The 557810-nt window shown below is 46.9% G+C and overlaps 2 protein-coding genes and 1 non-coding gene across 7 annotated transcripts; 1 reads left to right on the top strand and 2 right to left on the bottom strand.

Annotated features, from left to right (window-relative positions):
* Nucleotides 1-38496: 38496 nt before the first annotated feature.
* Nucleotides 38497-38687, bottom strand: LOC146776375 (U2 spliceosomal RNA). The gene has a single exon (XR_014974832.1). It is a non-coding gene; the product is annotated as a U2 spliceosomal RNA (small nuclear RNA).
* A 57038-nt stretch (nucleotides 38688-95725) lies between these two features.
* Nucleotides 95726-210957, top strand: DRC4 (dynein regulatory complex subunit 4). Its single transcript, XM_085639332.1, has 11 exons — nucleotides 95726-95845; nucleotides 108092-108193; nucleotides 110063-110260; nucleotides 111829-112035; nucleotides 113351-113405; nucleotides 119633-119838; nucleotides 130822-130989; nucleotides 134499-134585; nucleotides 142119-142328; nucleotides 158273-158338; nucleotides 210593-210957. Exons 1-11 carry the CDS (start codon nucleotides 95843-95845, stop codon nucleotides 210740-210742), a joined length of 1452 nt encoding a protein of 483 aa, XP_085495458.1. The 5' UTR covers nucleotides 95726-95842; the 3' UTR covers nucleotides 210743-210957.
* A 744-nt stretch (nucleotides 210958-211701) lies between these two features.
* Nucleotides 211702-553472, bottom strand: LOC146776373 (5-hydroxyisourate hydrolase-like). Of its 5 annotated transcripts, XM_085639327.1 has the most exons (11): nucleotides 553146-553472; nucleotides 507361-507475; nucleotides 505702-505916; nucleotides 472829-472978; nucleotides 472432-472587; nucleotides 469322-469466; nucleotides 366056-366231; nucleotides 356248-356355; nucleotides 274709-274851; nucleotides 268708-268843; nucleotides 211702-211994 (listed from the first exon to the last, which is right to left on the bottom strand). In XM_085639327.1, exons 1-11 carry the CDS (start codon nucleotides 553185-553187, stop codon nucleotides 211905-211907), a joined length of 1476 nt encoding a protein of 491 aa, XP_085495453.1. In that variant the 5' UTR covers nucleotides 553188-553472; the 3' UTR covers nucleotides 211702-211904. The 5 variants fall into 5 exon arrangements, with proteins under 5 accessions (XP_085495453.1, XP_085495454.1, XP_085495456.1 ...); XM_085639328.1 differs by lacking the exon at nucleotides 505702-505916 and having other exon boundaries at nucleotides 553146-553440; XM_085639330.1 differs by lacking the exons at nucleotides 356248-356355; nucleotides 366056-366231; nucleotides 469322-469466; ... (3 more) ...; nucleotides 507361-507475; nucleotides 553146-553472 and adding an exon at nucleotides 316392-316524.
* Between the last annotated feature and the right edge of the window lie 4338 nt (nucleotides 553473-557810).

Genomic DNA, 557810 nt, shown 5'->3' with positions numbered 1-557810 from the left:
TAACTCAAGTTTGAATTCTGGATGTGTGGAAGGGAACAGAGGATCAATTTTAGAACCACAAAGAGTGACAGAACCAGGGGGCGCAGAAAAATCTGTGATAACTGCTGAAGATTTGAATGATTGGCTGAAAACTTTGCAGAGAAAAGAAAAAGAATCCCAGGGAATTGATGTAGCTAGGCTACGTATGGAAATGGAGGAGATGATTGTAGGGACAATCCCTACAGAAACGCTGAAAAATTATCAGGAAGGGGAGACTCTCTTCTTATGTAAAAGTATCACATGGAGAGCAAAGAACATACATGACAGATTGAAAGGAATAGCCAGTGAATTGGGAATTGACATGGACAAGGTAAAAGCTTTACAAAAGCCTTACCGAGTGGATTTTACAGATAAGGACATTGAGAATTTGAACAATGCAGGCCGAACAGGGCAGATCAAGGAAATGATTGCTTTGCTGAGAAAATGGGGAGACGTAGAAAGATGGAAAGACAGATGGTACCGAAAGCGAGAGGATGGGGCAGATAGAACTTACTCGACATTTCCTCTGAAAGAAAAGGAGAAAGCAGTAACAGCCTACCCTATGAGGGAGATTCCAGGAGGTGGGTATGTACATGTCCCATGGACCAGACAGGATATATTATCATTTAAAAATGATTTCCCTCGACTAAGGGAAAAGCCCGTCGAGTGGTATAGACAGGTCGACAGATTTGTGAAGTTGTCAAAAGTGCTGTGGATTGACCTGAATAGTCTGTTTGATATAATTGTACCAGCAGACCTGTGGGCAGAATGTAAAATAGTCATAGACTGGCCCACTAAGGAATACCCAAGAGATCCAAAGACAGGAGCTCCAGACCCGGAGGTAATGAAGAAGTATGAGCAGGTTATGGCCTTCTTGAAAAATAAGGTACCCCCCAAGGAAACCGATTGGGTTAAAATAGATCGAACACATCAAGAATTGAAGGAATCAGTCCATGCATATTATGAAAGATTAATATTAGCTTTCAAACAGTTCAGTGGAGATGAACATCTGGGTGATAAGGACCTGAGCCATTTTGTATATAGATTTGTGTACGGTTTGCGGCCGGAAATCAGTGAAATGATAAGGCAGCATACCGTAGACTGGCAGAGCAAGAAGATTGATGAGATTCTGAGACATGCAAAATACTTCAGTGATGAGATTGAGGCAAAGCAGAGGAAGCTAAAAGAAAAGGCAATGTGGGCACAGGTGAAAGTTGCAGAAAGACAGGAAGCTCAGTTGGTTGAACAGGCAAATAACCCAGGAAATAAACCTAGGTTTGGTCTAGGAAAAGGGAAAGGAAACATTGAAGAAGCAAAGAAGAAGTTCCCATGCCACAACTGTGGAAAATTGGGGCACTGGAAATCCGAGTGTAAGAATCCACCATCTACTAATGATGACAATCCATCATTGAATTCACAGGTGCAGAGTGAGGGGTGTGGTCAGCATCGGCAACAGCAGAAGGCTGATAAGCAGCAGAATCAGGTGCCAAAACCACCCTTGCCACAGAGAAGAGGATCCCAGAAGTACAGCCAAGAGTCGGGGTTCTACGATGAAGAGCAGGTAATCAAACCAAAACGCGCAAGCGCTGTTTCTCAGTACTGGCTGAAAAATGAGGGAAGCGACTCCGAGGGAGACTTCTGACGATGCCGAAGAGAGGAGGAGGAGTGCGTACTTGGCGCAACTCTAGAAATAGACCAGGCAGGGCCTTTTGTAGATGGGAAAATTAATGGTGAAAGTATTACTTTCCTAGTTGATACAGGGGCCACGATATCAACTGTCAGGTCAGCTGATATAAAGAATCTTCCTCTCTCGGACGAAGCAATCCAAGTGGTTGGTGTATCCAACACACAGATTAAAACCCTACTTACCGAACCAGTAAGGGTTAGAATAGGGAAATTTTCAGACATGCACCGATTTGTGGTGTGTGACACTAGTCCTGTGAACTTGTTAGGCAGGGACCTGCTATGCAAGATGAATTGCACTATTTTCTGTACTCCAGATGGAATAACCTTTGAAACACCAGATGAGGATGTTCTATACAGAATGACCATGGATAACAGGGAATGCGAGGCTCTGGGAACATATGCAATATTTAATCCAGATGCATTACCCCCAGAATTGAAACAGACAGTGAAAGCAGCAGTTTGGGATTTTACTGGAGAAGATGTGGGTCTGATGAGAAATGTAGATCCAGTAAAGATTACTGTAAAAGAGGGAGTGGCTTACCCAAACATACCGCAATACAGACTGACACCTGAAATAATTGAAGGAATAACACCCATAATTGAGAAGATGATTCAGCAGGGGGTGTTAAGAGAAATATTGAGCAGCCCATGTAATTCACCAATAATGGGACTGAAGAAACCTAATGGAAAGTTCAGAATAGTACAGGATTTGAGAAAAATTAACAAGATTGTTGTGTCATGTTGTCCCATTGTGCCAAATCCATCAGTGATTTTGTATCAGATTCCCCATGATGCAGAATGGTATACTGTAATTGATTTGTGTCATGCTTTCTTTTCAATCCCATTGCATCATGACAGCCAGCCAATATTTTCTTTTAGATTTGGAGAGCGGATTTTGGCATGGTGCCGAATTCCACAGGGGTATACAGAGAGCCCCTCAATATTTAATCAATTGCTGAAGAAATCTCTGGAAAGTCTAACAATGCCTGAAAATTCAGTCTTGGTCCAGTATATTGATGACCTGCTTGTGGCATCAAAAACCCGTGAAGCCTGTGAAGTAGATACCATAGCTTTACTGAATCACTTGGCAGATGGAGGATTAAAAGTATCTCCAGCCAAATTGCAATTCTGCAAGAAAGAAGTCCAGTACTTGGGACATAACATTGAGAAAGGCCTGAGAAAAGTGACCATTGACAGGATTAAAATCATTAGAGGGATGAGAGCCCCAATGACACAGAGAGAAGTGAGAATGTTCCTGGGAATGGTGGGTTACTGTCGTCAGTGGATAAGTAACTTTTCCCTGATTGCTAAATCATTGATTAAATTGACCAAAAGTGAGGTGAAAGACCCATTAGAACTAAATCCAGAAGAAATGGCTGCATTTAGAGAGCTAAAGGACAGACTATGTGAAGCCCCTGCCCTAGGAATGCCCGATTATGAAAAAGAATTTGAGCTGTATTGTAGTGAGAGAAATGGATGTGCACTTTCAGTGTTAATCCAGAAACATGGACGCCTGAGAAGGGCAATTGCCTATTTCTCAGCAACACTTGACCCAGTAGCTGTGGGTTTACCAGGTTGCCTGAAAGCAGTAGCTGCTACCTGTAAAAGTCTGGAACAAAGTGAGGGAATCATAATGGGATATCCTGTAAGGGTATTTGTACCTCATGATGTGGCAATCCTTTTAACAAGGAGCCGGACACAGTTCATGTCTCATAGTCGGCTGACTAAATATGAGAAAGTCATTCTTGGTGCAACAAATGTGACTCTGGAGAGATGTGTGAATGTGAATCCGGCGACACTGTTGCCTGATGCTGAATGTGTGGGAGTAAGGAATGAAGTTGATCATGACTGCCTGGATGTGCTTGATTACTGTACAAAGCCAAGACCAGACATAAGAGATCTGCCACTGCCTGAGAGTGATCATGTGTTGTTTGTGGATGGATCTTGCTTGAGAACGGATGAAGGAACACTGAGTGCCGCATATGCTGTGTGTACAGTTTCAGGAGTTGTGGAAGCATCACCTTTGAAAGGAGTTAAATCCGCTCAGGTGGCAGAATTGGTGGCACTGACCAAAGCCTGCAAGATTGGGAGGAATGTGAGAGTGACTGTGATGACTGACAGCCAGTATGGCTTCGGAGTTGTCCATGATTTTGGCCAGCTATGGCTACAAAGAGGTTTCCTGACCTCAAGTGGAACTCCCATAAAGAATGCTGAAGTGCTTGGAAAATTGCTAGAGGCGATACAGCTGCCTAAAGAACTAGCAGTTGTAAAATGTGCTGCTCATGGTCAAGGTGATGATTTTGTTACTGTGGGAAATAAATTCGCCAATGACAGCACAATACTGTGCAAGAAACAATCATTCTATTAATCGGAGTAAAGAAAGAGAAATATTTTCTTGTTCCTTGATGTTTACTAATGAAGTGGGAACATGGGAGGAGGTGAAACAATTGCAGGATGAGGCAGGAGACGAGGAAATGAAAGATTGGGTGAAAGCAGGTTGTGCACCTAGAGAAAAGGATCATGTGTGGGTGTATAGAGATGGAAGACCAGTCATGCCAAATAGCATGCTATCAACAATGGCAAGGATGTATCATGGCCAAGGACACCTGGGGAGGGATGCTATGATAAGAGCTTTTAAGCAAACCTGGTACAGTCCAAAGTTCAGGCTGATATCAGAAAGTCTCTGTCAGAGATGTCTGATATGTCAGCAATTCAATCCTGGAAAGAAAACAGTGGTGAGCCTAGGAACAATAGGCAGAGAGGGAGGACCCTTCACAAGAATGCAGATTGACTTCATTGAAATGCCCCCAGTCAACAGATTGAGGTATGTCCTGGTGGTGGTCTGTTTGTTCTCCAGGTGGGTGGAGGCATATCCAACAAGAAGAAATGATGGGATAACAGTGGCCAAATTACTGTTGAGAGAGTTTATCCCAAGGTATGGGTTCCCAGTAACCATTGAATCAGACCGAGGAGGACATTTTTATAATGAAATCATGGGTCTAATTTGTGAAGCATTGAGTGTACAGCAGAAGCTACATTGTGCTCACCGACCAGAGGCTTCTGGTGTGGTTGAACAAATGAATGGTACCATCAAAAACAGAATTGGCAAAATGTGCTTAGCCACAGGAATGAAATGGCCCGATGTCTTGCCTCTAGTCCTGATGACCATTAGGTCTACTCCAGACAGAACAACAGGTTTGAGTCCACATGAAATTATCATGGGATGTGCTATGAGACATGCCTTTGTACCAGTCAACAAGCTGATGACTATAACTGATGACATGATGTTGGATTACTGTAAAGGCCTGGCTGACGCAGTTCATTCTGTGTTTCACCAGGTTGGAGAAGACGCCACCACACTTGAGAAGAAACCAGCCCATGATCTAAGCCCAGGGGACTGGGTAAGGATAAAAGTCCACAGAAGAAGGAATTGCCTGGTTCCAAGGTGGGGAAGGCCAAGACAAGTCATTCTGACCACAACGACTGCTGTGAAGTGTGCTGGAGTGAAAAATTGGATACATGCAAGCCACACACTGAGAGTTCCAAATCCAAGAGATGGTACTGGAAAAGAATACTTTGAAGAATCAGATTCCAGTGATGATGCAGACAGCGAGACAGTAAGAAGGAAAAAGAATCCTGAAAGTGGGGAAAGTGAGGCAAGGGAAATTTTGATCCCACCAGAAGAGGTTCTGAAAAGAACAGTGCAAACCACAGAGACGAGTTCAGATTCTGAAGAAGTACCTGAGGTTCCACTTAACAGTGACCAACACAAAAAGAAAGAAAGGAAAGAAAAGAACATTCCAACAGAAGTGATACCTGAATCAAATGAGGAAATTGGACAAGTTCCACCTGAGATAAACATAGAAAAAGAAGGGACAGACAAAGACAGAGAGGGACAGATTGCGGAAAAACCCCGAGGAGGTGTAGGGAACATCAACAACAAGCTAGGTGAAGGGACAAGTAGACAGCAAGAAGATTGCGTGTCGGAGACCCGAGGAGGGACAGAAGTAGGGAAATCTCAATTGGTGGAAAAAGAGACTGTTGGAGAAAAGGAAGTAGTTGGGGAAAAGAAAACTGTTAATGAACAAGAGGCAACTGAGACAGAGTCTGACGAAAGTGACAATGAGATACATGGAGGACGAGTTCTGAGAAAGAGAACTTGGCTTGGAGAAAGAAACAATAAAGAAGGAAAACAAAAGAGAAATGCTAAAGGAGATCTTTGGCCGAATAAGATAAAGAGACTGAGGTATAGACTGACAGGAGTTAACTCTTCAAAAGCTGAACAAGTGAACGAAGTGTCAAGTCAAAATCCAACCAAAGAAGAAGAAACAAAGATACCTGAGAAAACTAAAAGAATAAGAAAACCAAACCAGAGGTACAAGTCACCGGAATGGAGGTATGTGGCACTGCCTGAACAAGGAGAAGAGGCAGACAGTCAAAGAAGTACAGAGGAGGCTTTACTGAAAGAGGTTGCTGAAGAAGAAGCTGTGGGAATCCTGAGAGTTATCTTGTCCGACATTGGAGAAGAGACGGATGTTCAGGACCTGATACAGTTTGATGATGATGAAGAGACAGTGAAAAGTGATGAAAATCCAAATTGAGTAAATCCAAGGAAAATCACTTGGAGGGGAAAAGAAAAAAAAGCAATATTAAAATTAGTAGATTGTAAAAATCTGTTGGGTACTCGCTGCCCTTAAAGTTCGGTAGAGGAGTAGAAGAGGCTAAGTCAAAAGACACGGTCAAATTAACAAAGTGGCTAACACTGAGAATAATAAAAGTAGATGTACCTTTCTGAAAAGATGGTGCAAGATGTGCTGCTGCTGTACAGGTTTATTTTATTTATTTTTTTTTGAAACCGTTTATTGCAATCTCAAGAATATACAAGTATGGGCCTACAACCTTCCGGCCGGCCGCTAGAATGACAGGAGCATATGACATACGTTCAAAAAACACTTGGCGTTGCAGAGAAGCAAAATCAGGAGGTATCAACGTCGTGGGCCACATCACTCTGACCCCACAATACGGTTCCATTTTATACAAACAACACAAAAAAAAAACCACACCCGCAAGGCAACCCACAATCGAAAGTAACAGCGCGTGCTCCCCGAATGGGGGACCCCAGCCATCCACAGGAGTCGAAAGAGGGGAAGGGGAACAGATCGAGGACTGGGGGAACTCTGTGCCCGGGGCTGGGAAAAGGAGTCAACTAAGGGGACGGGGCTGGTGAGGCAGCAGGCAGCAGTGGTGGCGCGCAGATACCCCCGCGGTAGGCGTTCCAGGGGCCCCATACTTTCACCCATGCCCCAGGCTTACCCCTCGCCACATACACCACCTTTTCTCGGAACATGCACCAATCCATGTGTTCTTTCCAGGCCGACACCGCCGGGGGCCTCTGGGATCCCCACAGCTGAGCAATGTCACGCTTAGCTATCATATATCCCAGAGTCACCCATCGCGTCTGCGGAACCGAGTAGTCAGTTGGTTCCCACACATTCAGCAAGCATCTCCTCGCTTCAGGCAGCAGCGCGACATGCGTAACCACTCGCAGGACCTCATGCACACCACGCCAGAATCGCTCCACCTTCGGGCATTCCCACAAAATATGCAAAAAAGTCGCCAAAGCACCACACCCACGCTTACACAACCCATCCTCAGCATAGCCCATACGCAGAAGCCTTGGCCCCGTCATGTAAACCCGGTGGAGTATCTTAAGCTGAACGAAGCGAAGGCGAGCCGGTATGGCCACCTCCTTCGGAGAGGCCACCGCGGAAATCCAGTCCTCGTCGTCCAACTCCAGCCCATCGGCAACCCAAGCCTCGCGGAGGCCAGTCAGCAAGCCCGAGCGGTCATTAATCAATTTTTTGTAAATAAGGGAGATCGTGCTGTCCGGAACGTGGCCATCCAGCACTCTATCCTCCAGGGGGGAAGACTCCGGGATGGAGGCGACGTCTGGGAAGACGGAGCCCAGTGCGTGACGGACCTGCAAGTACCGAAAGTATTCACTGCCCTGCAGCTGAAACTCCGTCTGCAGCGTCTCGAATGTTTTAAATCCCCCCCTCGTCCAGAGATCCCCCACTTTACTGATGCCTATCGTGTCCCACTTCTCGAAGCCCTTCGAGGTCCACAGGGAGCCCAACCTCTCAGACGCGTACAACGGTGATGCCCGGGTCAAACGGTCCTTCCACCCCATAGCTGCGTTAGCCGCGTGCCATACTCGCACCATGACACGCGTAGGTCCCGTCAGGCGGGGGTCGGGCGCGCCAGAGTAGAGCGCTCGATTATAGTCGCCACCAGGCAGGAGCATCTTGTCCATTTCAAATGCCGGGTTTAAGGCGGGCCCGTAAAGGCCATGATTGATTGCAGCTAGCTGGGAGGCCCAGTAATACCGTTTGATATCCGGGAGGGCAATCCCCCCGTCGTACCATGGGAGCGTCAACTTCGCCAGGGCAATACGCGGCCTCCCGTCCCAGAACAGGCGGCGCTGTAGACTCTCCACCTCACGGAAGTAGCGCGCCGGGACTAAATCCATAGTGTTCTGGAGAGCGTACAGGAAGCGTGGCAACGACATCATCTTAAACAATGCCGCCCGGCCGAGCGGCGAAAGCGGGAGGCGCCGCCAGCGCGCGACGTCCTCCTTCAAGCGCTGGAGGGGGGAAGCAAATTCCGCTCGTAGCGGGCCTCCGGGTCCAGAGTAATATAAACACCCAGGTACCGAAACCCCTGAGAGGCAATCTGGATCGGACAGCCCCGCGGGAGGAGGGGAGCCTCCCCGGAAAGCACATACACACATGATTTAGCCCAGTTGATGACAAGGCCTGAGTTGCGGCCGAATGAGCGCAAAACATCAACCAGGACAATAAGTGATTTACGCGGGGAGGCTAGGTACAGAAGGATATCGTCAGCGTATAGGGACACGCGGTCCTCATACTCGGGGGTCCAACGGAGACCACGGATAGAAGGGTGCCATCGCAGCCACTCCACCAGGGGTTCCAAGGCCAGCGCGAACAGGAGCGGCGACAAGGGGCAGCCCTGTCGCGTGCCCCGTCCCAGCTCAAATGGGACCGATACTCTTCCATTCACCACCACCTGCGCCAATGGGCCCGAATACAACAATTTGACCCAGCTGATGAACCCCGGGCCAAATCCAAACTTCGCCAGCATCGCCCAAATGTATGGCCACTCGAGCGTGTCAAACGCCATGGTGGCGTCTAAGGACGCCAATATGGCCGGCTCCCGCACAAACGGGACACGCGCGAGCACCCCGTGCAAGCGCCGCAGATTAAGGGCCGTGTTGCGATGGGGAATAAAGCCGGACTGGTCTTGGTGGACCAGATCGCCCACCACGCCGACCAGCCGGTTGGCTAGCACCTTGGCGAGGATTTTGGGCTCCGCATTCAAGAGCGAGATAGGCCGATAGGATGTAACCCGGTCTCGGGGTCTCCCTTCCTTGTGGATCACCACGATTGTAGCCAGACGCTGGTCCGGCGGGAGGGAGCCCAGCGAGTGGGCCGCCAGGAACATCGCGCGGAGGTGGGGTGCCAGTACATCCGGTCGCAGCTTATACAACTCGCCTCCTGAACACGGCGCCACACTTCACTGAGCCTCTCTCCATGTTGCAGTTTTCAAGGAGCGTTTTTAATTTACATTTTTAAGGTTTTTGATGGTTTTGAAATACTATTGGATATCCCTTTGGATATGATCTTTATCTGCTTCGTTTTTGCATTTTTGTTTTTTTATCAAGTTTTGTTTATTTGTGACTTTAAAGAAGATTGTGTACATCAGCTACAAAGACGGTCCCCTTCCTTGAATGCTTTGGACATAATACATATTGGCTGCTCTGTGGTGTCCGTGGGGAATGAGGCAATTTTGAGGACGCGCCTGCAAACCTGCCCGGTGGACTCTGCCTGTGTGGTGCTGGCGGACTGGGGACTACATTGTCCAGAATACCGGACTCCCAGGAGGGAGGAGAATCACCTGCTGACGCGCTCATAAGCGCGGGAGACCAACGCAGCGCGGGACGCGCCTGCAAACCTGCCCGGTGGACTCTGCCTGTGTGGTGCTGGCGGACTGGGGACTACATTGTCCAGAATACCGGACTCCCAGGAGGGAGGAGAATCACCTGCTGACGCGCTCATAAGCGCGGGAGACCAACGCAGCGCGGGACGCGCCTGCAAACCTGCCCGGTGGACTCTGCCTGTGTGGTGCTGGCGGACTGGGGACTACATTGTCCAGAATACCGGACTCCCAGGAGGGAGGAGAATCACCTGCTGACGCGCTCATAAGCGCGGGAGACCAACGCAGCGCGGGACGCGCGCGGGCGAAGCCCGGGCCAAGGGCGGGCCCGTCCTTGCCCGTCATCGCCTGGAGGAGACTGGACTGGGCCACCCCTCTGTCATTCCTGGCAATTCCTGGGACCCAAATAAGGTGAGCGAAAGGCACTAACGTAGTACTCTATACCTGTGTAGCGGTTTATCTAGCTTCGACAGCCCAAACAATGGGGAAACGAATCACTCCACCTGTTATGAAATCTGCTACTACAAGCATCGAGAATATGTTGGAAAGAGCTGTCAGTATTGTAAGCAACGAGATTGAACTCACAGAGAGACGCTTATCCCTTGGTTTAGGACAATCCTTGCTATCCTCTGCGATGATCAATGATACCACTGATAATAATGCGCACAACGCCAACGCAAATGCCCCTGCTGTGATTAGCGAAGAGGCAAGCGACACCATCATATCAGACCCGCCGGAACCAAATCTTGTAACACCCAACGTTCCGACTTCAGGGGCAAAACGCAAGAGGAAAATTGGGAAGCCTATTTGTGCGAAAAGAAAACAACCAACTCGCCCATGCTCCACTCGCACAACCCTAAATTCATGGATTCGTTCCTCCGTGAACCAAACATCCGTAGAGGCCCTAGTGCATGCTCCTTTGCCCACGCATGCCCCGCTGACTAAAATATGCTTACATTCAACTGGAACTCAGACTGAGACTGATTTTTTGATTCCAATTGTTACGGACAGTGAAAACCACCCTAGAGCTATTGACATGAATAACTTGCTTGGGTTGATAACTGATTGCATCAAACCTTTATTCAATAACTTTTTATCTACTGTGAAAGATTGTATTTCTGATGCTCAGTCCATTTCAAACCCTCGGTCGATAGTTCAGATCTCTGATGCTGTTCCCCCTGTTGCCCCTAACCCACCAACTTTGATAAATGTTACAGAGCTGGCTCAAAATGAGGCTACCATCAATTGTCAAAATATTGTTGCCCCTCCTATTCCAAATATGGAAACTAGTGATTGTATGACATGTAACAAAATCCGTTCATGTCTAGACAAGAAGGGAATCACGGAGGTAAAAAATTCTGTTAACCAACAAAATAATTCGCAAATTCCCCCTAAGGTGCATATTCCCTCATATATCAGTGACGGTGCAGCTAACACTCAAGATAATACTGAGCATAATGCTGTCACGGATTCAATTCCCAAGACTTTTACCGAGGGAAATGATGTGCTACTCGATCTACCCCCACAGGCCTGCCCATATGTCGTGGTTCTAGCTGGTGTCCCCTTTTTAAGGAAGGACCAGAAAGAATCTTGGGAGCAACTACGATGCAAATGCGTTGATTGGCTCTCCAAGCACAAGCGATTTAGACCATCCTTGATCGAAAATATCATCATGGTACGCCGTGTGGGCTGGCTTGGAACATCTCCCAAATCCATTAAAGGGGACTGTATAGTTATTAATTTCCGTAGACACTCAGTGGCGAAAGCCATTCTAACACCGCAGAGGGAAGTGGTTAACCATGGTACTAGCATATGGGCATTACCCTTAGGTTATTTCTACAAACCAACATTTGAAATTACCTCTCCCAATCCCCATAATACTATCCCAACCCATAATAGATTCACTTTGCTGTCAAGCTTGGATTGTCATGACTGACTGTCACCCCCATTAACAAGTGAAATATTGAGGGACGCACCAGCACTAGAACTGACTGATATATGCACTCAGGACAGTAGACAGGATGCACCGGCCACAATCAGAGCTGAATCGACACTTAAAATTCTAAGCTGGAATGTGGCCGGTCTGGCATCTAAGTTAAATATATCAGATTGGAGGAAGTTAATAAGCAGCCATGATATTGTTATGTTCCAGGAGACCTGGGCAACCCAGGAACTGTCTATGGAGGGTTTTGAATGTTTCAACACTCTGTCCCCAATCCCCACTTCAGGTAGGCCCGTTGGTGGCCTTTCCACTTGGATAAACATCAAGGCAGGCGGCCGTACCAGGACTGTGCCCTCACACAGCGATGTATTTCAAGCGTCCCTTTATACTCGGGGGGCTTCACTCTATATAATTAATTTTTATAATAACGATTTTAAAAATATTCCCAATGTGAACTTTTTAAAGTTGTTTGATTTTATTTCAAAACTGGAAAAAGAATATGGTGCCCTAAATAAAGGTATATGCCTAGGTGGTGATTTTAATGTTAGACTCCCCAGAGCCATTAATCAAGATACTCGATCAAATATTACCGGCCCTCTATGTAAAAGAGGCGAGCAGCTAATGAACCATTTAAACTCGCAAAATTTTTCAGACATCATGGAAACTGCAGCCACTGATGGACACACTATTCCCACCTACAGAAGTCGGGGCTCTAATTCCATTATTGATTATATTTTCGTGACTGCTCCCCTTACAAATTACGTGATAAAGGCGGAAGTAATTCCAACAATATATGGCGACCATAATCCAATTAGTACTACCCTAAGTTTTACATGCCGCCCAACGTACAAACGTACGCCGGGAGCCAGTGACCTAATGGTGTCAACTGATAACCTTCGACTTGTGTGGCGCGGTATTGATAACACTGAATTATTCCAAACCATGATCAAATCGCATCAGAATCTGGTCAACGTTTGCCTGTCATACAGAGACAGTGATACAGAGGTCGTTGGTGCCTTTTCCGAACTCTGTTTTGGCATCAAAAAAATACTGTCCAAGCCAATTAAGAATATAAACCCAGATCCAAGGTGGTTTGACGCAGATTGTTCTGCGGCCAACAGAGCACTAAGAAAGGCACTTATAACCAAACCTAGAGATAGCCTTCTTGTGCCAATACTGAGAAACAATTACAAGAAGGCTATCACACGCAGGAAGGAAGCAATCACTAATGATCACTGGACCAAACTGTTGCGTGCAAATGAACTAAAAAATGGCAAGAACTTCTGGAAAGCAGTCAAAGATATCAAACTTGTGGGAAATACATCTACACCGATTAGCTGTAATATCTCTAGCGAGTCATGGGAGGCTCATTTCAGTAAAATTTATGCTGCCCCCATTATTCGAGATCCTAGGGAGTTTATATATAATGCAAATATTTCATTTGACCTATCCGAAGTCGAAGAAGCCATTAGTCAAAGTCTGGGAGGTAAAGCCCCCGGTCCAGACGGCCTCCCGATCGATCTTATTAAGAGCCACCCTGAATTTTGGGCACCATTACTCACGAATGTTTTTAATAATCTAACTAATTCATCCATCCCTGAAACCTGGTCCTGTAGCACTATCGTTCCAATCTTCAAGAAGGGCGATCGTTCTAACCCAAGTTGCTATAGGCCAATATCGTTGATCGACAACACCCTTAAAATTTTGGGAAGGGTGTTGTTCAACAAGATCAGTTCTTGGGCCGAGGACTCTAAAGTACTACATCCTTGTCAGCTGGGGTTCAGGAGTAAGGTCGGCACTGTGGAACAGTGCCTTAACCTTAACCTAATTATTGCCAAATATACCATAGCGAAAAAAGCCCCCATGTACCTGGCATTTATGGATCTTACGTCGGCCTTCGATTTTGTAAACAGATCACGATTGTGGCAAATTTTGTTGGATCTTGGGCTAGACGATTCTTTAGTTTCCTTTTTGGCCTATCTGCACAGAGACCTAAAAGCTAGGGTGCGCATTAGCATGAATGGTGAGATCTCTAAAGCTATCGAAGTAGGTAGAGGGGTCAGACAAGGTTGTGTACTGGCCCCCCTCCTATTTATTTTATATATTAATGATCTAACAAAATCTCTGCTGATCTCTAATGTAGACGTCCCATTGATTGGTGGGCACAAGATTCCTGCATTGTTATATGCTGACGATGCAGTTTTAATGGGGCGTACTCCTAAAGCTTTACGCACCCTAGTCCATGATTTTGTAAAGTTTATGGCAAGTTTGGATTTGTGTACAAATTTTAACAAATCTTTTTTAATGTCGTGTGGGTCTAAGAAATACTCCAACTTTACAATAGCAATAAATTCTAACCAGTTATTGAGCACATGTACCTTCCCGTATCTTGGTCTGCTCTTCGCATCAAACGGATTATGGAATGATCACATTGCATATTGTAAACGAAAATTTATCAACTCTATTAATACCATACTTAGGTTACCAAAGCCAAAGAATATAGAGGTTGTGCCTGCCATCATCAAAATGTATAGACTGCAATGCACACCAACAGTAACATATGGGGCGGAGGTTTGGGGGCACACAATTAGTACGCCTATACAACGTGAAGAGAATAGATTCTGCCGCAAGATTTTAGGCGCACCTTTTTTCTCCCCAACATTTGCTACTCATAGAGAACTCCACTTACCATACGTTGAGGACTTTATTAAGGCTCGCCCTGTCTTGTTTTGGCTAAGAATCTGGAGAAATCCAGCTGCACATTTGACAAGGGAAATAATCAGTGACTGCCTAAAATGTGACAAAGGGATGGATATACCATGGTTAGCAGGGGTCCGGAAAAGTTTAAATAGCCTGAATATGGAACATCTCTTTTCAAACCCATTGCAGCATGATTCTGTCAACATCAAAAAACTGGAAAAGACTTTGTATAATCTTTTTAATGAAGTACGAGCATCAACTGAGTGCCGCAAAACCTCAGTTGTCAGATATATGCAAATAGAAATGTCCTCTGCGATGCCGAGATATCTTGTTAACCCCATCAATTGCTGGGAAAGAGGTCTATTTTTCAGGCTAAGGACGGATACCATGAAATATCTGTTGTCATTCCCCATCGGGTTCACACATAATTTTAATTCAGTACTGTGCCCCTGTGATAACATCCAAAAGCAATCAATGTTACATTTCTTGTTCTTTTGCAGTTACTACTCAGCCCCCACTAAAAAACTCTTGATCCCATATTTCAAATTTCGCCACATTACGGACTACAAGGTGGCTTACGAGAAGGTGTTAGCTATTGCCGATGATGAATTATGTTTTAGAGTTGGATTATTTTTAAAAACAGCGATGCGTATACGTAACTCTATGCACCCTGATTAACTGACCTTTTAATTGTGTATCAGTTCTCATGTTTTTTAGTAACTTTTGTACATTATTTTATGCTGTACTTTTATGGATATGTTGTTTTTATCCGAATAAAGTTCATATTACATTACATTACATTATACAACTCGATAGGGATGCCGTTCGGGCCCATGGCCTTGCCAGATGCGACCGAGCGTATGGCGAGGGCAATTTCGTCGGAGGTAGGAGCGGCATCTAACGACACCCTGTCCTCCACCGAAAGGGAAGGCAGCGCGATATCCCTAAGCAGGGCATGGGAATCCTCCTCCGAGCAGGGGGAAACCGGGGAATACACCTCGCGGAAATAATCCGCGAAACAAGAGACAATATCTTCTGGCTCGGTGACACGCACACCATCCATCCTCTCAATCAGCGGGACCACACGACTCGCTCTCTCCTTTTTATCCAACCATGCAAGCAGTTTACCAGCCTTATCACCCACATCATACAGTCGCCCCTGTTGCTCTCTACAGAGGCCCCTGGCCGCCTCCGTGACGAGGGCCCTGTAGGCCGCCTGCTTAAGCTGTAGGACATGTAGTGCAGCATCCGTCACCCCACCCTCTAGATCACCCTCCAATTCAGCGATTTCGGCCTCCACCCGGGTCACCTCCTCCTGCTCGCGCCTCCGGGCATGGGAGATAAAGGAGAGGGCCTCCCCTCTAAGAACTGTCTTGAAGGCTTCCCACAGGGAGATAGCCGAAGGGACGGACCCCATATTCTCATCGAAATACCGCTGCAAGGATTTAATCAAATCAGCGCGAATGGTGGGGTCGCGCAGGTACCAGGCATTGATTGGAGCTACCCTGCCCTCCCCCCTCGGGAAGACATCAACGTGCAACAGGAGCGGGGAGTGATCTGAAATACCCCGCGCCAAATGGCGCACCTCTCCTACCCTCCCAACATAGGCCGCAGGGACAAGGACATAATCAAGCCGTGAGAGGCTACCATGGGCACCCGAGTGGAAAGTGTACTGCAGCTGCGTGGGATGTTTTAAGCGCCAGCAGTCCACCAATCCCAGAGTATCTAAGAAGCCGGACAGCCACGCCTGCGCCCGGGGGAGGTCCCTAGGGGGGTGACGATCCACGGTCCCAGAAACCACCGCATTGAAGTCCCCCCCAACCACCAGAAGCCCCCCCGGAAGGTCAAGGAGGAGGCGCCCTAGGTCTGCAAAAGTGGTAGACTGTAACCCCGGTGGGACGTACACTGATACAAAGACAACTACTTTGCCCTCCATTCTCCCCACTAAGACAGTGTAGCGTCCCCTCTCATCATGGCGCACCTCGTCTATTTCCAACGGGAGCGAGTTCTTCACCATGATGCCCACCCCCCGTGAGCCCGACGTGAAGCCCGAGTGGGCCACCAAGCGATAGCCACGCCGATTCATGGCACAAAAAGAATTACCAATAAGGTGTGTCTCCTGCAGAAAGACCACATCTGGCGAAAGTCGTTTCAAATACTGCAGGACCACACCTCGCTTGATCCTATCCCCCAGTCCATTAACGTTCCAGGACAATAAAGTCAGGTCCCTACCCCCCATCACATACAGAAGCCATCATTCGTCCCCCGGAGAGCACCGGAAAAACACCAATACAGTAAAGGGTTTGCCTTGCGGTAAAAACGAACAACACCCCACCCCAACCCACCCATCCCAACAGAACTCCCCCCTCCCTGCACCCCTGCATGAGCCCAAACAGCCCCCCCAAAGTGCAGTGTGCCTGTCGCCCCATGAATGATTAAACTAACTAGTCCCCCAGAGGAGGAGGGAGAGCCCCCAAGAGACCCCGTACCACCTCCACAGGAGGGGAACTTAACGAACAGTCAAAAGTGACGATAATGTTGTCCAGAGCGAGGCCTACTATTAGTCCCTCAGTCCTGATCCGGCGAGCCCTCCCCTCCAACCGCGCCCCCCCCACCCCCCCGGCCCGATCCCCGGGCAAGGAGTCCAACCAGTCCCCGGCCGCTTCGGGACGATCAAAAAAGTGCGTGCGGCCATCCACCTCCACCCGCAACTTAGCTGGAAAAAGCATCGCATACTTGAGGTTCAGGTCCCGTAGACGACGTTTGACTCCGAGAAAGCTCAGTCTCTGCTTCTGGACCGCTGGGGTGAAATCAGGATAGAAGTTTACGTCCATATTGTCAAGTCTGACCGGTCCTTGTAGCCTAGAAGTCTGCAGGATAGTGTCTCTGTCCCGAAAGTTGAAAATCCGGGCAATGAGAGGCCTCGGAGGGGCTCCGGCCTTAGGTCTTCCTCCGGGAACCCTGTGGGCACGTTCCACCGCAAAGAATTTACTCAGCCCCCGGGGCTGGAGATGGGTGAGAATCAGGTCCTCCACAAACAGGTCCGCCGCCGCCTCCTCACGTCCCTCGGCACCCCGACAATGCGGACATTGTTCCTCCGGGCCCGACCCTCGGAATCCTCCAGTCGACGATCCATCAGGGCGCTCGCCTGGCCAAGCCGGCGCACCTCCTTTTGGAGGGCCGCCACGTCCGCTGTGAGGCCCGAGGTGGTGTGGGCCAAAGAATCGACCCGGTCATTGGTCTTGGATAAATCGGCCCACACCAGGCCAACATCCACGTGGACCGAGTCAATCTTCTGCGCCAGCGTGTCAAAGCGCTGGTCCACCGAGGCCTTCATCTCGGCGATAGCGCCCATGACATCTCGCAGGGTCAGATCCGCGGGCAGAGCAGGGGCATCAGTCGGGCCCTCAGGGGACCTACGCGGCACCTCGGGAGATCCCTTCTGGAGGGTGTAGCGGTCCATGTTGTTAGACTGATGGGCTGCGCCACGGCGGGTCGATTTCACCTTTGCCCGGTCGCCATCTTGCTTTGTGGACATGGTTTCAGTCCCCAAATCGTGCCAATCACCTCGGAAAAGGCCGACAAACCAGTTCACGGGCTCCGGGGGGGGCAACCACAGGTCCGCAGGACGGATCACAGCCGGCGGGCCAGCAGGGCACCCCAACGAGGCCACACCACCGCACACCGCCCCGCAACCCAACCTCGCCTACGCAGCAAGGAGGGTGCAAAAGCGAAAGTGAAAGTGCGGGGTACGCGAGTCGCCCAGCCCTGCCCGCCGCTGTTGATCACTTTGTCTCCGGATCGCCCCGCAACTCCAATCCGGGGGGCTGGCGTGGAGAAGGCCGCAAACCTCAATCGGTGCTCCCGCCGGTGTCCGAGGTCCAATTTGGAAGCGGCAAACGGGTGACACCTCAGCTCGGGCTCACCAACACAGTCCCCTCATCTAGGACAGGATATTTTCAGGATTTATGTAGGAGGTCACGGAGGTCCTCGGGAGCCTCGCACCTACGCTGCCATCTTGGTTGCGCGCTAGGCTCCTCCTCCTGTACAGGTTTATTAATGCTGCTTTGGAGCGTACTTGCTCTATTGATTTCATTTAGAGTCACTATAGACCAGGGGTCTCCAACCTTTTCTGTAGTGGGAGCTACTTCTGATCAGTGAAAATCATCATGAGCTACTAAATGCTGAGCAACTCGCGAATTGTTCCCAGAGTGCCCCCACTCCCAGCTTCATTGACTAAATGGCCTCTACAAGATGGAGCTACCCATTTAGTATATGCAATGCACATCATGAAACCAGAAAACCTATCCCAGTCTCCCTCTTCAACAAATTGCGTGATCCTGGCCTCTGCAGTCACCAGCTAAGCACACTACAATCATAAGAAAATATACAGAACCTGCAGAGCTGAAAGCCATAAAGTGAACATCTGTCTCTCATACCTGGTCATCTACTACACTGCTCCATCCCATACCACAGTAAAGGCACCTCTGTGGTCATCACGCATGACACTGAAACACTTCCACATAGGATCACAAAACAATGACAACACCATACCAACCACACACCCTACATGGCACAGCTTGCTGGCCATGTAGGTAAGTACCTCGGTGCCCCACAGCTCTTAATATAAATGCTGCGATACACCTATTTTATTACATTGTGCCTTCTTTTTCTTTATTACACATAACAGTAACTTGAAATGCTTGAGTTCAGGGTGTGCACTGTACAAAATTCTCCCCTAACAGACTATAAAGTTGTTACACATGACCTGCCTCTTAGTACATTAATATAGCATTGTCATAAAGGAAGGTGGCAGTCCATGACTGTTTCATCTTTAAAAACTATCACTTTTAAAAATGCATTTTAATGCAGTGGTGTAATTTGATGCTCCGATGAAATGCTTCACCATGTTGCAGAAATAAAAGTTGGTAATTTTTTTATTTAAAAGATACTATTTTTGTATGACCTTTGTGTCATTATTTTCAATATTTTCATACCAGTGCTCGTCAAAGGAAGGGGTCATACACCTAACTTGTTCATGTCTCAGCTTTCCCTGTTCATTGGTGGCAGAAAAATATAGCCACTACAGGGGTTGGGTACTTTTTCAAATGGCATACATTTAAAGTGAAGTTTTGAGCCTTATGTTTATTGTGCCATAAAATTTACACTTCATTTTAAATTTCTCCCATTATTTCATTAAATTAAAGAGGGATTTTGTTTTAAAATAAGGGACCTCTTCCAAGTTGTCCCTAGGCACAAATAGAAACCAGGAAATTATTATATACTTCACTCATCATTTCATTTAATTTTATTGAAAAGAAATGTAAAATGATGTTCCTGGAACCAGGAACATCATTTTACATTTCTTTTCAATAAAATTAAATGAAATGATGAGTGAAGTTTGTGGCCAGGAACAACTTTACAGCTGCCAAGTTTTCAGGTTGCCTAAGTTTGAATTTTAAGCAATAATATCCGTAAACAAATATATACCACAAATAACCCACTTCTGAGACACGAAAAGTTCAGGAAAAGCTCTGAAACTGATGTGTAACCCCTGAAATGGAAGGTCACGAATCAGTGTCTGACCTTAAAACAGAGCAGGCCTCAAAAATTTTTAAAAAGTATTACCTAACTTACAGTTCAAATAACTTCAATTATATGCTCTCCCTTCAAAGAGGAAAGTATATTCTTTATTTAGTTTCAAAATAAGGTAGTTTGGTCATAGACTTAAACTCACTGCACAAAATGAATGGTTTTGTGAACATTAGTAGAAGGCGACACTGTCTATTTCTTTAAAAAAAAAATAGGATTAAGGAAGGTTGAGATGCATACTTTACTTTATTGTTATTAAATAGTAACCATTTTTTCAGCCCAAGACGTTTCAAATAAAGGTTCACATTGGACAAACACTCTCTACCACATTGACAGGTCATTTGTTTTATCTGTGAGTGAGCTGTTCTTAAGTATACAATGTTTCGTTTATAAATACAGATGCCTCTCTGTGAAATACTACACAGCGAGCTAAGGCCAAGCATAATTCAAAAACGATTACACATGTAGGCCGCACCTCATGGCCAAGGTTTTTCAAACTACTTAAGACTTGTTGTGAACTAAACATATGACTTCCCTATTTGGTTCTGAACAAAGTGCACCCAGGTGATTATTTGTAGACTTACCATAACTTGGCCTTACTGCTGGTGCATGCTGTGCTGATCTGCTGGGATCGCACGTACAACAGGGGCAGCGGCTCTCTGTCTGAAGGTGGTATCATGTCAGGGACACTGCTGGCTACAGGCATCACTCGTCCCTCTGTGGCCTCAGTCAATGCTGGTGCTCTGCTGCTGGCGTCACGCTAGGCAAAGATGCACGGACGTCTCTCTTGATTAGGCCTGGGGCTCCGGAGAGTGCACAGACTGCATGCTGCCTGCCAGTGCAGAGGAGTCATTTAAACTGCAGCAGCACTCTTTTAAAGACAGCTAAGCGCTGCTGGTAACGGCGTTATTATACAACAGGTGTGTGCCCCAGCCTCTCCAAAATGTAGGCCTGTCAGGAGAGGGCCCCTGATCTATACGATCTGGGGGCGACAGTGTGCCTTACGCACCCTCCACCTCCCACATGAGGGCTCATGTCAGTGTTCCTCCTGTTTTCACGGGGCGGCAATCATTGTCTGCCAGAGCTTGGGGTGGATTAAAAAGTAAAACATGCATCTTCCGACACCTAGTCCATACAGCCCCAAAGAGCACGACTTCCTCCGTCCCAAGTGGTGAAAATGTGCTATTTGAACTTGAGCATAGCAGCGGCTGGCACTAGGAACAGCAAATTTAACCTGCAGTTGCCATTGTCTACTCTACTCCACTCTGCGCGCCTTGCCAGAAATAAAAGGCAAAGCACCGCCCCTCTGATCCATGTGTGGGCACTGCTGGGTGATGGTCCTGCTGTGACAGGCCACGTGGTATCAAGGAGGCCGCAGCAGGGTGGAGCGAGTCTCCGTTTGATTGAATCACGCAGCCAGTCCCAAGGCCACAGCGATGTACACATTGCAATAAGCATTGTAAGTCTCGAGGATAGGCAATCTGACATCACCTGCTTCTCCCCGCCCTAGATACCTTAATAGCCAATGGCAGCAGTGTGACATCAGACGTAACATCGGCAAGAACAGATAAGCGGCTAAAAGGCCTAAAAATAAACATAATGACAACGATAGGATACAAAAGTGAGCATTGGCCGAGAGCTACTGGCAGGTTGTTGGCGAGCTACCGGTAGCTCGCGATCGACCGGTTGGAGACCCCTGCTATAGACACTTTAGAAGGTCATACTGAGAACAAAACTAATATAGGGAAAAGTTCACAGAAAATAGTACCAACTAGAACTAGCAATATACATATACATAAGGATAGGTCAATTAATGATTTTTCTAGCAATGTTTTTTCTAAATTGTTGTATGAGTACGTAAAGACAATGGAAGTAAGGGATTGCTACGTTTGCATGCAATTACCTGCCTCTGTTTCGGAAGGAGTGACTTATTATCATCTTCCGGCTACGTATGGAATTTATTGTAGTGTGCTAATTAGTATATTTTATCAATTAGGGAAATTAGATTATAATATGTCTAATGTAGATAATATTCTTGGGCAACTGCCTATGAATAAAGTACTGAATCCAGCAAAAGAAGCTAACACTTTAGGTGAGATTTTTTTAGAAACCAAAGAATTAACCTTAGAATATGTTTTTAGAAACAATTTAACTTGCAGTTTGAAGGGAGAGGAAAATAATTTTCTAGACATGGTTCAGAGAAGAAGGTTAAACATGCACAAGAAAGCAGAAGGGCATAAAATGAGTGACACAATGTGGGATATTGAAAAAGAAAAGTAGTTGAAAAATGGAGCCAGTCCAACTATGGCTATAGATGCCCCACAGAAAGGCAAAATGTGCATTACTAGGAAGAGATCCCAGTATGATTATTTTTTCATAGGGACTAGTGAGTGCCATGATACATACTTTATTGCAACCGCATGGGGATTTAGAGGAGGAGAAGATCCAGTTTTCCCGGGAGTGTATTATATTTGTGGGAACAAGGCTTATTACCGTTTGCCTGACCATTGGTTTGGTACATGTTATGTTGGCCTGGTCTTTCCAAAGACTTTTCACATGGATAGAGTAGATGATGCTGAACATTCTAACACATTAACACGCTATAGAAGAGAAACATGGACAGAAATTGTAGGAGATATTTTTGGAGCTTTAATTCCAGCAGTGGGAATTTCTTTAAATGCATTTGGCATTCGGAAGCTGTCAACAGTAGTGGATCGCTTGTCAACAAGCACCGCTGGAGGCTTTCTTTTGTTTAATACAGAAATGGTTGCTTTGCGTGCTATGGCGATGCAAAATCGACTTGCCCTTGACATTCTTTTGGCAAAAGAGGGTGGAGTCTGTGGAATGCTGAAAGTTCAACATTGTTGCACTTACATTCCTAAGTTCTAAAAGTCTATATCAAAAATATTACTGATTTGCATGAAGAATTAGTACCACTGGAAGCTGAAAGTATCTGGACTAGAATGGCTAATAAGATGATTGCTATTAAGAATTTTATAGCTAAAATAGGTAGTACCATTTTTGGTAAGATATTATTTCCATTAACCTGTGTAATTGTTGCATTATTGATCCTTAGATTAGGGTGTATGTGTTGTAGGTATAGAAGAAATAAAAAGAAAATCACAGAAGAAAATTTTAAAAGGAGACAAAAGAAACCAGAAAGAGATCCACAAGAAATAGAATTAGAAGAGCTAAGAGAAAGCATGTACATAGAAACCAAGAAAGAAGATGAGTTAGAAACAAGGGTTTGAAAAAAATGAACAAGAAAATGTTTTGAATTTCTTCCAAAAGGGGAAATTAAATAGATTTTTTGGGGTTTTTGTTTTTGTGGTGATAAGATATCACCAAAGGGGGGATTAAGGGAGCAGGGTTTTTACTTTAAACCCGAATACCTGTTTCATTTTCGCATGTTATAATTAAAAGTACTACTGATTAATTATTAATTATTAAAAGTTTGTCGAGTCTTGTCTAACCAACCTTATTAACAAGAGAATTACACGTGGGAATGCTATTGCATGGCTAAAATAATAAGTGAACTAAGTTGGTGAGCAAACTGACAGAAATAGATGATGCTTATGTAATGTTATTTTGTTTTGCGCATATAAATAATATGCATTAATAGCTTTTGATGTCGCAAATGGCTAGATAAATACATACACATAAGGGTATTAGCAGGGGAATAACACTGTATGATCATTTCTGTGCAGTAATTCTGTTTTATGTTTTATTTGCTTAAGTTAACCAATGTGGCCTACCAGAAAATGGCTACCACCCGCAGCCTGCATTCGAGTTGATGGAAATTTTTGCAAGGAAGCTTCGCGCTGCCTGTGACCTTGCCCACTCGACAAAACTGAAAAGCCATGAGCATGACGACAAATCCAGGACGAATGGCAAGAGCCCCTGAACATGAAATTTGTTTCCAATATGAATGCTGAACTTATGAACTGATGATCCCATGACTGGGATACATTTTATCTGAAAAAGACATCCGTAAAAGTATTGAATTAGTTATGGACATCTTTATTTTATATTCATTATTTGGGACAATCTAAGTGTGAGAAAATCTTGCACTGTATCGCAAATGCACCAAGATGACATTATTTCCGCCATTCATCGATTTGAACAATGAATTGTAACTTTACAGAATGTAAATTTTAGTATAAATATTAGTAGGCTAGAGAGGTCTCGCGCCACTTCTTCCCGAACTGATGATCCGATGTCCCTATGCTGACGGAGAGGACGGTGACTCTACATGATGGCAGGAAACTCTGTTTCTTCTGCTGAGGACCGGTTCTGACTTAGGATCTGACATTTAGACAGAATAGGTAAATATGAGAGAAATTAATTTGCATTTAATTGGCTTTTCTTACAATTTTAGATAAACAAATAATTCTGTTTGAATCTCTGTGTCGGGTGATTATTTCTGGTCATGTTTATTGAATTTATTTGCGTATTCTTTGAAATGTTTTCGCTAGATTTATAAGCAAATAAGTAGATGCCATTGACCTCAAAGTAAATGCAGATTGGTTAGGTATTGAAAGTGTTTCTCCTTATACAGGGCACGGATAAGAGTGGTAGGATGAATGTTGGTGTAATGGGCCCCACCAGCGTGTGATGTGTGTGTGCGTGTGTGACTCTGAGATCACTCCATCCGTGGAAGTAGAGGGGATTCGGAAGCTCCGATCTGCACCAGTCTCAGTCTTTTCAAAGTAAACTCCATTTCTCTTACTGTTCTCAGAACGTATACAATGTTATGCCCCTCCCTAGCGCATTTGTCAAAGAGTTAACAATGTACAACTTGACTCTTGGGGTTTTGAGGCAGAGTAGTCTAAGATTAACGCAGGAAGTGTTGTGGTCTATAAATTCAGAACTGAGAAACACACAAAAATAATCAATGTCCAACCAATGTTTTTACTTTAAAAAGGAAAAGTATATTACATGCACACATGCCAAAATACTATCTCAAAAGGAATAATATTAACAAGATTTTAGGTGATTTACAAATTAGGACCTCCTGTTTAGGAGTTTTAAAGATTAAACAGGGTACATGCCATATACTTTCAATAAATATTACTCAGGGTAACTAATATTGTAAATGTGGTTTGCTTATGTTATATGGGAGGTACCATGTGGAAATGTGTGCACCAGCAGGCTCTAATCCTAAAAACCAACAATGCTCCTTTATAGGCCTAATTTAAAACATTCGTTTTTTATTTACAATCAAAAAGGTTAAACCTGCTGGCTTAGTCAAATCTTTCAAAATGTAAAATGAGAGGGCCCCTGCCTTTGTCACCACATTTAATAATCAATAAAACAATCTTATTGGCTATAATGTCAAACTAAAAGAACATGACTTTATGGTCTCTGCATAGATGGACCCATCAAATGTTTTAGAAAGACTGAAATTATACAGTAGCATGAATCTTAAATCTCTGTCTGGAGATCTCAAGTATTCTCTGGTGTCGGAAAAAGAAAGGCCATATGTACTGAACCCCTTCTTACTGCATTTGTCATAGAATTTACAATGTGAATCTACTTCCTATTGTATTTGTCAAGATAGTTAAAAATGTAAGCCTCTTCCTCTGGTGTTTTTTCCTGGAGTTTATAATGTCAAACCCCCTTCTTTTTTTAAATGCCAGATAATTCACCATGTAAAACTACTTTCTGTTGCATTTTCCAGGCAGAGTTCACAACGTAATACCAGTTACTATTACATTTATCAGAATGTTTACAATCTAGAGCTGCTTCCTTTGATGTTCGTTGAAAAGTTCACAATGTAAACGCCATTCTTGTTTTCTTTGTCAGAGTTCACAATGTAAAATTCCTTCCCATTGAAGTCGTCATGAAGTTCACATTGTAAAACTCCTTCCGATTGTATGTGTCGGAGTTGAAAACTCCCTTCTTATAGAATTTGTTAAAGTATGCATTGTAAACTCCCTTCCTTTTATACTTGTCACAGAGTTCTCAATGTACAACCCCTTCTTGTCGTGTTTGGCAAGGAGTTCACAATGTAAAATTCCTTCCCATTGAAGTCGTCATGAAGTTCACATTGTAAAACTCCTTCCGATTGTATCTGTCGGAGTTGAAAACTCCCTTCTTACAGAATTAGTTAAAGTATGCATTGTAAACTCCCTTCCTTTTATACTTGTCACAGAGTTCTCAATGTACAACCCCTTCATGTGGTGTTTGGCAAGGAGTTCACAATGTAAAATTCCGTCTGATGGCATTTGTCACAGAGTTCACAAAGGCATGCCACTTCCTATTGTATTTGAGAAGTCTGATTTAGGATGTCTTGGCGCAGTCGGTTGTTACTGGTCCCCAATTTTGTTAATGGAGGGTCTTTGGTATCCAGAAGCCTCTGCCCACTGGTTTGTCAAACCGAGGAGCACTTAAATCTCAGGTAATGGGCAAAGCAGTCTGAGGCCGACTCAGGGATGTGATGTGACTGGAACTAAAATCTTAACAATGTACAAAATAACAATAAATCAATGTCTAAGCCCCTCTCTTAGTAGTGCAGCTTCTTTTTCTGTTGAGCAATATTCTAATTGGTTAGAGCAGATTTAATCAACCTAACTTTTGTTTTAAAAACTTTGATAGTCACATCCTTTTCCCCAGAGTAACAAGTGAATTTATCGGTCAGCTTCTGCATTGAGTTCTCATTTAGAGACATTAAAACTGAGTTATCTGTGTATAATATAATTGTCACTTTAGTGTCATGATGCAGCTTTGGGACATCAAGGTTGAGTTCCCCCAGGCATTTATAAATGAGCTAAATATGATCGGGGTTAATATAAAGCCCCATCACACCCCTAATGGGATTTCAGATATAGCAGTACATGTCGCCGTTGGCCTGTAACAAGCTCATGCTGCTGTTGTGGTATGGGGGCTTGTATAGCTATGAGTAAGGGCTGGTCACTTCCCAAATGTTGCAGCGTGATCCAGAGTTTGAGCCTTCTGACTAGATCAAAGGTTACCATTATGTTAATAAAGGTCATTTAAAAGGGGATTTTTTTAAATCTAAGAAATTTTGCGCTGACCGCGTATAACTGAAACGTCTGACAACAGTCCTCAGTTCTTTAGTAAATTACGCTTGGGTGTCTGCAAGGATACCGTCTGAGTCAACACAGCCTTACAGGTGATTGAGTAGCACCCACCCTAAGCTTATCCCTGCTCTATCCAGTAAAGAAATTGGCCTATAATTTGGTAGGTTGCTGTGGCTGCCTTTTTATGCAGTTGGACTATGCTGGATGATCACCAAGACACAGGAAAGAATTTGATGCTGACACAGCTTTGTAGACCCTAACTCTCATTTGTGTCCAAAAGATGGGATATGCTTGGAAAAAGTCTACTGGGACCATGTACTTCGTTGGATTTCTGGGCTTATAACTGTTACTACCTCAGGGAGTATTATAACCAAGTTAGTTGCAGAATCAGATTTTGCCTCCATTAGCCGGTTCATTTTTAAAATACAAATGGGACGGGTCCACTCAACCTCCTGCCAATATGCCAGCTTGCACTCCAACTCCTCATGCCTTGCATTAAATCAACATGGAAACAAAGACCACAGACTTTAGCAGATAGATATTTCCTACCATTTACATGCTGAGTTGCTTAGTTGGTGGAGAAGCAACTGATCCCAATTGCATCACATTTGAAACAACTTGCTATTGGATCACTGGAAAGCGCGCCACAGACCTAGAGCGTGTACATATCTTTAACGGGGGGAATATTTCCCATTTAAGATGGGGCAAGAGGTGCATGGCAAAATCCCCACTGCATACCTGGTATTCAAGGGAGATGCCCCTCAGGCCCACAAGCAACCAAAATAGTCACATCCCACAATTAGACCAAAGTTTAAAATCCCAGGTGACATGGGTCCGCGGACTAGGTTGGTGCCATCGGGCAACTAAGCTGACAGCGCCATAGGCCAAACAGACAGACACTGTTACAACCAACTGCCCAAAGGGCCCATCCACCCCACCCCAAAATTATTAAAAATCTTAAAATTCCGGTTAACATCAGGCCTTGAACTAGGCTGGTGCAACTGGGTGAATTAGTTATTACCACAACAGGCCACCCAGATGGCCTCTGCTGTAACCAGCTGGCCTAGTGTCGTCGCTCGGTGGGAGAGAATGTTGGGGCTATTATCCCATCTGTAAATGGCCTGGCCCCCCTTTGCACCACCACAGATGACCGCTGAAGCCAACAAAAACAGACACTGCCCTCAGCCTTGGAACAGCGATGTTGCTCCTGTTTTACTTACTCTTGCATTACCCGAGAGTATTTGATTTTTCTAAGAGGATGTGTTTCTGCAGTTTATTTTCATGCAACACATTACTCATGTATAGCGCATAGTGTGAAAAGTCACTCCTATTTAGCTGTGTGAGTTCAGGTTGTTGGTGGGCCACGATTGAGAGTTCAAGCTGAATTCAGAGCAAATTTCTCACAGTGCCCGAAAGCCGGCCATTAAGGGGTTGAACATACATGATCATCCAATCCTTGGCCTCTCTGCAAACCACACAGTGCAATAGTCAGTTGTGCCAACTGTAATCGTGGTTATATGTGAAAGTGTGGGAAGGAGGTACATGGCTGTCAAAATGTTTACAGGTCAAAAGTTATAGAAAGTGCAGTGCTTACAGTTGAGTATGTGGCGGAATTTGTGAAGATAAGGAGCTGCAAATAAATATGTGCAGGGGTGAGGTAAAAGAGTGCTAAAGAGGAAAGAGATGAGGTGTGAGATATGCAGATTGAGTGTTTCAGAAAGATAAGAGGAGAAAAAAGTGCAAACGTCTAGCAAACACTAAAGAAGAGAGTGGTGTCAAGAAGAAAACCGGAGTAAATGAGGCACTCTGACAACCTTGCCCCTTCCACAGACCATAGTAAGGTTTAATTCACATTCTGCTTGTAGGTGGCCCTTCCAGTTTATATTTGGCCATCTGTGTGCCTCTCCTAAAAATCAAATATATGGATGCCGTTGAGTTGGCACATGGGCATCCCCCCCAAACAATTACGGAAGCCCTCTTTGTTATGTTATGTTATGTTATTTCCACTTGTAACGCGCTCGGCTACTCAAGAGTGTCCCGGCGCGAACCTGAGGGCAAACACAGACAATCAAGCAAAGAGAAATGTTTTAAGCTTCCTTTTAAAGACTGCGAGCTCCTCAGTGAGACGGAGATCAAGTGGGAGGGCATTCCAGGCCCTGCTGGCCCTAACCACAAGAGAGCAGCCCCCAATCCTCTGTCGTTTATAACGCGGGATCAGTGCCAGGCCTAAAGAAGCCGAGCGCAGGGTCCGCGCGGGGACATAGTGGGAAAAGCGTCTCTGAAGATATAAAGGACCCTGGCCATGGAGAGCACGATGAGCCAGAATTAGAGATTTAAATTTAATTCTGGCCGCAACCGGAAGCCAGTGAAGAGAGTGCAGGTGAGACGTGACACTCTTCCTCGAGGAAATACCCAGTAGTAGTCTGGCTGCCGTGTTCTGGACCACCTGCAATTTTTTGATCAAGTAACCCGGAGACCCCACATAAAGGGAGTTGGCATAGTCTAGCCGAGAAAGAATCAGAGCACAAGTAACTGTGACTCTGGCTGCATGCGGAAGAAGAGGAAAACATTTCCTAAGAGTTTTGATAAGACCAAAGCAGCAGCCAGCAGTTTTCTTGATATGGGTGGAGAACAAGAGATTCTCCTCGAACCAGACACCCAAGTTCTTAGTTCTTCTGAATCAGGACCTCCGTCCCAGACACCTACTCGCATTATAGTTATCCACTATCTTGCCACACTGATATCATGAAGCTACAATATTACACCTGCCTAAAACCACCCACCACATCCTCCCTCCTTCAAAGAGAGGCGGACCCCAATGCAGTGCTGTGGAGATGGTAATAACTAATCCACATGCGCAGTTAGAGAACCACCGCCGAGTGGTAGCAGACTATTCTTGTTGTACCTTATACCTTTCTAGAGGTGGGTAAACCACTAAAAGCTCTAGGCAGGCTCGAGCCTCAAGCCTGGCTCTGCCTCAGCTCGAGGTCCTGTTGGAACCTGGAGCCCAGAACCAGCTGAGCTTTCATGTGAGTTCTGCCTGCCTCCTTGCCTGTACCGTGGATGTGCCATATGGCCAGAGATGCTAAATTTGCAACTGGGGAACCAGGTTCGAGTCTCAGCATCATCCAGGGCCGGACTGAGAACCAAAACCGTCCCTGGCAAAGTGTTCGGCCGGCCCCCCGGGGCTTGGGGGTGCCATCGAGCTCTTTGCCAGGGCTGGTTTTCGGCCGATTTTGTTACAGGGCCGATTTTGCAGCTATGCTGCAAAAACGGCCCTGTAATAAAAACGGCCCCCAGGGGCTCAAAACCGGCCCCCACCCGTGCGGCGCACCGGGGAATTGCCTGGTGCCCACTACGGCCAGTCTGGCCCTGGCATCATCCCAACACCTTGTGATTCTGGGAAAATCTCTTAATCTCCCCGTCCCTATTAACAATGAAAGGTGACCTTGTGTAATGTAACTGGTGCCCATGTAAAGCGCTGCAATACTTTTTTTGTTGAGTTCCTGTGGTATAAAAACGACAGAAAATACACAAAGGTACAAATAAATCCTTAACATGACAAAAGATGACTAGATACCAATTTACTGGCTGATTTGTACAAAGTTAAACTAGAAAACCTGAATAAATCGTGGCTTCTTCGCTTACGTTGTTTGATCTTAGACAAATATTTTATTTCACCGAAGCTTTTTTTTTCTTCATTAACACCTGTTATAAAACTTTCAAATATGTGAGTTTCGAATACTAATTGTACAAAAACCTATTGTGTTTGATTTAATAAGACTATAATGTTGTTCTATAATAATCTGGGCTAAGTACAAGGATTACATGACAACTGGCTTGCCTCTTAGTCCACCAATGTTTCAGGTTTAAAAACAATCACTCGTAATAAAGTACTTCTGGGTGCAGTGCTATAATGCGACGCATTAATGTCAAAGCTTCCACATGTTCATGAAACAGACTTTTTCTAATTCTGATGAGACTTTATCATATTTTACTTGATGTTTGTTGCTATATTTACATAGTAAAAGAACAAAAAGAATCCACCCTCGTAAGATAGGTAAAGAAAGAGTACAGGTTCTGGAGTCGCATGTGTTTCCTACATTGGTGGGAAGCACATTGTGTTTTTTAAATACCCCTCACACACCAAAAGGGCCCTTGGTGTCATGCTTCATCATAGGGGCCTTTGCGTCCCCCTACGTAACGGGGCGTGCTGCTAACCAACGGATACGCGGGAGCACTTATTTGTTTGATATTGTAAAGCTGCCCGGGGGGCGGGGTTGCACAGCGGCCCCCCCCCCCAAGAGGGCGGCCGCCTTAGTGCCACAGGAAGGCACAGGGGTGGGAGGTCTAGTCCCCGGGTTACACCAGGGGAGACCCCAGCAGATGGCTGCTTCCGGCGGGGGCGGGGAGGAGACAGGGGTATTTATACTGTCTCCGCCCCCTCCTCGCCCTCTTGTCCTCTCAGGGTCTGCACATACCAAGGGGTACATCATGCAGCAGCACCGCGGGGTGCTAAGCCAGGATACCCAGGGATGTTTTGGCGTTGTCCCCTGGAAGAACGACGGCGCCCCGTTAGCCGACAGGCGGTTGTGGGTCTGAGCAACCGGGGGCTGCCATGTATGCCCCGCCCACCCCTCACGGGGCGGGGGTGTGTGAAGCAAGTGGACTGGGGGTCCACGGATGGGAGGGGTGGCCCCTCCCAATAGTTGGTATACACCATCTGGCGTTGCCATGGTGACTCTAGGCTTATCAGACGGGCAGGCGGCATAGGGGCTGGCCTGCCCTGGGATCGCCCGTAAGATAACCCACCATGTTTGCATATTGTTTATGCTAATAAACCTGCAGCAATATTTCTCCACTTACAATAGTGTCGTGTGGTTTATTTATGTACTTATGTGTTTTGTGACAACTGTTGCCGATATTGGCACTATTACATAGTAACCATGTTCTGGGCTCGTCTCGTGCACGGGCTTTAAGATCCGAGCCATACCCTTGGCTTGGCTCTGCCTGTTCATTTGTTGGCTCGACCACCTCTGTGCCTTACACCCTCGCTCAACTACACATACACTGCTCTTGATCCTGCCTGTCACAGTCACGCCACCTCGCCAGGGTCAAAAACCACCCTTGGTCATCAGGAACGGTGCTGGAATGATGGTTTCATTCTCCTCAGGGGGCGCGTGCCACAGGCCTCAGACGCAGGCAGAAGGCATCACGTGCTGTAAAACCGGAAATACGAATACAAGCTAATTATGTCTCCTTATCATTACTTTTCGATTATTTTTTCACACTAACCTCTGCTGCGCCCCATAACTACTTTGCGCCTCTGAAAATTAGCATAGCTGAAAAAAAACAGATGTTTTCACACTTAGAAGCTCGACATCTGCTCGAGGCTGTTTCTCTGACTGCAGGCAGCATATCCATCTCTGATCTCAGAACCCAGCCGGCTGGAGAAGCACCCTGCTCAGAGGTGGTGGGGGTTTGCAAAGGGCAATTTCAGCTCATATATTTTGCAGAGCTCGTAAACAGTTGTTGACTACAACCTATCCTTCAGCCTTGGATACTTGAAGTGTTAAAATATCACGTCTTCAGAAACTGGGACCTGGTGTATCAAAGGCTTTCTTCATTCTGTGTCTACTAAGGAATGGGTTGATACATGAGGGTCTGGGCCGGGGCTTTATGTGGACCGGGTCCTGCTGGTGCTCAGTTCTAAAAAGCAGGTGCTGAGGCGGGTCCCATCGGGCTCTCCATTTTCGCCCTCACCCTCGGGGTGAAAATAAATCCTACCTCTGCAGCAGTGCCACCCTTCACTGCCTTTTGATGTAACTTCAAAGAGACTCCTTATAGTTCTTTCACAGTCTCCTCATTTCAGATCGCCCACATTTTCAATATTATATACAATAGCCATAGTTGCTGCTTATTTATCTTATGAAACTAACAACCATTGGCAAAGCCAATAGTCCTTGCTTGTCGTAGCTGTAATGTTACTTGCTGTATTATATATCTGGATGCAATGACAGAAAGAGCAAAGTACCAGTCGGGCGGCACACTATGCTAAGCACAGATTTTTTGCTCTCGTGTTTTTAAGCCACGGCCTTAATTACATCGGCTACGCCCCTTTGAGAACCCCCCCTCCCAGTTTTTTTTATTCCACTTAAAGCACTGGTCTGGGTGAGTCCTTGGGTTTAGCGCAATATGTCGTCCTAGGCGCGCCTGTGAGTTTAAGGTTTGAAGGCTGTGTTGTCTTATTTTGAATGTACTTGTGGGTTTTAACATGAACGAACAAAAGAAAAGAACAAAAAACATAAAAGCCAAGAAGGCAGTCCTAATTCTGCCTTGAAAATGATTTTTACATAATTAACGCACACCCCATCAATACAATTTAGATGGAATGTAACCAACATACATACAGCATCCTCGATCATTCAGACATAGTGCAGTGCAGCTCAGGGTCTCTATCAGGTCTCCACCAAGTCGGGCTGTCCAGTACAAAACCTAGTCATCCGCATCTTCTACCAATTAGAACATCAGCTGACCTGCACTATCTACAGCGCCTCAGAAGCCAGCGTTGGGTGTAGTGTCATGGACATTTAGGTATGTACCTTAATACCACGTGTGAGAGGTTGCGATGTCAGGTAGCTTTTGGCTGTATCGCTACAGAAGGCAGAACCCCTTAACCAGTCTTGCACCCGCAGTACCAGACCCCTGATTCACTACCTCGATTCTGGGTTTAGCCAGTAATAGCAGTAAAGCAGATACACTTCTGGTTGATATTTGAACATCTGCAACATAACTGAGCAGTGCTATCAGAGGTGATCTAGCAAGATGAGTTTGGGTTATTTTAGAGATCACTTCTATTGTGTCTTTCTAGTGGCCATCGCCATGCCAGATGATAAAACTCTGCCTGTGGATATGACCATCAGTAATCCTCCTGGCTCGCTGTGGGACCCGACCTGTGTAACTGAAGAAGGGAGTAATCTATTCTGGTTAGGTCAGTCTGTGTCTATAATTAATGTACACAGGTTTAGTCTGGGAACAGCAGTACCAGACGTCCCATCGTAAGCGATAATGCCATCCACCTCGGTCTCCTCGGAAAGGTTCAATCATTAGAAAGCTACCCGGCTTAAGGAAATGGTCCAGTCATGTTAGGCCTCTGTTAATCAGTACTTCAGTTATTGATTTATCTTGCTTTGGTGTCACACAGAATTATGTGGAAGGAATAAAGCAGAAGGGTACAGTTGTGTGTCCCATTCTCTAGTTCATCTCCATAAGCCCAGTATGAGCATTTGACTATACAAGGGCAGAAGGTCTAGTAAGCGTCATTGTTAGCACTGGCTGTAAAGAGCTCCATCCATTTGATGCCTCTCAATCAACAAATGAGTGGAACCAAAGGTAGAACCAAAGACTGGCAAAGTTGGCCTGGGTATCATAGTAATAGCTTTCAAAGTCTGTTATTGAGAAACCTTATCAAGAAGCCACGATAGCTCCCACATCTTACTCTGAGTTGTGGCCGAACGACTAGATCAGTCGACCTCAAAGCTGGGGAAGCAGGTTCGAGTCTCGGCAGGAAGAGTAAGGGTTTTAATAGGCACCCCTGGAGTGTTCCTCTTCTAACATTAAATGGTTTGAACGAACAGCTATTGACATAGACTCTGCCCATTGGTCAGTGCAACTTGACAGTCAAAAATGCACCAACCCCCATTCTGCACATCACTGCCATTTAAAAATGTCTATTTTAGCGAGTCAAAGGCTTTCTCTTCATCACGGGACACCAAGACCGCCTCTAACTTTGGTTTAATCTGATGTATCAGAGAACCAGGGTTGTCAAGTTTTGCAAAGCTGCTCAGCTAGGAATAAACTCAGCAGGTGATAAGAGAGGGACACCCTATTGTCCTGTCCCAAATTCAGCAAACTACTATAACCATTTCTATAGTAGTAGGAGATTGACTCACAGACTGCAATGCTTCTGTGTACACCTCCAAAGATGCAGGGGCAACACTTCCTTGAATTATTTATAGAACTCCTCTGCAAAGCCATCAGACCTCCATGCCTTACACCCAGCAAAATTGTGAATGTCCACCTTGATTTGTAAAACATTAAGAGGTTTCAGAAAGGACCCTCCGTTGCTGTCATCCCGCAGGCTGAATACACTTTTCATATGCAAACCTAAATATGTTGATAGTCTAATGCAAGGGTCACCAACCTTTTCTGTTATAAGAGCTACTTCTGTTCAATACAAATCATAACAAAGTACTATTATTCCTAGAGTTGCAATAGTGATCACCCTGGATTGCATTAGTGACCATCATATGCAAGATTAGCAGCAGTGATTACCTTAGTGCACCAGGCAGTGTAGCCAGCAATAATGTAATAAAATGCTGTGTCAATCTGGAACACCGTTTCTTGTGTAATACACAAGAACCATAACTGCAATGCGCCAAAGTTAATAATGTTAGTAATAGGTTTCCCAACACTGCATGATTTTTATCACTCAAATATCAACCTTAAATATAGTTTGGAAATTCAACCATTTGCCTCCAAACATTAGTTTATGAGTTCTGAAAATGCACACTTTTTTTGTCTCTAATACACCACTTTTGGAAATTGTGTATACATGTATTAATTCAAACAATCAAAAACCTTTACTTTAGTTGTCTGGGTTGCAAACAGGAGAGCTACTTACAGGTAGTTGGAGAGCTACCAGTAGCTCACGAGCTACTCGTTGGAGAAGCCTGGGTAGCCCATCTTAGATGCATGAAGATTACTATAAAAGCACATATTTCCTTCAAAATAGCCTTACCACTATTAGTATTTGTGCCATCACTTAGGCCAGTCACAGTGGTGGTGTTCTGTCTATTTGGCTGCTGAGGTAGCCAAGCCTCAGTTCTGCTTGGACTCCATCATTCATCGTATCTACAAGCTTGCGTATACCAGCCTAGATACATGACCTCTCGGTTGGCTATTTTTCAATAAGCATGCAAGCACTTGCTTCTTGTCCAGCAGCTTTAATGAGTTTTCTAATTGTTCTAATAGCTTTCCTATAGGTTTGAGTACACCAGCTTACTTTGAAACAGCTCTGCCTCCGATGAAGGTTTCCCAGACCGCTGGGCACAGAGGTACCAAAATGAAATTTACAGACCTGCAGCTGTAGCTGCAGTAACACTGGGGAGTGATCCGCAAGCATGAGAGCTAAAGTACGTCAGAAGCTCCCGGTACAATGTTTCTGGACATCATCCTGCAGTCTATATGTGAACATGAGGTGTGCTTCGATGAATAGAATAAGTACATTCTTTCGCTATCACTATAAGACTTCCATATATCTACAGTATTACCCATCTCCGTAATCTGTTGCAGTCCTATTGTGGCCCGTGATGCACATGCTACGACTGTACTTGATTTGTCTGGTTTATGATTTTTTTTTTTGTAAACTCTTTTTATTGTTTGCAGGAAAAAAGGTCACAAGGCATAGCTCAAAAACAATGGAGTTACATATATCAGCAGCTACATATCACGACAGTGCAGGTCAATCTGTATACACATTAGTTCTGATGGCAGGCTAGGTTCAGTCCAAAGTCTCCAGGCCGGACAGGCGGGCCTGCGGAGGTTCACATATGCCACCTCTGTAGTCGTTCCAGCGCGACCACACCTCCCCCCACTTTCTGGGGCACCCCCGTGCCGTGTATACCGTCTTCTCCTGCAACATGCACCAGTCCATGTCCCTTTGCCAGTCCACCAATTTCGGCGGTGTCGGCGCACCCCATAGACGGGCTATGTTGCGTTTCGCCACCATTTGCCCAAGGGTAACCCAAAGTCTTCTCCGTGTAGGTAGGTCCGTTGGTTCCCATATGTTCAGGACGCACCTCTTGGCCTCTGTACGAAGGTCGACCTCCCACACCTCTCGCATGCCGGACACCACTCGCCTCCAGTATCTCTGTACCCCTGGGCATTCCCACAAGATATGGAAAAAGGAGCCAGCCACACCACAACCCCGCCGGCAGAGCCCCTCCCCCCATCGCCTGAAGTCTTGTACAGGAGAGGTATACTCTATGTAATATTTTAAGCTGCACGAGGCGAAGTCTGGCCGATATTGCCACCTCCCTCGGGGACGCCAAAGCAATCACCCACTCCTCATCGTCGATCTCCAGGCCATCCGCCACCCACTTCTCCTTTAGGGACTCGAGTGGTTCAGGGGGGTTATTTATCAGCTTTTTGTACGTGAGCGAGATGGCATGCTCCGGCATGTGTCCATCGAGCAGCCGATCTTCGAGTGGGGAGGCCTGCGGGCGTCTAGTCCCCGGCGAAATGTTAGCTTGGAGGGAGTGCCTAATCTGCAGGTATCGGAAATATTCCGTGTGCGCCAGGTCGTACGTGTCCTGCAAGTAGGCAAAAGACCTGATCCCCTCGGGCCCCCACAAGTCTTTCACTTGGGAGATCCCGATAAGGTCCCAGCTGCGGAACCCCTTTGTGTGGCCCAGGCTGCCCAGTCTCTCAGAGGCCCACAGGGGGGTGGCCAAGGTCAAAACGTTGGACCAGCCCGGCTGTCGATGGGCAGCGTGCCATATTTGCACGGAGTGCTTCGTCGGCCCTGTGAGCTGATATTTGCCGGGTTTGGAGTAAAGCGCGACGTCCCAATTCCCACCCGGGAGCAACCATCTGTCCATCCCATACCCTGGGTCATTACCGTCACTGTACGTCCCCTGATTGATCGCCGACAGGTGAGCTGCCCAGTAGTACTTGCGAATATCTGGGAGGGCTATCCCCCGTCGTACCATCCCAGCGTGAGTTTTCGCAACGCTATTCTAGGCGTACCCGACCAGAGGAGGGCTCGCTGCGCCGCCTCCACCGCCACAAAATAAGAGTTAGGCACCAGGTCCGGATAGTTTTGAAGGGCATAGAGAAATCTGAGATGGGCCATCATTTTAAAGAGGGCCGCACGGCCCAGCAGAGACAGTGGCAGTCTCTGCCAGGAAGCTGAGTCACGCTGGAGCCGGCGCAGTGGCGGCAGTAAGTTCCTTTCATACCGGAGGGTCCGGTCCAGAGTGACAAAGACTCCGAGGTACCGGAAGCCGCCTTCCGCCACGGCAAGCGGACAATCGCTGGGAAGCCTAGGAGGGCTGCCATGGAGGACATAGAGGAGGGACTTGCTCCAATTGATGCGGAACCCTGAGTTCCGCCCAAAGCTAGTAAAAATATCCATCGCTGCCACTATAGACCGCCGCGGTTGGGATAGGTAAAGGAGGATATCATCGGCGTATAGAGAGATTTTGTCCTCCCAGCCGTCCGTCCAAGTATCCCTGTGAGGTAGACGTCCTGCCTGATCCACGCCGCAAGCGGCTCAAGGGAGAGCGCAAATAGGAGGGGCGAAAGCGGGCATCCCTGTCTGGTTCCCCTCTCCAGGGCTGTCTGGTTTATGATTTAATGTGGGATTGACGACCCCCCCCATTTGCCCCACATTATTTTCAGCACACTTTTTTTTCTTTCTTTTTTCTTTTCTTTCGGGTGGGGAAGTGCCCCATTCCTGGAGGTACTGCAATACCAGGTTGATGCGTGGAGTGGACAGAGCAAGCTCCTATTACATCTCCCTGTTCCAAAAATCTATTTATAATATGGTCCCCCGATACAGGACGTATCTGATATTAAACTGATAAGAACATATACTAGACTTGATCTTAGCCAAAAGGCAGAGAAGCGATTTTCATCACACTTTGTTGTCTGCAGAGTTAATATAGCACCAAAGAACTCCAATGCATCCACATTGGGGGCAGACACATTTTGCCCCGAATATGGATGCAGTGGGCAGAGAATCATAAAGTCAAACTGTTACAAATAATAATCGGAACATGGCGGCCAGCTAATCGTCAGGTCGCGGGTCGTTCGCTCTCCTGTCTCCCATTTTTGGTGCCGATTAAGGGCCAATACTAATGCTGGAATGCTTACCTAGTGTGTCTCACTGAGGACTGGCGTCGTTGCAACCTGATCTGTGACTTTGCCGTTCTTCGCTTGCTTGTTTGGTGTCCCGCTCGGGCTGAGACGCTTCAGTTGTTTTCCCGGCCCCGCCCGCTCGTTCTCTCTTTCCGCGACTGTTTTGGATTTTCTCCTGCGGGAGTGGTGCTGGTGCTCCTTGGTTTGTGGCTTTTCCGTCTTAGAGCCTGAGTTTTCATCCATTTCATGTTTCTCCCAGACAGGGCGGATTCAGCTGTTTCTGCGGCCCGTTTCTCTGGCTGGTTTGATGCTGTCTTCTGTATCTGGGATTGTTTGCTCCTGTCCGAGAGCTCATTCCTCTGCCGCCGGAGTGCCACTTGGAGATAGTGGTTCTCGAGGCTGAAGCAGCTGGGAACCCGCTGGGAGACTGCTCTATCGGCCTCTGAGGCATTACCAGGGGCTTAATGGTCGCAGTGGAAATGAGAAGATTAATAGACGGAGAGTCTTAGCCAGGTAAAGGATCCGGAGGGGCATTGGAGAGACTGTGGCGGTAGCTTGAATGTGTGCAAGACTTACACTTCCTTTTTTTAGGGCAGCAGGGGCACTATTGATTAGTAGACGCACGCAGTGTTATAATCGAGCACAGTTTGCTAGTTGCTCTACATTTGGAGCGCCAGGTGTACTATGTATATCTTCTGGAAAACTGCCCCAAATATACAGAGCTTGCGGTAGAGGTGAAACTCATTCCGGGATCTGCATGTATAGGGTTCAGTCTCCATACAAACAGTGCAAGCCTTATATTATAATTTCTGACTTGGCTAAAATAAGTAATGAGCATATTGGCTACTACATGGAGGTAGACAAGCTGCAGCCTGAGCAGACTGTGCAAGACCCAGCTTTACCGGGAGGGAGAAGGCAACAGCCGAATAAAGGGGTAGACCCAAACCCAACCAAACAGACGTCCAGTACTGCCTCTTCTCAGGGAAGGAGATACAAATTAAAATCGCGAAACCTTCTTGGGATAGAGCCCCTGGTACAAAAGCCAGCGCAGGCAATACAGTATATACAGCCTACGCAGCCTCCTCTCCCCGACGGAGGCCTCAATAAGTGGACATAAGAGTAAAAAGCCGGCCTCTAGGATAGGGAAGCCAGCTCTTGTGAAAGGCAAGAAGAGAGATAAATTCCAACCTCTTACAAAAATTACCCCCTCTTTAAAGGCCTACTTTATGTCTAATCCACAGGGGAAAAGGGACCTAAGTAAAGAGACCCCAGCGGTAGAGTCGGCTTTAATTCTGGATCCTGTCACCCCTCTATCAAATAGGTACTCTATACTAGATAAGATTAATGATACTGCCTCTACCACTTTGGAAGATAGACATGAAAAACGAACAGATCTCGGGGGGTGCGATGGTGGAAGGCACAGAACCCAATTTGGAAGGCCTGAGGCAGAGTACAGAAGGGCTGGAGTTAAGTCCTGCTACAGTTTCAATACAAGGGATGCTGAGACAGATATCTGCAGAGATGATCACTCGATTCTCAACCCCGGAGGTTAATCAGAGGAAGATACACTATACATGCACTAGCCTAGAAGAGAACTTAGATGCACTAACACAAAGGCTGGAGGCACTGGAAAATAAGGTCGGAGAACTCGGTCAGGAGGTTAAGGATAATGCTCAGGAAGTACTCAGGCTAAAAGAGAGAGAGCGGGATGTCGATGAGAGGTTGGAGAGGCTTGAAAATGTATTGAGAAGGAACAACATAAGAGTATTAGATTTAAAAGAAGGACTGGAAGGGGACAATCTGAAAGCATATGTGATAGATCTTCTTGTTAAAGCATTTCCCCAAATTGCCTCAGCACCAATATGGGAGAAACAAATACAGCACATTCATAGAGACCCCTTTAGGTTAAACCCTGCAAGAAAGAAGCCAACGAAGATCTTAATATGCATCCAATCCTACCCTCTAAAAGAGCAGCTATTAGGGGCATCCCTTAAACTTAAGTCTATTGAGGTTAATGACATCTCCTTTAAGATTAGATCTGACATTTCTAGGGCAACGGAAGACAGGCGATGGGAATTAGGGAAGCGATGGATGCATTAAGAGAGATGGGGGTGCAGGTGTAGCTGAGATTTCCAGCCTTCCTGAAGGTTCTTTGGGCTAACAAGATGTTTAATTTTAGGTTCCCGGAAGAAGTAGACACATTTCTAGAACAGGCTAAAACTAGAAATTAAGTTAAAAGGTTGGGGTGTCGGTACCATGTATACATTTATACTTTCACTTTTCTTTTTTTTTTTGGAGGACGGGAGAGCTACGACCCATAGGGCAATATTTATTGCCATGGTTAGACAGGGAGGGTTCCCGGGGGTGGGTGTACTAGTAAATAGGGGGAAGGGAAGGTGTGGGAGGGGTCTTTTGCACATGTGTTGGTGGGGAGCATTGGGAAAAAATAATAAAATTGTTAAACCTTTCTGATATAATAACCTTCAGTAGCCTTAGCAGGGGAGAAGACCAGGACAAAGATAATGATGGTGGATAGGCCTCTACAGGGATCAAGACGGGATTTGGGTTTTCTATGTTGGAATGTCAACGGGCTGAGAATTAAGAGAAGACAGCATCTGATTCTTCAATATCTAAAAAATAGTTTGGCTTCAATCTGTCTGATTCAGGAAACTCATCTTTTACAATCAGAGTGCAGGGCATTATTTGATAAGGAAAGGTGGGTAGACAAGATTATTGCTTCAGACCAACAGTGCTGTTCGAAAGGGGCAGCCATTATCCTGAAACTAAATTCGGGGATTGAACTTATCAGATCTCAGGTAGACACAATGGGGCGCTGGGTCATAGCCGAAATAAAATCTCAGACGTTTAAATATACCATAGTTAGTTACTATGGCCCGAATGAGGATGATACAGGTCCATTAAATAATCTTTGTTTTGCCCTGGCTGATTTTGGTTCTCCACTTATTATGGGTGGAGATTTGAATGTCCTTATGGATAATGGGCTAGACAGATCCTCTTTTCGGAAACAGATTGCGGCTCCTCGCCTCAAAGCCTATCTTAGGACTACTCTAAAAAATTTACATTTATGTGACGTATGGCGGAAAAAAAATGGTGATGTGAGAGAGTACTCCTTTTTTAGTAAAAAGAATTCACACTTTTCTAGGCTAGACTATATATTTATGGAACGTTCTGAGGTGGACAAAGTAAGCCACATAGAGTATATGCCTAGTCATATTTCTGATCATGGGGCAATAGTCTTCAATTTGAAGCTCCCTCAAAAATCTCTTGTGATGAGATGGACTCTAAATAGGAGATTTCTACTGCAGCCTTCCACCCCTGATCTTTTGAAATCCAAAACCGCCTGTTTCTTACAAGACAATCTCGGATCAACTTCCCTGTATAATGTTTGGGATACTTATAAAGCCTGGCTGAGGGGAACTCTAAAGGGGGCGGTAGTGGGATGGTCTAGGGCAGAGAAGACTGTGTTGGCAGGCCTAGAGTCACAAATAAAGAAAATAGAGTTAGAGCTTAAGTAAAGGAATATAATTGCTACAGTAAGAGAAGAACTAGTAAGGATACTCAAGGAAGTACAGTTGAATTTTAGGCTTGAATCTGAGGAGATCATACTTCAAAAATGGGAAGCAAGTAAGATGTTTGACTTCGAGCAGGGGGAGAACTGCGGTAAACTCTTGGTGGTAAAGAGTCGAACCGATAGATCCTATAATTATATAAGTAGGATAAAATATCATGCACATATCACTGAGGATAAAGATGAGATAGAACAGTCTTTTGTGCAGTTCTTTCAAGAGCTATATCAAGAAGATTCCTACACAGTGGAAGAACACATAGACTGCTGGCTTACTGAGAAATTACTCCCGAAAATATCAGAGGATAGTCAGAACTTCCTAAAGTCTAAAATAACTGGAAGTGAGATTTTGGCGGTATTAGATAAATCTAAGAGGGGAAAGGCCCCCGGTCTAGATTCAATCCCAATTGAAGTCTACTCTATACTAAGAGATCAGATTATTCCAGTTTGGTTGAATCTATTTAATGATATTCTAGGTGGTCTTTCCCCCATTCCAGCCTCTTGGAATGGAGCACTCGTATCTCTCATTTTAAAACCAGGGAAAGATCCAACTCAATGCCAGTCTTATCGGCCGATCTCCTTATTAAATACTGATTATAAAGTATTTGCAGGGATATTGAATAACCGCTTGTCTAAAATTATAGGTCCCATTATACACCAAGACCAGAAGGGTTTTATTCCTGGTCGGCAGATGTCAGAACTGGTATACACTTTAATCGGCGCAGCTGATTTGGCAGTGTCACAGAATATGCCTCTTTCCATCATTACTGTGGACGCTGCCAAAGCCTTTGACCGTGTAAATTGGCACTTTTTAGATAGAGTCTTGAAGATTTTTGGATTCGGGGATGAGTTCAGGGATGTACTCAAGCAAATATACAGGTCACCTTATGCCCAGATACTAGTTAATAGAAGCCCTTCCCCAATTGTTAAAATAAGTAGAGGAACTAGGCAGGGTTGTCCTCTGTCACCTATTTTGTTTGTCCTGTATATTGAGCCCCTTGTCCAAAGTCTCCGTCAGAACCAGAAGATAATTCCCTTTTCTATAAATGGATTTGAGAAGAAAGTCGCTCTTTATGCAGATGACTTGGTGTTAATGTCCTCTAATCCTACTACTGCACTCCCGGAGCTTATGGCTGAAACACAGGGGTTTGGAAAAATTTCACGGTATGAAGTGAATGAAGAAAAAACGGAGGTTATGGCATGGAACATTCCGGATCATGAGAGCAAGTTGGTCAGGGAGCTTAGATATTTAGGAATCACAATTACCCACGACCTGGAGAAACTCCCAAAAACAAATCTAAATAGGGTTTCTAAAGAGGTCGATGCCTTGTTGAAAAGGTGGCAGAGTATACCCCTCTCACACTATGGAAGGGTGAACCTCATAAAAATGTCCATACTACCCAAATTTACCTATCTGTTTAATAATATTCCTTTAGCATTTGCAAAAGTGGATCTGCTTACAATTCAGGGCAAGATTTCGTCCTTTATATGGGCCAGTAAGGGGGTCCGTCTATCCTGGAAGAAACTAAGACGTAAACTGAAGCAAGGAGGTATGGGTTTACTTGACCTACAACTCTATTGCTGGGCCTACCAGTTAAAGAACTGTAGGATATTACTGCTCTCCCAAGATAAGTCATTAATAGGGAGTATGTTTTCCGCCATGTTAATGGGTATAGATGCATTCGGATTTATGTATAAATTTGGTTCTTCGAAATTCTTCAAAAAAGTGCGTTTGAAGACTTTACAAATGGCGGCAAAGCTATGGTTAATCTGTCGTGAATGTCTTGGCCTCTCATATTATAGTGAGTGGGCCCCTGTGTGGGGATCCCCAGGAACTCCGGAGTGCCTCCTAGATGCTTTAGCTCGTCCTTTGTTTGAGGCTGGTGTCATGTCTTGGAAGGATATTGTCCTAAATAATGAATGCTTCTCATGGGAGTACTGGAATTCCATCACTAGAAGCACTTTGTCTAGGTTTAAATACTATCAGATCGTTTCCTGGTGCAAGAATCAAACCTGGCCACCCTTTGAGGAGTGTCAAATGGAAAGTGACTTACAAGATGTGGCTCCCAGGAAAAAGGAGGTGGCTCTTTGGTATGGGTATCTCCTAGCCGCAGCCGACAGGAAGATCGATAACCCAACGCGAGTCTGGGAAAACTACTTGCCGAGAGAGGAGTTAGATCATTTATGGCAAGTATCAATAGATACTCTTTATCCGATAGTCAAATCTGCTCCACTCAGAAAGAACCATTGTTTTACAATCCACAGGCTATATTGGTCCCCCCTGAAAATTTCAAGAATGAGAGGTGCGGGAGAAGCAAGATGCATTAGGTATGGCTCCCTGAATGCGGATGATGTTCATATATTTGCTTCCTGCCCTAAGATACAGGAATATTGGAAAAGCGTGGGTAAGAGTATCTCGAAGGTGGTTGGTTCGGATGTAGAGGTAAGCAAATCTCTTATACTTTTTGGGATAACCCTTGAACCTGGGGGGAGGCAAGACATGAACCTATTGCAATATAAGTTGGTGTTTTATATGATCCTTCTGGCAAGGAGAGAGATATGTAAACTTTGGCGTCAGATGGCTCCACCGTCTTGGAATGCCTGGTGGAATTCAGTTATTTATTTTAGAGCTCTGGATCAAAGGGTGAACATCTATAGAGGTAGGCCTGTCACGGGGTTATTCTGGAATCTGCTGGATGGAAATACAATGGATAGTAGAGTAGAGTAGGTTAAGGTTAAATTCCAATGATTAAAACCTCTTGGGGCGTGGCCAAGATGGCGGGGTGAGCGGACGCTTCCTCCCGTAGCTCCTCCGGCCCGGCCAAGCTAAAGCCCTTTTCTTATGCTTCTCTCCCCCCGCTGAGGCTCAGCGCGGGAGAGGAGCGTGGCGGAACATCAGGGGCATACACCGGTGCTGTTTTGGTCCGGATCGCCCCGGGGGAACCCCCCCAAAAGTTCGCCCGAGATCAAAGGACGACGGCGGCGAGCCCGAGGGGCGGAGCGTATTGGAGAGCTGTCCGGGCGCCTCGGTTGGGCCTGGTGCTGAAAGTTGCGGTCTGGAGGGGATCTGGCCCGCCGCTCGACGGTGACTGAAGGAGCCTGGCGGGAAGGGGCCCGACGGTGTGGAAGGCTTGGGACGGGTGCCCCGGCACTCGGACTGGTGATGGCGACACCTTGCACTGCGGAAGCCCTGACCCCTAGCCGAGGTACGGCGGACTCTCTGATGGGGTCGGATCATCTGGCCCCCTGTGCGTGACAATCGGGGGCCGGTGGTGGAACTTATTTTACTGCGGGGTGCCTCGGAGGCCCCGGAGGTGTCGCCGGGCCTAGTCGTTTTGGCTTGCTCCGCCCGGCCGCCATTTTGTCCCCGAAGGAGCAGTGGTGGCGGCCTCCGCTGGAGTCCTGGCTGCTGGCTGCGGGCGACCTCCCGCTATTGCTGGATTGACTACCGGAGGGATGAGCTGTTGGGACCCCTCCGCTGCGGCCCCCTTGGTTGTCTCACGCTAGCTCTTGCGGCTGACGGTGACCGGACTAGGCCGCCATTTTGTCACCTGTGACGCAGCGACCTCACTTGTGGGGGATACCCGGGCCGAGTGCTTGCCGGCGGCTGAACATCCCTGGGGCGCCTGGATCGGTGCCCGACTGCGGAGCTGGCGATGTCTGGAAAAGGAGGCCCGAAGAAAGGGGACCGTACTCTGCCGGACATGCTTGGCAGGGCCCAGCACCTGCGGGACAGGACACAGCCCTCACCGGGGCCCTCCCGGGCTCCGGCAGATGTGACTGGAGGGGAGCCACCTGTCACAAGGGCCTTTATGGAGGAACTGTTTAGCTCCCTCAGGGAGGACTTCCAGACACTGAAGCGGGAGGTGGCCAGCGAGGTCCGAGAAGTGCGCAGAGAGGTGGAGGGCCTAGGTGAGCGTGTGGAAGCGGCGGAGACGGAGGGCCAACAGCGAGCGGAGGAGATAGTCCATCTCCAGCAGGACGTTCTTCGCCTCCGGGAACAGTGTGTGGAGCTCCAGGCCCACTCTGAGGACCTTGAGAACAGATCTCGGAGGAACAACATCCGAGTGCGTGGCGTGCCGACTGCGGATGAGGGGTCCGATCTGGGGGACTACCTGCGGGCCCTGTTCCGAGAGAACCTGGGGGAGGCCACGGACTTTCCCATCAGCATCGACAGGGCGCATAGGGTTGGCCGTCAGCGCCAGCCATCGGCACCCCCACCGGACATTCTGGCCTTCCTGCCCGACTTTCCACTAAAGGAGCGTATCATGGCTGAAGCCCGCAGGAAACAGCCCCTGACCTTTCGGGATCGGCCGGTGGCGCTTTACCAGGACCTCTCCGCCATCACTCTGCAGAAACGCAGGTCCTTTAGGATTGCCACTAACTTTTTGCGCGAGCATGAGACGCCGTACTCTTGGGGTCACCCCTTCCGCCTGATTTTTCGGTGGAACGGAGTATTACACCAGCTACGCTCCTTGCAAGACATTTGTGGTGTCCTGGGGCTCACGGCAGCGGAGGAGGAGGGAGCTACGCCGTCGTGGAGGTCCTCGGAAGGACGGAATCGGCGGAGGTCAACGAGGCGGCGCTCAGCGACCAGCGCAGGGCGCCCGGACTCCCCTACCATTAGGGCGGACAGGGCTGACGCCCTGAGGGCGGCGGCCGGGGACTCGACCGGCTCCTCTAGCGTGGCCTTGACGGCCTAACACACACTCCGGGGGGAGATGTCTTTAGCTTCTTAACATGCTTGGCACGGGGCGGGGGGGTTGGGGGGAGCGGGTGGAGGTGAGTGGCTGGACGTCCACTTTGCTCTTTTCTACGGACTTGCCCGTTTTGGGGCTTGACTGAGACTATGGGGTGTTTGAGTTTGGGGATGGCTAGTTGCCGAGGTTGTGTTTTGGGTGGGGGAGGGGGTTGTTTTGGGGTTGGGAAGGTCCCGTCCGATGTTGTCTATGCCCGCTTTGTTTTGGCTTGTCCCGCGCTGCGGCCCCGCGCGCCCCACCCGCTGATTCCCTACCCATTGCATGGCGCTCCCGATCCCTGCGAGGAATGCCGGGCCTAAAGGTAGTGACCCTTAATGTTCAGGGTCTGAATAACCCGGTGAAGCGCAGAGCGATCCTGTCGTTGCTGGAGGGGACGCAGGCGGACATTTGCCTTTTGCAGGAGACACACTTATTGCCCCGAGACTGCCATAGGATGCGCTCTGCTAAGTTCCCCACCCAGTTCTTTTCCTCGGCAGCGAACAAGACGGCGGGGGTGGCCATTCTCCTAGCGAGCTCCTTTCGGGGGGAGGTGTTGCATAAGTGTGCTGAACAGAAGGGGAGGCTCCTTGCGTATCGCATGCGCCTGGGAGGCATAGCATTTACGGTTGGCTCCGTTTATAGCCCAAACGAGCATCAAGAGCGCTTCCTAGATTCCGCGCTGGTGGATGTCACTGCTTCCCCAGACCGACACATTATCTTGGGCGGAGACCTCAACATTGTCTTTGACTCTGGGATGGACAGATCGGCGCAGCGCTTTCCGCAGACGGGGGAACTGTCCCAGGCTGGGAAGGCCCGGATTGCGGAAATGGACTTGCACGATCTCTGGCGCTCCCTGCACCCCACGGATAGGGACTACTCTTTCTTCTCGCACGCACACCGCACCTACTCACGGCTGGACTACCTCCTGGTGAGTGGACCGATGCGTGCCGCTGCCACGGCGGCGGACATCGGGGTCCTGACCCTGTCTGACCACTCTCCAGTCACCGGCGTTTTCCGGTGGCCGGCGGCCTCCCCCTCTCGGGGGGCGTGGCGCCTCCGGGACACACTTCTACACAAAAAATCGGTGGTACAACGCGTCGGGGAGGTCATACAGGACTATCTCACTCACAACAGCAACACTGACACTTCGCAGGCGACACAGTGGGCGGCACTGAAGGCCGTCCTACGGGGGGAATTCATCTCTATCTCTGCAGCCGAGAATAAGGAGCGGCAACTGAAGAGGGATGAGTTGACAGCTCAAGTCCGGGAGCTTGAGCAGGTCCACCGCCGTACGGGAGCGCCGAGGGTATGGAGGCAGTTGAAGGCAGCGAGGAAGCTCCTCTCCGCTCTGGATCTTGATAGGGCGGAGTACGCCGCCTTACGCTTGAAACATGCCTACTACACTGGGGGGGACAGATGTGGCAAGCTCCTAGCACACCGGCTCCGGGTCGCGCAACAGCGCAGCGTGGTGAAAGAACTGGTGGGTGCGGACGGGGGGGTTGTCTCCGGGGACGCGGAGGTAGCGGAGACTTTCCGCGGCTTCTACGAGGCGCTGTATGCTGAGGAGCCCTCCTCGCCACGGGATGCCGATAGCTATTTGGAGTCGGTGACCCTCCCGGTGCTGGACCCGGCTCAGGCTGACCACCTGGAGCGGGACATCCATGTGGAGGAAGTGATTTCGGCTATCGCGCGGCTGAAACATGGCAAGGCCCCGGGCCCGGACGGGTACACGTCGCTATTCTACAAGACTTTTTGCACGACCGTGGCCCCTGTTCTTACGCGGCTGTTTAACTCTTTCTCCGAACCGGGAGCCATCCCTCCGGATCTCCTGAGGGCGACGGTCGCGGTAATCCCGAAGCCTGGGAAGGACCGGGCCCTCTGCGGCTCGTACCGGCCCATCTCGCTCCTAAATGTCGACCTCAAGTTGTACACGGGGATTCTCGCATCCAGGCTGGGTCCACACCTCCCCGACCTGGTGGAGGCGGACCAGGCTGGTTTTGTGCCCGGTAGACAGACGGTTGACAACACCAAGAGGGTGACGCATGTTCTGGAGAAGGCCTCAAGGATCTCGGGGGAGCGGATGTTGTTGTCCGTTGATGCGGAGAAGGCCTTCGACAGAGTTCACTGGCCGTATCTTGAGCGGGTCCTCAAAAAACTGGGAATCGGCGATAAGTTCCGCACCATGGTATTTAATTGCTATAAGCATCCTTCAGCGTCGGTGCGGGTAAACGGGTGTAGCTCTGGTGGCTTCGCCATCGAGCGCGGCACGCGGCAGGGCTGCCCTCTCTCGCCGCTCCTGTTTGCCCTCTACATGGAGCCGTTTGCTCAGAGGATCCGTAATAATCCGGATGCTGTCGGGGTCCGGATGGGCCAGTACGTCCACACCGTCAGTCTCTACGCGGATGATGTCCTGCTGACTTTGGACGACCCTAGGAGGTCGCTGCCTGCTTGCCTCCGAGAGTTGGACGCCTTTGCGGGGGTGGCCGGCTTCAAAATGAATAGGAGCAAGTCGATGGCATTAGACGTGTCCCTGGCTGCGGAAACCAGGAGGGATCTTCAACGGCTCTTCCCCATGCAGTGGTCCTCGTCCACGGTGCCGTATCTGGGGATTCTGCTGGCGCCTACATTATCGGAGATGGTTACGGCCAATTATGCCTCCCTCAGCAGGAAGATCAAGGACGAGCTTGGCCGATGGAACAAAGGCCTGCTGTCCTGGCTGGGGCGAATCGCGGCGGTCAAAATGACGGTGCTGCCCCAGATACTATATCTTTTCCGAGCCCTTCCGCTCCAACCCCCGGTGGGCTGGATCCGACAAATGCAGGCTGACATCTCCCGCTTTGTCTGGCAGGGCCGCAGGCCACGCATGAAGAGGGTCCTCTCCACGCTTGCTCCGGAAGCGGGGGGTCTCGGCATTCCGGACCTCCGTAAGTACTTTCAGGCGGCACAGCTTCGCTATCTGGTGGAGTGGAGCAGGTGGGAGTCCGACAAACATTGGCTCTTCCAAGACCAGGCAGTGGCGGGCCGCACCTTACAAGAGGTTCCATTCTTGCGCCGCACGCATCGCCCCCCTAATCTTTACGCTTCCTTTGTTACGCGGGTCCCCCTGCGTGTGTGGGACGCGGTCTGCGAGACCCGGGGCCTTACCACCTTCCCTTCGCCGCTCACGCCCATTACGGGCCACCCGGACTTCTCCCCAGGGATGGAGCCGGGGGGTTTCTCCCACTGGGTACGGGCGGGCTGCAGGGCACTCTTCCAGATCTATGGCCCGGAAGGCGTGGTTCCTTTTCAGCAACTCCGCCAGGAGTTCGGCCTGACGGAGCTGGACAGATTGCGCTACATGCAAGTTCGGCATTGGGCCCTCCAGCCTCAGGTGCGTGCCACCGCTGCCCGTCCAATCACACCGTACGAGCGGTGGTTGGCTACTCGGACCTCCGACGCTAAACTGATCACTGATCTGTACAAACACCTACAACCCCCGCCGTTTCACTACTACAACCCGGGGAGGGAGCGCTGGCACAGGGAATTGGGTAGGACACTCAGCCACAAGGAATGGGACAAAATTGCGTATCGGGCTCGGCACTCTGCATATCACACGGGCCTTACGGAGACATTCACTAAGGTGTCCACATACTGGTACTACACCCCGGAGAGACTGTATGAAATGCATAAACACACTGACAAGGGGTGCTGGCGGAGCTGCGGGCAGGAAGGTACCCTTACACACATTCTATGGGATTGCCCAGTGCTGACCGCCTACTGGAAAGAAGTCTTGGACGAGGTGGATGAGCACTTTGGGATAGAGCTGCCGCGACTCCCGGCGTATGTCCTGCTGGGCCTCCCCAATGACCTAATGTACCCACTGAAGTCCCGCAGGGGTAGGCAGATTGCAATAGCGCTGGGGTCTGCGGTTCAGAACATTCTAATCCACTGGCGCACATCCACCGTCCCCTCCATCACCGGTTGGTTGCATAGGCTCTGGCATGTGCTGGGGATGGAGAAGCTGTCGCTTACGGTTGCGGGGGAGATAGACCAATTTGAAGAGCTATGGCAACCCTTTCTAGCGCTGCTGTCCACTGAATTCCGGGAGCTCACCTGCCCGAGGTACCTTAGGCTTCTCAGGCTGAGGCCGCCGGTGACCCCGGCGGACTAGCTTACATGTGAGATGGGGACCCCCGGGGAGGGGGGGGGAGCGGGGCTTCCTGGTTAGGGCTACTTTGATGCGGGACCATAGGACGGGGGGGAGGGGGGAGTGTTGTTGTTTTGTTACTGGGAGGAGGGGGGATGGGAGGGGGGGGATTGTGTTCTGTTGAGGTGTTGATGGGGGGGGATGCTCTTGCTCAGCTTTGGGGTGTCGGATACGCGCGTGGGACTCCACAGCTTGTAATTCTAGCGTTCAGTTACTGTGTTCTTCCCTCTGAGCCACCGCGCCACCTATTGCCAACCCTCTGGAGATGCATCCCTTCTTCTTTGACTGTATTCCATGTATCCTGCCTCCTATCCCCCTCCCCCATGGTTCGTTTTGTCTCAATAAAAAACGTTTTAAACATAAAACCTCTTGGTCAACTCATGATGTGTACTTTGGGCGGTCCCCAAAGAAGAAACAACAGTTGAGACTGAAACCACCAAGTCCTCAGCATTAGTGGTGGATCAGGTTGAGAGGTTGCTATGGCTACGGAGGTTATATGAGGAATTAAAAAAATAAATAAATAATGATTGCTCTTTGGATCTGCATATGCAAAATTTGATTTAAAATCTACAGACCTGTGTATCAAAGTAGACACTCCAGCGGATTATTTGCTGAATGAAGTGAAATATCCGTACTGTCCCCATTTAGAAGCAAAGGTGGGCTGTGCCGTGGGCAAGGTGGGTTTTCTGAAAGGAAACAACATGTACACAAGTTCTACCAACACTAGATTTGATTTCTTATGATTGTTTAACCCCCGATGCTCCATGATTCTAATTTAATAGTGTTCCCCGACTTTTGATGATTATGAATACTTGTGTCAAATATGACCCCCCCCCCTCTATGTTGCATCTATAGCCAAACTGCAACAACTGCTTGTAACTCTTTTCGGACATTAACCAACCTCCCACCCACAGCCCCACTGATCACCCAAATTATCAGAGAAAATTCACTATATAAATCTATATTTATCGACAGCAACCCTAGTGTTACATATAAGGACATGCATTGAAGACAAACACCCGCAACCCAGTGGTAAGTATCAATTTTAACACCATGGCATAAAACAAAGTGGAATTTTTCTCCATGATACTTGTATTGGTACCCTAGTAATAGCAAAATGCATCAGGTTATCAACATGGATAGAAAACTTAATCTACAATTCTAAAAGTATCTAGCTGGACTTAGGCCACAATATCACTAATGTATGTAAACTTCAAACCATTATTCAAAGTTACTATTGTGTTCCAGATCAACAAATGCTTCAGGGGATCAAGTCATGGAGGAAGGGCCTCCATTCCTTCTTCCAAAATGTACCTAGAAAAATTCTACTTTGCTCCCAGGGGAGTTGAAAACAAGCAATATTAATTTGTGATTCATTTTTAGCTGCATCAGAAACAGGGGTGACTGGTAACACATGAAAGTGGTGGGGCGAGCCAAGTGCCCCACCGCATCCCAAACACACATACATAAAATAAGCATGCAAAATAAAAACACTCACATGCATTACAAAAACGTTAAAAATAAATTAAATGTGCTTACCTGGGCTGTGTCCTTCGCAGTCTGTGGCTGCGACAGGCACGAGTGGAAGAGGTAACTTCCTTAACCCCTTCAGCGCGGCGCGGATTTCCGCGCCGTGCTGAAGGTTCTGAGCGCGGGCGGGGCCATGACGGAGCGGTTCCGTCATGCGCACAGCGCAACCGACGCTCATGACGGAACCGCTCCGTCATGAGCGTCGAAGGGGTTAAGCAATCATGCTGCTCTCATGCTGTTAACCAGCATGAGAGCAGAGCGAGGATTGGTTGAAGTGGACTGGCTAGACGCTCCTTCAGGCTCTGTAGGCCTGTGCTTGGTCTCTTAGCTGGGCTGTGTCCTTCGCAGTCTGTGGCTGCGACAGGCATGAGTGGAAGAGATAACTTCCTTATGCAATCATGCTGCTCTCATGCTGTTAACCAGCATGAGAGCAGAGCGAGGATTGGTTGAAGTGGACTGGCTAGACGCTCCTTCAGGCTCTGTAGGCCTGTGCTTGGTCTCTTACCTGGGCTGTGTCCTTCGCAGTCTGTGGCTCCGACAGGCACGAGTGCAAGAGGTAACTTCCTTATGCAATCATGCTGCTCTCATGCTGTTAACCAGCATGAGAGCAGAGCGAGGATTGGTTGAAGTGGACTGGCTAGACGCTCCTTCAGGCTCTGTAGGCCTGTGCTTGGTCTCTTACCTGGGCTGTGTCCTTCGCAGTCTGTGGCTCCGACAGGCACGAGTGGAAGAGGTAACTTCCTTAAGCAATCATGCTGTTAACCAGCATGAGAGCAGAGCGAGGATTGGTTGAAGTGGACTGGCTAGACGCTCCTTCAGGCTCTGTAGGCCTGTGCTTGTTCTCTTACCTGGGCTGTGTCCTTCGCAGTCTGTGGCTCCGACAGGCACGAGTGCAAGAGGTAACTTCCTTAAGCAATCATGCTGCTCTCATGCTGTTAACCAGCATGAGAGCAGAGCCAGGATTGGTTGTAGGGGACTGGCTAGACGCTCCTTCAGGCTCTGTAGGCCTGTGCTTGGTCTCCACCCAGCTGTCTAAGACAGCTGGCTGGAGAGCTTCAAAGGGCACATGTCAGTTCGGCCGGCGCAAAACAGCCGGCCAAACTAAATTGTGCACTTTGCAGTGTTTGGCCAGCCATTGCTCTAGTCCTCCATGTAGCAGAGTACACGCCGCTCCTTTCTCCCAGCTCCAGGGCAGACTGACTGCTGCGGCGCGCCTTTTGAAAATAATCATTGCCATTTTATTGTTCACATTGATTTGGCGCGGCTTGCAGCGGCTGGGGGGGGGGGGCGACGCTACCCTTCCCTCATGATGAAACCACCGTTACTAGCAATGCATGAGTCCTGCGCATTTCCAGATATTATACAATGTGAAAGGTCCAGGCACAGCCCTTGGGCACTCATCATAAATTGTTGGTGGGGCCCAAGTCCCACCAGCCCTTGTAACCTGGCACTCATGGTCGCACTCTAACCTCGCTGGCACCTGCTTTCAAATACTCTTTGGCAATAAAAGTCAAAGTCCTGCAAAGTGACGGCAAGGTGATTCAAAATGAGCCACAAGATCCTAAATAAATACATTATTTAATACTTTTAAAAATAAATACATTTTAATTGTATTCTGAAACAATTCCTGCATCCAGCAAGCAACTGGAAAGGCTGCTGTCCTCACTGGTGTAAAATCTCTTAATATTCTGGGATGTACACCTGTAGAAATGCAACTATAATGGGTTCCCCTGTTAACAAATACAGTTCCTAAGGCAGGGACAATTGACTAAAATGTACAAAAAATTCCTAGGCAACTATACATTCATGAAGTATTAAATCTATCATGGCAAGACTTGGGGCACAATGTGCAGTGACCAGAGTTTGATACATTTATAATTCAAAACAAACGTTGTATCCATGTATATTGTGAGAATAGCTTATATATCATCTAAAAAACACCATTAGCATTTTAATTCATTATAGTTGAAATCATACAGCCTCCCATACCCTCTCATCCTTCCACATCATAAAACTAATACAAGAAACCTGAAAAAAGATGTTTAACTACGAAACATTTAATACTATTAGTAGGTACCAATAATATATGTGAATGTATGTGAAACACATAGACACATGACCATCCTTTTATATTACTGGGCAGAGATGATTAGATGTATAGTTTATTAAACAGTGGTTCCTATATATAGATTTTCTCTGATGCATTATATTTCTCAAGCAGTGGCTACTATATAATATATATGAGCTATTCTCACAATATATATGGAATACAACGTATGTTTTAAATAATAAATGTATCAAATCTGATTGCCTAGGATTTTTTTGTACATATACACGTGCAGTGTCATGAACTCTACACACTTTAATATTAGCCAACTCCACAGTAGTTTGTGTTTTGTAAATGGGCTAGCATCAACCGCCTTCTCTTTCATTCTTTTGCTGATTGCATACGTCGCGGGATGTTTGTTTACAGTTAGTTGTGGGTACTTAAAATATTAGTTTAAAAACACCAGCATTTTCTTGGTTTTTTACATAGTTACCACTCTTTTTTCTTCCAATTCCGCCTCTTAATTTTTTCCTTTCCCTGACATAATCAATAAGGTTTTGTCTCCTTGCTTGGTGGGTTTGGTGGTTTGCTTCTATTTGACACTTTTCTCTTCTAACTGCCTTCATATTTTTCATACATTCTTAGTTATCTACTGGGAGGTGATTGCCTTTTTTGCCTTTAATATTTTAAATCCCATATGAGCATTTTCGTTGCTTGCATCTATTCATTGTCAATCATAAATATTTTAGGATTCTGCATAGCTCACTTGATTTCTACTCGCACATTTATCGCTAGACTGGATGCTTTAGTTTAATAAGCAGTCAACCAGAACAGCACAGAAAGAGGAAACAGTTTATATCTAGTTTCTCAGAGGCAATCTGACTTCTCACCAAAACAATTGGAGCAATCAAAGAAGAACTTTGCAGTAAACAACGTGAATAATTCTAAGATGACGCAGGAGAAAATTGGCGAAGATGGAGAAATCCTCAAACAGGCATTCCAATATTCAGAAATGTTTAAACACTAGAGGAGAGTACGAGCATATTTAGAGTGCACTTGTGAACACACACAAGCCTTCTTAAATAATGTCTTTACCTAGAAAACTCTATAAGTAATGCACCGCCATCTTGGATTGGGAAAAGGAGTGCAGAAGTCGGGCAAAGTACCAGCTTGGGTTTGGAAAGTGAAATGGAAATAATTCTTTCCACTGGAGTACGTTTAGGTTTGGCACTGCTGCAGTAGGAAGCATCAGTGGCAATGACTCTCCATGAAGCATTCACTAGGCCACTAAAACAATGAGACATGGAAGCGGGAGTCATAAGTGTGGCTACAGAGCTGGCAGGCTCCTTGGGGTCTAGAATTCAAGGAAAGCACTGCAGTGTCAACTTTACAGCAGTGGAAGCAGCGTCATGGCTTCAGCAGAGGAATACGTGGGGAGCAGGTTAGTGGAAGACTGTGGAGGATGTGCTTGGAGTAAAGAGAACACAAAAGAGCGGACAGCAGAAGACTAAGGAGAGCCCATATGAACCTCAGGAGGGTCCTTTGGAGTGGGAATCACAAAAGATTTGACAAGACATGCGGGTAAAACCAGAAGACTAGGGAGGATACACACAGTGCTAGGAGAACACAGAGAGGGGAGATCTTAAGGTATCTATGCACAGGAGGAAAAATGTTTGCAGGGATATCTCAATCAGGAGGGTGTGGGGTACTGGCATGATACCTTGGGGAAACTCCCCATCTCTGTAAATTAACCCGCATGATGTGTGAAGTCTCTCAGGGCTTTAAGTGGGCCAAGTCCTGCCGGTACTCCGCACCGGCAGTACTAAAAAGCAGGTGCTGAGACGGGTATCTATCGGGCTCTTCATTTTTGCCCTCACCCTTGGTGAAAAAAATAAATTTTAACTCTGCAGCAGTGGCACCCTTCACTGCATTTGATGTACCTCCAAGGAGACTTGTTATAGTTCTTTCACAGTCTCATCATTTCAGAACTGAAGCATTTTCAATATTCTATACAACGAAGCTGCAGTTGTTGCTTATTTATCTTATGGCAAAGCCAATAGTCCTGGCTCGTTATAGGCATAATTTTACTTGTAGCATTATATAGCTGGATGCAATGACAGAAGCAGCAAAATATCAGTTGGGCGCAAGGACACCTTAAGGATTTTGGGGGCCCTGGGCCAAATGGATTGTGGGGGCCCCTGTTCAGAACAGCTTTGAATTTATGATTCAGTTTCAGCTCTTTCATCCTCTTTGGCCATGTCACTGACAGTGCACAGGCGCACTGGTCCAAATTCTAAATATGTTTATATCTAATATTCAGGTATACACTAATTTCTCTGTAAAATGTCTGTAATAGACTCTCACACATCACCCACTTTAAAAACACATTAAAGGAAGGTGGTATTTAAAAAAAATCTGTTAAAGAACTGTTCAAGGTGATTAGGTCAATACTCTGCAAAACAGAGCTGGCTCTATGAGGGGGGGGGGCTGAAATACTGGGGCCCTGGGCCAGAGCCCACTTTGCCCATGCCTTAAAACGTCTCTGGTCGGGCGGCACACTATACAAAACAGTTTTGTAGCTTACTTTTTAAGCCACGCCCTAATTACCTCGACCACGCCCTTATAAGAGACCCCTCCGTTTTTTCATCCCACTTAAAGCCCTGGGATCTTTGGCTTTGTACTTTTTGACTCAGCTGCTGTTCTTAGTTTGAAAGACATATCTGCTAGCCACAAGGAGTGTTTTTGGGAACAGTGTACAATAGTCCAGCCACTTTAGGTCTGTCTTGACAGCACACCTGTCGCAATACCTAATGTTAATAATTCTTTAATGTACATAGAGTCTGCTTCGGCTCCCCCCAAAGATGTATTTTTCACTCATCCAATGGTGTTGGCTGTTACGTCATTCTGCCTCCTCTGAAGTGCTTGTATTGCAGTGCACCAGATACTGTTTAGAACTCAAATACACTAAACCATCCTGCATTTTATTTTTTTATCTCATAGATGCATTTTATACAGAAAGTAATTTGTATGTTTTTTTTTTTTTACAGTTTGGCAAGGACTCGAAATGCGAACCAGAGCTATTGGAATTACAAATGATTGTTTGATAAACGTTTCGTAAAGTGCAGTTTTTGTTTCTCGTACATTAGTGTTCTGGATGTTTTTGCAGCTTAAATATAGGAGTTATGCAACTTGACTTGCAAACTATTCTCAGGGCTTGAGACTTCATCATTCTGACATGTGACGCAGCAGAGTTGTGCGCGTGGCATGGCCCTGATTTCACGAACAGACTCAAGCATAATAAAATAGAGAGAAGTGTTACTGGTTTTACGCGACTTGAGGGTGGAGCAGCAGGCAAGCCGCAGACCCGAGACACCGAAAGCGCTGAGAGTGGGACAAAGCCAACATCGTAGGAAGTGTCAAGGTGCAGGTGTGATGGGGGCTGGGTGTGGGACCGCTGACATTTTATTTCTTGCCACAAGAGGCTGAACAAGTGGGAGCGCATGCGTGATCGCGTAGTTGTGGCGGGAACGCGTCATATGAATCTGCTAACGTGAAGAGGCGCGAGGGAGAGCAAGAGAGGAAGAAGCAGACACCTCCTGACGTTCAAAGAGGGGGCAGCCTGGGGCCTTGTGCAGCAAGGAGAGCAACGGGTTGCAGGGGAACACTGACCATTTAAAATTAGACTTCTCCTTTTATACTAATTTTTACAATTTTTCTAAGTATTCTTTCTAAGTGATTATGCATATTTATTTTATGAAAATTTTGACTGGAGCAAGATATGTCACCCAGGGCTTTTCTCACCCTTGGTGCTACTATCTCAACTAAGAGTTATTAAGACAAATAGAAAAAGGCAAATATTATGTTAAAGACATTAGAAATCTTCATGAAGGAGAACATAGAGAGGAAAAGTTAGCGATATTGAAATATCCCAATTTAGAGGAAGAAGGTATAGCTCACAACACGTTGTGTAACCAAGGCAGTCAGCACTTGGTGTTAACAAATGAAGCAGAGAGACAAGCCACTGCACAGAGGAACAAGCATGCAAAAGCTATGGACTTTGCCAATGTATTTTAGCTATGTTGTACAGCAGTGTGGCTGCTGTTCAGCATGGTTAAAAGTTAGTGGCGTAAAGTAGAGTGGTGTAGAGGGGAGTAGAGTGGCATAGAGTGGAGTGGCATAGAGTAGAGTCAGTGCTTTAAATGGGCCGGTACTCACAGGTACTGAGTACCGGCACTTCCGATTTTTTTTTTGCCCTCAGTACCGGCACTTCTCTGTAGCCAGGGAGAGTACCGGGACCCTGATCCACAGCACGGCAGGCGCAGGTTAGGTTTCTCCTCCAGGGCAGATTCCGCTCTGCTTCAGAGGAGCATGTAAATATGTGTAATGGGTTTATCTGTTTTATTGCCATAAACACATTTCTCGTGTGTTTTGACGTGCTGCAACTGGTCAGAAGCCATTAGCTACGATCATATATTGCTCTTCGCCCCGCCCCTAGCCCCGCCCACTTACCACGCCTCTATTCTAATGAGTACCTGCACTTATTTTTTTCCATTTAAAGCACTGAGTAGAGTGGCATAGAGTACAGTATCGTAGAGTACAGTGGCGTAGAGTTGAGTGGCATAGAGTTGAGTGGCATAGAATGGCATTCTGTGGAGTGGCATAGTCTGGAGTGGAATAGAGTGGTGTAGATTAGATTGGTAAAGAGTGGAGTGGTGTACAATAGAGTGGCATAGAGAGGGTGGAGTAAAGTGTCGTAGAGTAGGTTGAGTGGTGTAGAGTGAAGTAGTGTACAGTGGCATAGAGTAGAGTGACGTGGAGTGGCATAAAGTATAATGGTGTAGAGTAAAGCAGTATAGAATGAGGTGGAGTAGAGTGGGTATAGTTAAGTGGATTATAGTGGAGAGGCATAGAGTAAAGTGGAGTGGACTAGAGTAGAGTGGAGTAGCCTAGAGTAGGCTGGCATAGAGTGGCATTGTGTGGAGTGGAGTGGCATGGAGTAAAGTGGAGTGGCGTACAGAAGAGTGGGGTGGAGTAGAGTGTGATGAATAAGAGTGGAGTGGCATAGAGTAGCGTGGAGGGATGTAGAGTAGACTAGTGGCATAGAGTAAACTGGCATAGAATAAAATGGCATGGAGTGGGTGGAGTAGAGTAGAGAGGCATGATGTGGCATAGAGTAAAGTGGTGTAGATTGATGTCAATTGGTGTGTAGAGTGGAGTGGTGTAGAGTAGAGTGGAGTGGTGTAGAGTGCTGTAGTTTAGCATTGTGTGGAGTGGAGTGGTATGGAGTAGCCTAGAGTAAAGTGGAGTGGCGTAAGGTGGTGTAGTGTACAGTAGAGTGGCGTAGAGTCAAATTACTTAGAGTAGGGTTGAGTGGCGTGAAGTAAAGTGTGTGGGGTGGAGTGGAGTCGCATAAAGTAGAGTGGTATAGAGTGCTGTGGAGTAGCGTAGAGTGGCGTAAATGAGAGTGACATAGAGTGGTGTAGTATAGAGTTCCATAGATTGGAATTCTGTGGAGTGGAGTGGCGTAGAGTAGAGTGGAGTGGAAGAGAAAAGTGAAGGAGAGTGGAGTGGAGTGGCGTACAGTAAAATAGCATAGAGAAGAGTGCCGTAGAGTGGAGTGGCATAGAGTAGAGTGGAGTGGTGTAAAGTGGCGTAGAGCGGAGTAGTGTAGAGTGGCGCAGAGTAGCACAGTTGTCAAAAGAGACGGCAGATAGTGTGAACACAAGATAAATAAGAAGCTGTATGCCTGCTTTAAACATAGGAAAGCACTTTGCATGTCCAGGAATAATACTCAAATGCTTATAAAATAAAAAGTAGTATATTGCAAAAAGACAAGGAAGAACAACAGTGAGGAAGAGAACCCATTTACTAGGTCCACGCTCCAGGGAGGAGCGAACACAGAAAAAGGAAGGGAAGTTTACGAGAGCTGAGCAATTGAAAGATTGCAAATGGGATTGACCTTGAAAACAAAGAAGTAATGGTATGCTGTGGGCGGTTTCTAAGCCCACTGAATGGTAAACAATACATCTGTCAGCAGATACCTAAAGAAAGACACTCTCAAAAACAAGTATTGACAATGCCATGCCCTAAACATTCATGTACTTCAATGACTGCCTCCTCCTATATGTGCTGCTGCCAGAGACAAACAGCATACATTTTCTAGTTATCCAAGACTCTTTAATAGCATTACAATGGCATGTGTGTGCACCTTAAAGTTCAAGCTCAGGCTGCTAGATAGATAAACAAAATGATCACACGCAAGCACTTTATTGTGGAAGCACATATCTTCTGCCCCATCAAAACATGCACTCCTGGCTGCCCACATGTGGGCAGAGCCAAAGCCCCTCTCTTGGTGTTTACCCCATAATTCTGTCAAGCCAGAGCACAAAGATATCAGAAACCAATCCATCTCAGTTAACAGCACAAAGGATAGGCAGATGAATAGAACTAGAGAACATCAGATATGTACAAGTATCACCCCGCTCTTTACAAAATCTTCTTATACTGTAAGGGGCAGTTCAAGATTAATTATAAAAATCTGACTCTTGAGTAGTCAGCCTTCTGAATGTACCTTTTTTTCATTTGGATGTTTTTGTGCAGTGCTCTGGTTAACTCTTAAGTGCTTTAAAATAGTTTTTCTTCTGAGAAGCAGGATAATGGGTTACTGAAAGGCAATATTACATAGGATTTCCATGAGAGCGAGGGATCCTCCAGGTACTGGCCTCCTGTTATTGACCCTTGCAGTTTGAAACGGGTCGGACTTCAGCACGTTGAGTTATTGCATGAGCTCTGTATTGTTGCTGATGTGTTGTGGGGGGGTGTTATATAATTACCAACCTGCCATGTGGAGGGGTCGTTTGTGAAAGCATTCATAATTCAGTGCATGGAGAAGCAGTTTGTGTTGAGAACAGTGACGTAGCGTGGGTTGCCAGAGCCAGAGGTAGGCAAGCATCCTTACACTTTTCTTTAAAAAATGTGTGTGCCTAAGAATTTTGCGCCCGGGACAACCACCCCTCTGGCCCTCCCTCCACGCCACGCCACTGGTTGAGAGGATGTCTGAGAGCATATGGTGGTCTGATAGGAACGGGACAGTCAGTCTCCTTAGCTAGCACAGGGCTGTCCCATGCATTAGGCAGAGGGATTTAAAGTCAGATCTTTATTTTATAGTAAGCCAAATGGAGTGACCTCCAGGTGTGTGGTAAAAAGAGGACTGTTAACGATTTATTCACAGAGAAAGGTAAACAGCATCTCATTGGTTGCATGGACAGGAAGTGACGGCCAAATATCGATCAGCCATTCTCTAACACTCCATTACCACTTCCTTTATCAAGGTTCTAGCCTGGAACTCTTTGAACGATGCCACACGGAAAGGGGCCATCCAGTGAGTGATGTCGCAATAGTTCTCAAACTCAAGCATGCGTCATCAAACAAAGCAACATTGGGGAATAAATGCCTGTTGTTGGCGATTGTGAGGGATGCAAGTCTGTCTGAAGATATTTATTTCCCTGCAGTGGATGGTCCTTTTCAGATCTAACATTGGGGTGGAGTTGGGAATTTGCAATATATATAGGCGACTCTTGTAACAAAAATGAGTGCAGCGGCATACTTCTGAGCTCTCTGTAGTTCAAGAGTAACTGAGCAGGACGTCCCAAGCGAATACTGTTGCAATAATCTAGGTGGGACATTACCACCATGTACCAAGACATCGGGTGAGTTAATAAGGGCAGAAGGCAAAAACTGGGCCAACAAAACAGAACTTCATTCCAATGTCCTCACTGTTGAGACATGTTGTTAGTGTTCAGACTACATTGCGGGTGTTAAACGTAAGTTCTGGAGGGCCTTGTCCTTACCAGATATTCAAAATAAATTCTAATGCTAATAATATAAACGAGATCCAATTAGTGGCATTTTAAAACAAGCCGTTCATATTCAAAGTACAACAAGCCCAATAAAATAAACAATCTAAAACTTAATATAAAAATAGTCGAAAACAGACCCATCTACGATGGCAGATAGGAAGGGCTATGAAAATAATAATAAAAAAAAAAAAAGATTACTGCCAATATTTTATAATACTTTCAACCACCTAAGCTAGGGGAAAGGATTATTTATAACCGTATCGCGCACTGTGTGGTTGCCGCGTGATCAGTGATGCTAAATTGTACGTAGTGTAGTGAGCATTTTTTACTCATTCAAGCGGGTTTTAATTAACTTAACTGGTGAATGAGTGACATGTTTGGTATTTATTAATATGAATAATTTGGAGAGACAGGTTTGGAAGTTGACTTCTTGTTCTGGTAGACTGTGTCAGAATGCTCTCTAAAAAGGGTAAGAAGCTAATTAAGGTTTGAGTGACTTCTTGTTGCTGTCTGTGGCTGTAGCTTCTGCTGACGTGCTGCTGGGACTTAATTAGAATGTTGTGTTGTATAGAGGTCACTGCAGAGGACATTTGGAGAAGGAAGCTAGTGGGAGCCCGGTGAATCCAATGTGGGCTGCATGGGGAGGTAATAATGACAGGTCAACACTTCAGGAATCACTGGGAATTACATTTAGGTAGGAACCAAGTAATGTGGACAGGGGTGGCCGGTAAACCCTAAGTAACAGTGAATAAATTATGTGTAGGACAAGTTTGGGATAGGAGGAGCTGTGAGGGTGGTATGTGTATGCTGTGATTGATTTGGCCGTAAAAGCACCGCTCTTGCAAGATTGGGAAATATAGACCAGTCCTACAGTATATCATGGCTAACAGTGTATGCAATGACTATCAACCCTCTTTTCATCATATGATGTATGAAGCCTATGTTTTTCAATAAAAAGAATTAAACAAAAGAATGATGTTTAGGATGTATTAGGGTAGGGGGCATGCTTTCAATTCTTCCACATAAATTCTTTAAAAAAAGTGAACCACAAATGGCAGCGTGCAAAATCTCCCACACTGCTATGTCAGAGATATACGTGATAGAAACATACATTCTTTGCAAGTCTGCAAACACTGAATAGCAGGGCAGCAGGTGTATGACTTTTTGGGGATAGGGTGGTGTTCTGCTTGGGTTTTCGGATCAGATAGAACCCGCTCATCAGAGCCTCACTAACCCAGCCAGAACGTTACCCCCTCCCTAGAACCTATTTACAATCCTACAACCACATATATCTATCACCTAAGGACAGGGGATTCCTACTATGCATACCAAGATCTCATAAGTGGCGGCCTCGCGGTCCCATACGAACCCAGACCTCTCTGCCCATACGACAGTATCACAAGTGGCGGCCTCGCGGTCCCATACGAACCCAGACCTCTCTGCCCATACGACAGTATCAGCACAATCGGCGGCCTCGCGATCCCCTACGAATCCAGACCTCTCTGCCCATACGACAGTATCACAAGTGGCGGCCTCGCGGTCCCATACGAACCCAGACCTCTCTGCCCATACGACAGTATCACAAGTGGCGGCCTCGCGGTCCCATACGAACCCAGACCTCTCTACCCAGACGGCAGTCTCAGCACAATCGGCGGCCTCGCGATCCCATACGGATCCAGACCTCTCTGCCCATACGACAGTATCACAAGTGGCGGCCTCGCGGTCCCATACGAACCCAGACCTCTCTGCCCATACGACAGTATCACAAGTGGCGGCCTCGCGGTCCCATACGAACCAAGACCTCTCTACCCAGACGGCAGTCTCAGCACAATCGGCGGCCTCGCGATCCCATACGGATCCAGACCTCTCTGCCCATACGACAGTATCACAAGTGGCGGCCTCGCGGTCCCATACGAACCCAGACCTCTCTGCCCATACGACAGTATCACAAGTGGCGGCCTCGCGGTCCCATACGAACCCAGACCTCTCTACCCAGACGGCAGTCTCAGCACAGTTGGCAGCCTCGCGATCCCCTACGAATCCAGACCTCTCTACCTAGACGGCAGTCTCATACGACAGTTCATCCTATGATCACCATAACATACAAAAAGGGAATCAGTCTCACTATTCATCAGATCACACAGGGATTGCCAGTTCGGGCATAGCCTGTTCTCAGGTTCGAGGGGCTCCTCTTTCCCCTATTCAGTTACCACTTACCTGATCAGGGTTAACATCTGTTCTAGCTGACTAGAAGAATAGGCTACCCTCCTATACAAGAACACACAGCATATGTTGGTTCACTACAAACTGAATACTTTATTACTCATTGCACATACAATCACATAACATTACGATATAACACATAACCTGCAAAGAAAAGTGAAAGATTAAGTTGTACACTCTAATAAGAAAGGGTCGACATCACCTTAGTAGTATGTAGCCTGCACTCAGTGGTCATCTAGGCTCCCTTCTCGTCTGTGCCTCGGCTCGCCTGGAATCACCCTTCTCCGAGTCACTGGGACCTCTTCCTTATCGGCTACTCTCTCCTCTCTGGTTATTCTGTTAGGAAAGCATCTGTCTCTCAGTTCTTCTCCGCCCTCAAGATGGCGTCTGTCTTCCCTGGAATAAGTAGTAGCTTTACTGCTAACGGCTAGATGCCGCCTACGGACTGCCCTTGTAACTGCCTCAGACTTTCACTAATATAGAGGTGCATTTCCTCATGGAAAATTCCGGCCCGTAACCTGCCGCCCACCAAATTCTTGTACCTCCCCGTACCAAGGACACGTTCCCAGCCGGCCGGCCTGATGTAGTGTCTTCGGCATGAAGAAAAATACAATCCTTCGATAAGGGCCGGCCTGAACCGGTTCTCTCCAAGCGAATAACACCTCATAACTAAAACATTACGTTTGACCTAGAAGAATCCCAAGCTGCCGGAGCAGAAAGAAAGATGGAGTCTCTCCCGTTTGAGGCCTACCAGGCCTGCATTCAGCACGGCTCCATGAAATACCCTCACTACAGGACAGGTTATCCCTAATACTAACGAATCTATCCCCTAGGCTATATGTGCAAGCCCTGATCTATGGGGAAGAGCACAGAATCATGTCGAAGTGCCTAGTAAATAGGCTCCATCCACTACTCTAACCCTTAGGCTTGAATGGTAAGAGACTGAAGTCACATTTAATCACTTGTTAACACAAGAAGGCCAGGAAAATCGAGCAGAACAGGTGGTTATTTGATGGTATCACAAATAAAATTACATGTTTGATCAAAATTAGAAAAACAAAGCAAACAGTAAGCACAAAACAAAAGTTGTATTATTATGAAACAAAACAGACAATAACAATTTAGAAACTAGTTTTAGAGCTTTGCAAACAGGCTGACAAATGTTTTGGCAATGAAATATTTAAAATGCCGTCTTGAGAACCCAATTTAATAGTGCGACCATGTTGAACAACATATAACAAATGACAAAAACATTGTTCCGTTGTTAGATTAAATATTACGTAGTTACATACTTGCAGTGGATATGTGATAGGGCGTATACCTCTGCCTTTGGCTCGGCATAGATATACACCCCAACACCTAATCACTGTAAGCCTGTAACTATGTGATAATGATTGAAACCAATTTATCAACAAAAAGGGAGAACAAGGAGAGTTTTCTGGGGAGCCATATCACCTCCCTGTTAATTAATACTGACCAATGAGGATAAAGGTACCCACATGCATTGGGAATGTTAGGAAGTAATTCCATGACCCGGCTAAAACAGAAACCTTTAAGGGTTTGTTAAGGGACCCTCACCCACAACTTCTTCGTGGCATGCTTCATCATCTGGACGGTCCCCCACAGGGACGTATCTTCACGTATGTTTCATCCCCCTAATAAATGTATTTTGTAAGAAATAGTTGGGTACAGGTGCTTTAAGTCGGGTATGGTTAGGTTTTTGTTAGAGTTCACTTTGGATTTTTACATACACGCAGTCAAAAACACACACACAGTCTTGTCTCTGTTAGGTCTTAAAAAATGGTTACATTACAAAATATTGAGTTTTACGTACCCCTCACAATCCGCGCTTATCTCCCTTTCTACTGCTACTGAAGCCTCTTCTACTCTGCTTCTCATATAATGTAATATAACTAGAGTGATTGTTGGTAAATCTGAAGTCCCCCCCCCCATCTTACTGAACAAGCTACACCCCTGCTCGCCTAGAATAATTTTTCGTAGGTGACCATGATAAAATTTACAAGCATTGGCATAGCCAATAGGTCTCGCCTTTGGGACCATATAAGTGTTTAGTCATGCAACAATTGATGTTGTTGCACCACGGATAGTGTGCTGCATAACTAAATACTTATAAGGTCCCAAAAGCGAGACCTATTGGCTATGCCAATGCTTGATTACCTAATAGAGACCTCAACCTAAATGTATCTTGACATTATACACTTCTGATCATTTAACATCCTGTGAAAGGAAGGTAGTTGACACCTGAATTATATCTTTTTACTCGTAATGTCTCCACGTTGTACCACCTTTAGTAACCAGTTTAATCAAGTTTACTAGTAGATCCAACCCTATCAGCCGATTTTCTGGACCGAGTGCGATGTATGACGTATTGCGATTTGTAGCATTCAGGAAGGTTGGTCACGCATCATTGGGGATATAACTCCACCTAACTCAATACACATTGGATGGAAAGGTGCCACAAAAACCTGACTCGACGTGCTGTAGTTTTAATGTAATTTCGTGCGAACAATATTAGGGCACCTAAATAATTGGAAGTGGTAGTGGACCATCCTTCTTATTCCTAAAACAAGACACCTTATTTATGTTCTGTTTGACTGGGTCATGCAATGCGTTGACCTGCATTAATTTCACACACCTTACGTCGCAGTGTGTCACCTCTGTGAATAGATCCTTCAGCATCAACTTTATGAAACGAATGTGAAGTAAATTGTTTCATGCGTAGGTGTTTTTATACATTATTTATGATTGGTTTTATTTTGTGGAATAATAGTTCAATAGTGACTCAACGTGCAGAATGGTACAGTGCTTTTACTATGTTGTATTGAAATTACTGCACATTTCAGAAACCATGAAGACTTTGTGATCAAATTGCCGGAAAGATTTCATTTGAACTATCAAAGGGCTACTTTTTTTGCGACTGCCCCTTCTTCCAGCTGTGCACACTAAACTTGAAATACTAAAATACAGTAGCTTAAATGATCTGGGTATAGAATGTATTTACGTTGTTTGTTCTATGCTGAAGGACAGTTTAATTTGTAATTTGATTCGAACTGTTGTACTGTAATTGACTGACAAGAAAAGCTCCCTTTAACAGCACTTCTGCAGCAGTTCGGGTTCATGGTGTCCTTTACATTTATTGAGTAACACAAGTCTGAGACCAATATCTTGATTGATTGACTCGTTTGGGAACCTTGAGTTAAAAGTAGGCCTTTTTATAGTGCATGGATATGTCTGCAGGCCTGAATGCAGGAAAAGTGTACATGATTGTCCTATTCTGGCCAGAGGCTCTATGGTTTTACCCACATTTGGTGATTGCGCAATCATCCGGAACAAAGAAAGATGCCGCGGCGAGGAGGCTCCGCTCACGGCGTCGACTCCAGACAGCGGCTGCGACTTCGCTCGAGCCGGTACGGTGAAGGCTTCCCCGTGAGTGGAGGGGACCTGACGTCTCTCTGGGGCTACGAGGGCACCGGCCGCGCCGCCAGGAACAAGGAGGCCGACTGAGGAGAAAGACCGCCTCCTCTGCGGGCGGGCTTGAAGAATGCAGCGGCCGATCAGCGCGCAAACGGTGTGAGTACGGATGTAAACTTCCCGAGACCTTTCCTTTGCGGGAGCGAGCAGGGGCACCATCTGTTTGAAAGTTAATTACAAACAGATGGTTTCAAAGCTCGCTCCCGCAAGGGAATCGCCAAGCGTGCACGCGTTGCCATTGAAAGCAATGCAATGCGTGCACATTTTTGGCCAAAAAACTGAATAGATTCCTAAAGGTCTCCTCCTATGCAGCGTATGCACGCTGCATAGGCGAGACCTAAAAACAGTTGTACAGGTTAGTACCCAAGTTGATGCTCTGAGATGATTATGGCCCTTGTGTCACTAGTCTACATGTTATGGCCACAAAACTGCCTGTTTAGGTATGTGGGTCTTTGTCAGCACTGAAGTAAATATCTGAACAATATTTTATGGAATACTGTAATGATTCACGATTTGTACAGTGTTTAGAAGAAAAAAATGACATGCACACACTCAGGCACATTTATAAACGTTTGTTTGGAGACCCATTGGTCCTCCCAGAAAAAGGCAAATAGTTCTCCATAAGGTGTGCGGTGGTACTGGTTCTGTAGTCAAACAGACTTCAAAAGCTCTCTTCTGGTTCCGTGCCTATTTTACTTCCCGCCCACTGTTTGACTACAGAGACTGAAAACCCTCCATTAACGTGGACATATAAAGTGATATAAACCGCAGATTGACGAGCACTTAATAAATCAGGACGCTCATTATTAATCAGAAGCTCAATTACCCAAAGTTTTCTAGAATTTTACTCACATAGGGAAGATTCATACTTGGACATAAAATGAATTACCCTAGCATGATCTACCTTTGATTTGTTCATATAATAGTGGATCTACCATACTTTCATAGTAACTGAGGGTAACGGATGAATTAGCAAATTGATAGATCAGTAAAAATGTGGTGCCATTAAAGGCCCACTCCAACGTTAAAGGCCTGAGCAGAAGGCAAGGGCTGTTAACAAGGAAGCAGGACTTTAATGGCCAGTGGAGCCCACTACGGACGGCTCTAAGGCTACTAGAACATTCCGCCCCTAGTGGGCAGAATGTTCTAATTTGTAAAACAAAGGATTGAAATCTCCTTGGGCTCTGTGAGACCTTTTGTTCACAGCAGCAGTAGTGAACAAACATTGGAATTTAGGAGCTCCGGGCTTCTACCGGCCGTTAGAAGCCTGGAGCACTCCATTGTTTTCAATGGAGCTCCCAACATTCCAATGTTCTAATTTAACCTTAGAGCCCGCCCTAGCGGGATCTACCGGCCATTAAAGGCCCGCCACAGCGTTAACAAGGGAGAGCGCCTTTAATGGCTGGTAGAGCCCGCTAGGAGGGCTCTAAGACTATTGGGCAGAATGTTCTATTTGATAAAAACCAAGGCCTCTCAGAGGTCTAGGGGACTGAATCCCTCAGGCCCCAAGAGACCTTAGTTCACAGCAGCAGCTGTGAATGAAAAACAACATTAGAATGTTGTTCTGCGGGCTTCTACCGACCCGTAGAAGCCCAGAGCACTCCATTGTCTGCAATGGAGTGCACAACATTAATGTTTTAATAACAGGTAGTGGGCTCAAATCTTTGAAGTATGACACGAGTTACAGAGATGCTACGAATGTTTTTAGGATGACTACACCTGTTGGGTTTATCTCAAAGTTGAGTGTGGTTTTTTCCACACATATGGGGATTGTAAGGTGCTGTAGAGTCAATTTTCGCTTGAAGCTGGCGGTGCAGGCCTCAAGAATGTCTACTTACTCGCGGATTGTGATCTGGCTACTGATACATGTTTCTCTGGAGGTCTCGCTGCGAAATGACCAACCAAGTAAATCAGTAAGGAATTGAGTTAGGATTTTGTTTAACACCTCAATTTGGACTTTGCCGAACTCTGTTGGATGCATCGCTGAACTTTTTCTTCTGTGTGGTTTTCCAAAATACATGCAATGTTTACTAAATGAATGCATTCTAATGGCCCTTGGTGGAATTATTGTATTACATGGGGCAACACTGCACACTGAGTGCTGAGGAAAACCTCAAGAACACAAACTAGCAGACCGCAAATATTTTCCATAAATTCCATCAATCATAAAGTCACCAATATTTATTTGTCCCTTGTTTAGGTGGCAGACACCAATATTTTAAGTATGAAAAAAACTAACATTTGCACTGCTCTTCTCTGTACAGTTTTACAGGTATTTTTATGTAATCAATATTTTTAATATTGCCCACAAAGATTTCTATATAATGCAGGATTTATTTTTATCTTTGAAAAGTAAACAAATGTGTATGCATTAATAGTTTGTAACTTTTTATCCAGTTCGCTGTAAACATTTCTTGTATATTTCAGCTAAAGCCATGTATTCAACTCTTCTTTTGAAAATATAAGGATTCAGGGTTGTTCTTTTTGATTTTCATATGTTTACCCTTTTTGTCTTCTGTTTTTTCCCATTCTTATTGTTTTCACATCCCATCTGCATTCAGTTAGGATAAGGCCTGACTTAGGCCCTTATTACGAGTGGCCAGAGAACTTCCGATATATGCGGTAACTCCTGCTACTGCACATATCCAAATTATGAGTTTTGTATTTTTTTATTGCAACTGGTACATGTCGGGTGCAATAAAAACCGCACCCACTGTTAATTTCTGCAGGACAAATCTGCTGGAATTTAAAGGGAGAAAAAACCCTGGGAAATATCGGGATATCCAAATGTTGGAGCAATAAGCACTAAAATCCACTTTATACCCTATTTTAGGAGAAATACTTAAGTTGTGATTGGTGGTATTTATCACACCCAAAAATACAGTAGCATTTGATATTGTTATTACATATCGCACTAACACAGGTCTCATAATGAGAGACTTAGTGTCTGCGGGCCTTGCACGTAAACCCACCCTCTTTTGCACAAACATTTAACAAATTAAGACCTACCCATCCCATGCTCAAAAGATGCAAGAGATATGAGCAATCGATATGTGACTAACGCAGTTTCTTTACTAGTGGTCTGTTTGCAAGTTTAGTTTGACGTATTTGCCCATAGCGCCACCCTGTGTTCAAACATTCAATTATTCCATTTCAGCTAACCTCACGGTTTCTTACTAAACAATTTTGTGACATCCTAAAACAGCGGTTCTAAACCTTTTGATTACTGCGGACCTCACTAAGCGGCGATAATGGGCTTGATAATATGCCCTTGAGAATTCCCATAGAAGCCCATGTTCAGGTGTCAACATGGGCTTCTATGGGAATTCTCCACGGCATATTACCAAGCCCATTATCGCCGCTTTAGCGGCAGTTTTCTGCCGCAAAAGCAGCGATAATTTAAACACCATGCTTGATAATATGTCCCTTAATTATTACTGAAATCCGGGGACCTCCACAGAATCATTATTGGTATAGCGGGACCCAGAGGCGCAACTAGAGCCAAATTTCGGGGGGGGGGGGGGGGCTGAGCAAACATTTCGGGGGGGGGTTGAGCAAAATTTTCGGGGGGGGCTGAACTTTAAGCAATAGGCAGAGTGGAGCTGCAGGGGCTCTTAGAAGGGGTGAAACAGCAGCAAGGCCTAATTAACATGCAAATGGTCTTTTAAAGACCTGTGAAGTGCTCGGGTGCGGCTGCTTTTTTGCCCGGGAAGGTGTCTCATCCCGGGCTGCCACACACGACGGGGGGGGGGGGGGCTGAAGCCCTGTGAGTCCAATGGGTGTTGCGCGCCTGGCGGGACCCTACTGAGTCATTACTGTAAGCGAGGAACTGCGACTTAAGCAATTTTGATGATTTGACCCTCAGAACTATAGATTTAGATACAGAAAAAAGCATTCATCAAACAAATACATTTTGATTTTTTTTTTAATTCGTAAACATCTTAAAAACATCAAAATGTTGATTTTAATGAGAAGGTTGGAGCTTTTCTAAATTCACCTCAGGCCACCCATCATCCAAAGCATATTCTGTTTGATACAATTGCACTGCTTCCACGAATCAGTCTGAGGGCATCAACGTAATTGTTTTGCCTTCCCTTTTAAATACCTTCCCATTCATAGCATGTTTTATGCACTTTATTAATTTATACATATTTTTTAATTTTCGAAGCAATCACAAACCCTCTAGGTGTTGCGGACAGACACAACTGCTCTCGGCAAGGGGTGGAGGTTTAAAAAAAAAAAGTTCACTTACCTGCCGGCGGGCCTTCTGACTGGCCGCCTCCGTACTCTCCGTCCTCTTCCTGGCTTCTAGACTGCGAACAGGAATCACACAAGCTCCCTAAACCAATCACAACAATACAATGCTGCATTTTGATTGGTCTGAGCACCGTAGTTCAGCGCCCAGACAGGGAATGGGGAGCCTGGGCATGTTCTACACCCAGATTGTAAGGCAGCCTGAGTGGAAAACATGCAAAGTGTGCATGACTGTTTGACCAGCTCAAGACGGATGACCAAACAGTCATGGGCACTTAGAGGGTACCACTATTCCTACCCCCTGCCCGGACTAACCTAGTCCCACCCCACAAAACAGCCTAAGCACAAAAAATAAAATGATAATAACCTTGCATTATTTCATTTTATTTTTCTCTTTTTGAAGTGCTGTAAGGCTGTAGGGTGACACTCCTCCGCCTTAGTGGAGGTGCCGCCCCTGCTCGCGAACCCTCATCGGTCCCTAGACCACAATTTAAGAACCACTGTCCTAAAGCATTGTGAACACAATCCGGCAATTGAGGAAGGTAAATCTAGGTGCTGAGATCTCAGTGCATGTAGATTTATGACTAAGCTGGGCCATAAATCCCAACCTGTATGCATTTCTCAAAGTCGGGCGGAGGTTTGCGTTAGTAGAAAGAGTATATGTCTCTCTTTACACGAACGGACTGGGACACTTATGTTTCAACTTATGAAAATACTTTTACTACTAGTAACTTTTTACAGGTGTTTTTTAGGTGTATGTCAGTCAAATGTAGTTCTATATACAGTAGGTGGACAGCCCTGCCTGGAATCTGGAACCTCGAATAAAAAGCAGGCATCACCTGAGGAAAAAAAAACATACCTGGCAATCATTACAGGGGGAATCCCATAAATGCAGCTCCCACCCTGCCATTTTCCCCTTATGCTCTGAGGCATCATGGATCCAGCCATCAGCTACAGCCAACATCAGCATTAGATCATCCCTCTCAAGAGGAGGAGGAATTTCACTGAAGAGGAGAGTGACATTATGGTGACCTGTGTAGGGGATCACTACAGGGAACTGCACGGTCTGCCTCCATACACCCTCAGTGGGCTGCAGAAGGAAGCATGTGGTAGGAAGTCAGTATAAAGGTGAATGCCTTGACGTTGAATGCTTTTCACAATAAGTAAGTCAGACCTACTGTGTTTAGCGTAACATTTTATAATAAACAGACAAGGCTTATAGCCATGATCAAATATTTATGCCATCATAACCAACGGATTACTGCTGTGTTCAGAATAAGCTTTTCCACATATCAGAAGTAGAGTACAAGCACTCTTTTTCAGCAGGGGCACTCAGCTTCTGCCCTGTCAAAATCAGTACTCAAGGAAACCAACATTTGTGTGGTGCCAAAGTCCCCTCCTTAGTACTGTGTCTTAAAGCTCTACAAATAAAAACATTGCTCTTCAATTAATAGGTTTTTTCATCTAGGCCATACCTTCTGGAGCACTTAGCGCTGAGACACCTATGGTTATTTACGCGCTTTATAAGTTGTTCTAACATAACATAAGATATTTCTGTTGATCACATAAAGTAACGCAACAGCTGTGCTTTCAAGTTAGTCCTTAAGAAATGAGAATAGGGCTCGATGCATGAAGTTCTGTCAGAGTGCTCAAGTTTTGGAATTCTCACGAGTACTAATTAGTATAATTGCTGACTTTACGGAAAGGCACATCATATAACCTGTGACCCAATGACAGCAGAGGAAGTAATTTCAGAAGAAGTAATCTTGCAAACACTGCATTTAAATTTCACTACTTTTTGTCTCATTACAGATTCTCTTCTCAAATGCTGTTAAGAAATAAAAGGGGCATAAAAGGAGATCTAGCACCATATGTAACCAGGAAATCTGTGTTTAAAGCCAACTTCCCCAACTGAAGAAACTGTGTGATCCTACGAAAATCACTTTACCTCCGTGTGATTCATTCTAATTGAGCGTCAAATGTGAGACCACCTTGAAGACATTCAGTACAGGATTTATGATCTATAAAATGTCAATTAGGTAAGGATTAATAGACAGTGATGTGGCTCCACATACAACAAACAGCATTAGCCACATACATAAATAAGGGTGCCAACTGACCAGTATTTTACCGGCATGGACTGTATTTTCATGCCAAGCAAAGAAAAAAAAGGAAAACCTTAAAATCTAGTGTTTTCTCACCATTAAATATATATTGAAAGCAACAAATAGAAGATGAAAACACATCAGGAGGATGGCAATGCGGCCAGCACTATTCCTAAATGTTTGGGATAAAGGATGCTGAAGATGCTCTAAGGATGCTGTGGATGTGACGAGGTCGACGGGGGTCTTCCTGCAGGGATTCTTTGGTCCATAAAGATGTGAGGGGGTCCTAGTTGCAGGGTTGATGTCCCACTAAGTCCTCTCTGGTCTGGCCATGTCCAATAACTACTGGACTACCAGTCGCCCGTTGTTGTGGCCACAGGGCATCCACCCTGGGTCAATAAGTCACCCTCTGAGGGTCCCAGCAACTCTCCAACAGCACCCCCAGGCTCAGCGAACTCGGGTGCAACTCTGTGCATCTGGTCTTGGTCCTTGGTGCTTTACCGTGGCAGCAGTAGCAGCTTGAAGACTTTGGGCTAACAACTTTCCCCAGCAGGTTTCTTCAGCTGTTGTGCCCCTGTGCTGCAAACAGGAAGCCAGTCAGCTGGCCCTTGGATTTCTCTTGGCTTGACTGGGCTCTAGAGACAGTTTCTCCTTTATCAGGACAATGCAGGCACAGTCCCTCTCTTCGCTAGCCACCAGGGGCAGCAGGTGCAGTCATCATCAGCGTTACCTCTCTTTGCTGGTCACTGCCCTAGTCCTTCGGTCCTCCTTCCAAGTCGGTCGAGATCTGGGTGCCAGGGGGGCCCCCTTTATGCTCGTAAAGTGCCCTCAGGAAAGGATGTGGTTTCTAGCAATAGACTACTAGGTTCCCTCCCACCTGGTGACCATGTCCTTAGTAGTGTGGCATCTGGCTATGCCAGGATGCACCATTCTGCCCACTCCCAAGATGGTGAGACCCCTCTCTCTATGTTCAGACCTCCCTAGCTCACCCCCGGGGATGTGGCTACTTCAGGGCTACACATCCTTGGGGAAACCGGTTTGGAAACTGTTTTCCCCTCTCTGCCTCCCGTACTAGCCTTTCTACCACAACAATGGGGCAGCCCCTCACCCCTGGTGTTACACATCTGCCCTTCAACGGTGGCTTCACCTTTGAAGCCTGCCTTTTGGGACTAATGCCCAAGTGACTTCCTGCAGGAAGGAGGTGACACTTCCCTAGCCTGCAAACCCTCATTATTCTCCTTCCTGAGAGTCCTAGGCATGTCTCTGCATGAGGGCAGAAAACTGTCCCGTGGAGCAGGTCCATGTGTGGCAGGGAAGGCACAGGAGTTTTATGGGCAACAAAGTGGCAATTTTGCTAAAGCTGCACACTGCAACAAGTTATATTAATTTCGACTTGAGATACAAGTTGGGCTTAATGTAACGAGTTGTTTGATACCTTGGAGTGCCTACCTTGTTCTCACTGTCAGGAGTTAGCACAGCCGAGAGGTCAGTGTGTAACCCTGTACTCGCCGATTGGGTCACCAAGTCTTTCCACAGTAAAATCTACAGTTTTGCAGATTTTACTGTTAGGACATGCACAGTACATGCCCTGCCTGTGTTAAATCGTACACCCTGCCTTTATGGCTTGGTAGGCCTGCCAGAAGGGTGACTTAAGCATATGACATGGGGAAGTGGTGGCTCTGCAATTGCTTACAATAGCAAAGTCGGGCTAGCAGTGCATGTCTGCTCTACCAATCTGCAGGGGAGGCCTGAGCGACTTGTTTTACTTGGGGGACATCCAGGGTGGCACAATCAGTGCTGCAAGACCTGGGGAACCCCACTAATTTACATGCCCTGGGTACCAGAGTACTATTTACTAGGGACTTGCAGGTAAGTTAGTCATTCCCAATAGGGTACGGTCAAATCGACATACACTTTAGGGCCAGGGCACTGACACTGAGTTCTGGTTAGCAGGCTTCAGTGTGCTCTCAGAGTCAAAAAAACAGTAGCATTGTCAAGAATTCCTGTCATACGAGGGGAGGAAAACGGTAACCAGCGAAAACGGACTACATCTCCCAGGATGCTTAGCGGTTGAGAGGTTATGTAAACAGGAGAGCTGTTACATAACTCAAGGGAAACACGCCCTTATGTAAACAGGAGAGCTGTTACATAACTCAAGGGAAACACGCCCTTATGTAAACAGGAGAGCTGTTACATAACTCAAGGGAAACACGCCCTTATGTAAACAGGAGAGCTGTTACATAACTCAAGGAAAACACGCCCTATAAAGGGAGGAACCGGGAGGTACAAGGCTGTCGGATATTGTGTTTACACCGACGTACCTGCTTCGTGAAGAGCAGTGTTCCGGAGTGGTGCTCCAGTAAGGCAAGAACGGAGGTAGGTCGAGTCGTTACTCCCTGGGCCGTGTCTTGCCCCATCGTCACCTGTGAAGGACCCGGAAGCTCTACCGGTCAACCATTGAGCTTCGCTTTTTGACTCGGCTGAGTCCAAGCGCAGTGGCGCTTTTGCTGGTTGGAGTCGTAACTCCCAGCCCGACCAGAGACACAGGGACTGCCAGCTGTAACGCACACCAGGAGGTGTTTGCCGCGTTACAGACTTGGAAGTCCACAGGATCGATCGAGCGGCTGCTCTCGGTTCAGTCTTCTTGCTTGTGATTGGGGTATCGGTGACGCATCACCAGGAGGTGACTCCGCGTCCCGGTGCAGTCTGAGGAAGAGGTTGAGCGGCTGCTCCCTTCAGGTAGAGACCCCGGCTGGGTGTTTCCCTGACTCCTCGATTCTCCCCAACACTCTTCGTGCCCCTCACAGCCTACCGATTGGCATTGTCGGCCATTTCATTTCTGCCCTCTGTTGGCATACGCCGGGATCGGCGTATATGCAGAGGACGGTTAGGACCATCCGTGCTGTGGGCTGGTAACGTACTTAGCCTGGAGGATTCCAGTGACTATAACTTTTGTTTGTTCTTTGTATTTTATTTGCCTTCATTAAAAGAACTAACCCTTCACAAGTGGTTGCGTCCTCATTGTCGTGTCTGTTAAACGATCCTGAGACGTTCAGGGCGTTACAAAATATCCGACCTTAATAACACTAACTGTCTCCCGGTCGATAACAGACATGGCAACACTTGATGATGTGCTGGCTGCTTTAGCGGCCATGCAAGTTGAAGTGGCTGCCTCTAGGCAAGAAACAGCCGATGTAAAAGCCAGACTGGATGCTATCCAATTGGACCCGCTCACGCCCAGCACCTCCCTCACGAACCAGACCCCTGCGGTAGTAGTGGAAATGCCGGTAGCCATCCCCTTGGCAACACCAGAGAGGTACAGTGGGGATCCTAACACAGTGCAGGTATTCCTCACACAAGTGGTGCTACATTTATCGTGCAAACCAAAGGCGTTCCCCACGAGTCAGGCTCGTGTGGCTTTCCTTATATCCTATTTGGCTGGAAACGCGGCACAATGGGCCGTACCTCTGGTGAGCAGGGACGACCCCCTCTTATGTGATTGGGGTGCTTTTCGCGAGGAATTCCTGAAGGTCTTCGACAGAAGGGCTGACTCGTACACGGCGGACCGTGAAATGCTTGAGTTGAGACAGGGATCCAACGACCTGGTGCAGTATCTCAACGCGTTCCGAAGGCTGGTTGCGGAAACCAAGTGGCCTGTTGCTAAACAGACGGCGCTCTTCCATCAAGGGCTGTGCGATGAGCTCAAGGACGCCGTGGCTCATATTGACCCTCAACCCAAGACATGTGAGGGCCTTATCAACCTGGTATTACGGCTGGAACATAGGCTAAGGAAACAAGCATTCATCTGGTGCCATGACTCTCCATGCGCAGGTCATTTGGGCTTTGAAAAAACGGTGGCTAGCATGGGACGGCATTTCTGGTGGCCAACCATGAGAGTGGATGTCAGGAGGTGGGGACAGGAGTGTCCTACGTGTGCTACCATGAAGGCCGACCATGGCCGAACCCAAGGGCTCTTACATCCACTTCCGACCCCGGATAGACCATGGGATAGCATATCACTGGACTTCGTGGTGGGCCTACCGGTAGACCAGGGGATGACGGCAATACTGGTGGTGGTGGATTACTTGACGAAAATGGGGCACTTCATCCCCTGCAAGAGAGTCCCTACGGCCGGGGAATTGGCGTCACTACTCCTAAAGAATGTGGTACGACTGCATGGATTACCTGGGGTGATCGTGTCGGACCGGGGGTCGCAGTTTACTGCGCAATTCTGGAAGACTTGGTGCACTGCGCTGCATGTTAAGACCGCCCTGTCCACCAGCTACCACCCTCAAACGGACGGCCAAACCGAGCGCCTGAACCAAACGCTCAAACAGTATCTGCGATGTTTTGTGGACCAGGGCAGGGAAGAATGGGTCGACTTGCTATGGGTTGCAGAGATAGCCTATAACAACGCCACTCACAGCTCCACACAGTCATCTCCGTTCTATAGCAACTATGGCCAACATCCCAGGTTCTTGCCATTTCTACATCCGTTCAGAGAGGACAGGATTCCCGCCACAGCGGACAGGGTGGCACACATAAAAGACACGTTGATGCGCTCAAGGGCTGTCCTAATGGAGGCCAAGAGAAGATACAAGGCTGCGGCAGATAGGAAGAGAAGGCCCGGGCCACTGTACCGCACTGGAGACTACGTCTGGATATCCACAAGAAACATGAGGTTTCGAAAGAACAGTGTGTTCCATCCCAAGTACATGGGCCCCTATCGAATTACCAAGTGTATGGGTCCCGTGAACGTGAAGGTGTGCTTGCCCCAGTCATTGCGGATACACCCTGTCTTTCATGTATCATTGCTCAAACCAGCACCCTCCAAGCCGTCTGGGACACCTAGGCCGGTATGCGTGGAGTCGGAGGTGGAGTATGAAGTGTCGGGCATACGGGCGTCCAAATGGCGCAGGGGGAAGCTGTGGTACCTGGTTGCGTGGAAAGGCTATGGCCCGGAGGAGCATTCATGGGAACCGGCTGAAGGGGTTCATGCTCCGCGCTTGGTCTCCTTGTTCCATCGGCGTTTTCCTGCCAGCGCTGGACCCGTGGGGAGCCGCTGAGAGGGAGGATGTACTGTCAAGAATTCCTGTCATACGAGGGGAGGAAAACGGTAACCAGCGAAAACGGACTACATCTCCCAGGATGCTTAGCGGTTGAGAGGTTATGTAAACAGGAGAGCTGTTACATAACTCAAGGGAAACACGCCCTTATGTAAACAGGAGAGCTGTTACATAACTCAAGGGAAACACGCCCTTATGTAAACAGGAGAGCTGTTACATAACTCAAGGGAAACACGCCCTTATGTAAACAGGAGAGCTGTTACATAACTCAAGGAAAACACGCCCTATAAAGGGAGGAACCGGGAGGTACAAGGCTGTCGGATATTGTGTTTACACCGACGTACCTGCTTCGTGAAGAGCAGTGTTCCGGAGTGGTGCTCCAGTAAGGCAAGAACGGAGGTAGGTCGAGTCGTTACTCCCTGGGCCGTGTCTTGCCCCATCGTCACCTGTGAAGGACCCGGAAGCTCTACCGGTCAACCATTGAGCTTCGCTTTTTGACTCGGCTGAGTCCAAGCGCAGTGGCGCTTTTGCTGGTTGGAGTCGTAACTCCCAGCCCGACCAGAGACACAGGGACTGCCAGCTGTAACGCACACCAGGAGGTGTTTGCCGCGTTACAGACTTGGAAGTCCACAGGATCGATCGAGCGGCTGCTCTCGGTTCAGTCTTCTTGCTTGTGATTGGGGTATCGGTGACGCATCACCAGGAGGTGACTCCGCGTCCCGGTGCAGTCTGAGGAAGAGGTTGAGCGGCTGCTCCCTTCAGGTAGAGACCCCGGCTGGGTGTTTCCCTGACTCCTCGATTCTCCCCAACACTCTTCGTGCCCCTCACAGCCTACCGATTGGCATTGTCGGCCATTTCATTTCTGCCCTCTGTTGGCATACGCCGGGATCGGCGTATATGCAGAGGACGGTTAGGACCATCCGTGCTGTGGGCTGGTAACGTACTTAGCCTGGAGGATTCCAGTGACTATAACTTTTGTTTGTTCTTTGTATTTTATTTGCCTTCATTAAAAGAACTAACCCTTCACAAGTGGTTGCGTCCTCATTGTCGTGTCTGTTAAACGATCCTGAGACGTTCAGGGCGTTACAAGCATCAGTCGACAAACTAAGGGGTGACCATGCAAAAACAGGCCTTTCCTTACATTATCACTTCACAAGTACTTAAGAGAAACTACGATATGGAGGCAGGTTTTTAACTTTGTGCGAGCCCTATATGTAAGATCTATGTCAGAACCACTTTCAGAGGGCCATTAGGCAAACAGGAGATACTAGGCCTTACCGTGGGGGTTGAGGCTCCTTTTACTCCTGATGTCTTGGGGCCCGACCTACTATAGGTCCTGAGCAACTGGGCCAAGTACCCCTTCAGCACTTGACTCTCAGTAGTAGAGTGAGTTGAGCATTCCAAGGCCTCTTGTGGGGAGGTAGATGCAGGGACTGAACATAGGTTCACAACTCAAAATATGTTCAATACCAGTAATAAATGATATTCCAGTTAAATGGTTGCTTTTCTGAAAGAAGGAGTATTTCTTTACACGCACATAGTAAAATATGGCATACACAAATAATACAGACAGTCCTCGCGAGGTCAATAATCTAGTGTTAGATAGGTAGGTCCCTGAGTCCCACTTCCATCTCTCTATTCGTAGCGGTTATTTCCCATTGACAATAGATGGCATTCAGGTCAGGACCCACTAGAAGCCCAAGTCTTAGAATCCCTACCTGATTCATTTAAAGTCAAAAATGTTCCAAAGCCTATGGCGCTACAAGGCAGAACAAGTTCCCCTGGGCCTCTTGACCCTGTGATCAGCCTTACTCGCTCCCCCAGGGGTTGCTCTACTGGAGTGCCCAGGAGAGTTCCACGCTTGGACATTGCAGAGGTCTGCAGCAGCTGCCGGTGGTGAATGGCACTCTCTGCTTTGCAGGAGGCAGCATCTGGTCGTTTCTGGGGCTCCCTCCCATGATGCGGTAAGCTCCTCAGACCTCTCCCACATGGAGGTGAACGATAGTTCAAGTTCCGACAGAACCACTTGTTTTATATGTCATAAATACCCAGGTTCTGAGGGACACAGGGTTACCCCATTATTGCTAATGGTCAGTTGGGGCTCAGGCACTTGTAGGCCACCATGGCGGCCTTTCCTCTCTGCATCAGCGAAACCAGGTGGCGACTTTTGCTTTTCACTGCGGCCCCCCTCTGGCATCTGGGGTCTCTGACTTACTCCGTTCATGGGCTATGGCCCGATTGACACTGTAGTAAATTACTCTCAACAATGGCCCCCTCTGGCATACAGGGTTGCCGACTTTACTCTGCATAAGGGCCATGGCCCGATCGGCACACAGTAATGCACTGTTCACGGTGACCCCCTCTGGCATACAGGGGTCACCATAGTTTATCTGCACTGGGGCGATGTCCTCATCGGTGCAGCTATGGCTAAGTTCAAGGAGGTCTCCCTCTGGCATCTGGGTCACCAATATGAATCCGCACATGGGCAATGGCCTGATTGGTGCAGCAGTTGCTTCCTCACATGTCGCTACGAAGATGCACTCCCAAGGATCCCACACTGGGCCTCGCTCCCTTCAAGCACTTTCCTCTTCCTCACAGGGCGGACTCATCTTGGCAAGCAGGCAGGCACTTGTCCTTTAGAGTCCAGAGCATGTGGTCTAGGATCTCACTGGGGGATGTCCCCTCACCTAGTTGGTAGACTGGCAGATCTTAGTCCCCAGTCCTGGTTACAGGAGGAAATCTTACAGAATTTCTCCTCCTCCACATACTACCTGACTGGCTGCTTGGCAGTTAACAATTTTGGGGGCCTCAATCTCCCCTTCTCATAGTCCATTTCCAGACACACATATGTGAGTTGGTGTCTGAGTCTTTGAAGTTGGTGCTGGGGGTCTGCTTCCTTTTGAAGTGCCAACTCCTCTGTCTTGCCCTTCCTCCAGAAAGCAGCTCATCACAGCAGGAGTGACTCCAGATCTGATAGCCTGCAACACAGGCCATGGGAGTGACTAGAGGTTCACACCTGGATGTCAGCCACAGTGATATGTGTACCAAAGGGTTCTCAAAGGGCTCCAGCCCTCTCTTTAGGATCCTCCAATCAAACACATCTCCTTCTTAAGATGTGGCCAGGCCCCTCTCCAGTGACTTCTCTCAGAATCAGAGCACCCTTTGAAGTGTGCTGAAGTGCCTGCCGCTTCCTTCCTCCAGTGTTGTCCCATCCAACTCTCAGGAGTGCAGCAATCCACCAATCTGCCTGGGGGGATCCTTTACCTCCCCATGCTCCTCCAGTCAGCCCTGGGTCTCTCAACATGGATCCCAGAGTCTTCCCTGTATTGTACCACTCACAGGTACACATACACCCAGCACACAGTACACGCATGCAACCTCACTGATGCTCTACAGCACTCCATACTACCTTGATGTAGTTCAAGGGAGAGTTAAGCACACAGCAGCAGAACTTTATATGACTGGGCCTGTAGACCTCACTCCAGTGACAAAAGTAAAAAGGCCTGTTCACGTCTACTGATCACTACACGGTATGCTGCCACCATGCCTTGCAGGTTATATTCAGGTCCTTGATGCTGGTTCATAGCTCACTGTGCTGTGTTTGAAGGATCTCGACCGACTGCAAGTTACAAAAGGATCTCTGTGTCAAAAGCAGTAACCTCCTTACATATCTACATAACATAATAATCTGTTTTCTGCATGTTATACGATGTGCTTTTCAGGGGACACATTTATTTTCTATGCTACTTTATGAGTTAAGTTGACGAGACAAAACACATATCTATCCAGCAAGTGCATTAACCACCAGATTTATCTTACCATTACTATTATTCCCTGAGATTTACTGAATACAAAGTTCTCAAAGTTCTATGAAGCAAGTGCCTTCACCCCATAAGATACTTTAAAACGCAGGCTTTGCAAACAATTAAGCCATGACAGATCTACTGTCATGGTTGTCCTTGTTGCCAATTTCTTTATGACAGAGTTAAAAAAAATCTAAAGCTGACTGTCAGCCTGCTTTTCTTGACTCTGTTCAGGGTCAGCCTGAGAACCCAAAGCAGCTCTGGCAAATGTTGTCAGACCACCCCCTTATGTTGCGTAGCGAGCGAGCACAGCGAACGAGCCTGACCACTACTAGAGGGGTTAGGGGGACTCTCCCCCCAAGAAAATATGGGAGAAAATGGTAAATATCGTGCATTCTACAACACATTTTTCATTATATATTCAATTGTATTTGCTTTTAAAGCATAATAAATGATGACCTTACAGTGCACCACAATACAACAGTCTTTGTTAGGGCCCATTTAAAAAATATTCCCTCACTATCATCCTCCAACAGTTCCCCTCATCTCTCTGCAGGCCCTCTCTCACATATATTTCATTTGTTTTATAGCGCCTCTCATACCACTGTAGGGTTTTGGAGCACTTTATATTACACACACAGAGACAATGAATAGTACATGTGTAAATCAGTGTATAGTACATGTTACATAGGGGGCTATGAGGTTTAGTCATTTTAAAAGAATATTTGATGTAGAGAAGCACAAACTCAGGATTCAAAATGTAACACAGTGGTTAGGGTTGGCAGAACCAAATGAGAATTAATTTCTACCCAAACAAACCCGATTTAGCAAAATTAGAATACGGAAAGATTAGGAAAAAACATAACTTTCTAACCTGCACTGTGTAGTTTGGGTGCTGCGCTTTGATGGCACTTCAACGGTCTCTGTGCTAGATTACAATTGAAAAGGGAAAATTATGTCTTTTGTGTAGAGCCTGCTACAAAGTTTAACCGTGATAGCTCTATGTTGAACTCTCTGGGTAAGTCTCAGAACCTTACACAGAAAGGTTCTGTTAACAAGAAGGACATAATTTTCTCTGTAGGTTGAGGCATGTGAAGGACAATCATAAATATTGTGGAATCAGAGGAAGTGAGTGTTTGGGAGATGAGCTAACTAACTGGAGCTGGATGGCAGGCACACTGAATGGAACCAGTAACACTGTAAAGCATCTGGTGCTGCGGAGGTAACCCCTGGGGCAAATTAGTATCCTGGAATATGGTGGGTCTAGGCCGATATAATCTGAAACTGAATTTCGTAACTCGCCTTAAGCCATTGATCATATGTGTGCAGGAATAATGGGTCTGTACTAATTTTACATGTGAAAATTACTTTGGGCCAGATATACGAAGCATTTTAACGGCAGCAAACGGCCCATTGGTTCATTTGTTCGTAACAGCAGTTTATTGGGGGTATGCCCTTTGGTTATAATCGTAGGGGACTTTAATGCTAAGGTATCAAACTCTACATGTATGAATTTCTATAATACCGAAATGGATGAAGCTTGGTGTATCCCTGATGCGGTTCTGCCAGAAAACGTTAGATCAGAGAGGTGGGGCTTATGTTTCCTGGAAAGTCTGATACTGTATGGCTGTTTTTTTGAATGGCAGATTCTCTGAAGATTCTCCTTCTTCCTATACGTTTTATTCCCCTATGGTAGTGTCCTGTTAAATGTTTAGTGCTTGTTCGCAGTAGGAGATTTTGGGGACTGATTTAAGTGATCATAGTATCCTTTCTGTGTCTGTTGACTTATCACTTAAGACCCTTAATTCTTGAAATTCCAAGAGGGATAATGTTGTTTATAACAAATCGAATGGGAACCTCTGTGGTCACGCAACAACATAAAGGCGTTGAGCTAATGTCTTAAAATAGCAAGCTTGGGCCCACCTGATCTGTCATCACATGATCCTATTTCCTGGTACGAAAGGCAGTTGACCTCCTTCCACGTCTTTGGGAGTAAAGATAGAGGTAAAAGATTCACATCACCCATTCGGATCTCTTGGGCTGTAAAAAAAGGTAAATCATGAAATAAATTACCTCGTTATGAAGTAATTTAAATTCTTTATGATCTTGAGACAGGGTGAAATGAACCGACTTAAGCACTGCCACCTCTAATAATTCAAGAAAATATTGGCCTCTAATAGCACAATATTGTGATTCTAGAGTCACTGCTCTACCAATCCCGATATTGGATAATGCTTGTACCCAGTATATCTCCGAACTATATGCCTGTAGCTCAAGTAAAAGCATCTTGCCTATTTTAAGAGTTAAAGCAAATTCCCTGGAATAATATGGTCCACCTTCTGGTAAGGAGATTAATGGATTCATCAAAGGTGCAAGAATCTCAGGCACCATGGGCCCGATATATTCTTTATGGCACTTATTAAGCAGGAGGCATCCCTATGGGCTGTTTTTATATGTCAATTTTTTCATTTTTTCAATTTTTCTGGTGATATTCCACCTGCCTGATAGGGAAGCATTTTGCTCCTCTATACTAAAAAAGACCAAAGACTTCTCCTGCAAGCTATAGACAGATTGCCCTTTTGGACGCGACAGGCAAATTATTTGCCAAAAGAATCTTACTTCATCACCAAGAATGGTAATTTGGTAATAACATCATACCCATATAGCAGGCTGACTTGCGTAACAATGGTGGTACTCTTGACAACATTACGGCCCTACAAACTCTTATAGAAAAGTATCCTCCATCCAGGGGTATACCCATGTACTTCACATTTTGTGATTTCTCCACAGCGTTCGACAAGGTAGGCAAAGGGACGTTGTGGAGAAAACTGTCAGCGTTAGGAATTTCTTCTCACCTTTTGAGGCTAATAATTGCCCTTCGCTCTTCTACGTGGACTTCTCTGACTTCTCCACCTGCTCTTTGACTTGAATGTAGGTTACCTTATATGGTTGTGTTTCCTATGGGTGCTCTTCTGGGGTGAGGGAACAATTTGCTAGGAAGTGAAATGAGGTTTATCTGAGCCGCGTTAAAGCAAAAAATGTTCTGCACTATGAGAGAGTGAAGTGCACTTTATTCCTCTTATTTAAAAACATTGGACATTTTTGAGTGTGTCCAGAATGAGGATTCACTGTTTCACAAACCTTTTTTAAAAAGTTTCATTAAAAATTCACTGTATATAGTGAGTAGGAAAAGAGATATATTTTACTTAGCTCGCAGCATGTGAGGAATAAGATCATAATAGAAGGTAGTATCTTTAAAAAAAAAAAACAACCCTACCTCCTGTGGAATCTCCCGCATGGTGTCTGGAGAAACATCTTGATATTACGGTTAAATTTGCATCCTTTACAAGTTATTACAGGAACATGGGAAGGCATTCCGAAGGATGAGAGGTTTTGTGAACTTTGCCTCAAACGTGTTCAGGATCTAAATCATGTGATTTTTGTATGTCCATATCTTCATTCTGTACATCACCACTTTTTTAGACCGATCTTTCTGAAACATCAATAACTTCGGCAGCTGAAGCTTGTCAATGTTTATTCGCTCCACCAACTGAAATGGCTTGTGCAAAAATTTCTATGTTTTTCAAACGTGTTTTCATTTCGCATATAAATGTGTAATTGCACTTCGCACTTTATAATTGATTTGCAAAGACTTGCTAACTTTATTATGCAGCTATACATTTTACTTGCACTCTATATGCTGCACTCTATATGCTATGACCTATGTTGGCTTTTTGTTGGATATATTTGTATTCTTGCACTTTATTATTCTTCCTTGCAGTTACATGTTCCAGTAGCACTTTATATGCTTAAATTGGACTATTCTGCTCATTGGCACCTGTTAGGACTTCAGCGCTTTATTATAGAGTGTACTGTATGTTGTATTGTTTTTGCGTATTTACACATCTTGTGGTTTTGTACTCTAATATGGAGCGGATTGCACTGTACACTTTATTCTTGCAGTCTTAGGTTTCTTTGATGGGCCTTCATATGTATTTCTGTAAACCTAACATTGAATGGATAGAATAAGAATTTTCACTTATGTAGTCATATATATATTCTGTGAATGTGCTTTTTCTGGGAATGTTTTTATTATGTTCTAACGATGATTGCTCTAAGGATGTATTTCTCTATGTTTTTATGTGGACCTCAATTGAGTTCCAAAACATAAATATTAAATAAATTGAAATTGATTGGATAATGAATTGAATTGATTGTAACATATGAACTGCACAGTAAAAGAAGGAACTCTGTGACAAAAACATTAACCCACAGAGATATGCACATAAAATACAGTTCTGAGATCTGCATGGTACACGTTCTTTGCAGCAGACATATTAATCCTCTGCGCTACCTTAGGTGAGTCAAAACTGCCACTAGACAAAGGTGAGCTCTCTCCGGCAGCAATATAAATCGCCAGAGATATCTTGACACTTTTATTGCTACTGAAAGCTGCAGGATATACTAGGAGCTCGGCAGTGGGTGCTTTTAAAACCATAACATATTTGTAAACACAGGGAGGCTGGAAACTAAAGTGAGTGCTGGGTATAATATGCCTGCCTTCTGATTTTGTTACTGGAGGTACAATACCAGCCCCCTGCCCTTCCAACCTCTCAGGGAAACGCCTGATGTCCGGTACGGCCAGTCCGGCCTTGACTCTGCCCCTCATGATTCCACCCCCTTTTTGTTGCCACACCTTGACCCCAGTGTTTAAATTGAAAAAAAAAAAAAAGATGTGCCAGGGTCCTACTCAGGAGGCCACTGCAGCTTGGACCACTCAGTGCCCCTGCCAGCGCAGCCAGTGGCAGTACCAGCACAACTACTAACCACCGCACTCTTACAAGAGTGACAATTCAGACTATTCCAGGCCCCAAAACCTATGGGAATGTCTTGGGCAGCAGATATTAGTCATTTTAAATGGATATTTAATTAATAAACAACTTTTGTGTGCTCGTCTTTAATTTAGACAAACAGCGCCACCATGTGGCTGACTGTCACAAATACCGTGTTGGCAATTTGGTATGTATGTGCTGTGTGGAGCACCGGAAACCACCGGCTCAAATTAAGCACTCCTTTACCCACAGTTTATGGGAGCACAGAGTAAAGTTTTTCTTATTCTAGCACTGTCTGCCTGCAGTATAAAAACTCTAGTGTACTTACCTGTGATGTACTGACAGTGATATAATCGTAGCAAAGGGTGAAGTGGGCCCAATCTTCATTGATTTGATCAAAACGGTTCTCATACTTTTTATTTAAAAAAAACAACTGTGTGTGAAGAGTTGAGTTCCCTGGGGTCGAAAGGGGAGAAGTGGCATCTACGGTGAAGTGAGAGAATGCTATGATTACTTACCGGTAATCCCCATTACTCTTAGTCCTACTCGTCCTCGACCCAGTCATAACTAATGAGGTATTCCACTTGACAGGAAACAAAACAGGAAATGCTTTTAGGCTCCACCCACCCTCCCGTCGGGGGCTATAATTACACAGCCAACAGAAAGCACATCCTGACATACCAAGCAACAAAGGCCTGAACAGGGAGGGTGGGTGGGAAGTATGACTGGGTCGAGGACGAGTAGGATTAAGAGTGATGGGGATTACCGATAAGTAATCATAGCATTACCTCTACGTCCCTCATCCTCGACCCAGTCATAACTAATGAGGAATACCAAAGCAACCCCACAAGCAGGCCTTTGGCGAACCACACAGAGAACAGAGACCGAACACAAAAAGTAGAGTGCAGCAAGTGAAAAAACTTTTAATAAACAAACAGAATCGGGGGGGGGAACAACCCCCACAGCACGCAACACACCACAACCAAAATTGGTCCGTTCAGACAGAGCACAATTCAGATGATAGTGCCGTACAAAAGTAGAATCAGACGCCCAAGTTCCAGCCCGACAGATCTCATCAAGGAAAACCCCATGAAAAGCAGCCCAGGAAGCAGAAACACCCCTAGTGGAACGGGCCTGAACCCCAGAAGGGCAAGGCAAACCAGAGCCCTGATAAGCCAAAGAAATGACAGCCTTGATCCAGCGACCCAGAGTAAGACGGGAGGCAGCCTTACCCTGACCAGCCAGACCAAAGGTCACAAAGAGAGAGTCCGAAGAGCGAAACCCCGCAGTGCGGGCAACATAAACGGACAACGCACGTCTCACATCCAGGGAATGAAGCAACAATTCCGCAGGCGAGGAAGGAGAAGGACAGAAAGAAGGAAGAATCAACTCCTGAGAGCAATGAAACCGAGAACGAATCTTCGGAATAAACCCAGGATCCAAAGAAAGGACTACCGCGTCATCCAAGAAACGCGAAAAGGGAGGAGAACAACGCAAGGCAGTGAGCTCACCCAACCGCCGAGCAGAAGTCACAGCAACCAAAAAAGCCACCTCAAAAGAGAGGAATTTAAGGTCCACAGACTCCAAGGGTTCAAAAGGAGAGGACTGCAGAGCAACCAGGATCAAAGAAAGATCCCAAGGAGGAACCGGAGAACGAGTAGAAGGAGAGGACAGAGAGAAACTCCGGAACAACCGGGAAACCAACAATCCATCCGAAGACGGCAGCGAAGTCGGATCCCGGAAAGCCCGAACAGCAGCCCACTGCCCCCTCAGAGTAGACAAGGAATACTTCTTCTGAAACCCATCCAAAAAAAACTGAAGGATAGAAGCGATAGGACAAGAGACAGGAGAGAGACCAAGCCCCGAACACCAGGAGGAGAAAGAAGCCCAATGCTTAGAGTAGGAGGACAAAGTGGCACTCCTACGGGACCCTTGCATCCCAGTGATGAGGTGATCAGGCAAACCCCGGACTCCAAGAGACAACCGTTCAACCTCCAGACCGCCAGGGTGAGAGGGACCAGGAGGGAGGGAGAGGGAGACCTCAGGGGAGATGGGTAGCGGGGAAGAATCCAAGGAGGGCCCACCGCCAGGCTCAACAACAACGGGAACCAGGACCTCCGTGGCCAGTGAGGCAAGACAGCCACCACCCGGGCACCCACCCGCTGGACCTTCAACAAGAAGGAAGGAATCAGGGGGAAGGAGGGAGGCGTACAGCAACCAAGGGGGCCACCGAAGAGACAACACCTCCACCCCCCAAGCACCCAACTCCGGAGTCCGAGAACAAAAGAGGGGGAGTTGGGCATCGGCCCGGGAGGCAAACAAATCCAGCTGGGGAGTCCCGAACCTCCGACAGATCATCTGGAAAAGCCTGGGGGAGAGACACAGGGTCAGAGAAGACGGAAACCTGCGACTCAAGGGGTCCGCCACCACATTGTCCACACCCCGGATATGCTGCGCAGAGATGGCCAGAAGATGACATTCTGCCCAACCCGCAATTGCACAGGCCACCAAATTCAACGAAGGACTGCGAGTACTGCCCTGGTGGTTGATGTAAGCCACAGTCACGGAGTTGTCGGACCTCACCTGGACATTGCACCCCAACAGACGAGCCTGGAAGAAATGAAGAGCACGGTCCACTGCGGACAGTTCCCTCCAATTGGACGACCGGCGGGACTCCACCCGGAGCCAACGAGCCTGAACAGACCACTGACCCAGAGTAGCCCCCCAACTGGACGCACTGGCATCCGTCGTCAACACCAATGGAGGCGGCAGGTGAATCCACATCCCCTTGGAGAGATTGGAGGAATCCAGCCAACACCGTAGAGCGGACATCACTTCCAGAGACACCGGCACAGAGAGAGCATAGTCCTGAACTGGAAACGGCACCCAACGCTGAAGATGCCAAGGCAGAGGCCGAAGATGAACCCTGGCCCAGGGCACTGTGAAGACAGTAGCAGCCATATGACCCTGAACCTCGAGCCACTGAAGGAGGGGAGCTGCAGCTTGGGACTACAACCTCCGCAACAGGCACTGAAGATGCTGAAGCCGGGAATCCGGCAGGAACACCTTGCCCAGGACTGAATCGAAGACGGCCCCTATGAAAGTCCGCCGAGTTGCAGGAAGGAGCTGGCATTTTGGAAAGTTCACAAGAAACCCATGCTGTTCTAGCATACCGATGGTCAAGGACAGGTGCTGAGACAGGACCGCCGGGGAAGGAGCCTGGAGCAGCCAATCGTCTAGGTAGGGGTACACCGACACACCCCGGAGGTGAAGATGGGCCACCAAGGGAGCAACCACCTTGGTGAACACGCGGGGAGCAGACCGGAGACCAAATGGAAGGACACAGAACTGCCAATGACGACCCTCCAGGCAAAAGCGCAGGAACATCTGATCCTCCAGAGCCACAGGCACATGAAGATAAGCCTCCTGGAGATCCAGTGTAGCAAACACCCAGCCGGTCTGAATCAAAGGAACCACTCGCTGCAAGGTCTCCATCTTGAAAGGGATCTTCCGTACAAACAAGTTCAGACTCCGGAGATTGATGACAATCCGAAACCCTCCTGTGACCTTCGGAACAAGAAAGACAATCGAATAGGTTCCCAGACCCCACTCCAACTGGGGAAAGGGCACAATCGCCATCTTCAAGAACAGAGCGCGAAGACCGTCCACCAAGGACTGACGACGGGACCGGCACAAGGGAGTCGGAGTCCACACCACGCCCCAGGGAGGAGGAAGGGACTGAAACTCGATCCGATACCCCCGTTCCAGGACATCCAGCACCCACTGATCGGAGGTCATCAGACGCCAAGCGGGAAGGAACAACCGCAACCTCCCACCAACCTCGGGTGCAACACCAGCGGGACCCACGACCGGAGCGGCATAGTCAGGAATGCTGCGGCCCTGGTCCAGCATCACGGGGAGGGCTCTTCTGGAACTTCCGAGGGAAACCCCTACCAGCACCTCTCAGGCCTTTAAAGGAGGACTGCTGAAACCTGGAAGGCTGCCGAAAAGTCGTGGCATGAGAAAAGGAAAAATCCTTACAAGAAGACTGCCAACGGAAGTAAAAAGAATGCTTACGCTCCTTGAACACCTTACGCAGCCTATCCTCAGGAGCGTCCCCAAAGAGACGAGGGCCAGTAAAGGGCAAACACAAAGCCATGGACCTCTGGGCGGCATCCGTATTCCAACTCTTCAGCAACAGATTCCGACGAGCAGCGATAGAGGAACCACAGGACAAGGCAGAAGCATACACAGAATCGAAGGCAATGTCCGAGAGGAATTCAGCCTGACGCTCCATGGATTCCAGCAAGTCCGGGCAACAGCTGCCCTCCTGCATTGTGGAAAACAAAGTCTTAAAGTCAGTCAACAGAGATTGAGCGACATAAGCCCCATAGACACTAGAACGGATGGCAAGGTGAGTACCAGCATAAGACTTCCGCAACGCAGAGTCAATATTCTTATCCACACCATCACGAAGAATGTTATCATCCGCCATCGAAGGACGACCAACCAAACTCGCTACAATGGAATTCACATGCACAGACTCAGGAAAGGAGTCCTCCATGTCCTGCAAAGGATAAAGCTTCGACATGAAGCGCGGCATCATAATGTGATCCGGGTCCTTCCACTCATTCAAGAGGACATCCATCACAAAGGGATGGATAGGAAGAGAAGTAGCAACAGGCTTCCGAAATTGCGGCAAAACAGCATCAGAGGAAGTACTGGCCACAGCATCATCAGGAAACCCCATGTTCTCACGCACATGAGACAGCAAGTCAGGCAACAATTCTTTGGAAACATATTTGCCCTTCAGATCCACTGCCCTCAAGGAAGCGCCATCAGAAGAATCGGAAGAAGAAATGTCCGAATAGAGTGCAACGCCCCCACCAGAACTACTCCCAGTAGATTTCTTGGAGGACTTCAGATCAGACAAAGTGTCCAAAACCAGGCGCTTCAATCTGCCGTCATTCAACTTGGCTCGCTTCCCCGCAGGGGCAGAATCCCCACTGTCCGCAAGGGAAGAGGAAGAGGAAACAGGAGACACATGCTTCCGCTTTCTGTGATGCCTCCCCATCACGAACAAACAGCAAATGAATCAAACACCAAAGACAGGAACCCAGCAAGCCAATCAAGGTAGGAACAGAACAGAAGGCAACTCCCCCCTCCCTTTAAACAAAAGAAGCAGGAAACCGCCCCCAACAAAAAACAGCTGAGTAGAATCCGAAAGCGAGGCGGGAGGGGGCGTGGCCAGGACTCCAATCATAAAACCTCACATAGCGAGGCCGCCGAAGGCACCAAACAGCACATGAAGGCAGGGAGCACCACGGAAGCAACGCACAACCTGAGCCCACCCGGGCGCACTAAATCGGTAGCGGGACCCAGGCAAGGCAAACGGAGCACTCGGAACCCAACCGGAGTGCTCCAGAGATATCGCCCCACACGGAGCGCCCGGACACCACCCCGGACGCTCCACAACAAAGGCCGCGTCTAGAGTGGCCTGAAAGAACCGCGGAGCTCTCGGGGTTAAACCCGAGCGCTCCCAAAGAAACAACGCACACGGAGCGCCCGGATCCCAACCCGGGCGCTCCGCAACACAGGCTGCCAGAACAGCAACGCGGAGCACTCGGTGCAACCCGAGTGCTCCCCAGGAGACACACCGCACGGAGCGCCCGGACTCCATCCCAGGCGCTCTGAAAGTGGCAGGAAAACCGGCCCCATCCCAAGCAGCCCGCACATGGAGCGTCCGGACCCCACCCCGGGCGCTCCTGAAAGGTCGGCAACCGGGCGATGAAAGGCAGCCCAGGAACAACGCGCCAGAGAAATGATGGGCACCAGAACAGCGGCGGGGCCCCAGAGCAGGGAAGGACTCACCCGGCAGCAGAAGCAGGATACCAGGAAACCAGCGCAACCCAGCAGAACCGGCATCCAGGAGCCTGAAGGAGTCCAGGAAGCCCAGCAGCCCGAGGAACTCCCACGAAGGTCCATGAGTGCCCCCAGAGCCCAGCAGAGGAGGAAACTACAGGACAACACGAAGCAGGTAAGTGCCCAGCACCTACCCCAGCGTCCCCGTCAGGTCCACTGACAGGAAACCAAACAGGATGTGCTTTCTGTTGGCTGTGTAATTATAGCCCCTGACGGGAGGGTGGGTGGAGCCTAAAAGCGTTTCCTGTTTTGTTTCCTGTCAAGTGGAATACCTCATTAGTTATGACTGGGTCGAGGACGAGGGACGTAGAGGTAATGGAAAGGAAGCTGAAAAAGAAACAAGCCTTCTCTCCATGGTGCCTGCTCCCTGAAAGAAATATGTGCAAAGGTTAATCAACAAATCTAAAGGCCACCAGCCACTACAGGCTTTAATACATGGATTTTGGAATTTGCCCCTTTATTGGAAACCTATAAAAAGGTTTACATAGCGTACAGTTCGCATATTACTAAACCATAACTTTTGAAAGCACTGTAAATATTTAAACACTCTTTTTAACATTTTGTGACAGCCTATTTATACTATACGCATCCTTATACTGTCTGTAATATTTTGTTTTAAACTACTGACACGTATCCACAGTGCTTTCTGTCACATGTTTAGACCTCTTGGCACTAAAATTATACGTCACTATTTATTCAGCGCACCGACCATGACTCAAATGTGTGACCGTCCGGTTACACCCACATGCATCTGAGGGAATCGCATTAAACAACCAAGCTTTCCTCACAGATAAATTTAAGTTGCATTTATTTTCATTAAGTTGTGTGCATTCTATTTTATGTGCTATTACCTGGAGGTGAAAGCCCAACAAAATAGTTAATATCTTATTTTAGCCACTTACTGACCCCGCTTCCCACACTCCTTGACCCTGCTCCTACTCTACTTCGTATCACAATTCCAATACTTTAATTATGCACTTCGACCGCTGAATGGTCGCGCACACACACACACTTGCGTGATGTTTGTACAGTTTCGTGCCTGTAGCTATGCCTCGTATCATGTTTCTCCCGTCGCTGAATACTGAACATCTATTTCTCACTTACACATTTTTAATAGTGTATATTGGTTGCTAAGGACGCCAAGATGTTCTCTCGTAGAGATCTCGCGAGATCTGCTAGCAAAGGATTCCATAGACGCCCCGCCCACCTTTTGCGCGCGCCCGTTGCTTGGAGACGTGCTTGTTAGACTGGGTCATCGTCCCTGGAGCGGACCACCGCAACCATGGTGAGTTTCTACCTAACTCTTGCTTGCCCTTTACATTCTGATGGACCGGCACTCTGACTTCCCATTGCGGGAATCCCCCAGCTTCCCGACCCTTCTCTCAGACCAATGTATGCCAACGACGGGAACTCTTAACCCGACTAGAGCACCCTTAACCTGAGACAGGACAATAACATGCTGTCCCCTGAGTGACTGACCAATGCATTCCTAATCCAAGACAGATCTAAACACCCTTAATTCGAAGACAGCAGTCCATCCTTAATCCCAGACTGTTTAGTGTACCCTAAACGAGGACTGGCCAATCAATGCACCCTTAACATGAAATATCCAGAAGCATCGTAATCCCGAGGCTGACCAATGCAACCATTTCAGCAAACTCGCCACTGTGCAGCTGTAAACTAAAACATATTACATCATCATCCCGGTTTGTGATTGTATGCAATCAAAAACTGATCACGGCAATCTTACCCAGAGACTGGCACATGTATCCCTAACCGGGACTGACCCCTGCTCCCAAACCAGAGACTGACGCCAGTGCCTTACCGAAAACTGATCCCTAGATCCTGATTGGAGAATGACCATGCTCATCCCTAATCCGCAACACACCCCTTCTCCCTAAAAGGAGACTAACCAGTGAGCCCTAACCAGAGACTATCTCGTGCATCTCAAACCAGCGATGCACACGTGCATCCTTAATGGAGACTGATCCATGCATCCTTAACCAAAGACTGACCTCTGTACCCAAACCGAAGACTGACCATAGCATTGTAACTCAAGACTAAACCATGGCTCATAACCAAAGATTGGCCCAGGCCTTGCTAACCAAAAATGACCAGCCTATCCAGGACCTTGACTGACCAGTGCATCCGTGAGTGCACTCTAAAACGGAGGCTGACCAGTGCTCCAGAGCTACCCAGTTAATTTTCAACTCACTAACCCATGCATTTCTAAATTGGTATTGACCCCTACATCTCTAATCTGAGACTGATCCCTGTGTTGTAACCCAAAGCTGATCCGTAAATTTAGACCAAACCCTGTGTTGTAATTGGAGATTGAGGCCTCTGTCCTAACAAAGAATGACCCAGGTGTCCTTAAACCTGAAATTGTCCAAAATGTTACCCTAACGTGGAACTGACTAACACACTCTTGCCTAGAATTCAACTGTGCGTTATAACCAAAGACTGACCAATGTATTCCGGACTGGGACATACCCTTGAACACCTATTCTAAGACTGACACATGTCTCTACCTGGTGTTTGAACTTTGCATCCCTGACCTGAGACTAACCCCTGCTTCCCTAATTTGGTACTGACAAATTCATTCCTAACCTGATACGGACAGAAGCTCTCCTAACCTGACACTTGCATTCCTAACCTGATACACTGACAAATGTATTCCTAACCTGACACTGACCAATGCATTCCTAACCTGACACTTCAAAGTTGGCAATCAATTGCCTCTTCAGTTCTTCTTAGTCTCCTTCGGGACTACGACCGTTTTCGGAAACAGTACTAATAACAGGTCAATATGACTAAGTCCTGATGATGATCCCGGTACCTCTGTGTCTGGGATCAAAACGTCATCAACTCCTTAACACCTTCACACTGTTCTATGCATTATTGATGTGTGCTAAAGTGTCTTCCTCATTGTACTTCTATAAATATTTTCTTACTTTATCCTTCTTTTGAGGGACCACTGTTCGTATAATATTCTTACCAAGGAGTCGTAACCGAAAATTGACCTAGGTTTCCTTGATCTAAGACTGACCAAGGTTTCACAGACCCACAACAAACATCCCTAAACCAATACTGATCAATTTACCATTAACCTGAGGCTTATCTGTGCACCCCTAATGTGATGCTGACACCAGATTTAGCTGTGTACTTAAACCAAAAACTGACCAATGGATTCCTAAAAGAGACGTCCTGCGTCCTAACTTGAGGCTAACGTTTGCCTCTTAACCAAAGTCTCACCAACACAGTCTTGATTTGGGACTGATAGAGGCATCTTAACCTGAGGCCAAGGTATCTTTGGCCTTAGACAAACTCATCTCTCCCCAACCCGAGACAGGACTGATCAGTAAATTCCTAGGATGAGCAAGATTGATGCATCACTAATTTGAGAGATAAACTGGAGCATCTTAACTTGAGACTCACCAATGGAAATTTCATCTGAGACTGAGCAAAGCATCCATGACCTGATACCGAGAACACCCATTTTTTGACCACAGACTAACAAATGCATTTCTAACCTGAACCTGCTCAGTGCACCTTTAGGGGCTGACCAATATGCATCCCTAAAGTGAAACTGAGCAATGGAACCTAGCCCAAAAGAGAGGTTTTCCAATGCACCTTTATCCTAAGACTACTCATTGTGTTTCTAACCTGAAACAACATCTGAATCAATGACCTGGGAATGGCCATTGAAGAGTGCGCCGTGAACTGAAATCACTGTTTCCTAACCCGAGACAAAGCAGTGCTCTTTAACTGAGACCGACTAGTGCAACGTTCCCTCACCGGCACACCTTAATACGAGAGTCACCAATATATCCTTGGCCTGTGACACTGCAATATGTCCTAGCCTGAGAGAGACCAGTCAGTGCGTTCCTAGCCTGAAACTGGCCAAATAATTTTTTTCTATACATGTTTTGGATCATTTATGTAAAGGAAGCACCTGCATTTGACACACAAAAAGTATGTATTATGCAGATTTAGCTCATTTACTCAATTACAAGTGTTGGTTAGATCACGTGGAGGTTGAAGGGGATGAAAGGGCGTGCAAGAATGAAACCGTGTCCAACAAACAAAGATCTAGAATTTTGTGACTTTGTGTGATGCAGAATTACTAGAAGAAAAACGCGTAATCTAGTCAATGATATCCAAGTTCACAATGTAATATGTCTCGGCGAGCAGCTGAATTATTTTGCGTTACCACAAAGGACATTAATTATATTCCTGTCTTAATAGTGAAAATATTTCTAGTTTTTTTAGAGTTTTGATGGCAAGAGATTAAGGGGCCACATGGATGAACCTTTTTTAAGGTTGCAAAAGGCCCAATTCGGAGAATTGGGTCATTTGCGACCTGAAAAAAGGCTTGCCACTGTACCAAACCCTATTGTGCGATTCGGTAACCTATTACTGAATCGCAAAATGGGTTAGCGATTTGCTCTTAGGAAGAGGTGTGTTTAGGGGGTCGCTTCCTAATATCGAATCGCATCAGTATGTATGAAGGTTCTGTGACAGAAATGCAGTCGCAAAACATTCACATTTTACCACCCACTTCAAGTAGGTGATAACCCATTTGCAAATGGGAAAGGGTCCACAAGGGACCCCTTCCCCTTTGTGAATGTATGTAAAACGTTTTTCAAGAGTAGGCAGTGGTCCCATGGACCACTGCCTACTCTTAAAAGATGAAAAGAAAACGTTTCATTTTTTTTCTCTGAACACAACACGTTTTCTTTTCAGGAAATTGGGCTGCATTTAAAAAAAACATTGCTTTATTCAAAAGCAATCCCAGACAGGCCACAATCCCTGTGATTTTAGCGATTCCTAGGGGGTTGCAAATTGTGACCTACCTCATTAATATTAATGAGGTAGGTCAATTTGCGACCCCCTATTAATCGCTATATGAAACTCAAAGAGTTTCATACATTTGTAATAGCTATTACCGGATTGCGATTGCGAGAAAATCACAATTAGGTAATCGCTATTACAAATATTGTTACATTTGGTCCCTAGAATCAAGTAGGGTCTGCTGTACAAAGCACTTTTGCGTTTGCACATCCTGCGATTCACAAAATCAAATGATTCGGGACCACCTAAGTGCTTTCACTATCCTTTCCCACTCTCAATTAAGAAGGGCATGAAAGGGTACCCCCTCCTATTTGTATGCTCCTCCTATTGCAATTCGGAGAGCAATGTATCAATGGCTTCTGACCACAATTGTGGTTTTAAGCCATTGCTGGTTACCGACCTCTTTGTTGGTGTGATAACTTCCCCTTTGTGAAGTGTTTCAGCATATTCAGGAAGAGCAGGGCGCTGTTCTAGGGGACGCTGTCTGCTTCCAATGCTATTTTACCCAAAAAGGTTTTTTGTTTTCAAAAGCACCAGAGACCTCTTTAATGTATGCTGCTTTAAAAGTTTCCTGTTTCGGAAAGTAAGTGCAGGTCTGCTGTTCCTTGCAGGCTACCATCCCTGCATCTGGAGGCAATCACAGGGATTTGCAAACTTGCGACTTGCCTAATTAATATTCATTAGGCAGGTTGTTTTGGGATCCCCTGCAATTCCAAAATTTGCAATGCAACCTGTTAGTATATAGGTCTCATTGCAAATTGCATTCTTATTTGCATACTGCACATCCCTGGTTTGCAAGTGAGACTAGTATATCAGGTCTATAAAGCAACAAAAAGTCTTAGCGATGTGGAGAGTTTTGTTTTTTATCATACAAGCCTTATCCCAGAAGGTGTGTGTGATCTGGCAAGCTACAGTTTTTCTCTTAAGTTCATTGTTTAAAACACCATGAGTAGTCAGTCATCTGTTTTACAAAATGAGTTACAGATCTAAATAACAAGAAAACGTAAAAGAGTGCCTACCTTTGTGTTCTTAAATTTGATGCTGTACTCAGTGTGCAGTCAAATAATTGGTGCGCTACATACTGAAATATTTCAATTGAACTTGTTTTTCCTACAAAAAGAATTACGAGTGGTGAGAAGAGAATTCCTTTATAGTAGGGGCCTCTACACAGTTGAGGTAACCATTAACAACTAAATAAATGACCCAGAGTGTCATTGGTCTACTTGAGCATCGTTGACGTGTTGATCCTGACTGTATGAATCTGAGGACCATCATCCCCCAACCCCTACCCCCACCTTTTCTTTTACTCCTAACCTTCCCTTACCTCTTAACTTCCACGAACCCTGAATTTGCCTGAACCTACCTTTACCTACTCCTAAATTCCAAAATTAGCCATATCCTCCTTTACGTCTACCCACCCCTAAACCCTAAATTTACCCTTACCTCCCTTTACCTCAACCCACCCTAAAATACTAAATGTACCCTTTACCCTTCATTTACCTCTACCCTCCCTTAACACTAACATTACTGTTACCTCCCTTTGCTTCTACCCACCACTAAACCTCCTTTACTCTTACCCACTTTTATCTCTACCTACCCCTAAATTTGCCCTTACTTCCCTTTAACATTACCTACCCTTAAACCTGAAAGCTATCTTTACCCACCCCTAAGACCATCTGTTATGATGTTAGGAAGAGTTCCAGTAGACGTAGTTAGGTTATAAATGAATACGTTTATTGTTCTTAGGAGTTAAGAAGGTCTTCCAGTAAGTTCAGTAGTAGAGATGTAATCAGCCCTCTAGGAGCAGCCTCCCTGCTGCTCAGCCCAGGATCCAACTTACACTCAACCTCACAGCAATCCACACATTCCATTACATCACCATCCACACCAACATTCTACCCAACACATTCACACAGCCTGAGCAGCAGAGACAGAGAAACAGGGAGGATGCATGATATCAAAACCCAAGATATAACTCACCTTCCCCATTTACAGAACGAATAGCAGATGCAAATAGTAAACAACATATCATAAGAAACACAAAGCACTAATAAGTGACTATGCCAAAACATGCAAAATAAGCAAGGTGAAAATATAATACATAAGAGAAACAATACAGAAAATAGGTAGGAACATCACAGTTACATAGAAGAAAGATGCAAGAGACAATGTAGAAAATGCAAAATGTGTACAGCATTGCAATGGGAAATACATGGGCACTAAAATAGAGACTAAGCATAAACAAGCAGAAATGTGCAAGAGAAAATAAGCTACATAAAAGAAGCATAACTAAGTAAAAAACATGAAATTGTAAATGTAGAAAACATAAATCAGATCACAAATCTCCTTCCTTAGCAGAGCAAAGTGAAACAAGAAGTTTTAAAAAGAAGGATGCTGTCCAAGAACGACAAAAGAAAGGGAGAGAGAGAGACATATATATATATATATATATATATATATATATATATGTAAGTAAAAGTCATCCACACAAAACAAATCAATAGTAAGATGCTCCAAGTTCCACCACAACCACACTGGCTGGCCAGACTTGTGAAGAAAATGGAGAACACGAACACAGCAGAAGAAGAAGAAAAGGAAACCGCCTGAAACCAGGATAGAGGGAGGAAGCACAATCAGAAAAAACAAGTACTCCCATAACAAAACACAAACAGAACTCCAGAAGTCTAACACAAGAAGAAAACAACTGGACCAGAAAACAAGCAATGAGTGACATGCACCCAACCAGAAAGCAAGCAAAGAGTGGCTTACACCCAACCAAAAAGCAAGCAATGGGTGGCTAGCACCCAACCAGAAAGCAAACAACGGATGACTTACACCCAAACAGAAAGCAAGAAACGAGTGGCTTACACCCACTCAGAAAGCAAGCAACGGGTGACTTACACCCAACCGGAAAGCAAGAAGCGACACCCAACCAAAAAGCAAGCAACTGATGTCTAGCACCCAACCAGAAAGCAAGGAACAGTTGACTTACACCCAACCAGAAAGCAAGAAACGGGTGGCTTACTCCCAATCAGAAAGCAAGCAACGGGTGACATAGCACCCAACACATCATCCCTGGAGAAGGGCATATAGTAAAAAGTAAATAATAGGTGAGCACCACCCCAGCGGTGAGACACTAAGCAATAAACAAAAAAAAGAGGAAGATCTGCACTCCAGTAGAGTACAGGGAATCCACAAACACAAAGAAGGGTGGACTGCACCCCACAGTAAATACATAATGCAGACACACCTCAAAAGAGATCACGAAGGAGAGTATATAAGGAGGAATGCACGTGCAACAAGCATCGTACAACAGAAAAAAAACACCGTAAAAGGAAGACATATTGAACAGCAAAAATTAAGATGAATACACAATGACAACCCATAAGAAGATGATCCACGTCCAAAATACAGACAGGAAGGAAAATGCATGAAAACCTGCATGCCATGAGATATACACATTAACAGCACTGTTGCATGTAAGTGGCAATATGGTAAAAACACATGTAACATTAATAAAAAAACAAGGAAAATAAAAAATCATATAGCAGACATCCTGAATATAATGGCAGTTCAACACAAAATAAGTAAGCATCAACACATTCTATCATAAGGGAAATGGTACAATACATAGGTGACGTGGCAATAAAATAAAATATAATGCAGGTGCAAGAGAAGCAAAATGATAAAACAGTAGATAAACACCAAGTTCAACACATTGGTGAAGAGGGAGAAACACAGCAATGAAACCTGCAAAGCGTCTCTGTTCAGACGGCGGTAGGGCTGTAGACACAAAAATCATATGTCCCAAACACAGCAATGAAACCTGCAAGGGGTCTCTGTTAAGACGGCAGTAGGGCTTTAGATAGGAAAATCATATGCCCCAAACACAGCAATGAAACCTGCAAAGCGTCTCTGTTGAGACAGCGGTAGGGCTGTAGACAAGAAAATAATATGCCCCTAAAGACTTCACACACAACAGGCTCCACAGACGTCGGAAAGAAAATCGCAGGGAAGAATACGGACTGATACAGAAAGTTTGCCTCAATCAAAATGGCGACACGTAGGGAGGTCGCACGCCATATTGCTCAAGGTGCGCAAGTGTTGGAAAGCGTCTCCGTGCAGCCAGGATCCCAGGATTCCAGGATGGCAGCATCTGCTAATCCATTGTGCTTTGCACGCGTGGCTTCGTATCCCATCCTCGTTGCCAGTTTATGTTATGATGTAAGGAAGAGTTCCAGTAGACGTAGTTAGGTTATAGATGAATACGTTTATTGTTCTTAGAAGTTAAGAAGGTCTTCCAGTAAGTTCAGTAGTAGAGATGTAATCAGCCTCACCAGGAGCAGCCTTCCTGCTGCTCAGCCCAGGATCCAACTGACACTCCCCTTTTTTTAAGTAACATAAAACATTTTGGATTGGGCCGGTCTTAGAGAGGTCTGGATTTTGGATTAGGTGTGTTTTAGAGAGGTCTGCGATTGCAAATTAAAGATGGACCAGAGATGGTGAACAGTTTGTGCATTTGGCATTCATCCTGTTGATTGGCTGGCTTGACATCGTTTTTAAATGGTGTGATAGTTATCTGGTGTATATGTAAAACGTCTGTGCAAGGGCGAACCGGCCAAGTTAGCACTCCCTCTCTGCTTTCAAATCTACATGTATCCGCTAAGAAGCATTAGGATTTGATAGATGTGCTGACGGTGCTTGAAGGCGAAAAAACATGTTTTTTGCCATTTAATAATACTGCCTTGTTTTGTTGTACTTTTTTCGGAGACATTGTGAAAAAGGCTCGTAGAGACAAAAACTGGAAATCCCATTCACTCATCTAAGCTTTGGCCGATTTATGTGAAGGTGAAAATGATCCTTGTTCACCTGCGGAACACAGATATTTTGACAGAAGTGTTTCAAAGCTCATCAAAAATATTTCAGGGCTGCTAGATTATCTTTTTAAACGCTAGTGTGTCGAAAGCAGGAAATTTTGATGGGGCCCACAATGAATATCAAAAGAAAGGGTTGTAATTACATTGCCTATAGTTGTTTCTTATGTGCTGATTTCAAGTGGGCCAAATAAATTCTGATCATTGAGCAAACCGCTGTTTTTCCTATACTGAATTTGACAGCTTAAACCTGCTGATATTTTCTGCCGGGTAAATGCACTATAAGTTCTACTATATGCAGAATATGGCAAGCAAAGCACCAAATTTTGGGTACAATTGCTCATTGTCATGAGAAAAACCCAGCATTTGTGGTATTGACGACACCTGGTCAATACTGTTCCCCACGGTAGTGGTATCTACTGGGTTCAGTGAATACCTCACTCCCATTCAGCTGACCTGTTATCGGATAATCAGAGGTGGGCATTTATCAATTGTGTCATAAACCAGAAGTGTGGGTTAGAAGTTTTGAATTAGATCTCATTGAGCATTCCCTGTCAAGCGTTGGTCTGATAACCTTTGTGGCTGCTCTGTAGTCACCCTATTTTTAGGTCCAGTCTGGGTAGCGCATGCGCTGCTCTGCGAAGCATGCTGTATTGGAGTATGCACTTGAAGCCCCGCCCACTCTCCGCCCATATTTTTCATTGGCTTGTGTCATTGTCCTTCATAAATACTGGCTTCTGATTCGTAAATAAGCTTGTTAGTCCCTCCTTAGTACCGCCTTGTTTTCATTTGTAACCTCCCATGAGGACACACCCTTTTACATCTGTTGTTGCTCAGTAGGCTTTAATTACAGCCTCCAAGCACTATTTCGTTTAATGGTTTTCTCATGCCTGCTGTAGCAGGAAGGACACGCTCTCTTGCAACAGCTTTATAAAACATTTTTTTTACATAGCACGCCACGCTGATAGTGGCGGCCATGCCTTTGCTTTACTTGCAGCATCAAACGTAGACGCATGTTTAGAAAAAAACTTTATTTAATTCTTTTTTCTTAAATGCCCAATGCCGCACTTATACTTTAATGTCGGACGCGCCCCCTTTCCTTAAACGAGTCCAGTTATGGAAAGGGGCGTGGCCACCATTAAAGTGAAAGCGCGGCATGGGGCGCTTTTACAATAAAAAGCATTTGTTTGCCAAATTGACAAACAAATGCTTTTATTTTGTAAAAGTGCCCTATGCCGCGCTTTCACTTTAATGACGGCCACACCCCTTTCTTTATACAAGGCTTGTCTAAAGAAGGGGCGCGGCCGACATTAAAGTGTAAGTGCGGTATAGGCGTTTATACAAACTAGCATTTGTAATGCAATAGGAGTCGCATTTATGCAACTCCCGTAAATGCAAGACCTATTGCATTGCAAATGCTTGTTGTCTTTGTCAATAGGAAATCCTTGAAAGGCAGTCAGATGGTGAGGTGCCACATACGTTTTGAGAGATTTTTATAAAGTCATTAGGCCACGGGCTATTTCACAATTTCATAGACTTGGCTGTTGGGTTAAGGTAATTTTTGGTCTAGTAGATGCCAAATTCTTTTGGAATGTACCTATTTCAATAGATTTAATAATATTTTGCAGAGGTTAGTTACAGTGCATCAGGATAGAGCTGTTTGAATAGCAATTGCTTCCCTCGGCTGCAGCTTCCAGAATTGCTTCCAAATGCGCAGTGGTTTCTCCATTTGCCCGTTTGAATATCAGGGTTTATGTTTCCTCTCTCTTTATTCTGAATTAAGTCACAAGCAATCTCCTTCTTTTGTTTGATCTTACATAGTGATCAGTGTTTTTGCTAGCTATTTTATAGCCTACTGTTTTACTTAAGAGCATAGTAGTTGTGTCCACTGTGAGTTGTCGCTAAAGGATCAGTGATTTGTTTTAAGTCAGGCTACATCATTTTGCCCATGTTTTGCAATCATCAATCCCAGGTAAAGTAAGGGCAATTTATATTTATCTCCAGCTAGGCCCTCCGTGAGGTGAAGGAGGGCCAGTCTCGGGTCACGTGGGATCTGCCAAGGCAGGACCCTATCCAGGCATGTGGTCACCCCCTGCCAGAATCTAACTTGGGACAACTCCATACTGTATGGAGAAATGTGCCCTCTCCCGCACCACAGCAGAGACAGGCAGAGGAGGCAATCACCCCAATTCACCAAAGCTGGTGACGTGTAAGATGGACACTGTGGAGGTATTGAACTGAGTCAGTCGAAGCCTGGCCGCTATGGCTGCCTCCTGCGGCGTACCCAGGACCTCCGTCCAATTTCCATTTTCCAACTACCCCACATCGGTCTCCTAGGCTGCGCAAAGGGCACCAAATACATCCGGTTGATTAGAGAAGAGTGTCTGATAGACTTTTGTGACTTTATGGTCACCCAGGTCACCCATTAGAAGTTTCAGGAATTGAATTTGGTGAGGTCTGACAGGATGTTTAAGTAGGAGGTTAGCGCATGCTGGAGATATCTGTGGAATTGACTTTGGTGGAGTTAATATTCAGTCTGTAAAGATTGGAATGATTTGAGGACCGTACTTTTCATGACGTCCCCTAAAGTGGAAATCCCAACGAGATCCCATTTCCGGAATCCCGTTAACGTGGCCACCTGTGAAAGTAGACTTCCATGCCTTAGTGGTGTCTGCTCCTTTAGTCTGCACCACCATTTCATACGTCTAAGTGTTGAATGCCATACATTTAGGACTACTCTCGTTGCCGGGGGAGACTATTGCCTTTGCCCCACCATACAGATATGCTATCAGTGGAGTAGTAGCCCTCACCCATTTGTCTAATGCATATGCTGGATCACCCTGCACACACCTATTATTACTAATTATGTATCACATATGTAAAGTCTCACTTCATGCTATTGGCAGTCTGGTGTATCTTTCCACCTCCTGTAGAGTACTTGCAATGCTATGCATGAAGAACTATTGTACATCTTAATAGTACATTGAATCATCATACATTAAATTCTCATAGATACATTGTATACAGAAAGTAATTGATGTTTGTGTAGCTTATCGCTACATCAGACTTAAAATTTTTAGATAGGGGGCACACAGTACAAGCCACATCTATTGGCTTTGCCATTGCTTGTTTATATATACCACTATGAAAGCAGCCTTTGTGGCTTATACAGGGGAATAGCAATAGAGAATGATAGCAATAAACTACCACAGATCTGTCTTTAAATATCAATTACTTTATTTTTTCAAGGGAAAAAGAATGGCAGCTGAAATGCTAGCCTTTATTTTGTTTCAGTGGCAGTTGATGTTCTGCACATAAACATACTTGCTTTTAAGTCTTTCTGTTGGATCTGGCTGTAGGCAATATCATATTACAACTGAAGTATGATACGTTATTACAGGAGTTATATATATTTTTTTATTGCAGGTAAGTACTGATATCAAGGATGGACTAATAAGAAAATTACCGACAGCTTTCTGCTGAGAGATTGCAGGCTTAAATGTATTATTAAGTCATATTGCCTTGTTGACCGGTTTTGTCTCTCAAGAGCTTAGTCAAGGCAACGTCAATAAGGTTTGGCATGATAAATACATGTAATGTTTAAATGACATGATTGCTCTGAATCACATAACTCCCTGCGATCTTCTCAGAATAATCAACATTCGTATATTCCATTTGTTCATGTGCTCTTTATTTGTTTGAATGAGCCCCGTTTACTTTTCACCCTAAAATTTAAGATCACCTACATGCAGCAAAGCAAACCTCATCATATGGCATGTTTATCATTTTGTTCCTCGCTATAGCCGCCGAAGAAGAAAAAGGGTGGGAAGGGCAAAAAGTCTGGAAAAGGAAAGAAGTCCGCAGTGGTCGATGGCATTGCCACCGAGGAGATGAGCAAAGAGCAGGTGAGTTACACGACTCGTGACAATGCCGCGACCAGTCTCAGGTGTGGCAGGCATAGTGTGTCCAACAGGGTTTCTCCTAAATAGTTTTTCAGGTTATCTCGAAAAAGTAGTGTCAATGTGAGCAAGAATACAAAGGAATGGAATGTGACTCCATACGATTGCCATTGGCAGAGACTTTTGCAAGCATTCCACCCATTACCACTGGGGTTTCCTCAGTACTTTGCAACCTGCCATATTCCGTTATGGTGCTCGTCACCACTCGCCTCAAAGCTACGCATCCCACCCTGTCGCATAATGGTGGAGAGTAAACACTCACCATTTTTTCTGAAAAATTTGATCATAATGTGTATGTGTTTATGTATGTATGCATGTGGTATTTCTATAGCACGAATTTAGCCAGAAGGCAGCAGAGTACTTTATATGGTCAAAGAAAAGCATCAAGTTAACGAGTAAGAGGAGATGAACCTGGATTGCGGGAGACTAATGCTGTGTTCTTTAAAGAGGTGTGTCAACGTCCACCGAGATGGTAAGCTTGTTTGCAAGATAAGCAGGGTGCTGGTCATGATAGATTGTAGATAATGCAGCTGATTTCAAACATGCTGCAGGATGGCTAGGGTAACCACTGTAGTTCCATCAGGATGGGAGTGTTAGGATCATATTTCTTCAGGCCCATGATTAAATGTGCTGCATCATGTATGATGCCAATATAGGGTGTTAGTGTGGCATATGGCAGGCTGTTGAGCAGGACATTACCACCATAATGTGTCTTTACACATTTCTTAGCACACTTAGCCAAGCGCATTCCTTCCAAACCTTCTCTCTGAGATATTTCTGGTATTAATGATACAAAATATTAACATTTAACACAATGTATTCCTGTTACTTACATCAGTGTATGAAAGGTCCTCTATCACTGGTACTGTGTTATGTTGACTGAAAGTAGCCATTGTTCGCTCTCAGTTTCCATTTTAATGACATCAGATAATTATCTTGGTTGCCCCAGGTCACCCTAATCAGTTTTTCAGTTGCTGACACTTATCAGATTTTTCTGTAAATCAATGTTCTTATCACCACATTTTTTATTGTCCTCAATTGACTTTCATGTATTAAGAATAATTCATTTACTTTTCTAAATCGCCTGTTAATTGACCACTTTCATCTCCACTGACATTTACTTGGGGTAAGGAGGATTATCAGTGTGGAAGTTGTGATGGGTCAGGAGGTGGGGTGGAAGAAGCTTCTACGGCTTGGCTTCTATTGTTTAAAAAACAGACAGTCCACCTGAGCATTTGCACCAAATGTGACACATAGGTGAAACCCAGGCTCACACTAGGGTTTGTTATCTACAGGTATACCTTAGTTAGGCAGCACTGGTGTCTGAGTGATTTGCTTTAGTAAGTGTATGCCTCACTCATATGCAACCTGAATACCAGATATTTTGCAACTAGGAAGCGGGAGTGAAGCATCACAAGTTCTCTATTTAAGAATGAGCTCGGTGTGTAGTAGAAATGGTGCTTCCGCTACAAGCACAGGCTCTTTTTTTGCTCATGATCGGGAGTCTGCTATTTGACTTCTAAATGGACTAATTTAAAAAAGACAGTTCCGCCTACTTTTAGTGATATTGACTAGCAATCATTTTATTGGACTATACTGGTCTTTTGTAAAGCTGACAGCCAAGTTTGTATTGATGGACTTGTCATGCGGCATTATTGGAATTCCAGACAATTCCCACATTCGAGCCATCCCAATGGATTCATCTTAAGTTGATAGGACCCTTGTATGTATCTAATCTTCACTATGAGGTGTGGTGCTTTTCATTCATTGTTTGATGTGGGTCCTTGCATCCCTCCCCATGTGCTCTTCATTCAGCTAGAAGATCACATTGTGCGTCTCAGGGAAGAGCTAGACCGCGAAAGGGAAGAACGTAACTACTTTCAGCTGGAGCGTGATAAGATCCACACTTTCTGGGAGATCACCCGCCGACAGCTAGATGAAAAGAAATCAGAGCTGCGCAACAAGGACCGCGAAATGGAAGAAGCAGAAGAAAGGCATCAAGTAGAGATTAAGGTGAGACGTCACGGATGGCACTGAGGCTGCACTTGGATTCTGTCTTATTCAGTTTTCTTTACGGTGGATATTTATTTATGTTAAATTTGGTTATTTGTATTTTCCTGTTGAATGAAGTAAGGCTGCTTTTGGGCACGTAGATTTCAAACAAACTCTTTTAATTTAATTGCTGTAGGGCACAGGGAATTGTAGTAGAATATACAATGGGAAAGCATGCATAATTACAGATTATTTGCAGTGAATGCTAGAGGTGTATGGCTGAAGATTGTCTTCATTTAATTTCCAAATCTTCAGGTAGCTCCTTGGCTGTTTTGTGTTTGTGATGAGGGCATGCTGGTCCCATATTTCTGATTTAAAATACTCCCAGCTGGGTATATTTGTAGTAAACACAACAAGATGTTGGATGTAGTGCTGAAACTTTTCAACCAGTCACAATTCTGGGTTTAATCCATCGTTCTTTTGCTCACTATGCCACACCAGTTAGGACCCAGCCATATGCAAGTAAGTCTTAACCCTGTTCCTCATGGGAACAGTCCAGCCCGAACTGCCAGGCGCTCCCTGGACTGGTAACAAGCATCCTCGGATCGGTGTTGGGGTATTACCCCTTATCAGCCATGTTAGCTTGAATCCAGTCGCACAGCGAGCAAGGGACCCACCTCTGGGTATACCCTTGGCCACTTAGGGTTAACATAGCAAACACAACAAGATGATGGATGGAGTGCTGAAACTTTTCAACCACTCACCCCTAGTCACAGTTCCGGGTTTAATTCATCGTTCTTTTGCTCACTATGCCACCCAAATTTGAACCCAGCCATATGCAAATTATTCTTGACCCTTCTCCTTCTGGGAACAGTCCAGCCCGAACAGCCAGGCCAGGGGTGACATAATAAGCAAAAGAACAATGGTAACATCCCAAAACTGGTCCCAGGATGCTTGTTTCTGGGCCTGGCAGTTGAGGCTGGACTGTTCCCATGACTGTTCACATCCTTTTGGGGCACTTGCATTTTTTCTCCTTTTTCGTGCAGCAGAGATACCTTATACCATCTCTTCAATCAACTGCTATACTAGGAGTGGCACATGGGTTGTATGTTCTCTTCTCTGCAGTGCAGCTGTGGCACCTGGGTCATATCTGGCACCATTACTTGCATCTATGTTTCCCCTGATGTGTCAACGGGTGCTTTAAGTTCTGTTCCAGCTGAGGCATATGGGTAATACCGGATACTATCCGTTGATTGTAATGAAGCTCCAGATTGGCAAATGGGTGATAACAAGTACCAGCCTTTTCATTCTCGTGCACCTCCTATTGTGGTATTTCAGTGGTTCTTCACACCCTTTCTCCCATACAGTGCCGCACTGGATATATTGCTTGGGTTGATCCTAATTTAGTGCCAAGTGTAGCACATGCGTGATAACTGGCACCACCCCTCGTTCTAGTGCCTGGGTTTGTTCAGTTTGGTGGACTTCTTCGGGATCCGATGGTTATGAAGTGCCCATGACCTCCCCTGGTCCCTGATTCCCCCTAGTCACTTTTGAGTTCACCATCTCCATTTCTGTTTTCTACATTTCAGGTTTACAAACAGAAAGTAAAGCACCTGCTCTATGAGCACCAGAACAACATCTCCGAACTGAAAGCAGAGGGCTCTGTGACCATGAAGCTTGCGCAAAAGGAGCACAGGGCCCAGGAAGGCGATCTTCGTAAAGACATGCGCACTCTGAAAGTGGAACTAAAGGAGCAGGAGCTGGCCAATGAGATGGTGGTGAAAAATCTGAAATTGGTAGGTGGACATTACTGAAGTTCAAGTTATCTGATTGTTTCTAAAGAGTCAGCCAGGTGGTTGTAGGTCAGTTTTCCTCCATCGGCTCCTCTCTTTTTGAGTACAAGATGTAATTCCAGTTCTCATCTATTGAAACTCAATCCTATTTCACTAAAACCATCTGAAGCCTGCATTTTTTTTCATAGATGACTCCAGGTCATGAGCAGTCCACCGTCTGTTTTCCAAGTCCCAGATGATTCTCTACCCATGAAGTGCTTGACCTCTGCCTTTCTTATCATACTTGCATAAAGTCCCTGCTTTTTATAACCTTGAGTCGTGAAGAGCTTGGTCTACACTTCTCACGTGCCAGACGAAGGTGACACAAGCATCCATGCACCACTTCCTTGTTCAAACCGAACAGTCTGCCTGCCACTTACAGTGTCCCAGATGTTCCTTAATTATGATTTGTCTGGCTCTCGCCTCTTAGGTTTGAACCAAACACTGCTCCTGCTTTCCACAGTCAGCTGAGTGTTTACATTGCCTAAGAGATTAAAAAAGGAAGCCCATGCCCCGTATGATCAAGATTAACAGCTCGAGCCAGATATCCCCCGAACAGCCCAACCCAATACCCCCATGTCTGAACCATGTCCAGCAAAACCCACACATCTTATGTACTGTACAGCTGCCATTTCCTTTATTCCATATCATCTCCCCTCTACACAGCCCCACCCCTGACTTCCATACACAAGATGCCCTTCATCCCCCTTGAACAGACTGTCCCGTTTCCATGCCCAAACCATGAATATCCCAGCACTTTCCTTTTATATCTGAGCTGTGACCAGTCCTGTTACCACCTTCAGGGGAACTTATTGGTCTTTTGCCCTGACATCTAGCCTGGAATAAATCGGAGAGAAAGATGGAAGCATGTGTTTTATTGAGATATCCAGGATTGTTCACTGACCCTTGACGTTACCGACATATGGTATCTTTAAGAGTCCTGTTGTAATCCCTATTCATGCAGAAATTTGCGATTTTGTCCAAATAGGAATTACAAGTACTTGAAAGAACGTTAGCACATCCCAGGTAAAAAATGGCAAAAATGTGCAGGGATACACAACATACAATTAAAGTTTTACAGTTTGGAAAACCTCATGTTTCCTTGCTTGGATGTGAGTGGGTGCTGAGTCACCTGTTTTGCCACAGTCGGCTACCCTGCCTGGTATTTGGGGGAAGTAATGGAAGTCAAGGCTGTGCATGTGCTGAAGGCAGAATTGTACCCATCGCTCTTTCCTCTTCCTCTCTTCTATGTTCTCACTGTTATAATTCTTTCTGGCAGAAACAAGATGAGGAGATCACCCGGCTGCGGAATGACTTTGAGAGACAAGTACGAGGTCTGTCTTTGCCCTTTCTGTAGTTTTTTTGTGTTTAAGCTTCATGGACAAGCAATGTTTTTATATAATGTACCTGTGCAGTCGCTGTTATGCCAACTCCCCAAAGTGATCATTTGGCCATTTTCTTAGGATTTCAGATACCTTAAAAGGTGAAACAAAAATGAAGATAGATCAGCCAACAATAGGTTTAAGAAATGTTATCAGTGGTGACGGAAAGTTCAATCCAAATTAAGAACATCGATATTAAGTAGAACAACGGTCTGCAGTTGCAATCACTATATATTTTATTAATTAACTTTTTGTATTTGTTCAGGGCTTGCTTTGCCTCATTGCTTCTTCACAGTATTTTATTTGTGGAGGTAGAAGGGCTGTGTGTAGAAGGATGATTCTGGGGTAGTTGTATGGAGTCTTAACTCTGTGGCAGGAGGAAGTGAAGGTCTTCAGCCCTTTCCAGGAACACTGGAGAGTAATTGGAAATAGAAGGGACCTCGCATAAATCATTTATATCTTACCTGGTGGTACAAGAGTTGATTTTTTTAGGCTGGCTTTAGGCATCATCAGGTTATTATGGAAGCCCCATGTCCTTCCGATAGTCAAGAGCATAGCTATTTTGCAAGTGCAGTGAGTGCAACCTAGGCAGAGTGTTTTGAATCCCACCCTCTGCTCTGTCTTTTCTGTTGAGTTCAAGTAAGCCGCATATTTTTGTACTCATTGATGTGTCCCTATTTTGGCTGGGAGACCTACATAGACTCTGTTGCTGTGGTCAACAAATAAGTGCCACTTTTAGGGCAAGAGTGAGGAGGTGCATGTGAACAGATTGAGGTATTCCAAACAAGAGAAACTACTGGCAAACCGCATTCTGTTCCTTGTATGTAACATTTCAGAGTTGAATATGTCATCAGTCAAATTGAATCCACACAGGGGCACTATGGGTGAGAAATATGATCTCCATTTTGTATCCATGTAGGCAGAGAAACTTTTTAGCCCGAGGTTGTCGAGACCCATCCATTGTTAGGCGGGTGTGAACGGCCACATGACTGTTTAACTGTTCGGTGATTACCCTTATCCTCCGTCTAATGCGGATATGTGTGTCATTAGCATGGATGTTTTCGGCAATGTTGTGGGTCTATAGCATTGGGGTTTCTTCAGGTTCATAGCCTTGTAATAATCTCTAGCCAGTAGTCTGGGCCTCAGAAATATTCAACGTTGAATTTTAAAATGTAATTTTTTTTTAAAAATAAATTTTTGGGGGGATTCTCCTTTCTAAAAATATGTTTTTTTTAAAAAAAAGAATGAGAGAAATATGCAGAACAGTAAGAACATTCGTTTTTCTAGGCTTTGTGAAGGAAATAAACTCAGAGCACAGGAAAAGGTAGAATAATTTGCCCCATTATTTTTCCTGTTTCTTAGAACAGGGCTTTATTACACCATCTTAAGTTTTGCTTAACAGTTTTTCCTGACTTATGTCCAGGTCAGTCAGAGAGAGAGAGAGAGACACTTTTTAGTGAGGAATAGAAAAACATGGACCGTCCTCCCCACCCAAAGCAGACTTTTCAAGTCTGGTGTAAGATTAGAGGGATTCTTCCTTTTCAAAAAGGCCATAGGAGCCCCTAGACTTCCTCTTGGACCTTGTGGTGTAGCCTCCACAATTCAAGAAAGGTTACTGCTGTGCTTTACATTCTTTCCAGCTGCCGTTCTTTTGCCCCACAATTATTTTTAGGCACATCAGGTTCATGTTGGTTTCATAGGGGGCAGCAGCACCTTCATGGGTTCAGTGAGGTTTTCTGGAGCTATCAGTATAGTCAGAAGTTAGACAAAAATATGTGCATTCCACTCCCGAGTTTTCAGCCCCAAGTAGTTTAGTAAAAAGCAATGGGCAGATAGAGACATTTGCTCATAAAAGAGGAGCTGTGCTACCACTCTTTGAAGAGATGCAGCATGAGTAGTCTCCCAGGTGGCTTATTTTCTATTGCTGCCTTTTATTATGACTAGCCTGTACCTATGGATCTTACCGGAGTTACTTTGGAAGACAGCAATTGGAAATAATTCAGTGTTTTCCCCAAGGCATTCATTTCCCTATGAAGGCGTCTTCACTTGTGAAAGACTGCTGGAAAATAGAAATTCCATTGCATTAGGCCATACCACGACAATGCTTTTAATTTGACATGTGTGGACCCCCATCAGCATCTAAGGAGTCATTTCCCGTTATTTGTGGCCTTTATTTAAAAACATATTTCTTTCTTGACATTTGGTTCAACATTGACAGAGGTCATTCTACCAATTTACTTTCAGTCTCAATCACTTACATCAGAGAAGTATAAATCTCCATGTGTCCTTAAAATATCACAAACAGAAAATCAAAACTACCAAACTGGCCAAACAGTCCCTCTTCCCTCCCTCCCCCCATAGCTTCCCTTTAAAATACTGTGCACCACTTCGGGGATGTCTTTGTTTGCTTATCCTTCCAGGATCATAGAAGTCCTTGGTACCTGTATGCAATGTATTGAAATTACCAGTACTCCCAACCCCTATGAGATTCCCTCCACCTGTTCCCGCTCAGATTCTGTGCCTTCTTGACTGGATCTGTGCGCTCCATTAGAACCTGCGTCATTGCAGCCCATGCCAGCAGGATATCCTGTGATTTTTCATCTTTCCTTGTTCTCCTCAAATGTGCTTCCTCCGCACCCGCCCAAGCCACTAAATCCTTCTTTCAAGCTTCCGTCTTTGGGGGTACCTGAATCCAATGCTTAATTTGTAAAAATAAAATTAAAAAAAAAGGTTCTAGGGCTCTCGTGAGGCGGCCACTGCAGCTTGCACCACACATTGCCCCTGCCATGCTGCCAATGATAGTAACTGCACAACTACTAACCATCCCGCTCCTGTAAGTGTGACAATTCGGACTATTCAAGGCCCCCAAAGATATAAGAATGGCTTGGGAGGCAGATAATAATCATTTTCAATGTATATTGAATTAATAATTGACTGTTGTTTTGGTCATCTCAGACAGAGCCATCCTGTGGCAAACTGTCACAAGCGCCGGTGTTGACAATTAAGTGCTGGTGCCGAGCAGCGGAAACCACTGGTTCAAATTAAGCACTGCTTGAATCCATGTTTAGGTGGATTGCCCTTCAGAATAGAAATATCATTACGCAAGCCTTATTACCAATCATTTGGACTACATCAAAACCTTATACATAGACCGTAAACGACACGTTGCTTTTACATATGCAAATTGTGCCCAATACGGCACTACTGGATCTCTTCTGAACTCCCTTCATGAGTTGCAAATCTTTAAGCAGATTGTCTTTAAACTTCTGTCTTGACCACAGAGCATTGTATAATGGTGGTCCCAACTATGTCTGCGCTCTGGTCAGCTTTTATCAACCTGGAAGAACAGGTAGTTGCTCCTTCTCATTTCCAGCCTCATGGCATTGGAATAAGGTTCCGTTCTCCATCTGCTCTTGCAAAAATTTGGGAACCCTCAATAGTAAGTTATGTCCAGTGTTACCCCTTGTAATAACCTGGCTTCAGTTGACCCTTCACGGCGCCTCTATACTCCTCTGGGAGTGATGGTTTGCACTATTCAAAACTCCTTAACATAACATAACAATCATAAAATGTAATTCAGGAGCGGGTATTCTTTACATACACTTAGAAGGGCTATTTAGCCACGGCACGTTCAGTGCAGCACTTGTGTGGACGATCCTTGCTATGCGACAAAATCGTCCAGAGGTGCAACATTACTTCAGAGATTGGGAGCAGCTTGCATCCATTTCTGACTTGTTTTTCACTTAGGAACAGTCAGAAAGTCTCAGCCTATTAGGTAAAATCTGATGAGGCTGTTGCTAAATAATATATTTCTACAGGAAGCCAAAAGGTATGGCGCCCAGCAATGAAACTCACAAACACTCTGTCGAACACTGTGACATTCTTGCAGAGCAATGTCCACTAGGTTTGCCAAGGATCAGTCTTCTCAGAAATGGTGGGGACATGCCGGAACCTGTACCCAAATTCAGGGCCAAGTGCACAGTATATATAGAAAAGAGTCCATGCCCCCTTCCTGTTACAATGTAGGATGAGCCATCTTGTCAACTGCCACCTTCCTCCTTATCAGACAGGTCCAGACACAGCTGGGAAACTTCTTTGCTGGCTCCTTCCAAGTGACATCTGTCCTAGTTCCTTAGTGTAGCTGGAGAGAGTCCACAGCTTCTTGGTAGCCTGGCCATCAGGGGATCCACGAAAGGTATCAGATGAATGTGCAGGTTTGACAGCGTCCTGGTCCGAAAAAGGGAGCTACCCAGGGGGCACCATACCCAACACCATCTTAACTAGAGGTCCAGAGGAGACATTTTTTTTTACCACAGCATCCACAGTTCACTTGCTAGGCCTGGAATTCAACATGGCTGACAGAGATATACATGTCTAAGAAGCTTGCTTGAATGAGGCTACTCAATCCAGTTGTTAAAACTTTGAAATCTGAGTCTGAGGGCTGGTCCTGACAATACTGTCAAGGGCTGGATGCTAAGACTTCTCGAACAGCTTAGTGTTTGCTTATCCAAGGAATGGGTGCTGCCATTCGGTAACCACCCTGTCCCTATTCCAAATTGTACATGAAAAGGATCAGGTATCTATTTTTGAAAGTAAGAAAAACCCACACGCATAAAAACTTCCATTATGAAGAAGTGTCAGACAAAAGTTCCAGAAGAGAAGCAAGAAAATCAGGTGTATGAAAGAACCATAACACCAGGCCCGTATGAATCAGGACTGGAGAACAAACAGACTTGAGCTAGTATCAGGCAAAGAACCTGAGGAAGAGCACTTAGGCTGCTTTGTGATACAGTACAAGGATTTCTAAGCAGCATTATATACGTAAAAAATAGAAAGTGAACTGGTGAACCAAGAAGTAAAGATTAGAATTATGATGGATTGATAAACAGTTCCAAGAATTAGAAATAGGAGCCATCCTAGATTGGTTTGTGTTGAGAGGAATAATTTCCTAGTCTGAAATATCAGGTTCATTGTACAAGCCTCTGGCATATATCCAGAGCCTTGATTATCGCTTTGTGCCCACCAGAAAGCTCCTGCACTAAGGAGCACTGACCAGCACAGACCAATCACAGCGCCAATGCCGAGCACCGCGACCCTAGCCGGTCCCAGAACCTAGCAAATGTTTGTCCAGAATAGCTACAACCATGCAACGACCTTGGGCGTTTAAGACCACCAGGATTCCAAGCGTTAGAGAGCCTAACGGGATCGCACGAGTAAGCCCACAATGTCTCTGCAAAAGCTGTGCAGGAAGTGCAGCAGTTGTAACATGTAAATAAGTACAACAAATTAATCCTCTCAATTGTCGAGTGACAATTTTTATAATCTCTAATATCTTCAAAAGAGGAGCTATTTGCTGTTTATATGGGTGTATTCGTTTCTTCAGTAGGCTTACTTTTATACATTGTAGGATTCAACATTCCACTTGATTTACCTGTCCCCTGTACTTAGGTTAATATCTAGATATAGCAAACTGTGCTTATGGAGTCACCTACTGTTTGATTAACCTGAGTTTGTTTTCCTGTGCATTTACACCTCAGCTAGGAGGCAGGCAGATAGATTTGCGAGGTGGGGTATCAGCAAAACTGATGGTTGAAGTTGTTCTACTCCTCTGTAACTATCAGAGGAATTCGTCCATCATATGTAGGCACAGTGAAAGGGGTCTGTTGCACGTATTAGACTCAGCCCTAATGGAGGCAAGTAGTTCAATTTTAGATACTTTGTGTTGTGACTTTACTGCACTGCTATATTTTAAGTTTGATATTATGTCAAAGATCCCTTCACTGATTGGTATGTTTTGGTTTGCCTGGGCATGCTCACACTGCAATGGTCAGGATTGGTTTCTCTGGGTATCCACACATTATGTTGGTCGTGGATGGTTCCATGTGCATTCACACATGGCTGGTTTCACGTTTAATATCAGTTCTGTACAGTCCATCTGTATAAAGTTTCTCTGTCCAAGTTAGAATTAAACATGATGCAATTTCTGAATTCAAATCTTAAAGATACAAATCCAGTTAGTTATCTAAAGTCAGCTATAAGGAGTGAGGTGCCTGAGACAAAGCAAGGATGTGTCTGCATCAGGGGATGTTTAGGAGCAGTACACTGTTCAATGTTATAGTGAGTGGGCATTATGCAAGATGTGTCATGGTACAAGTCTCATGTACAAATTGCTCTTGCAGAAATTGAGGCCAAGTATGACAAGAAAATGCGTATGCTGCGTGACGAACTGGAGCTACGGCGAAAGACTGAGATACATGAGATTGAAGAGAGGAAGAACGGCCAGATTAATGCACTCATGAAGAACCATGAGAAGGCGTTCAGCGACATCAAGAACTACTACAATGATATCACCCTGAACAACCTTGCACTTATCAATTCTCTCAAGGTAGAGTAACTTAATGGAAAGGTGGGCAGGCACCCTCTTTGTGTTTTCTCTTGTGTGAATCAAGAAGAGAATGACTGGCAACAATGACAAGCGAAATAATTATTTCCTCCAACGTTTGTGCAAAATTATTTAGAAATGTGGCCTAATAATGTCATGAATAGTGTCATGAAACCTCTATCATATAACCCAAAACCTCACTGCAGGGTTTTATATATCAATCTCACCCCATCGCGGTTGTATGCCCAAAACTTCCTACTGCAAATCACACTGTTTAACATTTCACTACGTTCATGCCACCATTGAACCTTACTAACACTCCAAGCCTAGTACTTTATAACCTCTCTTTGATTAATTCTGTTCATTTGGGTCATCATTTTATTGGCCAACAATTTTCAGAAATTGACGTTTATCCTTCTTTTCCTTTTTGTTTTTAAGGTATTATTTAAGACCATTGATTGCTCAAGATTGCTCAGTGTCAGAGTGTCAACAGACGCAGCTGAGTGAGCCTTTTCATAACTCTGCATCATACCATTATAATAACATTCAGCACTCTACCTAAAAAGGCAGAATGTGCCAGGAGTGGATGTACATTCCACTATCCTTCATTCTGGAGAGCTGAAGTAGAGGTAGGAAATTTAAGTGTCTTTGGGGACTTGCTTAGTTTTTCACTGTCAAAGGCTCAGCTCTCTCTGCTGTTGACCCATAGTGAGTGTAAAGTAATTCACAGTGGGGAGAGGGTAGAGTGCTTACTGGATTCTTGGGTCCATCTTCCCTCTCCTATCATTCTATTCGCGTCCTGTTGATCCAGATCAGTCTTTTTCTTAAAACAAAGTAGCCAAATAATCTTCCCACAGCTGTTCTAAAAGGGGACAGCAGAATCTTTTATGCATTGATAAGAGCAGGAGTGGCACACAATCCTTCTCATAATCGCTAAGAAAAAACATGGAGATCAGCTGTTCCAAAGAGGGAGCATTGAAAACCGCTGTTCATAACAGGATTAACACACAGTACTTATTGTAGCCACTTAGTCTTCCTGCTCACACACTCTAAGGAAGGATTTCCCAAACACTGAGAATAGCCAAATTACAGAATCCTTCTAATACTCCCTTAGAACTTTGAGAACAGAGAATCTTTCTTTTAACGATTCAGAAAAGTAAGACCATACACTACTTTTTTTTATAACTGTTCAGGTCATGGGACCGGAGAATCCTTCTTTTAGAACTATTCAAATCATAAGAAAAAATATTCAGAATGGGGCTACAGTATCATTTGTTTTAAAGTTTTGATTTTCTCATAACAGGATGGGTAACGGCTACCTATCCGCAACAATTAAATTTGAGGCATAATGATTACAATACAACAAAATCTATTGCCCGAGGCACAGGCCCAATTCCTGCAGAGATAACATTTATGGACTGACACCAATATAGGCCCCCACTATGAATTTCTAGGTTACTCCATAATACTTTCCATTTATCAGACCCAGCCAGGTTCTCTGTCCGAGCCCCTCACTCAGGTGATATCTTCATCGGCATGCTGCCTCATGGGGGTACCTGCACGCCGCCCTCCACGCCAGTCATCATCCTCCAGTCTACCTAAGTCAGCCTCCCATCATTCTCGGAGACGATCCAATGAGGTCAAACTAAGAGCGTTGATATTTGGCCCGAGGAGATGATGTAAATGTTGATAGCATAGATATTGAACCCAGGACAGTTCGTATTGGTCCTGGAACAACACCAATTCCTGACCCCTCCATACATCCCCTACCTTGGATATCCTAATCAAGTCCCATTTGTCATAGCCTTGAACCGCCCGCAATCCCCTCAACAGACTGGAGGCCCATAATGGAGTTTCCAAAGTTCTTCTCTCCCCTCCACCCCAGGGTTCTGGTCTTCTTGTGCCAGTTCCCAACCACCACTGCCGTTGGCAGCAGCAACCGAGACATCCCCTTTCCATGGTATAATCATTGGACATAGCCCTCCAGATCCATGGCACGTCTATCGGCCATCACCAAGGGTCCCAATCATTGACTATATGCTGTTGGGCAGCCCAGTAATACAAACAGAGGTCGGGAAGGTCTATGCCACCATCCTCAGGTTTCCTAGTGAGGGACATTCAGGCTATCCTCAGTGTCCCGCCATCCCACAGTAGGCTTCCTGTGATGCCAGCCACCTCCCAAAAGAAATTCTCAGGGACCTCAAATGGAGTATTTTGTAGGATGTAAAGGAATTTTGGTAGATAAATCATTTTGTAGAATGCTGCTCTACCCATCAATAAGGGCAGCAGTTTTTTCCACCGTTCTACCTCCGTTCTATACGACTCAAGGACCTTCCTCACGTTTTCTGCCAGAAACAGATCCCGATCTTCTGTAACAAATATTCCTAAGTACTTAAACCGCTGGGTTACCATGTCAGAGGGTGATGCCAGGTTCCGTCTCCCAACCGCTGGGTTAGTGGAAATGCAACAGACTTGTGCCAGTTAATCCTAAACCCTAAAAAGGATCCGAAGTGTTTGGATCTGCCAAGTACAACAGGATATTGTCCGCATAGAGGGAGATGATGTCCTCCCAATCCGGGTCCCATCTCAGGCCATGCAACAGTGCATCTGTCTGCAAGCAGCATGCCAAAGGTTTGACCCCCAGAGTGATGGGGAGAGCCTTGCACCCCTGTCAAATGCACCTATCTAGGGGAAACTCCCTAGAAAAGACCCCATTCACTTTACCCCAAGCTACTGGGACTTTGTACAGCAGGCCCACCCTGGATAGAAACCTTCCACTCATCCCCATACTCCGCAGTATGGCCATAATATATGGCCATTCAAGGGAGTCTGACGCCTTCTCAGCGTCCAGAGAAAGGAGGAGCACTGCCTCAGTTAGTCGGTCATAAAGCGCTAGGCAGCCGGCCAGCCAACGAAGATTATACCTAGTCGCCCTATAGGCATGAAGCCCAACTGGTCTGGGGCCACTAACGTGTCCACCACCTGCAGGAGGCAGTTGGCTAGGAGCTTTGCTAGGATCTTCGTAGAATCATTCTTGAAAACTATTTAGAACATGGAAATCTGAAGCTGGGGGAGAGAATCTTTCTTTATAACCATTCAGAACAGTGGGACTAGATAATCCTTCTTAAGTCAGGGGAAAATAAGCATTGACAAAGCCAATATGTCTGACCTGCTATTTTTTTTTTGCAAACATATGTAATAGACATAAAAAATAGTAAAAGTAATGAAATGTAAAACTGCTGACTTCTCAAGGTGACTCGCATATGTTTGCAAAAAGAAAGCAAAGGAAATGACATTGTAGTAATAAATAAAATGTATATAATGTAGCAGAAATAAGAGCAGAGAATGGTTTACCAGCCCTTGCACCGAAACTGACTGTTTTCTAGGAAGAGGTGCAATAGTAAAATGCCATTACTCACACTGAAGAGATACAAATGGTTAAAATGTTGTGATCCATTTGGTCGTGCTGTATGTTGTGATGGGTAGAATAAACTGTGAAGGACACTTGACTAAACCAAAAGATGAAGAGGGCTTATATTTATTAGTATCTATATTATTGTTTTGAAAAACATGGGGATAGCGAGGCAGCTAAAGTTGTATAGGCCAGACCTAAAGAATCATTCTTTATAAATATTCAGAACTCAGGTCAGATAATCCTCCTTATAGCCATTCAGAACAGTGAGACCTAGGATTCCTTATTTAGAACGATTCACAACAGGACGAAAAATAAAAAAAAATCTATAAATATTCAGAATGGGACTAAAGAATCCATCTTTAAAACTATTCAGTACAGAAAATCCGAAGTGGGAATGATCTAGAGAATCCTGCTTTGTAATTATTCATGACACTTGGACCAGGAAATCGTCCTATAGAACTAGTCAGAACAGGAGGAAAAACGATTCAATATAAACATTCAACACAAGGGTCCATGGGATCCTTTTCAGATGGAGGACCAGCAAATTTTTCTTTATAAATATTCATAGCGGGGGCAGAGAATCCTCTTAATATCAATTGGAACTGCTGGGCCAGTTGTAACTAATCATGAGGGGAGGACAAACAAATATTTTCTTATAACTATTCAGAACAGTGGGACTAGTGAATCGTTCTTTAAAGCTATTCAGAACAAAGGATTCCAAAGGATGGGCATTGAGAATCCTTCAACATAACTGTTCAGAACAGTGGTAGTAGATAATCCTTATTTGGAGCTGTTAAGAACAGGAAGATATCAAAGTAATCTTTCTTTATAAATATTCATAAGCGGGAGACCACAGAATCCTCCTTCATGACTACTCCGTACAGGGGACCAGAGATAGCGTCTTCATGATATTCAGAATGGGGGGGTGTCAGAGATCCTCCTTTAAAAGTATTCCCAACGTGAGGGTAGAGATTCTGCCTTATAATCACCGAGAACAGGAGGACCAAATAATCCTTCTTTAAAGCTTTTCAGACCTGGATAAAAAGTTAATTTTTCTTCATAAATATTTAGAGTAGGGGTGCAAGATGATCCTTCTTTAAAACTATTTAGAACAGTTAATTCAGAACAACAGGGGAACGGGAAGGGCTAGGAAATCACCCTTACAGATCTGGAACAGGGGGACTAGATAATGCTTCTTTAGATCATTTTAGTGCAGGGACAGTCAGAGAATTGTTCTTCAGAACTGTTCAGAACAGTGGGCAAGGGATAGAGAATCCTTCTTGCAGTCATTCAAAATAGCGTTAGCAGACAGTACTTCTCTAGAAGCACTCAGATTAGGAGAAAAATCATATTTGAAAATTATTCAGATGGGGCGGGAAAAAACAAAGCCACTTTTATAACTGTTATGAAACCGGGGGATTCGCGCATCCTCCTTGCAACTTTTTGGAACAGGAAGATTAAAGAGGCTTTTTTCAGGGCAAATCAGAAAATGAAGAAATATAAATTCTTCTCACAATAGGGTCGAATTAAAGGATATCTTTCTCTGCATATTGATGCCACATACAGTGTCATTAAACAGATCATTAACTTTATCAGCAGTATTTAAGCCCATGCAATTAGAGAAAATCTCAAAACCTAAACCTTCCAGGAGGCATATTACAATAGACCTCTTTCTCGCAAACACTTGGAACAGGCAGATGGGGGAATCAGCTTTCCCTCTTCACTGAGCGAGTGATATGTTATAAGGTTAATTCTGACAGATTCCCAAATCTGTGAGAGATTATTCAGATATCCACAAAGAAAGGAGTATGCAGTTCCTAGGGAGGCTAACAGTGACTTAAGGAATGAGTGCAAGTGACTAGCTACCAAGAAGGAGGATAGGGAATTCCTCCTTTCGGAATTAGGGCCCTCACACACCCAGCCCGCTGGTTGTCATGCTTCATCATTGGGCATGCTCCTCGTCGGGTCGGCGCTGCAATACCCGATGGGCACCCTCACTGGGGGCTCTTTAGCGGAGATCTTTTTTCCTTGCAGTATGGCGAGTGTGTGTAAGGGGCCCTAAAGTATAGAAGTGAAGTGTTGTGCTTTCTAAAAAGACCAAGTGAGTTAAAACAGGGAGAGGGAGGATCAGGGCAACTAATTTAATAATCCTGTCTCCCACCCTGATTAAAAAGAGTGATGGCGACTGTCTATAGTGATGTTATAGGCAGTTGCTCTGTGCTTCATGCGGTCAACATGTTTCTTGCCCTGGTTGTCCCAAGAAGGATCAGGCGGCAATTCTTCAGGACCTTATATGGAAGTTGGAATCTACACTAAGTGGCTGATAATAAGGTGTAATAACCTAGATATTACCAGTCTGGAGGCGCCAATGGCATGTGATGTCCGTGGGTGAGGTAGCCAATCTAAAAATAAAAGAGCACACATATAAAAACAAACAGTCATTATTAGCATGACTAATCCTACTAGGATTGTCCAAGCGTTTCAATGTTATCCAAAAGCTTCACCATTCAATGTAGTGCTGATTTCATATGGATTATTTAAGGCATAGCATGTGCAATAGTAGTGTGTATTAACAATGCCTGTGGTGCAGTAAAGACACTAAAAACGGTACTGTAGCAGTGGAGCAACAGACAAAACAAGCATTGGCATAGCCAATAGGTCTCGCTTTTGGGGCCTTATAAGTATTTAGTTATGCAGCACAATATCCTTGGTGCAACAACATCAACTGTCGCATGGCTAAACACTAGGGTCCCAAAGGCGAGACCTATTGGCTATGCCAATGCTTGTTATTCTTTGTATACTCAATGTTCTTTATTACCTGTATTAAAAACCCATAAATTCAGACTGTGAAGACCGGTGCTTATCTTTCTATTGACATTGCAAAACCCAGCAATATGTGCCACTGTGAGATCTTTTTGAAAACATGCTGTCCGCTGCCAAACCAATATGCACTTTTAATGGTAAATGATTTCTTTTTTTTTAACTGTGCATTTTTATGAATAATTATGTTTAATTGAATAAAGTACTGCTTGTTTGCTGTTGTAAATAAACACTGCTACCTAGTGTATAAATTTAATCGGACTTTTGCTGTAACCTTTGACACTGAGGACCAGATTCATAAAGGTAAACTTACACTTATGTGTATGTTTACAATGTTTTGCTATTCACAAAGGGATTTGGGAGTAGTATCAGTTTCAGTGGGACTGAAAAATACTTCTACATTGTAGATTCTTAATGAATAGTCCTGATGTAGAATATTATCACGAAGAAGCCAGCAGCTTCCTTATCTCGATAGCCATGTACTGGCAGTTGCTTCACAGACTAATTTGTTTTTTTCGACCAATACTGAGATCAGACAACTTGCAAGGTTTTCTCAACTGATATTTTTGGGAAGTTTTCTCCTCAGTTATAACTTATCACTTCATTTAACATTGTAGGCCTGTTTGAATACTATCCACTGTTTTGTTTACAATTGTCTTGATATGTCTGTAATGTTTGTCAAGAGCCCTCTGTGGCAGGAAGAAGACAGCACTTGAGCAAAATAATTTAGAAGTGGTCAGCTTACCCCTAACAATCTGTCAAAATTAAATGTTTTCCAAAAGTGACAGAAAGAGCCCTGAAGGATCGAGAATGTAATGGTACTTTCATGAAAGGATCTGAAGCCTTGGCCAATGGCCTGTGAATCTAATTTAATCAGAGCTGCGTATTTGGCAGTGGATGACCGAATGACTTTAAGCCTTCAGTCAGCCCCATGTTCAATAACTGATGTCCTGGGCACAGCAATACTTTGATTTGCTAATAAAAGAGCAGTGTTCATAAAGCTAAATTCCTTCATTCTTTCTTAGGACAATCACACATTCCGAACAGTCAAACTATAGGCTGGGACGAACACGGTTGTATCTGTAAGGTTAGTGATCAACCTAACTAGTCCTTCTCGGGAATCTTGAATGATAGAACATGAAGAAAATCTGCCCCAGCTATCTAGGACAGTGGTTGGGTAATAGATTTTATGGAGATGAGGTGGGGTCACAGGAGTCATAGGCTCAGTGTTCAGGAGTTGACGAATACAAAAATGCATATTTGTGCAATTTTTTTTATCAAGGCCAGTTTTAAATTCTGACTATGTCCACAGACATTCCATTGTAGTATAGGTTTGCTAACTCCACAAATCCACATCAGCTTGGGTACTGTACCACATAAATGTTGTCTAGTGGTCCACAAATTCAGTTATGTGTGTGTATGTTAATGTTTTCATTACAGAGGCCTAGGACAGCATGATTTTCTGATGCATTACAATACAATAATATTTATAAAGCGCATAGCTACCAAAAATAGACTTTCAGGCGCTAGCAGCAAGCACTAAAAGTCAACCGACATAAATCCTTGCTGACAATAAAGCCCGATCTTAAGCTGCTTTGTAAACGGTTCCGTGGAAATTCTACGCAGGAAGCGAAGTAGCTTGTTTCAAACCTTGTTAGTCAGATAAGTAAAAGAACAACCACCTATACATTTTGGACGGAAGCCAAGAGACAAAGTACTTTACAGCTGGAAGTGGAGGGGGTTCCCGGCACTTCCGAGGGGCCCCTGCCTCCGGCCTCTAAACCCCGTTGAGGCAGCGATGGCCGATGGAAGATAAATTTAATCCTGAACGCTTGTAAGCGTGAAGGCAGGGGGGAGGGGCGGAGGCAGGGAGCAAGCAAGAGGAAAGACAGATGGTGCTGAAGGCTGGCGGTTCGCGCCTGCACACTCTCGTGAACGCAAGCTTGTCGCCAGCCAGCAGCACTTTGAAAACTCACCTACTAAAGTCTCTCCGAGCAGCGCATGCGCGCTGACTCAGTGAGACCTAAAAAGGGGGGGGGGGGGAAGGTTTCAAAAGCTGGTCACCTTTAATATCGGATGCAGCCACTCACCTATAATATATTCAAGAATGGCCCCATCAGGTAGCGGCATCAAGTGGACATGTTCACTCAATGTATTTCCTAAAACAGGGGTTTATGTAAAAGGAGCCAAGGTAAGTGAAGTTTAGGTCAGAAAATCATGATGACACGAAGGTGGACCCAGCGTTAAGTTGTAGCATGTGTAGAGCTTCGCACCCGAGATCAGCGAATCGTGCAGTGTATCATCCACGGGTCGAAGCACCTTGGTCCAACTACTCGCGGGTCTGCGCAAGGACGTGTTCCAGGTGGATAGGGGTCCTCAAAGGATCCACCACTCAGACCAACATCCCAGCGCTGTGACTGCCAGCAATCGAGACGGCCGGAGCCCATTATGCCCTCGATTAGTATGCTGCTGGTTCCCTAAAACGTAGGAAAACCTCCCGTTGTCAACGAGGTGTTTGCTGCTAAACACTTTAAGCGTTGGTGGGTCTTACCTTGGTGGTCGTATCGAGGGCAGTCAAGCGGTCAATACTCACATAAAACTCGCGCCCACTCGGCGGAGGACCTAACCTGCAGTGCCGATTCCGGGAAGGTAACTGCAAGCCCGGTTACTGCTGCTGTTATTCTAGCGGAAATGGCGCGCAACAAGGAGCGTCAGCGGCGTAGCGGGAGAGCTGGAGTGTTGCCCAACTAGCTTCATGTGAAGTAAGCGCGGTAGCCATTTTGAATGGGAAAGCAGGGTCTTGAATGGAGCGCCATCTTGGAATGATACTAAGGGGTTCGCAAGACCAACTTGCGGAGAAAGACTCCCAGGTTGAGTTGAGAAATATCATGGCAGTCTACAATGCGGTTCGAACACTAGTGATAAAATAGTGCCAAATGGTATTCTCCTGCTGTACAAGTGCCATCTGCACTCGTACTGTATCAGGCTCATTTCTATGGGTTGATTAGTTGTAACAAGTTCTTCTGTAGTAGCATACGGTGAGGGAAGCGATGTTCAATAAACTCGCAAGGGGGGGGAGGGGGGTTTTTGTGTTTGTATTCAAGCCTCAGGCAGTCAAGGAGTACCCGAAGCGGTGTGAGAGGTGGTACTGCAGAAACTCAGACTAAGGGATCGTGGTTGGTGTCCGCATAGGTGTAGGCATGTCAATAACACAGGTGGAGCAGGACCTTGACTAGTGTTGCTAGAGGGATTCTGTCCCAGGGCGGTGTTGCTAGAAGGATTCTGTCCCAGGATGGTGATTGAATGGTTTATCTCCCAGATTAGTGGTTGCTCAGGGTGCTCCAGGGGATGTCCTCGTTGAGGCCATTCTTGTCTGTGCCCAGACGGTGTACCCATCGCTGTTCAATTCTAAAAAGCGCACTAGGGGTGATAGATGTGTGTGCTTCCAGGATCACCCACCTAAGTGTGTCGCAGGTATGTTGGCTTGTTAAGAAGTGGGTGTACAGGCGTGTTGTGGTTTTGTGGCACCTAATGTTGCTCTTGTGTTCTGTTACACGGGTCTTGACTGGTCTAGGTCATCCCCACTTAAGTGAGGTCACATGGGCAGGATAGTAAGTAGATGCAGTTGGCTGTGTTGCAGTTGGTGTGTTTCCGCATCTGCCAAGTGAAATTGTTGGTAAAAGTTATTTCCTTGGTGAGTTTGGTTTGGGGGCACACAGTACAGGATCCGCATGGGTAGTGGCCAGTGACAGGAGGTAAATCCCATAGGCATCCTTGGCTCAGTACGTTTTTGGATCTGGGTCTGGTGTGTATCAGTAGATCCTTCAAATTGTTTGTTCTTTTGAACGCGAATCTAGGGGCCGGTAGTGTCAAATCGCCTGTGTTCAGGATGTCCCAGTGTTTGCGTATGATGTTCCTAATCTGGCTAGAGGCAGGGGTGTAGGAGGTTACGCATGTGATCGCCTCAGTGGGATCCTTGTCATTTTTCTCCAACAGTGCATCTCTATTATTATTCCTGGCTCTCTTCCAGGCCATGGAGACTGTCTGTTGTGATTATTCTCGTTTGCGTAAATCTGACGATAGTTTGACAGCTTCTACCTTGTAGCCCTCGACAGAGGTGCAGTTCCTCCTAATACGGAGAAATTGTCCGAATGAGGGCCCTGGGGTGGTGACTGCTGAAGAGTAAGAGACTGTTGCAGTCAGTGGGTTTCTTGTATAGTGTTGTGTTCAACACACACAGAGATTATTCAGACTCTTCACTGCTCCTTGCTGTTGTAACACAGAACTGTAAGCCCCTTCACCTCTGTACCACTCTGGAGAGGGGAAAGCTTTAAAGTCAGAGGCCCTCATTCAAGGTATGTAGTCATTCTCCTGTCTCTGCTTGTATTTTCAGTACTGTACTTAGTGCTAGTCTTCAGCAATCCAGTACACTCTTCAGAGGATTGTGTATGACTAGATATTTCTATTGTACATTTTCACAGCTGCCAGATAAATGCTTGGTGTCTTCAGACGAGGGTTAAGGCCTTAATAGAGCTCAGTGCTAGGTTGATGTTGGAAGGATGGCATTAACTCACCTGAGCTGTAGCCCTGTTTATACACACAAAAGTGGGTGTCTAGAACAAGTCCACTATGTTATGCCTTCGCATATTGGTCACATTGGAAAAGCAAAAACTGAAGTTGTGGTTCAGGGAGAGGAATATGCTTTCATCATTGACCATACTTCCTCACAGTCTTTGGTTTTCACGTTACAGGAACAGATGGAAGACATGAAGAAAAAAGAAGACCGCATGGAGAAGGAGATGCAGGACGTGCAGTTGCAGAACAAGCGTCTCGTTGAACCACTCCAGAAGGCACGCGAGGATGTGGGCGATTTACACAAGCAGATGGCTAACTATGAGCAAGACAAAGCATCTCTGGTTGTAAGTGTCCTAATAGTCACCCTGAGGCCCATAATGCTAACAATACTAGCGGAATTCTGCTGCAGGATTCACTGGAGCACTGTGAGACGGGGAGTAAAACAAACAAACAGCGAGTTGGACTGAAAAGGAAGTACCTAGGTTTTGATTTGGAAGCCGAACAGTGATAATGGCTGTCATAGTAATGCTATTACGGTCTTATTGGGAACCCAGATTGTTGAATTATGAAATAACAAACAGTAGCACTGCTCAGTTCCTGCCTGTTTTTGTGCACCATTCTTTTAGCAGCAAAATACTGCTGGAGATAAATCTGATATTTTGTCGGACGCTCCTGAAATTACCGATTGGTTTTCTACTAACTTCTGGAAAAGTGTTTGGTGGTGCAGAGTGGAAAGATGTCTGGTAATCTGATAACCAGTGATTTTTCCTTCCATGATTATTAGCTACCAGATGTGGGTACTATGCTTTTACTTACTTTACCTTTGACTTCCTCTCCTAAAATCTGCCCCTCAATTTGGCACACAAGGTTTGAGGAAAACAAAAACGTAGTGCATTAGGAATTTTAAAAAGCAAGTTTTAAGATACAGTTTCTAAAAGTAAGGTATTTTTTGATTAGCAAGCTGTTTTTAATTGCCAAGATATGTTTCAATTTAGCTCTCTGGCTGATTTCAGAAGGTGATAGTTAGCAGTTACGAGAAGGCAGGCTGTTTTCACCTTCCCAATATCATGTCGACATTTCCCCAACAATCCCCAGCCATTTCATAGCCCACGGAGAATAATTTGAAAGCCAGGGTGCTCTAAACCAATACTAGATTGTAAAAGGCTTTTTGATGGTAATCACTGTGCTTTGTTCCACCAACTGTAAATCACAGTAAGACCGTGGAATTTACCTGCTTGTCACAACCTGCCACATAGGCTGCTGTCTGTTGGTAGGTGAAAGCCCGTGGCAAATAACTAGATCCTTTCATTTGTTCTGCGGGAATTTTCCTCTTGTCTGGTTGTTCTTCTTCATACTAATTTGCCAATGGCCCTCTGATGAATAATGTTATTTAAACTGCTGTTTATTACTGCTGGTCTTTAGACAGTCTGCCTCTGTTTGTTCTGCTTCAAAGGATTGTACTGGTGGTTTCTGCAGTGACTTTGAGAATAGACTACTTCAATGAAATGTACATGAGCCTACACGCTAAGACGATGTCAGAACATAAAGATTCCAAATCTGTACTGCTTCTCTTATCCTTATATTGAGGCTCATTGACCATATCTCTCCACCTCTAATGTTAGTTCATTGACTTCTGATCAGGTTCAAGATCCTGTGCCTCATTCACAAGGTCATTCATGACTGAGCTTCATTGTACCTTCATCAATTGCTCCTGGCTTACTGCCCAAAGATACAAATGCTTTAGCCTATCATTCATTCAATGTTCTAGGCTCCTCCCTCGGGAATTTGCTTCCTTCATGCCCTTAAATACAAGGTTGCTTCTTCAATTTCAGGAAATCCTTAAAATTAAACCTCTTTCAACAGGCCTTTGATCCACTACACTTGTGGTAATACAACATTTGAGTTCCTCTGACCTTAAAAGCTCATGAAGCAACATTTGGGCACCCCCAGCACTGTATACAAATAGCACTTTCATTGTTGGAGCAGCAGTTACCTCTAGACTTGTTTTTTGTAATTTTCTCTGCTTGTGGTCTACTAAAGAGGTTAAAAGCCAACTTTTGATGGTCCAAATCACCAGAATGAGGCTTGTCCGGTGCTTGTAAATGAAAAGTCTTGCTTCCATTTCCTTAAAAATGCTTTAATTGCCATTGTGAATGGTGTTCAAGAAACTGAACAATGGCTCCCCTCTTTACTTATATAGAACCCCCCACCCCCCACACCATTACTGAATTCTTCACTTTGCCTTATTAGGCTGGATGGACTCAAACTGAGCACTGAAGGCAATGTAGATTTTCCGCTCAGGTTGCCAAAACATGTAATTGTAATCGTATGCTACTCCACTTCTAGAGAGATGCCTTAAATGCAATGTTTGGAACATTTCTGACAAAACTTGTTTCTAAGCCTCCCAGGGGGCTGAATGATTCCAGCACCTAGAGTTCATTAATGAGAGTGAATGAACACATAAATGTTATAGTTGTTCAGTCAGATGAAGGAACTGCATGGAATACTCCTCAGCTAGGACTATGCAGGGGTGAATCTGCTTCAAAAGAGTGACTCATGAATAGGTCTAGCTATGGAAAACATTCCATAACATGAAGGTTGAGAAATAAAAAGTGGATGAACACGAACTAAAGACCCCCACAAATTCGGAGCCCAGATCTTGCAGAATAAATTGGTTACCCACTTCAGAATTAGGCTTTCTGAACTGAGTGGAGTAAAAAAGCGGCACCTCCCAAAATGTTCTCTAGCTAATCAGTGTGTCTTTGAAAGCATTTTTGCACAACTAGTGTGCTACAGGCCAGGACCTGGTATTTTTTGAGGAACCTTAAGAAGTCTAAAGGCACTCATGGGGATTTTAGTACATATTGAGTCCCTGATACATTGAGGCATGATTAGATGTCAAATAGCTCTTGCTGCACTTTCAGGCACTAGTATGATCATGATGCATGTTCACCCAATCCTAGTGGTTGTAGCATCCAGGAAGTTATCAAAGAGCCTGTGGTTTAAATTCATGCTGTAATTTCATTTTGGAGTATGAAAGAGATCTTTGTGAAAATGAGATGCCCTAGAACAAATTGAGATATCAACATGAGCTTGATATACATTGAGGAATCGTAAAGATCTTGATTTACATATCGGTACCCTGTAACATCTTGATGCGCATGCAGGCATCAAAGTGATCACTGTTACATATGAAGGCAGTCTGGGATATGTGTGTTGCACATGGATCTTTTAAAGGCATCTTGTTGCAAATTGAGGCCTTCAGAGAGAGATGTTAATGAGATGACCATGGAGATCATGATGCTTTTGATGCAGTTCATGGACAGGTTCAGCTTGAGGCATTTTGAAGAATTTTGTGAGATGAGACCCAATTAGATGTCCCAGTGCCTGAATAAACACTCTGATAGATCTCTGGGATTGTAAGGTATCTGCGGGGTTTCTATCATACTAGGTTATCCTAAAGGCTCTTGGGCATATTGAGGCGCCCTGTAGAATCTTGCACATGGTGAGTGATAATCTAAAGCATTGTCTTTTAATGTACCAACATTTCGCCAGTTTTAGAGTGTATGGTAATTTGACTATGAGCTTTGATTGTTGACCCCTAACTAAATTAGTTTTGAATAATGTTTTTTCCAACATTCAGCAACCGTAACATACAAGTTGACAAAAAGAGAAAATAGTAACTTCTTTGAATGCTGTCACAGCCTTTTTCGAGTTTTCTGGAGAGGGAGGTTGTTGCAGGTGGTGTGTCCCTAAGAGTCAAATGCTGTTGCATTCAAATGCACCACTGAGCAATGTTGCTGTCTTCCTTGTAGTCTCATTTATTATCTCATTGTTGTGTGGTTTGTTTCAGAGTACTAAAGCTCACTTGAAATTAACCAACAAGGAACTAAAGGACCTGCAGTGGGAACATGAAGTGCTGGAGCAACGATTTAGCAAGGTCAGAAAACTGTAAAGCTAAGAAACCTAACAAATGCATACAGCTGAATGTGTTCACACAGACAAACCTGAGATGGTCTTCGGGCCATGCAGGCACTTTACAAATTTAGAAGTAAAAAGCACTGGACAAGTATACACATTTTCAAAGTCATTTCCCAGATGTTGACCCTCACATTGATGGAACTGCAAATGATTTCAACAGTTATGGGACAAACCATTAATCTTCACTGGAAAGAAACACTAAAATCCATAATGACATTCAACAGAATATCAAAGCCTTTACAGTACGCAAGAGGTTATTTAGCAGTGTCTGTTGTAAATACAGTCGCCTACCACTGGTTTCCCAGGGCATAAAATACTGTTTTGCTCTAACTGAATCGGCCACGTACTCTGTAGTCCTGGCACTCAACAGTAACTTAAGGTTTTCTCCAGGAGGGGATAGAGGGGTGGGAACTCATACAGTAGATACAAAAATCACACAACAAAGTGCAATGTCCATCTAGGGCTGTACATTATAGAAAGAATTTGTTTCTACTTACAGTACAAAAAGCTGGATAGTTACACTTGTGCAGTATTGAGCTGACATGTGAGCCCAAACCTTATTCTAGCATTTACACAATTATAGCACAAGGGACCAAAATGTTTGCAGAGCAGTGGTGTACACCTAGCTCCTGTATCTCCATCAAGTTCTGTGTACCAACCTTTGTTCTTTCTCGCTTTGGTAGGAAGCTAGATTTCCGTCTATATGGTATGCAAATCAAAAATATATAATCTGAGATTCAAACGTGTTGAGAGCAGCCCTGGGATTCCATTTTCCTAGCCCTGAATTGGCTACACAAGGTCACTGTATGCATCAGATTTGCCTTCAAGAGCCTAACTCACAGGAGGGGTCAAAGTAGGCAGAATCCATTGGTAACGACGGGCCCATGCTTTTTAATCTTATGAAAACAAATCCTATATGTTGTTTTTTTTTAAAAGAAACACAACCGTCTCCGGAACGGTTAATGCCAACCTTGAGTTGCCTCAGGCTGGAAGGGAAGGAGTAGGTGACCTGTACTGTTAAGCAAGAGGAGGGACAGAAAGCTGAAGAAGAAATAAGCCTTCTCTCCTGCCTAAAATAAATGTAAATTTGTGCAGTTGGTTAATCTGCAAACGTAAAGGCTTCTTGGGAGCCAGTATAGGCTTTAATTGATAAAATCATTTGAAGCTTCATTGTGACAAAGATTTATTATTTCTGAGAAGTACTTAAAGGCTGTTACCAGCTGAGTTCTGGAGTATGTCCTTGTAATAGACTTATACAAATGCTTTGCACTAGGTGCAGTCTCTATGTGTATAACTAAAAATATATAACTTGAAAGCATTTGTTTTATCTTAAAACACGGATTGTTTTTGCACATTTTTTGGCAGCCTAAATTACAGTGTGAAAAATAATGAGTTACATAATTACACTGTTTTCTGACACAGGGTTGGGACCTCATGTCACTAACACTAACCCGTGACTGCGACTCTCTAGTCACAGACATGCAAAGTCATCTAGTGTGGTCACATCAACCAGCTGAGATTTCTTACCGGCACAGAGTGCGTTTCACTCAGATTAGTTAAATTTCGAGTTTCATTCTTTTTATTGAATTTTCAAATAAATTATGCATATAGTGTACATCGTAAAAGTATAAATGCCAGTTTAAAGGTGAGCACTAAACAGATCGTATACAGGTACATCGTTATATCACAACCAATGCATAAACAATGTCCATCTTTTACACATAACTGTAACAGAACAAATAAAAAGATCATAGAGGTTGTCCATAGATGTCGCCCATTTAATTATAGAAATCGTAGAGGGAATGGAGACAGAAGAGCCAAACGGAATAAAATCATTAGGGTCCAGAGTATATTTGACATAATGCTATACTGTAGGTCTAAGGCCGGTATGCAAAAATGTGTAGAACGATGTTGCCCTTTGTAAGGCTAAATGACAAGTCAATGGAATCCTCTTCTCCAATACAACACTAGGCCTGCAGACATCTCATTAACAAATCTAAGAGAGTGTATGACATCTCAAAAGCGGATGCCGTGTCAGCCTGAAACCAAGAAAAAGTTGGAAGTCTGGAAATAGGGCTATTATGCTCTCTCACGAGTAAGGGAACCCCTATATGTCAATAAATATATGTGTTTCTGTTCATTCAACCAATCGATCAGACGTTCATTTGCAGCAGCGAGTGCCACACTCTCTAGCCAGTCTTCCTGAGTTGGGACATTGGGCATAGACCAACAACGGAGTATGCATAGTTTGGTCACTGACAAAATGGAGGAAATCCAGTGCAATTTGTGCAAAGTAAGAGTCGGCAATCCTCAGGTGTTAAACAGGATCACCAGTAGAGTTTGGAGGGAAGCAGTGTAGCCAAGAGTGTTTTGTATAGGGGATCGACCCCATCCCAGAAATTCTCGAGTGCAGGCAGGATCATAGAATGTATAGTATGTCGCAGTCTGGGCCATAGCGTCACCAGCAATCTGATGTGGGAGGCAAATGTGCCCTCTGTAACTTAGCCGGTGACAAGTGCTAGTCTTGGTAAACCTTAAAGTAGCAGAACTTCATTAGAGCTTCTTTCATACCCCTGCTATGAGAGGCAAGGAGTCGCGACAGTTGTGCAGGTGAGTAATCAATTTGTAATCGAGCCTATAATCGAGTCTGGAGCAGGCGTTCTACAGGCTCAGAAAACATACTGGTGAACAGGAGACTATAAAGACAAGAAATCAGCATTTTTATAAGTGCCCCCTTGCACCAAATTTGTGTGGATTGAAGATGGAGGAGCAGACAAATCCCCTGTGTGTCGCTGTGAGTAGAGGCTATGTTGGAGCTGGGGATCTCTCCAGAAGTGGAAGCGTGGAAGATGGAATTCTGCAGCAAGACTTTCAAAGGATTTAGAACATCCTCAAACAGTAGATGGCATATTTCCAGGATCCCTGGACCTTTCCAGTCCGACCAAGACAGTAGCGAGCAGTCAATGGTAATGGATTTATTTGCCACAGGGGTGCACTCGAATGTAGAAAGCTGTCTTCTTGCAGGAGGGCATGAGTCGTTTCCCAGACCACCTTCATCTCTAGTATCATTGGATTACATGGATATTGTGATGCCTTTGGATCTGCATACATAACTTCAAGGTCTGGCGTGTCACTATAAAGGTGTTGTTCGATCTTGAACCATAGAGGCAATACTGTAGTAAGTCCGAAAATTTGGAAGTTGCAGGCCGCAAGAGGACGTGGCAGCATATAGTTTAGTAGATGTTAGTCTCGGTGGCACAGGACCCCAAACAAATCTGCAGGCCATGGAATCAATTTGTGAGGGGAGGGCTAGCTGGTATATTAAAAGGAAACATGCCAAACAGGTAGTTAAACCTCTGGGATTTCACCTTCTTGATTATCTGGACTCTACCACATAAAGATAGCTGAAATGCTGACCATTTGGAGAAATTTGTTTAGTTGAATCCAAGAAGTAATAAATCTCAGATAGTGAGTGTTCTGAAGTCTGGGAAGTTAACAGCATTTCTTCTGTCTTGAATCAGTTAATCTCGTAGATATGCCTTCCCTGCTGCCCATAAGATTTGTTTGGAGTTAGCCATCGGTTCGTTGAGCGCCAGGTAGTCACCAATGAGGGTTCTCAGTCTGATTTCTTTTTTCTTCCGGCGATTTGAGCTGTGAGGTATTCAACCCCCAAGTGCAGGATTTGGGCAGAATGAGCCACAAATCTAATATGAGGGCAACAGGAGCGTGATCGGAGATCAGATCAGCACCAGAGCCGTAGCATTTGTCAAAAAGAAGTCTAGTTGAGACTCCAAGCTGGAGAAAGATACGTGCATTCGCAACTCATGGGTTGTAGCAAGCGCCATACATCATGGAGGGAATGGTCATTTATCAAGTTGCATAGCACAGCGTGGTCGCCGTTGCGGCTCATATCTTGCCTGCCTGATTTATCTAAAAGAGGTTTTAGAATTAAGTTCCAATCTCCGCCAATTATGAGTTCAGGGGAGACGAATTCCACCAACAATCTATGAAGGCGATTTAGCCATTAGAGTTTCAATCCCACAGGGGCGTGTACTGAGGCACTGACCAGGATTTGGTCCGAGACTTTGAACCGCTCAAAAATATAGCCCCCATATTCATCTGTCCAGAATTACAAAATCTGAACCAGAAGAAGCTTATGGAACAAAATGGCTACTCTGTCCTTCCTAGAGAGAGACGTGGAGGACTGGGTGTCAGATGGATCCACATCAGATCTTGTGGAAAAAAAGACTTTACTCACCCAATCACGTTAAGTTTCACCAATTCTTCTGCTGTAACGTGTTTCCTGTATAAGGATGTCGTCAGATGTTTTGGAACCTAAGAAAGTCAGAGTTTTCTTGTGTTTAATAAAATGGACCATTCTGTTTACATTCAGGGACCAGAGGGTCAAGTCAACAACACGATGTCGAGGCATTGTGAACCAACCCCTGAGGGATGGAGGAGTGAAAAAAAAACAACTTAACCAACTTTCCAATGGGAATAGATCACCAAAAGTGACCACTGTTCCGAAGCGAGTAGAGGAAGAAAATCGACTAGGCCAGTAGCAGGAGAAGGAGAGCGGGGGAGTAAGGTTCTGAAGGGGCCTACATCTGCCAAGTCAAAGACAGGAGTCACGGCTTATGGGGAGACCTAGATTTGTCTCTATCCTGATGGTGGTGGTCCAGTCAGAGGTCTCTATCCACTTGTCTATTCCTATTCAGTGCCTCCACTCGAGACATCTGTGGCAGGAGAGAATGTGGCGGGGTGGTGCCCATATTCTGATGACAGTGGATCTCATCATCCTCCAACTAAAGTTCCAATTCTGCTGGAACCCGGAATTCCTTAAGCTTTCCATTAACAGTTCCCATCATGGTGGCCGTTTTTTCAGCCCAAATCGAAAATCTAGTTTCCAAAGCGTCGGACGCAGGGCTAGACATTTTTTCCATATGAGTAGTCTGCCGAGCAGGGGATCTTGTTGCCATTCTAAAAGTATGGACCATGTTCCCAAACTTCTTAAAGAATCATCCTCACCTGCTGATGATGGAGGAAGCATGCAATGATCAGACATGGGACCTGACAAGCTGATGAGGAACATGAGGTGGTGCAGTGTGCTCATTCAAACTCCAATGGAACTGAAAAGAACAAGCCCAATAGCTGCAGAAGAAAAGACTGAAGGAACAAGGGAACATCCAGTGTATCAACGGACTCCGGGACTCCAAAGATGCAAATGTTATTTCGGCGACTACGATCATCCAAGTCTGTTAATTTCTTCTGTGTGTTCCAGAGTTTTGTGCTTCATATCATAGTTTCTGTCACTCCCATTTTAAGGTCAGTAACTTTATGATCCGTGGTATCCATGCATTGTTCCAGGTGAGTCAGATAACCTTTCAGCAGCTTGAGTTTAGCATTCATTTCCTTAGGAAACCTCGGATGCCGGCATGGCAGAGGGTGAAGGTGTCAGCTTGATGGCTTGAGTAGTCTCGGTGAAGGTGAGTTGACGGATGGTCTTACCTGAAACCATATTTCAAGGAATACGAGGAGGTTGAAGGACCCAGATCCCACAAGCCAAAGAGAGGACGGGCGTTGCATGTGATGGTAGGAATAATTATGTCCAAGAACTGCAAGGCTCAGCAGAGAGAAGTAGAATCCCAGCAGCGTCATTACCTTACGAGGATATCCAACTCAGAATGGCGACCGGGGCATTCTTCCTGTGTCCTTACTAAGTAATGATGATTGTAACGGAGGAGCACTGTCCGTTTGTTGTATGGGGTCCTATGTTGGGTTTATGAGCAGTAATCGCAATATTGCAAGAGACTACATGGAGGCCCTCCCTAGTGATGACTTGCCGGGCTGAGGTCGCTGGCTGTACCAGCGCCACCTGAGTCGTTGAGTGCTTTTTGTTGCCAGGCCGAAAATTGCTGTCTTTGAAGGCATCATAGGTTAATTGTAGGTGGCGGCTTACCGGACAGACGTTACCGGCAGCAGCACCACCACTCAGATCCTTAAGACCAGGCCTAAAATGAGTGAGGAGTCGCCCACGTTTAAAGGCTGATCAAAAGCTGGTTCTGCCAGGGCGCCTCTACTAACAGATTAGTTGAATTTCAGTTTTTTTTTTTATTCAAGGTGGATACCAGTCTCTGAAAAGCCAGCCATGCTTCTGCTCCTACTCTCACTGAATTGTCCCTATTGCAATCAGGATCATAGTTCCTTTACTTTGTTTATGCACTTCGACAATTCCCCTCAGGTACACTGGACATCTGTTAGAAGCTTCCCAATTCATCTACAGCAAAATACAACAGTGCACAGCTGGGCATTATCTTTACACATGTAACAGAAATCACTGAAGAGCTTCCGAACATGCTGTACCTCGAAATGTGGCAGGCATTTTAGTGCCCTCAGTATGCACTACTTTTAGACATCTGCACCAAATTCAATCACCCATGCCTTCAGGAAAAGCTCTTGTGAAGCCCCTTCACATTCAGTAGTATAGTCAGCACAGCTGGACTGTTCTGGTACATGTACTCATTCCCACTAGACTTCATGTACAAACATCTGTAGTGGATGTTTCTGTGTCCATCTTTTCTACAGGCATGCCATGCCAATATGGATTCAAGTGCTATATTTCAGTGAGCTTGACTTTGCTATTCCGTCATTGTACTCATGCATGTTGATAAAAGTATTCAGGGGTCTGCTATATATCTGTCAGTACACTATTTCTGCCCTTGTGCAGGTCATTCGTTTCTAAAGTTATGCGAATTAGACTGTGTACATATGTTTTTTAGATATGTCTCAAAAAACTGTTTCTGAATTTGTGTATGTTTTCTATGTGCACACCTCTCTGTTATGTATGTTGTTCTCTGAACATCTTTAAAATAGATTTTTTTAATTTTACCTCTGGGTGTGTGTTTACCAGGTTATGTTTTTGTATCGTTGTGCATGTCACTTGAATGCACAAACGCATCTTCTTCCTGTGGTAGTCTGTGTTTAGATGTCTTTAGATGGTATATCCGAGTGAGTGCAAGCCAGGTATGATGTTCATCACTGAATGAACACGTGTCTTTGCTTAGCGAGTTTACACATAGATCTCTAGTGAATGCGTGTTATGGTAGCATTTATTTTGCATGCAAGTTACTGTATGCTTTTTCCTTTGTTGTGCAAACTCTGTTTTTGCGTGTTTGAATGTTTACATACACTCAAAATAGGTCTGTGTTTTGCTCATAAGCATGTCTGTAAATGTATGATTATGTTTGTAGAAATGGATTTTCTTTACAGATATCATCTCATTTTTAAAGTGTGTACCACAGTGGGATAGGCAGCGGCGGCCTCTCTTTCATTTATTTTAAGCCAGGCTTTGTTACTTGTGGACTCTAGATCTTCAATTGATCATTTTAATTGTTGTAATTCCTGTCACTATTCACTTATATTTAAGCTCTTGCAGATTCTGATTATCAACCTGGTTGTGTGATGTGATTTTAAATGCCTTTTTTGTGATCAGGTGCAGGCAGAGAGGGACGAGCTCTACAAGAAATTCACTAAAGCCATCCAGGATGTACAGCAAAAGACCGGATTCAAAAACCTTCTCCTGGAGCGGAAGCTTCTGGCTTTATCTGACACCCTGGAAAAGAAGGAGGCGCAACTGAACGAAGTCCTGTCTGCCTCGAACCTGGACCCCAACGCGCTCACCATTGTCACACGCAAACTTGAGGTACTGGGCTGGGTTTAGGGGATGTAAGAACAGTTCAGTGTAGAAAATAATCTGGAAAGCCATCCTGGTGCAGGCACATGCAGGCTGCTATATAGGCAGCAACATCAGAGAGGATGCAGTTAGCTTGCAGTAATGGTGCAACCACATGCAGTTTCCAGCCATACATATGAGCAGCATGGAAAATGCAGCTCTTCATAAAAGCAGGCTACAGCAATATACCAGAGCTACAAATAGGCTTAAGCATGAAGGAGGAGAGAAGTTTAGGCTGCAGAAGGATGTAGGAGCAACATGCAGGCTACAGCAGTGTATTGGTCATGCATGTAGGCTTCGGCAATGGATAGAAGCCACATGCAGACTGCGTGAGTACACAGGATCATCATTCTGGCTACAGTAGTATTTAATTTCTGTGCCATTTCTTGAAAGCTACATGCTAGCTAAAGCTGTTCAAAGAATACAGACAAAGAGGAATAGCGATGAGTTGCTTTTGAAGAAGCGCTACATACAGATTGCTGCTATGAAGCAATTGCATGCAAGCTGCTAGCAAAGAAAGGTTTCATGCAAGATACGGTCATAGAGCAGCCACATGTAGGCCACTGTCACAAACCACCTTTGAGTTAGGTGCTGCCTCAGAGCATCTGCGCACAGACAACGTCTACAAAGTTGCTGCATGTAGGCAGTTGTCACATAACATCTGAATTCATACTGCTGTCATAGAAGAACTTCATGCGAGGTTATCACAATGGAGCCACAGTGACACTGCTTACACATCGCAGTCATGGAACTTGGCATAATGAGCCTTGCGCAGGTTAAAGTCTGAGAGATTTTTAATGGATGCTATACTCATTGAGAAGCTTTTAATTCAGTTTATCTGCAAGCAAACTGCTGACACTAAGCAATCACATAATGCATAATATTGGCAGTAGAATCACATCCTTAAATATCAAATGAACATGTTAACTTCATTTAGAAACTTCCACGGAGGGTCAGATGCCACAAGTGTGATCCATTGATGTCATAAAATCTGTTAAGTCCTATCCCATTACATTCATGATCACTCTCTCCTTTGCGCGGCTACAACAATGAGGTGGCTCAAGTCTGGACATACTGAATGTATTAGGATAGCTATCCCATCCTTGTACCAGGCGGTACCTAACCCGATGACAAAGTAACTCTGGTTGGTTAACCAATCGGGAAAGATTTCTGTCCTCAACTATGCCCTGGAGCCACTGTCTGTGGTTTACTGTTGACCTCAGGGAAGGGAAATATGCCTGCCGTGTGCTGCTGTTCCAGCCCTACCTCCAGTCCAGTTTAATCAATTAATACCAGGGAGCAGAACAGAGCTATCGTTTACTCTGAATTTTTTTGAAGATGAGACTAAACACATGATTGTGACACCTCATGAGATTTATGTCTCTCAAAGTGAATGTTTATCAGATGCCAGTGAACAGTGTGCTTTCTTATGACCGGCTCTAACTTTGATTGTATTTTTGGATACAAGAAATTACTGGGTAGTACACATTCTCTTGACTAATTATCCACCCTTATTTAAAGGGGCAAATTAATTCAAACTGAAGTTTAGAGAATTCACACATAACCTTCTAAACAACACTAAGGGCCTGATTTAGATTTTGGCAGACAGGTTACTCTGTCACAATGGTGATGAAATATAAATCCCATTATATCCTATGGGATTTATATTTCGGTGGACAGGATATTTATCACTGTTGTGACAGAGTAATCGGTCCGCCGAGATCTAAATCAGGCCCTAAGTTTAAAAAGAGCAAGCAAAATAGTGTACTTTTGATGCTTAGCGAGACTGACATGCCTCATCGTCCTTTGATATACAAGTGGGCCAAGGCTCTCAAACTTTATAGTTCGATTTCTAAATGTGTAGGTGCACCTTCTAATGTCACATGACAGAGTTTAACCCCAAACCAAGGCCTCAACTCCTTGGTGAAAGTCATTGGTGATGGATGTAAGCTTGTAAGGCAAATAAGAGAACTGTGTGTGCTGTGGTCCTTCTCCACTATAAATTGGAAAAACTCACAGTGAAACATGCAGAGGTTAATGAGAAAATATTCAGTACATCTGCTTGAAATAATACATGTCGAGACTGAGGAAGAGCCTTTTGCTCCTTTTTCTACTGTCAAATAAGTGGCATTGGGACTCAGTCTGTGTGCAGTCTTTTGAACTTCTAAGTTATCCTGGTTATCAGAAAAGATAGAGGAAAAGTGCAGTAAACTGTTGTGGACCATGGAATAAACAAACATCTCCCAAAGACCCAGGCTTTTAACACCAGGAGGCAAAGCAGAGCCATCATTTGTTTTGCATGTCGCAAACAAATCTATTGTTGGAAACAACCAATACTCAAACACTTGGCTAAGTACTTCTGAATTTACACAAGACCCATAATCTTCCCCAAACTACCTGGGTAGTGTGTGTTTTTGATGTTTTATTCTCCAGGTTCTTAAAGCCCAAGATAATACCTTTGTGAAGCAATGCTCAAATATCTTAGCCCAGTTCTCTCTGTCCTCAACAATTAGCAACTCCTTATTTCCCCAGATTGCAGACATACTATATGGTTGTTATGTAGACCAAGCCATTTGCAAATCAGGTCTGTTGGAGGGTGGGGCAGCTAGCCTGATGCGGCTGCATCCAGGACAGAGGTGAGCTTGGCATATTTGTCTGTCTTGCCCAGTTACAAAGTGGCAGGGTTACTTTTCCCATGTTCAGAAAAGGTGCCAGGCCCAGGAATCCTCTATGAAACTGACTTATTAAGTGGGGTCCGCTCATTGTGGTGCTTTGCACAGTCTCCTATCGCCACGTAGGTGCAGTGCTGCAAGATCAAAGTGAAAGTCTAGCAATCTAGTGCTCCCCCTTCTCCCCTCTTGTGCAGGGGGGTCGGTCGCCCTTGTTCCTCTTTTGCCACCCCAATCACCGAATCTCGACAGACCAACCGTGGGCCTCCGGTGTCAGAACCGAGGCCCCAAAGTGACCAGTGTTTTTGACCTGCAGCAGGCTATTCTCTCAGGGGAAGGAGAGGCTCTCCTCACCAGATTTACAGCACCCCTCCTCCAATAAGGTTACCACTCTCCCAGCAACGTGGGCCCCAGGCTCTTAATCCAGGGCTCGAGCTCACCTCCTGCAAGCGATATGTGCGCTGCAACATCGATCTCTGCCATGGCCCAAAGTAGCCACCGATCATTCTGGGCCCAGGGGAATCTCTGCCCCCAGCGGTTTCCCAACAGCAGGACAGGCCCGCCACCATGTCACAGGTGGGCGCGCAGTCCCTTGCCTCCATCTCCAGGTGAGCACATCCTCACTGGTGAGACCCTCTCAGGGGACCAGAATCGAGTGGGGGCTGTCAGGTCGCCAGATGCCCACCGGTCTGCTGGTTTTGCCATGGCTGCAGCTATAGCGCACCTTGGGTGTCTCCGCTTTTCAATACCTCATCAGCATTATGTCACAGCGAGCCTCAGCAACTGGGCGCTCACGCCACGCCCCCTTTGGAACAAGTGATTGGCTTGGGAAAGACTATTCAGAAATAATTAGGTCTCTTCAGTTGCATTGGTTCCTTGTTAGATTCCGAATCTGAATGTGAAGGGCATTGCTTAAAGGACATCTGTATATGCATGGTGTTTTAGTCATAAATTGGAAGAGCCCCTAAGATTTAGTAACAAACAAACTTTTCCTGGTTTCCCTGGCCACAACTAACACTTTCAACGCATGTATGTATCTGTGTAAATATGACAAGGTTAAAGAATACTATGTGGTTGCTAGTCTGATGCATAACACTCTGGCTCAGTTTAAAGATACCTCTCTAGATAAATTGGGCTATCTGCTTCTACTTTCCCGAGTATAAAACAGCATGGTACCCTTTCCTCCCTGCATGGTTGCAATGTTATGCACAGAATCTTCTCCTCTCCTTCATTCCAAAGATTTCCTAAATCCATGTTGTGTATATCAAGCCATCATTGTTCCAGGAAATGCCCATCCCTTCCCTTTTCTCACTCTCCACCAGAACCACTTGTTGCATAGGATAAAGCTTTTATGGATGTTGATCGATTCTTCCCCTCACCAGTCAATCTTCTGATAGATTTAAAGCTGCATTTAACTGGGCACAGGAGTATTTTTTAAAGTGTGTTCTAGATTACAACACATTCTCCCTAATGTAATGGTACAAAAATCCTTATTGAGGACGGCATTTAACTCTTAGTGGTTCATTTGAAGACACACAAGCTACCAATTTCCACAGTTCAGTATCTGTCAAACATACAGAGGAGGATACAAAGCTAAAACCATGTGATTCTATTACACTGGCTTTGTTGCTTGGAGCACTTACTTCACCTATCCAGAAAAGTAATTGAAACTAAAAAGGTTTGCCTCATTGGTCATACAATTGGCCTCTGAGAAATGAGTCAAAACACAACTAGAATGAACCACCAGTGTGTCACTATCAGAGCAGGTTTGATGGTAATCATATGACGATATTATGTTGAAATCACAATATCCAACAGGGCCAGGGATGTTAAGCAGAATATCTCTGCCTATGAAGGATGGCTTGCTGGAAGCAGTGCAGACAAGGAGTGACAGATGTGCTTGTTGGATACTTGCTAAAGTCCCTCACTGCTGACCCTTCACCACACAATTTGATGGATGATCATGCAGCCCTAAATGAGGACAAACGCCCCTGCCTTTCAGTGGCACCTAAAAGTGGCATCTAGGGGTTCCAGTTGTACAGAGTTCTGAAGTACTTTTAGGAGGATTAAAGACTTGACATCTATGGCCATTACTCAAAATCAAAGGGATTCAGAGCGATGCACAGCATGGAGACCACACTTGTGACAGTCACCAATATCATCAGACTGTCACTAGATGCAGGCACACCTGTCATGTTGGTATTACTAGATCTATCTACGGCCTTCGATAGGTCTATCATCCGATCTTAGTCCGCAGACTGCATGACGCAGGAATATATGGCAGAGCACTACACTGGCTCAGGGGCTTCCTTAATAACTGAACCCAAACCATCTTTCTAGACTTCTTTAAATCACACACTATGCTAGTTAATAAAGGAGTTCCACAGGGTTTCTCACTGAGCCCAACATTATTTAATGTTTACGTATCATAAATCATAAGATCATGTGGTTTTGAGACCCTATCATACGCTGACGACACCCGACTTCTCATCTCCTGTGGGCAAGATCTGGAAAAAGTTAAATCTCGGTTTGCTAGCTGTATGAGAGAAGCCACTGACTGGATGACCAAAAACTGGCTCTAATTCAATAGAGAGAAAACCGAGAGAGTACTATTTGACAAAGCACAGGAGCTCTAGTCTGTGAACTGGTGGCATTACGGAATTTGGTCCTGTCCCAATTCCTAAACAGGCTGTAAAGAACCTGGGTATCAAACGTGACCAAACCCTCTCCATGAAGGACCGCGTTAGTGCTACCTGTAGCACTTAATTCGCCACTATGCGTCTCCTAAAAAACGTTTTCTCTGGCCTCCCTCCACTCCCAAAAAAGACCCTGGCCTAATTACTAGTTGCCTCGACTATGGTATTGCACTGCCAGTGGCAGCTAATCTCTGCTGTCTAAACTACAGGTAGTGCAAAATACAGCAGCAGGTCTAATCTGCAACTTCCCCTCACGGTCTTCCACGGGACCCTTTTTTAAAAGCCTTACACTGGCTACCCATCACAAAACGTGTCATTCATCAAGGGTCGCTGCTTGACCTTCAGAGCACTAAGGTATTCCCGACCTACTTATCTCTATTCCAGACTCCTCCAATACCAACTCTCTAGGTTGCTTAGGTCCAGAAACAAAGACCTCCTAAGGATCCATCTCATTCATACTGCCAAATTCGGGTGTCGTTCATTTTCTTAGCTTGCTCCACACCACTGGAACCAACTCCCTCTGCATATCCGATCCTGCCCAACCTCTCCAAGTTAAAAAAAACTTCTAAAAACGTGGCTGTTTTAATTACACTGTTCCCCTGTGTAGTAGCAAGCACTGAGATACTCCTTTGGGAGTCACGCTATACAAAAGCCAATAACATAACAAAAGGATGGGTAATTCTTTCAGATTTGATGCTAGTACTAAAGAAAAACCATTGACTTCAGACTCAAGGACACAGATTAGCCTGGCGAGGACTGAACTTAGGCCAATAATGAGAATCTAGAAGACTTGTAGCTCAGCACAGACAACTCCAAGTTTATGTGAACCAGTGTCCCTTCTTTTAATATTTAAAAAGGGGTGAAAGACTACATTTCGGAGTGCTGAGAACTTGTTTATGATTGAACTCAGTGTATTCTCCTACTCATCTTTTCTCCGAGCATTTCCTGACACAGTTCACTTTCTCTCCTCTTGTTGCACCCTTGGTCTTATGATGTTAGGTTTCAGATAACCTGGATGTCTTTTGAAGGACTGGATTCAGGGAAACCCTTAATGCAAGAACTACAAGAACAACAATGGAGGCATAGAGCTGGGTGGGCTTCAGATTGAGTAGCATGGTTGTTCCAGTTGCTCACCTGCACTTCTATGGATGGTCCGTTGTGAGGGGAGCCAAGTTGGTGACACCACTTGCCTTGGATGGTACAGCTACCCTCCGGTTTGGTGAGAGCATCACTACTGCACCTAATCCCAAGGCTCTGTTAGCTTCTTTCCGCTCACTAATTCATGCTGTGCCCAAGGCACTCGTTAGAAAGATCAGACTGTTGAGTCCTGCAGTACTCCGGGTTATCGGCACACCAGGTGCCCTCACCCATTGTCCTGCACTTCCTGATGGGCTGCCTTGATCAGCTGAAACCCTTATCACTAGCTGAAGCATGCTGTTGCCCTCTCCCTTCCTACTTTCCATATCCTCGGGTGGTACCTTGCAAAGGATTTGGTTCAGAAGACCAATTATAGTAGCGGTTTGTAGACTTCTAATGATAGGTGGCTGGGCCTATCTTCAGGCTCAGGCCCCAGACAGTTGCACAAATCAAGATGTCTTGGGGTCAGGGACAATTCTGACTGCTGCAGTCACTGCATGACCTTCAAAGTTTACATAATTTAACATAAAGGTATAAATATGGTCATTTTATGAATGTGCTTAATATATTCAATTTAATAAAACCATACTTAAATTAGCAGCAAGAGCAGTAGTACACAAACACCATAGGATTGGCTAAAGCATGGCCATGGGTCAGAGACAGCTTTGGCACCTCTGTATCTTAGATTATTACGTGCACATTTTGTGGTCTATTGGGGAAAAAAGGTGATGAGCAGAATGTTTGCATTACCAACAGGCATTGATTCCATTGGAGCATACCCAAGGCTGATTTGCTCATGGTTGGTCTCTGTAGCTGTGCAGTGTGCAAAAAAACGATTGACTGGTTTGCAGCCCAGAGTGATTACCAGTGGCTGAAATTAATTCAAGCATTCCACCCATTACTTTTTTGTTTGCTGCATCTTGAAATGAAATGAAATGAAAAAGAATTTCTAAAGCGCATGGCTGCCCTTGAGCGTCCCAGCGCTACGTGTACACACAGACAGACCTCCTCTGAGCCGCATCCAGAGATGTTAGTCATTCTGGGGGAAAAGGAACGTTTTAAGGGATTTTCGGAATCTGGTCAAGCTAGGTTCTTTCCTCATTGATGTTGGGAGGGAGTTCCATAGCTGACCCGCGTTTATTGAAAAGCGGCGTCCTCCGGTCCTTGTTCTTTTTGCTCTCGGGATAGCTACCAGGTTTTCCTCGCCAGAGCGGAGCGTTCGTACTGATTTGTAAGGGCGGATCAGATCTCTGAGGATCGGAGGGCCTGTGCCTTGGAGGACTCTGAACACTGTACAGAGCGCTTTGAATTTCACTCTCGCTCTTATGGGCAGCCAATGGAGCGCTTTCAAGGCCGGTTTTGCTGACGTTCTTCTAGGTGTGTTCGTCAGCAGTCTTGCAGCTGCATTCTGTGCCCTCTGGAGCACGTTCAAGGTGTATTCCGGTGTAGCCAGGAAAAGGGCGTTGTTATAATCCAGTCTTGACAGAATAAGGCCCTGTACCAGCAATTTCCTAGAGTCTAATGGGAGTAAGGGCATAACTTTCCGTATTGAGCGGAGCAGCCCATAGCAACACCCTGCAGTTATTTTCGCCTGAGTGTGCATCGACAGCTCCGGTTCAAGCCAGACGCCGAGACTTTTTATGGATCCCTTCGGGGTCGGAGGATCTCCTAAACAAGTCGGCCACATACATTTGGGGAGGGAGGTGCAGAGATTTCCCAGCAACATCACCTCGGTTTTGGAGGCATTAAGCTTGAGTCTTGAGTCGGCCATCCATGCCATGATGTTGGTAAGGCAGGCGGCAAACTTCTCACCATGGCTTTCTGCGAGCGAGAGCGAAACAATCAATTGGGTGTCATCCGCGTACGTTGCGAGTTTCACTCCAAAGGGTGCGACCTCCCCCTCCAGTGGGGCCATGTAGACGTTAAAAAGCGTAGGGCTCAGTGAAGAGCCCTGCGGGACACCACACTGAAGGGGGGTGGGCACTGATCTATAGTTGCCCTCGCACACTTGATATGTTCGATCACTCAAGAATAACATTAGCCAGGTGAGCGCCAGGCCTCTTACTCCCAGCTCCTCCAACCGGTGGATCAAGATCTTATGATCCACCGTATCAAATGCCGCGCTCAGATCCAGGAGGACCAGGGCTGCTGATCCTCCTGAATCTAAGATGCACCTGCCCTCTTCTACCATGGTGATCAGCGCCGAGTCAGTGCCTTGACCGGGCCGAAAGCCAGTCTGGGTGTGCCGTAACAACTCGTTAGATTCCAAAAAGGACGAGAGTTGCCGGTTAACCCATTTCTCAGCAATCTTTCCCATCCCTGGCAGTAAGGAGATTGGCCGAAAGTTGGACAAATCGGTGGGATCAAGCCCCGCTTTTTTTAGCAGGGCTTTTACTATAGCCTGCTTCCAACTGGGGGGGACCTTGGCGGCGGCAAAGGAAGCATTAAGTAGATCTACTGCCGGTCCCGCTATGACATCCGTAAACTGCTTTAGGATGTACATAGGCATGGGATCCGTCGGAGAGCCACTTTTTTGCGCGGCCAACTCTTTACAGAAAGCTTCCCTGGTGATCGGGGCAAACTTGTCCAGCACGGCTCTATCAGTGGCCAGACGGCTCTCCCCCAAGGGCAGGCTCTGACGGGACACGGGGAGGCCGGCTATGATGTTTTGAATTTTCTGGTCAAAGTACTGGGCCAGAAGGTTACAGCGGTCCGTACTCCCCTCTGAGGGTTCTGGAGATACTGGAACTTTGAGCAGCTCTTTGAGAATTTTATAGGTTTCCCTTGAAGAATTGGTTGATGATTTTATCCTATTTTCAAGGTAGGCCGCTTTGGTGGCATTGCGCGCCACTTTATAAGTTCTCATGGCTGCCCTGTACTCTTCTTTGGAGTTTCCTGCCCAGTTTTTCCGCCAGTCACGTTCTTTCTTTTTACGAATTTTTCTCAGAAGACCCAGCTCTGGGGTGAACCATAAGGATTTGGGGCCCCCCGTCTTCCTGTTGGCTATTTTCAGGGGAAGTACCGCGTCTAAAGCTGTGCTGAGCCATTCGCAGAAAGCCTCATCTGCCTCTATAGGATCCCTATTAAGCACCGGGATGGTATGTGTCAGCTTGCGTGTAAGATCGCCGACCGGGAGTTTCGACCATGCCCTTACTGGTACTTGTGCTGTGGCTGCCGGGAGAGATGGGGGAGCTGTAACAAAACCCAGTTGAAAGGGGATCAGGAAGTGATCCGTCCAAGGGAGAGGCAAGGACGGTGACATGGAAAGACGGGGAAGATTAGAAAACACCGTATCCAATAAATGGCCCTTGACGTGGGTGGGCTCCTGATTATGGAGGGTGATGTTCCCCAGCCCAAGTTCAGATCTAAGGTCGTTTGCAGCTTTATCCTCCGCTGAATCGAAATGTAGGTTTAAATCTCCAAGCAGGAGAAAGTTGGGTGCCGACGCTATTAGCAATGGGGCCTCTTCAAGCAGAGAGTTCGCGAACTGCTTGATGTTGCCCGGAGGCCGGTAAATCAGCAACCCCGACAGTGAGTCGTTGGGGGACAATTGAATCTTAAAGCTACAACTTTCCGCATCCAGGATAGACCCTTCAGCGGCCCTACATGTCAAAATATCTCTATATATAATGGCCAGCCCGCCCCCTCTGCCTCGCGGTCTGTGCAAGCAAAAGATACAAAATCCGGGGGGAAGAGCGTTCGCCATGTCAAAATCCGAACTGTCAGATGTCCACGTTTCCGACAAAAATAGCACATCAAGCTTGTGATCCAAAATCAGATGGTGGATGTGTAAGGAGTGCCTAGGTAAAGATCTACAGTTCAGGAGGGCTAGTCGAAGTGGTTCCCTCGGGGGGGGAGCATTCTGGGCCTCTTTACTTTCCGTAGTACATAGAGCACAGGCTTTGAAGAGCACATCCAACCTCAATCCCCTCGGACAGAGGCAGGAGGCTTTGGGGCAGAGAGACATAAGTTGTTCTTGCGAGTATGTGAGAGGCCCTCGCTTTGTTTTGGGCAGCATGTCTGGCCCTAGGTCCGTACGGGCCCGGACGGGCCCAGACGGGCTTGCCTCTGGCGCGCCTCCGGCGCGCCATCGGCGCGCCCGCTGCGCCCGCCCGCTGCGCGGACGAGTGAGTGCGGCCATTTATGAGGCGCGAGGTCCTGTGTTCGCCCTCACGCTAGAGCGCAAAATGCCCTCTTCCCAATCCAAGATGGCGGGACCTTCCGGTTTAGACTTAGGTTACCGGAGGTCATTCAGAGCCCAGAAACGGCTCGAAAATGCCCCCACCAGCTAATATGACCAGGCGGTGTGACAAGGAGTAAATTTAAAAATTAAAACAAATTTTCCAAACCAACATCAAAAATAACGTTTTTAAAAGCAATTTCGGCTCTGTGCTGCCGTGTGGTGCCCGGCTAAGCTCCCTGTGAGTGTCAGGGGAGCCGCCTATGTGTACAGGCTGCGCCCGAGGCTCTTGACTTAATTTATAGCACGAGGTCCTGTGTTCACCCTCTTCCCAATCCAAGATGGCGGGACCTTCCGGTTTAGACTTAGGTTACCGGAGGTCATTCAGAGCCCAGAAACGGCTCGAAAATGCCCCCACCAGCTAATATGACCAGGCGGTGTGACAAGGAGTAAATTTAAAAATTAAAACAAATTTTCCAAACCAACATCAAAAATAACGTTTTTAAAAGCAATTTCGGCTCTGTGCTGCCGTGTGGTGCCCGGCTAAGCTCCCTGTGAGTGTCAGGGGAGCCGCCTATGTGTACATTTTGCATGCCACATTTTGTCTTATTTTACAGTCGTTAACCCTGCTAAATCCCCATAGGCCAAATACGTTTGGAGAACCTTAGACCAAAGAACTAAAATCCGTCCTTCGACCTAGATTTGGCCATCTTTTCCTTCTATTAAAGAAGACTGCTAAACTCCATAAACGCTATTCTTCTTTTCCATGTATGTTGAAACCGTAACAGCAGAAGAAAAAAGAAAATAACATACTGAAAGTCCACACGTGTTGAATAGACGCCCTCCCTCCACTATTCCTATATAGACTTACTTTAAGTAGGGTTTATTTATTTATTTAAATAGCGCCTGAATCGACCCCCGAAGGGCTATCTCTGCGCTTCGGATGGGCAGCGGGAAAGCAGAGCTTCTACAACATAATGAGAGATAGAAAAGAATAGTCTTAAGCTGCTTTCTAAATTGTAAGTGGTCGGGGCATTGTCTCAGATGCAGAGGGAGCTTATTCCAAGAGATGGGACCGAGGTGGGAGAGAGCCTTCCCACCCAGTAGCCTTCCCACCCAGTCTGGCTTTCCTAACTCGGGAGACCACAAGAAGATACTTAAATCACGAGGGCAGGTATGGTGTAAATCTCTCAGAAAAGATAGGCGGGCCGAGGTTGAATAAAGTCTTATGAATGGTGCAGCAAACTTTGAACTTAACCCTTTCGCGTATTGGAAGCCAGTGAAGCTGACAAGAAGAAGAAGCGGGAGGCAGTCCTGGATGGGGCATTGAGGACCGATCACGCCACATTGTTCTGGACTGCCTGCAGTCTGCTGACCGAGAACTCATTGGCAGAGACCGGCAGACCATTGCAGTAGTCCAGACGGCTTAATATAAGTGCCTGAGTCAGGGTCTTTCGAGTTGAATCGGGAAGCAAGGGAAAGACTCGGTGTAGTAAGCCCAGCGTATGGAAACAGGAGCCAGCTGTCTGAGCAGCGTGCTCCTTCAGAGTAAGGGCCTGGTCCAGGCGAATGCCTAAGTTCTTAACAAGGGACTTTGGGACCGGAAATCCCCCTAGGGATGTGTACAGCGCTCCCACATGGGGGTGATTGGTCCGGGCTAGCAATTTGGGAGGAGCTGGGAGTACAGATGGTAGGGGACCTATTCCGGGACGGTGTGTTGTTGTCCTTCCAGGACTTGCAGGATGCCTACGGGCTCCCACGGGGGGACTTTTTGCTTCATGCGGCCTTGGTGGCGAGCCTCCAGAAGCATTGGAATATGGGGCTGTCGGAACCGCCGACTGCAGCGGGTTGCCAATATGTCATGATGGCGGCGGGGACGACCAAGGCCATTACTTGCCTATATCGACGATTGTCGACGGAGGGCTTGCACCCTCTGGCCGCTCTGAGGGAAAAGTGGGAAGCGGACCTCGGGAAAGCGATCCCTGAGACCACATGGTCCACGCTAGTGCGGAGGGCCTGGAAGGGGACGAGGAACGCACGGTTTCAGTTAGTTCAGTTTTTCACGTTACATAGGGCGTATCTGACGCCGGCCAAGGTCTTGCAATATTTCGGAGGGGCACACTCTCCATGTCCGCGGTGTGGGGGAGAGGGGGCAGATTTTCGCCACATGTTTTGGGCCTGTTCGCAGTTGGGCGACTATTGGGCTGAGGTAGTGGACTGCTTGAATCAGGTGACAGACCGCTATATTACCCCAGAGATGGGGGCTTGCTTATTGCTATGGTTTCCCCACACCCGTCGCACGAAGGTCACTAGCAAGTTCTATGATCTGGGGTTGATATTGGCCAAGAGAGAATTGACCATGCACTGGAAATCCCGGGGGGGGGCCTAGCTTTTTGCGGTGGAGGGCAGCGTTAGTGAGATGGGCGGGGGCGGAGGGTACGCTCCGGGTGCAGTTGGCTCTTAGAAGAGATGATGAGAAAGCGCTAGCGACGGCCAGGGCATGGGAAGCGTTGGTGGTGGAACTCCAGGGGCTGCTATCTGAGGTAGGCGAAGGAGGGAGCACGTCGGATAGGCAAGAGGCGAGGGGGACTGGGGAATGAAAGGGGATGGGAATGAAGGATGTCCCTGGACACATACCAGAGGCCTGGACAAGAGGGAAGATCTGCTTGCACAGAGAGGGATTGAGCGTCCGTACATGATTTCATTGGAAGGGGGGGCACATCAGGGGTGAGGTAGGGGACAGGGGCATACTGACATGGGGGCGGGGAGGGGTGGGAACGAGTTGGGGTTAGGAGGGACGGTACCCCATTGGGATACGGGGACTCGTTGTGTAATGAGCAGTAATTGTTGATTTGGAAAATAATAAAAATGTTTCAACAAAAAAAAACAAGGGACTTTGGGGCAGGGGGAGCACCGAGATCGGCGTGCCACCATTCGGGAGTTCATAACAGGGGGGCATCTCCAAAGAGCAAGATCTCGGTCTTCCCAAAATTACATTGGAGGAAGTTACTCCTCATCCAATTTGAGATGGCTCTCATGCCAGAGGAGAAGGCCGACTGCACTGATGGAGTAAATTTATTGAAAGGAAAAAGCAGCTGTGTATCATCGGCGTAAGAAATGGGGATGAAGCCATACGTCCTAAGAGGATTGGCCAAAGGAGCAACATAGATATTAAACAAAGTGGGGCTCAGACAGGAGCCCTGGGGCACTCCCTTGGTCAGTTCCATAGGCGCCGAACGATACGGGCCAAGTTTGACGGTCTGACGGGTTGAGGGAGATGCATCTGCTGACCTTTATTCAGACATGTTCACAGGGTATAAAGGCTGGGATCTACAAAATACATCAAGGAAACACGCTTTGAACAAGCCAATAGGGTTGCTCCCACAAAACCAATAGGCCTGTTTTTTTACGTAAAAGTGCATATTCAATGGATGGTGAGTGTGGATGAGTGTAAGAATGAGTCAAGCGAATAATGAGTGTATGCATGGTGAATGAGTGGGTGATTTGAGCATATAGACTGATAAATCACTCATCTTCATTTTCATCCTTCCAAGCTCAAGCACTTACACATTCGTCCATGCAGTCATTCAAACATCCACTCACTCATCCATTCACCCCCAGCTCCCACCGTTAATCCCATAATGCACTCTCATCCACCAGTTGATTCATTCTCCCACACACTCATGCTTCACTGAATGAAGGAGAACTATCACTCATTGAAGCCAGCCTCATTGTTCTTGTCATTACTTTGGGTTCTGCCAGATCTGTGCTGCCTTCTCGTGAACGTCCTTGCACAGCAATGGATGATTTGTTTTTCTTTCATCTGATCTGGTAGGCAGAACTTTTTATTTTTTACTGTGTAGGATCAGCCAAAGAATGCCCATACAGGCTACAGTGACACCATCCTATGGAAAGATTGTGTTGTGCTTACCTCTCTAGTTGAAAATTAGGTACAATACAAATAGTGCTGTTTTATCCATGAACCAGCAGTTAGAATTGTCAAATTATACACTTCGAAAGGTTTCAGAATTGCTAAAACAACAGTAAGATTCAGTGCACCAAACCAGAGGTAAGGACGAGGTTTCTTACAGATTGACAGTAAATGGTTGAAATAAGAAGAAAAATATGACTAGATTGAAGCTGTGACTGACCAGTTTATGCATTTAGGTAGTTCCAGTGTGCCTAGGAGTGTGGCCTGAAGTTGCCAAGCGAGGAAAGACAATAGAGATGGAAGGCATTAGGAAAGCTGTGATGCTGAGAAAGCAGACAGTCCAGTAGGACTAAGGGGCTTACTTGGGGCTTAGGGGAGTGGGAGGAACACAATTTCCCCAAATCGGTTTAAAGTCAGGGAAACCTCATGTAAACGCCAGAGCACCCTCCGCTGGTGGCAACCCTTGACCCAGTGATTCTTCCTGCACAGGACTGCTGGGTGACAATGACTGTCATGTAACACTATTTAGAACAGGTTGACCATCATTCACTTTCTCTGCCCGAGTGACACGGGCAGAGAAACTGATTCGGTTTTTGCTTTCAAGAAACTGAATGCCGCTTTGGGAGGTCTTTTCTGGAAAACAAAACAGATTGCAGACCAGCTGCACACAAACAGAGCACCGTTACAAGCAAGTGTTTTACAATGAGTGTAAGAGAAGCAAAGGTGTGTGCCAGCTGTACTGTACTGTTTTGTGTGGGGAGGGTTAGGAAAGCCAAGGGCTTAGGTGTGGGCATTGTAATTGGGGTAAGGGGCAGTGGAATGTGGAAATGGGTGATGGCACCTGTGATGTAACTCTGGCAAAGGGATCTAAGCTGGCTTGCTAGAGGCTAGCATTCAGTGCAATTCGGAAACTGGGATTTTAAACAAGTAAATGTATCTGCTATGTCCTACTCCCATAGAACAATCTGCCTTTGACAGTACCAAAGGAGGCGGCCATTTCACGTTTAAGGTTAACCTCTGTAGCTGTTAACACCATTCACACAAATACATCTACAAACACTAGGAGAGAGGTACCTGACAAAGATTTTTTTTTTATTAAATTTTTTTTTTGATCCGCAAAAGCATCAAATCATCATACTCACACACCAGCAGTTAAATACATATGCAAATGACATTTAATCAGACTATAAATCCATTAAAAAGTCAGCCTTAAGACTACACATTATATTAATAAAAAGAACAAAATTAAACAATGCAGTATTATAAAGTAACTGACAAAGATTGACAATTTTATTTCCTAGGATGTCCTGGATTCGAAGAACAACGCGATTAAGGATCTGCAGTATGAGCTGGCGCGGGTTTGCAAGGTGAGGTTGTTTCTGATAATATATACCACTTTTGTGTTAGTATTTATCAATGCAGTCTTTGCTCCTGATCTAGAGGGCTACTATACTGAGACAGAGCTCAATTTTCAGCAGAGACCTGTGCATGGAAAGTGCAATTCCATTCTTCTGTGTGTTTCAGGTGGATACTACCATTAGTTGCCATTTATAGGTTTAAGATATGAACCCAAAAATGTTAAGAAGAATTCTAGTAAGGCTGGTTACTTTGCCACTGGCATTAAAGGACCCATGTGGAATGGATCAAACCCGAACAAGTCCAGATACTCACGTTACATAATTCCACCTCAAGACAAAATAAGATGGCACAAAATTTGAAACAGAATTGTAATTTTTATCAGTATTATCTTGTTCATCTTTATCTGCATTGATGCTCTTGAGCACTATGCTTCAGGTGGTCTATTGACATCATCCGAATAACTATAAAGGTAGTCTACGAGCCACATCTGGGTGCTGGATCATTATATTTATTTTAAGATTTGCATCAATGAATATAGAAATCTCTGTCTTTAAATGTAAAAATACAACCTTCTCTCATTCTACGTTAGACTGTAAGACACTGTCTCTGATTTAATAATCCCATATATTACATTTCAAACGTGGCATTTGTGCTTTATCAGTAGCTTGTGGTAACTGAAGTGTTCTTTATTTTAGTTGCTTTCCAACTATATGCAGAAATATCCTACCTTGAACCTGACCTCTGCAGTTTGTTTACTGATTCATGTCAGCGTTTAGTAACCGCCATGATGTCTATAAATACTATCATTTGCTGAGCCAAGGAACCCTCACAACTCTTTCAATGGGGATTACTACGGCTGTGTTAAAAGCTGTTCAAACGGCTAATGAGATATTATGGAAAAGCACAAGTCTAAAACTGCTAATCACATATGAAGGGTTTACCCACACATCTCACAGGACGGAGTTTATTTATTATGTACCTAAAAAGGTAGAGACAGATCAGTTTCAAACAGACAATTGTGCACAGAACTGATAATACTTCGACCAGAGACCCCTCTGATCAGAGTAATAATAGTTGTAGGGAAAAAACGCACTTCTGGCATTTCTGTACACAGGTATGGGTGCTAAAAACAACTGGAATAATCCAGAGAATCTTAAATTCTCCATAATCCAACAAACATTACCACTCTCTGGCTGACAATCATGTACCATCCCAATGAAACATCACTGTAAGGCAGGAGACCAATCAGAAAAGGCTAGTACACCATAGCACACAGCATTTGGGAGGTATACAATTCTCTGCAAAGTTACCAATTTTACATGGAGGAATTCCAACCCTGGGCCATTATAACCCAGTGCTGAAACCAAAACCAATAACTCCCTAATTAAAGTACGAGTTGGCGGAACTCTGTGGTGGTCAGTCTTGTCTGAACCCTTGCCAGATGTGCGGCTTTTCTCTGTGCTCTCTGCAGCTAATTGCAGAGCTCTGTAGGCAGCACTGTTACCAATGAGGGTGCTAGCAAGAAACACTGCAAAATCTATGCGTCTCGTGGGAGGTGGGCATCATGCCACATTTAGTGGGAATGAGGTGAGGATGACAGGCCATGGGGACCCAAGTGAGCCTGTGTGGTGTTGTTACTAACATTAAATGAAGGCAGAAATTATGGTTAGTTCTAGGAGTTGATGGTCAAGAGGTACGTTTGCCCCTGGTAAGCATGACAGTCCGCTTGATGAGGGCTGGCAGTGTGGATAAAAAAGGGAGCTCCGGCTCTGGAGAGGGTACCCATGGCTTGCATATGAAAACCCAATAACGGAGAAGTGTCATTTGGTATACTGGGAAATCAGAGTAATGTGGTAGACTTGTCCACAGAAGACTATGCATAGAAAACGTTGAAGAAAACAAGAAAGGTACATGGGAAGGCAGAGCTAAAAAACATGAGGACAGACAGTGTGAATCACATTTTTCTAAACTAAGAGGGGCTTAACACTTCTCCACCTCATCGATCAAAGTGACTTATGATGCAACCATGCTGGGTTTTGCCAGCATCATAAAGGTGGTGTTACACTGCCTTTCTGAATTGCATGAAAACTGATAACATTGCAACGTCATAGTTGTCAAGGAAGCAACTCTAAACGTATGCTAGGCGACTGCCGATTCAAGGGTGCAGGAAAGAGAGCCCAAGCGGCAGGAACAGAGATAATTGAAATTGCAGCACAGGCAGAATTTCCTGGCATTGTGTGTCTGTCACATACTACAGCAGAAATGCAGAGGTTAAAGGTTGAACAATGTCCACAGACCTGCCAGCCTACAGGTGCTTGGGTATTACTGGTCTTCAAATAGACAGACCACCAGAAAGATAACATGGAGGACTTAATTATGACAACAAGTGTTATAGGTACCCATTGACTTACAGATCTCAGATTAAACCACCCCAGAACCAAACCAGGGAAAGGCTCTAGGGTTGGCAGTACTGAGCCTTTGATGATTCCATTGCATCATCTGCTGAGGAGCTGTTGATAGAGAGATAGGGCAACATATCTTTTTTTTTCATGGATTTAGGAGCTCGGTCAAGAAATGTAATGTAATTGGCTATTTGTAGAGCGCAGCTGTCACTCCGTGGAGCACCATGACGCTAAGCGGAACCCAAAGGAGGCAAAAACTGGTTAACTGCTATCGGTAAGAGAGAGGCATCAAATCAGAGTTTTGCAGAGAGTGTCTGATGCAGTGATGATCCAGGTTTTTAGGGCCTTCCTAAAGAGGGACTCAGATGTGATCTGGCAGAGCTGAATAGGAAGTTTGTTCCATGCCTTTGAGCCTATCACGGTAGGCGATTTTCCTCCCTTCGAGGCTAATCTAAAAGCTGGCATTTTCAACAGATTGGCATTTGATGATCTTAGACTTCAAGAGGGAGTGTAGCGCATGAATCTGGTTCGGAGATATTGAGGGCCCAAGGAATGGAATGCCCTAAAAATAATGATGAGGACCTTGAACAGGATGCGTTTATGGATTGGCAGCCAGTGGAGTGTTTCTAAAGCCGCTGATGCAGGCCTCCCAGGCCATTTCAGCACTAAACGTTCTGCAGCGTGCTGGACCATTTGAAGCTTGTGTAGGACCGACTTATTGGTACCTGCATAGAGGCTATTACAATAGTCCAGTCTGGACGTGATTAGGGCAACGGCAACTGTCTGTCTGAGATGGGAAACAGATCAAATAATTTGTTTAGGCTTTTTATAATGTGAAAACAGGTGCCGGCAACTGCCAGTGATTGCTGTTTAAAAGAGAGTGGCATCAAATTTGATTCCCAGGTTCCTAACCACTTTCACTGTGTTTGGTGGAGGGTGGTATTTTCGCTGGCCACCAGGGCTTAGGAGAGAAAAAAAAATTCTTGGCCTAAAGGTAAAATTTCAGTTTTTTCAGAATTGCACTTAAGATGGTTAGAATTCATCCAGCTGACCTCCATTTTTTTGTCAAGTTTTAAGAGCGCTGTCTTGGTATTCCTCAGTATTGGGTTGTTCGCGTATGGGTATGCGTTTGTTGTTAGTAGGGCTAGTGGGTTCAAGTTGTTCAGAATGGCTTTTTCCACCTGTATCCACACAGGGGTGTATTCTGGTGTCTGGTCTACCCACTGTATACCTTGTTTAGCTAGGAAGGCTAGCTGGAAGAGCTTGAAGTCTGCTAGGTTCACCCCCCCCCCCCCCTTGTTTTATACCATGTTAGACCAACAGCGGTAAACCTGGATAACAAATGTATGTATGTATAAAAACAAAAGTAGCAGTAAGGCACAGGCGAAGACTTTCTTCCGCCTGAGTGGTGTTGTTGTCCAAGACCAAAATTAATTGCGTATAAGTCCACATATGAGATAGTCTCTATAATAAAGGACAATATCAGCCTAATCAGTGGAGCCATATAGGCATTAAAGAGGGTGGGGCTAAGACTCAAACCCTGAGGTATGCCAGACAGCAGTGGTTTTTCTTAAGAGTTGTATTGGCCTAGTGTGATCACTTGTCTACGATCCTGCAGGAAGTTCTTTATCCAGGCTAGGAGTGTACCAGAGATGCCAAAGGATACGAGACGGTCTAAAAGAATGCGCGTGAGACCGTGTTGAAAGCAGCCGACAGGTCTAACAACACAAAGACTGCTCTTTTATCCTGATTGAGACCTGCTCTTAGGGTTTCAGCCGTGTACAATAGGGCAGATTCTGTAGAGTGTTGGGCTCTGAATCCAGATTGATTGGAGTGGAGCAGAAATACGAAGAGGGAACTCATAAACGCAAGGGTTATTTAGCCTAATCAGTATGTGAAGTTGGAAGTGGTCCTCCACATAAGGATGGATTAATCAGACGCCAGAACCTAGGTGGTGCCAGAGTTCTGATGACATTTAAGACACTTAGCTTCCTCCTCCCACTTCCAATGAAAAATAGAATGATATGAATGCTATATCTATCTGCTAGAGAGTGCTTCGAGACAGTAATGTGAATTGGCAGTATAGCTTACATTTCGGGATGCAGGTGTCTTAGTACTTGTTAGACCTGTCAGCCCTTTGGGTGGTCCCTCCTCATCATTATTTATTTTGTCCCACTTTTGCCTCAAACCCTATTTGAATTTTTCCTTTTTGGGAACCACCAGACTTTTTCGTGTTGCTGCAGATTCAGGGAGCCATTTTAGCTACCCCTGAAACTTCTGTCTGAGGGCCTGGAGCACAAAATGGTGGCCACCTGTGACATCACCAGCATCCACTGGAACCTACTAGCACCTTCCAGAACATTCCAGAACCCTGTGACAGTTGGAGGCGGTTTAGAATGTTGGGAAGCTAAGATAGAGAGTTGGCAGTTGGAGCTGGCAGTTGGCACCTGACTGGTGAAGAGAGAGGAGCAGAAACCTGAAGGAGGAAGGAGTGAGGCAGCAGGGGTGGAAACTTGTGCCTGGAGTGGGGTCCATAAACCCACCCTTGATACTAGTCCCTACTGACTGAGCCCAGCCTGGAGCCCTGTGTGGGAAGAAGCAAGAAAAACCATCTTAAGGACCTGGACAGCAGGAACAGGCCTTAGAAGTCAAGGAAGCAAGTACCTGACCTGTTTATTGGTTTCCCTGGAGCCGGACGTCGAGTAGCCTGGAGACCTGGAGCCTGAGGTGGAGAAGCGGCGCTGACTGGAAAAGCAGACGTCGTACCCAGAGCCGCCAGAGATCGTGAGAGGGCGCCGACGGAGGACGTGAGGTGTACCAGAGGTCGAGGAGGAAGTCAACCAAGGTCGAGTGAGCGGTGTCGACGGGGGAGTGAAGTCCGCCCTCCAGAGTCGCCGGAGACCGAGGTGAAGTGTGCCGGAGGTCGGGAGTGGAGATCGCACTCCGGAGTCGCCGGAACCAGAGAGAATCGTGCCGGAGGTCGGGAGTGGAGGTCGCACTCCGGAGTCGCCGGAAACCTGAGGAGAGGAGCACCGGAGGTCGGGAGTGAGGATCGCACTCCGGAGTCGCCGGAAGTCGACATCGAGCCAAGGCCGGCCGACGTCATCGAAGTTGAGGTCGCCATCGGACCGGAGCCGCCCGAAGTCGACATCGAGTCAAGACTGCCCGACGCCATCGAATCGGAGGTCGAGATCGAGCCGAGGCCGCCGACATCGAACCGGAGCCGCCTACCGGCGTCGTCAGGAACTGACATTGTGCCGAGGCCACCGACGTCGAACCGGATCCGCCTCACGGCGTCGACACGACTCCAGCGGCGTCGGAACATCAGAAAAAGGGCAGTAAGTGGAATAGAGGGCGCCAAAGGCCCTGTGGAATCCTAAGAGACTACTCTAGGGGTTAGAGAGGTGCTGGAACCAGCTGGACTGTGCCAGGGGTGAGCTGGGACTAATCTAGAGGGGTTGTGTGGAGTGAGAGAGCCAGGTCTCTGGTATTCCCCCCTTGATATACCTCAGTTTAGGCCTCAGCCTTGTCCAAGCCAGGGAGTAGACACCCTCAAGCCTTCCACATCCCCACAAGCTGTGCCTGGGCCAAATCAGCCCTTAGGAATTCAAATGTGATCTGATTCTATGAGTGTCACTGTCAGCTTTTAATTATTTATTAGGGGCACTGTATTTATTGTATTTAACCTATTTATTGCTTCACTGTATTTATTGGTCCACAGTATTTATTGATGCACAATATTTATTGGTTTACAGTATTTATTGCCTCAGAATATTTAATTGCCTGTATGTATTGCACTTATATTTATGCCTTCATTATTTATGATCACCCCTATTTATTGAATCATTAAGCCAGTATTTATTTGACCTGCACTATTTAAAAAGTTTGTATATTGTGATTGTTATTTATCTAATCAGCAACTAAGAGAAAAAGAAGATAAAGAAAGATATTTTCATAATTTTTATGGTGTAGAGTCGTTTTTGGAACGGATGCACGCATGGTTATTGTATGGGTATGTCGTATGCTTAGCACGGAGCCTGATTCCTGACCACTCGAGCCAAGCTACCACAGTGTATGTCTGGGAGAACACCACCACCCTTCCAGTGTGGGAGTGTTTTTCTAACATACTTGGTGTTCAGCGGTGGGATAGAGCTGTGCCTACGTATACTCAACAATAACTGTGGGTAGTCCATAGGCCTACACCGGGAGTTTTCTCAAAGCGGCCTTCCTAATTGTGGGTTTTTGTTTTTTCCAAATTTACTCTGGTGGTGGGAGGAGGTATTATTAAAGGTACCCCCCTGCATTGTTACTGCAAATAACTGTCCTCTGACCTGAGTGGGCAAGATGGAGTTTGTACTGGAGAATTTAGAAACGTACACTGTGGCCCAACTCAGGGAGTTTTGCCAGCGGGAGGGGGTGTATTGTCCCCCAGGAGCAAAGAAGGGTGCACTCCAAACCAGCTTAAGGGCTTGGGGGGAGGCACGCCGAGAAAGCAAGGCTGAGGAGGAGGACAGGGATAGAGAGCCCGACAGTGAGGGAGCTGGTTTGTACCAACCTGAGGTAGGGAACCTGTCAGCGGGGCCCAGGACACTTTCCAGGAAGGGCAGCAGTGCCTCTAGCGGTGGCTTGTCTGAAGTGGAGTTAACAGACCGGAGGGAGAAAAGACAGCTCACATGGGACTTAGCAAGGCTGGAGAAAGAGAAAGAGGAACAGAGGATGGCTAATGAGATAAGGCTGAAAGAGATAGATCTTCAGATCCTGAGAATCGGGGCACACCCTGTACCTAACGGTGGCAGCGAAGAACGAGAGTACACCAGGGAACCCAAACCCTACCTGCCAAAGGACATAGTAGCTAGCTATGGGGTGGGTGATGATATCGCCAAGTGGCTAGCGGCCTATGAGGTCTCGTTAAGGGCCCATGGGGTTCCAGAGAAGTACTGGGGAGGGGGATTGTACAAGTACATGCCTCCAGCTGGTAGGGATGCTTTATTGGCCCTCGAAGAGGATGAGCAGACCCACTACCCCACCATGAAACTGGCGCTCATAAGAAAGTTTGGACTAACACCCGAAAAGTACAGACAGAAGTTCAGGGGTAGTCACAAACTGGGCACACAGAATTGGGTGGACTTCCTGGACTATGCAAAGAAGGCACTAGAGGGTTGGATTCAGGGCAGTGAAGTGAGGAACTACGAGGGGTTGTTTGACCTAGTACTGAAGGAACACCTGCTTGAGAAATGTTTCCCTGAACTGCGGCAACACCTGGTGGATAGCAAGCTGACCAGTCCCCGGAAGCTTGCTGAGGAGGCGGACATTTGGGCTAGTACCCGGGTGTCCACAAGGGGGACTGGAGGGGATACTCAAAAGGCCGGACAGGGCGCCCCCCAGAAGAAAGAGGGAGGGGAAAAGAAAAAGGAGTTCTCCAAAGGCCCCCAAAATAACTTCCAAGGAAAGGGAACAGGATTCACCCCTAGGGCTAACCCACCCAGAAACCCTAATCCTGGCCAGAGTCAGCAGCCAAGGGTTGTCCATTGCTACGAGTGCGGTGGCGTTGGACACTATAAAGGAGATCCGAAGTGTCTGAAACGACCACCCCCTCCCATTGGAGGAAAGACCCCCGGAGTAGCTAGTGTAGTGCTCGGGGAGGAGATGCCCTTAACTAAGGGAAGGGAGTGGGCGGGTGTCACTTTAGTGTCCCTGGGAGAACGGGAGATGGTTCCCAAGATCCAGGTGCCCGCAAATACCGCAAAGTATGGGCAGTGGGTCACCATCAACGGCCAAAGAGGGGAGGCTCTGAGAGACACAGGAGCCAGTATGACTATGGTGCGTAGCCAACTGGTGTCTCCAGAGCAGGTAATTCCCGATGTACTCCACCCAGCCGCGATGGCTGACGGCAGAACAGGCCACTATCCAGTGGCCGAGGTTCCCTTTGAATGGGGGGGGGTTGCAGGTTCACTTCGAGTTGCCGTAAGCCCTGCCGTGCCAGTCGATTGTCTGCTGGGGAATGACATGGAGCACAATGCTTGGAAGTAGGTGGAATACCGGACTCACACTGAGATGCTGGGTACACCTGACTGGGCCTGTGTTAGCACAAGGACCGCGACTACCCGAAGAAGGAGTTCATTGTCCAGACAGATGCATCAGAACATGGCATTGGGGCAGTGTTATCGCAACTCAACGAAGAGGGTCTGGATCAACCCGTGGTCTTCCTATCCCGGAGACTACTTCCCAGGGAACAGAAGTGGAGTGCAATAGAGCGTGAAGCCTTTGCAGTGGTATGGGCTCTGAAGAAGTTGCGGCCATACCTGTTTGGCTCGCACTTCCTGGTTCAGACCGACCACAGACCCCTTCGTTGGCTGATGCAAATGAAGGGGGAGAATCCCAAGTTGTTGAGGTGGTCTATTTCCCTACAGGGAATGGACTTTCAGGTGGAACATCGGCCTGGAGTGGACCACGCCAATGCAGACGGTCTCTCAAGGTATTTCCGCCTTAGTGATGAGAACTCCCAAGGGGTTGGGTAGCTCTCCCCACTTTCAGCTGGGGGGGACGCGTGTTAGACCTGTCAGCCCTTTGGATGGTCCCTCCTCATCATTATTTATTTTGTCCCACTTTTGCCTCAAACCCTATTTGAATTTTTCCTTTTTGGGAACCACCAGACTTTTTCGTGTTGCTGCAGATTCAGGGAGCCATTTTAGCTACCCCTGAAACTTCTGTCTGAGGGCCTGGAGCACAAAATGGTGGCCACCTGTGACATCACCAGCATCCACTGGAACCTACTAGCACCTTCCAGAACATTCCAGAACCCTGTGACAGTTGGAGGCGGTTTAGAATGTTGGGAAGCTAAGATAGAGAGTTGGCAGTTGGAGCTGGCAGTTGGCACCTGACTGGTGAAGAGAGAGGAGCAGAAACTTGAAGGAGGAAGGAGTGAGGCAGCAGGGGTGGAAACTTGTGCCTGGAGTGGGGTCCATAAACCCACCCTTGATAATAGTCCCTACTGACTGAGCCCAGCCTGGAGCCCTGTGTGGGAAGAAGCAAGAAAAATCATCTTAAGGACCTGGACAGCAGGAACAGGCCTTAGAAGTCAAGGAAGCAAGTACCTGACCTGTTTATTGGTTTCCCTGGAGCCGGACGTCGAGTAGCCTGGAGACCTGGAGCCTGAGGTGGAGAAGCGGCGCTGACTGGAAAAGCAGACGTCGTACCCAGAGCCGCCAGAGATCGTGAGAGGGCGCCGACGGAGGACGTGAGGTGCACCAGAGGTCGAGGAGGAAGTCAACCAAGGTCGAGTGAGCGGTGTCGACGGGGGAGTGAAGTCCGCCCTCCAGAGTCGCCGGAGACCGAGGTGAAGTGTGCCGGAGGTCGGGAGTGGAGATCGCACTCCGGAGTCGCTGGAACCAGAGAGAATCGTGCCGGAGGTCGGGAGTGGAGGTCGCACTCCGGAGTCGCCGGAAACCTGAGGAGAGGAGCACCAGAGGTCGGGAGTGAGGATCGCACTCCGGAGTCGCCGGAAGTCGACATCGAGCCAAGGCCGGCCGACGTCATCGAAGTTGAGGTCGCCATCGGACCGGAGCCGCCCGAAGTCGACATCGAGTCAAGACTGCCCGACGCCATCGAATCGGAGGTCGAGATCGAGCCGAGGCCGCCGACATCGAACCGGAGCCGCCTACCGGCGTCGTCAGGAACTGACATTGTGCCGAGGCCGCCGACGTCGAACCGGATCCGCCTCACGGCGTCGACACGACTCCAGCGGCGTCGGAACATCAGAAAAAGGGCAGTAAGTGGAATAGAGGGCGCCAAAGGCCCTGTGGAATCCTAAGAGACTACTCTAGGGGTTAGAGAGGTGCTGGAACCAGCTGGACTGTGCCAGGGGTGAGCTGGGACTAATCTAGAGGGGTTGTGTGGAGTGAGAGAGCCAGGTCTCTGGTATTCCCCCCTTGATCTACCTCAGTTTAGGCCTCAGCCTTGTCCAAGCCAGGGAGTAGACACCCTCAAGCCTTCCACATCCCCACAAGCTGTGCCTGGGCCAAATCAGCCCTTAGGAATTCAAATGTGATCTGATTCTATGAGTGTCACTGTCAGCTTTTAATTATTTATTAGGGGCACTGTATTTATTGTATTTAACCTATTTATTGCTTCACTGTATTTATTGGTCCACAGTATTTATTGATGCACAATATTTATTGGTTTACAGTATTTATTGCCTCAGAATATTTAATTGCCTGTATGTATTGCACTTATATTTATGCCTTCATTATTTATGATCACCCCTATTTATTGAATCATTAAGCCAGTATTTATTTGACCTGCACTATTTAAAAAGTTTGTATATTGTGATTGTTATTTATCTAATCAGCAACTAAGAGAAAAAGAAGATAAAAAAAGATATTTTCATAATTTTTACGGTGTAGAGTCGTTTTTGGAACGGATGCACGCATGGTTATTGTATGGGTATGTCGTATGCTTAGCACGGAGCCTGATTCCTGACCACTCGAGCCAAGCTACCACAGTGTATGTCTGGGAGAACACCACCACCCTTCCAGTGTGGGAGTGTTTTTCTAACAGTACTGAAAAAGCCTTTATATGTGGTCTTCTATGATATCAATAAACAAAGAGAAACAATCTTATTCACTATCCCTTTGGCAGTATAAACCAGCTGACTAACCAAATAGGTTTATAATGAGCTCTTGGTTCTGAATCCAATCAGTACAGCATAGAAACTTATGGACCAAGTTTGAGGTAGCCACATGAGAGGAGAGCGTATTTATCTGTTGCAGAGTGAGCTGTAGCTCTAACCAAAAGGGATCTGTTGGCCTTCTGGTGGCATATAATTACATTCAATAATATCCACTTAGCTGCAGATTATTTTGAATTGGTTTAGTTTGCAGATTGCTCCGTAAATGAATAATAGTCATATAATTTTACAAATTCCATTTGTTTTGTCCAAATGATATCTGAGGGTCCTTTCACATTTATACTGTCAAGAGATCTTTCTGCAAGAGAACAGGATTTAGGAAGAACTCAGGGGACAAATGGTTTGAATAGTGTCAAATTCCTAAATACATTGTGTAAGCAGAGGAGGTTGCGTACTCTACACAATCTTGCTTCTGTGGATTACAACATGGGTGTTGTGAGACCATAGTGCCTGTTCATCACTCACCCTATTTGCAGATGAGTAGCCATCAGAAGTGTTGACAGTAGATTCATGCATTGGCTAAAAAGGACGGCAATTTCATAAATATATGTTTAGTTCTCAGTGAGGAGACTGGCCCTTCTAGACAGAACATTATTCATTAGAATAGTGGAAAAAGGTGACTAAAAATAGTATTTTCTTGTATGTTGTGATGGTTGACAAGTGCATCTTCATAGTTAAAAATTGAAGCCAGTTTTGAATCAGTGAAGGATTCAGGTAGCACTGTTTCTTCACACATCTGCAGTTCCATCCTATTTTCCAGACACACAACATATTTCATTTGAAGCTGTAAGAACACCTATCGATTGCCCTTTTTATTTCCTGCAAAATGAGCATATAATCTGGAGAGGTTGAGATGTCTGTATTGCATCTACCTGTGAGCCAGGAAATTCGGCAGCAATAAGACGTGGTGCAGCCTCATACCAGACATTCTGAAGGAGAGATCTGGCCTGCAATATAATCTCCTGATTTCCTCATGGACGAGGCCAGTGTGGGGGAAATGCGGCGCTTGTTTATCCTAAACTATTTCAGCTTGTGCACAAAAGGAATGTGAGTGCACAAGGAAAGCCCCTGACTCGATGATAAAAAAGGTGATTGCTTTTGAAATTGGGTTCTTTATACTTGGGGCCATATGTAGGTACCTAAATACCGGTCGGTAACGGCCGAAAATCGGTAAATATCCCGTTACCGACCGGTATTTAGGCACTTGAGATGTAGGTGGCTGATTTTCAGGATTCGGTAATTTACCGAATCGGAATTTTAAGAAATCGGTAAAATACCGATTCGGTAAATTACCGAATCCTGAAATGCTATGTATGGGGCACTCAAGTGAGTGCATTTCTGTTTCTGGATTCGTTATTAACCACCAACTACAAGTTGATGGTAAATGACGAATACCTTTGAAAAAGCAATTTTGTGCTTTTTGGAATGTGCCATGTGGCAGACATACATGCCCTTAGGGCATGTATGTGCGCCACATGTGCACACATGCACGATTCAGGGGTGCAACCGGGTGTCAATGTGACACCCTGCCACCCATGAATATGCTCCCCCTATTACCGATTCGGTATTTACCGAATCGATAATAGTGAATGGCTTCCCATTCATTCCTATGGGCCTCCAGGCCCATTGGAATGAATGGGAAGGAATGCATTATTACCGAATCGGTAATTACCGATTCATAAATATAGAATATTACCGATTCGGTAATAATTACCGAATGGTTACCTACATTCTATTTACTGATTCATAAATACCGAATCGGTAAAATTCGGTATTTAAGAATCGGTAAATATAATTTACCTACATATGGCCCTTGATGTTTTTTGTCAAAGAGGTTTAGTTGAGGCGATCCTCATAAACGGAATATTACCTTGATCATGTTGTCATTGATGATCCAATCCGTGTTTTTCAGAGATACATCTACTAAGAAAACGTCTCACTCGATTTTCTTCTAATCAACCAGATTTACTGACCTTTTAAGAGGGCTGTGGACTCTCTTGCTGTTTAAATAGTATATTTCTTTTGTGTTGGAATGATAATCATGTTTGATGAGATTCCTTGGAGAAACAACTTGAGGGATGGGTCACTGACCCTCTGTTTATGTGTGTGTGTATATAAATTCTTTGTTGTTGATCATATTCCATATCCATCAGTTTCTAGGGGGCTGTCTTTATTTGCCAGATTTCTTAGGTCGATGGTCAGCTATGAATTACTGAAAACGCATCAAAAGCAACCCCATATTAGTTGCAATGCTCTCAGGAGACAAGTTATTTTGAGAGGGAGAGATTAATTTTTGGAAGGAGATGCTAGTTTGTTCACTTAAGAATTTACTGCTTCAACTTTTACGTCAGTTAGTTACAGAATTTTCTGTATTGGAGTGGATGTCGATTTCTTGTAATGTATGTGGTGTACCAGACATAAATGTAGATTTGAGTTTGTCTTCAGGTTGTTCAGTGTGCCTGTTTAGAGAAACAACAAGTTACAAGATGGTTGGATTAGGAATATTTTCCTTTGGAGGAAAAACAGCCACCATAAATGTCAATGTGAAATTGTTTCAAATGCTAATGATGCAGAGTGGTAGAACTCCCCTATTTCTCGCAGATACCTGAAGGATGAATACCAAACGGGAAGCACAGCAGCACCGGTCTCTGACCTTGGAAGGGCACGGTGTTTAAAAATAACTTATGGGTTAAAAGCGCATGATGCACAGTTGATTGTGTGTCCAGCAGTTTTCAGGCAACAATAATGATGTCCAGATTACTCTGGTGATTAACTTTACTACCGGAGAGAGATCGGAGTTTTGTCTAGTTGGTTGCAGTTTTGAATCGTCATAAAGTAGCGCAGAGTGTTAATGTGTCTACTGCAAAGAACGTGTATCATGCAGATCACAGAACTGATCATTAATGAACTATGAGTAGTGCTATAAAAAAGGAAAGGCATTACAGAAAGGGGCTACGGAGAGATGAGGGCCACTGTTGGAGGGTGGTAGTGAGGGAATTCGTTGAGAAGGAGGGTCATTGGGGGATGGCAAAAAAAAGCGTGTCACGCTGGGCCCCACCAGTGCTGAAGCCGGCTAGGGGGCACTCTCTCCTCTGGTCTCTCTCCCCCTTCGATTTTGAGAAACTTCCAGCCACACTTCCATGAATGTATTTAATCTTAGATTGCACAGTTGAATGGCATCCTCGCCTTCAATAAAGCTGAATATAGATCACGAGAAAGCAAAACATTTAAACTACAGTTCCAGAAGTTCAGACTTTAATCATCTTCAAAATTTTCCAAAGGAAAGATTTGCCAAGAACTTTAGTTCCAGGGCTACAAGAACCTTCTGTGGAGGTTTTTCTTGCACTTACTTTGCCAATTCCTACAAGACATGTCGGGTTTTCCACTGGGTACAGGGGCAGCAGGTGGTTACTGTGCAGTATTTGTTGGCAGGGTGGTGTGGTTTCCCATTAGTACCCCCAGGTTTGTCATGTATACTTGACAGCCCAAGCGTAGCAGGGACAAACAATCAATGCTTACTCAAACACTAGTGTTTAGGTTGTGGAGTCATATATAATATGTCACAGTAAAAATACACAAAGGTCACTGTCCAGTCAAAGCTGTAATTACAGAAAGAACTGTTCTTTATTTTCTTGTTAGTAGTTTCTTATTTAGTATAGACATAAAGGGCCGTAAAAGGAGGATATACACAAAAGAAAAGGAAGGTCCTGACATCTTCTGTGGTGGTGTTCAGACCACTTGGATGTAATGATGCTATACTCATTTCACATAGATGTCCATCTTCAATGTTATCCTACAGCAAGGGGATTTGGAAACCTCTGTAGGATCTTCAAGATATATAAATCTCAGCTTGTGACAAAGGGGACCCCAGTGAGAATCAAATGCCAGATAGGACTTTTGAATCAATTAAATATCTGCGTCTCCGACCTTTCCAATAGTTGCCACATTTGTCACACTGGTCCCAGAAATGTTCAGTGCTATTGATAACCCAACCCCTGGAACTTACCACCCACACAGGAAAGTGACAGAGCTATAAAAAAAAAAATGGTTGCTTTAGTTGTTTAGTGTGCCGGAAGCATATACAACAAACATTTACAATGCAATCGGTCTCGCATTTGTGAAAGTTAGAGCTATTGGCGTTGTAAATGACATTGTTTTTTACTTATGTTTTTTTGTTTGCAGTGGAGTGGATGTATGTTGTTTGTAGTGGAATTGTGTGGTTTTAATTGGATTTGTTAGTTGTGGGCAATAGGGTTGGGATTATTGCCTTTTCTTAGGTCCTTTTCCACTAATACGCCTAATCAGATGATCAGGGAAAGAAAGTGGGCTACATTTAACCTAGAAACGTTTGCCAAGTCCCTCTCGTGTAGTGATCATCAGCTTGGGGACGCTGTCAATCTAGTCAATTCTCAAATTGAAAATTGGATATCTGGAGATTTAGACCAAATGGCACCCTGGACAACAACAAAAAACTTCTAAGCTGCGGAATTTTGCTCCTTGGTTCAATGAATATCTTGACATAGCAAAAACATCTTGCAAACGCTTGGAGCGAATTCGGAGGAAAGAGCACTGCCTTATCAGGAGAGATTATTATAAAACCGAGCTCAAAAAGTATCATGCGCTCATTAGGAAAACAAGATGCACTTTTTAGACTGAGCAAATAGAGAAAGCGAACAATTAATCTAAATAAAGTTTTGTTATTTTGAAATCACTGTCATCACTGGACCGAACAACAGTGCCTGCATCGTCATCTATGGAGAACTGCAACAAGATTGCGTTGCGTCTAAAGTAGCTAATATCTATGAACCTTTTCCCATAGGAGCGCGCAATACCATCAATCTAGATATCCTCTCTGAAAAATCTTTCAGGAAGAATGGCCTTAATGAATGTAAGACCCCTGATTTGGAAGATCTGAAGGACCTATCTTTAGGTATCAAGTCAGGTTCTCCTTCAGATCCAGCCCCGCCCAAAAGTTTGATGCAAGGGATGGAAATTATCCTCCCATATGTTCAACAGCTCATAACACTTTTGTTTTGCCTAGGAAAGGTCCCTGTGAAATGGACACAAGTGACTGTTCTTCCTCTACAGAAAAAACCTTCTGCTGATCCTATAGCACTAGAAAACTTACGTCCTATTTCCCTGCTACCAATAAAATCATGGCAAAAAGGGTGAAAAGTAACTTACTACTCATATTAATGTGAATGATTTATTTCATCCAACACAAGCAGGCTTTAGAGCTTCCTACTTGACAGAATTTGCCCTTCTTCTGGCCACTGAAACTTTGAGAAGGTGTGCAGGTGCTGGACAAACAGACGCACTTGTATTATTGGACCTAAGCGCAGCCTTTGACACCGTATCACACAATATACTTCTTCGAAGGTAAAGCCAATGCTGTGTTGGGGGTACAGCTCTGCGCTGGATGCTCTCCTTTCTTCTTGAGCATAGTTTTCAGGTTGCTCAACGTCCTTTTATGTCAGAAAGTGTTCCCCTTATGCAAGAGGTTCCACAGGACTATATATTCTACTCTATTTCATCTTTATATTGGCCCCCTTTCAGAAATTTTGGAAAACCACAATGTAACAATTGTGTCCTATGCTGATGACACACAGCTTATTGTCACTCTATCTCAGGACTCAAAGGCAGCTGCTTCCCGTTTTAAGGTCTCGCCTGAGACAGCGCTTTAGCGCTGCTCTGGCGAGACTTATAGTAAGCGAGTTTTGGAAGTGCAAACAGTGGCTTTTCAGGCCTCCAAATACAGTGCATGTGCGTCGGCCGGGCGCGCGCACCATTTGGAGGCCTGAAAGCACTCGTTTGCTTTCACTTTCGCGGGCCGCACGGCCGCTTTGATGTGATCGTGATCGCGATTACTTTTCCCTCCGTTCACTCTTGTTTCTTTCACTATTAGATTTGTCCTTTATATCTTTCTTCTTTTTATTCGCTTTAGCTTCATGTTCATGCTTCATCCTTTCCCTTACCCTCTTTCATTTCAACCATCCTTTTCACAGTTACCCCCTTTTCTCTATAAATATATTTCTCCATCTCTTGCTCTCTCCTTTTCCCCATGTTTATCTTCGCTCTCTCTGTCTTGCTTGCTGTATTTGTCTTGATTAGAATGTTTGAGCCACACCATTATGAAGTTTTCTTTGAAAACAAAAGCGTCCCATAGAAACTCCTCTAAGTGTGTTTGGCCCTGTGACAACCTACTCCCCCTTCCTTCTCCCTCTTTGCAGCTGCTAGAATGGGGGTTTGTGAGGCCTCTGCCCTCTGGGATGGCCAGAAGCAGCCCCTGCGTTCTACAAAGCCACAAACTGCAGCAGCCAGCCCCATATAAAACCAGCTAGTTGTTTACGGGCCACAGTGCGCCCTCTTCTCTGCCCCCGCCCCACACCCCTCCTCCCCCATTACCTACGTGTTTATTAACCACATGTGCCTTGAAGCTGTGAAGATAGTTCTTCTTCTTTACTATAGAGTTTCTAAGTTTAATGAACTGGCCACATCCCCCCCTCAATGCCTGTGCAGTGAATCTGGAAGCCTGAATATCACAAAAGTGCCTGGCAATCAGGCCGTCGAGTGATGGATAAATGCCTCTCTCCTGAGTGCCTTCCATTTCCGGCCAGCACACATCCGCACACGCCCTCCATAATTCATCGAGAGCCCCATTCATATCGGCGCGAGACTTAATTTCAAAGCGGGCACTTCACTCCCAGCTCCGGCGGCTTAATCAAAGCACATCTGTTAATGAATTCCCCCTCCTACCGCCCCCTGGCGCCCTGGGCATGCCCGAGACTGTCCACCTTCCCCCAGCTGTTACTTTATTGAACCTCTTCTGTTTATTTCACAAACACTCTCTACCGTGTTTATTTAGTGTATTAATTCGGATGTTTATATAGCGCGTTGAAGTCCCATAGGGTGAGAGTATACACTTGCAGCAACATAAAATGTGACTAGAACACATATTTAAAGAAATAGGCCTGAAAGCACTCGTTTGCTTTCACTTTCGCGGGCCGCACGGCCGCTTTGATGTGATCGCGATCACGATTACTTTCACACACGCACATACCCTACCACGGTCAGTGAGTTTAGCAGAGTGCACTTCAACCAGCTTGCTACTGCATTTGCTCTTGCAGCTTTAAACAAGCATTTGCAATGCAATAGGTCTCGCAGTTACACGAGTTAAAGCCATTGGCATTGTAAATGACAATGCCAATAGGCATTGTTATTTGCAATGTCAATAGCTCAGACTCGCGTAAATGCGAGACCTAATGCATTGCAAATGCTTGTTTATTATGTCTAGAGGAGCTAGCCTTCTGGATGTCCAATGATTGTCCACAACTTAATGGCAATAAAACCAAGGTACTGATAGTTGGAAAAGCACTCTCTATCTGGTCTTCGGCCTGGTGGCCTGAGACTCTGGGACAAATCCTCACCCATAAAGCAGAATGTAAAAATCTAGGGATGTGGTTTGACTCAAGACTCTCGTTTGATAATCAAATCAGGAAAGTAGTTGCTAAGTGTTTTGGTACTCTTAAAGTCCTAAGGAAACTCCTTGCTCTTTTACCTATAGTGGCCAGGAAAACAATTGTCCATGCCCTGGTTACATCTCAAATAGATTATGGCAACATTTTATATCTAGGAGCACCTAAAGGCAGTCTAACTAAACTTCAATGCATTCAAAATGCTGCGGCGTGTCTAGTTCTCAATCTTCCAAGAAGAACTTCTGCTTCTAATTCCCTATCTACTCCTCACTGGCTGCCCGTGGAGAAGAGGATCATTTATAAGGCCATGTGCTATTGCCACAGAATTTTGTGGAATAAGAGCCCTAGCTACCTTCAATCCATGATTACTCCCTATACTCCTGTACATAATCTAAGATCTAAATGGACCCATCTGGTCAAGGTACTAGGAATTCAAAGAGCCAGGATGGGAGCTCGATCATTTAGCTACCTTGCAGCTAAAAAGTTAACACTCTGCCTCTAAATTTGAGATCTGAATCCATGGAATGAACCTTTCATAGGCAACTAAAAACATGGCTTTTTGCTCTTTAACTCGGGTTTTAGTTGTCCGTTATTAGTTTTATCCTTTAGGCTAGATTTTGGCCTGTTCTCTGTCTTTCTGCCTGTCTGATGTTCAGATTCTAGCGCAGGGACACACCGTTGGGTGTAACCAGGCGCTTTACAAATGGTAAAAATAAAATAAATTGTGTATTAGCTTCCGAAAAGAGACCAAGAAAGGGAACCTTTAGAAAAAAAAATGCATATTATATATAATATGTACGTGGCGTAAGGAACAGATTGGCTGAAATTCATTGGGGGGGGGGGGGGGGGGGGGGGAGTTTTATATAACGCGAAGTTGCCCTGAAGGTATCAGAGCGATTCACATGAAATAGAAAAGGAACAAGCTTTTCTCCACCCCCACACTGTCTCTGCACCACCTTTGCCTTTTCTCTCTTCTCACTCTCTGGCAGACAGCAGAGTCCGCACGGCCTCGGTGAACACAGCCTCACCACCCCTCCCCCCCCCCCCCCACTGCATCCCATCAATTATATATAATATACAGGCCAAGCTGATGCAGTATGTTCACATTTCGAGGAAAGGGAGCCGAGAAGTACGAAGGTGCAACATTGCATGATGGACTAACTGCAGTGAGGCAGAAAAATAAATTTTAAAATGAGCAGCACAAAGGTGCAACAGTGCATGATTGACTTACTGCAGTGAGACCGAAAAAGACACTGTTAAATAACAACTCTATAGTGCATGCGTGATAACAACCTCTGATCGGCCACCCTGAGATATTTGAGTTTCATGTTTGTGCCACACCCCACCCTTTAATATACTAACATTTTCAGTTTGTATATTTAAAAACGTACGCTATCTCCTGATAAGCATACCTTTCTTGATGTTTAAGAAACAATATAGTGCCTACTAGGCAGGGTATATACCGGGGTTTGTGGTCTTCCTGTGGTACACTCCCTGATCCACGGTGTCTTAGGTGTCTGCAGCCCGTGGTTGAAGTGCATTTAAGACAAGATGGCCGGCGCTGCTTTGGAACGCATAATAATTGAGTGTTCTAAAGGAGTACCAGATGTCAAAGAAGGGGGACACTGTTCCTGAGGAGTGGTGCAACGTGTCACTCACTCACTGCAAAGAGGGAAGAAGGAAGAATCACTGCTACTATAATTGGGCTGCCCCCACCAGGTCCATTTCACTATCGGGCAGGATTAAGCACAGGGTAGGTGCTAATGAGCCGGCACCTGAGCTAAACTTTAAGTAGAAACCTGTTACATGGACCAAGGAACCTAAACAGTAAGTTGCTGGCTGTTGAGCATGTCAGTTTCTCATGTTTTCGCTTTATTATGTTGTCTATTCCCCGTAGCCCGGTAAGGTGTGGGAATCCTGCGCAATTAGCCCTTGGAGTACTTCTCCTCTCTTCATTAGGTAAGGGTCCTCTGCCTCACCACTCAGCTTCAAGCGACGAGGGAGAATCTCCTCCACCCCATGGCAACCCGTTTCATGTGTGGCTACATTATATCAGGCGTTCCTGTACCGCACATTGAGGCATTGTTCATCATACGCCAGCAATCCATAGCTCTTTATTGGTGCGAGTGCTGTCATGTGCCAGGCGCATGGCATGACCAGTGCATCTTGGGGTCTACACGTTGGGCCCCTACGTTCATCGTACCTCCCCCGACGTGGGTTGCTCCCCTGTTGCCGACGGGGCAGCTGAAGTTCACCAGTAACTTGGCACTCCTGTGCGGTCTGCCCGCCGTACACACCTGGCGAGTTACCACGCCGGGTAATGGGCCCCATGGTACTATTAACCTAGTCTGTCTTATGTGTTTTTCCACATAATGCTATTTGTGTTTACTTGATATACATTACTGAGGCACGCCATTAAGCCTCATACACTTGCCTGATGTATGCCTTCTTTGTTGTTTCTTCTCCTTTCCTAGGTCTCGATCAGGAGCGGTATCAACTATTCAGTTGTAGCCTAACTGTAGGGTTCACACTTTTTGGCCTGCCCTGATCTTATAGAGGGTGATTGACCCTTTTATCACTATTCACGTGCACAACACACCACACCTGGTTTATTCGGTCCTGATGAAGCGCCGCGGATCCCTGTGACCACATAGGCGCGAAACATGTCAACCTTTTAGTTACCTGGGCACATTGCGCCTAGAGGGGTATCAGCTAACCTACGGGTTTTTTATTCTGACAAGGGTACCGCCACATTAAACATACCTCTCCTGGTAACCCTTAGTCAGTTTTAAACCATTGCGTGCACCTCAACACCCTCCACATAGGACTCACCCCACACACCCGCATGCACCAGACCGCAGTTTTCAAAAGATCTCCGATAAAGTGACCCTTCGTGGGACCCGTAGGGCATTGCAGCACCGGCCCGACGAGAAGCAACTGCCCAATGTTGAAGCATGACATCTTTCGGGGTGTGTGAGGGCAACAAGAGGCAAGACTTGCTCTTCCCTCTCACTAGTGGGTTCTAGCCCTAGAATCCCCTCCTTCCCTCTTTTCAGTGAGTGAGTGAGACTTTGCACCACTTCTCAGGAACAGTGTCCCCCTTCTTTGACTTCACGTCTTGCGCTTGGAGCACTTGCACTGGACCTTCAACTAGCTCCTGCCACCCCCCCCCCCCCTTAATTGCTGATCTCAATGGGAGAGGGTGTGGGTAAGGGCTAGAGCGGCCAACCTTACTGCTAGGGATAGAGCGGTGCCTCTTGTATCGGCAGGAGGATCAGCATCCTCTGTTAGAGGTTAGAAAATGGACGCCTTTGGGACCTATTGAATTTTCAAATGGTATTGAGCCATACTGTATGCTGCTGTACCATTGGGTTGTAGATCAAATTAAAACAAGTTTAATAAACAAGACAGGAGCCTCTGCATCACCATTAAGAAATGAAGGTGGAAGTGCATTAACACAAGTAGTGGGGGTGTCTGGAGCGGGCAAGCGGCTACCTGGGAGGGGTGGTGGAACCTTCCAGAAACATGGGCTCTCTGCAATGATAAAAAGAGTGCGTAAACACAAAGGAAAATACAGTAAAGATGAAGGATACCTGTAATAGGCCAATACTCCAGGGGAGAAGCAAGACACTAGAAGGCGGAACATATAACGCAAAGAAACCACACGGAAGCAAGCTTTTGTGAGTGACATACTCTATAACCAATCAGCAGCGAGGGGCGGAATGAAAGCCCACATAGTCAATACAATATGTCTCCAAGACAGTGCATGCGCGCTGCCTATGCTCGACCTAAAAATGGTAGGACTGTGTACAAAAAAAAATGCAGCTGGTTGGCTTACATTGTTGTTGTCCACCCAAACGTCCTGACTAATTTCACAAGCTGACAAAAGACAATGTTCAGATTGCCAGTTTTGCTGGTAAACAGAATAGCAGCAACAACTGGGTCCCTTCAGATTATCACTACTGACAGTCGGCATCCAAGGGAGTAATCCGGACCGCGGTCAGAGTTCCCAGCACTGCCTTATGGATGCTGTTTTTCTCTGACCGCCATGTTGGTCGGAGAAAGGCTGTCTGAGTCGGCGGTCTTTCAGTGGTCGGTCAGAGTACAGGATGCCTGCATCTTAATCTGCTTCCAAATAGACAGCTGTGGTCCGACTGCTTCCGGCATTCGTATTGAGGCCCTAAGTGTCAAATGTATTGAATTTGCCAATGCTTGTTCATGGTTGAGTGAAATCCTGTGATTTACTATACTGTGCAAACTGTATATATCCAGAACCCTCCAGTGGATCTTTTTCGGTTTGGTGTCTAAACATACAGTTTATTTTTATAAACTGGTGTTGGATTCCTTCTTCAATTGTTACAGTGCAGTTTCAATGATTTACACTTGTTCCTTTGTGTAAGCCTTGCAGCTCCAAGCCACAGCTATCCAGGGTTAAGCTGAAGGTTTGACTAACAAAACCTAGGGCTCCTAAACTGATTTGTAAGTGTAATACACGGTGAGGTCGCGCGACTACACCATATTACACACCCCATTTTCTCACAAAATGGCAAAATACATGGGTAATCAGAGGCGCTGAGACTATGACTGTATAGGACAAAAGAACACATCTTAAAAAGAGATTTACAGCTCAGGAGCCATGCACTTTCTTTTGACTGGGTGTTAGGAGAAAAATCTCAGTACACTGCTACCCTAACCACACTACTATTTTTTATTTTCTCAACCTGTGCCTGCCTTCCTCATCCTTGCAGCAGCCCCATGGAGCCTTTGCCTCATATATCGTATAGCTGTCTGGCAAAGATATAGAATCACAAAAGAGCTGCTCCTAGTGTGATAACCCAAACGAGTTACAGGAACGTCGTAAGTGTGGGCATCTCACAAAAAGATACGGACTGGTCTCACACACCACCTGGTGTCATGCTTCATCATTGACCAGTCCTCGCCCTCCAAAACCTTCGTTTGATGGAGGGCGGGCATACACTTGACGACAAGGATGCACTTCTAAGTGGAGGAGTGGGGGCCCGTGACTATGTGAGTGAAGTTAAAAATCATTATAGTAATCAGTAGCAATTCTTTAATGTGAGATGAATACTATATGATATTAAAATATAGGTGTGACGGTAATTGGGACGGTTATTGTTCCCAACCGTCTAGTGAATGGTCTAATGGATGGTCGACATGTTTCTGCCTGGATGGCCCCGAAGGGTCCGTGGCATTCATTAGGACCTAGAAAAAGAAATAAAGGGCTCCGTTTTTACCAATTTTGGTAATGTGATACCACTGCGGGAGTGTGGCACAAGGCACACTTCACCGTCTTAAATCTGCTTCCAATGGTGAAGCCCTAGTAATTTGGACAACTTGTCCCATGGGGGAGGGGGCGGGGGAGAAACCACAGTTGTGTTTCCTACTCTTACTGTAACTTGTGGTCAATGCGTCCCGAAGCCTATACGTCCGCTCCCGGTCCTCCCGAATGTATAGGCTCTTTTGTGATGAATATTTAGTATTGGAGGCTGCTGCTCCTAGAACCCCATGCCTCTTGTTCCCTCCTCCACACATCCAGTGGAGTTCTCTTGTGATTGGATTAAAGATATAGAATCCACATTTTACCAGCCCTCGTTGGCCATGAACTAGCACTGACGAACGCCCTGTGCTGTATGCACAAAGACGGGTTGTGACCAATAACATCCTTCCTACGACTAAATATTTCAGATGGGAAGGTCAATCCATATCTCACTACTTCTGTAATTTTCTCTCGCCTAGTTTGGCCGGCACATACTTGAGAAAATGATTCTTATTCTGATTGGCTAGGGAGAGTACTCCCAATGTTAGATAACTACTGACCTCCTTAGTCAAGGAGCAGCTCTGGGAGAGGTTGCTGGGCCATAAATTGTTCTTCTCAAAGCTGTGATAAAACCTCTAACCCAGAGGAACTACCAAATATGTGACTTGCTTGAAAGATGAAGGTCTGTGCTGTGCATTGGATGTCTTTCTGAACACAAGTTGTAGTCAAAGCCTGTTGATCAGGACTAGGACATATGTGCCTTGTTTTAAATGAATGCTTTTATTCCAAAGTTGTGATAAATCTCACATTGGTAAATCAACTGTCTGAGTGCACAGGTACTGGCAGTTGTACAAGACACTCATCTGGGATGTAGGAGTGGTGGAAAAATGACTCCCCTCCGCATGCAATGGAGACCCATAAATCCTTTGGTTCACGGATACTGGCTATCTTTAACTTTGCTGGTCAGTTTTGAGCTACAGGCCCCTGAAGTTTCTAAACTCTCTTGGGTGCCAACTGTCAGTAGTGCTAATCTAAAGGGACCCAGCTGTTGCTGCTATTCTGTTTACCAGCAAAACTGGCAATCTGAACGTGGTCTTTTGTCAGCTTGTGAAATTGGTCAAGGCGTTTGGGTGGCCACCAACAACTGAAAAAGTGATCCTAAATCAAAGATTTTTGATTTAGGATCTAACAGCAGCCTACCAGATACCATTGGACAGGAATTTCATGAGTAAATGCAGTGGTCACAGCCTTGGCTCTGGTGGAATGAGCCCGCAAGCCCTCAGGGGGTTACTTTTGGCCAGAGTGTAGCAGTTTTAAATGCAGTGTACAATTCATCCGGTGATGGTCCACTTCTGGATAGCTTTTCCTTTCTTTGCCCCGACAAGCCCAATGAAAAGTTGATCGTCCACCCGGTGCTCTTTGGTGCAATCAGTGAAGAACGAAAACGCTCTTTTTAGGTCCAGGCATTAGAGTCTCTCTTCTGTTTTGGAAGATTGGGGCGGACCAAAGAAGGTCAGCAGTGTGATGTACTGGCCGCCGTGGAAGGGTGTAACCACTTTCGGCAGAAAAGAAGCACGTGTTCTCAGAACCAATTTTCTGGGGAACAGAAAGTGTATGGAGGGTGCAGAGAGCATGTCTGCAGCTAGCTAACCCTCCAGGCCGATGTGATGGGCACTAAAAAGGCTGTTTTGAGGGTCAAGAGACTCAGAGGGTAACTATGCATATGCTTGAAGGATAAGTTACTTACCTGTAATCCTAGTTCTCTTCCAGGGGTATTCTCATCAGTCATAAGCATTTGAATATTCCCGCCCATGCACGGGGACCCCGGAAAATATGTGAAATTATATATGAAAACTTATATATACAGCTATATATATATATATACACACACACACACACATATATATATATATATATATACATACATACATATAAATAATTTTTTATTTTATTTTTAAATCAATGCAGCTTTCCAGACATAATAGGCTAAGCAATGCTGTGAGATCTTGTCTTTGCACTTACACAAACAAATCAGGAAGACCAAAAGACACTTGAACTGCATTTAATGAACAGCAGAAAAGTAGTCCTGCAAAGAGAAAGGCAGGCATTGTTAGCCCATAGGCTGCATTGTAACTTCAATTGCATACAAAATGTAAGCAAATGTAGAAACTCAAAAAACTGGCAGGTCAGTTGTTCTTTGCGGAGACCCGGAAGCCAGGGCACAAAGAGATGACAATTTTAAATCATTTGCCCGCGGAGGTGGATTGGTTGCTTATGACTTTGATGAGGATACACCTGGAAGAGAACTAGGATTACAGGTAAGTAACTTCTCCTGCTCTTCCAGGGGATCCTCATCAATAGTCATAAGCGTTTGAATCGAGTAGCAAGCCCATCCCCTCTGCCTGTGGGCAAATGAGCACCATACATGACAGTAACATTTAAGAATCAATTCAAATGACTTTAGCATTGAAATAAATTCTTCAAGGAGGCTTGGCCTACTTGAGTATCTGCTCTGGAATCAGAGTCGAGACAATAGTGTCTCGTGAAAGTATGTACCGATTTCCAAGTGGCTGCCTTGCAGATCTCAGCCATCGGTACATTGTGTAGAAAAGCCACTGTAGCTGCTTTCACCCTAGTGGAATGTGATTTGGGAGAAGCCAGAAGGGGTTTATTTGTCAATTGATAAGGCAGCTTGATGCAAGACACTATCCATCTGGAAATGGAACACTTGGAGGCTGGGAGACCTGTTCTGATGGCACCATAGTTTAGAAATAACTGACCAGACTTTCTAATTGTCTTGGACTTATCCAAGTAGAATTTCAGAACTCTTAAGTCTAGGGAATGGAGAGACTTTTCCGCTGGGGTAGAAGGATTGGGAAAGAAAGAAGGTAGTGAGATAGTTTGATTGACATGAAAATCAGACACCGCCTTCGGAAGGAAGGAGGGGTGGGTCCTTAGAACCACTCTGTTGTGGTGAAAAACTGTGTACGGTTCTTTGGAACGGAGTGCCTGAATCTCGCCTACTCTACGAGCTGAAGTAATTGCCACCAAAAAGGCGGTTTTCCATAAAAGGTGCTGAAGGATCGCTTTGTGAATAGGTTCAAAAGGGGGACCCATAAGTTTGGAAAGAACCAGGTTCAACTCCCAAGGAGGTGAAGGAGGCGGGACATGGGGGAAAACTTTCTTAAACCCTAAAGGAAATCCTTAACCACCTGGAGCTGGAAGAAAGAAGGTTGATTTGGAGACTTTCTGTAAGCCGTAATTGCAGCCAGGTGCACCTTAATGAAAGTAAACTTTAGACCTGACTTGGCCAAATATAGGAGACAAGGTAAAATTACCTCCTCTTACCCCCTGGTAGGCTGGAAACCATTACGTATACACCACAAATAAAACCTTTTCCATTTAAAAGAATAGGAATGTCTTGTAGAAGGTCTTTTGGACTCCCTCAAAATGTTCATACTGTCCTGAGGGAGATTCAGGTGGCCATACTGGAGGACCTCAGGAGCCATGCTGCTAAGTTCAGCGACGGAAGGTTGGGATGATGGATCCTCCCGTTCATTTTGTACAGGAGGTCCGGTCTGCACGGCAGCCTCCTGTGAGGACACTCTGAGAGATGCAGAAGGTCCGGGTACCATCACTGCCATAGTCAGTCTGGTACTATCTGAGTCATCCTTATCCTGGAGCGTGTGAGTTTGGTTATGACCTTCGGGACGAGATGAAGAGGTGGAAAAGCGTAGACAAAGGTTCCTGACCAGTCGATCAAAAGGGCATTCCCTATGGATCCTGGTCGGCAAAAACATGACATGAAGGTGTGACATTTTTTGTTTGACTCGTCCGCAAAGAGGTCGATGGTTGGATGACCCCATTGCTGAAAAATGTCTACCACCACTTTGTCGTTTAATACCCAGTCTTGTTGATCTTCGAAGTGACGACTTAGAGAGTCTGTCTGTGAATTCTGCTCCCCTGGCAGATGGACTGCTGTGATTGAGAGCTGCCTGGACAGGAGCCAATGCCAGATCGCCTGAGCCTCCAGGGACAGCAGGCGAGAGCAAGTTCACCCCTGCTTGTTTAGGTATTACATGGTTGTCCGTTTGTACTAATATTGACTTGGCCTGTATGGACGGGTAGAATGCCTTGAGGGCTAGATGTACTGCCCGTAGTTCCAGCATGTTTATGTGATAAGTTTGTTCCTTGCTAGACCACCTGCCCTGAGTCTGCAGAAGACCCATGTGTGCTCCCCAACCCTGAAGTGAGGCCTCTGTGATCAAGGATTGTGTCAGAGGAGGTTGGTGGAAAGGCATTCCCACCAGGGGATCTTTCCGATGAATCCACCATGGGATGGAAGTTCTTGTGGACTGGGAAAGAAGAATCCGGTCTTCCCATCGTGCCAACGCCTGATCCCATGTGTCTTCCAAGTTCTGCTGCAGAGGTCTCATCCTCAATCAGGCGTTGGGAACCAGAAAAATGCAAGATGCCATCAACCTGCCAAACTGAGGGCTGATGAACTTGAAGAAGGAGATTGCACTTCAACTTGATTGATAACAGTATCTCCTCCGAAGGAGACACTTTTCCTGTGCTGGAGTCCAGAGTAGCCCCTAGGTAGTGAATTCTTTGAGTGGGCTGATGGATTGATTTCTCCATATTTACATGAAGGCCCAAGCGTTGCAGCAAGTTCAGGCAGATTCAATAGTGGTCTTTCACCGTTTGAGATGAGCCCTTTAGAAGCAAGTCGTCGAGATATGGATACACAAACAGACCTTGGCGACATAGAGCAGCGGCTACCACTGCCATGCATTTTGTGAATACTCGGTGTGCAGATTTCAGGCTGAATGGTAGGACTCTGTACTGATAATGCTTGGAGCCTACCATGAAGCGCAGGAACTTTCTGTCGTGGAGCAATTGGAACACGGAAGTAAGCATCCAGGAGGTCTATCGGGCACATCCAGTCCCCTTTCTGAAGATGTGGATATATTTGATGGAGCGCCAGCATACAAATCTTTTCTTTTTGGATGACTTTGTTGAGGGAACGAAGATCCAGAATAGGCCTGAAACTCTCTTTTTGACCTTTCTTTTGAACTAGGAAGTACCTGGAGTATAGTCCTTTTCCTCGTTGTGATTGAGGAACCTCCTCTATGGCCAATTTCTGTAAGATAGTGGATACCTCCTGATGCAACAACAGCAGTTGGTGAAGTCTTGTCTTTACTGGAGGAATGGACTTTAGAGGAGCATGAAAACGTAGTGCATATCCATTTTGTAGTATATTCAGCACCCACTGATCGTTTGTTATGTTATGCCAGTCTTTTACATGTCCGGCGATACTTCCTCCCACTGGAGTGGGCAACGGCGACAGAGGAAGTGAATGTTCATTGTTTGCCAGTGTTCTTGGCTGTGGAAGAGGACATCCGGGGCGCTCTTCTACCTCTAGAAGCTTGACGTCCCCGATAGTGAGACTTGGACTGGTAGTACTGCCTCTGGAACCATTGAGGGGCTTGAACCCTCTGATGGAACGCCCTACGATCGTAAGGCCTGTACCAACGTCTGAACTCGTTCCTTTTCTCGAAACCCACAGCTTGAAGAGTGTCCAGTTCTGGTTTCATGCTGGCCATCTCTTCATCAGTGTGAGAACCGAAAAGGGAATTTCCAGAAAACTGGAGGTTCAGGATGCACTGTTGGGCATCCGGTTTTAGGGCTTTAAGTCGTAACCAGGAGGATCTTCTTGTGCATATGCCACGCTAGTATGAGTGAGCAACTAGAGATGCTCCATCAGCTGCCACACTGATCATTTGATTAGCATTGAGGGCTCCTTCCTGGAGAATTTCCCCAAAATCATGGCGGTCCTCTTTGGGCAGCTTTTCCTTGAAACGCTCAAGCGAATCCCACAACGCCGTATCATAACGACCCAACAGGGCTGCAGCACTAGATACTTTCAAAGATGCAGCTGCAGAGCCGCAAGCTTTCTTCCCCCCTAGAATCTTGAGCTCTGCTCTCCTTGTCCGGAGGGACTGTTGAGGAAGAGGCCACTGCATGGGTTTTCTTTACAGCCGCAATAATCACCAAATCTGGTGGAGGGTCTGACCTGAGGAACAGGGGATCTTGCTCTGCTGGTCAATATTTCTTTAGGATCTGTGCCGGAGCCGTTTTGATCGTTGCTGGGGTAAGGAAAATGTCCATGACTGGTTGTAAGAGACCAAGAAAAAATGGCAGCAGAGGCCTTGACGCGGACCTCTGATGCAAAGTCTCAAAAATAACAGACGTTGATGCCTGAGGTGTGGACAGCTCTATGTTTAACTCTTGTTCTCCTCTTGACAGGACATCATGAAAAGTGTTGATGTCGTTGACAGGTGACACTCTGGTGTGGTAGAATAATCCCTCTTGGAGGTGTGGATTGAGGAGAAGAACCAAGAAGGTGATCTTCTTCTCCTTTGATGGCCATGAGATGTGGATTTACGACCTGATAGAGGCTTGTCCCTTTGGCGACCCCTGGATGGTGTGGTGGGTGATTGGTCCACTGCCTTCCCCAGCCGAGCCAGAGGAGAGCTATGGAGAGGACCGTTGAATCTGTGTTGATGTCTCTTTCTGGGAGGAGCCACCTGGGAGAGAGATGAACAGAAGGAGATCTGTGGTTTTCTCGTTTTGTAGGAGGAACCGTGATCTGCGGAGTGGATTTCTGCACAATTTGTTCTGGAGACAGAGAAGAAGAGCTTCTTGACGTCGAGATGACTTGTGGAGATCCTGCAGTCGACAGTGAAGGCTCCGAGAGGTCCTTTGATGCAGAACGGTGTCTATCTGAGGTTGAATGATGTGACGACGTTGATACCTGCGAGTGTCTCGACGTTGAGCGGCTATGCACCACTAAGACCTGTGAGTCCCCTGACGAAGACCTTGACCTCAACGTAAGCCATGTAGATTCCTTCTGCCTCAATGTCAACCGAATCCCCGTCGACGGGGACTTGTGCTTCGACGTCGTAAGAGGAGTACCCAACGGAGTACCAAGTCTCGACGTCGTACGAGAAGGTGATGGTGAAATTCTCTCTATGTCAAACCTCTCGACACCGTCAATCTAGTTCTCGATGTTGAACGCCATCTCATGGGCTGTAACGGAGGGGTCTGCCTCGACATCTAATCCCTTCATGATGTCGTAGAAGATGTAGGCCTAGACATTGAGCGCTGTCTTGTGGGCTGCAACGGAGGGGTCTGGTTCAACGTTGAACCCTTTTCAACGCCGTAGATTATCTAGGCCACGATGTTAACCGCCGCCTCGTTGACGACAACGGAGGACTGCGCCTCGACGTCGAACGCAGGACCGACTGCGACGACGGAGAGCGATGTCTCGTCGTTGGGCGATCCCGCACCAACGGAGAGCGACTCCTCGATGCCGACCGTCGTGGAGGATTCGAAGCGGGTGACGTACCTCTATGTTTGGAAGTCTTCAACGACGACCTATGTTCTCTCGACAGCGAGCCGCCGTTGAAAAGATTGTATTCCACGTTTTCTGTGCCGGTGGAGACATTTTCAGCGCCGAGCCCGACGAAGAACAGAGTGGGATTTTGCTTCTGGAAGATGATCTGGGTCTCTTCTTCTTCTGTCTCACAGGAGACCTGCCTCTCGAGGTAGAAGCTTTACCTTTCTCAGAGAGACCATAAAGGAGAATCCTCTCTCTGTCCTTGAGAGTGCGTCTTAATAAAGATTGGCAATGTTGGCAAGTCTCAGGAACATGAGAATCCGGTCGGCAGAGAAAACACAGAATTGGAATCTGTTCTAGCCTTCTTTTTGCCACAGGAAGGGCAAGTATCAAACAGAGAAGGCATTTCTGAGAGAGAAAAAATGGCAAACTGCCTGATAAAATGTAAAGTACTACTCCAACAGGTGTTAGATGTCGAAGTAAATGGTTTTAAGTGAAAATACTAGATAATTTCTGACAAAAAATATGTGGAGCTGATTAACCAGGGTCCTGACTGAAGGAGCCGGAAAGAAGAACTGACCTAACTGTCACTCCTGCGGCATGATGGGAAGCTAGGGGTCATGGCTGCCTTGAAGGCATGGTGCCAGTTTTTCAAGTTTCTACATTTGCTTTCAGTTTCTATGCTATTGAAGTTACAATGCAGCCTATGGGCTAACAATGTCTGCCTTTCTCTTTGCAGTACTACTTTTCTGCTGTTCATAAAAGTAGTTCAAGTGTTTTTTGGACTTCCTGATTTGTTTGTGTATGTGCAAAGATAAGATCTCACAGCATTGCTTAGTCTATTATGTCTGAAAGGCTGCATTGATTATTTAAAACAAAAAATGTATATATAGATACAGATTGATAAAGCCTGCTGCGCAGGTGAAACACATCTCTCATCCAATGCGGGGTCGAGGAAGACCTGACTTTTAATAAATGAGCCCTATTCCTACATACCTGATGTACGTGCCTCTTCTTTGTTGGAGCAGGATTCTTCTTTGATATATATAGCTGTATACACACACACACACATATATATATATATACATATTATCTACTGGCGGTCGCCAGTAGATAGTTATAGTTACAACCTAGTTTCCATAGGAAATCTCAAAATTCTATTTTGAATAACTTTGGCGCCGGTTGACGAATCCTCGCGAAATTTTCAAAACTAATTGGGCGCTCCGTTCAGCTCCTACCCTGAAAGTCTCGGGGTGATTCGTCAAGCGGGGGCCGAGAAAAAGGTGGGGTCCCAAAACGCGTTTTCCCCATGCATTTTTCCATAGGACCTTTAGTCGCAGCGACAGCCCGAACGGCTGAACAGAATTACGTGAAATTTGGCAGAGAGGTAGCCATAAGGTCAAGGAAGTGCCTTTTGCAGGTCTGGTGTAAATCTGTTCAGTATTTCCTGAGAAAATAGCATTTAAAAGCATATCAATATCTATACGCGCGCACCGTGCGCGCACACCCTGCCGTGCGCGAGCGCAATTCTGATTGGTTGTTAGATGTCGGTAAACATTCGAATCGGTCGAAACCAGGAAGAAGTGTTGGCCGCCATTTTGTCTCTCGCAGTCTGAGGGGGTGAAAAAAAAAGGTGGAGAACGTGAAAACGGGGCAGAGTGGACAGTTCCTGACCCCCTAGCCTTGGTCAGGGGGTCACAGAAGGACCCCCAAGGGCGAAAAAAACTATTTTTTATGTTTTTTTAAATCGCGAGGTGCGTGCACGTTGCGCGCACCGCGAACCGTGGGTGCTCGGTGCGCAAAGCGCACCGAGCGCCCACAGCGCGCGCAATCCTCTGCTGATGACGTCAGATATTACATCACTGTATTTAGACACTTTTTTACCCATGTCTTCTTCCATTAATCTTTAGCTATACATATATTACAAATATTTATTTTTCATAAAGACACATATGTCATCAGTGATGTAATATCTGACGTCATCAGCAGAGGATTGCGATCGCGTGAGTTATAGTTGCCTGCACTAACTATAACGGGGGAATTTCATTGGTTTTTTACGAGTGAAATGTCCAGCTAACTATAACATGTGTGAAACCTATGGTTTTTTAAGTGAATTTGCAAGGTTTTTTAAATGCTAATTCGTAACTATAACGTGTGTGAAACCTATGGTTTTTTCAGTGAATATATATATATATATGTTTTCATATGTAATTTTATATATTTTCTGGGGTCCCCGAGCATGGGTGCGAATATTCAAATGCTTATGACTATTGATGAGGATCCCCTGGAAGAGAACGGAGAGCTCATCAAAAAGGTCACAACCAAGTCCAGGTCCCATTAAGGCATGATAAGGGCTTTCCGTGGAAACTGTGCCCCAAGCAAAGCCTTGCCGGGGTAAAGAAAGAACAAATTACACCGCAGACAAAGGTGCAAAGGGGGTTCAACATCTTTAGTAGCACACCCAGCTACAAAGTTGTGTCAACGACAGACGTATACTGTCTTGGTTGAAGAATGCCTGGCTGCCAGAATGACGGTGCAGAAGGGAGATCAAAAACCGTCAGTTGCCGCCGCTCAGTCTCAATGCATGAAGACTGAGCGTGCGCAGGTTTGGGGGCAGACCCTGTCCTGTTGCTGTGAAGAGATACTCCCGAAGGGGCAACCTGATCAAGGGATCAATGCCAATACTCAGGAATTTTGGATACCATACTCTCAATGTGACTACTCCCAAAGCACCTTGGGGTTCAAGGCGCAACAATCTTCACAGGTCTTGGAGTCGTTTCTTAACTCCAGAGGCAAAACAGGCGATGGTATGTTGCAGACATTTGTCTGTGACAGGAACCAGTGTTTAAACCCTACAGGTTTTTCAGGGTATTGAGAGACATCCCTACGCACACTGGGAGATATACTGCTCAACATTTTCTGGGTCCAGTGTGACACCTGGCGAGTCTAAGGTAAGCTATCAGTAGCTAGAAGTCTCTTATCATATTTCCATGTTTTGTCTTGTTTCCGGGCCTTTCTCCTTATATATTTCAGGAGGTTTTGGGGCGTGGCCTGCAGCCGAGAAAGATGGCCGCACACTAGACGAGCGGCGCTAGCAGTTAACGGTAACTCACCCGAAATCCAACATCATCAGCTCCTGTGGGGGCACCCAACAAAGGTGGAATACACTGGGACCAGGTGCAGTGCGGATCAACGAGATATGGCAGCCAGGGCCGATCGGGCAGTGGGAACAAAATGGCGCCTGCCAGCACAGAGCGCGGTGACTGAGGGACTCTCCGCCCAGGAGGAGCTGTCAGCGCTGTCTTGGGAGCCTGCGGCTGAAGCCGGTAGCGGAGGCCGGTAGCGAAGTGAGAGCGACGGGGAAAGGAAAGTCGCAACTGGTCCCGGCGGCCGCACTGTAATACTGGAGCCTGTAGCACCCGCGGGGAGAGACTGGGAGCGCGCGACGGCCTGAGGAGCTTTGAAGGTGAGAGGCGCCGCGATGCGGTGCGGGCAGACGGTGCCTGAGAGGGTGGGAGTTGAAGCGCCTCTCAGGCAGGAACCAGCAGAGTCTGCGGGGGCCCGCCATGCCTCAACTTTGTGCCCCGACAGCCGTGCATGAACATTTTTAAAAGATAGCGCGCAGGCGGTGGTATGGACTGCCGGAGGGCTGAGAAACGGCTGGAGTCACTAGGTGAGGGGCGCAACTAGCCCCACAGCGCCCTAACGGACCCTGGGAAAGCGGGGGTGAATCAGGGCAGATTCAGACTCCTGTGAGCCCGGTAGGCGGGGAAAAGCGGGTCCGCTGCTGGAACCACGGAACTGAAAGACAGTGCGGTGAAGCACGAGTTGTGGCGGCATCTGTGGGGCCTACTTCCATCCAAGCATGAGCTACTCCGCCACATCACTTATAAGAGACCTGGATTGTGAAGGACTTGGTCTAGCCTTGAGAAAGCCCAGGAGTGGGGATAAGTGAAGGCGTAGTGCCCAGCAGTAAAGTGCCTAAGTAGACCAGAGGGACAGTGAGGGCAGCCCAAGTGGGTGTCTGGCCCGCACACGGTGGGTGCCGGAGAATACCACAGTCACACAGCACCTACATCAGAGGGCCTTCCCATAAAGCACGCAGCGAGTCGACGTACTCTGCCATGGGCCGCAACAGACTACAGGGACAGTCAAATCACATTGACACGTATACGGTGACCAATGGTAGAGAAGACGGCAGCCAAGGAGGGAGCCAACATGGTGAAACAGTGGAAGAAGTCCTGACCCCTCGCTTAGAGACATCATGTCAGCCATCAGAGAGCTACGTGGAACCCTGAAACCTAAATTGGACTCGGTGACGGAGGAGGTCAATCTGCTCCGCGCCGATTTCAGGAAAATGTCCGACAAGGTGGCGGTGGCAGAAACGGGCATTGGTAGCCTACAATCCAAGACGAAGAGACTAGAGGAACAAGTAGCGGCCCTCACAAGAAATCAAACCGACATCTACGCCAGGCCGGAGGACCAGGAAGGGCGAGCGAGGCGCAATAATATCCGCATAGTGGGGGTTCCGGAAGGAGTGGATGGACCATCCACAGACTGGTTTGTGGAGGACTTGATTCTCAACCACCTCAAGCCGAAGCGCCTGTCCAACTTCTTCTCGGTGGAGAGGACTTATTGTGCGTTAGCAGGGTGGCCTAAGCCTGGGGGCCCTCCACGCACCATCATTGCACGGATCTTGAATTATAGAGATCGTGATGCCATCCTGCAGGTTTCGCAGGTGTCTGGTGACCTGCAGCTCGAGAATGCTACGATTCGCTTTTTTCCGGATTTCACTCTCCAAGTTCAGCGTCAGCGGAGGTCCTTTGAAGGGGTCAAACGGGCCCTCAGAGAACAAGGGGTGAAATATATGATGCTATACCCAGCGAGACTCAAGATCCTCGATGGAAGAAAAGCATACTTCTTCGACAAGCCTGAAGAGGCCAGCGACTGGCTTGAGGGATGGAGGACTGTGGGGAAAAACGGAGGCTCACTCAGGCCTGAACACCGCCAATCCGGACGAGAGGTGGAGTGCAGACAGACTGGCTTCAGGCGACATGGAACGTGAACAGAGTACGCCCAAGTGACTGTGGAGTTTGTAGCAACCTGAGGTGCTCTGTCCTGGGTGAGGGGGAAAATGGCATGAACAAGGGGGCCCGAGTTTGAGGGGGACCTAGAGGGTTCAGCCAGAACACCGTGCTGTATAGCACTGGATGAGCCGGGATTGTGTTCCAGAGGCATTCCCATGGTTGGAACTACAGTTGGGGCCGGAAGTGAAGGGAGGTGGGGGGGCTCAGGGAGTTGATAACGGGTGGGCTTAGCACCTCTATCTTAATGGGTGTAGCCTCCGGTAGCCATTTATAACTCTTTCTGTTGACTGCGGGCTTACGTTCCCTCTTCAAGTTGGGTTTGGGTCTAATGAGACGACAGGCACTCTGCAAATTTGGAAGGTGGGAGTTTGGGGACCCACTGCGCAGGGAGGGGGGAGTTGGTAGGGGGGTTGGTCTATTGGGAGTGGTTTGTTTTGCTCGATGTCAATCTTGTTATCTGGAATGGTGGTGTGGGTCTGTTGGGACACGATGGGACATGGTTGATCCAAGGAGGTGGAGACCTCATGCAACTGATGGGTGAACAGGCACAGGTTAAGATATGGACGTGGAACGTGAATGGGCTGGGGAACAAAATTAAGCGAACGCTGGTGCTGCAGTACCTAAAGTGGCACTCCCCGGATGTGGTTCTCCTTCAGGAGACGCACCTGCGTGGCAATAGATGTAAGGCCCTCGACCGTTTTGGGTAAAAGTTGGTGGCTCATTCGGGTTTCACATCAGGTTCCTGGGGAGTGGGAATCCTGCTTCGCAATACCCTGCCTATAGTAATCTCGGGTACATGGACAGACGACTCTGGATGCAGGGTGGCAGTGGCAGATAGGTGGGAGGGACGGACAGTAGATCTGGCCTCCTGGTACATCCCGCCTGGTTTACATTCCATGACTTTTGAGAGACTGGGCTCCTTCCTGGTGGACCTTCCCTGGGGAGAGACACAAATGCTGTTATGGATGCTGATTTGGACCGATCGGGTGAGGGGAGGGTGTTGTAGGGATTCTGCGTATGCACAGAACTATGCGCGGGAAACCAGAACCTTAGAGAATTGTGGTGTACCAGAAACTCCCCTCAGAACTAAGAACCCCTTATCCGACTAGCTTAGTGTCACATTCGTTATCCGAGATTTAGCTCGGCGGTCCCAATGTATAGACAACCCAGAACATGCGACTTAGTTATTCTCAGGAATGGTGGGAACCCGAAATACCCGTTTGCACATATATATCAGTCCACAACAGAATAACTAAGACACAGTAAAGTTTAAAGAATTTATTCATAAACCTCGAGTCCTGTTATACAGTACTTTGGCTAACATAAGTAGACAAATGGTTAAGATCATTACCATTAGCATTGTTACAATACCATAGAAAATGAAAGGAGCGATCATATTACTAATGACAGTGGAAAACAACCACCCTCCTTTCTCTAGCAACTAATAAAATATTATTAGACTATTAGAAGGTCTCATAGGCTTGCATAGGGGACCCCATACCGTATAGATCAGCTTTGGTGTATCACATCACAGGATCAGCTCAGTGTTCTCTGCTTCAGCTCTTCTATCGAATGCCCTAACAATATGCTGCGCTGTGATATTAAAGCCCACGACATTCTGGTATTTGCAGCTGCGTGCATGTTGTGACTAAACAGTGGTACGATCACCCTGAACATAATCAGCCGGCACCGTCTAGTGTCCTAGAACAGTTCTTTACTCGATGTACAGACCAAGGGCACTAGCAACTGTTAAGGATGTATAAATAACATTCACTTGAGACAAGAGTGAGTCTGCATTTCTCAAATGAATAACATGTAACAAAAGTGTCGGGTGCAAAGGCAGCAAAAGCAACAAGATGTTTTTCCAACAGCTAACTTGATTGAGCTAACTTAGCACTGTAAATAGGGAGTGGCCTAAAACCACGTGACATCCCCCTTTGATCGAACCACTGTACAACCAGGGGTGAATATTCCAACAGAACGCAGAGTTCAAGATCAACGATGCAGACTAAAGAACCTGAAATGTGAGTTCAGAAAATGAGAGGAAGAAAAAATTTCGAAGAAGAGAGAGAGAAAAAAAAATGTAAAAACACCATCCATCGTCCATAGAGGCCAACGATCGTTTGTGAGAAGATAGAAAAAAATTCACTCCATTGAACTCGCCATCCGGTAGTCAATTCAGGAAAGTATAAGCAGCATATGCAGCTGCAGCTTCCAGTAGAAACTCATTGGATTCATCCGCAAAATTGGCTATCATCCAATTCAGCAAAGAAAAAGAACACACGTGTTCCACAGGGAAATGAGCATCAAGCACTCCACGTGGACAAGAAGCAGGCATCTCGATGTAACTTCGTGCCAAGAAGTCAACTGCTGCTTTCTCGATATCCCATAATCCAAGGACTCCATGTGCCGCACCCAAGGCCATAAACCCGACTCCAGAACAGTCAAACTCATGAACCACTAAGGGATACATCAGTCGATCAAAATCCAGGTCAGGTGACACCAAGTTTGACAGACACATATCCAGAGCCCATTGGAACGGACATTCGAGACAGTGAAAAACAGGCTGTACACAAGTGAAAAACGGGAACCGGAAGGATAATCCATACGCGACACTCAAGGTAGCCAGTGGCAAAGTCCCATAAGTTTCCCACATCCGGCTACGCAGATGGAACAGGCTGAATCCGTGGTCGAGTAGCGCAAGTCGTGCAGCCATAGCGTAGTGCGCAGACCAACAGGAGTATGCCAGCAATTAATGCGAGTATCAGAGGAAACCCTCCGAAAACCCCAGAAAAAATAGAATGAAAAATAGCTGGTATTATACCAAAGATAGACTGGAAAGACGTCACAAGGCCAGAGCCTACAATTTTAAAAAAATGGACCAGACCAGTCGTAGAAGAAGCATTGAAGATAGTGTGTATTAGTGTGCCAAAATGTAGGGGGAGGTCAGTATTCAAAAGCGCTTGAACTTCCGTGCGAGTGTTCGCCACCTGAAGGAGAAATGTTTCACGTGACGAAGTCAACGCAACCTCCTTTTGAGACAAAAGAGCCCTTATTCTGCTCATCCTATTGAACTCTGCTTTCAAGGTTGGAATCGTCGGCCAGATGGATATATCCAGTCGGCCTTGCGGGGGTGGGAAAAGCACGTTATTACAGCAAATTACTCTCCGTGAAACTGAAACAATATAGGGAATTCCAGCTAACATCCCACAGCAAGCCTCACTATTTAAAAGCAAATAACTACCATTAGCAAGCAGCGTAAATGACGGCGTTATAACTGGCACAGGAATGCCCTTCAATACGCAAGCTAAATTAGGGGCATTCATATTACATGATCCATGTAATTGGATATGTCTACATACTACAGAATGATCAGGGGCAGACGTACACTCCTCACCTTTCAAATAAACTTCTTTGCCGTCTCTCTCACAGCGATATGTAAATGGGAGAGACCAGACCTCATGCAAGAATGCAGAACCAAGTTTTTCGTATCTGCCTAAGGCATAATGTTTCATGCACGAACTAAACCTATACATAGAAATTGGTAAAGTGACCATCCCATGGATAAGCCACACAGCATAATCCGACTCAGCAACAGAAAAAGGCAAAGGTTCTAACTTTTCTATATGCAGTAGTGAATACGTACCATCTTTCATGGACATGAATTGCTGCTTTGCTGTCAGATTAAATGGGCGGAATAAAGAAGAAATATTCATATAATCCCACGGCACTTTCCCCGCCTTTAACGTCTGCAAAGTCCATGCAAATTGCATTATCGAACGCAATTGATTTTGACCATGATACAATACAGACACATCGTCCTGGACAATATCTACAACAGATGAAACAATGTTATCCAATGTATATATTCTCGAAGATAAGGTGTTCATACTATTATCTATTACTGCCAACACTTTTTCCATATTGGCCTGGTCAATAGCACGGAGCCTGGAAGCAGCCTCAATCTGCGACAACTTCCAAACCTCGTTGTAAACAGCATACACCCATCTTTTGGATCTTCCCAATGCGGGACCTTTAACAAAATCATTCAAATCAATTTTGTCATGCAAACGGGACAAGTGAAATTTAACTGATTCTAATGTGGAATGTTGCAACCATGACTGACACAATTTACCTACCGAGTAGGTAGTGACAGTGTGTGAGGACAAAAAACGAGGGTCTACTCTATCCTGTATGTACCCGGGAATCAACCCCAAAAATCTACGTTGACAGGTATCCGAACTTTTTTGCCATACCAACCAACCTTTAGGGTCCAATGCACTAATATTAAAGGTGGAATTGGAAATAAAAGACTGCAACATAGTAAGGGACAGATCTGTGTGATTCTCCCAACCAGGATAAGCACCCAGATCCGGGATTGAGGGGGAATTTAATTTTTTAGAAATAGCCAATCCCAAACAGGTTGTCTGAAAAATTGTTGAATTTAAAAATAACATGTGGTTAGGGATGAGGCAGGCACGATGTAAAGCTTCTGTACCTTGTACTTGCCAAGATTTAGTTCCCCAAACCGATTTGAGATCAATAGTATGTTTCCAAACGTCATACCCTCCAATTGCCAAATCGTCCATGAAGGACTTAGAAAACAACAATTTAGTGTGGGTCAAACGCACCTTTGAAATAGGTTCGTCTCTGAGCTTAAAATAAAAAGATGCATTATTGGATACACTGAAATCCGAAAAATACGAAAAACTTTCGATCAATGTTTTTGAACTACCAATCTTCGGGGTTGGGCAATGTTCCCATTGCGTAAAGTTGACTAAACTACGAAATGTGTTCGCCCTATGAAGAAAATGTGTGCCATAATGTTGATAACCAAACTGTTCTGCATAGTTTTCATTATTCAAATACAAATCCTCAGCATCAAATGCGGCATAGTATTTCAAATCAGAAAACAGTGTCTCTATAGTTTTAACATCCCAATCATCAGATCGAATGTCTTGCTTCACCACATCACCCATAGAAACACGATATACAGATGGCACATTAATCACTTCCGTGGGCCCATGAATTTGAAATTTAACTGCATCCCATGCTATTCCATCACGGACAGGCCAGGCGGTGATATTTACAAAAGTCTGGTCCCTCTTCATGATGTGCGACGATGAATGTGGGGCCAAAGTTCCATTAATTAATCTAATTGTAGAACGTTCATTCAGGTAGTGTCCATTTATCAGCCTAAAAAACACTACCACAAAACCAATGGACATGAACAAAAAAATGCAAATGAGCACCAGCCAAATGTAAATCCAGGGGGGAACCAAAAATTGTCTCTTGAACCAGGCAAAAATTTTTGAAAATTTGGAAGGGGCAGTGGAAGTCAATGATTCAGATCCAAAGGAAGAATTAGACTGGACAATGTCAGTTGAATGCAAAAGGGACAAAGGTACATCAGCAGGATAAGAATACTCAGCATCATCAGGCAAAGCACCATCCGCAGGTGACACAGCAGAATCAGAAAGTACTTGCATTTCAATGGCAACCTCAGGCACGATGTCAGATGGTGGAACCACAACAGAACTGCGCATCATCGAAGGGCAAGAAACTGAAGGTGTCAGACTATGGAGTATCGGCCACCCTGTGTAGCTTGACATTGTCAACTGAAATGTACCTGTTGTCTCTGTGACCAGGAAGCGGAGGCAAAACAATCGTACGGGTACCCTCAACTCCAAGCACCGGCACTGGTGCACGATAAGAGGGGCCAAACTCCTTTTTCTTCTCCACCTTCTCACGGACCAGATCACCAACTCGGGGTAGCCAGCCGACTACCGGAATCTGAAGTCCAGCTTCGGTCGCAGAGGATATGTGCTCTTTTGCTAGAGTGTCTCTTGTTTCTTGAAGATTCTGTAAGACAGTACAGTGGTCATCTAAGTCAAAAGGCGCGGCTTCCGCCGCCATGTTGAGACCCTCAAGGTCAGGGACAAACATTCGAACTCCGAAGAGCATCATGTACGGGGTCCTCCCACCCAGAGACCTTCTAGGGAGATTATTAAGTGCACGTTGGACGTCATACAAATGGGCTAGCCAGTTTTTGCCAGTACCTAACACCCTGGCTGTCAATGATTGCTTTAGGTCACGGTTCATTCGTTCCACAACACTATTGCCCTCAGGCCGGTATGGAGACGAAAATTTGACTTGGACCCCCAAACTTCTCATAGCTTCTTTGTAAGCCTTAGAGGCGAACGCAGGGCCCTGATCAGAGTGAAGGGTTCCACATGCAAAACTCCCTATAAAGACACGCAATGCTTTGATGACAGTCCTGGCATCAGCACTCCTGTGTGGCCACACCCAAAGAAAACGTGTGCACGAATCTACTGCAACCAAGATATACTTGTACGCAGTGTCCGAGGAAAAAGGACCGCAGTGATCTAAATAAACACACGCTAGTGGTTGATTAGATATATGCAGCTGCGTTTGTGGTGGACGCGCCACCGTAGATGGCTTTATTTGTTGGCAAATCCCACAATTGAGGACATAAGTCCGTGTATATTTGTACAAACCGTACCACCAATAACGCTGTTGCAACAGTGACACAGTTGCGGACACTCCGGCGTGCGCAGACGCAACACCCTCGTGCGCAGCTTGTACCAATGCGGGCCTGCAGTCCGAATTGGGAATAACCCTATCCCCAACATCATTAATCCTCACTAACGGGACGTTATCAGGACTTAAGTGATAATGGTATCGAGAAGGGAAACCTCTAGGGAAGTTCGTCCCAGTCTCTGATGCCAAGATGTCATCATCGATCTTACTTTTGGATCTTGTAACTGCTGCTACTAAGTATGTTGCCACTGCTGTTTTAGCTGCCTCGTCAGCCAAACTGTTACCGACAGCATGGACGCCAACTCGTTGGTGACCAAGAGTGTGAATAACATTCACAAGGGGTCGACTGCATTTTAGTTCAGCCACCCTAGCCCAAAGCGTTTTATGCTTCACTGTGCTACCTTTTGAATCACGAAATCCATTCGCGATCCAAAACATCAGATTGTCGTTGTAAGATTGTACACAATAGTAAGAATCACTCACTATAAGAGTTGTGACTCTGTAATCAGCAAACTCCAGTGCAAGCACCAGAGCTCTAAGCTCCGCCAATTGTGCGGTACAATCACCCAAAGTCTGCGTATGCACCGCATCCTGCATGAATTCTCCATTCACGAAAGTACCAACAACAATTGCGCAAGCCGCTGAATAAGCGTGCCTTGATCCAGTTGCGGGCTGCGCGGACCCATCAGTGTATATGACACAATGGAACTCCTCCAACGGGCGCAATGTAAGTGGAGCCGGATGAACTAATCCATACTCCAAACTCTCCTGAGTCTGAAGTCCTGCGTCAAAAATGTATTCGACATCAGGCGAGGCTAAGGAGGTCGCCCATTGTATCCACCTTGGATGCAAAGCTTTAGAATTCGGCACACTTGCTTTAGTGACTGCCTCTAAGGCAGGAAATGGTGTTACCACCATCATGCGCTTCCCCTGTGATAGCGCTCGTTCTTTCAGGATTGCCATCTGAACTGCTGTCAAAACCTTTTCGACAGTGGAGAAGCGCATTTCAGCCGAAGTATATAAATGAGATTTGTAAACAATGGGGACAGTGTCTCCTTCATTGTATGTTAAGTACGTGAACCCCTCCACACCCGGTACAATTCTTATGACCAGGTTTGTGTGGTTATCACGAGTTTGTAAATATTTTGCAGTAAGAAGGTCAGACTGCAAAGAGTGTAATGCAGCCGAATGTTCTGGCAGCCAGCAAGATTTGGTAAAAGTAGGTTGCACCAAGGCATATAGTGCCTTGATACGCTGGGCATATTCAGGAATGTAGGTACGACCGAAATTCAGAAAGCCCAGCAATGATTGTAGTTGTTTCAGTGTCGTAGGGATACGAAGGCGTGCGCATTTCTCAAGGAACTGCGGAGCCAAGCCACGGCCCTCATTGTTGAGTTCGTACCCCAAGAATAAAACTGTGTACTCTGCAATGTGGGACTTCTTAAAGTTAAACTTGTAACCAAAGTCCGCAAACATAGTAATTATGTTGTCCACGCGAGCAAGGTGTGGAAGCAACTCGTCGTCTGTTAAGTAGATGTCATCAACGTACGAGTACGCCTCCGGGTCTACCATCTCTAAGAGAGAGACCACATGGGCAGCAAATACCCCAGGACTATTCTTATAGCCCATTGGTAGCCTTTTGAACACTTTTTGTTTACCACCCGAAGTAAAAGCGGTCCACTCATAACTATGAGGGGATATGTTATGGCAATAAAAACCATTGGACAAGTCGAGTGTGGTTTTGAACCTTTTTCTCACAAGACTATCGACGAGAGCTGAACTATGGGTATTTTGCACCGCACAATTCCGGCAGTGCGAGTTTAAGTGCCGGTAATCCAAAACTAGGCGGTACGATCCGTCAGGCTTCGTTACAGTGAATAAAGGATTATTCATGGATGACACACACGTTTCAATTACTCCCTGATATTCTAATTGTTCAAGGATTGCCGCGACGTGAGACCTAGCCTCACGACGCATAGGGTATTGGGGCTGAGGCTGGGGGTCGGACCGCAATGGAAATTCGTGGAGGGTAGAACTTTTATCCCACCCCACCTGATTACGATACAACGCAGGTGCAAGCACCCGCGCCCACTCCTCGGCCAACTTCTTAGACTCCTCCTTGGGCACTACGTGTCCAAAAGAAGGAAGAATGACTTCTTCCCCCCTTGGAGCGTTTAGAACGAAAGCCGGGGGCCAATCTTTCTCCGCCAATAGTATATCATAGGTGGTTGTTAGATTATCCCAAAATACCGCGTTAATTTTTCGTTGTATGTCACCCTCAATATTGAGGACTACGTCAAATAATCTCTCGGGGGGGCTACGCGAGTATCAGCAGTTTCTACTGTTACATAGATTTTAGTTGCTGTCGCCTCCAGAAATGGACGCAGTGCTCCCCGCACTACTGTAACTTCCGCCGCGCTGTCTAGCAGCGTCAGCGCCCATTTCATGTTCAGAAGCTGTGTCCGCACCATCTGAGGCATACTTCGCTGAGATTGCAGCAACCTTCTTTTTCTGAAACGGAGGACGTGGACGTGCAGAATCCTCCTGCTTGCCTTTTCCGTCCGCCTGTCGGGGCTGGTCTCGACCTTGAGCACCCCGGCCTCTCCCACGGTCTCCGCCACCAAAGTGTGAAGCCGTTGATTCCTGTGAAGAACGAGGAGAGCGCTGGTCAGGAACCTGAAACCTATCAGGTGACTTAATACGAGAACGATCACGCAAATCATAAGTGCGTTCAACATATGCCTGAACTGGGGACGCTGGACGTGTCTCCTGTTTCTGTTGCTGTTTATCTTGTTTTTTAGCTCGCCAATTTTGTTTTGGAAAGTTGGGTTTATCGTCTTTTGTAGACGAACTCACTTTAGTGTGCTGTACTACATCAGGAATTTTGATGACGGGTTTCACGCTTAGGGCACTACGTCCAACCATCCTATAGGCTTTCGCAATAACATTTGCAAATTCCCTCGGCTTATCGTCATCCGCAATAAGTGCCATCATGTTTCCCACTTGATACTGCATGGCATCTCCTTTGAGATTTCCCATAATCATGGAACATACTATATCAAAGCTGTCGATAAGCCGCATTCCCAATTCAATAGCTGCTTCCGCCCCATGGTCCTCCTGGACCTTCTTGATAACGGAAGGTAGTACCGACATAGACGTAGTGCCGAAGCACTTCGAATAGGTCGCGGCAAAGACTTTGCCCCAATTGTCACAATCGACAATGTCCGGGACTAGTTCTTTCGGTAAAGTAATAGTGAGTATCCTGTGTTTATCCACAGGACTAGTGTTAGGAAACACGGCTTCCAGTTGATCGAATTTCTCTGCAAGCCAATAAGGATACTCATCCTTATTCTGGGGGCGCTTGCCAACAACCGCGTTTACCATTACAGGACTGATCACAACCGCATGATGGTGATCAGCCCCGTGTCCCGCAACTGCAGGTGCCCCCACCTGTACAGTGCGCGACACATACTGCACTAACGCCCTATGGACCGTAATCAAGGTCGTGTGTAGTATACGTAAGCTATCCACTCCTACCGTCAGGTAGCGTGGATGAGGTGTATGTCCGGCCAGTACCGGCCAAGTAGCTCCTTCAATTGACAAAGGACCCAGTCTCGCCGGGGTGACCGTGTGGGGGAGGGCGCCATTAAACCAAATAGTGTGCTGCCAGGTTGAAATAGGAATTTCTAAAGCCATATATGGGGTATAATGAAGAGGCACCTGCGTAGCAGTGTATTTGTGGAATGTTTTATCTGTATCTTCCACAGCCTCAAAGGTAACCCAAGAGTAAAACAACTCATAAGGGTAAGTGGCACTTGCACTTACGACAAACACCACTGCCATCCCGTCATCAGGCACCCCATACGTCCTCAAATGAGCACGCAGAGACACCCTACTATGAGCGGGAATATCTACCGCCATTAGGATTAAAAAGAAGATACAACGAAATCTTCAGTAGCACTTGGGCTTAGATTAGTGTAACCTTTTTTATTATCAAGCTTGAAAGAACCTATAGCCTAAAACCTAGGTAGGTTAAACCGTCACTCCCGTTATCCGGAAACCAGAGTGAGGGCGTTGTGGACTAATAAAAAGCACTACTAAGGCATCTCAGATATTAAGACCAAACGTTAGGTGCGCCATGTTGTAGGGATTCTGCGTATGCACAGAACTATGCGCAGGAAACCAGAACCTTAGAGAATTGTGGTGTACCAGAAACTCCCCTCAGAACTAAGAACCCCTTATCCGACTAGCTTAGTGTCACATTCGTTATCCGAGATTTAGCTCGGCGGTCCCAATGTATAGACAACCCAGAACATGCGACTTAGTTATTCTCAGGAATGGTGGGAACCCGAAATACCCGTTTGCACATATATATCAGTCCACAACAGAATAACTAAGACACAGTAAAGTTTAAAGAATTTATTCATAAACCTCGAGTCCTGTTATACAGTACTTTGGCTAACATAAGTAGACAAATGGTTAAGATCATTACCATTAGCATTGTTACAATACCATAGAAAATGAAAGGAGCGATCATATTACTAATGACAGTGGAAAACAACCACCCTCCTTTCTCTAGCAACTAATAAAATATTATTAGACTATTAGAAGGTCTCATAGGCTTGCATAGGGGACCCCATACCGTATAGATCAGCTTTGGTGTATCACATCACAGGATCAGCTCAGTGTTCTCTGCTTCAGCTCTTCTATCGAATGCCCTAACAATATGTTGCGCTGTGATATTAAAGCCCACGACATTCTGGTATTTGCAGCTGCGTGCATGTTGTGACTAAACAGTGGTACGATCACCCTGAACATAATCAGCCGGCACCGTCTAGTGTCCTAGAACAGTTCTTTACTCGATGTACAGACCAAGGGCACTAGCAACTGTTAAGGATGTATAAATAACATTCACTTGAGACAAGAGTGAGTCTGCATTTCTCAAATGAATAACATGTAACAACAGTGTCGGGTGCAAAGGCAGCAAAAGCAACAAGATGTTTTTCCAACAGCTAACTTGATTGAGCTAACTTAGCACTGTAAATAGGGAGTGGCCTAAAACCACGTGACAAGGGAACACAGGGGGGATGTGGCCTACGAGGCTTTGTTGAGGCCTTGGGGACTTGTGGCGCATGCACTACCCCTCTCACAGACACTACACGTTCTACTCGGCCAGACATGGGTCCTATTCCAGGTTGGACCATCTGTTCATGCATGTTGACCGGCTGGGAGACTTTGCGGAACCCCGCATACTGCCTCGGGGAATCTCGGACCACTCTCCGGTGAGCGTTCTTCTCAGGGGCTCGGTGATCGCCAGGGCCTCCTTTCCAAGGATATACCCGTGGCGCCTTAGGAAGGAAACCATTAGTGACAAACTCAGGGAGGGTTCCCAACTGTACTTCGAGGAAAATCGGGTCTCGGGTTGCGTCCCACTTAACAAGTAGGGAAGCCTACAAGACGGTTCTTAGAGGACAGGCCCAGGCACTGATTGGCGCACAGAAGAAAGAGGCCATACAAATTAGGCAGCTAGAAAACAAGATAGTGATTCTTGAGAGGGAAGTGGGGGGACGCCCTCGGCTGATCACAGTCATGAGCTGGCCATGAAACAAAAGGAACTCTGAGCGCTGGCAGAGAACGTGACGCGTGCCTATTCCCTAGCCACACAACAGTGGATATATGATGCTGGGGATAAAAGCCTGAAGCTACTGGCATGGCTTGAACGACGGGACAGGGAGAGCTCTTGGGTGGCCGAGATAAGGGATAGTGAGGGGTCATTGGTCTCCAGTGGCACAGATATAGCGGAAGCTTTCGCATCATACTTTGAAAGGGACTCCACCCCGGTATGCACTAGGTCGGAACAAGACTGCGCGGAGTTTTTGCAAGACTTTGCGCTGCCCACACTGTCCCAGGAGCAAAAAGACCAGCTTGAGGCAGAATTCACTGAGATGGAGATTGGTGAGGCTCTCAACGCACTTAAGTCTGGGAAGGCGCAGGGACCGAATGTGCTCCCTGTGGAAATATATAAGCGGCAGGCGAACAGTATCGCCGACCCCCTCCTCCAGATGTATCAAGAAGCGCGAAAAGAGGGGGCACTGCCGCCGGATCAAAGAGAAGCCACGATAGTTGTTATCCACAAAGCAGTGAAGAAGGCTGATCAATGCTCATCATACCGGCCAATCTCGCTAGTTATTGTTGAAGCCAAGATTTTAGCCAAGGCACTGGCGACGCGGCAGCTCTCAGATTTTCCAGATTTAGTACACGTAGATCAGTCAGGGTTTATGCCGCACAGGAGTACTCGGCATAATTTACGCAGCTTGTATGGGGTCCTATATATGACAGAAGACATAGGCAATACTCAGACAGCATAGATGGTGCTGGACGCCTCTATGGCCTTCGACAGTATTGAATGGCCATACTTATTTATGGTACTTCAACGACTGGGCTTTGGACCGAGATTCTGCAGCTGGGTACGATTGCTGTACGAGCAGCCGATGGCGAGAGTGAGAGTTAATGGGGTGGTGTCTCGGGCCTTTCCCTTGCGGAGGGGAACCAGACAGGGGTGTCTTCTGTCCCCTCTCCTGTTCGCCCTGGCCTTAGAGCCGCTAGCGCACTGGATCCGGAGGGACAGTTCATTCTGGGGCCTACTCAGGCTACACGATCAACTGGGCAAAATCAGTGATCTACCCGCTCTCGGGTCCCCCCCCCCCCCCCGAGGATACCGACTAGGTGTCCCGCCTCAGTCGTGGAAAACGGGTTTAGGTACCTGGGGGGTCTACATCACCAGAGATAGAGCAGAGCTCTTCACTAGGAACCTGGAACCCCAACTGATGCATTTGGGCACAAACGTAAGCTACTGGAGGTCACTACCGCTTTCCCTCATGGGGCAGGCTGTAATGTTTAAAATGATGGCTCTACCGAGGCTCCTGTATATCTTACAGAATACACCGTACCCGGTTCCCAATGGGGTATTCAAGCGGATCTCTCAGGCGCTACGAACGGTGCTTTGGGAGGGAGGTAACCCAAGGATAGCGCTGTGCAAATTGACGAGGGGGGTTTACGATGGGGGGCTGGCCCTCACAGACGTACAACTATACTACTGGGCGTCACACCTGCAAGTGGTTAACGACTGGGTATATGTGGCAGGGTCGGAGTCGGCCTATAGAGTCGACAGATGGGTCATGCCAGGGGGAAACTACGAGCCACTCCTTTACGCGAAGAGGCCGCGAAGGGACCTGCCATTGCACACAGGGGTGGTGATCCAATGCTGGAGGGAGGCAAATAAATTCTTGGGCTGGAAAGACTCCCCGACAGGTAGAACCCCGTTATGGTTTGAGGATCAGTTGACAAAGGTGACCCGATTGACTGGCTTTCGGGGATGGAAACTAATAGGCATTGAGTATTTAGGGGACGGATGGAAAGGAGACGCCCCTGACCTTTCGACTATCTTCAAAAAGAATATGACACACATGCGGGGTGTCACGTCAATCCCGGAATATTCCCCTATGGAAGACAGTCTTCTCCTCGATCCCATAGTGGAAAAACCCACCTCCACAATTTATCGTAAACTTATTAACAACATGCCTGACCCCCTAGTGTCCCTGTGGGAAAGATGGGAGGGAGACATAGGGGCCCTGGAGGACGACGACTGGCAGGATGCACTTCAGAGCCCCCGCGAAATTGCAATTCATGTCAGGTTCCGAGTGGTACAGCTAAAAATTCTAAACCGGGTGTATTAGCCCGTACTCATCTATATGCCTGGGGCAGAAGCCAATCGGCCCTATGTGCGAGGGGATGTAGAGGAGAAGGTACATTCTTTCATATCCTGTGGGAATGCCCAGAGATAGTGCCCTTCTGGTCTAAAGTTGTGGACACAATGGCAGTGGTAATGGGTTCTCCAGTCCCACTGGAGCCTAGGTGGCTATTGTTGATGATCAAAGGGGCCACGGACTGGCCCAGACACAATGAGATCTGGCTGGCAATGGCAGCAGGGGTGGCAAAAAGGAATATTGCAAGTGGCTGGGGGGGGGGGGGGGGGGGGGCACAGGCGCCCCAACAGTGGGAACAGTGGGTGCGGGATCTAGATTGGTGCCAGAGAGCTGAAGAAACTATTTATAAGTCCAGGGGTTGCATAAAGAAATGGAAAAAAGTCTGGTGGCCTTGGAAGAAATACAGGGCATTGAGGGGCGGACCAGGGCTAGATCTATAAGTATTGATAATCCCACCTGTGTCTATGTCAGCCTCCCATTGTATTGTGAAATGTCATTCCACCACATGCTATATGAATATTGTCCTGAACTGTATGATATTGTGAGCAATGTTAATAAAAAGAATTCTAAAAAAAAATTCTGGAGGTTTGACCTAGGCTGTGATAATTATCACACAACTCATAATTCTGATCCCTGGGCAAAATCTCCTGTTTGCAGCTATAAGCTTGCGTTTAGGGCCTTGGTCTAACTGTTGAGCTGGCTTAGTGGCCTGTGGAATGGAACAGAGTATTCTTGGTACAAAAGCTGCCAGCTCCCACAGAGATTCTTAGCAGTTATTTGTCTCTCATCTGAAGGTTGTAAAATTCTCAAATGGCTCTGATGGGGGGGAGCATTTTGCCTGCACAAGTAGGGTGCCTGTTCCTGTTTTAGGCTTATTGGTGCATTGCACATTGTAGTAGGCTTCTTTAGTATTCCTATGGATGTGTTGAGGTATATAAAGCGTATGCCTAGCAACAAGGCACTGAAACAAAAAAGGGCTAACCAGAAGATTCACTAAAAATAAGGTAATGCTTAAGAGATTTCGCTTTTTTTGTTTCTATTATTATTCGCCATTTCCCAGTCACTATGGGGCCTGTTCACAAAAGCAATTACAAGTATGGAAAGTCTTACTAAAGGAGGGCTCTTTTAAATATTGTTTCATGCCTTTGTGATTCAGCCCCCAAACGTCCAACTCTACATTAGTAAAAGTGCAGAGGGCACAATTTTTTCCTTTTTGTACCAATTTTGCATGAATATTCCCTAAATATTCACATTTTATTCCCATTGTAGATTTATATGTGGACAATTCATAAAGACATGTAAGAATAAGTAAAAAAAATACTACTTTATATACTCCAAAAAGCCTGTGTCAAAAGTGGCCTAACATCTAAAATGGGAATATTCAAGGGCACATACACACTCTGTTACAGCAGAATCTCAGTCGTGTTTACAATATGCATGCTTTAGTGGCTTGGCACTTTTGCCTAAATCTATCCTCTTTTTCATGTCTGCCGTTCAAAACCTACCTGCTAGCTCGTGACATGTGGCGTGTTCTGATCACTGTGTTGAGCACTGTCAGTGGGGAGTCAGCAAAAGAATAATTCTATGCTCTTTGTTTCCTGCTAGGCTCACAATGACCTGCTGCGGACCTATGAGGCAAAGCTGCGAGCCTTTGGGATCCCTGTGGAGGAGCTTGGGTTCCAGCCGCTGGAAAGCATGGTGGCGGGACAGGTCTTCGGCCAGGGCACTGCTGGACTGGTATCCGTCCCCACGTAGTGAAAATGATTGCCTTACAATGGTGCTGAACACTAAAACATTGCCTTATCCACTTCACTGAAAATTGTGTATATAAATCAATATATCTATATCCCACTCCTGCACTTTAACGACCTTTGAGAGATGGACAAAGGAGAGAAAAAATACTTTTATGCCCTGAAAACAGATGTGACTATTTCTAAAACTATCTTATTAAAACATATTTTAATTGTAAACTGATTTATTTTGTATCTGCTAAGTCCTTGAAATAAGCAAGACCACTCTAGTCACTACTTAACAGGCTTTACCGGGGTAAACATTTCACAACAACACTTTCCCATTATAACATTTTTCTTAGTGGTTGATCAGCGAACCTTTCATTTGCCCACCCCATGCTGCATGCCATGGTGTAATCTGCAGACTGCCATCATTTCAGGCAATGTCTCTTGATATTAAAAAACATGTTACACATATGGTCCGGGAGGGAAGAGCTATCAATGCTTTAATATCTTCAGAAAATCCCTACGGTACAGAGACAAAAAATTAACCACACACAGTCACCAACTCAGCTATAACTCCTCAAAAGCAATTTAGAGTTATAGGGGTAATAGTGACATATGCAGTGTACGCTAATCTCAACGAGTTGACTTGTTCATCAAAAGGCAAGTGCTAATGTGCGGAAGCAAGCCAGATTTGGCGGTTTGGCTGTTTCCTCTTCACTGTGAGGTGGTTGGGTTGATTCAGAGTTGGGTGGATACCTTAAGAGCTTCATCTACTGGATTGTTGTGACACGATTGGCTGACGTGCTGCATCTTACCCATGCCAATGTAACATTATTTCTATATGCAACCCGTTTGTAAAATGTTCCGAATTAATGTGTCATAGAATTTAAGGTGCTACTAACATGCCTTTGGCGTAATAGCATCTACTTTCCTTCACTCCCCGCTCGATTGGTCAATAAGATACTGTCCTCTGCACAATAAGTCACGGAGCATTTTAATAAGCATTTGAAAACCAGTATTAAAGGGCTTGTGATACAACTTTCCTGCCCTAGTACAGTAATATTCTACAGGCAAGCTTTGGCACCAAGGACAGGGTTTGGATATACATAATCGTTTTAGGGCGATGAGTCATTTGCACACAGTAGAGATGATGCTGGGGCGTGATCGCAGTGCCAAGTTCCTTAGCTCCCTCTGTAGGTTGTGTAAGAAAACGGGCTCATCAAAAGTGGGATGTGGTATTTCTGACAAGGATCCAAAATGGTGAAGACAACCTAAAAAAAAAAAAAGAATTAAAGCAATTTAATTTGTGCAATGTGTCAGTTTTCAAGCTCTTCCCAGTGCTTCTGTATTCTTGTAGTTATACCCCGTTCTGTTGTCGGAGACAGAGGCTGACATATATATACTTGTAGGCAAGCAGCGGCTCCTCCGTAGGGGGTGCCAGGGAGTTCCGCACATCACCCTCACTCTACTGTTACATGAAAATAAACAATTTGACTGATCGTTCGTTTGCATGATAAAGCTGTAATGTCAGTTTGGCAGTAGAAGAGGGCTCCGCTACCTATTCTGTGCATGGATCAAGTAAGTCTGGTACAGCCCAGCCTCACAGTCACACTACTATCTGACATGCTGCACTTGCATCATGCAGGCAGGGCAGCATGTCAGATAATGGAGCTTCGGGGCTTGTCGATCATACGTGCTCTTACCCTTACAGAAAAAAGGTTCTACCTCAAATTCTGTCCCTGCTTCTGATCGGGAAGAAGTTCATGGAACTTGTTCTGGTGTGGTTCAGAGATAGGTGGCGGAAGAGTGTGGATTTGTGAGCTAACCAGTTTAATAGAATGCAAGCTCGAAGAGGACTCCCAGAGGTACGTTTTATTTTCATCAGTCTCCAGTGTTGTGTGTGTCTATCTGCGTGCTGGGGACTGCGTATATATGTCTTTGTTATGTGTGCTTGGGCCTGTGTCTGCACGTGTGTTTGTAGTCATGAGAGAGCGGTTTGTACCTGCTTGTGCTAACTGCCCTAATACTAAACAGCGCAGTGAAAGCCTTTTCTCCAACTTTTTTTTGTTAACACCTACTGCTAATCACATTTATACCTTTCTAAATCAATCCTCTGGGAAAGGAACGTGTACTCTGCACATGATGAGAGTTCTTGAATCCTACTAGTCTCCCAGGTTTTTTTTGCGTCTGTTTCTACAACCTCAGCCAGGTGACATGTTCTCTGTTGCATGTTTAAGTGATGTTTAAAAGGTCTATGATGTATTCTGATGGCTGGAAACTTATGGGTGATACACTACTAACTCCTACACTCTCAGAGCAGCGTTGAGACCTAGAGACCTAAACATATAACGTTAAGAAAAGAGTTGGTTGTATGTCCAAGTATTTGAAATGCAGGGGTACTACAGGTCAGGAATGGAATGAGGAGCATTTACAAGACTTTCTATGATTCCAGGTACTGAACTAGAATATAGTTGTGGCCGAACTGGACTGGAAACAATCATCCTAGGACCGGTTTCGGGGTTTCACCCCTCTTCAGCCAGGATACCTTTATTCCAGTGGTATGGAGAGCACGGGACTCACGTCTGAGCATACCCGTCCCACTCGGGGTGACATATGCAAAAAGAACTAATGATGGACAGAATGTAGAACAATGTCATACATTCACCCCAGTACAGAGATCTGGGCTTAAATCCATCGTTTTTTTGCTCACCATGCCATTCCAGTTTGGACCCAGCCATATGCAAATCAGTCTTGACCCTGTGCCCAATGGGAACAGTCCAGCCCGAACTGCCAGGCCAGGTCCTCCCTGGACTGGAAACAAGCATCCTAGGACTGGTATCGGGGTTTCACCCCTCTTCAGCCGTGTCTGAGGCCAACTCTAACATGGAAGAAGAAGACATCACTCCGGGTCAGCGTACCGGGAGTACAGATCCCCCTGTGCCCATTCAACATGAGACAAAGGCTCCGGTCCTTCCTTCGCCCTCGGGTTCAGGTCGGGACAGACAAAATGTTTCCGATGCCCCGCCCTCCGGCCCAACTCCGAAACAAAAAGAGAAGCCTTCTAGCTCAGGCTCGAGCCAGCCCCACTTGCTGCCGAACCGACATCTTCGGCATCAAGACATCTATTGGTCAACATACCTTCAACACCAAAAAGCTCGGACCTGAAACCTTCCAAGGCCAAAGACTCGGAGCAAAAACCCTCCAAGGCCAAAGGCTCTGAGCCGAAACCCTCCAAGGCCAAAGACTCGGAGCCGAAACCCTCCAAGGCCAAAGACTCGGAGCCGAAACCCTCCAAGGCCAAAGACTCGGAGCCGAAACCCTCCAAGGCCAAAGCTCGGAGCTGAAACTCTCCAAGGCCAAAGACTCGGAGCCGAAACCCTTCAAGGCCAAGGCCAAAGACTCGGAGCCGACACATCCAAGGCCAAAGACTCAGAGCAGAAACCCTCCAAGCCCAAACACTCAGAGCCGAAACCTTCAACGCCCAAAGGCTAGGAGCCGAAACCTTCGGTGCTGAAATAACCACAGAAAGAAAAAGACACTCTCCCCAAAGAGCCTCGGTCCAATGAGCTAACTTTGGACTCGAAACAGAAAAAGCTGGTGATAAACCCTAAAACTGGACATTTTCAGGCAACTCTTCCAAAAAAACGGCAAATTGACCTACCAGAGGACTACCATATCCCTTCCAAGAAGAAGAATGTGGGTACTAACCCTTCTCCTCCTTATATTTCACCTCCTTCTCCTCCTCCTAATCCTAACTTGATTATCACACCATTAAATTCATCACCATCTACACCTGACCCACAGGATGAAGAAGATGGGGATCAGGATGCACCACAAGACACTGAACTTGGGAAGATTACCACACAGATCCAAATACAGATATTGACACTGATTTGTATCCCTGCAGACCCTCCCCACCTAATGACAACATTGGCTATGTCGAGCTTCTTAACAGGGCTCCTCATTATCTTGTAGTAGAGCTTCATAAAGAGCCTTTAGAAGAGGATTTCCTCTTTGAGACACTTACTTCCTCACAAAGAGCTACTCATACCTTGCCAATGCTAAAAGGCATGTTAAAACACACAGACGAGGTATTTAAAGTTCCTGTAAGGGCAAGAATAATCAAACCTAGAGTGGATAAAAAATAAAAATCAGCTCCTACCGATCCTATTTATATTAAAGGTCAGCTGCCTTTAGACTCTCTTGTAGTCTTCACCGCACGCAAGAGAGCTAACTTACAAGCCACAGGAGAGACCCCTCCTTCTGACAAGGAGTCCAAGCTTATTGATGCCTCAGGCAAAAGAGTAGCTTCACAGGCAGCAAACAACTGGCGCATTGCCAATACCCAGGCGCTGCTAGCTCGTTATGACAGGGCTCATTACGATGAGCTAGAAAAAATCATGCATCATTTGCCTGACAAATATATATCTAAGGCTAATGACCTTATTCGGGAAGGTAAACTAATTACTAATACCTCCATTAGATGTGCACTAGACTATTGTATGTCACGTTGTTTTAACACTGCGATGGTTGGGGAAAAATCAATAAAAATTGTTTAAAAAAAAAAAAAAAAATAGATGTGCACTAGACGGAGCAGACACAGCAGCTCGTGCAATTAACACCAGTGAACTATTACGCAAACACGCTTGGTTCAGAATGTCTGGATTTAAGCTGGAGGTGCAAACCTCCATATTTAACCAACCCTTTGACAAAGAGCATCTTTTCGGCTCAGCTGTTGATACCTTGCTGGAAAAGATGAAAAAAGACACTGAGGTCGCAAAGTCCATGGGGGCTTTACAGTTACCTGCCATTAGAGTTTCTTTGCGCCGCTCCTTTTACAGGGGTGGTTCAAAAACGGTGTCCACTGAGAATCCCTCCTCCTCTTACAAGGGCAACAACCAATCCCCCTCGTCCAGAGGTTATTCTAGAGGAGGTTTTAGGGGAAACAATGGTAGGGGAAGAGGTAGAGGTAATTCCACATGCACTTTCCCCCCCGCAAACAAACAGTGACTTTGCTCCGCTATCCCCCGATCGTTCCACTCCTGTCGGGGGACGTCTCTCCCAGTTCCTACCTGTCTGGAATTCAATCACCTCAGACACGTGGGTGCTACAAATTATCCAATATGGTTACTGCCTGGAGCTTACAAGCACTCCCCCAAATATCCTTCCAAGAGCACATGCAATGTCACCGGAACATCTCATCTTAAAGCAAGAGGTTCTATCTGTCTTGAATAAACATGCTATAGAGCCAGTCCCATTAACAATTCAATTCAATTCAAAAAGACTATTTCGGACAAAATGACCTAAAAAGTACAGCACACAGCAAACATTTTACATCTAAAATTACATCATGCTGCCAGTCATGATTAAAAGAAAAAAGATAAAAACAATGGTAATTGTACACACATTTTCATATTAAGAATACATTAGATTTTGAGATATAGGATTTGAACAAGGGTTACACAATTGACTTCGAAAAGTGCGTGGTGCAATAAATACATAAATTAGCTGAAAAAAACATCTGTATAAAAAGAAGCAAAAAGCTCTTGAATATAAAACTATACATGAAGCACAAAAATAGTAAGTGGATTTACTGTATTATCACACTTGCTACAGGGCAATCGATGCATTATTTCGAGATCTCAGGTAAACCCTTCTAGTGCACCACATTGAAAACAAGAAACCTGCAACCGAGTATACTATTGGGATGCTTTAATCAGATTTCAGTATCCTAAATACTTCGAGGCAGCGCCTATTGCCAAGATTCCTACAAATCTGGACCAACCAACGTCTCCTTGCCTTCTGATAGCCTAAACAGCTAAAAAAAAACATGAAGCTCAGTTTCCTCAGGATAGTCACATGCCGGGCACTGAATCATTTGTTGGTCTCTCCACTTAGATGTAAAGCAGCGAAGTGGAAGCACCCCATATCTGTATTGCAAATAGAGCTTCCTAGCCGCTGGTGGAGTTATGAGATCTATTGCCGACTCAAAGCAGGGAAAATCTTTTATTTCTAAAAAAAACCACTAGTAAGTTTCCCAGTCCCAGAAAGGGTATGAAGTTGAGTCAGTCTGTACTCTTTATAGCATGCCTTCATATGATCCTTAGATATTAGCAGACAGGCTGACTCAGGTTCAGACCAACAATCCCCTAAACCCATGCTAATTAACAGAGATTTTATGTGGTCGAGCCACGGAATCTTTACAGCACCCCGTACCCTCAGTACCTCTAGTAATTCCTCCCTGTAGGATATGAGTTCAGGGGAAGTCCAGAGGCGGCGCCAATACATTATAGGCTTGAGACTCGCTACTTCAGCTATTGAAGTTATACCTGTATCGAGACGTAGCGGGACCAACGGGGTACTGCGTGGTAATCTAAAGAACGGTCTCAAGTATTGGTTCTCCACCTGTGTAAATTTTTTCAAGTTTAGGTGGCCCCATAACTCTGCGCCATATAAAGCCCCACCTCTCGCTTGAGCCCTATAGATTTCTATTGCTGGACTAACAATTCTTTTGCTGGACTTATTAAAGACCTTCATGATGCCACCTGAAGATTGTGCTAATTTTAGCGTGGATTTTGTAATATGTGCCCCCCATTCCATAGACTCGGAGATTGTAATGCCTAAATACACAAAGGATGACACTCTCTCAAGGGGTTTACCATTTAAAGACAGGTTAGGGCGTGTACTTTTTGGGCAATTAAATGCCATAAATTTGGTTTTCTGTAGGTTTGTTTCTAGACCTCTATCCCTACAGAACATCTCAAATTTATGCAAAACCCTTTGTATCCCCATAGGTGATTTAGCTACCAATAGGGTATCGTCGGCAAACATCATTGCCGAGATTCTACGGGAGGCTAACTTAGGGGCGTCAAGATCTTTTTCTACAAGCAAGACATCAATCAGGCCATTAATATAGAGGCTAAATAAAGTTGGCGCAAGCACGCACCCCTGGCGTACACCGCGGTTAATGGGTATAGGGGCTGTGAGATTACCGTCCTTTCCATACCTAATTTGCGCATAATTGCATTCATGTAAACGTTTAAAAAGTCGAATTAGATATACTGGGACCCCCATCTCAGCCAAAACCAATCATAATTTCTCCCTAGGTACTAGATCAAATGCAGATCTCAAATCTACAAAAATTAAGAAGAGACTACCCCCCTGCACACATACAGTCTTCCAGTACAGCAATTGTAATCTTAGTACTTGGTCCAGGGTCGACAACTTTTCCCTGAACCTGGCTTGGAGGGCGGACAGAACCTTCCTCTCTTCCATCCATGACTGCAATCTAAGGAGTAAGACTCGCGCAAACATTTTCTGAGAAATATCTATTAGACTTATAGGTCTATAGTTGGTTGGGAGGAGTGGGGAGCCCTTTTTGAAAATCGGAATTATTTACGCACCAAGCCAGCTTGGGGGAATCTTCATGCCTTGCATAATTGAATTAAAAAGCATCCAAAGATATGGAGCCCAGATAGCAGGTTCACTCTTTAAGAGGTCTCAGGTATCTTATCCAAACCTGGAGCTTTGCCCGGAGCTATTTTTGGTAGTGCAAACTTTATTTCTTTTATGGTTACATCTCCATCAGTCAAGGGCATTAAATCTCAATTACCTGCAGGACAAGGAACTGATGGATCACAGCCATAAACAGAATCATCACCGGGCTCCTTAGCATACAAGGTTTCGAAGTGCTCCCGCCAAATCTGTTCGTCTAGGTTTGGCTCAACCGCACTTCGGAGGGTGGTTGTACCAGAATTAGCAATTCCCCAAAATGTCCTCATGTCTCCGTCTCCTAAGGCAGTTTTAATTGTGGCCCAATTTTCTTCTTCCCACCTTTGCTTAGCCTCTTGTGTAGCTACTTTATAGTTTACTCTTGCCGACCGAACTGAGAGGTGATCTTTGGCTTTAATAGATATTACTAAAGCCTTTTTAGCCTGACGGCAAGAAGTATTATTCCAAGGGTGGGGGGGCAACTTATCTTGTTTCAAATTTTTATTTGGGAAAAAAATTCAAAAGTGACTTTTCCTAATTTATCATAATTCGAATGGGCCTTCTGTAGATCTATACCCTCCTTAATCAGGCTACATAAGTTGGACGCATCTGTAAAAACCGGTAACAAGGCAACATATAAGCTGGCCAATCTATCTTCGGATTGGCTAAAATTTGACCATTTCACTCTCTTCCTGCAATGCGAAACCACCACCCTAGAATCAGAAGGGTTATCTGTAACTGGCAGGCTCCCCATATTCAATGCTTTAAGTTCCACAACTAGTGCAGAATGGTCACTATCTAGACGTGGGATTATCTTAAAATCCATCATCCTATCCCAAAAATGTGAGTTAATAAAAATATAGTCTAATATAGACCCACGATTTTTGCTATGGAACGTATAACCATTCGATGATTCGGATAGAAATCTCCCATTGCAAGCTCGAAGGGAGTGTCTCATAGTGAGACAACTTATCTGAATCACGAATGGGGACCATATTTTGACTGTTGGACATCCTGACTCTGGGATTTTCAAAAAGTGGTCCTCATCAAACAAACCATCAGGAGGTAACCCCTCTAGCGGCTCAAACTGACAATTAAAGTCCCCACCTACTATAATCATCTGATTAGTATCAATAGAACCTAGGAAAGTAGTTAACTCTTCCACTGTGTTGGATTCATTGCCATTAGGAGAGGGTCGTGAATATACATTTATTAAGACAACAGGGGGCTTTGAAGAAAACCGTAACAAGACGCTTAAAAGGTCACTTGACCCTGTGTCAATTTGAACCACTGTACACCCCAGATGAGATCCCAACCAGGTTGTAAGGCCCCCGGATGGTCTCCCTTTTCCCCCCCGAGGTTGCCAGAATGTTGAAACTAGCATAGCTTAATTTGGAAACCTCTCTTCTTGCCCAGGTTTCTTGGAACATGCAGATTTCAAAATAATCAATAAAAGTTCCCCATTCGGGGTCATCTAATTTACTGTTTAGTCCCGCAATATTCCAAGACAAAACCCTTGTTACCTGGGTATTCAATGAGTTCTTATATGGGGGACTTTAATGTGAGCAGGGGATTCTCACATACAACAGCTGCTGCTGCCGCAGGCGCTGACCTGCTGCCGTCGCTAACGCTAACCTCTCGCCCTGAGTATCGGGCCACCTGTGTTGCTGCTGCTGCCGCCTACCCGGGGACTACAATTCCCGCCAACACCTGCGGCCAGGACGCCGCCTACGTTGCTCCAGCGCCCGGTGGCGCATAAAATCACCTGGGAGCTCCGGTGAAGCGGGGGACTTTAATGTGAGCAGGGGATTCTCACATACAACAGCTGCTGCTGCCGCAGGCGCTGACCTGCCACCGTCGCTAACGCTAACCTCTCGCTCTGAGTAACGGGCCACCTGTGTTGCTGCTGCTGCCGCCTACCCGGGGACTACAATTCCCGCCAACACCTGCGGCCAGGACGCCGCCTACGTTGCTCCAGCGCCCGGTGGCGCATAAAATCACCTGGGAGCTCCTGTGTCGCGGGACGCATGCGGGGAGTGCCGGGAGAAGCCCGGAACAAGGGCGGGACCGTCTTAGGCCATCAGAGGCCGAAGGAGGCTGGGCTGGGCAACATCCCTAACATCCAAAGTTATTGATTGGACGATGAGGTATTGCCGATTTTTATCAATAACTGGACATGCACATACATTGAAATAGTGTTATGTTACAATGTTAGTGTTATAAATGTCTATATCGTTTAATTATTTTGTGATTGTGTTGTTCCCTGGGATTGCAATTGTATACTTTCGGCTCCTTTTATCCCTCGCACCCCAGTAATTAAGTGCATAATTAAGATGGGGAAGAGGGCTTGTACTGTGAAGCAACAAAATCTTTCTCCTCCAACAAGCATTTCTAAACCTACATCTATAGATAGAATGCTAGAGAAAGCATTAGGAGCAGTGGCCACAGAAATAGAACGTACAGAGCGGCGCCTTTCGATCACCACAAATTTAGAGCTGAGCCCGCAAGTTTGTGATTCGTTAATTGACACACGGGCAACAGACTCAGAGTCCACCAAAGACCAATTTATAACCGAGGTGATACAGACCCTGGATCTCTCTAGAGAGGTCATCCCCCGGTGCCCTGGTAGAAAATGTAAAGAAAAAACAAAACATAATGTTAAACCACCTATAAGAAGGAAAAAGGGGCAGGAAGTGGTCAAGGAAAAGGGCAATCAGGGTGGGAATCATATTGAGGCTAGGCCAGAACCCATTAATGATCAGCCCGTGTGGGTTTTATTGCTGGTGACGAATCTCCAGCAGCAAATAAGAACTATCATTAAAGAAGAATTAATTCCTGTAGTGGCAATGTTAGATAGGCTGTCAGCAAAGTGGAATGGATGGGCAAAAAATAAAGAGACATCTACAGATATAACTAACATAGCCAGTATGCCGTGTGCTCAGGTCCCTATGAGCAACGTGCAAGTTGGCCCCCCATAATTACCAAAGATCCTTGCAATTCGATATCACAAGAAAAATCCTCAAACGATAGGGGGGAAAATGATATCTCTGTGGGGCAATGCCTAGTGACAACAAATTTGGCGCATCAGGACCGCCCTCGGTTGGCAGGGAGAAGGACACTGGAGGACACCCCTAGGCGGAGGACGATTGATATCCCCTCAAATCAGGACCGTAATGATCTAGATAAAAAAAAAAAAACATATTGCCCCCCAATTATAAATTTACCGCCGGAGTCTGCCCCATATGTATTGGTACTTGCAGGGGCCCCAGAACTAAGAAAGGGATTAATTGAAACACATCAAGAGCTAAAACACAAAACCATTCATTGGTTAGCAAATCATAGTGATTTTGGTTATGAGAACACCCATGAGATATTAACTGCAAGAAGGGTAGGATGGATAGGCAAGCACCACAAGGATATTCATGGGGATTGCGTAGTAATTAATTTTAGAAACCCAAGCATTATTGAACAAATTTTAGCGACAGAATAATGGAGGAATAGGGGGAGTATTATTTTACTCCCTTTAGGAAATTTCTATCCCCCAATAAGGCCTTACCACCAAGATCATTTCTATCAGTTGCCTCCTAAAAGAGCGGTACCCCCAAACCCAGGCCAGCTGCTGCATAATCTCCCAATTTTTTAATATTGCAACTGGTAATAGGTTCAGTCCTCTTGAGGGAGTGGACTGACCGAAGGGACCCAATATAACCAATAATGTGGGAATAGCCTCAATAACATTAGACCTAGAGAGTCAGGGTAGTCTTATAGGGCCAAATTGTGAGTTTGTGGACGGATTGGTCAGAGGGAGCATGAGCGGCTCCCGAAATCTAAGCCACCCTCTCTCTCGGTTTGACCACTTCGAAAACCTTGAACAATCATTGGATCCAGACCCAAAGCCCCCCGATGCTGCTGAATTAACAAATGCTTCTTTAAATCAGCCAATACTGGTGACCCCATATAAGAACTCATTAACATATCAAGGGACCGGGGTATACTTCCTGTATTTCTTAATTCCCCAAAAGGACGGCTCTCTCAGGCCTATACTAGACCTCAGACAGCTAAATCTATACATACAGTAAGACCACTTACACCAGGTCACACTCCAACAGGTGCTCCCACTACTTCAGCAAGGCGACTTTCTGTCCACTCTGGACTTAAAAGGACGCCTATTTCCATATTACCATTCACCCTGCTACCAGAAAATATCTCAGGTTTGTGGTAGACGGACAACATTATCAGTTCAAAGTTCTCCCATTCGGAGTAACTACTGCACCCAGTGTTTTCACCAAGTGCCTGGCAGTAGTCTAAGACAACAGCACATTCATGTCTTCCCTTACCTAGATGACAGGCTGATAAAAGCCAGATCACAACAAAGCTGCCTACACCACACTCGAAAGACAGTCCAACTGCTTCACGACTTGGGGTTCACTGTAAACCTCACCAAGTCTCACCTCCAACACACAAGTGTATCTAGGAGCCCCAATAGACACTCGCAAAGCTCTGGCGTTTCCCAATTCCAGTCAGGGTTCGCAACATGCAAACTCTAATAGCACAGTTTCAGCCTCAACACTCATTACTAGCCCGAGTGTTCGTGCAATTGATTGGAATGATGGCTTCTTGCATTTTAATCGTTCCCTATGCAAGACTTCAAATGCGTCCCCTACAGGAATGCTTAGCATGTCAGTGGAACCTGCCTCAAGGTCAGTTATCAGATCTGGTGTTGGTAGATGGCCGTACTCATCGCTCTCTGCAGTGGTGGAACATAGAAAACCTTTCCGAGGGGCGGCCATTTGTCGACCCGGTTCTACAGATAGTGCTAACAGCAGACGCATCCCTCACTGGTTGGGGAGCTCATCTGGAAAAACATACCATTCAGAGCATGTGACCTCTGCAACAAACACAACTCCACATAAACCATCTAGAACTGCTAGCAGTCTTTCTAGCATTGAAAGCTTTTCAACTTCATCTAGTAGGCAAAGCTGTCCTGGTTCGCACAGACAACATGACAGCGATGTACTACATACAAAAGCATGGGGGGATGCACTCTCCAGCTCTCACAGCTAGCCCAGAGCATCTGGAGATGGGCCATACCTAAAAAAAATATATCTCCCTGCAGAACATCTTCCAGGAGTAAACAAACAAATTGCAGATCTGCTCAGTCGTCAACAGCAGATCCACAAATTGGAATTCCACCCTCAAGTTCTCCTACCATTCTTCCAAATGTGGAGCTTCCCAGAGATAGATCTGTTCGCCACCCACCTAAACCCAAAATGCCCAAACTTTGCATCCAGGCATACACACCCATTGTCCAAAGGCAATGCACTATGGATGAATTGGTCAGGGATATTTGCTTATGCTTTTCCACCTCTCCCACTCATTCCGTTAGTGGTTCTGAAACTCAAACAGCACTTCCTGACGCTTATCCTAGTTGCTCACACATGGGCCCGACAACCTTGGTTCACAACTCTGTTGGAGCTATCTGTAGTTTCCCACCAAAAACTACACCTTTCCCCCCAGTTTTTTTAATCAGAACCATGGAGAGATAAGACCTCCAGATCCCAATCAGCTCAACCTTGCGATCTGGCACCTGATATCCTAGAGTTTGGCTACCTTAATCTTCAGCCAGACTGTATGAATGTTATCAAAGAGGCTAGACGCCCTACCACAAGAGCATGCTATGCAGCAAAGTGGAAGAGGTTTGTCGTTTACTGTAACAATAATCAGATCAATCCACTAGATGCTTCAATCCAAGACATCATTTGCTATCTATTACACCTACAACGATCCAATTTAGCGTACACTGCCATACGCTTACATCTCGCTGCAATAGCTGCATATCTACAAAATAGACAGCACTTGTCTCTTTTTAGAGTGCCTGCTTTTAAAGCTTTTTTATGGAAGGACTTAAAAGACTCATTCCCCTCAGACTTCCACCTTCTCCAGTGCGGAATCTCAACATAGTCCTTACAAGACTAATGGGTCCACCTTTTGAGCCATTGCACAAATGTGAAATACAATTTCTCACCTGGAAGGTAGTCTTCCTTATACCCATCACTTCTCTAAGAAGAGTCGGTGAGCTTTAGGCACTAACCATAGAGGAACCACTTTTCCAAATACACCAAAACAAAGTGGTTCTTAGGATTAACCCCACACTTTTACCTAAAGTCATCTGTGCCTTTCATATCAACCAATCTTTTGAGTTGCCTGTGTTCTTCCCTCAACCAGAATGTGCCCTTCACACAAGATAGCATTACTATACTACTTAGAAAGAACAAAACCTCTTCGAAAAACCAAACAACTTTTTGTTTCTTTAGCTCCACCACATAAAGACAATCACATATCAAAATCATACACTGCAAGGTGGATAGTTAAGTGCATTCAAATTAGCTGCATTAAAGCTGAATGCACATTAACAATTCCCCCTACAGAGCACTCTACACGCAAACCAGGGGCTTCTATGGCATTCTTAGGAAACATAGATGACATCTGCAAAGCTGCAACATGGTCTACACCACACACATTCACAAAACACTATTATGTTCATGTGTTAGCAAAACAACAAGCTAGTGTGGGCCAGGCAGTTTTACAAACACCACTTCAAACCACTGTAACAGCTACAGGTTAGCCACTGCGTCGGAAATAACTGCATTATAGCCTATGCTAAAGTATATGACCGACAGCTCATATGCCTCAAACGCAAAATGCTACTTACCCAGTATGCATCTGTTCTTGGCATATAGAGCTGTAGAGTCATATTCGCCCACCCGCCTCCCCATGTACCTTTACCTGTTGCAGTGATATCTTACTTAGATTCAATTTACATGGACATCTATCTTTACTACTTTACTAACTCCATCATCACCCTTTATGGCAAAACAATCTAAGGATGGAGTCAATGCTCATGCGCACTATCACTGAAACGAGGAGTCACCTACCTCGTGACTACAAGACTCCTTCGAACAAAAACAAAGTGCAAACATCCAAACCCAACACCAGATGGCGATCTATGCTAAAGCATATGACTCTACAGCTCTATATGCTCTATATGCTAAGAACAGATGCATACTGGGTAAGTAGCATTTTCCTTATGCCAATTGGATCTCCCCTATGCTCTCCTGTTCCTGGCAAAACTGAGAATAATCGAGAAAGGTACTGCCCACTTTTTGACCACTACAGAAGTATGGGACTGGCAGGCACGCCATGGATAACCATTACCAGAAGAGAGGGAGCCACACACCACCAAGCAATGGCAAGAACGACAGAGGTGACGCAGGCCCAAAAAACATGCCATTGTGGTACCGACTAAGGTCCAAGCCAAACTGGAAAGAGAAAATGTTGTGGCAGAGATCTAGAGAGATCGATCCACAGATACTATAAACCAATGGGAAATCCCTCGCCCAAGAACAAGAACCAACCGATGAGGACTTGCAGCCAGGCGACTGAGAAGAGGAACTTTCACCACCCAGGGTCACCCTAATGACAGGAGAAGAGATCATATGACTCGGGGGAATGCACAAAAAGGACAATGAGCAGACGCCCAAGGGACCTTTTAGCTGGGAGCCACTGCCCCAAATGCCAAAAGAACGACATACAAAGCAAGAAATAGACAATAATTTGGCAGAAATGCAACATGTTGAGGCAACGGGTCTACCTTGAATTGGGGAGTAGGTCAGCCTGCACCATGGTAAAGTAGGGTGGGAGGGCATTTTAAGCAATATGTGACAGCAGACCCCAAACAGAGCGCACTTTATCTGTATATCCCCTGGTATTTAGCATAAGGACAAATTAGAAATGTGCACACAGTATTAACACCTGCTGTCTAGCTGTAGTCCAGAAGACGACTAGATAACCATAAATACGCAATAAGGTGCACCATACAACATTTCTCATACAAAATTCACAGTCCAAAGACGACGGATTTCCAGTTTGTAAGTAAATCTTTTTATTTAATTTCTTGTTCCAAAAGCTCAAGTTTGTAAAACATCCACAGCCAACACGTTTCTTCCAACACAGTGGATTTCTTCAGGGCTAAGTATAACGTGATCGGAATATGGTTAAACAACATTTATCCAAATAATAGATCATATATAACAACAAAGGTCCCGGACTACAGTTCCTTCGTGTCCTGAGTAGGAGTTGTTTGTACAGAAATAGTGATACATAAAGATATATCAGGGGGGGGGGGGGGGGGCACTAGGTGGCGCCAGACCAAGATGGCCGCACCGCTGTGAGCCTCTGGCTGCCTGGCCCGGTTATCCTTCATTTATTTGCGCTTTTGCACGTTCCCCGTGCGTTACGCTGCCTGGATTGAAGAGCGGAGGGCGGTGACCGGCCTCGGGGCAAGTTTCGGCCCGATCGGAGGCGGGACGGAGGCGCGGCGGCCTCGGGTGGTCGTCAGGGAGTTCGACTGCGGACGGTGCTGGAGCCCTGAAGCGCGCACTGATATCAGGCGAGCTCGGCGCGGCCACGAGGTGAGAGGCCGCGGGCCGCTAGCGGTGCTGCTGTGTGTGGAGTGCGAGGCCGCTCTGACCTCTGATCACTGCCGCGGCTGAGCCGCGCCTGCGAGCCTTGCTGTATTGACGGATGACACTGCATGAGCCTCGGGGCGCACCTCTGGACTCTGCGTCCCTGCTTTGGCGGGCGCCTTGGTGTGGCCGCGCTGACGGGCTGACTTCCGAAGGTTTGGCAGGGGCTGGTGGCGTGGTGCGGGAGTGGTGCTCGCGCCCTTGCTCCTGGCGGTGGGAGCCGCTTGCCTCTGTGGGTGCCTCCCCTGCACATCGCGGTGCTGTTGATGACTGAGCAATCATCTTGAGAGGTCTGCCGGCTGGATGAGGCAATTCCCCGCCCGTGGTTGTGTCGCTGCTGCCCTGGAGGTGCATGGGCTTATGTAGGGCTGGTGGTGCACTGCGGGACCCTCACCTATGTGGCCGATGGACTGTTGGCACGGATCTTGCCTGAAGGGGCATATTGTGGCATTGCTGGACGCGCTGACGGCCTTTGAGTGACTGCCCTGCGGCCTGCGCGTGCTCCTCGACTGCCCCCCCCGGCCTATGTGAACCTGCGGGGGTGGATGTGGAGTCGGACGGAGATTGCTGGGCCTTCGCCTTACGGGAGGAAGACCGCTGGACTGGCTTGACTTGTGACGGAGAGCTGCCCCGTTTCCCCCTCCGCTTGGATATTGGCGTGCTCGGCTCCTCTCTGCGGAGTGGGTGTGAGGGAGCCATAGGTGTGTTGAGCTGCGCCGTGAAGACGGTGACACTGCGACCGCAGCTGCTGGACATAACATTGGTGTACGAAGGCCTACGGATAACGTGCGGACGCCCCACCGAATAAAGCGCAATTGCGGACAACGCTGGGCCTCCCGAGATGGGGAAATCGGATGGGCGACAACAGATGCTCCACTTTGAGTCTAAGAAGACGGGCACTCGCTCGGGGACGGAGGAGCCTCCCGGGCTGGAGCGGGAATCGCCACCCGGACCGGCGCCGAGCCCGGACAATGAGATCAAGGAAATGCTGCAACTGCTACAGCAGAGTGTCAACGGGCTGTCGGGGAAAATGGACACGATGAACACCAGGCTCGACTTTCTCGTTCTGAAGGTGGATAAGCATGACGAACAACTGAAGGAGATGGAGCAGCGTATCTCAGACAATGAAGATCGCACAGGAACCATGGATAAACAATTGACACAGATGAATCGCCTCCTGAAGGTAATAGCGGCAAAGAACGAGGACTTGGAGGCCCGCAGCCGCAGGAACAACATACGCCTCACGGGGATTCCGGAGAGTACCAATATCGGACGAATGGAGGAATACGTCGAGAGGCTTCTCCTGACGACTTTTGGGGCTGAAGCATTCTCGTCTCATTTGATAGTGGAGCGGGCCCACAGATCGCTGGGACCTCGGCCGCTGCCGGGCGGTCCGCCTAGACCCATCGTGGCACGTATACTTAACTATAGAGACCGAGATGTGGCCTTGCGGCGGGCGAGAGAACAGCAAAATTTGGAGTTTGAGGGTACAGCGTTCTCCATATTCCCGGACTTCACTGTGGCTGTTCAGGAGGCGAGACGTAAATTTGTGACTGTTAAACAAAAACTGCGTGCAGCCGGCGTTGAATACGCCCTACTCTATCCAGCGAAACTGCTCCTCAGACATCAGGGTCGCACGGTCCTGTGTATGACCCCACAGCAAGCGGAGGAATTTCTCAAGACACTGCGACGCCGCTCGCCCAGCCATGCGGTGGAGGATGGGGGGGGTCGCGTCCCCCTTCCCCTGCCCCCTTGTGGAGCGGGGGGGGGGGGGGGGGGGGGGTCGCAACCCCCCATCCTCCACCGCATGGCTGGGCGAGCGGCTCCGGGCCCGTGCATTGGCTTGGACTCCGCAGCTGGACTGACTGTACCATGGAGGCTGGAGGTGAGAGATTGATTCGGGGGTGGTAGTGCGGACTTCTATATGTATTACATTGGATTGCCACTCTTAATGAGATGCTGATGGGGGAGGTTTGTAATGCATGATCCTACTGGCTACTGGCAATGGCTGATCCCTTAGCGCTCACCCGATTGCGTATTTGCTGAGAGAGGGGAAACGTGCGAATTTTGATGTACAGCCAGGCCCCCTCCCAACACTCCCTCTCCATGCTCCTGCCTTCTGGGCGGGTAGTAGACCACCAAGGGCGAGAGGGATAAGGGAGGGTTTTCTGGGTCCACAGGCGCCCCCATCATGGGAAGACCCCCACAGGGTAGCGATGTTCTTGTACTTCAGTTGACACGCTTGTTGTGGTCGCTAGTGGGGGGGGGGGGAGGGATGTATGGATACCAGCACGATTGGGGTGCTGTTGTGGGAGGGACAGGGTGCACCAGTTGTTTGGTCTGAGTCTTTAGGGGATGGGGGGTGGGTTAGTGAGGCATCGGCAACCGCTCAGGCAACTACGAACGAGAGAGAACACGATCTTCAAGGCACATATCCACATGGAGGGGGGAGAGCACTGGGAGTTTGGACAGCAGGCCGTCATTCGTTGGGCATGGTTCATACAGTACGCACGCACAACTTGCTCTAACCAAATTGAAACTACTGTCCTGGAATGTTCGAGGGCTGGGGGACCCCCGTAAGCGGCGTCAGATCCTCGCATACCTTGATAGACATCATATCAGTATAACGCTCCTCCAGGAAACACACATGGCCCCCTGGGATGACCCGACGTTTGGATGTAAGTGGGCCTCTGAACGAGTATTCTCGTCCTATTCCACGTATGCCAGAGGCACCGTGATCCTTGTAAAACGGGGTACTCCGTTTGTATGTGCAGGACAGACGAAGAGTAGGGATGGGAGGAGTTGTATGCTGTGGGGCACGCTGGGCACGCAGTCTGTTGTGCTTGTAAATTGCTACGGTCCTAACGTTGATGACTCTGATTTTCTGCACTCACTCTGGGGACAGATAGCGGGGGTGGGAGCCACACACGTCTTATGGGCTAGGGATTTTAATACAGTCAGTGACCCCCGGGTGGATAGATCAGGGGCACTCCCGCACCACTACACCCGTAGTCAGGCGGTGATGGCCGGGCTCCTCACACACGAGGGGCTCACTGACCTCTGGCGATATACGCATCCGGCAGGCAGAGAGGGTACTTACTACTCGACGGGGCAGGCGGCCTGGTCGAGGCTGGATTACTGGCTGGGTTCTAGGGGGTTATGTCACTGGGTTCGCGCGGTAGAGCACCTTTTCCGCACTTTTTTGGATCATTCGCCTGTGTGCCTCACGCTGGAGATACCAAACCTTATTGCCACTCCTAGAAGCTGGAGACTGGTCCCTGGGGCCCTTCTAGATGAAGTGTTTAAAACGGAACTAGGGGAAGAGATAGTGGATTTTATTGACCGCAACAGGGGATCGATGGCGCGGGTGGGCACGGTGTGGGAGGCCTTGAAGGTCACCATCCGGGGCACCTGCATGGCGAAGAGCTATGGTGTCTTGAGGGACATGCGACGGCGCCTTTGCCTGCTCGAGGACCAACTAAAAGTACTGGAGGTGGACTTGTGGTGCGGAGACTCGGGCGAGGGGAGGGCTAAAATGCGGGACATCATCACCGACTACACCTCCACGGCAGAACGGGAAGCTCGGTTTAGGGGGAAATATGTTACCGCCCGACGATATGGCGAGGGAGGCAGGCAGGGGCGTGCTCTGGCCCGCGACATCAGCAGACCAAGGTACACGAACTATGTGCTTGAAATTGAGGATGCCCATGGGGATAGACACAGGGATGGCCTAGAGATTCTGAATACGTTTACCAAATTCTACGAATCACTGTATTCGTCTAAAGGGGTTAATTCCAATGACTTTGCTGCATTCTTTGGAGACATTACATTGGGATATCTAAGTGGGCGGCAAAGGGAGTTCCTCGCTACCCCGTTTACGCTTGAAGACATTCGGGACGCCATTGCCCAGCTGCCAGCGGGGAAGGCGCCCGGATCTGACGGCCTGCCGGCAGACTTCTATAAGTTATATGTGGAACATCTCGCGCTAGTCCTGTTGGAGGTCTACTCGGAGGCGCGGGAATTGCCCGCCACGATGAGGGAAGCCCTTATTATATCCCTGTTGAAGCCAGGGAAACCCCCCGATAAGTGTGATTCCTACAGGCCTCTATCGTTAATCAACGTGGATATCAAAATCCTTACTAAAATGATAGCTAATAGATTAAATCTCCTCATGGATAAGCTGGTTTTGCCAGACCAGGCGAGGTTCATTCCCGGGAGGGCGACGTCTCACAATTTGCGCACTCTCTTCTCTATCATGCATCAGGTGGCTCCGCACCTCCCTTTGGCCGCTATCTTCTTGGATGCCACTAAGGCGTTTGACTCGATCGAGTGGGAATATCTTCACGCGGTCTTGCGCAATATGGGGTTCCCGGTAGGGTTCTCTACCATGATACGGCTGCTATATACCGCGCCAGTAGCTAAGGTGATGGTAAATGGTCACACCTCTGCCGCCATAGCACTCTCCCGAGGTACCAGACAGGGGCGCCCGCTATCGCCTCTATTATTCGCGCTGGCGGTGGAACCATTGGTGGCTCGGGTGCGGCAGTATCATCGGGACAAGGCGCTTATCTGCCCTTTACGGCCTATCCTCATTTCGCTTTACGCGGACGACATCACTCTGTATGTCAAAGATCCGGAGACAAATTTGAATCCACTGCTGAGGGAGTTTGTGCGTTTCGGGTGGCTCTCGGGTATCCACATTAACCGGGCTAAATCCCAGATATTCCCCCTTACTGCGGCCGTATCGCGTTTCCAGGCTGACTTCCCGTTAGAGTGGTGCGACTCCACCGTGCGGTACCTGGGGGTATATGTTTCTGCGGACCGAGAGGAACTCATGAGAGACAACTATGGGCGAGCGATTGAAGCACTGAAAGACACTATCACACGATGGATTGCCCTGCCGCTGTCCCTTGCAGACAAAGTGTCTCTGATAAAAATGGTAATCCTACCGAAAATGCTTTACTACTTCATGAACATTCCCTATCACCCGGGCAGAGTGTTCTTCGCTGCCCTGCGCACTGAGCTCTTGCGGCTCGTGTGGGGAGGGAAGCAGGCTCGTATCAGATGGGATGTGTTGGCTCGACCGTATGCGGCAGGGGGCTTAGATCTGCCAAATTTTGAACTATATTATCAGTGCGCCCAGGCCCATTATGCGCACTACTGGACGAGCGGCCCGCGGTACACAGCACATGTTGCCACGGAGCATTGGCTCGCTGATCCCGTGCCATTAGATGGGGCATTATGGCGGCACACATCCCGACGGGAACGCAGTCCTGATACTGTGGAGTGTACGAGCTGAGCTTGCGAGTGGATCATGAAACGGACAGGACTGCCTTTGTTGTACTCCCCGCTGCTCCCGCTCGTGTACCATCCTCGCATACCTCTTTTGCAGGAGGGAATTTTCACCAAATTGAAGCATCACAGGGGGCTGCGTACATGGGGTGATTTATTTATTTATTTTTTTATTGAACAGAGCAAGAGGTAGATAAAGAATAACATTGCAGAGTACAATTAGCATGCATTTCATGGATAGTATGGCTTTAAAATATAATAGTACAAAGAAAGAGAAGCACTAATAGAAAGTGCAATGTGCCTAGGGCAAAACAGCAAAAGTACATGTACACAAAAATCACTAAAGTGCGAGTGCTAAACATGAATAGCAGCAATAGTATTGCAGTAAAGAACATTCGTTAGCATATAAAGATCGATACGGAAACGTACATTCAGACAATTCACCGCTTCAATGATATAAAATCTATAAAGTGCTAAGTGCGTTCTTAAGGAAAGCCAATCAAGACAGGAATTCACTTCCAATCGAAAGTGCAATATACCATGTACAAATAGCAAAAAATACTCCAAACCATTAAAGTGCAGGTGCGAAACATAGCTAATTACGAAAATATTGTAATCAAAGGAATTCAATATCATAAAAACCACAATAGAAAATCGGTTTCAAACGATTCACCACTTCCAGTACTAGAAACATAATTACTAAAAAGTGCTAGTGCATTCTTAGCGGGCAATCAAAAAAAGAAAAAAAAAGAGATTCACTTTCACATGGAGATCGGAAATGGAGAAGACTATTGAATATATCACTTCCAAAATTGCATTTACTATTAGGTCTTCTCCAATATTTCAAAAAACTTCCAATTTCGCTCATATTTTTTTACTGCTCCAACCCTCCTGGCATAGGCCTCCTCAAATTTTTTTAACCCTTTTCATTTTATTAATCCATTTCAGATGAGAGGGGGCTTCATTAGATCTCCAGTTTTGCAGGATTAATGAACGTGCTACCGCACTAGCAATAAAAATGAAAACTCTTTCTGGATTAGACAGTTGTAAGCCTCCCTTGCAATAGCCAAATAGTACAGTCTCAGCTGAAATCGGAATAGTATTTCCGGTTGCACGCTCGATGTCTAGAAAAACGGCTTCCCAAAAAGACCTCAGACCGGGACATACAAAAAAAGTATGGTGCCAACCACCTTCCCCTGATTTAGAGCACCGAAAGCACTTATCTTCAACGTCGGGAAACCTTTTACTTAAGGTAGAAGGTGTTAGATAGGCCAGCCACCTTGAGAGAAAGGCCATCCTCTTATAATTGGCGGCACGCAGTGCTCTGCCACCAGAGAGGCAGATCCACTCCCACTCCCTTTCGGATAAACTGCAGTTGGTCTCCCGATATATTTTTTCCAGATGGTTCTGGATCAAAGGAGAATGTTTTTCTTTATGTAGCAACTTATACCAGTTGCCTATCCCTCGTAGTTTGGCTCCATAAAGGGCAGTTGTCAAATGATTGGGAGATTCGGTTATACCACCATTACTTCTCAACCAGGAGACCAACCGCAGATATTCAAAATAGGCCGGTTTCCGACGAGTCCCTATCCTGGCCAATATTTCCTGCCAGGTAATCGGTCTATTCTGTACTATGAAATGTATCAATTCGGTTAATCCAGCATTCTCCCATACATTAATATGACTAGCTTGTATCTGGAAACCGAAACCGGCACATTCTCTTATATTGAGATATAGATAGCCCATCAGATTCTTGTCCCTAAAAATTGCCTGAAGTCTATAAAGGAAGTCCTTCAAATTTGTATATCGACTTTTCTTAGGAAGCTTAGCAGTTTTTAAAAATACTGGAGCGGATGAACCGATTTCTAGCAGCATTTTATCTATAAAAAAAGTATCTCTACAGGAGCAAGATCCTAACAGCCCAGATACTAAATCGAGCAGGGCAGCTTCATAGTATGATCTTAAATGTGGGAGCGCAAGTCCCCCCTGATCTATTGGTAGTTGTACGGTGTCTAATTTTACTCTGGGGGCTTTTTTCTCCCAAATAAATTGTCTGAAAAGCGTATCCATTTCCCTAAAAAATACCTGGTTGATTTTGATAGGGACATTGGAAAATAGAAAGATCAAAAGAGGAAGTATCGACATTTTAATTAATGATACTCGCCCTACTATTGATAATGGAAGCAATGACCATTGATCCAATAATTTGGTTATTTTTATCTTCATTCTTAAATAATTTAGATCAAATAATTGGGAGAACTGTGAGGAAACATAGATCCCGAGGTATCTTATGGGGTCAGTTCTAGATGCCTGTGATTTTAAAGAACAGGGAAATACGTCGATATCCGCGTTCAAGGCAAGAACTTCAGTTTTGTTTGCGTTGATTTTATAGCCGCCTATTCTTTCAAACTGAGAGAATTCTCCCAAGACCTCCTCGAAATTGATCCTATTAGGGGCCAGGTATAGAATAATATCATCGGCAAATAGCTTAAGTTTGGGCATATCAAAAATTGGGGGGTGGATAGCAGCATTGTTTCGGATTCTTAAAACCAGGGGTTCTATAAAAAAAGTAAAGAGTAAAGGAGAAAGTGGACAGCCTTGTCTCGTTCCACGCTTAATTTGTATTGTTCCTGCGCAGGTAGCATTTATTACATAGAGACGGCAGGTTCATTACTTTACAGCAGCTTTGTGCTGATCCTGCCCCCACCGCCATGGAAACCTTCCTGTACATTCGGCTCCGAGCAGGGGTTCAGGGTGTCACATCTGGCTATCCGTCAGAACCGGCGACTTCGCCCCAGCTACATGCGATGCTGCGGGCTACTACTGCCTCTCATTTGGTGTCGACCCTATACCGTTCAATATACTCGGGGACGGAGTATGCGCAATGTGCTGCACGTGGCAAGTGGGAGGAGGAATTGGGGCAGCCGTTGACTGACCGTGACTGGCTATTTAGTTGCAGGCAGACAGAGCAGGTTGCGGCTAACAGCAGGCTTCGTGTCACATACTATAAGTTCATTCAGCGATACTATTACACCCCCGTGAAGTTGCATCGGTTTGGGTTACGGGAGGATACCAGGTGCGATCGGTGTGGGGCCGAAGGGGCGGACATGTTGCACCTGGCGTGGGCTTGTCCTTCTGTGCAGGCGTTCTGGATGCTGGTGTTTGCTGCGGTGGGGAGAATGATTGCTGCCCCCCTGCCACCGTCCCCGCTAATGGGTATTTTAGGTTTTACGGAGGGCATACCGGCTCCTCACAGGAAATTCGGCTCATTTTGTCTTCTCCTTGCCAAGCGCAAGGTGGCCTGCAGATGGGGGAGAGGACGGGCTCCCAAGTTCAAGAATTGGCTGGAGGACCTGATTAGATGGCAGGATGAATTAACTCTGTATGCGGACCTCCTGCCGGCTGCCTCCAAGCCCAAGGACATATGGGACCCTTTGAGGGGGTACCTGCTTCAGAACCCTCAGGCGCATGTTAGTACTGACGCTTCTATTTCCTGAGCTGGCCGTGCGCCGGGGGCGGCTAGGGTGCAGCGGGGGAGTTCGGAAACCCTGATGCCGGGTCTCTTCTGTTGGGGCGGGTTGTCTGGTCCCTGGGGCCTAATATTGACTTTTTTTTACGGAGGGCGGCGGGCGGGGATGTGAGGAGGCCGGGAGGCGTCCCTGAGGAGTTACAGGCTGTGGGGGGGCGGCGCATTGCCTGTCGGGAGGGGTCCTTTGTGAATGTGGGATGGTGGAGGTCATACGTTAGGAAATATATGCTAGCCTGCTCTCTCCTTATTGCTTTCCTACTATTTGTCGTCCTTTAATGCTGAGATGCCATTGATTGTTCTGGGTTGCCTCTCGTGTTGCCTGGTGTTATTGGAATTATATGTTTCTTTACGCGGCCGGCCCTGTTGGGTTGTAGGCGGCATGCTGTGTTAATATTGCATAATGTGACACTTCTTGACGTTCATATAATGCTGCCGGCCCCGACGGGGTTGTAGGCGGAAGACAGCTGTGTCAAACTTTGGGTGTTCTTGTGGTTCAATAAAGGTTTTTTTTTTTTTAAAAAAGATATATCAGAGGGGTCAAGTGATGAAAGAGCCGAACAGACTGGCGGCGGACATTGCCTTTCTCCAAGAAACGCACATAAAAGGCACCAGATGCAAAGCACTGACCAGAGGCAAATTTGCAGTGGCGAGCCATTTGAGATACACCACAGGGTCCAGGGGGGTAGCGATCCTGGTCAGGAAAGCGACAACCTTCCATATTGCCAGTATGTGGGCAGACAAAGAGGGCCACTACATGGCAAGTCTGGGAGAATTGGACAGGGAAACGGTAGCATTGATAAACATATATGCTCCACAGGGGTTACAGTCAGATACACTGGATTTGATAAGCAACCTGCTAATGGAATTGCCCCAAGCCCTAACCATATTGGGAGAGGACTTCAATATGACAATAGACAAAGGGATGGACCACAATGCAATTAGGTGGGCAACCCAGACAGGGAAGCTACACTCCTTTACGTGAGCACTAGGAATGAGGGACATCTAAACAACACTGTAATGCCCACGACGTGGATACTCCTATTACTCAGGAGCACATGATACTCACTCCGGCATTGACTACTACTTCACATCACAGGTAACACTTCATAGATTCACGGAGGCGGTATATATGGCAAAGGGAATCTCTGACCACTCACCTCTAAGCGCCCGCCTAGATACCCAGCAACCACGGGCGAGGAGGGGGGAATGGAGAATGGCAGCCTGGTGCCTTTCTAACCCAAAGGAGGAATATCGCCAACGGGAGGCCACCAGCCACTACTCCAAAGACGATACTACCACGGTAAGGTAGGCATCCACCATTTGGAAGGCCTATAAGGCCAAAATACATGGAAAGATGATATCGGGGGTGGTGGGGGACAAGTGCAACAGGGAAGCATAATGCCATAAAATAGCACAGGAACTTTTAGAATTAGAGAGAGACTATCTACTACAACCATCAGGGCACGGAAAGCACGTCTCACAATGAAGCAGGAGGAGTATCATACACTGCTCACTGAGAAAGTACAGCGAAATGATGTCACACAACAAAAACACATCTACGAAGTAGGCAATTTCTTAGCATGGCTCTGTGCCAAGGAACGAGGGAGGAATTAATCCCCATGATAATAGCTCCAGACGGAACATCCCTACGCTGGCGGACTATCTGCATGACTTCCACTCTGCAAAATCACAGCATCCAGATAGTACACTACAAGTGTTTGTATGTGACTACTCTTGCAGGCAGCTAGCAGCACATGGGCCACGGGAATAGAGGATGATCTCACACAAGAGGAAGTACAGGTGGCCTTCAAGCAATTGCAAGCAGGGAAAACTTCGGGCCTCAATGGGCTCCTGGTGGAATTCCTTAAAAGAATGGCCAGACAGATTGTACCACCACTGCACCACATGTATACTGAGGCCTACCAGAATGGTATACTGCCTAGCAACCTGGACATGGAAACAATAATACTCATATAGTATTGGATCCTCTGGAATGGCCCTTTCTTTTGAAAATACCACAGAAAATGGGGATCAGAGCTAGATTTTTAAATTGGATACGGCTGCTGTACACAAACCCCAGTGCATGCGTTAAAGTCAATGGGGTCACATGAAAGAGTTTCTGATACTGAGTGGAACTAGGCAGAGATGCTCCCCGTCACCGATCCTATTCGCACTGGTGATGGAGGGAATGGCGGAGTGGGTGAGAGTTGATGCCCTGGTTTGGAGATGGCGATGGGAACCCACATGGGAGGAGCATATCTCGTTATATGGGGATGACATCCTGCTGTATTGGGCAGAGCTGAAACTCTCCCTAGAAAGGGTGGGCGAGATATTTAAAAATATATACGGAGAATACTCAGGATTAAGTATTGACTGTGACAAGTCCATACTGTTTCCAATGGGCGGTTGGGTACCACCAATATCTTTGCCCATGCCCCTAAAGAATGTGGACGACCACTTTAAATACCCGGGACTGGGGATATCCACTGATGAGAAAATGCACCACACACAACCTAGTGCCCCTACTCAGCAACCTAGATGCAAACATAAAACACTGGAAAGCACTACCGCACTCACTGATGGGAAGGGCAGCTATTTTCAAAATGATTATGCTACCCAGATTCGCATTCTTACTACAGATCGGTTCACACATTATACCACCCAGCTTCCTCCACAATCTAAATAGGTTACTAAGATCCCTGCTACAGATAGATGGCACACAACTAATAGCGACCTTGATGCTCCAACGCTTGGCATTCGGGGGCACAGCAATCCCTAATGTCCAGAAATATTACGAGGCGGCTCAGGTCCGCGTAGTAAATGATTTGGCATATGCACCATTGGACGACCTGGTATTCTGGCTGGATTAAGTGATGCTGGGCGAGAAGGGCTACCTTCATGCACTTTATAGAGTCAGAACTGACTGTTACGATGGTCACTATCTGGCGTAGACTGTTGAGGGAAATGGGATGGGAAAAGAGGCTGACGCCAAAGGCTCCACTGTAGCTGGGGACCAAACTGGGCCTGACTAATACAATCCCGGGGTTCAGGAAATAGGACCTGATCGGATTATCTACCCTAGGGGATGTATGGAATGCGAATGGCATAGTGCCTTTAAAATACCTGAGGAAGTAATTTGATATGTCATCCAAACAGCTGTTCAACTATCTGTGGCTAGGCCACACACTAAAAGCCCACATTTCCACAGTTGAAGAGACTATGGAAGACGCCCCCTGGAAAGACGATTGTTGCACAGACATATGACCAGTAATGCCATTTCATTAATATACAGCACGCTAATGACAAAACCACAGGGAGGCCTCATTAAGTTGAGAGCGCAGTGGCAAAAGGATGTTGGAAATATCAATGACGATGACTAAAGAGGCCCCCAGGAAGTGGCGATACAAGTGCATTCCACCTGATCTACCACAAAACATTACACAGGATATACTATACTAGAACAGAACAGTATGGGCGGTGGACGACAGGTGCTTGCGATAATGTAGTCAAGAGCGATCCTTCCTCCACACGCTATGGGATTGCCCAATGTTAGAGTGGTTCTGGAGGGACATGCGGACACCACTTGAAGCATCTGTGAGCACACATATAGTGGGGCATGCGATACTGGTGCTGCTAGGCATGTGAAGGGACTCTAAAGCAAAATCATACCAAAAGATTCTAGTAAATCTGGGATTACTGGCCAAAAGAGAAATTGTGAGGAAATGGGGGTGCAAGGAACGCAGAGGTTCAAAACCCCAGAATAAATGGTGTACTAGGGCAAGGGATGCCATCAGAAATCTAGGAAAATATGGGACATGGAGGAGCACTAGTGTCTGTCACTAGGGACGGCAGTTAGTGGATCATGGGACTGCAAAAGCATATACACTATGCCAAAGACCATAAAGAACTGAGGGTGGACACACACTGGCAAGTGCAGAAGGTCAATGCCCAGAGACTAATATGAAGGGACAGCAACGAAATTACTACTTGCCCTAGGTTGGAGAAGATAAATGCGGAGTAGGGTGGGGGAATAAACTGTGCAAGTTGTCAATTGGATCATGGTTAATTTGTTGAGAAAGAAAGAAAATAAATTACTCACCTGTAACTGCTGCTGTCCAATACTAGCATCTTTCATTTATTCAAATGCTTGAATCATTCCCCATCGTCAAGGTGTGAGTCCCACAGTACCTTTTAAAGCAGTAGAAAGAGTACACATAGTTTATAATGGCTACAAGACATAACTGTGATTAGCTTATCCACATCATTTATAAAGAACCATACTCCAGTCAATCAGGCAACGGCACCCTCTACAACACACCCTACAGAGGCATCTTGCTTCAGATTTTCAAGCACTAGTGGGAGGTGTCTTCACATACAAGAAGGAGAGCCTCTATGGGGAGGAGGGTGGGTCGTATGTGAATCTATGGAAGATACCAATTCTGGACAATGGTAGTTACTGGTAAGTAACTTATTTTCTTCTCCAGTATTGGATCTTTCATAGATTCAAATGATTGAATCAGAATAGATAGCAGTTATATATTTATTTATAAGATCATGCTAAACATAACACAATAGTGGATGGTGGGTATAAATATAATGAAACAAGGCTCATCTTATTTGAATAGCTGGTGCAATAATGCTTGTCCCACAGCCGCATCACTGCGTTGCAACGATTCCAGACAATGTTGTGTGAACATATGCCTGTTTTTCCATGTCGCTGATCGGCATCTGCTTTCAATAGGCACACCAGCAAATAGAGCTGTTGATGTAGAGACAGCCCTAGTAGAGTATGCTTTGACCTTATCTGTCAAAGGCCTACCAGCCTTAGAATGGCAGAATTGATAGCAGTTGATATCCATCAACCTACGCTCGCCTTGTAAACAGACCACTTCTGTTATGGTTCCCATATGCTGCTAGCAGTTGGTCTGTGTTTCTGAACTGCTTAGTGCGATGCAAATAAAACTTTAGGCATCTCTCTATCCAGTGTGTGCAGCGATTTTTCCGGTGCTGTCTGCGAATTAACAAAGAATGTTTTGAGTACAATAGGTTTACTTAGATGAAAATCAGAAAGTACCTTTGAAATGAACCTGAGTTTATCCTTAAGAATCATAGCTTCATCCTTAAACTTCAGGAAAGGTTCCTTAATGGTGAACGCTTGTATTTCACTCACCCTTCTGGCTGATGTAAGAGCCAATAGCAACGTCACTTTCCATGTTTGAAAATTGAGCTCTGCCCTATATATAGGTTCAAAGGGACTCTTCTACAGCTGTTCCAGTACTGTATTAAGTTGTCAGGTTGGAGGAGGAGACTTTATCGGAGGGCAGACTCTGACAGACTTCAAAGGAACTGCTTAATGACTCTATTAGACCATAAGGATGGAGTTCCAGACGTACGTCTGTATCTTGAAATTGCAGCTAGATGCACTTAATAGAAGCGTGAACTTAGCCTGATTTTGCCAATAATGGCCTGTAAGGTAAGATTTGCTCTGCCGGTGCCAAGATAGGGTGAATATTTTTCTTTTGTCACCATAAACAACAACGCTCCCACTTCAATCATAATGCTTTGTTAGTGTTATCAGCTCTGGCTCTTGCAACAATATCTCTGCATCCTTGAGGCTTATCTGGATTTGGGAATTCATGGTATTCAGGAGCCTGGCAGATAAGATAGGTGCAGGGAAGTTGGGTTCAGATGAAGTACTGGTTGTGGTTCATTGATAATACATTCCTCCGAAGGTTCAGCTGGGTATGACTTGTCTCTGATAGTAGTAGTGGTAGTGGCAGTAGTAGTTGTTCCATAAAGAAGGGTTGCCTGGACCATGGTGAGGCAATCAAAATAATACGACATAGCTCGCCCTTCATTTTCCTGAGGAGTCTGGGTATCAGAGGGATCAGGGGGGGAAGCGTATGCAAAGATCCCTGACCATCTGATCGAAAACGCATTATCTCACAAGGCTCTTTCAGGGTGGAAGCATGCATAAAAACTGCATTTTTGGTACTCTTGTGTCGCAAAGAGTTCTAGTGACGGTTTGCCCCATTCCTGGAAGATCTTGTTCAGTATGGACTGCTTTAGTTCCCATTCGTGGCAGCTGTTTTTTATTCTGCTCAACCTATCTGCCAGACTGTTGTTTGTACAGGGCAGATGTTCTGCTCGTAATGTTATCTGATGTGTCAAAGCCCATTTCTACATTCCTATGTTGATGAACAATGGTGGCTCCGTTACTTGAAAGAACCTGGGAGGGTACAGCGTTTAGAGAGAACATTGGTCTATTAGGATATAAATCAAGAGTCTTCTGTGTATGAAGATTGCAAAACAATATAACCTTATACCCAGGCATATACTTAAAAGGCCAAACTACGGAATATCTTGCAATTGCCTTATTTATTGCATTATATAATCATGATCAAAAAGGAAAGATCTATTGCTCATAGTGTAATTGACATGGAAGGTGCATTGCAAAGTGCGGGACGAAACAAAACGTGTATCACTATTAAAAAGACATATAACTCCTATCTGTCCAATTATTTCATTATTATTAGAGTCTATATAAGACTACTGTTGACGGCGTTTGGACCTCTATGACTGTGAGGTCATCATCAGGACAGGAACGAGAGCACCCAGTATCTGGTGAGAAAGAATGAATCAAGTGTGTCGGTCCAATAAGAAATGGTGAGTATAGAAAGGGTAGTTATATCTGCCCTCGAATTGGGGCCATGGTGGGAACACAATGAAGCTGCGGCGATTCCTTCTGATGGGAAACAGCGTAAGTCCTGGCATCCAGGTTCTTTGTGCTTCCTTGGACAGGACCAGAGATCTTGTACCTCCTTACTTGTTCACGTAGTGCACACTGGTTGTCTTGTGTGTGGAATTAGCACTGATGATCCCGTTCTTCTTGCCAGGAAAGCTTGGAGGCTTAATTAAATTGCTCGGAGATCTAGAAAGTTTATATGCATCGTTCTTTGACTCGTGGTGCATTTTCCACTTATTTGCAGGTCTTGCAAATGAGCACGCCAACCGTTGAGGGAAGCATCTGTGGTAATGACATAGTTGGGTATCTGGGATAAGAATGCTAGACCCAATGATAGAGTGTTGACCTCTGTCCACCAGGGTATGGTCAGTGTGACGTTGATGAGATCATCAAAAGAGCCTTCTACTTGAATCCATTGTGTTAGAAATGGGATTTCTGGTTGGCTAGGGCTTGCGCCAAAGCCAGGCAGAAACCACCACTCTAAATCAGGGCTGGGGAGTTACACGCCAAAGATAACCCCTGCTCACCCCCTTGGTAGGTTGGCACGAGCAGTCAGGCTTATCCCGGAGGCAATGTGTAAAGCGTTTACGCGCGCACACAGCAACAACACCCTAGGCCCACCACAAAAGAAACTCCACACAAGGTTATATATAAAAATAGCCTTTGTATTATACCAAAACACATTAGATAATATTCACACAATTTACACTGTGCCAACTGGCACTGGGCGGAATTTACAGGGGACTATTTACACAAGGCAGGGCCACATGACCCACTGTCAGAATTAGCACAAATCACCAATTGTACATGTAGAACATATACTAACTGTAACACAAATTATCACTGTAGAGCAAAACCAGTAACTACTGGCGCAATAATGACCTCAGCGTCATCACACTAGAATCAGTTATAAAATCTATCCTGCATCCATCACAGGGGCATAAACACATTATGCAATTTCTCATTAGTCTAACGCATTATATCTAACCACCTAAGTATAACTATACTAGGGGCGTACATCACACAGGGAAGTACAATCTCCCTAACATCAACCTAAACAGGTACAACAACCTCCTAGGCAGAAATACTATCTAGAGGTATAAAACACAGGGTGCGCAAAACATGCTACACACAGTACATTTCCTAACACCCAATGCATTAGTATATAAATCGCTAAATCACATTAGGGTCCAGATGGCGCCAGAACCTAAACGTAGCAGCTGCCCACTACTTGCTGGGCAGCTGGGGACAAGCACAGGGCCTAAACGCTGCAGCTGGCACTAAGTGCTGCGCAGCTGGGGAAGTAAAATGAGGCATGGGCTCTCAATGGCCCCTGAAACAGTATCCAAAAACGTTGGAGCCACCTAGGCTCTACACACACCATGGCCGTCAGTACTGTGGAGCGCACTGGCGCTTTTTAGACGGAAGAGATGCCCCCAAAACGTCGGAGCCACGTAGGCTCTTAGAAACAAAACATGCCCCCATAGCGTTGGAGCCACACGGGGCTCTTTAAAATAACCTTGCCCCCTAGTTGGAGCGCTCAGGCTCCTAAAACAATACATGCCCCATGAACTACAGTGGCCAGCTACGACGGCGCCACTGCCAAAACTGGCCCACTCGTTGGAGCCATCTGGGGCTCTAAGAATAATGATGCCCAAGTCGTTGGAGCGGCCCGCTGCCATCCGGGGCCGCTCTAAACATGACTGGGTCCGTGCCTTTTACCAGGCACCACAGTAGTCTCTTGCGGAGTCCCCCCCCAGCCCTTTCAAACTCACCGGGCTGTTTGCTGGCGCGGATCTCCAGGGGGAGGACTCTTCTCCTTCTTCACCCGGGCCCCCTCCTGGAACCCAGGGCTTCAGGTGCGCATGCAGGGCTCCCACCGGCACACGGGAGCCCTGCCTGAACGAACGCTGCCTCCCCACATCACCCGGGCCCCCTCCTGGGATCCGGGGCTTCAGGAACATGCGCGGGGCTCTCTCCACTCATGGGAGCCCCGCGAGGCTTCACAGTCTTCAGGTCGGATTTCAGGACCCGCCCATGTCCCGGGCGGGCCTGCCTGACTTCCGGTTTTGCCGCGGCGGTGACTTTTCAACAGGCAAATCGCGGGGTGGGCACCCGCAACGTAAATATCGAAATTGAGAAAAGGCGGCCAGGACGCGGGGTGGGCACCCGCCGCTCCTCCAGGGTCACCACGGCACGGCATCAGAGCGGGGTGGGCACCCGCGAGGGCTCACATAAGCGGGGTGGGCACCCGCACCAAAAGCAACAATATAAGCGGGGTGGGCTCCCGCTAGGCATAATAAGAATGCGGGGTGGGCACCCGGTTTCAGAGGTCTCCAGAGGGAATCCTTCACACCGGGGTTCCCTCTCCAAGCGAGAGGCAGCAACAACGTGGTGCAGCCCACACGCTCCCCTTGGGGGAAAATGGACAGGACGCGCACACGAGGTGCTGGAGGCATTACAAAGTCCTGCACCCAAAAATAAGGGACCTAAGCAAGCAAAAGGGTCCCAAACAGTCCTCCAGTATCCAGGACATCCAGGGGCTGGGCAGGGCCCAGGGAGGCAAGCCTTCTCCTGGGCCCCAGCAGCAGCACGCCCCTGGTAGATTCGAGTCAGAGCAAGAACATTTTACATGGGGTCACAGCCCCTTTTTATACACAGGTCACCTTTGTTTCAAGGTGCAGGGAAGGGGCGAACCAGATGCAACTGGTTCTTGAGCACTTTGTTTTGCTCAGCCCCTCTCCCTATTCACAGGACAGGCCAGGGACATTAGACGCACCACATGGGGTGGAGCCAGCTTTGTGTGGGGGAAAGCCCAGCTCTATTCAGGTGTACTCCTCCCACTCATCAACATGCAGCTCTCTCCACCCACCACTGGGGCAGACCCATCCTGACTCCTGGAGACAGACACACCAGCCAATCGCAAGCCAGACAGTCACTGCACATTTATGCCAGCGTCTAGAAGTGGCACTTCTACACGAGGTACATTGACGCCGCACACATCATCGCGCAGCATTTCATCACACGAGTCCGCACATACCAAACTCGCACCTGCACTCCCCACGCATCAGGAACTACCAGGGACACATACATTCCCCCATGCATTCCTATGGGAGGGCAGGCCAACCTCACTACACGCACGCACTTTACCCTGGGACACAGTGGTAAAGTGCGCAGAAGCCATAAATCACTAACACCAGGTCACAATAAAAAGCAAAAAGTTCTTGGGGTGAACTTGCCAGAAGGGACAAGTCCAACACATTGCTTGTCTAATTGTTCTTGTATAGGCTTCAGTCTCAGCCGGGTGAAGGGCACAAGTGAGATAGCAGAGGACATCATCCCTAGAAGCGATTTGAAAAGGGAAACTGAAACAGAGTTTCATTTTTACATTCTGCGTGCTAATATCATGAATCTTTTCTGTCTTTTTTTTACTTTGATAAGAATGCCTAGCCTTGGAGTGTATCCAAAATTGCTCCCAGGAACGTTATCCTTGTTGATGGATGGCAGAGTGACTTCTGATGGTTGACATGTGAAACACAAACATTGGAACAACTGCAGACAGTCCGTTGTTGCTCTCGACGTCTGATTGGCAGTTGATGCTTTTATGAGCCACTTACGGGAATACGTGGAATTCGCTCAGGTGGGCTGCCACTGGGACTAAACATTTCATAAAGATGCGAGGGGCTGATTTGAGACCAAAGGGGAGGACTTTGAATTGGTAGTGAGTGCCAGCTATACTGAATCTGAGGAATTTACAATGTTTCGGATGAGTAGAGATATAAAAATAAGCATCATGTAGATACAAGGTTGCCATGGAATCTTGGTAACTGAGAAGATGCAGGATGTCTTGAATGGTTATCATAAGAAAGGACTGCTTTTTCAGGTATTTGTTCAACCTTTGGAGTTCTAAAATGTGTCACCATTCCCCTGATTTCTTCTTTATTAGGAAAAAACAGGTGTAGAAACTCATTTCTTACTGAGAATGTGGAACTTTCTCAATTGCTATTTTGTGTAGCATGGCTAACACATCCTTCTGAAGTAGATGGAGATGAGGTGAGTGTGCACCTTTTGGTGGAGTGTTCAGTGGAATCTGTATGAATTCTAAAGTATTACCATATATGATGAGATCCGAAACCCATTTGTACAAAGTTATTTTCCATCATTGATGGGAAAAGTTGGCGATATTTGCTCCCACAGGTTGGTAATCTGTAGAGGGTACACCTGGCACTTTTGAGATGTCATGACAGTGTCCCTTGTTTGAGATGCTTGCTTTCTCCTTGGTGGTTTTTTGGGGTAAGTGTGAGACCGGCCTCGTGGCGTGGGCCCTCCCAACCAGCAAGCTACCCTGCAACCGCACCGATCCTCGATGTCACAGACTTCCGGCCCCCATGGCCCAACATCCCGAGGGCCGGCCAGATCCCCAACACGCATGCCCGGCCGAGGGAGAGCGAAACCCCCCAAACCAGACCGAGAGGCGCCGACCCTGTCACACCTCTGGTCTCTTCCCCGAGGGAGGTTTCGATCGACCACCAGGCCCCCGGTGAGCGGCCGCCTCGCCTGCTGGGCGTCTGGAGTCCTTCCCGGACCCACCTGAACAGATCAAAGGGCCGAGCGACAGGAAACCCCGACACACCGCCCCAGGCACCCAGACCCCTCTCGGCGAGGACTTCGGACTTCAAAGAGGAGGGGAAGTATAACAGGGGGTGCGGAAGGGACGGGAGGCAGAGAAGACCTGGACTGACGAGAGCCTGCTGACCTGGTCGCGGCTCGATCGCTCCCCGAACCGAAGAACTCTGAACCTTCTGAGCCCTGCTGACGCTGTCGCGGCTCCCCGAACTCCGAACCATCTGAGCCCTGCTGACGCTGTCGCGGCTCCCCGAACTCTGAACCATCTGAGCCCTGCTGACGCTGTCGCGGCTCCCCGAACTCCGAACCATCTGAGCCCTGCTGACGCGGCACCCGAACTCTGAACCATCTGAGCCCTGCTGACGCCGTCGTGGCTCCCCGAACTACGAACCTCCGGTGCCTGCTGAGTGACTCGCGGCCCGCTCCTCCAAGAGAATCGGCAGAGATTGCCGAGAGAAGCAACATCCCCTCAGCTCGAGGATTGAGAGCTGTGCGCCGGATACTCCGCAGAGACGCTGATTCAAAGACTGTCCCGCTACCCCTTACCCCTCATCACGAGATCGCTGCCGCTTGTGGCACTAATTCTGCTCCTGCCTTCCGGATCATAAAGATCCCTGACAACTAATGATAAAGTCTATTGTCTTGCAAAGAATTACTGTGTGGTGTTCCTCTATCCGAAGAGAGTAAGAGCAGCGTGTGTGATCCTAGGTACGAGACCCTTCCAGGAAGGGCCTCCCCGCTCTTGCTCGGCCTAACTCTGGGAAAGGTGGGCCTCCGGGTGGTCAGGAACGTATTCCGCAGCCTCCCCGGGGAACGCCTTCCAACATTTGGTGGCAGGCGACGGGATCCGAGCCAACACCTAGAGATCGTGCAGTAGACGGCTAACGCACTACCAAGAAGAAATAGAAGGAGAAACCTCCCTAGGTGCCGCAGGCCCCAACCCGAGCATGACATTCCGAGAGGACCAGTTGGAATCTTATACGCACCGAGAACTGAAACAATTTTGCAAAGACCTTGGAATCGCTACCACTGGACTAAGCACGAAAGAGGACTTCCAGGGAGCATTAAAAACCTGGGTCGAGGCGGGAACTCCCCGGACACAAACAGAAGAAGAGCCTCCTAACGAACCACGAAGCACCCCCGGGGAGGAACGGCGCCCCCGAGGGGGGCCTATCTCCAGAGGAACTAGCGGACCGAGAAAGAGGTCGCAACCACGAACTAGAACTGGCAAAATTAAAAATCGAAGGAGAGCTAAAACTGGCCGAAAAGAAGCTGGCGGTAGAACAGTTACGCCTACAAGGAGAACTCGAGGAAAAGAAACGACAAAGAGAACACGAAGAAAGAAAACTCCAACTGGAGCACGAACAAAGCCTGAAAGAGATCGAGCTCAAGGCTAAGAATGCGGAGGCCAGACCCTCGGAAACCCAACCCCTCTCCTCCACCGTGGAACCAAAGGTCCACATCCCCAAAGATGTGGTGAAGGAATACTATAAGAACGACGACATCCAGCAATGGTTCAAAGCCTACGAAGTCGCCATGACCTCCCACCGAGTCCCGCAGAAAGACTGGGGGGCTGGGCTGTGGGGCCGGTTCCTGAGCGAGGGGAGAGATACCCTGCTGGACCTGCCCTCCACGGTGATGAACTCCTACAGTCACATGAAAGAGGCCCTAGTAGCCAGATATGGGCTCACCCCTGAAATGTACCGGCAACGGTTTAGAGACTGCAAGAAGATACCCGGTACCACCTGGGTGGAGTACGTGAACTTTTACAGCCGGGCCTTGGACGGGTGGATCAAGGGCAGCAAGGTCTCCACCTTTGAGGAGCTGTTCGACCTAATCGCATGGGAACACTTGTCCGCTAATTGCTTTGTAGAGCTGCGCCAGCACCTCCTGGACAGCAAACTCACAGACCCTCGAAAACTGGCCGTCGAGGCTGACCGGTGGGTAAACACCCGGGCCTCCCGGGGTCCCGTGGGAGACTACGGTCGCCACAGTCAGGGACCCCCCCGCCAGAGGGGCGGAGGGAATCAAGGCCGGCCAAGGGAACTCCCGGGGGGATCCCCGGTCAGCCCCCCCAGAGGACAACCTCCGCCCTTTCCAGCTCCACCTCCGGCCAGCACCGGGCCACCGGGGAGGCCGGGGCCCCGCGTGAGGATCACCTGTTTCCGCTGCCAACAGACCCTCAATGTCCCATGTACCAGCGAACCGCCACAACAACCCCGCCGGCTCGACAAATGGCCTCCGTAGCCCTGGGGGAAGAGATGGAAGACTCCGAAGAATGGGAACCAGCCGCCATGGCCTTGGTCTCCCTAGGGGACCGGGAGATGGTCCCCGGAACGTCCCTGCCCGCCAACACGAAGAAGTACCGACAGCAGGTGACGGTCAACGGTCACCGCGTCGAGGGCCTCCGGGACACGGGGGCGAGTGTCACGGCGGTTCATTGTCACCTGGTCTCCGAAGATCAGATCCTGCCTGGCGCCTTTTGTCCCGTCCTATCATCAGACAATTCCGAGAGCCTCTGCCGGATGGCCCTAGTTCCCTTCGAATGGGGGGGGGGGGGGGAAGTCACCGGCAAGTTAAAAGTGGTGGTCCGAACCTCCCAGCCCGTGGACTGCCTCCTGGGCAACGACCTTGAGAATTCCCCGTGGGGACAAGTGGAACGAAGAGCCCATCTCGAGATGATGGGCCTACCCGAATGGGTATGCACCACCACGTGCTCGATGACTCTCAGAGTGCCTTCCTCCGAGGGGGGGGGAGGCCATGCCGCGGAGCACCGCCACCATCCCCGAGGTCCAGGATGCGCCACCCGAGGCCAACGACCCCCTTCCGGACGAAACGACCGTTCCCGACGAGGGGTCCGTGCCTTCCGACCCCGAACCCCTGACCGAGCTCGGGGACCTGCCGGAAATGGCCCAGTGGCACTGCGAAGGAGGCCCCTCCCGAGAAGAATTCTGCCAAGAACAATCCACCTGCCCTTCCCTCATTGGACCCCGACAACAGGCCGAGGCCCAAGCAGCAGGCGACCGGACCGGCACCCACTGGGTATACTGGGAAAACGGCCTCCTGTACAGCGAACAGAAGTCGGCCGAGTTGGGATCGGCCCGAGTACTGGTGGTACCCCTGCGCTTCCGAAGTCTCCTCCTGGGCCTGGCCCATGATGTACCCCTGGCCGGACACTTAGGCCAAGATAAGACCTACCAGCGACTCGTCACCCACTTCTATTGGCCCAAGATGCGAGCGAATGTGGAGGCCCACTGCAAGTCCTGCCTCACGTGCCAGGCCAGCGGAAAGAGTGGGGGGAAGCGCAAGGCTCCGCTACAACCCTTCCCCGTCGTCAGTACCCCTTTTGAGCGGGTAGGAATCGACATCGTGGGACCGCTGGACCCCAAGACTGCCCAGGGCCACCGGTTCATCCTCGTCCTGGTGGACCATGCCACCCGCTACCCCGAAGCCATCCCCCTCCGCACCGTGACGGCCCCCGTGGTAGGTCGGGCCTTGATGGGGATCTTCTCCCGCGTGGGGTTCCCCCGCGTAGTCGTGAGTGATCGGGGTACGAACTTTATCTCCAGATACATGAGGTCCCTCTGGCAGCAGTGCGGAGTATCGTACAAGTTCACCACCCCGTACCACCCCCAAGGGAATGGCCTAGTCGAGCGCTTTAACAAGACACTGAAAGGAATGATCATGGGCCTCGAAGAACCTCTACGCCGGAGATGGGACGTCCTCCTCCCATGCCTCCTGTTCGCCTACCGGGAGGTTCCACAAAAATCCCTGGGGTTCAGCCCATTCGAACTGCTATATGGACACCCCGTCCGGGGACCCCTGAGCCTGGTCAAGGAGGGTTGGGAAACGACTCTCCGGGGGACCCCTCCGGATGTGTTCCGATACATCTTGGCGCTCCGCAACCAGACCCGGAAATTCCGAGAACTCGCAGAGGCGAACCTCGAGGCTAGCCAGGAAGAGATGAAGCGCTGGTATGACCAGAATGCTACGCTGGTCGAGTTTCAGCCGGGCCAACAAGTCTGGGTCATGGCCCCGGTGAAACCCTGCGCCCTCCAAGATAAATGGACTGGACCCTTCAAGGTGGTCGAGCGGAAGAGCCAAGTCACCTATCTCGTCGATGTGCAGTCCCCGCGGAACCCCCTCCGGGTTCTCCACGTGAACCGCCTCAAACCCCACTTTGTAAGGACGGAGTTGAGTTTACTCCTGGCCACCGACGATGGGGCCGAAGAAGACACCGAGCCCCTTCCAGACCCCCTGGGGGCGAAAGAGACCGATGGTTCCGTGGAGGGGTGAGACTATCAACCGCTCTCACAGCCCAACAGTCCGACGACTGCCGCCAGCTACTAAGGCAGTTCGCGGACCTCTTCTCCCTAACCCCTGGGGTCACCAACTGGTGTGTCCACGACGTGAACACCGGCGGCAGCCCGCCAGTGAGACACCGGGCCTACCGGGTCCCTGATCAGGTCCGAACCTGCATCCAGACCGAGGTAGCGAAGATGCTGGCCCTCGGGGTGATTGAACCCTCCGACAGCCCCTGGGCCAGCCCGGTAGTCCTGGTTCCGAAAGCGGCTACCCCGGGTGTCGCCCCCGAGCTGAGGTTTTGCGTGGACTACCGAGGACTCAATGCGGTCACCCGAGCGGACGCTCACCCTATCCCCCGCGCAGACGAGCTCATTGACCGCCTCGGGGCCGCTCGCTACCTCAGCACCTTCGACCTAACTTGTGGATACTGGCAGATTGCCCTCACCGAGGGAGCCAAGGAGCGCTCCGCCTTCACCACCCCGGATGGGCACTACCGCTTTAGGGTGATGCCGTTTGGAATGAAGAATGCCCCGGCCACCTTCCAGCGGCTGGTGAACAGGGTCCTGTCCGGACTAGAGGGGTTCAGCGCAGCATACCTCGACGATATAGCGGTATTCAGCTCCCAATGGACCGAGCACCTCCAGCACCTCCGACAAGTCCTGCTGGCTCTGCGCCGGGCAGGCCTCACCATCAAAGCCAGCAAATGTCAAATTGGGCACGGCTCCGTAACCTATCTGGGGCACCAGGTGGGAAGCGAACAGGTCGCCCCACTCCAGCCAAAGATCAACGCCATCTTGTCCTGGGAACCCCCCACGACTCAAACGGAAGTCCGGGCCTTCCTGGGCCTCACCGGTTACTACCGGAGGTTTATTAAGAACTATGGCTGCATCGCAGGCCCCCTCACAGAGCTAACCTCCAAAAAACACCCCAAGAAAGTACAATGGACTCCCCCCTGCCAGAAAGCGTTCGACGCCCTAAAAGCCGCTATGAGTACGGCTCCGGTGCTTAAAGCCCCCGACTACGCCCAGGAGTTTGTGGTCCAGACAGACGCCTCGGAACACGGCATCGGGGCAGTCCTCTCACAGTTCGACGACAAAGGCATAGATCGGCCCATAGCCTTTATCAGCCGAAGGTTGCTGCCCCGAGAACAGCGGTGGAGCACAATTGAAAGAGAGACCTTCGCAGTAGTCTGGGCCCTCAAAAAGCTACGGCCCTACCTGTTTGGAACACACTTCCGAGTACAAACAGATCACCGACTCTTGCGGTGGTTGATGCAGATGCGAGGGGAAAACCCCAAGCTGCTACGCTGGTCCATCTCCCTCCAGGGGATGGATTTCACTGTGGAACATCGCCCCGGGACGGACCACGCCAACGCGGACGGCCTGTCCCGATTCTTCCGCTTCAGCGAGGAGAACCCCCAAGTGGATGGGTAGTTCTCCCCACCTTTCAGCTGGGGGGGCACGTGTGAGACCGGCCTCGTGGCGTGGGCCCTCCCAACCAGCAAGCTACCCTGCAACCGCACCGATCCTCGATGTCACAGACTTCCGGCCCCCATGGCCCAACATCCCGAGGGCCGGCCAGATCCCCAACACGCATGCCCGGCAGAGGGAGAGCGAAACCCCCCAAACCAGACCGAGAGGCGCCGACCCTGTCACACCTCTGGTCTCTTCCCCGAGGGAGGTTTCGATCGACCACCAGGCCCCCGGTGAGCGGCCGCCTCGCCTGCTGGGCGTCTGGAGTCCCTCCCGGACCCACCTGAACAGATCAAAGGGCCGAGCGACAGGAAGCCCCGACACACCACCCCAGGCACCCAGACCCCTCTCGGCGAGGACTTCGGACTTCAAAGAGGAGGGGAAGTATAACAGGGGGTGCGGAAGGGACGGGAGGCAGAGAAGATCTGGACTGACGAGAGCCTGCTGACCTGGTCGCGGCTCGATCGCTCCCCGAACCGAAGAACTCTGAACCTTCTGAGCCCTACTGACGCTGTCGCGGCTCCCCGAACTCCGAACCATCTGAGCCCTGCTGACGCTGTCGCGGCTCCCCGAACTCTGAACCATCTGAGCCTTGCTGACGCTGTCGCGGCTCCCCGAACTCCGAACCATCTGAGCCCTGCTGACGCTGTCGCGGCTCCCCGAACTCTGAACCATCTGAGCCCTGCTGACGCCGTCGCGGCTCCCCGAACTACGAACCTCCGGTGCCTGCTGAGTGACTCGCGGCCCGCTCCTCCAAGAGAATCGGCAGAGATTGCCGAGAGAAGCAACATCCCCTCAGCTCGAGGATTGAGAGCTGTGCGCCGGATACTCTGCAGAGACGCTGATTCAAAGACTGTCCCGCTACCCCTTACCCCTCATCACGAGATCGCTGCCGCTTGTGGCACTAATTCTGCTCCTGCCTTCCGGATCATAAAGATCCCTGACAACTAACGATAAAGTCTATTGTCTTGCAAAGAATTACTGTGTGGTGTCCCTCTATCCGAAGAGAGTAAGAGCAGCGTGTGTGATCCTAGGTACGAGACCCTTCCAGGAAGGGCCTCCCCGCTCTTGCTCGGCCTAACTCTGGGAAAGGTGGGCCTCCGGGTGGTCAGGAACGTATTCCGCAGCCTCCCCGGGGAACGCCTTCCAACAGTAAGCAGCTGCTGTGGGCGATCTAGCAGGTTGATATTGGTGTTGAAGGATTCTTTGACCGGCGCTGGGCCGTCTGTCACCATAGAATCCTGCTTTGGGTTTCCAACCTGACATGCAGGCGGATCTTCAGGTGCCTTGTATTTTTTATCAATCTTTGGCAGGACAGCTGATACTGTGGCAGGAATTCTCAACATCTTTATGTCTTCCTGCAAAATATAATCCATTATTGGGATTGCACAAATAGATTTTTTGTGGGTTCCTTCAAATCATACAAGAAGCAATTTGATTGCTTAATCTTTGGAGGCAATTGAAATAGTTGTTCTGCTCTCTCAAGACTATGGAAGCCTTTGATATCATCCAATGGGGAGTCCACCAGTTGCGGTGCAGGTGGAGAAGGTGTTGGAATAAGATAATCATCCCATTCGTTGGGGGTAGATGGAGTATCCGGGATTTCCCCTTCCTCCCTGTCCTCATTCGAGGAAGATGGATTGTCCACAGGAGGCATTGCAATGTTAGACACCGGAGTAATTTTAGGAGTTGTAGGTGGTGGCATAGGACTAGGGGTTCTCGGTGGTGGAGGCTGAAGTGGACATATCGGAGAAGTTGACCTTGCGGGTTCTAGGAATCATTTATAATAGTCCTGTAACATTCCATGAAGGTCTTGAACTAGGGCTATCAGAACCTGAATCACACCCTCTTGAGATGGTAGTTGAGCGATATGTTGAAAATGCTCCACATATTGCTTAGGTTCCTTCATGTCAGAGGTATTCGAACTGTGGGGCGCGCCCCCTTGGGGGTCCGTGGCTGCATTCCCAGGGGGCGCATATGGCTCAGTAAACACTTGTAAATGAAGACAGCCTGGAAGGAGTAGTTTCTTACCTGTAACTCCAGTTCTGTAGTAGGGGTATCTCTGTTATAGTCATAATCTATGAATAGTCCCGCCCATGTGCGGGGACCCCGGAGCAATCAAAAATATCTCTTAAGCTGTCCCGCATTTGCAAACCTGCAAAGACACTTAAGAGACAGACAAAATAATACAGCCTAATTACAACAAGGCTGCACTGGCCAGCACTTCCTCTGAAGTGAACACAAAAAGCCAAAATAAAGTTTAAATGTCATTTTTATTCACATCTGACATCCTCCTTTATTATCACACACTCCCTTCACCAAAATCCCTTTAAACAATAGAGAGGAAGGGGTGGACAGACAAGCCCTATAGGCTGTCATTATGTGTCTGCTAAAGGGATACCGTGCCTTTAAGAAACTCTCCAGAGACCCCCGGTATCCCAGGATGCACAGCCAACACAAGTTACTTTCAGTTCTTTTTGAAGGTGTATAACAACAGGCCTGATACTATCAGTTTACTCCACCGGGGAGGAGGGAGGGTCGCTTATGACTATAACAGAGATACCCCTACTACAGAACTGGAGTTACAGGTAAGAAACTACTCCTTCTGTAGTAGGGGATCTCTGTGTATAGTCATAATCTATGAATAGAATGGCAAGCCCATCCCAACCAACAAGCAGCGGTGGAGTAAGCCCAAACACCAACAAATCACTGTGCAAACAAATTCCTCAGCGAAGCCTGTCCAACCCTGCGCATCTGCCCTAGCATCAGAATCCAGGCAGTAATGCTTCGTAAACGTATGGACCGACTTCCAGGTGGCAGCCTTACAAATGTCAGCAATAGGAACATTCCTAAGCAAAGCTGTAGTCGCAGCCTTGCCTCTAGTCGAATGTGCCGTAGGCTTACCCCCCAATGTTTTATTCGCTTTTTGGTAACAAAGCTGAATACAGGAAACAATCCATCTGGAAATGGACTGTTTTGAGGTAGCTAAACCAGTTCTTACCGAACCATAATTCACAAACAGTTGATCCGACCTGCGGATATCTTTTGTCTTATCCAGATAGAATTTCAGTACCCTACGTACATCAAGTGAATGCAGAGACCTCTCCGCCGGAGAGGAGGGATGCTGAAAAAACGTAGGCAAAGTTATCATTTGATTTACATGGAAATCTGATATCACCTTAGGCAAAAATTTAGGATGGGTACGCATCACTACTTTAGAAGCATGGAAAACAGTATACGGCTCTTGACAACACAGAGCCTGAATCTCACTCACCCTTCTGGCCGATGTAATGGCCACAAGGAAGGCCGCCTTCCAAGACAAATGCTGTAAAGAAGCCTTATGGATAGGCTCAAAAGGCTCCCTCATCAATCTAGATAACACCACATTCAATTCCCATGGTGGAGAAGGTCTTCTAACAGGGGGAAACACCTTACGCAAACCCTCCAAAAAATCCTTAATTACAGGGATTCGAAAAAATGAGGTTTGAGAAGGGCCTTTCCTATACGCAGTCAAAGCTGCGAGATGAACCTTAAGAGATTGAAAATTAAGCCCAGACTGAGCCAACTGCAGCAGATAAGGCAAAATAACATCTTCTTTACAGGATGTAGGGTCAATGTCCTTTGCCTTGCACCATAAGCAGAATCTCTTCCACTTATAGGCATAATAAGTCCTTGTAGACGGTCTCTTTGCCTCTCTCAAAATCTCCATACAGTCCTGAGGCAGGTTCAAATGTCCATATTGCACTAGCTCAGGAGCCATGCTGCCAAACTCAAGGACGAGAGATTGGGGTGAACCATCTGTCCTCCGAACTTCGTGAGAAGGTCTGGCCGACACGGCAGGCGCTTGTGTGGGAGAACAGACCGATGAAGAAGGTCGGTGAACCACCATTGCCTCGGCCACTCCGGAGCAATCAAGATCATCCTGGACCTGGATTGCGACAGCTTGATCAGTACCGCCGGGATCAGGGGAATGGGTGGAAAGGCGTAGAGAAAGCTGTTGGACCAGCTGATCCATAGGGCATTCCCCAGCGTCCCTGGTTGGTAGTACCTGGACGCGAAGTCGCGGCATTGGCTGTTTTCTGCCGTAGCGAACAGATCTATATCCGGAGTGCCCCACTCTGCGAAGACGTCTTTTAGCACGTCGTCGTTTAGTACCCACTCGTGGTTCTCTTGGACGAGCCTGCTGAGCGCGTCTGCTTGGGCATTCTGCACCCCCGGCAGATGGGTCGCCGTGATCATCAGGTTCCTGGCCACCAGCCAGTTCCAGATCGCCTGTGCCTCCCGAGACAGGGTGCGGGAACGTGAGCCCCCCTGCTTGTTGAGGTAATACATGGTCGTAGTATTGTCCGTCTGAACCAGCAGGGAGTTCGTCCTGAAGGAGGGATGGAACGCCTTCAAGGCCAAGTGTACTGCTCTGAGTTCCAAAAAGTTGATATGGTAAGTCGTCTCCATCTGCGACCATATCCCCTGAATCTGAAGAGGGCCCGAATGCGCTCCCCATCCCTGGAGAGACGCATCGGTCACTATGGTCTGGACCGGAATATCCTTGTGAAAAGGAGTCCCCCTGCAGACATTCTCTGGGGCACACCACCATTTCAGAGACTGCCGAGCGTGTTGAGACAGCTGGATCTTGTCCTCCCAACGCCCTCGCCTCTGGTCCCATTGGTCCTCCAGACATTCCTGTAGGGGCCTCATATGCAGACGTGCATTGGGGGTGAGAAAGATGCAAGAAGCCATCGACCCCAGCAAGGAAGACACCGTCCTCACTGTAGGAGAGCAGGCTGAGATGAGATGCCGAGCCTTCCCACGGATCGATAAGCGTCTCTCCTCCGAAGGACACACGCTTGCGGTCAAAGTATTGACTGAAGCCCCCAAGTACTGGAGACACTGCACAGGGACCGGCACTGACTTCGTCATGTTGATGTGCAGCCCCAGACGATGAAGCAAGGCCGCCGTCCCGTTGAAATGGCACTGGGCTTCCTGGTACGTGGACGCTTTGATCAACCAATCGTCCAGGTATGGATACACAAACACCTTGTTCTCCCGCAGGTGTGCCGCGACCACTGCCATGCACTTGGAGAACGTCCGTGGTGCAGACTTCAGGCCAAACGGGAGTACTGAATACTGGTAATGGTTGTTGCCTACCAGAAACCTCAGGAACTTGCGATGCTTTGGTGCGATCGGCACATGAAAGTAAGCGTCCTACAGATCTATGGCGCACAGCCAGTCTCCTCGATGCAACTGAGGGTAAATCTGATGCAGGGACAACATACGGAACTTTTCTCTGCGGATGCACCTGTTTGCTTGACGCAGATCCAGAATAGGCCTGAACTCGTTCTTGTCCTTTTTTCTTACGAGAAAGAACCATGAGTAGAGACCTTTTCCTTTTTGCTTCAAAGGAACCGCTTCTATCGCCCTCTTTTTTAACAGAACGTCCGCCTCCCGCTGGAGCTCCCGCACCATGTAGGGGGAGCGCACTGGTGGAATCTGTGGAGGCGGACTGGTGAAACGAAGACAGTAACCATTGCAAACAATATTCAGCACCCACTTGTCCTGAGTTATTGTCCTCCACTCTGCCAGGTAGTGTTGAATACTTCCCCCCACCGGAGCGGGTAACGGATGAGGGGGAGGTGACCCTTCAGGGCTTCGACCCGGCCGGGCCTTTGTTCCCCGACGAGGACTGATGCTGTCCTCTGCCCCTCTGGCGCTTCTGAAAGGACTGCCTCGGGAACTGTTGTTGTTTCTGGGGCTGTTGGTGGTGGCCCGACTGACGCCCCTGACCTCTTTGCGTGGAATAGCGCCTGCCAGAGGAGCGGAAGGACCTCCTCTGCTCCTTGGGCCTCTCCAGCCCCACTGCTTTCAGGGTTTCCGCCTCGGCCTTCATGCGGGCCATCTCGTCATCCGCATGAGACCCGAACAGCGTCGTGCCGGAGAACGGCAAATTGGCGATCTTCTGCTGTGCTTCAGGCTTGAGCGGTGCCAGCCGCATCCAGGAATGCCTCCTCATGTGTATGCCGTGGCAGTACCCATGGGCCGCCAGCAACGATATATCCCCCGCCGCACTGATGATCTGGTTAGAGACCATCATGCCCTCGTTCAGCACCTCCTGAAAGTCCTCCCTCTTATCTCTAGGCAGGGAGGCAGCGAACTGTTGCAGGGAGTCCCAAAGAGACCGGTCATAGCGACCCAACAGAGCGGAGGCGCTAGCGGCCTTCATAGAAGTGGCCGACGTGGAGCACATCCTCCTCCCCAAGGAGTCCATCTTGCGACTCTCCTTATCCGGAGGAGCCGTGGACGAAGGTGTCGTAGAGTGTTGTTTACGAGCCGCCGCCACAATGACAGAGTCCGGGGGAGGATCCACCCTGAGGAACGCCGGGTCAGAGTCAGGGGCCCTGTACTTTTTCTGCAGTCTCGAGGGAGCCGGTTTCACCACGGCTGGCGTCAAGAACACCTCCATTGCAGGTTCCTCCAACCCCGGAACCAATGGGAGGAGGGGGCGCGACAGATGAGCCTTGTGCAAAGTCTCAAAGATCACAGAGGTAGTGGGAATCGGGGTTGTTACTGATATTCCCAACTTTGCCGCCCCCCTCATCAGCACCTCCTGGAAAGTGGCAATGTCATCCACTGGAGAGACGCGGGTAGGAGGCGTCTCCGACAGTGAGGGAGAAAACCGTCCAGCCCCAGAAGAGTCCGTGCCCCTTGAGCCTCTGGAACGAGACCGATACCTCCGTCGTCCATGTCCAGAGCAAGTGGACGATCTGCGCCTACTCCGTGATCGCCTGCGAGGACGAGAGCGAGATCTCTGCCTGTGGGGAGCCCTCGGGGGCGGAGGCAGTGGCTGCGGTGGAGATGCAGGCCGCTGAGGCGCGGGCAGAGGCAGCGGAAGAGGTGGAGGCGGAGGAGGAAGAACAGGCGCTGGCAGAGGAGCCGACGGAAGGGCAGGCGCAGGCGGCATAGGCGGCTGCTGAGGACGCAGCGGGGACAGATGCTCCGAAGCCCCATCACTCCTTGCAGGAGAACCCGCACCAGCACTGTCCGGGCTCTCGGCCACTCTTCTCTTCTTGGCGGGCTTGTCCCGTGTTGAAGCAAACGACGGGGAACGTCCTCGTCTCCCAGATCCCCGACTGGAGATCGTAATCACTGAGGACGTGTTCCCCGATGTCCTCGACGTCGAACTGTACGTCGACCTCGTCCGGCGTCTCTTTGCCGGTCGGCGCCCCCTCGACGCCGAACGCCGTCTCGAAGTCGAGCGCCCTCTCGAACCATGCCTCCTTGACGTCGAACCATGCCTCCTCGACGTCGAACGATGTCTCGACTTCTGCCTCGACGTCGACTTCTGGTGCCTCGACGACGACTTCTGGTGCCTCGACGTCGACTTCCGGTGCCTCGACGTCGACTTCCGGTGCCTCGACGGCGACCTGTGCCTCGACGGCGACCTGTGCCTCGACGGCGACCCGTGCCTCGACGGCGACCCGTGCCTCGACGGCGACCCGTGCCTCGACGGCGATCTTCTCCGCCTGGACGGCAGGCGCCGGGGTCTCGGCGTCGACTCCGTCAGCGTCGAGCCATGGGTCGACGGCGAAGGCGGCGAGTGAATTCTTCCATGGGGCTCGGTACGACGTCGATGGGGTGTCGACGTCGACCGCGACACCTTCGACGGCGACCCGGTCCCGGGTCTCGCCGGCCCCTCTCTCGACGTCGAACGCCGAGGCTGCCGCGACCCAGAGCCCTGGATCGACGGCGAACATACCGGTGCCTTCTCCTTCGCCGTTGACGTCGTCGCCTTCGACGTCGAACGCGACCTACCAGCCGGTAGGCGCCGTTTCTGCTCCCTGCTCTGCCCGGAGGTCCCTCCAGGGGCTGAAGCATGGGCGGAGGAGGGGGAATGAGATCCTCCATGCCCCGAAGACCCACCGGCCCTCTGCTGCTCCTGTCCCTGAAGGCGAATCTTCTCCCTGTCCCTCAGGGTCCTTTTTGAAAAGGTTTTACAGATGGCACATGTAGCTGGGACATGTGAGGACGACAAGCAGAGGATACAAACATCATGTGGGTCCGTCTTGGCCTTTTTCCTCCCACACTCAGGGCATTTATCGAACAAAGCCATGCTAAGAGTGGGCCAAAACTGCTCCAGATTGCAGGCAGTAGTAGACAAAGGCTCTAGACGTCGAATGAAAACACTATTTATCCAAAAAATCCTAATTTTATCCAATAAACCACCCAAAAGGGTAGAGCTCAAGCTCCAGGGTCCTGCTAGCAGGAGCCGGAAAAAAGAACTGAAAGTAACTTGTGTTGGCTGTGCATCCTGGGATACCGGGGGTCTCTGGAGAGTTTCTTAAAGGCACGGTATCCCTTTAGCAGACACATAATGACAGCCTATAGGGCTTGTCTGTCCACCCCTTCCTCTCTATTGTTTAAAGGGATTTTGGTGAAGGGAGTGTGTGATAATAAAGGAGGATGTCAGATGTGAATAAAAATGACATTTAAACTTTATTTTGGCTTTTTGTGTTCACTTCAGAGGAAGTGCTGGCCAGTGCAGCCTTGTTGTAATTAGGCTGTATTATTTTGTCTGTCTCTTAAGTGTCTTTGCAGGTTTGCAAATGCGGGACAGCTTAAGAGATATTTTTGATTGCTCCGGGGTCCCCGCACATGGGCGGGACTATTCATAGATTATGACTATACACAGAGATCCCCTACTACAGAAGTGCTGTTTAGCGTTTCCAGGCAGCCTTCATTTACAAGAACCGCTGCCATTGTTTAGACCATCAGTTTCACTCTCATGCAGAGGCACCACAAGTTCACCATTAACAATTCAGGGATTGTTGCTAAAAAAAAACTAAAAAAACACAAAAAGGTTTGACAACTGGGATCCTGAACACTGTAGTTGCAAGGTTAAGGATGTAGCTAAAAACAACTAAATAGTCTATAAATATTTCGTTGTGTTTGTTCACCTTCAGGCCACTTCCTATCAAATAATGCATGCATTTTAAATTAAAAGTAAACATCAATCAAACTAATTAATTGGAAGTGTTCTCTAGTAGGTTCTGAAACCTCAATTGGTTAATTCAATAATTGGTGATGTCTGTTTGAGAGACTAGAGAACCACAGATTTGAATCCTGGTTTGCGCAGCTCAGAATAGGGACATGTATTTATAGTGCTATGAGGTCCCTAGCCTGTAACAAAAAGAATCATGACTATGTTTGTCATTATTTTTAAATTGTATCACCCACAGTATGATGGACTACCACAAAATGATTTCATGTTTTAGGTAAAACAGGCACTTTCAAAAAATACTCATTAGTAATAAGTACCTGGTGCAAACACTTTAATAAGTCCATAAAAAAGACACTTCACAAAACTCGCACCTTTACACTTCCTCTAAAAAATAATAAAACTGTCACCATGAATCTTCAATTTACTCCAAAAATGAAACCCTATATTTGCTCCCAGCCAGCCTTTACTTTTGGCGAGTAGACAACTGCACACATTCACATTCCTATTAAGTAAGTGATGGCCCAATGAATGGGGTGCTATGGGGACACATATTTTAGGTCTCGCCTAGCGTTGCAGCGTGCATGCACTGCTCGCTCTGTGAGACATATTGTGGGAGAGGAGATTTCAGAGGGGGACTAGAAGCCCGGCCCATCCTTTTCATTGGGTCGCGTCAGCGTTTATGATAAATGCTGGCTTCCCATTGAAAAGGATGCTTCTTGGTTACCTCCCTTTCTCCTTTTTGTCCGGCCCATCCGGACTGGATCGTCTGCTTTTCGGCTGTCATGAAGAAATTTCTTATCTCAAGGGGGCGTGCAAGTGTGAACACATCTGTTTCACTCAGCCGCGTGTTTATTTTTTGCATTGCGTTATGCAAATATAAACAAGCGGCTGAGTGAAACAGATGTGTTCACACTTACACGCCCCCTTGAGATAACAAATTCCTTCACGACAGCCGTGAAGCTAACGACCCAGCCGGATGGGCCGTCCAAAAGGGAGACAGGATCAAGGTTTGTCAGCTTTCACAGCAGTTAAGTTTTACAGGAACTATGATAAACAAACTTTGGCAAAGCCAAAATGATTGCCATTGCTTGTTATTGGATCGAAGTAGACGATGTTCAGATGTTACATTTATTTGTAAGACTAAGTGACGGCCAACGTGGTTTATCGTCCCGTAATGCCTCCATTGGTTTCTGGGGACCAGTATGAAATAGCAGGCTGAGGGCGAAAGCTTTCTTGACGTTTTCTGAACTCAGTCAAGACCTCAGGATCTACCATATTGACACTTCAGCTATGCTCGACACACTTATCTGACTCGACTGGCGTTATTCCGGTCATTGGCGGTCTTTTCCTCAGAGGGAAAGGCGCGTGTTCCACGTAAATCTAGGCATCCACGCATACGCCCTCAGTTTCTGTTGCACCCATACACCGCCTGCCCTCTTATGAGTGACATGTATGCTTGTTTTATTATTATTAATATTGCATGTGTTCGGTGTTGTGCGCAGAGTTTAAGTACACATTAGGCGTGTTTCTTTACAGTGTGAGGTTTACACATTCCGAATCCAGTGCTGCTTGTGTGTCAAAGGGTATTGGTGTAGTTTTCCCTTCAAACCTCCACAGCTCTCCGTTTATGTAGTCTTGACTCTTTGTATACATTTTCACAGAGCCCATTACATCACCCGCAAACCCCATTTTGCTCCATATAATTGACGATGCCCCAAAAAAGGGGGCAGCCATTTTGAATCCTCTTCTTTGTGCTCACACCAGCAGTTCCCTCACAAACTGTGGCTGACACTTGGCACAGATCCGTTTCTGTAAAAACAAAAGCTTTGACCTCATGCGCTGTGGGGGTACAGGGGAGGAGGCTACTTTGTTTGTCTATTCGCCCCCACAAAGAGGGGTAGAGGGCTGCCAGTAGCCCAGTCCTGATCGGGGGGTGCTTGAGAAAGGAAGCCAGGGGCTCACTTTGTCAAGGCTGAGCTGCAGAACGCGGGGTCTCGTTCCTCTGCGATGTGCAGAACTAACCCCAACTATTGTCTGCTGTGTACCGAGCCCGCACTCTCGGTGCCCTTTTAAGAGCACACAACACCCGTTGTGCTTTCTGTGGCCAACTCGATGGCATGCGTTTATTTTATGAAACCAAGAAACACTAAACCTTCACTGAAAGATGCCAGCCAGGGTTGTGCTCTCTGAATGAAGGAACGGGACGTTTTCAGAGAGGTGTGTAACAGCCGAACCTGCACTAGTGCGTTGAAAGGACGGGACGGTGCGATACTGCTGGGTTGGTGTGGGAGTAGTGCGACAGTACTGTTGAAGCAGCAGTGTGGTGCAAGAATTATATATTTAATCATATTACGTACATTGTGATGAAAGGAGTTCTCTTTCGATAGTGTACACGTAGATGCCCAGCCGTTGAAAAAGTAACGCGGTTGAATGCATGCGTAGTTCGCTTTCCGCATGCCAGGGTTGGAAGTTGTGTGAATTGCATGTTGACGCCTGTGGTGTCAATGAATGGAAGTCATGTCACAACCAAATCATGTTACCACCTTGTTTCCATGTATACTTTCACTGTAACCAGGCGCTGAACGTTATGGTGCACATAAAACAGATGTACATAATTGTATAGCATGCAAGTCTCAGCATAGCGAGTACACAGCATTCTTTGTGGACCCTAATAACACGTGAAATATGTATTAATTGCTTAACATGAATACCAGAATGCTTGTTGCAAGAAGAAAGTCTGAAATGACACAAGAAAAGACCAGGAGGGGGTTAAGCAGCCATGGGAAAACTTTTATATCGGCCCACTTTCCACAGTGAAATGGACTCCTGTCATCTATGCTGCCCCCCCCTCTTGTTTTTTTGTACTGTTTGAGATCAAGTGTTGTCCGGGTCTTCAAATGACCCCCCTCCCCGCCGTCTCTCATGTTGTTGTGATGCCTTTTAATGTCTGTTACATGTTTACAATTTTTTTTTATAAATTGCAGGCTTGTCTGGGCGATGCCTTTGCCAATGCTTCTATATTAGGCGTGTCAAAAAAGTAAGTCTGGTGTCTCTCAGCACTGGCGTCACTAGGGACTGTTCTCTGTGGGGAGGCGAGCAGTGATGCAGGCTTTTCTGCATGGATAGGGGTTGTAGTCCTCAGACACATGCCTCTTGCTAGCGGGCTGCCTGTTTAGGACTACAACTTCCAGAGGGCCTCCGAGGCTGCACCTTGATATTTAATGTCTAGCAAGCGTACCAGCAAACAGATCAGGGGGTATCTACTGCAGTTTCAGGGCTTCAAATAACCCCACCCGCCATACCTCCTGTTGTTGTGATGCCTACCGTGCCTTCGCACTCATGTTATCTGTGCTGCCCCCCCACCCCATCTTGTCGTAATGCCTACCATTTGCAAAAGAATAGGTCTTGCGTAAATGCGAGCCCTATTGCATTGCAAATGCTTAGCATCGGACTACACCCTCACCGACAGTATGAATGAAGGGGCAAGTTTACGGAACAGTAAAAAGGAGCTAAACCAGAAAGATGAAGAGAAAGTAAGAGAGGCTGAACATGTGAGCCAAAAGCAACGTGTAATCCTGGTTGCCTACCTGCTCTCAGCTCTGGACATTTCTTGTTTATGTATACACTTTTGAACCATGCCTGTAAGTATGGTATTATAACTTATTTTAGGCACCTCCGAACAAAATTGTCAGCGTTCTTGCCTCTCCCCAAAGGTTATTTCCTTTATTGCGAGTCATCTAATGCGCTCTGATACCTTTGTGTTAAGTTCTAGCTATATAAAACCCCGAGGATACATAAAAAACATTGCCATTTACAATGTCAATAGCTCCATCAAATACAAGACCTACTGCACAAGTACAAAACATTGCTATTTACAATGCCAATAGCTCCAACTCCAACAAAGGCAAGACCTATTGCATTTACAATGCTTGTTTCATTTACAAATGGACAGAGACCACTTCCTTAGAGAGATGTCCTGAGGAAGGCTGTAGGCTAGTCAGGGTATTGTGTTTTTTAATTGACCAGCACTACCAATAGTGCAGCAGTTTTAGTGGGGCTGGTGTAGTTGTGTGAAGGTGCACAACACTCCAAATATGGTTGTTAGCAGCAAAAAGGGGGTTGGGTAGCCATATTCCTTGCTGGAATTGGGGTGCAGGTCTCTCGAGCTGTGCTGGTAACAATTCCCAAGCAACAGGGGCCAAAATGTGGGGCTTTCCCCTGTTTTCTAAGACAAAGGGACAGACCGCCTGTTTTGGTCCTCAGGCCTAGGAGCGATGGCCTAGAGTAGGCAGTGAAATACATACCAATGGTGCTGCATGTTTAGTGGAACTGGGGCCCAAGGATGTGATGTCCCAACTAAACCCCAATTATGGTTGTTTTACTATTCTTCCTAGCTTGCACTAGGGCACAGTACACCCATCCTGTACCCGTTTTGCTTTGACCTTCGGAACAATGGCCAAAGAGAGGGCAAAACTGAAGCAGAGGAAACACCTTATCTTAGGCCTCAGAGAAATGACACAGTGAGGATGGAACCAGATGGAGGCCCATTTTTTAACAAGTGGCAGAGGAGACTGCCTGCTTCAAAGGGCGGTAGCTCTCATTATTGAGGCAGGTACAGTGCCACTGGGGTCCAGGACTGTGAGGCGTCCACTGCATTACAGTTATGACTGTATTACTTTACAAAAGAGGCATGGAGGCTTATTATCCTAGCTAGCATTAGTTCTGAGGGCACCCTTGCTGTAAAGAGGCAGACAACATATGGGGGCTCATTTCAAGTCTGTTTCAAGATTGGAGTGATGGCCAGGTATAGTGGGGCATGAGCCTAAGATACAGAGGAGATAACTACTCAGTTACGTAGCTGTCATTAGTGCAACACTTGAAGTTGCACTAAGGAAGAGGAGTGCGAGGGGCTCAAATCACCCCAATTATGGGGAGAAATGTTTCTTGGTCAAATTTTGTTTTCTTTTGATGTATTTGCACTTTTCCATTTATTGTTGATTATGAGCCAAAAAGAGCACCCCTGAAAATGATCTCATAAGCCCCGCCTCTTCTGCTTCCCGAAGTCTTGCCATGAAGTTTTAGCAGGGGCCCGACATCAAAACATTTTGCTTAAGGGGGGGCTCAAAGCAGGATAGTTTGAAGACCACTGCTTTATGTACTGCTGACTTGGTTTATAGAAATGCTCATAGTAGTTCTTCTCATCCTCCTCCTGATATTTAACATTAAGCTCCGAGAGACAGTGGGCAACTCCAAATGGACTGTCCCCTACATCTAATAGATGGCTTTGCGGAAGAAGAAACACCTTGCTAGGTGAAGTGTGCTTTGGCTGCAAACTTTCTCGAGTTGGTTTATCTGTTGTCTGAGGCACCATTGATGATGTAGTTGTCAGGTCAGTTGTTAACTGAAATGTTGGCGGCTTACTTGTCGGTGTTCTTGCCATCAACAATGGTGTCTTTGCCGATGTCCGAGTCGTGGTGGTCGTAGTCACCGTTGGCTGCGACACTGTTGTATTCGAAATCTTTGCAGCCAACCCTGATTTTACTGTTGATGGCTCTGAGGGGGATTTTTTAGGACAGAAAGCCAGGTTAAAAGGAGTGGTAGGCTCAGACCTTGTGAGACTCCCACACAATCTCGGCAAAAAACGAAGTGGTGACCCACAATTTAAAAAAATATATATCAGTAGGGGCACCAGGGCCGTGTACATTAAGTTAGGGGAGGGAGGCGCATGGCACTGGGGACCCCCATCCCCTGGAGCTGAAATCTGGGAAAAGAGGAAGAGGGCTGCGCAGTCCCCCTCCCCGAGCCTTTGTAGGCCCCGGAGACCCTATCCCCCAGGACTGATCCTCACACACCCCAACCCCTGGAGTTTGCATAAGTACTCTGTCCCGTGAAGCTCACCTCTGGGACTGAGTAGTTTCATGTGATTTTAAATCTTCTACCAGACGGGAGCAAACATACCTTACCCAGCTGCAGCAGCACTGGCAAGGAAGGCGTGTTGCTTCTAGCCATCAGGAGATTTATACATGCTCCATGCTCCCACTGGCTGGGAGCAAACTTCTGTTTCCCTGCCTGTACTCCTGCAGGCAGAGAAACAGACACTGCTCTCACCCACAGGAAGCATGCAAAGAGAGTGGCTCAATCAAGGCAGGAGCAATGCTGGCTTCCAAACTATGCAGGGAGCCGACTGGGGCCGCCGCACCCTGTGGCTCTATACTGCGGCCCACAACTTGGTCTGTGGGTGCCCCGATCTGTTGTTCCAGAGGATGGGGTTCCTGGGGCTTAATAAGGCTCGGGAGGGGGGGCGTATACCCTCCTTTCCTTAGAATTCAACAATGGGGATGGGATCCCTGGGGCCTATTAAGGCTTGGGGGACACAAGGGGGTGGGGGCAACGTGGCACTACTCTCCTTAATAATAGAATTCGGCCATGAAGTATGCATACCTGGGGGCTAATAAGGGTTGCCTCCAAAACGCGCCTGTATTAACAGTTTGATTACACCTCTTTTCTGTGATTACTTAGAGATATGTGAATTCGATGTGTTTTGTAATGTTTAGTTTAGGGCTTAACTGAATATTAGCTGGCAAGGTTGGAGAAGACTAAAGTATTGTTTATTAATGAGGGATAATGTTGGAAAATGGCTTATTAGATCCTGTTACGGATGAATGTGAAGTACTATGTGCAAAAGATACTGCTGTTTCGTTCATTGCTTGGCTTCAGATGCTAGTTAATCCACGAAGCATCTTTGCCAGTTATATGGATTTGTACATGATGTAATGTGAGCTGTATTTTATTCAAAACTGTGTGTTTTGTTGTCGAGTCATTAGTGCATAATGGGAGACCTCAAGCCCAGAAGCATATGTACAGAGCTTTACAACACTGTAAATAAAGCTATTAACAGCACCACTGTGAAGCAAGAAAGCATGTTTTTTGTTCATCTCAGTGCGCTGGTACAACGTTATAACCGCATACAACTAACATACGTTTCCAAAAAATATTGACTGAAATACCTCCACATAGGGGTAGAAGCTGGTCTGCTCCAACTGTTTCCAAAATTCTCCTGTTTCAAATCGCAATTTGTAAGTGCCGGCAGTAAAGCGCTCAGGGCTCAGAATCCCCGGACAGCGGCCATCAGAATTGGTGAAACTAAAATGAAACGAAGAAACTTAGCAGTCATTTTTTTTTGTATATTGATGCTTCATCTTTGCAGCGACAAACGGAACACAAATTTCTAGTAGGGCAATAGGTCAATGTGCTCTCCTTGCACTGGAGCTGTTACCCATGATGCACAACTCTTGAATCATACAGTAACACAGACTTTACGGTCCATAACTGATGAGGCAAACTGCGAAATCGCCATGGTATCAATACATTTTTGACACACAAAAAATAATTATTACAACGAAGTGTTGCACCTTTCAAGCAAATGAAGGTAATCTAAGCCCTGTATCCTGATCTGTACAACATGTATTGATGATGGTTTAAAGAACTTTCTCCACCTTCAGGCCATTGGTATTTGTTGGAAATATTAATATTTACTGTTTGCAATGTCTTGCTAGCATCACTATGCTTAAACAAAATAAGTCTGTTTCAGACCACATTTGGAATGCAAAAACTTCAGTTCATTACCCAAAAAATGCTCATGCCAGTATACGAGGAAATAAGTGCTTAGAAATCTGAACCTAAAAACTCCACTACTCTTCAGTGCTAACTTATAGCAGGGATCTTCTACCTAATCTTCCCAGTATGGCCAGAAGAGCACTACAAACCAAAATCTGTTATGTTGTACAGGAAAGTCGATAAGCTTTTAGGTATAAGGTTTTATGGAAAAGCTGGCGGCTCATATTATAAAAGCATAATTTTTTAGGTCTCGCCTGACCCAGCGCATGCGCTGGTCTGACGAGACATTTAGGAGGTGGGTTTGGAAAGTGCTGCCCACATTTTTGTGCTGGCTACAAGCGTCAGTGCACGATGACGTGCACGCGCAGAGCTGCTCCCCGCATTTCCCCCTCCCTTCTCGCCCAGCCATCCTGCGCCAGCCTTCAGCACCATACCCCACCCCCCGCTGCTGCGCGCGCATCCCATCGCGATCACTTTCGCTTTCCGAGTGATCGCGATGACTTTCGCTTTTACGGCCGCGCGGCGTTACTATTAGTGCCGCGCGGCCAATGCTTGTTTAATAGCGTATTTATTTTCTGAACACTCCGGATAATATTTTATTTGACACACGCCAGCTCTTTTCCTAAAACAATGCATCTCCTTTCAGAGTACACAATCTTTATGTCTGCTGTATCCACGGTTCCCCCATGCAAAATCTAAATGTTTTAATTAAACAATAAAAAAAATTGGTGAAACTTGACTCTGCGCCTTGCTGTGTCGGTGTAATGTGTCCACTCCAGGGCTAATTTCTATTTATTGCTTCAAAACGTCCCTTTCAAGGCTCCGAGCAGAGTCTCCCTCCCGGGCTCTGCTGCGGGCTTGTAATGCCCGCGCCTGTACTGAGTGATGGCTCTTGGTACCGCCCTGTTGACATTCAGGTTAACTATTGCCCTGCTTGTGGGGTGGGGGTCTGTGCTACCCTCCCTTCCCCCGCTCCCCCTTTCTTTAAGTACATTTTTATGGTTTTCCACAGCATGCGCGGGCCTCAAAGGCATCAGAGCACTGTACAACAATTAGCATTTTATTTTTTTTACCCAAAACAGTTCATTGTTAAAGGGAGCAAGATCACAGTAATCGATATATATGCAGTGTTTCTTTACAGCAAAATGCATATAGCAGTCTTTTGGCCAACATACCTCCAGCAAAGAACTGTGCAGTGTGCACATTAGTGCACCGGCCAGGGCTGTTTCTTATGTATAGTCCTATGCTGTAAAGTGTGCCTGTAAGACACCCACAAGCAGGTGGGTTGGTAACCTGGACAGTATATGTGCGAGTGCACCGTGCAATAAATATCACATTTATTTCGGCAGTGGCGCGTCAGTGAGTCATGCAGCTCCTTCTTTACACCAAGAAGTGAAATGAGTGCAATATCGTGCTTCCCGCACGTGCTCATGTTTTTAAATAGATCTACGTCACTGTTAGGTTTGTGTGACCCATGGATATTTGGGGTCCTTGTTGTAGCGCTGCATTCCACAATGAGGTTGCTTCAGAGCACTGTGGGGTGCATGCTTACAGTGCAGGGTTACAGTCTTACGGCTATTGCCTACAGATGAACCATGAGATAAAACACAGTACAACGGTCTACGCTCAAACGTTCTTTGTATTAACTGTGGTATTGGGTCCCTCGCTCAGGGTCATTGTTTTTAAAGTAAATATAAGACGCACATTATTAAATGTTAAGGATCTTCCATTCTTTATGAAATTCTTTTATTCCATGTTGGTATATTTAATGTGATAGACCAATACATGGATGTGCATGACTTCACATGCCTTGGAATATGTAATGTTTTGGGGTATATTAAATATGACGTACTTAACAATTACAGTGCCTGACGTCATATACTTTAAAAGATTGTATTTAAGTTGTCCAGCTGTGGAAAAGCAAACGTTAATGGTCTGAGTCAAACATTTTATCATTCCTTTCAGATTTGTTGGAAGTGATGCATCTCCTTGGGCTGACTGTGACTAGGGTCCCTGGCTCTATATATGCCACTCGGCACTTGTTTTCTCCTGTCCCCTTTGCTGCGCCCGTGATTCTGTGCCTTTTTCTCGTTCTGTCCCCTTCGCTGCCCCCGTGATTCTGTGCCTTTCTCCTTCTGTCCCCTTCGCTGCCCCGTGACACAACCACACGCACAAGTACACACAACCACACACACAACCACACCCAACCACACAAAAACAACCACAAGCACACACAACCACAAGCACACACAACCACAACACACACAACCACACACACACACAACCGCACACACACACAACCGCACACACACAACCGCACACACACACAACCACAACCACACACACAACCACATACACACAACCACATACACACAACCACATACACACAACCACACCGTCAGTGCACACTTTCACCAGGCACAGACACCATCAGTCGTCAGTGCACGCTTTCACCAGGCACACACACCACCAGCCATCAGTGCACAATTTCTACAGGCACAAACACCACCAGCCGTCAGTGCACGCCTCCACCAGGCACACTCCACCGGACGTCAGTGCAAGCTTTCACCAGGCACACACACACCACCAGCCATCCGTGCATGCTTTCACCAGGCACACACACACCACCAGCCGTCAGTGCACGCTTTCACCAGGCACACACACCACCAGCGGTCAGTGCACGCTTCCACCAGGCACACACACCACCAGCCGGCAGTGCACACTTCCACCAGACACACACACCACCAGCCATCAGTGCACAATTTCTACAGACACACACACCACCAGCCATCAGTGCACACATTAATTGGTAACGCATCCACAATTAACTTTTATAGCAATCGCAATATGGCGCACTTTACTTTTACACATATTCATCTAAAGCGCAGCATGCCACCATTGCTACAAAAATAAATACACATTTTTTTAACCTACAATTTATAGACTTCTGTTGCAATTGGTGTTGCAATATTTAGCAATGCCAATAGCTCAAACTTAATTAATGCGAGACCTATTGCATTGCAAATGCTTGTATTTTTAGATAAACAAGCAAGGGGATATTTAAATCGTATTCGTTGATTTTTAAATATATTTATGTTTAAAATGTCCCTTGTAAAAATAAAAATAATAAGACCTGAACTCTTTTCCTTAGTCTTCTTATACTGTGTTACCGGTTCATGCATCTCCAGTGGTTTTGCTAGGGTGGGATCATTTGAACCGGCCTGTCAGTTACGAATGTGCACCTTGGACATCTGTGAAGCCAGTTCTACAGAGTCAAGTAGAGAAAGCGGAAACATTTTAGCCACTGATTAGGGAAGATGGAAAAGGTACTTGTAATCCTAGCTCTCCATCATGGGTATTCGCTCTAACAAGTGAACATGCCATTAGGAGTCTTAAGAAATACATTAGCCTGTCAGCAAACAGTCATAATAAAGTACTTCTGTCTTGAAAACCCACCTTAGCCATGAGTTTTTAAAAGAGAAAAATGCAAGGGAGGGTGCTACTATGGCTGTGCAAGAGTAAAAGAAAATGCCCTTTCCCTTTTAGAACTCTAGAAGCTGCCCTAGGAGCAGGCAGCCAGCCAAGCTGCTTTTGAAGATCAAAATGTGAGAGGATCTAACCACCTGATCCTGGTCCACAAGGAGGCAAGTTATATTTATATATTCTGAGTACAATAGCCCTGATGAATAACAAGGATTACAAGTACAGTACATTTTCCTTCTCTATCATAGGATTAAATTGCAAGATAAGCCAAGTCTTGGAACATGGAACCAAGGGCACTGATAGAACCACTACCCAAGCAGGTTACCCAGGGAACCCTGATTGCAACCAGGTTGCTCAATGAACTCTGTACCTGCTCTGAATTCACTCAGTAAAGCTTAAGAAACGTGTGGACGAATCTCCCATGGTGGCCACACAAACGTCTGCATTGGTGCATCCTTCCTCATTAGAGCAACAATAGCTGCATTTCATCTAGCTGAATAGGTCTAAATGAAAAAGTACTCTGGGACCTTGTAAAAATGCAATTTTTACCCACTAAACAATTGACTGTTTTTGGAAGTACAGCTGCCAAATTGTGAGAAATAGCCAGCGAACGTTCCCCAGATTTATTTCATATTACCACAGAGTGCAGCGGCAGTATAGATTGTTGCTGACCCGATGTAACTGCTGCCAGATTCAAACAACCATCAACATTACACCGATTAGAGCTACACGCAGACAGATCGGCTTGAGATACATACAACATGCACTTACTACACAGACACAACAAACAAAACGCAGATTGTGGCCTGTGAGAGGACCTCGGACATTACTATGACCTCACCTCTTCCCCACTCCTACCTGTGGACTATGCCCGGGGAGACCGTCCTCGAGAAATCCCACGGTCGGCCGACACCAGTACGGAGGCTGGCCCCGCCCCGTAACCCTCGGAGTCGAACAGGTCATGGCGCTGACAGGAGTGACCCGGAAGGGGGAGGGACTAAACCCGGATGTCCTTCTTTACTGCAGGAGAAAAGAAGGACCAACACAGCAGACGGGCGCACTTGTGCCGGAGAGAGACGGGAGACAGAGGAAGCAGCGAAGGCGGAGCAGGAATCGGAGGAAGAAAGAAGCGAAGCGGAGGACGAGGCGCAGCGGGACGAGGAACCGGAGCCGAGGAAGACCGAGCCGGAGCAGGGAGGAGTGAGCGCGACGCGGTGGAGTCGAGAAGCGGAGGAAGCAGAGGAGACCCCGGACGAAACGTGGTGCGAGGACTGGTGGACCCCACAGAAGGAGGCTGGAGAGAGGCCGCAACCAGGAAGTGTTGCGGCGGGGCCGGTGAGTGGCTAAAACACGGGGAAACGGGAACGGGAAGCGGGTGGTAGAGGAAGGTACAGGGGAGGAGGGTGGTTATGGGATCACAGGGTGGTGCTTTATTGTGGTGGTGGTACGGTGCTGCAGTACAGAACGTCTCTCTTTCCCCCTTCATCCCCTTTCCGAAGGCATACACCCAGAGTGCCCACAACGTGTTTGGTGACCGGGTCTTTCACCTCCCTGCCCCAGCCTAAACCCTAGGTGCAGTGTCCTAAAACCTCCATCCCCTCCCCCCAAAAGCCACTGGTGCGGTGACGGATCTTTCCTTTACTTGTAGTCCAGATCGGTCAAACTCCCTGACGGCCTCTCGTTTCTCTCTCTATCCCTCTCATGAGCCTCCCTGGGGAACCCATCTCGACCATCCCAGAGGCAGCAACCGGAGGAGGAGACCGCCCAGAAGAGGAAGAAGAAGAAGAGATCGTGAGACCACGTCAAGAGCCCCTGAAATCCGATCCAACAACCATATCTACTGCCATACCAATAAAATCCTATCCACTGGCTCATTACATTCAGCACAAGAAACAATTTACTACATACCTGGTAGTAAGTTCAACCCATCTCTGCGTTGGGTTATCCAACAGGGACAGCTGCAATCGAAGACCTTTTGCAGGAGTGCCTGATGCAGTGTTCAGTACGTGGGTGGTCAGGGGGCTGTCAGATGAAGCAGACATAGTTTTACACTGCAGAGCAAAAACAGAGAAGCAACTGAGGTTGTCTTCAAACCGGGGGCACAAAATAAAAGGAATAACTTTAAAATCATTGATCCAATAAACACAAACAGTGTGTGTGCTTCGAGCCTGAATACACAAAATAACTTTTGGTCTCTACTATATTTCATTAATGTCTTATACACCCCTAGCAATGTATCTCAACATTCATCTAACTCGGTCTGCTTTTCCAATCTCCACAATATTTACAGTGAAAGACTGCGTTAAGTCAAATTAAACACCCCAGATTTAACTTCCTTGTATATACTCATGAAATAATGGATTGAACCTGGCTGGGCCTAGCCAGTCATTCTACTTTGTGAAGAGAACTCCGTACACAGCTTAGGCAATAGTATTGTTTGTCAGCATTCCCCTTGATATCGCACTGGTTGCAGAGTCATACATTTCTTCCAGTTCTTATAGATATTCATATATTTCGATCTGGTGAAGTGAAGAAACATTGAAGATCATGAGGCTAAATCAATAATCCAACAACCACATGGAGCTCATACTAGATAGAATAACCTGATAACATGCTTTACGAAATGTTGTTGTCAACTGTAATTCAACTAGCCAGCAATATGAGACAAATTGTCTAGCCAGTATCAAAGGCCTTGTTAACAAGCATTTGCAGTGCAATAGGTCAAGCATTTGCAAGATTTTGAGCTATTGGCATTGTAAATGACAATGCATTTTATTTATGTGTTTAAAAAAACCTGCTATAATAAAAGGCATTGTCATTTGCAATACCAATAGATCAAAGTTTCGAAAATGTGAGACCAACTGCATTGGAAATGCTTGTTGTGCAGTTCTTATCCCTTGCTCCCCTTTTTTTAATTTATCAAAAATCTGTGAAATTACATATTGCTGTGGTCACTATATGCCCCACGCCCGTTTACACACCCTAATCTGCGACAGAGCCCTGTGACTCCGTAAGCAGGAATATTTACTTGTTTTTTTCATTTTTATGGTACTTTTATCCTAAACATGAAACAGAGCAGAACAAAACAGAAACTACATGATGTCAGACCAAGCAGAGTGAAGAACTAAAACTGGAAGAAGCATAAGTTATATGCTCTCTGAAGCATACTAAGATGGAAGAAAGATGAATGTTGAGAAGGCATTGATTCCAGAGGAGAGTGGCAAGCACATTGAAGAAGCAGAACCAAGATGAGGCACAGGAGGAAAGAGTACAACAGGGCGAGAGGGACAGGTTGGCTAGCTCGGGGGATGACTGAAAGATGCATCTTTTAAATCAGCATATTTGAAAAGAGCTGCAGATATACTGGAGGTTGTATGTATATGGTATTTGCATAAAACAAACCTAGCCGAAAGGTTGAAGCGAGTATAACAGAAGACAAGGCAGAGGATATTCAGGGTATTAAAGCGAGTGTGATAAAAATGTGGGGTCAATAGAAAGGAAAGCACAGAGTGCTTAGGTTCAGAAGTTTGAATCAACAGGAAAAGGGGAGGGTGGAAATGTGAGCAGAGAAAAAACTACAGTAGAGTGAGGCAAGAAGATAGATAAAGGGACAGAGGAAGGAGGGGGGTCAACAGGAGATGGGAAATGAATAATTTCAGGAATGGTTTGTGCTGAACTGAAGTAGAGAAGCTGCAAGCATGGTGTAGTGTGAAATATGGATCTCGCACAACAACAAGAGAATAAGACATGTTAGGAAAAACTGAGTCTACCAGGGTTTTGGATTGGGAAACTGGGCAAGAAATGGCAAAATAACTAGATGGATCACAGAGGTGTCCAGAATGGCTCCAGGATGGTTGGAACTATGCCACATTCTCAAGATATGCACATAGGAAGGTACATGTACATACGTTCACTCAAACAGAATTAATTCACCGTGTGTTGTAATCCTAAAGATATGGAATGTATTGGGAGGTCCTGGGACCTTTATTGGAAGCCCTTTTCGAAATAAAAGTTAATGCTGTTTTTAATAAGGGGGGGAACACATCTCAAGAAAGAGAATGTTGGACAATGCCAGCTTCCAACCGGGAGCACTAAATCATATTTCTTAGAACAATAAAGTTCATGTACCAACTCATTTTCGCTTGCACAACCTTTGGGAGCGTGGACTCGCCAGGTAATAAGTCACTCATCGTGTTGGTGATCGCACAGTTTTTTCGGGGGAAGCTGTGAGCAAAATAACACTTTAGGCAATTTATCAAACAGGCAAGTACTGTAAGTGAAGTCACAGTTGCAGCCCTACTTCACAATTTGTGACCTAGAAGATAGAAGACAGCATACGTCACAAGAAATGTTATCATAAGCGTATTTGGGTAACCAACCCAAATTTCCCAGACAAAAAAAATTAAAATACTAAGCCCACGTTGGGTCTACAAGATGGCTGTAGCGGCTTTTCACTCACACACCACAAAGAAAACAAAACCTGGCATCATTTCCCTTTTTAAAAATCAAAGTAATCAAATATCAGTCATTAATCTAGTTGAACATGCAGAGCAGAACAGTCGTTCTTTGAGCATCTTTACCATAAGCTAAAAGAGAAAGCAGTCAGATATTTATCTGATAATGTATACAAGTGGTTCACATTCCCATTGGAATCAATGCGCTGCAGAGACATTTGACACCTTACATGCATAGAGGCGCCATCAGTATAATGAAGGTGACCCGTGGCCAAGCCCGGACACTTTTTCCAGCAAAGATGAAAGCCGTATGTGAGACTGCATCCAGGCCCGCCATTCCTTCCAGCACGCCCCAACCTCATGTCAATAGTCTTTAGGACCCAGTTACTGATCCGCCGAGGGCTCCATGCATTATAGTGGAAAGCAGATGAGAAAAGAGGTTCAGTGGGGTGCAATGGTATATAAACCTGGGGAGCTATTAATATTTGTGCTGATCGAAGTACTAGGGGTCCTTTCAGAGAGAGCGACCTGCTATTGGGGAATGAATCAGACCTCTAGTGCTTTGAAGCACCTTCTCTTGCCCATGCCCAGGGCCAGCCATAAACCACAACAAACAGATACAGTGAATGCAGTCCCAAAAAACAAGCAGTTAAAATACTGCACCTAGGGAGAGAGTGTACAGAGTTGTGCCCAGCCAGTGTCGTATACACAACCGCAAGTGTGTTCCCAGAGGTGTGGAATTTAATAAAATATCTACTTGTCCATGGGACAGGTTGCTTCATAAATCTACTTGTCCTGTAACAAAATCCACTTGTTCCTCTGAGGTCATGTAGTGTGGCAACAAATTATGGCTGCAATCTCATTATATAAGAGGTCTAATATAGCCTCTCTAATTATGCCAGGGCTCATATCAAATTAGTGTTTGAATACTTGCAATCCCCTTATGTTGCCACGTTTCCGCAGAGCTACATACTGGGGTTGAAGGTAGTGGTAAGCAAAAGTTTCAGGTTTGGAATGCCCTTTTGAGTCTGTGAAACCCTACTAAATTGCATATTTAAAGCATTTTCAACAACTCTTCTCTAATCTTTTCCCATACTGAGAAAGGTTGGAAATGTACTCCTGACAATGGCAGACGTAAAGTTTCTTCCAGTTGGGAAAAAAGTGGTTGGAGGGAAAGTGAACTTGAAAACACTCACTACACATGCAGATTTGCTCATGCTAAAATGCAGTTCATAAATATTTTCTAAGAGTACTATTTCTGGCCCTACTTCTGTAAATTCATAGGAATTCACAAACGCTGTATAGCTGCACTTAATGCTAGGACATACACCATGGGTATACTTTTGAGACTTGCTTTAATAACTGGGCCCTTAATTTGGTCTGGCGTTGACCATGGCCTTTTGCTTTTATTACAATTTTGTCTTTCTCTCTCGGCTGGCTTCACTGTAAGTGACAGCATTCTGCTCTTTCACAAGGAGCATATCAGCACACAAAGTAGTTTTGTTTACTACCAGTAACTACTGTGGCAGTGTGTGTTTTTTGAGACCAAAAACAAGTTTTGCTTTTGCTAATGTTTGTTATAATGGTGAGGGCCCAGCAGCTCCCATACCAATAAGGTTTTACAAAACCCATGCCAAAACAATTCACGCCTTGACAAAACTAAAAATCTGACCACAAATTTCAGACCTACTGGCTTTGCCAATGCTGGTTTCTTTTAGTTTACCATAATCTTATTGAAACTGGTTACACTGATTTTCAATGATGAATATTTTTGGAAAATACTAGCATGCATCAACACAAGTTATTAAATGATGCTGCAAAGAAATGGTACCTGAAATGTTCCTACTTTCATTTTTTTATGAACATTCTATTTTGAAAGCAAAGAATCCTCAATCTTGCTTTCAAGCTTCTGCAAATATTTGCATTAAATCAGAGAACATTTTGGGGGCATTATACATAGCCTCATATTGCTAATCTTTGAACATGTGTGTACACATTTTATACTGGAACCACTGTCAATAGTGCACTCAGTGCTTACAACATTTACTTAGAGTGCTCGCCCTAATAATTAAGGCTTTCGAATAATGAACCATAAATACAATTTGAACAGCATTAACATATGGACAAAAATATTACCTCAACTGCAGACAGTGCCCTTCCCTGATCCATAATGTGGTAATACAAACTTGCAGCCAACGGGTTTGTGCTGCAGGGGGTTGGGCCTACTTGTCGCAAGGACAAAATACACATGAAAATTGTTGCACTTGACCCCAAACAATATGTCCTGGGCGTCGGGCTATAGGAATTCCACATCCCTGGTTCTCTTATTGGTCTCCAGTTACTTTCCGTGTTCGGCATTTTCACCACTTAGAGATGTGAGACTGAACTCTGTAAAGTAAAACGGTAAACATGAGATGCAAAGGCATTCGCCTGTCACAGGTACAGGCTGTTCGCAGAGTCAGCTGCCCGGGGCCGAGTTGCTGTTTTTGTTGGCAGCAGAGGAAAGTTCCATTTGCAGTATATAACAAAAGACAAAGATCTGGTCGCCAAAACATCATTAGAACAAGCTGGAAAGCCGAAAGGAAAATGCAGAGAGAATACCGTAAACAACAGATGCCGTGCGCATGCACATCATCGCGCGTGTCTGCCGCTTGTTTATATATGCATCGCGCTTTAACCTTAAGTGAATGCGTGATGCAAAAATAAACACGCCGGTCTTGAAGAGATGCCGTGTGTGAGCTAAATCTCCAGTCCGGGTGGGCCGTGCCAAAGGGCGACAGGGCAGACACAAACCCCTCTTCCAAAGAAGCAGGACACAAAACCAACGACTATAGATCTCGCCGAGGCGAAGCAACGCATGCGAGACCTAAAAAGGAACGAAAGACATCCATCCTTCTGGCAGGCCCACATTCCCCAGTGCCAGCAAAACAGTGACTTCACTCAAAAATGTAATTAAGATGAAAACCCAAATAAGAATACCTTGAATTGGTAGCCCCTGCTACAGTGTCATGCTCTGGATCAGACACCACAGTATCAATGAAATGAACTGCCTAAACTTAAATACCACATGCATGAGAGGAGTGCATTAAACTGCATACCACCCATAAAATAAAATCGCAATGCTACCACATACTACCATATGTCCGCGCTCGTTGTTCATATGTCTTACAACCAGGGCCAGCCCTAAATCGGATTGACGGGGACAGCACCCTGAGTGGAAATTTAATTTGGTGTTTTTTGTGGGGGAGGGGGCCATTGCGGTGTGACGGCAGGAGGTTTAAGGAAGCTGGGAGGGCAGGGGGTTGATGGGGTGCTAACAATAGGCTCAGGTACATTAAGAGCTGATTACAAAGTCTTTAACGGGACCCGATTGAGACCAAGTGGGATGGACCAGTTTGCATGACATTAAGTCAGGCAGCTCCCTGCTGCACCCCTCATAATATTAGTGCCCTGGGTCTGGGCTCAGCTCGCCCATGTCCAAGGCCGGCTCTGCTTAAAACAAAACATTACAAAACAGTACTATCAACACTGCCCTGCTTTTATACAAATGTTCTCCCAGAATGAACTAGACAGCCTTACGCGCTTTCTAATTGCCCAACTTTACAGACAAAAAGAACAATCCATTTGGGTGTATATTTATTGGAGTCTGAGTTTGTTAGACCGATGTGGGAACAGACACTATCAGATGTTGCAAATGTCTTACATTTCTATTTTATTGTAAGCAATACCTTCAAGTTCCACTCAAGTCCAAAGAATGCAGAGCTTGCTCCTCTGCCGGGGTTGACCAGTTTGGAAAGAATGTCAGTGAACTGAAAGGATCATTTAGGTGAAATTCTGAGACCACTGTTAGCAGTAAAGTAGGGTGTGTTCTTAGCACCCCTTGGTCTCTATTAAATGCTGTAAATACCCAATCAGTTGATTATGCATGTATCTTGCTTAAACTCCTCTTAGATATTATTTTTATCAGGAATGCCACGTTTCAGGCCAAGAACCTAAGATCACATTTGTTCACTAGCTCAGGATATGCATCAATCAACCCATATTAAATTCACTTTAAGGTGGACGCATCTTGTAAGGTGGACATTTCTTTTTTAGATCCTCCGAGAAATGTTTATGATTGGATTGTTTAATATATTTAAGAAGGAGAATTTTAGGATTTTGACACTGGTTAACTATGACAGGAAAGCTTCCTCACCAGTAACTATTGCAGCCATGTTAGGTACACCTAACGTAAAGGGTCTTCCATTTGATAGCATAGAAGAACTTTGTTGAGAGTTTAACTTTCCTCGGAATCTGCCTGTAGTGAGAGGAGATTAAGATCACTGTATTGAAGCTACAAGGATCACTGTAAACCCCAAACACAATTTTTTTTAACGTCTTCAGATTCAGCAGAGTAGAAGGAAAAGCATATAAAAATGTCTTGCACCCACCACCTAACATTATAATAAATGTACTCTTGATATACATTTATGCAGGCATGGTCACGCAATACATGTAATATCAAGCGCAAATGGTGTTTGAACAGGATTTTAGATTTTAAGTCCAGCAAAAATTTGATTCGGAGCAGGGATTGCTGCACATGCACATTTCTCCAGGTGTAACCTGGAAGAATTTGCGTGGAAAACATCGAAAATGGAGAACATGCATCTTTCAACTTATACACAGTCTTTGGAAAAAGGAAATTCCTCAACGAATTTCAATAGTGTCATCCTAATAAGAAACCTACAACACTCTCGGAAACTGTCGATTCTCTATTCACTTCAATAGGATCACCCTCTTAAAAATCTGACTTCACTCACAATGTACAATTAACAGGTTGGGAGGTATGCACATATCATACCCTCATTCTGTCATGCAATAATTGTAATAGCCCAGTCAAATTGCATGTTTGTTAGATGATACGCTGACAGAACGAATATGCTACTTACCAGTATGCATCTGTTCTTGGCATGTAGGGCTGCTGACATTCATATCTGTGCATAGATCGCCGCCTAGTGTTGGGTCCGGATGATTGCACATTGTTGTCCTGGAAGAGTCTTCGAAGTATCACGAGATAGGTGGCTCCTCCCCTGGACTACAGTGCGCATGGGCATCCTCTCCATCCTCAGATTGTTTTTCGCCATTGTGGCAGTGATGGAGTAGATACAGTAAGTGATGACCATGCTATACAGAAATTCTGAGTGCTGCAGCCGCGGAGGAAGGTGGGCGATATGAATGTCAGCAGCCCTACATGCCAAGAACAGATGCAAATTGGTAAGTAGCATATTCGGTTCGAGGCATGTGGGCTGCTGAATTCATATCTGTGCATAGATAATATAGCAGTCCCTCCATTAGCGGTGGCTGCCCGTGTCAGCTGCAGCAGTCTGAAAAAGGGTCTTGAGAACAGCCTGTCCTACAGCTGCCTGCTGTTTTGAATGTACATCTACACAGTAGTGTTTAGTAAATGTATGTATAGTGGACCATGTGGCTGCTCTACATATTTCCTCTAAAGGAATGTTACCTAGGAAAGCCATGGACGCCCCTAACTTTCGTGTTGAGTGGGCTCTTGGGGGAATCGTTAATGTGCGTTTCGCCTTCTCATAGCAAATTTGAATACATTTAACGATCCATCTGGCTATTCCTGCTTTGGAAATGGCGTTGCCCTTGTGTTGTGGAGAGAAGGCAACGAATAGTTGTTTTGTTTTCCTAAAATCCTTTGTCCTGTCTATATAGTACATGAGGGCCCTCTTTACATCCAGTGTATGGAGCATTCTCTCTGCGACATTTTCTGGATTTGGAAAGAAAACAGGCAGTTCAATAGTCTGATTGATGTGGAACTGCGATACCACTTTAGGCATGAATGTGGGGTTGGTACATAGTACAACTCTATTTGCGTGAACCTGTATGAATGGCTCCTGAATGGTTAGTGCCTGGAGTTCACTAACTCTTCTCAACTAAGTGATTGCCACTAAGAAGACTACTTTCCAGGTGAGGAATTGAATCTCACATGAATGTAGAGGTTCAAAAGGTGGACCCATTAATCTGGTGAGGACCACATTCAGGTTCCACACCGGTGCTGGTGGGTGTGTCGGAGGAATCACTCTTTTGAGTCCCTCTAAGAAGGCTTTGATGGCAGGCACTCTGAATAAAGAGAGGTGCTGCCTGTTCTGGAGATAGGTTGCTATTGCGGTTAGGTGTATACGGATGGAGCTGTGTGCCAGATTACATCGGTATAAGTGTAACAGGTAACAGATGATGTTCTGAATGGATGCATCCAGTGGGCTAATGTCATTGTTTTTACAGTAAATGACAAACCTTTTCCATTTAGCCGCATAGCAAGCTCTGGTCGTGGGTCTCCTGGCCTCCTTGATGATATTCATGCATTCTGGAGGCAGGTTCAGGTAGCCAAACTCTAAGACTTCAGGAGCCAGATCGCCAGGTTCAGCTGTTCCGGATCTGGGTGCTGAATTTCACCATGGTTCTGTGTTAAAAGTTTGGGCGTTAGCCGTAGTCTTTGATGCGGTACCACGGAAAGTTCTAGAAACGTGGTGTACCATGGCTGGCGTGCCCACGTTGGAGCAACCAGGATGAGTGTAATCGAATGTTGCCTTAGTTTGCGTGCCACTAGCGGTATTAACGGCGCTGGGGGAAAAGCGTACGCAAATCTGCCTGACCAGTTCATCCATATCGCATTGCCCTGCGATTGTGGATGTGGGAACCTGGCGGCAAAGCTTTGGCATTTTGCGTTCTCCCTTGTGGCGAATAGGTCTATCTCTGGATGACCCCACTGCTGGAAGTACGGTTGGAGTACTGACGGATGTAGCTCCCACTCGTGCATTTGGTGGCTGTGTCTGCTGAGCAGATCCACCATCTGGTTGTCCTTGCCCGGGAGGTGTTCCGCCATGAGGAATATGTTCCTCTGAATGGCCCGCTTCCACATGCTCTGAGCCAGATGAGACAACTGTGGAGAGTGTGTTCCTCCCTGCTTCTGTATGTAGTACATGGCAGTCATGTTGTCCGTGCGGATCAACACGACTTTGTTGCACAAGTGTAATTTGAATGCCTTCATTGCCAGGAAGATTGCCATCAGTTCCAGAAGGTTGATGTGCATCTTCTTTTGCTGTGTTGTCCATAGTCCCTGCACTGTGTAATTGAGTACATGAGCTCCCCATCCCTGGAGAGACGCGTCCGCTGTCAGTATTATTTGTGGAACAGGCTCTTGGAACGGTCGGCCCTTGCAAAGGTTTTGTGGATTCCACCAATGCAGAGAGTTGTATGCCCGACCGGTCACCAACACTAGGTCTGTTAACTGTCCTTGAGTCTGATTCCATTGACGTGCCAAGCACTCCTGAAGCGGGCTCATATGTAGTCTCGCGTGCGGGACTATGAAGATGCAGGAAGCCATCATGCCTATCAACTGCATGAACACTCGCGCTGGAAGGGAGTGTTGAAGTTTGAACTTTTTTATCAGCAGTTGCATGCTGTTGATCCTTACCAAGTTTGGCTGAGCTTTGGCTGCCAGAGTGTCTATGGTCGCGCCCAGGTACTGCCGTACGTGGGCGGGTTGAAGGTGTGACTTTGGATAATTTAGTGAGAATCCCAGACTGTGAAGAAGGTGAATGGTGTGGGAGACGTGGCTGGCACACTACTGGGCTGACTTTGCCTGAACAAGCCAGTCGTCCAGGTAAGGGAAGACGTGAATGTGCTGTCTTCTTAAGTGCGCAGCCACTGTCGCTAGGCATTTGGTAAAGACTCTGGGCGCCGTCGTTACTCCGAAAGGGAGTACTTTGAACTGATAATGCTGATCCTGAAGAGTGAACCTGAGATAATTTTTGTGTGATGGGTGTATGGGTTTGTGGAAATACGCATCCTTCAAATCCAGTGTTGCTAGGAAGTCTCCCTGACTGAGTAACGGTAGAACCTGCTGGAGGGTGAGCATATGAAAATGCTCTGACAGAATGTATTGGTTGAGAGGTCGCAGGTCCAGTATAGGTCTGAGAGACCCGTCCTTTTTTGGGATCAAGAAGTACAGAGAGTACACCCCTGACCCTTGTTGGTTTACGGGCACGATTTCTATGGCGCCTTTCTGCAGCATACTTAGTACTTCCTGCTGCAATAATGCCAAGTGCTCTTCGGACATAGGACGGTGTCTTGGCGGTATGTCGGGTGGATTGGATGTTAATTCTAGACAATAACCCGACTGGACAATTTCTCTGACCCACCTGTCTGTGGTGATGGATCTCCAGACTGGCAGGAACTGTTGGAGTCTGCCCCCGACCGGTGTTATGTGGTCGGGGGACAGTGACAAGACGTCACTCTTTGTTATTGGCGGAGGACCTGGTGTTGTTGTGTCCTCGTCCTCTGCCTTTAGTGCTAGATCCACGATATCCACCCCTATTGTTTTTATTATAGGTACTCTGGGTACCTCCTTTATTGTACTGCTGCTGGGACCCCTGACCTCTAGCTGCTCCTCTATTCCCGGGGCGACGAAAGGAGCCACTCCGAAACTGCTGCGACTGTAGAGCCCCCATAGATTTCGCAGTTTCAGTGTCCTTTTTAATCTTTTCCAGTGTAGCGTCAACCTCGGGGCCAAATAAAAAGTCTGGGTTGACTGGTTGATTCAAGATATTATTTTGAATCTCAGGTTTGACACCTGATATTCTCAGCCATGCGTGCCTCCTCAACATCACACTAGTGTTGATTGCCCTTGCTGCAGTGTCAGCTGCATCTAGTGCGCATTTGATGGACGCATTTGTAATGAGTTGCCCCTCTCTGATGAGGAGCTCTGCTCCATCTTTGTATTCATCTGGTAGGTGTTCTAGCAGTGTTTCTAGGGTATCGTAGTGTGACCTGTCATATCTGGCCAGGAGTGCCTGAGTGTTGGCAATGCGCCAGATGTTTGCTGCTTGTGCCGCTATCCTTTTCCCTGATGTTTCTAACACTTTGGACTCCTTGTCCGGAGGAGGAGCATCCCCGGTAGTTTGTGAGTTAGCTCTCTTGCGAGCATTGGAAACTACCATGGAGTCCAACGGCAATTGACCCTTAATGTACATGGGGTCTCCTGGTGCAGGCTTGTATTTCTTCTCTATTCTCGGGTTCAATACCCGTGCCCTGGTTGTCTCCTTAAAGATGTCCTTAGCATGTTTAATCACCCCTTTTAACATTGGTAGAGTCTTGACCGTTCTTTCTGATGTGGAGAACGTGTCGACCAAGAAATCCTCCTCCACAGAGTCAGAATGAAGTTCCACTCCGTGATTGGCAGCCGCTCTTTCAATGAGCGCGTTAAAAGCAGCAGTATCTTCAGTGGGAGAGGTTTTGACATTATAGAGATGAGTGTCAGGAGCATCTTGCGGGTCTCCTGGGTCATTAGGGTCTCCCCATGCCTGATCCTGGTTATGCTGTTGGTCATCAGGGTCAGTATCCACAGGATAAGTGGTATCTTCAGTATAGCCCTCTCCTGCATCCGCCTCCGAGTGTGTGGGAGAAAAGGATGGTGGGTCCTGATCATATGTGTGGTAATGTTCTAACAGCACTGGTGTCGAACCTGAAGCCAGTTTCCGTTTGAGTGGAATTTTGTAAGAGTCCAAAGGCTTTTCTGTTACAATTCTCCGCTTGCGGAACAACAGTCTACCAGTGTCGATGTCGATAAACTGTTCCGGAGAGTCTTCGACATCGGTTCTGTCCGTAGACACTGTTCGTGGTATGTCGATACTTTTTCGAAGTTCGAACATGCCCTCGGTGGTGGCAATCCAAACTTGATCGGTGCCGGCGCCGAGTGAGTCTTGGCGGCCTTGTTCGGTATGGGACCCGTTTCCGGTTGGAGAGTGACCCGGTCCCTGATGCGCTTCAGGGACTCCGACACCTGTAGTAACGTGAATGCCGATGGTGCGTTTGATCCGACAGGCTCTTTGGAAGCAGGCCTCGACGCGGTCTCCGGTGTCCTGCCAGTCTTCGGGCTTCGGTCCGAAGTTTGGGATCGACGCTCTGCCGATCCTGAATTTTGGCAGTCTCAGCACTCCTCGGTGTCGACGTAGTCGGACCGACCGCCTTGACCTTGGTCGGTGGTGCTCCAACCTTCGGTGCCATAGGCCTCTGCGTCTTCTCGGGACCGAGGGCCTTCTTCTGTTTCTCGGTGCCGAGGTCCTTTTTTGGTTTCTCGGTACCGAAGTCCGTCTTCGTTTGTTCGGTTCCGATGTCCTTCTTTTGTGTCGACGGAGCGGAAGGTTTCGACGCCTTCGATCCGACCTGAACCAGTTGCACTTTCGGTTTTGATTTGACCGGTGCAGGTTTCGGTTTCGATTTCACGGAATCGACTCCAGTCTTTTTTGATAATTCTGGCTCTCTTGAAATGTACGAAGCCGGGCCTTCAGGCAGGGCCGTAGAACGATCCGACCGATCTTGGGTAAGGCCCGCAGGCGATCCCTCGACCTGAGCCTTATCAAGACTATCTGTCACGGCCTCCGCCTCTACGGGTTGGCCCAGCTCCTCGCTTGAGCTATCTTCCTCGGCCCCAAGGGCCTCATAGTCGTCTCCTACCTCGTCGACGACGTCTTCGTACTCGAGGATCTCCTCATCATCGTCGTCGTATTGGGATTCCTGCTCCGAAGCAGGGCCCGAGTCTACCTCTTCGACGCTCTCGACTTCTTCATCCTCGGTGCCGAATATGTTAACCGGGGTAGGCGCCGATTGTTTGGCCTCCAATCTAGCCGCTCGTCTACTCCGAAGGGTCTTCTTTGACCGGAACCGGGCGCAGGCCATACACCTGGACTCATCATGATCCGGTGATAAACATTTGTTGCACACCGGATGGACATCGATGTGTGGATATTTTGCGTGACATAGAGGACATCTCTTGAAGGGAGTCCTCGATTCCATCTTCGAACGTCGATCGCTGGTCGGACCGAGACTCAGTCCGAGAAGGGTGAATAAGTTTAAGGAACAAGTCTAAGAAGGTACCGATACCGAACGCAAACAATACCGTCGATACCTAAAGGCTGTCGGCCTTAAATAAAGTTTCCTAACTTGAGCTAAGATAAGCACATCCGAACCCAATGGCGGAAAAAAAAACAATCTGAGGATGGAGAGGATGCCCATGCGCACTGTAGTCCAGGGGAGGAGCCACCTATCTCGTGATACTTCGAAGACTCTTCCAGGACAACAATGTGCAATCATCCGGACCCAACACTAGGCGGCGATCTATGCACAGATATGAATTCAGCAGCCCACATGCCTCGAACTTTCCCCTTGGTGGTATTGCCAGGATATTACTTGACCCAACTCAGAAGGAGTGCGTTTTTACTCAATGGAGGAGCAGTCATGGAGTGACACATGTGGCTGTGTTAATGCAGAAATAAAAATCAGTATGATTAATCGGAATGGTTCTAGAGCATTGATACTCAAAGTACGGCCCTGGGGACACATGCGGACCTCCTGACCTTTACATGCAGCTCCCTGATCCACTGAAGCACTCGACTCAACACTAAACCTTAAAAAATGTAAAATAAACAGGCTAGTATATATTTATAGGTTAACTGATCATAAAGCAACAAAGTAACTAGGGAATCTTGAACTTTAGGAACACCTTTAAGGCATCTTGCAGAAAAAATGTAAAAATATGATAGTCTCTTCAAAACTGTATTTCATTGACATGCAGAACCGTTTCACTTTAGTACATCAGATTATATCAGTGCATTGAGAATTTTTTTTTAAAGTGATAGTTTTCAAACATGAATTTAGAAACTTTAATCCCACCCTGACAACAATGGCAATAGTGAAATAATAGGCAAGTCAGTTGTTTTGTTCACTCTTTGGGTGGCCTGGGTTATTATTACACATGAACAACATTATACTTTATTAAATCATACACAGGAAAAGGTTTTGTACAGCACACATCCTGAAGTCATGCAATTCAAGGTCCTCATATATGAGAATGAAAAAAAAGGAGGAAAAGTGAAATAAAACAATTGCCCCAGATCACACAATTTGGTAAAGTGGGAAAGCTTTGATTATGGACAGGTGGTTTGGTTTGTCATTGTACAACTCAGACAATAGATGTTTAGGTTTAATTTCCCCTACACCCACCATACGGCCAAACCCCTCCCACTCGACCGCCACTGCTGGCATAAGTGCGGCCCTCAGTCACATCACAGACAAAACTGTTTGGCCCCTGGGAAAATGTTTGTGAGAACCCATGTTCTCTAGAGGGTGGGTCAGGGCCTCCCAAGTTAGGCCTTGGCCCAACCAAGGCCCATTCAAAAGCAGTGAATCATCTGTTCTTTTTCTAAATGAAAAATATCACACAGGCCTGCAATCAAAATACAGTGCAACTTTCATTCTGTAATGCCATAGGATTGAAGTACTTTAAGTGCCTGGGGACAGTGGTGAGATCATGGGGAATAGCTGCTATTATTGCGCATGGATAAACGGAAGGGTACCTGAGACACCCCCACTATATGGAGACCGCAAGATCCTATCACACACTAATTAAGAGATTAACATTTTTTTATGGCAGAACCAGTGTAAAGGAATTTGCCATTGTGAGGAAGGTAAGTGAAATAGGCATACAATAAGGATATCTTAGTAGTGGTTTGGTGTATTTTCTTTCTGCCGTGACGTTATCCATAACTTATGGCCATGGCCACTCGACTGAATTATGCGGCAAAAAAAGCTAAATTACTCAGTGTAAGGTGCCACATTTTGAGATAGTATTACTTTACTTTTTTTTACACATTAACACTGTCCTGGAAAAGGTTACATCTCTTAAGTGCCACTTTAACACCGAAAGACAGCAAAAGCCAACTGAAAGGTAGCCAGTCTACATTTGCAAAGTGCCTTCCACTGTGCAACAACATATGTTGCTGCGGTTTTGTAGCTTTCGATCCATTTGAGCAAGAAACAATATTTTGTTTTGGTAAAATGTGCAAATTCTGCAGCTGATAATAGATTATGTGACACATGGCAAATCCATAATTATGTGGATTATGCTGCAACCACAGAATTGCTAATTCCAGTGGCCCTACTTAACGCACCATATTAAGAAAAAACACTGATAATTGCGAAGTTTTGACTCTTCGTAACTTAAATGACTTGTCAAGTTCCACTAATACAACACAGATACAGAATAGGAAGGAGCAGTGCAAGTACCTATTGTATTAAGAAAAGCAATGGCAACAATTCCATGGCAGAACTGGCAACATGAGTTACTGCTGTCCTGCCTACTCTCTTGGGATCATTATTTTTAATAGTTATTAAAAAATCCAATTAAATTGTGATGTTGGATTTTTAATAACTATTAAGGCAAAGTAACTTTTAGAAAGTTATATTTACCCTGCCTGAAGCTCCCGGAGTCTAATTTGCATTAGGTCTCCAGCAACTGGACGGCCGGTACTTAGTCCTTAATAATGAAGTACAAAATATCTTTCAGGAGCCGCAAAAAAGACCATTTTGATAGATAGGTCAACCTGAATGGGCAGCTATGACTCCTCTGAGCTAAGCTGGAGATCCAGGGTGAGGGTGGCTGCTCTTTCTGCTGTCACAACAGTGCCAAAACCTGTCTGAAATACCTGTCTGAGGCACATGTAAACATGATGCACCACTGAAAGGGATCAAACGGACGCAGATTACTTGTATAAATTGTTTGTATACTCTACCTGGTTGCTGTAGAAACCTGCTTTATCTTACTAGACTTCTGTCTCACTTTGTTGTGGCTCCAGGACCTGCTTCAAACTAGATATTAGTATTAGATGTGGAAGGACGCTAGTCATTTCCATAGCACACTCCCCTACTCACCCTCAGCTACCAGAGGCCACATTTAATGTGGCTGAAGACTTCTGCCATCTTGCAATTACCCTGGCATCTTTTGGGCCTGTTTGTAGCAAGGCACACAGGACCTACTGAAAATAAGTAGGTAGGCACGGGCCTAGCAACCATTACCCCACCCAGGAGTCACCCCCTCAAACAAGCTAGTGTCGACCATAAATGTGGCACCCTCCTCAAAACACTGTCTTAGCCTGTTGAAGATCAGAAGAGGGCCAGATCTGCTGTTTGTGACCTTAGAGGGGCTCTGAAGGAGTAGAGCTGCTCTCTCTTGTATGCAGGACAAGAAGTGGACTCCAAGGATCAGCTGGCTGACCTATGTGCCTATGTGGGTACAACAAGCTACAATAGGCCTTTTCCTGATGTGCCCAGCTGACCAGTAGCAACTGGACCTGAATTGAACTTTGCAGCTATTCTCTGCCTGACACCATCAGAGTCTCCAAGTGCCTTCTCCTGAGGGTCTTTGAGGTTTATTTCTGTGGTTGTTTGGGCACAAGAATTTATAAACTTTTGAAAAGTTTCCTCCAGTGCTTCAGCGGCACCCACCAAGCTAACTATCAGACCGGCATTTCCATATTGTTGAAATTAATTTCAGCTTTTCTCCCAGCAGAGATCTCCACACTTCGTACAAAAATAACAAACTCCCATTCTGAGTTGGCACGTCAAATATTTTCTGCAAGAAATCTCAAAAGCTTCAGACCATCAAAGGGGCCAACCTGCTTCAGGTATCTGGGATTTGGTTCCATGGCAACAACTACTGTTTCACCAACGCCCACACAGAGAGGATTTTTCTTTTTTTTTTAAATGACACTTCTTTTTCTGAAGCTGGCCTTATAAACATTTTTGAACTTTTTGACTAGCAGACTTGTACCTGGACCAATCCCCTTGATATATCTGACACAAGCTCCACCGCAGTTGACCTCAAATTGGACCTGGGTCCCAGTCTAACGTAACCATTGACTACTTTTGGCGCTTTGTGATGCTATTTTAAACTAAAACTCATATCTTTGTCATAAAGTAAAATAGGTGAAGAAGATGGTGTCACAGGTGGATGAAGGGGGGTGAAAAAGGAGTCTGAGGAATTAGGGTGGATGGAGCAGGGTATGATTGAGCAAAATGATGCAAGTAGTGGAGTGGGTAAACATGTACTCGGAAGTCGGGAGCAATAAGAAGTGAGCATAAGAAGAGGAATACAGAAGGATGAAGGTGGAGGATTACGCTTGTGAAGGATTGGGATTGTGAGAAAAGCAGGTGGTCACATAGAAGGGTCATGAGCAAATTATAAGTGGAGGGGGAGGAAACCGAGAAGGAGTGTGAAGAGACAGGAGGATGCTAATCACTACTTAGATGAGGTAGTTCAATTGTTAGGCACTCACATGAGCTGTACAATTCCTCATTGTTCCCTTTAGGATTTAGCCTGCTCAAAAGAATGACAACAAAATAGTGGTTGAGCAAAAATGCCATTACAAGTCCAGTCATCAAACTCGAAAGATGTACTCTTGGCACAGTGGACAGAAAGAGGTAGACACAGGCCCACATTTGATGTCCGATTTGGTTTTGTTGATCAGGTTGTCATCTTTCATTGCTCCTTCAATTGTTACCTTGCTTATTTAGTAAAAATATGCATAACCTCAGGTCTTCGTAGATCCTATGTGTGCTCATAAGTATGCGCTATATAATCCAGCACTTAGTGGTGCAACTTTTAGAATGTGGAGGGCTACCAGGGAAGAACAGACAGAGAAGTGCCAGGTCCGATTACACACACACCAAGGCACCCACATAAGCAAATGCACACTCCTCATTCCTTTACATATACAAACGCATTACCCCATAGGCAGCAGCAGTGACGGTGAGGCTGACAGAAGAGGGTGAAGTGATGAGTCAAGGGTCACATGGAGAGAGTAGCGGGAGGTGAAGATAGGGGAGGGGAAGCAGAGAGACGGAGGGTAAGTGGGAGGAGGTAGAAGCAGTAGGATGGTGAAGGAGAGAAGGAGGGTGAGTCGGAAACACAAGAGGGTGAGCAAGAGTGAGAGGAGAGCAAGGAACAGAGATAAGGTTGAGGCATAGAGAAGGTTGGGACATAGAGAAGGGCGAGAAAGAGGGAGAAGAGTGAGGTGAAGAGAGAATGAGGAGGTAGAAATAGGAGGATGAAGTGGAGTGAGAGTAAGGTGATACACTGAGAGGATGGCGAGGTCAGGAGAGAGTGAAAGTAGAATAAGGTGAAAAGAGAGGAGGATGAGGTGAGAGAAATATGAGCGTGATGTAGAGAAAGAAGGGCACAGCAGGGAAACAGGTGGATAAGGTGGAGAAAAAGTAGGATAAGATGAAGTTCATGAGGTGGGAAGAAGTAGAGGGTGAGGTAAGAACAGCAGCAGGGTGAAGTGGAGAAAAAGGAGGATGAAGTTAGGAAAGAAAAGGGAGCGACAGAGAGAAAGGCGGGTGACATGGAGAGAGCAGAAGAGATCAAGCTTATAGATTTAAACCACTAGAAATATACAATTGAAACTAGTGGACAGAAACCTATAGTAGGCATGGTATCAATCAATCAGGATTTGTAAAGCGCAGCTGCTTAACCTGTGAGAGTCTCAAGGCGCTGTGGGGTCATGCTGCAGGATCATGATGCCTGTTCCTGTTGGTTGAACATCCAGGTTGTGGGGTCCTTCCTAAACTGTTGAAGTGACAGTGAGGCTCTGAGGTGCAGGGGGAGGGGCGAGGGGCGAGGGGGTGATGCAGGTCTTAGCCGCCAGGTGGGAAAAGGAGCAGCCTCTGCTGTTTGTCTGCAGATGCTCTGGGTAGCCGCAAGGGAGAGGGATCTGAAATGGAGTTCCCTGGTAGGTTAGTGGAAATCCACTTGTTTGTTGAGGTACGCTGGTCCTTCATTGTGTAGTGTCTTGTAAGCATGGGTGAGCAGCTTGAACTGGCATCTCTTTGCAACTGGTAGCCAATGGAGCTTCCTGAGGTGAGGAGTGATGTGCGACTGTCTGGGGAGGTCGAGAATGAGTCTGGCTGCTGTGTTCTGGATGGTCTGGAGTTTCCTCATGAGTTGAGCAGTGATTCCTACGTAGAGGGAGTTGCCATAGTCGCCTGCTGGTGACGAGAACTTGCGTGACAGTTTGCCTGGTGTTGTGTGGAAGCCATCTGAAGACCTTCCTGTGCATTAGGAGGGCGAAGAAGCAAGAGGAGGTGACGGTACTGACCTACTTCTTCATGGATAGCGGGCTGTCGAGGATGATGCCAAAATTGGGTGCATGTTCAGTGGGTTTGGGGGGGTAGGGCCCAGCTTAGGTGGCCAGCATTCATTGTTCCACAAGGTGTCCTTGCCTTTCCCGAAGATAAGAACTTCTGTTTTTTCTATATTGAGTTTGAAACAGTTGTTGTTTATCCAGACGGCCACATCCTTCATGCATGTTTGGAACCTGTCTTTTATGGTTGTTGGGTCGTTTGTCAGGTAAAGGATAAGTTGGGTGTCGTCGGCTTAGGAGATGATGTTGACTGCGCGGCTCCTGAAAATGTTGGTCAGTGGTGTCATGTATATGCTAAAGAGGGTTAGGCTGAGGGATGAGCCTTGAGGTACACAGGAGGTGATGTTCTTAGGGAGCGAGGAGTAGGGATGGATCGTATCTTCTACGTCCTACCTGTAAGGTAGGAAATGATCCACTTGAGGGCTGCTCCTTGAATTTCGATCTGGAGGAGTCTGTTGATCAATGTGTGGTGGGATACAGTGTAAAAGGCTGCTGGGATTTAGGAGAATGAGGGCTGCTGTTTATCCGTGGTCTAGCAGCATTCTGATCTCGTCTGTGGTTTTGATTAGAGCTGCCTCGGAGCTGCGGTTTGCTCTGAAGCCAACTTGGGAGGGGTCCAGAAGGTTGTGGCCCTCCAGATGTCTGGTTAGCTGGATGTTGATAGCTTTCTCAATGACCTTGGCTGGGAAGGGGAGCAGGTAATTTCTTCAGCAACAGCATCACGTTGGCATGTTTCCATTTCTGGGGGAAGTGGGCCATGGTAATCGAGGAGTTGAGGACCTTTGTGAGTTCTTTGCTGATGGGCTGAATTCCGTGGTTGAAAGAGTGGTGGGGCAGGGTCTGCTGGAGCTCCGAAGTGGATGGATCTCATGATGGACGCCGTTTCCTTCTCAATGATGATGCTCTGCAAGGTGAGCTGCTGTGAGTAGGTGTCAGTTGGTGTGAGGAGGTTGATGTCATCCTCGGCGGGCGGGGGGGGGGGCGTTTGGGGTGCGAAGACTTGGTAGATGGTGTTGATTTTATTGTGGAAAAGATCAGAGATTGTGTCGCAAAGAGCTTGCGAGACTGATGGTGTTTTCGGTTGCCATGGGGTTGGTGAACTCCTTGACTATGTTGAACAGTTCCTTGCTGGTGTTGGAGTTTTCATTGATGTGGGTGGTTAATGCTGTCTTCTTGGTGTTTTTCAGTAGGTGATGGTAACTGTTGAGGGCGTCTTTGAATCATTTTCGGTCCTCGAGGGTCTTACTGGTGCGCCATCTTCTTTCCTTCTGTTTACAGTGGCGCTTATGGGTTTTCAGTTCTGCCGTGATCCAGTTGGAGTGTTGTGTTTGGTTCTTGGGGTTGGTAGGTTTCATTGGTGCGACTTCGTCAGCGCTTGCCAGGATCCAGTTCGCAAAGTTTTCTGCCAGATCTTCTGTCTCTTCGGTGGTGGTGGGAAGGCGGTAGTTGAGGGCGTTGGTCCATCGTTGCTCTGATACCTTTGACCAGCTGTGCTGTGTTTCGCTGGCAGTGGAGGGAGTTTTGAAGGGTTTCAAGGTGACGAAATGGCCTCACAGCTCCTCGATGTGAGTGTATGTTACTCTGGTGTTGGCTGAGAAGATGGGGTCGAGCGTGTGTCTTGCAGTGAGGGTGGGGTCAGAAATAAGCTGCTTGAGTCCAAGATAAGTCATGTTTTCTGGGAGGTCGGCCGTGCTGGCGTCATCAGTGTTCTCAAGGTGAAATTTAAGGTCTCCTAGGAATATGTACAGATTCAAGTTGATGGCGAAAGGGGCGATAAAGTCGGGGATTGCGTTGCAGAAGGCTGAGCGGGGTCCCAGAGGTCTGTAGGTGAGGTAGCCTCTGATGGTGGCTTTGCTGTTTGTTCGGAGTAACAAGGGGAGGTGCTCCATCTTTCTGTTTGTAGATTATGTCGATGCCTCAGCCGTTTTTGTTGGATCGTTCCTGGTGCATGATCGTGTATTTTTTGGGGGTGGCTGTGGCAATGCGGGGTTCTACCAAGTTTCTGTGATGAAAACTGCATCCAGGGTGTGGGTCATGATGGTGTCCCAGATCTCCGTGAAGTGTTTTCCGAGTGAGCGTGCATTGATCAGCAGGCAGCTGACCTTTCCGGGGGTGTTTACATCAGCCTTGTTGGTGGGTGTGTGACGCGGTGTGGCTGATTGAAGAGGCGTGGGTGGTATCCTCGGTGACGCAGGTGAAGCGGCAGTTCTGGCCGCAGAAAGGGCCTTTGTGGTCCTAGGGGAGCCATGTGCACAGTTGTTGTTGTCCTGGCATCTGGGGTTTAGGGCTCGAAGTTCATATGAGGTGAAGAGGCGGCTGTCCATAGGAGTTGGGGGTCCTGGCGCTGGGTGTGGTCCAGAAGAGCTCACATCCACACAAGACCATCAAGCATGCCGGACCCAACTCTTAGACACCTCGGAAACTCTGGAGAACCCCACTCATCTTAATGGCCCACCCATGCTGCTTCGTATTACTCACAGATCCCAAATCCTGAAGCCGGGCCAGATGATTAACTGTAAAACCTGCCGGGGGGGGGGGGGGGGGGGGGGCGGGTGTGTGCGTTTATTTTTTTTCACAGGTTTCCTAAGAGAGACGAAATAATCACAAATTTCACCTCTTCAACAAAGCCGAAGCAACAGGTATGTCACCTATAGAACCTCCCTGCTCAGGATTGCCTGCACAGAGTACTGTGCCATTTTTAGGCGAATTAACTATGTTGACATTATGTAAATGAATAGTACTGGTCCAACCAGTCAAGTAGCACGGCAGCGTGTCTTGGTTCGCCTGAGGTTCTGAACAATGTAAATAATATATATTTCGCTTCATAAGATTATGAAAGGAGCTTCTCGGCGCGCAGTTTACCGTTGTTCTACTGTTATGACTGCCACCACCAAAGCTTGCAGTACTAAATCCACTGTGCCGTCCAGTCGACCTTAAAAGTCTGGGCGGCAAGAGGACGTCAGCCACGTGGATCGAGGGGGAGGAAACGCTCGTGGAACAGCAAGACCTACCTTTTAGTAGAGATGACTGTGTTGTAAAACGCATAATAAGCAGGCACAATTTTCAGCAGGGTTTCACTTCCTGCTCACAATATATTACCCGGTAGCACGCAATAATCATCCTAGCCTCTAGGTGGCAATGTTTCGCACTAGCTAAAGTAGTGAAGCAAAAACTAGTCAATACAAAACAAACAAAAACATATTTTAGGAGGGCGACGCAGAGTTACAAAAAATGACGCCGTTTAATCTACTGAGGAATGGTGCTTTTGGGGAAGGTGGCAGACACCCTCAAAATAAGAGTCAGACGAGTATGGGTAGACCCAGAGCCAAGCCAATCCTCATCAGACATGTATAAATGCGGAGACGATGTGGTCTTACGGCTACACCCAAGGTTCGAGTCTCGGGGTCGTCTCCATAGCCTCTGGTTCTGGGGAAATCACTTTTATCTTCCCGTGCCTACCAAAAAATATGAATGCGTCCTTGTGTAACGTAACCGGTGCTCGTGGAAAGCGCTCCAATACTTTCGGGTCGAGTTCGCGCTATATAAATCTGCAAAAAAAACAAAAAAAACGAAACTCGTGTTAAGCGAAGAAAATGGCAAGTTTAGCTTGAGTGTTAACATTTCTGGTGGCTTTGCTTTTTTTCGGACGTGCGCATATCTACACAGCGCAGTCTAGTTTGAACTGGCAGCCTAGGGCAGGTTTGTCCATTTGCCATGACAAGGCCCAACCAACGCTTTACCAGGCGGGAACACACATATGCCATTTCAAGGCAATAAAAAAGCGACAGGGCTGTACAACCAATTTCCTCGGCACGTCTCGTTATGCAACTTTAAATGCAAAGAACTTAACACTGCTATTCTGCCTCAAATATTACGTTTTAATCTTTACTCCATCGCTGCTTCATAAACTCAAGTTGCAGAATTCTGCCCCTAACTAACCTTTCTTCTAGCTCCATGCTTATCTAGCGATGACAGGGGCTCGGGGTTACTCTTTTAAATCATTTCATAAGGCAGGGTAAATGTTTAACCGAACATTGGGAGCAACAGATTTCAGGACACAGAGGCTGCCTTTCCTAAAAACAACGAAGTTAAGGGAAGAGGATGTAGCCTTAGGGCAAATTACAGAATCTCCACGTGCCTACCCCAACAAATTAATGTCTTCATGTAACAAAACTGGTGCTCATGTACAGCGCTCGGATACCCGAAGTCTCGGGTCTAGTTCACCCTATATAAAACTCGAAAAAACGTAAAACAGTTGCTGCACTTTTAAGAGGACGGGAAGGACGGCACGCTTTCCTGAAAATCATGTTTTACTCATTTGACCGTTGTGTTGAATTGTGTGGCAAAGCTCAAATTTCTGAAGTGCGGAAAATGAAGAGTTTAACACGCCGACAAAAAAATACGAATTCCAGGACCTACCTATTGTAGAACTATTCACAAAATTGTGTGTGTGGTAGATTTACAATTAACTACCGAACTGCGACTCCCTTGCACATATTAGTTAACGTTTGCAACACATTTGCCAACTGGCCCTGTGCCACAGAATCGAGGCCTGTTTTCAGGCAACAGTGCTAGCTAGCATGCTCGGGACTTGTAGGCGCATGTTCGGGGGGACAGCCTGAGCAAGTCATGGAATCCAAGCACTGCAATCTCACAACAGCAGAGGCCTTCTCCTCGCCGGCGGTGTCTGCTGGTGCTTGGGGGCCCCACTTACCTCTACGCGTCGTAGGTGTTGCTGAATGTGCAGCAGCCGAGAGGCACACATTGAGACGCAGCCGCAGCTGTCTCTCCCCGGACAGGACTGTGCTTGCGCGTTAACGATTAGCAAAGCTTCAGCAGCGAGGAGGCTGTTGAACCCGAGGTAGCAGTGGTTGCACGAACTGATGACAACTGACGCCGTACAAACGTTGAGCAATGCTACAAGCGCTAGCAAAGTTCCTTGCTGAATGTGGGCTGAAGTCACCGCAGGGGACCCTCATAAGAGGATGGCCCCTTTAGTGACACAGGAAGGCACACTGGGCAGCCTAGTGTTCATAGACCCCTTTGGGGTCCCGCTCGTCACTTCCGGCCGGGGTGGGGTTCGGGAAGAGGTATAAGTATAAATTCCTCCCCCGCCCACCTGGCGGCCTCTTCACAGAGCTGACCTTGTGATCTAACCTCAACTGTGACAAAGCGTCACATCAATAAGACAACCGAAACAGCGACTAAAAAACTCAAAAATTAATGTGGAGTAATGAGGCTATCGCCTCGGTATCCAAAAACTCACCGCTGTCAGATGGAATCTGACAGGCGAAAACAAGACACACTGACTGGCGGCCTCTTTGTCCCCTGACGCCATTTGGTCGCTGCTGTCTCGCTGTTGGGATCCCCTGGAGCTGTTCTGTGGTGAGTGCGTCTCACCTCCCCCTTTTCGAGGGCAAGGCTACAAAGCCGGCCATTGCTGTGCTGCCGCCTTGGGAGGGTAGGGCAGCTCCAGTGGGTTTAGGGCAGCGCCCCCTCCTCCCCATTTCTTTTCGGTGTTCAGACCGGATAGGGGGTTGGAGGCTCTATGCCGTCTAATGCGGCTTATCCGACTCGCTGGCCAGTTGCGGGTGGGGGGGGGTCCCCTCCCCCTCCTCGGCCCACTTTAGCTCAGGTCCGGGCCTTGGTCCGCAGGGGCCTGTTACGGGTAGAGCGTAGAGCGGGTCCTGATGTTTGTCAGGGGGAGCATTGAGGGTCGCCTGGCTTCCCCCCCCGCAGCCTTATCCCGGGCTGCCATATGCAGGGCTCCTCTCAAGCCGTCGCGGGGCGGCCTACCCTGGCACCACGGAACCCTGGTGAGGGTAAGAGAGTGGCGTGGGGTGCGTTCACACGCACTCAAGCCCAGCGTTGAGGGTCATTGATCCCGTGCAGGGTTGACGCCGCATGGGGTGAGGGCTACGGCAGCTCCCTTGAAGTTGCGGGTCTTCGCCGAGGTTGTAATTTCCTCCAGAGGCAGCCTCTCTCTTCGCGACAGAGGGCAGTCGACAGGCAGTGAAAATCGCGCTGCGGGTGCGGCGAAGCGGCTGTTGTTAGCCTGTGCATACATGGTGCTAGCACTTTAAATAGAGGCCGACTTCCTAGCGCTGCGGGCCACGCTTCTCTTGGTGGGCTGTGAGGAGGCATCGCTCACACTCAGGTAGGGACACTGTGGTTCCGGCCGATTGCCAGAGGACACTGCGGCTCCTGGTAGTATTCGCTTAGCTGGCACGTGCCTGAATGGGTAATGGATAAACTGCTCATGAAAGCGCACATACTCTTGGGTCGAGTTCGCGCTGCCGACTTTGGTGCGGGAACCAGGGTTCGAGCCTTGGGGTCGCGATCACATCCGGTGATTCTGGGCAAACAACTTACCCTGCCGTGCCTGAAGGTAATCATAAAACAGTGCTCTTAAAGCGCTCCATACTTTTGGGTCGAGTTCTCACCATATAAACATGCACACAAAAAAAAATACAACTGGGGGCCACTTTTGGCGGTGCGAGATAGGCTAACAAGGCTCCTTTTTAAAGGGATAACAGGTAAAGATACAGAGTCCCAGTGGGTTCCATGGGCACACTGTCGCGGCTTCCTGGCCCGGTTCCGGTGCACTCGCCGGCAGCCAATATAGGGACCAGGCTGCCGGGGCCGCGAGGGAGCCAGTAGGGTAGGGCGCAGGTCGGCTCGCCCCCCGCCCGGGTGCGATGCTTCATCCTGGGCAAACCGCGCTCTCCGGGGCTGCGGCCCGCGAGTTAACGGGGCGCGGGCGGCCTGGGAGTCAAGACATTTCTTGTGATAGCGCCTCCTGCCAGTGTAGGTGCGGCGGGTTGTTCTAGAGGGTGTCTTTACCTTGAGCAAGTGATTGCTATGGATGAGTGTGGGCGACAGAAGCGGACCGAGGTACGGTCAGCATTATCTAAACTGCTGTTTTCTCACATGGTAGACACACAGGCCAGTTTGCAGCCCCCAGTTTATACAGGTGTTAGAGGTATCGTTATCGGTTGCTCAGTGGCGTGGCCAGGACGCTTATGGAGGGGGTCAATGCTCAGGTGTGCCCCTGCACGGTATAACAAGTACTATGGGGGGCCTAGCGATCATAGCGCACGCTACCCGCATGGCCGCGTGAGCAAATTAGGCCAAGCTTGGAGCCGCGCGGTTCAGGGTCCACGGCTACATAGCGGGTATGATCTCCCAACTGAAGGCGGTGGTTTCTGCGGCCTTTGCCACGTGGTAGACACGGGTCCCTCCACGGTAACACAGGCCTCTTATCCCGGGGATTAGGCGTAGCAGACCAGCGGCAGGGCTTTGGCTTGCCGATTACCAGGTCTCCGTTTCTCTCCGGGTGGCGTCCCTTGCGAGGGGATGGCTCGTGACCGCATCGGGTGCACAGGCTCCCACCAGTGCCTGGGTTGGCTTGGCCTACTTGAATATGGCAGCTTACTTCGGATCGCAAGCGTAAGGGTTTTGTCCCTTTTGCAGTGGGATGCAGGTGCTGTCTCGTATGAGTCCGCACTTACAGACACGCTTCAGCAGGACTACTGGTTACAGTACGCCCTGACAACCAGTTAAGCATCCTCATCAGCGGAACAGTTCATAGTCAGTCCTGCATCCCCATATTGTCATATGCAAAATGTTGCGAGGCAAGGGGTGAAATGAGTTTGGGTTGTGCCTCATTGTCATCCTGTGGAGGGAATGGAATAACCACACATACAACCTTACTGGCCTGCCATAGTGTGGCTGGGCAGTGGAAGAGAAGGTATCTGGTGTAAGGGACACAAGAGCCCTGATGCCCACGAAGCAGAAGGTGGGGACAAAGCATGGGGTCAGTGGGGCACCCGTGTGACAGAATACTCCCTTGGAGGCGAAACATGAGAGCCTTGCTTGCGTCTTAATGCCGTGGTATTACGTAGGGTACAGAATTGCTTACTCTTTTCAGTCGGGGCCTACAAGGGGCTTGGGCTTAAGAAGCTTATTGTATTGGCGACAAGGAGAAGTACACCTAGTGGCACAGAAAACACTTAACTGGTGACACTGCGCAAATCACTTATCTCCTTGTGCCAACCGAAAGGGTATGTGTCGTCTAATAATTTCTACTGGTGGTCACAAGTGCTCCAAGACCATTGGTTCCAGTATGTGGCTTAGTCAGCTTGGGTGTGGATTCGCGATTTTTCATATCCCAGTATAGCTTGGTTGACTTCAATCCATACCAATGGCCTCTGAAGCATGTGTTGCAGGTCTCTAACGGCATCTCTTCTGGGATATCAAAAACAGGCGAGGCCGATGTAGGTTGTATACGTTTCGAGCGCAATGCTTGGCGATGTCACACGCTGTCTTTGTTCACAGGCACGGGACAGCGGATGCCAGAGAGCAACAGGGCATTTACAAGGGTGTTAAATTATATAGGTACTTGCAGTTCTCAGGCACAGGGTGGCGCAGAACAGGCAACGTCACATGATGTATGTTGGCGGGCGTGTGCTGTTAGCAACACGTTTAGGCGGACGGATCATTGGTCGCAGCGCCCTTATTTGGATGTACTGGGAGCATTTTGTCTACGAACATGTGCTCACTTGCCAACTGCTATGCACGTGTCATTTGTATGTTTTCCCTCATGCGGATGTAATTTAACTGGGGCACCTGCGTTTCTCAGGTACGGGATATCACAGAACATGCAGCGTCACAGGATATGTTTGGTGGTTCACGGACACGCTTTGGCTGCCGGATTATATGGGCGAAGCGTCCTTGCTAGGTGGAACAGCCCTAGTTCCTGCATAAGGGCGACAAAGCGTTCTGTTCATAGCCATTTGTTGTCACAGGATTATACCACTGTGTTTGGGCAAAATACTGAATTTTAATAGCACATAGGTTAGGTGTTTGATGTCACCGCAGACCGGCAGCTGTAGACGGGCAGTCTTTTCAGCCTACACTATTCACAGGGTGAATTCAAGGTTCTTGTAGGGGCCGTTAAGGTGTGGTCCTTACAGTGGTGCCTTTGCAAGTGACCCGAGTAGCGGATTGGTTGGTTGTGGTGCCTTTCCTTGGAGTTGGGATGCTCGGTACAAACATCGGCTGGTCCCGTTGGCGCCTGGGGGGCGCTGTGGGGGCCAGGCACTGGAGCAATCGGTTTCGTTTAATTGCATTGAGTAAAGACTTCGCTGCTTGGCCGACAAGGTCCTTGTGCCACCAGGGGTTATGTAACATGTGTACATCGCTCGAGGCGCCTCTAAGCCCGGTAATGCGCACAAAGGCAGCCTTAAACCTTGGTGGTCTTAGAGTTTCTCGTAGGGCTAATGGGGGTTATTAATGATATCAATATGTCTCCCTCATCTTCATTGTTTGATTTTGCTCGCAAGAAAAGTGTCAGTAAGAGTCCTTTAATTGTCACTCATAGTTGCACTGAAATGATGAACATGTCACACATTGCAAGCTGAAACCTTGGCAGCTATGGATCGGGGCGGCTAGCTCTTGGTTGGCTAGGCAACTGTGCTATAATTGTGGCTTATTTATCTGATGCAAATAGAAGCATTGACTAAGCCAATAGATGGGCTTGTTGTAGGTGTTGTGATCCTTTTGTAGGAAATATATTACATATTGAAGCATTGCTCCATCATCCTTATCCAAATACATTGGCTAACCTTTTGGCACGCTGGGATACCTTAGCAAAGTCGGTAGGGGATATATATGCTGGGTGATGGATGCCAGCATGGTGGCACAGCACCCGTCAGTGCAGATGACGGATGGGTCTGCAGGCTATCACCCAATTGGTGTGGTGAGTGACCACTCAGTTGGTCATCGTCTGCCCCCCCCCCCCCCCCCAGCACAAGTGCATGTCAGGGGGCCAAGGTGGAGCACTCCAGAGAGGTCCACCATCTCTTTAGTTTTGCTGGTTTCGAAGTAGGCAGGAATTGCACTTCTCCCCAGTGGGCTTTAAACCGTAGAGGGTTCTTCTGGGACGTGGCATGGCTGTGTCCGGCTGTCCTTCTGTTTGCTTATATCTACGTGCAGTTCTAACTTAGTATTATGCCTGGGTTGCAAGGAGGGAATTTGCACGTTCTTTCACCTTTACCAGAGTCCCCTGTTTGCCCCATAGGTGTATGTCTGGATTGCAGGATTATGGGGGTGATTGGTTGTGGCTGATTTTCAGGGAAGTGGCCCCATTGGCTTGTTCCTGCATGTTGCGGAGGTTTCCTCGCGGTCCTAAAATTGGCACTAATGCTTTAGACCTCTATTCCATTCTACGAGTCCTCGTAGTGCCCTCACGAAGTGGGACGATATTGATAAGTTGGATGCATGCCATCTAGTATTGGGACGATCGCCAAACCTCACGTGCGCCTCACAAATCCAGGTTCAGCATCATAGGATTAGTGGAGAAATCCCAGCAGATGGTATTTTGTTGACCACAAAGGCAGTATGGGTCGATATGTCGCCCATGCCATTGAATCAGATGACATCTGAATAGCAACAGGGTTCTTGTGGCACATTTGATGATGGTGCAGGATAAGTATGGTTTTCCTCTAGGAAACGGCGCTGCGAGGCCTCCGGGTAGTTACGCGCTATACAAATATTAATTTTTCATTTCATTTATGTCCAGGTTCTGACCTTTCTTTGCCGTCTGGAGATCTTTGGGCCTGCATTAGCCACACATACCTCCTCCAGTCTGACCCACACTAAGACCATTCAGCTCTGGCTCCACTTTGGGTCTGGCTGATATATTAAAGCCTCTAACTTGTTTAATTTCATTGGACACATGTGGGCACGTTAATGGCCATGTAGGTTGTGTCCTGGCAGGAGGGCCTGCGATTGGTTTGGCTGGTTTTACTTGAAGGGTCCGGATGTGGTCAGGCAATAACAACAGTCTAAAACACAATAACGGGGGTTCACATGCAGTGGAGGGCTCTTGGCTAGGTGCACTGGTAATCTTTTACCTTAGACAGTATTTATTTAGTGGTTATTCAGGTACTAAGGTGGGGGATACCTTTTGCAGTATTTACATGCCTGTAAGTACGTAGTGAGGAAGTAATAGTGCCCCCAGTTGCGCAACACGTATATACATTTGTATAGGGTGCTTGTTAAAAGCTTCATTGGGTCCAATGAGTGCCAGGCAAACGGGGATGACTTGTACAAGAGATAAACATGAGTAGTTACTCAACACGGTGTGTGAGAAGGGATGTTGCCTAAGCAGAACTCACACTGGCCTTAAACGCATGATGGAGACAATTAGTGACATGCCTAAAGAAGTAAATCCTGTGTTAAAGGGATGGTATGTCAAGGGAGATAGCTTACATATTTCACAGAATCCCCTCAATCCAACATGCCTAAAGTAAGCAAGGAATGCCTGAGTGATTGGTTGGACCTGTTATTAGTTTTATTAAACACACCTAGTAATGCGAAGTAGTGACATTTGAACTTATATCAATGGTACTTCCAGGACACATCTCCTTCAATACACACACCGCCAGACAAGGCTGCTCTCCCCTAGAGCAAAGGGAAGCTAAACACCATATACAGCATAACGCCAATGTTAGGAAACAAGAAAGATGGTGATGGAGTGGGGAGCGATGAATCTTGGTCTGCTAGCACAGGCAGGCGATTTCCGCAGGGGCTTAGCTAAGCTTGCGGCCAGGCAGTGGTCATGTCCAACTAATGTGATAATGTTAAGGGTTGCAAGCATGCACCAAGAGTTGGATCCTCGAGACCATCCAGAACAGACAAAAACACCCGCCCTATAACCAGGGAGCCAGGCATTTGTGGAGTGCCAGCTAACTAGGGGGTTGCGGTGCAATAAGCTGAGGGGAACATGGCGTCAGCCACTCTTTCTGCATAGGGGCAGGAACTACAGCGTTTAAGGAAGGCTTGCCAGCAGAGGATATCAAACAGGTGGGGCGTTGGCAATCCCACTGTTTCAAGAGATACATACGGCCATGAGCCCACAAACTTTAATGGCCGTTCAGCAGCCAGGTCCTGGCGACTGATGGATGTGTGGTGTGAAGTTTATTTTCTGTTTACAAATTTGTATGGCCATGAGCCACGTAATTTGATTTGCCCGCAAGTACCGGTTTGCCGTGTACTGGCGGCAGTGTGTAGTGTAGTGTAATTTTACTGTTTCATTTTGCGTGCTGTGTTGTTAATAAACGTTTTGCAACATCACATTTCTTTATTTACCAGGAACAAAGGTCTGGGTGATTGGCCACTCTGGCGTCAGCAGATTGGCACAGTGGGCTGAAAGCAGGAAGTGGAGGCATGGCTTTTCCAACAACGAGATAACTTGGCTAGCGTACCCGGGCATGCGATGGAATGGGTTGTTGGACAAACTACAGGAAAGACTGGGGGGAGTCACAAGTCCCCCCAACGTGCTAGTTATACACCTGGGGGGTAACGACCTGATGGCCCTGGGCAAAAGGACATTGCTTCAAAACATGAAAGCCACAATTTGCAAATTAAGAAATCAGTTAGGGACATGTGAACTGTGGTAGTCAGAGATCACTCCACGGCTCCTGTGGCAGGGAGCCCGATCAGGGGAAGCAATGGAGGCTGCGCGAGGAGAGTCAATTGCGCGATGCGTAAATTCACAGAACAAATGGGGTTTGGATTAATAAGACATGGGTTGCTTCATGCTAAATCCACAGGGTGTTTAGAGGACAATGGGATACATCTCTCCAGAATAGGCATGGACTTGTTCTTCCTGGACCTAGGGGAGGCCCTGGAAATAGAGGGATGTAAGTAGGAGCGCTGGCCTTGGGGGCCCTGGCTGTGACGGTCGCCACACCTAAGGCTGTGGTGGAGTTACATGGCGATCCAGAGGCGGAAAGGTACTCAGGGATACCCTCTTCAGGAGCACAAAGGGTGCTGAGGCCGAATATCCCCAGGAAGTCTGTGCGGTGGACCCTGGGGTGCGACGGCGCCCCATCTGGCCTACGGGTGGTTGGAAACCTGTACAACCGGGGGTCGCTTTGAACGCTCCGCCCCTCGTGGGGGGGGCGTGAGTTATATGGTGGACCAATGGTCCACCGGAAGTGGGAGGGGCTATCCCCTCACCACAACCGCTAATCACCGATTGGCTAAGGCCACGATGCAAGTTGGTCCATCAGGTGGTAGGCCGCGAGGGGCGGCTTGCCTTTGGATCGCCTGTAAGATAACCCACCATGTTGGCATATTTGGTATGTTAATAAACCTGCGCAATTCTCTCCACCAAAAAGTTGTCTTGTCTGCTTATTTATGCCACCTGTATGTTGCTGCGGGAGGGCTGGTGAGTGTGGCCGATATTGGCACTAAACGTGCAGACCAACAGTTTCTGTTTGCTCCTTCACAATGGGGTACAATTGCTCGCGAAGGGGGGCTTTGAGGTCAACTGACACCTGACCCAAGTCCTCAGGGTGACACTCTGCTAGTCCTGAGTTTTTAGCCAAACATTTTGATTCCGGGGCTTGTAGTTCATATTTGCTATAATACGTATCGGCCTACAACTCAAAGCATGTATATTGCAATTGGCAAAAAACATATAGAGCTTTCATATACAGCAGTAGGTTCCCACGTCATTCACGCAGCATTTCCCTCTCACACCTACCTGCTCACTCTTCCAATAGGGCGGGCTTCCATAAAGACGCTTGCCTGTTTTTTCTTCTCAGGAAGCACACATTACATTATTATAACTTAACGTGCCCCAGCAGCCTTTCTCCTGACGGCAGCACGGAAAATGATATCTTCCTTCAGGACATCACAGCACATGCCAGATGGCCACAGACACCTATGGCTTAATAATGCTCCACTCTACAAAATCTAATCTATCTGCTCAAGTGTACACCCAGCTACCCACTCACAGCAAACGCACCATTAGATGCCTAGAAAAGAAATGCAGACAATCAAAACGGCCTGGTGAACTCTCCTTCTACAATAACTGCACACCATCTGATAGCAGCTCACAATATCCAAGGCCACCTCATTGGGGGCGTGGCCGGGCAAGATGGCCGAACGGACATAGATCGTCTCGGCTCCCGGTCCACACACTGTTCCCGACCCGCCTATCACGGCTAATCCCTACCCCGCCGGCAGAAAATTATATCACCGGGGAGCGGAAGATGCAGGGCACACACTGAGAGCCCTGACTTGCTCCGTTAGAGCTCCTACAGACAGGACAGGAGCCTTGTGACGGAACACCGGAGCTCTCCAAAATGGCACCCGCAGCTCGGAGTGACTCGCAACAAGCCCGACCAGGTGAACTACAGGACCAGCAGAGGGGGTGACCATACCGCTACGTACCGGGGCTGGAGAAGAAGACCGCTGTAATCGCGAACTCTGATGATCCCCCGGAGAAGCGGATCGGAGCACAACCAGTACTGTTGCTTGGACAGGTGCTGAGGGCTTTGAGGCCTCACGGGCCACTTCAGGTGCGTGGGCTACGGGGGAGGAGACTGAGGCGCAGCATCACAACGGCTGCCCGAGCCTGGCACCCAGGGCCTGTCACCGGTAGCGGGAGGACTGGAGTACATAACACTAAACACCCCAAGCGCCGCGCCTGACCTTAAAATGGCAGCCACGGTGTGACTTCAGGCAACGGCACACCACTCCCCACTGACTTGAGGCCCGAGGCACAGCCCATGGTGATGTAGATCTGGCGACAGTACAACAGTGATCCCCGGGGCCGGAAAGCAACTACAGCGCTGCCCTACAGCTCGGCCCATATTGCAAACTTCCAGAGGTATCCGGCCAATGTGCACACGCCGCAAAATGGCACCCAAAGAGAACTGCGGGGACGGCGCTTTTTGATGCTGAGCCCCATAGATGCAGACAACCCGCCCCGTGCTGAGTGCATACAGATTGTGAAATCTGGCCTATTTATCAATTCGCCCAGTTTACACCTCGCGGGCGCGTCACTGCTGGCTAATAAGACGTACCCCACAGGGTCCACGAGTGTTGAAAGTGGCGAAGCTCGCAAGATGAGTAACCTATAACTCTCCCTGAGCACCGGACCTAAGCACACACCTCGTATCTGAGAGCAAGACAGTCGCCAATAATCACCTCACAGTTGACCTCCAAAGGACTCTATACTAGACCCAGCCCGCCTCTCCTGTCACCGCATCGGGGGTCCTCCTGGGCCCGCCCTTATGCCGCCAAAGAAGACAACGAGCAAAACACCCAACAAGGTCTCGAATTTTTTGTACCAGCAGACAAGCGTCCATCGCAGAACAAGGGGGCAGACAACATGGCCCTAACGAAAGAAGACCTCCTTGGCATGTTTAGGGACTTTAAAACGGAGCTCCGGAAGGATCTGAGCCAAGACATGAAGGCCTCCATGGAACAATTGAGATCCGACCTCACAGAAAGGCTGTCCTCCCTAAAACAAGATGTGACTCAGTGGGCACGAGAGTACTAGACCTTGAGACGCAAACTCAAGACCACGACAAATGTACCACCGATCTGAGAGAGGATGTCCGGAACCTCCAGGATCAGCTTCACCAGACACAACTCAAAGCGGAGGACCTTGAGAATAGGGCCCGGAGGGACAATCTACGGATACGGGACCTGGAGGAGGGCCCAGACTTAGAAGCCTTCCTGGAGGGGCTCTTCTCGGAGATCCTGAGTCCTCAAATCCTCAAAATGAAACTGGATCATGTCCACCGAGTGGGCGGACTGACGACAGGCGAAAAGAAATGGCCGCGGGACGTGCTGGCCAAGTTTCATTCTTACAAAGTAAAGGAAGCGGTGCTCCTCGCAGCTCGGAAGGGAAACATCTCCTTCCAGGATCATTCATGCTCCATCTACCAGGATCTAGCGCCAACCACCCTAGCTAGGAGGCAACTGTTCAGACCTATCACCTCGAAGCTGCGTGACGATAAGATACGGTATAGATGGACTTACCCATTTGGGTTGAGCTTCGAGTTCAACAACAAACAGCGCCATATCACCGAATTGAAAGATGGGTTGGACCTCCTGTGCCTCTTCCCCGAGGAGCCGGGCCCTGCCCGCACCAATACGCAAGACACAATGCTCGGTGGCTCTCCGGTTTCCCCCTGGTCCACAAGCTCACGTAGGAACCGCAAGTGAGGCAAGAAAAAAGTATCTTCTCAACCAGGCCCTCAAATACGCAACAAAGCCAAATAGTTAAGGTGCCTCATCGTGGTCATGAAGCGCCCACCTGTGGTTCCCTGAAAGTGACGAAAACCGCTATTACCACCGATCACCGTAGGATCACTTGCCCAGCACCACGGGGCGTTTACTGGGACGACTCCAGGGCCACCACTCTGACCTGTTCCTTGCTCCTGCTGACCTGCCGCAGACCCGACATATTGGTCGATCAACGAAGTGAGGATCTTTACCCTCAGGCGAGCCCAGACACACTCTGCAACGAGGCCGGAGCGACGGCTCGGCTGTGGTGCACCCCTGCTGCAGCCTGGCCCTCCTCTTGAGTACCCCGAGATCTAGAGCCCATTTGTGAACTCGGGCCTTGACTCTTCGGCAGATACACGTGGACCAGCGAAATGTTTAGAAGACTGTTCCTATAGACGGGGCAAAGGCACCACACCTCTGTAAGTTGTCTCATAGATCTGTCGACTCAATATAGCCGTACAAGGATGTAACCTCAAGTTCTGATCAGGAATGGCGTGGACAGGGACCTCGGTTGTACTGTCCCCCCCCCCAAGTTCCCGTGGGGAGTGCTTTGTCCCCAGCTGGGACCATGATAGCGGTTCCACAACCACAGTTGTTGATAATGTTAATTCTTATTTTGTTGGGGAAAGAGGGGAGGGTTGGGAAGGGTGATGGTGGTGGCTCTTTAATGTTACACTTTGCAGGTTTAAGGTGCTCCAACATACTCACAAGCAACACTCACATGTGGGACACTCCCCACTGGAGATGTACCAGACACTACGGCATAACGGGACAGCTAGCAACACCAAGAGAGGCAGAGTTTCCCATGCTAGATAGATGACTATAACCATTGGCTCATGGAATGTAAAGGGCCTTAACTCACTCCAAAAACGCCAAAAGGTCTGGAAATATCTTACCGAGCATCACCTCAACATAGTGGCCTTACAAGAGATCCACCTTGCTAGAGCTGAAGACACTCGCCTCCGACACAAGCAATACCCACTGATATATAGATCCTCTGCACTTACGAAACATAGAGGGGTGGCGCTCCTTTTTCACTCCTCCATGAAATTTCAACCGATGGATGTCCAGACCGACAAAGGCCGCCTAGTCATGGTCAAGGGTCTCTTGATAGGCAAACTTTGCACATTCGTAGCAGTAAACGCGCCTAACACAGGTCAGATGGCCCTTTTAAACACACTAGCGGGGAAAATTCAAGACTTCGCAGAGGGACCAACGATTCTCATGGGTGATTTCAACCTGACCTGGCAGAAAGACTTAGACAGCACTCATCCACAACGTTCTGACATGGGCTCATTCTCCGCAGACACTAAACAAAACATACATGACCTGGATCTTCTGGAGGCCTGGCGCACTCTATATCCTCAATCCCGTGACTATACTTTTTATTCTCATGTACATCGCACGTATGCCAGACTCGACTACATTTTCATTAGCCAGAATCTGTTGGGAGCACTTCAGGAAGCCAAGATATTTCCCCCCTCAGTGTCGGATCACGGCCTAATATCAATATGCTTGGCCTGGAGCAGCAATGTCTCAACCGTCCCCAAATGGTACTTTCCGGCACCTCTCACACGAGACAGAGTGCTATGCACCGCGCTGAGAGAATCTATATCTGACTTTTTTAACAATAACAACCCTGAAGACACATCAGACTACACCAATTGGGACACGCTTAAGGCAGTCTTCAGAGGGAAATGCATTAGATTTTGCAGAAACAATATCGAGGATGAAAAAGAGTGGATACAAACAAAAAGACTTGACAAACTGTCTCAAAAAGGTCAGAATGAAGTCAGTGAAGGAAGTGCAGGTTTTATTGAGCCACTTGCATTTTGCATGCAGGGTGGTGAAAGTGGGGAGGGCTTTTTGTAGGAGACTTGGCTCCTTCATGGCTCCCATTGCCGCATCATCATAAACGATTCTCAGCTGGGATGAAAGAAGACTGAGGATGTGGAGAGTTTTTCTGCACTCCTTTAACAGGATTCCCTTAGCGTCACAAGCAGAATTCAACTGGGACACTCACGTTTTCTCTGACACTTCAAGTAGCATTGGTTTCGGTCTTTACAGGCAAGGGCATTGGTGTGCAGATGAATGGCCGCAGGCTTGGAAACAGGGCAGCCGAAGTATTGCCTTTTAGGAATTCTTCCCATTGCTTGTGGCCTTAGAGCAGCGGGGTGACCAATTCAAGCATAAAAAAGTTCTGTTTAGGGTGGACAACATGTCAGTAGTGCAGCTCATTAACAGGCAGGCAGCGAGGGACTCACAGACATTGAAGTTACTGAGGGCCCTTGTGTTGAAGTATCTACAGTTGGATATGGTGTTTAGAGTTCGCATGTGCCAGTGGTGGACAATGACATTGCGGATGCTTTGTCTCGTTCACAGTGGCAGAGATTCCATGGACTGACCACGGAGACGGACAGTGCCAGGACAGAATGCTGCAGCACTTATGGACAATAGGTGAAAAAGGATGCTTCCGTTGGTAGAGGAGTCCTTAACTGTAATTACAAGAGCGCAATACTCACAGGCTTGGGCCGAGTTCTTGGCGGGGGGATGTCATAGATCGGATGCGTGGGGCAGGGTGGAGGACGTAGTGCAATTCATGATGAGATTGACAGAAAACAGACAGTTCAGGGTGACGATTTCTGGGAAGTTTGCGGGTATTGCATTCATTGGTAAGGTGTGATGGGGTTATGCGCCTTCTGCCGGCAAGCTGGAGAGAAGAATTCTGGAAGGGTGGTCAAGGGAACGGGGTAGCAAGAGTAAACCTTTGACGTTGAGCATATTGTTCAGAGTGCTTGCCGAGATGCCAGGTGTTTGCAGCTCAGACAGTGAGACAGTTATGTTTTCCACATGTCGTGGATGGTCTTTGGAGTGTTTCAAGTAAGCCTGGGCAAAGCACTACGCTACGCTCACGTAGTTTGCGAAGTTCGCGCTACTTCGCACTACGCGAACTGCACGTAGCACAGTGCGAACACGCGTAGCGTAGTGTTGCGTAGTGCTGCGGTCATTGTTTGCTTGCTCGCAGTCCTCAACGTCAAGTTGGCGACCGCGAGCAAGCAAAATGACATCCCGGCGAGACTTTTTCCTTGTTCGCGATCAGCAACATCAAGTTGGCGATCGCGAGCATGGAGAATTAACCTCCCGGCGAGATTCCCAACGCGAGGAGGTTAGGTTTCTCATTGCGAGTGGTCGCGTATGCTCGCGACCGCTCGCGATGAGAAACTACCAGTTCGCGTTGAGAAAGCTGCCGCTCGAGTAAAAATCTACTCGAGCAGCAGAAAACTAAAGCTCGCACTGTGCAAGTTGCCATTTTCAATGATTGCACAGTGCCGGTTGCTTGTCCGCACTGTGCAATCATTGTAAACGACACCTGGCACAGTGCGAACAAGGTACTACGCAGTTCGCGAAGTGCTACGCGTAGTGCGAACTGCACTTTGCGTAGCTTCGCGAAGTGCTACTTCGCGAACTACGCCCAGGGTTAGTTTCAAGTCTCTGGGCTATTGGGGGGGGAGTAAGGGGAGCAGAGGTTTACTCTGGGATTAAGTTTGTGAGGTTAGAGCAGACGGATTAAAGGGGTCAGGCTAGGAGCGTTCTATTACCCGCTTATCCAAGGCCTGACTTCTGCCCCGTGTGGTGGGGTCTGTCACTGTGCGTTGGGCTAGACCAGGGGTCACCAACGAGTAGCTCACGTGGGGCTCTTGCTCACTGTGCCACTGGATTCAAGATAGCCTGGCTGATGAGGAGTAATACCCTGAAACCGGTCCCAGAATGCTTGTTTCTGGCCCAGGGGGAACCTGGCTTGGCAGTTCGGGCTGGATTGTTCCCATGAGGAGCAGGGTCAAGACTGATTTGCATATGGCTGGGTCTAAACTGGGGTGGCATGGTGAGCAAAACAAAAATGGATTTAACTCAGATCTCTTGACTGGGGGTCAATGTATGAGTTATTCAGCATTCCGTCCATCAATTGTCTGCATAACACTTTTCACCCTCAGTGGGATGGGTATGCCAGACGTGGGTCCCTTTATCACTGTGCCGCTGGATTCAAGCTAGCCTGGCTGATGAGGGCTATACCCCGAAACCGGTCCCAGGATGGTTGTTTCCGGTCCAGGGAGGTCCTGGCTAGGATGCTCGGGCTGGACTGTTCCCATGAGGTGCAGGGTCAAGACTGATTTGCATATAGCTGGTTCTAAACTGGGGTGGCATGGTGAGCAAAACAATTGTTTTAACACAGATTTTTTGACTGGGGGTGAATGTATGATTTATTCAGCATTCGTCCATCATTTGTTTGCATAAGGCTTTTTGTAGGGAGTCAGGCATAGGTAGGGTGGCGCATACGGATTTATGTTTTGAAGACAATTAATTTTTTAGAGCCGACGGCGTACATCTGTCCTTTATGGGCATGGAGTTATATCTTGTGCAGTTGAAATTGGAGTTGGCTAAGGTTTATTGTATTAGACAGACGGCCCCGGGTTGGGGCAGAAAAAGATAAGGGGTGCCTCCCCTTTTTCAGGGAATTTATACACAATTTTATTTACATGATGTTATTCCTTCTCTATTCATATTCATCCATTTTTTCAAATCACGTCTTGATTTCTCCGGCCAGGTGTGTTCCGGCCTTTCATTCGAATAGAATTGTGGAGGAAATACACAGTTGTCAAAGTACTGACAGCGCAAAACGAATAATAAGAAAATAGTGTATTTACAGGTGAGAATAGTGTGTGAGTGAGAGAGAGAGTGGTCAAGGTGCGATATAAGGAAGTTCAGAGAGAAAGGTGGTGAAAAGAGTGGTGAAGACGTTGCGTGAGATAATAAAGATGAAGGTTTTCAGAAAAATATTAGGAAGAAAAGGACGCAAGAGGCTAACAGAGTGAGAATCTGCAGAGGAATATGGTGTGAAGATGAGACCAGGACTGATTGAGACACTCAAATACATACCACTTACCTCTTCAACAGACCTAGAATTGTTCAATTCAAAGTCTAATATTTTCAGAATTAAATCCTTTTCAATTCTAATTATTAACAAAATAATTTTTGTTACTCGTGAATATAAGCTGGCTGATATATCATTGGCAACGCAACACCAAAAGGTATGTCCAGGGCTTTAAGTGGGCCGGGTCTTTGGCAGTTATAAAAAGCAGTTGCCGCGACTGATCCCTATCGGGCTCTCTAATTTTGCCCTCACCATCATGGTGAAAATAAATCTTAACTCTGCAGCAGTGGTACTCTTTTTCTGTCGCTGATGTAAGTCAAAGAGACTCGTTATAGTTCTTTCACAGTCTCATTTAAGAACTAAAGCATTTTCAATGTTATAACAACGAAACCGTAGTTGTTGCTTATTTGTCTTATGCAACAAACAACCCTTGAAAAAGCCAATAGCCCTGACTTGTGGTAGGTGTAGTGTTACTCTTATTATATATATGGAGGCAGTGACACAAGCAGCAAAATATCAGTCGGGCGGCGCACTATGCTAATACAGATTTTTGGGCTATATATTTTAAGTCACGCCCTTATTTACATCGCCACGCCCCTTTGAGAGACACCCCCCCCCCCCAGTTTTCCATCCCACTTAAAGCCCTGTGTATATCTTAGTTTATGTGTACGTTTACTGCTGTGTGATATGTCTGCATAAATTAACTGACAACTCACAGAGAAACACTCACATAATGGTCATTGCTTTGATTTGCTCGCACGAACGTGTCACTTGAAGTGTCACACTTGACAGTAGAATGTCACTTTACGGGCAGACTGAATTCTGAAATCATAGAAATATCACACATAAGCGACATGAATATTTACTTTCCCGCCAGAGCGGGAACGCCTGGACTACAACTGCGAGACTTTCGGAGACCAGGCCAGGACCTCAAGACCAACATCAAAAAACCCCGCCACAGTACCAGAAGCATGGCCGGAGAGAGGCTCCAGGCGGAAAGAAACGGGGTAACATGTGATGTCATTATTACACGGAGCCTAATGTTTCTTCAGTGTCCACGTGCCCCGTCCACTCGCCTGTCAAGAAAGCTGCGGATGCTCCTCTGCTTCTTCATCGGGTGCCTGGGCCGGCTGAAGAAAGAGTTCATTCTCACTGCGGAGCCCCGGTTACTGCCAGTAAGGAATTGTGGATGGTGCGGCAGAATCTCGCGAGAGGAGACGCTCTAACCCCCAGATTGAATTTCCGAGTGATACCCCGACTCGAACTGAGCAGACGGAGGGCGAGCGATCCAAGAAAAATGTAACTTCATTCATTAAGTAACAGCACGGGCAGCAGCAAACGCCCCTCCCACGCGGTATGTATTTGCCTGTTTTTTTCAAAATTAAAAAACGGACTACAGTGTATAGTTGGCCATAGTTCGGCCTCCAACTGATATAGAACAGAATGATCGAGATATGTGATATATACATAATATAAGAGTCTTGAATGGCAAACGAAGGCCTAGACAAAAGGCTAGACTGATCCCATACTAAAGGAGGTTGGCGAAGATGTATGTATTTCACCTTTATTTGTGGATTAGGCATTTTTAATAGGAACATTTTAGGTTTCATCTATCCATATATGGACAACTGCTTCAGATTTTTCAGATTCTCAAAGAGTTTTGAGGTATTCTTTTAAAGTACTGATGGGTGTGAGATTGGTGATGCTTAGTGCTTTTCTCCTCTCTACTATTGCCTTCTCTGTATTGCTCATCCCCAAGACTCCTGTTTTTTTCTTTTAACTATCTTTCCTCTCATGCCAATGATCCTCATTCCTCTGTAAAGGTGGTAGGGCTGAGATGGAGTTATTCTGATATGATTGCTCCAGACTTTCTAGGTTGTTATGTATCACTACCTATCCTTGGTGCGGTGTTGTCCCTGTTGATGTTCACACCAGAAATAAACCTATTTTTGTCTCAAAAACACACTTTTCAATTTAGTTTTACACAGTGCTTCAAACTAAAAAAAATAGAAGTGCAGGTACTTTGTATCAGAGTACCTGCTTGTTTCTGAGAAGTGCAGTTACTTTACAATTAAAAGTATTACGTCTCTCTTGAGAAGTGCAGGTACTCTCCGTCTCAAAATAAAAAAAAGTGCCGGTACTCAGTACCGAACAATACTAGCCTATTTAAAGCACTGGTTATACATATATTCATTCAACCAAGCAAAAGCTTCTAATTTAGTAGGCTGGGCTGCACACAGGGGAGCCACTTACAGGTAGATGTGGAGCTACCAGTAGTTCACGAGCTACTCGTTGGAGAAGCCTTCCCTACATCTAGTCTAATGACGTCCTTCAAATGAGGGACTAAGAAGTCCTGATACACACAAGCGCAGCTCACAGAAAGGTCCAAGAGAAGTGGTTGGGCCAGGCCTCCCATGGCAATAATTTCAAGCATTAAATATTAAAAGGTAAGCAAACTCAATATCAAGAAAAGAGCCTCGCTTTTTAGAGGACAGCAATCCTATTTTCTTTTTTTAGCGACTCTCACCTACGTATTTCTATATTTCTATGTGGTATGCTTCGTCATCAAGTCCTCACCATGTACATTTTTATGGTATGTGGTGGGCTCAATCCCTCTTGCAGGGGAGCACTTTTTTTTTGTTACCTACAGATTTAGTCATGGGGACCGGAAGAGGGAGTGACAGATGTTGAAGGTTGCTTATTTGTAGTGTAATGGGCAGCTTTGGCACCACTAAAAACAAAAAATGGGGCTTCTATGAGAGCTTAATGGCTTCCCCATCTCAGGTTACACGCTTCAATTAATTTTTTCATAGACAAACAGGTCTTCCAGCTGTTATCAGGACCATCTGAGTCCCGCGATGGTTAATGAAAGAAATTGTCTTGATCCGGGTGGCCACAGAAAGGCATGAAACACTCATGCCATGCATTCACTCATGCTTTATACGAATGCCTTATTCTTGATACCCCCCACCTAATGTAGGACTCACAATTATCTTCGGGTATCTGCAAAATTATGGAGATTGGTGCCAAGGTACTTTTACCGACATTGCACTGACTTTGACATGTACCTTGCTATCATTTATGTGTAGAGCACTCATAACCATGCACTATATAAAGTGGAATATATATCTCATACCACTGCTTACCCGGGAAAAACATGCACCTCAAAATGCACCCCAACCCATTTAATACTTTGGATGCGTGTGACGTCAGTCTGTGAGAAACGGGGTGAAGTCACAGCACACGTCTGGTCTACTCGCAAAGGCTGTAAACGGTGCATGTGGCCGCCATCTTATAAAAAGAACAAGCTGCTTAATCTAATCATAATGTGAATCTTTCACAAAAAAATTATCCCTAAAACTTTTTGGGAAGCCAAACTGAAGGGTTATAATACACTACTAACATCTCCATAGGGAGACATGTACAATAGCTTGTATTTCAAAGAATATAGACCCCAAAACAAGAAACAGTACACATAAATTGTTATCTGTGTTCATATAGATATCCAAGCAATGGCATCTCAAGTTAATATGCTCAGCGGACATATATTCCATTTAGTCCTGAGGTCGGAGGTATCCTACTGCCATGGCATAAATACTACTCTTATTCATGGATAGCCAGTAGGAGTGACACTGTTCTGTCTAAAATTGGGGCTATATTACTGAGTTAAGGAGGTACAAAACAGACCGTGAATGATGTTTAACTCAAGTTATGCAAAACCATGGGATGTCATTGTGCAGCCCCCGTGTGTTAGTGGATAGCCTGCAGTTCCATCTCTGTTCTTTCTCCAACAATACATTGTTACTGGGGCCCCATTTTCAATGTTTGCAGCTGCTCAATCACTGTCCAGTTAAAGTCATCCATTGTATGTCCATGGGTGATTTAGTTATTAGCCATTTTCGCAGTAGCTCTTCTACATCGCAGGTTGCTGTGATGATCCCCTATCTGTATTTATATCTTCCTAGTTGTATGCCTACATAACATAGACCACAAGAACAGGTTATGAGATATAATATGTTCATTGAATTGCAGTTCTTATGCACCCGTTGTGTCCAATGTGTTTGCAAGCCCAGATTGAGGCTCTTTGCTGTTTTTGTTAGGGGGCAAAAAGTGCAACTACTGCTAGGTTAATGGCTTGTTACAGGTTGTAGACCCCAAACCATAATTGTCATATAGTCCTTTTGTTGGAGTCGGTTTCTTGTGTCAACCACAGCATCTCTGATGTTTCTATCACGTTTGTGCCCAGAAAGAGGTTTGTTAACAGATTTTTTCACACAGTTGGCTAGGGCTGCGTAGGTGATAAACACTAGCTGGGTCTTCTGATCCTTCTCACACGTGTGTTCGATGAGTGCTTCCCTGTTATTTCAATGATCTACGTATAATATGTTCTGAGTAGTTGTGTTGTCTTAATCTGTCACTCAGTGCTTTTGCCTGGTTCCTAAAGTTTGCTGGACAGCTAAAATTCTGTTGTAGTCTTAGAAATTGGCCAAAAGGGAGATTTTTTATTAACGGGCAAGGCAATAAGCTGGCAAAGCATAGTAGGCTGTTCCTGTCGGTCATGTTCTGTTGTGTATCAGTCTGAAGGATCCCATTCTCATAGAAAACCCTAACATCAAGAAGCGTGATGGTCCCAATACTGATAGTGTCTGAACTTTAAAGAATTAATTTTGGTTATTTATACAATTCACAAAACTTGTGGCGCCATCATGCTCACCATTCCAAATAACCAAGACGTCATGGATGGATCTCTTTGATAAGAGAATGCAATCTCTGAAGGGGTTTTCATCCACCATAATTTTAGTTCTTTCTAAGTGGTAGACATGAAGGCATGTGATTCCAGGAACAAGTGTACCCCCCATCGAGGTACAGTTTACCTGTAGGTACTTGGTGCCCTTTAATTCGAATAAATTTGTTGTAAGCATTAGTCTCATCCACTCTAATACATAATGTTGTGATGTGTTATGTGGCCTCCACAACTCAAAGACTCTCCCCGAGGGGTATGCTGGTGTATAAACTTTCTATGTCTTTTATGAAGGATAGAATTCTCTTTACCGCAGGCTGTAGGAAATAGTCACTGAACTTCGATTGTGGTTCTAGGATTGAATTAATACCAGATACAATAGATCTGCTTAGTACAGGTATCCTGTTTTTGTGGATTTTTGGATAGTGTAGAAGACCAGAGTAACAAGCGCATCTTCTGATAGAAAGTCTGCTTCTATTTTCGAGATCCATCTGTTTATTTCAGTCTCTTCAATCATAATGGAATTCTCTGTTCTGACTAACTATAACTCTGCCTTTATCAGCTGGTTTTATGACCATTTCATCATCTGTACATAAAGCTATCAAAGCATCCTTTTCTTCTTTGCTTATATTGTGGAACTGCCAAAACTTATGAGATATCCGTGGACTCTGTTGTTCCCCACTGTTTGTTCGAATGCTAGGATCTCCATTGGAACAGTGCTCACTGGAGGGTTAAATGTGCATTTTTTTCCTCATTCCTAAATCCTCCTCTTTCTCAATCTCTTTGTCAGTAAAAAAAGCTTTTAGTCTTAGTTCCCTAAAGAATTCTGGTTGTTTGCATCTGAGTTTAAATTTGTCTACTGATGGTGTGGGATAAAGCCCAAAACCCTATTGAGGACATAAAGTTGGGCATTTGAGTGGTGTGTCAGAGAAATTGACAACTAATTCAACATGCTCAGCACTGGAGTTGGCTCCCTTTTTCATGCTCCTTGTGTTAATTTGTGTTGGTTGGTCTTCCCATTGAATTTTCTGTTCTGATCTCCTTTTTCCTCTATCAGCACCTCGTACGCATCCTAAAAAAGGAAATCTGTTAGGAAGCGTGTTGTAAGACTATTTAAAATAGGATTGAGAAGGGTCCACCAAGAAGGGAAGTGGTGGAAATTGGTGGTCCAGGTAAGCCATGGTATATTGGGGAGGGATTGTTGCAGTATGTGTTTCTAGTCCCACATGATTTATTCTTCATGATTTATTCCCTGTTTGTCCTTATTGCTGGTCCTCCTCGCTGCTGCATCGCTCTGAATCAGACGCCCAACTCCCCATTGAGAAACTATCATTACTGCCCCCTGGGGTATTTGTGTTCGCTCTGTTGTAATTTGCCACCAAATTGGGATATACCTTTGAATGAGAATTTTTTTCGGACATCCTTTTGCAATTTGTGGACCTTAGCTTGGGTCAAAAATGCCTTGTAATTCCCCAGGTCCTCATTGATGTTTTCTCGTTTCTTCTTAAACAGAGTAGCTTGGACTGTAGCTTTCAAGTCACTTTTAGACAGCTATATCTTAATTGACATCAACTCAGATAGTCTCTTGGCATTTTTTATGATAAGCACCAGCCAATCGCGATTGTACCGCCATATAGTCATTGACCATTCTTTTCTAAAATTAACCTCTTCCAGGAAGATTCTAGGTTTGTTGTTAATGATCAAGCCTTTGAGTGCCGAATTAGGTCAAAGGTATTCGGTCATAATGACCCTGTGAAGAAGCGTCTTGATTTCATTGTGCTTTAACTCTGTCAATGTCTCTCAGTTTTCTGCTTTCACCATTGACTGGCATATGCTTAAATCATTCATTAAATTTTGCATTGATCAAGATGGCCTCTTTTCCATGTTTTCCTCCTAACCCTGACTGACTGTTAATCCAAAGGTTTTAACATAGATTTATGGGGGGGCGTGGCCAAGATGGGGACCTGGTAGGGCGCATCTCTGCGACTCTCTGCTCCCGCCCGGTGCAGCGACGCTGAATCAGTGACAGAGCAGGCCGCTCTGTAGTTGGAGACCCCCCCCGGGGGTCCCGTAGCAGATGAGGGGACTATCTGCGAGAGTCAGACTGGCGTGGAGGACAACAGCCCAGGGCTGTCTCAGCAAGATACGCAGCGGCCGGCAGCCATGGCGGACCTATGGGTGATGCGGAGACCCCATTAGAGGCCGCGCTACGGACAAGAAGGCTGTAAGAGGGTGTGTGCTTGGCAGACGAGGTGCAGCTCAGAGACATTTTTGAGCTCCCGTAGCAGGCAAACGACAAGTGCCTGTGTTGATCGGCAGAGGTGCCCTGCAGCGAAACCCTGCAGGCGAAGGCCTCGGGAGGAGCAGAGCCCGCACTGCTGAACAACGCAAGGTCCCGGCTGCTTCAGTTAGCACAGGACCAGCGCGGCTGAGGCCTTCAAGGTTGGTGGCGGCGTTCAGGCCCGGGGAGAACCAGGACCATCCAGGACACACTGCATCCCCCTCAGCAGGAGGTGAGAGGCAGTAGTCGCACCACCAACATAGCAAGGAGGCAGGGGGCGGCGGCTCATAACCTCATTGTGCCAGCGAAGGAAAGAACCCCCCCTTGTGCCTACAGCGGCGGCTAATGTGTAGGGCCTCCGGAGGTCTAGTATACAGAGGTCCAGTGCTGCGGCGGCCTTCATAAGTTTGTGGCAGTGCTATGAGGTGCTGCTCTGTGGAACCCGGGGCCAGCTATGTGGTGAAGGAGGGCGATTACTCTGAGTGTGAGGCGAGAGGCGGCGGCCGCGCCACTGTTGAATCAGGGAGACCGGCGGCAGCGGGCCACAGCGCTACTGCGCCAGTGAGAGTGCGTACCCCCCCCCCTGTTCCTGTGGAAGTGCCGACGAGGAGTGAGAGAACTCTGCTGACTTTGTTTACCCAGGCAGCCAACTAAGTGGGATTGCCCCCAGTCAGTTACCACGCTTGGGGTGGGAGCTGGCTGGAAGATAGTGCAGGGATGGTAGGACTGCGTGTCCACTCCCCACCCCCCCACCGGTGTGGTTTGCTGGAGGCCTTCTAGCACTTGTGTTCAACTCTCTGCAGGTGCGGGGGTAGCCAGTGAGAGACTTTGGTAGGTCCGGACACGTGCCTGAGGCGCCCCAGTTAAAGCTCCGTCCCTCTTGGGCTCGGGGCCTAACAACAGCGACTGCACCTCGCGGAGGCGTCCCCTGGTGGGGCTTCTGGAGCCTAGAACTTTCTTCCTAGCAGCACATGCCTGAACCCACAGGCTGGTAGACTGGTGCCATTTGCCGGAGTTCGGGCCCATCAGTAGGAGGTCGTAGCGTTCCCCACAAAAGAAGTGAACATCCGGGCCGGAAGGGCCCGGGAATTGCTGTAGAAGCCAAGGACTAACGGCGGACTCCAAGTGCCGCACCTCTTTGCTATGTTCCCATAGAGTATAATTAATTATATAGTTGTAGTTGGTGTGCACAAACTGCTCCTACATCCGCCGTTAAAGGATGCAAACTGCCAAGCAGATAAACAAAGTTTGAAAGAAAATGGAGCGGTGCACTACCAGATTATTCCGTTAAGGTCACACCAAGTGGTCCATGTTCTTTCCATAGAAATAGTCTTTATTGTGATCATCTAATAAAAATATATGAAGACAGTCTCAGCCAAACAGGCTCAGCCAACGCGTTTCGTTCAGAAATTGAACTTCGTCAGGGCTGAAAGAAGTATGAAAGAAACACATAACATAAATATATAAAAAAACATTAAAACAGACACAGGACCAAAAAAAACAAATCCATATATACACAAATACATATATATAAATAGGACAGAACTCTATCCACTCAACACTCAGAGACCTCACTGGGCTGACCCATTTGACTACCTGGGAGGGATGCGCGCTGGTTATCCTAGGGCGGAGAAAACGACACAAGGTATCGATGCGCTTCGTCTTCCTGGCCCACCTATTGGCTAAACGCTGTATAGCAATGCACTGGCGGTCCCCTACTGGTCCCCCGCTTGCAGCTTGGGTAGGGGCGGTTCTTAAATGGGCTGCTGCGGAGGAGGACGCAATACGAGAGGAGGAGGCTAAGGGTACCCGTAAAACCCCAATCTCTTTAGAGTGGGCGCTCCTACTACACCAATTCCGACAATCCCAGACCCCAACAACACTGGTAGCCGACATGAATACCCCCAACGCCGCACCGCCTCCCGCGATCCGAGTCTTCGCGGCGGGGGATCCCCCCCAGCGCCCCCCCACAGCACCCCCGGGCCGACTGAGTTCCCCCCTCTACTCACCTGATACACCCCACGGCTCCTCTTCCCGGACTTTGCACGCACCCACCCCCCCCCTAGATGGTTGGCAGCTATATAGCCGAACGGGCAATGGCAGACTTGGGACACAGCCTAGAACTAGTCACTCAGAACTCCATGGCATCCCCCAGGTTGGTTCTCCTCCCCAGTTTTTCTATACAGGCAATGCTCGGTAATCATACAGACCACTTCCACACGGAACAAGACACATACGTACTCTCTAAATTGATGTTGGTCTCTTTACCCGCTAATGTAAAGTATCCATTTTCACGACGAGTGATGTATGTACGCTCATATTATAAAATGCCAATAAAAAGAATTTTCAAAAAAAAAAATATAAATAGGACAGAAACTATGACAAATATCTAACTACACAAAAAATGTACATCCAAAGACATGTATTCAGGTCATCCTAAAAGAATATACTATTGTATGACACCATTCCATAGTGGTACCCATTTTAAAAACACGGTGATATCAAAAGTGTCTTTTGACCGTATAATATTTGTGAAGCATAAATACAACAAGCATTTGCAATGCAATAGGTCTCGCATTTATACGAGTTTGAGCTATTGGCATTGTAAATGACAATGCTTTTTATTTAAGTTTGGTTTTTTAAAACATAAATAAAAGGCACTGTCATTTACAATGCCAATAGCTCAAACTCGTATAAATGCGAGACCTATTGCATTGCAAATGCTTGTTGTAGTTCTAGGTTTCTCTTGTAACCTCTAGGGGTGTGAGAAGTTGTGTTGAAGGGGTAAGCGGTTGAGGTAGGTGAAACCTGTCAGTGCTAAAGTCTTTTGTTAAACATTTTGGACCTGCCAATCGTGAGGATGTAACTTAATGGCTAGAGCGGGCGACTTTGAAGTTGGCGAACTGGGTTTGAGATTGGTGTCGGCGCAAACATCCTGTGATTCTGGGTAAATCAATTAATCTCCCCGTACCAAAAAAAACGAATGTGTCCTACAACTGATGCTCATGTAAAGCGCCCTGATACCTTCGGGTCGAGTTCACGCTATATAAGAAAACTGCAAAAAAATAAACTCTCAAACATTTTTTCCGTGAGAAGTTGTCTTCCTTCAGAACTTGGCGTTGGTTACTCCGGGGTAGACTTTCTACAAAAGTGTTTATTTCGCGTAATGGAGACTCCAACGGCATTATATGCTTCGTAGCCCAATTTTGTATTCAGGGAAAGGGTGGGTTCCGTGCCCTACCTTGTATTCCTGTGGAGCACTTTTTTTCCAGTCAGAGGCACTTACAGAAGGTACATGCTCTGGCGTGAGAGGCAGCTGCCATCTCTAGTGAATATGGCACTTTATTTTAAAGCAAGCGCCTTATGCCTCGCCTCAGCTGTGGAAAGCGCTACATAAATAGGAACGCATTAGTGAAGGCTTGGAGCGAGGTGAGATCGTGTGCTGCGAATGAACGCGCACGCTTGGTATTGTCCGTTTGATGTCTCCGCACCCCATACAGGCCCTTTTGACAAGTGAGAGTTCTTTGTCCTGAGGGGTGGGGTCTGGGAGGCCTTGAGGCTTCCCTCGGGAATCTCTGGGGGAGGGAAGCTTTCCCTGCTGCTGCTGCACACGCTGTCCCTCCCTTTTGTCCTCGAGCCTTGAAAGGAGATAGGAGTCTTGACTCAGCACCCGGGAAGGAGGTGTGAGGAGCATCTGGGGCCACCCTTGCCAACACATGCTTCATTCGTAGCGCACATGCAGACAGTACAGCTTAATAAACACAAAACCAACAAGACCTATTGGCAATGACAATGTTTGTTTTAGCTGTAAATGGCAAAGCAAATGTGCTGCTGCAGCATTACAAATGCATTTAAACATCAGCGCGTTCCGTTAGTCACCGGTGTAAATTTAGCACCAGAGTGCACGTGATGCCTTAATAAAATAGGTTTGAGTTTGCGCTATATAACATTTGTGAGTTTCTGGCATTCATGGAGGGAGGAAGGGAGGCAGCCGTGCGGCCGCGAATGTGAAAGTGATAGCGATCGCGATCAAACATCAAAGCGGCCGTGCGGCCGCGAAAGTGAAAGAAAACGAGTGCTTTCAGGCTGCCAAATGGTGCGCGCGCCCGGAGCACATGCACTGTAGTTGGCGGCCTGAAATTGTAACGCCCTGAACGTCTCAGGATCGTTTAACAGACACGATAATGAGAACGCAACCACTTGTGAAGGTTTAGTTATTTTAATGAAGGCAAAAATAATACAAGGAATAAACAAAGGTTATAGTCACTGGAATCCTCCAGGCTAAGTACGTTACCAGCCCACAGCACGGATGGTCCTAACCGTCCTCTGCATATACGCCGATCCCGGCGTATGCCAACAGAGGGCAGAAATGAAATGGCCGACAATGCCAATCGGTAGGCTGCGAGGGGCACGAAGAGTGTTGGGGAGAATCGAGGAGTCAGGGAAACACCCAGCCGGGGTCTCTACCTGAAGGGAGCAGCCGCTCAACCTCTTCCTCAGACTGCACCGGGACGCGGAGTCACCTCCTGGTGATGCGTCACCGATACCCCAATCACAAGCAAAGAAGACTGAACCGAGAGCAGCCGCTCGATCGATCCTGTGGACTTCCGAGTCTGTAACGCGGCAAACACCTCCTGGTGTGCGTTACAGCTGGCAGTCCCTGTATCTCTGGTCGGGCTGGGAGTTACGACTTCAACCAGCAAAAGCGCACTGCGCTTTGACTCAGCCGAGTCAAAAAGCGAAGCTCAATGGTTATCCGGTAGAGCTTCCGGGTCCTTCACAGGTGACGATGGGGCAAGACACGGCCCAGGGAGTAACGACTCGACCTACCTCCGTTCTTGCCTTACTGGAGCACCACTCCGGAACACTGCTCTTCACTAAGCAGGTACGTCGGTGTAAACACAATATCCGACAGCGTTGTACCTCCCGGTTCCTCCCTTTATAGGGCGTGTTTTCCTTGAGTTATGTAACAGCTCTCCTGTTTACATAAGGGCGTGTTTTCCTTGAGTTATGTAACAGCTCTCCTGTTTACATAACCTCTCAACCGCTAAGCATCCTGGGAGATGTAGTCCGTTTTCGCTGGTTACCGTTTTCCTCCCCTCTCTTGACAGTACATCCTCCCTCTCAGCGGCTCCCCACGGGTCCAGCGCTGGCAGGAAAACGCCGATGGAACAAGGAGACCAAGCGCGGAGCATGAACCCCTTCAGCCGGTTCCCATGACTGCTCCTCCGGGCCATAGCCTTTCCACGCAACCAGGTACCACAGCTTCCCCCTGCGCCATTTGGACGCCCGTATGCCCGACACTTCATACTCCACCTCCGACTCCACGCATACCGGCCTAGGTGTCCCAGACGGCTTGGAGGGTGCTGGTTTGAGCAATGATACATGAAAGACAGAGTGTATCCGCAATGACTGGGGCAAGCACACCTTCACGTTTACGGGACCCATACACTTGGTAATTCGATAGGGGCCCATGTACTTGGGATGGAACACACTGTTCTTTCGAAACCTCATGTTTCTTGTGGATATCCAGACGTAGTCTCCAGTGCGGTACAGTGGCCCGGGCCTTCTCTTCCTGTCTGCCGCAGCCTTGTATCTTCTCTTGGCCTCTATTAGGACAGCCCTTGAGCGCATCAACGTGTCTTTTATGTGTGCCACCCTGTCCGCTGTGGCGGGAATCCTGTCCTCTCTGAACGGATGTAGAAATGGCAAGAACCTGGGATGTTGGCCATAGTTGCTATAGAACGGAGATGACTGTGTGGAGCTGTGAGTGGCGTTGTTATAGGCTATCTCTGCAACCCATAGCAAGTCGACCCATTCTTCCCTGCCCTGGTCCACAAAACATCGCAGATACTGTTTGAGCGTTTGGTTCAGGCGCTCGGTTTGGCCGTCCGTTTGAGGGTGGTAGCTGGTGGACAGGGCGGTCTTAACATGCAGCGCAGTGCACCAAGTCTTCCAGAATTGCGTAGTAAACTGCGACCCCCGGTCCGACACGATCACCCCAGGTAATCCATGCAGTCGTACCACATTCTTTAGGAGTAGTGACGCCAATTCCCCGGCCGTAGGGACTCTCTTGCAGGGGATGAAGTGCCCCATTTTCGTCAAGTAATCCACCACCACCAGTATTGCCGTCATCCCCTGGTCTACCGGTAGGCCCACCACGAAGTCCAGTGATATGCTATCCCATGGTCTATCCGGGGTCGGAAGTGGATGTAAGAGCCCTTGGGTTCGGCCATGGTCGGCCTTCATGGTAGCACACGTAGGACACTCCTGTCCCCACCTCCTGACATCCACTCTCATGGTTGGCCACCAGAAATGCCGTCCCATGCTAGCCACCGTTTTTTCAAAGCCCAAATGACCTGCGCATGGAGAGTCATGGCACCAGATGAATGCTTGTTTCCTTAGCCTAGGCGTGGGTATCAATAGGCACCTGCCCTTCAGGGGTATCCCGTCCTTCAGCTGCCATTCTCTGTGACTGAGGAGCCACCTCCGCCATGCGAATGACCTGATCCCTCTCTTTATTCCCCTCAGGAAAGTATCCGGTTGGATAACCCCCAATACCATCCTCGGGTAAATGATGGAATGCTCGGTCGCAGGCAATGGTTCCTTAACTGCAGATTGACGGGACAGGGCGTCCGCCTTCTGGTTTTCCGTCCCCGGCCGATATGTGATGCGGAAGTTGAACCCCGCAAAGAAGATCATCCACCGCAGCTGTCTGGGAGAAAGGTGTCTTGTGGCCGTCATGAACTGTAGGTTCCGATGGTCCGTGTACACCGATACGACATGTCTTGCCCCCATCAACCAATGCCTCCATTCGGTGAAGGCGTCCTTGATTGCGAGAAGCTCCTTCTCCGCAATATGGTAGTTGCGTTCGGCGTCGTTGAGTTTGCGGGACATGTACGCAACGGGATGAAGCACCCCTGTGTCGTGGTTGCGTTGGGACAAGATAGCCCCCAGCGCCACATCCGATGCGTCCGCTTCCACCACGTAGGGGAGATCCGGATCGGGGTGAGCCAACACCGGCGCCTTACCAAAGGCGCTTTTCAGGGCCTCAAAGGCTTTGTTCGCTTCAGGGGACCAGACAAACTCCTTGGACTTCCTCAGTAGCTGTGTGATTGGGGCCACCAATCCTGAAAATCCATCTATAAACCGCCTGTAAAAGTTGGCGAAGCCAATGAAACTTTGGACGTCCTTCACGCTTTGGGGCACTGGCCATTCTTTCACCGCCTTGATCTTTCGTTCTGCCATCTCCTGTCCCTCTGGACTCAGCATCACTCCGAGGAATTCCACGGATGTGACGTGGAAGTCACACTTGCTGAGTTTACAAAACAGCATGTTTTCCCTCAGCTTTTGGAGCACAGCTTTGACGTGGTGTACGTGCTCCTCCACACTGGACGAATAGATGAGGATGTCGTCGATATATACGACCACGTAGATATCCAACTCCTCTCTGAATACCTCATTCAAAAAGTACTGAAAGGCTGCCGGGGCGTTGCACAGACCGAACGGCATGACGAGGTACTCAAAAAGGCCGAACCTGGTCTTAAAGGCGGTCTTCCACTCGTCTCCGTCCCTCATGCGCACCAGATGGTATGCCCCTTTCAAATCCAACTTGGTGTAGATACGAGCTTTCTTGACCTGTTCCAGAAGTACACTGATGAGAGGCATGGGGTACCGATTCTTTACGGTTATCGCATTCAATGCCCTAAAGTCCACACAGGCTCTCAGCTCCCCATTAGCCTTCGGGATGAAGAAGAGTGGCGAGGCGGCCGGAGACTTGGACGGGCGGATGAATCCTAGCTTGAGGAGTTTATCCAGGTACCCCCGTAGATGCACGTTTTCAGGCTCCGTCAGGGCATACAGCCTGCCGTTGGGAACGCTGGCCCCTGGCACCAGGTCGATCTGGCAGTCAAACTGTCTATGTGGTGGTAGCACTTCCGCCTTCACCTCATCAAATACATCCTCAAAACTGTGATAAGCCTGGGGGAGAGCCACATCTTTTTCTGCCGCTGTAGCCACCGTCTGACTCCCGCTCTCATCTGCGTCAAGGGATTCCGTTCTTATTCCACAATGCAGGATGCAATACGGTGACGTCAGTTCGATGCGATGTGTTGGCCAATCCACAGAGGGGTTGTGTTTCTGTAGCCACGGCAATCCCAATATGACGCCATATTGGGGCGCTCGGATGATGTTAAAATCGATTTGTTCCAAATGGTTCCTCCCACATCTCATCGGAAGGACCCCCGTGTGCTGCCCGATGGGCCCCGTCACCAATCGCCTTCCGTCTACAGCATAGACGTCTTCGGGTACAGCTTTGGGAAGAAGCACTAGCCCTAGCCTGCATGCCTCGTTGTGGTCCATAAACATGCCAGTGGCCCCTGAATCCACCATGGCCACAACGGGTATCCACTGGTCATGCACTCCCACGTGCACCGTGAGAAACAGGTGTCGTTGTCCCTTAGAGACCGAGTTGGAAAGTGAAGGGATGGATGAGTGACTCCGAGATGCCCCTTCTTTGGTCTGGGAGTCCTCTAGTTTTCCGCCGGTACGTCCACCACGGCTGTTACCGACCGGTTGGCCCGATAACGTGACGTCTTCGGTTTGACAGGGCATTCACGTACGTAGTGGCCTTTTTTGCCACAATATAGGCACAATCCTTGTTTACGGCGTGACTCTTTCTCCGTGGCTGTAAAGCTCGCTCGTATTGCGCCGATGTCCATGGGTTCTCCCTTGGATGCGGTGGAAGTTTCAGGACTTCCCACTGTCACATAGGATGGAAGGGAGTTTCCTTTTCTCCCATGATCCCCCTTTCTTTCACTTAGCCTATGTTCCAGCCGTAATACCAGGTTGATAAGGCCCTCACATGTCTTGGGTTGTGGGTCAATATGAGCCACGGCGTCCTTGAGCTCATCGCACAGCCCGTGATGGAAGAGCGCCGTCTGTTTAGCAACAGGCCACTTGGTTTCCGCAACCAGCCTTCGGAACGCGTTGAGATACTGCACCAGGTCGTTGGATCCCTGTCTCAACTCAAGCATTTCACGGTCCGCCGTGTACGAGTCAGCCCTTCTGTCGAAGATTTTCAGGAATTCCTCGCGAAAAGCACCCCAATCACATAAGATGGGGTCGTCCCTGCTCACCAGAGGTACGTCCCATTGTGCCGCGTTTCCAGCCAAATAGGATATAAGGAAAGCCACACGAGCCTGACTCGTGGGGAACGCCCTTGGTTTGCATGATAAATGTAGCGCCACTTGTGTGAGGAATACCTGCACTGTGTTAGGATCCCCACTGTACCTCTCTGGTGTTGCCAAGGGGACGGCTACCGGCATTTCCACTACTACCGCAGGGGTCTGGTTCGTGAGGGAGGTGCTGGGCGTGAGCGGGTCCAATTGGATAGCATCCAGTCTGGCTTTTACATCGGCTGTTTCTTGCCTGGAGGCTGCCAATTCGATTTGCACGGTCGCTAAAGCAGCCAGCACATCATCAAGTGTTGCCATGTCTGTTATCGACCGGGAGACAGTTAGTGTTATTAAGGTCGGATATTTTGTAACGCCCTGAACGTCTCAGGATCGTTTAACAGACACGATAATGAGAACGCAACCACTTGTGAAGGTTTAGTTATTTTAATGAAGGCAAAAATCATACAAGGAATAAACAAAGGTTATAGTCACTGGAATCCTCCAGGCTAAGTACGTTACCAGCCCACAGCACGGATGGTCCTAACCGTCCTCTGCATATACGCCGATCCCGGCGTATGCCAACAGAGGGCAGAAATGAAATGGCCGACAATGCCAATCGATAGGCTGCGAGGGGCACGAAGAGTGTTGGGGAGAATCGAGGAGTCAGGGAAACACCCAGCCGGGGTCTCTACCTGAAGGGAGCAGCCGCTCAACCTCTTCCTCAGACTGCACCGGGACGCGGAGTCACCTCCTGGTGATGCGTCACCGATACCCCAATCACAAGCAAAGAAGACTGAACCGAGAGCAGCCGCTCGATCGATCCTGTGGACTTCCGAGTCTGTAACGCGGCAAACACCTCCTGGTGTGCGTTACAGCTGGCAGTCCCTGTATCTCTGGTCGGGCTGGGAGTTACGACTCCAACCAGCAAAAGCGCACTGCGCTTTGACTCAGCCGAGTCAAAAAGCGAAGCTCAATGGTTATCCGGTAGAGCTTCCGGGTCCTTCACAGGTGACGATGGGGCAAGACACGGCCCAGGGAGTAACGACTCGACCTACCTCCGTTCTTGCCTTACTGGAGCACCACTCCGGAACACTGCTCTTCACTAAGCAGGTACGTCGGTGTAAACACAATATCCGACAGCGTTGTACCTCCCGGTTCCTCCCTTTATAGGGCGTGTTTTCCTTGAGTTATGTAACAGCTCTCCTGTTTACATAAGGGCGTGTTTTCCTTGAGTTATGTAACAGCTCTCCTGTTTACATAAGGGCGTGTTTTCCTTGAGTTATGTAACAGCTCTCCTGTTTACATAACCTCTCAACCGCTAAGCATCCTGGGAGATGTAGTCCGTTTTCGCTGGTTACCGTTTTCCTCCCCTCGCATGACAGGAATTCTTGACAGAAATGCACTCGTTTCCACTTCCAAAATTCGTTTACTATAAGTCTCGCCAGAGCAGCGCTAAAGCGCTGTCTCAGGCGAGACCTAAAAAGGAAGAAGATAAAAAAGGCCGGTGTGGAGAAAAGGCTATTGGGCCTATATATATCCAGAGAATATTGGACATAATTGACATCCACATCCAATTCTTGGTCATATATATGTGTACATTCCCCAGAATAGATTTGAGAATAATGACCTAAACACATGTGCATCATTAAGATTAATAAGGCAACAAATGAAGGCTTATAAATATATCCCTATGAGTCGATACATTCAGAGTATATCATTATGAAGGTCAGAATGCTGTATATGTTTCTAGTTAAGCTTACTACATCTATTCTTATATACAGACTAATCATGCTAGCACTATGTTTATACTATGTATATAATATAAGTAAGAAAAAACTGGCAAGGAAAATGCAAGCACTGTACAACCTGTAAGTGCAAACATGCAAACCAACAAGATAGTGTGCAGAGTGCAAGTAAATCCCAAAGCTCACACCCAACTGTGGGAGCCAGCTACCAATGTGGGGCATTCAAAGAGAACAGGAACAGCCAAATGAATAGACCCAATACCATAAAGGGATCAAAAATAGAAACAGCAAAAAAAGTTCATAAAAACACATACCATACGCGAAGATAAGAATTAACTCCACAATGGGGCAATAGTCTGTGTTATAGACAAACAGTCTCTCAAGAGCAACCAACGTAGCATTTCTTTATCATTTGGCGGGTCTAAGGCAAACACAGGTGCCTCCTTGATAAGGGCACATTAATAGATTCTGTCAAATGGAAAGAAAAAAGGACAGAAAACGACATATAATCAAAAAAACACAATTTACACATATACCCCAGAATATAAAAGGCTCCCGGTGATATATAACTGGGAGGGAAAATGGCCACTTAAAAAAAAAAAAAGGGGGAGGAATAGGAACATGAGAGCAAGAGCATCATGATATGGACGTCCAGGACTTAAGGTATCTGATAGTTATATAGGGTCAAATAATTAATACAAAAATAAACGTAAACTAAAAAGAGCCGGTCATCTCCGCATAGTATATGGGTAATTACTCAATGTCGTAATTGGCAAAGATAATCCCTGGAATACGACCAAAAAGATCAACTAAGCTGTGACACACTTCCTAAGGCCACATTATGTCTGGGTGACACGACATCAGATATAAAAATTATATCAAACTAAACAGCAAGGCAACACGGCATCGCAAGCCGACGATGCTAAGCTGGTATGCGCTGTCTATTCCGCATGAACAGAGTCTAAATAATCGTACCCCGCGCCTCTTACCTAGAGCCATCAGAGGTCCGTGCTCCCTTCTTGCACCGCCACCGGATGTTTGGTCAGGTCAATATTTGAGAAAGCGAGCCGATATTTAAAGAAACAAGGAAAATGTGAAGGCGTCAACTTGCGCGAATGACGCTCGTAACGACATAAAGGGCGTGACCCATCGTTCTCGATTGGATGCAAATGGTCAGCCTACGCGCGTCAGCATGTACGAAGGGAAAAAAAAGAAAAACAAACAGCTCACGAGTTCCTAGCGTCTCGTGTTTCCATAGGAACCCGGGATGAGAATAGAACTCGAAAAAAGACTCATGCCTAATTACAGGTAAGCAACCCTGGCCGGAAATTTCCAAAACGGAATATGCGTGTCTATAATTCAGATCAAAATTGTATATGTTAGTACGTAAACAAGTAGCCACATTGAAAGTGATGCCACTATAAGAAAGCATCACGAAAGCACACAGAAAGCATCCCAGACGGCCAAAGACAAGATCCCAACCGGGAAGGCTATATTTCAAATTAATGAAAGAAACATAACAGTCTCAGTAAAAACATAAGAAATGTATCAATACAAATTAATGTTCCGAGTTAGAAATGCATAGGGTCGATGAGCCATATAAACAACAACAGAGAAGAGGAACCTTGATCTAATAAAACTAAAATTGAGAAAAAAAATATATATAAAACGGGGAGTTGAGCCCCATAGGTATAATATTCCAAACAAAACAATATAAACTGCGACATCCTGTATCTAAGGATATCGGAGTATATTAGACGGGACCCAAAAGGACAAAGACAGTGTACATAAGCACTGAGGTGGAATTGATCTCTAGAAAAGGCACTATCCAAATAAGCAAAGGAGGGTTGTGAACATAACCCGTCACCTATCGATATTCCACAATGACCAAGGGCAATACAAAAAGTAACGTAAGCAAAATTTTGAGTGTACCACAGGTGAATTCAGCCCCAATGGGCACCCATTAAAGGATCAATGGTACTAAGCAGTAAGTCCCCTGCGCAGCGTCACACAGAACCAAGCGTGTTTTGTAAGAAAATAATGAAAGTCGTGGTCAGAGTTGTGTCCTTCAAAAACCGACCGCAATCTACATATCCATTTAGATTCTGTTTGTCTTAATATTAAATCTCGATTACACCCTCGTTTGTTCGGGGGAATATGGTCGATTCCACAGAAATGAAAGGACTTATACCCCATATGTGTCTTGTTATAGTGATCGGTCATGGGGTACCGTGCGTCATTATTGATAAGGGCACGTCGATGTTCTTGGATGCGTGTCTTAAGACATCGCACTGTGCTCCCTACATAGACTTTCCCACAAGGGCACTCAAGTGTGTATACTACATACTTGGTATTACAATTAATAAAGTGCCTAATCTGATGTACCTTGTCAGTATTAAAGCTGAATTCTTTACATCTGTTACGTCCTTAAATACACATATTATAGGTGGTACATGTGTAAAAGCCAATCGGTGGAGTAGGTAACCAGGTGTTCGAAGTTTTCTTTGTAATAACATAGCTCGGACATAAGGAGCTCCTGAGTGTACGTCCCCTTCTATACATTAAGGAAGGTTTTACACTGATGAGGGGACGTAGTCTAGGGATATCCAAAAGTAGATGCCAATGTTTTCTGAATGCTTTGAAAATGTTATCGCTATGTGCAGTATAATCAGTAAAGAAACAGACTTTTTCTTTAATTCTGCAATTAGCACGCGCATTGTTCGGGACCCTTGTTCTAGCCTGCATAAGAGTCTGTGATCTGGGAAGCTCCAAAACCCTACGTTCTGCTCTATTTAAGGTTGTTATGCCATATCCCCTATGTGCAAAACGCTGTTTGATGTCTATGATATTCTCCCTGAATCTAGTCTCTTCGCTGCATATGCGTCTGGTCCTAACCATCTCCCCATAGGGGATATTGGAAATGACTGAGCTGGCATGTGCGCTTGAAGCATGCAAAATACTGTTGCATGCTGTTTGTTTCCTGAACAGGGTACTGTGTATCTGGCCCTCTTTGATGTAAAAATGTATATAAAGGAACTCAATACTCTCTTTGCTATATGACATTGTGAGCTGTACATTGTATGAATTGTCATTGAGGTATGTGAGATTTTCCCTAAGCTGGATCTCTGAACCGGGCCATAGACACACAATGTCGTCTATGTACCTCCCCCAAAACACGATGTATTTGGTCCAGGGGGGAGGCACTCTTGTTCCAGGCATGCTCCCTCTCGTACCAACCCATAAATAAGCCGGCATAAGAGGGAGCAAACCTGGAACCCATAGCTGTTCCTTTTAACTAATGATACCACCTCTCATCATGTTTGAAGAAATTGTTCGTCAGGATAAGCTCAATCATCTCCATAATCATGAGGTTATAGGAATAATGATCCGCCCCTTCTTTATCAAGGTAGTGGCGAATTGCCAACATGCCAAATTCCTTGCGGATACATGTATATAGTCCTACAACGTCAAGGGTAACGAACATCAGGTCTTCTGACCACATTAAGTCATTAAATTTTGCCAAAATATCTTTACTGTCTTTAAGATAGAGGGAAGGTTAACATGCTTTTGCAATATGAGGTCCACGAATTCTGATATTCTTTCCGTTGGTGATCCTACCCCAGAAATAATGGGCCAACCCGGGGGGGATCTGCCTCGCTTGTGTACCTTTGGCAAAATGTAAATACAAGGGAAGCGTGCCTGATGGATATATAGGTATTTAAATTCATTATCAGTAAGAAGACATTCATTCCTCCATTCTGTTAATCGCCCATTAATGGTGATCTGTAGATCACTAATAGGGTTAAAGTTGATAAGCTCGTAACACTGATGGTCTCCCAATTGGCAAACAATCTCCCCCATGTAATCATTGATGTCCATGACAACTACGTTTCCCCCCTTGTCCGCTTCTCTTATGACAATTTTATCATCTTTTTGTAATCTATTTAGAGCATCCCTCTCTAGTTTAGTCAAATTGTAATGATGTTGTATGTGTGAGCCGGTGGCATCCAGCTTATGTAACTCACTAGTGATCATTTCTCCAAATTTGTCGATATTGGGATGGTACCCACCTTAAGGTACAAACTTGGACCTACTTCTTAAACCAGTATCACGGTTACAATCCTCAGCGATTTCAAGGTCATTCAGAATAGTTTGTATATCAGGCATTTCATCATTTTCTATGGACAGTAATGTTTGTACCTGTCTTATCTCCTCAATAGTCCTGTCAACATTGGATACATTGGAAACATGTGGGACAACATATGGTGTTTGCTGTGAAAAGAACTCTTTTAATTTTAACATACGGAGAAATTTGTATAAATCAACATGTACATCCACTAAGTCTCCGTATTGAGTCGGACAAAATCCCAATCCTTTCTTTAACACATTGCATTCACTTATGTCTAATTCTCTATGTGATAGATTGACAATTTGGAGATCCAATTGTGCATTTTGGGTGGCATTTGGACTAGTATTATCCCCCGTGGTGGAAAATCTAGTCCTATCCGATGGGACCATTGTCCCATCTGCTCCTAGTTCTTTTTGGAGCGTAGTCGCATGTTGTGACTGTCTGCTCTTCCTCCTATGCCTCCCACCTCTCCTTGTTTTCTGGGGGCCTTTTTCTGCTGTCTGTCGCCTTCTCTCAATCTTTCCAACTCCCTCTGGAAGTTGGTTGCCCCTTCCCCTAGAGGGACCTCAGTGTTTGATGTATTTGAGGTTGTACTTCCACTAGATGTTAATGAAGTAATACTAGCAGATCTGTTATCAAAACTCTCTTCTCTAACTCTTCTCCTATCCTCTGTGCTGTTAGTGTTATCATACTTCTTAGCAAAAGTATATATCCTGCCATCCCTGTAGTCCCTATCGTCTCTCCTTACGCATTTTTTTGTCTCTCAAATACTGCTGATGTTCCTCTATAACTTTGTTGAAAATAACATAGTTTTTCTCTACTAGACCTTTACATTCCATAGCTTCAATTGTTTTTTCTAACTCATCAATTTCTTCCTGTAATTTCTGCGCTTTTCGCTTGCATGTTTAATTAATATTTTCATCATGGTATGTGAAGATCTTTCTAGATTTTGTTCCCTTTCCCCCAACAAAGCCCCACTTAAGTCCTCAAAAGTTGGGAAAATAAGGATTCGTAGTCCCCTGGGGATTTTGTTGTTATCGATGTACTGCTGAAGAGTCACACCATCCCACCAGCGGGCAAGTTCTTGTTTCTTAATCCTTCCAAGCTTGATAAAACATGAACGCAGTCCTGTGCCTTGATGTTCTGTTAAAGGTGCAGCTGCACTGAATCCTTTTCCAAATAGGCCCTGTGCGAATTCTTCTCTTCTATCAACAACTTTTGGCATTCTTGTAGAAAATAATAAAGGGATATAAGAGAAGAGTGCTGGCTGGTCCAGAAAAAATCTATAGAAGCCAAGGACTAACAGCGGACTCCAAGTGCCGCACCTCTTTGCTATGTTCCCATAGAGTATAATTAATGATATAGTTGTAGTTGGTGTGCACAAACTTCTCCTACATCCGCCGTTAAAGGATGCAAACTGCCAAGCAGATAAACAAAGTTTGAAAGAAAATGGAGCGGTGCACTACCAGATTATTCCGTTAAGGTCACACCAAGTGGTCAATGTTCTTTCAATAGAAATAGTCTTTATTGTGATCATCCAACAAAAATATATGAACAGTCTCAGCCAAACAGGCTCAGCCAATGCGTTTCGTTCAGAAATTGAACTTAGTCAGGGCTGAAAGAAGTATGAAAGACACACATAACATAAATATATAAAAAAAACATTAAAACAGACACAGGACCAAAAAGAAACAAATCCATATATACACAAATACATATATATAAATAGGACAGAAACTATAACAAATATCTAACTACACAAAAAATCGTACATCCTAAGACATGTATTCAGGTCATCCTAAAAGAACATACTATTGTATGACACCATTCCATAGTGGTACCCATTTTAAAAACACGGTGATATCAAAAGAGTCTTTTGACCGTATAATATTTGTGAAGCATAAATACAAAAAGGAAGAAGATAAAAAAGGCCGGTGTGGAGAAAAGGCTATTGGGCCTATATATATCCGGAGAATATTGGACTGGAATTGCGGCGGGGGGGGCAGGGGACAGCGGGGCCTATTCCAGTCACCGTTGGTCACGATGGCGCCCCCAAAAGGCCGGAAAGACCACTCAGTGAAAGAACTGCTGCTCATGTCATCAAGCACACAGCCCGAGGGCCAGGCAGCCTCAAAGGCCGGAGTGGAGTCGGAGGGCACGGATGGCGCGGAGGCCCCAATCAGCCGCTCATCTCTCGAGTCCCTCTTCTTCTCCCTCTGTGAAGATTTGTCTGCCATGAAGCGCGACCTCTCGGCCGACTTGCGGGAGGTGCGTCGGGATGTGGACTCCCTGGGGGAGAGGGTTAAAACTCTGCAAGAACGAGAAACGGGTCGAGAGGAAGAGCTGGAGAGCCTTCAGCAGGAAATCCTAAAGCTGCAGGAACAAAACATCGACCTTCATGCTCACATGGAGGACTTGGAGAACAGATCCGGCGAAATAACATCCGCATCCGAGGCATGGCATACGACACAGATGACACTGATGTTGAAACTCTTGTGGCTGGTCTCTTCCGCTCGCTCCTGGGCGAGGCTCAGGATTTCCCGGTCAGGCTCGACCTCACCCATAGAGTGGCCCCCCAGAGGGCTTCCCCTGCTCCCCCAGCAAACATCCTGACATGTGTGCATGATTACCAATTAAAAGAACGCATACTCTGAGCGGCCAGGACCAACCCTGCCTTCCAATACAAGGGCCAGAAGCCGTCACTTTATCAGGACTTGTCTGCGTCTACCCTTGTGAATCTCAAAGCTTTCAGTCCCATTACTTCACATCTCCGGGCGAATGGCATCTCTTACTCTTGGGGGCATCCTTTTCGTTTTGTCTTGACTTTTGTTTTTGGTGCTCAGGCAGATACGCTCCCTCACAGTGGCCTACAAACTGCTGGGTATTTACGAACCCTCAACAGATAAGCCACAACAAAGCAGCTCAAGCAGACGACGCCGAAGCGGCCACAGCTGCACCACCATCAAACCACCGAGCCCTGCATCACGACCCAACTTGGACACCATGGCCAAGGAAAGATAGGCGGTCCTAGCGTCTTTGGTTAGGGCCTCAGGGGAGTAGCCTCCAGAGGCTGCAGAACTGTACTAGCAACTATTGGAATGCTCCTCACATCCGTCTCCAGGGACTCACTGCTGTAAGCTAGAGGATGCATTTGGGGTGGGCGGAGGGGTGGGGGCGGTCGCTTGCCGCTGGTACCCCACATCTTTTTCTCCAGGAGTTGATAGCTACGGACCTTGGGTTACCACATGTCTTTCTTCTTGTTTTGCATGGCTGCTTTGTTTGGGGTTTCTTTTTTCTTGTGGGTCTCCTCACCTTCTTACTGATGCATTGGGCCCTACCAAAGGCAGCACACCTCTGGATCAGTCCTGCTCCTAAACCCACTGAGATTGCTCGTGTGGTGAGACTCCTAACGTCTGCTACTGCCCTCTATAGTGCTCCGTTTCGACTTGGGCCCATATGTTAGGGAATATTAAAATTCTAACCCTAAATGTGAAAGGGCTCAATAGTCCTAACAAGAGAAGGGCTGTCTTATCCTACCTTGAGAACTCGGGTGCTCAACTTTGTCTACTCCAAGAGACACACATTTTGGCTAGGGACACTCACAGACGCCGATCCAAAGCTTTCCCATTGCAATACTTCTCCTCTCTCCCCTCCAAAAAGGTCTGGAGTCGCTATCCTTGTCTCTCGCAACTGTACAGGGAAAATAGGGGCACGGGTGTCTGAGATTAGGGGGCGGCTCTTGGCCTTTTCTGTTGGAGCGCACACCTTCACACTAGCCACTATTTATGTACCCAATGAAGGCCAGGAGGGGTTCCTTCATAGAGCGGTAACAGACTTCACAACTTCTCCAGACCGGCAATTACTGATAGGGGGAGACATTAACACTGTGTTTAATAACCAGCTTGACCGTTCCGCTCAGAGACAAGGCCAAACTGGGGCACTGTCCGAGAGCGGGAGGGAATGCCTACAAGATATAGGTCTGGTTGACATTTGGCGCACTCTTCACCCAGGCGAAACTGACTTTACATTTTACTCCCATGCCCACAAGACATACACCAGGATAGATTACTTCATAGGTTCCCAATCTCTGCTCCCACTGGCACATTCCTCAGACATAGAGCCTCGCGCGCTGTCAGACCACTCAGCCTTGACACTAACACTAGCGCTCCGTCTCATAGATAGACCACCATACTCTTGGCTGCTGCGCATTAATATCCTCCACCACACAGAGGTTGTGCAGCGCATCACCAAAACCCCGGAGAAATTCTTAGTAATCAACGATACGCCGGACACCTAGAGAGTGACCTTATGGGAAACACTTAAACTCGTGGTAAGGAGTGAGCTAATCGCTGTGTCCTCAGCAGACAATAGGATCTGACGGGAAAAGAAGGAGGAACTCTCCAGACAAACGTCGGAATTGGAAAGCATTCATAAGCGGACCGGTGCGCCTCGAGTGTGGCGGTAGTTGGAGGCAGTGAGGTCGCAGTTGGGTAGCCTTGATCTTGACAGAGCGGAATACGCTGCCCTCCGTCTAAAGCACTCAATCTACACAGGGGGGACAGATGCTGATGCCTATTGGCCCATAAACTACTCATCAACTCATAAACTACCAATCCGGTTTTCGCAGCAACCACAGCACCGAGACCGCCCTCATCGCCGCCACTGACGACATCAGGACCCTGATGGACAAAGGAGAAACAGCCGCCCTCATCCTCCTGGACCTATCAGCAGCCTTTGACACGGTCTGCCACCGCACCCTATCAGCACGCCTTCATGACGCCGGTATCCAAGAGAAGGCCCTGGCCTGGACCACATCCTTCCTCTCTGGCAGAACCCAGAGCGTCCGCCTCCCACCCTTCCGCTCCAAAACCACCGAGATCATCTGCGGCGTCCCACAGGGATCCTCCCTCAGCCCAACGCTGTTCAATATCTACATGGCACCTCTCGCCCACGTCGCACGACAACATAACCTCAACATCATCTCCTACGCCGACGACACCCAGCTGATCATATCCCTCACCGAAGACCCCCACACCGCCAAAGCCAACCTCCACAGAGGAATGAAGGCCGTAGCCGAAGGGATGAAGGACAGGAGACTGAAGCTGAACTCAGACAAGACGGAGGTCCTCATTCTCGGACCCACCCCATCAGCCTGGGACGACACTTGGTGGCCCACATCGCTAGGCACAGCCCTGGAACCCACGGACCACGCACGCAACCTGGGGGTCATCCTCGACTCCACTCTCTCCATGACCAGGCAAGTCAACGCCGTCTCCGCGTCCTGCTTCAACACCCTCCGTATGCTCCACAGGATCTTCAAATGGATCCCCCTCGACACGAGAAAAACCGTCACCCAGGCCCTCATCACCAACAGACTCGACTACGGGAACGCCCTCTACTCAGGAACAACAAACAAGCTCCTGAGACGACTCCAACAAATCCAGAACGCCTCGGCCCGACTCCTCCTCGACGTCCCCCGCCGCAGTCACATCACACCCCACCTGAGAGGCCTGCACTGGCTCCCCGTCAACAAAAGGATCACCTTCAAACTCCTCATCCACGCACGCAAAGCACTACACAACACTGGACCCACTTACCTCAACAACTCAGCTTCCACACCTCCACCCGAAGCCTCCGCTCAGCCAACCTCGCCACAGTCCCCCGCATCCGGAAAACCACTGGCGGCGGCAGATCCTTCTCCTACCTAGCCGCCAAGACCTGGAACACTCTCCCCACCATCCTACGACAGACCCAGGACCTGCTGGCCTGCAGAAGACTCCTCAAGACCTGGCTCTTCGATCAGTAGCGGCCCCCCCTCCCCAGCGCCTTGAGACCCTCTCGGGTATGTAGCGCGCTTTACAAATGCAGTGATTGATTGATTGATTGACCCAGCGCCAGGCGGCAACGGTACAGATGATTTGCGATGCTGGGGGCACTGAACTCACTCGAGACATGGATATCTCCTGTGCGTTTCGGGACTTTTACGCTGACCTGTACAGCAACTGCCCGAACAAGACTCTCTCGACTACCTCCAGGGATTAACCCACTCCCGCTGTCACTGGATCAGGCCTCCTCTTTGGATAGCTCGATCCGCACAGAGGAGGTTATCTCACCCATAGCCACCTAAAATCCTCGGGGCAAGATGGGTTTACCGCTATGTTTACAAAGACCTTTTGCACTCTTAACTCCGATATTAACGCGACTTTTTAACGCAATCAGGGATACCTCTGATATCCCGCCTACAACGCTCCTCGCCTCAGTGGTGGTCCTCCCTAAGCCCGGTAAGGATGGCCGATTATGTGCCTACTACCGACCAATCTCTTTGCTGAACACCGACTTAAAACTCTTCACAGGGATTTTAGCGGCCAGGCTAGGTCCACTGATGCAAGGTCTGATAGACCCAGACCAATCTTGGTTTGTCGCAACCAGACAATGCAGTGATAATACACGGAGATTACTCCGTCTCTTGGACAAAGCCCACTGCCAGTCCATCGAGAGAGTGATGTTGTCTGTCAAAGCCGAGAAGGCGTTTGACTGGGTGCACTGGCCATTCCTGGAGGCTACCCTGCAGGGTTTTGAGGTGGGAGACTGATTCCGCAAATGGGTGTTCAGTGGCTACAGCCGCCCATCTGCCACAGTCAGGATGAATGGACACACCTCTGAGTCATTTTTGATAACGCGAGGAACGAGGAAGGGCTGCCCGCTCTCGCCACTGCTCTTTGCCCTATACATGGAGTACTTTGGCCCAAATGGTGCGGGAGAATCCCCAGATTACCAAGATTCAATTTGGGGGAGAATGTCACACAATAAGCCTATATGTGTGACAACATTGCCACACTGGAAGCCCCCAGGACATTTTTGCAAGCCTTTGTTGCGGACTCGGAGGCGTTTGCAGCCGCCTCTGGCTTTCGGGTCAATGTATCTAAGTTGCAGGCCTTGGGGTTCTCCCTACAGCCTTCCACCAGAGACGCCCCCCACCAGATATGCCCCATCCGTTGGGACACGGAGGCTATACCATACCTTGGAATAAAATTGGCAACTTCGGTTCGGGATACAGTCTCCTTGAATTGCAATCACCTCCTGTCACAGACCCGCCGAGACCTCGAACGCTGGTGACCATTTGGCCTCTCATGGCTGGGCCGGGTGGCAGGGCTTAAAACAAATGTGCTTCCGAAAATACTATATCTCTTCCAAAGGCTACCAGAAAAGCCTTTCCCTGGTATACTAGGGTCTCTAGCGTGAGTTTCTTTCATTCGTCTGGGCGGACAAAAAGCCCAGGATGAACAGGGGCCTAAGGTATAGACCCCCAGGGGAAGGCGGTCTTGGGATTCCCAATATCAAGCAATATTATCGGGCCACCCAGCTGCAGGTTTTATGCCCAGACGTGGTTCCCTTGCTCACTTTGCCACTGGATTCAAGCTAGCCTTGCTGATGAGGGCTAGTAGCCCGAAACCGGTCCCAGGGTGCTTGTTTCTGGTCCAGGGAAGACATGGCTTGGCAGTTCGGGCTGGACTGTTCCCATGAGGCACAGGGTCAAGGCTGATTTGTATATAGCTTTGTCTGAACTGGGGTGGCGAAGTGATCTAAAGAACGATGATGGATTCATCACAGATCTGTGACTGGGGGTGAGTGTCTGATAAGTTTCAGCGCTCCGTCCATCATCTCCTTGTGTTTGCTTTGTTCACCCTAAGTAGGCAGGGTATGCCCAGACGTGGGTCCCTTGCTCACTTTACCACTGGATTCAAGCTAGCCTGGCTGATGAGGGCTGTTAGCCCGAAACCGGTCCCAGGATGCTTGTTTCCGGTTCAGGGAAGACATGGCTTGGCAGTTCGGGCTGGACTGTTCCCATGAGGCACAGGGTCAAGACTGATTTGGATATAGCTGTGTCTGAACTAGGGTGGCGAAGTGAGCTAAAGAACGATGATGGATCCAACCCTGATCTGTGACTGGGGTGAGTGTCTGAAAAGTTTCAGCGCTCCGTCCATCATCTCCTTGTGTTAGCTTTATTGGAATGGTCCCAGAAAGAGTCTGAGAAGCACTGGCTCTTTATGGAGTGAGCCCTGGCAGGCCAGCCCCATGGAGAATTCCTTTTATGCGCAAAACTCAATGCTCAACAGGGCTCTATGGGTCACTGGTCGTCAGGGCGACCCAGAAGGTTTGGGATGCGACAGCTGTTTGTTGCGGCCTCACCACATTTCTGTCTCCACTCAAACCCATAACTAACAACCCCGATTTCACTCCCGGTCTGGATCCGGTAGCCTTCAAGCGCTGGACCGAGGAAGGGCACAGATCTATTGGCCACTTCTTTGACATCGAGGGTCCGCTGAATTTTGAAGACTTTCACTCTGATTTTCAACTCACAGAGACAGAGCGATATCATTTTCAGCAGATACGCCACTGGGTTATGCACCCATCCATACACGAGGGGGCACAAAGGCCGCTCACCCCATACGAGAAGTGGTTAAACACTAAAAAGTCAAGTAAGCGCCTCATCACGAAGCTTTACCATCTTATGAGCTCCCCAGAACAGTTGACTAAGTCTGCGGGGCAAAAATTTATCAAAGGGAGGCAGTGAAGAGGTACTGGGATAGAACCTACCTCCTATACGATTATGTAATAAACAAAAGTGGTTCTACCCTATCTAAAAGTGAAAGTTAATAATATTTATTTATTTTTAATTTTAAGTGATGGTAAGTAAGGTGAAAAATGAGTTATCCATGAGATGTCATGGAAAGCACTATGTGTTTTTAAAATACCCCTCACACACTATGAATCCCATAGTGTCATGCTTCATCATGGGGGTCTTCCCGTCCCTCTACGGGGCGGGGCGTGCTACTACCTACGAATACGTGGGAGCACTGTTGTTATGAATAGATAGGCTATGTGTAGTGAAGGGATGTGAGTGTTAGGGTTTTGTGTAAGATATAAAAAATTAAAAGGACCCTGGCTAGTAGAAAAAACAATTTTATTCGGTTCTCTAGCTGGGATCGTTAAAAATGGGGAAGAGTGTAGGAAGTGTCACAAATTTGTGGCTGCCTACTGGGTCAACATGTTTCGTAAGCAGTCCCCACTGCTTTACTCAGCAGGACCGACAATTAGTAATCCCTATTGCACTCAATAGAATTAGTAATATGGTTTGTATGCCTATTATTCTGATACACCAGACCTTTAAAAGTTTAGTAGATCTGTGAACAAGGGTACAATGACCCCAGTGATTTAAGACCAAATTGGTATTTTAGTTAGGCGTAATGTTCAAGCTTCATGAGCACACACTGGAGGGGAGGGTGCCTGGTTTAGTCAGATTTTCAGGATCATTCCTCGCTTCCATGTACCTCCGACATCCACGGAGCAACACGGAGGTACATGGAAGCGAGGAATGATCCTGAAAATCTGACTAAACCAGGCACCCCCACAATCACTCCCACAATACTATCCCTTTGAATTTTGATGGGAATTCGCGTGCACACTGAATGGCACCCACTGTCACAATGCCTATTCCCTAAGGAATCCAAATATATAAAATCAAAGCAAAGGTGCACCACACGAGAAAACTGACAATCACAAAGTTCATATCCAGCAGTAAGATTTCTTCAAAAATTATTTCTTTTATTCCGTTTTCATGTTATGTAGAACATACATCATTCAGTTCTTGTAACTCTACAAACAGAACAGCCGACGCGTTTCGTCCTGATACAGGACTTCTTCAGGGCTGTTAATTACAAACAGAAAGACACACATATAAAAATACATATAAATAGACATATAGATACACCACAAAGACAGAACAACAGTATGTATGACAGAAAGGGACCAATACCTAGTCCTCATACATATTACAAATAGTGAAAAAACCTTTTTACTCTAACAGAGGGACTAAAAATCCAAAAGACACATTACATATAAAAGAACCACCTAATCATAGATTGAGTAACTAATAATTTCACTCAAAAAGTTTTGTTCATCAAATTCATAATATATACTGATCCATTGGGGCTGAAGGGCGAATAGACCTAGATCAACATTCAATTGACATGAGAGAGCAAGGCTCGCTCCCATAAATCTTGTTTTCTGTCATCAATGAAAGGACAAGAGGGGAAAGGAGCTAAGAGTCAGAAGAAATCCAGAAGACAAGGAATAATCATAATGTATTGAATAATAGAGAAAAAGTGACAGCATAGAAAGAGCCATAGAAAAGGAAAGAGAAGGCGACCCACCGCTAATTAATGATGAAATACAAAATACTGTCGTCCTGAAAGGTCACGAATGACTTTACATGGGGGTTATTATCCCGTCCAACAAGATCTATAATGTGGAAACGACAATAAGAAACATTACAAATATTTATATATAGTTTAGACATCACCACCAAAATTTTTGTACGAGCGACAGTAATGCTGACACGTGTATATATCCACTTATGTGAAATTTACATTGTCTCAAGGATACTGGAACTAGTATTGGTCCAGTTGTTTTCCAGCAAATCATTGCCACATATAAGCCGCAGTCAAGAATGTCACGCACACCCAAATAGTGGGAGTACTTTAATTTGTAAAATCCGTCCCGACTCTCTATAAAGAAGAAAGGCATCTTTTTGAGACAGCAAGCGTAAGTAAAGTATATAAGTCTTATTACTAATACAAAACATATTATAAATTGAGCCGAATTAAAAATATATATTTCCACTTCAAAATTAGCCATGCCGCGTTGTCCAACAATTAGAAAATGAACCATGATATCTTAGACGATGAGCCAATCCTATTCTCCCAATATGACACTGAGTCAGTATCCTCACTATCTACGAACAAATGGGCTGATCTAATGAAAGCGACAAAAATAACCACAAGATCAACCTACCTCTAGTAGAGGAAGATCTTATATGGATAAAATATTAAAGAAAGGTATTAGGGGAAGGCCTCCTCCTTATGAGCAAACAGAACAGGAAAGGCAGGAGGAAAAGGAAAGGCAACAATTGACTGAGGGTGAACACTGCCAGGGTGTGGCGTTTTCTATAAGGGTACCTGACCCAACAAGTACGTTGAATAGTTCTCTCTTATTCCCAGGAGGTTTCTCTCCCTCCATGCAACATCAGACCCTACAGGATTTGAATAGCAATATCTGGAAGGAGCATAAAGATTTTAGAGCTAAATATTCCAACAAAGAGAAATATTAGTTAAAGTTACTTGAAAATTATGCGTCATAAATGGATATATAAAGGGTATAACAATCAACATTACCACAGAAACCCAAGTACTACAGATGTTTTGAGAGTGGTTTCTGTACTTAGTACGTATGCATAAGGAAGCTAATTAAGACCGGGACCCTAAAACAGGAGCACTTCTCTCTTTCCCTGTTAAGAACTCTATGGCACAGTTTAGAAGGGGTGCCAGGATTTGATGTGAAAACGCCACTGTATGATGTTCACGTCCTGTGGAGAAAATTAGTTACTGTCCATTTCTAAAGACTATCCCGAAATCCGAGAAAATCCCAATGAATTGTATTCACTAACAGAGAAGATTCTGAGAATAGGCCAGTTAAAACTGACATTGACCAGATGTTTTCCTGCATATTACCTATAGACGTGTGGAGAAAGATAGTACAGACCTCAAATGGGCAGACATAACCCAAGTCAAATATGACAGAGACAAGGATGATGGTAGCCTTCCCAATGTCATATTGACCGTCCCATATAAAATAATAATTAGAATACAACAAATAGTACCCAGGAAAAGACTAGATTGGAATACGTTAAATTAACGTAAAGAAAAAAGGGACGAGAGTATTTCAACCTATTTTGCCAGAGTACAAAATGTGCTTGCAGCCCATAGTCAGATAGACACTACCCAAGACGGGGCTCTAAAAGCACTTTGTAATTGTTTTGTGAATAGCTTAAAGGAGCCAATAAAAACATCCATCCACACCTATAAACCTACCTGGGAAGGGAAACCATTGGCTGAAGTACTGACAATTGCTCAATACTATGCAGAATGCCAAGCCCAGGAAGATTCCAACAAAGATAAGAAACATAAGGAACTGAAGAGTAAGGTACTTCTCCAACAATTGCAACAACATTGGGGTAGATCACAGGGAAGGGGCCAAAGAGGGAATAACAGAAGTTACTCCAACCCCCCTAACAGGCAACCGGGAACTGCAGTTTAGAACGGGCTTCATAACTGCAAGGATCCCAAACATTGGGTAAGAGAGTGCCCACTATTGCTCAATAACAGACTAGGACACTCTGCTCCCCAGGTAAAAGGACAAGAGGAATAAAACAATTATCAAAAGGGAGTGCCTCATCGCCTAAATGGCCACCCTAACAATGGTCCTTATGCCTAATATACACCGAACATTGAGACTCTGAGATCAAGACAGGCAAATTGGTTCGACAATAAACACCAGATGGTAACAGTACCATTGCCCATCTGGGATTTCACGGAATAGGGAGGCACGAGAGGGAACAGGGAAGGGGTGGTGATACCAGTGGATTTGAGTGCACATACGTAGAAGGTGTAGTGCAAGGGAAAAAAGTGAAGTTCCTCATTGACTCCTGCATCACCAACTCCTCTATTTCTCGCAATGCTCTCCCACATGCACACCTCTTGGGGAACATTCAATACCTCTGTGGGATTTTCAAACTTACCTTTTAAGAACCCAATTTCTGCACTTTTAACTTACACTATAGGGCCTATAACTGATAAACATTGTTTTGTGTTATCAGACAAAAGTCAGCTAAATTTATTAGAGATAGACATGTTACAGAAATTACATGCCAACATTAAGTGCACAGCAGGCGGCATCTATCTTGAAGGTTCAGAGAACACTTCTTTGTTGCACCATATGTATTCGACCAAGTGCAAGAGAAAGTATAGGAAAAGGGCAAGAATGGTGTGGGTCATATGGACATTGCCCCTGTCCACATAGAGGTAAGATAAAACGTTAAATTGGCTTGCTTACACAGTACAGGATATCACTGGAAGGAGAGGAAGGTCTTGAAGGAGTTATACAGGGCCTTTTATATAAAAACGTCATAAAGGGGATATAGGGCTCCCCATGCAATAGTCCTGTTCTTCCTCTATTAAACAAGAGTGAGGGCCCAAATAAGAAAAGAAAGAAGTCTGGAAGTTCATGGTTGACCTGAGAGAGTGTAATAAAATGGTAAAGCCCAGATTCCTAGTGGTCCCAAATATTTCCACAGTACTTGCTGACATACCACGTGAAGCTTCCTATTTTACGTTTATAGATTTGAAGAATGTATTTTTCTCCATACCATTACACATGGATTCCCAATACCTTTTCAGTTTTGTCTTCAAAGGTAGAAGTTACTGTTTCACACAAATTCTACAATGATTTACTGAAAGTCCATCCATATATTCTCAGGCTCTTCAAGCACAATTAGACAACTTTCATCCCCGTAAAGAAAAAAACATAATACAGTACATTGATGGCATTCTCATTGCAAATACTAGCATACAGGCATGTGCCAAATATACAATTGCATTATTACATTTCCTAGCTAATAAGGGCCATAAAGTATCCCCCCAAAAATGTAATTTATTCAAAAAGAGGATGCCTATTTAGGACACCACCTGTCGAAAGGGGAACATAGGTTGGATCCCCAAAGAATGAAAACAATACCTGACTTTCAGACACCCACAACACAACAATAAATACGTGTATTTTTGGGAATGGAATGCTATTGCAGACAATGGATATCTAACTGCTCACTCATTTCTAAACCATTGTTGCAACTGACTACTAAAGACACTCCTGTACTGTTACCATAGACAGATGGCCATCAAGAAGGTTTTATAGTTATTTAAAAAAGAACTGTTTAATGCCTGATTACACTAAAGATTTTAATCTTGTTGTACACAAAAAGAATGGTTGTGCATTAGCCGCGCTAAAACAACAACATGGAGATAAAAAATAAAAAACGACCTTGTGCATGTTTTTCCCTCACACTTGACCTAGTAGCCAAAGGTCTCTCGGCTTGTCTAAGGGCACTCAAGCAGGCTGCAATGTTGATATTGGGACACCCAGTCCATCTTTATGTAACCCATTCTGTAGATAACTTGTTGAACAGAACACAGACACATCTAACAAATACTAGATTGACCCATTATGAACTATGTCTATTTAGTCCACGTTACCATCAATAGGTGGAGTACACTCAATCCTGCAGCAGTGTTGTCAGAACCCCAAGGGTAGACAGAAGTGCCACACGCCTGTCTACTGATAACAGAAGAACAGATAAAGGGTTGCTTAAACTTGCAAGACACCAAGATTAAGAATGGAGGTGGGGATCTGTGGGTGGATAGCTCATGTTTTAAATTAAAGGCTGGTATCACTACAGCAGCCTATGCGATTAAACATTACAGATGTACTAGAAACATATGGACTAATTGAGTTATCAGCACAGGCAGCTGAACTGACAGCCCTAACAAGAGCCTGATTGACTGTAAATATCTATACTGATAACCAATATACATTCGGAGTGGTGCATAATTTCGGCAGACTGTGGACAGAAAGAGGTATCCTCATGTCTCGAGGAACTAAAATACAGCATGGCGCATTAATTGAAACTATTGAATGCACTGTTATTACCAAAAAGAGTTACAATGGTAAAATGTAATGCACATAACAAAATTGTAGGCGATGTATGATTTCTACCATAATAGTATTGCGGGACTAAAAAATCAAGCCAAAAAGGAGGAACTCCAAAGGTGGCAGAAACATGGTACCCTAGTGAGTGGGTGTTGGAAGGATCAATACGGATATAGGTTCATGTTGCCAGACAGACTGTTGTAACCTATGACACTGATGATGCATGGTCCATCACACTTAAGTCGTGATGGAGTAGTGAACAGCATGAGACTATTTTGGAAGAATGACAAAATACGAAGAACGGCAGACAGGATCTGTAAAAAGTATATGGTGTGTGCATAACATAATGCGGGAAAAGGAATACCAGCACTAGCCGGGCATTTCGCACCTTTCCCTGAAGCACCTTTTGAGCATCTCCAAATGGATTTTGTTGAAAGGCCACCCACAAACAAATACCAATACGTTTTGACTGCGGTGTGCCTATTTATTAAATGGATTGAAGGGTACCCAACAAAAAGGTGTGATGCATTGACTACAGCTAAATGTCTCCTAAAGGAACGTTTCCCACATTTTGTTTTGCCACGATTAATTTCTAGTGACAATGGGGTGCATTTCATCAGCAAATTGATGCAAGTCAATGGGCACTCAGCAAAAGTTTCACCTGTGTTTATTACCCCCAAGCAGCAGGGAGCGAAGAAACAGCATCCTGAAAGCAAAAATATGTGTAGAGTCCACTTTGATATGGGTGGATGTTCTGCCAATGGCACAAATGAGTTTGTGAACTACACCAGATTCAATAACACAGTTGAGCCCCCGTGAAATTGTGACAGACTGACCATTGACTTGCTGGGGGGTTCCGAAAACTGTGTTAACAGCACAAATAACAGATACCTTGTTAAAAGAATATTGTGTGGAACTGATCCAACGTGTTTCTGCCATTAACAATCAGGTCAAAGATGCACTGCCACTGCCCATGCAGGGCCCTGGACACAATATCCAGACGTGTGAATGGGTAATGGTAAAGAACTTCCAGCAGTCTAACATGCCTCTGTGAAAGGGACCGGTGCAAGTACTTCTTGTGACACAGACGGGCATCAATTTACAAGCTACAAGAATTGGATCCATTCAACACATGCAAAAAAAGCACCCATGCTTGCCTCCACCTGCAGAGAAGGAGAAGCGCATTACATATGCAGCTGCAACAACACCACAGACCATCAAGGATTCAGGACCTTGCAATAACCTCCGCCCACGTTTTACAGTAAGTCCATCTTCTTGACCCAACCAACGGTAGTTTACAATTGGGTCTAGTGTCATGAATTACTGGTGACGAAACACAACCTAGTGATGGGGAGGATAGGAATGTCACCGGCAAATATCCAAATAATGGCTCTGGCAGTTTTTTATATAATTGTATCGCCCACCATATACTGCAACTAACATCTTCCAATTGGCACGAATCTTTGGGAAAGAACAAGTCTGTTACCTTATACATTCAACCAATTCCGTGTGGGCTTCCTACCCAATATCTAGATAGAACTGGTTACGCACCAAGCCACCTAATTTTAAAAACATACAAGGTCGATTTGGAGTCGCCTACTCAGGCCCTTGCCTTTCCAATGAAAATACATCAAGGGCTAGGGTACCACGGTTGCGATATATACTGTGACTCTGTATATTTGATGAGAAAAATGTGCTTTTGACAGGGCAAATGAGAGTGACAATGAAAGCAGGATACTATACAAGTTGCTGTGACAATAACAATAAACAAAACAACATTGATTTATAACTGTTCAGGGACAGCACATATGCAGCCTAAATTAATAACACGATAAAATATTAAATATTACAATAAATACCAGATATAACTCCGTGAACTATCTAGGGCGGGGTCCATTGTATGCCCAACCAGGATTTTTCTTCCTATCCAATGTGACTTATTTGAATATTTACAATGACACAGAAGAAGTGGCATTGGGAATGGTCGTGCCCCTTGGAGTACCATGTACTGATATTTACCCATAAATTAGATGGTACAGGACACTCGGTGAGGATTTTGTGATGAGGTAAAAAAAAAACTTGGAAGTGAACACTTATATCAATGAGTTGACACTTGGATATATCTTGGCATCCATACTGACCTTGGGGGGGGGGGGGGTGGACGGTGCCCAAGGTAAGAAAAAAAAATAGAGAATATTTTGGATGTAAATTACAAGTATTATCCAGTTCCACCATAGCCACCCTCCAGAGCCTCACCTTAGAACTGGAAAAGCATGCAAACGTATTCAGGACAAAATAAATATTCCACAGACTTCCTCTTAGCCCAGTGAGGAGGGATATGCACCATAGTTAAAGATAAGTGCATTATGGGAATCAGAAATGAACAAAGCAATATAAAAACACATATACAAGGATGCAGCTGGTTTATAAAGGACATTGTGTTGCTCATGATAGCTTTAATAGTTTTCTGTATCCTCATTCAGGCTTTGCCAGCATGTATGTCCGCGTGCATTCCCCGACACCCATCACAAACTGTAGTGATGTCTATCGCCCTCCTGATGCAGGATAAGGCTATAGCAGAAATTATGGAGATTGATATGGGAAAATGGAGCAAACGGACAAAATGTTGAATAAATGTTCAAAGGATGGTTTGAGAAAGCATATGTGCGTTGTGTTTAGCTTGAAAAATGGTCATTTCATTTTGTACCCCCATCGCCATTTCATAATGTGTATGTTATTCTTGTTTTTGCTTAAACTTAAAGTTCTTGCCTTCATATTAACAGATGTGAGATAGGGAAGTTCTATTAACAGTTTTTAGCTGTGCATGCTGATTCCGAGAGAAGGAAAGAAAACCTGCCCTTGTGATAAGGATATCCACAGCAAATGTCACTGAAAATATATGCTTATTTTATATAGCTTGTGTGCGTAGGTGTCAACTGCTGAAATAGTTTTTCTTAACTGTTTGCACGTACTGATGATTCAGGTTGTTCCATATATTACAATGGGAACCATTTTGTATAAATATTTACAAACTCGTTGCAACCAGCAGAGTGTGCTAGGAAGCATCTGGCTTTCCATATGTCCAGTTCGAACTTACAATAAACTGTCTCCAAGACTGTGACTGTTTGTTGTCTCCTTATTGACAGTATCTGATTTGCGTGTTCTCAGTTTCCAATAGTGTCTGTTTCACTTCTGGAGACTGGCTGAAATTCAAATGGTTTACTCTGAAAGGCTAACAGGTAAATTCCATGTTTAGCAGTTGACTGTATGGTTTCCCTAAAATGATGCATTTTACTTGGAAGTGCAAAGCCATGGAGTTAGAGACTCTACAATATATGAATGATATGTTGTCCCTGGGAATGAGAAGGCAGTCATAAAATCATAAAAGATTTTAGAAGAGTTTTTTTATGTTCAAATTCTTCCTTGTAATTAGGCTTGGTTATGAGATGCTAGTGTAGTGGAAAATACTTTGATCTCAGCATTTTTATGCCTTTTTGTCTTTTTTTAAAATAGCATTCACACCATTTTGTTCTTATTTGCGGGTTTCTTGCCATGACCTAGAGGGGTGGAGAATTGCCCCCCTAACTAACTTTGCCAAGAGGGGGATTTTGTTAGCTTTTCTTCCTCCTCCAAGTCAAAGCATGGTGACAAGGGGTATTTGTAGGATATCCTGGCCTAAGGATGAGGCTATTTATTGATATTGCTTAATTATGTGCATAGATGTTTTTTCATTCTAGATACATTTAATTTGTTAATTATGTTATGAAATATTGTGTGTGTGTGGAAGTGTGTGTATGGTTGAAAACTGTGTGGCGGCATGGGTTTTAGTGAGGGTGTCAGAGTCTTAACTATTGTTAAGGTCTTCTCATTACTTCCACCCCACCTTCACATTGTATGAAGTTATGAAGGTGGTATTGTTTGAGTGGAAACATTTCTTATGTAGAAAAGCGTGTATGGCAAGGGCGGAATTAAGATTGACATAAGACGATAGGTTGGGAGCTAAAATTAAGACATTGCTGTAACTTGTGCCTTTTACTTGTTTGTAGCTTTTGTGCTGTAACTAAATCTTACTCTCCACCAAACTTTAGTTTTTAGGTTTGATTGGTAAACAGATGGACCATACATAGACACACAAATCCCACCTATAACAATGCAGAGTATCCAGAATACATGTATCTTGATGACATTCTCTCATACTGAAATCTTTTGTTTTCAGTAAAACATTTAAAATATGGATTGTGACCTTGTGGGAGACGTACCACTGATGATCCATGAGGTATTACTTTTATCATAGCAGTGCCTGTCACCGTATGACCACGTCCTTCGTAGTCAGCAGCCTGTATTGTCAGTGTGTACTTGGGGACTTTCTGTAAAAAATAGAACAGTGAATTTACATATTCTTTTAGGAAGAGCCGCATAATGTAGATTAAAACTGTTCCCACATGTGTCTCATAAAATGAAGTGATGAAACCAGAAATGATACTTAGCAGCAGATTTAACAAGTATCTTTGTCTGATGCCTTCAAGAATAGAAAAACATTTTACAAGGCTCTGTTTAACACATGGGCCCTAACCAAAAAGTACACAGATTTCTCAGTTTTTTTCTTTTCTATATCACTTTGTATCCCTTCACTGGTGCTTCACAACGCTACTCGGAAAGCAAAAGTACAAGTTAACATAGTAGTATTAAGATGGGTACAGCTAACAGTTTACGGGTCAACTATGTTGTCAAATTTCCTGTTACATTCAGATTATTTGGAGATCTTCACCCATCTCCCAAAAAAACGGAATTGTATTTTTAGGTACAGGTTTTGAGGGATGGAGTGTTAAAGCTGTAAGCTTTGAACCCCAAGAGATGCTGTGCCAAAACTTTGGTAATTCATAGAGTGTGGTAATTGATAGGGTATATGGTAAATGCACTTTGTGAGTAAAAATGGTGCTCTCTGGGGCATGGCTAAGGAGGCGGTTGAGCTTTGAGTCCGCTTCTGTCGCCCGACTAACATGACCTACCATCCTGACTGGCAACGGCACCTTTTCCGAGTTCTGAGGTGTGAGGGCTTGTTCCTGTGCTCCCCCTGGTGCTGTTGGATCCACATCGGACCCCGAGGGAGGCAATGTGACCGGTTGTTCCTGAGCGCGGCCTACTGAGCTGCGGGGCGGGAGTCGCTCCAGCTGGGGACGCCTCCCCGCTCCCGGTGCACCTGGGGAAGGCTGCCCTTCCTTGTTTTGGGGGTTGGCAAACGAGGCAGTGGATGGAGGTCCTGTCTGGCTTGCTGTCCTCCCGCTGATCTCTGCAGTGGATTCAGTGGCTGCGAGGACCGGGGCTTAGCCGAGCTGAGAGGATCCAGATGGTGGACCTCACCCAGGGGCTACTCTACTGTGGTGCTTGAGGCCGCAAGGGGCCCAGAAAGAAGTGGAGACGCGGTCGATAGGCCCGGTAAGGAGCGGTCCTCCTCCCCCCAAGCAGTTGAGTGAAGACGCATAGTGCGGCTGGGCGGAGGCGGAGGTTGATGGCTGGCCTGGATTTAGGGCCCAGCACCCAGACTTGTGGGAGGTGCTACGTGGGCCCCTTCCCCCGAGTCAGCGGGGTGGGAGGTGACCTGCCTGGTGGATCAGGAGCACTACACTGGAGTTGGGCCTGTGTTTTGTTCCCGTCCACCGCGCTCATGAATCTGCTGCAGCAAAATGGGATCCTGCCGACCTGGTGGGACGACCCTGGGACTTGGCTGGGCCTGCTCAGCCCCACCTGACCTGGAGCCGTGGTGGTGGACCTGCTGGGGCCGGGAACCCTGTGCCCACCCCATCCCACCTGAGTATGGTGTCTGAGGGACCTCTCTATACCCGACGCAGGTATGGGCCTTTTGACAGTGGAGGTGTGACCCACACAAGTTTTTTCTTCCTCCCCACCTTCTAGACTCCATGCCCTCCCAGGCACTTGGATTGGGCCCGCTCTTCTACACGACGGGACTCTGCTTACTGGTTAAAGGAGGTGAGAACCGGGGCTTTTCTATCATGGCTGGGGGCCCTGGGCTTGGGGGCAGACCTCTCCAACTCATTTACTCTGCTGGACTCACAACATTACTGGGGATGGGGCACGGGAAGGTGGCCACACAGACCCAATTCCAGACCAGGATCGACCAGTACACTTTCCTACCGCCCGATTCCAGGGTGGACACAGGGGAGCTGGCAGTCCTTTGCCTCCCCCGGCGCAGCAGGGGATGGCACGGCAGACCTGGGGGTAATCCGCGAGGCCATCCAGGACTCAAGGAAAGCGGTGGCGGCTAAGGTGGATGGCCTTCGTGTGGACTTTTCTCTGCTGCACTAAGACCCGCGCAATGTGCTGGACAGGACGATGGAGGTTGAGACCTGAGTGTCCACAGCGGAGAACAACATTACTACTCTCAAAAAACAGTTGTCTAAGATGAGCGCCTCCTTGTCAGTGCTCACGGACCGAGCAGAGGCCGCTGAGAACAGGTCGTGGCGCAATAAACTTCGACTTGTTGGCCTCCCTGAATCCCTGGGGCAGCAGGGCCTTGCCTGGGCTCTGGAAGACTGGTTTAAATCATGGGTCCCTGGTGACAAACTGTCTGCTCTCTTTGTCATCAAGAGGGCGCACCGCTCTTTGGCACCGAAGCCCCTGCATGGAGCTCCTCCTAGGCCGGTGATCAAGTGGATCCTCAATTATAAGGATCAGGACACCCTCCTGCAGGAGGCCTGCTCTCAGCCAGACTTGCTGTTTTCCAACTCTAGAGTCCTTATTTTCCCTGATTATACCAGAGCGGTGCAGCAATGACGGAGATGATTTGCAGAAGTGAAGTAGAAGCTTTGAGCCCTTAGCTTACGATACATGCTCCTCTTCTCTGCACGTCTTAATATCATCTTTCAATTGACTACCTTCTTCTTTGAAACTCCGGACCAGGCCTGGAAGGAGGTGGTCTCGCCCCTGCCATCCCAAACACTGGTTGGCAGCTTATTAGACACCCCCATGGTTTTCAGATCTGGCGATGTTGACCCGGGGGCCTCTCCCGGTCCTCCTCTCCACCTTGACTGAACAGAACAGTACTCCTGGTGCTCAACTTTACGTGTTCTTAGACAATAACCAAAACCTATGTTGCCAGGCACTGCATCCTTTCCAAAGGGCGCCTTGTGTCTACAGATGTTACCCCTGAGTTTTCATGTTGAGGGTAGTTTTTAAAGGGCGACAGATGCTTCCTGGCGTGAAGTCGGGAGTGGGTGTTTCGAAATGTTTTTATTGAGTTTTTCCCTTTCAGGTTGTCTTCGGCAGACTCAGTCACCACAATTCTTAATCTGGCACAGTCCCATGTAGTATGTCCCATGGTGGCCCACATAGACTCTGCCACTGGGTGTGGGCCCCCTTTCCTTGTTCGTGACTGCCATGACTCCCCCTAAATTAGCGATACTGTCCTGGAACGTTAACGGCCTCCTGGACCGGTTGAATTGCTCTGCGGTACATCCAGCGCCATGAACCAGTGATCATTTTCTTGCAGGAGACTCATTTGCTGGGCACTCGCTGTGCCTTTTTGGGCCGACTCAGCTATGACATGGTCTATCACTCTGGTTTCTCCCAGGGTTCCAAGGAGGTTGCTATACTACTGCACAAGTCTTTCCCACTGGCAGACTCTAGGCAGCACACAGACTCACAGGGGTGTTACATAGGTATTGAAGGTTGTTTGGAGGCCAGACACTACATGCTATCCTGCTATATCCCTCCGCCCATGCTACAGCCATCGGTCCAGACACTCAGATCCTTTCTCTTGGCTCTCCCCTGTGGAGTTACGGTGGTCGGCGGCAACTTCAACGCAGTCCCGGACCCGATCTATATTCCTCCACAGCCTCGTATCCAGGTAGACGCACCCAGTTGACCTGCCTTACTTCATGGGCTGACTCCGTCAGCTTATGCGACACATGGCGTTCCTGGCACCCCACCCAGCGAGCTTATACCTATCACTCAGCTGCCCATGCCGCGGACACCCGTATAGACTGGCTGTGGTTGCCTGCGGCAGACCTGCTCCCAATCCAATAAGTTCACATCCTTCCACTGGGCATCTCTGACAATGCCCCACTTATGATGTCCTGGGGGCTTCAGGTCGAGGGTCTGTGCTCCGTGTAGAGATTTAAAGCCTGGTACTTACAAAACGACAAGTTCACTACCTTCGTCTCAGAAGAGCTAGAAACATTTTTTAGATCAATGTGGACTTGGTCTCCTCGGCAGCGACGCTGTGGACTTCCAGTAAACCTTCCTTGAGAGGCTATATCACAGGGTATACCCGGCACATTGAGGCACACCACCTGTCGTGCATGATGGAACTAGAGGGTCAAATATTGCGCCTGGAGGCTGCCTTGCGTCGCCGTGATGCTGAGGACACCCGCTGACTCGTGGAGGTGGCCTGCACAGAACAGCGATACATCTCTCTTGAGGAGGCTAAACGGTGTTGGATGGCCTCCACAAAAAATGTTTATGCCTCAGGAGATAAGTCGGGCAAGCTCATTTACTGTTTGGCGACTCAGGAGGGATCGGACAGGGTGGTCCAGGTGATAAGGGAGTCCTTGGGGCGCCTTCAGGAGGAGCTGCCGACCATTGCCCTGACCTTCGCATAATTTTCCATCGTCTATGCTCGCGCCCCCACCTGTGGAAGTAGCACTCTCCCTTCTGAACGACATTCCATTGCGGTCTGTGCCCAGAACAAAGCTTAAGAATTGGATCAAGACCTCCTTCTTGAGGAGGTTCATGCTGCGGTGTGGGCACTCCAGTCTGGGAAAATGGCCGGTCCAGCGGATACACTATTGAGTACTATAAACTTTTCCGCGAGATCCTCTGCCCTCACTGCCTGAATTTCTACAATACTGATTTACAACAGGGATCCTTTCCATCTGAACTGGACTGTGCCACTATTGTGGTTTTGCCCAAAGAGGGCCTCCCCAGAGACCAATGTTCGGCCTACCGCACGATTTCTTTCATTAACGCGGATATCATGATTTACACCACAATCTTGGCGACCAGTCTGGCGAGGGCCCTGCCACATTTGGCCCATCCAGACCAGGGCGGTTTCATCCCAGGCCGTGGTACACGCAATTGTATTTGCAGGGTCCACACAGCTTTGGCCCAAGCGAAGGACCTTGGGGGCCCACTGGCACTTCTGCAAGTGGACTTTACCAAAGCATTCAACACTGTCTTGAGGGGCTTCCTGGGAGGGTATTGCTGTGAGCGGGCCTGGGGATGGTGTTTCGCCGCATAGTGAGTCTCCTCTATAACACGCCGACCACCAGGTTAGGGTAAACGGAGTCCTATCCCTCCCATTTCCTATCGCGCGCAGGACGTGCTAGGGCTGTCATCTCTCGCGGCTACTCTTCACCCTGGCAATTGAGCCCTTGGCGCAACTCTTTCGCTGCTGTGCTCAATTTTGGGTCTGGCGGTGGGGGAATGGTTTAGAAGATTGCATTGCGCTTTATGCAGATGACATCCTTTTATTGATGTCAGGTCGAGGATGACTCCGGCATTCGAGGGTAAATCCTGTTTGGTGGATGTAAAGGGGAACGCTCATGGCCGGAGCTGGTGCCCCAACATCCCTATTCAACAGAATTTGTTCAAATACCTGGGAATTCATGTGTCCCCCTCCTTCCAACCTAGCCTGGGCCCTTCACTTTCGAGGACTAACACAAACACTTGACCGCAACTTGAGTTACTGGGCGACTCTTCCCTTGAATTCTATGGGGTGCACTACCCTTTTTAAAAAGATATGCCTACCGCGCTACCTCTACTTCCTCGGCGCAACTACCCCTATCCTTGATGGCCATAGTTTTTAGCTTTATCTGGGTGAGTGGTAGACGCGGGGTGGCTTTAGAAACACTGTGCAAATCCCTCTTTGACAGTGGTATAGGGTTTACTGACTTGTATCAGTATCACCTCGCGGGCCAGATAGTGCCAATCAATGGATGGTTCACAGTTGGGTGGCACGACAAGCATACCGCCTAGAGATCTGTTGGCTAGGACTAAACAGCTTGCTCGACTTCCTGTATGGGGCACGGTTCCCAGTCATGCTTCCCTCCTTTTACCGTGTGTCCCTAACGTGTTTGAGGATGGCCCTGCAACTCATACGGTAGGATCATCGGCCAACGGGAATGACCCCACTTTGGGGGAATGTGGCTCTCGCAGCTCTCCGCTCTGGAGGGATTCATTTCATGGGATCAGATTGGGATTTCCTATTTAGGGGATGTGTATAAAGGAGGTAACCTTGCATCATTCCAATATCTGCAGACCCAATACTCCCTGTCCAGCACACAGTTATTCTGCTATCTTCAATTACTCCCTGCTCTGCAGGCCTATAATCTCCCAAGAGACTCTCTTCCGGAGTACAATCCATTGGAGGCTAAGCTTTTTTTGGGCTGTTGGGTAGAGAGGCAGTTTCAAGGCTTTACCACTCGTTGTCGGTCCACGCGCCGGACGGTCTGGAATGAGCCAGACGGAGGTGGGAGGCCTGGGTGAGAGAACTGGACGAGGATGACTGGAAGGAGGTGTGCATTGTACCCCGAGAACTGGCAATCTCGTCGTGCCTGCGCATGATTCAATTTAATTATCTTTGTGCAACGTACCTTACCTCGCAGCATTACAGCACCTTACACCTGGGATCCCGGCCACCTGTGTTAGATGCGCCCTTCCGGCCGCAGATTTCTTCCATGTGGTATGGGACTGTCCGGTATTGCAGCCGTACTGGGAGGGAGTGGGCAGAGAACTGTCAGCTTTGTTGGGCCACACCCTGGAGCTTATCCCCCATAATGTGCTGCTGGGGCTGGTGGGGGACTTTGAGGGATCAAGGGCAGAGCGGACCGTCTGGGGGCTGGCCTGTTTGGTCTCCAAATGGGGTGTGGCCCGAGCCTGAAAAAACGGGCCCATACGACCATTAGGTGCTGGCGTAGGGGGATGGACTGGTGTGTGCACCAAGAGAAGGCAATTTGCGCAGCTCGTGGCTGCCCACAGAAACATAGCCACATTTTGGGGTCCTGGTGCAACTACTATGGGATACAGTTATGAATCTGTATTATTTTGCTAAGCTGATGTCAGATATCACTGTTGACCTTTGCAAAAGTATTTTATGCCTGCGCTGTGAATCGTTCTGCCGCAAAAGTTCACTAAAGTTGGTTATAAACAAAAAATGAAGCTCTCTGAGTGATTAACTCCTTGCAGAGGTCTCTACATTTAGCAGAGGACTTTAACTTTATACTGTTGCTGCAACTGGGAATTAAGTTGCACGCAGCTGCTGCTGTTCATATGCGCTACTTGTTACTGTGTACACTACTTCTGTTAGAAGCGTACCACCTAGATGGAGTACAGTCTGATTTTTTTGTATCATGGAGCTTCTTCGCAGAAGTAGAATTGGGTTACAGTAGGACTCTGCCCTCGTTTTGCACAAGCTGAGGGTGCATTCAGACCATATTTAGATTTTTATGTTCTGTGTGTTTACATTTGGGCTGGGGTCTGTGTACTTTTCAGACTAGGGTCTGTGAATGCTGTGCGTGGTTTCACACACCGGAACATTTTAGGGTCAACCAGAAAATGTATAGTGCCTATCATGTCATAATACAACGTTGAGGATGGACAAGACTGAAAGGGGCATGAGACAGTTTGTGAGAGGATTTGAAGAGTAGAAGGAGCACCACAGAAAGTTTCTGAAAATAGCCTTTCTCTTAGCGGACCCAGGGTTGATTTTTCACTTCAGAAACCTGCCTGGGTCCTCCCTTATATTACATGATATCAGGGTTCCTATATTGCTGAATTTTGCCCTGAATTTGGCCAACCCAAACTGTGGCGACCCACTTCAAGGAAAAGAGGGAGCACTTGGAGGGTCCAAAACCATAGGTAAAGTTGTTGGTTTGTCCAACACAGCATCTACTGCAAACTCATTTAGTGTTTTGCCTCTACCTGCAGTGATGCCTTTATTAGGATCATCCTTTAACTTTTAAAGCTGGGTCTTTAGTCAAACAGATGACCAGCTCCAACAGTTGGCAGGAGGCCGCAAATATCAGCGAGACATCATCAACATCATCTGCATGTAACCTAGTTCTCATAACTAGCATCAGAGGACGGACTAATGCCAATGATGAAAGCAGTGTGCTTCAGTGGGCCAAAGCTCAAATGGTTAGGCTGTCGCTCCTGGGTGCTCCTAATCTAAACAACTGTATAGAAGTTGTTGCCTGGTACTAGGGTCCACCGCTGTAATGTGCTGCATATATTTGTTATGATCGTAATCCCAATATTCTTCTAGGATTATATGAATTTCATTTTCATCTAGGCGGAGGTTTAATAGTGAGAGGAACAGGTGGTGATTTAATTTCTGCATAAGTCCTCCTCAGTCCCAGTCCCATCTATTGAACTCTTGTTCTGGGGACATGTTTACTTACAGATGAGTCACTGTCACAAAAATGATACACACAGGACTGGGGGTCCCTGTACACTCTCCTGGAGACACATTTATCCTTAACGTCTTTCAAAAGCAAACACAGGGATCTTAGACCTCTCTGGATATATCATTTTTCCTCCTACTCAGCTTCTGTATCTGAACTTTTGTTAACAGTCCATAACTGGTCTATGTTGCCATCAGATGTACAACATCAGAATAATTCGTCAAATGTTTCCCTTTTTTATGCCAAGAGTCATACTCAAGCTCCTTATATAATCCAGTTTCATCAAATTGTCTTCTCTTTATCCTAGGCTATGGGCGCTCTTCCTCATTTTAAATTGTCTTTTTACCATTTTTAGTTTACTTTAACTTAGTGGATTTCTCCTCATCTTGCAGATGTTCACTAGCTTACAATATCTTTATGTTTTTAATTGACTTTTGTATTTAACATTTTGCCTTTCCTGGCTTGGTTATTCATTTCTTGTATAGTTTCAGCTTGGGGACCATCTTGTTCTATTCTCTCGCTACTCGTCTCAACAGCTCTTTGTCTACCTATACCCAATCTGAATTTAGCTATGCTTCAATTTGGACACAGAACTCTGATTTGATCTTTTTGTCCCTTCTCCATTTTCCATACATTTTCTGTCTTTCTCAACAACATCATAAAGATTCATTTACAAATACTGTTTTTTTTCTTACTATAATTTAGATCCGTAGGCCCTCATTTCAAGAACTGCAGCAATCTTGTGTCAAGCCCAAATTGGTGTTTGCCTGCAAACTACAATTATGGCTTGAATATAAATGCATGGTGGTATTTCATCACACATATATTTAATCGTAGAAGGGTGGCAGAATATGTCCAGGAAAAAAAATCAGTATTCCAGTTTTTTTAGTTCAGAACATTACCCCTATTCCAATAAGTGACACACAAAATTTGGAGGTTTTAAGCAGAGAAAAATGAAATATTGTGAGTTTTGCAGTTTGGGAAATATGTAAATAATACCCCGTTTCCGATCTGTGCAACTCTGAATGGTGGGGGGGAGTGGTATAAGGCACTGACGAAAACCCAATGGAATTTGTGTTTCACCATGCAATATTACCTCCAGTATTACTAAATCACTTCTAATAAGGACCATAACATTTTATATTTTGGACATGTTAAGTCAACATATCTACAGACAATCTTTTTTTATAAAAAGGGCATTTAAATTAATGTATGATTATGCAGTACATCCCACGTCTCAATATTAGAACTACACACCCATGCAAGCAGTTTGTTTTCAGGGAGGGTGCAATAGCTTACTCTTGGGGTGGGTGGTCTGTCTGCTGCTGGAGGAACAGATCAAGAATGCTTTCTATTTTAGGAGGGGATAAAGAGAGAAGAGGCCAACACACTGCTGAATAGCAAAGGCTCCCTGAGCACTGAAGAGCAGAGGCCTCGCCCAATGATGCTAGTTAGAAGGTGGTCATGCCTGGACTTGGGTAGTAGAGGACTGACCACACCAGAAAGAAGAGGGATCCCACATAATGCAACGGATAACAGGGCCCATACAAGAAGAGGACCCGCTTGAGCTGGGCTAAATGTTATTCTGTTTCAAAATGTTGTTAGATTGCTACAATGGGATTCGTAAGGTTCATACATTTCCACTAACCTCATGGTCCAGCCCAGTGGAGATCACGCTGATCACTCCAGTATCCTTATTGATTGTAAACATCTGATCATTGGGCACCTTTGGTGACTGATCTATGATTCTGTAAGAAACATCTCCATTGTAAGTGTCCTCTGCATCATCTGCATCAGTAGCAGTCACTTGCATCACAGAGGTACCTGACAACAAGAGAGAAACACAATCACAGAGCGAAATATCATAGCTTCAAGAAATATTTTATGCAGTACATTAAACAAAGGCAGGCATCCATGCACCATTTGGTATAACTAGGGGAAAACAGACCAAAAGATTGCAATGAACGGTGCAAGGGATGCCTGAAAATGTAGATGAGGAAGGAGCGAGATCAGTAATGAAGAGCGAGGAGGAAAAAGTCCCTGATGAACAATCCTGAAACATTGAAGCATTCTACCTGGCACCTGCATCTCATTCACAGGAACATTTTAGAGATAACCCAAAGTAAAGAGCTGCAAGAGTTCAAAGGCAGCTGAGTACAGCTTAACTCTTTCAGATTGATAGAACAGAGGCCTCAGCGCTCCATGTTGTTGGTAGTGTAGAGTCTTACTACTAATGCCAAACACTTTCGAGGGCTCCTGCTACACATTCGTCAGATCCAAAATATAAGACTTATTATAAAGACAGCTCTTAAGGGCCTTAGGGCTGGTCTTTCAGAAACAGAATCCATGCATTTAGCTTCATGGACACCGTGATCAATGGAGAAACATTATCCTGAGATTGAGTGAAAGGTGCTGGTCTGTACATGGTCAGTAGAACATATTAGGCAGTGTTTCTAGGGGGGCTACATTCCTGGCGAAAGCAGATCATACTTCTGGTACTAGTAAAATCATGTTATAGTCCCAAGTTAGGCCCATGTAATGAAGCAGCTTATTTCTTACATTGTCCTCACAAATAACATTCTCAGCTATCACCTTTTGCACATATTTGTGTGCACGACAATGTTAGATTAGTTCCCCTAAAACTAAACTTGTTTACACACTTACAACATTATTACAACGCCCTGAACATCATGTACAAGGTCTCGTTTTACATATGTACAAATTTCATCACTATCTTCATCCACGGGGCGACAGAGCTATCTACATATCCATGACATCACTAATCAATATGCACATCGCAAAGCTGCTTTCTATTATAAAAGATGAGCATCCTAATAGATAAGCAGAGGAGGCCCTTTCATTGACACAGAGTTCCTTGCATGCTGAGAATTCACCATGCAGCGGTCTGACATTTTGTACTTCACTCTATCCCATCAGGTAATGGGGTTGGATCGTCTGTTGGAGGGATTCTTGGCTTTACACCTACACACATTCTAGATACACTCAGAGTAGGGTCCGCATCGTCGGAGTACGCTCGATTATATGCCTGCATATATAAACTTTGTACCATGGTAGAACTATAGCTACTAGTTACCTTTTGGGTGCTTGTAATCACACTTATCTGCTTCTGTCTACTAATCATTGCAGCACACGTATGTTATGCAAGAATATCATTGGTTCAATAAATATTATTGAAAACGTCCCACTGTGTATTCTCTGTACATTTCTCTGAGAATAAGTGAGCATGAGTGACTGACCGAAACGTTCTGTACTGTTTCCACGATCCCTGAGGGTCAGGATTGTCATGTTCAGTGGCTGCCAGAAACCATTCACTCCCTGATAGATTATGGGTGCTTACGGTGGCACTGTGTTAGCTGGTCTATAGGCCAACATATTCTGTGGGGGGTGTCCAGAACCAGTCTTAGTACCAGGCCATTAGTTTATGTTGTCCAAACAATGCGCAGATCCTATGGATTAGTAGGAGTTTCCCCGATATGGTGCCACCAATATTGGTTAGGCTCCTATTTAATTGTTAATCTGAGTAGTTCAGTTGTGCTTTCTCAGAGGCCCCTACTCACATTTAAACTGGAGACGTCTGAAGTCAGCAGAGTAGGTATAACGTATGTATTGGCTGTAGTTTAATCAAGCATGGAGGATTAGAAGTTCCTGCATTGTGCATATCATATCTCTATAAAATATCAGCTAAATTACAACTGCTGCGATAATGACCGAACAAACTGAGGACGTTGAAGAGCAGATAGTTCGACTAAATAATTCAGAAAATTGCAGACAGGCAGTTACTTTGAAATTGCTACAACATGGCCTCCCGGCAACAGCTGGAGATGTTACCTTCGTGGTTGAGGCACACAAAGTATTCAGAACAGAGGAGTTCTATTCTTGGGTTAAATTTCCGCCTGCAGATGTACACACATGGTTATTTCATGAATACATTGAAGTTGAACCACCTGATGAATATTTCCCATACGTGGACTTAAAAGTCACGTTAACTTGCCAAAAGGACACTAATTGATTTAAAGCCGCCCTACCCGATACCACAGAACGTGTGAGACTTAGTCCGCTCAGCAGAGAAGGAGCGACCTGGCCAGTCTTAGCTTCATACATACCGCATCCATTGTTGCTTTATCAGCAGCGGGAATGCGTACACTCTACAGAGATTCAGTAAACATTTACAGAAACCTTACACAATACATAATGAGAACATTAACAGCCCAACCTGTGAGGGTTACTACAGGTATTAGCCCACAAACACTGAATGCCATTATGGGAAAAATTTCCACCACCCGGGAGCAAATTCCGTTCTGGATAGCACAAAACCAGCACAGCTTGAAACAGTTTATCCCCATACGGGCCTGTAGGAAAAACACAGAATACCGAGAATTTGCTTGCCAATGGGGATGGCTCCCCCGATAGAAGACTGTCACTTGGGGTACAATCTTCGCTGCAGTATATACCAGAACACATGGTACCCCTTCAATAGTAGTTATACAAGATGTACCTAAACAGATTCAGAATTAGTACAGGGTAGAGCCTGCCTTGATCTGGGGATGAAACTGATGGGCAATTCTGCCCAGGTATCGTCCATTTTGTTAAGAAACATAAAAGGGAAGGCAGCAGCGGTGGCTATACGCCAACGCGTCAGAGAATTCACTCCCACACAGACCAAGATTATCAAAGACACATTTGCTTTGCTTGGTAGAGATAATCTGGGAACTAGACATACCCAGGAAGGTAAAAGGTCTCTTTTGGGAGAACCAGACATATGGTTACAACATTTTTTTGGCCGAAAAAGATTGGCCACCTGATTTGGTAATAGATTGCCCAATGGAAGAAGTTATTTTACCTGCCTTCTCCGCCCTCGTACCAGAATCAATAAAAAATTCATAAGCGCAGGAGTGGGCGTTAGCTCCTGCACTTAACCACAATCATGTTGGGTGGGATGATGAGTCACATCATCACGAAATACCATTAAAAGTAATTCCTCAACCACAGAGACAATACCCAATAAAACATGAAGCAAAGAAACAAGTCAGGGATATCCTAGATCAACTTGAATATCAGGATGTGATAGAGAATTGCACCTCACCCATGAATAATCCCTTGTTTGTCGTAATGAAACCTAATAATTCATATTGTCTGGTCTTTAGATTATAGACATTTAAACGTGTCCACATGCACATTTGCAGTACAAAATGCACACAGTTTTGCACTAATAAATAATATTGTGAGGAAAAAATACAAAACAACACTAGACATCTGCCAAAATATAGCGCCTGGGAGCAGATATTTGACAGCATTTTCGGCGTTAGGCTCTCAACGCAAATTTTGAAGAATATAAGGAATTTGCTACTTACCAGTATGCATCTGTTCTTGGCATGTAGAGCTGCAGAGCCACACACTTAGGATAAGATCGCCATCTGGTGTTGGGCTCGGATGATTGCAGCGTTGTTGTAGTCTTCGGAAGAAGCCTTTTGGTCACGAGATATGTGACTCCTCCTCTGGACAACAGTGCGCATGGGCATCCACTCCATCGTCAGATTGTTTTTCGCCATGATGGGAAATGATGGAGTGTGTAAGAATAAAGAAAAGGATGTCCATGTGTAATGTCTAAGTAAGACAATGCTGGAACGGATACAGGTCCCGGGGAGGTGGGTGGGCGTGTGTGGCTCTGCAGCTCTACATGCCAAGAACAGATGCATACTGGTAAGTAGCATATTCCGTTCGAGGCATATGAGCTGCAGATCACACACTTAGGATAGACTATACAGCAGTATCTCCCCTAGCGGTGGTCGCCTGTATCCGTTGCAGCAGTTTGGAATAAGGTTTTAAGGACAGCCTGACCCACAGAAGCTTGTTGCTTAGCTTGCACGTCAACACAGTAGTGTTTAGTGAAGGTGTGTGTTGTAGACCATGTGGCTGCCTTACAAATATCTTCTAAGGGGATGTTTCCCAAGAATGCCATGGAAGCCCCTATTTTGCGTGTGGAATGCGCTCTTGGGGGAACTGTAAGAGTGCGTTTAGCTTTCTGGTAACAGATTTGGATACATTTACTATCCACCTGGCTATCCCTGATTTGGAAATGGGGTTGCCTTTATGTGGTGGTGAGAATGCAACAAACAATTGTTTGGTTTTGCGGAAAGATTTGGTTCTGTCTATGTAATAAAGAAGGGCTATTTTAACGTCCAAGGTATGAAGAGCTCATTCAGCTACAGAGTCGGGATTTGGGAAGAACACTGGTAGCTCGACTGATTGGCTAAGATGGAATGGAGAAATGACTTTTGGCAGGAACTTTGGATTTGTCCTAAGAACCACTTTGTTACGATGTAACTGGAGGAATGGTTCTTGTATGGTTAAGGCTTGTAATTCACTCACCCGCCTAAGGGATGTGATAGCAATTAGGAAAGCCACTTTCCATGTAAGAAATTGTAGCTCGCATTTATGTAGAGGTTCAAATGGGGGACCCATTAACCTAGTGAGCACAATATTTAGATTCCACACAGGAGAGGGTGGCAATCTTGGTGGAATGGCTCTTTTAAGACCTTCCATGAAGGCTTTGATGGCGGGCACTTTAAATAGTGACAAGTGCTGACGATTTTGCAGGTAGGCTGCTAATGCTATCCAGGCTGGGCTGGAGCAAGCTATAGCTTTGGAGGTGTCTATGGTAGCTCCCAGATATTGGTGTATGTGGGAGGGATGTAGTTGAGATTTGGGATAATTGATGGTGAATCCCAAGTCGTGTAAGAGTAGGATAGTTTTGTGAGTATGTAGAACGCATTTCTCGAAAGAATTGGCTTTTATGAGCCAATCGTCGAGATATGGGAAGACGTGGATTTGTTGTCTCCTGTAACGCCCTGAACGTCTCAGGATCGTTTAACAGACACGACAATGAGGACGCAACCACTTGTGAAGGGTTAGTTCTTTTAATGAAGGCAAATAAAATACAAAGAACAAACAAAAGTTATAGTCACTGGAATCCTCCAGGCTAAGTACGTTACCAGCCCACAGCACGGATGGTCCTAACCGTCCTCTGCATATACGCCGATCCCGGCGTATGCCAACAGAGGGCAGAAATGAAATGGCCGACAATGCCAATCGGTAGGCTGTGAGGGGCACGAAGAGTGTTGGGGAGAATCGAGGAGTCAGGGAAACACCCAGCCGGGGTCTCTACCTGAAGGGAGCAGCCGCTCAACCTCTTCCTCAGACTGCACCGGGACGCGGAGTCACCTCCTGGTGATGCGTCACCGATACCCCAATCACAAGCAAGAAGACTGAACCGAGAGCAGCCGCTCGATCGATCCTGTGGACTTCCGAGTCTGTAACGCGGCAAACACCTCCTGGTGTGCGTTACAGCTGGCAGTCCCTGTGTCTCTGGTCGGGCTGGGAGTTACGACTCCAACCAGCAAAAGCGCCACTGCGCTTGGACTCAGCCGAGTCAAAAAGCGAAGCTCAATGGTTGACCGGTAGAGCTTCCGGGTCCTTCACAGGTGACGATGGGGCAAGACACGGCCCAGGGAGTAACGACTCGACCTACCTCCGTTCTTGCCTTACTGGAGCACCACTCCGGAACACTGCTCTTCACGAAGCAGGTACGTCGGTGTAAACACAATATCCGACAGCCTTGTACCTCCCGGTTCCTCCCTTTATAGGGCGTGTTTTCCTTGAGTTATGTAACAGCTCTCCTGTTTACATAAGGGCGTGTTTCCCTTGAGTTATGTAACAGCTCTCCTGTTTACATAAGGGCGTGTTTCCCTTGAGTTATGTAACAGCTCTCCTGTTTACATAAGGGCGTGTTTTCCTTGAGTTATGTAACAGCTCTCCTGTTTACATAAGGGCGTGTTTCCCTTGTATGACAGGAATTCTTGACAGTACATCCTCCCTCTCAGCGGCTCCCCACGGGTCCAGCGCTGGCAGGAAAACGCCGATGGAACAAGGAGACCAAGCGCGGAGCATGAACCCCTTCAGCCGGTTCCCATGAATGCTCCTCCGGGCCATAGCCTTTCCACGCAACCAGGTACCACAGCTTCCCCCTGCGCCATTTGGACGCCCGTATGCCCGACACTTCATACTCCACCTCCGACTCCACGCATACCGGCCTAGGTGTCCCAGACGGCTTGGAGGGTGCTGGTTTGAGCAATGATACATGAAAGACAGGGTGTATCCGCAATGACTGGGGCAAGCACACCTTCACGTTCACGGGACCCATACACTTGGTAATTCGATAGGGGCCCATGTACTTGGGATGGAACACACTGTTCTTTCGAAACCTCATGTTTCTTGTGGATATCCAGACGTAGTCTCCAGTGCGGTACAGTGGCCCGGGCCTTCTCTTCCTATCTGCCGCAGCCTTGTATCTTCTCTTGGCCTCTATTAGGACAGCCCTTGAGCGCATCAACGTGTCTTTTATGTGTGCCACCCTGTCCGCTGTGGCGGGAATCCTGTCCTCTCTGAACGGATGTAGAAATGGCAAGAACCTGGGATGTTGGCCATAGTTGCTATAGAACGGAGATGACTGTGTGGAGCTGTGAGTGGCGTTGTTATAGGCTATCTCTGCAACCCATAGCAAGTCGACCCATTCTTCCCTGCCCTGGTCCACAAAACATCGCAGATACTGTTTGAGCGTTTGGTTCAGGCGCTCGGTTTGGCCGTCCGTTTGAGGGTGGTAGCTGGTGGACAGGGCGGTCTTAACATGCAGCGCAGTGCACCAAGTCTTCCAGAATTGCGCAGTAAACTGCGACCCCCGGTCCGACACGATCACCCCAGGTAATCCATGCAGTCGTACCACATTCTTTAGGAGTAGTGACGCCAATTCCCCGGCCGTAGGGACTCTCTTGCAGGGGATGAAGTGCCCCATTTTCGTCAAGTAATCCACCACCACCAGTATTGCCGTCATCCCCTGGTCTACCGGTAGGCCCACCACGAAGTCCAGTGATATGCTATCCCATGGTCTATCCGGGGTCGGAAGTGGATGTAAGAGCCCTTGGGTTCGGCCATGGTCGGCCTTCATGGTAGCACACGTAGGACACTCCTGTCCCCACCTCCTGACATCCACTCTCATGGTTGGCCACCAGAAATGCCGTCCCATGCTAGCCACCGTTTTTTCAAAGCCCAAATGACCTGCGCATGGAGAGTCATGGCACCAGATGAATGCTTGTTTCCTTAGCCTAGGCGTGGGTATCAATAGGCACCTGCCCTTCAGGGGTATCCCGTCCTTCAGCTGCCATTCTCTGTGACTGAGGAGCCACCTCCGCCATGCGAATGACCTGATCCCTCTCTTTATTCCCCTCAGGAAAGTATCCGGTTGGATAACCCCCAATACCATCCTCGGGGAAATGATGGAACGCTCGGTTGCAGGCAATGGTTCCTTAACTGCAGATTGACGGGACAGGGCGTCCGCCTTCCGGTTTTCTGTCCCCGGCCGATATGTGATGCGGAAGTTGAACCCCGCAAAGAAGATCATCCACCGCAGCTGCCTGGGAGAAAGGTGTCTAGTGGCCGTCATGAACTGTAGGTTCCGATGGTCCGTGTACACCGATACCACATGTCTTGCCCCCATCAACCAATGCCTCCATTCGGTGAAGGCGTCCTTGATTGCGAGAAGCTCCTTCTCCGCAATATGGTAGTTGCGTTCGGCGTCGTTGAGTTTGCGGGACATGTACGCAACGGGATGAAGCACCCCTGTGTCGTGGTTGCGTTGGGACAAGATAGCCCCCAGCGCCACATCCGACGCGTCCGCTTCCACCACGTAGGGGAGATCCGGATCGGGGTGAGCCAACACCGGCGCCTTACCAAAGGCGCTTTTCAGGGCCTCAAAGGCTTTGTTCGCTTCAGGGGACCAGACAAACTCCTTGGACTTCCTCAGTAGCTGTGTGATTGGGGCCACCACTCCTGAAAATCCATCTATAAACCGCCTGTAAAAGTTGGCGAAGCCAATGAAACTTTGGACGTCCTTCACGCTTTGGGGCACCGGCCATTCTTTCACCGCCTTGATCTTTCGTTCTGCCATCTCCTGTCCCTCTGGACTCAGCATCACTCCGAGGAATTCCACGGATGTGACGTGGAAGTCACACTTGCTGAGTTTACAAAACAGCATGTTTTCCCTCAGCTTTTGGAGCACAGCTTTGACGTGGTGTACGTGCTCCTCCACACTGGACGAATAGATGAGGATGTCGTCGATATATACGACCACGTAGATATCCAACTCCTCTCTGAATACCTCATTCAAAAAGTACTGAAAGGCTGCCGGGGCGTTGCACAGACCGAACGGCATGACGAGGTACTCAAAAAGGCCGAACCTGGTCTTAAAGGCGGTCTTCCACTCGTCTCCGTCCCTCATGCGCACCAGATGGTATGCCCCTTTCAAATCCAACTTGGTGTAGATACGAGCTTTCTTGACCTGTTCCAGAAGTACACTGATGAGAGGCAAGGGGTACCGATTTTTTATGGTTATCGCATTCAATGCCCTAAAGTCCACACAGGCTCTCAGCTCCCCGTTAGCCTTCGGGATGAAGAAGAGTGGCGAGGCGGCCGGAGACTTGGACGGGCGGATGAATCCTAGCTTGAGGAGTTTATCCAGGTACCCCCGGAGATGCACGTTTTCAGGCTCCGTCAGGGCATACAGCCTGCCGCTGGGAACGCTGGCCCCTGGCACCAGGTCGATCTGGCAGTCAAACTGTCTATGTGGTGGTAGCACTTCCGCCTTCACCTCATCAAATACATCCTCAAAACTGTGATAAGCCTGGGGGAGAGCCACATCTTTTTCTGCCGCTGTAGCCACCGTCTGACTCCCGCTCTCATCTGCGTCAAGGGATTCCGTTCTTATTCCACAATGCAGGATGCAATACGGTGACGTCATTTCGATGCGATGTGTTGGCCAATCCACAAAGGGGTTGTGTTTCTGTAGCCACGGCAATCCCAATATGACGCCATATTGGGGCGCTCGGATGATGTTAAAATCGATTTGTTCCAAATGGTTCCTCCCATATCTCATCGGAAGGACCCCCGTGTGCTGTCCGATGGGCCCCGTCACCAATCTCCTTCCGTCTACCGCATAGACGTCTTCGGGTACTGCTTTGGGAAGAAGCACTAGCCCTAGCCTGCATGCCTCGTTGTGGTCCATAAACATGCCAGTGGCCCCTGAATCCACCATGGCCACAACGGGTATCCACTGGTCATGCACTCCCACGTGCACCGTGATAAACAGGTGTCGTTGTCCCTTAGTGACCGAGTTGGAAAGTGAAGGGATGGATGAGTGACTCCGAGATGCCCCTTCTCTGGTCTTGGAGTCCTCTAGTTTTCCGCCGGTATGTCCACCACGGCTGTTACCGACCGGTTGGCCCGATAACGTGACGTCTTCTGTTTGGCAGGGCATTCACGTACGTAGTGGCCTTTTTTGCCACAATATAGGCACAATCCTTGTTTACGGCGTGACTCTTTCTCCGTGGCTGTGAGGCTCGCTCGTATTGCGCTGATGTCCATGGGTTCTCCCTTGGATGCGGTGGAAGTTTCAGGACTTCCCACCGTCACATAGGATGGAAGGGATTTTCCTTTTCTCCCATGATCCCCCTTTCTTTCACTGAGCCTATGTTCCAGCCGTAATACCAGGTTTATAAGGCCCTCACATGTCTTGGGTTGAGGGTCAATATGAGCCACGGCGTCCTTGAGCTCATCGCACAGCCCGTGATGGAAGAGCGCCGTCTGTTTAGCAACAGGCCACTTGGTTTCCGCAACCAGCCTTCGGAACGCGTTGAGATACTGCACCAGGTCGTTGGATCCCTGTCTCAACTCAAGCATTTCACGGTCCGCCGTGTACGAGTCAGCCCTTCTGTCGAATACCTTCAGGAATTCCTCGCGAAAAGCACCCCAATCACATAAGAGGGGGTCGTCCCTGCTCACCAGAGGTACGGCCCATTGTGCCGCGTTTCCAGCCAAATAGGATATAAGGAAAGCCACACGAGCCTGACTCGTGGGGAACGCCTTTGGTTTGCACGATAAATGTAGCGCCACTTGTGTGAGGAATACCTGCACTGTGTTAGGATCCCCACTGTACCTCTCTGGTGTTGCCAAGGGGATGGCTACCGGCATTTCCACTACTACCGCAGGGGTCTGGTTCGTGAGGGAGGTGCTGGGCGTGAGCGGGTCCAATTGGATAGCATCCAGTCTGGCTTTTACATCGGCTGTTTCTTGCCTAGAGGCAGCCACTTCAACTTGCATGGCCGCTAAAGCAGCCAGCACATCATCAAGTGTTGCCATGTCTGTTATCGACCGGGAGACAGTTAGTGTTATTAAGGTCGGATATTTTGTAACGCCCTGAACGTCTCAGGATCGTTTAACAGACACGACAATGAGGACGCAACCACTTGTGAAGGGTTAGTTCTTTTAATGAAGGCAAATAAAATACAAAGAACAAACAAAAGTTATAGTCACTGGAATCCTCCAGGCTAAGTACGTTACCAGCCCACAGCACGGATGGTCCTAACCGTCCTCTGCATATACGCCGATCCCGGCGTATGCCAACAGAGGGCAGAAATGAAATGGCCGACAATGCCAATCGGTAGGCTGTGAGGGGCACGAAGAGTGTTGGGGAGAATCGAGGAGTCAGGGAAACACCCAGCCGGGGTCTCTACCTGAAGGGAGCAGCCGCTCAACCTCTTCCTCAGACTGCACCGGGACGCGGAGTCACCTCCTGGTGATGCGTCACCGATACCCCAATCACAAGCAAGAAGACTGAACCGAGAGCAGCCGCTCGATCGATCCTGTGGACTTCCGAGTCTGTAACGCGGCAAACACCTCCTGGTGTGCGTTACAGCTGGCAGTCCCTGTGTCTCTGGTCGGGCTGGGAGTTACGACTCCAACCAGCAAAAGCGCCACTGCGCTTGGACTCAGCCGAGTCAAAAAGCGAAGCTCAATGGTTGACCGGTAGAGCTTCCGGGTCCTTCACAGGTGACGATGGGGCAAGACACGGCCCAGGGAGTAACGACTCGACCTACCTCCGTTCTTGCCTTACTGGAGCACCACTCCGGAACACTGCTCTTCACGAAGCAGGTACGTCGGTGTAAACACAATATCCGACAGCCTTGTACCTCCCGGTTCCTCCCTTTATAGGGCGTGTTTTCCTTGAGTTATGTAACAGCTCTCCTGTTTACATAAGGGCGTGTTTCCCTTGAGTTATGTAACAGCTCTCCTGTTTACATAAGGGCGTGTTTCCCTTGAGTTATGTAACAGCTCTCCTGTTTACATAAGGGCGTGTTTTCCTTGAGTTATGTAACAGCTCTCCTGTTTACATAAGGGCGTGTTTCCCTTGTATGACAGGAATTCTTGACATCTCCTGAGGTGTGCTGCTACTACTGCTAGGCATTTTGTAAAAACTCTGGGTGCAGTAGTGACTCCGAAGGGGAGGACAGTAAACTGATAGTGCTGTCTGTCCACCACAAATCTTAGGTACTTCCTGTGAGCAGGGTGCATGGGAATGTGGAAGTAGGCGTCCTTGAGGTCTAGTGTGGTAAGGAAATCGCCTTGTTGAAGTAGTGGGAGTACTTGTTGAAGAGTGATCATATGGAAATGATCCGAGTGTATGTACTGATTGAGTAGGCGGAGGTCGAGTATAGGTCTTAACGTCTCGTCCTTCTTGGGGATTAGGAAGTACAGAGAGTATACCCCTGTGCCCTGATGTTGGAGTGGAACTGGTTCTATTGCGTGTTTTTGAAGTAAGGAAAGAACATCTTGCTTGAGAAGCGTAAGATGTTGTTTTGACATTGGACGATGTCTGGGGGGTATGTTGGGGGGGTATGTGTGAGTTGTAGGCAATAACCAGATTGGATAATTTGTCTCACCCACTTGTCTGTAGTAATGGAATTCCAGACAGGTAGGAAATGTTTCAGTCTTCCCCCGACTGGAGTGGAATGGTCGGGGGGAGTGGAGGAAAGTCATTGTTTAGTGATGGGGTGGTACGAGTGTTGGTACTACCTCGACCTCTTCCCTTGACGTTGTTTCCCCGATATCCTCCTCTAAAATATCCTCTATTGGAAGATGTTTGGGTAGAGGTTTTAAAAGTGGATGAGGAGTCTGCTCCTGAATTTTTGGAGGCTCCTCTATAGAAGGAGCGACGAAAGGAACCCCGTGGTTGTGGAGACTGTAATACTCCCATTGATTTAGCAGTCTCATTATCCTTCTTCATTTTTTCTAATGCAGTATCCACTGCTGGCCCAAATAACTGTTCTTGGTTAAATGGTTGATTTAATATTGTGGTCTGTACTTCTGGCTTGAAGCCTGAAATACGTAGCCATGCATGGCGTCTAAGAAGTACGCTGGTGTTGATTGCCCTAGAGGCAGTGTCTGCAGCGTCTAGTGCACATTTGATAGATGCATTAGAAATAAGCTTTCCCTCTTGGATGAGGTCATTGGCCTGAGTCTTATATTGATCAGGTAAGTGTTGTAACAAGTCTTCTAATTGATCATAATGAGCCCTGTCGTAACGCGCCAACAGGGCTTGTGTGTTGGCAATACGCCAATGGTTAGCTGCCTGTGCTGCAACCCTTTTACCTGAGGCCTCTAACAGCTTAGACTCTTTGTCTGGCGGCGGAGTGTCTCCGGTTGTTTGGGAGTTAGCCCGCTTTCTGGCGTTGGAAACTACCAAAGAGTCTAGAGGGAGCTGTCCTCTAATGTAAGCAGGGTCCTCTGGGGCAGGTCTATATTTTTTTTCAATACTGGGGTTAATTACCCTGGCCCGTATGGGGTCTTTAAAGATTTCTGGGGCGTGTTTGATGACCCCTTTGATCATGGGTAAAATTTGAACAGATTTTTGCGACTGTTCAAATGTGTGAAGCAAAACGTCTTCTTCAGGCGCATCTGAGTGCATGGTGACGCCATGATAAAGAGCTGCCCTGTTAATGAGTTGACCAAACCCTAGGTGGTCATCTGGAGGTGAGGGTTTGGAAGGGTATTTAGTAGGGTCGGGAGCATCGGGTAGTGTGTACGCCCAGTCATCCAAGGGTACAGTGTCTGGATTTGTAAAAGGATCATTGGGATCATAAGGATCATCTGGATCACCCCCTCCCCCTAAGAGATCAACATCATCCTGTACAGGTGGTGTATGTGAAGGGGATGGTAGAGGTAAAGGAGGTGGAGAGAGGAGGGGTGGGGTAAGAGGTGGTACTGGAGAGGAAGGACAAATGGGTGAAGTAGCTGAGTCCTTTCTCTGAATAGGGACTGAAGAAGGTGTTGAGTCCAGTTTCCTCTTTTTGTATGGCACAGCAGTGACATGTCCAGTTTTTGGATTTATGTAGATTCTCTTTTGAGTTGGATCAGGGTGAAAAAGTTCATGATCCCCTGTAATCGGCTTCGGTGTCGATTTTTTGTGTTCCGATCTGTCTTGAATGATCAGTAGAGTCCTTTGGAGAATGGCCCTTGAATGGTTGTGTCGGTACCGGTGAAGTTTTCGGTACCGGTAAAGTTTTGGGTGCCGACGATATTTTCGGTGCCGAGGATGGGGTCGGTGCCGATGATGGTTTCGGTGCCGATAGTGTTTTCGGTGCCGAACCGGGATCTTTAAGCTTGGGAGCTTTCGGCGCCGGCTTGTCAATAGGCCTCGATGACTTTGGTATCGGAGGCTGCTTCGGTGCCGAGAGGTCTTGTGTCTTCGGTGCCGAAGGTGCTGGGAGTACAGTTATATGTGGTTTACTCGGTCCCGAACCACTGGAAGGCTTGTATTTTTGCGGAGCCGGGCTGGAAGGCGGGGCTTCTGAAGATTGCTTTCGATCTCGACTGGGCCCAGCTGGCGGAGTCTTGACCAGTGCCTTTTTGGGAGGGGTGGGGGTAGGGGCTAGGGTACTCACACGCTGCCCAGGTGTTATGGGGTCGTCTGAGTCATCCGCTTCAGATATAATCTGCAGTTCCTCGGAATCTTCTTCTGCTTGGGGCCCTGAGCAAAGATGTCCTCTGGTTCCGGAGCTGGTCTGGCCATGATGTGGCGTCGAGCTCTTCGATCCCGGATAGTTTTCTTGGAGCGGAATGCGGCACAGGCTGGACAGCTGGACTCGTCGTGTTCCGGCGAGAGGCAGAGGTTGCAAACCTCGTGGTGGTCGCTATGCGGGAACTTTGCTCCACATTGGGGGCATTTTTTGAAAGAGGTCTTTTCCATGAGCCGTGTCCGGAACCGGTCCGATGAATGATCGACGTCGATTGGAGTTGGAATTTCTCTTCGAAAAGGTAAGTTTTTTAAAGTTTTCAGCCGGAGCGGAAAAGTTCATCCGAACCCAGTGGCGGAAAAAAACAATCTGACGATGGAGTGGATGCCCATGCGCACTGTTGTCCAGAGGAGGAGTCGCATATCGTGACCAAAAGGCTTCTTCCGAAGACAACAACAACCTGCAATCATCCGAGCCCAACACCAGATGGCAATCTTATCCTAAGTGTGGGATCTGCAGCTCATATGCCTCGAACCAAGGGTATAAGAACTGCCCTGGACTGTTTTCAGCCAGGGTAACAGAGTTACTTCAAGATTTTGATGAGGCAGCATTGTCTTATGTAGATAACATCTATCTGAAGGACAAATAATTAATGGAACACTTGTCTAGGGTGAACCACATAATTCTTGGGTTTGCCCATCTGTGATACACATTTTATTTAAAAAAAACAAAAATGGCCCACCTCAGTGTTCTACTTTTAGGATACAAATTGTCAAGTGAAGGCAAAAGCTTTGCGGCACAGTTTTTAGAAAAATGGGCACTGCTCCAACCTCCAACGACTCTGAAAAGACTACAATCCATTTTAAGATTTTAGAATTTTGGCAGGACATACATTTTGGATTACGCAGAAAGAGTGAAACCTTTCTACGACTTAATTAGACCTGATTTTTCATCATTGGATACAGGAACATACAGATATTTTACGTTCCGTACAAGCTGACATGATAGTTTCCAAACATTTACCAACACGGGTTAACACGACTAACCTGGTGTTCCGCATAGTCGCTGGACCAACTGGGTATACGTACATCTCTTTCAATGAGGGTGATACTGTACCTATAGCATACAAATCACATTTGTACACAAATGCTAAAATGCGTTTCGCACTTACTGAAAACATTCTCACAGTAGTAAGAGAGAGAGCTCTAGCACAGGGGAAACGTATAACTGTTGTGACCCCGGTACCGCTTCTAGAGGCCATTAAAAAGGCAAGTATCGTGAATGCTAAAGCATTATATCCACGATGGATTAAACGGGCTAACTCTCTTACTGCAACAGATGTAAATTACAGATTTTACTCTACATTACAAACACAAGCATTCTTGCAGTACGAACAAGAATATCCTGCTCTGAATGAAATAATGTCTCTAGATCGATATGAATGTATCATTTATACTGATGTCTCTCCAGCTAGCCAAAGGAACAAAACAGCAATATTCAGCAGCATGTGCAATTGTGAAAGGGGGCATGCATGACAGAAAGTTCCATCCTGGGAAAACCCACACTCAGGAAAGTTCCATCCTGGGAAAACCCACACTCAGTCCCTAGGGGACTGTATGGTGCAGCTGGCGGAACTAAAAGCCCGGATACTGGAACTACAAAATGTTTTGCGTGAATTCCCCACATTAATACTGTGTGATTCATTTTACTGTGTCCTGTCCTACAACAAATATTTACGTTATTGGGGCCAGAATGGATTTAGGGATTCCAAAGGTTGCACAATAAAGCAAAAGATGCTTTGAGAACAAGTGGCAAAGATGAAAGAAGGCCTGCCACAAGCTCATGTTATTCATACATTGAGCCATCAACATGTTTGCCTTCAAGTTGAAGGGAATTCGATGGCGGATGAAGCCGCCAAGACAACAGTTTACACTGCTGCCGCTGCTGCAATAACTCGCTCCAGGGCGAGGATAGATGGAACAACATGATAGCTGTCAATGCTACGCGCAACAGCTCAACCTTGCCGAATGGTTTTCCACTCAAATAGTCCTACAAGTTAGATGGACAAATCATTCTGTATGCTCACATTCCAGAAGTGGGAGATAAAAGTAATACCAAACACTGATCACAGATTGGGATTGATTATAGCTGCACACGAGGGTCTGGGTTCAGCTCATGCAGGGATCACTGCTACAGTTTTACTACTAAAGCAGCGTTACTGGTGGCCAGGTCTTGCTAAACAGACCAAGGACTTTGCAACATCTGCCAGCAGACGAAGGGCTCCATTGTATCACGTCCACCACAAACACCTTTATTGATCTCAGACAAACCTCTTGCTTGTATATATTTGGATCACTGCGGCCCCTTACACTCAGATTGGGCTTACAAGTACATCTTGGTGGCAGTAGATTCATGCTGCAGATTTCTGTGGGTTTGGCTCAGCGCTCGGCCGACGCTCAAACTGTTATAAAGGATTTGCTTTAAGCGGATCCTTAGTTTGCAAGGACATTTCTCTCCCCGGAGCATGCAATGCTGCAAATAGTGAATTTGTCTTGATATCTGAAAGGTTCCCCAGCTGCCGTGATTCATCCTGTGTTCAGGCTGTTCTCGAATGGGAGCAATTTAATGCTGAATGATCAAGGTTGCTGCGGAATGGAACCAGGCATCGCTTGTTAAGTGAAGGTTAATTCCATTGTGACTTGTTGTACCCAAGTACTGTTTACACCTGCCCGCACAGATAGGAAGGCAGTGCCATGGCCTTCGATAAATGTTTTCAACATAAAATTTGATTCCCTAAGCAAATCAAAAGCCATGCTCTTGCAAAAAGATGTGGCCATTACTTCAGCTAAAGAGATGTTTGATCTACAGGTTGCAAGGTCCTCGTCTGCATCACAGACACTAACTTCTCGCTGCATTTTGGGGAAGTGGTCCATCGTATCTTTTAACATGTCTGATACAAAACTGTTTTTTACACGTATCGGCTCTTGCTTGGTTAGCACCTTTCAGTCGATTTTTGGAATTATATCATCTTTCATTTACTCCGTGTTGGTAAGTGTTTTTGGAGGGCTCCCGCTTGTCCTGCTACTTGTGGCTGGGATCCTGATTTTATTTTATCTGCTCCGCAATGGACGTCCCAGTTCAAATCGGGATGGCGACAGCACTACTAGTGCTGCATTGCCCTGAGTGCATGATACACTGCTTCGGCACACCTCGACTTCAAGAACTGAATGAGCATTGGGTCTTATCCTTCAGGCCTGACTGCATACAACCTGTTTTCTGGTGTGAGCTATGCAGCTATGAATGCGTCCTGGATATATGTCTCGGATCAAAATTGGTTGCACCACTGGACATTGAAGTACTGATGGACCCCTTAAAGGCCCATGCGTATGGCTGTCCCCAGCGTATTCCATTGATGATGAACGCATTTTTAGAGTCACCATGGGATGCTTCAGCTACTAGTGATGTGGAAAACGTATGGGATACGCCACCTCCCTCAATGGCTAGACTGGATAAAATCACCTTTGCTCCATAAACATGCTAAAAGATGTGCCCTGGGAACGTCTTCGGATGTGGGCAACAGTAATGTTGCCCCTACCACTCGGAACACATAAACAATTGTCCCTGTCCGTGTGGGAACAATTTGGCCTCTTTTTAAACAAAATGAACCAAAACAACTTTTGCCCTTTCTAGGCACCATGGCTTTCTGAGTGCTTGGGATCTCAAATGATATTAAGACTTTTAAATAAATATTTTGAAGGGAAGCCCGCTTTTAGATGCTTTTAAGAGTAGTTTTTAACATTTTTAAAATTGTTTGCTGGCTTTTTAGATCGCATTTTAGTTATCGACCCTTAGTATGAGGAGTGGGTGTTCTATTCCCAATTTAGGCCTATGTAGCCAAGCAGCTTATTTCTTACATTGTCCTCACAAATAACATTTTCAGCTATGACCTTTTGCACATATTTGTGTGCATGACAATTTTGGATTAGTTTCCCTGAAACTAAACTTGTTTACACATTTAGCTTCGTACAACATTATTACAATGCCCTGAACATCATGTACAAGGTCTCGTTTCACACTATGTGCAAATGTCATCACTATCTTAATCCATGGGGCAACAGGACTATCTACATATCCATTACATTAGTAATCTATATGCGAATCGCAAGGCTGCTTTCTATTATAGAAGATGAGCATACCGATAGATTAGGAGAGGAGACACTACCGCTGACACCAAAAGTCCTTGCATGCTGAGAAATCACCATGCAGCGGTCTGACATCTCGTAAGGGGTGTCCAGTGCGTGACCAAAATGGGGTACTTCACCCTATACCATCAGGTAATGGGGATGGATCATCCCTTGGGGGGATTCTTGGCTTTAAATCTACACACGCTCTAGGTACACTCAGAGTAGGGTCCGCATCGTAGGAGTACTCTCGATTACTGCCTTGTGTTGTATGCCTGCATATATGCATTGTTTTAGCACCATGGTAGAACTATATCAATTATGTACCCTTTTGGTGCTTGTAATCATGTTTATCTGCTTCTGTCCACTAATCATTGCAGCACTATTTTATGCAAGAATAACATTGGTTTAATAAATATTATTGAAAACGTCCCACTGTGTATTCTCTGTAGGTTTCTTTGAGAATAAATGAGCACGAGTGACTGAGTGAAAAGGTCTGTCCTGTTTCCGCAATCCCTGAGGGGCCTGGGTTGTCAAGTTCTGTGGTTGCCAAAAAACATTCTCTCCCTGATAGGCTAGGGAGGCTTACGGTGGCCCTGAGAGCTAGCTGGTCTATAGGCCAACATATCCGGCGGGGGTGTCTGGAATCAGTCTTGGCACCAAGCCCTTAGTCTATGTTGTCCAAACAATGCACAGATTCTATGGATTAGTAGGAACTACACAACAATCATGTGGTGTAACAGATTCTGAAGAGAGTGTGAACATAATATTAATTTAGAAGTCAGACACTGATTTATGTACTGTTATAGCAGGAACTCAATTAAGGAACGGGTAGTGCAACAGATTTACAGTATTGCCTTTCCTGTGGTAGGATTTGACATCTGTTGTCCTGAAGAAAGGCATGTGAACAATTACTGGAGGAGCAGTCCTGCCAAGTATCACGCATCAGACGTGACACTAACGCATTTCAGTGTGGTGCTCCGCATCACCGCACTGAAATGCATTGTCACGCATAATGCACATGAGAGCTGTCACAGAAAGCGCGCTGTAAACAGTGTGTTGCACCTGGCGGCGCGCATCAGTGCTTGCACGGACTGCTCCTGTAGGCTTGGGAGCCCTCCTAGCAACTCAGGCTCAGCCTCCGAGAGTGGCAGCCAGTGCTGCTACAATGTATCTTTTTTTATTCCTGGGGGCGCACAGCGGGGCTCTGAGTCACTAGACAGCCTGAGTTTCGCCATAGCCCGCCCAGCGTTCAGTGTAGCGTCGCAGGAGGACGTCACGTCACGTCCTGCTTCCAGAAAGTGCCGCCGGGAGTTATTAAATGTTGTGAGGACTCCCTCTGCTGCGGACTGGCCCATCTGCTGAGTGTTACTCACTTGTTCGTGGGTGACTTGTGGGAATCATGGTGCTGCTCGGCCCAGCAGCACGCTGCTGTTCCCACCAGTCACTCAGACTGACCTGCCCTCCCCAGCCGGGCCGCCCGCGATGTGGGGGAGGCAGGCTCAGGAGCTAAATGGTCACGCCGCCCGCCAGCAGCTCGGGCGGGCCAACATGAGGCAACATGATGCAGTTAAGCGCGGTGAGAGGCTGAGGGCCTGTCGTCACCGGTGCAGAGTCACGCTGCCTTAGCCTGGGAAGAGAAGAGTGCGAAGACTAACTGTGAACACTGTAAGTGAACTCAATATAATTTGTCAGTCACTAGCACTATCAAATTGATTTAATTTTTAGGAGTGCGAAGTATTTATTCTAATACTGCTGCAGCAAGCGCCGGTGCATTCATTATGGCTTCCATGAGGCCGAACAACTTGGGACAGCAGCAGTCGGGCGCCGTGGGCGGCACCCCAGGACAGGCACCGGGAGCATTCAGTGGTGCACAGCCAAGAGTGGGGAACGACGTAGAGCATGATTGCAGGGGTTATTCCCAGCCAGGTGCGAAGAGGGGTTCTGGCTCGGGGATCATAGCAGGCATATTTAATTTTGGTTCTTCCGTGGGAGAGATGAAGAGCAGCCCTACAGTGCAACCAGGGCAGGTCTACGAGTCTAGCCAGGGGTTGGTGCAAGGTGGCAAGGCAAGTTCGCAAAGAGCCCCGCAAACTGTGAGTCCTAGGCAGCTGCAGGCAGGACAGCCAGGAGGGCGTTTTATCCAGTGTGCAGAAGTAAGCAGTTCGAGAACACAAGCATATTCTCTAGCAAAGCAGCAGACACCACTGCGGGTTCGGGCATAGGAGCTCCCTGGGAGTGCTCTAATGATGCCATTCTGCCCGGTAGCGCGGGTTACTGGCCCGGGCCAGACTCCAGATATCTGCTAAAATTGTGTCAGGTTAAGTAATGTCAATCTGAACATAACACAAGAAGTTAAAGACGCACAAACGCTTCCTTGGAATAGTGACTTTATATATTTTAAAAAATCACATTTCTGATCACGTCAAACTAGCGCGTTGTTGACGTTGATATTTTAAAATTAAAACTGATCTATTATTCATGGCTGGAACAGGGTCTGTCACATATTTAGCATTAGTTCAGTAAATCAGATGTCAGTCTTGCCCCATTCCTACATGCTATTCAGAGACTGTAGCTAAACCAACACATTTGCTCATGGGTTTAGTTGAAAATGTATCGATAGTACATATTGGAACTGCTCCAAAAAGTAATCCCCAACAAGGCCACTATCTGGGTTGTGTCAATCAATCAATCAATCAATCAATCAAGCATTTGTATAGCGCGCTACTCACCCGGAGGGTCTCAAGGCGCTTGGGGGAGGGGGGTCCACTACTGCTCGAACAGCCAGGTCTTGAGTTGCTGGTCGCACTTCTACGGCCATTGCCAGATACTAATTATGATTATGCAGTTACCTGACACGAATTCTAAACGTTATTACACCATTACGCTAAATTATATTTAGAGTTGGCTTTCAAACATATCCATTGTTTGTGTTTTTCGACAAGATGTATTTTAACACGGGCCATTTTCATTTCACCAAATCTTCAATTATGGGTGGGATACCCAAGCCCTTCAGCAAAGTGGGTTTCTAGAACCTGTATCAATAAATGGACTATAAAATCATTGTCAAAATTCACCAAAATATCTGGTATACTAGTTGTGAAATCATGCACTTTTGACGAACCCCCCCCCCCCAATGTCATGTACGTTTGACACCTTGCATGTCTCTTCCCTCCCTCCCTCTCAGCAGCTTTCTATTGACTGTAAAGGGTATATCGAAGTCAAGGAATGGAAACTACAGGATATTACAACAAGTCTTAGACTAGTCTTACAGCCTGCTGCATGACACACATTGGTACAATTACTCGTAGGTCATAGCACGGGGCAACTTACCAGACCCTGGCCAGGGTGGTCGGACGCTGACCTTTAGAATTATTACTGCTAGTCAGTGTCTCGGAAAATGTATTTTTTAAATAATGCAGCCTACTTAGGTAGGCTATGTGTACCTCAGTCAGCCTCTTCTCCTGAGGCTTGTCCTAACCCCCCTCCCAATCATGCCTCATTGTACTGTAATGTTATGTGCTTAGAATAGCCATGCAACTTACTCTCAGCCACAGGTTAATAATAGCTTATGGCGCCGTACTTTAATCAGCAAATTGATTTTTATTAAATTGCTCAATGTGTCTTTTTGAAAAAAATTACACTTTTCGGCCGGATTGTGACCCCTAGCTATGAGTGTGCCCTTTCCATTTCTGGTGCATTCTGGGAATTTTAACATCTTCTTAGAGCTTCTTGTTGCTCTAATGGGTGTAATTTCCTAATATTTATATGTTTTCCTCGTCTTCATTGCTTGATATTGTTCGGAAGAAAGTTTCACTCATAGTTGTTGGAATGTCACTCATAATTACACTGACATTATAAAAATGTCACACATAGCAATCTGAAAACTTGGCAGCTATGGAGGAGGACAAAAAGCCACTGATGTTTGTTATACATTAATCTCACAGTTGTGTGTGACTGGGAAAAAAGTACTTAATTTACAGCGAATGAGTCCCTAAGAGACACGTAATGAGGCATCACTTGCGGGAGTGAAGATCTCTAGGTTGTGGTCACTACCTATGTTAAACCATTTTGAATATTGCTAACTCTAGAAAAGACAAAAATGTGACCTACACAGTGAGGCAGAAAATTAAATTCTTTCATAGTTTGCAGTGTGCCTAAATTATTATTTACACAAGACTTTGAAGCATTCTTACACAGGCAGGCATAATTGATTCACTTACAATGTCTCTGTGAGTCTCTCCCTCCACCCCCAGTTCCTAGGTCGGAACTCCTAAAAATCCCATTGGTTGGTTTGCCTTCCTTTGTGCTCTCAGAACAGAAGAACTTAAATCAAGAGGATGTTCTAGTATCTCATCCAACTAGGGTCTTCTAATTTTGTTTTGGTAGTAATTCACTTCCAAAATTGTAGCCAGGTAAGTTTTTATACTTTGCAAAAAAGTTGAAGTACTTTCAAAATATTAAGTACAGAATTTTATGATTTCCCCTCCAAAACTGTTAACAGGTGTGATATTGCAAACACAACAAGATGATAGATGAAGTGCAATACATTTTCAACCACTCTGATCTGGGTTGAATCCATCAATCTTTTGCTCACTATGCCAACCCAGTTGGGACCCAGCCATATGCAAATCATGGGAACAGTTCAGCTCGAACTGCCGGACCAGGTCCTCCCTGGACCAGAAACAAGCATCCTGGGTCCGGTTTCGGGGTATGACCCCTCATCAGCCAGGCTAGCTTGAATCCAGTTTCACAGTAGGCAAGGGAACCACGTCTGGGCATACGCTTGGACACTTAGGGAAAACATAGCAGACACAACAAGATGATGGACGGGGTGCTGATACTTTTCAACCACTCACCCCCAGTCAAGGGATCTGGTTTGAATCCATCATTTTTTTGCTGACTATGATACCCCAGTTGGGACCCAGCCATATGCAAATCCGCCTTGACCCTGCTGCTCATGGGAACAGTTCAGCCCAAACTGCCAGGCCAGGACATCCCTGGACCAGGAATAAGCATCCCGGGACCGGTTTCGGGGTATCACCCCTCATCAGCCAGGTTAGCTTGAATCCAGTGGCACAGTGAGCAAGGGACCTATGTCTTGGCATACCCATGGCCACTAAGGGCAAACATAGCAAACACCACAGGACAATGGACAGTGCTGAATCTTATCAACCATTCACCCCCAGTTAAGAGATTTAGGTTGAATCCATAATTTGTATGCTCACTATGCTACCCCAGTTTGGACCCAGCCATATGCAAATCAGTCTTGATGCTGCTCCTCATGGGAACAGTCCAGCCCGAACTGCCAGGCCAGGTCCTCCCTGGACCAGAAACAAGCATCCCAGACAGGTTTCAGGTATCACCCCTCATCAGACAGGATAGCTTGAATCCACTGCACAGTGAGCGAGTGACCCATGTCCGGGCATACTCTTGGCCACTTAGAGCAAACATAGTAAACGCAACAAGATGGTAGTTTGGGCTGGACTGTTCCCATGGGGAGCAGCATCAAGACTGATTTGCATATGGCTAGGTTTAAAAAGGAATGGCATGGGGGGCAACAAAAACAATGGATTTAGGCCCAGATCTCTATACTGAGGTGAATGTTTGACATTGTTCAGTACGCTGTTCATCAATTGTTCTTTTTGAATGGGTGTGATATTGTCAGAACCCCTTTCAGAGGGCCACAGGGCAAACAGCAGCAATTGGGCTCAACCATAGGGGTTGAGGCCTTTTACTCCTCATGTCTCAGGGCCTGACCTACTATGTGTCCTGTGTAAATGAGCCAAGTTCTACCCTGTCCAGTAATTGACTTTCAGGGGTAGCGCAAGTCAAGTAGTCAAAGGCTTCTCAGGGGAGGTAGTTGCTAGGCATACAAAGGCTCATTCAAAGCATGTACAACACACTAAATAATCCTCTTACGGTCAGCGTGCTAGAATCCCTGAGTCCCTCTGTCCCTTTTAGTGAAGTTGAGTATTCCCCATTAGAAGCTTAAAGGCCATGCTAGTCCCATGCACCATAAAATGTTATGCTTTGCCTTAAGAGTTCACCAACATCTCAGCACTAAGTTTGTTCAACTCTACCGTTGGCCCAGCAGGGATGAACAGTCTTATCCAACCTCAGGGCAGCCAGCATCTCCAGAGAAAAGATGCGCTCCTTCGATGGCCCCGGTCTCCTCCCACTGAGGGCCCATAATCCTTTGCGGTCTTTCCCCTATGTTGCATCAGCCTTCTCAGTCTCCGGATGACTGCTTTGGTGTCAGACATCCCTGTTTGGCTCCCTCCAGCGATCAGTTAGTTTTCTATGCTGGTCTCTTGCCACGACCATCCCCTTCCTGGCACACAAGGGGTCACTGACTTTTGCAGGATCGGTCTTGCTAACCCAAAGTCCTGCCATGTTCTGGACTAAACTGGCCCATGTCACAATTCACTCACCAACACCCACTCAACCGTATCCCTACTGAACCTGGCTCCCTCTGTGCTCTAACCTCCTCACAGGCTTGCTAGTCTTGGGTGTCAGGCAGACTGTAATTGCTCTCCTCACAGGATATGGTGGTCTTTGCAGGCACTGAATAAACAAATTGGACAAGTCCTTGGTAGGTGTAAAGGTCGTAGTTCGTAACCTGTACCTACGCAGAAGGAGCGTAAACAACTGTTTGTTGTTTAAGGAAACCCCTCACCCACCTACTTAGTAGGTGGCATGCTTCGTCATAGGGGTACAGCTGGATTACCGAGTGTAATCCAGCTGTGCTTCAACGCCTGAACTACAGCGGGGCGGGTTCTTGTGTAGAAAGTGTACAGTGCTATGTGCGGTGAAATTATGTGCTAAAAATGTCTCTAGGAAAGTCCCTTATGAAAGCTTTAATAAAATGGTCCTAGGACATGGGTAAAAAATGTAATCAGAATATACTGGAGGTTTTTAAAATGAACCTCTATATCTCATTTTTTTTAAAAAGGTGTAGGTCTACTAGTTTCAGCCTTCGGAATGTTCAAGAGGCTTTCGTCAGGACCATGAGTGTGTGACCCAAAAGACGGGGGCACGTCGGTGTGAGTATCAGCGCACACCCTACAGTGCGCTGTGAGTGTTGTGGGATCTTGTTACTTACAGATCCTATGCAGCGAATACTTTTGTTCTGTAAGCTAGCTGCCTCATGGATCCGGTTTACAATGTTACACCCGTTTTTTGACTGTTTGTCTCTGGGCTGTAAAACATGTCCACCTACGTTGTAGTCCGGATCCCTACTGAACCTGGCTCCCTCTGTGCTCTAACCTCCTCACAGGCTTGCTAGTCTTGGGTGTCAGACAGACTGTAATTACTCTCCTCACAGGATATGGTGGTCTTTGTAGGCAGCCTCCTGGCACTGTCCTTCTGGCAAGCAGACTGGTTCTAAGCGCTCTCCCCTTCACAGGATACACTAGTTTTGGCAGGCAGGCGGCAGGCTGGTGCTCTAGGCTCAGCGCAAGTGGTCTTGACAACCTTGGTGATGTCTCCACACCCTACAGGGAGACTGGCAGACCTTAACACCCAGTCATTCGAACAGCAGTGAAGAAGTCTTGGCGATCTTGTCACTCCTGATGAGACGGTGCTAGTCAACTAAGTAGGGAACACATGCCCCCACCTTTATAGTTCAAATCCAGACACACATGTCATTTAGTGTCTGGCCTTTAAAATTCATGTTGGGGTGCCAGCTGCTTTGAAATACTGTATCCTCTGCCCTGCCCATTGTGAAAGAGCCAGTCTGTCACAGCAGGAATGGCACATATTAGTATGTTTTGTCCTCATATTACCTCAAGTGAGCATGTACCCAAGTTGTCAACACCTCCAATGCTCATAGACAGTTGTAGTCAGGGGTCAGTGCTCTCTACTCAACACCCAAAAACCCACACACTGACATAAGCACTGGAGGTATAATCATTGGACATTTTCTCCATCTAGCACCCTTTCTAGTGGGTCCCACATGGAAGGGTAATGGTCTTTAGTGCCCGCCATTCTCTTTCCCAACTCATAAACATAAATCACTGACCTCCACCAGACTAACCAAGTGGGAGGTCCTGGCTGAGACCTTTTCCTGAATATCTCGCTCTTTGCCAGGAGTAGCAGCAAAAACCGTAATTTGCTTAGCTCGTTCCGATTTAGACCTTGCTCAGTGGTTTCACCCAATGCCCCAAAAAGTATTAGCTTTGGGCTTACCTCTATTGTCTATCCAAGGATATTTTCTGTTGACTTACCCACCCTTTGCCAAAATTGGGCCAGAACTGGCCAGCTAACAAGCATGTGGATATATCCAGCTTCTGGGGTTCTACACCTCTTACACCCAAAATCCTAATTTCCCATGATCTTTGCGAGCCTCATTGGGGTCCAGTGGATTCTGTGGGGAGTAAGCAAATGTTTTTTCTTAAGAGGAGAAGATTTTACTGCAGAATATATTACGTTTAGCAATACCTGTAGCTCTTCTAGAGGTAAATGATCTTTCCATATAATGTATGCTGATCTCATCCTTGCCTTGGACGCTTTTATTAGATGTGAATACCATTTGGCTACTTCCTTCTTCATGGTCTTAACTTTCTGCAACTCCATTTCGACGATAGTGTTAGACACGCAGTCTGTCCAGTCTTTAGTCTTAAACCAAATAGATACCTGGTATTATTTAAATCTGGACATACACATCTTTACAAGTCTTGACCAGTCTCTCTAAGGCATTAAGCTGTCTCCCTCCATTATTTGCCCCATCTCTGAATCCCAGCCTTCCTCAAAGGTCCCAACAAACAATCCTTCAAACATTTTGGGGTTCCTGAGGAGTCTGAAATAGGAGACAGCTTATTATAATTTGGGATTTTTAGTAATACTCAGGCATTAAACCACAGCCAGGCAACCAATCTTCAACACTTCAATCTCACTTTTTCAAAGAACTTGGGGGCTCTAAACTTGTGTCAGAAACTTATGGCCCTTGAATTTTCTAGGATAGTTTTCCTATAGGCCCCCCGTACAAGTATCATCTGGGCGGGAAAACAGCATCCTCAATTTTTCAATTGGAATGCCCAGCAATAAAGCTGGACATCAGGGAAAGCTAGGCCACCTTTCTTTAGTTTTCATCTCAATTGTTTCAGAGAACGCCGACTACCTTTAGAGGCCCAAATAAATGAGGAAATCCGCCCTTGAAATTTATCTAGGGCTTTCTTTTCAAAGGTGAGCGAGATGTTATGGAATAAGAAGGTAAATATTGGCAATATCTTCATCTTCGTGAGCTTAACCCATCTGAAAATCGTCAAGGGGAGAGACTGCCATTTCACTATCAGCCTATCCACTTCTTTTCACACTCTCTCCAAGTTTATTTCAACAACTTATAGAGATCTTGGACAATTTTCAACTCAAGGTACCTGATAAATTCCTTCTTAACTCCACCTTCCCACCCTATATTCCAAAGCATACCTTAGTCTTGGTCCGTTGACTCCATACCATGAGAAACTCCCAAAGAAAGCCAATTCCTGTTCTATGTGGGAAAGTGGTGTTGTAACATCTGATGCGTATACCATCCAATCATCCACACGCAGTGCCACCTTTCTACACAGTTTGCCCCAGCTGAATGGAATTATACCTATATTCTGTCTTAAGCTTTGCTCTATTGGTTTTTTGTACAAATTGAAGAGGAGTGGATAAAGGGGGCACCCATTTCTAGTTCCTCTCTTGATTTTAATCTCCGCGGATAAGGAACCATTTACCAATATTGTGCTGCTGAGGAGGTGTCAATTTTCTGTAAAACCTCTCCTATTGCTCCTCCAACACCCAAGTGTTTAAGAACTAACCTAAGATATTCCCAATTACCCCTTTAAAATGCTTCGGCAGCATCAAAAGTAAGGATGGCCAAAGGTAATGAATGTGCCGTTACTATATTGATAGTCCCTATGAGGCTGTGTGTAAGCTCTCTCAAATGTCTGTTTGGAAAAAACCCTTTTCTGTCTTGATGTATCACACTGCCTGCTACCTTACTCAAACGGTTAGCAAGGATATTTGTAAACACCTTTTAATCACAGTTTAACAGGGATATAGGTTGGTATGACTGGCACTCTCGGTGTCTCCTATTTGGCGTCAAAATCACGGAGATAGCTGCCTTGTTCCAAGATAAAGGGAGATGAGAACCTTCCAGCAGGGTAAACATCCTTTTGTACACGGTCATTACACCGCGTACCATTACTACGCATGCATTTCAACGCATGCGCTGAAATAACGCGTAGCCTTTACTACGCATGTTTTTACTTCGCATGCGCTGTTACAACGCATGTGTAGTAATGCATGTATGGATGACGGGAGTCAAGGAGGCAGCGATTACGAATTGCAGTTAGGAGGAGGCCAGAAAGACGGCGTGGTGGAAGGAGAACAGGTGACAACAGCATCGAAGGAGGGGCACGAGGGGCTCCGGGCACCCACCGAGGAGAGAGAGGTAAGAGGGACTGTTTCATTTTGTAGGGTTTGTGTTTGAGGAGTAGTGTTTTTAGTTTAAGGGTAGTGTTGTGGGTCATGTAGGGTAGTGTTTGTGTGTAGATACAGGAGTTAGTGTGATTAGTAGGGATTAGTGTAGTGTTGTGGTGTTTGTGTAGTGTAGGGTAGTGTCGGGGGGGTCGTGCAGGGTAGTGTTGAAGTGTAGGGAGCGGATTGGGCACACAGTTCCCTGCAAGGTGTGCGCCTGGGTGGCCGCGCATTCTATCATTAACCTCCGTGCAGGGAGGCTGCTCGAGCTCTCAGTGCAAAGGACCTTTCTGATGAGCAACAGAATCACCCTGTAAATGGCAAATGTAGGCATGAAAAGCAAACAAAAACAAAGCTAAGTGAAAGCTTCTGCTTCAAGTGAGAGAAGCTGATTTCTGTCACACATGGCAGGACTGGGCTTTGTATTCATAATTTAAGTTAATGTAAGGAATGTGTGCATAACTGTGACTGTCTATCTGGGGGAAGAAACCCTGATTAAATGCACCACAATCTAATGTTCAGTCTAACCATTTTGAAAACAGTGCATACACCTTTTCCCTTTCTTCTCTCGAAAGTTGATTTTCCATGTGCACCTTGTTTTAAATATTGCTGTTCCTTTTCACGTGTTCTCTTTCTTGTCTTTATGTTCAGACTCACATTTTTCTTGTCTGTGCAAAGCGATTTTATAGCCATTAGGCCTTGTTCGCAGTATAAAAAAATAAATAAAACCATTCACTTTTTTTACCAAATGTGATTTTAAACCATGTTCAGTTAATATCAGTTCTTCATCTGGAAACTATATTTAGCCAATTTGAAAAATAGATTTGAAAGTTATGGTACGGTTTTCAGTGCTGCAAAAAACAATATGTACATATTTTACCAGTGCCCCACCCTCTATCTGTCTAGTTTTTTATGTATTTGAGAAGGAGAGGATTTTAGTTATTTATTATTGTTAACTAGCACTCTTATAGCACACAGATGTGCCACTCGCATTGCAATGCTGGACCGTCAAGGAGATGACTTTCCATGTTTCCATCTCACACCGGAACCTAATTTGTTTTTAAGCGGATGAGTGAGTATACGTTTTTAATACGTTTTTGAAAACTGGGCAGTGGCCTAAACTATAGAGTTGTACTAAAATGTTAATGTATCTCCTTAGTTGTTAGGAAGGCAAATGACTCAGTAAATATGTTTGATTGATAGTGAACTTTGCAAGTGTTTTGGGTTGAAAGTATGACAGAGTTATATCTAAGCCAACAAGCATTTGCAATGCAATAGGACTCGCATTTACGCATTGCAAATGGGAGTGCGGGCGGGCTGGGGCAAGGGGCGAGAATGCACGGACAGCGGAAGTGTGGGCAGGGGAGTGTGAAAAAAATAGTGCTTATAAATAACACGTACCGTTCAGTATAACACTTCAAGTAAAGGGGAGAATAGACATGAGAGGGTACAAATGACGTCATGGCATAATAAGGCAGGACTAACAAGCCTCATAATCAATCAGAAGACAGAATTTACGAAGGACAAAGACAGAAGCCAATGAAAAATATGGGGGAGAGTGAGGGAAGCTTGTTTTCCATACTGCAGCCCGAGCAGCACTTGCGTGCTGCCGCTAAAGCTCGACCTAAAAATGGGATGAAATAACAAGATACGAAGTGAAGGAGAGCAAGGGCCTGAAATTGCATACCCACTAGCAAACTTTTGCACAGAGTGTGGGAATTAGCAGATGCATAACTTCTTAGTTGCAGACCTCTGAATAAGGAATACATACATTACATGGAAATTTCACGTTTTTATGCACTCCATGATGCATAACTAGGTATTTTACTCTATTTAACCCCTAATTTCTGCTAGGATTTACCTGGTGAAAATCCAGATTGAAATCCTCTTGAATGATAATCCAAATTTAGGTATAAGTGTTATAGGTGAAATGTTAAACCTGAAATAAAATTAGCGGCCCAATTATATTCAGTGCCCGAGTGAACCAGTTAGTAAAACAGCAAAAGCAAGTATGAAAGAGTAAGAGTCAGTGACAGCTCCTCCGCTAAGGCAGGGAAGCGTTGGCCCACTGCTTTTAAGCAGTGTGACGAAAAGAAATATAAAATTATGATAACCAGTTGTTATTATCATTTTATTGTTTCCAGCTGCTTTGTGGGCGGGCGGGGCTGCTTTGCTCTCGGAGCAGGACAGGGGAGGAGTGGTTTGCCCACTCCATGTGTGCATGAATAATTGGCGGCCCTCTCTCGGGCCATTCATGCCCACTTTATATGTTCTCCTCACAGGCTGCATTACTGCCTGCATAGAGAACATACCCAGGCCCCGATTTCCTGGCTGACTGCCAAACCCCAGCGCTCAGGCCAATCACAATACTGCATTGCAGCGTTAGCATTGTGATTGATCAGGGGAGCCTGGGTGTGCTTCCTGGTTGCTCTTCAGTCCGAGTCTGATGGAAGAGAGACGCAGGTAAGTGTTTCTTAGTGTTTTTTTACATTCCCTTTCCTCCTTCTACCCCAACCCCCCCACCTCCTGCCCGCCACCCCGATCCCTGCCAGCTGCCACTGGTAAGAGTGTTTGTTGTTAGTTAGAAAGCAAGCAACAGAGATATAAAAGGAGTGAAAGCGTTAGTTTGATTGAGTGAGAGAGAACATATCTGAGAGAGTGTAAGAGCACAGGTGGCAATGTAAACAGAAGAATCCAGGTTTTGAACTGTGGCAATAACATGGGCACATATGTGGCTATGGCTAAGTTTTCATGCTGGAGATGGCTGCCCACAGAGGCTTGTTTGGTAAAGAAGTAACTGAAGTGTTGGAATCATGTGGCAAAAGCTTGTTGACACATTATTTCTGATTTGCATATTTCAATTAGATATTCATAAGCCTATTATGTTAGATATTAACACATAAATCTGCTGACAGCTTGTTGTTTCTCTGCAATGTTCTTGGGGTAAAAGAACTTTAAAGTGCAAAGAAATTCTGATTGACTTATTCTATGGCATGGTAATATTGATGGATGTTTTCTCTGGCCACATGAATTCTGATGGACTTTTTCTTTCATGGTACATTAGATAACCATTACATTTCATGTCATGGCATATATCATGGATTGTAATTTCTCTAGCTATAAGACATGGCTTCATTCCTCAGATTAGCATGGTTAATCGTGTGCTACTAAAAACGTCTACCATGCACCTGAGCAGCATTTGGCACTCTACAAATAAATCAAACACACAAAAGCCAATGGGAAAGATGCATGCAATAAGTCTGACCACTGGCAAGCGCTCAGGGTAGCATTCCAACCAATCATTCCTTTTCCCCACCATTCCACCTCAGACTAGACCCAGCCATATGCAAGTCAGTCTTGACCCTGCTCCAATAGGAATAGTCCAGCCCGAACTGCCAAGCAAGGTCCTCTCTGAACCGGTACACAAGCAACCCAGGACAGGTTTCTCCTGATTGCTGCTCTGCAGTCTGTTGTAACTTGATTCCTTTGGCACAGTGAGCAAGGAACCCACGTCTGGAAATACCGTGGGCCACTTAGGACATCACATCAAACACACAAAAGGTGATGGGAGGATGCTTGCAATATGGCATTCCAACTTATCATTCTTTTCCCCACAATGCCTAGACCTAACAAATGCAAATCAGTCTTGACACTGTTCCAATATGAACAGTCCAGCCCAAACTGCCAAGTGTGGTCCTCTCTGAACTGGACAATAAGCAACCCAAGACTGGTTTTCTGTTAATGACTCTACAAATAAATGACAATGTACATAAAGACATTTTCTGTCTCAGAAAAATAAATCTTCTGGGTGTGCTGGCAAATCATTAAATACCGGAATATTTTCAGAAACTACCACCTGACCTAGACTTTTCTGTAAAAACTGTCGCTTTTCGCAAGATAAATAATAGTTAAATATTTACCTTTCCGACCATTTCTTTAAAAAAATGAAGCAGAGGTTGCTACCAATCAACCTTAAGTGTAGCACGCTGATTCAAATTCACATTGTTGCTCATGTTGAGTTTCATTTTTCAACACAGCTCAGAAAGGAATGCACACAGGCTCTGTGCTGCCGCACACCAAGAGAAATAATTAGAGGGAACATTGATTGGGGGTAGGGGCAGGGTCGTGCTTGGGGTTTTGTTTTAGGGTTTAGGGTAGTGTAGTAGTGTTTGTGTAGTGTTGGTTAGTGTTTTAGGGTTTAGGGTAGTGTCAGGGGGTCGTGTAGGGAAGTGTTTGCGTGTAGGGGCAGGACTGGGAGTAGAGGCAGGGTCGTGCTTAGGTTAGTGTTTTAGGGTTTAGAGTAGTGTTGTAGTGTTTGTGTAGTGTAGGGTAGTGTTTTAGGGTTTAGGGTAGTGTTGGGGGTTGTGCAGGGTAGTGTTTTAGTATAGGGGATGGACTGGGGGTAGGGGCATGGTCGTGCTGGGGGTTTTGTTTTAGAGTTTAGGGTAGTGTAGTCGTGTTTGTGTAGTGTTGGTTAGTGTTTTAGGGTTAAGGATAGTGTCAGGGGGTCGTGTGGGGAAGTGTTTGCGTGTAGGGGCAGGACTGGGAGTAGAGGCAGGGTCGTGCTTAGGTTAGTGTTTTAGGGTTTAGAGTAGTGTTGTAGTGTTTGTGTAGTGTAGGGTAGTGTTTTAGGGTTTAGGGTAGTGTTGGGGGTTGTGCAGGGTAGTGTTTCAGTATATGGGATGGACTGGGGGTAGGGGCATGGTCGTGCTGGGGGTAGCGTTTTAGGATTACGAAGAGTGTAGAATGTTTGTGTAGTGTAGGGTAGTGTTTTAGTGTTTTGGATAGTGTCAGGGGGTCGTTCAGGGTAGTGTTTAAGTGAAGGGGACGGACTGGGAGTAGGGATAGGGTCGTGCTGGGGTAGTGTTTTAGGGTTTAGGGTAGTGTTTGTGTAGTGTAGGATACTGTTGTAGGGTTTAGGGTAGTGTCGGAGGTCCTGCAGGGTAGTGTTTGGGAGTAGGGACAGGACTGGGGCACAGGGCAGGGTCGTGCTGGGGGTAGTGTTTTAGGGTTTAGGGTAGTTTTGTGGTGTTAGTATAGGCTAGGTTACTGTTTTTGTAGTTGGTGTAGTGTCGGGGGTTGTGATGGGAAGTGAATGAGTGTAGGCACTGGAGTGGGGGAATGTGTATGTTCGTGCAGGGGGTAGTGATTTAGGGTTTAGGGTAGTGTAGTGGTGTTTTAGTAGTGTAGGGTAGTGTAGTGTACCCGTGACTCTGAATGCAGAATAGAAGGTAGATGGCCGCATATAGATTAGCATCCTCCTACTCCACTTATGCCAGAGGGGTGATGATTCTAGTCAAACGTGGCATTCCGTTCACATTGCTCTACTGACACTCGGATGATCAAGGAAGATATGTAGTAGTGCAAGGTGATTTCGGGTGTACAATCATAACCATTGTTACAGCCTATGGCCCAAACATCGATGATCCCTCCTTTTTTACAGATATATGGAACAAACTGCGACCGCTCTCACCTTCTACACTAATTTGGGGTGGTGATTTCAATACATGCTTGGACCCACTGGTAGATAGGTCCACTGGGAAGACACTTATGGAGGGGATGAAGGATTATGTCATGCTGTATATATGGAGAATACGGCACCCACACCAGCGGTAGGGCACGTGCATATCATCCACTCACAATACATGGTCCAGGATCGACTGCTGGATAGCCACTGCAGACATACACGACTGGGCTACTGATATAACACACTTGCCTAAAACTCTTTATGATCACGTGCCAGTTCGACTGGACCTAACCATCCCCTCACATACATCGCGACAATACACACGGCGCCTTCAGCCAAGTGCATTGCAGGACCAGGTGTTTAACTCCGACCTGAGACTTGCTATCGCTGAATACTTCGAGCATAATGTGGGATCAGTGGCAAGCGCAAAGGTACTTTGGGAGGCATTCAAGGTAACAATTCACGGATTCTCTAACGGTAAACATGCAGGTATCCTTAAAGACATCCGTAGGCAACTATCCATGGTCGAGGCGGACATTAAATGCTTAGAGTCCACATACACAGACTCTCTTGATCCTAAGATCCTAGCTGACATTAGAGGTAAAATTGACACATACCATGAATTTGCAGGCAGCGAACTTAAATACATCTCAAGGAAATACACGGCACAAGCTTACGGAGAGGGAGGCAGGCCTGGGCGAATGCTTTCCAGCAAGATACGTCCTACGCTCACTGCGTCATACATAACTAAAATTACTTACTCTCGGGCCACGGCCCATTATGATACCCCCTCAATCTCGCGGTGTTTCCTGGATTATTATGTCCGGTTGTATACGGCAGGGACCACCCCCGATCCCAACAAACTGCATCAGTATTTTGACGATATAGCACTGGCGTGGTTGTCTGATGCGCACCGTGAATATTTCAGACATCGTATAACTGAGGATGAGTTCCGTGAAGCCATCAACTCCTTGCCGAACAACAAGGCACCAGGCATTGATGGGTTACCTGGCAAGTTTTACAAGGAGTACAAAGATTTGTTGATGCCACATCTAGCGGCCATGCATGAGGAGGCTTACGAGGATGGCATGCTGCCCCCGTCATTACGTGAGGCGTTGTTGATAACCCTCCTTAAGCCTGATAAAGATCCAACCCATTGCGAATCATATCGTCCTCTCGCGTAAATCACCATGGATGCTAAGATTCTAGCCAAAGGAATAGCCCTTAGATTTAAACCATTGATGCAAAAGTTGGTCCTGCCAGACCAGGCGGGATTCATCCCGTCCCAATCAACCACGCAAAACTTACGCACCATATTTGCTATGTACCATCATATAAATCTAGAATTACCGGCCGTGGCTGCCTTATTGGACGCGGCAAAAGCGTTTGATTCTGTAGAATGGCCTTATATGTTTTACGGCGTATGGGATTCCCGGAACCCTACCTAAAATGGATAGCATTACTAAACACAGTACCTTGTGCAAGGCTAAGAACCAATGGTGTCACATCTGCTCCCTTTAACATCCACAGAGGGACAAGACAAGGATGCCCCGTCCCCTTTGCTTTTCACACTGGCACTGGAACCACTGGCCTGCAAGATACGTTAGAGACACGCAGCTACAGCGCTGCAGTTCCAGTTACGCCCGATTAGCATATCGCTTTATGCGGACGACATGGTTTTGTATACTAGATACCCGGGTAATAATTAAAATGCGCTTATTCAAGAATATATTAAGGTTCCATACTTTTCAGGCCTATGTATTAACTGGGACAAATCAGTGGCCATTCCTCTTACTTCTGTGATGACCAAACCGTCCTTTGATAATACCAATCTGGCTACCACAGGCTCTGTTCACCAGACTGCGCACGGCACAGCTCCACCTGACATGGGCGGGGAAGCACGCGAGAGTGGGCTGGAAGGATCTGACAAGACCCTACATCCAAGGTGGCTTCAGTGCTCCTGACCTGCAACTATACTATTACTGCGCACAGGTGCAACATGCACACTATTTTCTACAGCCACACGGTCACGTACCGCATATTGCGGAGGAACACGAAAGTATGCTTCCCACTCCCCTTCTCTCACTTATATTCTCTCCCAGATACTATGCCTCCTACCTAGAGATACACCCAGCGGTCTGACCCTCGAGGGCCTGGCATACACTAACGAAGCGGGCACACAAACCTCCATTATATGCACCGGCACTTCCCCTCCAACATCACCCACAACTCACGGTGACACAGCAGCAGAAAATGGCACAGGAATTACACGAGATGGGATTCCGCACCATGGGAGACGTCTTTCCGAACAAGGAATATATATCGCAGGATGCTGCGGCCTTAAGCGCATATCGCATCTCCTTAAATGTTTTTGCATATCTATGACTATGTATGGCGATCAAAGCCTTATATCCCTCCTTCCCGGCTGAACCACCAACGCATAATGTGCTGCAGACACTTCTGACATCCACTACGCGACAACCCCTAGTTACAAAACTATATATCACGTCACAACATGAACAGTTCCGCGCAGTGGATAGACCCCTAGCTAGATGGGAGGAAACACTGGGCACATCAATTTCCAAAGCAGATTGGGACTTTGGGTGTATGCAATTACAGCTGCTCACGTCTAATTGCAACCTGATAATCATTAATTTCAAGTTCATTCATCAAGTATACTACACACCTAAACAACTGCATACATATGGACTAAGAACTGATGACCGATGCCTAAGATGCCAAGCCCCCAATGCTGACTTTTTACATATATTTCAAAACACAAGAGCGACCCATATGTCCTTGTGAACTGGGTATTTGCAAAAAGCAAGAAAACAATGTCCACAAGGAACTCATTACATGTAACACATTGTCAATATCGAGAAACAAATACTCTCATCTGATTAAATCAGAAAAACTTCTTTTCAAAATATGTTGAGGTCTTAAATCAAAACAACTAATGGCAAAAATCAATTACCAAAAATGATTTGTACATTAATATTAAAGAGGCCCAAACAATATTATTTACTTCAGCCGAAGCAAATATAGTTTTATTTCATACATTTAAAAAAGATATAAATCTTATCACAGTACCTTTTTGATACTACTACAAGCACAAAATAGTGAAAAAGTGAACAGTGAGTCCCAGTGCAGTGATTGTGACCTAAGAAATGAAAACTAAGTGAAATTGAAACAGAAGGTCATTAAAAACAACAACGAGGGGCTTCCAGTAATACGATGAATCTTTCTTGCCCTCTCTTTGTCAGTGTCGACGACGTTTCGACCCACACGTGTTACGGGGTCTCTTCAGGACAGCTTATCTAGGGACTAATGTAAGGGGAAGATCAGTGCATGTAGTGATTTATATAATATTAATACTATGCTCCAGATTACTAAGTTGCTTACCTATCAATTGTTCTTGTATATCCACAATAGAAGATACGGAATCACAGAACAAGGCGGGGCTATGAATGGCACTTGCCAAGTACAGATGGACCTATATGAAAAACAGGGCCACAGATAACATATTGACAATATATTACGTGTACAATATGTAGCTCCTAATAGAGAGATGATAATTCAAAATAACCTAATTAATGTCTATCTGGGATATGCATATAAAATGATTTCACACGTAAAGGAGATAAATTCTGGTCTCATCAGGAATATACCAAGGAGGCAACTCCTCAATAGGACCGTATTGTTCAAACCAGTACACGTTATCACGTAGATACAGACATATATCTTCGTAAGGAATGCAATTCCATTATACGTATTACAGATAGATGTCACAATGAGGATAATGACGAGACGGCATCCCTAATGGACATTAAAGATAAAATAAGGGAAGGAACCACTTACTAAGGCAATTTAGCGTGTTCTTGAAATAGCATTGACTTTGAAATACTTGAAATTTAATACTACGTATTACCAGCAATGCTCAGGAACTTCTATGGGCGCCATTTTTGCGCCGAATTTGGCCAACCTCTATGTCGGTGCGCTTGAAGAGAAATACATTAGGAATGCCTCTAATCCATTCATCAACAATATAAGGTGTTGGAGGCGTTATATTGATGATATTTTCTTTATATGGACAGGCTTGGTCGCAGATCTAGAACTGTTCATCAAGTATATGCATGAGTGTCAATCTGCATTGACCTTTACCTACAATATGGATAGAGAGGTGATTCCATTTTTGGATTTAAAAATCAGACATAATGACAATCGACTCAATGTAACGCTCTATCGTAAGCCAACAGACAGAAATACTCTCTTGCAATACAACAGCTTCCATCCTAGAGCTCTTAAGGATGGTCTTCCTTATGGGCAATTTCTAAGACTCAGACGGAACTGTACTGAAAAGGCAGATTTCTTTCGAGAGGCTAATATACTGAGTGCCAGACTACGTGAAAGGGGTTATCCAAAAAGATTGGTAAAAACTTCGATGAAAAGGGCATGGTTCAGCCCTCGTGAAATCCTTTTGGAAAAAACAGTCAGGCCAACCACTACTCAAACTGTTTGTGTAACCACTTTTTGTCCTTTGAGTACACAAGTCCAAAAGACTGTCAAAAGACACTGGCCCACACTTAATACCCTTAACGTTTGTAAGGAATTGCCATTGTTCTCCTTCAAAAAGGGCAAAAATATAAGAGATCATCTGGTTCATTCTGATACGAGTGTCCTTAAAACTACAATTACTATCCATGACCTTTGGTCCCTTCCTCCAGTTACAGGTCACTATAAATGCGGCAGTTGTGTCGCTTGTAAGTTTACCATGGAAACCAAATAATTTTCCCATGATAATATAAACTTCACCCTACGTGATTTTTCTAACTGTTCGACATCCAATGGTATCTACTGCATTTGGTGTCCATGTGGCCTGATTTACATTGGACAGACCACTCAGCCAGTAAAAGCACGTATCTGCCAGTATCGGAGCAGAATAGGGTGTCTTACAGATAACGCCCCTCTGGTTGACCACTATAAAGAGAAAGCACATTCAGCAGATGACATAAAATGGCAGGTGATTGAAAAAGCTACGTTGCCTGCAAGAGATGGTGACATCTCCATGCTTCTACAATCGTTAGAATGCAAATGGATCGATAAATGTCAATCCACACATAAAGGATTGAATAGCCTAGAGGAATGGCGCAGGTTCATTAGTCTGTATTGATGCATAAACAAGTAATAGAGTAGGGCTCTACTCAATGAGATATACTTTATCTGTCTAAAAAGAATATATGGGTTCTCATTAGAAATAATGTAATAGACTGAGCTTATTGTTCTAGACTGTAAGCATAAGATACTTATCATTGATTCTATATAATGACCACTGTATATATTGGCACTTGTTGTTTTTTATATAAAACAATTCTTCATTCTTTGAATATAATCACTTTGTGACTTTTTTGATGTATTAAAATTCCAATACGTAATTAGATTTTTTTTTTTTGAATGTGCTCACATATACTCTGGGCAAAATTTTTACAATACTGACAATTGTTACGCTTGTGATGTTCAATGTGATTAATTGTTATTCGAATTATACTGTCTATGTCCGCTGTGCGGTGTATTATTTCCAAATGTTCATTACCAGTATTGGCAAATTGACATTCAAAGATGGCCGCCGATAATCCTTCTTGCCGGCTCCCTTTGTGCATGTGCGACGTTGAGGTTACCACCCCTTAATACACATCCGGGTTGTTGTCAGCCCTGCAGCCTTACTGAACCCGTATTGAGTACCAAGTCGTCCGTTAAGTGATTGAGGACTTTGACATACATCCGTGGGTTACTCTGCACTCGTGAATTGAAGCGCTAAAATGTAAGTAGCGTTTTCTCGATATTGCTCTCTCTCCTCCTAAACCAAACCCCCCAATTCCCCCCCCCCCCCCCCCCTCCTCACCTCCCTCCTAAACCCCCTCCCTCTGTATACAGTGGCTTCGGCATTGAGCCGTAAGTAAGTCTTGTGTTTCTGATTACAGTGCATCTATCCATACGCCGCCAGATTGAATCTGAGGGTACACGCTAAATTGCCTTAGTAAGTGGTTCCTTCCCTTATTTTATCTTTAATGTCCATTAGGGATGCCGTCTCGTCATTATCCTCATTGTGACATCTATCTGTAATACGTATAATGGATTTGCATTCCTTACGAAGATATATGTCTGTATCTACGTGATAACGTGTACTGGTTTAAACAATACGGTCCTATTGAGGAGTTGCCTCCTTGGTATATTCCTGATGAGACCAGAATTAATCTCCTTTACGTGTGAAATCATTTTATATGCACATCCCAGATAGACATTAATTAGGTTATTTTGAATTATCATCTCTCTATTAGGAGCTACATATTGTACACGTAATATATTGTCAATATGTTATCTGTGGCCCTGTTTTTCATATAGGTCCATCTGTACTTGGCAAGTGCCATTCATAGCCCCGCCTTGTTCCGTGATTCCGTATCTTCTATTGTGGATATACAAGAACAATTGATAGGTAAGCAACTTAGTAATCTGGAGCATAGTATTAATATTATATAAATCACTACATGCACTGATCTTCCTCTTACATTAGTCCCTAGATAAGCTGTCCTGAAGAGACCCCGTAATACGTGTGGGTAGAAACGTCGTCGACACTGACAAAGAGAGGGCAAGAAAGATTCATCGTATTACTGGAAGCCCCTCGTTGTTGTTTTTAATGACCTTCTGTTTCAATTTCACTTAGTTTTCATTTCTTAGGTCACAATCACTGCACTGGGACTCACTGTTCACTTTTTCACTATTTTGTGCTTGTAGTAGTATCAAAAAGGTACTGTGATAAGATTTATATCTTTTTTAAATATATGAAATAAAACTATATTTGCTTCGGCTGAAGTAAATAATATTGTTTGGGCCTCTTTAATATTAATGTACAAATCATTTTTGGTAATTGATTTTTGCCATTAGTTGTTTTGATTTAAGACCTCAACATATTTTGAAAAGAGGTTTTTCTGATTTAATCAGATGAGAGTATTTGTTTCTCGATATTGACAATGTGTTACATGTAATGAGTTCCTTGTGGACATTGTTTTCTGACTTTTTACATATGGCATGGGCGTGTACAAAACTCCAGTCCTACTGGCAGGCTGTCACTAACACTCTCACGCATATGCTAGGGGAGTGTATTTCAAATGCACCCCTGGTGTGCCTGTTGGGTATCTATAAGATTAAACTGGCGCGCAGACGTAGGTTCCTAGCGGTGGCACTACTGTTAGCAAAGAGAAGAATAGCAATGAAGTGAGGCAGTAAAGAGACACCAAAACACACAGGTTGGATCAGGGGCATGTCTTATTGTAAAGCACAACTAGACACGTACGCAGAGGACATACCCCAATCCTCTAGGCCACGTGATTTCTGGAACCCACTAGTACAATACTTTCTTTCCATGCAAACAGAGGACTAAGTTGAACGTAGGCTAGCGTACAGGCATGGTATACTGCATGAGGTGTATGTCCCATCAAGTCCTATTGGTGGTCGACGGTTGGATCTCTATGTATATATATATATGTACCAGATGCAAAGCTCTCTGATTATTTGTTCCATGATGATATTGATGTGTCATTCTTTTTTAATGTGTTGACGGCTGACCTGTAAATTCATTGTCTCCAAAGGCGGCAACATGAAGCATGTTGATGTGAAAACTTACTGTATGTAATACCATCGTAATTATATGCATACGCAATGTGTGCAGATGAGCTACTTGGCTGACCACGAAAAAAAAACAAAAAAACTTTAAATAGGCTACTTGGATGTCCCTTGGATGGTTAGTTTCTGAGATTGTAAAATGATCTTCAATTTCCACTAATAATGCAGCTATCATTTCCTGCACCATTTGCAGACCTTCACTCAGTTTGACATGGATAACTCACATGGATTCTCTACTTGGCCTCTGGGGGTTTGCTTGTTTCTTTCATCCTCCCTTTCTCTCAGCCTAAGGTTTGGAATAGTAGGCTCATACACCTTTCCCCCTTCTAACTCACGTTTTTCCATTTCTTGTGTCGTAAGAGAGATATATCGATTTGTTGTTGGGCTCTTGGCAATTAGGCTTTCCTTATTTTTTCCTGTCAAGTTTTCACTGACTTTCTTCAACTCTTTCTCCTTTTCGTAACTACTGCCATTAGTAACGTCTGCCTTCCCTCCTTACTCTTTTCGCCTGACTAGGATTTGCACTTGGGGTGTGGGTATCCTTGTTGAACTTAACTTTAAAATATGACCTCAGAGATGGTGTTATTCTAGTATTTTTAGCTTGATTTTCAGGCTTTCACACCACTGGTTGGCCTTCTGATTGTCCAGTCCCTGACCGAGCCCTTAAAGTGTAACTTTGGCGTCACCCAGTTGCTGGATCTTTGCTCCTTCGCCCCGTTGTTTTAGCCGCTACTTTCGATTGTAGGTTATTTTCCTGAAAAACTAGCTGACCTTAAAGAATATCTCTCCCCCATCTGATCTCTTCTCCCCTTCCTTGATCTTACTCCCCGTCCTACTACTGCCTGCTCCGCTTCCCATCGTGAGGCTTCCACGGTACTTGACGTTCTGAATGCTTTCACCCGGCATACACTCCGTTCAGTCAGTTCCATTAATCGGCCTCCGTACTGCTGGTGGCTACGGCCCTTCCTAAGCTCCATTCCAATGTATTATGTCTATTATTTATGAACTGACCTTGTGCGAAAGAGTTATGTAAATGGGGTAACCCGTCAGACCACTGGACCCGGGTGTAACTATGGTACATAAGAAAAGTCACAGTGGAATAGTGTTTCCAATCCAAGTACATAGAACCAATTTCAAATACATAAAATAATTCAAACGTCACTACGAGAAGTTGAGTTCTTGTGATTTAATTCACATCACAAACCGTTGAGTTAATCAAACAAATACACACGATATAAATCAATAGTAATAAGATTTGGTGCTCAGAAAAGAGGGGGAAGGGGTGAGTGTTGTGGGAGGATTTCGTGATGGTGGAAAGGAAAGGAAAGGTAATGTGGTTCAAATACATCCAAGCGTTGTAGAACCTATCCCGCCTTCTACTTGGCAAAAGAAAATAAACAGAAACATAACATGATAGGCACAGATAAACATGTCTCTGTCACCTATGTTTGATACATATTTGAAATATGTCGACGTTTCGACCCCTATATTCATAAAGGTGACTTCCTCCTTATTGGGGGTCTTCATCAGGACTCTAGCAACTAGTGAAGGGGAGGGGGTAGGAGCACCTAGGAGTAAATTAAGCTAAATTTAGGTGACGTGGATATAAAAAAACAATGTTGAATTGTAGGGTAAATAAAGGTAATTACCATTTAATTGCAGCACAAAGAATCTCGCTGTGTGTTTATAAAGAAAGGGCCCGTAAGCGCCTAAAACAAGTCAAAGACGAAAAAGAAATTAGAATGCATATCCAACTAATCAAGGTAAAAAGAACGGCCCATATTGGCGTACTTACAGGAAAACTCACTGCAAATTGGTAAGTAACCACAATCCAATAAGAGAAAGTAGTGGGTGCCCGAAGTGCACCTAAGTATCCAAGACAAGGTTGATTGGTAACCTGAAAAATTAATAAGGACCAAGTTACTTGAGCAAGGAAAAAACCACGTCTGTCCTGAATCTATGCACGGTAACCATTATCTGAAAACACTGCGTTACAGCAATAATGGAAGAAGCCAAGGAAAACCTGTGCTCATAACTCAAGCCAAAGACATGTACGTACAGAAATGGCTGATAGAGGGTCAAAACTGGTTTAAACAAGGCAGAACATGCTCATAGTTCAACAAACTAACATAACCACATTGTAAGGCTGCCCAAAGGTCTAAACGTATTCAAAGGGTTAAAACAAAACCATCGTAGGATTCTAACAGCAGGGCCAAGAATGAGAGACCCACCGCTGCCATTTAACCAAGCAAAACATTCAAAACATGATAATGACAAGTATGTTCCAGATAGAAACGGGGAGGCCCGCTCGTGTAAACCAAAGTCGTTGTTATTACAGTTCCAAAATGAAGCTACCCTTCATGGCAATCCATAATCTAAAGTATGACACAGTTTTGTTAACCGATCACCTGACTGCAAGGAAATCCTAATGTGACAAAGATCCGAAGTATATTACTCCACCTGTACCAAATCCATAGAAATCAATCAAAATCAATCAAATGAAAATGCACCCGTAATATTTGAAAACAATGGTCCAACAACTATGCTCCAGTGGCAATAAACCTTCACCACACTCACAATACCATAAGTCTAATGAAAACCTGAAAGCGTAACTCTCTGGATTCCCCAATCGCTCAAAATGGCAGCATTGTACTCACCCGCCCACGGCTCCAGTCTGCATCCAGGAAGCAGCCAACCGTGTAACTGGTGCCTTTTTATATTAACGTGGGCGCGTGCACGTGGGTGGTGCAGCGCCGAAGACGTTAAATGCTAGCTGTTCAGAAACTTGCCTGGCAACCCGGGGCTTAATAGAACACAGTGTCTAAGGGATTGAAGCTATCCAGGGTGCCAGTGTATGTCAAAAATTTATAAAATAATTTACAGGATATAATTGGGCAATGATAATTATGCAACCATGATTATTAATACCCCGATAAAGGGCAATCCAGAGTCTGTGGAATGATGGCTGTCCAGGATGGCGGCGCACATTCTGGATATTAAAAAAATTACTAACAATACAGTTGTGGGGTGCCGGAGTGTTTTTAAAATATTCACAGGATATAAATAATTATCTGGAGGTCACGCAATTATAATGGTGCAACCATGATTAATAACACCCCGATAATGGACAATCCAGAGTTGGTAAAATGTTGGCTGTCCATAATGGCAGCGCACATTCTGGATATTTACAAATTACTAACCATATAGTTATCATGCTTGTGCTTAATCAATAACCATTGAACTATGCTTCACATGAATGATAAGATTACACTACAGGGTGTGGACAGATATACATCATTAAACAACAGTTTGTAAGCGTATTAGAATGAAAAATATGATGGTCATGTCAAAATATTAAATCAAGAAAAAAAAAATCATAGTTGAATTAATAAAAGGGTCCAACCGTATGGATAGCAATACATATTAAAGGTTATGCTAGGGTGCACAAACCGTTCGTAATAACACATAGAACTTAATGGTTGCTGATTATTGCGCACAAAGCGGTGTGTTAAGTGTACCCAAGAGTTATTCCATTTAATCTAAAATGACACGACAATAGCGTAAACTTGAAGGTGGGTTGCCATGCCTAAAATGACAACGACTGAGTTTACATGAAGTGTATAAGTACTAGCCCTTAACTAGACAAGACAGTTGTGCGTGTGTGGCATTCATCTCATTAAGCCCATTCCGGACAGAATCAATAAAGTCCATCCACTTACACTCCTGTGTATTCAGTACTGAGTCCAAATCACCTCCCCTGGCACCCTACGTGATTTTTTCAAGCACCACCCATTTTATTTAATCAGGTTGGTGATTATTTGATTGAAAGTGTTCGACCAAAGGTGCCCCAATGGTGCTGCATCTGATTCTACTGCAGTGTTGCAGTATGCATGCCTTAACCTTATGTCTAGTTTGGCCAATGTAGATTGCCCCGCAAGGACATAAAATAGCATAAATTACGTCTGACGTATTGCAGTTCGTGTGTGCCTTCAAATCAATCTTATGCTGATGGTAGCAAAACTGTTTGGTTTCCAAGGTCATTCTGCAGGCCTTACAACTACCATATTTATAGTGGCCAATGACCGCCGGAAGTTGCCACAGGGTTTGGATGGTCGGTTGGGGTGGTGTTTCAAGTAAGGATCTCACCACATAGTCTTTAATGTTCTTACCTTTCTTGAAGGAGTGCATTGGAGGGTCCCGTATCTCCAGATCATCTGCAACGATCCCCCAGTATTTGTTAACGACTTGTCTAATGGCATTACTACATGTGTTGTACGTGGTAACACAGATCATCCTATCCATCTTATCCATGGTTCAGTCTTTTGGCGTTAGTAGTGTGTCCCTCTGGTTGAACCATGCCCTTTTCCTTGCTCTCTTGACCAGCCTCTTAGGATAGCCACGTTCTATCAGCCGTAAAATCAGGTCATCAGATTCGTTAAAATAGTCGTCCTTATGGGAACAGTTCCTTCTGATCCTCAGGAACTGACCAAAGGGCAGGTTATCACGTAGTCCTCTAGGATGGTGGCTTCCATATCTCAAAAGCGTGTTTCTCTCTGATGGCTTTCTGAATAGTGTGGTGTATAGTTGTTGATCCTCAACTTTAATGGAGATGTCTAAAAAGTCAATGGACCTTTGGTCCCAGTGCATAGTGAACTTAATTTCATCCGATCTGCCATTGATCCAGGCATGGAATTCTTGAAGGTCCAACACAGTGCCAGTCCATATTAAGAGCACATCGTCGATGTACTTTTTCCAATGGGTCACCTTGGTGCTGAATGGGTTCAGGTCGTTGTAGATGAACTCCTGCTCGAAGTTGTCCGAATAAGATTGCCAGGTCCGGGGCAAAGCTTGCGCCCATGGCAACTCCCTTTGTACACGGTACTCGCCTTGAAACATGAAAAAGTTCTTCATCGTAGCAATTTCCAGCAATTGGAGAATAAACTCAGTCGGAATCATGGATGGCTGCGCCCTTCTGTCCAAAGCCTTACGTATCACCTCTAATGCGTCCAGTGTAGGACGTTGATGGTAACGATGGTGAATGCCTGAAATGGTATCTCAATCTAATCTTTCTGAAGAAACTATGAAGCTCCGCTTTGATGTTAAATTTGTTGGGGTGGGTGGTGGGTACATATGAGATTCCCATCCAAGGACGTACCGCTTTCTTTATCGTATGAAAGCCTCACCGCTTAAAGAATATTTGTAATTGAGGTCACATCAAAGCTGCTATATATTCGCTATATACGCGAAACACGCCCGCCATTTAAGCGAGTGATATTAGTTGATGTCTGGATAGGTCCTCCATCAAATTGAGATTTGATCACCTTTATAAATCATCCCCGTATACAACGTAAAAAGGAAGTGCTATTTACTACCCTGATTGACCCATCACCACTAGTTGGATCAATACATAATCAATAAGGTATTTATCCACTGGAAATATTTTAATCTTAGGAACTCCGGTAATTCCACCGTGGACTACAGGAATTGTGGCTTTTTCCTGACGAAGGCGTAATTTACGCCAAAACGCGCGTTGAAAAGTATACAGCTTTGCCACAGCATTGTCTACTTTTTTTATATAAATATTGATTTTTATGATTGTAATGATTTTATCACATATATGTGTAAAATAAAATTGTTTTATTTTTCATGCAATTTGCATGTTATGAAGGTACAAATTAATGATAATAAACAAAACCAATATTTTTCACATTTTATATCCTATTCATTGTTGATTTGAGTTGTTTTGACGAAGAGACACATATTTAGCAATTGTTTCTATTCTTGATGATTGCCTAGGTTGTTACTTTCCAATGTATATTACCCTGTCCTAGGAATCGGAATTACCAGGGGTCCTTGTTATTTTCGAAAAAGGGTACATATGAGAGACCTTTGCTCCAAATTCTGGTTTCATTTTCTGACAGTTCATGTGTTGATAGGTTGATAATAGGATTGTTTACCACCTGAACACAAGGCGTTGCGTCTGGATTTCTCTGTGGTTCTCTGTAGGGAACCTCACCTGTTTCTGGTTCTGGCCCCGCTGCCTCCCACCGTTCCAATTCTGACCTTGCTGAGGAGCAGGGGCGTAACACAGGCACCCGCAGCCCCCACGGCGCAGGGGGGCCCAATCTCCAGGCGGCCCCCTTAGCACAGCGCTCTGGCTGCAGATCTCCTGATAGAGCCCGGAGGGGGCCCCTCTACGTACCGTGCAGGGAGGCCCCCTCAATTTTCATTACGCCAGTGCTGTGGAGGGCCACGTGGTGGGCCCCTGTTCCAATTGTAATTGCATCCCCTCGGTGGTCGCCACTGTGCGTTCTCTAAAAAAGACGGAGCTGCCTGTGGTTGATACTTCCTGGTATTGATACCCAGTGCTGGGGCCTGGTTGGTCGCTCTCACTACCGCTACTGTTGGATCCAGAGGATTCTGAGAAGGTTGTGAACCGTCTGTTACCTCTGTAGCCTCCCCATCCCCTGTTGGCAAACCTTCCTTGTTGGTCCTGCTTGTAGTTGTCTTCTTGTAAGTAAGGATAAGTAACTTTTTTATCATAAAAACGGATGTCTTTTGAGAGTTTGTCAAGTTTCTTGGCTTGTGTGGTGGTATGAAATTCACTCACTGTTTTCTCCAGTCGTTCAAGGGCTTCTTTGGCGTTGGTTAGGGCAGAATCCTCAGAAATCTCACGTTTAAGATCGGTAATTTCTTTGAGTAGTTTCTCCACTTGTTCCAAGGCAATTTCTATGCCAAGGACCATCCAATGGCGTGAGCAATTGTTCTGGTTGCTCACGCCACATGACTGAAACCCTCTTTAAACTTTGGTACGTCCACGAAAATGGCAGGCTCGTTCCTGACTTTGAGCCCCACTGATATGATGTTCGCCTGCAAATATTTCGTGAGGAGAGGGTCATGCAGTTTTGTCCTGACTAGCTTCTTTTCTAGCCTTTCCAATTTACTTATTTTCTCATTTAATGAGAAATCAATATTAGGTGTGTGCGACCAAACAGGCCCCAGCAATGGGCATTAATACCAGGAAGGATGGAATCAACCACAGGCAGGTCCGTCTTTTTTAGAGGATGCACAGTGGCGACCACCGAGGGGACGCAATTACAATTGGAACAGGGGCCCACCACGTGGCCCTCCTCAGCAAGGTCAGAAAGGGACGGCGGGAGGCACCTGGGCCAGAACCAGAAACAGGTGAGGTTCCCTCCGGAGAACCACGGAGAAATCCAGACACGATGGCGTGTGTACAGGTGGTAAACAATCCTATTATCAACCTATCAACATATGAACGGTCAGAAAATGAAACCAGAATTTTGAGCAAAGGTCTCTCATATGTACCCACCACCCATCCCAACAAATGTAACATCAAAGCGGAGCTTCATAGATTCTTCAGAAAGATTAGATTGAGATACCATTTCAGGCATTCACCATCGTTACCATCAACGTCCTACGCTGGACTCAGGGTCCCTTCAACATACCTGCCACCGAGCCACATGATGTCCCATCGGATTTTGACATACAAAAGCATGGTACTCAAGGAGGCTCTGAAGGCTTGTTCGACCAGGCGTTATCTGCAACATAATGTCACCACCCGTGAACGAGAGGCACTTACCTCCCTCATGAACAACAAATCCATTGTCATCAAGTCAGCCGAAAACGGGGGAACCATTGTCGTGCAGGATACCGAGGACTACAAGAAGGAAATCTACTCCCAACTCAGGGACGGCATCAGCTATACACGTCTTAATGCGGACCCCACCAAGGATATCATAAAGTTGGCGTCCAGGATTACTAAGTCTGCAAGTGAATCCGGGTTCCTTTCGGATTTAGAATTCAATTACCTCAACCAACGGCAACCACGTCTCCCCACAATCTATACCTTACCTTAGGTACATAAAAACATGGAGAAACCACCAGGGAGACCTATTGTCTCGGGCTGGGGATCGGTACTAGAACCCTTGTGTAAATTCATCGATTTTTTTCCTCAAACCTTTGGCTGAAGACACAAGATCATACCTCCGTGATACTATGGAGGTTATCGATTTGGTTGATGGGACGACCTTTGATCCGACAACACAGATTCTGGTCACCATGGATATCGTGTCCTTGTACACGAGCATTCTGCAACGCCCCGTATCAGAGGTGATACGTAAGGATTTGGACAGAAGGGCGCAGCCATCCATGATTCCGACGGAGTTTATTCTCCAATTGGTGGAAATTGCCATGATGAAGAACTTTTTCATGTTTCAAGGCGAGTACCATGTACAAACAAAGGGAGTTGCCAAGGGCACAAGCTTTGCCCCGGACCTAGCAATCTTATTCATGGACAACTTCGAGCAGGAGTTCATCTACAACAACCTGAACCCATTCAGCACCAAGGTGACCCATTGGAAAAGGTACATCGACGATGTGCTATTAATATGGACTGGCACTGTGACGGACCCTCAAGAATTCCATGCCTGGATCATGTGCAGATCGGATGATATTAAGTTCACCATGCACTGGGACCAAAAGTCCATTGACTTTTTAGACATCTCCATTAATGTTGAGGATCAACAACTATACACCACACTATTTAGAAAGCCAGCAAGGAGAAACACGCTTTTGAGATATGGAAGCCACCATCCTAGAGGACTACGTGATAACCTGCCCTTTGGTCAGTTCCTGAGGCTTAGAAGGAACTGTTCCCATAAGGACGACTATTTCAACTAATCTGATTACCTGATTTTACGGCTGATAGAACGTGGCTATCCTAAGAGGCTGGTCAAGAGAGCAAGGAAAAGGGCATGGTTCAACCAGAGGGACACACTACTAACACCAAAAGACTGCATCATGGATAAGATGTATAGGATGATCTGTGTTACCACGTACAACACATGTAGTAATGCCATCAGACAAGTCATCAACAAACACTGGGGGATCGTTGCAGATGATCTGGAGATACGGGACCCTCCAATGCACTACTTCAAGAAGGGTAAGAACATTAAAGACTATGTGGTGAGATCCTTACTTGAAACACCACCCCAACCGACCATCCAAACCCTGTGGCAACTTCCGGCGATTATTGGCCACTATAAATGTGGTAGTTGTAAGGCCTGCAGAATGACCTTGGAAACCCAACAGTTTTGCTACCATCAGCATAAGATTGATTTGAAGGCACACACGAACTGCAATACGTCAGACGTAATTTATGCTATGTTATGTCCTTGCGGGTACATCTACATTGGCCAAACTAGACAGAAGGTTAAGGCACGCATACTGCAACACTGCAGTAGAATCAGATGCAGCACCGTTGGGGCACCTTTGTTCGAACACCTTTAATCAAATAATCACCAACCTGATTCCATAAGATGGGTGGTCCTTGAAAAAATCACGTTGGGTGCCAGGGGAGGTGATTTGGAATCAGTACTGAATACACGGTAGTGTAAGTGGATGGACTTTTTTGATTCTGTCCGGAATGGGCTTAATGAGATGGATGCCACACACACACAACTGTCCTGTCTAGTTAAGGACTAGTACTTATACACTTCATGTAAACTCAGTGGTTGTCATTTTAGGCATGTCAACCAACCTTCAAGTTTACGCTATTGCCATGTCATTTTAGATTCAATGGAATAACTCCTGGGTACACTTAACACACCGCTTTGTGTGCAATAATCAGCAACCATTAAGTTCTATGTGTTATTACGAACTGTCTGTGCACCCTTGCATAACCTTTAATATGTCTTGCTATCCATATGGTTGGACCCTTTTATTAATTAAACTTTGAATGTTTGTTTCATGATTTATTATTTTGACATGACCATCATATTTTTCCTTCTGATACGCTTACAAACTGTTGTTTAGTGATGTATATCTGTCCACACCCTGTAGTGTAATCTCATCATTCATGTGAAGCATGCGTTCAATGGTTATTGATTAAGCACAAGCATGATAACTATATGGTTAGTAATTTGTAAATATCCAGAATGTGGACATCCAATATTCTACCAACTCTGGATTGTCCCTTATCGGGGTGTTAATAATCATGGTTGCACCATTATCATTGCGAGACCTCCAGATAATTATTTATATCCTGTGAATATTTTAAAAACACTCCGGCACCCCACAACTGTATTGTTAGTAATTTTGTAAATATACAGAATGTGCGCCGCCATCATGAACAGCGATCATTCCACATACTCTGGATTGTCCTTTACCGGGGTATTAATAATCATGGTTGCATAATTATCATTGCCCAATAATATCCTGTAAATTATTTTATACATTTTTGACACATACCGGCACCCTGGATAGCTTCAATCCCTTAGACACTGTGTTCTATTAAGCCCCGGGTTGCCAGGCAAGTTTCTGAACAGCTAGCATTTAGCGTCTTCGGCGCTGCACCTCCCACGTGCACGCGCCCACGTTAATATTAAAAGGCACCAGTTACACGGTCGGCTGCTTCCTGGATGCAGACCGGAGCCGCGGACGGGTGAGTACAATGCTGGCGTTTTGAGCAATTGGGGAATCCGTAGAGTTACACTTTCAGGTTCTCATTAGACTTATGGTATTGTGAATTTGGTGAAGGTTTATTGCCACAGGTGCATAGTTGTTGGACCATTGTTTTCAAATATTACGGGTGCGTTTTCATTTGATTGATTTTGATTGATTTCTATGGATTTGGTACTGGTGGAGTAATATACTGCAGATCTTTGTCACATTAGGAATTCCTTGCGCTCAGGTGATCGGTTAACAATACTGTATCATACTTTAGATTATGGATTGCCATGAAGGGCAGCTTCATTTTGGAACTGTAAGAGCAACGACTTTGGTTTACATGAGCGGGCCTCCCCGTTTCTATCCGGAACATACTTGTCATTATCATGTTTTGAATGTTTTGCTTGGTTAAATGGCAGCGGTGGGTCTCTCATTCTTGGCCCTGCTGTTAGAATCCTATGATGGTTTTGTTTTAACCCTTTGAATACGTTTAGACCTTTGGGCAGCCTTACAAAGTGGTTATGTTAGTTTGTTGAACTATGGGCGTGTTCTGCCTTGTTTAAACCATTTTTGACCCTCTATCAGCCATTTTTGTACGTACATGTCTTTGGCTTGAGTTTTGCGCACAGGTTTTCCTTTTCTTCTTCCATTATTGCCGTAACGCAGTGTTTTCAGATAATGGTTACCGTGCATAGATTCAGGACAGGCGTGGTTTTTTTCCTTGCTCAAGTAACTTGGTGCTGATTAATTTTTCAGGTTACCAATCAACCTTGTCCTGGATACTTAGGTGCACTTTGCGCACCCACTACTTTCTCTTATTGGATTGTGGTTACTTACCAATTTGCAGTGAGTTTCCCTGTAAATACGCAATTATGGGCAGTTCTTTTCACCTTGTTTTGTTGGAAATCCATTCTGATTTCATTTTTGTCTCTGACTTGTTTTAGGAGCTTACGGGTCCTTTCTTTTTAAACAGACAGCGAGATTTTTTGTGCTGGAATTAATTGGTAATTACCTATATTTACCCTACAATTCAACATTGTTTTTTCTTATCCACATCACCTAAATTTAGCTTAATTTACTCCTAGGTGCTCCTACTCCCGCCCCTTCACTAGTTTCTAGAGTCCTGATGAAGACCCCCTACAATAAGGATGAAGTCACCTTTATGAATATAGGGGTCGAAACATCGACATATTTCAAATATGTATCAAACATAGGTGACAGAGACATGTTTATCTGTGCCTATCATGTTATGTTTCTGTTTATTTTCTTTTGCCAAGTAAAAGGCGGGATAGGTTCTACAAATGTATTGTATATTGCCTTTCCTTTCCTTTACACCGTCACGAAACCCTCCCTCAACACTCACCCCTTCCCCGTCTTTTCTAAGCACCAAATCTTATTACTATTGATTTATATCATGTGTATTTGTTTGATTAACTCAACGGTTTGTGATGTGAATTAAATCACAAGAACTCAACATCTCGTAGTGACGTTTGAATTATTTTATGTATTTGAATTTGGTTCTATGTACTTGTGCGAAAGAGGCAGTCTGTACTCCTTCACTCTGTCTCTGCTTGTGGTCTCCTCTCTCGGTTGTGACCTCCTATCCTCTGGGCGCCGGTGGTGCAGAGTCTGTACTGACTCAGAGAGATATGCAGCGTCCCTTAGCCTAACCTAGAGCTGCGTGGACTCAGTACAATGAGGAAGGAGAGGTTGCGTTCTCCAAGCTTCACGGGGGCAGTGGTGAGCCACCTTGGGCGTTTACCAGTGGGGACAATTACTCCACGTCTGTAATTCAATATTTAGGTGAATCGCACGTGTCAAGAGCTCACAGTCAGTTACGACTGACTTCTACCATTTAGGAAGCTGTCTCTGTATTTACTATACCAGAGTAAGGTATAGTGTTTACAGAGTCCAGTGGGTCCCCAGAAGCTTACAGAGGCTTAAGTAGATAATACTAAAAGCTCTATTTGTGTTAAGCATTTGTTGTACACACTCAAGCAGGATATTATTACACACACTCAAAGACTGAATCCAAAACCAATTGTTTTATATAAAAAGTTATTACTTAGTTATTTTATTTTCGAACCAAGAGGAACTCAATTGCAGGTAAGTAATAGTTTCAAGAATAGCAATAATACTTTTAAAGGTGCAGTAGGAATTGTTTTGCAAGGTAGTAGAAATGCTTTACAGTAATAGAAATACTTTTGTATTGTCAATCAGAACCAGTACAACTTAGCAATTGTAAAAGATAGACACTCCGTGCAATAGGATGAGAATGCAATGCAATCCTATGGGAGTAAAACAGTGTTCTGCATTAACAGGTAAGTACACAACTTAATCTTCCAGTCTTCGGAGGTTTAGACCAACACTGGGCAAGGTTCAGTTTAAGGTAAGTACTGCACCACCATCTGCACGGGGGCAGCTGGGTGCAAAGGTCATTGAACCCAATGTTAGCCAATGGAAACTGGGGGCACCGAACAAGGTGCGGTTTGCAGGTAGGTATCTGTGGTTTCAGGGCACAGGCTGTGGGGGTTAAGGCAAGCATGGGGGACGGGGCACAAGGCAGCACCAAAGCTACACCATCAGTGGCACAGGGCAACCGGGTGCAAATCAGCGTCGGGCACCCAAAGCAGACAAATGGAGGATCACGGTCGCACAAAGAGGATGCATACTCGCATTAGGAGCTTGGATGAAGGTGACCACAGGCTGGGAAGGGAAGTTGGGATGTCAGAGAAGGTCGGGCACCATCGACCGGCATCGTCTTCCTCGCAGGCTCTTCAAGCTGGAGAATGGCCGGTAGGGGTGGGGCCAAGGCAGTTGTTGTCTTCAAGCTTTGCCGCACAGCATCTTCTTCATCCTTCTTCTTCATAGTTTGCAGGAATCTGAGGATCATGGTTCAGGGATGCCCCAGGGCACTACAGGTACTGGCAGCTGGTAGCCAATGGGCTACTTACCTTTTGGGTGACTACACCCTTTGAATGTCCCCTCCCCCCCCAACCTGATTAGGTAGAATCCTTCCATTCAAGATGGAGGATTTCCTATATTTATATTTATTTGTTTAAAATTTCAACCTGAAAGATACAACAATGCAAACACAGAATCACCATATCTCATGCATAAAAAAGGTAAACTTTTCAGCATACATTATGACATAATAGCATTAAAGTTGTACAAACGTTTTAAATTTGTGGCAATGTGCTGTACAAAATAAGACACTTTAATTACAGTTAGATTAGCTATGGATTAGCAATTAAGTATGTTGGATAGGGTGCCCATATGTTCTTAGGTCTCAATGCTATTTTCAGTTCTTCTGAATGTATTTCTAACTGATCTTTACAGTATGCCACATTCAGTAACCATTGATTGAACTTTGGTGCCCCTTTACTTCCTCAATGTAAAGCCACTCTCCTTTTTGCCAGCAATAAAGTTATTGCCATCAACTTCCGGATGGAGGGTTGTAGATTTACAAGTCCCAACAGACAGACATATGGCACGCAATCCACCTTTTCCGCCTCCATCTTGGACAGGATCTGGGTTACCCGCGTCCAGAAGAGCTTGACATCCCAACACTACGAGGCCAAATGAAGTAAATCTGCTTCAGGGATACCATACCTGATACAGTGGGCTGACATCTGCAGCCCGTACTTGTGCAGTTGGAGTGGTGTAAAATATAGTTGTTGCAAATATTTAAAATGTATGATTCTTAAATTACAATTGGCCGTGATGTGGCCTGTGAGTGCATAGCAGAACTCCCAATCCTTTAAGGAAAGTGGAGGGTCCAGCAGACCATTCCACCTGTCCATAGGCCCTGTTTGGTCAGAAATTGCATCTCTCTGTGTGGTACTGTATAGTCTGGTAGTCAGACGGTGTCGTGAGTCACTACTAAGCAAGACTTGTAGTGATGCTAATGGTGGGGGGCGCTTCAGGGAATTGTGGGTATATTTTTAAGGCTTTGTGGAGATGACAATATGTGAAAGTGAGGAGGGGAGTATTACGTTGTGTGGATAGGAAAGAGTTCAGCGATATAAACTTACCCTCAGGGTAGACATTCACCAAGCGTCATCAGACCAGCTGCAGTTAGTATTGCAAGTGCTTTACGCTCTTGTGTGACAGAGATATTTGGGTGGTGTAAGAGTGGCAACGCCGGAGTGTATAACTGCTTCTTACCAGCTAAACGCTGCCAAGCCTTTATTGTTATGTTATGTTAATTTATTACACACTCGAATCACCCCCAAAGGGGTTTCTCGGTGCAGGACCAAGACAACGGACGACGGACATAAAAAGCTATCCTTAAAATAGGTGGTTCTTGAGAGCTTTCCTAAAATGGGAGTGATTTTCGCAGTGGCAGTTTATTCCAATAATGTGGGGTGAGAAAGGAGAACGATCTGCAGCCTGACCCGGCCTTTCTGAACCAGGGGACCTTGAGCCAGGCCTTGTCGCATGATCTTAAAAGTATGTAAGGGGTTTAAGGTGAAAGCTTTGAAGATTAGACGTAGGCCCTTTTCCATGTAGAGCCTTGTGAGTTAAACAGCAGATCTTGAAAGTAATTCTATGTTCGAGGCATATGAGCTGCAGATTGTACACTTAGCATAGATCGCCATCTGGTGTTGGGCCCGGATGTTTGCAGTTTGTTTTTGTTCTTTGGACAGTCTTTGGAAGTCACGAGTTCGGTGACTCCTCCTTCGGTCCGTACTGCGCATGGGCTTCGGCTCCATCCTCAGATTGTTTTTTTCCGCCATCGGGCTCGGATGTGATACTTCGTGCTCCGGCTTCGAACTTCTACGGTTCCAGCCTCGACGGAAAATCCTCGTTCTTCGAGTTTCTTCATCAATCTTCATCTCTCGAAGCGGCACTTTTCTCCATCCCGTACATCGGCACCGGCCTTCGGGCCCTCCTCGACTCCGGTCCCGGCCGATGGAAAGGACTCCGTTCAAAAAGTGCCCAAAATGTGGGTCTAAATTTCCCCACACCGACCTCCATCAGGTGTGTAACCTTTGCCTCTCTCCAGAACACGAGGCTAGAGACTGCCCCGCCTGCAAGTCTTTTCGATCAAAAAAGACCATCCGGGATCGAAGAGCTCGACGCACCATGGTGCACTCCTCGACCACGGCTCCACCGGACATCTTCGGAGACGACGCCGAAGCTTCGGGGCAACTACACACCGAGCAGGAGGACGACGTCGTCAGCGCTTCCGAGGCCGACGACTCCGACGTGGAGGACATCACACCGGCGCAGCGGGTCGTGAGTACTGTACCCCCTCCCACCCCCGCGCCCAAAACCAAGGAGACTCCGGTTACACCCTCGCCTGCAGGCCTGGGCAAAACCAAGCACACAGCTTCTTTCACCCCACCTTCGGGCCCGGTGTCGAAGCCTCAGAAGTTTCACGGCAGCTCGGGCTCGAGCCAGCCGAAGCCTGGTGCCGAAAAACACCATCCGGCACCGAAGAAAGTGATACCCAGCTCGACTCCGAAACCACCGGTGCCGAAGCCTGGACTCTCGGTGCCGACAAAACACAAACACAAATCTGTCGGCACCGACGCTCCGGCGCCGAAAACTCCTTCGACGCCGAAAAAACCGGAGGTACCAAAAAAGCATGGCGCACAGAAACCATCCAAACCCTCGGCTCCGAAAACATCGGCGCCAGCGGACGATTCGGCGCCACTGGATCTCTTTACACCAGACCCTTTGCAAAAGACTCTATTTAAAGATCCAAAGACTGGGCTATTGACTTTAGTTGTCAAGAAAAGACGTCTTGACACACCGGCTCCTCCTCCACCGCCCAAGCGGAAGGACTCTGCTACTTCTCCCCTCCCCACTACCTTCTCCTCCACCTCCTCCACCCCCTCCCCCTCCCAGATCTCCGCCACCCTTACCTCATCACTCCCCGACCCCGTCCCCAGATCCGGATTACGGGGATCCAGATTATGACCCGGCGGACGCCCCAATGGACCCCACTCCACCGGGGACCCCAGACCCATGGGAAGACTACCACAACCCTGACATACCTGATATGCCTCAGGACAACCTATACCCATCCAGGCCGTCTCCTCCAGAGGACTCCTTAGGGTTTCACCACTTAGTGCAGAGAGCAGCACACTACCATGGGGTGGACATGCATAGCGAACCAGTGGAAGACGACTTCCTACTGGACACATTTGACATTCAGGACAAGTCCACGTCTATCTTGCCCATGCTTAAAGGTGTCACCAAGCATGCTGCAGAGGTGTTCAAAGACCATGTCAGGGCCAGGGTACTGAACCCTAGAATAGAAAAAAAGTACAAGGCGGCACCCACAGACCCTGCATACATTAAGGGCCCTGCTACCTTAGATTCCCTAGTTGTGTCCACAGCTAGAAAGCGGGCTAACTCCCAGTCCTCAGGAGAAGCCCCACCGCCGGACAAGGAATCAAAACTTTTAGACGCGTCTGGCAAACGCACCGCCTCCCAAGCTGCAAACATGTGGCGCATTGCAAATACACAAGCGCTACTTGCGCGCTATGACAGAGCACACTACGACGAACTTGAGGCTCTTATGCAGCACCTCCCCGAAAAACACAAGCGCAAGGCTCATGACCTGATACAGGAGGGTAAACTAATTACAAACACCTCCATTAAGTGTGCCCTCGATGCAGCCGACACTGCTTCTAGAGCCATAAATACCAGTGTCCTGCTTCGTCGTCATGCCTGGCTCAGGATCTCAGGGTTCAAACCTGAAGTCCAGGCGTCCATACTAAATCACCCTTTTGACCAACAAACTCTCTTTGGGCCAAAGTTGGACGAAGCGTTGGAAAAGATGAAAAAGGACACAGACACAGCAAAATCTATGGGGGCACTCCAATCACAGGCCCCTAAACGCTCCTTTCGACGCTCATCCTTTCGTGGCACAGGCAGAGGCTTCTCCACCGATAGCGCCTCTACCTCCTACAAGTCCCCTCCTCAAAATACCTTTTCAAAGGGCAACCAAAGGGGTGGTTACAGAGGCAACAACAATAAGGGCAGGGGCAAAACTAACACCACCCGTTCTGCAACCCCGCCCGCTCAATGACTTCCCTTCCCTCCCCCCAGACCATCCCACTCCGGTCGGGGGCAGGCTACAACAATTTATCCACGCATGGGAATCCATAACATCGGACAAATGGGTGAACCAAATTATTCGGTCAGGGTACTGTCTCGAGCTAACATCTACCCCACCCAATATCCCACCAAGACACCGTCCAATGTCTCAAGAACATTCCACACTGCTCAAACAGGAGGTGCTCTCCCTCCTCCAAAAACACGCTATAGAGCAGGTCCCCGTCAATCAGCAAAATCTAGGGGTCTACTCCCTGTATTTCCTTATACCAAAGAAAGACGGGACCCTGAGGCCCATTCTGGACCTCCGGCCTCTAAATGCGTACATACATTCAGACCATTTCCACATGGTCACCCTACAACAAGTCCTCCCGCTCCTCTGTCAGGGAGACTTTCTCACTACCTTGAATCTGAAGGACGCATACTTTCACATTCCAATACACCCTTCTCACAGGAAGTACCTCAGGTTCGTGGTGGACGGTCAGCATTACCAATTCACGGTTCTCCCCTTCGGGGTCACCGCCGCACCACGGGTGTTTACCAAATGCCTAGCAGTTGTAGCAGCACACCTCAGGCGTCAACAAATGCACGTCTTCCCTTATCTAGACGACTGGCTAATAAAAGCCGCGTCCTACAATCAATGTGTGCAACATACCAACAGCACCATTCAACTACTCCACCGACTAGGCTTCACGGTGAACTACCAAAAGTCCCACCTCTTACCATCTCACACAAAACAATATCTCGGGGCAACTATAGACACCTCCAAAGGTATTGCCTATCCAAATTCAGCCAGAATCGCAAGCATACAAGCCTTGCGCAAAACATTCCTTCCTCAACACTCTCTTCCAGCAAGAGTGTTTATGAAGCTCATAGGAATGATGGCGTCCTGCATTTTCATAGTGCCCCATGCAAGACTCCACATGCGTCCACTCCAAGAGTGCCTAGCACAACAGTGGAACCAGGCCCAGGGTCAGCTAACGGATCTGGTGTTGGTGGACGGCCGCACCCATCACTCTCTGCAGTGGTGGAACACCACAAACCTTTCCAAAGGGCGGCCGTTCCTGGACCCGGTTCCTCAGGTGATTCTAACAGCGGACGCATCGCTCTCCGGCTGGGGAGCGCACCTCTTACACCTCACAATGCAAGGTCTATGGACGCCACAGCAAAAATCGCTCCACATCAACCATCTGGAGCTCTTGGCGATCTTTCTAGCCCTAAAATCCTTTCAAAAACAGATTTCGGGCAAAGCAGTCCTCATTCGCACAGACAACATGACTGCAATGTATTATATCCAAAAACAGGGGGGGACACACTCTCCCCAGCTCTCCCGCTTAGCCCAGAGCATATGGAGATGGGCAATTCCCCAAAACATCTTTCTCCTGGCACAGCACGTTCCAGGCGTACAAAACACCGTGGCAGATCTGCTCAGCAGACAAACGCAACAACTACACGAATGGGAACTGCATCCACAAGTTCTTCACCCATTCTTCCAACAGTGGGGGCATCCTCAGATAGACCTCTTCGCCACCCACGAAAACAAAAAATGCCCAAGCTTCGCCGCCAGATACCCACACCCATTGTCCAAGGGCAATGCGATATGGATGAACTGGTCAGGCAGATTTGCATACGCCTTTCCACCTCTCCCGCTAATTCCATTAGTGGTAAGGAAGCTACAGCAGCACTCCCTCACACTCATTCTGGTAGCCCCAACATGGGCCAGGCAGCCGTGGTACACCACACTACTACAGCTATCGGTGGTACCACATCAAAAACTGCACCTGTCCCCATGCCTCCTAACCCAGAACCATGGAGAAATCAGGCACCCGGACCCAGCTCAGCTCAACCTTGCGATCTGGCTCCTGAAATCTTAGAATTTGGATACCTTAACCTTCCCCCTGATTGCATGAACATCATCATGGAAGCCAGACGTCCTACCACTAGAGCATGCTATGCCGCAAAGTGGAAAAGATTTGTAATTTACTGCCGTAACAATACAATCAACCCTTTAGATGCATCCATACAGCACATCATATGCTATCTGCTCCATCTTCACAGGTGTAACCTGGCATATTCATCCATACGCCTACACCTAGCAGCGATCGCTGCTTATCTACAAAACAGACAGCATTTATCACTGTTCAGAGTGCCCGCTATTAAAGCCTTTATGGAAGGCCTTAAACGAGTAATTCCTCCTAGGGCACCACCTTCCCCTGTATGGAATCTAAATGTAGTTCTTACACGGCTAATGGGTCCACCCTTCGAACCAATGCATAAATGTGAGCTACAGTTCCTCACCTGGAAAACAGCTTTCCTCGTAGCTATCACTTCCCTTAGAAGGGTTGGTGAAATACAAGCGTTCACTATACAGGAACCCTTCCTACAAATACATCACAGCAAGGTCATACTTCGTACAAATCCGAAGTTTCTGCCCAAGGTCATTTCCCCCTTCCATCTCAATCAATCGGTGGAATTACCTGTCTTTTTCTCGCAACCTCAATCTGTTGCAGAAAGGGCCTTACACACACTTGATGTTAAGAGGGCTTTGCTGTACTACATACAAAGAACGCAACCTTTCAGGAAGACTAAACAATTTTTCGTTTCCTTCTCTCCACCACATAAAGGCAACCCCATCTCTAAATCAGGGATAGCTAGGTGGATTGTAAAGTGTATACAAATTTGCTATCAAAAGGCAAAAAGAACATTATCTGTTCCACCTAAAGCCCACTCTACTAGAAAGTTAGGGGCTTCTATGGCCTTTCTGGGGAACATACCCTTAGATGACATCTGCAAAGCAGCCACATGGTCAACACCGCACACCTTCACAAAACATTACTGTGTAGATGTGCATTCCAAGCAGCAAGCTAGTGTGGGCCAGGCTGTACTAAAGACACTTTTTCAAACCACTGCAACGGATACCGGTGGTCGCCGCTAAGGTTGGGTACTGCTATATAATCTATGCTAAGTGTACAATCTGCAGCTCATATGCCTCGAACGGAATATGCTACTTACCAGTATGCATCTGTTCTTGGCATGTAGAGCTGCAGAGTTGTACACGCCCACCCGCCTCCCCGGCTACCTGTATCCGTTCCAGTCCATCTTATTTAGATACAACACACATGGGTTTCTCACTGTTATTACTACGCTCCATCATTTCCCTGTTGGCGAAAAATAATCTGAGGATAGAGCCGAAGCCCATGCGCAGTACGGACCGAAGGAGGAGTCACCGAACTCGTGACTTCCAAAGACTGTCCAAAGAACAAAAACAAACTGCAAACATCCGGGCCCAACACCAGATGGAGATCTATGCTAAGTGTACAACTCTGCAGCTCTACATGCCAAGAACAGATGCATACTGGTAAGTAGCATATTCCTTCTCACTGGTAACCAGTGCAGGGACTGAAGAAGAGGGGCAGTTGCTGTACCGGGGGGGAAGGTTACAAACAAGATGTGTAGCGGTGTTCTGAACTTCCTGAAGTTTGGAGAGCAACTTCTTGTTTATGGAGGCCAAAAGCGAATTGCCATAGTTCAGACGGTTAATAATCAGAGCCTGGTCTAGTATTTTCCTTGTGGCGAGTGGTAATGGAGGAAAGACTCTTCTCAGCATACTCACCATGTGAAAACATGAGCCTCTTATGGCAGAGGTTTGTTCTTTCATAGTAAGGGATTGGTCCAGCCGTACTCCAGGATATTTACAACTAATTTGGGTACAGGGGCCATACGCAATTCTGATGGCCACCAGTCAGGTGGCCAAAGAAGTTTGCCCATTCCTAATAGCATAATTTCAGTTTTTGCGGTGTTAAGCTGGAGTCTGTTTTTAGACATTCAGGTTGCAATAGCTTTCATCCCAGCAAAGAAAGATACTTTTAATTTAGTCAGATTATTCTCAAAGGAGACGAGTAGCTACGTATCATCTGCATATGATATAATCTCAAAGCCAAAATCTCTAACAATTTAGGTGAGGGAGCCACATAAATGTTAAAAAGCGTATGACTGAGACAGGAGCCCCGAGGGACTGCACTGTCCAGTGACATAGTTCTTGACTTATAAGGGCCAATAATGACCGTTTGAATCTGATTTGAAAGGAAGTCAGCTAACCATTGCAGAGCCGTTCCACTGGTCCTGATCTCTCGTACTCTGCCAAGAAGCCTCAAGTGGGACACCGTATCAAATGCTGCTGACAAGTCTAGCGGAACCAACATTGTGGGTACATTTGCATCAAGGGAGCATTTCATGCGGTCGGTGACCGCTAGCAGAGCTGTCTCTGTACTGTGCAGATGTCTGAAGCCTGACTGGGAACAGTCAAATATGCTATTTGATTCCAAGTGGCTTGTCAGTTGCTTGTTAATATCCTTTTACAGCAACATACACAGCAGAGGGAGGAGCGAGATAGGCCTGTAGTTAGTAACATCTGTCGAAGCCAGATTGGCCTTTCTTTGGATAGCTCGAATCAGAGCCGACTTCCAATCTGAAGGGACTTTTCCCTTGGTGTTGGATAGTTTAAATAAAGAGCAAATTCGAGGGGCCAGCTCGTATACGAGGTTTCCATAATTCTTGGCGGACAGACATCCATGGGTGAGCCCAATTTCGCAGAAGTCAGAAGATTGTGAGTAGTTTCTGGTGAGATTTCGTTAAATTTGCCTAGGTTGATAGTATTATCAGAAAGAGGAGCAAAAACTGACTGCTTCTTGACTGACTCGGCATAGTCGTGGGGAAGTTTTGGTAGATCACTTTGATTTTCTCTTCAAAGTGATCAGCTAGGGCTTCGCGGAGTGGTTGCGACAGAATAGGTTCTGGAGAGCATGCCACTGGGTTTATAAAGGAATTAAGTATTTTAAAAAGAGTTTTAGATAAATTTCTAGCCTCAGCAATTCGCTTCCCTATATGTAATTTATGAGTGTTCTTGATGGTGTGGTGATATGTAGTTAAAGCCAGCGTATAAATATTTTTGTCAGTGGGGTGATTGGTCTGGCGCCATCTTCTTTCTAGTATTTTGCAAGAGGCGTTTTCTGTCATTAAACCTAATAAATACCAGGGTGCGTGAGGTCTTTGAAGGCTCTTTCTGAAATGTTTATCAGGGGCTATTTTATCAAAAACAAAATTGAGTGTCCTATTAAAGTTAAAAAGATCCACAGTTGTCGGAGTGGATGGAATGCAATTGTTCCTTGGCCCATGTGAGTGGAGTAACTTTCTGCCACTGTCTGGATACATTATTTGATATGTATGGACTTGGCCTTTCGTCTTGTGTGTGAGAATAAAGAAGCAACTAAGTGAATGGTCAGTCCAGAGTAGAGGTTTTAGTGGATTGCTGCTAAATTGTGGAATATTCGTAAAAATTAGATCAAGGGTGTGGCCCACGATGTGTGTTGGTCCAATGACTTGTTGACTTAAACCCAATGTTTCTAGATCAGAGTATAGTTGGCTGGTTTCTATATTCGGTGGTTCTTCCCCATGGTAATTAAAATCCCCCAACAGTAGAAACTGTTGAGTTGAAAGCACATAGGATGCTATATATTCCTGTAGGTGTTGGCCAAAGTCCCTTTTTGGACCGGGCGGGTGATAGACTAATGCATCTTTCCAGCAGAAGTTGGGGAAAAAATTGAATTTAACAAGCATTTGCAATGCAATAGGTCTCGCATTTGCGAAAAGTTTGAGCTATTGGCATTGTAAATGACAATGCCTTTTATTTATGCGTTTGAAAACCTGAAAGCTGTGCGTAAACAAGCACTTTGTACTTATAGTCCATGCTTATGAGAAGCAAGGCTGACAGTCTCTTTTACTGCCAGCCTTACTTCTCGTAAGCAATGACCATACGTTCAAAGTGCGTGTTTATGCACCGATTGCAGGTTTTAAAAAACAAATGAATAAAAGGCATTGTCATTTACAATGCCAATAGCTCCAACTCTCGCAAATGCGAGACCTATTGCAATGCAAATGCTTGTTTTCTTTGTTATGCTGGGCTTCAAAACGCTAGCACTAAGTGGCACCAAAGATCTGGGCTGCAGCAGGGAAATACACCAGTAACCGGTTGCTGCAGAAGTGAACTCATAACTTATACGAGGAAAAGGCGCTTAGAAAAAAACAGTTTGAGGGAGTTACGACGGGTTCAGCGGTAACCCTGACAATGGTACCACAAAACACAAGAACTTCTAGAAATCTTCCCCTTTTGTGGCACGCGTGCTGCAGAAGGGAAATAAGAGCACAAATGCAGGTTTTTGTATGGGAAATGTTGCAGATGTTTGAGTGGGTGACTGCATGCTCCCAAGTTCCGAGGCTGGTTCATCTGCACATCCCGTTGCTTCGGTCATCGCTTTTTAGGGACTGTGGTGGTCAGAGGGACCCCACAATTGTGGGTGCTAAGAGGCATAGCTGAAGCACGTGAGCGTGAATAAAACGCGCCAGCACACGGTTTCCTGGTCTGCGTTGGGGTTTTAATGAAGACAGGAGTTGCCCACCGTCCCTGTCGCTACCTGTCACCCTACTCCATTAGCGCATGCTGGGGGACCCTCCCTGTTCCTCGCTGTTCCCCTGCACTATGTAAATAGGAGAATTTCAAGGATACGCCGGCATGATGAGGCAGCTGACATGTGTTTGCTCACGATCCCCCACCCTCCCCCTCAAGCATGAGGCAGAGCCGCCAGTGTGCCAGAGCAAAGAGTGCTCGGTGCCGGGGATGACACAGAAGAGGCAGCTCCCCCCAAAAAGAGTTTCAGGACAAAGATAGCGGCCACCTAGACCCGGAACAATTAATATTGTGGAGCCATTAGGAGCAGTGTAGCCCTGGCGGTGGAGTCGGCCTGATCCCAAAATATGTGCTGTTGTCTTCTGGTGAGAGCGGTAACGGTGCAGGCTGGTGTGAGAAGTGACATTGCGGATATGCAATGCTGCGTGTGTTTGGCGGGCGGTGACGTACCATGGGCTGGCACGGACGGGAATCACGGTATGACCTGGGGAGGCGTGGTAACTGCTTACGTCAGCGCTTCCTGGTACAGCCGGTTGCAGGGCTCAGCACTGGGCATGTGCGCGTGACTCTGGCTGGACCTAGCAGGCGGCGTGCGCTAAATGCGGCCCGGCTCCAAGTGACGGTTTCTGCGGTTGAAAGGGGTAGAGGGGCACGCGAACAGGCACCATGTTCAGCTGGATGATTAAGGCAAAATGCGATGAAGTGCGTTTTCAAGGACACAACGCACGAGCAACAGACGACAGGTGGGCGGGGCCTGCTACCAGAAAGCTGTTTACCGTCTAGGCGCGTGCACAACTCCTGTCTTGACTCGTGAGCAACAGATGACGGGTGGGCGGGACCTAATGGCAACAGGGCAGACACCAACCCCGCTTCTAAAGAAGCCGGACAGAAAAGCAACAACTATAAATCTCGCCAAGGCGAAGCAGCACATGTGCGCTGCCACGCAGGCGAGACCTAAAAATACATATTTCTGCCCAGTCCCCTGAGATTGTGTCAACTATTGAAACCTTTAATATTCTCATTAAACATTATAGCGATACCTCCTCCAGCCTTGCCTTCCTTGTCTAATCTAAGTATTTTATACATTTCTGGTAAAGAAAGTGTAATAGATTGGCTAGACAAGGAGTTTAACCAGGTTTCGGTGAGGAATCCAATCTCAAAAAAAGAAAGAGAGATTGATTTCAAAGTTCCACAGGATGTTTAGGCAGGGATCCAGCATTGACGAGAAAGCAGTTTAAGCTGTTGAGGGGAGATTAGGCATCTTGGAGAGGAGAGCTTAGAACGCCAGTTGGAACGGCTGTCAAGATATTATTTTTGTTACTAATAGGTTCTAGAGGATTTAGACTTTCAGTAGCAGACATAGTTTGAAATCTTCACTTTAAGCAAGCAACAGGACCTTCCTGGACTTGTAAGGATAGCATCACAACAAGAGGCCTTAGCCTTATGCAGGTTGTTTATCACTTTCAGCTGTTTTGGGGAATATACAATTGTTTGAGCATACCTGTTCTCTGATAAAGAGGGGGCAGGGTTTCTGGCGTGGACGGACTTGCATTTGGTGTGCCTTTGGCACGCCATCGCTGCACGTCAGCGCTGGCATCGGCTAGATATAGCTGGCCAGACGTGATGTGAAGGAAAACGCTAGACCTCCTACCAGCAGCATGAATGAGCAACTCCACTCAAACGGCACCTGCCGCGGTGGACCAGGAAGTGATGCACCGAGGTAAGGATCCTTGTACTGTTAATCTCCAATCTGGATACTTCAGGGCGTGTTTGTGTCCGGATAGCTTAAAGTGAGACCGGATGTGCATCAGCAGATTCAATAGCTATATGTGGCAGGTAGGTAACAGGGTAGTACCAATAATGAGCATAGTGTGCCTGTGGGCTTAAGCAGTATAAATACATATCTGGGGCGCCAAATCCCCCCTGCTTAAAAGGTCTTGTGAGTATCTCCCAACTGAGGTGCCGATTCCAATCCTGGAAAAATTTTCCCCGTACGAATCGTATCCGGATTTTTTTTCCGTACGAATCGTACAAGTACCGTACAAACTGCCAAGTACGATTCGAATAGGAAAAAGTCCATACGAATCGCATTGGGAAAATTCCCCCACACGTCCTCGGGTCGGAAAACGTGTCCGACACATCCCCGGACGATTTTACGTACAAATGTGAAAAGTGAAGTCCGAGCGCGCAAGTACGATCCGTCCCGGGCGCCCGATGTTACAACCGTATGGAAAAAACACCGTCCGGACCGAACTCCCATAGCAACCATGGAGACATGTGCCCGCATACGCGCTGAACACACCCCCCAGCCCCCGTACGTATGCTCAGAGCACCCCCCCCGCCCCGTATGTACGCGCCGAACCCCCACCCGTGTATGTACACCCGTGTACGTACGGACCGTACCCCCACCCGTGTATGTACACCAGTGTACGTACGGACCGTACCCCCACCCGTGTATGTACACCAGTGTACGTACGGACCGTACCCCCACCCGTGTATGTACACCAGTGTATGTACGGACCGTACCCCCACCCGTGTATGTATTGAGCGTACCCCCTCCCGTGTATGTATGGAGCGTACCCCCCCCCCAGTGTATGTACGGACCGTATCCCCAACCGTGTATGTACGGAGCGAACACACACCCCACCAGTCTAAGTACGGAGCGTACCCCAGGCCCCAACACCAGCACCCTCACCCAACATCGCGCATGTACGAGTCGTACCAAGCCAGAACAAAGGACAGCACTGTACAACAAAATGGCCGATGTACACACCGTACAGACGCCAAAAACACTCGTACACAACCAGGACAAAGCAAAACAACACAAGAAGTCTCCATTCGAATCGCACAAAGCCACAAAACATGTCCAACAAGCCCAAATACAACCTATTCACTGACCAGCAACTGCCAAACTCCTAAACAGAGGCCCAAAACACAACCACTCCTTATAACACACACACCCAAACTTCAAACACAGCCACACCCACCAATGGACCAATAAAAAGGCCCAACACACACAAACCATGATCCTTTGCAACAGACCCACTGCTGCCAGACCACACAGAGAAACAACTGCACCATACTACAACCTCCACTACACCTTACACCTGCACACCTTCACACAACCACCTTCACAGACACCCCCTCATCACATTCACACACACACACCTTCACAACCACACCCACACACCCACAACCATCCACACCCACACCCCTCACCATGCCCACTAACAAGAATCCAAAGTTCACTAGCCAAGAGTTGGAGACCCTTGTCGACGAAATCATCATAGTCGAGCCACAGCTCTTTGGAACATTGGTCAGACAGACCAGCATTTCCGAAAAATCATCCATGTGGCAGAGGATTGTCGATGCTGTGAATGCTGTTGGGGCCACCAGAAGGACCAGGCATGAATGCCAAGCCAGGTGGTACGATCTGCGGAGGACGGTCCGCCGCAAAATGACCGACGACCACAACCAGGCCAACATCACTGGAGGAGGGCCGCCCCGCAGACCAGTACAATACCATCCGTGGGAGGAGAAGGTGATGGCCACGCTACCGCCGGTGGGAGTGCACGGAGTAGAAGGACTCCGAGAGCCTGGTGAGTACACAAACAACTCACCTCACATGGGGGGAACGCCATCCACAACCAAACTCACAATCATGCACGCAACCACCCCAAAGCTATCGCCTGACTCAACCACACTCCAAAAACGCGCACATGCCACTAGCGCCACCATGCCCCATGCACCCAGCTAGACAATGGCAAGTCACAGGCCACAAAAAACACCAACACAAGACACGGTAACCTGGATGGCGGGAGTGTGGGCCTCAAAATTCACATAGTGCAACTCAGAAGCAGACAACAATGCCCTCAGCCCATATGGCCTAGGTCACAGCTAGACAAACAGTGTGTCCCCACACAGTAAAGACTTGCCTGCAAATGGCGGACGCGTTGCATGAAGACATGGGTGTGAAGGCACTTTTTGCACATGACAGCAGCTAATGAACAGCCAACACTGTGAAAGAGTGGCAGCACACACCACCACAGCAGCAGCGCAGACACAGACACTACACCCAATGGGTGCCTGGAGATCAGAAACAAACCCACATGAACAAGCCAAGGGCCATTCAAAGACCTGCAAACTGTGTGTGCCTAGGAAGCTGGGCTGAGGTGACAGAGGGTGACAGACAGAGGGAGGGAGAGGGGGAGAGAGAGGGAGGGAGACACAGGGAGACGGACAGAGGGAGGAGGCTGACACAGGGAGGGGGGGAGAGAGAGGGAGGGAGACACAGGGAGACGGACAGAGGGAGGAGGCTGACACAGGGAGGGAGGGAGAGGGGGGAGAGAGAGGGAGGGAGAAAGGGAGACACAGGGAGACCAATTCACCCTTGGGTGGTGTGGGAATGGCTGCTCGTCAGCAGGTGGACTGCGTGCATGTAGACAAGGATGGGCAGTGCCTGAATCCCCCTCTCTTCTCCATGGCAAAACACTGGGCCATGTGTCAACCTGTGCACGAGCAGAACGCCAGCTACCTGCATTTTCTAAGTGTGTGGAACAACACCATTTGCCCACGTACAGTGAAACACGGAAGGCGCCAATGCCGGGCTCGCCACACCTGCTCACTCCACTGCTGACTGCAGTCACAATTGACGCAGCAAGTAAGACTGTGTCACACATAGGTAAAGTCGCAAAAGCTGTGGCCAAGGGACATACCCATGCACAAGTGCACTGTGAGCGGAATGCGAGACATATCCAAAGACCCAGAGGAACTGTGCCAACTTTGAAATGAATGAAACATGGATGTTGCATGGAACAAAAATAACAGTGTCTCTCTCACACACAGGTCAACGTCGTCGATCTCCCCCCAACACTGGGGGGGAAGACTCACAGGACCAGGCTCTGCGGGACGACGATCCCACCGGCAGCGACGACTCTCACCACTCTGTGGACGACCCCGACCAACCTGGCCCCTCTGGTGTCCAACCACCTGCAGCACCTGCGTCAGGTACAACTGGGCCAACCACCACCCCCACTCCTGCCACATCCCAGGAGACACCCAGGATCCCTGCCCCACCACCACAACGCAGCCAGTCTGACCAGGAGGGACACGGTGTACCGGGCACCCAGGAGGAGGCAGGCGACAACGCAAATGCCACCCCTCAGGGGTCCCGGAGACCCGATGTGCCCACAAGGGCAGGCCAGGTGCAAGTGGGCAGGGGTGGTGGGAGTGGAGGACGGCGGAGGCGCGAGCCTGACCAGTTGGCTGCGGAACCGGTATATTCCCATGTAAGAAACATCCTGGACACATACCGGCGTGACACCACGGGCATCAGCCAGGTTGTGTCCACCCTCAACGAGATGAAGGGGACCCTCGAGGAGATCAAGACCCTGCAGGCCGAGCAACATGCCAGTCAACTGCGACACCAAGGACGGATGGAGGACAGACTGGCTGCGCTCTTGACGGTGCACACGGAAATGAACCGTTCACTCCGTCGGATAACCGACAACATGGGCAGGGATCAGGAGGAGGAGGATACATCCGACGGAGCATCACAAGCATCGTCACGGCCTGCTTCTGAGGGTCCCCGCAGGAGGGCGGGTCGTCCACGGAAAAGACCGTGAGGGTCAGCGCAACAGCACCATCTCCCAGGACACCTGGCCTGGCACCTGGCCCCCTGGCCCAACCGCAGCACATCAGCAAATGACATTCTCTGCCACATGGACTTGCTGGTCACTGTCTGACCAATGTTGACAAAGACTGTGGCATGGACTCTGATGATTTCCAATGGCAAGGATACCAACTCCCCCAGTTAACTTTGGATTCTACACACCCGGAAAGCACCTCTTGTCATACCCCCCCCCCCAACACGTACCCCAACACAAATAAAAACTTTCCCAATCAAGAGATGATGCCTACATTTTGCATTGTTACATTACATGTGTGTTGTAAAGTCTAACCATGCCTGAGTTCTCATATGACTTCAACCATCCATACCCTGGGGTCTGAGTCTGGCACAGGACACACATGGGTCACAATGTATTATCCAAGACAGACATGGAGCACCATACACAGCCGTGATGGGCCCAACCAGCTCAGGGGGTGGCCGCACAACCGTGCCGACAGACATATTTTGTAGAGCAACAGTCATGCGCAGAGGTCAGGGATCATGTGGAGTGTCCTGGGGGGCTCCCAGGTATGTGTAGACAGGTGGCAGAACCATGTCCTGCAAGCTGGAGTCAGGTGGATGCGGAGAATGGTGGCCTGGCCAACGTTGGATGCATGGGGATGGCACATGTCACAATACCTACACAGTCATGGACATCATGCACAATACAGAGTCTAATCCCTGACAAACAGCTAGCATCTTGCTACTCTACACATAGACACATAGCCACTATCACTGAGAACTATGCCAGACATGCCGTATGCACCGTCGCAACACACCAGCATTGACTGAGAAGAGGCACCTTTGAGCCATAGGGACACCTTTATTAGTCATGTATTCCGGAATGCAAAGGCAACTCGGATTACACATACACAGGTCATGTGGAGTAACATGTGGGTCCAACACTGGCACCCCCCTTCTGCACCACATATTCTTGAAATCCATGGAACTGGCACACAAGTGACGGGTAACAGTTAAACACCCCCTGCTGCTCACGGAGAGGCTGCCATACACCATTGATCCTCTGATGTGGAAGTCCCACACCATGTCAAGCCAATGAAAACCGTATGTTTCCGAGGGCAGTGTTACACACATTGATGCCTTCATCACAATCCACTATCCCATTACAGATGACTGTCAACAAGTCTGACCATCTATTCAGGTGAATCCAGCTACATGTCATGTGCCCCATGGTGATGCTACATGTCTGCAGATGAACCAAACATCAACAGGAGCAGTGTGCACACATTGTAAACAAATACCACACCCAAAACACCCCTGATGCATCCCTTACCCTAAGGAGACATCCAAACTTGTCCGTGCATGTAACGCTGAGTCAGCACACGTTGCTGTGTCCATGAGGAATAGCAGTGCCACAACAATGCAACCAGCAGACAGCATGCGCAAGTACCTGGGGATGAGAGACACACAAGAAGTCAGCCACAAGAAGCACATCCACTTGCATGTGCATGTACTCGACACATATAAGGATGACAACATGCTAGGTCACAATTATGACTCCGGCAATACACTCATCAATGGCACCATCACTCGAGTGACACATCCAAACACACCTCTGACTCACGTGGCATACATGCAGATGGACACACACATTGCAACACATGCCACACAAGGACCAATGCGTGCACACTCAGACACTGGAACTCACCACTAAGCAAAGAAGTCGCGTATGAGCCGACTCCGGATGTCCTGTTGCGGCTCCACATCCTCCACATCACTAGCCTCATCACCAAGCCCTTCGTCCTCCACGGGTGGATGGTCCTGATCATCCGGATCCAGGATGAGTGGCACAGCTTTCTCAACTGCCATGTTGTACAGCATGCAGCACACCATGAAGATTTTGCAGACCTTCAGCGGTGCATATGGGAGTGCGCCGCCGGTCTTCTGTAGGCACCGGAATCGGCTCTTCAGGAGGCCAAAAGTCTTCTCTATCACTCGCCTGGTCCGGCCATGGGCGGTGTTGTAGCGGAGCTGGGCCGGCGTGCTGGGGTTGCGGAGAGGTGTGATCAGCCATGGCATGTTGGGATAGCCAGCGTCCCCTACATGGAAACAACATGGACAAAAGTAGGTCAGGAGAAGCAGTCGGACAGGAAGTGCACGCAAAATACAGGACAGACAGAGTGTACCCACCAACCATACATGCTTGTTCGTTGCGCAGCTGCGTCATCATTTCAGGCACCCTGCTACGCCTCATGATGTAGGCATCGTGTGCTGATCCTGGAAAACGAGCACAGACATGTGAAATCACCATGTTGGACAGACACACCACAAGGGCATTGATGGAGTGGTACTGCTTGCGATTCCTGTACGCTACCTCCTCTGCCTGTGGTGGTACCAAAGCCACATGTGTCCCATCTATGGACCCAATGACATGGGGCATCCCTCCCAGGGCATAGAATCCACGCTTGACACCTGTCAACTGTTCAGGAGTTGGGTAATGGATAAACTCATCCAGGTGAAGCAACATGGCCTCTAAAAAATCATGCAGCACACGGCTAAACATAGTTTGAGACATCCCACCCACATGAGCAATGGTATGTTGAAAGGTACCCGTGGCCAAGAAATGTAGGGCTGCCATTACCTTCATCTTGGGTGTCAGTGCCGTAGGATACCTGTGTAGCGGTTGCAGGTGTGGTGCCAGCCTTGCCGTCAACTCCTCAATCAACGGTTGGGGGAAGTGGTAGCGGCGTATACAGTCATTCTCCCGCATGTCAGCCAAGTCCAGAATTGGTCGGGGAAGAGGCGGAGCCCTGCAGTAATTTGGAAGTGACAAGGAAGAGCGAGTGCACTACAACAACAATTTCTATGTACTGAGCACATGTTCATCTGTCAATACACATATGCTACATACGGAGTCAGGTATGTGCTACATGCCCTGGACACGTATGGCAGCCAGGTGACACTCCTACCAAGACCCAGCTACAAACGGGGATTGTGAACCTCCACATCCCATGGCATGGGACTAGCTGTGGCCCAGTGTAAGTGAACAGCCAGACGCATTACAGGAGTGACATACATCCACATTTCAGCAGATGAAGGATGTTGATTGCAGAGACAGGTAGCGGAACACTAGAGCCACAGGTCACATGACATAGAACTAGGACAGCCCACACACCTTGCCATGAAGGTGTACATGTCATGACTGATCACACATACATTGAGAGTATGCAGACATGTCCTTGTTACGCTACTCCGTGTCCCATGCATACATACACACCTTACGTCGGATTCCACATGTGGCCTGGTGTGCGTAACAGTGTGCCATGGCCATCTACACACAGACACATGTTGGTTGCAGCAACTGCAGATGCATTTGAGGGAACGCCAACAGCAAGCTAATGGGAACACACCACACATACATGAAATAGTCACATTGTGCAACGTGGGTAGTCACATGTCAGGTGTGGAAACCCCTGTAGCGGGCATCAGGGGACAGTTGCGTGTGTTGTTGACTGTGCCATGCCAGTGACGCTTATCTCAAGTGTTCTGTACTACATGCACACATGTCAAAGGAGTGAATGGGATGTCTGGCACATAGTGCACCATCACACATGACATCTGTACACATCTCATCATACATCTATTGCCTTCACAACTCAGGAGTAATGTGCCACATCACAGCCTTTCACACCTGTGCCCCACACATGTAGTAGTGCACAGACAATGCCTTGATGTCCAGCCTTGGACAAGTATGTCAGCTCTATTCCTTTCTGTGTGCTGCCTGTCACCACTGTCAGGTGTGAAAGGCACCGCACATACGCTCTGAGGGCGTGTGTACGTTCCCTATCACTATGGGAGTGCTGCCGTAGGCCTACCCATAGTGATACGGAGCGTACACGCGTGTGTACGGTCCGTATCACCATGGGTACGCATACGCGAGCAAACCCATAGTGATAGGGAGCGTACACGTGTGTGTACGGTCCGTATCACTATGGGTACACATACGCGAGCAAACCCATAGTGATAGGGAGCGTACACGCGTGTGTATGGTCCGTATCACTATGGGTACGCATACGCGAGAAACCCATAGTGATACGGAGCGTACACGCGTGTGTATGGTCCGTATCACTATGGGTACGCATACGCGAGCAAACCCATAGTGATAGGGAGCGCACACGCGTCTGTACGGTCCGTATCACTATGGGTACGCATACGCGAGCAAACCCATAGTGATAGGGAGCGTACACGCGTGTGTACGGTCCGTATCACTATGGGTACGCATACGCGAGCAAACCCATAGTGATAGGGAGCGTACACGCGTGTGTTCGGTCCGTATCACTATGGGTACGCATACGCGAGCAAACCCATAGTGCTACGGACCGTACACGCGTGTGTACGGTCCGTATCACTATGGGTACGCATACGCGAGCAAACCCATAGTGATAGGGAGCGTACACGTGTGTGTACGGTCCGTATCACTATGGGTACGCATACGCGAGCAAACCCATAGTGATAGGGAGCGTACACGCGTGTGTACGGTCCGTATCACTATGGGTTTGCTCGCTTATGCATACCCATAGTGATACGGACCGTACACACGCGTGTACGGCCCGTTGCTATGCATTTGGGGTGCCCTAGGGCCCTGGAACGCACCGTACCTGTGTATGAATATCCAAATTACATAGGGGACACATGAGGGACAAGTATAAAACCATAGATGCATGCTGGTTGCCATGGAGACCGAGTTTAAACTTTTAATTTTTTTCTGCAGGTGGCCAGCAAAAGTCGGTTGGAAAGAATCTACTTTGTTGCAAAGTGGTTGTTGACTTGACATCATGCTCAATTGTAAACAAATGCTAAGGCCCTCACTGGGGTAGGTTTAAAGGGATTGGAGGAAACATAGGATGCAAATGTGAGTGACCAATCACTCTGTACTCCTGTGAATGAAACAGGCCAGCAAGGCAGATATAAGGCAGCCAGGTCCCATGAGAGAGCACTTGCCTGCACATCTTTTGATTCCACAACACTGCTGCTGCTCGTGATTCCCTGGCACCATGTCCAGGTCTGTGGAGAGGGCCCAGCCATTCACCATGGAGGAGAATGTGGAATTGCTGGATGTCATCCTCCCACAGTACACCATGCTGTATGGTCGACCAGGGTTTCAGGTGAGTGCTGAGTCCACTAGCAAAGACTGTGCCCCTTTTTTGTGACTGTGACTTCTGCCATCGTGTGCAGGTGTGACACACATGCAATGTACTGTAGAGTGGGTCCCAGGGGGGGGAATGCCTAATGTCTCCCAGCCAGAGCATGCTGTGGTGCATGTCTGCTCTCCTCACTTGCATTGTGTTTACTGTGACAATCACTGCATGGTGCATGCCACATTCTGCCTGTCTAATCCTCCTGGGAATGTTGTTTCTACAGTCCTGATGTGATTATGTGGTCCCCCCAGTGTGACAGGTGACTCTACCCACAGATGTGTGTTTGTTTAGTGTACCTGTGCTGAGAGTGTCCAAATGATGTGTTTGTCCCCCTGGACATCGGTGTGTGTGTGTAAGTCCCCTGTCATGTGGGTGGGTGCATATGTGGAGTGTAGCACCCCAGCTGCATGAGGGATGGATATACCCTGCCCATCTGATGTGAGCAGGGAACAGTGATGTGTGTCTGCGGTGATGAGCCAGCCCCACACCTGTTACACCACCCAATCTAGTGGCACATGTGCAGAGTGAGGTTTGTAGCTGCAGATGGCAATGGCAGGTGATTGTCCTGTGCCTGTGTGTGTCTGTGTACTCTGCTGAGGTAGCGTCAGTGGCCTGTGGCATGTGACTGCTTTGAGGTGCTGCACATAATCGGGTGTAGCTTGTGATGCACAGTGTGAGCCTGGATCATTTATTGTGTCGTTCCCCTCATGCCACCTGTGTACTTTCAATGGCACGTAGAGCATTTGGCCTTCCACAGAGGAAAATGTCCCTATGACAAAGGTGCAATGAGTTGGCTGCATACTATGCCTTGTTGAAACCAGCAAAATTGTTCTAATGTGTGTGTCCGTGACATGTGGCAGGTGTATTGATGTAGTCTCACTTTTTCATCCTCACAGGTAGGCGCCTCTGCCAAGGAGCAGATCTGGAGGGACGCCGTCAGTGCCGTGAGGATGACGGATGGTCGGAAGTGGCGCCTAGCCCAGGTGAGGAAACGCTGGCAGGATATCCGGTGCTGGATGCGGAGGATCGCACGGGTCCTGCTGGGGGACTCACCTGAGACCCATAAGAACCGTGGGCGCCGCCGTCTGACCCACATCCACAAGCGTGTGCTGGCGGTGGTCTTCCCTGACATGGACAGGTGCTTACGGGAGAAGCAGCAGCAGGAAGGGGGTAGGTACATGTGTGTTTGTTGTGTGTCACCAGCATTTGGAAGTGCGCAGTTGCATGGATACACTGCCAGGGTTTAAATGTGCAGTGCAGATCCTGTTACCCACAGTATAACCCCCTTCCTCCCTTCCCCTCCTTGCCATGTGTTCCCTGGTCTGTGTGTAGTCACTCTTTCACAAGGTTATCTAGGCTGGCAGTGTATCCAAGTGCCCAATGCTTGCAGCATCATGTGTGGGGGTGGTGTGTAACATGTTTTGGGACCTTGCCTGTGCCCTGTCCAGTTCAGTACTTGTGGGGTCCATGTCAGTTGGCACTGATGCTGAGTCCAGACATAGGAGTGTGTCTCTAAAGTGTAATGCCTTACAGCAAGCATGTCCTGTTTTGTGGCCTGTGACATGATGTGCATGAGTGTGAGATATGCAGAGTGCAGGGACGGTGGCTTGTGTTGCAGTCATTACCATTCAGGACCATGGAGTAGTGTGGTCAGTACTGTCCCCTGGGGCATCTTTTCCTAGGTATCATGTGTGTAATCCAAAAATGTGGACAATCTCAGTGTCTACAGCATAGGTTGTGCTCTGTGCCATTGTACCCTGGCCCCATTTATATTTACATAAAGTGTACTACATGTGTCCACTGTACAGGCTGACCTAATTTTCATTGTTCCTACTCACGGGGGCCAGTGCCTGTGTGTCTTGGTACAATGATCAGATGATGGGCATTTGTAAATGATAAATTTGTACAGGCGCACCAGGGGTATTTTGTGTCGAATCAGGATTTCTTGCAGGCCATGTGTATTTCTCCCAGACTAAGAGATGTAAGTGCTTCCTCTGTCTCAACAAATGGTCTCTTGTAGGGGGTGGTTGGTGCGGGCAAGGCCTACATGTCAAAACCAGAAGCCTCCTTGCTAGGTCTGGCCAGTGTGTGATGTTTGTCTGGACATACACTCAAAGTGCAGTGACCCATTCATGTTGGGCATGTTGTAAAGTATTACCTTTGCAGCATGTGCCTAAAGTTCATGGAGATGGTCCCTGCTCATCCCTTTTTACGACAACGCTATGTGGTGCAGATGCTGTGCTGGATTGTCCCCAGAGCCTGGCTCCTCTGTCCAAATCCATTTCATGTTATTTGCTATTGTGTCATGCTCTCCATAGTTTCTCAGTGGCATGGTGGGTCAACCAACTGTGTGTTGCAGGGCCTACATATGTACCTTGTATTGTAGATGTTACTCATGTTTTTTTCAGGCTATGCACTGTGACCTATGTAGATTTGACTCATGTGACATATGTATACAGGTGTCTGATTATTTCCTGTCTCTTCACCTTGCCCACTGCATCGTCGGGGGAAACCGAGGGAGACACCGGCACGGACCGTGAGGAGGGAGCGAGCACCAGTGCCAGCAGTGCAGAGTTGTCTGGCACATTGAGTGTAACGGAGGCCGAGGGGAGTGAGGCGGAGGACCTGTCCAGTGCCACTACAGAATATGAAGCTGACGGGTCCGAGGCTGAGCTCTCCGAGGGGGCGGAGGCTGCTCCAACAGCTGAAAGCAGCACTACATCTCTCCCCGCCCCCTCCATTGCCATCACCGGCCTCCCACTTGCTCGTGTCCCTTCCTGGCGTGCTAGGTCACCACGTGTCTCCTTCCTGCCAGGCACCGCACCCCCTGCCCCTGTCTCCACTGCTGCCGCCAATGCCGAGTCTGTGGACATCCTACGGCAGTTGCAGGTTTGTCAGACTGCGATGCTTAATGTCCTCCATGGCCACAGCCGAGTGCTCAACAACATGGAGGCATACATGGAGGGCATTTCAGCATCGCAGGCTGACCAACGCAACTTGCTGAGGTCCATAGACTCGACACTGACTGCAGCAGTGGGTCTCCTGCAGCGCTTCGTCCCACCCCCTACCCCTGCACCATCCACACTTCCCACTCCCATGCCTGTCCCACGTACACCCAGACGTCAGCATGCACACACCACACCAGACACAGGCACCACACCAGCAGGGAAGGGCAAGCGCACACCTCCTGGCACGCACACACAGGGTGAAGTAGGCACACCCACTGGGTCGGGGGGCAAACGTAAGACACGCAGCCAGAGTGGGAGTCTGCATTCCGCAAAATCCACTCCCTCCAAATCCACTCCCCTCAGCTCTCCTGGCCAAGAGTCGGATACAGGGTCAGTCCTGCCCAGTCTGTCCATCAGCCCCAGTGTGGCAGCACCCCGCAAGCGGTTGAGGCAGGACACCGGCAGGGGAGTTGAGTCCCACCCCCTGTCCACACCCTCCCCCAGTAGCGCTGCGACCCATCCCTCTGACCCCCCCCCCCTCTTTGGGGCCTGTGGTTCCTTCGGGTGCAGGGTAGACGCTGGGGGACATTGCTAACGTGTGCAGCGCCATCCTGACCTCCACCTTTGGCGCTGCCCCACCTCCTGTGGTAGAGTCCTCCGTCCCTGCACCCACAACGCCTACCCTTGCCCCTCCTGTCCCTGCGGTGCCTGGTCCTTCCCCCCCACATGATGCCCCCCTACCCTGTGGAAGACAAGGGAGTCTGACTGTGCAGACAAGCTAGGGGACACGCGTCCCAATGTGTCCCCCACCTGGATTGGAACTTTGGACTGCCCTATGGGCATTGTACATATTGAACTTTCAAAAGACAAACATATTTTTGGATGCTGAATAAAGCAATTTCTTTTTCCTTAGAACACTACTGGTTTTTTGGTATTGCTGTTGGTGGACCTGCTCCATGATTTGGGGTGGTGATTATGTGTTGGGTGTGTGGGAAATGTAGTCTTGTGCTGGTCATAGGGTGGACCCTGGTATCTGTGTGCCATCACAGGCTGTTAGCTAAATTAGTTCATGTAAGCAGTTACTGCATGGTGACATCGTCCCAAGGTGTGTTCCTTCCTCTGTGTAACCTGACATCTTCCCTGCAGGGTGTTTCCAATATGTTGTGCTGAGCTGTGTCTACATTAGCTGGGTGTGTGACGGACCCCTTCAACTTTGCACATGCATGCTGAGCGATGTCTCCACCTGCATCATTCGTGGCATCCTTGGTGGTCACTGTACTTGTGTATGTAGACTGTTGACATGACTTCATGTGGACATGTTCTCTTTTAGGCACTATGCATGTGTGTACTCCCAGCCTCGCACACATGTGGTACATGTACTGCAGGGTCTTTGTGCACCTGACTGACAATTGTGGCCATTGGATCTGTGGGTACTCCACCCTTTTCGTTCCATGGGCACTGCTGGGAGGACTCCGCACCCACCCCTCCTATGTCTGGGCATTGCTGGGAGTGATAGGCACCCACCCCTCCTATGTCTGGGCACTGCTGGGAGGACTCTGCACCCACCCCTCCTATGTCTGGGCACTGCTGGGAGTGATAGGCACCCACCCCTCCTATGTCTGGGCACTGCTGGGAGGACTCTGCACCCACCCCTCCTATGTCTGGGCACTGCTGGGAGTGATAGGCACCCACCCCTCCTATGTCTGGGCACTGCTGGGAGGACTCTGCACCCACCCCTCCTATGTCTGGGCACTGCTGGGAGTGATAGGCACCCACCCTTCCTATGTCTGGGCACTGCTGTGAGGACTCTGCACCGACCCCTCCTATGTCTGGGCACTGCTGGGAGGACTCTGCACCCACCCCTCCTATGTCTGGGCACTGCTGGGAGTGATAGGCACCCACCCCTCCTATGTCTGGGCACTGCTGGGAGTGATAGGCACCCACCCCTCCTATGTCTGGGCACTGCACCTCCTATGTCTGGGCACTGCTGGGAGGAATCTGCACCCACCCCTCCTATGTGTGGGCACTTCTGGGAGGACTCTGCACCCACCCCTCCTATGTCTGGGCACTGCTGGGAGGACTCTGCACCCACCCCTCCTATGTCTGGGCACTGCTGGGAGTGATAGGCACCCACCCCTCCTATGTCTGGGCACTACTGGGAGGACTCTGCACCCACCCCTCCTATGTCTGGGCACTGCTGGGAGTGATAGGCACCCACCCCTCCTATGTCTGGGCACTGCTGTGAGGACTCTGCACCCACCCCTCCTATGTCTGGGCACTGCTGGGAGTGATAGGCACCCACCCCTCCTATGTCTGGCCATGTACGCTCCGAACATACACGGGTTGGGGTACGCTCCATACATACGCGGGTGGGGGTACGGTCCGTACATACACTGTTGGGGTGGGGGTACGCTCCATACATACGCGGGTGTGGGTTCGCTCCATACATACACGGGTGGGGGTACGGTCCGTACATACACGGGTGGGGGTACGCTCCATACATACACGGGTGGGGGTACGGTCCGTACATACACTGTTGGGGTGGGGGTACGCTCCATACATACGCGGGTGGGGGTACGGTCCGTACATACACTGTTGGGGTGGGGTACGCTCCATACATACGCGGGTGTGGGTTCGCTCCATACATACACGGGTGGGGGTACGGTCCGTACATACACGGGTGGGATACGCTCCATACATACACGGGTGGGGTTATGGTCCGTACATACACGGGTGGGGGTACGCTCCATACATACACGGGTGGGGGTACGGTCCGTACATACCCGTACCCACGCTGTACAATGCTTGTGCGGCCCGTACCCAGGCCTTTGGCACGTGGGTACGGGCCGTACCGCCATTGTTGGGGTGCCGTAGGGGTACGCACCGTACCCAGGCCTTCAGTGCTTGGGTACGAGTCGTACCACGCGTACCCCTACATCACACCACCAATGGTGGTACGGCCCGTACCCAGGCCTTTGGCACGTGGGTACGGGCCGTCCCGCCATTGTTGGGGAGATGTAGGTGTGGGCGTGGTACGACTCGTACCCACGCTCTTAAGGCGTGGGGACGGTATGTACCTGTATTGTTGTGTTGCCGGTTCGCGTCGTCACCCACTTCCGTTGTGGCGGACCCTGGCTTTGCTGGACACGCCCCCACCCCCTCGTAGTGACCAGGGCCTGGAGGTCAGGTATGTCCAGGGCATGTGTGCTGTGTGACTTGGGTGGGGGTTGTGTGTCCTGCCCCTGCCCCCCCCCCCTTTGCCCCTGGGTGTTGTTCTGACCTTCTGCGGCATCTGCGTCGGTACCTGTAGAGGAGGTCGACTGCTATGAGGGCCGGGATGACACGTAGGTTCGGGTCCATGTCTGTCCGTCGCGTACAGGTGCTCCTTGTGCGCGTCGTCCTCCTTTCCCGGCAGTTTTTGGCTGCCGGAAAATATTATCCGTGCGGGATGACGTCGGTACGAATCGTACTTCCTGGTTCGTGAAACGCAGGCTGCATGCGTCCCGACGTCACGTAGGCGCTTTCCCGGATCACATTTGTGTGTTTCTTTTCGTCGGTCGGTGTTTTGTACGATTCGTACGGAAATAGTATTTCCGTGCGAATCGTACTTGCATATTTGTAAAGTGTTAGAACCGGGTACGAGTCGGACGGAGGAAACGCTCCGTCCGACGGTTCGTACCCGGGTTTTCACGGATCGGAATCGGCACCAGAATCTGTGGTGTTTTCCTTCCCAAGTAAGCGTGATCAGGTGTGATCTCAGTGTGGTAAAAAAGGCCATGGTTAAAGTGATAGGGATAATAATAAATAGATATAGAAAACGAGGCAATATGACAATTTTCATTATTGCTAATCTATCAACCACTGAGAGGAGTTGTTTGATCCACCAAGCCATTTTGCTTCCCAAGTTTGGACATTGCTGTTCCATAATTCTGCTTAATGACAACATCAGGGTCTCTATGAATCCAGATGCCCAGATATTCACCCAGGTCCATGCACCACTGAAGGGGAAAGTTCTGCTTGTGTGGCTCAGTGCATTGCGTTAAAGGAAATATAGTGGATTTGCTCCAGTTGATACGTAAGCCGGAGCACCTCTCATATCTTATATATGCCAAGGATTAGGGGGCCGAGCTAATTACCGGGGTTGTGGACATAGCGTACCATGTCGTCCACATATACCAAAATGGTCAGTGGGCACTGACGAGATTTCAATGCCGCTGCTGCATGTGGCTGCTGTATTCTCCAGACCAGGGGTTCCAGTGCTATAGTGAATAACATCGGCAACAGGGGGCAACCCTTCCGCATCCCTCAGTGTACAGTAAGCGCATTCATTGCTTGAATGCTCGGGCATAGCCATGCGATGCACTTCAGTGAACATGTAGTCCCATTGTACAGAGGCTTTAGCCTTGTCTGGTAACACAGCTGCTGCCTTTAGCGAGGGGTCTAATTGATGTAAAACGGAGTCGTACACAGGTTTTGCGAGGTGGAGTGGTCGGGCAGAAATCCTGAATGGTCAAGTAATTTAAAGGTGTGGAGGATTGGCTGTACTCTCGTGGCAATAATCTTTGCCAACATTGTAGGGTCTATATTAGCAATGAGAGAGGCATAGTTCCGGGACTTTACCCGGCCATAGGAGAGTGATGATGAGTGGATCACGCAATGTCGGGGGTAATATGGCTGTCTCATAAGCCTCAGCATACATCGCATGTTAGGTGTGGTGCCAGAAGATCTGCATATACTTTATAGAATTAGCTTGTAATCCCATTGCTTCCTGATGCCTTTCCATTTGGCAATGAGGATACTGCGTCACGTTACCTCTCTAGGGAAATGGGTTGCACTAAAAACTTTCTGCCCTGGAGTAAGCCACACGAGTGTCAGCTCATCAGTGTAAGAGCACGTCTCTGTGGCTTGTTGACACGGCCCGTACAGGTCTGCATAGTAATCGTTGAATTGGGCCAGAATATCAGGGGTATCGAAGCATAACGCAACTTCCCGGGATTCCAGTCTCAAGATATGTGGCCGCGCTCTATGTACTTTCGGTTTTGTGGCAAGGCTGTGGCCCGGTCTCCCACCCTCACCGTAGGATCTTGCAAATGCCATTGTAACTGGAGGGCTATGTGTGGGTATGGATCTCACCAGAAGCACAGGGGGGTGATCTGACAGCATTCTGGGCAGATGAAGCACCTTGGTGATCCACGTGCCAATGGCCTGCGAGACAGCCAGTGGTCGAGTCTGGACCACGTTTAATGAGCGTTCACATTTCCTGCACATTAGGGTGTCTAGTTCTCCAGACATCTATTAAGTAGTGGGACTCCATTATGTCTCAGATTACACAAGCCAAGTGTTTACCCTGTCAGTCTAGATACGTGTTTAAGTCTCCACCCCAGAGAACTGTTGTGGGCTGCAGGGCATACAAGTGGCTCGCTATTTTTCGATAGAAGCTAGCGTTATCAATATTTGCTCCGTATGCATTAATGATTGTCACCATAGGACCATATAAATTGCCCTGGAGTAATACATGTTTCCTTTATCATGTGTTTCAATGTGAGTTACGGTAAACGGAAATCCCTTTTTAAGGAGTATCATAACCCCACTTGAGTAGAATGAATAGCATGAGGTCACCCTAACTGCGGCCCATCTAGACCCCACATAATTGTCAGTGTGGCGTGTAAGATGTGTTTCCTGCATTAAGATCATATTTATCTGATGTCAGTCTAAAAAGGCAAGAACTTGACGTATTTTTACAGTAATGGATCTAGGTTGATTCTATGTGGGTGTCATATAGGTATAGCATGAATTTGTGGCAGCTTACATTGCCACAGTGTCACAGTATGTTGCTGAGTACTGATTGTCAACTTCTCGGTGTACTGATTCATAGATAGAAAACATCGCCCTCCCCCCCACACACTCACGTCAGCATCCCAATTATGCTTAAAGTTGCCAAACACAAGAACAAACAAGCATGACTTACAATACAACCTGTCAGGGTCATCAAAACAATGCAGAGTAAAGGAAATCATAGGAATTTCTCAAATGGAGTGTAGCGTCGTAGGGGCAGCTAGAGGTCAGAAGTTCCACCCAATGGATGGGGCTGGCCAGAGGCAGTGATACCATTTGTTAGAGTCGGGGATCTCTGGTTGGCGCAAGGTTGCCCTTGTGTCAAGCAGGAACCCTCTCCTCCACGTCAGGGCGCAGGATAACCCCTCGCGAATGACCCTTGCTCACCCTCTAGGTGCGTGGCGTGAGCAGCCAAGGCGATTCCCCAGGCGTTGTTGGTTAAGCACTTACAATTGTACACACAGTAAATACATTAATCCCCCCAGAAACGGACACCAGACTTGGATATATATAAAAAATACGATTCTTTATGTAAAAATAAGGTATATATATCTCAACAGACTTATCACAAGACCAATAACGTTTTCGCTAGGCCACCCGGTTATACAGCAGGCAAATGTTCTTGGTTCGTAGCTTCAAACGGATACTTGGTAGTCTCTTTACTCGTAGTTCCAGTACTCACAGAGATCGGTTCCTGCGAACGGGGAAATAAGGCGTTGCGGGCCCCGAGCCCGATACTGGACTTCTTTCGTGATGTGGAGAGTCGGCACAGGTCGGTGCGACTCTCAGCTTGGCAGTGTTCTTGGGTCCTCAATCAGCAGGTGTGGGCACGTAGGCAGGCGCGGCCAGCGACCCTGTAGCACGGCGGTGCAGGAGGGTCTCCACAGCGGGGGCGGCGCGGCCTGAGATGTCCGGGGATAGCGAAGCGGGGTCACAGGGCACAGTCAGTGCAGCTGGATGACCCGGCGTAGATCACAGTCGTCGGACGGCTTCCGGCAGGAGGGGTGATAGCGCGTTCAGCGCACTCCAATGGCAGGCGGTGACAGGGATGCAGGCGGCCTGGCCCGGGGACAGAGAGCGGCTCGGGACGGAGCGGGGCTCTCACGGGATTGAGGCAGGCGAGCTTCTGAGTGTCACGGCCCTAGGAGGGGCGATGAGGGGCGCAGTCTCTTTTCCGGCGGGATGCACACACGGCTCGAATTGGAGGACGAGCAAAAAGCACAGAGAACCCACTGTTCCTGGGGTTCAGTTCAGGGGGCAAGCTCAGATCAAGCCCTTGGAGAATGTTCAAGCACAAAGTAGCAAAGTCTTTTCAGTAAGTCTCTTCCTCTCCTCTCTCAGCAAGGCAAGCAGCAGGCCAGCTCCTCCGGCGTCTTCTTCTCCTTCTAGTCGGGCAGAGGTTCTTTGTGGTAAACAGGATTCTGATTTCTTAGGAGCCAGGCTCCTACTTTTATACACCAATTCTTTTGTTCTTTAGCGCCAGGGGGCCTAGGCCTGGCTCAGTCCAGTTCTGGAGCACTTTGTTATGGTGACTCTGCTCTTTCCTTTCAGCAGCAGGGCAGAGACATCAGCCGCCCCACAGGGGGTGGCGCCGGCTTTGTGGTGGCAGAGCACAGGTCTATTCAAGAGTCAAGGTGTACTCCTCCCACCCATCCAGGTGTAATCTCTCTACCCACCACCTGGCAGCCAACCTGTCTCTGGGGATTCCCCAACCCTGCTCCTTACTGTTGCCAGGCAGAACACATACACACAGCAGAGGCGGACTGAGATGGTCAGGTCAGTAAATACTAACTTTCTAAAAGTAGTATTTACAAACCCAGGATATTAAAATAAACTTGACTACAAGAAGTATTTTATCATCCTGAGTTCAGGCATACTAAACTTGACACTTCTACCATGCTCTCTGAGTCCACTGGGGTCACAGCGTTGGCGTGATCCCGGCAGCCCATTCTGGCCTATGGAGAGCAGGTAGCCTTCAATAGTGAAGAACGAAAATGGCTGTAATTCACTACTAAGACATGCCACACACATCAGGGCATGTCCTACCTTATGCCTACAATGCACCCTGCCCTTGGGCCTACCAGAGGGGTGGCTAATATGTAGGTAAGGGAAGGTTTAGGGACTGGCAAGTGGGGGCACTTGCGCAGTCAGCGCGACGGTCCCGGACCGCGCACAGGGTCTGCGGTGGCAGACCCTAGACACACTTTACAAGGCCGCTTCCGTGGGTGGCGCAACCAGCGCTGCAAGCCCACCAGCAGCATTGGCATTCACAAGCCCTGGCACCCCTGGTGCACTTTACTGGGGACTGACAGTGAATCCAATAAACCAATCAGGAACATCAATTACAGGTACACTTTACTTAGGGAGCACTTGCACTGCGGCACGGATTAGCCGTGGCGCAGTGCCCTGAGCGGACAACACCAGCAAAACAGTCGAGGCACACCATCAAAAAAGTGGAAGGGAAACTCACGCCAAGGTGCCAGGTCTAACACGTGTCCCCTCCAGCTGAAATGTGGGGAGAACTACCCTTGCCCAGGGGGTTCCTCGTCACTAAGGCGGAAATACCTGGACAGACCGTCAGCGTTGGCGTGATCTGTACCAGGACGGTGTTCCACCGTAAAGTCCATACCCTGTAGGGAGATGGACCACCTCAACAGCTTCGGGTTTTCACCCCTCATTTGCATCAACCATCTGAGGGGCCTGTGGTCCGTCTGAACCCGGAAGTGAGACCCAAACAAGTAGGGTCTTAGCTTCTTCAGCGCCCAGACCACTGCAAACGCTTCTCGCTCAATTGCACTCCACCTACTTTCCCGTGGAAGTAACCTCCTACTGATGAAGGCTACGGGTTGGTCCCAGCCCTCCTCAGTCATCTGTGAGAGAACAGCCCCTACACCATGCTCTGAAGCGTCTGCCTGCACTAGGAATTCCTTGGAGAAGTCAGGGGCCAAGAGCACGGGCGCCGTGCACATGGCAGTCTTCAGGGTGTCGAAAGCTTTCTGACAGGTGTCAGTCCAAATCACGTTCCTGGGCTGCTTCTTCGAAGTCAGCTCTGTCAAGGGGGCAACGATCGTTCCATAGCCCTTGACAAACCTCCTGTAGTACCCAGTGAGCCCCAGGAAGGCCCTCACTGCGGTCTGCGTCTTGGGGGGTTCCCAAGCCAGGATGGTTTCAATTTTGGGTTGCAAGGGTGCCACCTTGCCACTCCCCACTTGGTGTCCCAAGTACACCACGGAACCCTGCCCGATCTGGCACTTGCTTGCCTTGATCGTGAGGCCTGCTCGGCGCAGCGCCATCAACACTTCCCAGAGGTGGCGCAGGTGTTCAGGCCAGGTGGCACTGAACACTGCGATGTCATCCAGGTAGGCGGCACTGAACGCATCCAGCCCAACCAGTACCTGGTTGACCAACCTCTGAAAGGTGGCAGGGGCATTCTTCATCCCAAATGGCATGACTCGGAACTGGAAGTGCCCATCTGGTGTAGAGAATGCTGACCTCTCTTTGGCCCCATCGGTCAAGGCGATCTGCCAGTACCCAGACGTTAAATCAAACGTACTGAGGAACCGGGCAGCCCCCAGCCGATCAATGAGCTCATCAGCTCTGGGGATGGGGTGCGCGTCAGTCTTCGTGACTGAATTGAGTCCTCTGTAGTCCACACAGAACCGGAGTTCAGGTGTGGCTCCCGGCGCAGCAGCTTTGGGGACCAAGACCACGGGGCTGGACCAAGGACTGCTGGAGGACTCAATCACCCCTAGCGCAAGCATTTTGGAGACCTCCTCCTTAATGCAAGCTCTGACCCTGTCAGTTACCCTGTAAGCCTTGTGCTTCACAGGTAAGCTGTCTCCTGTGTCCACATCATGGACGCACCAATCTGTGACACCAGGAACCAGGGAGAATCGGTCGGAAAACTGTCCCAGCAAGTGGCGGCAGTCTTCCTGTTGTTCGGGCGTCAGGGTGGGTGAGAGGTTAACTCCATCCACTGACCCATCTTTCTCAGAGGCCACTAAGAGGTCAGGAAGAGGCTCGGTCTCCTCTTCCATTCCATCATCAGTGGCCAGCAGCATGCCCACTTCGGTCTTCTCTAAGTGGGGCTTAAGGCGGTTAACATGTAGGACCCTCAAAGGGTTCCTGGGAGTCTGCATGTCCACCAAGTAGGTGATAGGACTTTTGCGCTCCACAACCTCAAATGGACCGGTCCACTTATCCTGAAGTGCACACGGCTCCACTGGGGCCAAGACCCACACCTTTTGTCCAGGTTGAAGCTCTACCAGAGTGGCATTCCGGTCGTACCACCGCTTCATCTCCTCCTGGCTGGCTTCCAGATTTGCCTCAGCAAGTTGCCTGAAACGCCGAGTCTGGTTTCGGAAGGCCAGCATGTAACTATATACATTCTGGGGAGGTTTCCTGGGAGATTGCTCCCAGCCTTCCTTTACCAAACTCAGAGGTCCTCTTACCGGGTGACCATACAGAAGCTCAAAGGGGCTGAATCCTAGAGACTTCTGTGGCACCTCTCGGTAAGCGAAGAGCAGGCATGGCAAGAGGACGTCCCACTTACGCCTCATTGGACCGTCCAGGCCCATGATCATGCCTTTGAGGGTTCGGTTGAATCTCTCAACCAACCCATTTCCTTGGGGATGGTAAGGAGTGGTGAACTTGTACGTTACCCCACACTCCTTCCACAGGGATTTCATATATGTGGATATGAAATTGGTCCCCCTGTCGCTCACCACCTCTAGAGGGAATCCCACTCGGGAGAAAATTCCCATCAGTGCCCGTCCCACCACGGGGGCCGTCACTGTCCTCAGAGGGATGGCTTCAGGGTACCGGGTGGCATGGTCCACCAAGACCAGGATGAACCTGTTGCCCAGGGCTGTCTTGGGATCCAGAGGCCCCACAATATCAATACCCACTCTTCTGCTGGGGACCCTGCCCACCTTTGGCGGAGTCTCCCACTTGACCCTTGTGGACCCTGGTGCTGAGCCAGCGGTCCGCCTCCTCAGCAAGCTTCCTCGGGTTGGACAGCTTGCTATCTATCAGGTGCTGGCGTAGCTCAGGAAAACATTGACTGGACAAGTGCTCCCATGCAATTAAATCAAGCAGCCCTTGATAATCATTCACTTTGCTACCCTTCACCCAACCATCCAGCGCTCTGCAGAAAAAGGTCACATATTCCACATACGTACTCTCAGGGATCTTCTTGGTCTCCCTGAACCTCTGTCGATATAGCTCCGGAGTTAACCCATACCTGGTCATTAAAGCTTCCTTCATATGGGGGTATGAGGTTTGGAGATCTAAGGGTAAATCTAACAGTGTGTCCCGCCCTTCAGCAAGGAACCTTCCCCACAACCCCGCTCCCCAGTCTTTCTCAGGGACCCGGTGTGAGGACATGGCCACCTCGTAGGCCCTAAACCACTGCCCTATGTCATCCTTTCTGAAATACTCCTTTACTACATCTTTGGGGATGTACACCTTGGACTCTACCTGCGCTGGTGGAGTGCTGCCACCAGAAGGAGCGGTGTCCAAACTTTTCGCCTTCAGCTCCAACTCCTTCAATCTGATATCATGATCCATTTGGCGTTGTTGTGCCTCCAGGGCCAACTTCTGCTTTTCCATTTCCATTTGTCCTGCCAACTTTGCCATCTCCATTGCATGCGCCCTGTCTGCTGCCCTGTCTGCCAGCTCCTCTGGCGACCGGACTCTGCTGGGCTCCTCAAGGTTGTCGGGTGGAACGATGTCCCCCGCATTCCGTAGGTCTCGTGACTCCTTCCAGGCTCTCAACGCCTTGGTGTACTGGGTCTTCCTCTTGCATCCAGCATGGGGGACTCTGAATTGTACACTGTAGCCTTTCAATTGCTCCATCGTGTAGCCTTCCAGTCTCTCCCAATCCACCTCATCGATTCCAGAAATCACAGAGAGTGCTCTCCCAGCGGAGTGTGAGCCAGGCATGGTTGCAGTAATGGCAGATGTCTCAACAAAGTTCAGAAAATGAAAACCTGTGGCTGCGTTACTTGGTCTGCTCTCACTATCTGGTGATTAATAATTCACTGTATGCAAATTACAAGTGCAAATCCGGAATCCCAACCGCTGCCACCAATGTTAGAGTCGGGGATCTCTGGTTGGCGCAAGGTTGCCCTTGTGTCAAGCAGGAACCCTCTCCTCCACGTCAGGGCGCAGGATAACCCCTCGCGAATGACCCTTGCTCACCCTCTAGGTGCGTGGCGTGAGCAGCCAAGGCGATTCCCCAGGCGTTGTTGGTTAAGCACTTACAATTGTACACACAGTAAATACATTAATCCCCCCAGAAACGGACACCAGACTTGGATATATATAAAAAATACGATTCTTTATGTAAAAATAAGGTATATATATCTCAACAGACTTATCACAAGACCAATAACGTTTTCGCTAGGCCACCCGGTTATGCAGCAGGCAAATGTTCTTGGTTCGTAGCTTCAAACGGATACTTGGTAGTCTCTTTACTCGTAGTTCCAGTACTCACAGAGATCGGTTCCTGCGAACGGGGAAATAAGGCGTTGCGGGCCCCGAGCCCGATACTGGACTTCTTTCGTGATGTGGAGAGTCGGCACAGGTCGGTGCGACTCTCAGCTTGGCAGTGTTCTTGGGTCCTCAATCAGCAGGTGTGGGCACGTAGGCAGGCGCGGCCAGCGACCCTGTAGCACGGCGGTGCAGGAGGGTCTCCACAGCGGGGGCGGCGCGGCCTGAGATGTCCGGGGATAGCGAAGCGGGGTCACAGGGCACAGTCAGTGCAGCTGGATGACCCGGCGTAGATCACAGTCGTCGGACGGCTTCCGGCAGGAGGGGTGATAGCGCGTTCAGCGCACTCCAATGGCAGGCGGTGACAGGGATGCAGGCGGCCTGGCCCGGGGACAGAGAGCGGCTCGGGACGGAGCGGGGCTCTCACGGGATTGAGGCAGGCGAGCTTCTGAGTGTCACGGCCCTAGGAGGGGCGATGAGGGGCGCAGTCTCTTTTCCGGCGGGATGCACACACGGCTCGAATTGGAGGACGAGCAAAAAGCACAGAGAACCCACTGTTCCTGGGGTTCAGTTCAGGGGGCAAGCTCAGATCAAGCCCTTGGAGAATGTTCAAGCACAAAGTAGCAAAGTCTTTTCAGTAAGTCTCTTCCTCTCCTCTCTCAGCAAGGCAAGCAGCAGGCCAGCTCCTCCGGCGTCTTCTTCTCCTTCTAGTCGGGCAGAGGTTCTTTGTGGTAAACAGGATTCTGATTTCTTAGGAGCCAGGCTCCTACTTTTATACACCAATTCTTTTGTTCTTTAGCGCCAGGGGGCCTAGGCCTGGCTCAGTCCAGTTCTGGAGCACTTTGTTATGGTGACTCTGCTCTTTCCTTTCAGCAGCAGGGCAGAGACATCAGCCGCCCCACAGGGGGTGGCGCTGGCTTTGTGGTGGCAGAGCACAGGTCTATTCAAGAGTCAAGGTGTACTCCTCCCACCCATCCAGGTGTAATCTCTCTACCCACCACCTGGCAGCCAACCTGTCTCTGGGGATTCCCCAACCCTGCTCCTTACTGTTGCCAGGCAGAACACATACACACAGCAGAGGCGGACTGAGATGGTCAGGTCAGTAAATACTAACTTTCTAAAAGTAGTATTTACAAACCCAGGATATTAAAATAAACTTGACTACAAGAAGTATTTTATCATCCTGAGTTCAGGCATACTAAACTTGACACTTCTACCATGCTCTCTGAGTCCACTGGGGTCACAGCGTTGGCGTGATCCCGGCAGCCCATTCTGGCCTATGGAGAGCAGGTAGCCTTCAATAGTGAAGAACGAAAATGGCTGTAATTCACTACTAAGACATGCCACACACATCAGGGCATGTCCTACCTTATGCCTACAATGCACCCTGCCCTTGGGCCTACCAGAGGGGTGGCTAATATGTAGGTAAGGGAAGGTTTAGGGACTGGCAAGTGGGGGCACTTGCGCAGTCAGCGCGACGGTCCCGGACCGCGCACAGGGTCTGCGGTGGCAGACCCTAGACACACTTTACAAGGCCGCTTCCGTGGGTGGCGCAACCAGCGCTGCAAGCCCACCAGCAGCATTGGCATTCACAAGCCCTGGCACCCCTGGTGCACTTTACTGGGGACTGACAGTGAATCCAATAAACCAATCAGGAACATCAATTACAGGTACACTTTACTTAGGGAGCACTTGCACTGCGGCACGGATTAGCCGTGGCGCAGTGCCCTGAGCGGACAACACCAGCAAAACAGTCGAGGCACACCATCAAAAAAGTGGAAGGGAAACTCACGCCAAGGTGCCAGGTCTAACACCATTCATGGATGGAAACAATAGTTCTAGAGGGCCATCTTACAAAAGGCATTAGTAAGGGCTTTGTATTCAAGTGTGGGGATAATACTATGGATGAACTCTTTGTCACTAAAAAATATCCCCTGAAGGCCACAAATTGGACACCGGAGAGACCAGGCTCGGACTGGTGACGCCATCAGGAGCAGTCTATCTATATATCTTCCGAGTTCAGATGTTTGCGTACTTACAGTTTTATGTAGTGGTATTTATTCTGTTTGGTCCCCTGTGGCTGAAGACGGTGAGCGCAGCGGGCAATCACTAGAGTGTTGGATGTTTTTTTATAAGTCTGAGGCAGTTCTTGTGAGCTGAAAATCTTTTGTTTACCTTCGTGCTCAATCCTGAGGCAGGCCGGATATAACATTGCGTATGGTATGTTTAAGGCCCTTCGTTTATTTTCTTCACCCTCATGAATTCCCTGCGTGCTGTATGTCCATTGTGAAATCTGGGAAGGAAGCCACTTCCAAACCCTGGTATCTGATGTTTGTCCGTATCTGGACAATAGTTTGGCTATTATAGGTCTTGGGGCCGCTCATGGCGATGGTCTCACTGTCAATAACCTATGTAGCCTCTAAGCTATCTCACCTGTTAGCCTTCCAAGGCCAGTGAAGGATTCACCACAGACCAGCAGTATGCCGTGATCCAATCCGCACTCACACGGGCGCCTTGCGGGCCTTCCCGGCTCCCGGCAGCGTCCAAGGGTAGCCGCCTGTCCACTCCTCTGCCGCCCTGGCTTCCCCACCAACACGATCTTCAGCAGTCTCCAGCCCGCCCCAATCAGACACCGAGGTCACAGTTACTGCATCTCCAGGCGCGGCCCAGGTCTAAGCAACCTCCAGACAAGCAGCGCAGATGAGCTTCAGAGTATGTAGATGCGGACGCATCACAGCACCAAGCCCGGTCTCCCCCACTAGGCTGCACAGCTGTCCCCAGCAGCTCAGCATTGTGGCTGACATATCGGAGGTCTCCTGATGTACCAGATCCCAGGCACTCAGCGATGACCAGCAGACAATCCACACACCCAGGACATCAGTTCTAGCTCCTCTTAAGCAACTGCCGGTTCAAGTCGTCTTCCTAGAGCCGGCGTCAGTTATTCGGGATAAACAGAACCGCAGAGCTGCGATTCCAGACTGTCGGTAGCCAAACCGCATTTCTATTAGTCAGCCTTCGTTCTACAGTGTGGATGGCGATTGGTAGCGGTGGTTTTAGACAAATGGTCTTCTCTGGCCGGTGGAGGTGCACTAAAGTGCAGCCATCTTGCCATAGGCACACTAGAGACCCCCACCGTCTCCCCCAAAGTGGAGGATTTCCTAATGAGAGGATCACCTCGGTCTGAGCACATCAGGGGTGGTGTCCTCGCAGAGAGGGGACGCACCTCTTCTGACATTAATTTTTCTGCTGACCTTGCTGCCAAAAGCTGCCACTGGCTGGAGAGGCTCTGGCTTGCATTACAAAGGGCAGGAAGCCTTTGAGGCTCACCGCCCTGAATGCTGTTCCTGCCAAGGGGTAAGTGAGAAGCACCTCCACCCAAGTAGGCCAATGAGAGCACAAGGGCTCTCACCTCACGGGGTCAGAAACATGTCTGTGTGTGCCAGGCTGGTGCAACCCAGTAAGATGGACACAAGGGAGTTGGTCGTTTTTCAGTTGGCATCTCTAAGATGCCCTCTGAGTGCATTGTACAATAAATCCAACACTGGCATCAGTGTGGTTTTATTATGCTGAGAAGGTTGGTGCCAAACTCCTTAGCTTTCAGTAAAGTCATCATGGAGCTGTGGAGTTCAAAATGACAAACTCCCAGCCCATGTACTCAATATGGCTTCACTGCACTTACAATGTCTATGAATGGGCTGTGGGGCCTGCTAGAGGGGTGACTTACCTATGCCACAGGCAGTGGTTTGTGGGCATGGCACACAGGGATGTATGCTATGTTGACTATTATGTTTTGTCTGAACCAAAACACAAAATTTGCAATGACAATGTGTATGTGTTATGTAAGGGGTATATGCGGGTGGCAAAATACATGCTGCAGCCCTTAGAGGCCCTCTCTGGTCACAAGGCCCGTTATACCAGTGGTACCTTTTACAAGGGACTTCTATGTGTGCCAGACGTGTGCCAATTGTGGAAACAAAGGTACAGTTTTAGGAAAGATCACAGGCAGGGACCCAGGGCACACTCAGTCAAAGTGCATCAGATCTGAGGCGAAAAGTGGGGGGTAATCATGCGAAAAAGGATCACTTTCCCAATCTCTCAAATTCTGAATGACCCACAACAAAGTCCAAGGGAGTAAGTGGGGCTAACATATGGCTGCCAGCCTCGGCTGAAATAGGCCTCATAAAGGTTCAAAGAACTAAGCCTTCCTCTCCCTCAGATTCCCTGGTAGTGCCAACCTTATCAGTTCCACCATCTCCCTACCAATGAGTCAGGCCCTACAGTCATAGCGCGTATCCAGTAACTCGTTCTGGAATCAAAGAGACCTTTGATGCAGACAGAGGATGGTCTTTTTCTCTCCCTTCAGTGTGTGTGACCCACCAAAGCCCTCAGGAATGTCAGTAATACACATTTCCTGTCTGGGAGTTGCAGCCTTCACCTCTCCAGCCTCTGCTTACCTGTTTTTCCAAAATGGGAACTACAGGCCTCCATGTTATGTTCCATTGACAGGCACATACATGCAACCCAGCACATGCAAGTATCACACTGCCCCAGCAACCACACACAAGTATCATACGCTTTGTGGTGCTGCATACAATTCATGCGGGCCAAGGGTAAGTTAAGTAAACAGCCATTGAACTTTACACAAGTGGCATAGTAGGCTCAACTCCTATGACACAGATAAAAAAGCCTGTTCGCATTACTGATTCTACTGACCACAAAAACGAATATACTGCCATCACTATGCTCATGTTACTTAACTCTAGATAAGGGCAGTAGCCCATACCTTCACAAGAGTACTGCAGAGTGTGCCCTTCCCAGTCTGAACAGAATGCTTTACAATGAGACAGGCATAGGTTATGGTGCACATGCATGATCTGTGTTCGTCCATGACCAAAAATTAATACCAGGGATCTAAATATTGTTGAAGCTGGGGCAGTCCGGGCAGGGATGTACAACTGTTACTATGCAGGGGACTTTTCTGTCACAATAGATATAGTTTTTGTTTAAACTGCAAAATAAATTATCAATAAATCACTGTTATCTTCACTCTTAGTAAGATGTAAATATTCAAACAAACAGTCAGAGGGCAGTGCGCTCCTGCTGCCGTTGCAAGCGTCCAAGATTGACCACTCCCCGAATTAATTAGAGGTTCAAAATGATAACGCTGCACACCCGAAGGCTTCAGATTTCCAATTTGTTTATTGACTCATAGCGTCCTCATCGTGCCAAATACTGACGCGTTTCAACTCCCAAGTCTTGATCATGGTAAATGGGTCCTTTCTTACTTTCCCAATGTATGCATTATTCCTATGACCATTGCAAGGTATTATGGAAATTGTGGTTCCGTATGCATTTCAATATGGAAATCATCACTCGGCATACACCACAATTAGCAATTATGTCACAAAACTAAGATTTATATGAGTCTTACTCTCGTCAGTGCTCTGAGGGAGGCAGTCCCAATAGATATAGTTTTAGTATTAACTGCAAAATAAATTATCAATAAATTATCAATAAATCATGGTTATCTTCACTGTGTAAGATGCAATTTGTCACTTAAACTGGTCCAGTGGATATGTGTGTGTGTGTGTATATATATATATATATATATATATATATATCAATGTCATCAAAGATCTTAAAGAGTTAGCTTCAATCAGTAACAAGAACTTTACTACAAACTACAATAACAGATCTTTTGAGTACAACACATTAATCAGAAAAATCAGATCGAGAAATGATATAATGGTCAGATGGCCCGATAAGGGCGGCAAAATTGTCCTATGGCCTACAGATATGTACCATACGGAGGCAATGTTACAACTACAGGATGCTAACTGCTACAGCCGCATCAGCTCCACATATTCTACAGGGGTGAAAGAACGTTTCCACAGAGCCCTGTATGAATGGAAGGGAATGGGACTATTAACTAAAGAAGAGATGGATTTTCTTAAAAATGATTATCCAGTAACCCCACAATTATATCTTATTCCTAAGATTCACAAAAATCCTATGTGCCCCCCGGGAAGACCTATTATTTCAGCCATAGGGGGTCTCTTCGAAAACACCAGCAGATATATTGATTATTTTCTCCAACCCTTCGTTCGAAGCTTACCTTCCTACATTGGAGATACTGGGGACTTTTTGACAAAAATAGCAAACCAGCAATGGAATGACAGTTGTATATTTTTGACACTTGATGTACAGAGTCTGTATACAAGCATTAAGCATGATGATGGTCTAAATGCTATGAAATTCTTTCTTAACAAAAGGCCATTAGAGTTGTACCAACACACAGCCATGTTATTGGACATGGCGAAATGGTGTCTACATAACAATGTTTTTTTGTATGACAGGCTACACTACCAACAAATTCAAGGTACGGCCATGGGTACTTGCTTCGCCCCCAGCTATGCTAATTTGCATATGGGCTGGTGGGAGGAGCAGGTACTCATGGTTGAGTACCCATTACAAATACAGGAGAATGTGAAATTGTACACAAGGTATATTGATGACATCTTTATCCTGTGGGAAGGCACAGAACAAACTGCCTTAAAGTTTTCTGAAGATCTTAACAACAACCAGTTGAATTTAAAATTCACTTGTACTGCCAGCAAAGAGTCAATTCATTTTTTAGATTTGGAACTGTTTATACAAGATGGCAACATAGAAACAAGATCTTATAGAAAAAGTACCTCAGGGAATTCTATCCTACACGCCAGCAGTTTCCATCCCAGCAAATTGATTGAAAGTATTCCCTATGGGGAGTGTCTGCGGATGAAAAGAAACTGCAGTTCTTCGATCAGTTTTAATCAAGCTAAAGAAGAACTCTTTGACAGGCTAAACAATAGGGGATACAAACCAGAGATCCTCTATAAAGCAGAAAACAAATGTGCCACAGTGGAAAGATCGAAACTACTTAAAAGAGACAAAACTATTTCCATTCCACCAGGCGACCCTCCAGCTAGCACACTACCTAGACTTATCACTGGCTATAACATCTATCACAAAAATATACGCAGAATACTGACGAAACATTGGCAAGCGGTAAGAAGTGATCCAACAATAGGAGAGATATGTAGCAAACCACCACAAATTACATTCAGACGGGCAAAATCAATGAGGCAGGAGCTAGTTTGCAATTCACCTAGACTAGACACCAAAACAGATTGGCTCAAAGCAAGGAATGGATTTTATAAATGTGCGAAATGCAAGGCGTGCAAGTTTGGGGTCAACACCCGCAGCCTAAGTTTGCCTTTTAAACACACTCCTTTCGAAATCCGCAGCAATTTCACTTGCAAAACAGAGTTTGCAGTGTATGTTCTCAAGTGTACCTGTAATAAATTGTACGTGGGCAGTACCATCCATCAGGTACACGTACGAATTCTGCAACACCTACGTGCAATAAATAGTGATGATCCATCCTACCCTGTGGCACGTCACATAAATACCACACACAGGGGTAGAAGTGAGGATCTCACATATTTTGTGATAGACAGTGTCCCCAAAAATATTCGAGGAGGGAACAGATTACTATCTCTGCGCAAACTCGAATCCAGATACATTTTGCTACTCAATAGCAAGATTCCGAATGGACTTAACGCGGATGAGGCCCTAAGTGTACATCTGCAATAATAGAGCTAAACAAATGCAACACAGTACATATAGCATTGAAGCAATACTGCACTGTGTGTGTATTCATTTACTTTGAAAGACTTCTCTTTGTGTTTTTTGCTCACTCTTCTAAAGCACAGGTTTAAACCTTTGGTACAGCCAAAATGAATACTAGCTTGTTTTTCCTTTAGGCGGTAGGAAGCTTCATTTCGGAGTCACAGGAAGTTACTACCCACTTGGGTTTAATCGCTTGGTCAGCGAGTTAATTTAACAACATTTAAGCACATGTTTAAAATGTTTATGGTTTATGTTTGACAATGGAAGGTTAAACGTTTACGCAATCAGTATCACTTTGTATATACACTTGTTTATTTGAGAAAGAAAAAAAAAAAAAAACTCGTTACAGAATAAGTGACTCTCTCTATGTTCATGAATAACCGCCATAGGTTAACAAGCCAAAGGTGTATTTAAGCACTGCAAATATGTCTTACCTGTGTTCAGTGACCAAGGCGGCAAGTCCGTCGAAACGCGTTTGGCTTTGGTGTGAATAAATAAATACTTTTTTTGATGGATTTCCCACGGTGTCAGCGCCTCTTCAGTACCGCTTGAATTGGATTGTTTAATATATATATATATATATATATATATATATATATATATATATATATATATATATATATATATATTTCCAACCAAATATTTACAACCAAATGCCCAAAACTTTTAGGAACGCACTCGACAAAAGAGCCCACCATCCGGTTCTTTCAAGGTTTGACTCTCACTTTTATTCCATCTGTTAAATGCCCGACGCGTTTCAAGGCACACTGCCTCTTCCTCGTGGGCTGCTTTACAAACAAATGTTTCACGGACAGCTTCCTTCAGCATGTTAATTATTTAGTGGCCCCACGTGGGCTTAGCTCAGTGCTTGTTAATTGATAATGCATGCCGGTACCTGTAGTCCCAGGAAACAACTTTGTTTTACCCCCAGTGGGTTCCGTGAAAATTCGTCATCTTTAAAAGCAATTAATTATGTCCTTTAGTAGGTAGGAATGCTGGTGTGAGTCATATTTTCCTTGGCTCCTTGTGCTGAAACAATTTGGAAATAGTTCCATCTTGCAGCCTCTCTGCTTCCGAGATGGTGCGTCCCCACAACAGTTTGTTTAACGTAGTCGTCATTAAATTGAAGGTTTCCAATTTTTAGTAAAGGCTTTCACAGTCAACTGACAGGATCCCACAACTGATATTAAACCTCAACCTGGCCACATGCAACAGAGCCACCACTCATTGATATCCATGGAGCTCATGAAACCAGTGACAACTGAATAATGACCTTGTGAACGGTTGGTGGGGATAACTAAAAAATAACACCTTGTGAATTGTTGATGGTAATGAGGATTTTACTTTTCTGATATATTTCTCCTTCCAAAAATCCCTCAAAGAAAAGTGGTACCCATTTAGAATGAGACCCTGGAGAGAAATCCCCCCCCCCCATTCTGACACAGCAATCATCATTGTTATATGCTTGAATTGCTCACCCTCACTCACAAAAACTTTATTCGGCCAATTGCGGCCATAAAAGTACAGATGATAAAAAATATTTCATAAATAGAGCAGCATTTCAAGGTTCAAGACACATCTGGGGATAATATAGTTAGCTTCAAGGAAGACACTACATAGGGTACGTACCAATGATAGGATGCATAAATCATATTTAAAAAGAGCTGATGGGCCTCAGCCTAAAGATGAAAAGGTTTTAAAAAGTTAAAAATTAGATCAGATCCTAACATACAAATATGATATGGATGGGGCAGTTAGGTTGTGCCATATTTGTTTCTAACCCCCAGTGAAAGGCGGACAAAATATCCCACTGCCATGCAAATATTCTCATTCTCCAGCCTTTACAATCGCTCAGACGTCTCCTTATGGAAGTTCATATTAAAGGAGCGAAAAATGGGGCACAGAAATCACTTCCTAGCATGAGCATACAGAGTGCAAAATACAATAACGTGCAATGTGCTTTGAGTGGCAGTGTTATTGCATGGACATCTAGGCAGTTGCTCTCCCTAGACTATATTCCCAGGAACAGCAACTATCAGGTGCAATAGACTAAATCGGAGTCTTGTTAAATAAAACCTGAGGTTCCCATTCGGAAACCAGCAGAGATAAGGCTCACACCCCTGTGTCAAATTGATTGGATTATAAGTGAGGTATACAAACAGATTATCAAAGGCCACCTGGTGGACTATGCCTTGCCTACACCGAAATGCCTCCTTTATGCTTGCCGGGTTTTCGGCGTACTCCTGCAGGTCAAACTCTAGAAATTATTTTTTATAAATCTAATCCAGGCCATATTGAGAGGATTGTCCAGGGAAAGACACTACTCCAGTGCTTCCTTAGAGATTTGAGCATCTGGGTTCCCCCAAATCCTCCACCATAAGTGTAGTGGTGCAAGCTTTATCCTGTCAACTACAGGTGTTAAGCCCAACTCTGATAGAAACATAAAGGCTAGGCATGATTGGGGAACGGCTAATACCCTACCTGCTGAACTGGTCCAGGATCTTTATATCCCCAGGCCCCTGCCCCATAAGTTGTTACAGAAACACATTTACACAGATAAATCTCCAACAGTTCTTTGATCGGTTTGTGGCCCAGCCTTCTAGCAAATAAGAACAACACCTCCACAGCTCTTTGAGTGTGAGCAGCCCTGGATTGATGTAGGCTCTGCCAAGTTAGCTTTTGATCAAAAGAAAGCCCCAGATAATTAAAACACTTCACTCTATGGATTTCTGCTCCCAAGAATAAAGTCCAAGTTTTCACATTTCTAAACTACTTTCAAATATTTTCAACTTTGTAAAAGTACATTTCAAGCTTACAAATGAACGTTGAAACTAAAGGAGGGTTTGTTTAACGTAGACGCCATTAAATTGAAGGTTTCCAATTAACAATAAAGTTCTCCTGAACTGCTAATATTTCTTTAATAAAGGCTTTCACAGTCAACTGACAGGATCCCACAGCTGATAATAAACATCAACCTGGCCACATGCAGCAGGGCCACCGTTCATTGATATTCAAGGAGCTCACGAAACAAGTGATATCTGAATAAACACCTTGTGAACGGTTGGTGGGGATAACTAAAAAAACAACAGCTTGTGAATTGTTGATGGCGATGAAGATTTCACTTATCTCATACCTCTCTTCTTTCAAAAATCCCTCAAAGAAATGTTTTATTCCCAGAGAATGAGACCCCGGAGAGATTCTTCCCATTCGGACACAGCAATCAGTATTGTGATATGCTTGAATTGATCGTAATGAAACTGAAGTTTAAACATGCCATATGCTGCAACACCCAAACACAACAAGACATACCAGACTGCAACGTTAGCTATTGCACGACGATTTACAACATCTCATATTCCCCTGGCCTAAAGCTGTAACTTGCAATGTAAGTGATATCCAGTTCATTCAATATAAAATCCAGTCTCTACCTGGTTGGGCACCTTCATGTACCTCACCCTTGAAGATCGCCTCTGTAAACACTGGGATATTGTCGTTCTGATCAGTCACCTTGATGATGAGCTCCATTGGATCTTTAACAGGTTTTCCACTCTCAGACACACCATGAGCGAAGATCTGGAAAGCATTGAAAAGGAGCTTTCATACCAAAGTAATCCTGCCAGAATTGCTATGATACTTCTGTTTGCCTGTGGTAATTTACTGTTAGGCAATAAGGCTACTCCTGACCCATAAGCCTTTCCTAAACATACACCAGGTACTTGGTGCAGCTACACAGCATGCCGTGTTCATTATTGTCTTGTCTGTCTTGTGACAATCATGACCCAAGAAGCTTGATTCATCATGGTTGTTGCCATGGTTGTTGCTTGGATTCTGATAAGACAGATAAGCCTTTTCTAAGTTTTGACAGCTTCTACATGTCCTGGTTTAGAGGTCCAATGCCATTTGTGTGTGAATGTGTTGGTAGAAAAAGTCAGGGCTTAATTTATGCCGGTAGTTGTGGGTGGTGGTCACCAGTATCCGTTTTTGGGGACTAGGACCCAGACCTTGACCCATAGCAAGAAAGAGAGATAATCAGAAAAGGTAGAAAATGTAGGCAAAAAGTGACAAAGGAAGAAAGAAGAGATTAAAAAGGACCTGCAAGTGTGTAATAAGACACGAAGCATAGGATGGTTTAAGAAAAAATCCAGTGGTGGACTCAAGACCATGGCAGCCTTGGTACACCGCAATTCCAGCATTCACCACCATTGGGAGGGTCTACTAAGAAAACCTTTGGGCTTCTGTGCTTATGTAAATTTTAAACTGAAGCAGTTAACCATGAGGGAGATATGGTCTGCTTGAACACGGTCTGAAAAAATTAGCTGAAACAGGCTGTCAAAAAGGTGGACCAGGAAACCATAGCAACAACTGATAGCATGTGTTATGTTTTAGATGATTGGCATAGTAGAGGTCTTTTTTTCTGGTGTGCCTTCTAAACTTGCCAAAGTGTTTCGAAGAGCAAACAGGGTTCATTTGCATTGGTGCCCCAGAAATTACCCAAACATTACTGTAGGGAATTTTTAAGTACAGTGCAATTATCTGGCCCAATTTGTTAGAGACTATAAAAATCTGGTTTTGGAGGCTGGTAACTTTGGTATTAGGTCTATTGTATTTGTGCCTGGCCTACAGCAAATATTTATTAAAGAAGAACAGACTTAGGGCCTGATTACGAAGTTGGTCGGAGTTGTCTCAGACCGACACCGTTTCGGTGTAGGAACCGCCTGACCATAGGTTGGCGGTCCTGCACACCGAATTATGATCCACTCCCATTTCTCAATGGAAGCTTGTGCGGTGGGCAGAAACCGCCCGCAGCACAAGCTCCTATTGAGAATTGGGAGTTTGCAAAAATCCCTGAACCGTATGGCAGGCACCCTATGGTGTCCCCCAGGCCCAGATGCAGACGGCCAGGGGCGATGGGGGTCCTGCTACGGTCCTCCAGTGTCACTTTTCAACAGGCTTTCCATGTCAGAAAGGCTGACATGGAATGGCTGTCGGAAACCGATACCATAATCCCGAAGGCGGAAACGCAGTCATTGAGGGATTATGAGGAGTTTACGACCGAGTGATGGGCTCAATGAGCCCATCAGAAGGTTTCGGCCCTTCCCTCCGACTACTGCCTCCGACCGCGTGCATCCTAATGCATCAGTCGGACCACAGCAGTGGATGCGGTCTGAACCGCATCGTTATTAGGGCCTTAATGTTTACCATTCATGTTTCACCATTCACTCAAACCCTAGTCCTGGGTTTCATGTGTTAAGCATACAGCAGATGTTCAACACACAGGTATGGGAAAAGTTCGGGAACAGGTTCTTTCATATGAATGAACGTTCAACCACATGTGGTATTTGTGTAGAACGAACCTAGATGAAAGCAGTAGAGCACTGTATAGGGTCAAAGGCAGAGATAAGATTAGTGAATATAGGTAGGAAGTGCTGAGTTCTGAGAGAAAGACGACTATTTGCTCTGTTGCGACAAAGAGGCACATCTTCAGCTCTTCCTAAATGTGAGATATCTTAGAGTGGTCCTGGTGGGTGCATAGATGTTCCAAATCAGTGGTGCATGGATAGAGAAGGCCTGTTGGTCCATTTTATCTTTCTTGCATTTTTTGCGATTTAGCAAATTTCTAGTTCAACAAAGGTCCCCCATTTAATCTATCAAACAGGTACACCTCAGCACTTGGAAACTTCCATGCCCAGTTTAATTTGTGTTTCTCCATATCTTACTCTATAGCCACTGTACTGTTCTTAAATCTTCCAAGGGAATTGAAAAGGTAAAGGTAAAACATGGTGCAATGATAAGTGCCTCAGTATGTGAAAAGGGATGGGCTATACCCAGCGCTCTAAATAATAAGGCACAGATCATCTTGTTGGACAGGGCTATGTCTGCATTGAACATCTATATTATAGAATGCTGCGAGTAATCTCCTGTACTGTGATGATCGTCAGGTTTGGTGTATGACAATTGTACCAAAGACTCACTAAAGATGGTTTAAAACAATAATAATAATAAGGCACAGTTTAGGAGACCGAATTGAAAGTATGTTTTACAATAACAGGGAAGGCATGTCATTAGCAAAGTACATTCCATAACTAAGGGGGTGCCTAATCTTTCTGTTCTAAGCCCAACCACATTTACAGAAACCAGGCTGGAGCGAGGGAAGGATAAAGAGTTAGAATAGAGCTCAGTAACAGGCACTTTCATCAATAAACAGTTTACGTCCAGTAACCGGCTATTAGAACTCATAACAAACAATTAAGATCTTGTCTCCTTGACTGCAGATTTCTCTGGAAACTGTGTCTTCTCTAATACAGACCTCTGGGATTGTAAAAACTAGAGTGTGTTGAACTTCCCAACTGCTTTAAATAGATACATACCCAATTATACACCAGGGCGGTCTATGAACATTTTTTTCTGAGAATTGAAGCACTGTACTAGATGCAATCTTATGTACTTGCTGGTGGAAATAGCTTTGCAAGTGTGCATAATCTTATATTTAAGATAAGTCATGACCCTTCATTAAGAAACATTCACATCTTTGACTCACAATATACTGGTCTAAGGTTTCTCTGTCCAGTGCACGTGTCACATATAACTGTCCAGTGCTTCTTTCGATAGTGAAGATTCCCTCTGGAGGCGTGTCAGCTCCTTGTCCAGTGATGCTATAGAAAACCTTGGTCTCTTTATCCGTGTCAAGTCTGACCTACGAGTTGAAAATCCAGATAGGGAAAAAAAACATTTCAGTTGAAGTTTCTATTTCCACCAGATTACACAAAAGAGTCCTAATGTCGCACAGATCCCAGTTGAGCACATTTCATTTATGTTCTCTCATCCTTCAAATAAAGGAAACAAAAATCTTTCCACATCCCCAAATTGAAGGAGTCACTAAAGCAACAATTGTGCCTTTCACCCACCACCACAAATATAGGAAAGTAATCAGTTACCTGCAGCAACCTCTTTGGGAAAGGACCTCTCTCGTTTTCAGAGATCTTGATAGGTGGGATGGGCCAGGCTCTCTTCTGTCGGTGCAAGCCCTGCTGCGACTTTGGGAAGTACATCACTTGGGGTTCAGAAGGTTCGGCATGTTGGGTCTCCTGAAAGACAATTGTTGGAATCAAAAATGGATACTGGGGAATATTAAGTGCCAGGTAATCATGGATCTGCTGTAATAGAGACTGTTATACTTAAGGTGTTAAGGGAGGCCTAGACTGACCACAGCACTGAGACAGGTATGACTTTAAAAGATGAGGGCTCATATACCATGATTGTAACCACTCTACCCTCTATTATGGCAGCAAATCACTGTATAAATAATCAAACTGATAAATGGAAACGGTATGTGACCTTGGACACTGTGAAATTAATAATAATATATTTTTTTTAAAGATGAGGGCTCGGTAACTGAAGTCTTTCCACACTCAAAAATTGATACGGGTCTGCAACAAAAGACTGATTTCACAATGGAACCGCAAACCAGAGGCAGAGAATTACCAGAATACAGAATGGATAAAAAGTAACTCCAGACACTTGGAAGGAATAGTAGACCAATACTAAATGTACTCAAGTAGCATTAGCTCCGAGAGTGCTAGGTGTGGCAAGGATTAAGGAAGGAAATGAACACAAGAACAGGGCTATAGAAATCATGAACAGAAATTCAGATATCAAGATATCAAGAGCAAAGTGTACCCAACAAACACACAACAACTAAAGTCCTGTTTGTACAGCACTCAACAAGGTACCCAACAGGTACTGAGACAACAATGCCCTGGTGGCACATGTGAATTTTGAATATGTTTACAGATAAAAGTAATTGACCAGACCAGCGGAGGTCAAGAACCGCTGCCCACTCAGTAAATATGAGGTTTTCAGCTTGATGGGGATAGGGCAGAAATGCAGGACATAAAAGTAGAAAGGGCACATAGGATGGACTGAAGCAGAGGCGCTCACAGATAAGGCAGAATGCTGCAAATTACAGCCAAGAAACAAAGCTGGGCACTGCAATGGCATCCACATTCTTCTCAGGTTCTCAAAATAGGTTTAACAAAGCAGGTAACTGGAATAGTAAGCAGAAGGTCCCAGAAATGGCGGTTAACAGCACATATTCTAGCTCATACCTACATAAGGTGTGATTAATTTACCAAAGAACAGACACAAGCTTGCGGCAGCATTGTGCATGTGAGAAGAATTAAAATCCACCCTCTAGCGCTCTGCTTGGCTTGAAGAAATGCATACTAGTACCACGGTGCAATAGTAAATGGGAAGCAATCGCCTGAACAGAATCTTAACTGATGTAGTTTGAGAATTAGGAAAGTTTGTGTATGAACACTGTAGCCTGGCATCTGTTCCAAACAAATGTTCATGATGGGGACAGGGTCACAGATGATCTTTAGGTAGGGTAGCTTGATTGCAAGATTGGAGGATACTGATAGATCATGTGAGTTATTTTTATTGTGGAATAAGTTGTCCATTTGGACTAGACATGGATATATAAACATTGCTCAGCCATATAGCAATGCCTCCCAGCAATTCTGGAATACTTGAAAATAGAAAATAGAAGCTGCAGGAGCGGAGCTACTCCTATGAGATCACATCCTAGGGCTAACCTGCAGGAAACTACAGAGTTGTACCAGGGTCTCCAAACACATTCTGCAGGATCTGCATGGCTGAAAGACTACATCCTTTTTATGATGTTTATAAAATGTACGCGAAAGCATTTTGTACTGGCGATCCTCTGCCAATCATAGAACTGTTTGTTTGATGTAGAGCTGGATTAAGACCATCATGCATATGACTCTTAAGACACTGACGGTTTGTGGTGTAAAAATGGGAAAGTTTGGGGCTGCCAGGGTGACAGGAGACCCAGCCCACCTCAGAATCCCCACGGCAACAGGGGCAGCGGACGAGCCTGAGACAGGGGCTGCGGTGCCCGGCTGACCCCGCTCCGCCATCTCCGTGAAGCACCACCAACGCGGGGAGGCGATTGCGGCGAAGTACCAGGATTACCCGGTAAGAGGTGTGGGAGGCGGGCAGTCACCGGGCTCGCGTGGCGCGGTAATCTGGGTGGCGAAGATGGCCATGCGTAAGCAATGCCCTCCCACTTGGGCTACCCTCCTCTGATTGTTCTGTCGCCATGAGGTCAGTCTATCCCCTGAGAGCAGTCGCCTCCTGTGAGTCCTTCAGGGAGCCCATTTGTCTTTGTTGGTCGGAAGCTGCCTCAAGGTCAGCCTCCAATGACGCCCTATAGGATCTTTGGGTCTGGTAAAGTTTGCCCCCGAGCCATACAGTGCCCCTGAAACGGCACCTTAAAAGTTCCCCCAACAATGGTGGGCGCCGTCTCTCCCTGGCTGTTGTTTTCAAAATTTCTGTTTATCCATTCATTCAGTAGTAAGCAAGTGCTTCAGCATCTTGCGCATGATCAAGAAATGCCTACACTTCCTGTCGGCCCCAAGAAAGATTACAGTAGGTTTGGGCTTGGTCATGTTCAAGTTGAACTATGCCAATGCGTTATATGCAGGCCTGCTGCAATATCTAGTTAGGAAACTCCAATCAGTGCAGAATGCTGCTGCCAGGCTCGCTCGTGGTCATATTTCTCCAGATTTGCGTAATTTGCACTGGCTTCCTGTGCACAAGCGGATCTTATTTAAGACGTCTCTTCTTGTGCACAGAGTATTACACCAAGCAGGACCAGACTATCTGTCCTCAAGGATTGCCTATTACAACCCTTTGAGAAAGCTGCGATATTCTAATAACAACTTGGCCATGATTTCATGAGTCTGCCTCACAAAAGCCGGCAGGCGACCTTTCTTGCTCTTGGGGCCAGAGAGTTGGAACAATCTTCACCTGGAGCTCAGGTTTATGGAGGATGAAGTACAGTTTCGGAAAATGCTCAAAACCTGGCTGTTTGCCTAGTAGCCCTTTGTTTCGCTATTTCTTTTGCCATTACTGTCCTGTTTAGCGCCAGGACACTGTTCAGAGTAGCTTGGAGCTTAATAGATCCTTTTTAACATAACATATTTTGGAATGTTTGTGGGGGCATCTCCTGGCGGCCTTCCATTCCCATGCAATGGCCCAACCCCCTCTTCCAACCCTCCAACTATGGAGCAGTTGTATTTTTCCAATTTTTAGCAATGTCTCGCTTTGCGACCAAGAGAGCAACCCACAGCGATGCAACTTGTACTTATTACTGTTGAGGTCTACATATTTATGTAGGAGAGTCATCTCGGGGTCCTTTGGAAGCCTAGTGGCCTACAGTCCCACACTGTATGTAATAATTGGCCTTTGCCCATATCACAACAGAGAGTGTGCAGGGTATTCATTAGTTCCCTCTTCCATAGGTTTTGTCTCATAAAGTATGTGCGATGCAGGTACTGCAGCTGGTTAAGTTGTGACTGTGATACAATCGCAGCCTCTTTTAGGGCAGCAAGTGCCTACCTCCAATCATCGTTCAATAAGAGGCCTAGATCGCCATCACAGGTTTCCCACAAATGCAAGAATTAGTCTGGCGCAAATGATTTGTAGCTTTGTGAGATTTTATGTTCCTGTAATTCATCAATTATTATTTTCTCCTCCAAGAGACTGAAGTCTGGCAGCTCCAACCATTTTGTAATAGGAGGCTACATCAGCAGTAGCTATACCCCCTTGTATGTTGATTTATAAAAGAATTTAAACACAGATCCAGCTACTCCATTCTGCCACAGAAAATCCAGTATGGTAGAGTTCATTTTATTAAAGAAACTGGTGGACCTTATAGAGAAAGCTTTGCAGTTGATAGAGCAACCATAACAATGTCGCCATCTTAAATATTGCTGAGTGGCTTGATAAGGATGGAGTAAGTACTGACCATAAGGTAATATCTGCTGAGAGTATCAAGGTTGGGCTGAATGTTCTTAATTCAGGCCTGCTGGGGATCTTGTGTTACATATATTTCCAGGTATATGAAGCCCTCCCCCGCAACCTGGATACCTTGTGCCCAAGTCATATGTGGAGGTGTTGTACCCATGAAGAATAAAGAGGAGGGTGATTTCTCTTATTAATAATGCTTCCTAATGACCAATATGTCTTATACAAATCCTTGGAAGAGGAACATAAAACAACGCACCTAAGAAAAAAGATCATCCTTTATTAAAGCATGCCACACTATTTTGGATATATTTGTTTATGAAGGACCTACCAGCAAAACCCTTGTTCATGAGAGGTAAAATCAAACAACCTACTGACTACATGTGTATTGATCATTGGGTGCTTAATCAGCATGTCAGAACTTTTGAGGTATTACCGAGGGGGAATAGTGATAATTTTCTGTTAAAGGCAATTGTGAAATTTCAGTTGAAACTTGAGGACAATTTAAGGCTGGGGAGGTTAAAGCCAGAATCTAGTATAGTGGGCTAATATATTTAGACAAGTAGCTTCATTGTCAGATAGGAAAATAGAAGCGTGGGAAAATGCACTCTAGTTGACAAAAGGTCAAAGTGGAGATGTGGGTTTAGATGAAGAGGTTGCGCTATTGTGGGGACCTTGCATATTCTATAGGAAATGAGGTTTAGGATTCTGCTGTCAATCTCCAGGCCTCTTTCCTAGACACATATAACCATGAGTTTAGAACTCGACTCAGAAACCAGTGCTCCCTGTTGAGGAAAATGAGGTATGGGATTCAGGGCGAGAAACAAGAGATGTCTCCCCACAACCTCCCAGATCCAACTCAAAAGTGGGATTCTTCCTCATCAAGAAGGCGAGCATCCTCAATCGCCTTCTCGCCTTTCTTGCGTAGACTGACTGGAAAGTTCAGTGACCATGAGTATCGGTAGCAAATCATCACCAACGCTACCCTGTCCATCTCCCCATTCTAATGTCCTGGACCCGGGCCGTCACTGATGGTTTCTAGTACCACTTGTCGTCTTGCCATTGTACAATCTTTCAACACCCCCAACAGTACACCATGGCACAGCACTGTGACATTCCCTTAAGCCACGAGGATGTCCAAACTCCACTCACTTCCAACTCGTCAAATTCTTCCAAATCAGTTTTTTGGAACATCGCTGGCTCGGGGAGTAAGTTAGCCCAGAGGGAATGAGGGGCTTTTATAGACAAGGCAGACAGTCATGCTCCAGGAAATATGGCAAATCATCCCCACTCACAGGCAGGGTCTTATGACCTACCATGTGCCGCTCTGCAAGTCTAAATCAGGTAGCCGGTGAACTTATTACATGGCTCAGAGTCTCTTTGGGGTGTCTGGTTAAACAGCTATCTATTGCCTCCCCAGATACCCTTGGTCTCGAAATCTCTGTACCCAACAGGAATGACAAATTCTATCTGTTTAATGTTTATTGCTAGAGCTTTTCCAAGGGTGCTGGCTCCCCTGTCATACATAAACTGAACTATATCATTAATACCAACTCTAAAGGAGGGATCGCCAAAATCATAGGTGGAGATTTTAATGTGTGCTTCAAACCAAACGCTGCAAATAAATACATCAATAGTTTGGTCCACATTGCTTTTCGGTAGCTGAAAGATAGACTGCATTGGTGAGATTTCCAGGTGATAGGGTTTTGAGCTACCCCGTTCCCCCTCAAAGATGGGATGAAATTCACTCATGCCTTTTTCTCCAGATGAGATATTTTATCCCACTGCTCTTATGCCATGTTAGTTGACTGACGAAGGAACTGTCTACTTATCTTTTCCCCTTCCACACATAAGGAGTTTGATTTTCTTAATCCCTCTACATCCGAGACATTGTTGCCCAACAGTATGACAGTAATGTTCATTGAGCTGGATGCTATTGTATTAAAAAAGCCTTAGACTTCTGCTTGCTGAGTTCTTTACTGTGGTGAGAGGTTGTTAATATATTTTGCTTTCACTCATTTTGCGTACGTTTTAGGATTTATTTTTTCATTTATTTTATTTTCTTCAATTTCTTTTTTTTAGAATGCAATATACCTTTTTACAGATTAATTACCTTTTTGTTAGGTCATGCCATATAAATGTTTAAGATAAAATTAATGCTTTTATAGACTGACAAATCTGAAACTACAAAACCTGGAGTCACGTTCTCTTCATAATAATTGTTTGTCCGCTGAGCCCAAGCGAATGGTGCGATTCATTCCTTCTTTGTTCTGGAGGAGATTCTCGCACTATCACTCGTGCCACACAAAAATGATCAGTCTCATGAAATAGTGATGTGTACCCTGTCTATTGCAACACATCTTTGTGTGGGTCTTCCTTGTGTGAAAGACAGAAGAATTAGAGGCAATCCAGCAATATGTGTCTGCCTCATTTTAAAGTGAACTGTTCTGAACACATCTAAGTAGCTAGTAAATCTCTGTGCTAACGACTGATTAAAGTATTGTGAAATTTCGAAGCTCTATTTTTAACTGTTAATGTCATGCATAAGCCTGCTCTTGAGTACCTCATCCTACTAGTATCTACCTTAACAGAAAACCAGACCCCCTAAGTCAGCCCTTAAAGGCTGCCGTCCCTTTGAAAGAAGAGAATGTCTGAGTACCGATAATACGTTTAGTGCTCCATACTCTGGAGCACCCCACTGCACATTTGCCTTGAACCTGACAACATGGAATTTCAAAGAGCATCAAAGACCCTTCTGATCTGCTCAGCATACAGACTTCAAAACTTCCCCCTTAAACACTTCATTCCTGAATATTATTCTCCTCTCAAATATACATATCCATACAACCTCCTGGCAAGAACTTAGAGGAGTACAATTGCTATGTATAGGTCAAAAAGTTAGTCTGCCAGTGATCCGCAGCATTCTTTTGGCTCTCTGTGCTGTCTTGTCTAAAGAGATTACCCAGCTTGCCCATGAGCCATCTGTCTTCCCTTATTTATTTCTTGAATCACGTTGTCATAGACACTTATGAAGGTCTGGCTTGATAGCGCAGCTGTTGCCAGACAATTATGTGAGAATCACTAGAGAGGGGCTTTGGCTCCGCCCACATGTTGGGAACCAGAAGTACATGATTTGATTAGGCAGAATTTGTATGCTTCCACAAAAAAAGTGTTTGCCCTCCACACAGCTGTGATAATTTTGTTTATTTTTACAGCTGGCTGAGGTTGAACTTTCAGGAGCAAACACATGACATTGAAATGCTATTCCAGTCTTAGATAGCTAGATAATTTATGGTGTTTTTCTCTGGCTGCAGCACAGATGGGAGGAGGGCAGTCATTAACCTACATGGATTTTTAGGTCTGGCTTAAAAGTGAATTCAAAAGCCGGACCTTTTGGCATTGCCAGTGCTTGCTTATAGTTTGTGATTGCCTCTTCCTGGTGAGCCCATGCCTCTATGGACCCTACAATCCTGAGACTTAGATAGCTTGCCAATTTTCTTTCTCAAAGGCTGTTGCTCGGCTCCTCCACAAATCTATTTTTGCGAAGTACGACTACATCTCCTTTTTCTCAGGTGTGTTTGTTCCTCTTCCTGATTGCAAAACTTTGGTGACTCTGGAGCAAGAACTGGCTCAACGGGATCGGAGGGTGAGGGCTTTCAGAAAGGGTGGATTACTGTGTACGATCTGGTCAGGCCTGAGACAACATCAGTTTTGGCAGTGGTATGGATAAGCAGAGTTGTAGTTGTCTATTGTGCTGGTACCGTCATCTTTGAAATCATTTGTAGTTTGATTCTAATGTCCCAGCGTAGTCTCTTTTTCAATGAACTCAAAAGGTTGGCATTCTTATTTAGTTTTGATGTTTGTTGTCTCCAAAACTATTGCGTTGTTGCTGAAAAATATTATGTTGAAAACAAATATCACAATTTTGCGTAAGAATTCACAGTAAATCCAAAACCATTATTTAGACAGAAGTGCATCCTCTACAGCTGTAACAAGGTAGTTGTGACTTGTCTTCCACATCGTTTATTGGTAGGATCCTCCTAGACTTTAATCTGACTATTTTCTGTAACAGAAGATCTCTTCATGGATATTCTTGAAACCAAATCATATTAATTGATATGTTATTGGGTTTTTATTCACCAACACCGTAGCTGTTGACACATACCATAGAAATTGCCAATTCTCAGCCAAGTGAAAATCTGTGTACAAGTGTGGCGACGACAGTGACAAACCTCACTACACAGTGGACTCCTTGTTCTCAGGTGCTGCAATGGCATCTTGTCGGGTTAGTGTGTGCATATAGAATCCTGGACTAGAGTTTCAGGTGGGAATATTAAGCTTGGCACTGTTGCAAAGTCATCCTGTGCCTTGGGAACCCCCCAACTTTTTGCTGACTGGAACTGGTGGTAACTGACTCTGACTGACCCTGGGCTCTGCCTAACCAGGCCCAGGGCCAGTGCCAAGCTGAAAGGAACACATTAGAATACAGTTAAAACACCCAACATACACTTGGGTACACTATGGTATGGTGGGGTACCCCTGTAATTGGCATGACCTACCCCATAAGCCCCTAGTATATACTAGGGCAAGGGATTGAAACTACCTAGAAGTCCCCAGTACCCTGGGTTATGGCAGTTTAGAGGCCAGAAGCTTTTTCTGCACTAGCATGTGTGCAGTGCTGAAGCCTGAGGTCAGTTTAAAAGCAGCACTGGGTGCCAGGACTGCTTTGAAACAGTAAATTGCTGGTCAAATTTGACTTTGATGCTAGGAACACAGTAAAAGGAGAATCTGCAATATTTCTACAGATTCAGAACCCCTAACGTCTCCCCTAGTTGCACAGGGGGTGGGGGGTCCTGTAGAAATTAGGGAAATACTTATAAAATATGTTTTTATAAGCCCTGGTGCTAGAAGACTGGCCCAAGTCATTTTTCCCCATTGCAAATCCCATGGCCCATAGGTTAACATGGTAGGAAGTTAATGATTAATAAATATTGATAGGAGAGGACTAGCCGGACCATTCAAAAACTTCCCAGAATGGTAGCAGTAAATCCAACAATATTATATTGTTGAATTTCTCCTAAAGTGTAAATACAAGAAGTTATAAGACTTTCTTGTTTGTAAGTCCAAATTCAGCCTTCCAGTGGTCTGCCCTGATTGGTCAGAGTTAAGTGGGTTAGCCAGGCTGCTTTGAAGAGGTGATAAAGAACCACTCTGCTGGGAGGGCAGTGTGCTGGTCTATAGGTATGCCAGGCCAGGAGGTGGAGTTGTAAACTATGCTCTTCAAAGGCAGAGGGGAGGCCTGGGTTTCAGTTTCACTCTGACACTCTTGACCCAGAGTCAGGGCTAGGCTTAAGGAAGGTATGTGCAGATGCTTTCAAAAGGTTTCGGCGGTATGGGTAATAGGAGATAGGCGCCACAAGTATTTACACTTCAAGTGTTAAAGATCACTCACTAATTCTGAACGGTGCTAAAAGGTGAGGGAGAACCACCAGCCTCCCCAAAGGATTTGTGGCAAGAGCAACAAAATACACAGATTTAAACACCCTGGCACACGTAATATTCTGATTTCGGTTAATTTCCTATATTATTCACAACACAAAAATTCAGGCAAAGTCTTTTCCTTTTTCTGTCTTTTAATCCAGTCGGGTGTTCATTAGCAAACACGTGTTTCGTCGTCTCTGTAGTCTAATACATACGACTTGTTCACGGCTAAATGGGAAAACACACAGTACGGTGTCTTAGGTTACAAACTTTAGGGGCAGTATTTATAATCATACAAAAAGTTTGTTAAAATAAATGTGAAAGTGTCTGTGCATATACAACACACAGTGATTGAAACATATTAGAACTTAGAACCAGTTATGGGAAGTTATTTAACATTGTATATCCTTCACTCTTAGCTTAGAGATAATTATAAAGCACACATGTGAGTAGTGAAGATTGTATGTGATTGAAATTAAATCTATGTGAGAAATTCCCTGTGTCTCATAGAACCTTCACCCAGGAAAAAGAACCCAATTATATGCAGAAGTCCAAAGAAAACGACCAAAATTCTGGCCCAAAGTGATAAAATCCCGAGTGAAAAGCAAAAGCACTCTAATCCGACCATAAAACCATGCATTTAAAATTTGAAACGGACATAGAAATCCAGAGAACAAACCTGAACTGTTATAGTGAGAGTAATCTAAGGGGAGACAAAGAGAAAGAAAACGTATACACTATTATCAGTATACGTCATATATAAGATGTACGAGGTGATAGTTAATCCACAACTCTATAAGGAAACGAACATAATACGTACTTCTATTGTGGCGATAATTCCAGGCCACAATAATCCTGTGGCGTGGGGTACGAGAGAAAATCCTTCTTCAAGAAGAGTCAATAAATAAATGCTCCGTATGGGTTGTCAATCCACAACCCTCGTTTGTCACTGGCTTTACGTCTACGTTAAGACACTAAAAACAAACAGGAAATTCTTGTTTACTAACTAGCTCCAAAGTTTCTCTAAAGAAAAGATCCATCTAATTATAGAAAAAGGTACTTAAGGGCTTTAAGCACGTCCTGTCGGGTTCCCATGTAAGTACTTACTTAAAGTCTGTAGACTGGTTTATTCATAACGAACGTCTCCCCACGCCGGTCTCCTCGAGTGCGAGTGCCGGGCAGCCAAGTGAAAAGTCTAAATAGGAGCGTTTACGTGATCATGTGATCACGTATAACGTGATCAAGTGGGTATGTAAATATCGCGCCATTTTCGTATGGGCAGATTGTAAGAATACAGGTGAATCTAATCTTAGTGCGAGTGGCGCGAATATAGGTGGTTCTAATCACGTGATCGAATTTTTGCGATCACGTGACCCCATATGCAGCGTGATCGCGTCGGTGTTTGGAAAATGCGCCATGTTTGTAAGGGCTAGTTGTAAAAAACAGTAGGCAAATCAATAGGAAAACCCAAACCCGAAATAAAATATAAAAACTTTCTGATTTTTAAGTCTCTGGATTTCAAAATTGACAATTAAAGTGGCAAGACCAAAATATATTAAATATTCAATAGACGATCGGTTCAACAGAAAGCATCACCCTTAGATGCCACTTAGTTAAGCTTTGTAGACATGCAGTTGAATCAGCAAAACAAAAAACGCACCCTAAGCGTCAATAAGCATGGATGCAAAGGAATGAATACGTATCCGTCTGCATCAATATAAACAAAGGGGGCGTGGCTTGGCTGCCGACGGGCATGGACGCGTGAGCAGAGAGCTCCGCATCCAGCCCAGCTAATCATCCTGTTTCACCGACAGCCCCGGTGTTCCAAACGCCTGGAGGGCAGCCTTGAGTGCTCCGGTCCATGACCGCGGCGCGGCGGAGCGGAACGCGGCGCCGAGGGCTGGCACCGCGCTGGGAGAAACGGCGGCCGCTCGCGGCCGCCGGCCATCTTTTTTTTTTTTTTTTTTTTTTTTGAAAAAGTTTTTATTGAGCAATAATTCGGTTACAAGTACGGGCCTACAACCACCCGGGCCGGCCGCTAGGTACAGAAGGAAATCTACACATATCAAGGCTACAATCAGTTCCCAGGGCACTGCCCCGCAGTGGCTCCAGATAGTTCTCGAGGAACAGGAAGCGTAAGTCCAACAATCACAAAAACAAAAGGACAAACAATAAAAAACAAAAGGCGAGTTATGAGGGAAACCAGTGCGGGTCAGGCTCCCCCCGGGAAACTCCAGTCAGGACAATTGAACAAACCGTTAAAGAGAGGAGTACCGGGAGGCCGGGGACGGAGGGGGGGGGGAGGGGGTCAAGGGAGAGGAACGTCCATATGTAGTTGTTCCAAAAGGCGCCAGGAGCCATCAAGGGTCAGGGGGACATGGCGATATCAGTGTCTACCAGGGGGGGCGTACAGATGCCTCCGCGATACGCGTTCCATTGCCCCCAAATTCTACCCCATGCCCCCGGCTTGCCACGGGCCACATACACTGTCTTCTCCCTAAACATACACCAGTCCATATTCTCCTTCCATACTGACACGGTGGGCGGCCGTTGAGCGCCCCAAAGTTGCGCTATGTCCCTCTTGGCAATCATGTTCCCTAGGGCCGCCCACCGAGTCTGAGCCGCGCTGTAGTCATTGGGCTCCCACACATTCAGGACACAGCGACGCACCTCCGGCAGCAGCACAACCCCAGTGACCTGTCCCATAACCGTGTGGACCCGGCGCCAGTAGTCCGCCACCTCGCGACACTCCCAAAGGATATGAAGAAAGGTGGCGCTGAGCCCACAGCCTCGCTTACAGAGCCCGTCGCCGGAAAATCCCATCGAGACCAAGCGCGGACCCGTCACATACACCCGGTGGAGAATCTTGAGCTGTACCAACCGGAGACGAGCCGGAATGGCAACCTCCTTGGGGGACGACAGTGCAGACTGCCAATCTTCGTCGTCCAATTCCACCCCATCCCCAGTCCAAGCCTCCCGAAGGCGCACAAAAAGGTCCGCCCGGTGATTAATTAGTTTTTTATAAATTAAAGAAATAGTACTATCAGGGACATGTCCGTCAAGTATGCGGTCCTCGAGGGGCGAGGAAACAGGGATCTTGGTCCCCTCCCCGAAGACCGAGAGCAGGGCGTGTCGAACCTGGGCGTAGCGGAAGAACTCCCTGTCGGTCAGCTCGTATTCGGCCTGGAGCACCGCGAAAGTCTTGACCGCGCCCTTGTGCCACAGGTCTCCCACTTTGCTGATACCAATCGTGTCCCACTGGTCAAACCCCTTCGTGGTCCACAAGCTGCCCAGGCGGTCGGAGGCAAACAAGGGAGTAGCACATGTTAATCGCTCACTCCAGCCCATGGCCGCAGTGGCAGCCCTCCAGGTCCGCACAGCAATCTTAGTAGGACCCGTAAGGGTCCGGCCAGCAAGGCGGGAATAAAGTGCCCTGTTGTAGTTCCCGCCGGGAAGCAGGAACTTGTCCATCTCATACGCCGGATTCAAGCCGGGCGCATACGTGGCGTGGTTAATGGCAGATAGCTGCGAGGCCCAATAGTACCTGCGAATGTCAGGAAGCGCGATGCCCCCGTCATACCAGGGGAGAGTGAGCTTGGCAAGAGCAATACGCGCCCGCCCGTCCCACACCAGTCTCCTCTGCAGGCTCTCCACCTCCCGAAAGTAGGCCACTGGGATAACGTCGAAGGAGTTCTGGAGTGCATAGAGGAACCTGGGAAGGGACATCATTTTAAACAGCGCGGCCCGACCCAGCGGGGACAGGGGGAGCCTGCACCACCGGGCCGTGTCCTCCCGCAGTCGCCGAAGTGGACGCAGGAGATTCTGCTCATAGCGAGCCACCGGGTCCAGCGAAACGTATATCCCCAGGTACTTAAAGCCGCTCAGAGATATTTGAATCGGGAGCCGAGGCGGCAGGAGAGGAGGACCACCAGAGATGGGATAAACGCAGGATTTAGACCAATTGATCGTGAGACCCGAATTGTTCCCAAAGGAGGTCAGAACGTCAAAGAGGACGTTGAGTGACTGCCGCGGTGAGGTGAGATACAGGAGAATGTCGTCCGCATAGAGCGAGACCCGATCTTCGAATCCCGGGCCCCACCGGATCCCCCTAAGCGAGGGCTCCCAACGGAGCCAGGCAGCGAGTGGCTCCAGGGCGAGAGCAAAAAGCAACGGGGACAACGGGCACCCCTGCCTCGTGCCCCTGCCGAGGGCAAAGGGCCGAGAGACCCGCCCATTCACCACCACTTGAGCCATGGGTCCCGTGTAAAGGAGCCTCACCCAGCCAATAAATCCCTCTCCAAAGCCGAATTTATCCAAGACGGCCCAGAGGAATGGCCACTCAATAGTGTCAAAGGCCATCGTGGCATCCAAAGAAACCAGCACGGCCGGTTCGGAGAGGAACTCCGCCCTGGCAAGGGCACCGTGAAGACGCCGCAAGTTAAGAGCGGTGTTGCGGTGCGGGATAAAGCCGCATTGGTCCGGATGAATAAGGTCGCACACGACACTCAACAGTCGATTGGCCAGGACTTTCGCCAGGATTTTAGGCTCCGCATTGAGCAGTGAAATAGGCCGGTAAGAAGTACAGCGGTCTCGCGGCTTGCCCTCCTTGGGGATAACGACTATAGTGGCCAAGCGCTGGTCGGCCGGAAGGGAACCCGCCGCAAGAGAGTCGCGGAACATGCGGCTGAGGAAGGGCGCAAGCTTATCAGGACGCAATTTGTATAGTTCAATGGGCAGACCGTTAGGACCCATAGCCTTGCCCGAGCGAAGGGAACGAATCGCGGTCGCTATTTCATCCGACGACAAGGGGGCGTCCAGCCGCTCCCGGTCCTCAACGGACAGGCCGGGCAGAGCAATATCTCTCAGTAGGAGGCGAGAGTCATCCTCATCCCTGTCAGTCACCGGGGAGTACACCGCCCGGAGGTGGTCAGCGAAACATTCCACAATCTCATCCGGCTCAGTCACACACACACCATCCGCAGCACGCAACTCGGGGACCACACGATTCACTCTCTCCTTTTTGTCCAGCCACGCAATCAACTTTCCCGCCTTGTCCCCCGCGTCATACAATCGGCCCTGCTGCTCCCTATACATAGTTTTGGCCGCGTCAGTGACCAGGGACCTATATTCGAACTGTTTCAGGCTAAGGGCATGTAGCCCGTCCGGAGTAACATTCGCCTCCAAGGCCGACTCCAGCCCCGAGATGTCAGTCTCCAGCTTCACCACCGCCTCGCTCCTAACCTTCTTGGCCACCACTATCTGGGCGAGGGCGTGTCCGCGTATCACAGTTTTAAAGGCTTCCCAAAGGGACAACGCAGACGACACCGACCCCTCGTTTTCACTGAAGTATTGGTCCATGGCCTTAACCAGGTTGTCACGAGTCGCAGGGTCCCGCAGGTACCAGGGGTTAATGGGAGCTATCCGCCCTGCGGACCGCGACCCGGTGTCAAAGAGAAGCCACAGCGGAGAATGGTCGGAGATACCACGCGCCAGGTGTCTGACCTCTCGAATCCGACCAGTCTGCGCCGCGGGCATAAGGAAGTAGTCTAACCTGGAGAGACTCCCATGCGCCCCCGAATGAAAGGTGAACTGACACTGGGTCGGATGCATTAGTCTCCAACTATCCACCAAGCCGAAGGTCTCCAACATCCCACCCAGCCATGACTGGGCAGCGGGGAGGGTCCTTGGTGGGTGACGATCCAGTTCACCCGAAACCACAGAATTAAAGTCCCCGCCCATGAGCAGGAGGCCATCCGGAAGGTCAAGCAGCATTCGACCCAAGTCAGTAAAGGTGGAGTTCTGGAGGCCCGGGGGGACGTAGACTGAAACCAGGGTAAGAGGCTGCCCCTCCCACCTCCCAATCAAACACACATAGCGCCCTCTGTCATCCGAGACTATCCTCGTGATCTCCACCGGAAGGGAGGTTCGCAGGAGAATGCCCACCCCCCTGGAGCCAGTTGTGAAACCAGAATGGGCTACGAGGCGGTATCCCCCCCTGTTCATCGCATGGCAGACATTGCCGACCAAGTGCGTCTCCTGGAAAAACACCACATCAGGAGGCCGCCGGCCATCTTGGGCGGCCTGAGGGCAGCGGACCGACCGGGGCCCACAGTTTCGTGGGACCCGCCCGGAAGTGAGGCGCGGACGGCTGAAGACACCGGAAGTGGCGGCCCCGACGGGGCGGTGGCCGAACCGGGTCGGAACCTGCCTGAAGGGGGGGCCCAGCCGCTGCTGGCCCTTGCAGCGCTGGAGCGGACGTGACAGCCACCTGGAAGAGGAGAAGTGCCCCGACGCGCTGAGCGCGGCCTGACGGAGGTGGAGAGCCCCGTGGAGCGGAGTGCGGCCTACAGTGGGGCGGTGACCCTGGTGACGGCGGGGCTGTGGAACCCCCGGACGTGCTGATAGCTGGCCGGGAGCGGAAGGATCGGCGCTACGCAGGTCATTGTGGAGGTGGCCGGCCGGGCCTTGGACTGCTGACCGGACCGACCGGCTGGGCGGACTTTGCCTCGGGGGCGCAGTGGGACGTTAAGACTGTGGCCGACGGGGGTGCCTGCGGCGGTCGCGCCGCGCTGCGGGGACGACAGGCTTGGAGGATTGGTGGAGTGGAGCGGCCCCTCAGGGAGCAGGACATTGGCGGCTTGGGGCGGGAGGCTGTAGCGCCTCGTGGTCGAAGAAGAGACCTGCCGTGACCACTGGGCTGGAGCCTTGCGCTACCTGGTGATAGCCTCGCGGCCCCCTGGCGGGCTCCCTGACCTGAGAGCATGGGCAAGCCGAGGCCCAAGCCGGGAGCGACTCCGGCGGACTCCGTGGGCGACCAGGCTGGTGGCCGGGATGGTGGGACTCACGTAGACCCTGCGGTGGGGCTCCAACAGCGTCAAATGGAACAAATCCTGCAGGCCATAACGGATACCCGGACAGCGCTGCAGACGGACATTGCGCAGGTGTCCTCTGATCTGGGACTGCTGCGCGCGGACCATAGGAAGCTGGTGGATAGAGTCAAGCAGACGGAGGACACGTTGGATTTGGCAGCTCCGGCACAGAAGGCATTGGAGGCCCAGTCGGCGGACCTTCTCAGGAGGGTGGCGGTCCTAGAGAAGAGGGCAGAGGACGCGGAGGGACGCAATCGCCGCAACAACATCCGTGTGGTGGGCCTGCCTGAAAAGATTGAAGGGGGGGACATGCTGGCTTATCTGGAGACCTGGCTGAAGGAGGTGGTGGCGCCGGGAGGGCTGACACAGTTTTACACCTTGGAAAGGGCGCATAGGGTCCCGGCCCGGCCCCCGGATCCGGGCCGACCTCCCAGGCCGGTGGTTGCTCGGCTGCTGCACTACAGGGACCGCGATATCATACTCCAGAAGGCGAGATCCATGGGCCCCTTTCACGTGGAGAATGTCCGGTATCAATTTATCCGGATTATCCTATGGAGGTCCAGCGCAGGCGCTCCTCCTTTCAGGCGGTGAAAAAGGCACTGCGGGACGAGGGCCTGCAGTACTCCTTACTGTTCCCGGCTCGCCTCAGGGTGGTACTGGACGGCAAGACATTCTTCTTTACGGATCCCGTGGCAGCCTGGGGCTGGTTCGAATCGGCCCGAACGGGAGCAGCGGCGCATGTGGATGAGGAGGGACCGTCGGGGACCCGAGCGAGGGCCCGCCGCAGCAGGCGCAACAGGACACGGACAGCAGGGGTTCGATCACCGGGAGCGTCTCAGACGGCGCTGGAGCGGCGGGCCGCGTTGCAGGCGGTCTCTGTGATTTCAGGGGCCGCGACCTCCCAGCCCAGTGAGGACTCGGGCTCCAAGAGGGGCTCGGAGGCCTCCCTGTCGGATGGCCCCGGAGAGGATGTGGAGCTGCTGCCGGACGTGACCCCAAGAACGGCAGATGAACTGCTGGACGCTTGAAGGAACCGGGACTTCCCCGGGTGCAGTAAGAGGCGCAGAGTGGGAGCTGTGTGTCTGCGGGGTGGAGGGCCCTGAACTGGCTTTGCGGGGTTGGGAGTGTGATCGGTACTTGTTGATGCCTTGCGGTCCGGGGATAGCTGCTGGGGGGGCCCCGGGATGGGGAGCTGGAGAGCGAGAGAGTTGAGGAGGCGAGGAACACCGGGGGGGGAATTGCAGGGACTGGGCGCGGATGCACAACAAGGGACAGTCGACCGGCCCGTCTGGTGCAGAGCCACCACCTCACCCTCACGGACAGTGTGAGACGCTGGTGGCTACCAGAGTGTTAGATAGTGTTTGGGGTGGTATTTGGATGGGTAACTGCAGTTTAGCACCTGTTCTGGGGAGGGGAGGGCGTGTGGGGAGTTGGGGAGTTGTGGGGTTTCAGGGGAATGTCAGTGTGCCTCGAAGGGTTGGAGAAGAGTGGTTGGTACGGCGATGGGATGGGGACCCCACCTGAACTGCGAGTCCTGACCTGGAATGTAAGGGGGCTCACCTCTATGGGGAGGAGATATAAAGTCCACGCCTACCTGGTGCGGAGAGGGATCCAGGTAGCCTTCCTCATTTAGATCGCGAGGAGGGGAAGGCGTTACAGCGGCGCTGGCGAGGCCAACTATTCTATACTACCTTCTCCAAGTTTGCCCGAGGGGCCCTGATATGGGTTAGAGCGGGAGTCCCTTTCCAGCCGCTGGCGACACTGGTGGACCCGGAGGGCAGGTTTGTAGCAGTGCAGGGGAGACTAGATGGGAGGGACATGGCCTTATGTAGTGTGTATGCCCCTAATGTAGACCAGGCCACCTTCTTTTCCAGACTGTCGGGGCAGCTTGCGGCCTATTTGACGGGGACGGTGGTGTTGGGGGGGGATTTTAACTCAGTGGTAGATGTTGAGCTGGATAGGTCCCACCCGCCCCTGGCACAATCGGTGGTCCGTAGGGTGGCTAATAGCAGGCGCGCTTGGCAGGACACATGGGGGTTGGTAGACACATGGCGGACGCATCATCCGAGGGATAGGGATTACTCCTTCTACTCAGCCCCCCACGAGTTGTATGCCCGCTTGGACAGCATATTGTGTTCCCCGGATGCCCAGACTCTGATGCGACACAGTGAGTACTTGGCTAAAACCATCTCGGACCATAACCCTTGCATGGGGGTGCTGCAGTGGTCTAGACAGCGGCAGGCGATACCCACTTGGCGCTTAAACCCCTTGTTGCTGGAGGACCCGGTTTTCCGGGCTGAGGTTAGCGGCTGCATAGAGCAGTACTTTAGGAATAACGCGGATACGGCGTCGACCCGGGCGGCGGAGTGGGACGCGTTCAAGGCAGTGGTCTGGGGAGTTTGTATATCATCCACCGCTGGCGTGCGGAAGACTTTGTTGAAGGAGGTAGCGGGGGCGGAGGCCCAACTGCGGACGGCTGAGTGCGCACATCAGGCAGGGGAGGGCGAGCTACCTGCGGTCGTGGAGGCACGGGAGGGCGTGGCGGTGTGTGTAGAGAAGCTTCGCTGCTTTGATCATAAGGAATACCTTACCCGGGCGCATGCGGAACGGGACAAGGTGGGGTCTCTTTTGGCATGGTTGGCGTCCCCGACGGCCCGCGGTACACCTATACTGTCTCTGGTCGAGGCAGGGGGGGTCCCAGTCTATTCTCAGGAGGAGATTAATAGGCAGTTCGCCAGTTATTACGCAAGGCTATATGACAGCACCATGCGGGGAGAACCTGAAGGTTTAGCTGAGTTTCTGGTGGCGGCTCGCCTGCCCCGGCTGGACCCGGAGAGCGAGAAGGACCTCGGGGGTGCTATCACCCTGGGCGAGATTCGTGCAGCAATTAAGCAAATGGCCAGGCGAAAGACCCCGGGGGTAGACGGACTGCCCATCGAGTTCTATGCGGCTTGCCCAGATTTGCTTGCGCCGCAGCTGCAAGTCCTCTACGGAGAGGCTTGGCGTCTTGGGCGCTTACCAGCCTCCGCTCGAGAGGCTATTGTGGTGCCTCTGCTGAAACCAGGAGGGGAGGCCGGCGCGCGCACGGCATACCGCCCGCTCTCCATGCTGACGGTGGACTACAAAATCCTGAGCAAAATCCTGGCGTCGCGCCTGTTGACTCATATGACCGCCTTGATCCATCCAGATCAGGCGGGCTTTATCCCACGACGTAACACGGCCACGTCGGTGCGACGTTTGCTACGGGTGATGGAGCTGGACCGGGACATGTATCCGGAAGCCTGCACTCTGTCGGTCGATATTGAAAAGGCCTTCGATAGTGTGGAGTGGCCCTATTTATACCGAGTGCTACGGGCTTTTGGCCTGGGGGACGGCTTTGTACGCTGGACCACCTTGCTCTATAATGAGGCCACGGCCCGGGTGAAGACGGGGGTTACTATCTCGGCCTCCTACCCGGTGCGGAGGGGAACGAGGCAGGGTTGCTCGCTCTCCCCCTTATTGTTCGCCCTGGCTATTGAGCCGTTGGCGGCGCATGCCCGGCTGGGGCGTTCCTATGCTGGAGTTCACCTAAGGGGGGATGCTCACTATATCTCCCTGTATGCTGACGATCTGCTGATGTTTCTGGCGGATGCCGAGGGAGCGCTGAGTGGGGCGACTGCCTTGTTGGAGGCCTTTGGACGCCTCTCAGGGCTCAAGGTCAACTGGGGCAAGACATGCTTGTTCCCGCTGGGACCGGGCGGCCGGGCCCCCCAGTCACTGGGACTGGTCCGATGGGAGGGGGACTGCCTGCGGTATCTGGGGGTTAATATCTACCATACCCAGCAGGACTTGCTGGAGGGGAACATTGGCAGAGCCATTCGCGGATTGCGGGGCAGCATGAGTTTCTGGAGTACACTCCCGCTTTCGTGTGCCGGGAGGGTTGCGCTGTTGAAGATGGTGGCGTTGCCACGACTCCTCTATTACTTTCGCACCCTACCTATATGGGTGCCGGCGTCGTACTTCCAACGGCTTAGGGCGATGTCCACGGGCTTCATTTGGGGCTCCGGGAGAAGGCGGGTGGCGTTGACCACCCTGCGGCGGCCGCGGGCGGAGGGGGGCCTGGCAGTCCCGGACTTCGAGTGGTACTATCTGGCGGCCCAACTCCAGTGGCTTACACAGGCTGTTGCCAGAGAATACCGGGGCCCGGAGGGCCCACAGGGCAGGCTGTTTCCGCGACATGTGCTCGCCTTTATAGTCTTACAGCAGAGGCTGGACCTTGACCTGCTCACGTTGGAAGAGCGTACACTCCGGCTGTGTTGGAACCGATGCCAGAGGAGGGCGGCGATAACTCGCCCCTATGCCCCGGAGATTCCTTTGGGGATGTGTACGGCGTTCCCGCATGGAGGCGATTGGTCTGGGCTGGCTGTTTGGGAGGAGTTGGGTGTGCAGATGGTGGGTGACTTATTCCGGGAGGGGGTGCTGCTGCCGTTCCAAGAGTTGCAGGACTCCTATGGGCTCCCACGTGGGGACTTCTTGCTTCACGCGGCCCTGGTAGCGAGCCTTCAGCGGCACTGGAATGCGGGGCTCTCGGAGCCGCCGGTCGCTGCGGGTTGCCAATATGTAGTGATGGCAGCGGGAACGTCCAAGGCCATTACTTGCCTATACCGCAGGCTGGCGATGGAAGGCTTGCCGCCTCTTGCCACCTTGAGGGGCAAGTGGGAGTTGGACCTTGAGAAACCGATCCCCGAGACTACCTGGTCCACGCTGGTACGGCGGGCCTGGAAGGGAACGCGCAATGCCCGGTTCCAGTTGGTGCAATTTTTCACGTTGCACCGGGCGTATTTGACACCGGTGAAAATATTGCAATTTTTTGGGGGGGCGCACTCGCAATGCCCGCGGTGCGGGAGAGAGGGCGCTGATTTTCGCCACATGTTTTGGTCCTGCGTCCAGCTGGGTGATTATTGGGCAGAGGTCATGGATTGCCTTAATCAGGTGACGGACCGAGCTATTGACCCGGATCTGGGGGCCTGTTTGCTGCTTTGGTTCCCGCACACCCGCCGGACGAAGGTCACTAGCAAGTTTTACGACTTAGGATTGATAATGGCCAAGAGGGAACTGACTATGCACTGGAAGTCCAGGACGGGGCCTAGCTTCTTGCGATGGAGGGCGGCCTTTGTGCGTTGGGCTGGGGCTGAGGGTGCGCTCCGGTTGCAATTAGCTCTTCGGCGTGATGACGAAAAGGCGCTGGCGACGGCCCGGGCGTGGGAGGCGCTGGTGGTGGAACTTCAGGGGCTGATGGCTGACAATGGGGTAGAGGGGGACACATCTGGCGGGCAGGAGGAGGTGGCGACTGGGGAGTAGAAGGGGAGTAGTAGTGATCGCTGGCAACGTGGCTGTGGCTAAAGTGTAAGGGAAAGACAGGGATTCCTAGTGGAGGGCGAGTACCCATGTCTGACTTATGACAGGGAAGGGGCACATCGGGAGCGAGGTGAAAGACAGGAGGCACACTGACATGGGGTGGGGAGGGAGGGGGGAGGGCCGGCAGGGGCCGGAAGCTCATTCTCCCGGTTGTTGGCTGGTAACTTTATGTGTACTAAACATTCTTTGGCTGTGGAGGAAGCGGGTTTGTACTGTGTTGTTGCTATGAAAACAATAAAAATGTTTCAACAAAAAAAAATCAATATAAACAAAATGGCCATAGCTTCTAAAAAAAAACTTCTCGGCAGTGTGGCTAAAGTCAAACAAATGTAAAGACTTAATCTCTATGCAGAAAAAGCCGTTTTGCTCTAAAATCTCCTATAGAAACCGGACTCAGACCACCAGGCAAATTTGGTGTCAGTGAGTAACGTCAAGTCGGTCTGTTGTGGTCGTTCAAGTATCTAACTAGCCCGCATTTATGCGAAAAAGTGGGTATATTTATATCCCTCCCTTTCGGATATGTGTATGTTTCTAATCCTTCAGATTACAGGGTCAATTTCAGTGGCTATTTCGTGTGGGTGACATCAGTATATATAAAGTAAATGGTTAATACATCATTCAACCTTTGTTACATAGTAGTATAGATTTACATTGTGCTATACTCCAAGATTGTTCTTGTTATGATTAAAGTTTCGTTGATTCACGGGCTCCTAATTCACTAAACATGTCTTATGCATTTGTAATATTAAGACAACAATTTCTTTAAATGGCAGGCTCAAATCAATTACATATTTCTTGTGTCAAAAGAATGCCAAGATGGGTCAGCCAAAAAACAACTCTTCCGACTCTTAAATGTTAGTAGATGCGCATAGTTCACATTCAGAATTTTATTTACCCAAGAAATAATGCATTTCCTGGTCCACATTCATCCCTATTTCAGTTGTTCGTAATTTAAGGATCCAGGATGCCTCATTTCTACGCAGTTGCAATTCTCTGTTGCCTCCCCTAGGGTGTCTCGGAGTTTGTTCTATCCCATAGAACGAAAAATCTTTATGAAGTCCTTGTTTGTGGCAGTATGCAATGTGTGTCGCTATCGGGTACCTGAGGTCGCCCTGTTTGACCGCCCTCATGTGTTCCCCAATCCTCTCACGTAGTGGTCTTATAGTACTCCCTACATATTTTATGTGGCATCTGCATTCTATTATGTAAACCACAAAATTCGAACTACAGTTTATGTTGGTATTGATTGTGTAACATTTATTGTTTGGGCCCAGGAAATCCAATTTGTTTTTGACTGCCCATTTGCAGGCGGTACAGTGCCCACACCCATGGAAACCCTTTGATTGTGCTGTCAGCCAATTGGTATTTGTTTTCATAATAGGGTAGCTTGGGCTTAAAAGGTTCTTTAGGCACATGCCTCTCTTATAGGTTATTTCAGGATTTTTGTTGATCGCACTAGATAGTGTTACGTCTTCTTTTAGAATATGCCAGTGTCTGTTTAGGCTTCTACTAATAACACTTGAAAGAGTGTTGTAGTTGGTAATGAACCTAACCTTACTGTCCTTATTCTTCTTTTTGGCATTTTCTTTCAGGGTTTGTGCCCTCTCTGTCTTTTCTATCCTGTTTTTGGCTTTAGTCAGTATGCCTCCACCATAGCCTCGTTGTTTGAAACGTTGTGTCATGGAATCAGTACATATTTTAAAATCCTGTTCTGAGCTACAATTGCGTCTCGCCCGCACAAATTCCCCAAAGGGGATGGCATTGATCTGATGTGCCAGGTGTGCGCTGGATGCGTGTAAGATAGTTTTGCCGGCTGTGCTCTTGCGGTAAAGTCTGCTATTAATTTTGTCGTCTTCGATATACAGTTCAATATCCAGAAAGGCTATTTTTTCTTTGCTGAATTCGTACGTAAATCTGATATTCATTGTATTTTTGTTCAGATGTTCCACAAACTCTACCAAAGTGTCAGTATCTCCCCTCCAAATCATTAGACAATCGTCTATGTATCTGCCCCAAAACATAATGTGATCTGTCCAATTTGAACCATCAGGCCCCCAGATCCACCTCTCTTCCAGCCAACCCATAAAGAGGTTGGCATACGAAGGAGAGAATCTGGAGCCCATGGCTACGTCCTGTTTCTGTCTGAACCATTTGTCTTTGAAAATGAAAACATTATTATCCAAAATCAGTTCAATCATTGTAATCATTTTTGGGACAAAAACTTAAACCTTTCTGTAATAGAGACACATCATCATTGTTAAGGGTTTTGTCAATATTATCAACCTGTCCGCCAAAACCCTTAACAATGATGATGTGTCTCTATTACAGAAAGGTTTAAATTTTTGTCCCAAAAATGATGGCAATGTGGTTAATCTGAAAATTGACCTGTATAAATTTATCAGAAAACTTAAGATTAAGAAGCACTTCATGATGTGTGATGATATGAATAAAAGAATGAATGTTACTCAACAATCTAAACCTCTGAGTGAAATCACTATTCAAGAAATCATTGATACAAGACTATTGCTTTCACTTACAGACTGTGAAGATGAATTAATTACCACCGATATCATCATGAGAGATTTGAATATCATGAATGACAGACAGATTGCAAGTGGTTTGAAAGAGAGATCAAAATGGACACCCACCCTACACGCAGGCAATACAATTGATATATTTCACAGACTTGTTTTAAATGATCTGGACAAATTTGAATCTAAAAAACGGAGATCACACACGACTAGAGACAATTTGACGCAAGGGGAAAGAAGATCACTCAAAACAATGAGAAATGATCAGAGCATTACCATTAAGGAAGCGGATAAGGGGGGTAACATTGTTATTATGACTACTACAGACTATGACAACCAAATTCTAACACAACTTGAGGACACAGAATGTTATGAATCACTAACTGTCAATCCGATTTGGAAACTGACAGAACATATAAACTCACACTTAAAACAATGGCATGGGATGGGTATCTTGGGCCAAGAAGAACACAGATACCTACGAGTAGATAGACCCAGATTCCCGTGTATCTACACACTCCCTAAGGTACATAAGAACTTGCCATTTCCACCGGGGAGGCCCATAATATCTGGAATAGAGGGCCCGACAGAAAGATTATCTGAATATGTTGACATCTTCCTTAAACCCATGGTTAACAACCTACCATCATACATACGGGACACAAAACATGTTCTGGGGCTACTGGCAGATATAACATGGGACAGAGAGATGACATTAGTGACCCTGGATGTCACAGCTCTCTATACTAGCATCAAAAGAGAGTGCGGACTGCTGACCATCAGAAAAATACTCAGCACACGCTCAGCAAGCACATGGGAACATACAGAAATGCTGATTACAATGATTGAACTGATTTTGGATAATAATGTTTTCATTTTCAAAGACAAATGGTTCCGACAGAAACAGGGCGTAGCCATGGGCTCCAGATTCTCTCCTTCGTATGCCAACCTCTTTATGGGTTGGCTGGAAGAGAGGTGGATCTGGGGCCCTGATGGTTCAAAATGGACAGATCACATTATGTTTTGGGGCAGATACATAGACGATTGTCTAATGATTTGGAGGGGAGATACTGACATTTTGGTAGAGTTTGTGGAACATCTGAACAAAAATACAATGAATATCAGATTTACGTACGAATTCAGCAAAGAAAAAATAGCCTTTCTGGATATTGAACTGTATATCGAAGACGACAAAATTAATAGCAGACTTTACCGCAAGAGCACAGCCGGCAACACTATCTTACACGCATCCAGCGCACACCCGGCACATCAGATCAATGCCATCCCCTTTGGGGAATTTGTGCGGGCGAGACGCAATTGTAGCTCAGAACAGGATTTTAAAATATGTACTGATTCCATGACACAACGTTTCAAACAACGAGGCTATGGTGGAGGCATACTGACTAAAGCCAAAAACAGGATAGAAAAGACAGAGAGGGCACAAACCCTGAAAGAAAATGCCAAAAAGAAGAATAAGGACAGTGAGGTTAGGTTCATTACCAACTACAACACTCTTTCAAGTGTTATTAGTAGAAGCCTAAACAGACACTGGCATATTCTAAAAGAAGACGTAACACTATCTAGTGCGATCAACAAAAATCCTGAAATAACCTATAAGAGAGGCATGTGCCTAAAGAACATTTTAAGCCCAAGCTACCCTATTATGAAAACAAATACCAATTGGCTGACAGCACAATCAAAGGGTTTCCATGGGTGTGGGCACTGTACCGCCTGCAAATGGGCAGTCAAAAACAAATCGGATTTCCTGGGCCCAAACAATAAATGTTACACAATCAATACCAACATAAACTGTAGTTCGAATTTTGTGGTTTACATAATAGAATGCAGATGCCACATAAAATATGTAGGGAGTACTATAAGACCACTACGTGAGAGGATTGGGGAACACATGAGGGCGGTCAAACAGGGCGACCTCAGGTACCCGATAGCGACACACATTGCATACTGCCACAAACAAAGACTTCATAAAGATTTTTCGTTCTATGGGATAGAACAAACTCCGAGACACCCTAGGGGAGGCAACAGAGAATTGCAACTGCGTAGAAATGAGGCATCCTGGATCCTTAAATTACGTACAACTGAAATAGGGATGAATGTGGACCAGGAAATGCATTATTTCTTGGGTAAATAAAATTCTGAATGTGAACTATGCGCATCTACTAACATTTAAGAGTCGGAAGAGTTGTTTTTTGGCTGACCCATCTTGGCATTCTTTTGACACAAGATATATGTAATTGATTTGAGCCTGCCATTTAAAGAAATTGTTGTCTTAATATTACAAATGCATAAGACATGTTTAGTGAATTAAGAGCCCGTGAATCAACGAAACTTTAATCATAACAAGAACAATCTTGGAGTATAGCACAATGTAAATCTATACTACTATGTAACAAAGGTTGAATGATGTATTAACCATTTACTTTATATATACTGATGTCACCCACACGAAATAGCCACTGAAATTGACCTTGTAATCTGAAGGATTAGAAACATACACATATCCGAAAGGGAGGGATATAAATATACCCACTTTTTCGCATAAATGCGGGCTAGTTAGATACTTGAACGACCACAACAGACCGACTTGACGTTACTCACTGACACCAAATTTGCGTGGTGGTCTGAGTCCGGTTTCTATAGGAGATTTTAGAGCAAAACAGCTTTTTCTGCATAGAGATTAAGTCTTTACATTTGTTTGACTTTAGTCACACTGCCGAGAAGTTTTTTTTAGAAGCTATGGCCATTTTGTTTATATTGATGCAGACGGATACGTATTCATTCCTTTGCATCCATGCTTATTGACGCTTAGGGTGCGTTTTTTGTTTTGCTGATTCAACTGCATGTCTACAAAGCTTAACTAAGTGGCATCTAAGGGTGATGCTTTCTGTTGAACCGATCGTCTATTGAATATTTAATATATTTTGGTCTTGCCACTTTAATTGTCAATTTTGAAATCCAGAGACTTAAAAATCAGAAAGTTATATTTTATTTCGGGTTTGGGTTTTCCTATTGATTTGCCTACTGTTTTTTACAACTAGCCCTTACAAACATGGCGCATTTTCCAAACACCGACGCGATCACGCTGCATATGGGGTCACGTGATCGCGAAAATTCGATCACGTGATTAGAACCACCTATATTCGCGCCACTCGCACTAAGATTAGAACCACCTGTATTCTTACAATCTGCCCATACGAAAATGGCGCGATATTTACATACCCACTTGATCACGTTATACGTGATCACATGATCACGTAAACGCTCCTATTTAGACTTTTCACTTGGCTGCCCGGCACTCGCACTCGAGGAGACCGGCGTAGGGAGACGTTCGTTATGAATAAACCAGTCTACAGACTTTAAGTAAGTACTTACATGGGAACCCGACAGGACGTGCTTAAAGCCCTTAAGTACCTTTTTCTATAATTAGATGGATCTTTTCTTTAGAGAAACTTTGGAGCTAGTTAGTAAACAAGAATTTCCTGTTTGTTTTTAGTGTCTTAACGTAGACGTAAAGCCAGTGACAAACGAGGGTTGTGGATTGACAACCCATACGGAGCATTTATTTATTGACTCTTCTTGAAGAAGGATTTTCTCTCGTACCCCACGCCACAGGATTATTGTGGCCTGGAATTGTCGCCACAATAGAAGTACGTATTATGTTCGTTTCCTTATAGAGTTGTGGATTAACTATCACCTCGTACATCTTATATATGACGTATACTGATAATAGTGTATACGTTTTCTTTCTCTTTGTCTCCCCTTAGATTACTCTCACTATAACAGTTCAGGTTTGTTCTCTGGATTTCTATGTCTGTTTCAAATTTTAAATGCATGGTTTTATGGCCGGATTAGAGTGCTTTTGCTTTTTACTCGGGATTTTATCACTTTGGGCCAGAATTTTGGTTGTTTTCTTCGGACTTCTGCATATAATTGGGTTCTTTTTCCTGGGTGAAGGTTCTATGAGACACAGGGAATTTCTCACATAGATTTAATTTCAATCACATACAATCTTCACTACTCACATGTGTGCTTTATAATTATCTCTAAGCTAAGAGTGAAGGATATACAATGTTAAATAACTTCCCATAACTGGTTCTAAGTTCTAATATGTTTCAATCACTGTGTGTTGTATATGCACAGACACTTTCACATTTATTTTAACAAACTTTTTGTATGATTATAAATACTGCCCCTAAAGTTTGTAACCTAAGACACCGTACTGTGTGTTTTCCCATTTAGCCGTGAACAAGTCGTATGTATTAGACTACAGAGACGACGAAACACGTGTTGGCTAATGAACACCCGACTGGATTAAAAGACAGAAAAAGGAAAAGACTTCGCCTGAATTTTTGTGTTGTGAATAATATAGGAAATTAACCGAAATCAGAATATTACGTGTGCTAGGGTGTTTAAATCGGTATGTGCAGATGGTAGGGGGAGAGTCCATGGAAATAAGTCATCCCAGGGGGTGTGTTTAGCCAGCTCTTACTTCCTTGCTGGAAAATCAGCCATTATGGACTTGGAAGAATGATGCAGTCTGCGACAGCAAAATACCACACTCTGCAGGATGTGGTCATAACTATGAGGAGTTACCCTGCTTCATTGGTCAGAAGTGACCTGTGGCTTGACCCAGAGATTTTTGAATAAGTATCTGAGAGGGGGCAGAGCCCTCCAGATCTGCTGCTTGAAACTTACTGAAGCAAGACGTGCCCTGCTGCGAAGTTCTGCTGTGCAAAGACTTCTAAGACCTGATCTCTGAAAACTGCACCATCTGAAAACTGCAGCCCTGTGGATTAACTTGCTACAAAAGGACTAAGAAGTAAACTCCCTGCAAGCTACAGGTTAACAGAGCTCGCCTGGACATCCCCACAAAGAATCCCCAGCCTGGAGTACCAGTGGATTTGAAAGGGTTTTGGTCATGTGGATTGCAGAATTGAAGTTTCACAGTTTCAAGGACTCTCTTGGAGATTCCAGAACCTTGGACTGTGTGTTGGATACTTTGGGACCCGCAAGCAGAACTTCAGGAAGGAGTTGTAACTGGACCCAGCCTGCTGGAGAAGGTTGTACAGTGGTGAGATATTCTCCAGAACAGCTTCTAAAGGTGTGTCCCTGTCAGAGAAAACGAAATGACTAAAAGGGACACTGTTGGTTTCTAAGCACTAGAAAGTGACTAATCTTTAAAAATTCATATCTCTGGTTCCCTACAGTGGATTTGTTTTCGTTTTGGTGTCATTTAAAACATAAAAATATTACCTATTTTTTATAAATTGGTGTTGGATTTTTATTTTGTGTCTTAAGTATTTACTGAAATGGTGTTTTTAAATGCTTTACATACCTGTCTTTGAAGTTAAGCCCGCCTGCTCGCAGCCACGTTACCAAGGGTTGAGCATAGGAATAATTATCTAAGACCTATGCTGGGTCCTATCATGTGTTAGTGGCCTTATTGCCAGTGGCAGACCTACATTTGCCCCTACCCACTTTCCAACAGGCACCTTGTGCAGAATTTCGATTGGTGACTTGTAGTTGAAGAACTTTTCTTTGAGTTACATTTATAGTTTAGCTGGTTTCTTGAAGCCGGTCTAGTCTGTGTCTTCATTTTGCTGCTGGTATATTTGGGGTCCATGCCATCAGAACCTTAAGATATTGTGTGCTGTACGTCCAGGTCATGAAACTACCACCCCAGGCTTCCTATGCATGTGTAAGAAGAAGAGATATGCACCCACTGGACTTGTATTACTTCAATTCTGCTAATATGTGCTGTTGGTACTGTATCATTTATGATGGAATATTGACATGTGAGTAGATTTTCATAAGATAAATTTTAGTATATCTTCTTTTCCGTATATTTTTTTACCAAGTTTTCTATTATCACTTAGAATTTATTTGAAAAACAGCATATTAATATGAACGGTCTACAAATACATTTTAAAATTCTTTGTATGTTTTGTGACACCATTAATAACACGTTTCATTGGTTTTGTTAAAAACACAATAGTACCATTTGAGATAGACCAACTACCTTCATACCCAATCCTCTCATTCTATCTTTCATTCACACTGCAACACTAGCATACTCAACATTCATACAGGTGTCCCAGTAAGGTATACATCTAAACAAGCCTCAGCTGAGATACAGCATGTGATGTTATCTGCTGCGGTGTTGTTGGCTGGGATCTGTTTTCCAACAAGAGGTCAACACACGTTTTGGTGTGGGCATATAATTCGCCTGTCACCTTCTTCAGGACCACACAACAATATTTAAGTCGCTTCCAGAGGTAGGTATGATGGGAAGAGTCTAAAACAAACACATAATTAAATGGGATCAGAACCAACCAATATAACCTCCCAGGCTCTGGAGGAAAAAACCTTTATATTAAAGGGGGATTCACATGTGTAATACCATGACTCAAAATGCAACAAAAATAGTAGGGAAGAAAGAGTTCTTGTGTAGAAAGAAAGTGCTACCTCTCCCAAGCATTCATTGTACAGAACCAATGTGTGTTCTTTGTATCATTTGCCATGCATAAGGTGAGATTAAGCCATAAGTCACAAAGCAATTATTTTTGATTGAAGGAGGCAAGTGAACAGATTCACAGAAAATCTCTTGCATGCTTGCATTGCTACTTCAAATAACCAATGCATAAGTGCATTTATAAATATATCTGCACTTACTATGATGGTTATGGGGGCGTCCCTAGTCCTAGGGTGCACTAGTCCTTAATAATTATATGTGGATCCAGAGGCATAGCCTCATTTAATGATGAGCAAATATCTTTAGATGCGTCTCTACATTTGAGTTCCTATTTTGAAAAATTAATGAGGAGAATAGGTTTTTTCCCATTATTCAAACATAATCTTTTTTTTTTTAAAGATACATTTCTGTTATCACTAATGAGGCGCTACGTGTTACCTATATCAGAAGATGGCTCAGTGACTGTTAAGTCTGTAGGGGTGATATCCGTCCGGCGATTCAAATAAACCTTTTTGTTTTTTAGTTATCAGAAATCGTGGACCCCAAATATACCACCAGCAAAATGAAGAAACGGACTAGACAGGCTTCAAGAAACCAGCTTAACTACAAATGTACCTCAAAGAAAAGTTCTTCAACTACAAGTCACCAATCAAAATTCTACACAAGGTGCCAAGCTTAATATTCCCACCTGAAACTCTAGTCCAGGATTCTATATGCACACACTAACCCTACAAGATGCCTTGAGAACAAGGAGTCCACTGTGTACTGAGGTTTGTCACTGTCGTCACCACACTTGTACATACATTTTCACTTGGCTGAGAATTGGCAATTTCTATGGTATGTGTCAACAGCTTCGGTGTTGGTGAATAAAAAACCAATAACACATCAATTAACATGATTTGGTTTCAATAATATCCATGAAGAGATCTTCTGTCACAGAAAATAGTCAGATTAAAGCCTAGGAGGATCATATCAATAAACGATGTAAAAAAATATATGGAAAAGAAGATATACTAAAATGTATCTTATGAAAATCTACTCATGTCAATATTCCATCATAAACGGGGCAGTACCAACAGCATGTATCGGCAGAATTGAAGTAACACAGGTCTAGAGGGTGCTTATCTCTTCTTCTTAGAAGTGTTTGTTTCTCCCTGCACCCTGACCTAAAAGTATTTGTTTAGGGGGTTACCTTCTTACACTTGATTCTCATGCACGTGAGGCAGCAATCTACAGAGGATCACTGCACTTTTTGAGTCATTGGCTCGGTTGGGACGGTGTGCCTCTGCACTGTCACTGGTACTGGCTTGACCAGTGTTGTCAGTCAGATGCACAGGGCTTCCTTTCAAATGCACGTTGGACCAACAATGCCAGTAAAACACAGCACTCCCCTATGTGAACAGGATTTACAGGCATCTGCCCATCTTCTGTGTTGGACAGCATCGATTCTGACTACAGTGTACAAAGCGAGGAGAGCATTGGCATGGTCTTCTGCGGATCCATTACAAGATGCAAGATGGTTGTGTCCTAAAAGGAGCAGCCTGTTCCAACAGAAGAAATGTTGGAGATGTTTGTGTGCCATGGGTCTGGGTGTGCCATCTCACAGTGCACATTTAGAGAAGTGTGGGCTAATACCATAATGCATTGCACATGGTAATGCTGCTAGCGCAATGTGATTTATTACTTCAAAACTGTGCCCAAGCGCCAAACCACAGATGATTTCGTTTGCTTTTTTTAAATAGTAGTTGTGTAAAGCAGTTTATTTAGCCGATCGGTTGCTCCAGAATACTGGGGATAGTACAGAACACACATGCAAAGGAGGAGATGAGCTTGTGTTTTGGTGTGTTGTGCGCAAGCTCTAGTTTTCACTGCTGGTGAATATTGTGCAACTCTGGACAGCAAGTAAACAGATACTGTATATTACTGCACATTGCAGAAACCAGTGATCTGCATTACTGGCGATGACTGAAAATGACAAACTTTAATGGGGCATTATGAGAGCTGATTTTGTGAAAACCCAGGGATACAAAAAAGTAAAATTGGTGTCAAGGTGAATCAACATAAAAAACATTAACTGATGCGTATTATGCAAATGTTATAATTCACATAACCACTGTGCATTCTAAGTAATGAAACCATTGGTGAAACATGAATGTTACCTAGCAGAATCTTCGGCCCTTATGCGTTGCATTGCTGCTTTGATTTACCTCTGGGCTCGGGTGCTCTCTTTCGTTCCTAATCGCCACCTCAGCCGAGTACTTCCTGCCGGCAGAGTCCCAGGTGTGCACGGCGAAGGTTTTCAGCCCGTCGTGGAGCTGCACCTGCCTCTTCAGTGAGACGGTCCCATCCGGCGCTATTCGGAAGCGGCTCTCTTCGACGCTGTATGGGCGGAGCCTCCTCTCTGTGCAGTCATCAAAGCGCACTGTGCATTTGGAAGAGGTTCAGGAGGACGAGGCCTCATTAATTGACTTGCTTCTGAAGCTTTGATATACAAACTTGAAAGGTTTGGAACAGCCAAAAGAAGATTTTCAAAGCTGCTAATTCATCAGAATGGGGTTGAGTTCCCTTTAAATTGGGAGGCACGTGCATGCTTGAAAGAGACACTTCTTGCTTCTAAAAGTCAAAACCCATGGAGAGCCAGCTGGTGGAAGTAACTCACTCCACAACAAACCGCATAAACTTCAATGAAAATCTCAGTTTCGATGCACTCACAAGCATCATATACCTGTGCGTCTATTCCACCTCACTTATTAGGATAACATGGTTGCACGACAGAGGTTGTTGCCTTGGAAAAGATTGTTAGAATTCATTGCAAAATTCATAATAAAAGAAAGTCCTGCCTCAGCGTTTCACTTAAGCCAGAACACCACTGAACTAATACATGCATCATAAGACAAAATATTTGTCAATTTCACATGTCTTCGACTGATTGCTGAATGAATAAAATTTGTGTAGTATTTACAGTATCATACTAATGTAAGGCAAAGTCGGGAGAGACTCTTAGAAACCATTTGCATATTGGTATCATACAATAAAAGTGGATAATTCCGTTGCGTGTTAAACCTTTCTCACACAGACAGCTGTGCAAAGTGATATGTTAAACCTGGAAGAAACCACGTGATTAATATTTACTTGTACAGTAGGGTGTGTTCACTATCACTAGTGCACATCAAAGTTATTAGCTCATATATGTTATAGTGCACATAAACCCCAACGGTGCACATTCAACTCTGTTATGCAGCCTCTAGTAAGATCATTTCACTATATCGCCAACGGTGGAAGCCCAAACATCTGCTTCTTTTACTAAACTGACAAAGAACAGAACACATCTGGCGCAGCAAGGCAGCACCAGTGGGCAAAGGATGGTGTTTAGGTATCTACAACAGTATCGTACTGCAATTGCACTTATATAGCGCTTCAGAACTCTGACGATGTGCCCAGGCGCTTTAGCGGATGGGTAGCACACGTGCACTTTACCTGCACTCATTATTGCCCCAGCTTGAGGATTCACCCAGAAACGACAGAGGAGCAGCATTACCAACGTCATTTACACATGGCAATCATGAAAGGCAAGCTTGTGTGTCACCAAGTCAGACTGTGGCTAAGAATCAGTGCACTAAACCATGTGCAACAAGGATTCGTTGAGGACTGAGCTTTATTTTACTCCATTGTCATGCATTCCTAGAGTTCTCAGAAGCAAAACTGATCTGTTAAATTTTAGAAAAACGAAAAGTCTTGCTGTCTTCAATTCTTCTACCTTCAGCATCAAGTGCCTCTTCTGGGATCGCCTCCCTATAGCCTGTCTGGTCCCTGTACTGTGTGCATACACTAAAGAACTGGAAGTTAGTGCAGTGAGGTCTTCTTACCTTTGCCCAACACTCTTCCCCGCTCCAGGATTTTCCGGGTCACTTTGAAGACATATGTGTCGGTGCTGAATCCTGGTTGACATTGTTCCGTTTCTTCACCAAAACATTTTCCAGCCTACGGTAACAGAGGAAAGAGTTACCTGTGTACATACAGGCAGCAATACATAGGAGGGAACCACTCACCGCATCAAAGAGAAATATAGACACACACGGGGAAACCATGATATGCACAGATAGTTTCAGCCATATAGAAAAGCAAAGGCGACGATGGATGCATAAGTTAACGGAGACAGATCGAAATACTGAAGCAGTAGAAAGTACCCTCCACAAAAGGTTGAGACACAAAAATGTATGCCTATTCACAAAGGGACAGACACAAAGGGGGTATTTGGACAAAATATTGAGTTTTAAATATCGGTAGAAAGAAATATCAGAAAAAAATATTGTGGTACAAAAATATTGTGATGCAGAAATGCATCCATTACTTACTGATAATGTCATTACTCCTAGTTCCTTGCCTTCCTTCTTAACCAATGAGGTTCCCTTGCCTCCAGTAGACCCCTCCCTTCTTTAAATACAATCACCCCGCCCCCTCCTCGCCCTGTACGTAAACAAGCCCAAACCAGACATTCAGGTATTACGCACTGGAATGGTGGGAGGGACGCTGAAGGAAGACGAGAGTGTAGCACTAGGAGTAATGCCATTATCAGTAAGTAATGGACGCATTACCACCCGCCACTCCCTCGCCTTCTTACTTAACCAGTGAGACATAGCAATTAAAATAACAACGGACAACTGAGTCGTAAACACCCAACTTTAATAGAGTACCCAAAACATATACAGAAATACCTCTAATTCCTCATAGTAGGCAAAACTCAGTGACCCAAAACGATATCCAAACGTTCCAGTTCAGCAATCCGATAACAAACATGGAGGGAGTGGACCAAGTCGCAGCCCTACACATTTCCACCACTGATAGCCCCTGCAATTCAGCCACAGTTGCTGCCATACTGCACATAGACTGCCCCTGAACACCCCGGGGAGGAACCACACCCTTCACCACATATGCCAACAAGACCAGAGAACGTATCCACCTACTCATGTAGCAGTAGATGGCTTTTCCCCTTTCTTGGCAGGAGTAAAATTCATAAATAATGTATCTCCTTTACGGAACGACTGTACCACATCCATGTACCACAGTAAAGACCGCCCCACGTGCAAACAATGCAATATGCACTCCTCCTCCGAAGACGGCTCCAGACAATGCGCTGGCTGGATCACCTCCTGAATCACATGAAAATTAGAGTTGACTTTAGGTACAAATGATGAAACTGGACCTAGAACAATCCTGTCCTGAAACACCTTACATAAAAGAAACTTAAAGAATAAGGCCCTATCTCACCCAAGCACCTGGCGGAAGTAATGGCTACCAGAAGACAAGTCTTGAATGTTAAAAATTTCAAATCAACACCCTCAAGGGGTTCAAATGATGGACCAGTCAAGGCATCCAATACCAATTGCAGATTCCAACTAGAGAAAGAATGGGCAGTTCTTTGAAACCAGTTCAACAGCCCCTGAAAAAACCTGGTCATCAGCCGCGTCATCCCTTAGATTCTGCAAAGATCCACAAAATGCCTATATCACCACCCACTGAACCCACAAAGCTGAAACTGACAGACTCATGTTAGCACCATCCTGTAAGAACTGCATAACCAGAAACAGACTGGCTACCATAGGATCCACCTGCTTCTTCAAACATCAATTAGAAAAGGCCCTTCAATGCCTGGCATAAGAATGCAGGGTAGATGATCTCCTAGAAGCCTACAAGGTCACTGCCAGCTGCTCAGGAACTCCTAGACGAGCTAAGCGTCTCCGTTCAACCTCCATGCCATCAAATGCAACTTCCTCAATGACCCCAGAAGAAGGGCCGGAAAGAAGAGTGGAGATGGAATCACAGGAAGATCCCACTCTTCTCAACAACTCCAGTAGAGGGAACTAATTCCCTCGAGGCCACAGTGGCGCCACCAAAATCACTTGCGCCCTCTCCTTCTTGAGCCTCACCAGAAACACCCTGACCAACTGAAAGGGCGGAAAGGCATATATCATACCCAGGGGCCAACGACAAGTCAATCCATCCACTGCCCAAACCAGAAGACATTGTCCCCTTCAACAAAATCTCTGCACTTTTGCATTCTCTTGCGAAGCAAACAAGTCTACTATTGGAAGACGCCACCTCAGCACAAGTAGATCAATCAGAGACGGGTGTAAGGAGAAAACCTTGGAGGACGGAATTTTCCTTCTTAACAGATCTACCCGGACATTTTCCTCCCCTGATTGTACAGATCATTCAGAGACAGAACATAAACTTGTGCCCATAAATTAAAGTCCTGTGCTATCAAGATCAGGGCCCTGGACCTGGTACCCCCCTTTCTGTTAATGTAAGACATTGCCACCGGATAATCTGTTTGTGTCAGTATAGCGCTTTACCCTTCAGGATCACCTGAAAATGCACCACAGCCAAAAGAAAAGTTTAAACTCTCTCCAATTCGAAGGCCTCCAAGAGTCCTGAAGAGACCAGAACCTCTGAAACTGCTCTGATTCCAGTCAGGCCCCCCACCTGGTTAGACTGACATCAGTCCTCACGGTCATCAGAGCTGGAGGAGACAGGGAGATCACCTTGACTAGATGCTCCCACTACAGTCACCACAACAGTTTCGGACCTGAAGATCGAGAGCCCCTGGTGACCCAAGAGAGAATCCAGTTGACTAGAACGTGCAGGTGAAACCTGGCCGAAGGTACCAGGAACAGAGTCGATGCCAAGTGACCCTGCACCTGCAACCACTCCACTACCTGTGGTGCCTCCTGAGCCACCAAAGACCGAAGTTGATCCTGCAAACTGACCAACCTACTCTCTGACAATGTCTCTAACCCTCTGAGAGTCAGAAAACTTGCCCCAATGAATACCATGTCCTGGGACAGATCCAAAGATGCCTTTTTCCCAAATTTTCAAAAATTCGTGCCCTTATAGGACCTGCAACACCAGAACAGGAACCCACAACTGTGACTCGCTTGCGGACTGTACCAAGAGATTGTTCAACTAGGGATGCACAAACACTCCCTCTGTATGAAGAATAGCCATCAGTGGTGCCAGAACCTATATAAACACCTGGGGTGAGAACTTGAGCCCAAAGGGAAGAACAAAAAACTGGAAACGCTCGCCCCATATCGTAAACTGCAAAAACTGTTGAGAGGGAACTGTGACAGGGATGTGCAGGTAGGCATCCTGTAGATCCATTGATGCCAAAAATCTCCTGGACCTAACAGAGGGATTACTGCCTGAACAGTCAACATTCGCAAATGAACAGTTTTTATCCATGAATTTACCCCCTTGAGATCCAGGACTGGCTGAAATGGCCCGACACCTCTGAACCAGAAACTAGAAGGAATATGCCACTTTCCCTTGCTCTGCCACTGGTACCCTGCAGGTGGCCCCTTTCGCCATCAAGTCCCTGACACCCTCCCGAAGGGCCAACCTCTCCCCCTTTGCAATAGGAACTGGACTCAGCAGGACACCAGTATCTGGGGGAACGTGTTAGAATTCTATTGTGTAGCCATTGGCCACACTGTCCAATACCCATCGATCTGACTCATCCTGCTGCCAAACTGACAGAAAAAGCTGGATCCTGCCACCTACTAGCAATGGCTCTCCATGACAGTGCTTGTCAGGAGACTTTCTTAGAGGCCTCCTTCTGATCAGGAATATTGTGTTTCGGAGAAAAGACTGGGCTGAAACCTCCTTTGACGAAAAGAAGATTGAAGGGATTCATGCTTTTATGGTGATTTATAAGCTTTCTTCCTCTGCTTCCCAGCAGAGTAACCCTTTTTATTGGGCAAGGCATGTTTTCTCTTTTTAAATGCCTTGTAGATCATGGCTGGTAGCCGCTCCCCAAAGAGTGCCTGCTCCTCAAACTGAATTTTCATCAGGGCAGCCATCTCCCCAGGCTCTGCCTTCCACTGCCTCATCCATAGAGACCGTCTTGCCTCAATCAAAGCCCCAGTCCTGCATCAGGGATTGCGTCGAATACACAGAGAAAAGACTTGCTTTCAAAGCCAAATTCTCAGCCGTGAACGCTCTTTTAATACCAGAGTCCACTTTCCTATCCTTGGCATCAGTCGGTGTACAGTCCTCTGGATTAATGCCCATCTTGCCAATCAGGGTGGCAGGAATAGAATCCAAACAAACTGAATGAGGAAGAGTGTCCTACCCTTCTAACAATTACAACTTGTGTAAAAATCTAGGAACGTAAATCTTATCCACATCCTTCCATTCCCTCATTACCATATCCCTAACAGAACCTTGAAAGGGCATGGTAAACCCAGAGGGCTCCCACATACTCGAGAGGAGATCAGAACCTTCGAAGTTTGTAATTTTGAGATCGAGGTTATAGCGTGTTACTTTGCAGCTCATTGCTGAATGCTTGATAACAACATGTATCTTGATGATGTACAGCCCCTGAGGAAGGGAGTTTGTCCCGAAATGCATTGGGCACAACACTCTCAGTTGTGAGCATAACACAAGTGAAAGAATGTGTTATCAACTAATTTGTTTTTGTGAATGTAACTATTGTCTTCTTCATATACAGAAGTGGTCTCTTTATTAGTAAAGATAGTCTCACGATATTATGTAAGAACAAATCCTTATTTTTTTGAAGAATCTAAATACAAGTAAAGGAAAACGATTGTGGAATCATAATAATTAAGCCTGTTTATTATTGTGATATATTCATCCAAGCTGTGCTCACTGGGTCTAAGAAACGAGTTGTTCTTAGCTTTCACTCATAAGTGCTTTCTAATTGGCCGTGTTTTCTCACTGCATATATTTTAATATTCTGTAACATGTCTAGGTCTACAGGGACACCTAGGCCTTTTGTCTCTACGCTTGATAATTATTTAGTCAAGGTCGTAGATAAGATTAATAAGGAACGCAGATTATCCCTGGGTTTGACTAGTATTGAAAGCCTTGATTGTCCGAGCCAACTAGTTTCTGTTGACATTCATTCTTCTGAGGACAGCCAAGCACAGACTCATATAGATTCCCCAGTGAGGACTGATGCATGTGTTATTGAGCCAACTCAGGTTTCTTCATTCGACACCGATCCTCTTGAAGTCTCCGAGACTAGTAGGTCTTCTAAGGTAGTTGCAGGTTCGACCCCTGTGGCCCCTAAAATGCATAGAGTGTTAAGATCAGGGACGCACTCTAATAGAACTGCTCCGCCAAAAAAGGCGGTCCGCAAAAGTAAGAAGATTGTGGTCTCTGATCCTAGCAAAGGCACATCTGATTATACCTGTCCTAATAATACTATTAATACTAGTCAAATGATTTTGGCCCCAGATCAGCTAGAGATGTTAATTGGTATTATTGATAGTAGGTTTGGCAAAATTATTACACCTCTTTTAGATAAACTTGAGGTTGTATCGAGGGAATTGAACAGATTAAGTGAACTGGTGCAATCACGATTGGACCCTATAAATAGCTCCCATTCGCACACTACGGCTAGTGGAACAGTGGGGCCAATCGGTAATAGGGTACTACACTCCAAGGAAGTATCCGATATTGGCCAGTCTCGTGCTGATACCACCAACCCCCTGCAGTCTGTAAATGGGACTAATTTAGTTATCGAACGGCAGGGTTCTGATGGTAATATAACACAACCTGCTCCCCGGGATATACCTACTGATATTTTTTCTAAGCCTCTCTGTCCTAATAATATTCCTGATAATGTAGCTATCCAAGCCTTGGGGACTGCGGCAAGGTCCGACGGTAGGGGGAATTTCAACAACCCAGGTCTCCCCCAACCTAATTTGCCACCCGATTGTGCGCCATATGTGGCAGTATTAACCAATGTGCCACCTATTAGCGAGGACGGCCCCTATCGCCACACTGAATCTCACGACTCTCTCAAAAATAAAACTGTGGCATGGCTCAATCGTGAATGTGGCTTTCCTGTGGCTCTGGCGGACCAGATTTTGTCTACCACCAGAACCAATTGGATTGGAATGTCCCCTAAAGTCATCTCTGGTGATTGTATTATTATCAATTTCGGTAATCCCCATCTTGCCACGACAGCTCTGATCCGTGCCTCGTCCCGTCTCAGCACTAGTCAGGGCATTTCACTCCGCCCTCTGGGGTATTTCTATAGTCATCATAGGGAACACCCCCCAGTGCATCAGGGTGGTGCGAGATTGAGGAGAGAAGAGATGTCTAGTTGGATAAACAGCCCCCAGATCCTTACTGCCAATCGATTTCAATGTCTGAGTGGGCTTGACCAAAATGATTGACAGGAGACGGGTGTAGCCCTAGAGTTAAGTAATAATTCCTCCACTATGGATAAGATGGCCGTTCCCATTATAAACGCGGAATCTTGTATGGAGGAGGGGGTAACCCCCCAGGAAAGTGGCATAATAGGTTATCCGGAGTTCTGTAATATTGCCTCCCCCGTACAGGCCAATAATATTACTGATCCAGGGATGGACGTATATGGTTTATCCGGTTGCTATATTGTAAGCTGGAACATCGCCGGAATTAGATCAAAAGCTGAGTGTCTAGGGTGGTTTGAATTTTTAAATCTCTTTGACATAATTTGTCTGCAGGAAACATGGTGCATTGATTTTAAAGGATTTAGTGTTTTTTTTTTTTTTTTTTTTTTTTGTTTTTTTTTTTTTAAAAAACCTTTATTTCGGTAGATGCACAATACACAGCGTCTGCCTACAACCCCTCGGGGCCGGCTGCTATGACATTGGAGAACATAGAACAGTAATGTCAGGATAAGAAAAGATTTAATTTTATGGTTTTATCGAGTACAACGTAGTGTACATCGAAAGGAGTCGAAGCTAATCACTGACCAGGAGAGACATCACCGTTCACGGAGCACCCAGAAGGAAGCGTTGTATAGGAAAGCAGTGGTAAGGAGACAGGTGGCCACCATCCAGGGACTAAAAGCATACACTATACCACAGAATGATAAAACACAATAAGCTCCGTACTAACACTGAACCCCGACCCCGAAGAAACAAAGAAACATAAAAGAAAAGGAAACCAAAGAGGAAGGGAGAAAGAAAGAGAAAGAGGGCCATAGAGACGAAAAAGACATAGAACACATCCCATCCCCCCACCCTGCATACCAGCGGAAGGCCATGGCCCACCCCCCCCCAATAGGCATGCCTGTCGCCCCAAATGAACCCCAAGTAGGAAAGAGAGTCCGGAGAGTGGGAAATAACCTCCCAGTCTCCGACTCCCAGAGAAGGCAGGAGGAGGAAATGTTACATACTCCCGGTCACCGCAGCCCATTAAGCATCCCCCACCCTGATAATCATCAGCACAACTGAAGAAGCAAGCAAAGCGGCAGGTGGGGAGACTCCATTTCAAATATGCGAGCAAGGCAAATAATTAGCAGCCTCGTCCTAGTCCCCGCCCGCCAATACGTACAGCAAACTAAAGAAAATCGCCCAGCCCCGGCCCGATCCTGAGCGGCCCCACAGATCCACCCCCGCGGTAAACAGTAGCAATTTACACATATGCGGCACAACCGATACATAAGCAAATATTCTAGTCCGGGTCATGCCAGGCGGTCAAGCAGGATCATCAAGGGAGGCGACATCAACCCTGGCCTGAACGCGGAGACCCCACCAAACATGGCCGCCGCTGGGAGTGTACCTCAGGCAGAACAAAGGAGCAAGATGGCCGCTCACGGCAAAGAAGACGCAGAGGGAGAAGAAGCGAGAGTTCCCAGTCATAGACCATCACCACATCGATAGTGACAAACACAGTTTTCCCCACCGAACGGCACACACTCCGGCGATGTTGAGGCGGATACGGCAACACCCGCAGAGGCAGAGTCTCAGTTTGTAAAGTGGAAGGGAGCTTTGTATCTGCAACTTGGGCATTAGAAAAACCCTCGACACTGTAACCAGGGAGAGGACGATCCATAGTATCCCCCTGCCGCCAATTTGTATCCGCCTCGAAGGGAATGAGAGGCATTGGGGGGTCAGACAACCGCCGTAGTTCCCTGGATGGCATAGCAGCATCGATCTTCCACTCCAGTTCTCGAGTGCGTTGGCACCATGTCGTCCGCAAGTCCCCCAGGGCTAGAAGGATATCACCATAGGTCAGGTCTGCTCCCTGCTGCGGCATGCCGACTGTATGTAAAGGCGCCATCGGGACACCCTCCAGCTCGATAGCAGGCAGTGAAACCCGCGGCAGGGACATGGCGGCCTCCGCCCCTCCGGCGAAGCAGACCGACACCGACGCCATTGCCGCCGCCAGCCCGCCTCGGAGGGGCGAGGGCGACTCCATAGGACGGAGGAACAATAGTGAGGGCAAGAGGAGTTGCTGCTCGCTATACGGGGCTCACACGATGGACGAGCCCTCGGCTGTACTGCAATGTGGGTGGTGGGCGCTCTCAAACGGTCACCGCTCTGATCGCTGGTAGGAGGACAAAGGAAGATTCGCCAGCCCGGACCCAATCGTACAGGAATTCTCTCCGCCGCGAAGAAGGCTCCGCCAGGCCGCCCACTCCACGTCCGGTCACATTTCCCCCGGCGCCGGTCCAGCCCCAGGTCGTCTCACCGTACGTGATAAGCGGTGTCCGGCGGTGGTGGTCGGGCCAGAATGCGTGGGCAAAGTCCAAAGTCGGCAAACTCTATGAATCCTCGATCAAAAAGGCCGGCGGGAACATCGGAGGAATGCGGAAAGTATCAGCGCATTCGTGGGTACATTTGCTCGTGCCGTAGGCAGGATTAAAAATCAGGATGTCATGTAAACAGCAGACGGGCTGCGGAGCCGGGAGCTCAGACGTCCTGTCCGTCCGCCATCTTGGATTTAGTGGTTTTAACTCTTATCAGTTACCTGCACTGGGGTCGGCTTCAGGAAGAGCAAAGAGGGGCTTGCTTGTTTTGATCTCAGTTAAAGCCCCCTTGTCAGTTATCAAACATATCCCAGTTGGGAATAATTCCCAAATTTTATGGCTGCATATAAATGGAGGCAGAAATATTCTTTTAATTAATTTTTATAACAATTTGTTTTACAGATTTTAGGGACCAGCCTGTTAAGGATCTTACCAATGCATTAGAGGATCTCCTTAGGGATACTAATGAAGTTTTTGATTTGCTTATGACTGGGGATTTTAACATCACTACCTGCCCTTTCTCAGAGATCAATGCGTGTGGGCTGGTGGATGGTCATGAGGACGGGTTTCTTCACTTTCCACATAATTATTATGGTGATGCCTTAAATAAGTTTCTTGCATCATATAATATGTATATTATGGAAAACGAAAAAAACGCTAAGGGGGAGATTTTCCCTACCTTTATAGGTCGGGGTTCTAATTCAGTTATAGATTTTATCTGTATTTCCCCGGGCCTAGATGCCTGGATTATGGCCCCAAAAATAATAGATATCCAACTTAGTGACCATAATTGTCTGGCAGTAAAGGCCATGTTGTGGGAAAATGTTGATGCTCATACCCCGGCCCGTATTATTGATTGTATTGAGGCTGAGCGCCCCAATGGCACAAGACTCAGATGGAAGGGAGATAAGGCCGACATTACGTCGGATTTTATTATATCCAGCTGTCTGGCAGATATTACTACGATCCTAGAAGGCAATATTAGTACTTCTTGCTCTATCGAGCATTTTATTAGTATTAATGCGGTCATCAACTCTAAATTTACATGTACACGTAAACATAAGGAGGATAAAGTACGGGGTTGGTTTAATTCTACCTGTACCCAGGCTTTGAGGCAGTTGAAATCTGCCTTATCTGCCAAACCTAGAGATAAGGGCCTGGTTGTACATCTAAGAGGCAGATATAAAGAAACCCTTAACCAGAGGAAAATAGAACTTCGTCAGGAGGCATGGGACAATTTGACTAAGGCAGCAGAATTGAATAATTGTTCCTTGTTCTGGAAAACTGTTAATTCCCCTTTTCTTTAAAATGATAACATTCCAGAACTAACCTCGAATGTATTACAGACAGAATGGGTTTCGCATTTTTCCAATATCTTCCAATCAGATGTTGCTTCCAATGTTATAGAGAATAGATGGCCGCATATACCTTTAGATTTTACGGTTCAAGAGGTTTTAGTTAGTATACGGGACAGCAAAGGGGGGAAAGCACAAGGCCCAGATGGGGTACCAATTGATATGTACAAATTGGTCCCAGAAATATGGGGGCCTCTGCTTACTAATATTTTTAATGCAGCAGTTAGTAGTGAAATGCCCCCAACTTGGGAAGAATCAATTTTAGTCCCAATTTTTAAGAAGGGAAATCGTGGGGAAGCTAAAAACTATCGACCAATTTCCTTGTTAGATTCCTCGGTAAAAATTATGAGCCGAGTGCTCTTGGTAAGATTGGAGGAATGGGTGGAAGAACACGGTATTTTGGCCGAGAGCCAGTTTGGTTTTAGGAAGGGTCGTGGTACGATTGAGCAGTGTTTAAATTTAGAACTGCTCATCGGTAAATATACTTTGGCCAAGACGGGCACTATTTATCTCTGCTTTGCGGATTTAAGCAGTGCATTTGATTTGGTGGATCATGGCATTCTCTGGGCAAAGTTGTTGGAAATGGGGGCCCCAGAGGGTATTATTTTCTTTTTAGCACGTCTATATACCAAGCTGAGAGCTTGTGTCCGATTTGGGCCGCAAGGTGAATGTACACCCATGTTTAAGATTGGTCGTGGAATACGTCAGGGTTGTGTCCTAGCCCCACTGCTTTTTATACTTTTTATTAATGAGATTGATTCTTTCCTTAAATCCCTGGCAGTGGATGCCCCAAAAATTAATAATGAATATATCCCAGTATTACTTTACGCGGATGATGCGGTTTTAATTTCTCGTACACCATATGGTCTTCAAAAGCTATTGGATGGTTTTATGCAGTTTATTAAAGGCAGAAAGTTAGTTTTAAATAAAACTAAAACTTTTATTATGGAATATGGGCGTAGACCAGGAAAGAAACAGCCTGCATTCTTTATAGAGGGCCAAAAGGTTCAGGCTGTAGATAACTTCTCCAATTTGGGGGTTACTTTTTCAAATAATAATTCCTGGGTTAATGAACATAAGAATGTACGGTCTAAAATGGCCAGGAGCGCATATGGAATTTTTACCATGGCAAGCAAATTAGGAGATAGACGGGTAAAGGACATGCTTAAAATTTTTCAATCACGATGTGTGTCTATTGCCCTATACGGAGCTGGTATATGGGGCTATGCCCCGGCAGGATCGCTCCAGGTTGAGGAGAATATATTTTTGAAGAAACTTTTGTGCCTACCAAGCTCTGAGTCAAATGCCTTAGTGCATAATGAATTGGGTATGCCTTATCTCTCCGATTTGATTTCTCTTAGACCGCTGCTTTTATGGCGTTCAATATGGATCAAAGACGAGACGTCTTTGTGTAGAGCCATTATTTCTGACTGTCTTGCCTTGGATTATTTCACAAGGATCCCGTGGTTGAAGTATGTTATTGATAATTTCCGAGAGATTTTTAACATTGACATTATTAAGGATCACCATGGGGTAGATGTGGTATCTAAATCCCATCTTAAACAATATAACTTACATCAGATTGCCATTAAGAGACATTATAGCAGTTCTAATCTCTCATCCTATGTTTTCTACCATGATCTAAATATAGTTGTGGGTTTTCAACCCTATTTGTCTCAAGTAACCTGGAAGGCACATCGGTTTGTGTTAACTAGACTTAGAATGGGAGTAGTCCACAACCTTGTTGCCTTCCCCTCTTTGAACAAACATCCAGACGGCCCATGTCCCTGCGATAACTGCACCCCACAAAGTACCTTGCATTTTCTTCTACTCTGTCAATTGTATAAATTCATCCGAATAGCTTATTTAAAACCCATGTTTGTCAAGTATGGGGTTAGATCGTTAAAAGACTGTATGAGTTTACTTTTTAACTTGCATTATCCAGATGTGTGTTTTTATACAGCTAATTTCCTACTCAAATCTATTAATGCTAGAAAAAGTATGCTTTTTTAACAATTTTATTGCTGATGAAATTCTCTGTCTCTGTATCCAATTCAGTGTATATGCCAAATTTATGTTGTTTTCTTAATGTGTGCTTTTATGAACTTGTTTTATGTTCGAATAAAGCCTTATGAAATGAATGAGTTGTTCTTAGCTTTCACTCAACAGATTGTTTTATGTGTGGCAGCCACATATATACCAGTTTAGCAATGCATATTGTTTTAATCTTTCAGTATATTTACCAAACTATTGGTGCGCACGATAAACTCTTATTTGTTTAAACGTAGAGAGCTTAACATATTGAGGAAACAATTCCCTGCCTCCGCTGCCTGAAATGATGGAATTCCCAGGTTTTCTCTCACATAGGCCAGAATGTCCCACATCTCTTCTCGGGAAACATACTTCCCTCCTGAGGAAGTAGATGGAGCCTCCAACTCTGAGGCCGAAGATTCATCATCCGCTACCAAAGTATTATGCTTAGCTGGTGTGATGGGCTTTGCAGACTGAGCCTGAAGGGCTCTTGCCACCCCCACCTCAATCATGTACTGCACCTCTTCTGTAGACATGAAAGGTGCACTCCCTCCTATTGGACTCCCAGCATCACAAGCTTCTGTTGTGGGGGGAGAGGAACACGCTACTCCGGAACCCATAAAGGATTAGTGGTGAATTTGTATGGAAAGATTTGAAAGTAATTTGAGTCGTGTATATATTAGCCAGTTATTTGGATTGAGAAGGATAGTGGAGGGATAGAAGAGGGAAAACGGTTTGCAATTATATAGCGCTTGCGACCCGTGATGGGGTGTTGAAGCGCTTTTTCGGCGAGTAGCACACTACTCCGGAACCCATAAAGGATTAGTGGTGAATTAGTACAGTGAAATACGAAAGTAATTTGAGTGATGGACATGTTAGTCAGTTATTTGGATTGAGAAGGAGAGTGGAGGGATAGAAGAGGGTAAAAGATTTGCATTTATATAGTGCTTGCTACCCCTCATGAGGTGTTTTGGCCATTAGCATCCGTTCAGAAGAAGGATTAAAACTTGGTTATTCCCTTGTTAGTCTGCCTGTAAGTTCTCACTCCCTGTGTTTTTTCACTTCCGTCTCCTCTGATCTTTCAGCGCCAGGATGCCTGCAATGGTGACAGCCGCGCTTTACAAATTCTCAAAATAATAAATAATAATCTACTCTGTAGCACATAAAGCATTAGTGGTGAATTAGTATAGTGAAATACGAAAGTAATTTGAGTGATGGATATGTTAGTCAGTTATTTGGATTGAGGAGGATAGTGGAGAGATAGAAGAGAGAAAACGGTTTGCATTTATATAGCGCTTGCTACCCATGATGAAGTGTTCAAGTGTTTTTTCAGAGAGTAGCAACCTACTTCGGAACCCATAAAGGATTAGTGGTGAATTATTATAGTGAAATATGAAAGTAATTTGAGTGGTGGATACGTTAGTCAATTATTTGGATTTAGAAGGATAGTGGAGTGATAGAAGAGGAAAAAGGTATGTATTTATATAGCGCTTGCTACCCCTGATGAGGTGTTGAAATGCTTTTTTATATACTTAAATGTAGTAAATCTTAAATATTTTAATATGTACCATCAATATAATGTTTTTTTTAATTTTTTTTTTAACTTTTTTTATTGAAAAAAGGCATGTAAACAATCATAGCAAGCAGTTGCTCATATGATCTATGGAGCACAATTTGATTACACAGCGAAAGCTCATTGCACAGTACAATATAGATGTCACCTGGAATCATATACTATCCAACTTCAGCAGTGTCATCCTCTAACCCCCTGGGTGGGTCACATATACCCCCACAAAATGTATTCCAGGGCCCCCAAATGTGTGACCATTTCTTCGGGCACCCCCTGGAAACATAGATAGGGACCTCCTTCACCATACACCAGTCCATGTCCCTGGCCCAATCGACAATACTAGGAGGGATCGGAGCTCGCCACAGCCGCGCGATATTCCGCTTGGCCACCATGAATCCCAAGGTAACCCAAGTTCTCTCTTTAGCGCCAAGATCCGTAGGCTCCCATATATGCAGTAAAATCAATTTGATGTTGCATTGTATCTGCTGTCCCAATACTTCCCCCATCATGCGTGCCACCCCCTCCCAATACTTCTGTATTGAAGCACATTCCCACAGGGTGTGGATAAAGGTGCCCTCTTCCCCAAAATGTCATGCACAGCCACTGTCCTGGGCATAGCCTATGTGGACCAGTGAGGGTCCTGACAAGTACGTCCTATGAAGGATCTTCAGCTGGACCAATCAGTGTCTAGAGGAGATGGCAACCTCACATGGAGATGCCACAGCCGCCCGCCATTCCTCATCGTCCAGCCCAGCCACATGGGGGTCCCATTTACTTCTCAAACGGATTAGGGGATCAGGCATGTTGTTAATGAGCTTCTTCTATATGAGAGATATAGCCTTTTCAGGCAGATCCCCGTCCAGTATCTTGTCTTCTAGCTGGGAGGACTCGAGGAGATCAACCCCTTTTGGGAGGGCTGCAAGCAAAGCATGTCTAATTTGGAAATACCGGAACTGTTCAGAGTTGGCCATTCCATAGTCCTGTTGCAATCGCGAAAATGGTAGGACCTCGCCCGATTTCCATAGGTCCCCAATTGTGGAGATTCCAATAGGATCCCATTTATCAAAACCCAGGGAACGCGACAACCGACCCAAGTGGTCACAATGCCAGAGCGACGTGGCACGGGTGATTCTGCCTTCCCATCCGAGACTCCTAGTAGCATCCTTCCAAACCTGCACGGCGTGTTTAGTCGGTCCAGACAGGGAGGGTGTCAGAGATTTTCTATACAATGCCCCCTCAAAACCGCCGGGTCATAGTGCCTCCTATATCTGCACTGCTTAATAGCAACGAGCTGCGAGGCCCAATAATATCTTTTCATATCCGGGAGCCCGATGCCACCGTCAAACCAACCCAGTGTTAGTTTTTGCGTGGCAATACGGGGAGGCTTCCCTTCCCAGAGCAAATCCCTCACTGCAGACTCCAGTTCCCTGAAGAACGACGCTGCGACCGGAAGAGGCGTGTTCTGCAATGCATACAGCAAACGGGGAAGGGACATCATCTTAAATAACGCCGCACGCCCCAGAAGAGTCAGAGGAAGCGTCTTCCAGTGCTGGACATCAGATTTAAAGCGTGCGAGCGGTGGCCGAAGGTTAGTATCATAGAACCGGGACGGGTCTTTAGATACCCAGATTCCTAGATATTTAAACCCTTCCACTGCCTCCGTCAGCTGGCAGCCTTGAGGAAGTCGGGGCAGCCGTCCACTAAGGACATACGCACCGATTTGGACCAGTTGGTCTTATAACCAGCGAATCTACAGAAGATCTGGAATATGTCCATTACTACGTTGAGAGATTTTTCCGGGGAGGCTAGAACTAACAGAATATCATCCGCATATAGCGATATGCGGTCCTCCCATCCATGGGTCAATCGCAGGCCCCGGATGGCAGGGTCCTGGCGGATCCACGCCGCTAGGGGCTCCAAGGCTAAGGCAAAGAGGAGTGGAGATAGGGGACAGCCCTGCCTGGTGCCTCTACTCAGAGAAAAGACTGGGGATTTCCGATTATTAACTTCTACCTGCACCAAAGGTTGTGAATATAAGAGGCGCACCCATTTATTAAAATCCAGGCCAAATCCTAGCTTCTGGAGCACAGCGAACATGTAGGGCCATTCAATAGTGTCAAAGGCCGACGCGGCGTCCAGGGACGCCACCATGGTGTCCTCATCAATCTTGTCTGCCCTGCAAAGTAGACCGTGTAGTCGGTGGAGATTTAGAGAAGTGTTCCTTCCCGGCAGTCACCCGGACTGATCCGGGTGGATCAGGGTAGTGAAAACCTGCAACAGTCGATTGGCGAGGACCTTCGCAAGGATCTTGGCCTCGCAATTAAGCAACAAAATGGGCCTGTATGAAGAACACAGATCCGCGGGCTTACCCAGCTTGTGAATAACAATGATGGTCGCCAGTCAGTGGTCCTCAGGAAGGGATCCAATCTCTTTACTCTCCTGGTACATGGCTGTGAGAAAAGGGGCAGTCAAGTTCGCCGTCAGTTTAAACAATTCTATGGGAATCCCATTGGGACCCGACGCTTTCCCCCCGCGTAGGTCATGGATGGCCTTCTCCACTTCCGTCACCGTGAGGTCCCGTTCCAGATCGGACCTGTAATCTGCGGTAAGAACCGGCAGACGAATATCTCGTAATAGAGATAGAGCCTACTCCTCTGAGTAGGTCGTAAGTGAGGTATACAGGGAGCGGTAGTGCCCTCCAAACGCATCCGCGATGTCTTGCGGAGCCGTAACACAGGAATACTGGTCAGTGGCAATCTCTGCCACCACACGCCTTGCCCCTTCTCTACGGTCCAGCCACGCCAGTAACTTGCCTGCCTTGTCGCCTGCATCATAGATTCTACTAAGTGTTGCTCTATATTGTGCTTTAGCCGCGTCAGTGGCTAAATCCGAGAATTCTTTTGTCTTAATACGGAGCTGTTGACGCTTGTCCTCTGAGTCCTGTAGTCGGACGGCACGTTACAATACCAAGACCTCCCCCTCTAAACGCACTAAATCCGCAGTCCTCTCCTTACGCTGTCCAGGCCAGCAATCTGTCCCAACACCACCCCCCATATAACAGTTTTATAGGCTTCCCAAAGTGAGACCGACGAACTGACTGAACCCAGATTCACCTGAAAGTACCAATATAATGTTAATGAAATAAATCTCACTAATATTTAATACTATATATAAATATATCATATGAACACACATATATATGTGTATGTATATATATATATATATATATATATATATATATATATATATATATATATATATATATATATATATATATATATATATATTCACTGAAAAAACCATAGGTTTCACACACGTTATAGTTAGGAATTAGCATTTAAAAAACCTTGCAAATTCACTTAAAAAACCATAGGTTTCACACATGTTTTAGTTAGCTGGGCATTTCCCTCATAAAAAACCAATGAAATTCCCCCGTTATAGTTAGTGCAGGCAACTATAACTCACGCGACCGCAATCCGCTGCTGATGACGTCAGATATTACATCACTGATGACATATGTGTCTTTCTGTAAAAAAAAAAAAGGAAATGTATGTATAGCTAAAGATGAATGGAAGAAGACATGGGTAAATAAGTGTCTAAATACAGTGATGTAATATCTGACGTCATCAGCAGCGGATTGCGGTCGCGTGAGTTATAGTTGCCTGCACTAACTATAACGGGGGAATTTCATTGGTTTTTTATGAGGGAAATGCCCAGCTAACTATAACATGTGTGAAACCTATGGTTTTTTAAGTGAATTTGCAAGGTTTTTTAAATGCTAATTCCTAACTATAACGTGTGTGAAACCTATGGTTTTTTCAGTGAATTTGTACGGTTTTTTAAATGCTAAGTTATTTATTTATTAATATATTTTTTTAAACAAAACTTTTTCGCGCCGTGCGCGCGCGGTGGGCTCGCCCACTTTACGCAGTTCGTGTCGTGCACGCACGGAGCGCTTCGCGCACCGTACGCGGACGGTGGGCACGGAGCGCTTGGCTCCCAAGAACCAAATAAATTTTTGTTTTTTCGAAAAATAGCGGAGTGCGCGCACGCTGCGCGAACTTCGCAGTTTTTTTTCCGTTTGGGTGGTACGCGCAGGGTGCGCGCACTCGGCGATTTTTCGAAAAAAAAATTTTTTTTTTTTGCCCTTGGGTCCTTCTGGGACCCCCTGACCACGGCTAGGGGGTCAGGAACTGTCCACCCTGCCCCCTTTTCACGTTCTCCACATTTGTTTTTCACCCCCTCAGAGTGCGAGAGACAAAATAGCGGCCGACACTTCCTGGTTTCGACCGATTCGAATGTTTACTAAGATCTAACAACCAATCAGAATTGCGCTCGCGCACGGCAAGGTGCGCGCACCCAGCGCGCACGCTGCGCGCGTACAGATATATATATATTGATTTAAATGCTATTTTCTCTGGAGATACTGAGCAGATTTACACCAAACCTGCAAAAGGCACTTCATGGACCTTATGGCTACCTCTCTGCCAAATTTCATGTAATTCTGTTCAGCCGTCCGGGCTGTAGCTGCAACTAAAGTCCCTATGGAAAAATGCATGGGGAAAACACGTTTTGGGACCCCCCTTTTTTCTCGGCCCCCGCTTGACGAATCACCCCGAAACTTTCAGGGTAGGAACTGAGCGGAGCACCCCATTAGTTTTGAAAATTTCGCGAAGATTCGTCAACCGGCGCCAAAGTTATTCAAAATAGAATTTTGAGATTTCCTATGGAAACACGGTCCTAACTATAACTACCTACTGGCGACCGCCAGTAGGTAATATATATATATATATATATATAGTAACAATCATTAAAAATATTTATTTTAAAATTATATTCATTTTTTGTTTAATCCTTTAAATGTACTACTATAAAAAACACATTTTATATATATGTGCATGTGTGTGTGTATTTACATGTATTATAACAAGTTCATGAATGGCATGAAAATCGTTGACAGTTGTTTTCAAAAAAACGACGTTAAAATCTGTTTTCTATGTTCATGGTTATGATGTCACGTTATCTTGCACTTGCACTTTAAAAATTCAGGCTTCTATCGTTAGCGTCATGTGATCAAGGCCTCCAGTAGGTCGAAACGCGTCATGGCGGTGGTGCAGGTTATGGATTAAATAAAAAACTAAGAGCACCTACTTCTGGGTCCGTGTTCGTCTCTGGCGTGTGTATGCAGCGCAACCTTTGAGGCGATTCCTTGTGGCATATATATATATATATATATATATATATATATATATATATATATATATATATATATATATACACACACATACTTACATGAAATCTTACATGAAATCTAAAAAATATTAACAATAAAATTCCAAAACATTAAGGTGCCGATTCCGATCTGGTAAAAAAAAATTCCCGTACGAATCGTATCTGTATTTTTTTACGTACGAATCGTACAAGTCCCATACAAATGGGCAAGTACGATTCGTACGTGGAAAATACATACAAATGACATCGGGAAAAGTCTACGACACGTCCCTGGACAGTTTTACGTACGATTCGTAAAACTGAAGTCCAAGCGCACAAGTACGATCCGTACCGTCCATCCGAATATACAAACGCATGTAAAACGCTCCGTCCGAATATACAACCGCATGTAAAACGTCCCGTACGGAGCGAACTGTGTACCACCACTACCCCGGGCACACCTGGGCGAGGGGTACGAGACGGCCCCCCCCAGCCTCCCACCCCTCCCGCGTACATCCGCACCGTACCCCCAGCCCCCCCATGTACGCACCGTACCCCAGCACCCATACCTGTACGCACCATACCCCAGCACCCATACCTGGACGCACCGTACCCCAGCACCCATACCTGTACTCACCGTACCCCAGCACCCATACCTGTACGCACCGCACCCCCACCCCCGTATGTATGGTGCGTACCCCCCATATGTACGGTGTGTAGCCCCGTATGTACGGAGCGTACCCCCACCCCCCGTATGAACGGTGCGTACCCCCACCCTCCCGTATGTACGGTGCGTACCCCTCGTATGTACGGTGCGTACACCCACCCCCGTATGTACGGTGCGTACCCCCAGGGGGTACGCACCGTACATACGGGGTCTGGGGGTACGCACCGTACATACAGGGGTGGGTGTACGCACCGTACATACGGGGGTGGGGGTATGCACCGTACATACGGGGGTGGGGGTACGGTGCGTACAGGTATGGGTGCTGGGGTACGGTGCGTACATGGGGGGGCTGGGGGTACGGCGCAGACATGGGGTGGCTGGGGGTACAGTGCAGACATGGGGGGTGCTGGGGTACGGCGCAGACATGGGGGGGCTGGGGGTACGGTGCGGACATGTAGGGATGGGGGTACGGTGCGGACGTGTAGGGATGGGGGTACGGTGCGTACCGGGCCCCCTTTTCGCCGTGCATCGTGGCGTACTTAGCTTTTCCGGCACTTTTTGGGTCCCGTAAAAATATTGCCGTGCGAAGTGCTGTGGGTACGAATCGTACTTGCTGGTCCGTAAAACGCTGCCTGACTCCGTGCGAATGTCGCGTACGCGGTGTCCTGGATCGGAATTGTGGGTATATTTTAGCCGGTCGGTGTTTTTTACGATTCGTACGGAAATGGTGTTTCTGTACAAATCGTACTTGCGGGTTTGTAAGGTGGTTTTCCCGGGTACGAGTCGGACGGAGAAAACGCTCCGTCCGACGGTTCGTACCCGGGTTTTACCGGATCGGAATCGGCACCTAAATATATTATTAAACATACAAAATATTTACAAAAAAATTATACCAATTTAGAAACAAATGAAAATATAAACAAATACTATAAAATAAAATTATAAACAAGTATTAATAAATATATTTAACCAATATTCCAAAATATATTCAAGTCTGGATATAATACAATTACCATTCCCACTCCAGTTCAGTTTTTGTAACAGTAAAGAAATTGTATGACTTCAGAGGGGTTAAATATATTATTCCCACTCCAAACAGTAGGGAAAGTATTGGACTTCTGCAGGGTTAAATTTACTATTCCCACTCCAGTCTGTGCAACAGTACGGAAAGCATTGGACTTCAGAGGGGTTAAACTTACTATTCCTACTACAGTCTGTGCAACAGTAGGTAAAACATTGGATTCGGAGGGGTTAACATCACTATTCCCACTCCAGTCTGTGCAACTGTAGGCAAAGCTTTGGAGTTTGGAGGGGTTTAAGTTACTATTCCCACATCAGTCAAAGCAACAGTAGGTAAACTACTTCACTTCAATTACATTAGATATTTGAATAACCCTATTAATAAAAACATAAAACTCTAGATATAGACATTATTGCTAAACATAAACAACATATAAAAATCTCGTAAAAAATAAAAAACAATTGACCAATTTGCTAAATTAATAAACAATGTAATAATTAATTTCCAATTAAAAACTAATGGCATCTCTATCGCAACAGATGTTGGGACAATTTGGGATATTAATGCAGATCCTCTTATTAAGAAAATAGAGGCCGATCTAAAAAGAATGGATAACTTGCATTTATCCATTATTGGAAGGGCGAATGTTATAAAAATGACAATGTCCCCCAAAATACTATATTTGTTACGCTGTATTCCCATTGAACCACCAAATTTATATGTCAAAAAAATTGAGAAGATTTTTTCCCAGTTTATTTGGGGATACAAGAAAGTCAGGAGATCGCTAAAATTAATGACCCTACCACAAAATCGAGGGGGGCTGGCGGTTCCAAATATCTTATATTATCACTGGGCTACCATGCTACAGCAGATGATCATCCTATTTAGACCCAGGCAAACATCTGTGCCCCAGGAAATTGAGATACCACCTTCCATCTTTGAACTGGCTCTGGGGGATTTAGCACCAGGGTTATTACTTAGACAACTAGAGGGGAGTTACTACAAGAAAACTCGCTTCAAACCCCTTAGGGCAGCCTGGAATGTATGGCAAAAGTCTAGTAAACTGCTAAAAATCCCAAAAATTCATCGCTATCTATTATTATGGCGCCCGGCATCTTTTTTCAACCTCTTTGTACGATAAAACCGGTAGTAAGTGGGAGCAGGCGGGAATCAACTATTTCGGAGACATTGTTAATTTAAATGGAATGATGTCATTCGTTGAGATCCAAGAACGATTTGGGATTGACCCTCAAACCCCATTTAAATACATACAGGTTCGGGAGGCAATTAAATCTGCCATCAAACATCTCACTAACCAAACCCGTTTCCCAATTTTAGATATATTAGTTTATAAAAAGCCTCAAATAAAGGAGTTATATATAATGATGATGGAAGCTAGTCATGATGATATAGTTAAAATGGAAAGCAAGTGGGCGGACAAATTGGGAAATCAAGATGTGGATCTATGTAGATCCTTGGAACTGTCTAAGAAGGTCCTCTTATCTGCCAACCTCAAGGCTCAACATCTTAAAACAGTTTTTAGATTATACTTTACACCTGCCATACTCTGGGCATGGGGGAAAAGGGAGACTGATAAATGTCCAAGATGTGGGCAAGGTCCGGCTGATATGGCCCATATGTTTGCTCAGTGTCCTAAATTGGGTTTGGTTAAACTGGGGATCGAAACATTCTTGTATAAGGCTTTGGGGCAGGTGGTCCCATTAACTCCAACTCTAATTCTATTTGGCTGTGACGAGATTTTACAACTAGAAACACCTCAAACCTATTTTTGCTTTGCTGTGATAGCAACTCTACGCTTAATGATTGCCTCAAAATGGAAGGACGAAGATCTCCCGACCTATCAAGCATGGTATGCTAGACTGTTCCATATATTTAACTTAGAAATTGCACTATATAAGTGTAAGGGAAGTAGAGATAGAAAAAGGGGGTTACAAATATGGGGCCCCCTGATAGAGTAGTAATGGATAAGGGAAAATTACATTTCTGAAGTTCCAAGAAAATGTATGTATCTTCATTTACTGTTACTCTGAATCATATATATATATATTTTCTACTCCCTTACTATATGTCTCTCTGCTCCCCCTCTTGTTTATCTCTGTCTTTTTGTATTCATCCAGAATCATTGTTACTTTCCTGAAATAAAAAAAAAACAACAAAAAAAATAATGGCTAATTAACTTGCAGCCTTATAACCCTTCATTGTTGTATATGTAATGCATGGTGGACTAGTATGCCCCTCAATGCTACATATAAAAGAGAAAATGTTTAATGAGAATGGATAAATAAATACCAATGTTTAGATCAGATAGATCAACAAGGACTAATGTCTGGGTTATCAGACATATAAATTAAAAAATTATTTCAAAAGTGGGAAGGATTAAGTACAATATATATACTCTTTGTTTTTATTCATATTGCTGTGAAATTTTATATCAATTCAGAATGAGAACTTATTTATACGGGTGTTATAATTGGTTTATTAAAGTTTGTAGTCTGCTCTCACATGGTAACCATTATTTGTTCCATGTTTCAATAGGGGTCAACTTTTTTACATGATAGTCCTGAAGATGGTCTCATGGACGAATGCGTAGAGACCGAAACGTCGACCTAAACATTTCTTTCTTGCAAATAATGTTAGATAGAAAAAGTGTTTACAAAAGTGACATTGAAGGACTGTATAATTGCATTTGCTTTCCTCTTGTTACATTGTGTATGTAATTGTGTAGTACCCTTGATGATATTCAGAAGATTAAAAAAAAATTATATACACCCTTGTTGTTCTGTTTCTCTGTATATATTTTTTGTTGTGATTGTGTCACTGGTTCTGGAACAAAAAAAAAACAAAAAAAAAAATACTTCACTTCTCAAAAAGGTTTTTGTAAAGAAATGTATTAGCAAGTTTATAAATAACTCTTGCACCTGAATATATGCTAAAAGCAATACAATTGAATAATATAAATAAATCCCTTGAAGGCACCCTTTACCCGTTCATTTTACTTTGCCCAAGCCCTCAAGGGTAGATTGGGTTTCCCATTATATTTAATTGAACTATATATTCAGCCCTCAAAGCTAAAACAGTCTTAAGGTATTGCCTTAACAAAACAAAACATTTAAAAAAGCTCTTTTGATTTTTTGCTACTCTTTACCGGCTAATAAGAGTTTTGTGTCATGGTAGATAGTGTTATGTATTAGCACAGGCTTCAAGAAGGATAACAGAGCCCTTACAGGTAAGTGTTGAGTCCACTCATTATAGTGGAAGCAGCTATTGCTGCCCTTTCTCAAAACAAGCATTGACAAAGCCAATCGGTCTCGCATATGGGAGCTATTGGCTTTGACAATATTTGTAGCCATGCTGTACAGCAGCACATATGCTTTGTAGTTTGGCGAAAACTAATTTAAGAAAGCGCTATGATGCAGCTAGTGCTTATACACTTTTTTTTAAAGTGCATTAGCGCTGGATGCACCATAGTCTTTTATTTTATTATTATTGTTTTTAGCCATGCTGCATAGCAGCCTCGCTGCATACAGCATGGCTACAAGTCATTGTTAAAGTCGGCAATGCCCATGCTGTACAGCATGAACAAAAGATAATGGCAGAGCAAATTGTCTCAAAGGCCAGACCTATTGGCTTTGCCTATGCGTGTTAGGTCTCAGCGCAACACCCCTGTGATTCTGAGCAAATCAGTTTTTTTTCTTTTTTTTTTTAAACAAACTTTATTGTGATTTTCATATGCAGGTATTACAAATTACACCTCACATTGCACAGGTAATTATTTCCGGAAACACAGGATACAATTCAGGTTTTGTGTATTATCCTTTCAAGTTGCGCTGTTGTCCACAATAGAACACGATAACGTCCCAATCACGCTAGGAGGGTCGCCTGTACGTCTCAGTATTATGCTCTCCATACCCAGCTTTTGAACGAATGTGGTCAGGAGGAGCGGGAACCGCTCAACTATTCACAAACCCCAATCCCACCCAAAACCCACCCTCCATACCCACCCATGCCACAAAGTAAACAGTCACAGTCTGGGGGCCTCGAAGCATTCACTTGGGGGGGGGGGGGGGGGGGAAACAGGAAGGGACCGCCAGCCGGGGCAGAGGGCAACCACATCCCAAGCACATGGATGAGGGAGAACAGAGGCCAATCCATGTGAGCAAATCAGTTAATCTCCCCAATGCATAATAATGGAGAAAAAAATATAAAAGTTGGCAATACCCTCCTCTCCCATTAAGAAAGCAATTGTACCCATGTCCATGTCTTAGTGAAAATGCATTTTGAAGCAGATAACAGCTGTTGTCACAATAAACATCAATTTTCAAAGAAAAAAAAGCCTTATTTGAAGTGTGTGTGGGGCACAGTTAAACATAACTACATGTGTCAAGAGGTTCAACAAGGATGAAGAAAAAATAAAAGTAGTACCTTGATCACAGCACGATCATCCAAAGGGCAGCAATCAAGCTGAAACAATTTTTACTTGGTCCATGTTTAGCCGAAAGAAGAGGAAGTGAAGCCAGCATGCGCTGGCCAATTGGAAGGCAGCAAAGAAGAGTGACAATGAAGCCAACCAATGTTAAGCATAGGGCGGACTAGAAGCCTTTTGTTGTATACAATATGCCATGCAAGCGAAACTGCACGCAATGCATGGGCTGTTGCAGGCGAGACATAAAAAGTCCTATTAGTGAGACTTGCAGAGCAGCTACTTGGAGGTCAGTCATTTCACTTGTAAGACAAGTAAATAAGGACTTTACAAAATCAGAATGCTTAATTATGAATTATTCTTTCTTTTTTCTCCTCTCCTGTCTTTTCCGTGTGCTTTCCACCTTTTAGACTGGGGAATATGCTTGCTATTGTATTTTGTGTATTAATATTAATGAAGATAGCATGAAAGGAGGAGGGCAAGTTTTTTGTAATCTAAGTTCTCAGTCATGGTTATAGTCATAAATTCCTAAAACATCTTACCATCCTCACAAGGAGAATCATGTAAATGCATTAAGAGTAAGAAAATAAGATCAGGCAAGGTCCCTTCTCTGACAAGCGGATATGCCCTAACGTAACAACCTGAGGCAGTGGGGTAGCATTGGTTGCAGGCGCCATCGGGGGGACTGTTAGCAATTCCCAGAGTCCCTTCCACCAGTCTAGTTTTGAGACCCTTTACCTCCAAGCACATCTAGATTTTAAGAAACATTTTTAGGTCTTGTCTGGGCGTGGCAGCGCAAAGTGCTGCTCCGCCTCTGCGAGAGATATTGTTAGAAAAAAAATTCTAAAAGGGACTCTAAGCCCCGCCCTCTTTTCCATTGGGTAGCGTCAGCGTTTATGCTAAACACTGGCTTCCCATTGGAAAAGAGGGTTTTTGGTTGACACCTTGTCCGCTTTTCGGACTGCCCCTCCGGACACGATAGCCTGCTTTGCGGCTGCCATGAAGACTTTTCTTATCTGCTTGTTTATTTAACAAGCAGATAAAAAATTCTTCACCACAGCTGTGAAGCAGGCACGGAGCGTGGAGACGCACGGGGGCACGGAGAGGACAGGGGCATCCCGGCAGACTCTGTGTTTTTAGGTCTCGCCTAGCGAATGCAGCGCAGCTGCTTCGCTTGGCGAGGCTCTATTGTTGTGGTTTTTCCTAGTGAAGGGAGACAAATGATGTGCGCGCATGGACATCCGATGTGCATGTGCATGGTGTCTCCTCTGCTTCACACGTTCCCACCGGCGCGCCCGCATGGAGTCTCGTCTCTTGCTCCCACCGCACGCTCACAAGCGCATCGCATGCTTTCACTTTCCGTCCCCCATCGGCTCCACAGAGACAGCTTGTTCTTTTTTGGATCCATTTCACAGGGAAGCAACTATATGAAAGAAGGAAAGAGGTTGTGAACCGTTTCTTCAAGTCACGGTTTTCAGAAAGAGAGGGAATAATAGAAAGAGGGTGGGGGGGCAGCTGCCAGCACAGAAAAGAACAGGACATTGTCTGTGTCTTCGCTGGGCAGTAAAGCACGGATGTCCGTGTCGTGCCGGCTTTGCTTTACTAGTCATTACTACCTCTTGTTAGCAGACTCTTGCAGTTTAATAGCAATGTTAAAAGGCGTTTTCCAACTCGGGACGGCTTACTGGTGATACGAGAGTTTAGTGTACATTCTAGCGCCTGGAAGGACCAAAACCCTCAGTATAATTATTACTTTGTTGTGGGAATTCAGAATATTACTAAACTAGCCCGCCCGATTCCCATATGTTTCTCAGCTGTTTTTTCACGCGGTCGTTTTCAATTCTTTGCGCAGATAAACCTCTCAACTTCAAGTCATGATATCTCCCCATGAGTGGCAATCTCAATGCAGACGGTACCTGTCATGAACAGTAACATCGGGATTACTGCGCCACTCGCAGCCCTCAGCGGTGCTCATTTTGATGCCCTAAAAGAATGAAAGGCTGACTGAGTTACAAAATTCAAGCCTTCAACCTTCAGGCCCCTGTTTACAATAGGAACCCTGACCACCCAGCTACCAAAACCAGCTCTACCTCTACTGGACAACCCTATCTACTGGTTTTTGTGTGTGTATGCAGGTCTGCAGGTATGTATGTATGTCTGTATGTATGTATGTATGTATGTCTGTATGTATGTGTGTATGTCTGTCTGTATGTCTGTAGGTATGTATGTATATAGGTATGTCTGTATGTATGTCTGTCTGTATGTATGTAGGTATGTCTGTCAGTATGTATATATGTGTGTATATCTATGTATGTAGGTATGTCTGTATATATGTATGTATGTCTGTATATGTGTATGTATGTAGGTATGGCTGTCTGTATGTATGTATGTATATAGGTATGTCTGTATGTATGTCTGTATGTGTGTGTGTATGTATGTATGTATGTAGTATTTCTATAGCGCACATCTAGCCAAAAGCCAATGAAGATGATGTAGGCCTTAACTCACATGAATAGAAGATGCATGTATGTTACATATGTTTTACGTGTTGTTACATTCCACCACCGATTTGGCATTTTGCCTTGTGCCAGCAAACAAGTTCTTTGAAGGGGGGGACTAAATATATGAAAACTAAGTTCCTGTTTGCAAGTGGGAGGATGTAATTTTCAAATATTGAGGCTTTTTAAAACCAGCATTTGCAATGCAATAGGTCTTGCATTTACGCGAGTTTAAGCTATTGGCATTGTAAATGACAATGCCTTTTATTTATGTTTAAAAAAAAGGCATTTTCATTTACAATGCCAATAGCTTAAACTTGCGTAAATGCGAGATCTATTGCATTGCAAATGCTTATTCTGCTGAGGCAGCACTTTCAGCACTATGCGTGCCTGCCGGGACAGGAGATGTGCACGCGCGTCCGCTTTGGCCGTGCTTGTTGTTTTTACTGATTTCTTTTCCACCGCCGACCTGCTGAGGGCGTGGTGGCCTGGAAGTGTGCTTTCTCCCAGGTTCACTTCCATGTCGGCTGTGCTGCTCGTCGGTCCGGGGCTCAAAGCCCTCCCGCTGCTACCTGCTGAGACATTTCTGCGCCCACCTCACCCTTCCTTCTGCCATTTAATTCTCTGCCGGGGCCCTACAATTCTTTAGTGCCTCGAAGACCTGCGCCAGGGCTATGAAAGTACAGTGCGAAGTCTGCTGCGCCCAGACCCCGCCTGAGGACTTTAACATTAGCTGACCAGCTCATTGACCATATGGCGGTAGAAACAACGTTCTGTATGGTAAGGGAAGGGGTAAAATATTTATCCTGTAAAAGAGGGCTTGAGTAAGTTTACATTCAGGAGTGACGAGGCAAACGCACTAGCAAAATGTAGAAAATCTGTGAACATGCCTAATGCGGGAATCCCAGTGTAACTAAAAGAATAGACAAACCAAGATGTTAATAAGCCGGCAGTGGGCACTGAAAAAGTACATTCCGTCCTCCATTGGTGTAAGGTAACTCGGACTCTGGCTTGGAACTGTCTGGAAAGGCACCTCCGTGTCATTGTCTTCTCTTAAAGTGTACTTAGCGGTTTAACAGCTTGGGTTGTTATAGGAAGTTGGTAAGCCCCAAAGCGGTGATGTGCTACACTAATTGCAAAAGGTGCTGCACAATTTGTGATAAAACAGGAAAGACCTACGCTGCCAGGTTTTTCACTCGAGCTTTTTAAATTGTTGCTGGAAGGTGCCAATCCCGATTCTTCCACTAGGAGTCCCTATGACTCAGCTCTGGCCACAGACCTGTCATGGGACAAAAGGAATCTTACTGAGCCCATGTCCCTCGCGCCCCCACACAAGTGAAATGCTTCCTTTGTAATATGGCACTAAAACACATAAGCGCCCCTGGAATTGTCCGTGAGCACATGAAGTGGCCACCCATGGAATCCGGTCACTGCATTTGAAAGTTGTGCTTTTCACAACAGCACAAATGCTGTATCTATTCTGCCTTGGGGTCTTGCATACGGGAAGCGCAACATGTGCGGGGGGCGGGGGTGGAGAAGAATTCCAGGATTTCACTGAGCAGCGCCGCCTGCCAGCGCGTTCCTCAACTGCTAAAGGCAGGCTTTTTTGGTCTCGGCTAGCGAAGGCTGCGCTTGCGCAGTCTCGCTCGCGAGATTTAAGGTTTTTAGGTATGGGGCTTGAACCCGCCCTTCTTCTCCATTGGCTGGCTTCCTAAACGGAGGCCAGCCATTGGAGGAGAGGGGGGTCTGTCCATTTAAGCCCCGTCTTTTTCGGATTCGGGGGCGTGTTTTTTACTTTCTTTCTCTCCTCTGGAATGTAAACATTCGAGCCAATGGCAAGAGGAGAGAAAGAAAAACAGGCCCCTGAATCCGAAAATGCCGCTGCGTTTCTCCGAGGCATTTCTGCTTGACCTCGGAAAAAGGCGGTGGTGTTCATGGCGATTCCCTCAACGACTGACGTACTTCCCTTGACCCTGAGCTGCACGCAACCCGAGGATCTTGAATGGAAGCTGCCTTTCCACCAGCCATCGCTAAAATGGAGACTCCAAGCCCACTGACAGTGCTGCCTCCCGAGGACGAGCTTGATGAGGACGATGACGAGGTAGGGAATGCACAGGAATGTACAGGAGAATACACGGTGTCTCTAATACACAAGAGAGGAAGGACTGCCACTCAATAAATGAGAAAGGCATTGAACAATATATTGTTTTGTGTTCTTCGGTATGACGTTTTTTTGTCATCCGAGTCAGTAACATTGTTTTGCGGTGGCTCCGCTGTACAGCGCCCGTTGTGTGCGGTCGTGCAGTGCCTGCGAAGTGTTTTATGACAGCGCGTTGCTCAGCAGTGTAGCGTTTGGCAGTGCGAGGGCAGCATGGGTTCGGTGTTTTCTTTGTGCAGTCTATGGGCAGTGTCTTTAAAAAGTAATGCCTGTACAGGGTCATGCAATGTCTGTCTGTCCAGAGTATGTGAAGCGTCTGTGCAGTAGGCACACAGTGCGTGCGCAGTGTCCACGCAGCGCATTTGCAGTGACTGAAAGTTTCCATACTGTGTTTTTCATGCTGTGAAACTCTCGGTTAACGGAAAACCCCTGGCAGGACTTCCGTCCTTCCTCCTTCATACTTCAGTGTTTTTTTAGAGCATTCTGCGAATCATCATGTTTTTGAGCGATCTGTCAAAGTTTCATTTTGTCTGTTAAGTGATAACATATTGTCCGAGCGACAGCTAGGACGAGAACCGAAACGTTTCTTTCATAGCAAACCGAAACCAACAAACCGACCCCCTCCCTGGACTCCCACGGAGGGGTGAAAAACAAACTAGGGGAGAGAGAGAGGGGGGGGGAGGGCTGGACCGCGCCTGCAAAGAAGGGGCCTCCGTGCCCTTTTTAGGTCTCGGCTTTAGAAGTGTGCTGCAGTCAGGCTGAAGAAGAGAGGGACTTCCCTTGGGCGCATGTAGGCCTGCGGGAGCAGCAGCGGCGGTAACGGCGGCAGCGGTGACAGGTTCCGATCCGACCGCCACCGGCGACCCTCTCCTCCCCACTTTTTTTTTTAAGCTTAAGCTTTTTCCTCCGCTCCACACCACCCCGATGCCGCCGGCCACCCCCCAGTAGGAGCAACAGCTCAGCGCCGCCCGGCATGGGGAGCGCGGCGACTCCGAGCCCTTTTGAACCTGTGCTGTGTCCGCACTACTCATGAGAGGTCCTCACATCCTGGCCGCTAACCCCCGAACACGGGACTGTTATTCTGCTTCTAAGGACGTTCTTGGGAGTAGAACTACACAGTGTAAATGGCATTTGTCCCTACATACAGCATACATGCCAACATTTCAGAAGAGCAAAGTTGGAGATTTAAAAAAAAATCGGGAGAATGGGGCCTTGAATCGGGTTACTGTCGTGTATGGGCTTTGGAAGTGTGCTGCTGCAGGACTGTACATTTGAAACGCAAATGCACGTTTTTTTCTCACCTTTCAGAAGCATGGAGCGCAATGGCAGGCAGAGAGAGGGTGATGCAAGTGTTGTGCACTGGCCTGGAAGGTTGCTGACAGTGCATACACCAACCCCCTCCCCCCCCCCCACCCCCACCGTGTGTGGCACCCCCGAGTACTTCACAGGTCTTTAAAAGACCATTCACTTGTTAATGGGGCTTTGTTGGTTTTTCACCCCTTCTAGAGCCCCTGCATCGCCACTGACTATTGCTGGAAGAATTAGCACATTACACAATACCAAGCCCTGGCTGCTGAAACCCCGAAATCGGTAGTCTCCCGCTCCAGTGTGGGTGGCTCTGTGTGTGTGTGGGTGGCTTTGTGTGTGTGGCTCTGTGTGTGGGTGCAAATGCAATAGGTCTCGCATTTGAGAGAGATTAAGCTATTGACATTGTAAATAACAATGCCGTTTCTTTAAATGTTTTAAAAACAAAACATAAACAAAAATAATGTCATGAGCAATGCCAATAGCTCTAACTTTAACAATGCCGAGAGCATTGCATTGTAAATGCTTGTTTCACTTATCTCGGGAAACAAAGTAACAAAAAAAACACATCTGAAAAATGCTGAGCTGTTCACACTTTGTATGTCCAGGTGCAACGAAGAATTCTGTGGATGGATAGTAGAGCACTGCTGTTACCAACACAAGGATAAAATGCAGTAGTACTATTGCGACATCCAATAAGGAACGTGCTTAAAATCATGCACACGCCTTGATGCTGGCATCCGTGAGCGCTGCCTGTGTGGACGTTTAGGTGTGCACATTAACACAGACACAGGATATGTCAGTTATACGTATGTACACGAGCTCTCGTATACATTACTGTACAGTCAGCGAAGCGAAGTCTGCAGTTAAGGAGTCACAGCTGAAATCAATGGCCAATAGGAAACGACTCCCTTAGTTATTAAGAACCTACTTGCAGTTACCCAACAGGGCCACTGAAGTTGTGTGGCAGTGGAATACCAAATTATGTGGCTGGGATGACAACCTTATTCAGCGAGAACATATATTATACGGCACAATCTGCAGCAGTGGATATTTGGTTCTTTTTGCTATTTTAGAAATAAAGAGTTCACTGTGTGGTACATTGCCCCACATTAGTGTCAGTTTAGCATCTGAATACAGCAGTCAGCAAGTTAAAGGGGATTAGTTAAACTTTGCAGAGGCCTGCTCCTACCCAGAAGCACAGTGGGCGCTTTCTCTTTAGCAACTTTTGATCTATTTGAGAAATAAACGTTTTAGTAAAACTGCAGGATGTTCAGCAAGTGGTCTATTGTATTTCAAATTCATAATTGTGTGCGGGGGTAAGAGCAGCGGCCACAAAATCTCATATGTCCTGTTCCCCAGCCTAACACACATTTACACATGCATTCGCGGGCCTAGTAAACAATGGATGAGAACGTTTGTTTACCTGGACATCACACCGATATTTGTGTGTTTCTCATAGGTGCACAAGCACGTAATTAGGCTGAGAAAGACATTTATTTGCAAGCTTTCAAGACGACCCTCACTTCTGTGGTCGAGCTCCAAATTCAATCATTCAGAGCTGCAGCAGAAATGATATGCACTTAGAGTGTGCTTGACGTTGATTTGCGGGATGTAGCAGCAACTGGGGCGAGTACACAGAGGTGGACTGTTGTACAGGGAAGCTGTTTGGGTTCGCAATTGTTGAGTGAGTTACATACCAGCTGGGATTCACACGTAGTTACTGTTGTGTACAGTATAGATAGGTGGGTGCATAGAGAAGGGGTGTTGTACTTACATGCATAAAATGGTTTAACATAAATGCTGGCCTGGGTACACAGGGTGGGTGATGTATGCAGCAACTGGTGGTGGTTCAGAGTTGGAATACTGTACATAGCAGCTGGGGTTGCTTTTTAGAGACATCACATTGTATATAGCTCTTGCAGCGGATTCATGGAATTAGTGTTGTACGTAGCAGCCAGGGTGGTATGTAGCAATAGAGTATCATACATAGGTGCTGGGATCTGGACATACAGGTAGTGTGTTGTACTTTGTACCTGGGGCGTTACGTAGAGCTAGAGTGTCGTCTATAGCAGCTGGAGTGGGTACATAGATCTAGAGTTTTATACATAGCAGCTGCAGTGGGTATATAGAGCTAGTTCCTTTACATAGTAGCTGGGGCGAGTATGTAAAGGTAAAGTGTCATACATAGCAGCTGGGATGGGTACGTAGAGCTAGAGTGTCGTCCATAGCAGCTGGGGCATGTATGTAGAGCAAGACTGTCATCCATAGCAGCAGGAGGGAATGGGTAGAGCTTGAGTGTCGTACATAGCAGCTGCGCAGGTTCATCTCAGGTCTCTCTGTTCCTCCCACTGGCTGCAAAAAAATTCTATTTAATAAAAAATTGCAGTAAACAAGTCTAGTGAGGTGACCCGGGGAGGCGGGGATTAATAGGCCTGCTGTTAAAATGCGTGCATATCAGGGGTGCTTGAAGGATTACTGCCCCAGCGAAGTTTTACAAAATTCCCGAATATTGGCTTTCCTAGGCAGCGTTGCTACTCTCACTTCGAGTTCGCCCTTCAAAGGCAAGAGTGACTTTTATGCTGAAACTGCAGTTGAGCAGGTATTCTCAAGCGTATAACGTGAAACTCTGCTTTTTGTCCATTTAAAGTGATACAAAATGTGTCATGGACTTTGGTTTCTAAGCGCGGGTCCATGTTATGGAAGATGTAACACAGCACACCAGCCCACCTTGCGATGGAAGGAACGAACTGTGCTATTGCACCTGCTCCTGTCACAGAGGCGTGCATGCGGCAGCCATGCCCCTGAAGGAAGGAATCCTTTGCATTACACCATTTAATTAATGCTTCACAAAGGGAAAAAAACCAATAACATTTACAATGCCAGTAGCTCAAAACAATGTCATTGCAAGACCTATTGCATTGTAAATGCTTGTTAAATGTTGTGCCCCTAAGAATTTTGCGCCCAGGGCAACCGCCCCTGTGGCATCTCCCACGCTACGCCACTGACCTAAGGGCATGCAGTGGCTGTTCGGTGGTGCATGTTGCAGTAATTAATGATAGCCCATTTGCTGTAGTGTGCTCCCTACTTCTTGTTCAATGTGATTGCGTTATATATTGTTTAGTAGACTGTCAGGATTCTGTCAATCAATCAATCATAGGCATTTATATAGCGCACTACTTACCTGGAGGGTCTCAAGGCGCTCGGGGGGGGGGGGGGAGTGCTGCTACTGCTCGAATAGCCAGGTCTTGAGCTTCTTCCTGAAGGAGAGGTGGTCTTGGGTCAGGCGCAAGTCGGTCGGTAGGGAGTTCCAGGTCTTGGCGGCCAGGTAGGAGAAGGATCTTCCTCCCGTTGTCGTTCTTCGGATGCGGGGGACGGCGGCGAGGGCGTGGCTGGCTGATCGGAGATGTCGTTTGGGAGCGTAGAAGTTGATGCGGTTGTTGAGGTAGCTGGGGCCTTGATCGTGTACGGCTTTTTGTGCGTGGGTGAGGAGGCGGAAGGTGATTCTTTTGTTGACGGGAAGCCAATGTAGGTCTCTCAGATGTCCGGAGATATGGCTATGTCGTGGGATGTCGAGGATGAGTCTGACTGAGGCGTTCTGGATCTGCTGGAGTCTCTTCTGGAGCTTGGCGGTGGTTCCGGCGTAGAGGGCGTTGCCGTAGTCCAGTCGGCTGGTGACGAGGGCCTGGGTTACCGTCTTCCTGGTCTCGGTGGGGATCCACCGGAAGATCTTCCGTAGCATGCGCAGGATGTTGAAGCATGACGAGGAGACGGCGTTGACTTGTCTGGTCATGGTGAGGGAGGAGTCCAAGATGAAGCCCAGGTTGCGTGCGTGGTCTGTCGGTTTGGGTGCGCAGCCCAGGGCGGGGGGCCACCAGGAGTCGTCCCAGGCGGAGGGTGAGGAGCCCAGGATGAGGACCTCCGTCTTGTCTGAGTTCAGTTTCAGGCGGCTGGTCGTCATCCACTCGGCTACGTCTTTCATTCCTTCGTGAAGGTTGGCTCTGGCTGCGGCGGGGTCGTTGGTCAGGGAGAGGATCAGCTGGGTGTCGTCAGCGTAGGAGATGATGTTCAGGTTGTGTTGGCGTGCGATGGCCGCAAGGGGGCTCATGTAGACGTTGAAGAGGGTGGGGCTCAGCGAGGATCCTTGAGGGACGCCGCAGATGACTTCGGTGGCCTCTGACTTGTACGGTGGTAGGCGGACTCTCTGTGTTCTTCCGTTGAGGAAGGAGCTGATCCAATCCAGTGCCTTCTCCTGGATTCCGACGTTGTTGAGGCGTTGCACAAGGTTGCGGTGGCAGACAGTGTCGAATGCCGCGGAGAGGTCTAGGAGGATGAGGGCCGCTGTTTCTCCGTTGTCCATCAGGGCTCGGATGTCATCGGTAGCAGCGATGAGTGCGGTCTCGGTGCTGTGGTTGGCTCGGAAGCCCGACTGTGAGGGGTCGAGGGATCCATTCGTCTCGAGGAAGGCGGCCAGCTGCTTGTTGACGGTCTTCTCGTTGACTTTGGCTGGGAACGGGAGGAGCGAGATGGGGCGGTAATTCTTGAGTTCGGTGGGGTCCGCTGTAGGTTTCTTGAGTAGAGCGCTGAGTTCGGCGTGCTTCCAGGTCTCCGGGAAGGTGGCGGTGTCGAAGGAGGTGTTGATGATGTTCCGCAGGTGGGGAGCGATGACAGCGTCGGCCTTGTTGAAGACGTGGTGAGGGCAGGGGTCGGTTGGAGATCCGGAGTGGATGGAGTTCATCATGCGGACGGTGTCTTCCGTGCTGATCGGAGTCCAGGCGCGGAGGGTGGTGGTGGGGGGCGGTGGTTCGGTCGTGGCGGGCGTCGGTTGTGTGCTGAAGCTGTTGTGTATGTCCGCGATCTTGTTGTGGAAGTAGGAGGCGAGGGAGTTGCAGAGGTCTTGCGATGGGGTGATGTCGTTGTTTCCGGCGTTGGGGTTGGAGAGCTCTTTGACGATGTTGAAGAGTTCCTTGCAGTTGTGTGCGTTGTTGTCCAGCCGGTCCTTGAATGCAGTTTTCTTAGTGGCGCGGATCAGTTGGTGGTGCTTCCGGGTGGCAAGCTTGAGGGCGGTAATGTTGTCTGGTGTTGGTTCCCCTCTCCAGGCTTTCTCGAGGGCTCGGCAGTTCTTCTTGGAGCTCTTGAGTTTGTCGGTGAACCAAGGGGCCTTCTTGCTGCCGGGTCTGCTAGGCGGTGTCCTCAGAGGGGCGAGTTCGTCCGCGCAGTTGCTGATCCACTTCGTGAGGTTGTCGGCGGCCTGGCTGGGGTTTGCTGAGCTGGCGGGAGGGTGCTGGCTCAGGGAAGCGGCGAGTTGGTCAGCTGTGATCTTGTTCCAGCTTCTTCGGGCAACCGGTTGCTGGTGGTGGTGGATCGTCGTTCTTCTGAAGTTGAAGTGGATGCAGCTGTGGTCCGTCCAGTGGAGTCTAGTGGCGTGGCTGAAGGCGATGTCTTTGCTGCACGAGAAGACGGCGTCGAGTGTGTGTCCGGCGAGGTGGGTGGGGGTGGACACCAGCTGCTTGAGTCCGAGGTTGGCAAGGTTGTCGAGCAGGGTGATGGTGTTGCGGTCGTTGTTGTTCTCCAGGTGGAAGTTGATGTCCCCCAGGAGGATGTAGTCAGCGGAGGGGAGGGCATGCGGGCTGACGAAGTCGGCGATGTCCTCGCTGAATTGTGTGCGTGGTCCCGGGGGTCGGTAGATCAGGGTGCCTCTGAGGGCGGTCTTCGGGTCGGTACGGATCTGGAAGTGTAGGTGTTCGGCGGTTGTCAGGGTGTCGTCGATGTTGGTCGTGATGTGGATGGTGTCCCTGTGGATGATGGCGATGCCTCCTCCCAACTGGTTGGCGGAACGGTCCCTCCGGGTGATCTTGTAGCCCTCTGGGATGGCGATGGCGATGACGATGTCGGGCGCTGAAGAGGCGTTCATCCAGGTTTCCGTGAGGAAGGCGACGTCAGGAGATGTGGTGTCGAGGAGGTTCCAAAGTTCGACGGCGTGCCTGTGGACGGAGCGGGTGTTGAGCAGGATGCACTTGAGGTGGTTGCTGCTGGTGTTCGGCTTGGTGGTTGCAGGTGTGGGGCAGGTCCGGATGCAGGTGAACTTGCAGGCGTGGCAGCTGAAGGGTCCGTGGGTGTGCTTCGGGGTGGCTCGGTAACATCCAGGGATGCCGCCGGTGTTGAGTGTGCTGAGTTCGGTGGCGTTGTAGGACAATCGGGTCGTCTTCCGTCTGTGGGGGCCAGGGGTCCTGGCACTGGGCGCGGTCCAGGCGCGGACGGGCGCAGACGGGCTTACCTTTGGCGCGCCTTCGGCGCACAATCGGCGCGCCCGCTGCGCGTGACCGCTGCGCGTTCGCACGGTCGCCATATATGGCGAAGTGCGAGGGAGGGCGGAGCAGCTGGGAGGCGGGAGCGGGGAGGTTACAGAAGAAAAAGGGGCGTGGCTAGCGGCGGTGGTCGGAAGCGGGCAGGGAGGACAACGAGAGACAGGGGGACCGGCGAACAACGAATACAGAACAAATTAACAAAGTAAATACCACAATTGCACACAGAGAAACTCAGCAGTCAGGGGGCACACAACAGGAGACCAAGGTGCAGGAGCACAGCGCTATCGCGTAGGAGACCACGCCGCTCGGTGGCAGGGGGCGTGGTCACACGGCGGTAGCAGGGGCAGCGAGGAGGCACACGCAGCAGCTGGTGGCCGTGCGGCGCGGGGGTGTCCTAGATTAGGTCACACTCACCTGCGTCGCACGGTCGCCATATATGGCGAAGTGCGAGGGAGGGCGGAGCAGCTGGGAGGCAGGAGCGGGGAGGTTACAGAAGAAAAAGGGGCGCGGTTAGCAGCGGTGGCGGGAAGCGGGCAGGGAGGACAACGAGAGACAGGGGGACCGGCGAACAACGAATACAGAACAAATTAACAAAGTAAATACCACAATTGCACACAGAGAAACTCAGCAGTCAGGGGGCACACAACAGGAGACCAAGGTGCAGGAGCACAGCGCTATCGCGTAGGAGACCACGCCGCTCGGTGGCAGGGGGCGTGGTCACACGGCGGTAGCAGGGGCAGCGAGGAGGCACACGCAGCAGCTGGTGGCCGTGCGGCGCGGGGGTGTCCTAGATTAGGTCACACTCACCTGCGTCGCACGGTCGCCATATATGGCCAAGTGCGAGGGAGGGCGGAGCAGCTGGGAGGCGGGAGCGGGGAGGTTACAGAAGAAAAAGGGGCGTGGTTAGCGGCGGTGGCGGGAAGCGGGCAGGGAGGACAACGAGAGACAGGGGGACCGGCGAACAACGAATACAGAACAAATTAACAAAGTAAATACCACAATTGCACACAGAGAAACTCACCAGTCAGGGGGCACACAAGGCATAGCCCCTCCATCCAAGTGGAGGATGATAGCGAGGATGGCTATACCAGTCTAGCTAGTGTCCAAGCATGTTGCTGTTTGGAGTATGCCTGAATACGTGCTCTTTGGCGCATGCGCAGTGTAGTGGTCCTGACTGGTGTTGAACCAGCTGAGTCAGTGAAGTTTTACATATGTTCTGCGTGCGAATGTCACTTTATTGCACATGCACCCGGTGTGTGCATGCAAGTTGGGGAGATTTTGAGATTGATGCACCCGAGCTGTGTCACCCAGGGAGAGTAGTAGCTAGAAACTGCTGAGGAGGCTCGAGTCAGATGGTGAGGGTCTGGAAGCATGGATTAGTCCAGGCGTATGGGACCAAGATTGCTCACTAGTCGAACTGGTGCTTCATGACCCAGTAAACACAATCATTCACATGTGTGGATCAGTGATCCCCAGAGACTTTTTAAGGCATGAGCAAAGTGGACAATTGTCTGTGGCCCCCATCTTCCAAGGGGCCCCTGGGAAAGTACGCTTTATCTGTTTCACCTCTGTTTATTTCCATATCTCATCCTCACTCTTCTCTGCCTACCTCTACCTCTGAGTCTGTTTTTCTTTGCCCAGTAGCATCCTATGGTTTTTGGGGGCCCTGAAAAGACATGTTTCAACTGTTTTTGTGTGAAGCCTCTTTGTGAAAGTTTCGCATCATGCGGGCTTCAATTAATAGAAAATAGGTAATAAAATTGAAAGTTGTTACATAAAGAAGCCCCAAAAATATGTCTTGCACAGGGCCCCGGAAATCCTTAAGACACAGCTGGTGATCCCCAGTGGAGGATGGGGCAACCCTCCCTCCATCAGTCAGTAGGTAAAGATTCTTAAAATTAAATACATGGACAGCTTGGGTCACTGATGCCCCCAATGAACGAAGTCTTTGGACAGCCTCATTGAGAAAAATGGTCCTTTAAAGCCTACAAGCAGAGGAACAGGACTAAGCTTTAGAAAGATTGCTGCAATGTTGTTCCAATAGTAAAATTCATGGATTGGTAAATACATACAGGGCGTGTCTTCGGTCTGGGCCTCATGGAAAACCACAAGGGGATTCATTAAAGCCCTTACATAGAAAAGCAAAACACCCTCAATAGCACCAGCACTCCTCACAGACTAGCGGTTGCACACTTTTGAAGTACTATCACATCCCTCACATAGCATGATACACACACTCCTGGAAGCATTTGTGCACCTCTCACATACTAGCAGTTGCCCACTTTTGAAGTACTCTTGCATCCCTCACAGAGCATGAATCACACACTCCTGGAAGCATTTGTACACCCTTCACACACTAGCCATTGCATACTATCGGAGTACTCTCACATCCCTCACAGGGCATGAATCACACACTCTCTGAAGCATTTGTACACCCCTCACATACTAGCAGTTGCAGACTATCAAAGCACTCTCTCATCCCTCATAGAGCATGAATCGCACACTCTCAAAATTATTCATACACCCCTTACATACTCGTAGTTGCACACTTTTGAAGTACTATCACATCCCTCAGATCATGAATCCCCCACTCTACGGAACATTTGTACACCCCTCACATACTAGCAGTTGAACACTATTGAAGTACTCTCCCATCCATGAATCGCACACTTCCGGAAGCATTCGTACACCCCTTACATACTAGCAATTGAACACCATTGAAGTACTCTCACATCCCTAACAGATTATGAATCACACACTCCCGGAAGCATTCGCACACCCCTCAAATACTAGCAGTTGCACACTATCGAAGTACTCTCACATCCATCACAGAGAATAAATTACACACTCCTGGAAGCATTCGTACACCCCTCACATACCATCAGTTGCTCACTAATGAAGTACTCTCACATTTCTCACAGAGCATGAATCACACACTCCCGGAAGCATTCATACACCCTTCACACACTAGCCGTTGCACACTATCTTAGTTCTCTCACATCCCTCACAGAGCATGAATCACACTCCATGAAGCATTCGTACACCCCTCACACTAGCAGCTTCAAACTACTGAAAACACTAATTGGAGTGGTACTCACACACCACCAGAAACACTATTACACCCCTCACAAACTAGTATTCACATACTACAGATAGCCGACACCCCTCACAATGAGCAGCCTCACATTTTCAACACCACTATCACTTTGTATCCTCCTATTATGGAAGTCTGCAAACACAAGGAGATGATGAACGGAGCGCTAAAACTTTTCAGACACTCATCCTCAGTCACAGATATGGGTTGAATCAATCATTGTTCTTTAGCTCCTTTCGCCACCTCAGTTCAGACCCAGCTATATGCAAATCAGTTTTGACCCTGTGCCTCATGGGAACAGTCCAGCCAGAACTACCAAGCCAGGTCTTCCCTGAACTGGAAACAAGAATCCTGGGACCGGTTTTGGGGTAACACCACTCATCAGCCAGGCTAGCTTGAATCCGGTGGCAAAGTGAGCAAGGGACCCACGACTGGGAATACCCTGCCAACTTAGTGCGAACAAAGCAAACACAAGGAGATGATAGACGGAGCACTGAAACTTTTCAGACACTGACCCCCAGTCACAGATCTGGGTTTAATCCATTATCATGCTTTACTCACATCGCCACCTCTGTTCAGACCCAGCTCTATGCAGATCAGTCCTGGCCCTGTGCCTCATGGGAACAGTCCAGCCCAAACTGCCAAGCCAGGTCTTCCCTGAACCGGAACCAAGCATCCTGGGACCAAGTTCGGGGTAACACCACTCATCAGCCAGGCTAGCTTGAATCCAGTGGCAAAGTGAGCAAGGGACCCATGTCTGGGCATATCATGCTAACTTAGGGCAAACAAAGCATGGAAATCTCACACCTCTCACATACTCTTGTCACATATTACTGACATCACTCACACCCTGCCGAGACTAATAGATGCACACAAACAAAATGACTCTCGGGCTTCGCAGACCAGCAGCCACACACGACTGACAGCATTCTCACAGACTAGCAGTCTGACACTGCTGAAAACACTCTCGGATCTCACAAACTAGCTGTTAGACATCCGGCCGTTTGCGTAGTCCCTTGGGGTTGGAACGAGAACTAGGTGCTTGCCTTGTAACAGAGTACACTTTTGAGCAGGTCCCTTGCTGCAGGTCTCTTGCTGTACACTTTTGAGCAGGTCCCTTGCTGCTCAAATGGAGGTGGAGTTTATAGACACTCCCTCCCTTTAAATATGGTGAACTACTGCTGAGTCATTGCTTGGCTTTCGAATTATGAACCTGGCTCCCCGCTCTTGCCTTTGGAATCCTGAATTATTGCCTCCTGTTAACTGGTGCCTCACTGAATTTCCCTTCCTGTTTGCCGCCTTTTTGCCCTCCAAAGACCAAGACAATATTTTGCCTGTTTACCCGCTCTTCTTGCCCGATATTGAAGTTCCGCGGGCATTCCCTTTCCTTACCCGCGATTACAATTGTTCTTTCTGCTTAACACTGCTGCGGTCGCCATTGAAGCTCCCGAGTTGTTTCTTGCTACAGTGTATCCCTGACTGAAAAGCGGCAGCCATTGACTCTTCCGGGTTGGTTTTGTTATATTGAATCCCGGAATGAAACACGTCCACAATTGCAGAAACACAGTAGTCAAGTCTGTTTAGCAACCTGCAGCCTACACAGAGTATTTATATTGGAAATTTCCTATACGTGCGGTGCACGTTTCTTTTTTTTTTTTAAATTGACGGACATTTCATTACACGCGTTTTCTTTTATGTTGGATTGCTTCCTTCTTGTTTTTTGAGGAAGAAGTGTCTCATTAGAAGCACTGTGGAGAAGCTTAACAGTGTTCCTATTTTTTTGTAACCTGCCATTTGATGTCCTTTCTCATTATTGTGGCAGTCATCTACCCTTGTTTGGATCCCCAATATCTGCATGGCTGCTTGTTGAATCCTACCAAGACTCCGGAGGTGTCCAGCTGGTCAGGGACTGTGTGTCTGTTACAAGGTCAACTCTTAGTTTCTTTTTATCATCTAGAATTTACTAAACCTTACTAACAGTAATAGTTTTTCTTTTTGTCTTTGTAGGTTTTCTCATCTCTGAGCAGTTACAGGGAAGCAGTTGGGGGACGTGAGGTGTTCAGACCTGGCTTCTAATCCCCACACCTCCAATAGTTATTCTGCAACGTGGGAGTATTCAAAACTCTCCCATTCATAGACGGACTGTTGGAGTGTGGGGAAATTCTTGTCACTCCCGTGGACTGAGCTGGGAAGCACGCCACAGGTTAGTGGTATCGGCAACACTAGCAGCAAAGCCCACCAGGTCTGACAGATAAATGAAAACGCTTCTTTGCTGATTGGCAAGTTGGGTGTGTGGTGTTGTGGACTGGCGAATATGAGAATGAGTCCGTGGATGAACGAGTAGATGCATGAGTGCCAGAATGAGTGACTGAGGAGCCCATGGGTGATGAGTGAACTACTGCAAGGGTGGATGAATTAGTTCTGCATTGAATGAAGCACTGTGGCCCTTTCAGTTAAAAAACATACCTATTGGCATTGTCAATGCTCATTCTTTAAATGCCTTCTCCCTGAAGTTTGGGATGCACTCTGAATTGCAATTCCAAAGATAAAGATTGTTAGAAATGGGATTTTTTGTAGGCTTGGGCGTTGGCCCAAGTCAGGCAAAAATCGCCACTCTAGTCAGGATAAGGGAGTTACACGTCTAAAATAACCCCTGCTCACCCCCTTGGTAGCTTGGCGCGAGCAACCAGGCTTATCTTAGAGGCAGTGTGTAAAGCGTTTGCACATAACCAACAGTAACACAGTGTACGTACTACAAAAGGACACCACACCAGTTTAGAAAAATATCCAGTATTTTTATATAATTAAAACAAGACCAATCACGATAAAAATCCACAATACTATACTTAAAAGTTCACAGTCCAAAAATACGTTGATTAAAAAGAGTTCCTTGTGTGGATAGCTCTGTCCAGGCTACCATGGCGTCGTGAACATACAAATCCAAAACAGTTCTGGCTGACCGCGGGGTCGCAGGCCAGCTACGGTGTCGGGAAGACCCGCAAAACAGTACCTTTCAGAGATGCAGGGCGATGGGGCCCTTGAAGTCACTCGCGTTGCAGGTCGAGCTCCTTTCTGATGGGCTCAGGAGTGCTGGCGCCAACAGGCGTCGCGTGCTGCGGTGCAAAGCGGTGCGGCGTGCGGAGCCCCCAGGTCGCGGTGCGAGTAGCGGCTCGGTGGCAGCGCCCGATGGAGTCGTCGGTGAGACCAGGGTCGCGGTGGGTGATGAAGGCGGTGCTCATCACTGTGCTAAAGGGTCGCGGTGCAAGCAGCGGCTTTGTCATTGCTGAAGCGCTGTCATCGGCTGACGAACTGAAGTCGATGGCACCGGCGCCGATGTACCAAGGCTACAGTGTGGGATGAGGGCGGTGCGTTGTGTAACTTACGAGCGGTGCCCTCGAACCACGGTGCAAGCAGCGGCATCGATTTCGGCTTGAGGTGGCGGCGCCAGGAAGGCACGGCGTCATCGTGTAGTGAGGCGGTGCAGAGTGCAGTGCCCACAGGTGCCGGTGCGAGCAGCGGCTCGGTGGCGGCATCAACAGGCGCCGTTGGTGAGACCAGGGTCTCGGTACGGCGTTGCGGCGGTGCTCTCTGCAGTGCCAAAGCTTTGGCGTGAAGCAAGGCGGTGCGGAGTGCGGTGCCCACAGGTCGCAGTTCAAGCAGTGGCTCGGTGGCGGCGTCAAGAGGCGTCGTCGGTGAGGTCGAGGTTGAGTAGCGGCGGTGCCCTCTGCGGTGCCTTCAGGACACGGGGTCGGCAGGGTCATCTTAGGCGTAGCCAAGGTGGTGTTCTTCTGGTTCCAGCACGAAGCACACAGTCCCCAGTGCTGTGGGTCGAAGAACGTGAAGTCTTTGTTGTTCCTGAGACTTCGTGAACAGGGGCCAAGCAATACTTCAAGGCCTTGGGGAGTCTCACTAAAGCGGTCGCAGAAAGTCCAGTCCAGGCCTTTCACTACCCAAGACAGAAGCAGCCACTGCAGGTCAGCCCAGCAAAGCACGCAGCAAAACAGTCGTTCCTTCTCGCAGTTTCTCCGGCTCTTCTCCTTGGCAGTCTTCTTGATCCAGATGAGTTCTAAAGTTCAGGGGTCCGGGACCCAGTATTTGTACACAAAAATTATTTGATCTTTCAGGCAGAGGGTGTCTGTATCTGGCCAGACCCAGTTGGGCCCTCTCTGGCGTGAATTCCTGGCGGGTTGGAGACGGCTTTATCAGGCAGTCCAGGCCCTTTGAGGTGCAAGGAAATCTCCTCCCTCTTCCCCTCATCGAAACCCAGGCCTATTTATCCCTTTCCTGACCTACCTAGACTATCGGGAGCCACCCAGCTTCCTAGCCATCTGTTGTCCAAAAACCAGACAGGCAATCCACATTCCAACAGAGGCGCACGGGATGACCGAGCAAAATAATATCCACTTTCTGAAAGTTCATAAGTGGCCTTTATGAACTCGGTATGAAAAGGGCAGCCTCGCTAAAGGCTGCATCTTTAGACGCAGAGTTCAGGCATACCAAACTTCACTCACTTATACCTTCTTTCGGGCTACGTGCGTGGGTGGCACGACTCGTGCTGCAGGGCCACGAGTAGCGATCGGCTCACAAGCCCCGGCACCCATAGTGCCCTTTACTGTGGACTGACAAGTAAGTCGAACATCCAATCATAACACAATTTATCACAGGAGCACCAGCACTTTTCCACTGATCAGCAGTGCGAAAAGCGCGCAGAAATGTTACACCAGCAAAACAGAGTCAAGCAAAACCGGGAGGTAGAAAGCAAAAACTCAGGGGAAACACGCCAAAAGATGCCAAGTCTAACAAAGATCGAATTTAATTGCATTTACATTTGATGGTTCAATTTGTTTCTATATCATTCCTATTTTTATCAGCGACAGAAGAATCAGAAATGTGACACGTCTTAACATGATCTTTTTACACTGTATCCGTGTTTCTTTTTTTCGTTTAATACAGACAGATTCCACTGATAAATATATCGGTTGCAGTATTTTACACGGGTTTTCATGCATCTGGAGAGGTGCTTAGGGAAAGAAGGGGAAGTTGTGCACATGCATCAAGTTTGCTGCACGATCATCAGTTGAGTAAGCCACGTCCATCCGTATCATACATCATTTTCATACGCACGCAGTTGAAATAACCACAACCGGGGAATTGGGGGGGGGGGGGTATTTGATATCTCAAGAAAGCTTTCTTTGCATAACAGCACAATTGCACCATCTATTGTTTCTTGTTCTTTAACCTAAACCACTGTTTGCTTCCCGATGAGTGAGCTATACAACCCTAAGTACATACAGCCACATACCATAATATAGCAGTATTGACACAAGCCCTTTGCAATTTCTTCTCTCCTACGGTGTTCCTGTAGTAATCCCTATGAGGTTAGAATTTTGGAACCTATCGGTGAGGTTTTTGTCCTACAAAAGAACACAATGCTTCACCTACCTGCAAGAGAATGAAGAAAAGCCCCAAATGGCAGACAGACATTTTTCTTGAAAATGTTGTTTCCTTCTCCCTGGCGAGAAGCTGCGTGGCACTGGATAGCGTGGCTGCAACTGCCTTTCCCTTCCCCCTCTTGGTTTTTGGGGAATGAACCGCCTCGGGGGTCTGTTTCTTAAAACCCTTAAGAGCACAGCTGCACTGATTCGTGCGTGGGGGAGACTGCCCCTCCAGCTATGCTTCGGTAGTTCCAGGAACCGCTCTCATTGGCCCATGGACCAGGAATGCTTTTTCCGTGAATGTGAAAATGTTAGAACATCATTTGTAAGTGTCAAGAGACTCGGTTTTTGCAAGTTAGTGAAGGCATCTGTTTTAGGCGTGTCTGTACAAAGCCTGAGCTCTCTGTGGGCAGAGACCGAATGTGATAGTCTAGGTACCTTTACAATCCCTGTGCCTAGGGGCATTTTTCACGCACAATTAATCGTGGCATGTATCACTGGCTGCTATCGACGACACTGTTTATGTGTTTGCACTGTTATATCTGCACTTTACATGCCCAAACTCCTGATTCCGTGATTCCGTGTTCTTGATTTCTTGTTTTGATGTCTTGCTTTAACTTACCCCTCTTATAAAACGTTTTAGTTAGTTTTTATCCTTATCAAATTGGAAATGAACATGCACTATTGGTCTGTTTTTAAACATCCATGTATTTAATCTGATTTTAGGCACATATGTTTTATTTAAAGTGCTTTTATGGTCTACAATGGCCGAATAAAGGACCATTGACTTGACTTGACAATACCTGTTTATTTTGCAAACAGCATAGGTCTGGCTGAAGAGTTTCTGCTGACGGATTCCTAGGATGTAAGGCGATAATTAAAATAGTTGTCATTTATGCATGTTAACTATACAGTCTTATTCAGAAGATAACTCACTGACCTGGGTGTTGTTCTCGGTGGACGGTAGAAGCAAAGGGATTTGCCTCCTTACACATAAAGGCAGAAATAATACTGGTTCAGATCACACAGTTCACTCGTGGTCCTGTCTGCGGAGCTGATGCTTCTTTCTTCAAATTGCTTAAGAGTCATCTTCATTACATACACAGGACCACCACTAAACTCCCTTTGCTTATACTGTATTCTTGGCCCTCCTTGGACTGCCCTGACCAAGCCCACCCCTAATATGTGCAAAGAATCGGTATGCAGGCACAGTGACAGCAGCAGCGCCGCAATCACCAAGTATACGGACACAGTGCACAGGATCAGTACTGCATGCTCAATGGACAGAACCGGTGTAACCGCACCATGGCAACATCAGGCAACCAAAAGTTCAGGGCAATGTAAGACAGCCTGGCAGTGCCCAAGAAGAATGCCTTAGGGAAGAGACGGACTCCACAACAGGAAGCTAGTTCCTTCTCTTATTCTTCCATTGTTTTGTTCTTTCAGTAGTTAAAGTATAAATGATTGCCCAAATTTGAAGGAAATTTGCAAGAAACTAATGTTATGCAATACTTGTACATCTAGTTATGCCAGTTAAGCAGAGTGACAGCAGCAGTATTGCCTGCACACATTTATTGAGATAGTGTAATAGCACCATGTGATAGAGGCCCCCCCTTTGTCACAAGCCCCTTACTCACCCCGCCCGGATTCTCCCCCCTCCGATGTTCTCCCTTCCAGGGTGCGCAAACCGGAATGAACACTAAAGCGTCCGTGACAACGGGGACCCCGCCCCTCTCTCTGTTGCAGGAGCCAATCCGGAGAGACGACGGACCGGAAGGACTACCCCTTGACCCAGGAAGTCCCCCCTCCCTGCTGACGGCCGGACACAGAAAAGACGGAAGGCGAGAGGCAGAGGTCGTCGGAGTATCGTGGCAGGAGATTTCGGCTGGAGGTACGACGGAAGGAGAGGACGGAAGTGGAGAACCCGAGGAGTGGTCCGAAGACTGGTGGAGTCCCCCGGAGGTGGCTGAAGAGCGGCAGTAACTCGGAGGAGAGTTACGGCGGAGCGCGTGAGTACCAGCTACCTTCTTTGAAGCACGCTAGGTGCTCTGTGTGAAGAGTACGACCACTGTGTAAATATCCCCTCTATTGTAGACACGTCCATTCACCCGGATAGACACCTTGTAAATGAATATACAGCACCGTACACTGTGTATTTACCGTCCCCCACACGACCCCTTCGAGCACCTCTCTTCTTTTCCAATTCCGGTCCATTCCCCTCTCTTTCCTTTTCCCTCACGGTCTATTTCCGCTTCATCACCCCTGGTTGCGGTTACGGTATCTGACCTCGAGCCCCAGTAGAACTAACGGCTCCATTTTCTTTCTCTTACCGCCCTCCGAAGAACCCTCGACCAGACCTGCTACCGACGTCTACCACGACGACCTGGAACCATCCCTGGAGCCCCAACCCAGACGGCAGCGGCTGAAGAACCTCTTCCTGGAACCCTATCTGACTTTTCCCTCTGACTACAAAAACTGCCTTGGGTGCAATAAAAAGACATTATTGCCCACTATATCCGGCCTCCTTGCCTGCTTTTCCAGTCCGCCGACCCCCCACGATCAAAGGTGGTGTCAGAAGTGGGATTTCCTGGAGGCATGGAGGCCGTGATGCTGAGGATGGCCGCTTCCCAAGAGCAATTAGGGAAACTTATGGAGCGCTTCCTGAAGACCGCCGAAGACGACCGAGGACAACTCCACGACGTGCTGAAGGGACAGGGGGACACTCACGAGCAAGCCATGGGGAAACTGACCACCGTTCTGGAACAGCAGAGACCAACGACCTCCCTCCCGTCCGTGGTTCTCCAAAAGTTCGTGCCAGGGGAGGACCCGGACTTCTTTTTTACAAATTTTGAAAGGTTAGCACAGGCTGCCTCATGGCCTATCGACCGTTGGGGCCACTACCTGGGACCATTATTAACCGGCGACTTGCAGGCCGCATATCAACAGGCAAACATACAGGGCAACACTCCTTATGTGGACATCAAGAAATGCATCCTCGAACGACTGGGCATCGATGATGAGGCATACCGGGTAAAGCTACGCCAGGTCAAAGAAGGACCGCAGGAAACCCCCAGAGCCCTTTCGTTCAGAATCAAGGACTTGACCAATCGATGGCTGAAACCGGATACCTCCACCAAGGAGGAGATCCTCGAGAAAATACATTTAGAACAATTTCTGATGTCTTTACATCCCGGCACGCAAAGGTGGGTACGCCAGCATGCCCGCCTTTCATTGGAGGCCGCAGTGGAGATAGCGAGCGCCTACAGTCGCGCACAGGAGACGCAACGAGGCAAGGAAGAGCATCCCCCTAAGCCACATTCCTCCGCAGGCCTCCGACCTAACCGTCCCTCTCTCCCAAGAAGACCAGAGCCTGTCCCTCTGTTTCCTGCCCCTATGCTCCCGAGACCTATCAACCCCGGTAGTTGCGGAGGTTTTGGTCACATCGCTCGGGTGTTTGCCCCCACAAGGAAGAGCCGATGGAGGTTGGCCTTGCCCGAAACTATGTGTGCTCGGTTCCAGGTGCTGCCCCCCCCCCCCCCCCCCCGTTCCATTGTCCGGTGAACATTGACGGACAACCCCTCATGGCTCTGGCAGACACCGGGTGTCGACAGAGCGTTCTCAGGCCTCAGGTATTGCCTAACCCTGTTGGCCCCCCGTCTGGTATGGTCGCCATTCAATGTGTTCACGGCGACACGAAGAGATACCCAACCACCCAAGTACAAGTGCAACACCCCAAAGATCCAGGAACCACCCTCACCGTAGGTCTGGTACCATCACTTCCGGAACAGGCCATATTGGGGAGCGACTATTCCGGCCTACCAGGACTTCTACAGGACACAACCGATTCCCTGACCCGATGGTGGGAAGAAGCCCCTTTCCCTCAGGGGCCCTCCTCCCCTGCGATCGAACCCAAAACCCCGAAAACCAAAACACAAAAGAAGAAGGAGAAGAGGGAATACACCGGTGTTTTCCCAGTGGTCTCGGACGAACATCCCTGGCAGACCGACAGAGAATTCAGGGCAGCCCAACAAGAAGACCCTATCCTGCAGGAAGCATGGGCCAAGGCGTTAGACCACGAGGATCCCCTTACCGTAGGTCCTTACTTTTACAAGAAACATGGGTTGTTATACCGAAAGGGAGGGACACATCAAAAGCCCCAACTTCTGATCCCTGGCCCCTTCCGAGATAAGGTCCTATTTTTGGCCCACAGCCACCTCCTGGGCGGACATTTTGGCGACGAAAAAACCAGCCAAACTATCTTAGAAAGATTCTACTGGCCCGGGGTACACCAACACATCAAAACGTATGGCAGAGAGTGTCCTGTTTGTCAAAAACATAGCAGATATCGACCCCCTAGGGTACCCCTACAGCCCCTCCCTGTTATTGACGTCCCGTTCAGCAGAGTAGGGATGGACATTATAGGACCCTTGTTACCCTCTCGCAGCGGCTGTCGTTACGCCCTAGTCATCGTGGACTACGCCACGCGCTTCCCTGAAGCCCTGCCTCTGCGTCAACGTACTACCCAGAACATTGCCAAAGCCCTCATCTCCGTGTTCTCTAGGGTGGGATTTCCCAGGGAGATCCTAACCGATCAGGGCACCCCTTTCGTCTCGACTCTGATAAAACAAGTCTGCTCCCAACTGGGGATCAAACAGATCCGGACCTCGGCGTA

Source organism: Triturus cristatus, chromosome 12 (assembly GCF_964204655.1).
Source record: "Triturus cristatus chromosome 12, aTriCri1.1, whole genome shotgun sequence".
In the NCBI taxonomy this organism is placed as follows: domain Eukaryota; kingdom Metazoa; phylum Chordata; class Amphibia; order Caudata; family Salamandridae; genus Triturus; species Triturus cristatus.
This window is presented reverse-complemented; position numbering and strand designations above follow the sequence as displayed.

Excerpts from the sequence above, each read along its gene's own strand:
- DRC4 (XM_085639332.1), top strand. Across the intron at positions 108,194-110,062 it reads AGGAGATGAGCAAAGAGCAG|CTAGAAGATCACATTGTGCG; the intron begins GTGAGTTACACG and ends CTCTTCATTCAG. Across the intron at positions 130,990-134,498 it reads AAGACAAAGCATCTCTGGTT|AGTACTAAAGCTCACTTGAA; the intron begins GTAAGTGTCCTA and ends GGTTTGTTTCAG.
- LOC146776373 (XM_085639327.1), bottom strand. The coding sequence starts at position 553,187 with ATGTCTGTCTGCCATTTGGGGCTTTTCTTCATTCTCTTGCAG. Across the intron at positions 507,476-553,145 it reads TTTTCTTCATTCTCTTGCAG|GCTGGAAAATGTTTTGGTGA; the intron begins GTAGGTGAAGCA and ends CTGTTACCGTAG. Across the intron at positions 472,979-505,701 it reads GAGAGCACCCGAGCCCAGAG|GAGACCCAACATGCCGAACC; the intron begins GTAAATCAAAGC and ends ATTGTCTTTCAG.